The sequence below is a fragment of the Ambystoma mexicanum genome, chromosome 14 (genome assembly GCF_040938575.1).
Source record: "Ambystoma mexicanum isolate Mex_15411 chromosome 14, UKY_AmexF1_1, whole genome shotgun sequence".
In the NCBI taxonomy this organism is placed as follows: Eukaryota; Metazoa; Chordata; class Amphibia; order Caudata; family Ambystomatidae; genus Ambystoma; species Ambystoma mexicanum.
Window position 1 is genome coordinate 74313883 of NC_090940.1, and position 576716 is coordinate 74890598.

Genomic DNA, 576716 nt, shown 5'->3' on the forward strand with positions numbered 1-576716 from the left:
AAGGATCGGATATGAGGTATACCTGCTCTATCAATTCTTTACCCCTTAATGGACAAAACAGCCTTTTGATTCTCTCTATAAAAAACAGGAAGAAGAAAGGTAGCTATCGGCACACAGGAATCAGACAGCCAAGAATGATCACAGGGGTTCTTACCGTTTTGTCTACTGAAGTTACTGTATTGAGCTGTTTGGACAATCCCAACAAGAAAGGAAAAAAATAATAAACAAGGAAGGTTAATAGAGAAACTAGACCCGGGCGGCACGAGGAGCGCACTAGTGCCGGGGAGGTGCACTGCAGCAGAGCGTTCGAATGTGCACTTGATTCCAAATTCTTCAGTAATGTAGACAGAAGGCTTGAGGTAAAGAAGGTTGCAGTTGCCTTGTTGTGTCCGTAATAATCACCAGAGAAGAGACTGTGGCAGTTTAGGTAATCGTGGTAGGAACTTTGAGCGTGGTGCTGTAATCAGAAGGTAGGAAGTAACCGTGTCTCAGAAAAAAGGTTTGTTACACGGTGACTGAAAAGAAAAAGAATGTGACTCCGGAAATGAGACTGTACACGGGTGTTCACAAGAAGCAGAATGTAACCCGAAAGCAGTCCGTTAAAGCAGGCAATGATTCAGTACACAGAAGAAGGTCACAGTAAGCAGAACGTAATCCCAAAGCAGTCTGTGAAAAAAAGCAGGGTTTTGGTACACTAGAAATCGGAGGAAGGAATGAAGGCAAAACTTCAGAAATGCCGGAGACAACTTCAATTGGAAGCAGCGTTCTGCAAAATGCATCCGTTTTTGACATCAACGGAACAAGGCTGTATACAGCCATTGGTTACTCCAGACACGTGACCCGGGCATGATGGGAATTGTAGTGCAGGTTTAATACGGGAGACTGCCGCAAGAGCCCGTCTCCATGGCAATTTCCAATGCCTAAGGAACGGGGCTGAAAAGCACTGCAGTCTACATTAGAAGGAGTACCGTGACCCTTTGATTTTAAGTCGTATAGCAACATTTCCACCTGCATGCACCCTGCAAAGCATATTCGACCTCCGAGCCATAACACAGATGCCCTGATGAAGCAGACGAGTGAATAATTTTTGATGGAGCAATCGACAGTATCGATGAGATGAAAGGCAAAGGTTTAGACATGATCTTCAATGAGGTCATGGGCAAAGTCCTCAATGGAGGAGGCTTGGAGTTTTTCACGGCAGTCTACGAGGAAGCCGTGGATGGGGCCGTCAGCAGTTTTAGCTTTATGGGCCACAGTGCCTTTGTCAGTGACAGGGTTGTAGATTGCTTTGGAGTTGTATGGCTCAAAGATGCGTTTGTTGTCTACGGCTTCATAGGCTTTGGCATCATCAATGGTTTCGTTGAAGTGGATGGTTTGTGCAGCGATAAAGGTTTTCTCAGGCATAGGAGGCTTCTCAGAGCTTGGTAGACTATGGGTGGAATCCCCTTTCTTCACCATTTTCCCAGAGGCACTTTCTTTGTAGTATCTAAGTCTCTTAGAAGAAGGAGCCCGTTCTATGAGCCTGCTAAAATGCAGAGAAGCACAGCTCCGCATAGAAGCCAAGTGTGAGGGGTCAGACATGAGAGGCGGTTACAAAGTGATAGTGTTTCCAACATCAGACATCTTTATTAAAAGTGTGGATAAAGGCCTATCTGTCCCTATCCTAAAGAGAGTTTCCCTACCAAGGAAACGAAAACTAAAGATCAGTCTGTGTCTCGTCGTCAAAATTATATACACTGTCCTGGTGTCCAAAACATTAATCTGACCCTCACAGTAAAGATGAACAACTAAGAGTGCAAGGAAAGTGTCTCTGATACAAGTTTGATACAAAGTGTTCAAAAGAAAAATAGAGAAATCCAACAAAATAATACTTTGATCCAGAGGGGGGATTCTCTTACCATGGATATCTCAGGTAGGATGGCAAAGTGCCTCTTTTAAATAATGACTCCTTAACAATTATAAAAGTGTCCCTTTTAAATAATCACTTCTCAAGGATGGCAAGACGTGTTTCTTTCAAGCAGCCATTCCCCAGGGATGCAAAAAGTGTCTCTTTCAAGCAGTCACTTCCTAAAATTTTACTTTCAAGCAACTACTTCCTAATGATGGCAAAAGTGTATTTTTCAAACAATAGTTCCTTAAAGATGATGAAAGTGTCTCTTTCAAAACAATAACTTCTTATAGAGAACTTCTTGGTATACTCCCTCACAGGGAGCCTTTAGAAGGTTTATCGGATCCCCTGGTATTCTCTCCTGCCAAGTATCTTCTCACAATGTCAACTTATTAATTTAATTTCAACTTGCCTGGTGCTTGGTCTGCAGGACTTCTTTTCATCTGATTTTTACAGCTCCCCTGGTTTATTCTCCTGCCAGGTATCTGTCCACAATGTTTGTATACTCTGTGTATTTTAAATGGTTACCTGGTATACGCCCCTGCCAGGAATCCCTATCTGGGGTCAGCAAATACCCTGGTACACTCTCCTACCAAGTACCTTCTCCCTAAATGCTTACTGCCTGATGTGCTTCTTTCACCAGGGCTTCTTTTTAATGTTCCCACAATCTTTCAGTATAACACAGTTGTATTCATTCACTCTATATACTTTATTGGCTTGAGGTACTACTTGCTCCAATTTTCCCCACATTGACATCTCATATATGGAGACTTGCTCAAGTAATACCTTTTAACTTCTTCAGTAGTATTTATCTGCTTTTGACAACACTTACTCCAACTTTCTCCATATTGATAACTTGTATATGGAGTTTTGTCTTTTAACTCTTTCACTAGCATTCATTGGCCTGTGGCTATACTTGCTCCAACCTTCCCCATATTGACATCGCATACATGAGAATTTGGGCAAATTCTGTCTTTCTTCTGAATTTGGTCGGTATTCAAAATAGGTCCTCAATGGCTCACATGTTTGTCGGTATGCCCCGGGGTCCACAACATCTCTGGGCAGACTCACCAGTGTCTGGCAGTGACTCCAACCTGTGGCACGCTGCTGTGGTGTAGCTTTCACAGTGGGATGACGTTCTCCGCTGTGGAGATCTTCTCTCAACTCTTCCGCTGACTCTGCATTCATCTGCCGGTGTGTTTGCTGCTTCTGGACTCAACCGTGCTGTTGGTAGCTTGGCTGTTGCTGCCAGTTCCTCAGCGGTCCTCTTACAGTGCTTGCTGTGTCTTCTGTGGCCTCGTGCCAATCCGGTAAGCACTGCCTGCAAGTGGAAGCCTGAGAACACCTGCTCTCACAAGCACAGTCTGTTCCCTTGCTTCTGCCTTCTCCTGTGGTTCTCCTACCTTATTCTGTTCAGCTTCTCTCTCTCTTCTAAATGCGGATGTCCCGCGCTGTTGGGTCTCATCACAACTAGCCTGCATATTCAGTCTAGCTTTTCTTCAGATCCATATTAACTCCTTCTTCCTCTTCCTCGTCTCAGTAATGGAGGTTTTATGGGAGTTGGTGTCCATACGATTTGAAGGACTTCTAGTGTGATGTTTTCCAGCTTTTTGGCTAGAACAAAAACATCAGACACATGAGGTGTTATGTGTGCGTTATATACATATGAGGTGTAAATGGTATTCTGTCTAGAATGTCTGGCAGGAAGGGATTTTAGGGTTTTGCAACTGGAGGGATTTGTATAGTGAGCAGAGTGTTCTGTGGATACACTGTGACTGTAGTTGTCCTGCTTGTGTGAAGGGGAGTCTGCTTACACTGACTATTGGCTGGAGGAGGCGGCTAAATACATTTCTATTGTTTGGGAAGCAGAGCGAGAAGAGTGTTCTGTGGATACACTGTGACTGCTGTTGTCTTGCTCGTGTGAAGAGGGAGTCTGCTTTCACTGTTATTGGCTGGAGAAGGCAGCTAAAGTGACTGGAGAAGGCGGCTAAAGACATTTCTACTGTTTGGGAAGTGGAACGAGCGGAGTGAGCAGAGTGTTCTGTGTTCTCGTGGCCTTGGCAGCCAAGGAACACGTGGGGCAAATCTTGTGGCTCATGAACGAACAAATCTGACAACATGCCGGCAGCCCTCTGCAGTAAGTCACTGGTGCTTGATCCGCCTTCAGCCCATATTCTATCCCCCATGGTTACTGAGTTGGTTGATTCTCACATCCTGCCCAGGCAGCTGATTAAAAGAACGGTCTGTGTTATATTTTCTGAGCATGATAAAGAGGTTCCATCAGGCCCATGCTCTGCACCATCGAGATATGAACAGGGGGCATTGCCTCCTGAGGCCTCTGTAATTATCTTAGCAGGTGTGATATATGTCCAGGTTCTTCGGGCAGACGATTGCAGTTAATATTTGCAGCAGCCGTCATTTAGTGACTTGGCAGTTAAACTTGGAAAATAGAATCTTCTGTTCAATTGTGTAGGGAAATGGAGCCCTCCGAACTGAACAATATGTCTGCTAAAGTGGATATTACTGTAAACAAAGCTCACTGCTCAGAGCAAGGGATTGCTAAAGAAATTTCTAATCGACTCATTTATCCTAATTCAGATTTCTTTACTCTGAAAGCCATTCAAATAAGGAGCAACCCGGAGAGTCTATCTAAAGTGGATACTTTAGGTCCTGCATCTATTTCCGCTCGACATTTAGCTCTAGAATCATTATTGAGACTGTAGGATAACATTACAGATATAGCAACTAGGCATGCTCTTAAACTTTCTTCGATGGAGGCAAATTTTCAAAGCTGTATGACTTGTTTAAAACAGGGTCTACTGTGCAGCCAGCCTTTACAGAACATAATGTTAGCTTACCATCAGAGAGTATTGCTGTGCAGTCTGGGCAGGGACTCTTTTCTTTTACAGACACGATTACTGTGAGCCAAACTCCTAATAGTCCTTCTCCTTTGGTAGAGTGTGTATCCAGATTAAGTGTCTCACCAGAGCTTTTGCATTCTCCAACATTGTCTACATCTATTGAGATGGAGAGCGTTTCCTCCCCTGTGGATGTTGTTCTCAATAGCAGAAAACAAACTTGTAACGAGAATAAGGCATGCTGGAAAAACAAAAAACAAAAAGAATATGCCGGCAGCAAAAGTAAATGGATGTAATTCCTCATTAAAGTTTTTACGCCAATTACGTATGGTGGATAATATAATAGACCTAAATACTCAAGGTACCACCATTGGGGGTCAACTCAGGAAATGTTGCCTGCTACGCGTACGCATGAACAAGTCTCCAAGGTGGCAACATTGGATGGAGCTTATATTTCAAAAAAAGGTAGCAGGCGCTCCTCTCCAGAAAGAACATGGCATGATAACTTGTTCTGAGATGAGAGTTTGCAGCACATGCTTTTTGCTCACTGTACCTTTCACAGATGGGAAATTTCTATTTGCATATCAGTCTTTGTCCCGCCCACATGGGCAGTCCAGCACCGAAATGCTATGGCAATTCCTCTCTGAACTAGAGTGCCAAAAGCAACCCCATACACGTGTTTCAGCCTTGATGGGCCTCATCAGTGAGGTGAAGCTGTGCATCTCTGGATGGAGCTTATGTTTACTCTCAATGTCCCACGAGGAGCGTAGATATGATTCCTGCAATTGTTACTAACACTCGTGATACAGACACAGACCCATGTCTTGATGCCGCAAGTAGAGAAATGGGCCCTAGGATTCCAGTGATTGCTAACTTGCCATTGGTCCCATCACATCCTACTTTAGTGCCTAATTCTAAGCATAGAGGGCCTCAACAAACTAAGATTACATCCTTTCTCCAACCCACCAAAAATATGAATTCGCTAATGGCAAGGTCAAATAAGGTCCACAGAGCGTGGGTAATGGAGGTCTAGGTTTGTTGAATTCTTCCACTCCACCTCCCCCTATTGACAATGGTTCTGTTATGGGTTCGAGGGACAGGTTTAAAAATTGCTCCAATGATTCACCTCAGGTCCCATTAGAAAGTCATGCCTCAAAGATTGTGGGGTGGGAAACAAATAGTTCAATAAATTGTTTGATACGTGTCAATAGGCCTGAAGGATAGATGATATGTTTATATCTTCACATCTGAATGCTAAGACCAGCCTTTTATCTTATTATGATCCATGTCTAGGGGACCATTTCATCCTACATTGTGCCTTGCACTTTCCCCTCGCTTCTCATGAGTTGGATCAAGCCCTTGCTTGTTTGTCCCTGGATAGGGCTGGTTTAACTTTGAAATGGAACAATAGAATGCTGTACAGATTTACTCACTACCTGAGGGCTGCAGTGCATAAAATTGGTCTATTGTGTAACAATGTTGGGATGGAAATTAGCCTATCCCACCCCACTAGGCTCTTCCAAACAAGACAAATGCCATACAAGCCTATGTAATATACAAGGGGGGAGCAGCTGCGCCACCCAGTCCCATACCAAGACCCTACAGCCATAGAAACACTCTGCATAGCACTAAAAATGACCATACCCTGTGACTTCATTTTGTACTAAGCCTAGAAGAGCATGCTACAGGCTTGCGCTGTTCACATCCCGAGTTTGCACTGGGTCACAGAGCTCAGGTCATGCACAACACGCTGGCTCCGCTTCAGCCCTGTTCCCACGGAAGTCCATTTGCCTCTCATCCCTTCAGTGTTGCGAATATTTAGTATCGCCTCAAGGAATGTGCCCTATAAAGAGCGTGACACAGCACCAGGTTCTGCGCTGTGTCCATCCATCTCCACTAACCTGCCATCAGACCTTTAACTCCCGCCCAGCCAGACCGGAGCCGCCACACACCACCAACTTAACCCCCACACTGTTGCATTCTTGATAAGCACAAGACCCCCAGGTCCTCACCTCCATAAAGTGTCCACCCAAGATCTAAGGCCGGCCCATCTGTATTTCTTGTTAGCAGGAACACACGTCCCTTGTTACATGAGGAACCAGGAAGGGTAAATCAAAGATCAATCCCAAGGGGGGAGATGTTGGGTGCGAGAACAGCGATATCAATGAAGCCCTGAATGTATGGGTCAGCATGACTGTATTTTATCCTCCCTTGCCCCTGGCACCATTTCCCTTGCTAACCCAGGTGTCCGCCACATTGAATGAATAGTCTGTCATAGTTGTTTAGTTTAGATAGTAACTTAGTAGTTTATGCATGCCCTGACCTTCACCACGAGGATGAGTCCAGCTGACCCACGTGGAGCTAGATCGACGGGGAAGAACCAGCCAATTACTGCTTGGCGTCCCCTATGGGGCAAGCCCATGTGTAGGATGCCTCCAATCAGGGGCCCCGGATTGCACCCTATGGTGTGACGATTTTTGGAGTTATAAGCCATTGTTTGTAAATGTAAGACCAGAGCGCTCTCGAGCAGCAGAGTTCTTTGCTGGCACTTGTATTTTGTACGAGTAAACCTTGTTATCCTTGCAAACCTATCTCATGGCCTTTTTCCCTAGTGGGTTATATTAACTCTGGAGTGTGTGCATAGAGGGACATGCCTTCATTTGGTGACCCCTATGACATGATTCCTCAGCCCCCGTACATGCAGCGATATTGAGGTGGCATCTCCGGAAGGGCCATGCTCACCTACAGTGACCAGTCCCCTAAAACGCATACGCAGCAGAAGTGGTTCTTGTGGGTTCTGTCTTTGCAGAATTCCCACCTGCTCGTTGGAGCGGGGTGCGGCCCCAGGGAGAGGCCCAGACCAGTTGTGGATTACCCACGAACTGAGGCTTTCGGAAGAACGTGGACAAGTGACTATAGCTTGCAAGGAATAAAAATGTTTGGGGTGAGATATGGGGTTCTATGAAAGAGATGAATACGCAATGAGTGAAAGTGAAAAACATAGATTGGGTGTTGACTTTCGAGATTTCTATGGCCATTTTTATTTAGTTCATTTTTTAAGTTATACGAAGAACAAACAGGAAGGAAAGGGAGCTTCCCCGAGTGAGGAAGAAGGTGGTGCCACAGTGCGCTGTTCCGACCAGTGCGGAAAAAGAAATATAAAGGGAAAATTAGGAGCCCTGTATAGTTAGAGGGCTCAGGAAAAGTAGTGATTGTTGTTTTAGCTTGTTATTTTAGCTTGTTTTTAGTGCATCTTATGTGCGGAGGAGGCCAAAGAGGGGCGGATATGGTGTGTGTGTGTGTGTGAGATTAAGTGTTTTGAGAATAAACAAAGGTGTTTCAGGGGATGGGGGGGGGAGACTTGAAGCAACTATTTTTTGGTGGTAAATATTTTTGACTGCACTGACAGATTACATAGTCATAACCACGATAGAAATATTCTAGAATACGACGGGTAATGGGGAAAAAGAGAGCAGACTACATTGTATTATTCTACGGGGGAAACCCGCGAGCAAGGATATTACTGACACGACACAGACTAAGTATCAGCATGGGGACAGACTCCCCACTAGACCATATATGTAAGAGTTTGACGCTATATTATGAGAAGATCAAGAAATACCACAATCAATGGGTAACAGACTAAAGGAGAGGGGATGCCCCAATCCTGGCCAGAGGGGGGATCCTTCTATAAGTGTGCCTTGGACAATATGTCTACATACCTGACCGACAAATATAAGGGGAGGCTACTACAGAACCGGCGAGAAGAACAAGTTACTTCTTACCTTGTAACGTTCTTTCGATGGGATGTTCCTCCGACGTATTCCTTATCTTAATAGATTACATCCCAGCTTGCTGGCCTCAGACATTTTTTCAGTAGAGGGCGCTGGGCGTCGACGTCCCTCGAGCTGGTGTCCCTCAACAGCCACCGTCTCGGCGCTGACGTCATCGTGCGTATAAAAAGACTTGCGCAGCGACTGTTGCTCAGTTCCGTTTTGAAGCTTGAAATTTCGCTGTGCATGAATTGGTTATTGACCTTGAAGGAGCGACTACAAGGGAAGCTTTACTGCGGGGATGGATGGGAGGGGCGATAAGGAATACGTCGGAGGAACATCCCAATCGAAAGAACGTTACAAGGTAAGAAGTAACTTGTTCTTCAAAGGGATTGTGTCCTCCGACATATTCCTTATCTTGATAGACTCCCATAGCAGTGGTGTGAAAAAGGAGGTAGGAGTAAAATTGGAATATTTCCCTTTAAGGATGAACAGAGTGTAACACAGCTTTGCCAAATCTTGTCTCCTGGCTAGAGGAGGAATCCAGATTGTAGAATTTTGTAAAGGTATGTGCGGACGGCCATGTGGCAGCCGCACATATGTCCCGAATCGGTACCCCTCTTTGGAGAGCCGAAGAGGCTGCAATACCCCTGGTTGAATGAGCCCTAAGGTGTTGAGGGGGCTCCTTCCCTGCTAATTTGTAGCATTCTAGAATGGCTAAAATAATCCATCTTGAAATGGTCTGTTTTGTTATTGGCAATCCTAATTTGTGTCCTGCATAACCTATACACAGTTGGTCTGCTTGCCTTATCCTAGCAAGTCTGCTGATATAAAAACTCAAGGCACGCCTAGGATCCAGCCTATGTAGCCTCTCTTCCTCTTTCCCTGGATGGGGAGGAGGATAGAATGAAGGTAAGGTTATCTTGTGAGTGATGTGGAATTCAGAGACCACCTTTGGGAGGAAATTAGGCTTCACTTGTAAAACAACTTTGTCTTTGTGAAAAATTGTATGAGGAGGTTTACAAGAAAGAACTTGTAATTCACTCACTCTTCTGGCAGATATTAGAGCCACTAGTAAGACTATTTTAAGGGTGAGAAATCTTAATGAACAAGAATGGAGTGGTTCAAAAGGAGTAACCATCAGAAAGAACAAGCTACTTCTTACCTTGTCACGTTCTTTCGATGGGATGTTCCTCCGATGTATTCCTTATCTTTGATAGATCATCTCCAGCTTGCTGGCCTCGGAAAATGTTTTCAGTAGAGGGCGGTGCGCGTCGACGTCCCTCGAGCGATGTCCCTCGACGGCCTCCGTATCGGCGCCGACATCACCACACGTATAAAAAGACTCGCGCAGTGTCCGTTGCTCAGTTCCATTTTGACGTTAACAGATGTTGTACATGAATTGGTTATTGACCTTGAAGGAGCGTAAGCTGCAACCACAAGGGAAGTATTACTGCGGGGATGGATGGGAGGGGCGATAAGGAATACGTCGGAGGAACATCCCATCGAAGGAACGTTACAAGGTAAGAAGTAACTTGTTCTTCGAAGGGATTGTGTCCTCCGACGTATTCCTTATCTTTGATAGACTCCCATAGCAGTGGTGTGCAATTGGAGGTGGGAGTAAAACTCCATGTTTCCTTTTAGGAATGAACCGAATGTAATACGGCTTTGCCAAACCTAGTCTCTTGACTAGAGGAGGAATCCAGTTTGTAAAATCTTGTGAAGGTATGTGCGGACGACCATGTGGGCGCCCGCACATATGTCTCGAACCGGAACCCCTCTTTGGAGGGCCGAGGAGGCTGCGATACCACTGGTTGAATGAGCCCTAAGATTTTGAGGAGGCTCTTTTCCTGCCAGATTGTAACATTCCAGGATGGCCAAAATAATCAATCTGGAAATGGTTTGTTTTGTTATCGGTAGTCCCAACTTGTGCCCTGAGTAACCCACGAACAGTTGGTCTGCTTGTCTAATCCTATCAAGTCTGCTGATGTAAAAGCTTAAAGCCCGCCTTGGGTCCAGCCTATGTAGCCTTTCTTCCTCTTTCCCCGGATGGGGAGGCGGTTAGAATGAAGGTAAGGTAATTTTCTGAGTGATGTGAAATTCAGAAACCACCTTTGGGAGGAAATTAGGCTTCAACTGTAGGACAACCTTGTCTTTATGGAAAATTGTATGAGGGGGTTTACAAGATAGAGCTTGTAATTCGTTCACCCTTCTAGCAGATGTTAAAGCCACTAATAAGACAGTTTTAAGGGTGAGAAGTCTTAGCGAACAAGAGTGGAGTGGTTCGAAAGGAGTATCCATCAGGAAATTTAAGGCTAAATTTAAGTCCCATAAAGGAACCTGGAAAGGTCTTGGAGGGTAGACATTAGTTAATCCCTTTAGAAACTATATTGCTAAGGGTAATTTGAAATACGAAGGTTCCTCCGCAGTGCGCTTGAAGATCGATAGCGCTGCGACATAGCCCTTGATAGTGCCAACTTGAAGGCCTGAATTTGCCAAGTAGAGTAGAAAGGATAACACCGTTGGTGTACCACATGAAAAGGGGTCGATATTCTCTTCTCTACACCAGCTGCAAAACTTGTTCCAACGGCAGCGGTATAAAGACTTTGTTGCTGGCCTTCTGGCCGAAAGCAACACTTCCATGACGTCATCAGGGAGGTCCCAATCCTTGCATCTCAACCTTTCAGAAGCCAGGCGTGAAGGTTGAGGGTTCTGATGTCTGGATGGAGAACCTGACCTCCCTTCTGTGAGAGAAGATTCTCCTTGAGTGGAAGACGAATTGGAGGGCAGATGGATATGCTCCAGAAGGTCCGGGTACCACGTTCTCCTGGCCCAGTCTGGGGCAATTAGGATCATGGTTCTCCGGAATCTTCTCAACCTCCTGATCATTTGAGGAATGACAGGGGCTGGTGGAAACGCGTATAGGAGTGGAAACTCCCAGTCCACTACGAACGCGTCCCCTAGAGCTCCTCTTGGGGGAAATTCCCTTTAACAAAACAGATTGCATTTTCTGTTGGTACTGGTGGCAAATAGATCCACTCGAGGGGTTCCCCAAAGGGACGAAGATCTCCTGAAGGACTTCCTGAGCTGGTTCCCACTCGTGGGAGACTGTGCCCAGCCTGCTCAGAGCGTCCGCCGTCAAGTTCTTCTCTCCGGCTAGGTGGACTGCCAATAGAGACTGGTGGAAACGCGTACAGGAGTGGAAACTCCCAGTCCACTATGAACGCGTCCCCCAGTGCTCCTCTCGGGGGAAATTCTCTTGAACAAAACAGATCGCATTTTCTGTTGGTACTGGTGGCAAACAGATCCACTTGAGGGGTTCCCTAAAGGGCAAAGATCTCCTGAAGGACTTCCTGAGCTAGTTCCGACTTGTGGGAGACTGTGCCCAGCCTGCTCAGAGCGTCCGCCGTCAAGTTCTTCTCTCTGGCTAGGTGGACTGCCGATAGAGAGATTCCTTCTTGAATTGCCCGAAACCAGAGCTGCATTGCCTCTCTGTACAGTGGTAGTGATCCTACGCCTGCTCTTTTGTTGAGGTAGTGCATGGCCACTGTGTTGTCCGTCATTATCAGGACATTTTCTGCCCTGTACAGATGGCAGAAATGCCTTCAGGGCTAGTATGATTGCTCTCAGCTCTAACAGGTTGATATGTAGTCTGGACTCCGATGGAGACCAACGACCGCTGTTGGTCAAGTCGTTGGTATGGGCTCCCCACCCCGTGAGTGAGACATCTGTGACTACTGTTATCTCAGGCCATGGTTGCCAAAACAGTTGCCCCTTCAAGATGTTTTCCTGGCAGGCCCACCACTGAAGGTCTCAAGCCACCTTGTCCGGAATCTGAAGGAGGTCTGTCATTCTCCCTGAGAATTGCAACCACTGAATTCTCAGTGTCCACTGAAGAGATCTCATTCTCAGACGAGCCTCTGGCACAAGGAAGATGCAGGATGCCAGGAGGCCTAGCAACCTCAAAAAGTCGAAGGCTGGGAGACGTTGGGCATTTTGAAACTTGGTGACCATCTGCAGAATATCTTGGGCCCTCACCTCTGGTGGCGAGGCTTTTCCCAGGGAAGTGTCCAGGACCGCTCCAATGAACTGGAGTCTCTGTGATGGTATCATCTGTGACTTCTTTAAATTGAGGGAGAAGCCCAGTTTGTGAAGGAAGTGGCAGACATAATCTAGCTGGATCTGAGCTTGTTCCGAAGATACAGCTCTGATCAGCCAATCGTCCAAGTAGGGGTAGACGTTGATTCCTTCCCTCCTTAGACTTGCAGCCACTATCGACATTAGCTTGGTGAAGACCCTCGGGGCGGAGGTCAGCCCAAATGGCAGAACTCGAAATTGATAATGAGAGCCGCCAATTGCGAACCTCAGGTATTTCCTGTGTTTGAGATGGATTGGCACATGGAAATAAGCATCCTGGAGGTCCAGAGATACCAGCCAGTCCTGGAGCTGGAGGGCCTGAAGGATCTGAGAGAGAGTTACCATCTTGAACCTGTCCTTCCTGAGGGACTTGTTCAATTCTCGTAAATCCAAGATAGGTCTCAATCCTCCGTCTCTCTTCGGTATGAGAAAGTAGGGGGAGTCCCAGCCCTTGTTCCTCACCGCTACAGGTACCGGTTCTATGGCACCTTTCTCTAGCAGGTCCACAATTTCCTGCAAGAGGAGCGGATCTGGAACTCTCAGAGAGCTGTTCCCCGGTGGATGACTCTGAGGGATGCGTAGAAAAGGCAGGCAGTAAGCTTGGGCAACTGTCTCCAATGCCCAAGCATCTGACGTAATAGCCTGCCATTCCGTCAGATGTTGAGTTAACCTGCCCCCTACTGGTGTTTTGTGAAGAGAGTCCTCAGAGCGGTTTGGAGGCGGCTGATGCAGATGCCGAGGGTAAAGAGGGACCTACTGCTGCTGCGGCTTTTGTGTTTTTACCCCGTCCACCTCGGGTGAATTTCTTCGGACCCCTTTGAACCGGCTGTCCTCTGCCCTTTCCGAATGCGGAATAGAAGCGAAAGGACTTACCTCTCCAAGAGGTTCCTGAGGGGCGATATGGTGTCTGACGGATTGCAGCTCCTAAGGATTTTGCTGCTGCCTTTGATGTTTGTAGTTTTTCTAAACGGTTGTCCGCCTTCTTACCAAACAAAGAAGAGCCGTCAAAGGGCATATTCAAGAGTCTGCTTTGCACATCTGGAGCAAAACCAGATTTTCGCAACCAAGCAAATCTCTGGGTTGTTGTACTTGCCTTCATGGCCCTGCTGATACTGTCAGCAGAATCGATGCTAGTCTGAAGGGATTCGCACATTGCGTCCTTACCATCCTTAATGATGTTGAGAAACGCTTCCCTTTCTTCTCCCTCCGGGAGGCAGTCAGCCGCTGATGAAGCACACTTCCAAAGTGTTTGGCTGAACCTTGCGAGCGTACAAGTAGCATTGATGGTTTTCAACGCCATGCTACACGCGGAAAATACTTTTTTGGCCATAGAGTCATATCTCTTATCATCCCTGTCCTGTGGGACAGTAGGGTAAGCCGATTTACTACCTGCTGAAGTAGCTGCCTGAACAACCAGCCTCTCCGGAGTTGGGTGTTTGGATAAATATTCAGGGTCAGCAGAAGACACCCGATATTTAGCTGATAGTTTCTTGTTAACTGCTGGGATAACCTCAGGTGTTTCCCAGTTTGCCAATATTCTCCTTTGTAATGCCGCATGAAATGGCACTACAGGATCCTCCTGTGGACCTTTGATCAAGATGTCTGTGAGGTCGTCTTGCTGAAAAGCAGGTGAGGGTGTGGACCATCCCATAAATTCTATTATCCTTGCCATTAAGGTTCTATAAGGGGTTTCAGCATGTTCCCCTGGGTCTGGTGTGGCAAATTCCACTTCTGGGGAAGTGTCCAACCTACTTGCTTCCTGTAGGGTTTCATGGAGGTCTTTCAACCTACCTTCCTCAGAGGTAAATTCCTCTAGTGCAGGAGTTGCAGATCCCTGCAACTGAAAAGGCCTTTCCTGATCTGAATCCTCCCCTTCTTCATAAATAGAAGATAAGACCCAGGAGTGGTCAGGTCTTGAAAATGGTATAAATCCCATTTCCAGAGCAGAAGGAGCCAGATTTGTCATGATTGGCTGAGAAAACGTCAACGTCGTCGACACAGACGTTAAAGGCTTCGAAGCCATTGAAAAAGGCGTTGAGAAAGATGGCAGAGGCCTCGATGAACTCGAGAGTATCGGGATTCTACTCGAGGTTGTCAACGACATTCTCGCGCTCGAGGCTCTGGCTATGGCCACTGGCTGTGAGGTGGCCGTGGGTTTGTCCTTTCTCGGCGTCAACGTCGGCGTCGAAGACGGCATCGACTCGACTGACCTGTGCGTCGAAGAACCCTTCGATAACGGCGTTGACGACGCCGATCTATGTGTCGAAGGGATCCTCGACGACGATGTCGAAGACGCAACTTTGCTTTTACTCGAAGGTTCGTGACGCTCTCGAGTGGCTTCTTTCGCCGGATACTGCGACTCGCGGCTTTTTGATTTTTCGGGTCTTTCACCCAGGGTATCACCCTCAGCAGTCTTCGAGGGGGTCGAGGCCGCTTTCTCGAAGACGCTTAGCATCTTTTTCCTGAATTCCTCCCACTCAGCCTGAGAGCTATGTTTTGTGGGACAGGAGACCCTTTTTTGGGGAAACGGAAGAAGACGAAGACGAGGAAGGGGATCTTCGACATCTCTTTTTTGAAGGCTTAGATCTCGAAGAGTGATGGGAACTGCTTCGAGATCTACAACGAGAATGTCTTTTATGATGGCGAGGAGACGAATGTCTCGACTCCGCCGAGGAAACTTTTGAAGAAGTTTTAACTGCCTTACCTCTCTCGAGCTTCCCCTTACGCTCCTTCAAGGCTTTCACCGTCATGGACATGCAGTCCTCGCACTCCGAACAATGGTGCTTGATTCCCAGGCACCAAAAACAGATCCTGTGAGGATCCGTCAACATTTTCTTTCCACAGTCTCGACATTTTTTGAAGCCGGACCGTGGAGTCGTCGGTTCGGGTGAGGAAGCCATCGAGTACGAGTCGGTATTCACGAGGAATATATCGATATATTTGACTGAAGAACTGAGCAACGATATTCCAAGGCCCGACAAAGCGCAGAAAAACGGAAATGAGCAACGGACACTGCGCGAGTCTATTTATACGTGTGGTGACGTCAGCGCCGATACGGAGGCCGGCGAGGGACATCGGCTCGAGGGACGTCGACGCGCAGCGCCCTCTACTGAAAAAATTTGCCGAGGCCAGCAAGCTGGAGATGATCTATCAAAGATAAGGAATACGTTGGAGGACACAATCCCTTCGAAATTTAAGACTAGATTTAAGTCCCATACGGCTTTGTGGGATTGGCTTTGGGGGATAGACATTAGTTAACCCCTTCAGAAATTGGATTACTAGGGGTATTTTGAAATATGATGGCTCCTCTGCAGTGCGCTTGAAGATTGACAGCGCTGCGAGGTAGCCCTTGATCGTACCAACTTGAAGACCTGAATTCTCCAAAAAGAGCAAAAAAGAAAACACCATTGGTGTACCGCATGAAAAGGGTTTGATATTCTTTTCTCTACACCAGCTGCAAAATCTGTTCCAACTGCAGCAGTATAAAGTCTTTGTTGCTAGCCTCTAGCTGAAAGCAACACCTCCATGACGTCATCCAGGAGGTCCCAATCCTTGTATCTCAACCTTTCAGAAACCAAGCGTGAAGGTTGAGGGTTCTGATGTCTGGATGGAGAACCTGACCTACTTTCTGCGAGAGAAGATCCTCTCTTTGCGGAAGACGAATCGGAGGGCAGATGGGCATGTCCAGACGGTCCGGGTACCACGTTCTCCTGGCCCAGTATGGGGCAATTAGGATCATAGTCTTCCGGAATCTTCTCAACCTCCTGATCATCTGAGGAATGACAGGGACTGGAGGAAACGCGTAGAGAAGTGGAAACTCCCAGTCCACTACGAACGCGTCCCCTAGAGCTCCTCTCGGGGGAAATTCCCTTTAACAAAACTGATCGCACTTCCTGTTGATACTGGTGGCAAACAGATCTACTTGAGGGGTTCCCCAAAGGGCGAAGTTCTCTTGAACGACTTCCTGAGCTAGCTCCCACTCGTGGGAGACTGTGCTCTGCCTGCTCAGAGCGTCCGCTGTCAAATTCTTTTCTCCGGCTAAGTGAACTGCCGATAGAGAGATTCCTTCTTGAGTTGCCCAAAACCAGAGCTGCATCGCCTCTCTACACAGTGGCAGTGATCCTACGCCTCCTCCTTTGTTGAGGTAGTGCATGGCCACTGTGTTGTCCTTCATTATTAGGACATTTTTCCCTTGTACAGATGGCAGAAAAGCCTTCAGTGCTAGTCTGATAGCTCTCAGCTCCAACAGGTTGATATGTAGTCTGGACTCGGATGCAGACCAACGACCGCTGATGGTCAAGTCGTTGACATGGGCTCCCCACCCCGTGAGTGAGGCATCCGTGACTACTGTTATCTCTGGCCATGGTCACCAAAACTGTTCTCCTTTCAAGATGTTCTCCCGACAGGCCCACCACCGAAGATCCCGAGCCACTCTGTCTGGGACTGAAGGAGATCTGTCATTCTCCCTGAGAATTGCGACCATTGGGTTCTTAGTGCCCACTGGAGGGATCTCCTTCTCAGGCGAGCCTCTGGCACTAGGAAGATGCAGGATGCCATGAGGCCTAGCAACCTCAAAAAGTCGAAGGCCGAAAGACGTTGGGCACTTTGGAACTTGGTGACCATCTGCAGAATATCTTGAGCCCTCACCTCTGGTGGCGAGGCTTTCCCAAGGGAAGTGTCCAGGACCGCTCCAATGAACTGGAGTCTCTGTGATGGTATCATTGGTGACTTCTTTAAGTTGAGGGAGAAGCCCAATTTGTGAAGGAAGTGGCAGACATAATCTAGCTGGATCTGAGCTTGTTCCGAAGATACTGCTCTGATCAACCAATCGTCCAGGTAGGGGTAGACGTGGATCCCTTCCCTCCTTAGACTTACAGCCACTACCGACATTAACTTGGTGAAGACCCTCGGGCGGAGGTCAGCCCAAATGGCAGAACTCAAAATTGATAGTGAGAGTTGCCAATTGCGAACCTCAGGTATTTCCTGCGTTTGAGATGGATTGGCACATAGAAATAAGCATCCTGAAGGTCTAGAGATACCAACCAGCCCTGAAGCTAGAGGGCCTGAAGGATCTGAGAGAGAGTAACCATCTTGAACTTGTCCTTCCTGAGGAATTTGTTCAATTCTCTTGGGACTTAGACCTCTGTCCTTCTTCGGTACTAGGAAGTAGGGGGAATACCAACCCTTTTTCCTCTCCGCTGCAGGTACCAGTTCTATGGCACCTTTTTCTAGCAGGTCTAGAATCTCCTGCTGAAGGAGCAGATCTGGAAACTTCAAAGAGTTGTTCCCCGGTGGATTACTCTGAGGGGTGTGTAGAAAAGGCAGGCAGTAACCTTGGGCAACAGTTTCCAATGCCCAAGCATCTGACATAATAGCCTGCCATTCCGCCAGATGTTGAGTTAACCTGCCCCCTACTGGTGTCTTATGAGGAGAGACCTCAGAGGGGTTTAGAAACGGCTGACGCAGATGCCGAGGGTAAAGAGGCACCTGCTGCAGCGGCTTTGGTACCTTTAACCCATCCACCACGGGTGAATTGTTTTTGGCCCCTTTGAGCTGGCTGTCCTCTGCCTTTTCCGAATGCGGAGTAAAAGCGAAAGGACCTACCCCTCCAGGAGGTTCTTGAGGAGCAATCCGGAGTCTGACGGATTGCAGCTCCAAGAGATTTCACTGCTGCCTTAGATGTTTGTAACTTCTCCAGGCTGTCATCAGCCTTCTTACCAAATCAAGAAGTGCCATCAAAGGGCATGTTCAAAAGTCTGGCCTGTACATCTGGAGCAAAACCGGACTTGCGCAACCACGCAAATCTGCGGATTGTAGTACTTGCCGCCATGGCCCTGCTGATACTGTCAGCAGAATCAATGCCTGTTTGCAGGGACTCGCACATTGCATCTTTCCCATCTTTAATGATGTTTAAAAATGCTTCCCTTTCCTCTCCTTCCGGGAGACAGTCAGCCGTAGATGAAGCACACTCCCAAAGTGTATGACTGAATCTTGCAAGCATGCAAGTGGCGTTAATAGATTTAAGCGCCATGCTACATGCCGAAATGTTTTTTTTTTTTTTTACATAGCGTCAAACCTTTTATCATCCCTGCCTTGTGGAATAGTAGGGTATGCAGATCTACTATTTGATGAAGTTGCTGCTTGTACAACCAAACTCTCTGGAGTTGGATGTTTGCTCAAATATTCAGGGTCTGAAGCAGATACCCTGCATTTGGCAGATCATTTTTTGTTAACTGCCGGGATAACTTCAGGAGTTTCCCAATTAGCAGAGATTTTTCTTTGCAGTGCAGTATGAAAAGGAACAACAGGATCTTCCTGAGGACCTTTAACTAAAATGTCAGTAAGATCATCCTGCTGAAAAGACGATGTAGGTGTAGACCACCCCATGAACTATATTATTCTGGCCATCAGAACCCTATAAGGGGTCTCAGCATGCTCCCCAGGGTCTGGTTTATCAAACTCTACTTCTGGAGAAGTATCTAAACCACTTGCCTCATGTAACGAGTCTTGAAGATCCTTTAAAAAAGTTTGAAGAGACCTCGAAGTACGCGAGAGGATCGGAATCCTACTCGGAGTCGTCGAAGTTGTCGACGGTATCCTCGAGGTCATGGTCGACGTCCTCGGCACCTCTACTGACTGAGATGTTGTGACAGTAGTAGGTCTGTCTTTTATGGGAGTCGACAGTGGCGTCGAAGACGGTGTCGATGCAACCGATTTATGCGTCGACGGACCCTTCCACAAAGGCGTTGATGACGCAGATTTATGAGTCGAAGAAACCTTCGACGACGGCGTTGATGAAGCGGTCTTACTGCCTTTTCTCGAGAGTTCATGACGCTCTCGGGCAGTTTCTTTCGCCGGGTGCAACGACTTGCAGCGTTTTGATTTTTCGGGTCTTTCACCTTTAGCCGTCTCCGAGGGGATCGAGGCTGCTTTCTCAAAGACGCTAAGCATTTTCTTACGGAATTCCTCCCACTTAGCTGGAGAGCTGTGTTTCGTGGGGGCAGGTGACCCTTTCCGGGGAAACAAAAGAAGACGAAGAAGAGGGAGATCTACAACGCCTCTTTTTCGAGTGTTTCGATCTCGAAGACTGATGGGAACCGCTTCGAGACCTTGAACGGGAAGGTTTCCTGTGACGGCGAGGAGACGAATGTCTCGACTCTGCCAAAGAAACTTGGGAAGGAGTAGAAGTTTTAAGAGTCTTACCTCTTTCTAGCTTCCCCCTACGCTCCTTCAAGGCTTTCGCCATCATGGACATACAGTCCTCACATTCCGAACAGTGATGCAAGTTTTAAGAGTCTTACCTCTTTCTAGCTTCCCCTTAAGGTCCATCAAGGCTTTCGCCGTCATGGACATACAGTCCTCACATTCCGAACAGTGATGCTCCGATCCCAGGCACCACAAACAGATCCTGTGAGGATCCGTCAACGACATTTTCTTCCCACAATCACGACACTTTTTGAAGCCGGACCGTGGGGTCGACGGTTCGGATGAGGAAGCCATCGAATAAAGATGATATTCTTCGAGGAATAAGATGAATCTTCTTGAAGAAAGAACTGAGTGACACGATTCCGAGGCGCACGAAGCACAGAAAAACGGAACTGAGCAACGGTCGCTGCACGAGTCTATTTATACGCACAATGACATCGGCGCCGAGACGATGGATGTCGAGGGACGCCAGCTCAAGGGACGTCGACGCGCAGCGCCCTCTACTGAAAAAATGTCCGAGGCCAGCAAGCTGGGATGTAATCTATTAAGATAAGGAATAAGTCGGAGGACACAATCCCTTTGAAATATTGAATTTATGGAGAATATACGAAGAAACAGAGGCCATGGAGAAGGGTGGGAAACCATAGACAATGGGACAGTGACTAATGGGGAAAATGGCCACACACCTATGTCAAACCTGTAAAAACCCAGAAAACCTATCCATTAAACACTTGATGATGGAGTGTGATGGAACTAGATGGGCTACAAAACATTTTTTTAAACTGTTTTTATTATTTTTTAAAACAAACAAACAATACAAACCAAACTGGCAGCGCTTTTTGCAACAATCACATGAACATCAATTAGTCAAGACCACTGCTCTCCCAATCCCTCCCCCCTCAAGAGCTTGTTTGTCCTTCTCATTCCGTATCTGCTGCGTGTGGCAGGGTATCACGTCCTTCTGAGACTGCAGAATCCGTTATTGTTCCAAACAGTCCTGCTATTAATACTCTCCATGCCAGCAGGGTACTCACTTCTTCTTCCCCACACATGCTACATGCCTCCGGCCATACCACTGTTTCAGCCTCCGCCCATTTCTGCAATTCCCACCACCATACCTCCACCCGTAGCTTATGGCTCTGCTTCCATCCCATGGCAATCCTTCGTTTTGCAAGCACATATGCCAAGTCCTTCAATTTCCCAACATGTTTAAGTTTCCGTGGTCTGGGAAACCCTCCCAACAGCTAGTTTTTGCACCACTTCTCCCCAGAAACTCTCAATCACTGGGCAAGACCAAAACATGTGTGTCATATCCGCATTTTCCTTATCGCATTTTGGGCACGCTTGTCGTCCCGCATTTACAAACTTCGATATTCTCATTGGGGTCCTGTAAGCTCTGTGCGTTATATACAACTGTATTTGTTGTAATCTGGCATTTCTTGACACCTTCTTGTGGTATCCCATAGCACGCTCCCACATCCCATCTTCCATCTGTGCTCCCACCTCTGTTTCCCAATCCAACCTCAAATGCGTCAATTCCTTCCCAACCCGGGTCATCACCATCTCATACAATCTAGATATCTCATGCCCCCCTTCTGATATGTCATATATTGTCCCCATAGTGGCGCCTGGTTCCTCCGCCAATACAGTCTCAGGCCAGATTTTACTAATATTCTGCACCAGCCTTAGGTACGTGACATACTGGCCCCTATGCAAGCCCGCCTCTTCCCCTAGTCCTTCAAAATCCCTAATGGCCCCCTCTTGCCAGACATCCCCCAATGTAACCAGCACGACCGACTCCCAGTAGGTCCTGATTATCATCCTTAGTTATTTGTCTTCCCCTGCCAAGGCCACCAACGGCACCTGCGGGGAACACGGGTACGGGTCCTCCATCATTCGACATACTCTACGCCACATCTTCCACCCCAGCAACATAATTCCCGGGCGCTCCTTCATTTCTGACCTAGGCAACCAAATCATTTCCTTCAGGTAGAACGGAGTGCAGACCTGTCCAAACAGCCTACATTTGGGAGTTACCTCATCAGAGAGCCATTTGACCACATATTGCAACTGACCAGCTACATAATAGGCCTCAAAATTAGGCAGCTTAATACCCCCCTTTTCATAGAAATTCTGCAACTTCCATAGCGCCACTCTATTCCGAGTGCCATGCCATAGGAAGTCTCTGCACATACTATTCAGCTTGGCAAAAAACTTCTCATGTACGGAATATTGCTGAAAAAATGTAAGATCCTGGGCAGGACCACCATTTTGAGCATCGCCCCCCGTCCCATCATCGCCAACGGCAACTTCTCCCAAAACTTCATTCTTATACGGATTTTTCCCACCTCGGTGTTATGCAAATGTTCCTCTTCTACCGTGTGATACACATCTATTCCAAGGTAGCGGAAGGAACCAACCGCCCATGGTATCGGCAACACTGGCAACCGCTCCGGAAGGGTTCCTCTGTAGCTACCCAATGGGAATATGCTCGTTTTTTGGGGGTTCACCGCTATGCCAGACAGTTCTGCATACCTTTCCATTACCTCCAGAATATATTGAAGATTTTCCTCCGGATATTTCAAATATAATAGCAAATCGTCAGCATACAGGGATATTAGGTGTTTCTCTCCCCCTACCTCAATGCCTATCATGTCATATTGTTGCCGAAGGTACACTGCCAGGGGCTCCAGGGCCAGAATATATAACATCGGGGACCAGGGGCACCCTTGTCTGGTGCCTCTGCTAAGTTGCCACCTCTCGGATATCACCACTCCTGTACGTACCCTAGCCAGCGGCTCACTGTACAGCAACTTCGCCCACCTAACATAGCCCGGCCCCATCCCGTATTCCCTCAGGGCCTCCAGCAAGCACGACCACCTGACTGAGTCGAAAGCTTTGACTGCATCTAAGGACACAACCGCCATTTTACCCTCGCTCTTGCTCCCCCATTCAATCACCCGGTGGAGTTGCCTATGGTTGTGGGTTATATTTCGCTAGAAAACATTTCTTAAGCAAATTTGTCTCTGATACAACATCTTGGGTGCAAGAGCTCCCTTGGGAACTATTGATTGATGGGCAGTTACAGCAGAAGTCTATAGCAGTGATACAAATGCTTGAGAGCTGAAAGATAGGGCTCTAAGCACATGCTAAGAAGGGGCAATTTGCTTTATTGTTATAGTTCTATAATCAATTGGCCATCTTCCTTCTTTCTCCTTTCTTTTTCCTCTTCTTAAGTATGTTTACTCACTTCCAACTAATCATCAGTAAGAATTTTTTTAATGATTTTTAGTCTTTGTAATTTTTTAATTGCTATGTAGTTTAATGTGATGAAAAACTGTTGTTCTTAAACGTGCATTTAGATAATATGAATTTGTTGATTGTGAAAGGTTAATCTGTAACCATATACAATAAAAAAAAATAGAATACTGCACGAATATCTTGGTAACACTCAGGTGCCCAGCACAATCATTCAATACGTTGATGACATACTGGTCTGCAGCGATAGTGAGCAGAGCGGTCGAAGGGACTCCATGGCCTTACTCCAGCTCCTATCACAAAAAGGGAACAAGGTGGATAAGAAAAAACTCCAGTACTGTTTACCCGAGGTTTTGTACTTGGGCCAGCTCATCTCCAAAGACGTCAAAAGAATAATCCCAGACAGAGCTGCCACAGTGTGTGCCACTGCTAAACCAACAACAGTGAAAGAAATGCAAAAGTTCCTAGGTCTCTACAACTACTGCAGAGCCTGGATTATAGATTATGCAGCATGCACTAGGCCACTCCTACAAGGGCTCATGGAGGCACAAAAAGAGGGAACTACAATCCAGCGGACAGCAGAAATTATAACTGGGTTCAATGACCTAAAAAATGTAATATCAACAGCTCCAGTTCTAGCGACCCCAGACGACAAGCAGGAGTTCCACCTGTTTTCACACTCAAATGACACCCTCATGACTGTGGTACTGACACAGAAAAGTTCAATGGGACACAAACCATTGGCATACTACAGTGGCACACTCGATTCTGTCATGCAGGGACAGTTCGCGTGCAAACAGGCACTTGCTGAAGCAGCTTTCACCATTGAAAAGAGTTCCACTATTGTGATGGGGCGCTCAGTAACGTATGTCGAGCACTCACTGTTTGCAATACTGGAGCGATCAAAATCCACTCTGACCACACAAAGGGTATCTGCATATGAAATAATCTTGTCGAGCCCCCACATCCATGTGGTGTGGTGCAGGACAGTTAACCCAGCCACATTCCTTACAAAGCCATGCACGGTTGAGGACATGCAAAAACATGACTGTGCATCATAACAAGGGGAGGAGGATGACATTGCTAAAGCCAAAGACTGTGCTCTAGAATAAGGGGAAGTATTTTTTGTTTACGGGTCAGTGTCCATTGACCAAGAAACAGGTAAAAAACATATTGGGGTAGCTGTGGTACGATTGGAAAAGGGGGAATACGAAACACTCATGAAAAGATTACCAAGACATTATGTCATGGCCATTGGGCAGGAACCCCAGATCCCGCACCATCAGGGAACGAGAGCACTGTGTAACAAAGCTTTTTATTGTCCCTTGGGGACAATACAGCATGGAAGGCCCAGCTGGACTCAGGCCTGGCGCCTTTGGCGCCATGCTCATGACTAAATGTGCACTAGCACATTTCTATTTGGTGAGAGTACTCTGTCTTCCCTGCAGGGGCTTCCATGTACATTCAGTCGGGCGTGGCTGCTGGGGAGAGTCAGAATGCATGTGTAAGCACCCCTTAGAAGTGGCACGGTGGGGCAGGTGAGTCAAGGCTAATGGGCGTGGCCAGAGCTAGGCTATATAAGCCCGCTCAGCCCTCATGCAGGCGCTTTGCGTTATTCTGCTATTGCAGCATGACGCTCACCGCCGCCTAAGCACACCTTACCTGTTTCCAGCTACAGCCTGAGCGCATCTTACCTTGCTTCCAGCTACTAGCCTCAGCGCATCTTACCTTGATTCCAGCTACCAGCCTAAGCGCATCTTACCTTGTTTCCAGCTACCAGCCGCAGCAGCCGCAGCACTTACCTTGGAATCTGCTTTCCTCGGCATGCATCATCGTTGAATCTGGCATTCATCCATCTCCAGATCTCGGAAAGCAGCGCTACAGCCCTACGTCATGACACTAAGAGCAATCCATTTGAAGACAGTGCCTGCAAGAGAAAAAGAGAAAGACACAGTTAGAATTCGTTAAGACATTACGTTTAAGGTCGCGCTTTGACAAATCCTCGCCCTTAACCTTAAACCAGCACTCACCTCCTGTCGGAGTATCGTGGACTCCATTTATTTCCCATTTGGCCTCGCTTCATGCACCGCAACTACCGCTCGGCCGCATTTCATCTGTTGGGAGAAAGCAAAGGAAAGACATTATTAAAAGATACGGACTATAATCAAGAATCAACATCACAATATTTTAAAAGCTATAAGACACTTAACTTCAGGAGTGGTTCAGCGACAGATGGTCTGGGCTGCCACGCACATGGGCCAGTGAAGGAACTTGGTCCATTAAAAGCGCCCCTGCATTGAGAGGCAGGACGGAGAGCTCGTTATCGTCAATCAACAGGTGAGACTATATGGGGCTGTGCATGCTCACCACATTCTGGGAACAAGGGTTCGAGAGAGACAGCAGTCATATAGCAGCATTCTCACGATCTCTCATATCCACGCAGGAGCAGTGCCAACAGTCAGTGCAGCCCACAGCATATGAGCAGGGGAAGAAGTCTGACAAGGGGAATACACTTCCAGGGAGGGCCGCAACCGTGCCGCAACATCCCCGCAGAGACCATGTGAGGGTAACAGAACGCAAAGCCTCTACGAATCTCTGCCTGGGCGTTATGGAAACCTCGGAAACAGACCAGTGGCCCAACTACAGGGGGAATTACAGGCTGAAGTCCATGCCTCCAGACAGGAAACCAATGCTTTAAGGAGGGATCTTATTGTAACGTGGAAACGAACTGACGACTTGGCAAGACAAATGCTTCAGACCCACGCAGGGTCAGGTCCCACTACCAGGACTTGCCCATCCTCCCATGCCGTAGCCATTATCACCAGTTCAAGTGGTTCTTCCAGGTGCAGTGCCACTGGCCCCGCCCGAACGCTTTACTGGCGACCCTAACAAGTACGCTATATTCATGAACCAATGCCCCCTCCAATTTATGTGCCGGCCTGGGGCTTTTCCTAACGATCAAGCCAGAGTCGCATTTGTACTCTCATATTTAGGAGGTAGTGCAGCGGACTGGTCGATACCATTAGTAAACCAGGATGATCCGCTACTTCGAGACTGTGGGGAATTTCAGCAGGAGATGGAGAATTTGTTCGCAAGGCAGACTCAAGGACACGCTTTGGAGAATTAATTATTGTCACTCAGACAGGGAAACCAAGACCTATTGACCTACATCGCTACTTTCAATCGTCTCATGGCAACGACAAACTGGCCAGAAGAAAAAAGGACTGTGCTCTTTTATCGAGGGTTACGTGGGGAAGATAAGGATTGTCTAGCCCAAGTGGTGAATCCCCCCTGGGCATGTGCTGAATACATCAACTTGACTGTGCAGCTTGATCACAGATTGCAGAATCGGAAAATGGATCGCACAAGAGCTGAAGGGAGGTCTGTCTATATCCGACCCTGGGACAATCAAACCCACGAACAAGCTGAACCAATGCAGATCGGTGGATTACGGAGTCCTATCACCAAGGCTGAGAGGGAGAAAAAGAGGCAACAGCAGCTCTGATTATACTGCGGGAGAGCAGGACATTTCCTCCGAGAATGCCCGGTGAAACCACCCAAGAAATTAGTTGGAGCAACGGACAATGGTGACAAGGAAAAAGGAACAAGATTCGGGAAACTCCAACGCCCGACAAGCGTAGGGGTCCACTTGTCGAGCGAAAAGAAGGAATCCGTACAGACCTCACATCTGGTCATCCTGGTACTTTTGGTTAACCATAAACAACCGTCAAAGATACATGCCTTGGAGGCATATATTGATAGCGGAGCTGTGGGGAATTATATTGACCAAGATCTGGCTGTACGAATGGGCCTTCCTCTCCAACAAAAGCTGAAATCGGAAAACATCACAGCAGTGGATGGTTCTCAGTTATCATCTGGGCCAGTGACGGAGCATACTGAAAAAGTCATGCATATGTGCCAGGATGGTCATCAAGAAGACATTTCCTTCGATCTCATGGGTGCTCCTCAGTTCCAGATGATATTAGGAATGCCTTGGCTGGAAACCCACAACCGTAGGATCGACTGGAAAAAACAAGTTCTGACCTTCCCTGAAGAGTGTGCTAACGCTTGCTACAACAAAGATGTGGGAACCTGAAACCCAAGACAAAAACTATTCTGAGACTCACTGGTTCCTTACCACCAGAATATCTGGATTATCAGGAAGTTTTTCAGAAGGAACAAGCAAACACTCTGCCTCCACACAGGCCTTACGATTGCCAAATCGATCTGGTGCCCAGAGCCCAAATTCCCTGCAGTCGAATTTACGCCCTAACGGAGCAGGAAAACCAGCATCTAAAATCTTACCTGGATCAGTATCTAGCTAACGGCTTTATCCACCCGTCTAAGTGCTCTGCCTCTTCGGCTCTCTTTTTCATACCTAAAAAAGAGGCCGATTTAAGAACTTGTATTGACTATAGAGCACTAAACCAGATCACAGTAAAAAACAGATACCCACTGCCACTTATTCCAGAGGTTCTGGATCAGGTAAAGAATGCTTATATTTACACAAAACTGGATTTACGAGGAGCCTATCACCTTGTAAGAGTTAAACAAGGGGATGAGTGGAAGACGGCATTCTGTACCAAGTATGGTCTTTTCGAATACCAGGTTATGCCTTTTGGGTTATGTAATGCCCCAACGGCGTTTCAATTCTTTATGAACGATGTGCTTCATGAATTGTTGGACGTTTGCACACTTGTCTACATAGATGACATTCTCATTTACTCGGCTTCCAAGGAAGACCACGTCTGCCATGTAAGAGCAGTTTTGGAAAAGCTTCGACAGCATCGGCTGTTTGCCAAGTTAGAAAAGTGTTTCTTCCATGTAACAGAAGTTGAATTCTTGGGTTTTATGCTCACACCACAAGGCGTACAGATGGACACACGCAAGGTGGATGCTATCCTTCAATGGCCATCACTGACATCCACAAAAGGAGTACAAAGTGTGCTCGGATTCGCCAACTTTTTTCACCGGTTAATTCCTAGGTTTTAGCAGATAGTTCATCCAATTACCTCCCTGCTGAGAAAAAACAAGAAATTCCTTTGGTCTCCCGAAGCAGAGAAAGCCTTCCAGAAGCTGAAACTTGCTTTCACCACAGCTCTAGTTCTCCGACACCCTCGACCAGATCTGCCATACGTGGTCGAAATAGATGCCTCCAACGTAGCCATGGGGGTAGTATTATCACAAAGAGACCTGTTGAGTTCAGGGTTTGGCCACAAATGACTCTGACACTCCAGTGAACTGTTAGCTTATTTACTTAAGTTTAGGTACACCAAATGCAGTTCTTAAAGTCAGGTAAGTACAAGGGAACATAGGACACCCACCGGCATCCTCTCTCAGGGCTTACATCCTTGCAACTGAGAAACCTGGAACACACTCATAGATAAACATTCTAAGCCCTGCATTCCATCTCAAGATTCTAGTCACTTGCACCAGATGAATACAAAGTTAATCACAACACATCTTCCCCCATAGGGACAACAACAACAGCAGTAAAATATGAGTGACAAGAACAATATTTCATCAAAAAAATTAGTCTAGTAAAGTCCCACCTGAAAAGCAAAAGATTAAAGAAAGCATTTCACAATAACCAAAAACAACTCCAAAAAGTTTAGACCTTGTCATCACTTCAAAAATCTATTAACATTAACATCAATGTCCATCTGTGGATTAAAATTAAAAGTCCACCTGTGGAGAGAACATATTAATATGCCTACATAGAACAGCTAATGATGAACACTGTTATCAACTTAATAACTCTAATGAAGATTTAATAAACACTCAAAACCTTAATATCTTATTTCACTCACACATCACCGCATACATGTCTACCAACATATGCCAAAACAATGGCACCAAAGTCTAGGAACAACATTTCCCTTTTTATACAGACAGTGTAATGGACAGTAGTCCGCTCAATGGTTCACCACAACCATTGCACCTTTTCACGCATGCAACACATGTAATGGACAGTAGTCCGCCTGTGGAGAGAAATATGTTAAACTACATAACTCAATTAAAGAGAGAGACATGTACCTACAACATCACTCTAATAAACTAATATATATCAGCTCTAGTATCTCAACTCTAATCGCCAGCACCTCTGCATTCTCTCCTACTTCACCATTGCATAGAGAGTAACGGAGGAACACAGAGCTCCCATCCCCATCAAACTTCATAACTGAGTCAGGCTTCCCGCTGCAGCACTCATGCCGAACTCCAGGACTCCACTCAAGCCAACCGCAGCAACCTTCGGTTCCAGTCAAAGGTAAGCGCTGACATCGGATAACTTTGTCAGTGATCTCAGCTGCCTTCACTATGACCAATAGCTTGTAGCCTTGGCGCAACAGATGTTTGCACAGTCCATGGGCCCCAGGCCCCTCCTAGATCCATTAACAACTTCCAACTCTTCTGAATGTTTGTACAGTCTCAATTCTCTTAAATGCTTTATGAGAGACTGCCACCTTGAACTTCACCATGCCAATGAATGAATGAACCTTGCTGCTCCAATGAACTTCACAGCTCCTTCTAATAACCATAAGTCTCACAGAGCCCACTGCACTTTACAGCAGACCGTTGTACCTTTCAACACTAGAACTTCTTGTCCCCACTGCCCTTTGCAGCACACCCTTGTCACTGAAGTGCCTCTTCACTCCCTATGCAGTGCCTCTTCACTGCCCTGTGCAGAACTTCACTGCCCTCGCAGCGCCTCACCTCTTCACTGCACCATGCAGCACTTCACAGCCTCTGCAGCGACCACTCACTGCCTCTTGCAGCGCCTCTTGACTGCCTCTTGCAGCACCTCTTAACTGCATCTTGCAGTGCCTCACTGCCCTTGCAGAATCTCTTCACTGCCTCATGCAGCACCTCACTGCCCCTGCAGCGCGTCTTCACTGCCTGTTGCAGCACCTCACTGCCCTTGCAGCACTTCTTCATGCAGCGCCTCACTGCCTCTGTAGCATCTCACTGCCCCTAGCAGCGCTTCACTGTCTCTGCAGCGCCTCTTCACTGCCTGTTGCAGCGCCTAACTGCCCTCGCAGCACCTCTTCATGCAGCGCCTCACTGCCTCTGCAACATCTCATTGCCCATTGCCCTGGCAGAACCTCTCCACTGCCTCATGCAGCACCTTTACATCCATAGCTGCTCTGTTATTCCAGTGCCTTCGTAGCGCCTCTGTCTGGGCCTTTCGTGCCCCCTCTGCCTCTGTAGCACCTCTGTCTGGGCCTCTATTGCCCTCACTGCACTTGCAGTGCCTCACAGCCATCCAGCGCTCTTACCTGAGAGAGGATCACTTCTCAGAGGGGGGGGCGGTGGGTGTCTCCCTTTGGTGCTGGCCCCCCAGCACAGCCAGATCCCATCCTCGTCGCCAGTGTTGAGTTCAGGGTTTGGCCACAAATGACTCTGACACTCCAGTGAACTGTTAGCTTATTTACTTAAGTTTAGGTACACCAAATGCAGTTCTTAAAGTCAGGTAAGTACAAGGGAACATAGGACACCCACCGGCATCCTCTCTCAGGGCTTACATCCTTGCAACTGAGAAACCTGGAACACACTCATAGATAAACATTCTAAGCCCTGCATTCCATCTCAATATTCTAGTCACTTGCACCAGATGAATGCAAAGTTAATCACAACAAGACCCCGACACAGGACAATTACATCCCATAGCATTCTGGTCCCGTAAATTATCTGCACCGGAGTTGAACTATGCGATCACAGACAAAGAACTGCTAGCGATTAAGGGAGCCTTCAATACATGCAGACACTCTCTTCTGGGGCCGAGACATACAGTCACTGTCATCACGCATCACCGCAATCTACAATACTTGAAGACCCCCAAGGCCCAATCCTCTCGTCAACTTCGTTGGGCTCTCTTCTTTGCGGAATACGATTTTATCATCACCTACAGACCCAGAGTACGCAATGGGAAAGCAGACGCTCTGTCATGCATGAGTGAGGACCAAGAAGCTTTTACCACATCTGAGCCCGTGGCCATCATTCCTGAAGAACAAATTCAGAATATAATCGCTGCAACCACCTGTTTGGATGACTTGAAAACCGATCTCCAATCTCAGATGAACCAAGCAATACGACAGGAGTGGCTATCTAGAGGGGACCAATACACCATTGAAAATGATCTACCGTATTTTTAAGGGAGGTTGTACATTCAGGACAAGAAGCTACAAGACCAAATAACAGCTAACTATCATGATTCACTAGTGGAAGGACATCCGGGGATTGCAAAGACTCAAGCTAAAATACAAAAAGGCTATTGGTGGCCAACTTGGAGAAAAGACATTGCCCAATTTATTGCAACCTGTGGTGTCTTCGCACAACATAAATCTCAGAAGCTAAATCCAGCCGGGTTACTGCGTCCATTGATGGTACCACCAGCACCGTGGCATACATTGTCAATGGACTTTATTACAGATCTTCCTCCCTGCAATGGATATAACACCATCTTAGTTATTGTAGATTTGTTCTCCAAAATGGCCCATTTTATCCCATTAAAAGGACTCCCCACTGCTTCCGCCCTCGCCACCGTGTTTTTGGAACAGATTGTCAAATTAATCGGATTCCCCTCAGTACTAATATCAGATCGTGGAACTCAGTTTGTCTTAGCACTCTGGAGGAGGTGCTGCAAAATAGCCAAAATTGATCTCCGGTTATCCACTAGTCACCATCTTCAAACCGATGGCCAAATCGAACGGACCAACCAGACCATGGAGCAATATTTGAGGTGTATACAAACTGTGGAATCCTGGAAAGACATACTTTGGTTGACCAAATTCGCCTACAACAATTCCACCCACACTAGCACCGGACAGACTCCATTCTACATGGTGCATGGTCGGCATCCTCGAACGCCCACTTTTGATTCACATGACGAATTGGAAATGCCAGCAGTAACAACCTTACATAAAACCATCACTCGGATTCTTAAAGAAGCAGCTGAACATCTGACCAGAGCTAAAGAAAAGCAGAAAGAGTTTGCAGATCGACACCGAAGGGAGGCCCCACATTATCAGGTTGAAGACAAAGTTTGGTTAGCATCCAAAACATTCCCTTGAAAGGACCACAAGCCTTCTGTCCCAGATACCTGGGGCCCTATCCCATCAAAGCCGTGATAAACCCATCTGCCATGAAATTGGAATTACAGCCTAATATGCGAATCCATCCAGTATTCCATGTTTCACTCCTGAAACCAATGAAACCAGGTACTCGGATTGAAGCACCACCAGAGCCCGACATCATAGAGGGAGAACAGGAATACGAGGTCAAAACTATTCGGGATTCCAAGATAATGCGATCTAAATTGTACTACCTCATAGCCTGGAAGGGTTATGGACCTCAGGACCGTACATGGGAACCCAGTGAATTCATCCACGCTCCATGACTAATCAGACAATTCCATCGCAACAATCCCACCAAGCCAGGGCCAGGAGAAAGAACACCCGTGAGGGGCCCTGAGGGGGAGTGCTGTCATGGCCATTGCCCCAGATCCCCCACCATCAGGGAACGAGAGCACGGGGTAACAGACTTTTATTGTCCCTTGGGGACAATACAGCATGAAAGGCCAGCTGGAATCAGTCCTGGCGCCTTTGGCACCAGGCTCATCATTTAATGTGCACTAGCTCTTTATTTGGTGCAAGTACTCTGTTTTCCCTGCAGGGGCCTCCGCGTGCATTCATTCGGGTGTGGCTGCTGGGGAGAGTCAGACTGCACGTGTAAGCATCCCTTGGGAGTGGCAGGGTGGGGCCGGTGAGTCAAGGCTAATGGGCGTGGCCAGAACTAGGCTATATAAGCCCGCTCAGCCCTCATGCACACGCTTCGCATTATTCTGCTATTGCAGCGTAACGCTCACCGCCGCCTAAGCACATCTTACCTGTTTCCAGCTACAGCCTGAGCGCATCTTACCTTGCTTCCAGCTACCAGCTTGTGAGTATGTGATGTTCTACGATCCGAACGAGACTCACTTTTTCAACGAACTATTCAAGGAAGTGACAACATTCTTCGGGATCAAACTCAAAATGTGCTCCATTTAACACCCACAAGCAAATGGAATGGTAGAAAAAATAAACAGCCTCCTCAAAAGCAGTCTTTCCAAACTGTGCAACACCCTGAAAAAGAATTGGGTGTACTGCTTGCCTTTGGTGATATTTCAGTTGCGCACAAAGCCTTTTTTTTATTTTATTGTTGTTTTGGTCACGAAATGAATCAGACCTTTCAACATATTTATAGAAAAAACCATTAAAAGTAAAAAAAGAATAGAAAACAGATTATTCTCATAAAAGTTGAATTATACATATAATAACTCCATTTCAATCATATATACATTCATTCAATTAATCTAAAATAAAGATTTGATTCCAGCAATATGAATCACCGTAGTATCAATGTCAACTTCTACATTATTGCCATGGACCTTAATTTTTAAATGATTCAAATAATTCACAACTGCATATCTCATAGACTCTAAATTCCCATTAAACATTTTCAACCATAGTACTTCAGTACATAACCGTTGATCAGCTTCAAACAGAGGCTTAAAATAAAAAATTTGCAACTGCAACAAAATTTGACACTCCATCATAAGATGTTTCAAAGTTCAATCATTTGATTACAAAATCAACATGTATTATCATTTTCAGAGATTTTTCCCCATTTATACATTATTTCCTTAGTAGGCCATATGTTTAGTCTAAACCTAATGAAATCCTGACGATGACTCGGATTGGGAGATTGCTGTAAGTATTTTTCAACCTGACCATAAACTTTATGTACAAACGGATTTCGATAAAATTTCTGGATATTCATACATGCTGCTCTTGTCTTTATCCAATCCGATTGCCATAATTTGATTTTAGCCTTGTTTGGGTTTTGTATCAACAAAGATTCAGGTATGTCTGCGCCTTTTAAATTTTTTCTTGCAAACTCACACTAAGATCTTGCAAATGCTTTGTTAGATGTTAGTAGATAATTGGTTAGAATCAAGAGTAAGCCATTATTGTTTTCTCTCAGAATACATTTTCTATACAATGTACATATCTTCCATTTGTAAATTGCAAATACTGAGATGAGACCCAACTCGTGCCTAATTACCGGCATGGATTCAGACAATGGAAGTAGTAAAGACTTCTTCCAATATTGATTTTCGTATTTCACCCAATAGGTATAATTTCGACATTTTTTCGATTCAGAACCATACAGGATAGTTGGAATGTACTTCTGTTTATAATATGCAATTAGTGGTTCAATGGTGGTTCGAGAATTTGCAATATTTGGCTCGAATAAGTCTCATTTGGGATAAAGCTGTATTCTGTTTCAGGTGAAAATAATCTTCATATGGCTTATCCAGTTTGCAATTATTCACACATATTCCCGGATAGATATAGGAGTGAACTACTTGCAAATTGGTGTTTTGCAATCTCCACTGATTGCATTTTTCTCTGTTTTTTAAATCAAATTGCAATACTTGTTTTTTTTTTTAGATTAATGCTAATGCAATTTTTAATGGCATACACATCCAGTGCATTCAGCATGTTCCGCAATCCAATTGGAGTTTTTGATATGAGAACCATATCATCTGCATAAAGAAGCCAATTAATTGCTGACCCTTTTAATTTAATTGGATCTGTTATGAGGTTACGAAAGCCAAGGCCAATGTCAAGAATGAAGAAATTTAACAAGGCAGAGGCCAACAAACATCCTTCTTTAAGACCACGTGTGGTTTCAATCGGGTCTGTTAAAAGTCCATCATTACTCAAGCGAATTTGGCTAGAAGTATTAGAATTAAATTCCAAAATCCATTTTAGAATGTACCAGGGGCAAGCCAAATCAGTTCGTTTTTTTAATAGGAGTTCCCTCAGGACCACGTCAAACGCTGCTCTAAAATCAACAAAAGCCATGTATATAGGTTGCTTAGTTTGTCTGCTCTGAGCAATAATCACATTCAGAGCAGTTAAATTGATCGCCATACCCAGCCCTGGAATAAAACCCGTTTGAAACGGGTCACGATGATTTGATTTGTTAAGCCAATTATTAAATTAATTTAGAATCAAACGCGCAAAGATCTTTCCCGGACAATCCAGCAGGGCGATAGGTCTATAAGATGTTGGGTTGGCACGGTCCCCTTTCTTGAAAATCGGAACAATCACAGATGTTTTCCAAGATTGAGGCAATTTCCCAGATCTCATAATTTCAGAATAAATGATATATAATATCTCTGCCCATAGAACTGAATCCTGCTTGATTAATGCATTATGAAGCCCATCCGGGCCAGAGGCGCGAGAGGTACTTAATTTAGCTATACAATGAATTATGTCATCTAGATCAAAATTAACGATATGATCGGCAACAATACCATTCCAATCAAGGTTCAGATCTGGAAAAGAGGTGCAGTAGATGTTATCAAAGTGAATTATCCAATCACACTCCAAAACAGGATTAATCTGAACAGATGACTGATATTTGCAACATGCAGAATTCAAAAGCGCCCAGATACCCCCTGATGATTTGACAAGGATCTGTTTCAGCATGGCTTCGCCATCACGCTGATACTGTAAGGCGCGTCGACCCAAAAGCCATCTTTTGTACGTATATTTTAGCTGTTTTATCTGATTATAATTATCACTCAAATTAGTGGGATGCCTAGACAACATCTTTATATTTCGTCTTAAATCACGCTTTTTGTTTTTTACCTCCAAGTCAAAGCAGTGAAGGTGATTAGGGCAACTACCAAGAGCTTTCATACCTCCAGAAGAAAACATTTGCATTGCATGTATATAGCAAGGGCTGTCAAAGACATTGGCTCCCCCGTGGCTATCACTCAAAACTTTCTTATAACAGAGTAGTTTAGCCCTCGACCATTTTATACTGTTACCCGCATTATTTACAATTAAGTTTGTTGAGTGATAATTTTCAGGTCTCGGTTGAGACAGGGGCCAATGACAGGTCAAAGTTACTTGACTGTGTGTGGTCACTCATTACTGTGGATTTTACATTAAAAGATAAAATCTTTGAGAAATAGTGGCTATTGACATAAATGTAGTCCAACGTAGAATGACAGCCCTCGCTATGCCATGTACATCTAGGGGGAACATCTCCCTGAATCGCCCCATTCAACATCACATAATCTCCGTTAGCCATTAGCTTAATCCAGCAATGTTCGTCCATGGTTCTAGAAGACACAGATTCAGACAATAAATGTAGATTCAGGTCACCCATAATGAAGCAGTCCACAATAGTTTTGTCCAGTAAAAGCTAATCCAGTATACCATTGAATTGATCAAAAAAGTCATCTGAGGTTAGATGTTTGTTACCCCAATAAACATTTACAATGGCACAACAAGTTACACCGCTTTGTATTTTTATAATTTGAAAACATGGCGATGGAGATTTATGCCAAACCACATCGAACTTTTTATCCTTGTGGAATGCCATCATTAGGCCTACCATCGGCCTCCCTGTATAAGCTACGATGGCAGGAACTAAGTATATGTCGTAGGCATCCCATACTGGGGTAGTACGCAGCCACGTCTCCTGGAGGACTATAATATCATACTGTGGAAGGTCTCTACTTTCGGTGTTAATAAGGTGTTTGAAGCCCCTAGTGTTCCAGGAGATGAGGCTGATAGAGGTAGCTAAACGGGATTGTTACGAACTACCACCATAATTATGGTGCTTCCAAGCATCGTTGCTATTTGAACCAACATTTGAAAGAAAGCCATTTCTGTCCCCAAAAACTCTAGATTGAGATACGCTCAATTTTTCCACCAATTGTTCTGGCTCATGCGCATCTTGACTTAAAATGAAGCCCAGATTGTAAAAAGCAGTACGCGCTAGCCATAATGTATTGAGTATCACCCCAGATTGAATGTACAACCTCGCCTCAGATAAATCAGATGGGTTAACAAATTCCACTAAGTCAATGTCTGTGGAGGTTAAATCTTCTAAGGCATTATTTCGGCACAGATGTTAAGCACACTAGCACGATTCATATCATATCTGGCAAAGGGGTGACCACGACATTTAATCAACAATCGATGATGCCTTTTATATTGTGCATGGCTCTTGATGGTGGAGGGAAAGGAACTAGGTTCACTGTTTTGTGGTAGGATTGACCTATCTTCAAATTTTTGAAGAGCAGGTCTAGTAGCACTCATGGATGACAAGGCGTCATTATTACCACTAGGCAGCCCCGGTACTTTCAAAAGCGAATTGACTTTCGGATAGGTGGTTTGGAACATCTGACTGACTTCATTGGATGTTTCTTTCTTAGAGACCAACATCAACTGTTTTATTTTTTTGTTCTCCTTGTTGTAATTTATAAAGGAGGCACGAATCTCATCACGTAACTCTTGTAGCGTGCAGTCTTTAGATGTCCCCGAACCTTCAACTATATGAAGACTCTCAGGACGCAAGTTGCATTGCGATGGCTCAATTGCAGCCATGACCATAGGTATTGTTTGATCGACTGGGGCCATTTGTACGTGTGGATAATTCATTAGGTTTGAGGCTAGAATACAGTCTGACGACTTTGACATAGGAACAGATTTTGCTAGCGATGTTGAGGCTGCTGTCGCTACTAGGTCATCAAGAGGTTGATATACTTAAGATGCCTTATTTTGAGACTGAGATTTATGATTTGAAGACAAACGCCTTTTTTTCTTTGCTGCTGTAAGTAGTCTGGTTGCTTTCTTTTTGACATTAAACCTCTTGTTCACTTCACTAGAAAGCTGATTTACAGTGATAGGGTCAGACTGACCTGGAACACTAAAAGAGGCTATTTTAATGTTAGTAAACAGCAGGGCTAAAGTTGTTATCGGATCTTTCTTAGGTGGTTCTTTGGTCATAGAAGAAGCCTCCATCGAACACACTTGTGGAACTACAGCAGCACCATCATCAACAACAAGGTCAGAACAGGTAAATGATTTGGGTGCATCTGTAGCAGGCTGAATAGAGATAACCGTATCAGATAAACAAGTCTGAGTCCCTTGACTAAAGGTATTAGTCGAGAGTTTAGGTTGTTGATAAAACTTTGTACTGATCTCATGCATGATGTTCACATGGGATTGCTGAGTAAGTTCAATCTGATTTTTTATTTTGTCGTCCAACATCTCATATAACTTGGCCAGGGAAAGAAGCGCCGTATTCATCGCTGTAAGCGTGTTATTAAGAGCCGGCGCTTCAGGAAAGGAAAATCTATTGTTATTAAAAGTCGCCTGGGGGTCCCGAATGAAATATGGATGATTGTCCATGGGTGCCTGAAATTGTGAGCGCCTTATCTTGATCCTTGTGCTTATGCTGTTGAGCAGAGGGGCCTTCACTAATTGGCAAACTCTGGTCCCTAGTTCCATCATTGAGGTGTATAAGATCGCCTGAGTTGGAGCAAATATATTGTACCTCAGCGGCAATATGTTCATGATCACTTGATGAGTTCATTAACTCAATTGCTTCATCATCAATTTCACCCATCAATGTCAATTTGTCATGGGCCATTCTTAGCAAATGCTGAGCCTGAACTGAACATAAGGGCGGATTTCCAGGCTCTATGCCATTTAAGTGTGACAGTAAGTCAATCGTGGCTTCAGGTATTTGAGTTATGCATATATCGCCTGATCCGCAAGCTAAAGCAATAGAGGCATCAGCTATTTCTTTATTAAGAATGGTTGCTGGTGTTTTGTTCTGCTCTGGTGGGTTCCCCTTCACCCGAGCTTCTTGTGTCTGAGCCGCAACTGACAGAGAGCCCTATAAATTTAAATCAGGCACACTGGTTGTATCCTTGATAGGAACATTTTTCATGTTGGAGCCGTCTACTTTACAAAAGTTGCGAATGTCTACATTTAGAGAAATAGAGCATTGTTTTTTCTTTTCAATATTCTCTTTAACTCTCTTTGCTAAGAATACCTTTTGAGATTCTAAAGGAGAGATATTATATAAATCAGCATTCATTTTTGGCATACCAGCTTTTAAAGACATACTGGATTTAGACATAATATGCAGTACTACTTTATCAAAATGAAGAGAATAAGAGTCAGGTTATCAGTAATCAGATTAGAATGCCACCACTTGAGCGTTGATTAAGTAAATAGCACATTTACCTTTAGTCTTACCTGTGTACATCAACAGCAAGAGGCACGCAAAGAAGATTATTTTGTAGAGCACACCCCACTCCCCGTTCACCGTTAACAGTGTACTTAATTGTGCTTCGATGTGCGCGCGCATGTGCGCTGCATACTGGGTAAAAGTACACGATGGGAGGAGGGCCAGGGGGCGGGAATTACTCACACACCAATCACTTTGGCTCTACAAAAAGAAAAAGAGAAGGGAGAGTCAGTTTAAACTCACGAGGGTCAAATATGCAAATTTCAATTCAAAAGACTAAAGCTACGGAGTAAAACATGAATAAGGCACAAGTGGCCGTAATGAGAAAAAAAAAAGAAATATCTGTGATGAGGAGGTGGCCGTAATGAGGAGGTAGTCAAAGTGAAAGAGTCTCCAGTTCAAAGTTACCTAGGTCAGGCAAACACCGGTGCAGCACTTAATGACGTCCTCCTTCAGTGTAGCAATCCTCTACTTGTTGCAAGTACACGGGAAAACACACAGAAGTCCTCGTGTGGCGAAAAATGCACAACACGGTAGAGCAGCTCGAACACACTGTCCCCATTGAACAGTGTACTTAAATGTACTTCGATGTGCGCGCGCATGTGTGCTGCATACTGGGTAAAAGTACATGATGGGAGGAGGGCCAGGGGGCAGGAATTACTCACACACCAATCACTATGGCTCTAGGTCAGGCAAACACCGGTGCAGCACTTAATGACGTCCCCCTTCAGTGTAGCAATCCTTTACTTGTTGCAAGTTCACGGGAAAACACACAGAAGTCCTCGTGCGGCGAAAATGCACAACGCGGTAGAGCAGCTTGAACACAATGTCCCCAGTGAACAGTGTACTTAAATGTACTTCGATGAAATAGTGACTGGCTGGCGCATGCAAACGCCACTATTGCCAGTAAGGAGAGCATCAGATGCTCACAGAGCTGCCACTATCTTAGGAGAAGAATTCAAACTATATCTCACACAACTCACACGCGCGATAAGATGCATTTCAAAACAGATTGCACCTCCCTACACAGAAGACACAGAAACTACAACAATCTCCCCAACTGACACCACCCCAACCCAACCCTTGTTGCCGGGGGAGTGGATTTATGTCAGAAGTTTGGTCCCAAAGTGGAACACACCCAGATTCCACAGACCATATGAAGTCGTGTTTTCCACCCCTCTTGCAGTGAAAGTAAAAGGGCTAAGATATTGGATCCACCTCTCAGATGTTCGCAAAGCACCAAGCAGAACCACACCAAACATACCGACTGAGAACCACAGTACTAGCTCAACATAAGTATCCCTACGTCAACCTTATTTGTGCATGTGAAATGAGATAAAGAACCTGCATTGCTGCTAGGGAATGGGCTACAAAAGATGAAATCGCTCTCTCTCTCTTTCCCTCTCTCTCTCTCTTTCTCTCCCTCTCTCTCTCTCTCTCTCTCTCTCTCGCTCTCTCTTTCTCTCTCTCTCTCTCTCGCTCTCTCTCTCTCCCTTCCTCTCCTACCCAATCAGTTTTTTCCCTCTCCGCAGGTGCAACAATGATGGAAATGACATCCTTCAGAATCATCAAATGTAGATAGCTGTAGGAATAGAATTAGTTTTACGAGAGCATATAGTTACGACTGTGGTTTGCATTTCACAGCTATTTTGTTTACTGCTTTAATGTTTGTATTGGAAATTTACTGGGGGACGTCTTTTATCTGGGCTGGTCATCTAAAAGAAGGGGGGAGGGGGACAAAAGGACATGGGATGGACATAAGTGGTCCTGGAATGGAAGCATACCCTAAATCTCACAAGGTTACCTGGAAATAAGACAAGAAAGGTCCCAGATGTTACTATATCAACAGAAATTGTAACTGAAATATCACCAGATGACCTAAATGCCACTTCTATACCCTCCATAGTATTTAACTCCCAATCAACTACCTGAGTATCTAACATATGGTCTACCTCAGCCCCTAACATGGTTAAAGGATTTTTCCCTTATTCAACCCCAAATGAAAGTATGAATGAAAGCACTTATACCTCTGTAATAAATGTGGTGCAACCGGTCGTGGTGACAAACCACACAATGTATAATATCACAAATGCCACATGTAGCAACTCCCAATCCGCAATGTGCAACAGTTTAATGTTCCAGCTACTACAGCCACGTATATAACCCTCTTTATGTAACACTAGTATTTCACAGAAAACAAGTGTCGGGGGGGGGGGGGGTTCCCCTTGCGCAGTAACAGAAGGAAACGACAGACACGCCAACATAAGTATGATGCATATCATGGTTTTGGATTAGATGCGGGGGCAGATCTTCCCCATCCCGAACATTCAAACAGTTGGTACTCCAGCATGAGTGCGATGGGAGGGCGAACGGCTAGCGGGAGTTGTTACGTTTGTTCCTTAATACCGTACGCATCTGGGGCACCCAAGGTCTTAGTATCACAAGAGGTACCCTTGGTAGAAAGACTATGTGCCTTATTAGGACCCAGGCAGGCACGGAATGAACGGTGATGGTAAGGGACTGGCACTGTTCATTCCGGGCCGCTCTATTACGAGGTCTGCAGTGGGTCCCGGTAAGGAACGCCTGGTCAGACCAGGCGTCCTTAGCCATAGCTCTCAACCCACACGCTTTTGGCGGGTGTCACCCGCTTTGTAAACAGCTGACTCACCCGCCAAGCCTCCAGTAGCCCCATTCGTTTCAATGGGCCTCTCACCCGCCAAAAATAAAATCGGGTGTTTTCACCCGCCTTTGTGACACAAATGGTTGAGAGCTATGCCTTAGCGGGACCCGCTAGCAGACCAGGATGCTAACAACGGGCCTGTTGTCAGCATTCTCCCCATTCCCAATGAGCACTATGGGGCCCAAATGGTAATGGGGATTAATTTTTACAGGAGCCCAGGAAAGGGCAATTACTGAGTCCGCCAAGGTCGGCACGACCCGGTTATTGCCCTTTTCTGGGCCCCGGTAAAAAATTATTACTGCCGGCAGGGCACGGCTACCGCCAGGGTCGTAATGAGGCCCTACGTCTAATTCATCTTTCACTATGGAGGATAAAAAGCATTTTTCAGGTACAAAGTGTCCATCTACAACTCGTTGAGCCAGACAAGTGAAAATCCAAATCAAGTTTGGCCAACCCCAACTGTTTCAAACAAGTGCACCTAGCTATACAAGGGGCAAAGTATACGGACAATAAGTGGCAAGAAACAACTCTTGTGTGCAAAGCAGAAGGACTTGTCTGGTACCCAGAAAAAACACTAGCCCTTGTAGAACAAGCGTGTGCACAAATATGGACAGAACATGTCACAAAACTAACGTGGATAACAGCAATTGAAAGGCCAGTGAAAGTGCACCAAGAAGAAAACTATGAACTTTGTTTTTACAGCCAAGGAACTGTCTTGATAGGGTCAAACAAACGATGCAATCAAACACTGCTCATTCCACATCTCCAAAAAGGCACTGCAGCACTAATAGATTACTACTGGGTCTGTGGCCAGAAAGCATACCTGTACCTCCCGCCATGGAGGGGCTACTGTTCACTTGCAACGCTACATTCGGCCATGCTAGTAGTACCCGAAGGACACCTAAAGGGGTGAACCTTGCCTGACGAAGAACAAGCGTGGCTGAAACCATAGAAGTAATGCCCACTATGCCACCTGCAGACTTCCGTATCCTCCCTGAAAAAGAATGCCATGATCGGCTCAGAAAAAAAAGCGGTCGTCGAACTACCTGTCTCAAGATTCGTACACAAACCTGACGAATAAACACTATACAGCTCAGCAGAGACTTTGTTTGCGTCCCTAGTGCCTAGCATCCAGACACGGGTCAACGTCAAATGGCTCCAGATTGTTAGATGGGAACTGATCCAGCTGGCAAATTATACTGAGGAGGGGTTCAACCTCATGAAGGTGGAATTAGGGCCCTTAGACTAATGACAATGCAGAATAGGTACGTCCTCGACCTTTTGACGGCAATGGATGCAGTGTTTGTAAAAAGATCGGGAGTTCATGTTGCATGTTCGTACCTTCTGAAGACGCTGAAAATGGGACACTATCACATGTCATTGCAGCAGTACATAAACCCGGGGTAAAAATCTAAAAAAAGAAGCTGGGATCCAGGAAAAAGATTGGTTTACTATGGCCTTCAGCTGGGTCCCGTCATTGCTCGGAACATTAGAGAAAATTCTGGTCGCTATCATCGTGGTCATCTTGATGATTTTGTGCACGTGCCAATTGGGTCTCTGTTGTGCCAAAACAGTACCTAATAGTGCAATGATGATGGTGACAATTGGGAAAACCAATAATAAAGTACCTCATGATACACAGGATGTAGAGATCCAAACTGAGCAAGATGATGGCCCCAAATACCGCATGGTAGCCCTCCCCATGGGCGATGAGGTAGACACTCTGTACCACACTACCATTGTGCCTCCCCCAAACCCTGAAAACTACAAGGAAGTTTGGGTAGCTTTAGCAGGGGACGGGGAATGCATATACATGACCTGCACACCCGAACAGTATGCACAGCATGGGGAAAGTTTAAGAAGCGTCTGTAGAGCATGGATGCCCATAAAAGGTACACCAGGATGGGAAGAAGCAGAAAGAGGTGGCAATGAGCGGAAATATTGGGAGGGAGGTGAATTCATTACTGTAGAAGTAACGAAAAGGGGGAATGTTGAGATGGAAATGAGCCTATCCCACCACCCTAGGCACAGTCAAAAAAGACTAATGCCATACGAGCCAATGTAACATACAAGGGGGGAGCAGCCCGCGTCACCGGGTCCCATACCAAGACCCTACACCCATAGAGACACACTGCATAGCACTAAAATGCCCATACCCTGTGACTCCATTTTGTAGTAGGCCTAGAAAGAGCATGCTGCAGGGTCGCGCTGATCACGTCCCGAGTTCACACAGGGTCACAGAGCCCAGGTCCTGCACAACACACTGGCTACACTTGAGCCCTGTTCCCACGGAAGTCCATTTCCCTCTCATCCCTTCAGTGTTGCGAATATTTAGTATCGCCTCAGGGAATGCGCCTGGCAAAGAGCGTGACAGCACCAGGCTCCGCAATGTGTCCATTCATCTCCACTAACCTGCCATCAGAACCCTAACCCCCGCCCAGCCAGACCGGAGCCCGCCTCACACCAGTAACTGAACCCCCACAACATTGCATTCTTGATAAGCACAAGACCCCCAGGTCCTAGCCTCCATAAACTGTCCACCCAAGATCTAAGGCCTGGCAATCTGTATTTCACGTCCCCTGTAACATGAGGTACCAGGAAGGGTAAATCAAAGATCAATCCCAAGGGGGGAGATGTTGGGTGCTGGAACGGCGGTATCAATGAAGCCCTTAATGTATGGGTCAGCAGGACTGTATTCTATCCTTCCTTCCCCCTGTCACCATTTCCCGTGCTAACCCAGGGGCCTGCCACAATTAACAAATAGTCTGTATTAGTTGTTTAGTTTAGATAGTAACTTTGTAGTTTATGCATGCCCTGACCTTCACCGCGAGGATGAGCCCAGCTGACCCACGTGGAGCTAGATTGACGGGGAAGAACCAGCCAATTACTGTTTGGCATCCCCTATGGAGCAAACCCATGTGTGGGGTGCCTCCAATTAGTGGCCCCGGATTGAATTTTGAAACATTTATAAACGCGCACACAGTGAACTAAATCATATCCAGGCGCAGATGGAATGAATTCAATGAAAAGGGAGCGGGCAAGCCCATCTGGGTCGTATTAGAACAAACAAACTGAGCAATGATAGGTCTTGAGACCTGCTCTAAAACTCATCAGCGAGTTAGCTTGTCTCAGATTTAGTGGGAGACTATTCCACAGTCTGGGTCCAGTCACTGAAAAGCAATGGTCTCCTCTTGATCTACACTTCATCCTGGGAATTACAAGGAGGAGTTGATCCTCCGACCTAAGGGTGCGGGTGGGTTGGTATTGTTTCAATTTGTTTATCAGATATTCTGGTACCATCCCATGCAAACATCTATTGGCCAGGGAACCAGTCTTAAATTTGATCCGATCTTCCACCGTCAGCCAGTGTAATGATCGGCAGAGACCAGATGTGTGAGTGTTCTTGGATACATCAAAAACCAATCTCACTCCAGCATTTTGTGCTTTTCGAAGGCAATGGATTTGATCACTCGGTGCTCCTGCCAGAAGTCCATTGCAGTAGTCAAGGTTTGAATTGACCAACGCCCCCACCACTGTCGCCCGATCTGCTCGCGGCACATAGGGTAAAGCTTGGCGTAAAAGGCGAAAATTATTGAATACAGACTGAACCTTGGCTGAGACCTGGGCATTGCATCCCAAATCACTCTGCCAAATACAGCCCAGATTCTTTACCTTGGTGGAATATTTGAGGCTGGCTCCCAGAAACTGGGTTGGAGGGGGGCATTTTTCTCCATCAAGGAGATGTTTAGGGCCAAACAAAATCACCTCCGTTTTCTTTGGGTTCAATTGCAGCCAATTTTCTTCCATCCATGTACCTATTTCCTCTAAACATCTAGTAACCAGGGCAAGAGCTTCCGCCACATCATCGAGCCTGATGTATAGCTGAGTATCGTCAGCATAAGAGTGAAACCTGAGATGTTTTTTTTCCAGGATATTCATCAGGGCACGAAGATAAATATTGAACAGAAGTGGGGAAAGAGCCGATCCCTGTGGGACACCACAGCACTGGAGGAGGATTTCTGAGAGAAAACCTCCAACCTGGACACTTTGTTGATGATCAGTGAGAAAGGATGTAACCCACTGAAGTGCACCAGGGTCCACATTAACCATATCCTTTAAAAGATCCAGCAAAATGCTGTGGTCCACCGTATCAAATGCGGCGGAGAGATCGAGCATTACAAGCAGGGAGAGTTTCCCTGCATCCCCTGCCTGCAACATCTCGTCCCAAACTGCCATCAGTGTAGTCTCTGTCCCATCTAATGGACGGAAGCCAGATTGCAGAGGATAGAGAAAGCAATGATCTTCAACAAAATCCTGCAACTGTTTGGTAACTACTTTCTCCAGGATTTTGCCTGGCCAAGGGAGACCTGCGATAGGGCGATAATTGCCATAATCTTCAGGATCCAGGCCAACCTTTTTCAACAAGGGAGTGACAACAGATACTTTCAGAGCATCTGGCACTAATCCCTGGGAGAGTGAGAGGTTGACAAACTTAGTCATGAAAGGGGTAAGTTCCAGACAGAGTCGTTTAGCAACTAAAGCAGGCAATGGAAAAAACGAATCGTTTGTAGGTTTTAGCTCAGACAAGAGTGTTGCAATGTCCTCAGCTAATACTTATTTAAAACTAAACTGGGTTATTGGTCCCATATGTTCTATAGTTTGGCTAGCAACCTCACATTGCGCGGTTTTATCTAGGTTTCTATGAATTCTAATGTTATTTTGAATATTCAAAATGTTGTCTCTAAAAAAGTTGTTTAGGCCATAAGCGTGGTTTACAGATGAGGCCTTCACTGGTGAATATGTATTCGGATTAAAAAACTGAACAATAGTTTTAAATAATTTTTGAGGATGGTCTATTGCAGCTGAGATTTTTGTCTCATAGAAAGAGTGACTTAGCTGTAAACAATGCCTTTTTGTAATTAGTTAATGCTTTATTTCCCAAATTAAATTAAATTAATTTTGAACGATACCATCGATTTTCATGGTATTTGTGTTCTTTCTTTAGCTCCAGAACATCTCTAGTGAACCAGGCTTTGGAAACTTTTTTAATTACCATATTTTTTACAGGTGCATATTTTGTGCAAATAAGCCGCATAGCTTGGGTGCCTTCTTGAAAGAGGGCATTTCAGTCGTTAAGCTGAATACACTTATTCAGCACTGTACTAAGTTCCGTGCCAGATATGGCATCCAGGTCTTTTTTTCTGCACCTGTCTAGTACTTGTGGAAACTTGGGTAGGAGCCTTGCATTGATCTGTCTTAATATGGAACAACCTAAGGTGATGGTCTGTCCAATGAATAGGGAGGGTATCAACCAAGCTGATCCCTTTTCCTCTTGCTAGCACTAAATCAAGGCAGTGACCTTTTATACGGGAGGGGGTAGCAGCTAATGATAAAACCTCATGTTAAGCTAAGACTTCACGTAATAGTCTGGAGTCAGGTTTTGTTGGATCATCTAACCATATGTTAAGATCACCAATGCACAGCAGTTCCCTATATTTACTGCCCATAAAACTAAGAAAATCATCTAAACCCTTCAGAAAGAGTGTTGCTGACCCAGGGGGCCTATAGATTAGTATGATTTGTACTGTGTGCTTGGGATTCAAGGAAAATGCACCCTATGTTGTGAGGATTTTTGGAGTTATAAGCCATTCTTTGTAAATGTAAGAACAGAGCGCTTGCAAACCTATCTCTTGGCTTATTTCCCTAGTGGGTTGTATTTACTCTGGAGTGTGCTTATAGAGGGACTTGCCTTCAACATAAAGCAGCCTTCTGATGAGCAGGTAGGCCAAATGAACGTTAGCATTATGGCTTGCCTGAAATCTATTACTTCACATTATGTTACCCCAAATAAAAACCTGCTTCCTCATGAGTTTGATTCGAGAATAGTGGCATCAAAAAGATTAAAATGTAACAGTATTTAACTGTTAACTAAGCAACAGCTTTCCACAATTGAGTATTTGAGTGCCAAGAAAAGGGTATGTCAACTCCACAAGAACACTGTAAAATCTGTTAAAATTGAATTGTATGATTTCAAGATGGCTGTCGTAAGGAGAGCTGTGTGAAGCAGAGCTCTCCTTTCCCGGGGCATATAACGCACAATTAAACAAATAAAATCCTCCCGGGGCACGGGAAACATGTCGGAGCGGAGCACTCAAGTGCCTGACAACAAAAGGAAAAAAGTCAGCATCTTGGCAGCAAAGCACCAGGGGGCCGACGTCACGGAGGTGGCCCTATATGCAATGGAAAGAGGCCTGCAGGGATTGGGAACCCCGTCTGACACGCCTCCAAAAGTGCAGCAAGAGCGTAGCACCCCAAGAGGGGTCCCTCAAGCGAAAGCGGGCTCCCTCTCATAAGGGGGGAAAAGTGAAGATCTCCCCCACCTCCCCTGGAGCGGCGGTGAAGGAAGCAGAGCAGAGACACAGGAGGAGGGAGGGTGTCAGCTCAGAGGAGAGCACTGTAACGTTGCAACCAAGAAGTGCACCCAGAACATTAAGGTGGTAAGTGGCGGGAGGAGGCTCGGGACTTGGGAGCTCGCCATCTGGCTCCGCGCAGGAAAGGGGGAAAAGAAGAGCGAGGAGGGTTGGGCAGCTACCACCCCGCCCCCCGACAATTAGAGGAAAAGCGTGTGGGACCACATAGTGCTAACACAGGCCCCAGCATCCATAGGGTCTTTACTCTGAAGAGCTCCAGCGAGGCGCGAACGAAAAATCTACACGGTGGTCCGAGTGGGGCCATCAATCACAGTAGCCCGGAGCACCCCCAGAACCTTGAGATCACTGTCAGCAGTGGGGGAGAGCAACATTCGGCGGGAGGAACTGGAGCCCCCACCCCCTGACCAGGCAACCAGCCCAGAGCGCTGAGAATAGACAGCTAAGCATTGTAAAGCAACACAGACAGGGTCACTAAGTAAGCAGGCATCTAGCCCGTAAAAAAGCAGCACTCCCCCTGGAGCGATGGGGAGCTTGCAGAGTGACTAGGCAGAGCTGACAGCGATCAGGAGGGGGGCCCACCCAGCGCCAAAGCAACGTAGAAGCACAAGAGTACAGTGAGCCACAGGTCAGGAGGCAAAACAGGCAAGAAGTAGCTCAAGCATCGATGGAGTTAAATAAAACCCTAAGGACCACTGAGTTGGGGGAGAAAGACCAGGACAGAAGCGATTCATCACAAAACAGTCACCCAAGGAATCCCTCGCTCGGGAGTGCAGGAGGAGAGGGGGCCTCTCCTGACCTGAATGGTCTGAACTCATTGACTCTAAAATCACAGCCCAGAGAACAACGAGAAGAAAGATGTCAAAAGACAAAGGAAAAGCCCAAAACCCACCCAAATCCGCAAAAAAGACCCAAGAGGGTAACATCCAAAACTGTGGTGCAAAGACGGGGGAACCCAGCTTGAAGGCGAGCAGGTCACTGAAAAGGGCCTCTGTCGGTGCTTTCAAGATTTTGGGGACAAAATTGCGAAAACTATACAAACGCAAATGAAAAAAATGAGTGAGGACTTGGCTATTGCCCTGCAAGAGATGAAGAGGGACATGAGCAAATTGGAAGAGAGAGTGGACGCCACTGAAAACGGAAACGGAACAGATGGACCCTGTGGGCGCTGATTTGAATGGGAAGGGCGACCATGCAGCATCACCACCTGCGAGGAGGGGATGAGAATCCTAGAAATTGAAGAAGAAGAGGACCAGAGGGAGACCGAAAAGCCGGCAAAGTAACCGATCAAGAGGAAGCTATGGGAATAAATCAAATACACATCAAAGAATCCCAGGAAAAAACTAGCACTGAACGGCCCACCTAGGCCCCCTAAGGAGAGGGGAGCCCCACGGCAAGAGACTGCGAGCATCTCAAACAGATGAACAGAATCCCAAGGGATCAAAACCAAAACCCACCTGGGGAAGGTCAGAAAGGAGATACCAGGGGATGGGTTGGGGATATATGCTAGACTGGAATCACACATGGGTCTGGGGGGACCTGCATAAGATTTTGGTGGGAAGGTGCAGGGACTCAATGAGATGGATGGTCAGGGGGGGCTAGAGGCTGGTTGAGCCCACCCAGTGAGGGGTGGAGAAAGGGGTTAGGGGGAGGGGAAATGGGGATCTAAGTCATCTGACCGCGGCTGATTTTGCTGCGGCCGGAACGTTTGCATGAGAAAGGTGCAAACTACCAAAGGTTTGCACCTTTCTCATGCGAACACACGTACATAGTACGGGGGCTGCAGGGGTTTCCCCCACGACCCCCGCTCACTATACTGTAAAGTATAGTGAGCGTGTGTGTTGCGAGAGACAGCCCCCCAGCACCCGCAGTTTTTTTTTTTTAAACTTACCTGCAATGCTACCACCAAAGGTTCGAACTTTTGGTGTTCGAACCTTTGGTCGTAGCATTTTTAGAACTTTTGGTCCTTGCAGACCTTTATTGTCAGTCAAAAAGTACAATTCTGGAAAGGGGATGGGGTGGGTAAGAGGAGTGGGGTGGGGGAGAGGAGGGATCCCAACCGAAGACAGTTTGCTGCATCAGCACTTCAAATGATATACCACAACCATGGCTAAAAGTGACATGCTTAAGATCATATCCCTGAACATTAGGGGGATAAACTCCCCGGTGAAAAGAAAAAACTAGAGAATTTCTTGGGGTTCCAGGGGCCGGGGATATTAGCCCTCCAGGAAACTCATATCCGTAACCAAGACAAACAAAAAATGAGAATAAGGGACTACCGTCAGATACATCACGCTAACGCAGCAGGGAAGATGGGTGCGGTACTGATAGCTATACAAAATAATTTGGGCTGTCATATCACCACCACTGAGAGAGACTAGGAGGGTCGGTACCTAGCAGTAACCTTTCAGGGGGGGACATACACACTGGTAGCTGTATACGCCCCCAATGTGAGACAGGATAGGTGCCTATGGCTAACACTAAGCAAGATGGAGGTCTTTGTGAAAGGTCAGATCATTCGAGTAGGGGATTTCTACATGGCTTGGGTTCCCTTTGAAGATAGGAGTGCAAGGGTCTTCCATAACCAGGACAAACCCTCGAAGGAGCTGAAAGAATTGAACTTACGTCGCTGGTGGACGGTTGGAGGGAAAAGCGGGGGAATGCAAAGGGGTACACTTTTAATCCCACAGAACCTTCTCAAGGATAGACTATGCCTGGGTGTTGAGGTCCTTATTGGGAGTGGTGACAGAAATAGAGGTGGGTGTAATCGCCCTTTACGATCATGCTCCAGTTGCATTGTCCTTAAACATGGGGGACGGCTCACCTGGGCTGTGGAGATAGCGATATCCGGCGTATATTCTTAAAGACGAGATCCTAAGGGCAGAGCTAAGGGACAAAATAGTGGAGTATTTCCACAATAACAACTCAGATGGGCTGAGCCAACAAATGGTATGGGACACCTTTAAAGCCACCTTGAGGAGGACGCTCATAGCTTTGAAATCTCAAAGGGATAGATAACTGAGACAACTGAATCAGAGCTAGAGGGTAAACTGAAACAAATAATCTCCGTCATGGCAGAAGGTGCTGGAGGGGCGATCAGAAGGGAGTACAGGCTGATCAGGGGCCAACTCAAGGTCCTACAAATGAAAGCGAAAGCGGCCTAGTGATCGCTGATCTACGTCAAACAGAGGTACTATATTAAAGCTAACAAGGCGGACCGCCTACTGGCAAGGATGCTGAGGAAGAAAGAAAAATCAAGACCGAGGGGGGCAAGGAAAGCACAGCTCTTCCAGGCATTTTGAAGGCGTTCACAGGATATTACTCCTCTCAGACTCCCCGGCAGAACAGGCCCAAAAAGATTACCTCAACGCATGCCAATTAAATATAATCTCCAGTCTTGAACAGGAGGAGCTGGAGTGCGACATCACGTCAGAACAAGTAAGGGATGCCATAGCAAGCCTACCAAGGGGGAAGGGGCTGGGCCCTGATGGATACTCGGCAGACTTCTATAAAACCTACAGAGAAATTCTAATTCCATATCTGGTCGCACTCCTCAACTCCTTTAGGGGACCGGGAGGAATTACACCAATCATGGAAGAAGCCAAGGTGGCGTTATTGCCGAAGCCAGGGAAAGACAGTACCCACTACAGACCCTATAGACTGATCGCGCTTATTAATATCGATGCATAAATATACGCGAGAATTCTGGCGAATCGTCTGGACCAGCTCCTCCTGGGGCTCGTTGATCTGGATCAGTCCGGTTTTATAAGAGGCAGGCAGACATGCGACAACGCTGGAAGAGTCAGTCACCTTATTGAAAAGGTCAACCAAACAGGGATCCCAGCCCTTATCCTTGCCCTAGATGCTGAAAAAGCGTTTGACAGGGTCGAATGGCAGTTCCTCTTCCACACCATGAAAAAGATGGGATTCAGGGCCAAATGCCTACAATGATAAAAGCTAATTATTGTAAGTCCAGGTTATGCCTGGCCATTAATGGGCAGCTTTCCGAGAGTATCCCAGTCTCGAGGGGTACGAAACAGGGGTGTCCTCATTCCCTGCTACTTTACGCTATCCATCCAGAGCCGCTTCTGGCCACCATTCAGACCACTAGGGAAATAAAAGGGATCCCCTTTGGCGGGGTAGAACACAAAGTCGCAGCATTCGCGGATGACTTGCTGCTAATGATCAAAGACCCAGAGAGGACTCTTAATCTCCTCCCTTATCTTTTCTCGCCTCTCCTACTGCTCCTCCTTACTTTTTGGTCTTCCCACTTCACATCTTGCCCCCCTCAAATCTATTTATCACTCTGCCATCCGTACCCTCTGTCTCCTCTCCCCGCGTGACTCCATCTCTGCTTCCCTATCCTCCATTGGCTGGCTCCCATTTCATTCTCAACTTAAATTTCACTTCCTCTGTCTGGTCTTCAAATCTCTCCACGATCCTACTTCCCCTTATCTCTCTTCCCTTCTCTCATTCTACACTCCCTCTCGCCCCCTTTGTTCCGCTGACCACTTTCTCCTCACTGTTCCTCCCTCCCCCTTTGCCTCCTCCCGTTTCCACTCCTTCCAACTCCTCGCCCCCCTCCACTGGAACTCCTTGACTCTCTCTATCCGCTCTTCTCCTACTTTTTCCTCTTTCCGCACGTCCCTCAAATCTCTCCTTCTCCATTCCCCGCCATGACACCCCCCCTCCTCTCACTCCCCTCTCCTACGCCTTTCCCTTCTTCCCCCCTTAACTTCTTCCCCCACTTTCCCCCTCCACATCCTCCCCCCACCCCCTCCTTTCCATCCTCCTCCTACCTACCCTCCCTCTTCCTCCTAGCCCCCCCTCCACTCCCCTTCCCCCTCTGAATAATAGCTCTACATACTGTTTTTGGTGACTGATTCATGTTTGTAATTTGCTTCTGTTACAGTTTTTTGTTATGTTAAATGTACCCTGTTGTTGTAACTGTACAGCACTTTGGTATAAAGCGCTATATAAGATTAATAAATACAAATACAAATACCTTTAGGATATTGGACCGGGAACTGCGACAATTTGGGGAGGTGGCAGGTTTAAAAATAAACATTCATAAGTCAGAGGTGTTGAACCTGTCGGTCCCACCAGACAAGGCCTAGGAGCTGCAAGAATCCCTCCCATACAGATGGATGCAGAAAGGCATAAAATACCTAGAAGTAGTGATCACTAAAATGATCAACACGTCATTCGTTTACCCGCCCCTGTTAGAGAAAATCCAAAAAATGCTAATTGTCTGGGGAACCTTATCAATATCATGGTTGGGGAGGACCAATGTCTTGAAAATGCTAATCCTACCAAAACTACTTTATCACTTTATGAGGCTGCCAATACGGGTACCAACACCTACTTCCAGACACTGCAAAAGCACACAGGCACATTCATATGGAACCGCAAAAAAAACAGGGCGTCGAGACAAGTCATGAGAACCGTGTTGGGCAAAGGAGGCCTGGGGAACCATACTTGAGAGCATTCTATCTCGCGTCACAGACCAAAGTGATTAGAGACTGGTTTAGGGACAATCAGGGGGAAGGTATGGAGATCCATGGAAAGAGCAGCAGTGGGGGACCCACTGGATGTGATCCTATGGCATCAAAAGGAAGATAGACCAACAAACATGTATTGCAGTGAATTAGGGGCATTAGTAGAAGAGGCGTGGGATCATACTGGGGGGTACTCCAGTTAGCAATGGAAGAGATCTTTGGAGTACAACTGATAGGCATTCATGGTTTGGGAGGGATTCTAGAGGAATTACCAACAAATTCACAAAGAAAGGCGTATGTAATTCTGATGATGACAGGGGTAATGGTGGTGGCCCAGAAATGGAAAAAGAAGGAACACCCCCCTCTGAACATGAATGGATGAGGAAGGTATGGAATTTTGTTGCTCTAGAGTGGGTTACTTTTTCCATCCAGGAGGACGACCAAAGTTTTCTTGTGGAATGGGATATAGTTCTGCCGTTTCTTCAGCGTGACTCGAGAGGAGCATGTTGTCTTTTGTGGGTGATTTGATCACAGAAATCAAGAGGAGCACTGACATGGCTTTGGTCGGGGGTTAATTAGAGACACAAGTTACATTTGTGGATTGTAAGAAGGACAAGTGTGCAGGGGAGAGGGACGGTCTTGACGAGGATCGTGGGTGGCAAAGCAGTGGGAGGGGGAGAGGCGGGGTGCAGAAATAGGTTGGGAGATATGGGTTACGGTTATGGCAAAGGAGAGGGAGGAGAGGGGCAGGATAGGGAGGGAGGGGAAAAAAGAGTTAATGTGTTTTTTCGGAAAATGCCAATAAAAACGTATTTAAAAAATAAAAATGGAATTGTATAGGAAGGGCAACCAACTAATGTTGAAACATCTCTGTAATAGCAACAGAGGCAAATTCTGGTCGCATATTAATCAAACTATGAGGCAGTCAAGTCTCTTTCCTGTTTCCTCAGTCACAGAGACTTTATGTTGAGAACTTTGAGAGTAAATATCATCTCCTGAATGGTTTATTTGACCTTAATGATCCGACCGAGGGTTCTTTGTATCCTGGCTTGTGTCCTTGGGAGGAGGAATACATTTTATGGGCTATTACAAAATTGAAACCATCTAGGGCCCGTGGGCCGGACGGTATTCCTCCTTTTATTTTGAAGAACACACCATCTAATTGGGCAGCTATCTTGAAACCACTTTTTGATCTTATTTTTGAGACCCATTCAATTGCTAGTACTTGGTCGCAATCAATAATTCCGATTTTTGTCAAAAATGACCCTACTAACTCCAAAAATGCTAGACCAATTGCTCTTATTGACGCCTCCAGCAAGGCATTTGCATTGCTTCTAGTGAGAGACCTTAATGTCCACATTCAACACTCTCCGATTCTGTCATGCTTCCAAGTGGGGTTTAGATTAAATATGGGGACAGCACTAAAGGCTACTGTTTTGGCTCATTTATTGCACAATTTGTTTGTTAGTCTGTTTATTTGTTTATTTATTTATTATGCGCTCCAAACCCGGAGGTATATGGGCGTATGAAGGAAAGGGGACTATGGACTAGGAGTAAGGTAGTCACTACAGTGAGTAACTTTATTATACTCCTACGTCCCGTCCCCTTTCCTCCATACTTTTGGGAGATTACCAAGCACACCTTACAGAATAACGGGTGCATGGAACTCCTTTATTGATAATGATAATGTTGTGTTATTTATATAGCGCCTTAATCCAAAGCGCTTTACAGAGCACACATTTACATAACATATCACCCAACCGAAATTGGTACTCATTTATTGACCTCGGAAGGATGAAAGGCTGAGTTGACCTTGCCGGGATTCGAACATGCAGATCACGCTCAGATCATAGCAGCGAGCGCTCAACCCGCTGAACTATCTTACCGGCGTAAGAGGTTGAAAGAGGTTTTTAAGAACAGCTTGCCCGAACTGAGCATCAGCCCTGGAGCTCAGATCTAAGCAGTAATGTTTTACAAAAGCTTATGGGGAAGCCCATGTAGCAGCTTTGGCATTGGTTTCTCAGGGAACGTATTTTTGGAAGGCAATGCCTTGCCGCGCACAAGATGGGCATGAATTCCCTTCGGAGACTGAAGGGCCTGAACGGTATAAGCTTCAGAGATACAGGAAGCAATCCATCGGGAGATAGTTGCTTTCGAGGCCGGCTTTCCTTTCGGGTCTCCGAAGGTCACCAAGAGTTGGGAAGAGCTCCGAAGATTAGATGTTCTGTCCAAATAAAACTTAAGAGCTTGCCTTAGATCCAAATTATGCAGAACCCTCTCAGCATCTGAAGCGGGTTCTGGGAAGAAGACTGGTAAGGAAATAGACTGATTCAGATGAAAATCTGATACCACCTTTGGAAGGAAAGAAAGATTGGTCGGGAGGACAACCTTATCCTTGTGAAAGGTGAGGAATGGATGCTCTACCGACAAGGCCTGAAGCTCGCTTACACGCCCTGCCGAAGTCACGGTAATCAGAAAGGCCATTTTCCATTAAATTAATTTCAAATCTGCCGTAGCCATGGGCTCAAAGGGTTTATGGCATGAAGCAGTAAGGACCACATTCAGATCCCACTTGCGATGCGGGTTGCGCACAGGTGGATATAGATGTAATAGACCTGCAAAGTGCCTTTTAATGACAGGGTTTGTCAAAGAAAAAGAGCAAGAGTCCGTGGTCAGGTAAGCGGCAATAGCCGACAAATAAGTCCTACAAGACTAGCCATGCATGCCCGAAGCTGCCAGATGAGAAATTAAAGCCAGGACCATATCGATGACAGCTTCCCTGGGGTCCAGCTTTTTTGCTAAACACCAGTGACAGAAATTGAGCCATTTGCTCCTATACTGAGACCTCGTCGAAGGCTTTTTAGCCGCCTGGATGATATGCATATTATCCGCAGACAAATTGAAGCTTTCTAAAGATTTGAACTCAGGCACCAGGCCGCCAAGCTGAACGATTGTGGGGAGGGGTGCCACATCTGCTGATTGCTCTGGTGAAACAGGTCGGGAATCAGCGGTAGCCTGATCGGTGAGCAGACTGACAGAAGCTGAAGCTCCGAAAAAAACAGAATCTGGCTGACCACCACAGGGCTATGAACAGGAGAGTGCAATTCGACATGTTCCTGAGCTTGCATAACGCCCAGTGAATCAGAGGAAGAGGCGGGAAAGCATAGGCCCTCATATTGTGCCACAGAATCTCGAGAGCATCCCCCAGGGAAGAAGCTCTAAGCCCGTTCCTGGAAGCACAAAGAGGAAGTTTCCTGTTCAATGATGTCGCAAAGAGGTCCACTTCTGGAGTCCCCCAATGGCGAAAAAGATCGGAGAGGATCTCCGTGTTCAGTTCCCACTCATAGCTGACTACCGCTCGCCGGCTGAGAGAGTCTGCCGACACATTCAGCTGGCCCAGAATGTGTACCGCCAACAGCCAAACACTGTGCTGAATGGCCCATTCCCAAATCTGAATGGCTAGATCTACAAGGGGAGGTGACCTGGTACCCCCTGCTTGTTGACGTAAAACATGAATACTGCATTGTCCGTGCGTATGCGGATCACCTTGTTCACAATCCCTGGCTTGAAAGCTTTGAGCGCCAGGAAAATCACCAGAAGTTCCAGATAATTTATGTGAAATTGTCTGTCCTGCGGCGACCACAGGTCAAAAACCTGAAGATGATCTATCGTCGCGCCCCACCCGATAAGGGAGGAGTCTGTCGTAATGGTCACCTGAGGGAAGGGCTCCTGAAAAGGCGCACCCGCCGACAGATTGATGTAAGAAGACCACCAAAGGAGATCTGTCATTATGTAGGGTGGAACTGGGATCCTTTTGGTATCCGGGTCCACTGCCTAGAGCCAGGAGCTCCAAAAGCCAAATGCATAAGTCGCATCTTGAGACGCGCCAGGGGAAGAGCAAGCACGCACAAGGCCATGAGGCTCAGAAGCCTCTGGAACCACTAGGCGGACATGCTCTCCGACTAAATTAAGACTTGACACATGGTTAACAGATCTGCCATTCTGTCCACCGTCAAGTACACCCTGCAGTCGATCGTGTTCCAACAGAAACCCAGTAATATCAGGTCCTGAGAGATCGTCAAGGAGGATTTCCGACAGTTCACCGACAGCCCAAGACTGAACAGGAGCTGAAGGAGAGACTGAAGATTGCTCGAGGCTTTCACTGGACAGGGACTGTGCAGAAGCCAGTCATTCAAATATGGATACACATGAATACCCTGTAGCCTTAAAAAAAAGCTGCAATGACTGACATCTTTGTGAAGACACACTGTGCAGAGGCAGAGCTGAGACCAAAAGAAAGCACTCGAAACTGATAGTGCTCCTCTCCCAGGGAGACCCGCAGATATTTCTGATGCGGGCTTCATTTCAGGATATGCATATAAGCATCCTGAAGGTCCGACAAACGCTGAGCCAGTCGCCCTTCTGAAGAGAGGACTTTATTTGGCAGGGCGTAATCATCTTGAATTTCTCTTGGGGAAGAGAAAGGTTGAACTGGGAAAGGTCTAGAATGGTGCGCAGGCCAGCCTGGTTGGCTTTTGGCACCGTAAACAGACGAGAGTAGAAGCCCTCCCATCGTTCCCCTAGGGGAACAGGTTCTATCGGCTGGCCACCACAGGGCTATGAACAGGAGAGTACAATCCAGATGAGACGGGATTCGTCCTCCCACCGGAGTCTCATGCGAGCGCCAAAAAATATAATTTTGCAGACTTTTCGGCAGAGAGACTACCTGTCCCTGAAGTGGAGGCTGAAGACAGAGAGAAAACCCAACCTTGTTGCTGTCTTCAACAGGAATTACCCCTCAGCGGATCAGTCCTACGAGACCTGCGGTCCTGGAACCCTCTGAAGCCTGAGAAGGACCGAGACTGGGAACCAGATCTCTGAGCGTTGACTGGAGGTTTCATTAGCAGCACAGAGACGAACAAGTTAATTCTTACCTTATAACGTTCTTTTGACGGGGTGTTCCTCCGACGTATTCCTTATCTTTGATAATATGTTTCCATCTTGCTGGCCTCGGAAATTTTTTCTGTAGAGGGTGCTGCGCGTCGACGTCCGCCGAGTCGATGTCCCTCGACGGCCACCGTATCAGCACCGATGTCATCATGCCCATAAATAGCCACGCGCTGCGTCCGTTGCTCAGTTCCGTTTTGTAGCATAAGAAAAGTCATGCCTGAATTGGTTATTGACCTTAAAGGAGCGTAAGCTGCAACCACAAGGGAAGTATCACTGCGGGGATGGATGGGAGGGGCGATAAGGAATACGTCGGAGGAACATCCCGTCGAAAGAACGTTACAAGGTAAGAAGTAACTTGTTCTTCGAAGGGATTGTGTCCTCCGACGTATTCCTTATCTTTGATAGACTCCCATAGCAGTGGCATGTAATTGGAGGTGGGAGTGAGAATGTTATGTATCCCTTTAGGGATGGACCGAATGTAATACGGCCTTGCCAAATCTGGTCTCTTGAGTTGTGGAGGAATCCAGATTGTAACATTTTGTGAATGTATGTGCGGACGACCATGTGGCAGCCGCACTTATGTCTCGGACCGGTACCCCTCTTTGGAGAGCCGAAGAGGCTGCGATACCCCTGGTTGAATGAGCCCTGAGCTTTTGGGGTGGCTCTTTCCCTGCCAGTTTGTAACATTCCAGAATGGCCAAAATAATCCACCTGGAGATGGTTTGTTTTGTTATGGGTAGTCCCAACTTGTGACCTGAGTATCCTACAAACAGTTGGTCTGTTTGCCTGATCCTAGCCATTCTGCTGATATAAAAGCTGAGAGCTCGCCTTGGGTCCAGCCTATGTAGCCTTTCCTCCTCTTTCCCCGGATGGGGAGGAGGGTAGAACAAAGGTAAGGTCATTTTCTGAGTAATATGAAATTCAGAAACCACCTTTGGGAGGAAATTAGGCTTCACCTGTAGGACAACTTTGTCCTTGTGGAAAACTGTATGTGGGGGTTTACAGGAGAGAGCTTGTAGCTCGCTCACCCTCCTAGCAGATGTTAGTGCTACCAATAGGACAGTTTTAAGCATGAGAAATCTCAGCGAACAAGAGTGAAGTGGTTCGAATGGAGTGCCCATTAGGAAGTTTAAGACAAAATTTAAGTCCCACAAGGGAACCTGGAATGGTTTTGGGGGATAAACATTAGTTAATCCCTTGAGAAATTGTGCCACTAGAGGAAGTTTGAAATACGATGGTTCCTCCGCAGTGCGCTTGAAGATAGAAAGCGCTGCGAGATAGCCTTTTATAGTGCCAACTTGAAGGCCTGAGTTTGCCAAGTAGAGTAGAAATGATAACACCGTTGGTGTACCACATGAAAAAGGGTCGATATTCTCTTCCCTACACCAGCTGCAAAATTTGTTCCAACAGCAGCGGTATAAAGACTTTGTTGCTGGCCTTCTGGCCGAAAGCAACACCTCCATGACGTCATCAGGGAGATCCCAATCCTTGTACCTCACCCTTTCAGAAGCCAAGCGTGAAGGTTGAGGGTCTGGTATCTGGATGGAGAACCTGACCTCCCTTCTGCGAGAGAAGATTCTCTTTGAGTGGAAGACGGATTGGAGGGCAGATGGACATATCTAGAAGGTCCGGGTACCACGTTCTCCTGGCCCAATCCGGGGCAATTAGGATCATGGTTTTCCGGAATCTTCTCAACCTCCTGATCATTTGAGGAATAACAGGGACTGGTGGGAACGCATAAAGGAGTGGAAACTCCCAGTCCACTACGAATGCGTCTCCTAGAGCTCCTCTCGGGGGAAATTCCCTTGAACAGAACAGATCGCACTTCCTGTTGGTGCTTGTGGCGAACAGATCCACCTGAGGGGTTTCCCAAAGGGCGAAGATCTCTTCAAGGACTTCCTGAGCTAGCTCCCACTCGTGGGAGACTGTGCTCTGCCTGCTCAGAGCGTCCGCTGTCAAGTTCTTCTCTCCGGCTAGGTGGACTGCCGATAGAGAGATTCCTTCTTGGATTGCCCAAAACCAGAGCTGCATCGCCTCTCTGCACAGTGGCAGTGATCCTACGCCTCCTCTTTTGTTGAGGTAGTGCATGGCCACCGTGTTGTCCGTCATTATCAGGACATTTCTCCCCTGTACTGATGGCAGGAAAGCTTTCAGCGCTAGTCTGATCGCTCTCAGCTCCAATAGGTTGATGTGTAGTCTGGACTCCGATGGAGACCAACGACCGCTGATGGTCAAGTCGTTGGCATGGGCTTCCCACCCCGTGAGTGAGGCGTCTATGACTACTGTTATCTCCGGCCATAGTTGCCAAAACAGTTCTCCTTTCAAGATGTTCTCTGGATAGGCCCACCATTGAAGGTCGCGGGCTACCTTGTCCGGAATCCGGCGGAGATCTGTCATTCTCCCTGAGAATTGCGACCACTGACTTCTCATTGCCCACTGAAGAGATCTCATTCTCAGGCGAGCCTCTGGCACAAGGAAGATGCAGGATGCCATGAGGCCTAGCAACCTCAAAAAGTTGAAGGCTGGGAGATGTTGGGCAGTTTGAAACTTGGTGACCATCTGTAGAATATCTTGAGCCCTCACCTCTGGTGGTGAGGCTTTTCCCAGGGAAGTGTCCAGGACCGCTCCAATGACCTGGAGTCTCTGTGATGGTATCATCTGTGACTTCTTTAAATTGAGGGAGAAGCCCAGTTTGTGAAGGAAGTGGCAGACATAGTCTAGTTGGGCCTGGGCCTGTTCCGAAGATACAGCCCTGATCAGCCAATCGTCCAGGTAGGGGTAGACGTGGATCCCTGCCCTCCTTAGACTCGCCGCCACTACCGACATCAGCTTGGTGAAGACCCTCGGGGTGGAGGTCAGCCCAAATGGCAGAGCTCGAAATTGATAATGCGAGTCGCCAATTGCGAACCTCAGGTATTTCCTGTGTTTTAGATGGATTGGCACATGGAAATAAGCAGCCTGAAGGTTCAGAGATACCAGCCAGTCCTGGAGCTGGAGGGCCTGAAGGATCTGAGAGAGAGTTACCATCTTGAATTTGTCCTTCCTGAGGAACTTGTTCAATTCTCCTAAGTCCAGGATGGGTCTCTGTCCTCCGTCCTTCTTTGGTATGAGAAAGTAGGGGGAGTACCAGCCCTTGTTCCTGTCTGCTACAGGTACCGGTTCTATGGCACCTTTCTCTAGCAGGTGTAACGCTCACCTGGTTCCCCCGGAGGCGCAGGTCTTGATCCGGCGAGGATACAGTCTTCAGTGTTAGGCGCAGGGTTCGTTTTGCTCCCGGACTGGGCCCCCTTCCCACCGACAGTTTAAGCTGAAGAGTGAGATGTCTGCAAGGGTAAACCAAGGTATTAGTGTTTGGAAGGTTCGGAAAGTTCCTAGCCCCTCTCGCCCTTTCTTTCCCCGTGGAACTGGGTTGATATTGCGCTTACCTTATATAGGTAAATGCCGGGCTCTCCATCCTGCGTCTTGTGCAGGGGCGCTGGGTCCAGTTGCTTCACTGGATGCGAGCTCTGCCTCTTGATAGCAGAGGATTTGCTGAGAGCGAAGGTGCCGTTAATGCACGAGCGTGCCTTGTAAGTATTAAAGTTCCTTTTGCATTGTTCTCTTCTCTTTCAAAAGTCTTAAGTCTGTAAAGTCTATGTCTTTCCCTTTTCAGATGCTGTGACGATGAAGATTATCCTTCTAATGGCACGTGAGTAGAAAGACTGCACTAGCGCTGGAGAATGCTCCGTAATGTCTCTTTTGTCTTTGCAGGTACTGAGGTGCAGCGCGAACAGATTGAAAGCGAACGTAACACAGGTAAGCAGTCTTGTAACTAAGCGTTACTAACCGATGTATCTTGCCTTGCAGGTGCCGGAATGCAGCGCGAGCTGAGTTGGAACGGGCGTAACACAGGTAAGCAGAACTTGTAGTTGAATATTACTGACCGATGTTCTCTCTCTTTGCAGATGTCGGATGCCGGAAGAGAAAGGCAGAAAAAGGCGCCTTGGATGCTGCCGTTGGATTAGGTAAGTAGATTCACTGCCTTTACTTTAGCCTAACCTGTGCCTTTGTTTTGCAGGAGCTGCAGAAGACTGAAGAAGACTGAAGATTGGATTCCAGCAGGTTATTTCGTGTTCACAGGATCTGGAGCTGGAGGTTTCCTGGAGCTGACACGGTGAGCGTCCTGCTGCAGATGCAGAATAACGCGAAGCACGTGAAACCAATCGGGTGTGGTTTAAATAGCCTTCTGTAGTGCTTAGGCGTCTCCTTCCACGGCCTCACCCAGGTAAGAAAAGAGTTCCAGATTTCTAGAAGAGTTCCTGTGTTCTGCTTCCAGGGAGTGGCTCCTGCTCCACCCAGACAGAAAAAGTAGTTCCAGGCAGAGAAGGATCAGGAGACCAGTTAGCTGGTAAGTAAGCAGCATGGTCTGCTACAGGTAGGTCCACCAAGCACTCTTATCTAATATGAGCCCGGCGCTTCCTGTGCCGGGACCAGTCATCATCATGAGCCTGGCGCCACTGGCGCCAGGACAAGGTCCAGAGGGTCCCTATAGGGACTGGCTGGTTCCTGGGATCAGAGTCATGGGCCTGCTTCCAAGGTCGTGGGGCAAGTCCTGACCCCTTGGAAGCAGGGATCATGACAGCACCCCCCCTCAAGGCCCCTCCCAAGGTTGACTTCTCCGGAGGTCTTGGTTTGTTAGGAAATGTCCGATGAAATTTCTTGATTAGTCGGGGTGCGTGTACATGTTCTGCAGGTTCCCAAGATCTTTCTTGGGGGCCGTAGCCTTTCCAATCAATCAGGTAGTGTAGTTTTGATCTGGAGATCTTGGAATCCAGGATATTTTTGATTTCAAACTCAAGTTCTCCGTCAACTAGGATAGGTTCAGGAGATTTAGTCAATCGGGTTTCTGGTTGAACAGGTTTTAGTAGTGAGACATGGAAGACTGGGTGCATTTTCATGCGAGGGGGTAACTCCAACTTGACTGCTACTGGATTTATTATGGCAGTAACAGAGTAGGGTCCCAGGTATCTTGGGTTAAAGGTGCGTGGTCCCTTTAGGGGTAAATATTTGGTGGATAACCAGACTTGATCTCCTATTTGGTATTGAGGGGCTTCCTTTCGATGTTGATCTGCTCCTTTCTTGTATTGTTCCTTGGCCCTTTGAAGGTGGGTAGTAGCTTCCTTGAAGGCTTGAGTGATGGTTGAATGTAGGTGGTCAACGGCTGGTGTTCCAAGATCCTGAGGTGGATCCAGGTTAGAGGTTCGAGGATGATTACCATACAAAAGAAAAAACGGGGTCTTTCCGGTTCCAGAGTGGACTGAGTTATTGTAAGCGTACTCGGCTATCCAAAGGATGTCCTTCCAAGTTCCTCCTGTCTGTTGCAGCATGCAGCGTAGGTACTGTTCCAAAGTCTGATTGGTCCTTTCGGTCTGACCATCGGTTTGTGGGTGGTGACTGGTGGAAAGCCTCACATCAATTTGAGCTAACCGACAGCAACTCCGCCAGAAGTGGGAGATGAATTGACTTCCTCTGTCTGAGATTAAAACTGAAGGAAAGCCGTGCAACCGAACGATGTTTTCAAGAAATTCTCGAGCCAGGATTGCTGCTGACGGTAACCCCTTTAGTGGGATGAAATGTGCCATTTTTGAAAATAAGTCTACCATTACCAGGATTGTATTGTATCCGGAACAGGGAGGTAAGTCAGTGATAAAGTCTATGGAAAGGGTATGCCAGGGATGAGGTGGGATTTCAAGTGGTTGTAAGAGGCCTGCTGGTTTTTCCTTAGGACTCTTGTTCTGGGCGCACACTCCACAGGACATGACAAAGTTTCTGATGTCTTTTCTCCAAGATGGCCACCAAAAGTGACGCTTGACCTTTTCCGAGGTCTTGGCCATACCCGGGTGTCCTTCCATTAAGGAGTCGTGATAACAAGAGATGACTTGATTTTGTAAGCTGGTACAGGGTAGATAAAGTCGTTCCTTGAAGTATAATAAGTCGTTCTTTACTGTGAAGTCTTCCCCCTGAAGCTGCCATTTTTGTATGTCCGTTGGAGTTACAAGTTGTTTAACCTGGGTTTCAATTTCTTCAATGGATTGCAAGCTGATCAAACCCAGGATTCTTTGTTCAGGAATAATAGGTACGAGCTCAGGGTTAACCATGTGTTCCTCTACTCCGATTCGAGAGAGGGCATCCGCTTTACCATTCTTATTGCCTGGTCGGTAGGTGATTATAAAATCAAATTCGGCAAAAAATAATGCCCAGCGAAGTTGTCTGGAGGATTGAGCTTTGGCTGATTTAAGATACTGTAGATTACGATGGTCAGTAATGACAGTGACTGTGTGTCGGGCTCCTAAAAGATAATGCCGCCAGGCCTTAAAGGCGGACTTAATAGCCAACAGTTCCTTATCGGTAATGGTGTAATTGATTTCTGGGGCTGATAATTTGCGAGACCAAAACGCCACGGGGTGCAACTGGTTGGTTTCTGGATCTCTTTGTGAAAGCACTGCTCCCATAGCAAGGCTGGAGGCATCGGTCTCGACGATGTAAGGTAGTTCCGGGCAGGGATGTTTTAAAATCGGGCGGAGGTAAATTTAGTCTTTAGCTCCTGAAAGGCTTGTTCTGCCTCGGTAGACCATTCAAAACGTTTGTTTTTTCTGAGGAGAGCTGTAATGGGTTGGACTACCCGAGAAAAGTCTGGAATAAACCTGCGATAGAAGTTGGCGAAGCCCAACATACTTTGAACCCCTTTTACAGATGATGGTGAGGGCCACTTGATTATTGCATCTACTTTCCTCGAGTCCATGTGAACTCCGTTAGGTGACAAAATAAATCCCAGAAATTCGACCTCAGTAACATGAAAGACGCACTTCTCTAATTTTGCAAAAAGTTTGTGTTTGCGGAGCCTCTCCAGTACTGCGGTTACATGTTTTCGGTGTTCTGTCTCAGAGGACGAATAAACCAGAATGTCGTCAATGTATACAACTACACACACATCAATGAGTTCACGGAGCACGTCATTCATAAAGAACTGGAATGCGGCCGGTGCGTTACACAACCCGAAGGGCATCACTTGATACTCGAACAGTCCATACTTGGTACGAAAGGCCGTCTTCCATTCATCGCCCTCCTTTATTCGCACCAAATGGTAGGCTCCTCTGAGGTCTAACTTAGTATATATGCAGGCGTTTTTGACTTGGTCAAGTAGTTCTGGGATCAATGGCAATGGATACCTGTTCTTAATTGTAATCTGGTTCAGGGCACGGTAGTCTATACACGTTCTTAAGTCTCCCTCCTTTTTTGGCACGAAGAACAGAGCTGAGGAGGCCGGGGCCTTCGAAGGACGGATGAATCCGTTAGCCAGGTACTGGTCCAAATATTGCCTTAAGTGGAGATTTTCAGGTTCAGTAAGGGCATAAATCCGACTGCACGGAGGAGTGGATCCGGGAATCAGGTCTATCTGACAGTCGTATGATCTGTGGGGAGGCAAAGAATTAGCTTGGTCTTTCCGAAAGACATCTTGGAATTCCTGGTATTCAGGAGGCAGTTGCGGACTCTAAGAAACAGTTGCAGCTAGTTTGGTGGAGAGCTGAGGGTAGCAGGTAGAAGCGCATTCTGGAAACCGGATTGTCTTTGCTCGCCAATCAATTTGAGGATTGTGTTTCTCCAACCAAGGAACTCCCAAGATGACTTGAAACTGAGGGGCCTTGATCACATCAAACACGATCCTCTCTTGATGCCCATCTTGGCTTACTAACGTTACTTCCACGGTGGTGTGAGTCACGGGTCCGGAAGCTATTTCCGTCCCATCCACGGTGGTAATGACGTCTTTCACCGTCTTTGGACAAAGAGATAGATTCATCCTGGCGGCCAGCTCACAGTCCAAGTAATTCCCGATTGCGCCACTATCAATGTATGCTTTAATGGCATGCATACAATTAGGTTGTTCAGGACTCACGAGGACCATGGGCATGATGAAATGCGAGGTCAAAGAACTGGTTTTAACGCTCGGCAAGCGGACCTCTACACTTGCCGGGCGAGGTCGTTTCCCGGCTCAGAATTCTCGGTACCTTTATCAGACGCCCCTACTATCTTCTTCTTGGGCTTCACTGGACAATCTCGAAGGAAGTGCCCTGAGTTTCCGCAATAGAGGCATAATTGCAGTTGTCTCCTCCTTTCCCTCTCCTTTTGGGTTAAAGGTCCTTTTACACCCCCTATTTGCATGGGTTCCACGGAATCAGTTCCTTTCGTAGAACTTTGTGGCCTTGAAAAAAGTCGGGTTTCAAATCTGGATCGATCGGCTTTCCGATTCTGTAGTCGATGATCCAATTGCACTACCAGATCGATATATTCGGAGCAGTCTTGTGGAGGATTTACCACTTGAGCCAGAACGTCTTTTAATTCCCCACGCAGACCTCTGTAAAACAGTGTGATCCTCTTATCCTCCGGCCATCCGGTTTCCACCACTAGTCTGTTAAATGATGCAATATAAGTCAGAAGATCTTGATTGCCCTGTCGTAGTGAAAGAAGTTCATTGTCCAAGGCCTGTCCCTGATAGTGCCTTGCGAACAGTTTCTCCATACTGGCTTGGAAGTCCTGGAAGTTATGGAGAATGGGGTCATCTTGAGACACTAAAGGAACAGACCAATCTGCGGCACTGCCACTGAGATAAGAGAGCACGAAGGCCACTTTAGCCTGGTCCGTTGGAAAAGCGGCGGGTCTGCACAAAAAGTGCAAGCGACATTGATTGAAGAACACAGCAAACCTTTTTGGATCACCTGAAAAGCGTTCGGGCGGAGCCAAAGGTATATTTCCTGGTAGATTGATTTGTACCGGATTCGAGGAAGCTGGAGGAGCGTGGCCCCCACTTGGGGTTGGTAGAGGAGTTTGTCCAGCTTGGGCTTGCAGCAATTGTCTAGCCAAATCGTCTGTTCGCTCTTTGGAGACCACTAACTCCCTCCTTAGGGCATTTGTTTCCCGACGTGCAGCGTGTACTTCCGCCCTCAACTCCCCGAGTAATTGGGCCAACTGGTCTGTGTCTGAGGTTTCCATTGCGCCTGGGCGGGAATTTTGTGGTAGGGCTTCGCGTTCTGTAACGCTCACCTGGTTCCCCCGGAGGCGCAGGTCTTGATCCGGCGAGGATACAGTCTTCAGTGTTAGGCGCAGGGTTCGTTTTGCTCCCGGACTGGGCCCCCTTCCCACCGACAGTTTAAGCTGAAGAGTGAGATGTCTGCAAGGGTAAACCAAGGTATTAGTGTTTGGAAGGTTCGGAAAGTTCCTAGCCCCTCTCGCCCTTTCTTTCCCCGTGGAACTGGGTTGATATTGCGCTTACCTTATATAGGTAAATGCCAGGCTCTCCATCCTGCGTCTTGTGCAGGGGCGCTGGGTCCAGTTGCTTCACTGGATGCGAGCTCTGCCTCTTGATAGCAGAGGATTTGCTGAGAGCGAAGGCGCCGTTAATGCACGAGCGTGCCTTGTAAGTATTAAAGTTCCTTTTGCATTGTTCTCTTCTCTTTCAAAAGTCTTAAGTCTGTAAAGTCTATGTCTTTCCCTTTTCAGATGCTGTGACGATGAAGATTATCCTTCTAATGGCACGTGAGTAGAAAGACTGCACTAGCGCTGGAGAATGCTCCGTAATGTCTCTTTTGTCTTTGCAGGTACTGAGGTGCAGCGCGAACAGATTGAAAGCGAACGTAACACAGGTAAGCAGTCTTGTAACTAAGCGTTACTAACCGATGTATCTTGCCTTGCAGGTGCCGGAATGCAGCGCGAGCTGAGTTGGAACGGGCGTAACACAGGTAAGCAGAACTTGTAGTTGAATATTACTGACCGATGTTCTCTCTCTTTGCAGATGTCGGATGCCGGAAGAGAAAGGCAGAAAAAGGCGCCTTGGATGCTGCCGTTGGATTAGGTAAGTAGATTCACTGCCTTTACTTTAGCCTAACCTGTGCCTTTGTTTTGCAGGAGCTGCAGAAGACTGAAGAAGACTGAAGATTGGATTCCAGCAGGTTATTTCGTGTTCACAGGATCTGGAGCTGGAGGTTTCCTGGAGCTGACACGGTGAGCGTCCTGCTGCAGATGCAGAATAACGCGAAGCACGTGAAACCAATCGGGTGTGGTTTAAATAGCCTTCTGTAGTGCTTAGGCGTCTCCTTCCACGGCCTCACCCAGGTAAGAAAAGAGTTCCAGATTTCTAGAAGAGTTCCTGTGTTCTGCTTCCAGGGAGTGGCTCCTGCTCCACCCAGACAGAAAAAGTAGTTCCAGGCAGAGAAGGATCAGGAGACCAGTTAGCTGGTAAGTAAGCAGCATGGTCTGCTACAGTTAGGTCCACCAAGCACTCTTATCTAATATGAGCACGGCGCTTCCTGTGCCGGGACCAGTCATCATCATGAGCCTGGCGCCACTGGCGCCAGGACAAGGTCCAGAGGGTCCCTATAGGGACTGGCTGGTTCCTGGGATCAGAGTCATGGGCCTGCTTCCAAGGTCGTGGGGCAAGTCCTGACCCCTTGGAAGCAGGGATCATGACAGCAGGTCTATAATTTCCTGCAAGAGGAGCAGATCTGGAACTTTAAGAGAGCTGTTCCCCAGTGGATGACTCTGAGGGATATGTAGAAAGGGTAGGCAGTAACCCTGGGCAACTGTCTCCAATGCCCAAGCATCTGACGTTATAGCCTGCCATTCCGTCAGATGGTGAGTTAACCTGCCCCCTACAGGTGTATTGTGTGGAAAGGCCTCAGAGTGGTTTGGGGGCGGCTGATGCAGATGCCGAGGGTAAAGAGGCACCTGCTGCTGCTGCGGCCTTAGTACCTTTGACCCGTCCACCTCGGGTGGATCTCCTTTGGCCTCTTTGAGCCGGCTGTCCTCTGCCTTTCCCGAATGCGGTATAATAGCGAAAGGACTTTCCTCTCCCAGAGGTTCCTGAGGGGCGAAAAGGAGTTTGGCGGAGAGCAGCTCCTAAAGATTTGGCTGCTGCTTTAGAAGTCTGTAACTTTTCTAGACTGTCATCAACCTTTTTCCCGAATAGTGAAGAGCCGTCAAAGGGCATATTCTAAAGTCTGGCCTGTACATCTGGAGCAAAGCCAGACTTTCGCAACCACGCATGCCTGCGGATTGTTGTACTTGCCGCCATGGCCCTGCTGATACTGTCAGCGGAATCCATGTCAGTTTGAAGTGATTCGCACATGGCATCTTTGCCATCTTTAATAATGTTAAGGAAGGCTTCCTTTTCCTCCCCTTCGGGTATGCAGTCAGCGGCTGATGAAGCACACTCCCATAGTGTGTGACTGAACCTGGCGAGCGTACAGGTGGCGTTGATGGACTTCAACGCCATACTACAAGCAGAGAAGACTTTCTTTGCCATAGAATCGTACCTCTTGTCATCTCTATCCTGTGGGACAGTAGGGTAAGGGGTCCTACTGGTAGATGTAGTTGCCGCATGAACCACCAGGCTCTCTGGAGTTGGGTGTTTTGATAAGTATTCAGGGTCAGCAGCCGCTACCCTATACTTGGCTGACAATCTGTTATTGACCGCAGGGATAACTTCAGGAGTTTCCCAATTAGATGTAATTTTTCTTTGTAAGGCTGCATGGAAGGGGACCACAGGGTCCTCCTGTGGACCTTTGTCTAATATGTCTGTTAGGTCATCCTGTTGAAAAACAGGGGAAGGTGCAGACCAAACCATAAATTCAATAATTCTTGCCATAAGGGTTCTATAGGGTGTTTCGGCATGTTCCCCTGGGTCTGGCTTAACAAATTCCACTTCTCGGGAAGTGTCCAGCCCACTTGCCTCATGTAGTGACTCTTGTAGGTCCTTCAGCCTTCTTTCCTCAGAGGTGAAATCCTCTGAAATAGGCAGTGTGGTCCTCTGTAACCCAAATGTTTCCTGGTCAGAATCTTCCCCCTCTTCATAAATTGAAGATAGTCCAGGGTACTCTGACCTCTGAAATGGTGTAAAACCCATCTCTAAGGCAGAAGGAGCCAAACTCGTTATTACTGGGCAGGAAAACGTCGATGTCGTCGATGCCGATGTGACAGGCTTCGAAGGCGCCGAGAACGGCGTAGAAAAAACTGGAAGGGGTCTCGAAGAACTCGAGAGGATCGGGATCCTACTCGATGACATCGACGACGGTCTCGGCGTCGTGCCGGAGGCCCTTGGAATCACTGTTGGCTGTGGAGTAGCCTTGGTCTTCTCATTCATCTGCATCGATGTCGGCGTCGACGATGGCGTCGAGTCGATCGACCGATGAATCGAGGAACCCTTCGACAACGGCGTCGATGGCGCCGATCCATGCTTCGAAGGAATCTTCGACGACGGCGTCAAAGATGGTGCCTTCTTAACCGATGGCTCGTGGCGCTATCGGGTGGAATGTTTCGCCGGGTGCTGCGACTCGCGGCGTTTTGATTTATTGGGTTTTTCACCCGGGGTATCACCCTCAGCTGTCTTCGAGGGGGTCGAGGCCGCGTTCTCGAAGACGCTTAATATTTTCTTTCTGAATTCCTCCCACTCAGCTTGAGAGTTGTGTCTCGTGGGACAGGAGACCCTTTATGGGGACACAGAAGACGACGAGGAAGGGGATCTTCAACGTCTCTTTTTTGAGTGTCTTGATCTCGACGAATGGTGGGAGCTACTTCGAGATCTAGAATGGGAATGTTTTCGACGGCGAGGAGACTAATGCCTCGACTCAGCCGAAGAAACCTTCGAGGAGGTTTCTGACTTACCTCTCTCGAGCTTCCCCTTGCGCTCCTTCACGGCTTTCGCCGTCATGGACATGCAGTCCTCACACTCCGAACAATGGTGCTCGGATCCCAAGCACCACAAGCAGATCCTGTGTGGATCCGTTATCGACATTTTTTTACCGCAGTCTCGACATTTCTTGAAGCCAGATCGCGGCGTCGTCGGTTCCGATGAAGAAGCCATTGAGAACGAGTAGGTATTATTCGAGTAGATATAGAGTTATCCTGACTGAACTGAGCAACGATGTTCCGAGGCCCCACGGAGTGCGGAAAAACGGAACTGAGCAACAGACACAGCGCGTGGCTATTTATGGGCATGATGACGTCGGCGCCGATATGGTGGCCGTCGAGGGACATCGACTCGGTGGACGTCGACGCGCAGCGCCTTCTACAGAAAAAATTTCTGAGGCCAGCAACCTGGAAACGTGTTATCAAAGATAAGGAATACGTCGGAGGACACAATCCCTTCGAATTGGCAGTTTGCATGCTCGCCTTAGTCTTGGTGACCTCGTCATAGGTTGAAGAATGAAACAGCTCTTTGCCGTCAAAAGGCAGGCCCAGAACTTTATCTTGAACCTCCTTCGAATACTTCTTTGCATGAAGCCAAGCTTGACGAGAGGTGTCCACCCTCAGCATGAGGCCTCGAGCTGAGGTGTCGACATGGTGTGCAGCCGCCTCCAGCATATCCTGCGCCAACACCCTGGCATCTGATAGACTGCCCTTGAAGTCTTCCAATCTGTCACATGGAATGAACTCTTGGAAGTCAGCCAAATCCCTCCACAGTTTCATATTCGCCGGCGCTAAAATGAGTTCTGTGTTAGCCTGACGTAACTGCAGCGCCGAGTTGGGAGAAATCTTCTTGCCCAAGGAATCAAGTAATTTGTCCTCCTTGGACAGAACCTGAGCCGCAGCTGCGGAAGTCGCAGAGGCCGGTTTGGATTGCAGAGTGTCGGCCGCTACCACCGTGGAGGAAGGGAGCGGACATGACACCAAGGCTACTTCCTCGGAGGTGTGAAGCCTGTAACGGGTGTCAATCCTTTTATTTATGTGTATCCCGGTGTGGGGCTTATCCCAGACATTGCGGGCCTCGGCCAGGATGTCCCTCTGAAGTAACAGGCCAGTGCGCTCCTGTGAAGACAATGTTAGCGCCCCCGATAGCACCCCTTCCTGCAGAGCAGGGTTCCTCAGTCACTGGTATGTCCAGGAGTGACATGTCCAGTACCCGGTCGTGCAATGCTCTGACAGAGCGGGGCTAGTTTTCACTATCCTGATCTGCCATGGGGTCATCTAGAGCATCCGGATCCCCTGTCTGCGACGAGATTGACATCACACCTTGCTGGAGACTTTGACCACCGGTGACAAGGGAGGCAGAGGCGGAAGAGCCGGAGGAGGGCTGGGAGGCAGAGGAGGTGCTACCGCCGGGGCGACAGGCGCCATGACAGGAACTTTAGGGGCAGGCAACGGAGTCTGAGGGCAGATTTCTCTGAAGAGGCCCTTAAAGTACTCCCTCATGGGATCAGAATTCATTAGACTATGAAATTTCCCAAAGAAGGCATCCTCTGTCGAGACCTTAGGCGCTGGACTGGGCAGAGGCCTCTCTTGAGGAGCATAACCCCACGAACGCAGTGAAGAGGGCTGCCAAGAGGGCCCGCCATCAACCGGGTCTACATAGACCAATGGGGAAGATGTAGGAGGAAGCGAGACCGAATGTGGTAGTGGCATTCGAGCACGCCAGTCATAAGAAGGGCGGAACAGATTCACACTGTCGTGTGGAAAAGGTTGTCCACCGAAAAGAAGGTTTCCAGACGATGATAGCATGGGTGTAAGGGAAGAATCCAAAATGGCCACCGTAGACCCCGCAGGAACACCCACCATTTTGTGAACATCTGAGGAGAACTGCGTCACATGTGATGAGGCAGTTAACTCCACAGACTTGTCAGGGGACTTGACTGAAATTTTAGCCTTGACACAAGGAACCTCGGCAGAGCTGGTACTATGGGGCCTTGATGTTTACTGGACATCCTGTCCCTTGAATTAGCCTCCAAAGGAGGAACCTCGGCAAAGCCGGTAACAGAGGAGTTACGGTCGACAACCTCTCCCTGTGCCCCCTCAACAGAACCGGTAACAACGCGAGAGAGGGAAAGTTGAGGAATCCACCTCACAGACAAGACCTTAACAGGCCTCTCAGTTCTGTTGGTACACACCTTAGCCTCGTTAAGAGGAACCTTGGAACACAGTCCGGTCTTAATAGCTCCCCCGAGAGGGGCCTCGAACCGTGGTTCGGTACAGAAAGCCTCAACAGAGGCCTCAGGGCGCACCCCAGTGTCTGTGCGGGAAGCTCCTAACAAGGAGACCTGAGAGCGAACTCCAGTACCCAACACCTCAGAAAGACTATGCTGGCTATTAGCACCTGATTAGTGAACCTCGGATCGTGATCCGTTACAGGCAGGCCCCTCGCGGACCCCTCAGAGAAAACCCTGGTACGCCTATTAGGTCTGTGAGGCACCTCAGGATTACCCTTGTAGCAGAGCTTTTGAAGCCCCTCCCGGACCTGGAGGACACCGGGAAGGAGTCGTCCCGGCCGGAGTGCCTTGAAAAGTAAAGAATTTACCGGGCATCTCTTCTTTCCGTCAATGAAGAGTTGGAAATGGGATGGAGGAACCTTCTGGAAGATTTCCTCCCACCTACGAAGACGACGTTGAAGTGCCCGGACCGAAACGGAGTCGCAGAAGAAAAGCGAGTCCCAACGGTGATCCGGTCCCAGACACTCCAAGCAGAGAGAAAGGGGATCCGCCCTAGTGAAGCGACGCTCGTAAGAGGAACAAGTGGCAAATCCCAGACGCTCTGGCATAGACGGAGGACGACGTGACCGCAGAGCAGGAGATAAGGACAATGGGAAAGAAAAAGGTCTTCCTGATGATGCTAGTACGTCCTGCCCTGACCGCGCTGAGAAAAGGACTGAAGGGCGATGCGTGGGGTGGAGCTAAGGAGGGCGGGGTTATGGCAGCATGCGGTACCCCGCGTAAAAAGAGAACAAGGACACATTTACAATTTGGTGTCCAGTCAACTGGTCGACAACAAACTGGTCGACTGCAATTTGGTCGACACCATTTGGTCGAATGCCAAATGGTCGAATTGTTTTTTTTTTTTTATATATATATGTGTTTTGTGGGTTTTCGTGTGGGGAAAAAAAATAAAAAAGAAAAAAAAGGGGGTTGGGGGGGGGACCCCCCCAAAAAAAACCAAAAAATGGGTAAAAAAAAAAAAAAATGTTTTCGACCATTTAACTGGTAACCTTACAATTTGATGCTTTTTTTACAAAAGTGCTCCGGTGCCATCCCACAGGACGGAATGTTCCAAAAGTATGGAGGAAAGGGGGCGGAACGTAGGAGTAAGAGGTTCTTCTGGGTCGAATGGAGATATTTTTGATGAATTTTTCCGTCAAGTATTGAGGGGCTGAGTTGTTGAGACATATATGTTAAACACAGTGCAACGGGATCGATATACATGGCCACTTTGAATATATCATCGGCCTTCGATTGTGTTATACGATCCATATTGTAGACCAAATAACTTAAGTACAACATTCCTATTAAATTGGTCCAGCTGGTCCCGCTGGTGGCTTTACAGCACAAGAACACTTCGATAAAAGTCTGCCTTACCCAGGAGGCTTCTCTTTCCAAACCTATACATTCTTCATTGGGCCTAAAGCAAGGCTGCATACTGGCGTCCACGTTATTTCATATATATTTTAGCGACATTGACAACTTGTGGCAGGCACGTAACATTTTGCCGGCGAGGCTACGCCATTTATGAATACATTGGCTTGCCTTTGCCAACGATTTGATCTGTTTTGATAGGACTGATTTGGGCCTGCAATCTAAGCTAAATCTGTTCACAAAATATGCTTCTGACAATAATCTTCAAGCTAATGGACTTGAGTTGAAAGTTGTCATCTTTTCCAGCTCCACTAAACCGAAAATGATAACCTGGGTTTTGTGAACGGAACGATTAGAGCGGGTAACAACTTAAAGATGTCTGGGGTACAATTTATCTAACTCCTCTTCCATTGCAATGTGGAAGGCTAATTTAAAGGGCAAACTACACCATCTAACCTCACAAATCAAATGCTTGTTTCATAAATTGTGTAGGTTCTCTATTCTTCCTATTTTGAGATATTATTTGATGAAGATCGAGACAGTTTTGTTGTATGGTCTAGACACGTCTCTCAATGATCTTGGTGACTATTTGAAAGCTCTCCAGGGACAAGCATGGAAAGAAGTTTTGGCTTTGTCCCTTACGATTCCAATTGTGATTAATCACCACGAGTTGAGCTTAATATCCTTGAAAGCTCCTCACTCATGCAGACAGTTAACACATTTTGCCAAGATCATCCAACCCCCTGAAAATTCACTCCTTTTAAATGAAATATGGTCTACTGAGGAAGAGCTGACTAATCGCCAGTTGAGCCATAAAATTCAAACTTTTTAGATATGACTGGATGTTGACAACTGATTCAATCACTGCATATTCCTCCTATGCCGAGTAAGTAGAAAAGAAAACAACTTTCTATTTATTAGGCATCCTTGCAGTAAGCCAACCTGCATGTACATGCAATTTGGACTGAATCAGTTGCCTACCACAGAACGGATAAAACATTGGGATTCTTCTAAGGCTATGGGCACTTTCACAAATTGCCAATTTTGTGCTTCTGTGGACCCATTGGAAACCCTGCGGCACTGGGTCATTGATTTCCCGTATTTTCTTTTAGCCAGAAGGCTTTTTAATGACTTGGATGGTTCAAACTCTGAATTTACCAAAAACTTGTTTTGGTCTAGATTAATGTGTGGGGGGGAAACGTTTCATTAATTCTAGCACTTTGTAACTTTTTTAATTTTGTACAAGAACTAATTGATGAGAATTTTAACCAATTGTCTATTATTCTCTAATGTAATTTGCTGTTTCAGAAATGTTGCTATAAATTGTGTAAGGTTTGTTGTTAACCACATCAAAAAAAATAATCAGCGAAAACAGGCCATTGGGGTCTTCATCTGGATGGGAGTCACCATATCTCGCTAGATAGTATTGTCAATGTTAGCATCTGCCACATCTAGATGGAACTTTAATGTTAGCATATGCCACACTTAGAATTGAGAACATTAGCCTGCACAGTATCTAGATAACATGGTGAAGGTTAGCGAGTGCCGCACTTAGACGGAATTATGTAGGTCAGCAAGTGCTATACTTAGACAGAACTGTGAATGTTAGCATGTTAAATGTCATATAACCCACTATCCAATATAAGCTCAAACTCTCTGCATACTTATCTCACTCAAAAGACTCACACAATCATCTCTCGCACAACGAGCTGCACGCACTTCACCACACCGCAACAACACATAAACCGCACCAACAGTACACGCGGACTGACACCGATCCAATTCTCGCACCAAAGCTCAGCACCCGGGGTCTACCGAGTTGAAGCTGCCAACAGTACACCACTCCTCTCACTATCCTACTCCCTCTTCACCTTACTAACCCATCCGACCTTCTCGTTTACAGATCCGCCAGCGTGCCTGAGGACCAATTCCGTTGGTGGCGGTGCGCGGTACAAATACCTTTAACATAACATAACATGGGGAGGGGTAGAAGGGGCACTACACTGGGCTCAACCCTAGAAGAACACAGTTAAATTTATGTTCCCAGTAGGGCAGCACCAAGTGGGCGCAGGAACCTCTAAGCCCCAGAAAAATAAAGTACTTATCTGAAGGTTTCGAATGATGGTAAAAATAAACTTGAGTGAAGATTATTCCAGAAAATGTCAAATAACGAGAACTTTCGAGAGGACCGCCAACTCTAAACGTGTGGTAGAATATCTGAAGATGGCCTCCAAGGGTGAACTAACGGAGGCATTACCTGCTGGATGCAGAGCAAATGACCCTAAACAACCATGAGAGAACACTAATGTGAATGTAGACCCCCCCCTCCATGCAATTTTCCTCATTTGTATTCCGAAGTGCAAAACAATTTACTCAGAGCAGCAAAAATCGCCAAAAAACAAGATTCCTCCATAGGAAAATTCTGGTTTTACATGAGCATGAAAATGTCACTGTTGGTATAAAATCATGTGTTTATTTTTCAGGCAGAGTGTAGCGGGGCAGGCGAAAATGGTAATGCCGTTCTGTGCCCCTGTTCCATCTGCAAAAAACAGGAAAATGTGTCTGCAAAAACCGGTGGTAAACCTGGAATAAACCTTCTATGCTCTGTTTTTAAACCCATTTTTGCACTTCAGGTACTTGAAAAAGGAGGGTTATATTACTACTAATATCAAGTTGGAAGTTTGTATTTAGTGAAATGGACAGCACTAAGTGAGTTGGCCAAAGGACTCTAGCTGTTACTACGGTAGCCCCAGTCTTCCATCAAATCAAGCAGGTTAAGTAAGCACTGCAAAGCACCATTATTGGGAGTGATGCCCTGTGAATGACATCATTCCCACTGTAGTTCCTGCCTGGGGTCATAGGGACAGGAACCACACGTGGTCTGTCTGTAGTAGATGGCAGTTCCTGCATACTGCCAGACACTGAGCTGTAGGAGCCAAGGAGTTGGTGAAAACTACCAAGTCTCTGAACTGTAATAAGGAGTCCAAAGGGATTTGCAGATATATTATGAATGGAAATGCCATCCAGCTAAAGAGGAGGTGATGGAACAGTGAAAAACATGCAGCAATTTTATGAAACTTCTGGAGGATGGCATTTACAATAATTCCAATGGAACCGGCCAGCTTTTAGCAAGCTTTAAAAGCTGGCAGACTCCATAAGAATCCATGCTTCACTCCACCAAGAAAACCACAAGCTGGTGCGGATGCATTAGTTTTAGGAGGTGGAGGGGATAGGTGGAGATAGAAATGTGGATTATCTTCCTTGTCACCGATCAGCCTGCCTATAACTGAAAAATCCCTTGGAGTGTTAAATGAAGTGCAAATCCTTATACACATCTTATATGCGTGTATTTATGGAATGTATGTTTGTATGGGATTGAAAAAAAGCACAAACCTAGCTGGAAAGCAGGTTCCCCTAGGTAGAGAGCAACATAACTCTGTTTCTGATGTTGTTGCATTTGTCATTGGACTGAGGTATTGAAGGGCTTGGCAGGGGGCTGATGCGGTGCTTCTTGCCTTGGAAGATCGCTCTGATCTGTTGAATACTTCAATGATGGTTGTTGTGTAGTAGTTTACTTTAGCAATGGCGATTAATGTGCTGCATGCAGAACAGGGGGATTTCAGGGGAAAGGAAGTCTTCTAATTGGTGGTATTTCGCAAGCGCTTTTCTTGCCTGCATATAGTATGCTTCCTTGCAATGAGTCCCTGTGCATTTCAAGGTGTGCTTAGGGCGTATATTTCCTATATTGGAGTTTCAGTGGTGCATCAGTGTTGGTGGTCTCAATAAGGGTGTGGTTAAATGTGTTGAGTTGGGCGTTGACATTCTCTGAGTGGTTAGATTGGAAACATCAAGGTGAGGAGATTGCCTTCCAGTGCATCTATGGGGCACTTCTTTAAAGAGCTGTGAGGTTGTCTTGGTTGGTTTGGGTTGACCCCAGTGGCAGATAGGAGTCTGGTAGAGCAGGATGGGTATGGCTTTGTAGTCCAAAGGTAGGGGAAGGCACATGATGGCTGCAGAGGCAGTGAATACTGGGGCAAGGGTGTTGCATTTGTTGTGGGTTGGTTCTGTGGCAAGCTGATGTCCATTGTGTCTAGCAGCTCAAGTAGAGTCTCTCTGCATTACATTGTTGTTGGGCTCTTGTGCAGATGGAGGTCCCCAAGGAAGATGTTAGTTGTATTGCTGATGAATGATGTTGTAATGAACTCTGTTATTTCATCAAAAAAGGCCTTATTGCTTTGGGGGTGGTTGGCAGATTTGGTGGAAGTCAGCTGTCTTAGTTTGAAAAGTTGGGGTGTACCATGTCTCTGTGATAAAGAGTGCATCTAGGTTGTCATTAGTGACGAGGTCAGCAATACAGAGTGAGCATTGAGGAACATTAGGTTGTGTGCGTTTCTGTGTTGGAGGTGGAGTGTGGGTGATGATGAGTGGCGTGCGGATGAGGTCCTATGGTTTAGAAGTGCATGGGAGCAGGGTGCTTACTGGACATTTGCAAGTAAGCATGGAGATGGAAGCAGTGAGTTAGGCGCGATATATACGCTGCTGGAATATCTATCATGTTTGGAGCATGGGTTTGGGCCTTTACATGCCCGAACAGGAACAAAAAGGAATTGCCCTTTTCTTCTGTGCTTTTTTTCGGACGCATAGACAAGGGACGCCCTGAGATCGAAGATTTAAGGAGGCAAAGAAAGGGGCAGTGTTGACACAAAGAGTGCCAAAAGATTAGTAGTAATTAGCAAGTGGAATGGGCAGAGGCCAAGTTACAAAGATCCTCTTACACCAACTGACCAACTGCAAAAGAAAAGAGGCTGGAAGAGGAGCTTCCTGTTACACTTCCTTTAACACTCCAGGAATTGGAAAATTACTGCCAAAATAGAAACGATGGTGTTGCAACCGGCATCAACAGGCCAGACAAGATGGGTTGCTGGGTATTGTGTGCTGTGTTTATATTATATCTTGTTAATCAGACACCTATGCAATAGAAACAGAACAAAACTAAGCAAATTCGCCCATACCATAGTAGATGGAACTACCCGATTCCATTAACAACCAGGAGCATCATTTTACCAAACGTTGTAATTGCACAGAGAGGACTGGTTTTGTTCTCACTTTTATTCAAAAGAGTTCCCCTCCGTGCAAAGTTTTACATTTATAAAACGTAGTGAAAAAAAGATGTTAAACCTGGCAGTTCCAGGTTCACACGTGTGTTTTGCGCTACATTTTAGAAAAAGTGTAAATGCCTCTGGCAGTTGATCATTCCAGGAAGTATTGACAATGGATTCATAAGGAATTCGCCTGCATTCACCATATGTACAAGTCCCATACATGTACAATTGTTAGTTTCATGCCGCAACTCCACCTAAAAAAAAAACTTAAAAAAAACACGAGAATTCCTTGGATTGTGGAAACAGGTGTTAAACCTGGCGATACTCGTATATGCCTCTGACTGGAAAATGATCCCCATGTTTATTTCAAGCATTGTTATACTAACCCGATTGCTCAACCAATGCCAATCTTTCGAGCAATCCAGTCTACCTACCGAACTTGTTCTCAAAGCTGGAGTTGTCTTGTACTTTCAATCGGTGGCTGACCCTTCTCTGAAGAAACGTTTTAGCAAATGGAACGTGTACATTTCCCTTAATCCTTCAATGCAGAAGACAGGTGCCAAATATATAAAGTATAAAGTACCTGTACAAATAGTCTTTTCAAAGTTATTACCACAAAACACGTAGGAGGAAGGCTTAACTTTAAATAAAAGAAATCAACTTGTCACAAGTGGGGTCTATTACTTGTAGAGAAAGAAAAGGAGCGGCGAGAACGAAGAAAGTAAATCATGAAACATACAGCAAGTATGAATCATCCGATTGTTTTAGAACCGTGGGAGATGTTTGCTGGAGAGCTTAGGTAGGTCAACTGTGTAAACGCTCATGTCAGTGCCCTTTTATGTTTGTCTGCATGTGTCCGAGGGTCTGTACTTCGGGCTGTGTGTATTAATTTGTATTTAATGAGGCTTTGCGGTAGCTAACTGCTTAATTTACTGGGGCATTGGGGGCACTGGGCATGTTTTTGTATTACTTTGGGCGTGTGGATACTGGGAACATATATACATTACTGCAGCACTCTGGATGGTGGACAAACATGCACTCTAATATTGTAATGTGAAAAAAAGGAGTTACGTATATTGCTGTGGCATCGTCGAGACGGGACAATATTTGCATCAAATGTGTAATTGTGAATGCTGGTCAGATATGTGAAATACCACAGCAATATGCACAGTGCACACAATGTACACGTATCACTGCTCTCAAAGGGAAAAACATGGGTGAAATGTGAAGACCGGAAGCTTCCTATTATGCAGGAGTTATGCTTTACTTCAAAGAATAACACCTTTGAAAACTTTGTTGAACAACCGAAACATTTTGCACAGCACACATTAAAATAATCACAGAAATACCAATCCAAGATGGGGGCACAGGTCATGACCCAGAGCATAAATCCTTTTTGAGTTAGTCCCTCGACCAACTAAAATAAATGCTCCCTGCCATTCTTGCGTGTTCAAGCGCATTTATGGCTTTCTTTATTAACGGCTTACACTGATATTCAATTTGTGATTGTCAAGATTGTAGGTGTAAAAAACGAAGGCACAATCACACAATTCTTCTTTGCACTCTAATTCGTTAATCATTTAATTTCCAATACACAATAAATACAAGAAGCATCAGTGCCCTTGCAAAGGAAAGGTGTTTTTTCTTGGTTACAATACTAAATAAAAGCTTGTCCTACACCTATTTCAATTGTAGGTATAGAACTTATTAGCAACACACTAGACATACGATTCTTCAGAGCCAGTATATCGGTGCCATTAGTATCTTGATTTTTTTTTTACAATTCCAGCATTCCTAAAGATGACTAATTAGTCAAGGAATGTGCCAGTTCTTTCGAAAATGTGATAAGTGTCCTTAGAATGTGTTAATTGAAGTATTCATTTGTCTAATTCTAGTTACAAGTAGTTGCTTAGATTAACACCTCCCTTTATTCAGACGTGCAAATCAAATAGGCTGGATGCTTTGCCAGTGATTTAATGAAATGCAGACATTTCGTTGTGAGGGAATACAGAGGGAACAGAGAGGGAGAGGTGGGATTCTTTTCCTGCTTTTCAACAATATACTTGTCCCATCCATCATCTGGGTCTTGCAGAATCGCCCCTGTCCCTCTTCTGAGGGGTAATGGGGTCCTCAGCCTCATAGGGGTCTTCCTCCCTCATTTGAGTACCTTCATCACCTTCTTTTGCATGGAGAACCTCCCAGTTGTGAAGTGCTTTCTCTGAGAAAATAAGTGTAGACCAACGGGTCTCCTTTTTAAGAATGGATCCAACAAATCCTTGTCTAGGAGTGAGAGAAAGTGTGAGTCTGTTACAGGCTTCGGTGCTGGTCAGAAAAGAGCAGATGGGCCTCTTATAATCCTCAATGATTCTTCTCCTTAATCTTTAGGGGTGGGCCTGACGTTTTGTGATGCTGCACTTTGTACAGTATCCTTCTTCAAGGTCCTGGGGCATTCACAATGGCACCAATTCCCTGTTGGTATTGTCACAGTTTAGATGCCACGATGCAGGTTTATCCTATTCGCTATAAGACGTTCCTTTCTCATGTAAGGGAATGTCTTCAATGTCTTTGAGCCTATACACTCTTTTGGCACGATATGCTCTGCAATAACATGCATGTCGTTGATTGGAGAGATGGGAAAGAACTTTGTCGGAACTGGTTGACTGGAGAATCTCGTGTGACAGAGACATTGCTAAAATATGTTCGGGAGTTGTTGATGAGCTGTCTGCAGCTTTTGCAGTAGTCATTTTACCATGGCCGGTGTCCTATTTTGCTGGGATCTCTTTACTCGTCAAAGGGTCTGTCAACGGCGCGGGCACCCTTCCATCTTGTTGAATTAGACCTGGCCATTGACAGGAACTTTGTTGTGGATGGTTTCTCAGCCGAAGACAGCTGTCTGTCGATTAAGCCTTGTCTGTTGATAGATGTGATTATGACCATTTGTTCATAAACTGTCTTGAACCGGGCACCAGACAATGTAGTCTCTCTATCGCTGGTCAATGTTTGCTTGATACCCTCATTGACGTGTCTGTTGATTGAGAAGTTCCTCCTGTTTACAGTTTCTTAGTGGACAATGAATGAGGTGACCGTGTTGGCATGGCTTCCTTGGTTTTCTTAGGAGACTTTAGAGGTATTTGACCCACTGTGTGTTTTATCTTTGCCTACCTTCTCTTGTTGTTTACTAGGAGGCTTCATTATAGACCTCTTCTGCTTATAGTTCCTTTCCTTAGAGTGGGCACATTTTCTAGAGGGTGGAATGCTACCTACTAGAACTTCCAAAAAGGGGAAGGAACTGTTGTCACAGATTTAACACCCGAGATTAACTCACTTAAATAAAGCAGTAGCCTTCTTGACAGGCCATTAATGTCTGTGGAAGAAGAATCCTCTCGAAGATGATCTAGATGAGGAAAATAAAAGCATTCTTCATGAGTCTTTTATGTTTCTCTTGCCACAAGTCCTCCAATCTTTGAAGGGTGTTAGTTCTACCTCAGCATTTGAAAAATGTGCAAAATAGGCGCTAGCCCCAATGATTAGAGGAAAAACAAACCAGGCAAATCTCGTCCAGTGTTGAAGTAAACAACATGAAATATCTAACAAATGTGCAGAGATAAGATGAGGATTCCCTTATTATAACACAGTTAAAAATAATTAAGATGGCTAGCCATCCCATGGGCAGAAATGAAAAGACCCAACTAGGTGGATAACCTGCAAACATTTTACTTTACATATATTGCTATTATAAAGGCAACCAATTATTTCCAGTCTGACAGGGAATTATTCCAAGCTGGTCAATCTATAAAAGATCTAATACCAGAGAAAGGGTATATGGAGCAGGAGACACACACACACACATGGTTCATCGTGAAATACCCTCTAAAATGGCAAAACACAGATGAACTGATCTTTCTTGTAGAAGTGAAGGTCATCCTGAGAAAAAAAAAGACACGGTTGTTTGGGTCCTGAATAGTGTCTGGAGCAGTGGCTTCATTATAGCAATATAGAACTTTCAGGTTGTCCTTTGACGGGAGTAAGTACCTCACCCCTCATAATGTATCATAACTATCTCAAAATGTGCCCCTTCCTCTCCTCCACCTCACTCTCTACCTGTGGCAGCCCTCAGGGTTCTATCCTATCGGCATGGCTCTTCAACATATACCTAGCCCCTCTGGCCCACTTGAGCTCCACCTTCTATCCTCATGTCCAGTGTCATGTCCAGTGTTATGTTGATGACACACAGCTATCCTTTAAGCTTCCTTTCTCTTCCTCCTCTCCTTCCTCTCTTATACCTGACTGCCTGACTGCTATTCAAGCGTAGTGCTCTGCTAATTATCTCTGCCTTAATGCCAGTAAAACAGAGATCCCTCTCACTGGGATACCTGCTCCCTGTTTCCCCCACACTCTCAAGCCACCCTCCTTGGCCCCCCAAACCCTCACCCTATTGTGAGGCAAAAAACCTTGGGGTCATCTTTGACTCCTCTCTCTCTTTCTCTCTTGCCCTTTCCTCGCCTTCCTTCAGAGGCTCAATGTCTCCAGAGCTCCACTGGCTCCTGGTGGCTACAAGGATCAAATTCAAGACCCTCTGCATAATTCACAAGGCTGTATAGGGCCTGGGGCCGCTCTACAGCCAGCTTTCTCTCACTAAATACCTCCCTGCTGGAGTTCTCCGGTCCTCTAGCTTCAACTCTCTTCAGGTTAGTTGTTTCTCCAAGCAGAGAGTGAGAGGTACATCCCTTTCCTCGGCAGCTTCCTCCCTCTGGAACGGCCTCTCTGCCCCCCCTCGGACTTCAGCTGGATCATCTTAAGATCCGGAAACTTCTTAAGACTTTCCTTTTCTCCTCTTCCTTCCCTCTCCCCCACCTCCGATACTAAAGTCCCCCTGCAGATGCGACTGGTGACCGGTCCCTTCTGAGTCCTCCAGGGGCAAGACCACCACTGACCAATCTCCCACAGCATCCTCTACCAGTACTCGCCCTCAGGTACCCTTCCCCGGACTAGCCCCAATCTGGTCCAGCCTGTACATCGCACTTATTCTGCCCTCCCCTTTTTTCCCATAGCACTTGCCCTTGTTGGCCCCCTCAGCACTTGCTCACCCCCTTGGGCCCCCCACTGCGGCCCTTCACCCCCACCCATCCTGCCCCTACTTCTCACTCCCCTGCACTTATCACCTTTGTGTTTGCACTTGCACGGTAGGATTGTCAAAAGGCTAATATAACCACCGTTATTGTTTTCTTTTTCCTAAGTCTCCCAACCCCCATTTTTGTTTCTTGTGGCGCCTGGAAACACTTGTGTATAGGCGCCATACAAATGCCCAATAAATAAAAATAAAATGAATCTGGTTGTGTTTTGTTCCATGTGGAAATTACAGTCAGGTAGTTTTGAAGGCAAACACAGCAAACCTACATGCCCAAGAACACAAAGGAAAATACATGATGCAATGACCTACTCATGACAGACAAGGGACAACTTGAAAGCTCTTAGTTTAGTTTAGTTTATTATTTGATAATGCGCTCAAAACCCTGGGGTAGCCGGGCGCAGCAGTAACAGGAATACTTAGGCTTGGTTACATACAGTGAATGCATTACAGTATTTACAGTATTTACAGTGCAAGTATACGAGCTGTCAGTACATCACATCACACTAGTCTATAGTACAGGTTTTAAGGTTGTACAGGTTTCAGGTATTTACATGCAGAAATCCAGTGTCTAATGCAGGGGAGCAGTTTGGTGGGTGTCGGTGGTCCAGAGCCAGCTTTTCACTTTACATCTGAATCTAGAGTAGGGCTGATCATCTCTTAGTGCAGAAGGGAGTGCATTCCAAGCAGGGGCAGCTCTAACAGGGAAACTCGCACCGCCCGATTTTGTAAGTCTAAATCTGGAGGTTTCTAGCAGAAGATGGTTAGAGGCTCTGGTGTGGTGACTGGAGGATTTTCTGGTCAGTCTAGCCGAGATATATGCTGGCGCGGTATTGTTCAGTCCTTTGTAGGTGATAGATAGCGTCTTGAGGAGAATTCTGTCACTCATTTTTAACCAGTGGTGGTCTTTCCTGATATTAGAGATATGCTCTCTTCGGGGTATGTCCAGGGCTGCTCTAAGAGCATTGTGCTGCAGTATTTGCATTTTGTTTATGATGGTTTTATTGGCACCTGCATAAAGGGCGTTGCAATAATCTAATTTAGACATTATTAAGGCGTTGGCTAGAGTGATACAGTTCGTTTTGGAAAGGTAGGGTCTACAGGCCCTGATTAATTTGCAGGTGTAGGCTGTAGATGAAGCCAAGGAGTTGACCTGCTTTTTAAGAGATAGTGTGGAATCAAGGTAGAAACCTAGTGTTTTAACCTCTGTTACCACCTTGATTACATTACCATCTATATTAAAGGCCGTGTAGCTGGGGCTAAGTTTTTTGAGGTTAGAGTTGGAGCCCAGGATAAGTATCTCTGTTTTGTCGGCATTCAGGCAGAGGTCGTGGGAGGCCATTCTTGCCTGAATGAGGAGGTAAATCTTGTTTACTAGAGCTGTGTCTGCGACAAAGTTGCCAGATAATGGTATGAGGATCTGCGTGTCGTCCACGTAATTCGTATAAGTTACCCCCAATCTGTCAAGTTTGTCGAAGAGTGGCTTAGTGAAGATGTTGTACATTGTCGGGAAGACACATGAACCTTGTGGAACACCACAGGTGATTTGTATTGGGTCCGCTGAAGCTAAGGGGGAGAACACTCTCATCGTACGGTTGGCTAGGAAAGATTGTACCCAGGCTATAGCTTCCGTTGAGAAATGGGCGGCAGACGCTAGATGCTTGCATAACACTGCATGGTCAACCAGGTCGAAGGGCGCCGATAGGCCGAGGAGGAGGAGCATAGCCGTTTTACCTTTATCCTTCAACTCGTCGATTTGTGTCTTAAGGTGAATTAAGGACGTTTCAGTACCATGTTGTGGTGTGAATCCAGATTGGCGTGATCCTAGTAGTTGGTTCGTCTCCAGGTAGTTTTGGATCTGGAGGTAGGCTACTCTTTCAATGATTTTAAGGAGGAACGGGACCGTAGTAATGGGCCTGTAATTAGTGGGGATAGCTGGGTCAGGGGACTGTTTTTAGAGGAGAGGCAGTACCCGTGATTCTTTGAGGTTAGTAGGCCCAGTGCTTGATCTAAAGGAGGCATTAATTAGCTTAGAGATGAAGGGTGCTAAATCTCTAGCTGCGTCCTTGATTACTTGTGCCGGGCAACTGTCACCCTGGCAGTTTGAAGGTTTCAGGGATGAAATAACCTTTTCGGTTTCCAGTATGGAAATGTTGGTAAACCTAAATGGTTTACAGCTACTTGGTACATCTGTACTTGGTGTATCTGTCAGAGGGGTGGTATGAGTTCCAGTGGAGCTCAAGGTGGCCTTCTTCTTTGCGATTTTGGACTGTAGAGTAATTATTTTATTTGGTAATGCATTTTGGATGCTAGTGCACCATTGTTTGTTGTTGGGGATATTGTCCGTGGAAGCTATTGGGTTTTCCATTTCCCAGAGGATGGAGAAAAGTTCTTTAGAATTAGAGTTAGCTTTACTAATTCTCTCATTGAATGTATTTTTTTTTTTAGTTTGGATTATTTCTTTCTTGTATTTGTTAGCAAGGTTGGTAAGTAGAGTTTTAGTCTCAGCTGAAGGTGAATACCTCCAGATTGCTTGGAGTTTGCGTTTTTGGATTCGTAGCTCTTTGAGATGGGGGGTGAACCAAGAATTGAGGTGTGATTCTTGTTTACTTTTACGTAATTTGATAGGGGCAATGATATCCAAGGCTTTGGACATGGAGATGTTAAATGATTCAACTAGTGTATTAGGGTCAGAGTTGTTGGCGCTAGCAGTGAGGGCTGGTAGGAGGAGGGGGAGTAGTTTTTCTGCAGTAATTTCTTTTTTGCTTCTGGTTGGCAGAGGTGGTGCTATTTCACGAGTAACTACTTTTGGGGATTCTATGATGGATGAGAAACAGATAAAATGGTGGTCGTTCCAGGTTTGAGGTGTAATATTAGAGATAGTAGTGGCGCAGTTCAGATTGGCTATCCAATCTAGTGTGCGTCCTTTCGTATGTGTGGGAGCTAGGACTTTTTGGGTAAGGCCATGTTCGACTAAGATCGATTGGATGGATTGGGCCTGTTTGTCCTCAACATCATTAAATCCCAGGTTAAAGTCACCTAGTAATTGGAGCTGGGTGGACTCTTTGATATTGTTAGTAAGGAGGCTGGAAAGGTCTTCCTCGAAATTCCCTAAAGGGCCAGGTGGTCTGTACACCAGGAAAACAGTTAGTGTACTATTGTTAGATATGGGTAGTTTAGCTAAGAGTAGTTCACAAGATTAGATGGCTGGAGGTGGGGTGAGTCTTAATGCTAACTTAGTATTGGCGATAATCGACAGGCCGCCGCCTCTAGAGTTGGGCCGGTCGACTCAAAGTATGTTGTGGCTGTCTGGTATGGCAGTCATAAGAGCGGGACCTGTGGCATCATGGAGCCAGGTCTCGAAGACAGCCAAAAAGTCTTAGAAATAGACCAACAAAAAAAGGTAAACACTACCTCATAGGTATAATGTTATTTAAACAGATGGCACATTTCTGTATATGATTCCACCAATACAGTGTGTACCTTTACCTAAGCTACAAAGAGAGACCAAAGGCAAAAATACAATATTTATCTGGGTCAATTATAGCCTCATTTCAGTGTGTCGCAGTTTATTAGGCGGTCACACTCATCTCAGGGAGTTTAATTGAATTGATTGTTTATTTGTATAGCGCCTATACAAAATGTGCTTCACAGCGCTTCAAGGAGGGAGGGAAACATGGGAGAATACAGTTACATTCTTAAACGTACTTGAAACAAATCAGAATTTGAGAATAACTATCATATCATAACAGATAGAATAAGTGCATGAACAATAAGGGAGAGGCGAGGGAGGAAAAAATGAGACAATACTAGCAGTAGCATTACTATACCTGATGACAATTGTTGCAGTGCAAGAGTGACAAGAGGAGGGGAGGTGTGGGGAGGGGAGGGGAGAGAGGGAGAGAGGAGAGGAACAAACAAGTGACTATTTTAAGGGTCGGCGACTGATTAAGGTAGTGCTAGGGAGGGAGTGGGAGGAGAAGACAAGGAGGAAAAAAGGCGAACAGACAAGCTGTTATCAAAGATCATAGACAATGATAAGAGTAAGTGCTACAAAAAAGAAAGGTGAAGGGGGGGAAGGGGAGGGCATGATAGCAGCAGAGGGCTGGCAGCTACAATTACTATGCCAGACGGCAATTGAGGTAGTGCCGAACCTTTCACAGGACAAGGGGAGGGAGAGGAAGGAGTGGAGGGCAGGCGGCTACAATTACTATGCCAGAAGGCAATTGGGGTAGTGCCTGAAGTTTGACAGAAGGAGGGAAGGAAGAGAAGGAGGGGAGGGGGAGGATTAAGCGAAGGGGGGGGGGGCACAGGATGAAAAAACAAGCAAAGGGTGAGGGGGGGAAAGACCATCACAGGGGGCAAAGAGACCCACACGGAAGGCATGGGGTGGGTGGGAGAGGGAGCAATATTAAGGGGAGGTGAGGGGGAGCGGGGCACACAGAAGGACTCGGAGGCATGGGGGAGCACACAGAAGGACCCTGGGGCATGGGGTCGCACAGAAGGACTCAGGGGCATAGGGGGCACACAGAAGGACTCAGGGGCATGGGGGCACACAGAAGGACTCGGGAGCATGGGGGTTACAGAGGAGGACTCGGGGGCAAGGGGAGCATGCCGGAGGACTCGGGGGCATGGGGCCACACAGAAGGACTCAGGGGCAATGGGGGCACGCAGGAGGACTCAGGGTGATGGGGGGCACACAGAAGGATTCAGGGGCAAGGGGGGCATGCAGGAGGACTCGGGGCATGGGGGGCACACAGGGGGACCCAGGAGTATGGGGGGCACACAGAAGGTCTCGAGGGCAAGGGGGGAACGCAGGAGAACTCATGGGCATGGGGGGCACACAGAAGGATTCGGGGCTAAGGGGGACACGCTGGAGGACTGGGGGTTATGGGGGCCACACAGGACTTGGGGCAAGAGGGGCATGCATGAGGACCCAGGGATATGGGGGGCACGCAGAAGGACTCAGGGGCATGGGGGGCACACAGGACTCAGGGCAAGGGGGGCACGCAGATGGACTCGGGGCATGAGGGGCACGCAGGAGGACTCAGGGGCACACAGGGGGACTCAGGGGCATGGGGTGCACAGGGGGACTCAGGGACATGGGAGGCATGCAGGGGGACTCTGGATGCCGGCTCCTGCATGCCCCCATGCTCCAAACAGTAATGCTTGCAGAAAGCCGAGGGAGAGGCCCAAGTGGCCACCCTGCTTATGACTTGCCAAGGGCCATGGCGCTGGAATGTGATGGCCGTTGCCTTGGCCCTGACTGCTGATTGCGTGGGCATGCATGTTGGCCGGGGTGGCTTGTGCTGGCCCTCGTACGCTTCCTTGATGGCAGAGACAATGCAGCGGGATATGGAGGCCTTAGAGGCCTGATAGCCTGGCCTCAAGCCTCCGAAGGTGACAAACAGAGCGTCCAACTTGCGGAAGCCCTTGGTCCTGTGCAAGTAGAATTTTAGGGCACGCCTGACATCCAGGCAGTGCAGCACTCTCTGTGCTTCATCCTTGGGATCGGGAAAGAACGTAGGAAGTACTATTTCTTCGTTCAAGTGAAATGCAGATGGAACCTTGGGCGGAAATGCCGGCTGCGTCCGCATAACTACCTTGTCCTTGTGAACGGTGACATATGGTTCGGAGGCGACCGACGCCTGAATCTCACTGGCTCTGCGAGCCGCGGTAAAACCGACTAGCAAGCCCGTTCTGATGGTGACCAGCCTAATGTAAACGGACGCCATTGGCTTGAATGGTTTTTGGACACCTCTTCCAAAAGAGCTAGATTTACGAACAGAGATTCTCTGTTAACACCAAGGGAAGAATCCAATACACACACCAAGGAACGACTTACTTGTGTGGTCACATATGGTCCCAACACCTTTGACTTCAAAAAGGTCATTAAAAAATATTGGCCTATAGTGAGATTGCAACTGTCTGAGGAACCCACACCAAGATTTGCCTTTAAAAGAGCAAAAAATATTAGGGAACATCTGGTCCATTCCTCTTTCTCCAGACCCGCTCCACGCACAGGTCTTTGGGATTTGCGCAAAACCACAGGTCACTATCCCTGTGGTTCTTGCTCAGTCTGTAAATTTACTAAGAAGATTCTCACATTTAACATTGGCTCTCGGAAATGGACATTAAATACCTTATCCAACTGTAAGAGCAATCAGGTAATCTACTGCATCGAATGCCCTTGTGGCCTTCGTTACGTAGGCCAGACCATGCGCAAAGTCAGTACCCGCATTTCGGAACATCGCTCCCGCATTCGATGCAAAAACCTCACTTCTCCGCTGGTCGCTCACTACTTGGCTTACTGCCACAGCCCAGATGATATCCTGTGGTGGGTCTTGGATAGAATCCAGACGGGACAAAACATACCAATCAGACTTTTGGAGTTAGAAAGAAGATGGATTTACAGACTCAACTCACAAGAACAGGGTCTAAATGAGCAAATCCCTCCCTTCTGAACGTCCTTGAGCCCATAGTGATCTCCCTGCTCATTCCCGTTGGATACACACACACCCACCACACCCCGTACAAACCTCCTACTACTTAAACCCCCCCCCCCCAGGCCCCCCCCCTTCTGGTGTCTACACGAGGTCCCTCCCTAGCACCAACGCTGGGTCCCGCCCACACATCATCCAAGTTTGTGGAGGGTGGCAGGAGCTCTCCGCCCTTCCACTTCAGTGCAACTAGGACCGCTGTTCACAGCTCCTGCTACTAGAGTATACCCCCCCTTTTTCCCTCCCCCACAGCCCCCCCCCCACACACCTTCCTATCATGCCCACCACGTGTCCCACCTCCAGTCAGACCAGACGCGATGATCCCTGACATCTGGATACCCTCATGACTCGATAATCACATCCTCACCAGAGCCTCAAGACCGGGATACATCCGATCTCCCGACAGATCCACACCACTAAGGACACAAACACTGCATTGTTTGTTGCTCTCCATGGTTTTTACCTGCAACAACTGCCATCCTGACTTTTTCGTCCTCATAAGACGTACTCCGCAGAATTCTGGCAATCACTCGCCCATCAGGCGTACACGTCTCTTTACTGTAACGAAGACGAAGCGGGGAGACGTACTCCGCAGAATTCCGGCAATCACTCGCCCATCAGGCGTACACGTCTCTTTACTGTAACGAAGACGAAGCGGGGATACTTTTCCCCGCCCCCCTCATACGACCATTGGTTAGCCGGATCTTTGACTCATCTGCCCATCATTTGGGTTGGCACCACTCTATTGGGCCCCATGCGAGCCACACCTCCAGCTCCCATGTGCCTCCAATCCACATCCAGTAGGCAGACAGCGGCACACTAGCATTGGCTAGCCCCCACCCATACCCACCTGCCACTCATCTTGGCCGGCACCGTTTGATTGGGCCTGATACGCTTGACAGTGATCATCCGCCTCCCCCTAGAGGGACGCCACACTACGGTTTCCCCGACAACCTCAGAACTCCGTCTCAGCGTTGCCGCAGCTTACAAACCAGATGGCAGCTGACAGAGTATGTGATACTCTGTGACTTCTTCACACGCTCTTCACTTTTCACGAGCGTTTCTATCCCTTAACACAGGCAAGTATATCAATACTCATCCCAGAACCTTCTTTACCCACCTATATAACTAGGGACGCTTGGCTTAACACATACAGGATTATCCATTTCTTTCCTCTGTTCTCTTCTCACCTAGGGCCCACATCCGACTTTCCGTGTCCCGATGGCACTCATTAACATTGGGAAGTCGACCGAGATGTTTTTTCAGCCTTTTTCCACTTGATGGTTTCCGGTCTCTCTTTTACTACCTTCGGACCAAGGACACATATGCGAACCAGGTAATCTCTCCTTTTGCTCCTGGTCCGACCGGATATTCCTCCGAGTCTGTGTGCACTTGCCTACTGATGAGTCCTCTCACCACGGCATCTAATTATGGTCTCCTACCAATTACAGGTCCCTCTTTTCTGCCTTTGTTGTACGCGAATCACCTTTTGGACCCTCATACACTTCATCAGACGGTCGGACTCTGCGACACCAGCCATCAGTACCCCACGTCCATTGGCTCACTTAGACAGCAGCCCTTTTCAAGTAAGCATTTTTCCTCATTATTCAGCCATTCCTGCCCGGTCCTGTTGCACCCCCGGCTCCCTCCGGCGGGTGGGTGACACACAGGGACCCATGCATCACTCCTCCAAAGGGGACCCAAGGCCACAATTTATATTCTCTGCCCCCTCCCCGGGGGGAGACGCATCGGAATTACTTCCGAGTTCTCCCCGACTCCGTGTGAGGTTTAATGAGTTTGTGGCCATGAGATACATCTACAGACTCGACTATTATCGTTGTCTGTTTTTGCATTTGTGCTTTACGCTTTACATGTAACAGGCATCCTGTACTGTCCCGCCTCCATGGTTGATCCATTCTCAAGTTTCAATCGCAATTTGTCTTTCAGATTCACTCCAGTTTTCCCCCCCCTTTTTTTTTCATCTTTCCAATCCTACAGGGTCTTGCCAAACATTGCCCTGATGAAGGCGGAGGACAATCCTTGGATATGAAAAACACTTTCTTCTTGTCTTTATCCAATCCTGTTCCGCCGAAACGCTTTTCTTCTATCAGAGGGGAATTACAGGTCCTTCACAGCATCACCTGTGGACACCAGGATCTCTCTCCTTTTTTTTTTTTGCCTATGTGACATGTATCCATTAATGGGACCATGTCCTCTCTGTTAAACATATATCTAATTTTTTGCTTTTTGACTCCCCCCAAAGCGTTGGCAGACCCCATTCTCATCCCTGAGTCCTTGGGGATTGATTCAAAACACTGAAGAATATTCATTTTTGAGTTTCTATAATTTCAAATAGAGACAGTATGGTACTTATCACTATATTTACTCTAATGTTTTGCTATTTGATCTATTCCAATACTTTAGTGATAAATAACTGTTGTTTTGCTAATAGGAAAATTGTCGTATGTATTTTTATGTATGCTTTCTTTTTGATGCACTAATCCTTCTCTTTTTTTTCCCTTTGTGTTACAATTGTCATTCTTTATTTCCACAAATGGAAGATTTGTATTTATGTCTTCAATTATATATGTACCTCCAAGTTGGTTTTTATTATATGCACTAAGTTGTGATATAAAAGTTTTTTTTCTAAAAAACCTTTTTTTTGTTCCATTATTGTGGAGGTTTCCAGCACACCTTCTGTGCATGTAAATTTTGATAAATTATCAAGACTATATGGGTTGAGACCAGGTGAACCTTTCCAATTCATTTAGACTTCACAGTAGCCAACCCAACACATACCAGTATCCTTTCTTTCTTGTTGAGATCATATACTTTGCCCCCCACTGGTATGTGAACCCACGGGGCTAATCACTGTGGCCACGATGTGGCCCATTTATGCATAGATTGAATGGTTTTTGTGCCAGGGCGCCCAAGACTATGTTAAGGTCCCACACCGGGTGCGGTCTCTTGACGGGCGGGTAGAGCCTAGCTAGACCCGTCAGGCATTTCTTGACCATAGGGTTGGAGGAGGAAAAGATGCTCTCCTCCGAGTTCCATTAAGCACCAATGGCTGCAAGGTATGTGCGGCAGGTGTCCACCTGTATGCCCGAATGAGCGAGGTGTGCCGAAAAGGAGAGCACGTCATCCAAATTGCAGGCCAAGGGGTCGATTCCCCTGGAGCCTGCCCAGTGTCAGAATCTGGTCCATTTGCTTTTGTACTGGGCCCTGGTGGCCTTTCACCTGGCGCTCTGTATGATCTCCATATTGGCCTGTGAGAGGCTAAGGTGCCAAAGCGTTACCTGCTCAGGTACCACGCTGTGAGGGTAAGATTCCCTGGCGGGGGGTGGATGATTCTGCCCCCCTGCTGTGCCAGAAGATGTGCTGGGCCCATCGGGAGGTGTAAAGGGGGCACCTCTGAGAGGCTGAGAAGCTCCTAAAACCATGGTCTGGCCGGCCACCATGGAGCAATCAGAATGAGGAGTCGGTGAGACTCCTTGATCTTGCAAATTACCCTGTGGATCAGGGGAGTGGGTGGAAAGGCGTAGGCCTTCATGCCGGTCCACTGGAGGTGAAATGCGTCGCCCAGAGAGCCTGGGCCCTGTCCTTGCCAGGATGCAAACTGCTGACCCTTCTTGTTGTGCCAGGTGGCAAAGAGATCCACTTGGGGGTGACCCCACCTGTTGAAGATCTCCTGAATAACGAGGTTGTTCAGCTGCCACTCATAATTGTCCACTCCCAGTGGCTGAGCCTGTCCGCCTCCAGGTTGGATTCCCCTGGGAGGTGGACTGCCGAGAGGTGAATGTCGTTTTCCAGGGCCCATTCCCACATGCTGATCGCCAGCCTGCACAGAGGAGGGGATCTGGTGCCTCCCTGCTTGTTGACGTAGTACATGCTGGTCGAGTTGTCTGTCTTGATGAGGACAACGTTTCCCTTGAGAAGTGGTAGGAATGCTCCGAGTGCTAGCCAGATGGCGTTCATCTCCAGCCAATTAATGTGGTATTCCTGCTCCTGTGAAGTCCAGGTGCCGTGGACCGAGAGATCGTCCAGGGTGGCTCCCCAGCCCTCGAGCGAGGAGTCTGTGGTGATGGTGGCCTGCGGAAAGGGCAGCCGAAAGGGCTTGCCCGTCCGTAGGTTGCAGTCCATGGACCACCCATTTAGGTCCGGGTGGAGAGGTGGAGGAACGTTGATCATCTCGCATTGTGAGCCCCGCTCCTGATTCGATGAGGCCGCGAAGTGCAGCTGAATCCTTCTCATCCTTAGTCTTGTGTGCGGCATGGCTAACAGGACCGCCGCTAGTAAACCCAGGAGATGTTGGTACCACCATGCCAAGGTCCCTTCTCTGCTGAGGAAGTGGGCGGTGGCCCTCCTGATGGCCGAGATTTTGTCTTCCGACGGGAAAACCCTCTCGGAGCACGTGTCCCAAATGAGTCCCAGGAATGTCAGAGTCTGCGTACGGAGCAGCTGTGACTTCTTGAGGTTGAGCGAGAAGCCCAGGTCGTGCAGTGTATTCATAAGGACGTGGGAAGAGTGGTGAACCGCTTCCAGAGATTTAGCCCTGACGAGCCAGCGGTCGAGGTATGGGTAGATGTGGAGGCCCTGCGCTCTGAGGAGGGCTGCTACAGTGTTCATGAGTCGAGGCCAAATGGAAGGACTTTGTATTGGAAATGGTAGCCCATGATCCTGAACCATAGGAAAGAATGATGGTGCTCCCAAATCGGGACGTGTAGGTACGAGTCCTTCAGGTCCAGGGAGCACATCCAGTCTCCCTTGTCCAATGTCTCCGCTATAAAAGCTGGCATAACAATCTTGAATTTTTGTAGGGGTAGGGAGAGGTTGAGGGTGGAAAGGTCCAGCACAACCCTCAGGCCCGCCTGGTTCTTCTTCTGAATGGTGAAAATCCTGGAGTAGAAGCCAAAGCCTCGCTGGGAGGCTGGGACTTCCTCCACTGCCTGGCTCTCTACGAGCGACCGGATCTCTGCCAAAGGAGTTGCTGTCCCATCCTGTGGGAGTGAAGGGGAGGAGGGAGGAGAGGCTGGGATAGGAAGGCGGTACCCTGTGGATACTACGGAGAGAATCCAGGGGTCCGCGAAATTCTAGTGCCAGAAATGTGCATGGAGAGCAAGCCTACCCCCCCACCAGAGTCACGTGGACCTGAAGGGGCATGTCATGCCTTCTTTCCCTCAGACGCTGAGGCTGAGGAGGGGGACTGGAAAAAGCCCTTACTCCCCCCCCCCTTTTTGCTGTTTGCGCCGGTTCTGAGACGGCGAGCGGTCCGGCTGAATTCCTGAAAGCCGCGGAACCCTCCATATGTACGACCCTTCTCCGAGCGCTGCTGAGATTAACCAGGTTACTCACCGTAGTGACCACCTTACTCCTAGTCCATAGTCCCCTCTCCTCCATACTTATGCGACATCTCTCCGTCCTGTGGGACGGGACCGGAGCACTTTGTAAAAACCATCCAAAAATATTGCAAACATTTTGTCCTTCCTCTCTTTCTGCGCGGGGCCCGGCACGGGCCGTAACCCCGCCCATCTTGGCTCCGCCCCACGCATCGCCCATCAGTACTTTTCTATCGCTAGGTCCAAGACCTCTTAGCAATAACAGAGGAACCTTATTAGAGGGGACGACGGGCGGGTGTATGGAGGAAAGGGGACTATGGACTAGGAGTAAGGTGGTCACTACGGTGATTAACCTGGTTATACTCCTACATCCCGTCCCCTTTCCTCCATACTTATGGGAGATTCCCAAGCACTCCTTACAGGAACTATGGGTGGATGGAAAAACCCCTTACTGAAACAGGTTCTTCAGCACAGCCTGACCAAACTGAGCATCAGATCTTGAGCTCATGTCTAGACAATAATGCTTGCAAAAGGCAGAAGGGGAGGCCCAAGTAGCAGCTTTTGCAATGGTCTTCCAGGGGACATATTTCTGAAAGGCAACCGCGGCGGCCTTGCCGCACACCAGGTGTGCATGAATACCTTTAGGAGGCTTCAGCCCTTGGACGGTATAAGACTCCGTAATGCAGGCAGCGATCCATCGAGAAATAGTCGCCTTAGAGGCCTGCTTACCTTGTGGGTTACCAAAGGTCACAAAAAGTTGACAAGAGCTCCTAAGCTCGGATGTTCTGTCCAGATAGAACTTAAGAGCCCTTCTAACATCAAGACAATGCAGAACCCTTTCTGCCTCTGAAGCAGGGTTCGGAAAAAAGACCGGCAGGGAAATTGACTGGTTCAGATGGAACTCAGATACCACCTTCAGCAGGAAAGTAGGATTTGTCCGTAGGACCACCTTATCCTTGTGAGAGACCAAGAAGGGATGCTCCACCGACAAAGCCTGGAGCTCACTCACCCACCTTGCTGAAGTAACGGCGACCTAAAAGGACACCTTCCATGACAGGTGCTTGAGGTCCACTGTGGCCCTCGGTTCGAAAGGTTTATGGCACAGCGCCGCCAGGATCCCACGTCGGGTGCTGACTACGAATCGGAGAATAAAGGCGCGTCAAGCCTTCAAAATGCCTCTTAACCACTGGATTACACAGAGAGTAAGAGCATTAGTCTGTAGAAAGGTAAGCGGAAACCGCTGAAAGATAAGTTCTGCATGACAGAACGTGGACGCCCGACTCTGCTAAGAAGAATACAAAGGACAGTACTGTGTCAATCGTAGCCCCTCTAGGGTCCAACTGCTTTCTTAAACACCAATGACAGAACCTGAGCCATTTGCTTATGTACTGGGACCTAGTCGAGGGCTTTCTGGCTGCCTGGATAATACACATGTTATCCGCAGACAAATTAAGATGTTCTAAAGACTTGAACTCAGGCACCATGCCACCAAGCTGAGCGATTGTGGGGAGGGGTGCCACAGCTGCTGTTCCCCCTGGTGAAGAAGATCAGGGGTCACCGGTAACCTGATCGGCGGATACACCGACAGGTGTTGAAGTTCTGAGAACAAAAACCTGGCCGGCCACCACCGGGCTATGAGTAGAAGAGAACAGTTCACATAGTTCTTCAATTTGCAAATTGTCCGGTGAACTAGAGGCAGAGGCGGGAAAGCATAAGCCCTCATGTTGTGCCATGGAATCTCGAGAGCATCCCCCAGAGAGGAGGCTCCCGTCCACTTCTGGAAGCATACAGAGGAAGCTTCTTGTTTGCCGTCATAGCGAAGAGGTCCACTTCCGGTGTGAGCCAACGCAGGAAAATCCATGAGAGTACCTCTGCCTTCAATTCCCACACGTAGCTGACCATTGTCCGCCGGCTGAGGGCATCTGCCGTGACATTCAGCTGGCCCAGGATGTGTACTGCAAGCAGCCAGACACCATGAAGAACAGCCCACTCCCATATCTGGATGGACAGGTCCACAAGGGGTGGGGGGGGACTTGGTTACCCCTTGCTTGTTGATGTAATACATCGACACTACATTGTCCGCGCGTATACGGACCACCTTGTTGGCCATGGTCCGTCTGAACGCCTTGAGCGCTAGGAAGATCGCCAGAAGTTCCAGATGATTTATGTGGAGGAGCTTGTCCTGACGCATCCAGAGATCCGAGACCTGAAGAAGATCCAACATCGCACCCCACCCTAGAAGGGAGGAGTCTGTCGTGACCGTCACCATAGGGGCTGGGTCCTGGCACCCCGCACCCACCGACAGGTTGCTGAGAGACGACCACCACTCCAGGTCCACTCTCATGGAAGCCAGAATCCTTATCATTAGACAAGCAAGAGGAAGAGCCAATATGCATGAGGCCCAGAAGCCTCTGGAACCACCAGGCCGACATGCTCTCCGACTGTGCAAACATCTGACACGTGGCCAACAGATCCGCCATTCTGTCCCCGGTCAGGTACACTCTGCAATCGATCGTGTTCCAGCGAAAACCCAGGAAAATCAAGTCCTGCGAGACTGTCATGGAAGATTTCCACCAGTTCACCGACAGCCCAACATGGAACAGGAGCTGAAGGAGAGACTGAAGATTGCACACTGCTTTCAACGGGCAAGGGCTGCGTAAAAGCCAGTCGTCCAAATACAGATACACATGGATACCCTGCAGACGAAGATAGGCCGCGATCACCGACATCATCTTCATAAAGACACGTGGCGCCGAGCTGAGGCCAAAAGGAAGCACTCGAAACTGGAAGTGCTCCCCTCCCACAGAGAAACAGAGATATCTCCTATGTGGATTCCAGATCAGAATATGCATGTAAGCATCCTGAAGGTCCACCACGCTGAGCCAATCGCCCATCTGCAAGGAGGACCGTATCTGGCCAGGCGTGATCATCTTGAATTTCTCTTGGGGCAGGAAAAGATTGAACTGGGAAAGATCTAAGATGGTGCGCAGGCCAGCCTGGTTGGGTTTGGGCACCGTAAACAGCTGGGTATAGAAGCCCTCCCCTCATTCCCCGAGCTCTGAGGTCCAGCAGTTTCTGAACCTCGGCTTTTAGGGAGGACGACCCTGACTGTTGGAAAGGAGGGTTGAAGGGTGGGTTAGGGGGTAAAGGTAAGCGGAAGCCCACCCGAGCGACTGATAAGACCCACCTGTCTTTGGTGATGGTCTGCCACGCGTCCCAATGAGACGCAATGCATCCTCCCACCGGGGTCTCGTTCGAGAGCAGAGAACCCTCATTTTGTAGGCTTTTCAGTGGTATTGCCACCTGAACCTGAGGAGGAGGCTGGGGAGCGGGAGAAAAACTGAGTCCGTTGTTGCCTCCGGCGGTTATTACCCAAAGGGGTATCCACCCTACGAGATTTCCGGTCTAGGAAGCCCCTGAAACCAGAGGAGGGTCGACCTTGTGATAACGGCCTCTGGGTCTTAAAGGCAGTTTTAACCAGGACGGACAAGGACTTAGCTGTCTGGGTGCTGTCCTTCGTCTTGGTCAGCTCCACATCCGTTGTAGAGTGGAACAGCTCCTTACTGTCAAAAGGAAGGTCCAACACCTTGTCCTGCACTTCCTTTGAAAATTTGGTGGCATGCAGCCACGCCTGTTGGGAGGTATCAACCCCCAGCATAAGGCCCCGAGCTGAAGTGTCTACATGATGAGCCGCAGCCTCCAGGAGATCCTGGGCCAAGACCCTGGCATCGGATAATCCCGCCTTAAATTCTTCCAGCTTCTCGACCGGAATGAACTCCTCAAACTCTGACAGACCTTTCCACATCCTCATATTCGCCCCCGCTAACACTAGTTCGGCATTGGCCTGCCGGAGCTGCAAGGCCGAGTTAGCGAAAATCTTCCTCCCAAGGGAGTCGAGGACCTTGTCCTCCTTCCCCAGAACCTGAGTAGCCGTCGTAGAAGAGGATGCTGCAGGCCTGGACTGTAAAGCAGCCGCAGCCACCACTGTGGAGGACGGGGGCGGACAAGACGACAGGGCCACCTCTTCCGAAGAATGCAGCCAGTATCGCGCGTCAATTTTCTTATTGACAAAAAGTCCAGAGTGTGGCTTTTCCCAGACCCTACAGACCTCGGCCAGGACATCCTTCTGCAAGAACAGGCCGGTACGCTCAAAGGAAAGAGAGTGAACGCCCCAGAAAGCACGCCCTCCTGCGGAGCAGGTGCCTCGGGGCACCGGAACATTTAAAAAGCACATCACGTCCAGTACCCGGCCATGAAAAGCACTAATAGAGCGGGGCAGGTCCTTGTTGTCCTGATCTCGCTGCGCCTCATCCGACAGGTCAGGATCCCGCTGAACCGTGTCGGGCAATGCCTTGTCCACAGGGGACAATGGGGGCAATGGCGGAAGGATCGGGGAAGGCACCGTAGGCAAGGGCGGAGCCGGTGGAGCCACTGGAGGAGCGGGTGGAGCCAGAGGCACGGGTGGACATATCTCCCTAAAAAGCCCTTTGAAATATTCCCTCATCGGGTCGGTACGCATAAGCGTCTGAAATTTGCTGAAGAAGGCGTCCTCCTGGGACTGTTTTGGTACCGGAGGAGGCCTCTCATGAGGAGGATAATTCCAGGGAGGCAACGGGGGAGGTTTGCCACGCAGGCCCATCTCCCGATGTATCGACAAAAATTAAAGGTGCTGACCCCGCAGGCAATGAAACATAGTGCGGAAGGGGCATCTGAGCGTTCCAGTCGTAAACTGGACGAAAAAGATGCGCACAAGGAATTCTATGTTCACCCACAGAACCAAGCCCTACACATGAGGCCGATGGTGTAGTTGTAGGTGTAGCACCCAAAATGGCCGCCGTGGTCGTGGCGGGAACGGCCGCATTTTGTCATCACCTGAGTGGAACTGCGACATGTGTGGAAGTGAGGCAGGGGTCCCCATCGATGGATCAGGGGTCTTAACTTTAGCCTTAACATAAGGAACCTCGGCTGAGCCGGTACTATGAGGCCTGGAATGTTTCTGCGACATACCGATAGCCAAATTAGCCTTCCCAGGAAGGACCTCGACGCTGCCGGTAAAAGAAGAACTTTCCTTCTTTGCCCCCTCAACAGTTCTGGCGTCGCCACAAGAGCGAGAACGGTGAGAAACGACTTTCACCGATAAGGCCTTGCCAGGCTTCTCAGAAATGTTGGTAACCTTAGCCTATGTACGAGGGACCTTGGACCCAGGTCCGGTAACAGCGTTGCTAGCGCGGGCCTCGAACATCCATACGGTAACACCAAGCCCAGCCAAGGCCTCCGGTACCCCACCACTCAGTAGAACTGGGTCTACAACCAGCCCCCACAGGAGGGGCCTCGGAGTATACTACGGTATCCACAGGCCCCTTACAGACCCTCTGAGAAAACTCTGGTACAATTATTAGGTCCAGAAAGCACCTCATGCCAATCCCTGATGATAGAGCGATCAACGCTCCTACCGGCTAGGGAAGAACCCGGGAAGGTGTCTCCCGGCCGGGGTGCTCTGAAAAGTAAAGAACTCACCGGGCGTTTCTTCTTTTTTTTGTCGATAAACGCCTGAAAATGCGAAGGAGGAGTCCGTTGAAACACCTCCTTCCACCGCTCCAACCGATGTTGAAGTGCCCGGACAGAAAGGGAATCACAGTAAAAACAGGAGTCCCAACGGTGATCCGGACCCAAACACTTGAGACAAAGAGTATGGGGATCCGCCCTCGCAAAGCGTCAGTGACACAATTAACAATCTGGAAAGTCTAGTTTGAACGACATAGACAGACTAGTACACGATCGCTAGCGAGAGCCAGAGAGGAACAAAGGGAAGAAAATCTTACGCGGATGCAAGTGCGTCCAGTCCTGAATGAGCGGAGAAAAGGACTGATGGGCGATGTGCGGGGTGCAGAGCCCAGATGGGCGGGATTATGGCCGCGTGCGGTGCCCCGCACAGAAAGAGAGGAAGGACAACATTTTTGTAACATTTTTGGATGCTTTTTACAAAGTGCTCCGGTCCCGTCCCACAGGACGGAGAGATGTCCCATAAGTATGGAGGAAAGGGGATGGGACGTAGGAGTATGAGTGTATGATTTGGGCGTGGTCTTTGTAAGAATGGATAAAGACTTTGCCATTTGTGAGCTGCTGTTCTTTTTGTCCAGCTCTTCGTCCGTAGAGGAGTGGAAGAGGTCCCCCCCCTCGAACGGTAGATCTAGAATGCGCTACTGGACATCAGGGTTGAATTTTGTTGCCGGGAGCCAGGCTGTTCTCCTCATGTCCGTGGCAATGCAGATGGCACGGCCTGAGTTATCGATATGAGCCACTGTGGATTCCATGAGGTCATGCGCCACAAGCTTGACTTCTGCTAGCCCTGCCTCAAAGCGCAATTGGCATTGGGAGGGGAGTTCCAGGAGGAAGTCCGCAATTTCCCACCATAACCGTTGGTTGGCACCAGCCAGCATGGAATCTGTGTTGGCCTGACGCAGGTTCAAGGAGGCGTTGGAGTAGATCTACTTGCAGTACGCCTCCAAGATCTTCTCCTCCTTGCCTAGCAGCACCGCAGCGGAGGAGGCTGAGGACGACTGGGGCTTGGAGTATAGTGATGCTGCTGCGATCACTGAAGAGTGTGGCTGAGGATGGGTCGAGAGTAAGAGTGTATCCCCCCTCCATCTGCCTGTACTTGGCGTTCAGGCGTCGGTTGACCCGCTGGACTGAGTGGGGCTTGTGCCAACCCTTCTTGGCCAGGGAGACTACATCGGCTTGCAGTGGAATCCCTGTGTTGGCAGAGGGGCATCTTTTCAGGACTTCAGCCAGAACCCCCTCTGCTGTTTGTTCGACCTCGGGTTGGGGGAGGCCCAGGTACTCCGCCAGGCCAGCAAGACGTTCATGGAAGGCCCTGGCTGAGGATGGCGTGTCCGGATCCTCCTCCCCGTCTGTATCCTGCGGATCAGGAGGATCTTGTGGAGGAGGGGTAGATGGCGCTGGAGGCTGGGGTACAGGGACCGGAGGAGGAGGCTGATGAGACGGCAGAGGTTGCGGAGTCGGCTGTGGAGCCGGAGGAGGCGGCTGCACCGGGGCCCCGATGAAGGCATCTGTGGTGCCTCTAGCATGGCGGGGAGGACTTCCTTGACTGCGTCTTTGATGATAATCCGCATCTGAGGAGACCTCATGAGGCTGAGAAACTTCTTGAAGAGCACCTCCTCACTGGCCAAAGAGGAGGCATGGGGTACCGAGAGGGTAGCGGGGGGCTGCTGGAGCCGCTGCGTACCCTGTCCATATGGACACAAAGGAAAGTTGCCCTGTGCAAATGAGGGGTAGACTGTAGGCCACATACCTGGTTGAGGCCAGTCCCCCCTTGACACTTGTTCTTCGCCGAATTTGTGGAACAGCGTCTGACGGGTGCCCCTTTCTGGCGTGGCGGCCATTCTCTCAAAAACTTCACGCCTCAACATTGGCACAATACTATAAGAGTAAACGAATACCAAGAGGTCTACAAGTCTATCTAAAACCAACACTCTGCAAGGAGAACCAATTATTTGTACAAAGATGGGAACAGATCCTGAATAAATGCTCACTAGACCTCATATTACTGACCATAGAAGAGCTGTCCAAATCACTATCATCCATTAACCAGGAAATCGAAGAAGTTACACAACAACTATCAAAATTAAAAACAGGAGATCAACTGAAAACCATATTGGAGGATACTAACAATAAATTGGATGCATACAAGAGAGACATAGAGCAACGTAAAATCAGGAAGTTACGTAGAGACACCTTGGACTACGCGAGAGACATTGTTTATTCCTGGCAGGAATGTTATCAAAATACAAGATCAAACCCGTCCAGACCGACGAGACCACAAGGATCCTCAAACAGTACGGAGAGTAGCAACGTAACAGTTGGAGAACAAGATAACACAGATAGAAACCCAGCCTCAAGTCCAAGAAGATCTGAATCAACTGAAAGAATAATACCGACACCACCAGGCCAATCAGCTATCCAAACACTGCAGGTACCTTTTTTAGGAGGAGATAAACCCGCAGAGGGAAAAAGAAAACAAAGACTGAAGAACAAATAGCAGATTCTATAATCCTGAATATTTCGAAAAAAATACTTACTAAAAGTCAGATGGACACATTGGACCTTGGAATTTCCTGTATCACCACAAACAACACTAGCATCTTTGAAGAGGAAGTTAACCTTTTCAAACTCGTCAGGAAGATGGAACTCAAAGTATTTTTTGACAGATTACCACATCTGGGAGAGCAAAGATCCAAATCAGACTATTTAGAAATGAAAAACAAGAGCTCGTTCCATCCCCAAATTAATCACCCGGTTATAAACCTCTTCAAACTCAAGACCAAAAAAGACCTTAAACAGTTGAAATACAGCAACACAAAAATAATGAATATCAGAAGTCACCAACTTAAACTAATAAAAGAACTATCCGAGGACACCACAGTCACACTTAAACCAGCAGATAAAGGGGGTGGTCTGGTATTAATGGACACACATTTTTACAATGAAGGTTGTCTCAGACTCCTACAAGATCAACGGACATATCTATTGCGGGATAATGATCCTATCATGTCCATCAGCACCATTATCAAAGAAACTATCGATAAAGCCTATGATGCAGACTGGATATCAGAACATACCAAGGATTTTCTAATCAAAAAATTCCCCATAACACCAGTCTTTTACACATTAGCAAAGGTATAGAAAGATCTCAATAATCCACCTTTTCAACCAATAGTGGCAGGCACCGAAAGCATTTTTCATCCACTCGCAATCTATTTGGACAAGGCTCTACAACCACTCGTACAGAAAACACCCACCTACTTAAAGGATACAGCTCACTTCTTGCGACTACTCAGTGAGATTCAGACAACAGAAACTAACCTTACACTATTTACAATGGATGTAAATAGTCTATACACATCCATACCACATCTATATGACATAGAGGCCCTGGAATGGTTTCTACTTAGACAACATGATACCCTCATCCACAAAGTCTTTGCAATAGAACTGATCAGGATTATCCTTTACAACAACTACTTCAGATTTAACAGCAAACACTACCTCCAAATATCAGGGACTTCTATGGGTTCTTCGGTAGCACCAGCCTACGCGAATATATTCATGTTTCATTTTGAATACAATTTTGTTCTGGATAAAGAGCCATGGAAAAGCAAAATCAAATTTTGGAAACGATTCATCGACAATGTCTTTGGTATATGGCAGGGCACCACGGAAGAACCTCAAGAATTCATTCTATATCTCAACAATTTCCAGGAAGGAATTTCCTTTACATTAGAAATTGGAAAACCAGGGGTCCATTTCCTGGATGTACAGGTAGAATGGAAAAATACGGAATTCTGCACAAACATTTACAGGAAACCCACCGATGTAAACAGCGTTTTACACTTTGGCAGCTTCCATCCATTACACGTTAAAGACAATTTACCATTCAGTCAATTTCTCCGTTTGAAAAAAATCACATCTGACCCCATGATACTACAGTCAGAACAGGCAATTATGAAAGAAAGATTTAAAAAAAGAGGATTCCCAGAAGAAACCATTGGCCAAGCTATATTATGGATAAGTACAGTCACCAGAGAGAATCTTCTACAGGAGAAACCCAGGAAAGAAACAACAAGACTCATTCATACCCTGAAATACTCAAGCCAAAGCTATCAGGTGAAAAGAATTATCAACAAAAACTGGGATCTCATAAAATCAGATCCAAACTTGAACAAACTATTTCCAGATACACTGATGTTAGCCTACAAGAGGGGCAAAAACTTTAAAGATAGCCTTATAAGGGCAGAAAGAACGAAAAAACCTACACAAACAACACTGAGGAAACAAAAAACAGGCACCTATGCCTGTCTCAATTGCCAACATTGTTCAAACTTGAGGAAAGGAGATCATATAAGACATCCCAACAGTGGCAAGAAAATTATGCTGAAAGACTTTGCAACCTGCGAAAGTAAAAACGTAATTTACGCCCTAAAATGTCCATGTGGGAAATACTACGTAGGGAAAACAATACGCAAAGTACGGGAAAGATGGACTGAGCATAAGTCCAAGATAAGAACAGGAAACATCAAATCCCCAGTTGCCAGACACTTTAAAGAAAATTGACACAACACCTCCCAAATACGAATGGTGGTTCTAGAGGTTATCAGAACTGCACCTAGAGGAGGAGACTTAGCCAAAAGATTGGTTCAAAGAGAGTTATATTGGATACACACATTGGATGCCATGACCCCATTGGGCCTAAACGAAGACTTCTACTTGGGACCCTTTCTCTAGATATCTCATCTAGGAAGAAGCTTTATAATATTTAAGCTTTTCTTTAATTTACCATCATGGTCACCTAGATCAGTGGACATAGTCAGACTACCAGATAAAACATAGCAATAAGGTTAAGGATACAGACACTGACAATTAACCTAGAAAACAGTACCAAGTAGATTGTACACCCTAGAACAGAATGACATAAGAAAAGAATTATGGATTTCTCTGACTATGCAATCTGAATATTGTTATACCTCTATTTTTGATGGGATACAATTTAATTTTGAGTGATAGGATGTAATTACTGGACTTTGCCTTGGAATCTGGGACAAAGTAGACTGTAAGTCTCATTATTAAGAGAAAGAACACAAGAATAATGGTTACTTATTATACTATTGGGAACTGGATAATGTAATGCTTAATATGTGTTTGGTTTAGCAAACTACACCAATGATTGAACGCTCTTACAAATCATACATCTCTTATATGTACCATGAGGAGTACCCATCCTATTAAGATATTTTGTCAATCTAAGCTCTAAAAATTACACACATTGTAACAATAGTAGGCTAACACACACTACTATATAGTTAAGAATAACTTCACAAGATAAAATACTTGACATACTACATACCCATTTTTACATACAGCAAAGGAACAGATTAGAAATCCAGATTCCACATGTTTACCTTAGTTACAACACCCACTGCTTTTAGGGATGTTTTACCATACATCTTTTTCAACAACACCAGGTAGACACACTGGTTTTTGATCGCCAACATTCTCTTTCACCATTTAACAATTAGAGGTACCTTACCTTCTCCGAACCACATTGCTAAGTGGATATTTGTGTTATTCTTTTATTATTTTTTCCTTACACGTTATTTTTAAACTATTTTTAAACTAAAATTAGCAATACTGTCTGTGTAAGTCACCGGATAAGCTTTACCTCTTATCACGCTTAATTACTACTCATCCCACTCTAATCGAACCTTTATTGTTTTGAACAAACCCTCACGCTTACGTGCGCGTTCATGACGTCACCTTGTTTACATGAGTGACATCATGTTACGTTAAAACTTCATGACGTACAGCGCAGCGCCGCTTTTTAAATGGCCATTTTAGCTAGCCATTTCCACACACGGATCTGGCGGCTGAGGATCTCCTTCTTCTTTGCTAATCTATCATAGGTAAGCAGATATCCACTAGGGACTTGAGAACCCTCTCACTATGACCTTGTCACTCTTAGATAACAAGTTAATTGTATTAATGAGATTCTGTAACGTCCTTTTATAAGCCACTTGATATGATTTTCTTAGATTACCATTGGCTTCATTGACAGCCACGGAACACGAGACTTCTCTATCCACTCTACCTGTCATCTAAACGATCGTTAACTATCATCGGTGGTTGATGATAGTTATTAGCCAACTACAAGGGTAAGACTTGGAATATTCTACCCCCCTCTTTTTAAGTAGAACTCCATCACTAGATAGATGTGTTAGCTACCTTTTGAACAAGAATCTGTGTGGATAGTAACTAATAGGGCTCGCACCCCTCATTGATCTATACCCATTACATAGGGGATACTGAATAGACATTGAATGGACTCCTATCACAATGTACAAGCTAGAGCTATGAGTATGTAAGCATGCAATTACATTGAATAGAACGCATTGCCAAAGCCGGATATGTTACTCTAAACTTGATGACACAAGCTATGGCTACACGCCCGTGTGATAGGTGTGTAAATTGAGGTTATATCGTTTATTTATTGAGGAAATGAAACCACTATTACCATTATATTAATCATGCACATATAGGTACCTAAAAACACAGTAACCCATGTGAGTGATGTGTTTGAATTGTAAATAATTGTAAATCATGTTTGACATACCACCACATTACAAGTAATTATATGTTTTTCTGTAAACTTTCTTTAGATGTGATTAATTGAAGAATTGAAAAATTTAATATGCCCCTGAAGAAGAGATGTTTTTCTCAAAATGCGTTGGGCCCATTACAAAATAAAAACTACACTTGAAGAAAAATTCCTTTCTAAAGAAGAATCATTTTCTAAAAATGATGTATTGATGTTTACCATTTTTTATCATAATTTGTTTGCTTGAACATTAAATCTACATACCTAGAGTATGTTCATTAGTTTACCTTAACTGTTTGGCTCCTCTATTGAGCTTACGAAAGTGTGCAGGGGAGGGGAGTTCCTTTATTTAGGAACTTATTTTGTTTTGCGGCGGCCATTTTGTAAATCTGCCTGCCACGTGCCTGCAACGTGTTCATCAGCCCGCTGGGCCCAGCCTCGTCCAAGACTCTTGCATGTGGATCACGAGGCCTTCCCTGCTCCTCGGGCCTCGGCACGGTAGGTGTGAGACCCTCGACCGGGGGGTCGGTAGAGCTGCGTTTAGGTGCCACCTCGGACATATTTGCAGTACTAGGGTGTAGCCCCTCGGACACATTGCCGGTATTAGTGCGTAGTCCCTCGGCCATTGTGACGGTAAAGGGACGTGGCCTCTCGGGTGTAGACCCGGTACAAGTACCTTCCGGTCCCTCGACACTGCGCCCGGAAGGATCCAAGGGCCCCTCGACCCGAAGGCCGGTAGCTGTAGAAGCCTCGGGGCACGTGCCGGTAGAAGGACCTGGTTGGTCCCTCCTGTGCCGGAGAGTCCCTGGAAAGGAGTCTCCCTTGCGTGGTGCGCTGGAAAATATTGGCCCTACCTTCGGCCTGGCTCGATGCTTCATGAAGTTCTTGAGATCCTCTGGAGGCGACTTCTGGAAGAGCTCCCTCTGCTTGGTGAGTCTGTTCTTCAGCGCCTTCGAGGACAACGAGTCACTGAACATGACTGCCAACCGTGGTCTGGGCCAAGGCAACGTAGACAGAGGGTGTGGGGGTCTGAAGTTGGGAAGAGCCCGTTGCAGGATGGACACCTGCTGAACCCTGTAGAAGTCGACATGCGCCGGGGAGGAGCGTGACGCCTGAGGACCGAGTACCTGAATGATAAAAAAGACTAAGAAGTATCCACGCGTGGAATTACATGGCCGAAGCCAAACCAAGGAGCGCTGCTGAAATTGGCCCGTTCCCGTCGACGCGGAAAAGGGGACTGGGGTGTGGTGGCGGAGTCAGGGCAACGCATGCTCCCCGGGCCGCGCCCCGCGCGCCTCTAAATTTAAAGGGGAAGACATTTTTTTTTGTTCTGGTAAAAAAGTTTCCATCTCCCGTCCCTTGGAAGGGACGCCCATACAGTATAGAGAAAAGGGGACGGGACGTTAGTGTATGTATGGCCGCCCTGGTGGGCCTTCGGTAGTGGTGGCTGGCTCCCGCCTCCTGGTTGCTGTGATTGGCTTAAGGAGCCAAGTACAACCAATGGGAGGGAGGAGCAGGGCCAGGCCACACAAGCAGGAACAGTGGTAAAAAATTGAGGCCATTTTGGAATGGCTAAAGTCAATGAACCAGGGCTGAAAGATGTCCACAGTAACAGCAAACAAAGGCAGTCCCAGAAAATACAAGCAGATCTAGGGTTAACTCGGCGAGCGGCATGGGAGCAGCATAATTAAATGCATTTTCGAGTCATTTTCACAATGCGGTGTAACGTGCCATAGAGCGTCCCATAAATCATCCCAAGCTTAACCCAAGTGATCGACAGGTAAAGGAAGCATGGGGAGGCAGGTGGAAGCCTCTAGTGACATCAGGGGAGAGGAGCAGGCTGCAGGTAAAAGGCAATGAGAATGGATGGCCTTGTGGTGGGCCTTTGTTAGTGGTGGCTTGCTCCCGCCTCCCTGTTGCTGTGATTGGTTTAAGGAGCCAAGTGCAACCAATGGGAGGGGGGGAGCAGGGCCAGGCCACATAAGGCAGGAACAGTGGTGAAAAAGTGAGGCCATTTTGGAATGGCTAAAGTCAATGAGCCAGAGCTGAAAGATGCCCACAGTAACAGCAAACAAAGGCAGTCCCAGAAAACACAAGCAGATCTAGGGTTAACTCGGCGAGTGGCATCGAAGCAGCATAATTAAGTGCATTTTCCAGTCATTTTCAGCCCCCCCCCCCCAAGCAAGGTGGCGCACAATAAGGGAATAGTTTCTTACCTGTAACTCCATTTCTCCAGCATTGGTATCTTTCATGGATTCACATGCTTAGAATAGCGGTATAAATGCCCCGCCCCCGCGGCTCCCTTCAGATTTCAATCCCTCCAAAGCAGAATGGGGTGAAAACCTAGTTATACAAACACATTGCATTCCGGGGAGGCCGGCGGGCGCATGTGAATCCATGAAAGATACCAATGCTGGAGAAATGGAGTTACAGGTAAGAAACTATTCCCTTCTCCAGCATTGGATCTTTCATCGATTCACATGCTTAGAATAGAATGTACAGCAGTAATCCTGAAAAAAGGGGATGTGTGAATGCAATCCAACACCCTCCTAAGCATACATACACACATATATATATATATATATGTATATATATATATATCCATGCTTACATATAACTGCAAACATATAAATACACAAATGTACATGCACATATCAATACGTGCTAAAATAAGTACAGACCCTTCATGAAAAGGGCTTACCTTACCTGAAACAGATAGCGCAAGACTGCTCTTCCCATTTGTACATCATCCGCATGCTGCCATTCGAGGCAGCAATGGCGGGTAAACGTGTGAGGCACTGACCATGCTGCTGCTTGGCAAATGTCTGCCAGCGGGATTCCTGCCCACAACGCTGTCGAAGACGAAGTTGACCTCATGGAATGAGCTCTCGGACGCCCTTGTAGCGGTTGTAATGACAAAAGGCAATCGTTGACGAGACCCATCGAGCCAGACCTTGCTTTGAAATTGCTTTTCCTCTCGTCGACGGACCATATGCAATGAAGAGTTGCTGCGTACATTTAAGTTGTTGAGTCCGATGAAGATAACATTTTCAAGCTCTCTTCCCGTCCAAGGTATGGAGGGCTTTTTCCGCAGCCGATGAGGGGGTCGCGAAAAAGGTAGGCAGGACAATGGACGGGTGTTTATGATAAGCAGTAGGAACCTTTGGGATTAAACAAGGATTAGTTGACAGCACCACTTTGTCTTTAAAGAAGCTTAGGTACGGCGGGTCTACGACCAATGCTTGTAATTCTGAGAGCCACCTAGCTGATGTAATAGCTACTAGAAAGGCCAACTTCCATGACAAGAACTTCATCGACGAGGTGGCCATTGGTTCAAAAGGTGCTTTCATTAACCCTACTAGCACCACATTAAGACTCCACGTTGGTGGAAAGCGTTTAATCGGCGGGAATGTTCGGAACAGACCCCTCATGAAGTGTTTCACCAGCCTGTCACTAAACAAGGGAGATGACTGCCTCTTCCTCGTGAACCTAGAGATGGCCGCCAGGTGTACTTTTATTGATGAAAAAGACAATCCGCTCTTCGCCAGGTGTAGCAGATACGGTAGAAGTTGCTCCGGAGTTACTCTTAGAGGTTGCACTCCCGGCTGCCCTTGACACCACGTACAGAACCTTCTCCACTTACATGCATACGACTTGTTGGTGGAAGGGGCTCGTGCTGCCTGCAGGATTCTCCGACAATCCGACGAAATGCTCAAGGCACCAAATTCTGAAAAGTCAGGCGCCAAGCTGAGAGATTGAGACTGTCTGGATTATGATGCCACACTGTCCCTTCGTCTCGGGACAGGAAATTTGGGACCTTCGGGAACGTTATCGGTTGTTCTATTGACAGGTGAAGCAGGTCGGAAAACCACGGCTGCCTCGGCCAACACGGTGCCACTAGGATGACCCGGCACCTGTACCTGCGTATCCACTGCAGGGTTCTCCGTATAATAGGGAACAGGGGAAAGGCGTAGAGAAAATTGTCTGTCCACGGGAAGGAGAACGCTTCCCCCAGAGAACCTTCCTGTGGCCACCTGCTGGCATACAGCTCGCACTTCTTGTTCCCCTTCGTTGCGAAGAGATCCAGCGGAGGCTGCCCCCATTTCTCGAAGACCTTCGACAACTGCACGCTGTCTATGTCTCATTCGTGTATTTGGTCCATTTTTCTGCTGAGTGAGTCTGCTTGCTCGTTCCTTACTCCAGGGAGATGATGAGCTACGATGGATATATCGCGTTTCAGAGCCCAATGCCACACCTTCTGAGCCTCGATGGAAAGGGTTCTGGACCGCGTGCCCCCTTGCTTCCTCAAGTAAAACATTGCCGTTGTGTTGTCTGTCAATATTCTCACTATTGACCCTCAGATGTGCGGCAGGAAAGACTTCAAGGCCCAGTGCACTGCCCAGAGCTCCAGAACGTTGATGTGCAGGAGTGACTCCCTCCAGGGACCATCAACCTTGCGTTTGTAGATTGCCCATGTGTGCTCCCCAGCCTGTCAGGGACGCGTCCGTCACTATGGTTAGCCGAAACTCCGGCTCCTCTAGGGGTACTCCTCTGATAGGTTCTGAAATCTCTGCCACCACTGAAGAGCTAGCAGGAGCTCGTCGTCGTCGACGGTCAGCTTGTCCGACCAGAGCCCTTGGGCCTGCATCCACCGGTCTGCCAAGAACTCTTGAACCGGCCTCATGAACAGGCGGCAGTTGCCCACTAGAGGAATGCAGTACGCCATAGCGCCCAGAATCGACACATATTTTCTCACTGATAGTCTGGTATTGATCCTCAGCTGACTTGCCAATCGATTGACTTTGGTGATTCTGTCGAGGGATGGCTTCACTAACCCTTACTGGATCTCGAACTGCACGCCCAGGAACACCAAGCTTCTCGAGGGCGTCAACAAAGATTTCTCGAAGTTTACCGCAAGTTTACCAGCGGTTGTAAAAGTTGCATGGTGGCCTGCAAACTTGTGTAAGTTGACATAGGGGAGGACCCCCTCACCAACCAGTCGTCGAGATACGGGTACACATGATGGCCTTGCCTTCTCAGCCAAGCTGCCACTATGGCCAAACATTTCGTGAACATTCTGGAAGAGGATTTCAGCCCAAAGGGAAGAACTGTGAACTGGTAGTGAGTCCGTCCTACCACAAACCTTAGGAACTTTCTGTGTAGACGACGCAATGGTATGTGGAAGTACACGTCCTGCAGCTCCAGAGACGCCAGAAAATTCCCTTCTTGAACTGATCGGATCACTTCCTGGAGCGTGAGCATCTTGAATTTTAGGCTTTTCAACGTCTTGTTGAGATCGCGCAGGTCTAGAATGGGACGCCATTTTCTGTTTGGTTTTTTCACCACGAAGTATCAGGAGTAAACCCCTTTACCCTTCTGCGATGACGGAACCAATTCTATAGCTCCTTTTTGTAGCATAAGTGCTACTTCCTGCTGCAACACGCTCAGATGGGGTTGAGCTACCAACGCCAGTGGAATGTGCGGAGGGTTGCTCTTGAATTGGAGGGAATGTCCATATCTTACTGTGTCCAACACCCACTGATCCGTTGTTATGTGCTCCCATTCGTCGACGCTGTATGATACTCTGACTCCCAGAACGTTCCGACGCCTGTCATTGCTGGTCCTTGGTCTGCTTATCTCTCGTCGACGATGAGTAGCCTGTTCTCTTCCCGGAGGTTTGGTAGTCCCGGCGTCGATTTGCTGCTTGAGAAGCCCGTCTGTATCCCTGGGAGGGGTACGCCGGCCTACTGAAGGATGTGTCTCTCGATGCCGAGAATCTGGAGTTTGCCGATGCTCCCCTAAAGGGATGAAAAGACCTAAAACTTCGACCACTCTGGAGGGCACCCAAGGAACGCACCGTGTCAGAGTCCTGCTTCATGCCCTTCAGGGCCTCATCCATCTTCTCGCCGAACAGAAGGTCTCCCTCAAAAGGCATATCCAGCACCTTGTATTGCACCTCTGGTCTAAAGTTGGTGCATTTAAGCCATGCTTGCCTTCGAAGAACCACCCCGTTGTTCACTTGTTTAAACCCCAATTCTGCGAGGTCCACAGCGATGTTTATAGCATGATTGGAGGCCTCTTCACCTTCCCGGACGAGCAACATCGCCGCCTTCCTATGTTCTTCCGGAAGATGCTCCAGCATAGGTGCCAGCCAGTGCCACATCTCTCTGTCATATCTGGCTACTATAGCCAGAGAGTTGGCCGCTTTCACTGTGGTTGCTCCTACCGACAGCACTTTTTTTGCCAAAGGCATCCTGTCTTCTGGCCTCATTTTCCGGGGGGGTCGTGCACTTGTGCTGGGTCCTCGCCGCCGCCGCTGACACCACCGAGTCAGCGGCTGGTTGGGAGGACAGAAACTTGGGGTAGCTTCTGGGGCCTTAAATTTCTTCTCCAGGCGACCTTTTATTGTCGGTTCCGAGAAAGGGTGACGCATGGTCTGTAACCCCTCCTGCCACACATGATCCAGGATGGGTACCGAGAACACCGACCTTCTTCTCTTTCCCATGTGGTCGAAAAGAAAACAGTCCTTTCTCTCCTCTTCCTGGGCCAACCCGAATTCTGTACACGCTTTGGCCATCAGGGCGTGAAATTACCCAATGCCGTCCGGGGGAGACGGCAGACCGGGCTTCTTGAGGTTTCTAACTCCGCCTCCGACTCGCAGGTTGGATCCCTGGAGGGGGATAATGAGACATCCGATAGGGTCCTCCTGTCCGAGTCCGAATCTAGCCGTTCTCCCTCCTCGTGGCGTGCAGCTGAGAGGTCCTCACCCGCTGGTACTATCGTGGGGATTGACAGAGTTGGCAGACGAGACGGGCCCAGTTCATTGATGGTCGACCTGGCCGGAGTTGCTTGAGGTAGCCTCTCGTCCAATGACTTCAACAAAGTCTGTAACATGGATAAAACTTCCAGCGATAAGATTGACTGCGGATTAAGAAGAGGGGTAGACCCCGGAATGCTGGCTCCCCCGGAGAGAGGTTTGCTAATTCCGCGTAACCCGAGGTCTGCAGGGCCAGCTACTCTCATACCCTCCTCATCTCCCGAGGACACCAACAAGGCCGCCTCTTGCTTCAGCAGGGTCTCCGGCAAAACCGGGTCGAATACTTCTAGTCGCCAGGCCTCTTGCAGAATCTCCATCGACGAGGCTAAAGCCGGCCCCGTCGTCGCCGTCACCACCTGCGGTCCAAGAATAGTTGAGACCAATTGTGTCAATGGTAGAGAAGGGGTCGTCGACTGCCCTGCCGTTGACGACGGTGGTGGTGGTGTAAGGCCCTGAGACGTTCCCGCCTTTTCTGAACTTGACCTACGCTTCTCCGTTTCTCGACCTGAGGTCGATCTATGGTGATCGCCCGAGGAGGATTTCGACCTTTCTTTTCTGTCTTTCTTCGCCGTAGATGAGGATGACGAGGCTTTTTTCGACGATGACTCCTTGGAATGGCTTCTTGATGACCCTTTCTCCGGCGGTCGTGATTTCTTCACCGGGGGTTCCGACGATGTCAAGTGGCGCGGGCCCCTGAAGATTTTGACACTGAGGGCACGCTGCGCGTGGAGCCTACCTCCGAAGGCGGGTATGCTCCCGCTCCATCGCTCAACCATGCCACTAGCCGCTGACTTCGATCTTTAAGAGTCTTTTGGGAGAAGCCTTTACATATGTCGCACTTGTCTGCCAAATGATGAGGGTGTAGACAATATATGCAATCCATATGCCCGTCCCCCTCATACACTTTCTTCAACCCGCACATAGCACACGGGCGGAACAGCGCTTTCCCAGACATTAGGACAAAGCTCCAACAACACAACCTTGACAAAATAGTAGACTACGCGAGGTGATCCCACTACTTTGGAGATGGTTGAAATCTGAAGGGAGCCGCGGGGGCGGGGCATTTATACCGCTATTCTAAGCATGTGAATCCATGAAAGATCCAATGCTGGAGAAGAACAAGTTACTTCTTACCTTGTAACATTCTTTCAATGGGATGTTCCTCCGACGTATTCCTTATCTTTGATAGATCATCTCCCAGCTTGCTGGCCTCCGCAATTTTTTTTCAGTAGAGGGCGCTGAGTGTCGCCGTCCCTCGAGCCGATGTCCCTCGACGGCCTCCCTATCGGCGCCGACGTCATCACGCGTATAAATAGACTCGCGCAGCGTCCGTTGCTCAGTTCCGTTTTGACGTTAACAGTTGTTTTACATGAATTGGTTACTGACCTTGAAGGAGCGTAAACTGCAACCACAAGGGAAGTATTACTGCGGGGATGGATGGGAGGGGCGATAAGGAATACGTCGGAGGAACATCCCACCGAAAGAACGTTACAAGGTAAGAAGTAACTTGTTCTTCAAAGGGATTGTGTCCTCCGACGTATTCCTTATCTTTGATAGACTCCCATAGCAGTGGTGTGTAATTGGAGGTGGGAGTAAAACACCATGTTTCCTTTTAGGAATGAACCAAATGTAATACGGCTTTGCCAAACCTAGTCTCTTGACTAGAGGAGGAATCCAGGTTGTAAAATCTTGTGAAGGTATGTGCGGACGACCATGTGGCAGCCGCACATATGTCTCGAACCGGAACCCCTCTTTGGAGGGCCGAGGAGGCTGCGATACCCCTGGTTGATTGAGCCCTAAGATTTTGAGGAGGCTCTTTCCCTGCTAGTTTGTAACATTCTAGGATGGCCAAAATAATCCATCTGGAAATTGTTTGTTTTGTTATTGGTAGTCCTAATTTGTGCCCTGAGTAACCTACGAACAGTTGGTCTGCTTGCCTAATCCTAGCAAGTCTGCTGATGTAAAAGCTTAAAGCCCGCCTTGGGTTCAGCCTATGTAGCCTTACTTCCTCTTTCCCCGGATGGGGAGGCGGATAGAATGAAGGTAAGGTAATTGTCTGAGTGATGTGGAATTCAGAAACCACCTTTGGGAGGAAATTAGGCTTCACCTGTAGGACAACTTTGTCTTTATGAAAAATTGTATGGGGGGTCTACAAGATAGAGCTTGTAATTGGCTCACCCTTCTAGCAGATGTTAAAGCCACTAATAAGACAGTTTTAAGGGTGAGAAATCTTAGCGAACAAGAGTGGAGTGGTTCGAAAGGAGTACCCATCAGGAAATTTAAGACTAAATTTAAGTCCCATAAAGGAACCTGGAAAGGTCTTGGAGGGTAGACATTAGTTAATCCCTTCAGAAATTGTATTACTAAGGGTAATTTGAAATAAGAAGGCTCCTCTGCAGTGCGCTTGAAGATCGATAGCGCTGCGAGATAGCCCTTGATAGTGCCAACTTGAAGGCCTGAATTTGCCAAGTAGAGTAGAAAGGATAACACCATTGGTGTACCACATGAAAAGGGGTCGATATTCTCTTCTCTACACCAGCTGCAAAATTTGTTCCAACGGCAGCGGTATAAAGACTTTGTTGCTGGCCGCCTGGCCGAAAGCAAAACTTCCATGATGTCATCAGGGAGGTCCCAATCCTTGTATCTCAACCTTTCAGAAGCCAGGCGTGAAGGTTGAGGGTTCTGATGTCTGGATGGAGAACCTGACCTCCCTTCTGTGAGAGAAGATTCTCCTTGAGTGGAAGATGAATTGGAGGGCAGATGGACATGTCCAGAAGGTCCGGGTACCATGTTCTCCTGGCCCAGTCTGGGGCAATTAGGATCATGGTCCTCTGGAATCTTCTCAACCTCCTGATCATTTGAAGAATGACAGGGACTGGTGGAAACGCGTACAGGAGTGGAAACTCCCAGTCCACTACGAACGCGTCCCCTAGAGCTCCTCTCGGGGGAAATTCCCTTGAACAAAACAGATCGCACTTTCTGTTGGTACTGGTGGCAAACAGATCCACTTGAGGGGTTCCCCAAAGGGCGAAGCTCTCCTGAAGGACTTCCTTAGCTAGTTCCCACTCGTGGGAGACTGTGCCCTGCCTGCTCAGAGCATCCGCCGTCAAGTTCTTCTCTCCGGCTAGGTGAACTGCCGATAGAGAGATTCCTTCTTGAATTGCCCAAAACCAGAGCTGCATTGCCTCTCTGCACAGTGACAGTGATCCTACGCCTCCACTTTTGTTGAGGTAGTGCATGGTCACTGTATTGTCCGTCATTATCAGGAAATCTTTCCCCTGTACAGATGGCAGAAAAGCTTTCAGCGCTAGTCTGATTGCTCTCAGCTATAACAGGTTGATATGTAGTCTGGACTACGATGGAGACCAACGACCGCTGATGGTCAAGTCGTTGGTATGGGCTCCCCACCCCGTGAGTGAGGCATCTGTGACTACTGTTATCTCCGGCCATGGTTGCCAAAACAGTTCCCCCTTCAATATGTTTTTCTGGCAGGCCCACCACTGAAGGTCTCGAGCCACCTTGTATGGAACCTGAAGGAGGTCTGTCATTCTCCCTGAGAATTGCGACCACTGAGTTCTCAGTGCCCACTGAAGAGATCTCATTCTCAGGCGAGCCTCTGGCACAAGGAAGATGCAGGATGCCATGAGGCCTAGCAACCTCAAAAAGTCGAAGGCTGGGAGACGTTGGGCATTTTGAAACTTGGTGACCATCTGCAGAATATCTTGAGCCCTCACCTCTGGTGGCGAGGCTTTTCCCAGGAAAGTTTCCAGGACCGCTCCGATGAACTGGAGTCTCTGTGATGGTATCATCTGTGAATTCTTTAAATTGAGGGAGAAGCCCAGTTTGTGAAGGAAGTGGCAGACATAATCTAGCTGGATCTGAGCTTGTTCCGAAGATACAGCCCTGATCAGCCATTCGTCCAGGTAGGGGTAGACGTGAATCCCTCCCCTCCTTAGACTTGCCGCCACTACCGACATTAGCTTGGTGAAGACCCTCGGGGCGGAGGTCAGCCCAAATGGCAGAACTCGAAATTGATAATGAGAGCCGCCAATTGCGAACCTCAGGTATTTCCTGTGTTTGAGATGGATTGGCACATGGAAATAAGCATCCTGGAGGTCCGGAGATACCAGCCAGTCCTGGAGCTGGAGGGCCTGAAGGATCTGAGAGAGAGTTACAATCTTGATCTTGTCCTTCCTGAGGAACTTGTTCAATTCTCGTAAGTCCAAGATAGGTCTCAGTCCTCTGTCTTTCTTCGGTATGAGTAAGTAGGGGGAGTACCAGCCCTTGTTCCTCTCCGCTACAGGTACCGGTTCTATGGCACCTTTCTCTAGCAGGTCTACAATTTCCTGCAAGAGGAGCAGATCTGGAATTTTCAGAGATCTGTTCCCCGGTGGATGACTCTGAGGGATGTGTAGAAAAGGCAGGCAGTAACCTTGGGCAACTGTCTCCAATGCCCAAGCATCTGACGTAATAGCCTGCCATTCCGTCAGATGTTGAGTTAACCTGCCCCTACTGGTGTTTTGTGAGGAGAGTCCTCAGAGCGGTTTGGAGGCGGCTGATGCAGATGCCGAGGGTAAAGAGGCACCTGCTGCTGCTGCGGCTTTTGTATTTTTACCCTGTCCACCTCGGGTGAATTTTTTCTGACCCCTTTGAACCGGCTGTCCTCTGCCTCTTCCGAATCCGGAATAGAAGCAAAAGGACTTACCTCTCCAAGAGGTTCCTGAGGGGCGATATGGTGCCTGATGGATTGCAGCTCCTAGGGATTTTGCTGCTGCCTTTGATGTTTGTAGTTTTTCTAAACTGTCATCCGCCTTCTTACCAAACAAAGAAGAGCCGTTGAAAGCATGCGTCCCCAACCAGCACGATCCTCCCCGCAATGAGAGACAATGAAGGACTCTCCCTTAGCAGGGAATAAGGCCAAGACAGAGTGCGGGTGAGCTTAAATGGGAGTTTATCAATCAGAATGTGGCATGCAAAGAACTCTGCAAACTCCGAGAGGGCTCTGTCTGACAATAGCAAAGACAGGCGTATAAATTTACAAAAAACGTCATAAGAACCTACATACTATAGGGGGCACAAATTCAATGGGATTGGGTGGCGATGACTAACTATAGGTGCCTCTGCGCTGTGGTTGGCCGTGGCTGGAGAACGTCACTGGTCAGCCTCGTGGGTTGGGCTGGGCCTGGCAGGTTGGCAGAGTTCATCCGGGCGGTGTTGTTGTGCCATTGCGGCCAGTGTCAGAGATGAATGTCTTTTCCTGACTTATTTGCCCTAGGCCATGCACACCGCAGTCATTCAGTCATTGCAATATTATCTTCTTTAGTAAATCTTCCAATAGGTTATTCTACAGGTTAATGCAACACAGGAGGAATGCACCTTGTGAGGGGTCTAATGGTCATTCATCAGGGCATGGTTACCAGCGTTCTGTTGACCGGAGTCATAGGTTGAGGGGCTAAGCTTCAGGGCATGGGACGGACGGTACAGGCCTCCCTGTCTTGTTAGATGTGGTTATAAATGTGCCGCTGTGTGTTGCCATAGTGTTGGGTGTCCTGATTGCACAGGGCCATAAGTCTAGGATGATCTGGTGGGTTGTGGGGTTTACGAGGGGGCGCCCTTGGAAGTGTGGGTTCAGGCAGAGGTTTACTGCTGTGCTGTAAATAATGCAGGTGGCGGCCCGTGGCCTTGGGTGCTGCAGAGGGGGCTACCCATCTTTGAAGCGGCTCCAGTCTAGTTGGGGGAGGTGGGGCAGCGCAGCGCGGGCCTCTGCTCTCATGTTTGGCAGTCTCTGCAGGGTGGGAGGGGAAATGGCCTTGCGCATATTTACAAAGGTATCTTCCTCGCGTGTTGCCGGCTTTTAGAGGCGAAAACATCACAATCATTAGAACACTTTATAATATTTGTTTGAATTACTTGAAAACATACATTTCATTTCGCTAGAGGCGTTTCAATTATATCCAGTCTGAGCACCTTATTCGTTCACTATGTCTCAACAATTACAGTATTTAGCTATATGCATATACATCTTGCAGTAAGTGAGGTAGCATTGCGGTTGGTGTAGTACATAGAAAATGACCCGCCACCGTATGTGACGGTGGTGGCACGCAAGGGGCTTTAAACATCCACGCGTGACGAGTGCATTCTCGCACACCCTTCACAGGTGCCCCCTGTATGGTTACATTCGTTTTCTTGTGTACTCTAGCAGCATTAGTTCAGTTATGACGCGGGACCGTGGGGTGTACGGTTTTAATAATACATATAAGGAACACTCCCCCATACTGCTTTTATCATTTGCACACCCCTGTAGGGGTGTGCGTCCTTCATGGCTGGTGTCATACACAATTTTACAGGTTTCTTTAGTAAACGTGGTTGTATGGAAAGGCTGTACATGTTAGAAGACATTCATATTTGGGTACCTTTCTGCTTTCATAGGATGGCCGTTTTACAAATCTTCCCATCACCCAGGCCTCGCTGCCTGGGTCAATCTGGGAGCAGTGATACACTGCGGACGGTGAAATGTTACAGTGTCAGTATCTTATGCTAGCTCATGTCCGTCCTGTTCGTGGGAACGTGCTCACAGCGGATCTGCCAGGGTGCTGCGGCAACAGGGATAATGGAAACTCTCAGAGGGTGGGGGCTGCGCTACAGTGCGCTGCGCTCACACCATCTTTATTGGACAAAATGGTTTCTGAGGCCTAGCTAAATTCAATACGTGTGGGCAATGTCTTCAGCAGGTGAGCCATCCACCACCTGGGCCCGGGTGGTAAGGAGGGGGCACCCGATGAGCCGTGGCCCTCACCTGGGTGGAGATGTAGGCCAGGGGGGTCCCTTGGACCACTCCTCCCCTACACCGTCAAAGGGCATATTCTAGAGTCTGCTTTGCACACCTGGAGCAAAACCAGACTTTCGCAACCAAGCAAATCTCTGGGTTGTTGTACTTGCCGCCATGGCCCTGCTGATGCTGTCAGCAGAATCGATGCCAGTTTGAAGGGATTCGCACATAGCGTCTTTACCATCCTTGATGATGTTTAGGAACGCTTCCCTTTCTTCTCCCTCCGGGAGGCCGTCAGCCGCTGATGAAGCACACTCCCAAATTGTGTGGCTGAACCTTGCGAGCGTACAAGTAGCATTGATGGATTTCAATGCCATGCTACATGCAGAAAAGACTTTTTTGGCCATAGAGTCATATCTCTTATCATCCCTGTCCTGTGCAACAGTAGGGTAAGCCGATTTACTACCTGCTGAAGTAGCTGCCTGAACAACCAGACTCTCCGGAGTTGGGTGTTTGGATAAATATTCAGGGTCAGCAGAAGACACCCTATATTTAGCTGATCATTTTTTGTTAACTGGGATTACCTCAGGTGTTTCCCAGTTTGCCAATATTCTCCTTTGTAATGCCGCATGAAATGGCACCACAGGATCCTCCTGTGGACCTTTGACCAAGATATCTGTGAGGTCGTCTTGCTGAAAAGCAGGTGAGGATGTGGACCACTCCATAAACTCTATTATCCTTGCCATCAAGGTTCTATAAGGGGTTTCAGCATGTTCCCCTGGGTCTGGTGTGGCAAATTCCACTTCTGGGGAAGTGTCCAACCCACTTGCTTCCTGTAGGGATTCATGGAGGTCTTTCAACCTACCTTCCTCAGAGGTAAATTCCTCTGGTACAGGAGTTGCAGATCCCTGCAACTCAAAAGGTCTTTCCTGATTCCGAATCCTCCCCTTCTTCATAAATAGAAGATAAGACTCTGGAGTGATCAGAGGCCTCATCACGACTTGGGCGGTAAATGTGGCGGATTATCCGCCGGACCTAATTAGCGCTAACGCCAAGGCCCCCGGCGGATAATCCGCCAGATCATGACTCATCGTGCACGCGCCCCGGTCCATGGCGTTAGCGCGAATAGCACGAACCCTTAAATCTGGTGCACCGTGTGCTACCGCCATGTCGCGCTCATAGCGGGAAATGCGTAACGGCCGGAACGGGAAATAAAGCGGTGGCCATCTTGGAAATCACAATCTGTCGGATATCACAGCTACGGGAAGCCATCCACGCTATCCAAGGCCGGAAAATGTCTCAGGAGCGCACTAGGGGCAAGTCTGGACTGGACAGGGTGAGGAAACCCAAATTCAGTGATCAGGAGCTCGAGGTACTTGTTGAGGAGGCACTCATATACCATGATGAGCTGCAGCAGCAGAAAACCACTGCCCAGCGCAGAGGCCAAATATGGCGATCCATCGCCCAAAGGGTCAGTGCTGTGGGGCGCGTGCCCCGGGATGGTGAGGAATGCCGCAAGTGGCTGAATGACCTGCGCGTGCGAGTCCGTGGCATCCTGTCACAGCACAGGAGTGCAAGCAGGGGCACTGGAGGAGGCCCACTACCACCCCCACCCGACCTCACACCATGGGAGGAGAAATTGACGGCCCTGATCGACGTCGGAACCATCGAGGGCATTGGTGGAGCGGAGGCAGGGACTGGCATCAACCCAACGGCAGGTGAGTCCCATCCCCAAATACATGCAGCTGAATGAAAGTGAAAACATGTGTCTGAGGCACTGCATACACCCGTAAGTGAGGCCCACATCCCTAGAACGGTACTGCTGCCTAGATGACCCCCTACGTGCAGTGCATGAATGACAGGGGCAGAGGATAGACTTCCATAGCCATAGGACAGCTACGTAGAGTTGTAGTGTGCATCAACACACCCACAAAAGCCTGAGCGCAGTCCACCCCAACCACGCATTCCCATGCAGTGTACCTCCATGCACATCCACAACAAGCACCACATGGCGAGTGAACAGAATGCAAGTTGAATGCGTCATTGTTACTGTCTTCAATCGCACTTGTTGGCATGACCTGCATCACACAAATGTATGTAGCATTGAACTCAAACCACCCCCTATGTACCCTACAGGCACACGTCAATCCCAACGGCCCGAAGATGATGGGGAGGAGGCCACACCGACACCGCAACACCGGGCCTCCACCAGCACCAGCACCCCACAAAAACGCTGCACACAAGGGACACAACCCAGGCCAACACCCACCTCACCCCAACGCAGCCCCGCCAGACAGCAGCGGCAGCCACATGGCCACAGGGAGGCGACCGCCAGCTCACCCCAGGCCACCATCCACAGCCCTGATGCTGAGGGAGAGAGGTCTGCATCGGAACCCGACGTGGGAGCAACACCTCCACGTGGCCATCATGCCGCAGGACAACACTCTCCCAGTAGTAGTGATGGTGAAGGGGTGTCAACACCCCAGGGAAGGCCAAGCCCAGGCAGACAGCATGCAGGGAGTCGTCATGTGCCTGTGCGTCGTTGCAGCACGCCGCAGCCGGATGCGGACATACCATCCTATGGGACCCCAGAGGAGCAGCACTCTGAGCCAGGCAGCCCAGTCCAGGCTGGTGGCATGTCGCCATTCAGGACCCCCCACCGACAGCACACAAGTGGTGGTCCAAAACGGGACGCACCAGGAGAGCCCTTTGTCACTGGGCAGCAGTCATGGGCAGACTGGACATCATTAAGGCCAAACAGGTCCGTGTGGAAGTGATGGCAAAGGTGCAGAACAGGCACATAAAGGCCGTCAGTCAATCCATCAGGCATGGGTGCAAGTACGTAGCGCGGGACAATGCGCGTACACGCCAAGTTGTCGAACAATGCACCGCTGCCCTGACAGGCTTTGGCCAATGAGTCCGGGAGTTCACGGAGGCAGTCTCAGCACTTGCTGAACAGACACGCGAATCGAACAACCTCATGCGACAGCACATGATGGCCACCGCTTCTGTCCCCTCCACTTTGACCACACCCACGGAGGGTTCCCTAGAGCCATCTCCGAGGTGCCGGTCCATGCGCCACCTAAGGGCACGCGCATCGGAGGGGCCTGGGAGAGGGAAGCGCCCGCGCCCATCCTAGTGGTGCATGGCATCGTTGTTGTTGGCCTGATGAGACAACTGCACAGTTGGGGGTTGTTCACTGGGGGGTAGGGGGATTGTGTGCTGGGTGTTCACTGGGGGGAGGGGGGATTGTGTGCTGGGTGTTCACTGGGTGGAGGGGGGATTGTGTGCTGGGTGTTCACTGGGGGAAAGGGGGATTGTGTGCTGGGTGTTCACTGGGGGAGGGGGATTGTGTGCTGGGTGTTAACTGGGGGGAGGGGGGATTGTTGGATGTTAAATAAATCACGTTAGAAAAATCAAAATGCATGGACAGTAGTGATTTTCACTGATGCAATTCAATGTGGAAGTGACTTATTTCCGACTTACCCATTACCCATTTCTAATATAATCCATCAATCAATCCCTGTCTGGCCAACCTCCCCTCCCTCAGCCCAATCCTTTGTGCATGTGCAACACATTAAGGCACTTCCTCGTCCTCACTACAATCCTCAGGTGGATGCACATGAGCATCAGGGGTCAGTGGCACATTTCTGCAACAGCAGATGTTGTGCAGCATGGCACATGTCAGTTCAATTTAGCCAACTCATTTCGGTGCATACATCATTGCCCCTCCCGTGCCTACGCCAGTCAAAATGCACTCTCCACGCAGATACGTGTACGGGCATGGGCAAGGTTGTATTCCCGATCCACCGCCATGTGTGGGTGACACACAGGGGTCATGTGCCTCGTGTACTGGGAATATGCAGAATCACCTGCAGGGGAGAGGGAGACGGTATGGGGACAAGGTAAGTCCAGTGGGTGTACAGGGCTGTCATCAGTGTCATTTAGCCTTTCATATCATTTGGACTATAACATTGTGGAGTGTGCTGTCCTACGGGTACGATTGAATCAATGGGGTACTCTCCACTTGGTACCCCTATGTATCTGTATGCAAGAGTACTCATTCACTTTGCGCAGGATAAGGGGGCACTTCCATCTACTTCTGCATGACAGAAGTGGCTGCCTCATGTGTCATTGCAAATCCATGTGGCTACAGTTGCATTTGCTGGTTGTCACTGCTCTGTATTGTTCTCTATGCATTTCCCTGCACATTTTGGGGACAGTGTTAGTGGGATGAACATCGTCATTACTCGGCCTACTTATGTGTGGTGCGTTTGTGGTTGTACCAGCTTATTGTTTGAAAAAGAATCATTGTCCGGTGGCCAGGTTGGGAATTCTGTACTGTGTCAGTGTTCAGAGCCATGGTGTAACGCACACAGGTGGGTTTATTGTGGTGGGTTTTGCAAATGTCACTGTGCCACCACATGTCTTACATCCTGCATGGGTGTGTTCTGCTGTGTCGCACCTGTCCGTGGTTTATCGTGCAAGGTGCTTGATTGTGTATGCTGCAGTAATCCTGCTGACTATTGGGTATGATGGATTCTGTGACAGGCACCATCTGTTGTCGATTGACATGCTTCATGGTATACATTTGTACCCACCCAGTAGCCATGTGTTTTGCAATCGATGCATTTTCATGTACGCCAGCAGGGTACTGTTACGCAGGGCCATGGAGTCGTGGGTGGATCCTGGGTAGCGGCCACAGCAGTGGATGAAGGTATGGTCGGATATCATCTGCACGTTGAGGGAATGGTATTGATTCAGGTTTCTGTAGGCAGCCTCATGTGCCTGGGGTGGTACGTGTGCCACATGTGTGCAGTACAGGGCTGCTGTTACATTTGTGACTTGGCCAATGGCATTGTATTGACACTTCAGCTGGTGCAACTGTGCCTGTGTGGCTGGCAATGCAATGTCTACGTTCACATGATTGAACAGTGCATCAGGCACCTGTCCAAGCATGGCACTGAATGTGGACTGGGCCATTCCATGCATCATGTCAACGGTATGTTGGTAGCTGCCAGTTCCAAGTAATTGTGGCACAGACACAAGCTTCACTAGGGGAGGTACTGCCGTGCTGGTGCCTATGCGGCTGCCAATGTCAGCCTGGATTCTGTCCAGCTACTGGGTGATGGTCGCCCTGTCCAGCGGATGATCTGTCACCAACTGGCCATCAGTCAGGGCCCAGGGTGTTAGCCTGTCCCTGGGGATGGCTGGCTGCCTTGCTGGTGCTGCTCTCCAACTCCTTTTCCTCATCCCCACTGACCCCTGCACTCCCAGGGGCCTGGCCTGGTTAGCTGGCCTCTGTAGCTCCAGGCGCAGCAGCTAGTAGTCAACCTCAAGGCTCCCAGCTCAATATGGCAGCATGGTGTTGGGGAGGGTGTGTTGTGCATGGGTGGCTCCTTTGTAGGCCTCTGATTTGCAGTGGGTCCACCTGGGTCCTTATTGCTGTCTCCTCCCTGCTCCTGCTGGTGTTATGGTGTTGGGGAGGGTGTGTTGTGCATGGGTGGCTCCTTTGTAGGCCTCTGATTTGCAGTGGGTCCACTTGGGTCCTTATTGCTGTCTCCTCCCTGCTCCTGCTGGTGTTATGGTGTTAGGGAGGGTGTGCTGTGCATGGGTGGCTCCTTTGTAGGCCTCTGATTTGCAGTGGGTCCACCTGGGTCCTTATTGCTGTCTCCTCCCTGCTCCTGCTGGTGTTATGGTGTTGGGAAGGGTGTGTTGTGCATGGGTGGTTCCTTTGTAGGGCTCTGATTTGCAGTGGGTCCATCTGTGTCCTTATTTCTGTGGCCTGTGTTCTGTTACCTCCAGCTTTTTGCTGGAGGTATTTTCGGCGGATTGCCCGCCGCTTTTATGGCGCTAATAGCGCCAACGCCGTACTCGTGATTGGTGATGTTTTAACGCGAACGGTTCCTGGCACTGTTATGGCCAGCGCTTGTACAGCCGGCTGTACTTGCGCCGGCTGTAATGGCGCCGGCAGTATTTGGAGTCGTGATCCGACGGACCCTTAAAATCGGCGCTAAGAGCGTTACCGCTAATTTTAAGGGTTATATGATATATTTGACTAAAGAACTGAGCAACGATATTCCGAGGCCTCACGAAGCACAGAAAAACGGAACTGAGCAACGGACGCTGCGCGCGTCTATTTATACGCGTGGTGACGTTGGCGCTGATACAGAGGCCGTCGAGGGACATCGGCTCGAAGGATGTCGATGCGCAGCGCCCTCTATTGAAATTTTTTTTCCGAGGCCAGCAAGCTGGGAGATGATCTATCAAAGATAAGGAATACGTCGGAGGACACAATCCCTTTGAAAGCACTATTTCTTTCAGATTCACTTTGATGAGGCCTCCCACCCATCTCGCACCCACCCCAACAGATACTTTGTGTATCCAATGGACCAGGAACCAGGCTGGTGTATAGTAAAAATATTTATTAATTTAAGGTTTAACAAGAAAGACCAGCCGCCAATATCAGCCACCAATACTGTGGCAACACCCAATATCACAACAATAGCTCTATTATTAAAACAACACAGGTACAATTTTGAAACATGCAGTCACAACTTACAAGTTTAATTTCAATTTAACCAATAAAAACATTAACAATACAATGAAAAATATTTTTGCAACACACATTCAAAGTACAGGCAATGCTTTGGGATTCTGGTTTTGGGAGGCAAGGTCATCAATGGGAAAAGTCGTTTTTAGGCTTTCATTTGAAAGGCACAGTTGGGAAAAGAGACTCAAATGGGGAAATAATTTTTCAACACACATTCAAATGAGAAGCAATGCATTAAAGTTCTGGTCCGAGAAAATTAGAACAAAGGAAACATTTTGTTTTGGCAACACACATACAGATGAGATGCAATGCTTTGAAATTCTGATTTAAAATGAATGGGGATGAATGGGAGATTTCATTTTGCACCCTCCACACTTACTTGAAAGGCAGTGTTTTATGGATTACTTCTTTTGGGATTCAGGACCCTGCCACCCCACTGTACAGAAGTCAATGGTTTCAGAAAACACCCAACCAAGTATGTATGGGGTATATTCACTTCTTAATTAGTAAAAAAATAAGTGCCAGGGTCCAAATAATCTTGGCCAACTAATGCCCGGCCCGGGACTGGCGTGCGCCGGCCGCAGCGCGTGCGCCGCGGCCTGGGCCGGTTCAGTGCTAGACCTAGATCGGCCCACCACAAAACGAACATTTAGTGTAGGAAATAAAGCACACCCAGGGTCAGGCCACAGGTCAGGCCAGGACAACAGACCTCTTAAGTGCTTCAAATGGAATCAAGGACTGGTGAACAGCAAATGTATAAGAAAAAAATGTATTATGGTGCACACATGCAATGCGGTTTCCATTAGAGCTAACTGGACTGGTGTTAAGGTCTACTAAAAAAATACAAATGTGCACATGTTTGACTTGTCCTGGAAGCAGAGAACATTGCAAAAACAAATCTAACAACAAATACCAGCTGGGTTTGTAAATGGCTGCAACATGCCAGTTGCCTCCTTTAAACTCCCAACACACCACACTGAACCATACAATTTTGCGACTTTTGAAATTTCGCTCTGTAGTGTAGTATCCACGCCGTCTCGATTTTTAAAAAACACTCAGTTTCCTTGAGTCAGTAAAACAATTACACCCCACTTATGCTCGGTAACTTCTTACCTTGTTTTCAGGGAAGAGGATGCGTACCACATAGCAGCCTGAGACTCTCAGATTCTGACTGCCACCACGATGAACCTCTGATGAAGTCCCTCACTGCAAACCTAAAGGGGGGGCAAAGGCACTAAATCAATGAAATGGCAACCCGCTGGCGTGATACATTGTATGCTCAATAGGAAATTCAAATGCTGGAGGCAGAACTGGGATATTTGGGTTCACACAAAAGGTATGACCATTGCCCCTGAACCGTATGTAGCAAACGTAAGGGTAGGAAAAAGAAAACCTCATAGGACAAAGTGGGCAAAATGTAGGTATTGCAAGTGAGACCTTTTACTAACAGGGCCCAGTTTCTATGGCAGGGTGGACTTAAGATGACAGGACTTTAGACAATACTTTACTGACCTCCATCACAGCACCCTCAGACATATGTTTGACTTGCCTTCAACAATCCAGAGGGGAAGATGGGGATAGAGTGAAACCCTTAGTTCTTCAATGTGAACATTCATTAAAGTCTGACCTTTACTCTGTGGTCATAAATGCCACACGACATTGTTAGTAAAAACGTCATGCTTCGTTTGGAATTACACAATGGACTTTAACATGCATGATTTTACCTCATGGAACACTTATCTACAACACATGTAATTAAGTTGCAGTGAAAAGATTGCATTTAGAGCGAAATTCCTCCTTAAAACTTGTAGCAGCTTTCAACAAAGTTACTCACTGTAGTGACTACCTTACTCCTAGTCCATAGTCGCCTTTCCTCCATACTTCTGGGACATTCCGTCCTTCGGGATGGGACTGAAGCACTTTTTTTCAAAAAGCATAAAAAATTGAAAATGTTTGTCCTTCTCTTTTTACGTGGACTACCGCATGCGGCCGTAACCCCCCCCCCCTCCTGAGCTCCGCCCCACGCATCGCCCTTCAGTCCTTTTCTATCGCCAGGTCTGCAACCATTTTAACAATAATAGAGGATACTTATTAGAGGGGACGGCGGGCGGGGGCATGGAGGAAAGGGGACTATGGACTAGGAGTAAGGTAGTCACTACGGTGAGTAACTTTGTTATACTCCTATGTCCCGTCCCCTTTCCTCCATACTTGAGGGAGATTCCCAAGCACTCCTCACAGGCAATACGGGTGGATGGAAACTCCATACTGAATAAGGTTTTTAAAAACAGCCTGGCCTAAATGAGCATCGGCCCGGGAGCTCAGGTCCAAACAGTAATGCTTACAAAAAGCTGATGGGGAGGCCCACGTAGCCGTTTTGGTAATGGTTTCCCAGGGAACTTATTTTTACAAGGCAACAGCAGCTGCTTTGCCACGTACAAGATGGGCATCAATGCCCTTTGGAGGTTGAAGGCCCTGAATGGAATATGCCTCTGAGATACATGAAGCAATCCATGGGAGATAGTAGCTTTTGAAGCGGGTTTCCCTTCTGGTATCCGAACGTAACAAAGAGTTGGGAGGAGCCCCGGAGTTCAGTTGTTCTGTCCAGACAGAACTTCAGAGCTTCTCTGACATCTAAATTGTGTAATACTCTCTCGCCATCTAAGGCCGGGTTCGGAAAAAAGACAGGTAATGATTTAGATTGATTCAAATGAAAATTCATCACTACTTTAGGAAGGAAAGAAGGATGAGTGCAGAGCACAACCTTGTCCTTATGGAAGGTGAGGAACGGATGTTCAACAGACAAAGCTTGAATCTCGCTTATTCGACTTGCCGAATTTACTGCAATCAGAAATGCAACCTTCCAGGAAAGGTACTTTAGATCCGCCGTAGCCATGGCTTCAAATGGTTTATGGCATAAGGCGTTGAGGACCACATTCAAATCCCATTTTGGATGAGGACTGCGTACAGGTGGAAAAAGATGCAATAGACCTGCAAAATGCCTCTTAATGACTGGGTTTGTCAAAGAAAAGGAACAGTTGTCAGTGGACAGGTAGGCAGCAATAGCCGACAAGTAGGTCCTACAAGACAAAACATGAATGCCCGAAGCTGCCAGATAAGATATGAACGAGAGAACAGTGTCAATCATAGCCTCTCTGGGGTCCACCTGCTTAGCTAAACATCAGTGGCAAAATCGGAGCCTCTTGCTCCTATACTGAGACCTCGTAGAGGGTTTCCTGGCTGCTTGGATAATGCACATATTGTCCTCGGACAAGTTAAACTGTGCTAAGGTTTTGAATTCAGGCACCATGCCGCAAAAGCTAAATGATTGTGGGGAGGTGTGCCACATCTGCTGATAGCACTGGTGAAGCAGGTTGGGAATCAACGCAAGTCTGATCGGAGGACAAATCGACAGATGCTGAAGTTCAGGGAACCAGAATCTGTCTGGCCACCAAGGAGCTATGAACAGGAGAGTGTGATTCGATGCAATCCTGAGCTTATAAAGTGACTGATGAATCAGAGGAAGAGGCGGGAAGGCATAGGCCTTCATGTTGTGACACGGAATTTCGAGAGCATCCCCGACAGAGGAGGCCCTGAGACGTTCCTGGATGCATAAAGAGGTAGTTTCCTGTGTGTAGAAGTCGCAAAGAGGTCCACTTCCGGAGAGCCCATTGGCGAAAGATGGTGGAGAGGACCTCCGTGTTCATTTCCCACTCATAGCTGGCCGCTGATTGTCAGCTGAATGCGACTGCAGTCACATTGAATTGCCCAGGAATCTGTACCGCCAGTAGCCAAATGCCGTGCTGGATGGCCCATTCCCAAATCTGAATGGCAAGGTCCACACGAGGTGGTGATTGGTGCCAACCTGCTTTTTGATATAAAACTTCGACACTGAGTTGCCCATACGGATGCAGACCACCCGGTTCGTGATGGACGGTTGGAAAGCTTTCAGCGCCAGAAATACCGCCAGGAGTTCCAAATAATTTACATGAAACTGCATGTCCTGCAGCGTCCATACATCGAAGACCTGGAGATGATCCATTGTCGCGCCCCACCCAAGAAGGGAAGAGTCAGTGCTAACTGTCACTTGTGGGCAGGGCCGCTTAAAGGAGGCCCCCACTGTAAGATTGTTGGTCGAAGACCACCATAGACGGTCCGCCATCATGCAGGATGGAACTGGGATCATCTTGGAATCCTAGTCCGAAGCCTGACAGCAAGAGCCAGCTGCGTACGCCTCATTTTGAGATGTGCAAGAGGAAGAGCGAGAACCCATGAGGCCCAGAAGTCTCTGGAACCACCAAGCTGTTATGTGCTCTGACTGGATGAAGAGTTGACACGTGGCAAATAGATCCGCAATCCTGCCTGCCGTCAAATACACCCTGGAGTCGATCATGTTACAACTGAAACCCAGGAAAATCAGGTCTTGGGAGACCGTCATGGAAGATTTCGCCAGTTCACCGACAGCCCAAGATGGAACAGGAGCTGGAGGAGATACTGGAGATTACTAAAACCCTACAGTGGACAAGGGCTGCGTAGGAGCCAGTCGTCCAAATACAGATATACATGAACACCCTGTAGCCGAAGGAAAGCTGCAATGACCGACATCATCTTCGTAAAGATACGTGGCGCCGAGCTGAGACCAAAAGGGAGCACGCAGAACTGGAAATGCTACCTCCCAGGGAGAACCGCAGATATTTTCGATGCGGTCTCCAAATCAGGATGTGCATATACGCGTCCTGAAGGTCCACTACACTGAGCCAGTCGGCCCTTCCGGAGAGAGGACTATATTTGGCAGGGTGTGATCATCTTGAATTTCTCTTCGGGAAGAGAAAGGTTGAACTGGGAAAGGTCGAGGATGGTGCGCAGGCCAGCCTAGTTGGGTTTGGGCACCGTGAACAGACGAGAGTAGAAGCCCTCCCCTTGTTCCACAAGGGAACAGGTTCCATCGCCCTGGGGTCTAGAAGCTCTGAATGGTGTCCCGATCTGTTGGAAGGGAGGGGGAGGGGCATGCGTAAGCCCGCCTGAGCGATGGACAGGACAAAACCCACCGGTCTTCGGTGATGGTCTGCCATGACTCCAGATGAGACGAGATTCATCCTCCCACTGGAGTCTCATGCGACCGACAAAAAATATCATTTTGCAGATTTGTCGGCAGGGAGACTACCTGCTCCTGGAGAGGAGGCTGATGGGCAAGAGAAAAACCGACCACGTTGTTGTTTTCGACGGGTGCTGCCAACCGGACGTTCAGTTCTCCGCACCTGGCGGTCCTGAAACTCGCTGAAGCCAGAGAAGGATCGAGACTGAGACCCCGACCTCTGTGTATAAGGGGCCTTAGCTGGGACCTTTGCCAGGACCGACAAAGATTTGGCGGTTTGGGTGCTTGCCTTGGTCTTTGTAAATTCCTCATCCGTAGAGGAATTAAACAATTCCTTGCCTTCGAATGGAAGGTCCAGAACTTTATCTTGCACCCCTTTCGAAAACTTTGTCGCATGGAGCCATGCCTGGTGGGAGGTGTCAATTCCCACCATAAGGCCTCGAGCTGAGGTATCTACGTGGTGTGCTGCAACTTCCAGCAGATCCTGTGCTAACACCCTGGCGTCAGACAGACCAGCTATGAAGTCGTCTAGCCTATCCGTGCGAATACACTCCTGGAAGTCAGCCAACTCCTTCGACAGCCTCATATTAGCTGCAGCCAGCATGAGCTTGGTGTTCCCGTTACGAGGTTGGAGGGCTGAATTGGCAAAGACTTTCTTGCCCAAGGAGTCTAGAATCTTATCTTCCTTGGAGTGAATCTGAGCCGCAGCCGTTGAGGTCGCAGAGGCCTGCTTGGATTGAAGCGTGGCCGCAGCTACCACAGTCGAGGAGGTGAGCAGACAAGACGCCAAGGCTATCTCCTCAGAAGTGTGAAGCCTGTAATGGGCATCAATTCTCTTATTGATATGCAGCCCGGTGTGGGGCTTATCCCAGACCTTACGGGCCTCAGCCAAAACAACCTTCTGGAGGAACAGGCCGGTATGCTCTTGTGGTGACAAGGTGAACGCTCCCGAAAGCACCCCTTCCTGTGGAGCAGGGGCCTCAGGTAGTGGAATGTCGAGGAGGGCCATCATATCCAGAACCCGGTCATGGAATGCTCTGACAGAGCGGGGCTGCTCATCTCTATCCTGATGTGCTTGAGGGTCATCCAGCGAAATAGGAGCAGACGGCTGGGCCGTCACAGGTTTTAAAGTGCTATCCCGTTCTACCAGTGTCTTCTCTATGGGAGACAGCGGGGGTAGGGGAGGAAGCTTTGGAGACGGACTGATAGGAAAGAGGTGGTGCCACAGCAGGAGCTGCCGGGGTGGAAGGTAGAGCCCGAGGTTCAGGGTAGATTTCCTTGAAAAGACCCTTAAAATACTCCTTTATAGGGTCAGAGTGCATGAACCTCTGAAATTTCCCGAAAAAGACATCCTCTGATGAAGGTTTAGGCGCTGGGGTAGGCAGAGACCTCTCATATGGGGTATACCCCCACGAACGCAATGAGGATGTTTGCCAGGAATGCCCACCACCAATTGGGTCCACATAGACCAATGGAGCAGAAGCAGGTGGAAGCGAGACTGTATGAGGCAGCGGCATCCGAGCACGCCAGTCATAAAAAGGGCGGAACAGATTTTTACCTTCCACCTGAGGTGAAAACCGCTGCTGACCCCAAAATCTAAGGTTCCCAGCAGCCACTGTCGAGAACTTAGATGTAAGGGAAGAATCGAAAATGGCTGGCGTGGACCATGAGGGTTGGGCCGCCATTTTGTCGATTCCTGAAGAGAACTGCGTCACATGTGCAGATGAGGCAACCGTCTCCTCAGGCTGCTCAGGGGACTTAAGTAACACCTTAGCCTTGACACAAGGATCCTCGGCAGAGCTGGTACTAGGGGGTCTCGGATGTTTACTGGACATCTTGGAGGTGACCCCAAAATTAGCCTCCAGATGAGGAACCTTGGCAATGACGGTAACAGAGGAATTACGGTTTCTGACCACCCTCTTTGCCCCTCGACAGAACCGGTACCACCGCGTCATTGAGAACGGGAATGCTGAGGAACCACCCTTACAGACAAGACCTTCAGAGCAGGTCTCTCAGTTTTGTCGGTACAGACCATAGCCTCAAAAAGAGGAACCTCGGGTTTCGTCCTGGTATGTGTAGCTCCCTCGTGAGGGGCCTCAAGCCGTGGCTTGGTACAGAAAGCTCCAGAAAAGAAGGCCTCAGGGCGTAGCCCGGTGTCTGTGTGGAAAGCTCCAGAAACTGAGATCTCGGAGCAAACCCTGGTTTCCAAAGCCACAGATGAACTGGGCTGTCGTTTAGCACCAGACAGGTGAACCTCGGAACGTGGTCCGGTCTTGACAGGTCCGTCATGGGAACCCTCGAAGAAAACCCCTGGTAGTAGAGCTGCTCAAGCCCCTCCCGGACCTAAAAAGTAAGGAACTTATTGGGTGTCACTTCTTTTCGTCAATGGAAAGCTGAAGATGAGGTGGAGGAACATGCTGAAAGACGTCCTCCCACCGAAGAAGGCGGCGCAGGAGTGCCCGGAAGGAGAGGAATCGCAGTAGAAACACGAATCCCAGCAATGGTCCGGAACGAGACACTCCAAGCAGAGAGAATGGGGATCCGCCCTAGCGAAGCGACGTTTGCATGAAGAACAGGACACAAATCCCAGATGCTCTGGCATAGACGGAGGACTAAACGACCACAGAACCAGAGGAGGAAAGGACGACGGGAACAAACTTCTTTCCCGGTGATGCAAGTGCATCCAGCCCCGACCACGCAGAGAAAAGGACTGAAGGGTGTGGGGCGGAGCTCAGGAGGGCGGGGTTACTGCCACATGCGGTACCCTGCGTACAAAGAGAAGAAGGACAAACAATTTCAATTTTTTATGCTTTTTGAAAGAAAGTGCACCGGTCCCGTCCTGCAGGATAGAATGTCCCACAAGTATGGAGGAAAGGGGACAGGACGTAGGAGTAAAAGTTTAAGTGTTTGTTCAAGTACATTTTTCTGAACAAACTTAGTAAAACTTTAACGTCGCCAGTTTCCGGGGAAAGGCTTCCTTCACCTCTCTGCTTAACAAAATGCAAGTGCACACATTCAGGGGTGCACCTAGGCTAAAATTTAGGGGGAGGGGAGTTAGTCTTCAAATGTTGGGGGACGCGCCAACTTCAGAGACAGTGGAGGAGTGACAAACTTACCTGTGTAGGGGCATCTAACTGCATTACTCATTGTAATGAGACTATTCTAGTGCAGCTTTGAAGTTACAATCAGTTAACTCTCTCCCTAAAGTTTGAAAGCACCCACTTCTTAAACATCCTGAAGGTCCTCGAAAGTGTGAAAATGGCAGATGGTGTGCAATGAAAGACTATCATAGCATAATCGGACATTTCAGAGTCTGGGGAAGTACTCTGAAAGGCCCAAGCAATCTCAGTGGATGCGGGCCACTGGAGAAAAAATGTAATGTTGGTTCTACCACAGTTAGTCCGCTATACATACTATAATCTCTGGTGCACAGACTGGCTGGTGAGACTATGGGCCTCATTACGAGGTTGGAGGTAATGGAAAAACGATGCCGGTAAAGGATTACCGGCATCGCATACCGCTCCGGGCTATTCCGACCTAAGAACCCGGTATTAGAGGCACTGCTAATAACGGTGCCTCTAATAGCGGCAAGGGCGCGGGCACGCAGGCCTTCAGGCCGGCAATACCGGGATGCCGCTAACAGGAGGACATCACAAGTCGGGCGGACATGCAAATACCGGCACCATGAAGCCGCTAATAGGGGATACCGGCATGCCGGCAATACCGGCATCGCGAAGCACCCCAAAACTGCTATGTGCAGTGTTCCCAACTGCCACAGGTGCTCACAATCAGCACAGATGGAAACAATGGAGTCTGGGCCAGCACAAAAGGAGCACACCCACACACCACACCCCTTCCCACACCAAAATGATTCCATTACTAGTAGCAATACTGGGGATGGAGGACATGCTTGCATTGCTACACCAGCAACAACAACAGCAGGCACCACAGAGGAGATGCAGGAGGAGAAGGAGGGTGAGACAGGCCCAGCATGCCCCACCGGTTCAGCCAGTGGTACCACGCAGACAGCGCCCAAACCCTTGCATCAGAGACAGTTCATTCAACCTAACCCCTGAGCAGATCCACACCCTGTACTGTCTGGACCGGGACACCATCCGTGGACATGATACACAACGACATTGTCAGCCTCATAGAAATACGCACCGCCATCCCCCCTCTACTGAAGGTACTGTTGGTGCTTCACTTCCTTGCCACAGGCACCTACCAGCACACAGTGGGGCACATGCATGGCATATCACAACCCTTATTTTCTCGCATGCTGAACCAAGTGCTGGATGCCCGCCTGAAGCATACAAGGGCCCACATATCCCTACCACGGACTCCCCAGGAGATTTTTGACACAAAAGTTGGCTACCATGCACTGGCAGGCATGCCAAATTGTATAGGTGCCCTCGACTGCACCCACGTGGAGTTGGTGGTCCCGCATGCCATGGAGGTGGTGTACCGCAACCGCAAGCAATACCACTCCATCAATGTGAAGATGGTATGTGATGCCAGCAAGATCATCACACATTGTTGTGCCCGATATCCTGGATCAACACATGACTCAATGGTCCTGCGGAACTCTCCGCTACCAGGTTACATGGAGCGACATGCATGACGACATGCCTGGCTGCTTGGTAAGTTGCATGACAGGCACATGGCAGTGAAATGGGGGGATAGATGCACACACCACCATGGGGTCATTGTTGATGTGACAGCACAATGTGCACATCACAAAACACTGTGCCCTAAAGCATTTTCATGACTCTCGCGCAAAACCCCCTCTGGCAAACCCATTGGCCAGGTGGAGTCAGGACTCGGGCCTCTAGAGCCTGGCATCCTCTTCAAAAGCCCTCATGGGGCCAGTCCTGGCGCCTAAAGTGCCAGGCTCATACACCATGAAAAACAATGTGCTTGGGAACTACTTTATTGTATTGTCAGCCAACATGGAGGCATCCACATAGCTTGGTTCCTAAGAACCAAGCTATGCGGTCTAGTGTTTTGGGTGTGGTAGCCTAGGGACTACTTTACCTGGACTATTTTGTTGGGGCTATTTAAACCACACCCGAGCAAGACAACACGCTTCGCGTTACTTTGCAGCTTGCAACGTGATGCTCACCGTGTCCAGCTATTCCCTCGAACCTCGGAGAAGCAGAACCTGCAAGGAGACAAAAGGAACATCATTAGCAGCAGCATCTTACCTGCAGTCTTCATCTTTAAAAACTCGCAGCTACTGAGAACAGCTTCCTCGAATCTGCACGCCTCCCGGACAGAACGACCTCAAAGAGGAAGATAGAGGCAATATTAAAGAAAGCAGTAGAGACATTTACAAATTACGAACTGCTCAAAAGGCTTACCTGGCTGGTCGCCTCTCGGCTGGGACCACTCCGGACATTCCACTCACGCTGAAGAACACTGCGACCTACAAGGAAGGAAAACACAGGTTAGCAAAGGCAAGACTTACTTACCGCATCATAGCGCTCTTAATGCGCCATCATTTACCAGCGGGGCTCAGCCAAGCCAGTTCGCCGCGCTGAAGCTCCGCATACCTAAGGGAGACAAAAGAGACATTTTAAACAAAGAAAGGCATGCAGGATAGCAACAAAACTAAAGAACAGCAATAAGACCTACCTGAGCAATATCAAACGGGCCGGCGTCAGTACAGTAACTGGACCGCACTCGCCCATGAAAGACAACGCGCCCCTGCAAAGAAGGCAGGACCGAGAGCACGCCTAATTCTACCACACGTTGAGTAGAGGGCGTCAGACGGACTGAAATCATACGGGGCGGCGGGAGAATACTTACCCCAGTCGGTCAGTCTTGAACACAGTCCTCTTGTATTTTCAGGCAGAACCTTCCCCACAGACCACATCAGGGCAAAGCTGAGAAGCATACCAGCGAGTAATATGGCTGGGTGGCGTCCCTGTGGATACCAGGTGAGCGTAACAAGCATCCCTAACTGAAAATGACAACAAAATCCCATAGCAACGAAGTAAGCTGGTCACTATCACAACATGCCAAACTTAAAAACACCCCACATCCCACAACACGTCCACCACCCATCATCGTACCTCATCCTCTGTAACACAACTCTGGAACATGCTGTGAATATTCACCATGTAAATGAACGCAGCAAATCACTACACAGGACAAGCATCCATGGGAGTGCACTAAACAAAATCAACAGGGGAATCCACTGCTTGTCACAGGGCCGCCACCACCACAGAAGTGCAGCATATCACCATCGTAATAATCAGCGCTGAATACCTAATATTACAGAGCCTACTGCCAACGCTGCCAGTTAGAAAATCAAACAAAACACTACACATCACAAATTTGACAGAAACATAGCGGTATGCGTCCACAATACATGAGCAACATCAAGGCAGTGTACACTGTGTATCAACTTGGAGATGCAACCCACACCATAAGTCCATGGCACAGAACACATTGAGGGCATGAAAATTGTGTGCATACAATCAGGGACATGTGCATGTGACCAACGATAATCTGCAGGAATGTGTGACTAGTACAGCTGTCCATCATGAATCGACTGACATATACCTTTTATTGCCTCTCATGTAGGTGATAGTGGCCATCCCTTGAAGCCGTGGCTCCTCACCCCTGTCCGAAACCCACAGAAAAGGCACGAGGAGGGCTACAATCGTTCCCATACCCTTACCCGTATAGTCATTGAGCAGACCTTTGGCCTGTTGAAGGCACGGTTTCACTGCCTTAGCCGGTCGGGTGGGGCACTCCTCTACAGGCATGAGAAGGTGGCCAAGATCATCATGGCATGTGTCATGCTGCACAACATGTGTATCCGACGGAACGTGCTCCTGCCCCCTGACATTGAACTGCAACCACCTGGTGATGATGAAGGGGACGAAGAAGATGTGGCTGCACATCATCGCGGTGCCGATGCAGAGGAGGGACGTGCTGTGCGTCAGTCAGTGATTGCACAATATTTCTAACACATATGGGTGCAGAGGCTGAGATGTAAGTTGGACAGAGGGCACTGGGTGTGGGAGTACATGTACACTATGCACTGTATATGAATAAATGAAACATATGCAATAAGGAATGTCCACTCAAGATTCTTTTTCACACAACAGGTGTATTTAACTGTCCAATAAAGATTAAAGTGCTGAAACCCTCCACCACACACACCTTCTCCCCCTCCACCTCCCTCACAACTTCCCCACACACCCTCACCCCCTCCCCCTCCTCCCACAACTCCCCCACACACCCTCACCCGTCTCCCCCTCCCCCCACATCTCCCCCACACATGGTGTCCAAGCAATTGTCTATTGCCTTCATCAGGCTGCCCCGTCTACATCCTGCCACTCCCTGTACCTGGTGGCGGCATGTCCGAGCGGCGCAGGGTGCATGTCGACCTGCGTAGCGGGCTGGTTTGTGTGGAGCTTGAGGAATTTGGGGTGGCCGCTTGCTCCATTCTGGAGGCTGGACGCTCAGCCTCCATTGAATCTGCAATGCGGGTGAGGACCTGCCTCAGGGCAGACATCTCCTCGCACAATTTATTGGTGCTTTCCATGATGACCTGCCTCGGGGAGGCGGCGTTGTCACGCCCCTCCTGCCTTGCTTGGGCACTGTCTGTGATGGACTGTCTCACCAGGGCAGTGAGCCCCTCCTGGTGCTGCGCAGCGTGTCCTGCCTGCTGCACCCTCACCGGTACACCAGTGGAGGTGGAGGGTGCATGTGTGACATGGGCAAATGCATTTGGGTCCTCTATGGGACTCATGCTCCCTTGTATGGATTCCCCCAGACTGCTCCGAGGTGGTGTCGTGCTAGGAGTCGACAGGTGTGACCTGGGGGGATGGGGCCGGACTTGGTGTAGCAGGTAGGTCGGAGGAGTCATCCTCGACAGGCACACACACCTGTCCCTGTACGTCGTCATCTGTCAGGGGTGCTGTAGCTGCCGCCTCCCCAACAGAGCTGGCTCTGCAGATTGTGCCCCTTTGACTGTCTCCTGTGCATGTGTCACAGGTGTTGTGGGTACTGTGGTGATGGGCCTTGGCGGCACCAGTGCTGTGGCATCCTGGGCTGGTTTGGTCTTCGGTGTTTGTTGTGGCTTGTGTGGGGCTTTCGAAGTGGAAGGCCTGTTGCCTTCATCCCTGGCCCTTTTACGGGGTGTAGTCGCCTGTGGGGGTGAGTCCCAGGCCTCACTGTCAGGATCTGAGCCTGTGGGGGAGGAAGAGAGGGACAGTATGAGTGATGGTTTGACAAGCATCATGCATACATTTGTATTATTGAACATCTACACATTAGAGGGGAATAGGCAGTGGAGTTTTGATGATCACGTTGCTTGCTTTATGGGTGGATCATGCAAGCATCTGTCGGGGTCACTCATGTTGGGGCGGGCGTATGCTATGTGACATGAATTTCTGTTGTGGCCTGCCTGCAGTGTGACTTATGCCATTTTCATATTTGTGTGGTGTGTGTCAGGTATGGCATTGCCATGCTGCAGGCATGTGCATGTGTCTGTGCTGCGGACGACAACTAGGCTAGGAATGTGTATGTATTGGGCCATGCCTTGCCTCTTTAGACAGAAATTGGTGGACTATCATCAGACTTTGCATTACAGTGTTTTCTTAGGACACTCACCTCCTTCCGCCGATGAGGTGGCGCCATGCTCCATATCGCTCACGCCTTCGATGGCCTCTATGCCAATCGTGCTGGCACAGATCTCCTCCCACCGGCTTAGCTTTATTGGTGAGCTTGCTCCTCCACCAGTAGCAATGGCCTGGCTCCTGTTTGCGGACAAGATGTTCCTAACTCGCAGGTGCAGGTCATCCCATCTCTTCCGGACATCCTTTGTTATGCGGGTGGTGTTGTCTACCGCGCTGACTCTTTGGGCGACAAGTTCCCAGATTTCCTTTTTCTTGATCACTGCCTCCCTCTTGAGGCTGTTTGCGAATAAGACCTCGGAATTGTCAGGCAGGGTCTCAGCCAGCATGGTGAGCTCATCCTCATAAAAGTGCTCCTTGCTTTGGGGCGAGGCGTCTTTTTTAACTGCCTTGGGCATGATATAGTTGTTGGAGGTTGATGTATGTACTTAGCAATATGCTCCAGGTCATGGTTGCTGAGGATGGAAATGGATTGTGTTTTTAAAGATGGCCGCCGTGTTCTTTCCCGTTCCTGTGCGATGACGCTACTTCCGGTTCCGCTTATTTACTGTGACCGCTAATGCCGTTTCAATTAATGCCGGTAGTGTTGTCGGCGCTTTCCATGATACCGCTAAGGGCCATTTTTTGAACTTTAATGGCATGCCGGTAATGTCGTTACCGGCATGGCGCAAAGCTTGTGCACACGTACTCGTAATAGCCCTCTATTAGCGGGCTCTGTACTACACGGACACAGTATTTGCTCCATGCCGGTAAGGACAGTTACTTACCTCCAAACTCGTAATGAGGCCCTATGTCTGCCTGTCAGATCAAGTGTTACGACTTCAAGACTGGGACGAGGGGAGAGCCAGTGCGGCAATAATGAAATTCTATTAGTATTGGAGCGAGGACCATGGCACCCCAATGTGTCCCTACACTTATTAAAAGTGTCCTATTGTAAGGGTGCAAACGTAATCACTTATAAGCACTCCAATTTTTGCAGTTGAAGTCAGGGTGAGATAGATAGATTACATTATTTGCCCGGGATCACACACTAATGCTAAACAGCGAAGCAGGGATTTTAACCAACTCTGTTGCCATTTGGGAACAGCCACCTTCTTCCACGCTTAATATGGAACAAATATTTATTATCCTGTGTTGTGGCTCTCTCTCCAGTTTCGCTTTCATGCATCACTTTCCCCACCTGTCTGCAGTCCTCCCCATACCTCTCTAGTACTAGAGTGTTTTTACCCCCCGACCCAATTTAACTCGAAATGGCATGCAATCACATTTTACTGGGATCATAAGTGAGCTCCAACAAAAGCAAACATGGCCGTTCTGCTTCCTACACACGTTACTTCTGCCCCTCCTGAGCGCACAGAAGATAATTAGCCAGTTTACAAGGTGCCAAATGTCACCATGATGGCGCTACAGGACACAGCAATCGATTATTACATGTGCCAGTGGTAATCAGTTTTTAAAAAGCACAGCTAAATCATCAAATGAAGGGGTAAAGCAATATTTGTTTTTATTACTAATTGGTTTATTATAAACCTTATACATCAAACAAGTGTAATACCAGTCTGGGGGTAAGAGTATCCCAGAGTAATTTGTGTTCACTATTGGAATATTGAGCTGAGCGCAACTTTCTCGATTACAACTAACACTGAAAAAATAGCAAGTTAAGTGAACAGTGCGGCACCCTCTCTTTCCATGGACACTGTAAAGCAGCTTGAGGGAGGGTATGTGTAGCCATTCATGGCACGAGTACTGTAGCAGTTTAACAAAGTTACTCACCGTAGTGACTACCTTACTCCTAGTCCATAGTCCCCTTTACTCCATACTTGTGGCACATTCCGTCTTTCACAACGGGACCGGAGCACTTTTGTCAAAAAGCACCCAAAATGTAATTTGTGTCCTTCTTTTATTTTAACGCTGGTTACCGCTCATGGCCATAACCACGCCCTCCTGAGCACTGCCCTGCGCATCGCCCTGCTGTCTTTTTTATCGCCAGGTCTGAGACCATTTAAGCAATAATAGAGGATACTTATTAGAGGGGACGGCGGGTGGGGATGTGGAGGAAAGGGGACTATGGTCTAGGAGTAAGGTAGTCACTACTTTGTTATACTCCTACATCCGTCCCCTTTCCTCCATACTTGTCGGAGATTCCTAAGCACACACCATAGTTAGTACGGGTGGATGGAAAACCCCTTTACAGGAATAAGTTATTAAGAACACCTTGGCCAAATAGGGCATCAGCCCTGGAGCTCAGGTAAAGCCGATGGGGAGGCCCACAAAGCCGCCTTGGTGATGGACTCCCAAGGGACATACTTTGGCAGGCAACAGCAGTCGCTTTGCCATAGACTAGATGTGCATGGATACTCTTCGGTGGATGAAGGCCTTGAATGCTTTAGGCTACTGAAAAACATGAGGCAATACAGCTGGGAATAGTTGCTTTGGAAGCTGCTTTCCCAGTCAGGTCTCTGAATGACAGGAAAGGAGACAGACTGGTTCAAATGAAAAACGGCAACCACCTTACCCAGGAAGAAAGGATGAGAGCGAAGAACAACCTCACCTGTGTGGAAAGTGAGGAACGGATGCTTCACAGAAAGAGCTTGAAGCTCATTTACTCGCCTTGCCGATGTTATTGCGATCAGAAGGCAACCTTCCAAGAAAGGTAATTAAGATTGATGACTGGATAAGTCAGTGAAAAGGAACAACTGTCCGTGGACAGATAGGCCGCAATAGTTGATAAGTAAGTTCTGCATAACAGAACAAGGATGCCAGAAATGGCCAGATGAGACACAAAAGATAGAACATTGTCAACCGAAAATTGCCTAGGATTGAGCTGTTTAGCTAAACACCAATGGCAAAAACAGAGTCATTTGCTCCTGTACTAAGCTCTTGTAGAGGGCTTCCTGGCCACTTGCCTAATGCACACATTGTCCTCTGACAGATCAAACTGTGTTAACGATCTGAACTCGGGCCCCAGGCCCCCAAGTTGAACGATTGGGGGCAGGGGTGCCACATCTGGCGAAAGCTCTGGTGGAGCTGATCGGGAGGTACCGACAGATGCTGTAGCTCCGGAAACCAGAAGATGAATGGCCACCAAGGAGCCTTGAACAGGAGAGTGCAGTTCGATGTGCTCCTGAGCGTACAGAGCGACCAACGTATAAGAGAAAGCATAAGCTTACATGTTGTCCCACAGGATCTCGAGGGCGCCTCCCAGGGAGGACGCTCTAAACCCGTCCCTGGACGCATAAAGAGGCAGTTAAAGAGGCAGTTTCATGTTTAAAGAAATTGCAAAGAGGTCCACCTCTGGAGTGTCCATTGATGGAAAAGGTTGGAGAGGACATTGCTGTTCATCTCCCACTCATAACAGATGCCGACTGGCGACTGAGTGCATCTGCGGCCCCATTGAGGTGACCCAGGTTGTGTACAGCCTGGAGCCAAACAATGTGCTAGATGGCCCAGTCCAAATTGTTATGGTAAGATCTACAAGGAGAGGATAGTTGGTGCCGCCCTGCTTGTTGATGTAAAACATTGCCACCGAATTGTCAGTGCGAACACGAACTACACTGTTGCTGTATGGGAGATATTCAAAATGGCCACCGTGGTCCGCAGAGGTTGCGCCACCATTCTGACAACACCTGGGGTGAACTGCGTCACAGGAGCAAGTAGGCAATAGTCTCCTCAGGGGAGTCCGGTGCTTTGCATGCCATCTTCGCCTTGAAACAAGGAACCTCGGCAGAGCCAGTACTGGCAGATGCAGGGTGTTTACTCGACACGTTAGAGAGTGCCCCAGAATTAGCCTCTAGTGGAGGATTCTCGGAAGAGCCGGTACTGGAAGGCCTATGGTGAGTGACCACATTCTTTCAACAGAACTGGTATCACCACGGCAGTGTGTGTGGAAAGGCTGAGGGATATACCTTATAACCAAGACCCTCGATGAGTTTCCTCAATTCTGTTGGTGTCTGATTTAGCCCCAAGAAGGGGAACCTCAGGTTTAACCCCGGTACACATAGTCACCTTGGGAGGGGCCTCGAGACAAGACACGGTACAGTTAGCTCCAGATGCAGAAGCCTCAGGGCGAACCCTGGTATCCAGAGCCACAGCAGAACCAGGCTCAAACTTAGCCCCAAACAGGGACCCTCGGAAGAAGATCTGGTTTTGGCAGACCCGCTGGGGGGCCTCGGAGGAGTCTCTGGTGCGTCTCGCTGAGCTGAGACCAAAAGGAGTACTCGAATCTGAAAGTGGTTTGCTCCCACGGGGAACCGCATATATATATATATATATATATATATATATATATATATATATATATATATATATATATATAATGTTTACTGGACATCTTAGGAACTGCCGAGGTTCCTCCACTGGAGGCTAATTCTGGGACAGAGCCAGTACTGGAATGCCTATGGTGTTTGACTGCTTTTCTTTGCCCCCTCGACAGAAACCGGTAACACCACGACCCTGAGCGTGGGACGGTTGAGGAACATACCCTGCCGACAGGACCCTCAAAGGATCCCTCGACTCTGTTGGTACTGGATTTAGCCCCAAGAAGAGGAACCTCGGGTTTTAACCCGGGAGAAATAGCTCCCTCAAGAGGGGCTTCGAGCCATGGCTCGGTGTGAAAAGCTCCACAAACTGAGACCTCAGGGTGCACCCCGGTATCCAGAGCCACAGACGAACTGGGCTGAAGCTTAGCACCCAAATTGTGAAACTTGGAACGACGTCTGGTTTTGGCAGGTCCTCTGGAGGAACCCTCAGAGAACACTCCGGTGTGCGTATTAGGCCCTTGGGGCACCTCAGGGGAATCCCTGGTAACAGAGCTACACAAGCCCCTCCCGGTCATGGAATGCTCTCACCGAGCAGGGCTGCTCATCGCTGTCCTGATCCGCTTGAAGCTCATCCAGAGAGGCAGGAACAGAAGACTGGTCCCCCGCGCCTACCCCTTCAGGTTTTAAAGTATTGTCCCTGTCCACCGGTGTCTTCTCTATAAGAGACAACGGGGCAGAGTAGGAAGAGATGGAGGTGGTCCAGAAGGAAGCAGCAGAGGGAGTGGCACCACCGGAACTTGAATCAGAAAAGCCGGTGCCGGGGGTGGATCGTGAGGCTCAGGATACATTTCCCTTAAAAGACGCTTGAAATACGTCTTCATAGGGAGAGAATGCCTGAGCATCTGAAACTTCCCAAAAAACTCATCCTCAGCCAAGGGCTTAGGCGTTGGAAGAGGCTGCTCGTAAGGGGCATACCCCTACGAAAGCAGAGAGGATGGTTGCCAGGAGGGTCCTCCACCGGCCAGGTCCACATAGATCAGTGGAGTGGAAGCAGAAGAGAGCGAGACAGTGTCAGGCAATGGGGCCCACGCACACCAGTTGAAAGAAGGGCGGAACGGGTTTCTGTTGTCCACGTCACGTGGAAAAGGCTGCTTAGTCCAAAAGGAATACTCCCAGCACAAGACGTTGTGAACGTAGGTGTAAGGGAGGTATTCAAAATGGCCGCCATGGACCAGGGAGGTTGGGCCGCCATTTTGTCCACACCTGAAGAGAACTGCGTCACATGTGGAGATGAGGCAATTTTCTCATCAGGAGAGTCAGGGGACTTAAGTAACACCTTAGCGTCACAGTGATCCTCGGCAGAGCCAGTACTGGGTGGACTCAGATGTTTACTGGACATCTTAGAACCAGCCTCAAACTAACTTAGCCTCCTATAGAGAAATCTCAGCAGAGCCGGTAGTAGAGGAATGTTAGGCAGAAACCTGTGCAGTTCCCTTAGGGACCACTGCAAAAGGCTTAAGACTACAGGTGTTGGCAGTAAACCCAATTGGTAGCAGTCTGTACCACCCAGATGTACCTGGTAGCTGTGGCTGAGCAGCCAGACTTCTCTCAAGAAGAGTTAGACAGTATATAGAGTATACAAGATAGGTGCCAAAATACAGTAGCACAAGCAAACACTGACCAGAGCTTTGGTATCAAAGTATATAATTATTTATTTAAAGACACACTTAGAAACACTCCAGCACTATTATTGTAAGCAAGTTCAAAACACAGTCACTATTAATATATATACATCCCTTATTCCTTATTAGACAAGTCTTAGTTAACACCACTTATTTTCAGACAGAGATGAGCGCTTAACTAAAGATGGCACTCCAATAAGTTGTCAAAAAAAGGGAGGGAAAAGGCAGAAATTAGAAAAGCACACAACACTAATACTTTAGAAGCACCCAGCAAGGCAGGAAAGTCAAAGTCTACTTGTGAGCAAAAAGTTCAGAGGCCAGGCTCCCTCTTAGAGAGAGTAGAACACCAATGCGCCCAAGATCACACAGTTTAAAAGGCTTGAAAAGTCTTGCAGAGAGTTCAAAAAGGAATTAGTTCAACTCAGAAAAGTTCAGTTAGCCAGCGTGGGGCCAAACCAAGTGGTAAATTGAGGATTTAAGAGACACCCCACACAGACCGTTGCGAAGGAGGCCAGGCGGACACAGTAACTTGAAAGTGGGGAGAATCCTCCAGCGGGGGCAGTTGTTCCTGGCAGCGGGTGCCAGTCACGGTGTCGTCCAGAGGAAGAGAAGATCTCGACATGGAGGAAAGCTGAAGGTCGTTGCACTGCCAGGGAAGAAACCAGCCACGGAGTTCTCCGGTTAAAAGGTACTACCCTTTTATTTGCGGTAGTGGTAAAACGTGGTATCTTGGTTGCGGGGTGCTTGGCACAGGCAAGGCGGCCACGAGATGATCCGGGAAGGCGAAAAGGCAGGCAAACTGGTTATCCCCACCAGTCAAAGGAAGAAGACTCTTCGGGATGAAGATCTCCTCTGTCGTTGGAAGAAGTGGTGAGGGGGTTCAGCAGGGCTCCACCGGTGGTGTCGTCGTTACAGGTCGGCTCAGCTTCTCCCTCTTCGGATTCTTTGGTCCTGTGGCGACTTCTGAAGTTCCAGTCCCCAAAGCCCTGCTTTTATGCAGAAAACCCCCATTCATCAGTCCTAGCTGTCACTCAAACATGTTAAGTGGTGAGCCGGGCTGGGGCCTAAATACCTGCAACTCTCTCTTCCTAAATATCTTCCTTCCCGAGCCCTTCGCTCATCCGTCTCCAACTCCCTCAGGGTCAGCCGCTTCTCGAAGCAACGAGCTGGGGGTAGATCTCTCTCCGCGGCAGGAGCCTCCCTCTGGAACAGCCTTCCTGCCTCCCTGAAACTTGAGGAGAACCATCTCCGGTTCCGGAAGCACCTCAAAACCTTCCTCTTTGCTTCTGCTTTCTTTCTCCCTCTCCCATGCTAAATTCTTCACTAAATTCTGCACTGAATCTGAAACTTGGCCACTCTCACCGACCTCGGTCCTGGGCCCAGCCACTCTCCATTTGCACTGCCTCCCTGGCAACCCCTGCACTGCGGGACTGTCTCTGTATCCCTACAGCCCCCCCCCTCCCAGCACTTGTCTGCACTTACCTTACACTTGCCACCAGCTGGCCCTATTTATTTATTTATCTATTTATTTCTATTCTACTTACCTTGTACTGCACTTTTCCCTTCCCCCTACCCCTGCACTTGCGCGGTCTGAATGACACCTGGCCTAGTAGGATCGTTGTCTGTCCTCCCCCTGTTCCCCCCTCCCTGCCTCGTCGCGCCTTGAAACACTTGTGTATAGGCGCGTTACAAATGCCATATCATATCATATCATATCATAATCACACAAGAGTGGGACTTGAGTTGCCGAGGCAACTCAGTCCAGGGTGCCTAAACCCCCCTCCCACACATCCTGTAGACCCAGACAGAGTGGCACCACTTTTGGAGGCTTCTGTGTAGAAGCCCGCCAAAAAGTGGAACAAAGGGCTCGACTTGGGTTGGAGTTACAGAGGCGACCACAAACGCCATTTTAAAACCGAGTCCTCGCGAAAAGACCCAACCGGGAATAAATATTAAATAAATAATCCGGTGGTATCTTTAACATTGCACCAAAAAGTGGTGCGTTTAAAATGAATGGGAAAATCCCATAGTAAATATTCTTAAGGAATATTTTACGTGGTAACCACTGCCACCAGCCAGAAACTCGACGAGGGGGGACTGCACAGTGCCCCCTCGAAAAACAGACCCAGGGGCAATGTAATTACCCCAACCAGTACGTCCACAATATGATGGTTTGTACTGGTTCTGTTCCCAATTTAAGACAAGTAAAGTCAATGGTGACTTTACCCTCCCTGGGAGACAGTAGTCAGTCCCAGGGTATGTAGTCTATGTTTGGGGGTCACTATGACACCCCTGTGTTACTGCACTGAGGGTGCTGTGTAACACACTTACCAAAAACCACATGAAATCCTATGGAGTAAAAGACCCCATAGGCCATAAAACACATTACAAAGTCAAAGGATATCTCAAATCATGTCTAAGAGTGGGAGAAAAGGAGTCTCACTCTTAGCAGGAGAAAAAAATAAACCACAAAAATCCAGCAAAGTTGCTGGGGGACTCACTAGGTTTGGGAAATTAGCCTTAACAGAGAATTCTCCCTAACACTCGCCCCCCACCCCCAGACTAAGGGACAGGAGGATTTAACCCACTCCTGGATGAATCTCATACCTCTAGTCGATGACATACATCCTAGAGAGACCATCAGCATTTTGGTGGTGACACCCTGACCTGTGCTCAATGGTGAAATCAAACCCTTGCAGGCAGATTGACCATCTCAGTAGTTTTGGGTTTTCCCCCTTCATTTGCATCAACCATCTCAAGGGTTGGTGGTCAGTCTGAATGACAAAAGTAGAACCATACAAGTATGGCCTAAACTTCTTCAGTGCCCACACAATAGCAAAACATTCTCTTTCAATTGTTGCCCACCTTGTCTCAGGATCCTTCAGTTTTCTGCTGATGAAGCAAATGGGGTGCTCCCTACCTTTCTCATCCAGTTGGCTAAGGACTGCACCTATACCTACATTAGAAGCATCTGTCTGCACAATGAAAGTTTGGTGATAGTCAGGAGCTCTCAATACTGGTGCTTGGCATAGAGCTTTCTTCAGGTTTTCAAAGGCCTGATTGCACTCCTCATTCCATTTGACCTTTTTAGGGAATTTTGGAGAGGAGATTACATTCAGTGGAGAAGCTATGGTCCCATAGTTCTCTATGAAATTCCTGTAATACCCAGTGAGGCCTAGGAAGGCTCTCACCTGGGTTTGAGTAGTAGGTGTTGTCCAATTTTGCACAGCTTCAATTTTTCTGAGCAAAGGCCTTATTTCTCCACCTCCTACCTCATGCCCAAGGTAGACCACCTTACTCTGACCAATCTGGCATTTACTTGCCTTTATGGTCGGATTGGCCTGTCCAAGAGCCTGCAAAACATGTCCTAGGTGGTTAACATGCTCTTCTCAGGATTGGCTGAATACTGCAATGTCATCCAAGTATGCCATGCAGAAGTCCTCCATCCCAGCCAGAACGTGATTTACCATCCTTTGGAATGTTGCAGGTGCATTTTTCAGTCCAAAAGGCAAAACCTTAAATTGGTATAAGCCAACTGGGGTAGAAAATGCAGTTTTCTCCTTGGCATGGTCTGTCAGGGCTATTTGCCAATAGCCTGACGTAAGGTCAAATGTGCTGAGGAACTTGGCTGAACCAAGTCTATCCACCAACTCATCTGTCCTTGGCAAAGGGTGGGCATCAGTCTTGGTGACTGCATTAAGAGCTCTATAATCCACACAGAATCTCAATTCTTTGGATCCTGCCTTTGGTACTAACAAAACTGGGCTAGACCATGGACTAGTAGAGGGCTCTATTACCCCAAGATCAAGCATCTTCTTGACCTCCCCTTTGGTGTGGGTCCTTACATTTTCTGAGATTCGATATCCTCTGCTTTTGACTGGCAGACAGTCACCAGTGAGTATATCATGCTGGCCCCAAGGGGTCAAGCCTGGTGAAAGTGAGAACAAGGAGGCAAACTGATTTAACATAGATTTGCACTCTTCTTGTTGCTCAAGTGTCAGATTTGAAGAGAGGTTTACTCCTTCAATCTTTTCATCCAAAGGTAAGCCTCTGAGGAGATCAGGGAGAGCTTCACTCTCTTCTTCCTCTTCTGTTGAAGCTAGAAGCATGGCTCCTACTTCAGGCCTGGAGACATACGCCTTTAGTCGGTTGGTGTGGAACACTCTGGGAGCCTCCTTGGGATTGCCCAAGTCCACCAGATAGTTCACCTCTCCAAGTTTACCCACAACCTTGAAGGGCCCATCCATTTATCTTGCAAGGCCCTCTGCCTTGTGGGGATCATAACTAGAACTAGCTGGTCTTGAGTGAACTCAAACATGTTAGCCTTGTGGTCATGCAAATGCTTGACCAAAGCTTGCTCAGCTTTCAGGTTATCACTAGCTTCTGCCATAATGTGTGACATTCTCCTCCGGAGACCTATCACATAGTCAGTCACTCTGACTGGCTTGGGGGAAGGAGCACTCTCCAACCCCTCCTTAATCAGGGACAATGGACCTCTGACTGGATGGCCATAAAGATGTTCAAAGGGAGAATAACCTACTCCCTCCTGAGGGTCTTCTCTATAAGCAAAGAGAAGGCATGGCAATAGGAGGTCCCGCTTTCTTTTAAGGGGATCTTTTAATGCACCTATCATGCTCTTCATGGTTCTGTTGAACCTTTCTACCAACCCGTTTGTCTCAGGGTGGTAGGCGGTAGAGAACTTGTAAGTAACTCCACAGGTTTTCCACATGGCTTTCATGTAGTGGGACATAGAATTTGACCCCCTGTCAGAGATTACTTCCTTAGGAAACCCAACCCTGGTAAAAATACCAGGGAGGGCCTTAGCCACAGCCTGAGCTGTAACAGTCCTCATAGGAATTGCCTCAGGGTACCTAGTAGCATGGTCTACTACAACAAGGATAAACCTGTTGCCTGAGGAGGTTGGGTGATCAAAGGGACCAACAATGTCAATCCCTACCCTCTCAAATGGGACTCCCACAACTGGGAGAGGCACTAAAGGTGCCACATTCTTGGAACCAACCTTACCAGAAGTTTGGCAGGTGTGGCAGCTCTTGCAAAACTTATCTACCTCAGCTCTCATCTTTGGCCAATAAAAGTAGAGTGAGAGCCTTTCCTTGGTCTTCTTGAAACTCAAGTGACCAGCCAAAGGAATCTCATGTCTGTTTTCTTGAGGTCCTACAAGCCGCTTGTAGTCTCCAGGTGCAGACTCAGTTGGTTCACTGTAGAAGAGGCCATCTTCCCAGTGTAACCTATACTTCCCAGGCTCTTGCCCATCAGCCTGAGAAGCTGACTGTTGGCGAAGACCTTCCAGAGTTGGACATTCTCTCTGTCCCTTACTGAAGTCTGCCCTGTTGGGTCCACCTTTTGCCAGTAAAGACTGCAGCTCAGGATGGTCAACAGGATCCAGATCTCCAATGAGTTCTTTGCCTTCCACTAGCTCCTCTTCAGAGTCTAGCTCAACCACACAGGGTTGTACCTCCCTCTCAGCCTCAGCTGGAGATGGAGTTACAGGTGTAACTTTGGACAACCTAGGGGAAGTCCTTGTTGGAAGCACAGGAGTGCTGGCTGCTGGCTGTTTCCTAGATGTCTTGGGTTTCCCCTTTGCTTCTTGTTGTTCAGAGATAGCAAGTTGTAACTCCAGTGGAGTAGGAGTGATATCCTTCTTCATCATCTCCTTGGGAGTACCTCTCATGGTTCTCTCCCTTGCACATCTGGTGAGCTCCTGTAACCTTTTACTAGGAGGTCTAGGGGTATGTGACTGTTAGGGAGAATTCTCTGTTTAGGCTGAATTTCCTAACCTAGTGAGTCCCCCAGCAGCTTTGCTGGATTTCTGGAGTTTGTTTTTTTCTCCTGCCAAGAATGAGACGCTTTTTCTCTCACTCTTGGACATGATTTATGGTGTTCCTTTGAATGTTAATGTGTTTCATGGGCTATGGGGTCTTTTACTCCATAGGGTCTCATATGTTTTTCTTATGTGTGTTACACAGCACCCTCCGTGCAGTAACACAGGGGTGTCATAGTGACCCCCCAACATAGACTCCATACCCTGGGACTGACTACTGTCTCCCAGGGCATGTAAAGTCACCATTGGCTTTGCTAGTCCCAAATTATGAACAGAAACTAGTACAAACCATCATATTGTGGACGTACTGGTCAGGGCAATTTGATTGCCCCGGGGTCTGTTGTTCGAGGGGGCACGTCTCCGTCCTCCCTGATCGAGTTTTGGCTGGTGGCAGTGGATACTACTTTTTATATTCGCCCGCGAATATATCTCTATGGGATTTTCCCATTGTTCGAGGCTACCAACTTTAATTATTTAATTCTTATGGCCTCGAACATACCGCCGGTTTATTTATTTAATATTAATTCACCGGTTGGTATTTTCTGCCAAAACTCGGATTTAAAATGGCGTTTGTGTTCGCCTCTGTAACTCCAAACCAAAGGTCGAGCCCTTTGTTCCACTTTTGGCAGGCTTCTCCACAGAAGCCTCCAAAAGTGGTGCGACTCTGTCTGGGTACCACAGGGGGTGTGGGAGGGGGTTTAGGCACCCTGGACTGAGTTACCTTGGTAACTCAAGTCGCACTCTGGTGTGATTGGCCCAAGTGGTGAGCTGGCCGGCTCACCACTTAGCATGTTTGATTGACAGCTAGGCTGAGTGAATGGGGGTGTGCTGCATAAAAGCAGGGCTTTTGGGACTGGAACTTCAGAAGTCGCCACAGGACCTGAAAATCCGACGAGGGAGAAGCTGAGCCAACCTGCTACGACGACACCACCGGTGGAGCCCTGCTGAACCGACTCACCACTTCCCAACGACAGAGAAGATCTCTCGGCTGGAGAGTCTTCTTCCCCTGACTGGTGGGCACAACCAATTTACCTTCTTTTTTCTCGCATTCCAGGATGTCTTGTGGTCGAATTGCCCGTGCCAAGCACCCCGGCAACCGGATAGCCACTTACCACTGGACCGCGAATAAAAGGACTGCTCCTTTTAATTGAGAACTCCGCGGCTGGTTTCTTCCCTGGTAGTGCAACGGATTTCCTCCCCGACGAGATCCTCTCTTCCCCCGGACGAAGCACCGACTTGCACCCGCTGCCAGGAACAACTGCCCCCGCTGGTGTATTCTCACCATTTTAAGGTACCGTGTCCGCCAGGCCTCCCTTTCTAAAGATTGCTACAAGGTAATAATAATCCCTTAACCTTCTGGACTGGGCTGGCCGCCTTGACCATCTGACTGGTCCCTTTCTTTTTGGTCCAACGCTTTCTGAACTTATTGCGAGACTTTTGGGCACTTTGAACCGTGTGACCTTGGACACATTTCGACCGGAGCCTCTTAAAGTGGGTCCGGCCTTGTTAACTTTGACTTTACGGTTTTAACCTGCCTTCTTCTCCTACTGTTTTCTTCCGAAAGTGTTGGGATCTGTTTCTACCTTTGCTCTGCCTTTCTCTCCCTTTTAAACCGATTGATTACAGTTCCATCTTCGTTAAGAGCTCACCACTGTCTGAAAATAAGTGTTGCTTTACTTAAGACTTGTCTAACTAATCGTTGAAGGGAGTGTATATCTTTTAGTGACCGTGTTTTTGAACTGCTTGATATTAGTGCCATTGTGTTTTATTAGATGTGTTTTTAAATAAATAATTATATCTCTTTTACACCAAGCTCTGGTCAATGTTTGCTTGTTCTACTGTGTTCTTTTGACCTATTGTGAATACTCTGTATACTGCCTAACTCTTCTTGAGGGAAGTCTGACTGCTCAGCCACAGCTACCAAGTGAATCTGTGTGGTACAGACTGCTACCAAGTGGGTTTACTGCCAAACACCCGTAGTCTTAAATCTTTTGCAGTGGTCCCAGAGGGAACTGCACAGGTTTCTGCCTAACAGTGGCACTACTCCAAGAGTCTTCAGGTCATTACCCAACAGAACCCTTCCTGGTACCTCACTTTGTATGCTGACAGGTATCTTCACAGTCATGTCATTACACTGGATGAGAACTGGTAACTGGGGAAGCATCTGCACAGGCCCTCCAACTAACTTGGTGAGGCGTTTGGGTGCCTTAGCAACATCCTCTGCCTGAAAAAATGATTTATCCACCACAGTTATGCTGGCCCCAGTGTCCCTAATGGCAGGAGTCTCCTGACCTTTCACCTGGACACTGTCCTTATAATACTCTTTAGTATTATCTGGGATAGAATTATATACATCTAAATTCTGTTGTTCCCACAACCCCAGAGACACTAAAGAAACACTAGCTGAGACTCCAATGGGTTCATCAGCTAGTAACAGAAAGTTTCCACTGGCCATCTGTACTTCCTCCTCTGGAGTGAAGGCTAAGGAGACAGTGTGGACCCCTGAAGGTTTACCCTTGCATATGGGATCCCCTTTCACATGGTCAGGCGAGCTACAAACATAGCATTTACCAAATTCTTTCTGGAATGGTGGCTTGCTCTGACCTCCTTCTGGTTTGGCACCAGAAGGTACACTAGCCTGATTCGGTTTCCCTTGTGGCTTACCCTTATTGTTTTGTTTGGGGCCCTCTTTGGGATTGGAATTATTAGAATTCTCTTTGGAGTCCTTGTTTGGCCGTTTCCCCTCATCCTTTTTCTGAGTTACCACAGAGTCCTTGTGAGTAGCCCTGTTGGCAACCCACAAATCAGCAGTCGTAGCTAGTTTTCTGGAATCTAATTCCTTTGAATCAGCCAAGTGCTGTCTGAGCTCAGGAAAGCAGGAATCATAAAGTGACTCCAACATCACAAGATTCTTTTATTTATTTGCATTTATAAAGCGCACAGAACTGCCCTGGGGCATCGTGGCGCTGTTACAGCAGACTTAGTCATGAACACAAGCATAGGAATGTGTTTACAGATGTAAACCGAGTTACAGAGTACATTTCACATTGGTAATAAACATTGAGCTTAAAGGTTATGCTATGCTGTGGTTACAATGCAAGCATGAGAGTGCATGTGGTAGACTTTAGCGGAATAGGAGGGTTTTGAGGTTTTTACGGAAGGTATGGTATGATTTTTCGTTCCTTAGTGAGGTAGGTAAGGAGTTCCAGTTTTTAGGTGCAAGGTGTTCCCTCATAAGTGTTCACCTTGTAACCCTTAATCCATCCCTCTAAGTTCTTCAAACTTTCACTCACCCAGGTAGCCCAAGGGGTACCATCATGCTTTTTGAGGGTCCTAAACCTCTTAAGGTACTGGGAAGGGGGTCTTTCCAAATCTAGCTATCAAAGCTAGCTTTACACATTCATAATTCTTCTTATCCTCCTCCCCCAACTCCATTACCACATCAGTTGCAACAGGGGGGAGCCTAGAGAACAACCAGGAAAGTAACTCATTTCCTGTAATGTTCTGGAGCCCATGGTTATACTCAAACAAACTCAACCAATCCAACACATCCAACTTAGGCTCATACATACTCACAAGCTCTTTAGGAATCCGGGGTCTTTTGGGACTGGAACTCCTAGAGGATCCGGAGAGAGAAGCATTTTCAACAGACAATTTCTTCATCTCTAACTCATGCTTGAGCTCCCTATTTTCCTGAGCCTTAGTTCTTGATTAAGTTCTTTGTGTCTTTGTTCTGCTTGAGTATTAAGTTTCTTAAACTCCAATTCAAGTTTAATTTTCTCTAGTTCCAGATATTGAGGACTAAGTGTGGGACCTGGCAAAGGTCCAGTAGGTACAGCTGGCAGAGCAGGTAGAGGCCTAGGGGGGACAACTACATCATCCTCACCCTCCTCTTCTTCTTTTGACTCCAGGTTATCAATGCTAGGTTCAATATCAATATCATTGCTGTTATCTACATTTGCTTGAGTGGTAGGTTCCTCTGAACCACCATCCAGACTTTGGTTTGCTAACAGCCTTTCTATTAGCTCCATGTTCTTGCCTTTAGTCAGGAGATTCGTATGCTTACAGAGAACTCTTAAACAATCAGCAGTTTTTGTAGCAAGGGACTCTTGACAATAACTTTCCATAGTTGACAGGTTAGAAAATAACTTTTTTTAGTGCTAAGCTTTGTGATTAGTTGCACTAAGGTATCTATAAGCACACTAAAATGTATACTCAATACAAATCCCACCGCTGTACACCAGTGTTAGGCAGAAACCTGTGCAGTTCCCTTAGGGACCACTGCAAAAGGCTTAAGACTACAGGTGTTGGCAGTAAACCCAATTGGTAGCAGTCTGTACCACCCAGATTTACCTGGTAGCTGTGGCTGAGCAGCAGACGTCTCTCAAGAAGAGTTAGACAGTATATAGAATATACAAGATAGGTACCAAAATACAGTAGCACAAGCAAACACTGACCAGAGCTTTGGTATCAAAGTATATCATTATTTATTTAAAGACACACTTAGAAACACTCCAGCACTATTATTGTAAGCAAGTTCAAAACACAGTCACTATTAATATATATACATCTCTTATATTCCTTATTAGACAAGTCTTAGTTAACACCACTTATTTTCAGACAGAGGTGAGCGCTTATCTAAAGATGGCACTCCAATAAGTTATCAAAAAAAGGGAGGGAAAAGGCAGAAATTAGAAAAGCATATAACACTTATACTTTAGAAGCACCCAGCAAGGCAGGAAAGTCAAAGTCTACTTGTGAGCAAAAAGTACAGAGGCCAGGCTCCCTCTTAGAGAGAGTAGAACACCAATGCGCTCAAGATCACACAGTTTAAAAGGCTTGAAAAGTCTTGCAGAGAGTTCAAAAATGAATTAGTTCAGCTCAGAAAAGTTCAGTTAGCCAGCCTAGGGTCAACCCAAGTGGTAAGTTGAGGATTTAAGAGACACCCCACACAGACCGTTGCAAGGGAGGCAAGGAGGACACAGTACCTTGAAAGTGGGGAGAATCCTCCAGCGGGGCAGTTGTTCCTGGCAGCGGGTGCAAGTCGCGGCGTCGTCCAGAGGAAGAGAAGATCTTGACGTGGAGGAAAGCTGAAGGTCGTTGCACTGCCAGGGAAGAAACCAGCCGTGGAGTTCTCAGGTTAAAAGGTACTATACTTTTATTCGCGGTAGTGGTAAAACGTGTATCCCGGTTGCCGGGGTGCTTGGCACAGGCAAGGCGGCCACGAGATGATCCGGGAAGGCGAAAGGCGGGCAAACTGGTTATCCCCACCAGTCAAAGGAAGAAGACTCTCGGGATGAGGATCTCCTCTGTCGTTGGAAGAAGTGGTGAGGCGGTTCAGCAGTGCTCCACCGGTGGTGTCGTCGTTGCAGGTCAGCTCAGCTTCTCCCTCTTCGAATTCTTTAGTCCTGTGGCGACTTCTGAAGTTCCAGTCCCCAAAGCCCTGCTTTTATGCAGAAAACCCACATTCATCAGTCCTAGCTGTCACTCAAACATGCTAAGTGGTGAGCCGGGCGGCTCACCACTGGGCCAATCACACAAGAGTGCGACTTGAGTTGCCGAGGCAACTCAGTCCAGGGTGCCTACACCCCCTTCCCACACATCCTGTAGACCCAGACAGAGTGGCACCAATTTTAGAGGCTTCTGTGTAGAAGCCTGCCAAAAAGTGGAACAAAGGGCTCGACTTGGGTTGGAGTTACAGAGGCGACCACAAACGCCATTTTAAAACCGAGTCCTCGCGAAAAGACCCAACCGGGAATAAATATTAAATAAATAATCCGGCGGTATCTTTAACATTGCACCAAAAAGTGGTGCGTTTAAAATGAATGGGAAAATCCCATAGTAAATATTCTTAAGGAATATTTTACGTGGTAACCACTGCCACCAGCCAGAAACTCGACGAGGGGGGACTGCACAGTGCCCCCTCGAAAAACAGACCCAGGGGCAATCTAATTACCCCTACCAGTACTTCCACAATATGATGGTTTGTACTGGTTCTGTTCCCAATGTAAGACTAGTAAAGTCAATGGTGACTTTACCTGCCCTGGGAGACAGTAGTCAGTCCCAGGGTATGGAGTCTATGTTTGGGGGTCACTATGACACCCCTGTGTTACTGCACTGAGGGTGCTGTGTAACACACTTACCAAAAACCACATGAAATCCTATGGAGTAAAAGACCCCATATCCCATAAAACACATTACAAAGTCAAAGGATATCTGAAATTATGTCTAAGAGTGGGAGAAAGAGAGCCTCACTCTTAGCAGGAGAAAAAAATAACCCCCAAAAATCCAGCAAAGCTGCTGGGGGACTCACTAGGTTTGGGAAATTAGCCTTAACAGAGAATTCTCCCTAACAAGGAATAATGGTCTGTGACCGCCCTCTTTACCCCCTCGATAGAACCGGTACCACCACGACCCTGAGCGTGGGACTGTTGAGAAATCTACCTCACTGACAAGACCTTCAATGAGGGTCACTCGGATCTCTCGGTGCAGACTTTAGCCTCAACAAGAGGAACCTCAGGTTTTAACCCAGTACGAAAAGCTCCCTCAAGAGGGGCCTCGAGCCGTGACTCAGTACAGAAAGCTCCAGAAGAGGAGGCCTCAGGGCGAATCCTGGTATCAGTGTGGAAAGCTCCAGAAAAGGAGACCTCAGGGCGAACCCTGGTATCCAGAGTCACAGACGAGCTGGGCTTAACCTTAACACCCAAACGGTGAACCTCGGAACGATGTCTGGTACCGGCAGGTCCCCGCGGGAACCCACAGAGAAGAGTCTGGTACGCCTATTAGGCCCCTGGGGCACCTCAGGGGAACCCCTGGTGACAGAGCTACATGAGCCTCTCCCAGACCTAGAAGACCCCAGGAAGGAGTCCCCTGGCCGGAGCGCCCTGAAAAGTAAAGAACTTACTGGGCGTTTCTTATGAAAAGCTGGAAATGAGGTGGAGGAACGCGCTTAAACACGTCCTCCCACCGAAGAAGACGACGTTGGAGTGCCCGGACGAAGAGGGAGTTGCAGTAGAAGCACGAATCTCAGCGATGCTCCGGGCCTAGACACTCCACAAAGAGAGTGGGGCCTCGCCCTCGCAAAACAACGTTCGCATGAAGAACAGGACACAAATCCCAGACGTTCCGGCATAGACAGAGGACTAGATGACCGAGGAACCGTAGAAGGAAGGAAGTACAAAGGGAATAAAAATTAAAATTCCCAGTGATGCTGGTCCGTCCAGCCCGACTGCGCGGAGAAAAGGACTGAAGGGCGATGCGCAGAGCGGATCACAGGAGGGCAGGGTTACGTCCACGTACGGTACCCCGTGTAAAAATAAAAGAAGGACAAAAATACATTTGTTATGCTTTTTGAAAAAAGCACTCCGGTCCCGTACCGAAGGATGGAATGTGCTACAAGTATGGAGGAAAGGGGACGGGACATAGGAGTAAGAAAAGAGGAACCATGTGCAGCATTAGCCCCAGAGCCTCTTCTCTAAACAGCACTGGTGAGAAGCAGAAAGGGCCTGTGTGACCGCACAGGGTTACTCCCGGCAGCAACTAACAGGCACAGGCCTCTGCCATACTTCACCCCGAGTAGTAAGGTGCCCTGCCAACTGCGGCCTGGAACCAAGCAAACCCGGTCACCACCCTTCCTCTGTCGGGACAGACAAGGGAGGGAGCAGCAAGGATTCAGGGCGAGGCGCAAGTGAGCATAGCGCTTGGTCACCCCGGGAACGCACACAAACATGCAACTGTCAGCCATACCACTGCAGACAGAGGCACACAACCACCAACAGCAACATGCAGGAGCCAACGGGCAGGGGCCACGGCACACCGGGGGAGGCTCTAGTTAATGATTGTAGGTAGTCTGCACACAGGGGTAGGGCCCAGGGTCTGCCAATAAAAACCTAACCTTCCATGAGGCCGCTGCCACGCTGATGATGACAATAAATACCCTGTGGGGCGGGCGTACCCACCCCACTGGGTATTGTCATCAGCGTGGCGGCTGCCCCAAGGAAGGTTAGGTTTTAAAAGAAATAATCTACTTTTCGGGCCATCACTTTCCAAGTGATGGACCCGCCCTGACACTTAAAAGCTGCGGACGGCGGAATGTCAGTCTGGTGGGCACCAGGGGACCTGACCCTCACCCCTGCCTTCACTGCTTACCTTTACTGTTTGAGTTGGGGACTGACTGTCCACTCCTGTCGGGAGACTGAGGTCGGGGGTGGCCCTGCTGGGCCACACAAATGACGAAACCAGCAAGGACGGCTGAGGGCTGCAATAAGGGCTCAGCGTGCATCACCACATGTGGATGGGCTGGCTCAGGCAGGCTCTGGCTCTCCTCAAGACGAGTCAACTTGGCCACACCCTAACAACTGTGTGACTGAACGTGAGGTGGCTGCCCATCTCCCACCCCCACACGTGACTATATTGAATTTCATTGGCTCAGAAGAACAGCCAATGAAAACTGTACATTCTGTGTTACTACACAAAAATATCAAATACTGCATAGTAACACAGAATGTTAGTTTTCATTGGCTGTTTCACTGCGCTGTAGTCCCAGGCCCAGCCAGCCATGCGCCTGCAAGCAGAGCGCGAAATTAAGAATCCATTACACAAACAAACAAAACAATTACACGTGCGCCGAGCCGCATCAATTCACGCCGGTGCCCAAAAAAAGAGTGCCGCTGTTGCAAATCAGCAAACACTGGCACAAATTAAGCACTGGCTATACCGGCTCTAACACACTGGGCATTAGCTTTTGTTAGTTTCAAAGTCTAACAACACTCATCCTGTGATTTTCTATATGGGAATGAATTGACTTACCTTAATCAAATGTGCTAAGGGCCTACATAGTGTCTCCCCCTTGCGCTGCAATTTAATGGAAAGGATTAAGGCAGGCAGTTCCCAACACAATTCAATTTCAACAGAGATGTTGGTTTTCTATGGGGAAATAATTTGAATGAGATTTCATATCTTGTGCGAAGGGCCTACCAGGTTCACCCTCCCCCTTTTACCCACTCATAGAAAAGGATAAAGGCAGGTGGCTCCCCACGCAATTGATGGCTTTGGGATATCTACTTACAAGGGAGCTCTCTGCGCTTTGCTCAGGAAGCCAGCCAGATTCTTAGGACCCTCTTTTGGTAGGGAGCTCACACCAGGCCTCTCCCACAGCAAGGTCCCTCCAGACAGGCTTCTCTCAGATAGGGCTCCCAGGTTTCCAAGCAAGGTTCACCTTGATGGCCTTGGTAGCTCTCCTTGCCTCTCTGCTAGTTGTTCCTCGAAGTAGTCCAGCAGTAGGCTATCTCCCGGAATAAATTCAAAAAGACCTGTTCTGATGCAAACATACCCTCTTATAGGGCTGGATAGAGCTGGTGACACCCCAACATGGTCATATTTCCCACAATCATGACTGGCTAGCTGACTCCCTTCCACTCCCTCCACCACACCCTCTGGCTGCTGATAAGACCAGGAATTGAGATGAGTGTATGATGTAGGCTGAGGGAGGAGAAAAGATACATAATTTCAAGATGACAGGGAGTTTTACATTTTGTAGTCTGAAAAATCTCAGAATGTGACAACTCCCTTAATCTTTCAGATAACCACATGAATATAGATATTTTTGAATTCTATATTTTATTGCGAGTCGGTGTGACGAATCACCTTCTGGGGCACCAGTGGTCCAGGAATGAATATCGGTTTCTAAACCAATCAACCCCACACCTCTAGTACACCAGAAGGGATCCGAATAGATTGGAACACAAGTCAATTATATATCTCCTTGTCCAATTTTGAAAATGTGGACCGAATGGCAGGCTTATCTCTGCAAGGTCGTGGATCGTTGGTTAGTTGCAACACAGCGAAAATACAATTATTACTCAATAATAGCGCAGGACCATCCAGTCAAGGATGTATAAAAATATCTACTTTATTATTACTACAACAGACTGTTCTAGCACACTACAATTACAACCCCCACTGTAAAGGAACAAAGAGGACAGGCAGTTTTACGAAGGAAAAAGATGCACTCTGGATACTGACAGGAGGGTAGTTGGTAAAGTAATCAGTCTTACAGTTCAAGGTTATTTGGTTTCAACACCAAAGGGGCAAAGGGTCGCTAGTGGCCTTCAGAGGAACCATCTTGACGCTGTCGAGCACCAAGAACTTCTTCAGCACCAGGTACATTGTGGTTCTTCCCCCCAGTCTTTCTCTGAAGGCCCCTAGAGACGGTTACAACCCTTTGCCCCTTTGGTGTTGAAACCAAATAACCTTGAACCCGTGAGACAGAGTTAGTGGTGGGAGACAGCTGCGTGTACCAGGCAGCAGACAGTTCGGCAAGCAAGGCTGGACAGATGTCTGCAGGCTGTGCGGCGCGGCGGCTCAGGCCAAGAATCGCTGTCTCTGTGCTGGTTGACGGATTTGGAATGCTGGTCGAGGTGTCTCAGATGGCTCTGGCAACTGCAGCGTAACAACAATCAGTGGTGCAGCCGGATGCGGTTCGAGGACTCTGCTGTCTCAAAATTGTCCTTAAAAAGATGGACACTAGATGATGCTTGTGTGGCACTTCCTTGCCTCTTCGCAGGGCCCGTGTCCTTTCAAGGCGGGCAGCCCAAAGCTCAGGAGAGTGATTGCAAGCAATGGCCTTGTCCTTTGTCCAGAGACTGTCCGGCACTTCCCACCTAGGAAGCTTGCTCTCAGACCCTAGCAGGGCATGCTGTGTGCTGGCTGGATACCGGTTCTGAAGCTGCTGGACACATCCTCTGAGTCTAGTATCTCCCTCTGTTCCCTTGAAGATGTTTAGGGGAGGGATCTTGCTTCCCTCTTGGAACTCCTGGTCTTCCTTCACTGGCGGAAAATGTAAGGTAGACTGTACCTTCAGCTGGAGTCCAAATTAGTTCTTGTTACTCCTTGCAAAGTCTTCAGATTATCTGATCAGTGAGGGGCTCAGCCCACTTTTAAAGCCAAATGGGCCCCATTGATTGGTGCAGGATAAGCCCACCTTAATGAACCAATAATGGGTCCCCACCAACAATCTTCAGTGATGCTTCAGGCCAGAATCAGAGCGCTTGGCAACAGACGGGACGGATGATAACATATGCATCTAAGTCCCACCCATCTTCCTGTCTGCTGCATGTGTGTCTCCCTAATTAACTGAGCCCTATGCAGGGCTTGATCAGAACATAGGCCTCTTTAGTAGTAGGGGATTGCAGGCAGACTTTCGTCTCCTACAATTCACATACTTTCCTGCTCTGAAAGGAGTGGTTCCAGACAGGACATTCACTGCCCTTTCATACCAAAGAGGGGTGTTAGTACCAAGTTGACACATTGCATTACAAAGAGGGGTTGGTCTCTGGTCTCCATTGTCAGTTCCTGCACCCAGGCCTTCCCTGAGGCATGCTTATTAACATTCATCAGAATTTGCCACCACCAGCAAGGTATAACAATGGCGATGCAAATCATTGGGCCTTGAAATGCTCATCAGGCTGCCCATGGCCAGAGGCTTTTGATGTACACACAGCTGTCAGGTGTCAGCTACACATGACAGGGGAGGACGGTGCTGGTAAGCTGTGCCCTCACAGAGTACATGACTATTTTTCTGCTGTGCGGTGAGCATGGAAAATATGTGCGGGAATGGCCCCAGGTTAATCTCCCATCATTCACTCTTCCTAAATAAACAAAAAAATCAAATAGCCCAAACGAGTGCACGCTCCCTGTGCGGATGGTCGAATTCCTCACATACCCCCCAGCCTCAACATGTGAACCACCACCGTACTGAGGGTCTGGTTTGTCATCAAGGCGAAAGAACCAGCTGAGGCAATCTGGATTTCCATGCAGGGAGCCTGGCTTGTGCTGGATGTCCATATCTAATCCCTGTAGGGATACGGCCCACCACAAAAGCATAGGGTTCTCCCCTTGCATGGCCATTAACCATCGCAGAGGCCTCTGGTCCCTCTGGATCGTAAAGTGAGACCCAAAGATGTAGGGTTTCAGCTACTTTATGACCCACACAGATGGGTGCATACACCTCTTTTTCTACGACAGCCAAGTTCCTTTCCCTTTTTGTCAACCGCCTGCTAATGTAGGCGACTGGTTGCTCTACAACTTCAGAGTTTCCAAAATCATAGGTGCCTGTCTGGATAATGAATTCCTGACCATAATCTGGCACTTTCAGAACTGGGGCCCTGCACAATCCACACTATAAATCCTGAAAGGAGGTTTGACAGACGGGGGTCCAAGTTACCCTTTTTGGCATCTTTTTGGACTTTACATCATTCAGGTGCATGGCAATGATCCCATAGCCTCTGATGAATGACCGGTAGTAGCCTGTGAGACCTAGAAAGATTCTCACCTGTGTCTATGTGATGGCGATGTCCCAATCATTCACAGCCTATACCTTCGCTTCAAGAGGTTGTTTCTTACCTCCACCAACTAGGTGGCCTAGGTAAGTCATGGTACCCTGCGCTATCTGGCACTTTGTGGCCTTGATAGTCAAGCCTGCATGTTGCAGTGCCTGAAGCACTTGTTTCAGGTGGGATACATGATCCTCCCAGGTGTGGCTGAACACAGCAATGTCGTCTAGATAGGCGACGCTGAAGTTTTCCAGCCTGGACAAAACCTGGTTAACCATCTTCTGAAAAGTGGCAGGGGCATTCTTTAATCCGAAGGGCATCACAGTGAACTGATAATTTCCTTTCCGGGGTTGAGAATGCCAAACTCTCTTTCGCTCCATCTGTCAAGCCGACCTGCCAATACCCTGCTGTGAGGTTAAAAGTACTCATGTACTTGGCAGCGCCAAGCTTGTCAATGAGCTCATCTGCCCAAGGAATAGGGTAAGCATCTGTCTTTGTTACAGAATTGAGCCCCCAGTAGTCCACACAAAAGCAAACGTCAGTCTTCCCACTACTGGTCTTTTTAGGGACCAGTACCACTGGGCTATCCCAGGGGCTGTGGGATAGCTCTATCACTCCTAGGGACAACATCTTGGAAACGTCCTCCTTGATGGTGTCCCTGATCTTAATTCTACTCTTCACCGGCTTACTATCTCCAGTATCCACATCATGGGTGCACCAATCTGCGCGACCGGGAGACAGAGAAAAAAGACTGGCAAACTGTCCCAGTAAACAGTGACAGTCTGTCAGTTGCTGTTCTAACAGGTCTGTTGCAAGACTGACACCTTCAACTGACCTATCTTTAGCTTCAGTGTGCAGGAGGTCTGGGAGGGGATCAGTCTCCTGCTCAGCCTCCCTGTCAGTCACTAACGACATGACCAAGTCATCCCTGCTATAATGGGGTTTTAGCCGGTTGATGCGAAAAAAGACCCTTCAGATCTGATAAAGTCCTTTCACATCAATTAGATAATTCATCTCACTGACCTTTCCAGCGCACAGTATGGCCCAGTCCACTTGTTCTTAAGGGCACTGGGTTTGATAGGCTACATAAACCACACCCACTGGCCTGGACTGTCACTGTCGCCTTTTGGTCATGCCAGTGCTTCATCAGCTCCTGACTGAACTTTAGATTCTTGGTTGACTGTTTCATGTACTTTGCCATTCTAGACCGAAGGGCGAGTACATAGTCCACCACATTTCGTGACAGGGATGAGGGTTTGCTTCCCAGCCCACCTTCACTAGACTGAGGGGACCTCGTACATGGTGTCCAAACAGAAGCTCAAAGGAGCTAAACCCTACTCCATTCTGTGGTACCTCCCTGTAGGCGAACAGAAAGCATGGCAGGAGAATATCCAATTTTCTCTTCAGGTGCTCTTCCAAGCCACCTATCATGCCTTTCAGGGTCTTGTTGAACCGCTCAACAAGCCCATTGGTTTGTGGATGAAAGGAGGTAGAGAACTGATAGGTGACTCCACACTCTTCCTGCATAGTCTTCATACATGCTGATATGAAGTTTGATCCCCTGTCGGAAAAAACTTCCTTGGGGAATCCAACACGGGAGAATATCCCAATCAGAGCCTTCGCAACCACAGGGGCTTTGATGCTCCTCAGAGGGACAGCCTCAGGGTATCTCGCGGTGTGGTCCAGCACCACCAAGATATATTGGTTCCCTGAGCTGGTTTGAGGATCAAAGGACCCACAATACCCTTGTCTATTCTCTCAAAAGGCCACCCAACCATGGGTAGTGTAATTAGTGGGGCCTATGTGGCACCACCCCACTTGCCAGAAGCTTGACAAGTCGGGCAGGACTGGACAAATTCCTTAACTTTTACGCCGAACTGCGGCCAGTAAATGTGCGCAGAAAACCGGTCCGATGTCTCAGTCACTCCCAAGTGACCCGGTAAAGGAATTTGGTGTGCCAAATTTAAAAGGAACTTTCTGTGGCATTGGGAAACCACCAACCTTCTGGTGTCCTCTCTCTCAGAATCCTTTGGCTCACTGTACAGGAGTCCATCCTTCCACTAAACTTTGCACAGTCCAGGGGCCTCGCCCTTACCCTGCTCCTCTGCATGCTTCTGCAGACCTGCCAGAGTAGGATTATCTTTCTGGGTTGTGTAGAAGTCAGACTGATCTGGGTCCCCAGCTGATGCAAACTCATCCAGCTTGGGCAGACCCTTCAGATCGGCGCCCACCTGGTCCTCCACCTCAGGTTCCAGCGCTGCGCCAAGCAACTCTGAAGTCACGGCGTCCCCTGCTACAATAATTGGGTATTCCGTGGCTACTAGGCCCTCTCCCGCAGGAGTAGGCGACTCAGTAGTCTGTGGAATGGAACTAGGGGATCCGGCCACAACGGTCCTTCCAACAAGCCCTCTGGAAGCACTCCAGTCCCTAAGGCTTTCAGAACGTTCAATGTGGTGTGCTCTTTGGCCCTCGATCATGTAGCCGCTGCAAGTATTTCAGGATCAGGACGATGATTACCCAACAGACATGGGACAGGGATCAAGTCTTTCACCACTACACGGCGCTGGGTCGTTGCACCTTGCCAGCTGAACTCTACTATCGCCAAAGGGGCACTTACTCTTACCATGAAATTCACTTATGCACAACTCAGGCCCATCAATATAGTGGCCTGGCTGTACCCACTGCCGGGTGACAGAGGTAACGCTAGCAGCAGTGTCTCGGACCGCAGGAGTTTTGTGTCCATTGATGTACACATGCTCTAGATAGAGTTGAGCATTATCCACACCCTGGCCTAGTGGGAAATCCTCCTCTGAGAGGCCCACACTAATGATGGGCTCTTCCATGAGTTGAACATTCACTATGGCTTGCTTAGGTAAGCCCTTGTAAGAAGGATCCCCTTTCCTATGGCCCAGCTCCTTACACACTAAACAATCTTTGGGTGGTGAGAACGTGGATGTCCCAGTGTTAGGGGTGCTTGTGCTCTTCTTTTTGGTGTGTATGGCTGAACTAGAGCATGGGGGTTTCCATTCGCTCTTTTGGGGACCTGACTTTGAATAGGATTGGGTTGGACATTTCTCCTTTCCATCCTTGTTTACTTTTTTGGGCACAGATTTCTCTTCCGGTTTGGGTGTGCCCGCCTGAGCCTTTTTCTGGACTCAAGTACTCACAAACCTGTCGGCAGCCTTTGCAAGCTCCCTAGGATCTGTGATAGTCTTGTCCAATAGATGCTGGTGTAGGTCAACCTCACAATTTTTCAAAACATGCTCACACGCAATAAAATTGTACATCCCTTTAAATGTGTCAACTTTTTTACCAGTCACCCACCCGCTCAGATATTACCTTAGCTTTTGAGGATGTTTTTTTATGTTTTGTATCGGATCGGTCTACTCTCGGGTCTAACGTACAGTTATGATCACCACCCCATATTATGATATTGTCCCTGTGTGCGCCTACTTTGGTATGTATAGTTCTAAAAAAGTTGGTTGCATCATGATTAGAGGCATAGGTATTCATTATGCATATTCTTTTGTTCTCCAGCGTTCTTTTATTATTATTACCATTCTGCCTTCTTTGTCCATTTCAGTCTGTGATATTTGGAAGGGTACCGTTGGAGCGATCCAGATTAGTACCCCTCTCGAGTAAGCCGAGTATGTTGAGCCTGCTACTTGCCCCTTCCATTTCCTAGCTATTGTGTTTTGTTTGTCTTCAGTGATGTGTGTCTCTTGCAACAAAGAAATATCTACTTTCTGTCTAGGTAGGTACATTAGCACCGTATTCATTTTGATGTAGATGTTCAATCACCTTACGTTCTATGTTATTAACGTAATGCTGTTCACCATGACTAATATATATTTTCTCAAGTGCCCTTCCTGAGACCACAAACCCCCTCTTTCTATTCTGGTGCTTCCTGTGTTTTCCTTTGTGTTTTTCTGCTCTGTGTCTCAACAAAGGTCTTAACTCCCTTTTAACTCCCACCTCCCAATTGTTCCCACAGCAAACTAACCAACTCGAACATTTCGCCCAGCTTTGACCAGCATGCTCAGGCGTGCTTGCATCTAGCAATTCGCCTCCTACCATTTACTGGCTCAGGTGTACTTTGAGTGGGTTCTTTCAAACTAGTGCCCCCAAAACTGCTACCGATAAGGGTAGTGATGCCAGTGCCTATAATGCCCCAAAAACCTTTATGACCCAACCTATGGCATTTCCTGCTAACATGTGTTAATCTTCGACAAAAGCTCTGGTAAGTTATAATCTCAACCTTTTACTGCCAGTTCCCAGCTGAGGTGGGATAAGTGAGCCCTTTCCTTATATAGCCTCTTGATGTAGTAGTCTCCTTCCGAGCCATCATGGCTCCTCGTGGTCTTAAAGGGATAGTGCGCTCAAAAATATTATTGTCACGATCGTTCGGACATGTGTTTTTCAGCATACGGTGATCGATCGTAAAAAACTTTCCTATGCATTTTACCTTGGTTTTCCTCACTTTTACACATGTGAAAATAAGCAGTCGGCGCTGCCATTTTGTGTTAATCTTATCCGTGGATCGATCGCCCTAAGTTCAAGCGCCCCTGCGGCACTAAGTTATATCTCCCGCCCATGAAGCTGACCAAACGATATGCTCCACCTATTTTCATGACGTTAGTGGGCAGCGTAGCCAAACGTGCCCAGTCATCACCCACGTTATAACATCAGTTGAAGCAGAACACGGAAGATCAACACACTCTCACAGCGCGTCCCAAATCGAATTTGCTCCCATTAACTTTACAGAAAACATCATTCATCTGCAATTTCGCAAGTGCTTTTATTGATCAAAGAACACTCCAAAAACCACATTGAGATCCACTGAAAGCGATGAACCACCAATGGTTGTTGTGACCTTAGGCTCGAATGGCAAAACTTTAAAATGACGCACATGGTGTTCCTATCGGTAGAAGATGCGGATTCGACGCATCAGATTCTTGCAACACCGTAAACGATGACACGTTGCTCATTGTCGCTGGTACCGCCAAAGAGCATATCAGTCCTGGGCGATCGAACCACAAGATAGTAATGCTGAACGATGCGGTTCTGCGATCTGCCATTGCTGATTGAAAAAGCGAACCCAAAGCAGTTGGAAACTATGGCCTTTGCAGAACGGTACAATATATCTATGTAGATAACAGAATAAAAATATATTTTAGTATCTGTTCTTTATACTAATTTATGTTGTAATTCTGCAACAGATGAAACAAATAATGAACACAAACTACACACCATGAACACACACAGACAACGTGGGGGACTATTTTAGACTACGATGTGCATAAAAGGGTAGCGCTGAGAAGTCGGCATAGCTCTCAAAGGTATGGATAAAGTGACACAGAATAACCAGGTTACTCACCGTAGTGACCACCTTACTCCTAGTCCATAATCCCCTTTCCTCCATACTTATGGGACATTCCTCCGTCCTGTGGGACGAGACCGGAGCACTTTGTAAAAGCATCAAAAATGTTGCAAACATGTTAGTCCTTCCTCTCTTTCTACACGGGGTACTGCACACGGCTTTAACCCCGCCCATCTTAACTCTGCCCACGCATTGCTCATAAGTCCTTTTCTATCGCCAGGTCAGAGACCTTTAAGCAATAACAGAGGAACCTTATTAGAGGGGACGGCGGGCGTATGGAGGAAAGGGGACTAGGAGTAAGGTGGTCACTACGGTGAGTAACCTGGTTATACTCCTACGTCCCGTCCCCTTTCCTCAATACTTATGGGAGATTCCCAAGCACTCCTCACAGGAACTACGGGTGGATGGAAAACCCATTATTGAAAAAGGTTCTTCAGCACAGCCTGGCCAAACTGAGCATCAGATCTGGAGCTCAGGTCTAGACAATAATGTTTACAAAAGGCCGATGGGGAGGCCCAAGTAGCCGCCTTTGCGATGGTCTCCCAGGGGACATATTTTTGAAAGGCAACTACGGCTTCCGTGTCCCGCCCCAGGTGTGCATGAATACCTTTAGGAGGCTGCAGTCCTTGGACAGTGTAAGACTCCGTAATAGAGGCAGCGATCCATCTGGAGATCGTCGCCTTAGAGGCCTGTTTACCTTGTGGATTACCAAAGATTACCAACAGTTGAGAAGAGCTCCTAAATTCGGGTGTTCTGTCTAGATAGAACTTAAGAGCCCTTCTAACATCCAAACAATGCAGAACCCTTTCCGCTTCTGAAGCAGGGTTCAGAAAAAAGACTGGCAGGGAGATTGACTGGTTCAGATGGAGATCAGAGACCACCTTCCACAGGAAAGAAGGATTTGTCCTTAGGACAACCTTATCCTTGTGGAAAACCAAGAAGGGATGCTCAATCGACAAAGCCTGGAGCTCACTCACACGCCTTGCTGAAGTAACGGCAACCAAAAAAGACACCTTCCACGAAAGGGTCTTGAGGTCCACCGTGGCCATTGGTTTGAACGGTTTATGGCACTACACCGTTCAGATCACACGCCAGGTGCGGTTTGCGAACCGGGGGTAAAGTCGCGTCAAACCCGCAAAATGTCTCTTAATCACTGGATTAGAGGGAGTAAGTGTCAGATAGGGTTCGTACCTCCCCAACCTCCTCCTCACCTGGACCTTCAGATGAACTGTCCTTGGAATCAGCAGTTATCTTCTTCCTAGATTTCTTGTGGTCTGGTATCGGTCTTTCCTTAGCTGTCTTGTATTTCTTACCGTGCAAGTAGGATCTGGCTTCGTCAGAGGCCATCTTGGCAGGGAATGGGACCTGCCAAAGGGGAACCCCAATGAGCCAGACCCCAATAAACAGGGAAAAAGCCTCTTGGGCAAAAAAACCCTGGTAATTCCAACAGTAAAGTGTTATCCTTCACGGAATAGAAGGAATGAAGGTTGGTAAATCACTGAGTCCAATCCTTAGATAGGTTAGCAAGGTTCCAGAAGGTGGTTATTATAGTTTGATTGTCAGAATTTTTGGAATTAAAGCTTTCTGGCAAGTACGGGGCGGTATGCAGAAACAGGTGTGAACAGACTGTGATGGAAGAACATACAAATGTGGACCGAGACTAAGGAGAAAAAATAGGTAAGTTGTGCAAAGTGTAAGTAAAGAAGCAGGAGAGCAGCAGCAGTAGCAGACTAAGGGACCCACGTACCTGAGAGTGGACACGATCTAGGATGCAACCAGGTAAGTAAAGCGAGAAGAGTTGCGGAAGCGGTAATGACGGGCACAGAGTACCACGACCGCAACCTAGAACAACGAACCGGAAACCAGAAAGACAGAAAGCTCGAGACCACTAGCGTGTAGAGAAACAGCAAGAGGACAGAGAGCCAAGTAAGAGGGCTAGGAGGGAAGGAAAAGCAGGATCGGGGGTAAACCCAATCCCCAGCAAGAACCGGGAAGAAGAAACGAAAGGAAAAGTGGGAGGAAAGCACATGCAGAAAAGAAGGTAAGACAAGAGGGCGGTTCCTGCAGAAGTAGGGAACCGAGACAGTAAAAGACAAAGCGGAATTGAAGGCGTTCCAAACGGAGAGAAAAGTCTGCAGCACAGCAGCATTGATAGTTCACGAAGGAAAAACAGATACAACACACTGGGCCGTGGGCGTGGCCAGGATATAAAGGGTAAGCCGCCATATTGAATGAGGACTAGACCGGTCTGTCAGTTCTTTGGAATGGAATTAGAGTCGCCAGGCACTCCATAACTTCCAGGATCGAATCCTGACAGTATACCCCTTTCCCCTTGGGGGCCCTCCGGGTTTCCCCAGATGTAGAAGATGAAATCGCCTCAACAGTCTGGGGCATGTATGTGACCTTTGGGTTCCCATGTCCTTTCTTCCAAAGAATAGCCCTTCCAATGAACCAAATATTGCACTCTTCCCCTTCTGTAACGGGAGTCCACTAAATATGCAACCTCATACTCTTCTTGAATTGAGGGGTTGAGAGGTCGTTGTTCGATGTTTTCCGTACATATGGGTCTGTCTTGTGTTCTTTGAGCAAAGAGGTATGAAAGACAGGGTGTACTCTTTGTAGACTCTGGGGTAATCGAAGTTTGTATGCCACTGGGTTAACCTGGGACACAATAGGGAAAGGCCCTTTATAACGAGGAGCAAATTTGCCTGTTTAGACCCATTTGGGTAGGAACATTGTGGATAACCAAACTAGTTGATCCAGCTTCCATTCAGGGTTGGTTCCTCTCTTGCGGTCAGCCCACCTCTTTTGTGTCTGCCTGCTGGTCTCCAATGCTTTCTTGGCGGTATTCTGTATGTCCATTAGCACAATCAAAAGACTGTCTATAGCAGTTGCACTTGTGGAGGACGTTCCTGTCCATGGCAGGGGTTGCGGATGGTAACCGTAAGTACAGAAGAACGGACTCATTTGTATTGAATTATGAAGAGAGTTATTGTAAGCAAATTCTGCTTGAGGGAGAAAGGAGGCCCATTCTTCTTGCTTGTTACTGCAAAAACATCTTAAATACTGTTCAAGATTGGAGTTGAGTCTTTCCGTTTGACCGTTACTTTGCGGCTGATAGCCTGAAGACAAAGCTCTGTTAATACCTAACTTTTGGCATAAGGTAGACCAGAATTTTGAGGTAAATTGCGATCATCTGTCCGAAATTATAGTCCTTGGTAATCCATGTAAATGAACAATATCACGTAAAAAGACTGCCGCTATCTCAGGGGCTGAAGGTAGATGTGATACAGCCGAGAAATTAGCCAATTTGCTAAATGAGTCTACGGTAACCATGAATGTATTCATACCATTGGATGTAGGCAGTTCCACGATGAAATCCATAGAAATGTGTTCCCAAGAGCGACCTGGTAAGCTGGGTTGTTGTAGTAAGCCAATGGGCTTATCCGTTGGATTCTTGTTACAGGCACAGACAGGGCATGATGAGACATACTTGTTGACATCTTGGAGTATAGTAGGCAACCAAAATCTTCGACAGATTAGTTCCTGAGTCTTACGTATACCTGGATGTCCAGATAAGGGAGTATCATGGTGCCATTCGAGGATCTGATCTTGAAGTGCCTTGGAAGGTATATACAGAGCTGTTTCATGATAGCAGAGACTGTCACTGCCCTGAATGACCGTGTTGGGGCTATCCTTCTTTTGTTGATATTGTACCAACAGTTCTTGTAAGAAAGGGACAGCCAATGCAAGAGTTCGTAGCCCTGGTAGCACAAGATCGTGACCTTGGTAAGTGCTTGCCTCTTCTCCTTGACTTCGTGATAAAGCATCCGCAACCTGGTACTGTAGAGGAATAGAAGAGACTGTCCTTTTCTTAGGCGCATCAGTCTCCTCCATCTTTGTCTTGCAACTGGACACCTCCATACAGTGAGTTTGACAGTATAAAGAATTGAAACTCACCCTATTAGAGGCCCAGTCTATCAAGGGGTTATGCTTCCTCAACCATGGAATGCCGATGACCAAAGGGAAGTGGGAGGGTCTGATGATGTCAAACACCATGTATTCCATATGCTGGCCCAACTTCATCTGTAATGGAACAGATTCTTTGACAATGGGACCCGAAGAGAGAGGAGTACCATCTACCCCTTCAACAGGGATAGTGTTACGCTCACCTGGTATCCACAGGGACGCCACCCAGCCGGGTTACTCGCTGGTATGCTTCTCAGCTTTGCCCTGATGTGGTCCGCGGGGAAGGTTCTGCCTGAAAATACAGGAGGATTGTGTTCAAGACTGACCGACTGGGGTAAGTATCCTCCCTCCACCCCTGTATGATTTCAGTCCCTCTGGCGCCCTCTCCTCACCTTGTGGTAGAATTAGGCGTGCTCTCCGTCCTGCCTTCATTGCAGGGGCGGGTTGTCTTTCTTGGGCGAGTGTGGTTTAGTTACTTCACTGACGCCGGCCCGTTTGATATTGTTCAGGTAGGTCTTATTGCTGTTCTTTAGTTTTGTTGCTATCCTGCATGCCTTTCTTTGTTTAAAAATGTCTCTTTTTTCTCCCTTAGGTATGCAGAGCTTCAGCGCGGCAAACTGGCTTGGTTGAGCCCCGCTGGTAAATGATGGCGCATTAAGAGCGCTATGATGCGGTAAGTAAGCGCTATGCGCAGCGCTGCAAAGTCTTGCCTTTGCTAACCTGTGTTTTCCTTCCTTGTAGGTCGCGGTGTTCTTCAGCACGAGTGGAATGTCCGGAGTGGTGCCAGCCGAGTGGCGACCAGCCAGGTAAGCCTTTTGAGCAGTTCGTAATTTGTAATTGTCTCTACTGCTTTCTTTAATGTTGCCTCTATCTTCCTCTTTCAGGTCATTCTGTCCGGGAGGCGTGCAGATTCGAGGAAGCTGTTCTCAGTAGCTGCGAGTGTTGAAAGATTAAGACTGCAGGTAAGATGCTGCTGCTAATGATGTTCCTTTTGTCTCCTTGCAGGTTCTGTTTCTCCGAGGTTCGAGGGAATAGCTGGACACAGTAAGCGTCACGTTGCAAGCTGCAAAGTAACGCGAAGCGTGTTGTCTTGCTCGGGTGTGGTTTAAATAGCCCCAACAAAATAGTCCAGGTAAAGTAGTCCCTAGGCTACAACACCCAAAACACTAGACCGCATAGCTTGGTTCTTAAGAACCAAGCTATGTGGATGCCTCCATGTTGGCTGACAACACAATAAAGTAGTTCCCTAGCACATTGTCTTTCATGGTGTATGGCCCTGGCGCCATAGGCGCCAGGCTCATACACCATGAAAGACAATGGGCCAGGACTGGCCCTATGAGGGCTTTTGAAGAGGATGCCAGGATCTAGAGGCCCGAGTCCTGACTCCACCTGGCCAATGGGTTTGCCAGAGGGGGTTTTGGGCGAGGGTCGTGACAGATAGGCCTTTGTTTGAGCCGTTCGGGCAATTGGTTTTCTCTGGCCTAATCTACATCAAGAAAATTGCCAGCAGCTCCGCAGTCCAACATTGCCAATACTTCCAAAGGTTCAGGACCAGACAACCATATTTGTACCTTGAAGAGCGTTAGACGATTGTCTTTGCTTTCTTCTATTGGCCTTGTGATGTAGCAAGGGCTGTAGGTTGTTCCTCCGACACTTCCCTTGCATAAGTTCGGGGGCTGGCGTTTTCCTTCCAACGAGGTGGAACTTCAGGGCAGTTCCTAAGGAGATGTTTAGATGAGCCACAGTAATGACAAAGTCCTGCATCTCTGCGTCTCTTGCGTTCCTCAGGTGTTAAGGGACCACAGGTTATTCCTATTTGCAAGGGTTCTTCATTTACAGGAATTTCTCTTGGAGCTTGCGAGAGGGGACCAGAAGTAGGGAAAGAGCGTGGTCTTCTCCTTTCTTGACGGCGTTCAGTTAGGCGTAATTCTACTTGCAGAGCTAACGTCATGAGCTCTTGGAAAGAAATAGGTCGAGTGATGCGAGCCAGCTCATCTTTAATGTCATCATGTAATCCTCTCCTGAAGATAGTTTGCTTGGCCGAGTCCAGCCAATCTGCCTTTGTGGCTAATCTCAGAAACCGAGAAACGTAGGTCTGCACATCAGTGGTGCCTTGTCTGACGTCCAAAATGGCTTAAAAGGATGTGTACAACAGTTCTGGCTGATCAAATCGCTCTCTTAATAGGCCCACAAAGCGGTCGAAATCGTTCAAAGCTTGATCGTTGTTAGTCACCAGAGGAGTTGCCAATGCTAATGCGTTTCCGATCAAGTTGGCTATGATGAATCCCACTCTGGATCTGGCTGTCTCTTAGGTGTGTGATCGGAAGGTAAAGTACACTTGGCAAGCATCTAAAAAATCCTTCAGACCCCCTGGATGACCATCATACTTCCCATACGACAGTGTCATGGGTGGTAAGTCTCCTCGATCGTCTCTATGTAAGACCACCTGCTGTCGTAGAGCCACATTTTCGGTTCTAAGTGCTTGTACTTCCACTGTGAGGTTCTGCATAGCAGCAACAAGTTCCTGATACTGCTCCAAGGACGCCATTGGGATCTGTATGCGTTGTATTCTGTCAGATAGGGTTTGTACCTCCCCAACCTCCTCCTCACCTGGCTTCCTCAGAGGCCACCTTGGCAGGGAATGGGACCTGCCAAAGGGGAACCCCAAGGAGCCAGACCCCAATAAACAGGGAAACAGCCTCTTGGGCAAAAAACCCTAGTAATTCCAACAGTATAGTGTTATCCTTCCCGGAATAGAAGGAATGAAGGGTGGTTAATCACTGAGTCCAATCCTTACATAGGTTAGCAAGGTTCCAGAAGGTGGTTATTATAGTTTGATTGCATGGATTTTTGGAATGAAAGCTTTCTGGCAAGTACGGAGCTTCAGGACAATAAAATGGGCGGTATGCAGGAAAAGGTCTGAACAGACTGTAATCGAAGAACAAACAAAGGTGGACCGAGACTAAGGAGAAAAAATAGGCAAGTCGTGCAAAGTGTAAGTAAAGAAGCAGGAGAGCAGCCGTAGTAGCAGACTAAGGGACCCACGTACCTGAGAGTGGACACGATCTAGGGTGCAACCAGTTAAGAAAAGCGAGAAGAGTCGCAGAAACGGTAATGACGGGCACAGAGTACCACGACCTAGAACAACGAACCGGAAACCAGAAAGACAGAAAGCTCGAAACCACTAGCGTGTAGAGAAACAGCAAGAGGACAGAGAGCCAAGTAAGAGGGCTAGGAGGGAAGGAAAAGCAGGATCGGGGGTAAACCCAATCCCCGGCAAGAACCGGGAAGAAGAAATGAAAGGCAACGTGGGAGGAAAGCACATGCAGAAAAGAAAGTAAGACAAGAGGGCGGTTCCTACAGAAGTAAGGAACCGAGAGGGTAAAAGACAAAGCGGAATTGAAGGCGTTCCAAACGAAGAGAAAACTCTGCAGCACAGCAGCACAGCAGCACAGCAGCGTTGATAGTTCACAAAGGAAAAAACAGATACAACGTGCTGGGCCGTGGGCGTGGCCAGGATATAAAGGGTAAGCCGCCATATTGAATGAGGACTAGACCAGTCTGTCAGTTCTTTGGAAGGGAATTACAGTCGCCAGGCACTCCATAACTTCCAGGGGCGAATCCTGACAGTAAGAGCATTGGTCTGTAGATAGGTAGGCGGAAACCGCCGAAAGATAAGTTCTGCATAACAGAAGGTGAATGCCCGACTCTGCTAGGTAGGATACGAAGGACAGCACAGTGTCAATCGTAGCCGCCCTTGGGTCCAGCTGTTTGTCTAAGCACCAATGACAGAACCTAAACCATTTGCTTCTATACTGAGACCTTGTCGAGGGTTTCCTGGCTGCCTTAATAATGCGCATGTTATCAGCAGACAGGTTGAGATGTTCTGATGACCTGAATTCAGGCACCATACCGCCAAGCTGAACGATTGTGGGGAGGGGTGCCACAGCTGTTGATCCCCCTGGTGAAGCAGATCGGGACTCACCGGTAGCCTGATCAGTAAACACACTGAAGTTCTAAGAACCAGAACCTGGCCGGCCACCACGGGGCTATGAGCAGAAGAGAACAGTTCACTGTGTTCTTCAGCTTGAAAATCGTCCGATGAATCAGAGGCAGAGGCAGAGGCGGGAAAGCATAGGCCTTCATGTTGTGCCAAGGAATCTCAAGCGCATATCCCAGAGAGGAGGCTCCCAGACCATTTCTGGAGGCATACAGAGGAAGTCTCTTGTTTGCCGATGTTGCGAAGAGGTCCTCCTCCGGAGTGCCCCAACGTAGGAAAATCCATGAGAGGATCTCCGCCTTCAGTTCCCACTCGTAGCTGACCATTGTCCGCCGACTGAAGGTGTCTGCCGTGACGTTCAGCTGGCTCGGGATGTGTACTGCTACCAGCAAGACATCATGACGAACCACCCATTCCCAAATCTGGATGGACAGGTCCACAAGAGGGGGAGACTTGGTGCCCCCTTGCTTGTTGATATAATACATTGACACCACATTGTCCATGCAGCTACGGACCACCTTGTTGGCAATGACCGGTCTGAACGCCTTGAGCGCTAGGAAAATTGCCAGAAGCTCCAGATGATTTATGTGAAGGAGCTTGTCCTGAGGCGACCAAAGGTCCGAGAGCTCGAGAAGATCCAACATAGCACCCACCCCAGAAGGGAGGAGTCCGTCGTGACCGTTACTATCGGGGCTGGGTCCTGAAAACCCGCACCCACCGACAGGTTGCTGAGAGACAACCACCACTCCAGGTCCGCTCTCATGGAAGCTGGAATCAATATCAACTTGGAGTCCGGATCCACAGCCTGATGCCAACAACTCTGAAGAGCCATCTGAGTCCGCCTCATCTTGAGACGAGCGAGAGGTAGAGCCAAAACACACAAGGCCATGAGGCCCAGAAGCCTCTGGAACCACCAGGCCGACATGCTCTCCGACTGCGCACGTGGCCAACAGATCCATCATTCTGTCCCCGGTCAGGTAAACTCTGCAGTCGATCGTGTTCCAGTGAAAAACCAGGAAAATCACGTCCTGAGAGACCGTCATGGAAGATTTTTGCCAGTTCACTGACATGCCGAGATGGAACAGGAGCTGGAGGAGGGATTGAAGATTGCACTCGACTCTCAACGGGCAAGGGCTGCGTAAGAACCAATCGTCCACATACGGATACACATGGATACCCTGCAGACAAAGATAGGCCGCAATCACCGACATCATCTTCGTAAAGACACGCAGTGCCGAGCTGAGGCCAAAAGGAACCACTGGGAACTGGAAGTGCTCCTCTCCCAAAGAGAGACAGAGATATCTCCTGTGTGGATTCCAGATCAGTATATGCATGTACGCATTCTGAAAGTCCACCACGGTGAGCCAATCGCCCATCTGCAAAGAGGACCTTATCTGGCCAGGCGTGATCATCTTGAATTTTTCTTGGGGTAGGAAAAGATTGAACTGGGAAAGGTCTAGGATGGTGCACATCTTCTTTCACCACATGCATCATCCCACAAACTGACCTTCACTCCATGGAGCACTGAGCACAGCAGGTGCACACACCATTCGAAAAACACAAGAAAAATAAACCAATTGTTGGCATCCACCAATGATTAGATCTGGAGTCTCAACGCTCACAAACAGCATCTACCTTTGTTGATTATTTAATTTCGGAATAAAGTTAACCTTTTGAAACCCTGAAACCTATCTCTTTGCTTCTTTCACGAGAGGTTTGTATTCATTAGGTTCTGAGCGTATCATGGGACAGCTGTTCACACTATCTATCCCACCTGAGGCAGTCCTGTGTAGGTTCAACCGAGACAGCTCACATTGCTTGCCCATACCCGGTTAGTTGTATTTATGATCCGACTACGCCTTGTCTCAATCAGCAGTATTTTTCTGATTCTTTCAACTGAATTTCAAACGCGGACCTGAGAAGACTGTAGCCTTGTGCTGAACATTGCATTAGTGTGCGAAGTCATGCAATCGCGACGGTCAAGCAAAAAGCTTTTCTTCTGGGAAGGCTGTAGCAAGTCAGGAAGGTGCCTGAGGCAATGAAGAATTGGTTCCCACTGTTACAGCAGGGTGTGACCTTCACGGCAGATCAGTTTTTGAAATCTGAAAACGGCTGGTGAGCGCAGGCCAAACCAGCCAACATAGAATTCGTTTGCTAAACTCTATCCTTTGTACCGTGAATCTCAGCAAGAAATCACATTCTATAATAGGCACGGTATAGACCTAAGAATTGGTATAGGACTATGAATTGTATTCTGTATAACTGTCATTAGAGGAGAGTTGGACCTTGGGGCCTAATATTCATTGACAGTTGCTTTTCGTTTCACAGAGCAGGGGAAGCCATGACTTCAAATTACCAGGTTACTCAGCGTAGTGACCACCTTACTCCTAGTCCACAGTCCCCTTTCCTCCATACTTGTGGGAAATCTCTCCGTCCTGTGGGATGGGACCGGAGCACTTTGTAAAAAGCATCCACATTTTTCCAAAAATGTGTCCTTCCTCTCTTTCCTGCGCGGGGCCCAGCACGCGGCCGTAACCCCGCCCACCTTGGCTCCGCACCGCGCATCACCCATCAGTCCTTTTCTATCGCAGGGTCAAAGACCCATTAGCAATAACTATGGACTAGGAGTAAGGTAGTCACTACGGTGAGTAACCTGGTAATACTCCTACATCCCGTCCCTTTTCCTCCATACTTGTGGGAGATTCCCAAGCACTCCTTACAGGAACTATGGGTGGATGGAAACACCCCTTACTGAAACAGGTTCTTCAGCACAGCCTGGCCAAACTAAGCGTCAGCTCTAGAGCTCATATCGAGGCAGAAATGCTTACAGAAAGTAGATGGGGAGGCCTAAGTAGCCGCCTTAGCGATGGACTCCCAGGGAACATACTTCTGAAAAGCAACCGCGGCTGCCTTGCCCTGCACCAGTTGTGCATGGATACCTTCAGGAGGTTTCAGCTTTTGGACGGTGAAAGACTCCGTGATACAGGCGGCAATCCATCTGGAAATAGATGCCTTAGACTCCGGCCTGCCCTGAGGGTTACCGAAGGTCATAAAAAGTTGGGAAGAACTCCGAAGCGCGGAAGTCCTGTCCAGGTAGAACTTAAGAGCTCTTCGGACATCCAGGCAGTGTAGAAACCTTTCCGCCTCCGAGGCAGGGTTCGGAAAAAAGACCGGAAGGGAAATCGACTGATTCAGATGGAACTCGGTCACTACCTTTGGTAGGAAAGCTGGATTCGTCCGAAGGACTACCTTGTCCTTGTGAAAGACCAAGAAAGGATGCTCCACCGACAATGCCTGGAGCTCACTCACTCTCCTCGCTGACGTAACGGCGACCAGAAAAGGACACTTTCCAGGACACGTACTTGAGGTCAACCGTAGCCATTGGCTCAAAGGGTTTATGGCACAGCGCCGTCAGGACTTCATTTAGGTCCCAAGGCGGGTGCGGACTACGAACCCGAGGGTAGATGCGTGTCAAGCCAGCAAAATGTCTCTTCACCACCGGGTTAGTTAAAGAATAAGAACACTGGTCTGTAGAGAGGTAAGCGGAAACCGCTGAGAGATAAGTCCTGAAAGACAGAACATGAACCCCTGACTCTGCTAGGGAGGATACGAAGGACAGCAACGTGTCAATCGTTGCCACCCTCGGGTGCAATTCTTTCTCCAAACACCAATGACAGAACCTGAGCCATTTACTCTTGTATTGGGATCTGGTCGAGGGTTTCCTGGCTGCCTGGATAATGCGCATGTTATCCGCAGACAAGCCCAAAGGCTCTAGAGACTTGAACTCAGGCACCATGCCGCCAAGTTGAGCGATTGTGGGGAGGGGTGCCACATCTGTTGTTCCCCTTGGTGAAGAAGATCGGGAGTTACTGGTAACCTGATCGGCGGATACACCGACAGGTGTTGAAGTTCTGAAAACCAAAACCTGGCCGGCCACTACGGAGCTATCAGTAGAAGAGAACAGTTGAAAGAGCTCTTCAACTTCCAAATTGCTCGATGAACTAGGGGAAGAGGCGGGAAGGCGTAAGCTCTCATGTTGTGCCATGGAATCTCAAGAGCGTCCCCGAGAGAGGAGGCTCCCAGCCCCCCTCTGGAGGTCGTACTGAGGAAGCTTCTTGTTTAACGCCGTGGCGAAGAGGTCCACCTCCAGAGTGCCCCAACGCGAGAAAATCTATGAGAGGATCTCTGCCTTCAACTTCCACTTGTAGCTGACCACTGTCCGCCGGCTGAGGGCATCCGCAGTGACATTCAGCTGGCCCGGGATGTGCACTGCAATCAGCCAGCCCCATGAAGCATGGCCCACTCCCAAATCTGGATGAACAGGTCCACGAGAGGGGGAGACTTCGTTCCCCCTTGCTTGTTTATGTAATACATTGATACCACATTGTCTGTTCTTACGCAGACCACCTTGTTGACAATGAGCGGTCTGAACGCCTTGAGCGCCAGAAAGATCGCCAGAAGCTCCAAATGATTTATGTGCAGGAGCTTGTCCTGAGGCGACCAGAGGTCCGAGACCTGAAGAAGATCTAACGTCTCACCCCACCCCAAAAGGGAGGAGTCCGTCGTGATCGTCACCATGGGGGCTGGGTCCTGAAACCCCGCGCCCACTGACAGGTTGCTGAGAGTCGACCACCAGTCCAGGTCCACTCTCATGGAATCTGGAATCATTATCCGCTTGGAATCCGGGTCCACAGCCTGACGCCAGGAACTCCGAAGAGCCATCTGGGTCCGTCTCATCTTGAGACGAGCAAGAGGAAGAGCCAGTACACACGAGGCCATGAGGCCCAAAAGCCTCTGGAACCACCAGGCCAACATGCTCTCCGACTGCGCAAACATCTGACACGTGGCCAACAGATCCGCCATTCTGTCCCCGGTCAGATACACTCGGCAGTCGATCGTGTTCCAACGAAAACCCAGGAAACTCAGATCCTGTGAGACCGTCATGGAGGATTTCCGCCAGTTCACCTACAGCCCAAGATGGAACAGGAGCTGAAGGAGAGACTGGAGGTTGTCCGCTGCTGTCAACGGACAAGGGCTGCATAGGAGCCAGTCGTCCAAATAGGGATACACTTGGATATCCTGGAGATGAAGATAGGCCGCAATCACCGACATCATCTTCGTGAAGACACGCAGCGCCGAACTGAGGCCAAAAGGAAGCACCCGAACCTGGAAGTGCTCCTCTCCCAAAGAGAAGCAGAGGTATCTCCTGCGTGGATTCCAAATCAGGATATGCATGTACGCATCCTGAAGATCCACCACGCTGAGCCAATCGCCCATCTGCAAAGAGGAGCGAATTTGGCCAGGCGTGATCATCTTGAATTTCTCTTGGGGTAGGAAAAGATTGAACTGGGAAAGGTCTAGGATGGTGTGCAGGCCAGCCTGGTTGGGTTTGGGCACCATAAACAGCCGGGAGTAAAAACCCTCCCCTCGCTGCCCAAGGGGAACGGGTTCCACAGCTCTGAGGTGCAGAAGTTTTTGAACCTCGGCCCTGAGGGAGGGTGAGCCCGACAGCTGAAAAGGAGGGTTGAGGGGTGGGGTAGGGCGTAAAGGTAAGCGGAAGCCCGCTCGAGCGACTGACAAGACCCATCTGTCTTCTGTGATGGTCTGCCACGCCTCCCGAGGAGACGCAATGCGTCCTCCCACCGGGGTCTCGTGCGAGCGTGGAAAACCCTCATTTGGCAGGCTTATCGGTGCCGGTGCCACTTGAACCTGATGAGGAGGCTGTGGAGCAGGAGAAAAACCCTGTACGCTGTTGTCTACGGCGGTTATTCCCTGCAGGAGTATCCACTCTGCGAGATTTGCAGTCGAGGAAACCCCTAAAACCAGAGGAAGGTCGACTTTGCGACAACGGTCTCTGAGACTTGAAAGGGGCTTTAACCAGAACAGACAATGATTTAGCCGTCTGAGTGCTATCTTTGGTTTTGATGAGCTCTACATCAGTAGAAGAGTGAAAAAGCTCCTTACCATCAAATAGCAGGTCCAGAACCTTGTGTTGCACTTCCTTCGAAAACTTAGTGGCATGCAGCCACGCTTGCCGCAAGGAATCAACCCCAAGCATAAGGCCCCGAGCCGAGGTGTCTACGTGATGAGCCGCAGCCTCCAGGAGATCCTGGGCCAAGACCCTGGCATCGGAAAGGCCCCCTCTGAAATCTTCCAACTTCTCGACCGGAATGTGCTCCTCAAACTCCGACAGACCTTTCCACATCCGCATGTTAGCTCCCGCCAAAATCAATTATGCATTGGCTTGCCGGAGCTGTAAGGCCGAATTGGCAAAGATGTTCCTCCCAATGGAGTCCAGGAGCTTGTCCTCCTTTCCCAAGACCTGAGTAGCCGTCGCGGAGGAGGATGCTGCAGGCCTGGATTGCAACGTAGCTGCAGCCACCACTGTGGAGGAGGGAGGCGGACAAGACGACAACGCCACTTCTTCTGAAGAATGCAGCCTGTACCTCGCGTCAATCTTTTTTTTGACAAAAAGTCCCGAGTGTGGCTTTTCCCAAACTCTTCGGACCTCGGCCAGAACGTCCTTCTGCAAGAACAGGCCGGTACGCTCCAAAGGAGACAAGGTGAACGCCCCAGAAAGCACACCCTCCTGCGGAGCTGGTGCCTCAGGCACCGTAACATCTAAGAAACTCATCATGTCCAGTACCCGGTCATGAAAGGCTCTGATAGAGCAGGGAAGGTCCTCGTTGTCCTGATCGCCTTGAGGGTCATCTGACAGGTCAGGATCCTGCTGAGCCGTGTCAGGCACTGCCTTGTCCACTGGGGACAGTGGTAACAAAGGCAGAAGCGCAGGGGGAGGCACCACGGGCAAGGGAGGCGCCGGCAGGACCACCGCCGGAATGGGTGGAGCCGGAGGCGCAGGTCCTTGAAAAGCCCTTTGAAATATTCCCTCATGGGGTTGGTGCGCATAAGCGCTTGAAATTTACCGAAAAAGGCATCCTCAGGAGATTGTTTCGGAATCTGAGGAGGCCTCTCATGAGGTGGACAAATCCAGGGACGTAACGGGGAAGGGTGCCACACCGGCCCCTCCGTTGACGTATCCACATAAATCAAGGGAGCCGCCCCCGCGGGCAACGAAACATTATGCGGAAGAGGCATCCGGGCGTTCCAATCATAAACCAGCCGGTAAGGATGCGCACAAGAGACCTTCGGTTCACCCAAAGGACCGAACCCTACACCAGGGGCAATGGCGTAGTTGTAGGGGTAGTACCTAAAATGGCCACCGTGGTCGTGGCGGGAACGGCCGCCATTTTGTCCTCATCTGAGGGGAACTGCGGCACGTGAGGAAGTGAGGCAGGGTTCCCTGTCGATGGGTCAGGGGTCTTAATTTTATCCTTAATGTAAGGAACCTCGGCAGAGCTGGTACTATGAGGCCTGGAATGTTTCTGCTGCATACCAACCGCCAACTGATCCTTCGAAGGAAGGGCCTCGGCACTAACGGTAAAAGAAGAAACTTTCATCTTTGCCCCCTCAACAGATCTGGTGTCACCACAAGAGCGGGAACGGTGAGCAACCGCTTTCATCGACAGGGCCTTGCCCGGCCCCCCAGAACTGTTGGTAGCCTTAGCCTCTGTACGAGGGACCTCGGAACTAGGCCCGGTAGAAGGGCCTCGAACATCCGTTCGGTAACCTCAAGCCCAGCCAAGACCTCGGGGCGCACCCCGGTTTTGTTTTTGAGGGAAGCCGAAAGAGCGGCCTCAGAGCAAGCTGCGGTACCCCACGACTCAGTAGAACTGGGTCTACAAACAGCCCCCACAGGAGGGGCCTCGGAGCGTACTCCGGTGAACACAGGCCCCGTACAGAGACCCTCGGAGAAAAGTTTGGTAGAATTATTAGGCCCGACAGGCACCTCAGGGCGAACCCCGGTAACAGAGCGATCCATGCCCCTCCCAGCCCGAGAGGAACCCGGAAAGGTATCCCCCGGCCGGGGTGCTCTGAAAAGTAAAGAACTTACCGGGCGTTTTTTCTTCTCGTCGATGAACGCCTGAAAATGAGAAGGAGGAGTTCGTCCGAACACCTCTTCCCACCGCTCCAACCGACGTTGAAGTGCCCGGACCGAAAGGGAGTCACAGTAAAAACAGGAGTCCCAACGGTGTTCCGGACCCAAACACTCTATACAAAGAGGATGGGGATTCGCCCTCGCGAAGCGACGGTGACACGATGAACAGTCTGGAAAATCTAGTTTAAAAGACATAGACAGACTAGTAAACTAACGCTAGCGAGAGACAGAGAGGAAAACAGGGAAGAAAGTCTTCTGAGGATGCAAGTGCGTTCGCCCCCGATCGTGCAGAGAAAATGAATGATGGGCGATGCGTGGGGCGGAGCCAAGGTGGGCGGGGTTACGGCCGCGTGCCGGGCCCCGCGCAGGAAAGAGAGGAGGGACACATTTTTTTAAAAAATGTGGATGCTTTTTACAAAGTGCTCTGGTCCCGTCCCACAGGACGGAGAGATGTTCCACAAGTATGGAGGAAAGGGGACGGGACGTAGGAGTATGTGTTTTTGACCACAGTTACACCAAAGGTAAGTAAAACCGATAGTACAAAGCACCGAAAGCCTTGTGTAACCTAGGATTCCTTTTGTCCCTTTACAAAACAGACCACGATATCATATGATGATATGATATGGCATATATAACACACATATGCACAAGTGCTTCAAGGCGCGACAATGCAAGGGAGGGGAGACATAGGGAAGACAGAGACAAAGATCTTACAAGTCCAGGTGACATTGATATTGCAAAAGCGCAAAAGGAATGCGGGACACGGGTAAAAGTGCCATGGGAAAGGTGGAGGGGCCAGTGGAGTGCATAGGATAAACAGTCCAAAAAGTAAAGGAATCCAATAAATAAAAGCACAGCCAGTTTGTGGAAAGTGCAAGGGTAAATGCAGACAACAGGTATCAATTGCTGTTACAGTGCTGTAGGGATACAGAAACAGTCCCAGAGTGCAAGTGTTGTCAGGGGGGCAGTGCAGGCGGGCAACTGGCGTGGAGGGGACCTGGCCCCAAGATGAAAGGGTAGCCGGGTCAGATGGTATCCTGGCAACCAGCCCACTTTCAGTGGGCAGATCATCCGGGGGTAGGGGAGAAAAGGCACATAGAGATAGAGTAGAGGAAGGACCCAAGTTGGAAAAGGGAGGGTCGATCGGAGAGGAAAGCAGTCAGCCAAGCCAGGGCATGATCAGTGATAACCACAGTTATCATGGAGACGGTTGAAAAGGATGGTAGGGTTCACCATGTCAAAGGCAGAGTAGCGCTCGAGTAATATGAGGACACAGGGGATGAAGGAATCCAGTTTGGAAAGCACATACTCAGGGATGCTCAAGAGAGCAGTTTTCTGCGTGTCCTGTGGAAGTGCACAAAGCATCCAGTTGGATGTTACATTCTCCAAGAAGGAGACTTTAACAAGGAGACTTCTTAATTAAGCGGCATTAAGTCAACATTAATGATGTAAAGACTAAGAAGTCCTTCGTAAACGTCTTTTAGTGAGGAGAGCAGGGTAGTCGATAGAGAAGCAGTTACAAAAAATAGGAGAGGCAGAGCAACAGGGAGATGGTAGGCAGAGGGAAGAAGAGGAATGGTGTTGGAGGGGGCTGTGAAAAACACAAGGGAAGGACACAAGGAGGGGCCAAAATGTTGACAAAGATGATACTTTTGTTGAAAATTATATTTTGGACGCAAAGGTGTGCTATGTAGAGCTATGGAGAAACCCAAAAAACTCACACACAACATACTGAAATAGTATCAAAAAGAGTAAAAAGGATCCTAATTGCAGAGGTGTTTAATAAAATTTAAAAAAACTGCTAAGGCAGAATGTTGTGGAAGTTAGGGGGTTGACACATGTCAGTCCAATGATCATTGCTATGAAAATCCTATCCACTATTGGCTTTCAGTGCCAGTTCCAAGCACTGCATATGCGTATGTGGTTTGGGTCAAGAATTAAGGATTTGACAGACAGTGTCCCGTTGACTGATGGCTAATATCCAATTTGCCCATCATTATTTCAGCAACCGAAACGGGCAGTGCAGCACCAACGTGCTAGGGCAATTCCATTTTCAAATATATCACGAATAGCAATCGAAGACATTTGTCTTATCGTTCAAGGAACATAAATATCGATGAAGGGAAGGTGAATGGAATACATTCATGAATCATACACCAAATTTAATCTGCATGATTAAATATTTTTTAATACTGTCTGTAGCATCCAAAGTTAGTGTCATAGCATTCAATTGTTGATGTACAATGTACAAACATTGGGGAACATATCAAACATTTTATTATAAGCAGATTGGGAAGACAGCTACTAATTATTTATATTGGGATGCCAACTGTTCTATAAGTACCTCTTTAGGTGGACAGGGCTCGTTTGCAATGTTTTGTGGCATTGTAAGTGCCCTAGGAACAAAATCTGGATTGATTCCATGAGTATGGATGGCCAACACATTCAATGTCAAATCTTTCACAAATTCGAATTCCATATCCTGGTATATTGGCTTAACCACCCGTTGTTTGCTTCGTTTTGTGAAGGCCTTGAGGTAACGATACATCCCGAAATGTCCTGCAGTTTTCGCTTGTTCCCTCCCAACGTTCTTTCTGTGAGCAAGTACAGCTAGTCTTGTTGTGGCCTCCATTCCGTCTACGCCGAATTGCAATCTTTTGGGCCTGTACTTTAGGCACATATTGTGGAACACCTCCAAATCTCCAGTATGACAGAATTCTGTGAGTCCCTGCATGTCTCTGGAAAGCGTTTTATCGTACAAAACTTTCTCAAGAGCTTTGTGTGGAGGTGAACATGGCACCAACCACTTCTTTTTTCGATTCTGCTGCTCAGATAAAGGTCCATGTGCACATTCATGAAAATGTTGGTTTTCTGTCCATGAGTGTACGTTGGAAGAATGGTGCATCAATGGATGCCATTTCTCACAAATGTCTACAGACCCATCACAAGTTTTGGAGCTCCACCAAAGATGGTTGCTGATAGACTGACACCACTTTAAGATTTCTTCACAAACCTTTTTTCTACCAGCAGCTGTAATTTTTTTATTGACTGATTTTTCAACGTGCCATACATCGGATTGATGACAAATGTGTGGAAACTGTTCCTGCACAGCCTTGGCTATTGAAACATGCCTTTCAGTGGCTATCAGCTCTATTTGCATCCCCCTTGATTGAAGAAATTCAACTGATTTCATGAAACCACTTTTCTCCATGGTCACAGAAGATGTACATTCGGTCACATGCACTATCTCTGAACTTACAATCTTTTTACTTTCCATGGGCCTCATCACGGGTTTTGCGGTAGCCATGGCGCTATTGGCGCCATAGCTGCCTCCAAAACCGGGTCCGGGTTCCCTGAATGGGGAATTACCGGGCCATGCAGAGTTTGGAGGGCCCGGTAATTCCTCCCTCTAGGAACCCGGGCGCAGAACTTCCCCATTCCCATTTGAGCCCCCAAAGGGCTCAATGGGAACGGGAGCGGGAGCTAACAACGGGCCGATTACGACCGGCCCGTTGTTTGCTCCTCCGTCCCCTCGCGGGACCCGGTAAGGACTCCTGGTTTTACCAGGCATCCTTACTGGGTCCCGCGAGGGGACCTCGTAATCTTTCGGAATGGGTTTAACGGGTCGGCCTCCATTTGCTGAACCCGTTAACCCATTCTGCAAAAGTCGTAATGAGGCCGCATGTCTTGAAAGTGGTATGTGCAGTACTTTGTTGAAATTCCTGAGCTGTCACACTGTCCGTCACCAGCTAGCCAAAAACATTTGCCAGAGAATGTGCTTTCGATTGACATCTGTTCAACTTTCCAGGCTTCACTAATGGCAGGGAATAAGAATTCCCTTTGATACTTGAAGTACTGGGTTTTTAGCAAGGAACTCAACTCCCACAAATTAACAAACTGGAAATCTTACCGAAAGTAGACCAGCTGAAAAGAAAAGCTGCTGAACATAGTAGAAAATGTACTATGGAGGTGGACACAGCTGGCTTGGAGATACATTCACTGATGGCTCCCCGCATATGTTCCCTCTTAATGTTTGGACACATTTCAGCATCTGTATAATCTCTAGCAAGCAGCTCTCAAATACAATGTATTTTTGCTCCTTTATCAGCCAATCGTCCGGCATGATTGTGGTTTGTGATTCGGCTGTGGTGGACATATCGAAAGAACTCAACAAACTGAAATCACGTTTAGCAAGTTCCTCAGTCAGTTCCGTTGTAGCTTCAATCTGTTATTTCAGGTTGTGATATTTGCATGCGAATTGGAGAAACAGATATAATCGAATGTTTCTTTGGTGGAACATTTTTGGCGGGTGTAGATTGTGTCAAGGGGTCTGCGAGGAATTGCAATGCATCTTCATTGTATTCAGTCTCATATTGTGGAGTTGTCACATGGTAGCAATGGTCCATGGATACTTTGCATGGATTGTCGGTCACATTACATTCGGTTTCCGGCCATTGCATGTACTTTCAAGCATCAAAAGGGAACATGCTTACAAGCATGTGTCATGAAATATTCTATTCTATTGCAATGGACAAAGATGTAATGTGTTTTTTTTCAAGATGAAAATACTTGCAACATTAGACAATGGCAAATTCATTAGGCTAAATGAACATTACAATGTCCGGTATAATTGCTGGAAATAGTAAAACAAATTGAGATTGGCAGTAGATGAATATAGAGAAGGAAATTTGGCGACCTACCACCCTTACCTGGACAAACAAACAAGCAGATTCAGCAAGCAGGGGAGCAACTATCCGGGGAACAAGTTCCACGAAGAACAGATACCTTACTGTGCACAGAGATGTTCTCCTGTTAAATGGGTGTTTATAGAGGATTAGAAAAGAGGGTGTGTTTGTGAATGTGTGACGTGTTTGTTGAGGGGGGGGTCTTGCAGAGGGGAGTCTGGAGACACTGGTCTGGGCAGGCCATGAGAACAATGGTCACCATGCAGAAGATCCCTTTTGGAGTGTACATTGTGTTTGGCACCTTGGCTGTTTACACCCCCCAGCACCTTTGTTTGCGCATGGCCACAGGTGCGAAATGCCATCGATACTGGAGGGGGGAAGGATGGGCATGGGGCCAGAGGAAAAGGCCTGGAACACTGCTGAAGGGAGACACACTTGTGCGGTTTGCAACGGTAGGGTTTTGAAGAGGGGAACTTGGAGACAATGACCGACCGCCCCACCCCACCCCCCCAGTTCCTTTGATGGTGATACACATCCTGCCCTCCAGTGCCCCCATCACTCACAGACCCCCAACACAGCCCTAATCCTGTGTGGCAATATATTTTCCCAAAGACCAACAAACGTCTATCTATCGTTTGAGGACCAAAGCGGGCCAGATGGTAAATCAAACCTTTGAGGTCGGGACCTGGATGAAGAGTTTGCGGTATCAAAGAGAATCCAAAAGGGTAAAGGTTAGAATGTCAATATATTAGCTCATGCGACCAGAATAGACCTATTCATGCTAGATTTTATGTGTGCCATTATTTCTGCATTATCAGATCCTGTTGTTTGTTTTAGTAAGAAAGATATGTGCTCCCTTGCACTGACCTTCACACCGCAGAGATGGGCCCAGCACACCTACGTGTGCCAAGAGCAACGGAGAGACGGCAGCAATTATCAGCTTGTTTCACAAATAGTATCAACTTTTCAGTAGGCCCCTCACCGATGCAATGCTAGAATGTGCACCCTATTCATGATGTCATCAGTGATGCTGATACAATGATAGGGGAGGGGGGATGGATGGCCATGAGGCGAGCGCAAAAGGCCCGGAACACTGCTGAAGGAAGCCACACTTATGTGGATTGCAAAGTCGGGGTCTTGCAGAGGGGAGTCTGGAGACACTGGGTCTGGGCAGGCCATGAGAACAAGGGTCCCTGTGCAGAAGATTCCTTTTGAAGTGTACATGGTGTTTGGCACCTTGGCCGTTCCCACCCACCCAGTAATGGAGTGGGGTATAATGGAGGGGGTAGTGGGGATGGCTTGTTGCGGGTGATGTGAGCACAAAAAGACACCAAACATTATTTCATGTCCCTAAGAAACGAGTGAGCGTGTTCTTGATTCACTTAAGAATTGAAACTATTCGTACATGCTCATTTGTATTTTATTTAGTTGGTGATTTTGATTGCACAAACAAACTACAAATTGTATACTTGAGGTTGCAGCACAGCGTGCGAAAAACCCCTGTACTGTCCACTGTTACTGTCACTGAGGAATTTTGTGTGAATGGCTCCAACGACACAGGCAGTTATTACTCGTCGAACGCGGAATCCAAGTCTCCCATAAAACCACCATGTAAATGAACGGTAGGCCACTAGCCTGTACCACCTTTGGAAGAGAAACATACATACTGTAAGTGTTCCACGCTTACTTGAAAATGCATCCTGAATTCTATGATCCCCTTACAAACGTCACTTTAGTGATGAATGAACTTGGGCTTTGGAGTCTAGACACATTCTAAGAGTGAACACCCATTCAATCCATAACAGTTTGGGGAACAGATATAGTTTTTTAGTTGAAAGTGAAACACACGTATGACATCACGCCTAGAGTACACTTACTCGTTACTTGGATTTCGATGGGCGAACTGTTGCGAAGTTCGTGCATAAGTACCATCATAATCCTCAACACAGACCTTGGGAGGCAGGCTGCCTTGAAGTCATGCAGCTCGGTAACGCATAGCGGAGGTGTGTCTTCTTCTGATATGTAGGCCAATCATGCCGAGTTTTCTTTGCAGCAGCAGTTCTCCACCTTGGTTGGCATGACCTTACAGCGATTGCAGGTACACCAGGTGGAAAAGTCTTCCATGCAACTTGGCTCAGGCTCATACTTCAGTAATTCATTTTCCCCAACTATCTTTCGATTCCCCATTGTTTCTGCATCTTTCTCTTTGAATTACTTCCTCCTCGGCATACTCGGGCTCGTACTGGTAGGGCTGTATTGCTGCCATTATATGACAAATTTTTGAATAAAACGCGACGAGTGAAATCAATAGTAATGCTGTTTGCATGGGCTGTGTGCTAAGAAAGTAGCTAAACAGAGCAGAAATGAGTCACAGGCAATAAAAAAAGACAGTTAAAAGATTGAAAAAGCAACTCTGATTTTCTCTGATGAGAAAGGGTCTGTTTATACTTATTGAGGAAAGAGGCAATCGGCCAGTTCCATGGAGACACGTCAATAGCTTGCGCACAGAGAACCTTGACACGAAACGTGCATTGGTTTTGTTAAAAGGGGCGTAAGCGTCGAGTGATGTCAGCTTCAGGGGTGGGGGATATGATTTAGTGCCGCAGGGGCAACTGAACTTAGGGCGATCGATCAACAGATAAGATTAGCACAAGATGGCCGTGCCCGACTCTCTCATGTGTAAGAGTGAGGAAAACCAAGGTAAGATGCATTGGAAAGTTTTTTTTTTAACAACTTTATTTATTTCGGTTACAGCGTTATCTATGCATTACATGTGTTATTGTGACTCCCTTAATATGCATGCGACTTGACCATTAGCCACTCCCATTGGGCCCTCCCCTGCCACCTCTTTAGTCTGCGGTGCTCTGATGGGTTGGAGACCCGTAAGGGCTTTGGGGGCCCAGAAAGTTCGATACCAAGCGGGATTGAAATGTTAACACCGGGAATCGGGAGTGATAGTCCAGTACTGGGGCCCAGCAGTCGGTGAAGCGGTGGAGAGACCCCTCCTTAGCCGCTGTGACTTTCTCCTAACCATGATCTCCCAAACTTGTGTTCGCCAGAGGGCCAAAAGAGGACCCTCCTGAGCTTTCCACTTCCGTGCCACTGTGATCTTTAGCTGTTAGCAGTAGGTGTGTGAGCAGTTTGGCAGATCGTCCTGTTTTGGGAGAGCAGTCTGGGCTCTCCACCCCGAGAAGGACCACCTCCGGGTCCATCGGTAGTTTGCGTTGGGTGATGTCTTCCGCGATCCGCAGGACCTCCCTCCAGAAGGTCTGTACTGTCGGGCATCCCACCACATGTGGAAAAAGGATCCCCGCTCGCCGCAGCGTCTCCAGCAGCTCGGGTCTATGTCAGCATTGCAATGGTGCAGGCGAACTGGGGAGTAATACCAGCAGTTAAGGAGCAGGGCGCATTCCTTGTTTGTAATGCATCTGGATGTCGAGTTGATCCTGGACCATATCTCCACCCATGTCTGGTCTTCTATGGGATGTCCCCCTTTTAGCATGTCCTCCTGAAGGAGGTGGTACAGTTTGCTGATCCGACCCCGGCCTGTGCCTTCCCCCATCGCCTGTTCAAGAGGGTGGGGGTCCCGGGTGGCTCCCAGACGGACCATGAGCTGCGAGATTCAGTGGCCAAGTTGGACCTAAGCAAACCTCTCTCTTTCAGTCAGCTGAAAGCGGTCTTTGCATTCCTCGAAGCTGAGGGGGTTGTTGGCCTCGTAGAGTTGGGAGAGGGATCGGAGGCCTCCTGTGGTCCATCGACTGAAGCGAGCTGCCTCCATTCCTCGCCTGAAGTCAGGGTTCCAGCTGACCGGGAAGAGCGGGCTCGGGCCCCTGGGCACCTTCCTCCTCCGTCGGGCCCACGCCCATGCCTCGATGGTCGCTTTGGTAGACAATAGCATTTGTGGTACGTGGCTCCAGTGAGGCCCTGGAGCAGGGAGAGTAGTTGTGGCTGGCATCTGGATTGCTCGATGCGGGACCATTTTAGGGGGGCCTTCAGACTCGCCCAGGCCGCAGCGCTCGCTAGTTGGGCCGCCAGGAAATAGTTAATCAGGTTGGGGATCCCGAAGCTGCCCCATTTTGCGGCCCCAGTCATGACCCTCATAGGTATCCTGGCCCGTCCCCTCCACACAAATTTCGCCAGCTTCCTCTGTAATTGTTCCAAGGTCTGTTTTGGGGTGGGGGACCGGGAGAGCGGAGCACAGGTACAGCAGTCTAGCAAGGAGGTTCATTTTGCATGCTGTGACCCGTCCCAGTAGAGAAATCTCTTGGTTGTCCCCTCGTTGGAGGTCCTCCTCCAATTCCTTGAGCAGCGGGGCTGAAATTAGCAGTGTAGAGCTGTTTCGGGTCTGCTGTGAGGCGTATTCCCAGGTAGGCCGTCGAAGAGGAGCTCCATTTTAGCGGGCAGAGTGCCTGGAGGTTGGCTACAAGGGGAGCACCCAGGTTGATGCTCAGTGCCTCTGATTTGGAGTCGTTCACCTGGAAACCAGCCACTCTTTCGAACGCCTCCAGCTCAGTTAGAGTCACGGGCAAGGAAGATTGACAGTTGGTGATGGAGATCATCAAATCGTCGGCGTACAGGGAGATCTTGAATTGTTTGCTGTTTATTTCTAGCCCAGTGATGTGCTCGTTGGCTCGTGTCCTTTGGTCGAATGGTTCCATGACCAGGGCAAAGATCAGCGTGGAGAGCGGACAGCCTTGTCTCGTCCCGCACGAGAGCCGGATCAGAGTCGAGGTCATCTGATTCAGCCGGAGTGATGTTCTCGGGGCTTTGTAGTTTGCTAACACCATTTTCTGGAATATGGGGGCCAAACCGGAACTCCTCCAGGGTGTGGCGCATGAAGTTCCAGTCCACCCTGTCGAATGCTTTTGTAGCATCCAGAATCAATACCGCCAGGCCCTGTCGTTCTTGGGTCGCGACTTCGATGAGATTGAGCACTCGGCGGATGTTGTCCATGGTGCTTCTCCCACTGATAAACCCTGCATGGTCCTGGTCTATGATATTTGAAAGTATTTGCGCCAACCTGTTCACCAGTACCTTTGAGTATGCATTAGCGTCCACATTGAGTAGAGATATCGGCCTATACGAAGAGCACTCTTTTGGATCCTTGCCAGGTTTCAATAGCATGATTGTGGTAGACTCTTGCATAGAGGGTGCGTTCGTGCCCAAGTCCCAAAAAGAGTTAAATAGCTCTGTCATTGGGCGCAGCAACATGGGGCAAAAGAGTTTGTAGAATTTTGGTGGAAAGCCGTCTGGGCCTGGGGCCCTGGGTTTCAGATTTTTGCATAGAAAAGTTTTTTATGTTCTATCACTATATGCTGAAAAACACATGCCCGAACAATCGCCTTTAAGTCATTCCCACAATTCATGCTACAACGTCTTCTGGTGTTGTTGCCAACCTTACCTTGTCTAACCACTCTAGTGCTTCTTCAGGGCATTTCGTAGGATTTTAAGTCTAGCCGGATAAATGAGCATGACTTGAGTCCTGATTTTCTCAGCCCTTCTTTAGTGGGTCCGTATGATCTGGATAAACAGCTAGTTTCGCTGATGCTCTCTGCATGACTCCACCATTCCTAGAGAATGTTAGTATCTTCTCTCTATCTTTATAGTTAAGGTTCTTCACTATAATAGGTCTTAGGGGTGCGCCTGGAGGGGGTTTCCTTGTTAGGGCTCTGTGCACCCTCTCCACTGTGAAACCCTGTGTTAAGTTGCCAGGGCCAGCCTCGCGCAGCAATAGGTTTTCTATATAGGTCGTTGGATCCGTTCCTTCCATTCCCTCAGGCAGTGCGATCAACCTAATATAATTTCTTCTGGCCCTTCCTTCCACATCCTCTGCTCTTTCTTCAAGCAGCTTCACCTGTTGTTTCATTACATGGTCTTCAGTTTGCATTTTACTTATGTTCGTACAATTTTCTTGCACTTTTTTCTCCACAATACTGGGGCCCTCCGACAGCGCTCGCGCATCTTGGCGCAGCAAATTTACATCTATTCCTACCGCTTCTATCCTAGTTTCTAATGCAGTCCATAGTGCAGCAAAGGCAGCCAGGATTTGTTGTTCGCCATCTGCTTGAGTAGGTTGTATACCTAATTTGTTTTCCATGTCTTGGCTGTTTGATGCTGAGCTTTTATTGAAGGTTTCAATCGTGGTCTGTTTTGCTTTCCCTTCACTTGCTGTATGTGCCATCCGTGTACTACTACCTGTCAGTAATGTAGCTTTCGGTGTTTGTATATATACTTTTTTCACACTTAGTGCAGTGTTGTTGTAATCACCCACTCTATGTCTCTTCTACGGGGTGTCAGCCTGATTCTGACGTGGGTTCCTTGCAATATACTCCAATCGTCTTTGTGCTTAAACTTACACTGATGCCAATGCAATCCGCTCCTCATGCACCCTTTCTTTTTTACTTCGCGTTCAATAACAAGTGATTACTTCTCACATGGAGTGTCAGGGAGCGGGTGTTTTTCGCGTCAATATTAGGGGTGGGGGGTTACCTGGCTGAGGTGTTCTCCTGAGCTGTCTGTTCTCTTTTGTCCGTTTCCCCTCCTCACACGGATACTTAACCACCCTCTCACCTTTCTCTCAGCTGCACGTAATGAGTGATTCCGGCAGCGCTGGATTACGACTTTCCTACTCGCCGCTTCCAGCTTGCTACTTGTGCTCACTCTGCCATTGTATGGTGCCTCCACCTGCATCTGCGAGCCGCCACCAGTGTCCCCGAATTTCCGAATGGATTTCCAGGTCACTCTGGGTCCTTACGCCATTACTGCTACGCCGTCTCCCCCGAACTCTGACGGTGCCATTCAGAGCCTTGCTGCAGGCGGAGGTGTGTTTTGTACATTTCCTCCCTGCTTGTGTGTTGTCGGGAGCTCTTTGTAGTCGCCATGGAACTCCTCTTAGTCCTTCATCTTGTCGGGCTCCATTTTCTGGTAGTAGCGCAACGCCAGAGTAGGGCTCTTCGCAAAGGGGTTCTTATCAAGCAATCTTCACAGTTCCATCCAGCGAATCACCTGCCCTATACGCTGCGCCGCGTTTCTTGCATACTAGGTTTTCTGCAATTATCCAATTAACGCTTTTATCCTGGGATATTTTCGGAACAAGCAGGAGCTTCTTTTAGGTCGTCCTCACTTCATGGCTAATGGCTACGCCCCGCAACTGGCGCTTATCCTTATACAGAACTATGGATAACAAACGTTAAATTAAACTGGATATGATTTTTCACATTAGGCCAGTGAAGAGAAGATATTCCTTCTAATGTGTGACTATTTCCTAAGACCTAGGGCAAGCTTTAGTGCTGCATTTTGAATGGCTTGCAGCATATTGTTTTAGGTTTCCAGCAGTCAAGGGAACAAGGCACTGACATAGTCAAGATGAGAATTGATCATAGTTCCTAACATTACAGCCCTATATTTCTTTGGGATAAATGCAGAATCTGTTTCAGAGTTCTCATCTGAAAGAAACAGGTCTTTCTAGTTTGATTATAGGATGGATATCCTTGAGTACATGAGAACACCAGGATTTCTGACTGGATTGATTGAAATTAAGCCTCCTATTAGGATTCTTCCGAGCTGGATCTTGGGGATTATCTTGTTTCATAATAGTGAGGTAACAATGATTTTAGCACACGCCATGAAAAATGCACCCATAGAAATCAAGTAGAATGAAAACAAATCAGGGAAGTACAAAATGAATACTGCTCAGTAAAAAGGAAAAAAAAACAAGATATAATTCTTGGGAGTTAAGAACTCTAGAAAAGTATCATTGGGCTTGAGACACAAGTTTCTAATTTCAAATACGCTGCTTCTTGTGGGTGTTCATTTCTGAAGCCTTTGTGGATGTGACATCAGAAGACTGCCAATGTCAACCAATATGCCGTAGTCCTTTAAACTTTCTGTTTCCCATTGGCAGCAGTACAAGAAGCAGCACACCCTCCTCTATGTGGCCTTGATTTCCATCACAGTTTTATGAGGTGCTATGTGTGAATGTGAAATGGGTTGGAGTTGTTCCTGCCTCAAACAGATCATCTACTCTTACATAAGTTCTCCCTTATATTATTTTTGTCCAGTGTTGGAATTAAAGCTAATAGTTTCAGCACCGTAAAACATCAGGTGATCAGTCAATGCAAAACTGCAAGAGCATTTTGCTATAGATTTCCAATTCTACCCATTGCTTCATTCTTCCTTCTATCCAAATTCACAAATCCTATGAAGAGTATTTGGTAAAGGATAACAGCAGCTTGCATTACCTTCTAAAAAGATGTGTGATCAATAGATTGTGAATTTGCGAGAAATGGATATGATCCAGTGTTTTAATTCAAGAATTGCGATCCCATCTCAGAACTGCTTTTTCAAGCTTAACTGTATAGGAAAGAGTATTATCCTATTCATTAATCGCAATTTGTATATAAGATAGTATTTTGATTATAGAACTAAAACTTTGTATGCCTACTAATCTTTTCGGGCGAGATGCTCGTAAATAAAAAGCTGTATGTGCTTTTATCCCGCACTCGGCTTGGTAGAAATAATCATAGCCCCTAGTGCTGAAAAGGTGGAGCAGGGATTGCGGGGGTGTCCCACGTTCCCCTAGATCTACGTTATGGGCTACAGGGGTTGCAGGGGTGTCCCCTGTATACATTATATGTACAGCGGGGGACAAATAGAGAAATTCCAAAAACCTTGAGTGACAAAATGCGAGCAAGTCAGCTCTGCTATTTTGTAACTCATGCTTTTCAGAATACTATCTTTCAACGTACATCCCCTATTAATGTGTCATAATTGTATCTGCATTTGGCCTTTTGCAATAATGCTACATTTCATCTCAAATTCAATTAAATAAAATGTTTATGAATGGCCCTTTACACACAACCGAATCCTTCAAGTTTTATTTTATGTTTTATTACACGCCAATAACTCGACAAGCATCAGGGCGTGATACAAAGAGACACAAAACAACATTAAACAAAAACCTTAAATGAGGTTCCATGCAATTAATGAGAAGAGGCCAGATAATTATTCAAATAAGAAAGTCTTCAAGCTCTTTCGAAAGGATACAAAATTATTTTGGAGGCGTAAATCTAGCATTAGTGCATTCCATGTCTGAGAAGCCATATAGGTAAAGGATTTTCCATTTACTTTAATGTTTTTGGGGCGGGACATATTAGAAGCAATTTTTGACTTAATCTTAAATTTCTATTAGGCTTATGTAGAGTAATTCCCTTTTTAAGGAATTCTGGGGCATTGGCATGAATTGCCTTACGTACCAGAGTCAAGATCTTAAATGATACCCTGGCTTTGATGGGCAGCTAGAGAAGCGGTTTTCTGTGTTCGGAGATATGTTCTCCACGAGGAACATTCTTAATAATGCGAACAGCATCATTTTGTACTGTTTGCAGGAGCTGTAAGTCTTCTTTGGGGCACCTCCGAGCATGGCATTGCACTAATCCATCCTAGATTGGATGGTGGCTCTAGCTAATGTTTCACAGTTTTTATCTGAAATGAGGGGTCTAATTTTTCTTAAGAGTTTTAGGTGGTGCTGCGCACTTTGTGCTATTCCCTTTACTTGGGCCTCATATCCAACCAAACAATACATATGGGTGCCCAAGGTTTTACTTTTTTTGGTGTTTCTATAGTACAACCGTCTAATTGAAAATTAGAATACCTCGAGTCAAGTTTAGTTGTTAGTTGCGTGGGGCCAAAAATAAGCAACTCAGTTGTCACACCATTCAGAGACACCAGTGTTTTTGCATCCATTGCTTTATTATCTTAAAGACAGCATTGAGTTTTAGGCTGTCCTGTTCGTAGTCTCCTGTTAATTCAAATAACAACTGAGTGTGATCAGCGTAGTTCGTAAATACAACATTGGTGTCTTCCAGCACATTACACAGGGGTTTCATATAAATGTTAAACAGTGCTGGTGAGAGGCAAGCTCCCTGTGGGACACCACATTTCATGGGCATTTAATTTGAAGTCTTATTACTGCAATGAAAAGCAGAATCCCTATCTGTCAGAAACGAAAAGATCCATTGTATTGCAGTGGAAGAACAATTTCTGATTCTCTCTAAGGCGGCTAGTAAAATGTTGTGGTCTAATAAATCAAAGGCTGCTGAAAGGTCTAATAAAATCAGCAGGCCACATTTACCAACATCTACCAAGTCAAACATATTAGACTGCAAGTCCAACAGAGCACTTTTTATACTATGTTGTTGTCTAAATCCAGATTGTTTCATGGGAAGGATGTCATTATCTTTCAGAAAATTCTGTAATTGTCCCGTGGCCGATTTATCCAACACCTTTAGCAAGAACACATTATTTGCTCTTGTGTGTAAATTAATTTTTTTGACTAGAGCAGTAACGGTTACTTTTTTAATGCTTTTTGGAACTTTGTTATGTCGAAAGGAAGCATTAACAAAACGGACAAGAAATGGACCAAATGTACTTTTATGATTGAGATTAAGTTTAGAAGGGAGACTATCTCCTAAGCATGTTGTCGGGTGAATACTTCTCATATATTCAAACAATTCTGTTATATTTATATTTTTAAAAGAGAAAGTTGGTCATCCTTCCCCGAGTTTTTATTTAGGGTGGGAATGTGGGAGGAAGATGTCTTAATCTTATCACGAGCGTTAGGGATTTTCTCAGCAAATTCCTTTTGAACTCTGATATAATCCTCTGAGGTGGGAGTGAAGGATTTTTTTTGTTGACGTGAATTTTCAATTTTCTTTAGTATGCTAAATAGTTGTTTAGTTCCATTTATTGCATTTGATATTTGTTGTTTCTAAGATACAGTGTTTATAGATTTTATGTTCTTTCCAGTCTATTTTATGTTCATCTTTATTTGTTTTAAGCCACAAGTATTCAGCTTGTCTTTTGGCTGTCTTTGATTCCTTTAGATCTGTTGTAAACCAATAATTATGGTGGGTCTTTTCTCCGACTATGATAGATTTCAATGTGGTGACTGATCGAGCATTTGATTTATGCAAGATTGTTAAGTTTCTATTAGGGCTTCAGGATCATCCTCATCAGAATTATTTTCCATCAGTTAAGTCATCCATTTGCTCAAGTCTGATGGAGAGATTTTGTTTACATTTCTGGTCAGAATCTTTTCAGTCGGTTTCCTTTTTCATTTCAACATATGATTGATTTGAAATAGTAAAATGTAATAATGGTCAGACCATATGGAAGGACTGGTCGTTCAGATTTCTACTTGAAGATTTCTGACTACGATCCAATCCAAGGTCCTGCCTTTAATGTATGTGGGCTCAGTAATAAGGTTGACGAAGTTTGCATTTTTAAGATTATGTTCCAGTTGAGTAGCATTTCAATCTGCTTTATCCTGAAGCCAACAGTTAAAATCTCCTAGAAGTAGAGTTGCACTTCCAGGTTTATTTAGTGGGTGCAAAAACTGCATCAATTCATCATTGAAATTTGGCATATTCCTAGGGGGGAAATGTAAGTAATGCTTACAGAAAGCAGATGGGGAGGCCCAAGTAGCCGCCTTAGCGATGGACTCCCAGGGAACATAGAGCAAGATGTGATTAATACAATTAGTCGGATCTGATTTTAATTTAAGATGCAAAATCACACAGTCTGTGTACATTGGATATGTATTGCAGATTAGGGGTATCGTGGGTAAAGCCCGTTTTCTATGCATTTTCTATGGTTTGTTGACTGGGCTACACCATTAGCTTTTATTATGGACATAATATCAACAGAAATTAAAACGTTCCTTCTTATACAACACTGACACCATCTAGAGGCAGTACCACTTATTATAGCTAAAGAGGGTGCGCTACAGCTCAGCCTAAAAACAATCAAGATTATGTGCTTAGACAACAAGCAGGTTTTCCAACAGTCATTCCTTGTGCAGTCCTTAGTGTATACGCTCACATTCTTGCATCTATTAATGTGGCAGATCAGTTCTGGCGGCCAATAAATCAAAGGAGTTCTTCTTTGTAGGCTTTTAATCACCTAGAAGTAAATAACAACTGTTACCAATTAATCTTAAATGTCCATGGAAGACAATGGATGAGGCAACCAGGGAGTGGCACGTCCGAGAGAGTGTCATCCGCCGCCGCCGAGACTGGCGGATACTTCCGCGGTGTCGCTTGCATTATGGGTTTAGAGGCTGGTAGTCCTTCCTCTATTTTTACGGCTCTAGCTGCGTCCCAGTTCCCTCAGCGCGGAGCCCGCCGGGAGTATTTATGCCTCCTCCTCCCGGGGGACACTGCGTTGCAACCCCTCTGGATGGTGTTCCCAGCTTTCAGGTTTACGCTTGCTGCTGACTCTCCGTCCGCATCGTCAGTGCTTTTTTGCCTGCTACTGACTTCGTCCTGTGTACGAAGTTTTCCTTCTCTTCTCTACTTTGCCTCTTACTTGCTTCCTCCGGTCCTTTCCCCTGGGTCGCGTCTCCCTCCTTCGAGAGCCAGTGCCTGTTCTCTTTCTGCTTTCTCCTCTCCGTCCCCTGGTCCACTCTCCAGTTGGATTTCCGGTCTGTTTCCTATTTCGTCTTTCCCTTCTCTTACCTGAGTCCTGTGCTCCCTGTGTCCTGCCTGGTTGCACTGGATACCAGCCACGCCTTCTGGCTCCACGTTTGCTACGTATCCTCGCTGTTTGGGTCTGCGCGGCTTCCTGCTACAGTCTTCCTTCCTGTCTGCAACACCACTTCGGAGGTTCCTACTTGGAGTCGGACAGAGTGCATTGCGGTGCCTGACAAGGGTTTTTTCTGCCGCTTGGCTTTTTCCCTTGTGTTTCGGCTTTTTCCCAGAAAGGGAGCCACAGGCTTGCTGTTCCATCAGCGTTCACTGTGGCTTCCCTTCGTGACAGGCAATTACCATTAAAGAAGGAGAAAGACTACCTCGCCAGACGAAACCTGTCCTCCGAAAGCTTCGACTCAAGCAGCTCAGGTGAGGAGAGTGTGGAGGCAAGGGGTGAAGTGGTAGCAAAAAGGTCACAGAAAGGACAGAGAGATACAAAAATAGCAAAATAAGATCTACTGCATAATTCCTGCATTCAGCTAGAGATGTTGTTGTTTGCTGCTGTTGGTTGGTGAAGAAAGCTGATTCACTTTGTACTCATTTGTCTTGGTGTGGGGGGTTGTGAATACTTAAGGAATAATAATTTCATAGTGGGCCAATATTGTAGTCAAGAAAGTTTAATCTAACAAAATGTTAAGTGTGCAAAGGGTTTTAATAACAACAATAAGGTATAAACACTCACTGTATGCCACAGCATATCAAACCTTAGCACTCCCTTCAAGTATAAGGCAGGTTACATCAATACCATAGTTGAAATTGGTGTCAAGGTTTGATGTGTAGTAGTATGTGGGACAGGCATGGTATCAAGAAATGACACAGACAACAGAGTGTAAATTCAACACTAGTACTGTATTTAGTGCTGCCACTACTAAAGAAATCAACATTGGACACAGCCATCCCAACTAAATATAGGCGAATCACAAAAATCCCATTCTTACTTAAAATACTAGATAAAGCTGCTCACCTCCAGATCCAGCAATATCTAGAGTCCAATAATCTCCTAGGACTAAGACAATCCGGCTTCAGACCACTTCATGGCACAGAAACCGCTTTGAAACCGCTTTGATAGATCTGAAAACGCAAATTGATCAAAGGAAAGACAATAGGCAATGTGCCTTACTTCTCCTACTAGACCTTTCAGCTGCTTTTGATTTGGTGGACCACTAAATCCTCTGTGAACACCTATCATCTGCAGCTAAAGTCTCTCAAGAAGCCTCAGACTGGATTAAATCCTTTCTCAGCAATAGGTCTATGAGAGTCCTTTCTCCATTGGCTGCTACTGACCCATCTCCCATCACATGTGGAGTTCGACAAGAGTCATGCGTCTCCCCGACAATAACCAGGTTACTCACCGTAGTGACCACCTTACTCCTAGTCCATAGTCCCCTTTCCTCCATACTTATGGGACATCTCTCCATCCTGTGGGACGGGACCGGAGCACTTTGTAAAAGCATCCACATTTTTCCAAAAATGTGTCCTTCCTCTCTTTCTTGCGCGGGGCCCACATGCGGCCGTAACCCCGCCCACCTTGGCTCCGCCCGCGCATCGCCCATCAGTCCTTTTCTATCGCCAGGTCAGAGACCTATTAGCAATAACAGAGGAACCTTATTAGAGGGGACGGCGGGCGGGCGTATGGAAGAAAGGGGACTATGGACTAGGAGTAAGGTGGTCACTATGGTGAGTAACCTGGTTATACGCCTACGTCTCGTCCCCTTTCCTCCATACTTATGGGAGATTCCCAAGCACTCCTAACAGGAACTACGGGTGGATGGAAATACCCCTTACTGAAACAGGTTCTTCAGCACAGCCTGGCCAAACTGAGCGTCAGCTCTAGGGCTCATATCGAGACAGTAATGCTTACAGAAAGCAGATGGGGAGGCCCACGCCTTAGCGATGGACTCCCAGGGAACATACTTCTGAAAAGCAACCGCGGCTGCCTTGCCCCGCACCAGGTGTGCATGGATACCTTCAGGAGGTTTCAGCTTTTGGACGGTGAAAGACTCCGTGATACAGGCGGCAATCCATCTGGAAATAGATGCCTTAGATGCCGGCCTGCCCTGAGGGTTACCGAAGGTCACAAAAAGTTGGGAAGAACTCCGAAGCTCGGAAGTCCTGTCCAGGTAGAACTTAAGAGCTCTTCGGACATCCAGGCAGTGTACAACCCTTTCGGCCTCCGAGGCAGGGTTCGGAAAAAAGACCGGAAGGGAAATCGACTGATTCAGATGGAACTCGGTCACTACCTTTGGTAGGAAAGCTGGATTCGTCCGAAGGACTACCTTGTCCTTGTGAAAGACCAAGAAAGGATGCTCCACCGACAATGCCTGGAGCTCACTCACTCTCCTCGCTGACGTAACGGCGACCAGAAAGGACACTTTCCAGGACACGTACTTGAGGTCAACCGTAGCCATTGGCTCAGAGGGTTTATGGCACAGCGCCGTCAGGACTTCATTTAGGTCCCAAGGCGGGTGCGGACGACGAACCTGAGGGTAGATGCATGTCAAGCCAGCAAAATGTCTCTTCACCACCGGGTTAGTTAAAAGATAATAACACTGGTCTGTAGAGAGGTAAGCGGAAACCGATGAGAGATAAGTCCTGAAAGACAGAACATGAACCCCTGACTCTGCTAGGGAGGATACGAAGGACAGCACCGTGTCAATCGTTGCCACCCTCGGGTCCAATTCTTTCTCCAAACACCAATGACAGAACCTGAGCCATTTACTCTTGTATTGGGATCTGGTCGAGGGTTTCCTGGCTGCCTGGATAATGCGCATGTTATCCGCAGACAAGCCCAAACGCTCTAGAGACTTGAACTCAGGCACCATGCCGCTAAGCTGAGCGATTGTGGGGAGGGGTGCCACATCTGTTGTTCCCCTTGGTGAAGAAGATCGGGAGTTACTGGTAACCTGATCGGCGGATACACCGACAGGTGTTGAAGTTCTGAAAACCAAAACCTGGCCTGAGAACTGCGACCACTGGGTTCTTAGTGCCCACTGGAGAGACCTCATTCTCAGGCGAGCCTCTGGCACAAGGAAGATGCAGGATGCCATGAGGCCTAGCAACCTCAAAAAGTCGAAGGCTGGGAGATGTTGGGCATTTTGAAACTTGGTGACCATCTGCAGACTATCTTGAGCCCTCACCTCTGGTGGCGAGGCTTTTCCCAGAGAAGTGTCCAGGACCGCTCCGATGAACTGGAGTCTCTGTGATGGTATCATCTGTGACTTCTTTAAATTGAGGGAGAAGCCCAGTTTGTGAAGGAAGTGGCAGACATAATCTAGCTGGATCTGAGCTTGTTCCGAAGATACAGCCCTGATCAGCCATTCGTCCAGGTAGGGGTAGACGTGAATCCCTCCCCTCCTTAGACTTGCCGCCACTACCGACATTAACTTGGTGAAGACCCTCGGGGCGGAGGTCAGCCCAAATGGCAGAACTCAAAATTGATAATGAGAGCCGCCAATTGCGATCCTCAGGTATTTCCTGTGTTTGAGATGGATTGGCACATGGAAATAAGCATCCTGGAGGTCCAGAGATACCAGCCAGTCCTGGAGCTGGACGGCCTGAAGGATCTGAGAGAGAGTTACCATCTTGAACCTGTCCTTCCTGAGGAACTTGTTCAATTCTCGTAAGTCCAGGATGGGTCTCAGTCCTCCGTCCTTCTTTGGTATGAGAAAGTAGGGGGAGTACCAGCCCTTGTTCCTGTCTGCTACAGGTACCGGTTCTATGGCACCTTTCTCTAGCAGGTCCATAATTTCCTGCAAGAGGAGCGGATCTGGAACTTTTCGGGAGCTGTTTGCAACTGTCTCCAACGCCCAAGCATCTGACGTTATAGCCTGCCATTCCGTCAGATGGTGAGTTAACCTGCCCCCTACAGGTGTCTTGTGTGCAAAGGCCTCAGAGTGGTTTGGGGGCGGCTGATGCAGATGCCGAGGGTAAAGAGGCACCTGCTGCTGCTGCGGTCTTAGTACCTTTGACCCGTCCACCTCGGGTGGATCTTCTTTGGCCTCTTTGAGCCGGCTGTCCTCTGCCTTTTCCGAATAATAGCGAAAGGACTTTCCTCTCCCAGAGGTTCCTGAGGGGCAAAAAGGAGTTTGGCGGATAGCAGCTCCTAAGGATTTTGCTGCTGCTTTAGAAGTCTGTAACTTTTCTAGACTGTCATCAGCCTTTTTTCCGAATAACGAAGAGCCGTCAAAGGGTATATTCAAAAGTCTGGCCTGTACATCTGGAGCAAAGCCAGACTTTCGCAACCACGCATGCCTGCGGATTGTTGTACTAGCCGCCATGGCCCTGCTGATACTGTCAGCAGAATCGATGCCAGTTTGAAGAGACTCGCACATGGCATCTTTTCCATCTTGAATGATGTTAAGGAAGGCTTCCTTCTCCTCTCCATCGGGTATGCAGTCAGCCGCTGATGAAGCACACTCCCATAATGTGTGACTGAACCTGGCGAGCGTACAGGTGGCGTTGATGGACTTCAATGCCATACTACAGGCAGAGAAGACTTTCTTTGCCATAGAGTCGTACCTCTTGTCATCCCTGTCCTGTGGGACAGTAGGGTAAGCAGTCCTACTGCTGGATGAAGTTGCCGCTTGAACCACCAGGCTCTCTGGGGTCGGGTGTTTTTTTTTTTAAACTTTTATTTTTTACGCTTGGCAACACAGATACAGGTGAGCATCAGCAAAGCATATAAAAAACAAGCAGTTACAACATCGCATAATCAACACATCATGTGGAGGGGCTCGCCTATGGGCAACGGAAGTAATAGGACACCGTAAGGCCCGGTGGAGGGTCACTCAAGGGTCTGTAGGGGACTGAGGAGAAGAGGTTGCTGGGGAAGTAGGACCTGAGTTGGTGTCAGGGGAGGACATGTATAATCGGAACTTGAGCCAGATGTTCCTGGGTCTAGAGCAGGCGGGCTGTTGTACCGCCCATGATTCCTCCGTATCAGAGGCCCAAGTGACTGCTCTAAGCCACTGTGCGTGAGTCGGGGTGATAGGCCTAAGCCAGCAGAATAGTATTGCCCGCACAGCCAGAAGCATATAAAGGCCGGCCAGTCTCCTAGAATCACTGTGTAAGTCGGAAAAGTCATGGAACAAGCAATTCATCGGTGTAGGGGGAATAGGGTGGTCGAGAATGGACGAGATGGTGGAGCAAACAGTGTCCCAAAATTGGGTAAGGTTGGGACAGGACCAGATCATGTGCAAATAGTCAGCTCTATCATGGCCGCATCTAGGGCAACCGGGAGAGAGAGCACTAGAGATACGGTGTAGTCTAATAGGGGTGTAGTGGTATCTGTGGAGTAGTTTGAATTGAATTAGCTTGAATCGGGAATTGAAGGAGACCTTCTGGATACATGAGCACATTTGGGTCCAGCGGTCTTCGGTCATTTCCACTCCAAGATCAGACTCCCAAGCGAGCTTTAATTTAGAGAATGAAGGGGGCGATCTGGATTGTAACAGGGTGTATAGTCTGGAAGTTTTCCCCCTCATAGGGAATGGAGAAGTCAGTTCAGTGATCGCCAGCTCATCCGGCGGTAGTGTTGGGAAACACGGGTACTTATGTTTGAGGGCTTTACGGAGAGATGAGTATTGGAGCCACACTGAGGGACGCTGTCTGAGGGGCGGAGGGAGGTCAGGCCATTCTATAAAATTACCATCCACAAATATGTCTCGGAGCAATTCAAATCCCGCCGCAGCCCACGTGCGAACAACCGATGGGGGGATCTGTGGGACTCCCGGGAGAAAGTTCCAGATCGGGAAGTTACCGTGAAAGGGATGGGCAGTGCCCAGCAATTGCCACGTTTTGGATAGAGCCAGGGATGTGCATCGCAATGGGTCTAATGTGCCCGAATCTGTTGGTATGGGTGCGATCACCAGGGATCTGATGTCGCGATCTCCAATCGATAACTTCTCCAGTCTGACATGGGGAGGGGGATCGGATATGTTGAACCAGTGGGCGATGTGTTGGAGCTGAGCTGCCAGCCAGTACTTGAGAAAGTGGGGAGCACCGAAGCCACCCATCTCCATAGGGGAAGCAAGGGTTTCAAACTTGAGGCGGACTGCGCCAGAGTGCCAGAGAAAGGTATTGAGGGTGCGTGTCAATGTCTGGAAGAACTCAGTGCCCGGCCATTGTGGGATATTAGCAAATCTATACAGCAGCTGGGGAAGCACCACCATCTTTAGTATTCCCACCCTGCCCGCCAGTGAGATCGGGAGTTTGTCCCAACCCTGAATTTTTTGCGTTAGGTTTGTAAGGTATGCTTGATAGTTCATCTCGAAAACTCGATCGGTATGACGCGATACCACTACCCCCAAGTAGGTGAACTCAGTTTGGGCCAAAGAGAACCCTAGGGTATCGGGAGGAGGGAACGTGATGGGGGTGAGCAGGAAGAGAGTCGATTTAGCACAGTTTACTATCAGGCCAGACATGCGGCCAAAGAGAGCAACGTCCTCCAGTATTGGGGCAAGGTTGATTTCCGGGGAGCGAATAAAGAGTAGAGCATCGTCAGCATATAGAGAAACTATATCGGTGGTGCCTGCTGTACGTAGACCTCTATGGGAATGAGATTGGCGAAGCATATCTGCGAATGGCTCCAGCGCTACCGCGAAGATTAACGGGGAGAAGGGACAGCCCTGTCTAGTGCCTCTAGCTATTTGGAAGAGGGAAGAACACCGGCCTTCGGTACGGACCCTTGCCACAGGGTTTGAGTATAGCAGCTTGACCCAGGAGAGAAATGTGGGGCCGAATTTACATTTATTAAGTACCCGCCAAAGGTACCTCCAGGAGACGGAATCAAAAGCTTTTTGCATATCAAGTGTGGCGGCCACAGCGTGAATGTCCGGTCGCACCCTGCTTATGATATTGAAGAGTCGTCTAAGATTCAGGGAGGTGGAACGTCCCGGAATAAACCCTGCCTGGTCTGGGTGAATGATATGTTGCATGAAGGGGGCCAGACGTAAAGCCAATAGTTTAGCATAAATCTTGACGTCGGAGTTGATTAATGAGAGTGGGCGGTAAGAGCCACATTGCGTGGGGGATTTACCCGGTTTTAACAGGACAGTTATGGTGGCTTCGTGGAGCGTGGGAGGGAGCTGGCCCGACTCCAACGATTCTTCCCAAAGAGCGACCAGGTGAGGGAGTAGTAGAGATTTAAAGCGCTTGTAGAATTCAATCGGCAAACCGTCCGATCCCGGGGATTTACCTGATGAAAGAGAGTCTAAGGCCTCAGAAAGTTCCGAGGAAGAGAATGGACTCTCAAGGGCATCGATGGTATCGGGGGAGAGAACCGATAGGGGAAGGCTGTCGAGGAAAACATCTATTTCTGCTATAGTGGCATCATCTGCGTTGGCATAAAGAGATTGATAGAAGGAGAGGAATTCGGAATTGATATCGCCGGGGGAGGTGGCAAGGGATCCATCAGGTCTCTCAATACCGGGAATGGGAGGAGCGCCGAACTCCCGGCGGAGAAGCCTAGCCAGAAGACGAGATGGGCGTTCACCCTCACCGTATCTCCTCGCCAGTCCAGGGCTGTCAAGGAACCTCTGCTCTCGGTCCGCAAGAGCTCGGAAGGTGTCCAGCTCCGTGCCGATCAGTGCAAGGGTATCAGGGGTGTGATTTAAGGCATATTGGGCTTCCAGCTCAGATAGTGTGGCCTCGCTCTCAGCAATCTCTCTACGGATAGTTCTGAGTATGCCATTTTCTTTAGAGAGGGCGATGCCTCTGATGTAGGCTTTAAAAGTTTCCCAGAGGGTGGCCTGTGATGAAACAGAGCCAGTATTGGTCTCAAAAAATTCCTCAATCGCCGACTCCAGCTCAGAACCAAAAACCGGGTCGAGTAGGGAAAGTGGTTTCATTCTCCAGTGTCTAGGCTGGGCATGATCCGGGCCCCAGGCTAGGGTAATAGTTATTGGTGAATGATCGGAGAGAGTCCTGGGGAGAATCGACATGCCTAAGATATTTTTTATAAGTATATCAGAGACAAGCCATCTGTCAATCCGGGAAAAGGAATCATGTACCGAGGAGTAGAAGGAGAAGGTGCGAGAGTCAGGGTAGAGAAGTCTCCATGCGTCGAACAGGGCCAGGCGAGGGAGTGAAGACAGTGTATAATATGCAGCCCTTGTGAGGTGACGGGGACGGGAGCCAGATCTGTCGAGATCAACATCGAATATTGTGTTAAAATCGCCTCCCCAGAGAATAGGTACCAGAGGGAAGCCATCGAGGAGGGCCGTGAGATGTGTGAAAAATTCGGGATCATCAATGTTGGGACCGTAGATATTCAGTAAGACCACTTCCCTATTCTGCCGTGAAGTAAGACGTATCTGCCTAGGGGGTCTATTGTCGTGGCGATGGGGGCAAATCTAATACTCTTATGAATAAGGGTCATAACTCCGCGGCTCTGTGTGGAATAGGAAGTATAGTATCTCTGAGGTCCCCATGTTTTAGCAAACTTCTCACAGTGATCAGTTATCGCATGTGTCTCCTGAAGGAACAGTATCCCAGTTCCATGCCGTTCAGCCTGGAGCTGTAGCAATCTCATTTTCTTGAAGTTCCCCAGTCCGCGCACATTCCAACTCAGGAACGTAAGGGTTTGCTCACCCGACACATTTATGGTAGACATGGAAATAGACCGGTGAATGGAACGGCGCCCCCCACAAGCGGGATCCACCGCCGTCAGATCTGTAATGGCATAGCGATCCTGGTTTCCCGAACTCTACCTTCCCTGCAGTTACCAAGCCTTTTTTAACATTAACTCCCCTACCCCCCACCCCCTCCCACATCCCTCCCCCAAACAGAGGGATGAACAACCCATATGCAACCAATAGGGTCAACAACATTGGCATCAACGCCTGGGGGGCCTGTATGTCGGCCTGGCGGCGATGCTCCGAACCTTGAGGCAATTTGAGGATAATCTTAATACCCGGCAATACAAGCAGAGTGTGTACGGGGGTGAACCCGCGGGGGGAGAAAAGGGGGGGGGGAACGGTCATCAAGTATGACCAATGTAGCGAGATACTTAGAGTGATCCACCGTGAGCTTGAGTGGAATGGTGTATGTGTACAGGATGGATAACAGGAACTGGAGATTACCACAGTGTTTCAGGGTAATTAAACGGGCGAATGGTGTATTATGGTGGGCAGCTGTGACGTGCAGACGGTAGGAAGTCAGTGCCGTCCTCAGATCAACAGCCAATTCCCATAGTGTCACAACACAACACCAACAATTGCATCACTTAGAGAAAAAACAAGGTCATAAACATGCACAACTGTAACACCAGCAGGCTGAACTGTTCAACATCGGGCCAGCCCAGGGGTCCACGCAGTACCAGAGCAAAGGACGGCGGAGTGCCACTAGACCAATCGAGTTCTGGGTAGGGCTCAATGGTGGCGACCCCGCAGACAGGGTAAGTCGTGGTAGACCAAAAGTACAGCGAGTGGACAATGGAGAAGGGCCTAGGTAATGGGAGAGAACATTATAAGTACAGTTCAGCCGGGAAAGTGTTCATCTATGAACTTGGAGGCCTCCTCTGGAAGTGTGAAGAAGTATACTCGATTTGCGTGCCCAATCCGAAGTTTGGCGGGGTATAGCATAGCGTATTTAACCTGAAGCTCACGCAATCGTCTCTTCACCGCCAAGAAGGATTGTCGCTCTCGCTGAACCGCAATCGAGAAGTCCGGGTATAGGTGGATTCTGGCCGCGCCCAACAGCAGGTCTCCCTTGACTCTCGCCGCCCTGAGTAGGGCATCCCGGTCGCGGTAATTAAGGATCCTGGCTATAATCGGGCGAGGAGGAGCGCCAGGCCTAGGTTTCGCAGTCAGTGCGCGGTGTGCTCTCTCGATTGCAAACTGTGGGGAGAGCTTTGGGGAGTCGAGGAGTCGAAGTAGCAAGCTCTCAACGTAGTCCTCCATGGGTTCCTGTATGCCATCCTCGGGTACCCCGATTATACGGAGGTTGTTGCGTCTTGAGCGAGACTCAAGATCCTCATTTTTCTTCTCCACCTCTGTTACGCGTGCGGATAATGTGGAGACCTCTGCCCGAAGGGAGCCCAGGCCGTCCTCAGCGGTGCTAACACGTGACTCGATCTCAGTTACACGACCATCAGTCCTCTCCATGTGTGCCTTAATGGAGGATATCGTACCGTTCATATCGTCAAGTTTGCTGTGGATCGCGGTGAACCCCTCACGGATGTACTCCATCATTTTTTGAGATTCGGATGGTTCCAGCTCCTGTGCAGTAGGTAGTTCCTGTGTAGGTGTCTCCGCAGCGGATCCTCCCGAAGGCTTCGCAAACATATTGATAGAGGATTGCTTCTTTCCCATCCTCGTTGACATGCTGTCAGTGAAAGGTAAGCCAAGACTTGTGGACCGGAGGGTAGGAGGACTAGAGGGACGCCGAGAGAGAGCACCAGGTATGCGTGTGACTGCAGCCGGCTGGCGGCAAGAGGTGTAGCGTTTCGAATTAGAAGGAGGAGACCAAGCTATGTTGGGTCAGCAGATATATGTGATAATAGTGAACCACGAGAGCTCCACCGGGAACCCGAGGAAGCAAGGTCCACGGAGGCAACAACCAACAGGAGAGCAAGAAGAACCTCAGGAGCTATTGCGGCAAGATGGAGTAGGAGGTGATTGGCACTTTAATGAGCAGTAAAGCAATGGGCTCGAGGGACAGAGCATTCCCGGAGTTGAAACATGATCAGTGTTGGGTAGGCGGGGGAGAAGCCGCCGCCCCTCGCCGCTCCTATGGATCCAGGGAGCGGCACGGCCGATGATGGAGCAGTTAGGTAGCTAGGGTTCCAATAGAAGGCTGGGTGTGATGTGATCCGGTGGCGTCAATATGCAGCAGTTCCGTAGGGGTCAGGGCACACCCCGTTTCGGCGAAGTGTGAAATGAGTGGGGGGGGTCAATGTCTCGCGTGGCCCCCACGAGCACAAAAAGCGCTTGAAGATGAGCCTCGCCGGGGGATGGGCTCCGGTGGAACCTGCCCCCCCCCACTGGGTATCAGGATGCAGGTGGGGTGTTTAATTGTCCCAATGTTCAATGACGTGTGAGCGACTCCGACGAGCCGCGGACCGAGGCCGCAAGTCAATGCGGGGACCGGCGCAGAGGATCGGGGCCCCACTCACCGCCTGGATCCACGGACCGGGTCGAAACAGCACGCCGCCTCGGATGGGGCAGCGGAGCGGGCGCTCTCGGATCCAGCCAACAGCTCACCCCAAGTTGGCTATGAGCGGTCGCGCAGGGAGGGAGGGGTGCCCCTCCCCCAACGGAAGGCCGCAAGCCGCGGATCACGACCGCGGTTCACTGGAGCCCTGAAGGGGATCGGAGGAGCGCGCGCTCCCGGTCTTCACAGAGGGGCCAGCAGCTCCGCAGCGAAGGGGGCTAGGAGGGCGGAAAAAGGCCAGCAAGATCACGGTCACATCAGCTTCCCCCTCAGACAGTTGTGAGCTGAAGCGCCGAGGCAAACGGGTGATTTTGGTTCAGGAAGCGCCTCACGGCTCGGAGCTGTTCAGCAGGCAGCCATCTTCGTCAAGCGCAACAGCGCCCCCTCTGGGGTCGGGTGTTTTGATAGGTATTCAGGGTCAGCAGCCGCTACCCTATACTTTGTCGACAGTCTTTTATTGACTGCTGGGATGACTTCGGGAGTCTCCCAATTGGAAGCAATTTTTCTTTGTAGGGCTGCATGGAAGGGGACCACCGGGTCCTCCTGTGGGCCTTTGTCCAATATATCCGTTAGATCATCCTGTTGGAAAACAGGTGAAGGCGCAGACCAACCCATAAACTCAATTATTCTTGCCATCAGGGTTCTATATGGTGTTTCTGCATGTTCCCCTGGGTCTGGCTTTACAAATTCCACTTCTGGGGAAGTGTCAAGTCAACTGGCCTCATGAAGTGAGTCCTGTAGTTCCTTCAGCCTCCTTTCTTCAGAGGTGAAATCCTCTGCAGCAGGCAGTGAGGATCTCTGTAAACCAAAAGTTTCTTGGTCAGAGTCTTCTCTTTCTTCATAAATTGAAGAAAAACCAGGGTATTCTCTCTGAAATGGAGTAAAGCCCATCTCTAGGGCTGAAGGAGCCAAACTCGTCGTTATTGGACGAGAAAATGTCGAAGTCGTCGACGCCGATGTAACCGGCCTCGAAGGTGCCGAAAATGGCGTCGAAAAAACTGGAAGGGGCCTCGAAGAATTTGAGAGGATCGGGATCCTACGCGAGGGCATCGACGACGGTCTCGGCGTCGTGCCGGAGGCCCTTGAAAACACCGTTGGCTGTGGAGCCTTGGTCCTCTCTTTCATCGGCGTCGACGTCGGCGATGGCGTCGAGCCGATGGACCCATGCGTCGAGGAACCCTTCGACAACGGCATCGATGGCGCCGACCCGTGCGTCGAGGGAATCTTCGACGACGGCGTCGAAGGAACCCTCGACGACGGCGTCAACGACAGTGCCTTCTTACCCGATGGCTCATGGTGCTCTCGGGTGGAATGTTTCGCCGGGTGCTGCGACTCGCTGCGTTTTGATTTTTTGGGTTTTTCACCCGGGGTATCACCCTCAGCTGTCTTCGAGGGGGTCGAGGCTGCGTTCTCGAAGACGCTTAACATTTTCTTTCTGAATTCCTCCCACTCGGTTTGAGAACTGTGTTTGGTGGGACAGGAAACTCTTTCTGGGGACACCGAAGACGATGAGGAATGGGACCTTCGAAGTCTCTTTTTTGAGTGTCTAGATCGCGACGAATGGTGGGAGCTGCTTCAAGATCTAGAATGGGAGTGTTTTCGACGGCGAGGAGACGAATGCCTCGACCGACGAAACCTTCGAGGAGGTTTTGGCTGACTTACCTCTCTCGAGCTTCCCCTTTCGCTCCTTCAGGGCTTTCGCCGTCATCGACATACAGTCCTCACACTCCGAACAATGGTGCTCGGACCCCAAGCACCATAAACAGACCCTGTCGATCCGTTATTGACAGTTTTTTACCGCAGTCTCGACATTTCTTGAAGCCGGATCGCGGCGTCGTCGGTTCTGATGAAGAAGCCATCGAGAACGATAAGGAATATTCGTCGAATTAGATTTAGATAAACTGACTGAACTGATCAACGACGTTCCGAGGCCCCACGAAGCGCGGAAAAACGGAACTAAGCAACGGACGCAGCGCGTGTCTATTTATGGGCATGGTGACGTTGGTGCCGTTACGGTGGCCGTCGAGGGACATCGACTCGGCGGACGTCGACGCGCAGCGCCCTCTACAGAGAAAAAATTTCCGAGGCCAGCAAGCTGGAAACGTATATCAAAGATAAGGAATACGTCAGAGAACACAATCCCTTCGAAGAAATCTTTTTAAAAAAACATCACCACGTCCTACTTGGTCTGCCAATTCTTTTCTCATCACTGTTACTAGATTCAACCTGAAAAGAGCTGGCGGCAACAGCTTCCCTGGTCGCGCTGCCTGAGCTTGAAATGCCCTCCCCCTTCACATGCGATCAGATCAGACCTTACAAAGTTTCAGGATAAACACAAGATAGTGGTTAGCTATGCATAACATCTAACTTCTGTGTGCTCCTATAACACATGTATGCTATATTTACTGTGGCCTGTCAATGCACTTGTTCCATCCGGCATTATTTGTTCTTGCAACTGCTGTGACCCTCTAACTATATCTGTAACTGTATTTTAGATTTGTAGATTTGTCACTCTACTGTTTCTGCACCTACTATATATGTATGGATGTATGTATGTATGTATGTATGCAACTGTCTTATCAAGAATTTTCTTGTAAAGCTCCCAGCTACCTTAGGGTGTGGTGCGCTCTACAAATCAATAAAACAAACACACAAACAAACAAACAATGGAATCTTTATTAAGTATCAGGATGGGTGTAATGCCTAACTTGCCCTATAACTATGGTGGGAATTGCCCTACCTAAAGAAACTATGGAAAGTCTATGTCCAGGGTTCCAAATCAAGAGTCTGTCTGTGTCAAAACCTATTGTTGGCCTCACGACTAATACAGAAATGTAGTGTAGCGCCCTCGACACATTTGTCTACTTCCGTCTCAGACATTCTCTGCAAGTTATACTACCCTCTTTCCTGCAACAACCCCCAACATGGCAGTTACTCCACGGGGTGATCCAGTCACAAGGGGAGGGGAGATTGGTATCGATGGTATATAAAACACTGCTGACGGACACGTCCCCGATTCTGCCAACACACAAAATTTGATGGGACAAATCCCTCCGGACGAGGAATGGGGATATATTCTTGCACAAACCCAGAAGGTATCGCTAAACTCTAGATATAAACAGATCCACCTAAAATTCATACATCAGGCATACTACACTCCAGTGAGAATACACTCCTACCACCCTTCGACCCCCCCGACCTGCGGCCGGTGTGGTGCCTCAATGGCGGACTTCGTCCACCTCGCATGGTCCTGCCCGGCCATATATCAATTCTGGGAGGCGGTATTAGAAAAGACAACAGCAATCGTAATCTCTCCCTTAGAGCCCGACCCAAAGGTCACCCTCCTCGGCTTCACCAAACACATCCCTCTATCGACCCGCAAGTTGGGTGGACTGTTACTGCCAATGGCGTGCAGGAGGATTGCAATGTCATGACTGTTCAACAATGGCTAAAAGATATCTCCTACTGTCAGGACACAGAATCGAACTTCATCAAAACTCTACCCTTACATGCCCGTCCCCCCAACATTTTGGGTCCCTACATCATCTACCTGATGAACATCAAGAACAGCATCTCCTCAAGGGAGACGTCACCTGTACCTCAGCGGAATCATAATAGCACACAGCCCAGCCTATGAGGGCCGATGAGCCTGCCAATGATGGTCCAGCTCCTGCACAAGAATTTCTTCGGGGGCTGGGGGGGGGGGGTACGTGGACAGTGGGGCACATGTTTCCTCCATGTTTTCTGATTGTGTTTCCTTGCTTTTTTGTTGAGTGTCTAATCTGTTGAAAATAGCAAAAATAAAGTAAAAAAAAAAGAAATGTAGTGTAGGATTATACTAACTCAAATAGTGTTCAAAAGAAAGTCTGGAGCAGCCTCTAGCTGCCTTCGCAAGTTCAAGATACAGTTCCAACAATGTTAGGTTTCAATTGTTCCTTCAGGACTTAGGGTTCCCTTCCCCAAGCTTCAAGCACAGCTTCACAAGACAAAACACATGTTCCAAAAGAGCTCAGGGTCCCTTCCCCAAACTTCAAAAAATCAATGTTCTACACTCTTCAACTTTATCTTGTTTCAGGATGGCTTTCACACTTTTATATTTGTTGGGGCTTCCTGGTCTAGGTGCCATTCACAGACCGCACAGCCCACCCATAACAGGTCACACAACCAGTTGCACTTGTCCAGCTTTCTACTGTCTTGGTGTTTTACAAAGACTGACAAGGTCATAGATCGATAGTGTGCCTTTTTGCTACTTCTTTAGCTCTCTTTGCCAAATTGTACTTTGTTGACTTTCATGTACCACCTTCACTTTTGTTCAACTTGCTTTTGTCCGTTTGGCATTTTGCTCACACTTCACTGACTCCCCTCAGCTGCGCATCCACAGCTTTCATTCACTTATTCACAGTGTTTCACTTTGTGTTACTTTCTCAATGTTCTTGGTTAATCAGAGACTTTTGAACACGTACCGCTCAAACTTGACCACTCTGATATTGTGTTTCTACAAAAAGCCCCTTGAAACATTTAATTCCTTTCAGTTCATCCCTCGGCTTCAATTGGAGGCTTTCTGGAATGTGCCGATTGCACACGACCACCCTGTTACAATGTAACTCAGTCTTCTCATATGCCCACACTGGGGTTCTCGACCTCCTTTGAAACACAACCGTCATAGCGTCCCTCTCCTCGGTTTCCTCATTTCGATGTTTCTGGGACTTGATGTCAGGATCTCACCGCTTGCCCTTATGACACCCTTGAATTGATACTTCCATTCAGGTGAACAAGTATGTCTTGGCCATCGGGAAGGGACCGCCACTTTCCACTGCTCCATTCTGCCGCTTCCCCCGGCTCCCTGGAGACACGGTTCCCTTGCCATACAACAACACTCGGTTGGGCTCTGCAGTCTTTCAGTATCAGTGTCCCATTCTCCTCTGGCTTCTCGTGGGTTGGGCTGGCCATCCTGCTCCCCTCTCCTCTCTGCTGCGTTCCTCTCCCTTTTTATACACCTGTAACCCATCAGGGGTATTCAGGTGTGCTTCTCTTGCTGGTTTTGCCTGACTCCAATTAAACCAATTACTAGTACATGCCTGACCTTCAGCTCTGTAGTGTTCAGGCTCCCTCTTCTTCGTCCCAGCAGTATAGTGGTGTTTTCAATAGGAAGTGTGCATTACTCTTTGTTGTCTCTTCCTCGTCTCAGTACTTGAAGTAAGGCTACAGGGAAAAGCGGAAAAGGACTGTCAATACCCCATAAAGAATGAGAGAGGGTCTGAAAAGTCAGTGTTAGTGAAGGGGGAATACCATGTCTCGCCTTCAATTACCCTCTCTCCAATCCCCAAGGACCCTCCACCCATGTGATCCTCCCTCGCTAGTCCACCCCCAAGGTTGGGATCCAAAAGGGATGGCCTTCCCTGGCCAACCTAACTGAATATCCCTGTGGGGTAGATGTGAGAGTACCTTTAGATTTCTAGTAGGGGGCGTAGGAGCTTGCACCGTAGGCACTGTGAGACAGGCATGGTATCAAGAGAGATTACACAGACAACAGATGTACAGTTCCAAACACAACTTTATTAATGATCAGGATGGTAGAACGCCTAACTTGCCCTATGCAATGGTGGGATTTTTCCCTACCTAAAGAAACTAAGGAAAGTCTGAGTCTGCAAGTCCAAAATAAGAATCTGTCTGTGTCAAACCCTATGCTTGTCCTCACAACTATAACTAAACATGGTGGGGGAATCTTCTGAGCAAAACATAAGTGTTCAAAAGTAAAGGTTACGCTACTTGCAGCTCAAGTTCTTCTTGCGTTCCCTACCTCAAGTTCAATACAGTTCCAATAAAGGTTCACTTCAATAAAGTTTGGTCAAGTTCTGAAATTACCTTCTACAAATTTGAGTGCATCACAATTCAGACCAAACGAAGGTTCTGCGCTTCCCTTCCCCAAGTTCAAATGTAGCACAGTGCACACAGAACGAAGGTCCAGTCCCAAGATAACCCTCAGAAAAACCACAGAACATGTTATCATGCCATGTTCTTTCTGGAGAGGGGCGCCTGCTACCTTTTTGAAAAAATGTTGCAGGGAATTTGGGGTTGGTCACCCTGAGTTACTCGGGGGAACCAAGACGTGGACTTCCTACTCACTGTGCTCAGAGAATCACAGCTCCACCTCACTTATAAGGCCCAACAAGGCTGAAACACGTTTATGGGGTTGCTGTTGGTAATATTGTTCAGAAGGGATTTGCCATAGCATTTCAGTGCTGGAGTGCCCATGTGGGCGGGACAAAGACTGAGATGCAAATGGATATTTCCCATCTGTGAAAGGTACAGTGAGCAAAAAGCGATAGCTGCGAACTCTCAAAGTGGGAAAAATCACAGAACAGGTTATCATGCCATATTCTTTCTGGAGAGGAGCGCCTGCTACCTTTTTGAAAAAAAATTGCAAGGAACTTGGTGTTGGTCACCCTGAGCTACCTCGGGGAACCCAGAAGTGGACTTCCTGCTCACTGTGCTCAGTGAGGCAGAGCTCCACCTCACTGATAAGGCCCAAGAAGGCTGAAACACGTGTATGGGGTTGCCGTTAGTACTCTTATTTAGAAGGGAATTGCCATAGCATTTCGGCGCTGGACTGACCATGTGGGCGGGACAAAGACCGATATGCAAATGGATATTTTGCATCTGTAAGAGGTACGGTGAGAAAAAAGCGATGGCTACGAACTCTCAAAGTGGTAAAAACCACAGAACAGGTTATCATGCCATGTTCTTTCTGGACAGGGGCGCCGGCTACCTTTTTAAAAAACTGTCCCAAGATAACGTTCTCATGTACTTTGGCTCTCAGGGTTCCCTTCCCAGAGACTGTAATTGAACATTCACATTGTTTCACTGTTCAAAATTCACAAGAAAACACTGGTTCCACTTTACCCGCCTTCAGATTTGCTTCACCAATTGATTCACACTTCTTTGCAGCTTGTTCACCATTCAGGGTTTCCTGGTCTAGACGCAGTTATCAGACCACACGGTCCAACCATCACAGATCATGCAGCCAGTAACCCTATACTCTTCTTGACATTGGTAACTTTCATATTAGAAGACTTTCTGGTCTGGGAGCAGTTGTCAGACCACATGGTCCACCCATCACAGGTGTCGCACAACCATAAGTTTCCCCAAAGCTGTTGCTTAGTGATGTTCAAAACAATTCTTCAATTTCATCATAAATTGTGTGCCCAATGGATTTGGTGATTAAAACTTGACAGAGAAATTTCTACGTGGAGCCACTTCCTAGAACAGACATGAGACATGATCTAATGAAAACAGTCTCTCATTGTACTTGTAATGGTTTTTAAGTATCTGTGATGTATGTCAAGATGATGTGTAGATGAGGGACAGATCTCTTACTATCCCTTTTAGATAGGTGGTAGACCACCGTTGTTACTAGGGAGAGCTTGCCTTGACAGGGTCAGGGTGTGCTTGCGACTAGGGATAATTTCTATTTGTGTGTCTCAAAGACAGCAGCTAGGTGAGGACGACTCACCAGTGATACACTCATGTACCCGTTCTTTTGTGATATAACTTGAGCGAGAGCATCCACCACCCATCTGTCGGTGGTGATCTTTCTCCACTCGCTGACGAACCTCGTCAGTTGGCCTCACACTGGGGTGATTGACTGGGGGCCTGGCGTCCCAGCCGGTTCAGGCTTGCTTCAGCGCTGGCGTCCTGCCCTGCGGGCGACAGGGATGGTGTCCTCCGTTACCGTAGGCCTGGGAACGGCCTCTGTAAGCTTCCTGGGTTGTGGATCTCGAAGGCCAATGGTACGATGTGAAGAAGCCTTTTGAAGATCTGCTCGACTTTCCCCTAGAGGAGCGAAAAGAAGAGCAGTGCTGCTGAAGAGTGCCCAGGGAACAGGCCATCTCTGTATCCACTTTGATGGCCTGGATGGACTTGTTGACGACTTTCCCAAATAGGCTATCTCCGTCGAAGAGCATATCCAGCACCTTGGCTTGGACTTCCAGGCGGAAATTTGTGGCCTTCATCCAGCCTAGGCAATGAAGGCAGACACTGTTCCCCATTTGCTGGAACCCTATGTCAGCGATGTCCAATGCCACTGTGATGGCATGATGCAACACCATCTCCCCTTCTTGGTAGAGAGCGATTGCCTCCATCCTATCTTCTGGGGAGGAACTCCAGAATAGGCCCCAGCTTGTACCACAACTCCCTGTCATACCTGGCCAGGACCGTCAGTGCGTTGGCTGCTTTGATAGTGGACGCCGCTGTGTAGCTCACCTTCCTTCCCATGGTGTCCATCCTCTTCCCCTCGTTGTCTGGAGGGACCAAAGAAGACGAGGACGGGTTGGCCGACCGTCTCCTCGCGGCCGCCGATACCACCGTCTCCGGCAATGGCTGCGACATCAGGCACTTGGGTGCGGAGTCCGGTACCCAATATTTCTTCTCCAGCCTATACGGTTTGGCTGGAGCCATGCAAGGGTTCTTCATGAGGGCCAGGCCCTCTACCCAAACGTTGTCCAGAAGGGGCACCGCCATGACCGTTTTTCTTTTGGACTCACGCTTCTGGTAGAAGAAGCCCTCCGTCGTTTCCTCAGGCACTAACTCAAACAGCTCAGAGGCTCTTGAGATCATGGAGTGATATGATCCCGCCTCTTCCAGTGGAGACACCCTATGTGGAGCATCCAAATGTGGGGATTCGCCATCCGCGGCGACAACGTCGTCGTCGTCCATGGTCGTGGCTGTATCCGTCCCCGTACCAGTGTCTGCTGGGGGGGAAGGTACCCGACGTGGTGGCAGAGGTTGAAATGGGGGCGTCGGATGACGCTTCCTCTTTGCCAGAGGCTGATCTGGGACCTGGGGTACCCCAGGTGCCGGAGGCATCCTCATCTGGAAAACTAGTCCCTGTGCCGTTGTCGCCGTCGTCATTCTCCTCCTCCTCCACGTTGTGGACCGTGTGTAAGGACTCCTGGTCTTCGTCGTCCGTGGACACAACCTCCATGGCTTGGGCAACAGCCTGAGAGGGCTGTTTCGGGCCTCCTAAACCGGGGCCTGAGCTGGTTTCCCCCCTTCTGGCATGCCAGCAGACCTTGCCAAAGTGGTGTCGTACCTTGAGGGTAGGGACACCTTCTGAGCTGTGGGGCTACCTTTGCAGGGTCAGCGCCCTTAGCTGCAGCAGTCTCCAACTCCATCACTGACTAGGTCTTAGCCTGCGTGGATTGGGCCTGCTTGGGCTGTTCCGCCGCCATCTACTCTGTCCAGGGCTTCTCGGATTTCTCGGGGGTATATGATTTCCTTTTCAAGGAGGAGCTCGTTTACAGGCTGGCAATGGAGACGTTTCGTGATGTCGATCGTGCCCCATCCACCTTGAGACCCCCTTCTGCAGGGAGACCCGGTGGACTCGAACTTGCGGTTCTTGGCCTTATCTTGGGCCACCACAGATGAGACACCCTTAAAGGATTTAGACGACTGCTCCTCGGACTGGCCTGTGTTGGGTAAGGCATGACCCTGCTTGGCGCACGGGCCAGAGAACTTGGCATTGAGTCACACTGCCAGTCTACTGTGCCTGTCCCTCGTCATCATCTTGGAGAACCTGAGGCAAATTTTGCACTCCACCTCCTTGTGGTCTGGGTGCAGGTAGTAGAGTCATTGCAGGTGCTTGTCGTCCACAAACACGTTCCATAGCCCGCATTTGGTGCAAGGCCTGAAGAGGGACCTTCCCTCCTTCTCCTCTGTCATGGTTGGAGGGCACGAAGTAGGCCTGATGGCCTTCGAGAATCTTCAGCGATCTTTGCCCCTGAGGGGCGCTGAAATTCACCAACGGATCCCCGCTGTCGGCAGATGGAGAAAAGAGCTTACAGGCTCCTTTGAAACAAAAATAGAACTTTTTCCTTCGAGGACTCCCAACACTGAAGTGTGTGGTAAAAATCTGAAGATGGCTGCCAGAGGAGGGGCTAAGGGAGAGGACTGTCATTGGATGGGGGCAATATGACCCAGAGGACAGTGATTGGTTTAGAGGAGAAATACAGTTTTTAAGTGAAAGTGAAACCGTTTTTTCTTTTACTGAGGATTCCCAGCCTAACGACAGGGAATATTCATGAGCATGTGAATCCATGCCAGACCCCATGCTGGAGAACTATCTTGCCCTATTGTTAGAACTAAGGTTTTCGTCTGTTAGAATTTCAACTCAACAATGTGTCCTCAGTCTCAAAACCGAATCTACCCGACACTACTACTAAACCTAATAACTAAAGTTAGCCAAAAGAATGTCTCTCTCTTGGCTGCTTCCCTTCGGCTGTTGGTCTCAAGGCTTTACTTTAGGGTTCACTTAGTCCACATATATCTCAGATGGAAAAAAGGTCATCTTCTAGAAAAAGTTCGATATGATGGACTCTTCTGGTTCTCAATGTCTGATTTATGAGCTCCTGCCAATTACTCATAGGTGTGGTGTACTGCTTATCCTTATTCTCACTACTTTTTGTAATGATTTTCTTAAGATATTCTCTTAAAGTCCTTTGACTATCTCACTCTCTTTCCACTTGATTCCTGGTCTTTGTTACATTCTTATTATGGGTGAGACACCAGCACTCTTGTGTTCTCTCTGCTAGGCTCTTTCTCTGAGCCCTGAGCATAACATACAACCCTAGCTCACAGTATTTCTCAAAGTCTTTCATTAAGGAATTCCCCCACTCTTCAACATTTAACTTTGGCCATTTCTTCCATCCTTCATAGGATATTCTTTCAGGCCTTCTCAAAGCCTCATGCTTAATACCATCACTCACTTTCCTTGGCTTCATGGAATATATATCTTTCGGCCTTTCCATGCCCCAACATCAGCATAGTAGATTTCCCAAGTTCCCTTATTTAAGATATGCTCCCCCGGTGGCCTCCCACTTCTTCGTTCCACCCCAGTAACTCCATTCGTCGCTGTGGTGTTTTGGGTTTTGGCGCTCGTTCAGGTCTCCTGCTTCGGTTGGCCCTCTCTGTGCTTCTGACTTTCCAACTGCTCCGCTCTCGGTGCATCCGTGGCTTCCGGCACTTCGCAAAAGGTTCGTTGACCGGAGGTTTCAGGTCTCCCGCCTCTACGGGTGTCGGATTCATTGGACGGCCTGAGGCCCACCAGAGTGCTTCTGTGGTCAAGCCACCACATCGGACGGTCCTCTCAACTTGATCCTGACAGCAGTTCTTCTGCTGTTTGTATTGCTGGGTCTCTGGCATCTCGGTCTGGCATTCGCCCGTTCTCTGACTGCTGCGGGCTCTGCGACCCCACTCTGCTCTACCCTTCCAAAGCGTAGCTATGTCAGAGGGCATCCCCTACATGTGGCTCCTTCTCTTTTGTGTGCCACTCGTCCTGGCTACATACAAGTTCATTCTTCAAGGGATATTCCCTTTTCCTTCAGGCGTCGTGGTTGATCCAGCATTGCCTGGAGCCAAACAACAGGAGGGTATGTTTTCTATTACTGAAGGCAGTCCCATATATGCAGATAAACTGCCTGGCATAGGGAGTTCATTGTGGGAATAAGAGTCCTTGTCCCCTAAGGTGGAGTCACACCCAGACCCCTAAGGAGGGTGTTGCGGAGCAGGCACACATCTCCCCTCTGGGGAGAGTGGCAGAATACTCTTGATTTGTGACAACATATTCTAAATGTATGTGTACATTTTGCATAGAAGCTGAACCGCGAGTAACTGTGCTTTGACACCATCCGGATATTCCTGAGGCTGGCTCATACATCATTTCGATATTACTGCTCTTGAGCAGGCATGAGCAGTGCAGTGGAGGACAGAGGTAAGGTCAGGTATCCTAGTTCGTATCAAAGATGCAATTCGCAGTGTAGGTTTCTGTGAAATCCTTTTAGGTACCTTTGAACTAGGTATCACTGTTATGGTGTATTTATTAAATGGGAAACATTTTTGTCATTTTGTATGTGTCATATATACATCTTAAATGGTCAATACCTCAAAATTGGCAAAGTCCATTTTGAAATATTTTTCAGTGCACAAATTCCCGATGAGCACTCGTTGCATGCAAACAATTACAAAAATGTTAAGTGACCAATTTTGAGGTAGCTCAGCAAAAGAATTCTGTATGGTAAAAGGTGTTCAAAACGCAAAGAAAGTAAAAAAAAAAATATGAAACTGTTTACGATTCCGACATTTTTCATGGAAGCATACAAGAGTTATTAAGAAAAGTTATTTTCTGAAACTCCACAGACAATTAGTCTAAACCTTAACTATGCCATGGATAGTATAATATATGAAAAATTACCTTCATGGTGAAACCGGTTCTCTTAGTCCTTGCTCTCCCTCCTTCACAACTGTTTGGAATAGCCTGTGTCTGCAGGCGGGTCGGGAAAAGCTGGCTACAAAAGATAGCTGTCATTTTAAATCTCTACAAGATTTGGGACTCTTTAAGGAGTGTGCATCCATCCGCAGTCCACTCCCTCCCTCCACCCCTAAAAAACCAACTGCCACACCCAGTTCACTTAAGTTTTTGCCCTCTTCACCTACTGGTGGTTGTGATGAGGTACATGCTTTACTGGGGGTGGCTGGGTGGGTGTTGTGAAGGAGGGAGAGCAAGGACTAGGTAATTTTTTAATGTTTCTTTCATCCAGCTCTCCCTCCTTCCCAACTTGTTGGGACCAGACTCAAAAGCCTTAACAGTAAGGGCGGAGGAGACAACATATACTTGAGATTCAAGCAAATAGATTGGGAAGCACCTCTTGCCCAAAAGTGCCACCTCTCCTTGATGATGCCCCTAAAGAAATGTTTTCATAATGCAAGAGGGGTAGCCCAAGTAGCAGCCCTACACATTTCTGTGATAGGGACATGTCTAATAAAGCCCACTGATGCTGCCTTGGCTCTTGCGCAATGAGCCCGAAGTCTCTGTGGGGCTGAGATTCCCTTCAAGTCATAAGGTTTCACAATACACGAAACGACCCACCTAGCAATGGATAGTTTAGCTGCTTTATTACCAGGTGAAAGCCCGCCATATGTGACAAAAAGTTGTTCTGATTTCCTTAACAGTTTGGTTCTTTCTAAATAGAACTTTAACACTCTAGATAAGTTTAGTTTGAGTAAGGCCTCTTCTGAATGAAATTCAGAGACTACTGTGAAAGGGCCATGTTCTAGCCCAGCAAAGGGGGTGTGTGCGGGGAGGGCCACCCACAAAACCCTTCCCCTGGTGCCTGGGGGTTGGCAGGCCCCATTCCCCGCCCCTCCTTACCTATATCGATGGCGGATGCAATGCTGCCAGGATACCCGGAGCAGCAGCAGGGGGGGCCTGCACAGGGACATCAGTGGTGGGGCCTTTGCGAGCCTTGCCACATCCACGCAGCTGGAGCCAGGAAGAGAGCAGCCAACACCATGGGAGAACCGCACGGGGCCCAGACAGCACACTGCCAGACGCGGCGCACAAAGCGATGGGTTGCACATCACCAGGGGATGCAGCAAGCACAACCCCACCGGAAGTGCACAAAGAGAAAGAAACGCGGCTCCAGTTGTCAGCTGGAGCCCACAAGTAAATCCACTAGCCCACCAGGGAGTTATTTTCATCAAATAAAGGCATCTACAAAGGCCTTTGAAAATGGGGGAGGGTCTGGGGGGAACCACTAACCCACCAGGGAGGTACAGTGATACATACAGGCCTTCACAAAGGCTTCATTAATGAGAATATCCACTAAACCATCAGGGAAATATTTTAAACAGAGGCCCCATGGAGGCTTTCCACCTGGCGTACGTTGTTCTCATCAGGGTCCATGTTGGAAAGGGGTGGGGCTTACAAGCCCCCTTAAATCCTTCCATGGCCATCCCCAGACACCTCCTGAAGATAGGCAATTTTATTGGATAGGGTAAGTATCCAATCCTGGAAGCGTGGGGGGAATATAAGAAGAGACTAGAGTGAAAGGAGTGCAGAGGTTATTAGAAGGAAAGGGGTCTGTAAGGTGTTTGTGTGTGAGAGTGGAGAGTGTGAGGAGCAGAGGTAGAGTAGGAGTAGCGGTGGTGTAGTGGTAGAAGTGGCAGAAGTAGTAGTAGCAGGTGGGAGTCTGAGACATTAGGTAGTGGGAGTGACGGAGAAAATAGCAGAATAGACAGCAGAGCGGTAGTCAGTAGTTGAGGGCGGTAACAAACGCTAATGAATAAAAGAAACGGACAGTAGTAGTAAGTAAAGGGATATTATAAGAAGTGGCCTAAGAACAGTAGTAGAGGGGGAGATTAAGAAGAGCGACAGAAAGTAGAAGAATGGAAGTAACTATCAGAGTAGTCAGAGATTACAACACGAAGAATAGCAAGAGGCAAGGAATTAGAGGAAAGAGAAGATAACGGAGGTAGAGGGGTAGTTGGAGGTACGAGCTATAGAAAGAACAGGAGTAAGAAAAGAAGTAAGATCAACGGGTGAAGATGGAAAGGAGGAGTGATCAGAAGGACAGTGACGTGGTGTGAATAGAACACCTGGAGAGACCAGGAAGGGGGCGGGCATGAGCGGTGTCAGAGAAGTGAACTTGACACCGGGCGGAAGAAGGCACAGTCCCTAAGACTACCAAGCGGGCTAGGTTAGGGAAAGCCTAGAAGACCCCTAGGGAGCTAGTCAGCCATCACTTAGTGACGTCACTAAATAGAATTAGTCAGAAACAGACAGCCAGGGGTCACTGATTAAATAGCCACCAACATCCCCGTTACGGATGCCTGGGTTAGATATGTATGGAAGTGGACAGAGTGAGAGATGGCCCTAGCGCCAAATTCCTAAATCCCCCAAGTACCGAGAACCCCACAGAACACCCAAATTCAGTGTCCAGTCTGTCTTTTGAAGTAAAACAAACACGCTTGGACTGGACATTCAAGTCAGTATGTGTCTTTGTGGTGGGCCGCCCCATTGCACTACCTTTGGTAAGTAAGAAGGCACTGCATGGAGGACTGCCTTGTCCCTGTGAAAAATAAGATAAGGTTACTTTGAGGACAGGTCTTGGATTTCTCCTACTCTTCTTGCTGATGTAACGGCCACAAGGCCGTTTTCCATGTTAAAAAATCAATTTTCCAAGGGGCCATCGGTTCAAATGGTTTATGCATTAACGCTGCTAAAACCAAATTTAGATCCCACTGAGGTGGAGGTTCGTGGATAGGAGGGTAGCTATATCCTAAGGAACCCATCAAAATGCAGACGAATTGCCTCGTTTGATAAAGAGAACAATTTTTGTTCTCTATTTAGATAGGCACCTATTGCCGAGAGATAATGTCTACATTCACTCCTGTTGAAGCTAGGAATGACATAAAGGACATAACATTGTCAATGGACGCATGCAATAGACATAATTTGTGACCCACACCAATGACAAAAATGTAACCATTTGCTTTTGAATAGTTTCCTTGTAGATAATTTCCTAACTGCCGTCATGATAAAGAATTTGCTCAGATAAATGTAAATGAGTGAATGCTAGTTCTTCAGGAACCAAGTTTTCAAGGCCAGTAATTGAGGGGAGGAATGAAGTACCTGCCCCTTCTGCTGAGTGAAGAGCTCTTTAGTTACTGGAAGATCCAATGCAGGACGTTTCTCTAGATCCATAGGATCCGTGAACCAAATCTGACAGAGCCAAAGCGGAACTACCAAGATCATTGTCGAGTTCCGGGTTGATTTGAATTTCATTACTGTCTTGTGTATGAGGGGAAGCAGAGGAAACGCATATGGCCTCATTAGGACCCTGGCACTAAGTGTTTAACGGCGCCGTAAAAGGCTGCGGCGCCGTTAAACACTTAGCGCCTTATTACAAGGTCCCTTTGCGGGACCCGACCTTAACGGCTGTTCTACACCAGCCGTTAAAGTAGGGACCCGCAAAGGGACCTTGGTGCTAAGTACGGTACCGCAATTTGCGGTACCGTACTTAGCGCCTTCCCCATTCCCATTATGCCCTATGGGGCGAAAATGGGAATGGGGAAGGGCCATGGTTCAATGGGGAATTACCGCCCCGCCAACCTTGGAAAGGGGTGGTAATTCCCCATTGAACCATGGCGGACACGTTATAACACCAGCACCAACCATGGTGCTAATAGCGCCATGGTTTAGTGCCGCTGTTGTAATGAGGGCCATAGTGTTTTGTTCGACCACTCCAGATGCATCGCATCTCACAAAGAATGATGTCCCAGACCGTCTCTTGATGCAGATATTGGAATTAATGCGTTCTACAAATCCACTGCTGGGTGACCTCATTCCTGCAACAATGTCTTCAGAACACACTTTTTGAATTTCCACTTGTATGATGCAGACACTAACCTGCTCAACTTTCCCTCCAAGACATGTTTCTTTCCCTCTAGATGGGACACTATTAGGAAAAGGTTGCTTTCCATGGCCTAATATCATATTTGTTCTGCTAAGAGGCAAAGTGAACAGTGTTGAGTCCCCTTTGCTTGTTTAGATAAAACATTGCAGTGGTTTTATCTGTAAAAACCTTTACCACCTTCCCCTGGACTGAGGGTGGAATGATTGTAAGCGCATAGAGAATGGCTCTCAGCTCCAATACTTTTATGTGATCCTTTATCTCCTGACTCGACCAAACGCTGGTAACCTTAGGGCATTCTCACTACTACTCCCCTTGGATCTTCTATACAGGTCACCAGGGAACAGCCATCGCTTTTGGATCCTGCCTCTGGGGGTGAACAAGCGAGGGAGGACCACCTGGATGGAGAGTCCTTCGGGTTAGGAAGTGGGATGCCCTTCGGTAAAACGTAGTATTCCACAACCTACTCTAAGGAGGGAACCCCTATCCCAGATTTAGTTATGGGATATTGTTCACAATATTCCCTTGTACCTGAGAAGAACAGGAGATATTATCATTCCAGACGTGTTAGAAAGAAGAGGAGAAGGGTTGGGGAGGAGGTACCTTGGGGCAAAACACAGTATTCCCTTTATTCTAGTGACAATCAACCTAACCCTCTCCCAACCTTTAGGGGTCATTGTAGAGCAGTTCCCCTTCATTCCCCTTTTGGGGTATCCGACAGTACTGCGACGAGGAAAAAACAATTGAGAGTGATTAACATTACACACGTTCCCCACCCTAGTACTGAGGCAAGGAAGAAGCAACACAGAATAATGAACACCACTTACTCTCACCACTTTGATACTGGGACGAAGAACATGCATTCAGGTCAGGCATGTCCTTTTAAATAGAGTCAGGCAGCATTGATTGATGGAATACACCTGCAGCCCATTGAAGGACCACAGGTGTATAGAAGGTGGAATGCAGTAGCACATGGAAGCAGCATGGGAAGAGGAAGCAGCAGCAGGAGGAGGAGGAGAGACCTGGGGAACTTGGGCAGAGATCATTGTAATAACGAGGGCTGTGCTGGAGAGCGAGAGGCCGAGACGCAGACAAAGATCCCAGGAGCCCTGCCGGTGGGACTGTGCAGGATGGGGAACCCTCGTAAGGGAAGGCGGGCAGCAAGTGCAGCCATGGAGCAGAAGCGGAATTGAGCACCGAGGCCAGCGTGTGCTGAAAGAAGCACCTGGCGAGCAGGCTTTCCCGCTTGGGTAGAAGTCGCCAAGAGGAGCTTCTGGGTCCTGGTAAGTGTCGGAGATACTGGAACCACCTGGGCGCTTCAAGTGACCGTGAATATAGTAACGGTCCATGAAAGTAGGAAACATTTGCATTTATTGAATATCGAAACTGATTGAACCAAGCAAAACTACATTTATTGAACACCAAATTGAATGAAACATGCAAAGCTTAATTTATTGATTATCGAATTGAATGAAATTAGCAAAACTGCGCCCAGAAAACAGAACTTCTACATGTTGAATAATGAACTACTGAAATCGAATGCAAGGTTCCTGGTTGCGTGACCTGTAATGGGTGGACCGTTTGGTCTAACAACGATGCCAAGACCACAGAACCCACATATGCTAACAAGGAAGCTTGCTATTGTGTCAAAAGGAAAACTACCATTGGCGCATAAAAGGCTTGGAGAAGGGAACACTGAGGTGTAAAGAATTGTTGAAACTCAATCTAAAGACAAAGCTTTAAGATGAACACGTTACATACCCCTGGTAACGTTCTTTCGATTAAATGGTCCTCCCACGTATTCCTCATTTTAGGATAAGTATCCTTCCAGCTTTCTGGAAACTTTTTTAGACAGGGGGCGCTGGGTGCTGTCTCGTCGAGTTGATGTCTCTCGAGGGCCTCCGTTCGACTGTCGACGTCGCCATCAGTATAAATAGCGCACACAGCGCCAGTTTGCTTCAGTTCTGTTTTCCCCCTCCTGAAGAGGAATTACCAGGCGTACCACAGACCGTAGGCTCCAAGAAAGCGTAAAGTGTAAAAACACATAAATTTAACATCGGGGTAGGCTGGGAGAAAGGAGGAATACATGGGAGGAACATCCATTCGAAAAGAACGTTACCAGGGGTAGTAATTTGTTCTTCGAATGGATTGTGTCCTCCCACGTATTCCTCATTTTATGATAGACTCCCAAAGCAGTAATAATTTGGTTAGTATGAGTACGAGTTATATTTTGTCTTAACTGTCATCATGAACTGAATGAAGGACTGCTTTTTCAAATTGTCCTTCTTGACTGCAAGATGAATTCAGGCAGTAATGTTTCACAAATGTGTGAACAGACGACCAAGTCGTCGCCGCACAAATGTCTTTGAGTGGAAGAGCAGCAGAGGTTGCCATGCCCCTTGTGGAATGTGCTCTCAAGCCTTATGGCAGGTCTTTGTCCGCTAACGTGTAGCATTCCCCAATAGCCAGGATGATCCATCTGGATATGGTCTATTTTGTCACAGCTAAACCCGATTTTGGGCCTGTATAGTTAATGAATAATTGGTCACTTTGACAAATTATAGCCATTCTTGATATACAAAAGCTCACAGACCTTTTTGGGGCCAGCCCATGTAATCTTTCCTCCTCCTTTCCAGGAGGAGTAGGTGGGTAGAAAGTTGGCAAAATTATCTTTTGCGACAAGTGGAAGTCGGAGACTACCTTAGGTAGAAACGAAGGTTTAAAGCTGAGAAATACCTTGTCTTTATAGAAAACAGTATGTGGAGGTTAATAGGAAAATGCCTCCAGCTAGCTTACTGTGCGGGCTGACGTTATTGCTTTTAGTAAAACAGTTTTCAAAGTTAACAGTCTTAATGGGCATGAATGTATTGGCTCAAAAGGGATGCATGTTAGAAATGTTAACACCAGGTTAAAAACCCCTATAGGGACTTGGAAAGGAACTGGTGGGAATACGTTAATAAGACCCTTTAGGAACTGAACCATCAGAGGGATTTTAAAATATGAATCCTGTTCTGAAGAGCGCTTGAAAATGGACAGCGCCGTCAGGTAACTTTTAATTGTTCCAATCTGAGCCCCAGATCCGCCAGATGTAATAAAAAAGAAAGGACCATAGGTGTATCACAAAGAAAAGGGTCCACATTCTTATCCCTGCACCAACTGCTGAACTTGTTCCAACGGCAGATTTTGTTACTGGCCTTCTGGCCGAAAGCAAGATCTCCATTACCTCATCCGGAATGTTCCAATCCCTCCATCTCAACCCCTCAGAAACCATGCGTGAAGGTTGAGATTCTTGACCTCTGGATGGAGAATCCAACCCTCCTCTGGAAAGAGAAGGTCTTCTCTTTGTGGAAGATGTATTGGAAGGCAGATGGACATGTCCTGAAAGTCCGGGTACCACTTACTCCTGGCCCAATCCGGGGCAATTAGGATCATGGATTTCCCAAACCTTCTCAACCTCCTGATCACATAAGGAATCACATGGACTGGAGGAAATGCATACAGCAGTGGAAACTCCCAGTCCACTATGAGCACGTCCCCAAGAGCTCGTCTTGGAGGTAATTCCCTGGAGCAAAACAGATTTCACTTCCGGTTGACACTGGTCATGAACAGATCCACTTGAGGGGTTCACCAAAGGGTGAAGATCTCTTGAAGAACTTCCTGAGCTAGTTCCCACTTGTGGGAGACTGTGCTCTGCCTGCTCAGAGCATCCGCTGCCGTGTTCTCCCCTCCGGCTAGGTGAACTTCCGATAGAGAGATTCCTTCTTGAATTGCCCAGAACCAGAGCTGCATTGCTTCTCTCCACAGTGGTAGTGACCCTACACCACCTCTCTTGTTGCAGTAGTACATGGCCACTGTGTTGCCTGTCATTGTCAGAACATTCATTCCCCGTAGAGCGGGCAGAAAGGTCTTCAGGGCTAGTCTGAGTGCCCTCAGCTCCAATGATATGATATGATAGGTTATTTATAACATGCTTAATACCCAGAGGTTTCTAAGCACAGACCTGTGGATCAAACCTGTGTTGCTCTGTGTTGTCTTGCTTCCAAGGCGAGCACGTTGCCCCTGAGCTATCCTCCTGAGACAACCACCAAAAGGTTGATGTGCAGTTTGGACTCTGATGGAGACCGCCGATTGTCAGCTTGTTGGCGTAGACTCCCCACCCCATGAGTGAGGCATCCGTCACTACTGCATTCTCCCTTCAGAATGTTATCCTTGCAAGCCCACGACAGAAGGTCCTGTGCGACTCTGCTTGGAACTTGAAGTTGGTCTGAAATTCTGCCTGAGAATTGGGACCATTGAGGCCTGAGAGCCCATTGGAAGCGTCTCATTCTCAGGAGAGCCTCTGGAACCAGGAAATGCAGGATGCCATGAGACCGAGCAACCTCAAAAAACCAAAAGCCGGAAGACGGTGGGCACTCTGGAATTTGTGACCATCTGCAGAATGTGTTGAGCCCTCACCTCGGGTGGCAAGATTTTGCCTGAGGAAGCATCCAGGACTGCTCCAATTAATTTGAGCCATTGAGATGGTAACATGTGGGAAATCTTGTAATTGAGGGAGAAGCCCAGTCTGTGGAGAGAGTGGCAGGTTACGCTAAGATTGTCTGGGCTTGTTCGGGTGAACGTGTCCTGATCAGCCAATCGTCCTGGTAGGGGTAGACGTGAATACCCCCGCTCCTGAGACTCGCTGCCACCACCGCTATTAACTTGGTGAAAACCCTCGAGGCGGAGGTCAGCCCGATTGGCCAAACTCAAAACTAATAATGAGAACCGCCAACCGTGAACATCAGGTACTTTCTGTGCTTGTGATGTATAGGCACATGAAAGTGAGCATCCTTAAGGTCCAATGACACCATCCTGTCTTGGAGTTGGAGAGCCTGAAGGATCTGAGATAGGGTAACCATCTTGAACTCGTCCTTCCTAAGGGATTGGTTCAAGTTTCTTAAATCCAAGATGGGTCTCAATCCTCCATCCTTTTTGGGAATTAGAAAATACGGGGAGTACCAACCCTTGTTCCTCTCTGCCACAGGTACCGATTCTATAGCACCTTCGTCTCGCAGGGTCAAAGTTCCATGCACAAGGAGGGGATCCGGAACTTTGAAAGAGTTGCCCCCCCCGGTGGACTTTCAGATCCTGAGAAAATCTGCCTCCCACCAGGGTTTTATCAGTCAAGGTCTCAAGAGTGGTTTTGAGGCGGCTGAAGGCTGAGGGTAAAGCAGCCGCTGCTTGGGGTAGCTTAGCACCTCTCCCTTGTTCACCACGAGGGAATATTCTCTGACCTCTATGACTGGTTTGTCCTCTTCCTCTTCCAATTTAGGAGTAGAATCGGTAGGACTTACCCCTCCAAGATGATGAACTGGGGTAGGAGTGTTGAGGATGTCTAATAGCAACACTAAGTGATTTAGCCACTGCTTTTGAGGTCTGTAGCTTTTCCAAACTTTCATCAGCCTTGCTGTCAAATAGCCTTCAGCTGTCTAAGGGCATATTGAGGAGTCTGGACTGCACATCTGGTGCAAATCCAGACTTCCTCAACCACGCAAATCTGCGTATCACAGTGCTAGTTGCCATGTATCTGCTGATGCTACCTGCAGTATCTGGACCTGACTGGAGGCATTCACACATTGCCTCCTTACCATCCTTGATGATAGCCAAGAAGCCGTCTCCTCCTTCTGAGATGTAGTCAGCCGCCATAGCTAAGCAGTCCCACAGGGTAAACGTAAACTTTGACACGGTGCAGGTTGGTTAGTGGATTTTAAAGCCACACTACCAGCAGTAAATATTTTTCTTGCCCAGGCATCCACTCTCTTATCATCTCAATCAGGAGGGATAGAGGGGTATGTTGATTGCTTGGTAGATGTAGCAGCTTAAACCAACAAACCTTCTGGTGTTGGGTGCTTTGTTAAGTACTCTGGGTCACTGCTGGATGGCCTATATTTTTGTGCAACATGTTTATTTACTGCAACCGCAGACTCTGGTGTTTCCCATTTTGTTGAGACCCTTTTTTGTAGGGCAATGTGAAAAGGCAAAATTGGATCTCTTAAGGAACCCTGATCCAAAATATCCGTTAGGTCATCCTGCTCTAAAGAAGGTGTAGACCTGCTCCAACCTAAGAATTCTACCACCTTGATCATTAGTTGCCTATATGAGGAGTGCATGGTCAGTAGGATCTGGTTGACCAAATTCCAGTTCTGGAGAGGTATCTATATCACTGGCTGATTGTAGGATATCGTACAAGTGTTTTAACCTAGACTCTCCAGAAATCAACTCCTCTGGCACATTTGAGGTGCCATATTGTAAACCGAATGGTGGTGTGTTATTATCTGAAGGCTCATTGTCGTCAGAGATTGAGGTTAAAGAATGTAAAAAGTCTTTCTTTGGCAAGGGTTTGAAAACCTTTTCCTTAGTTACTATTGGCTTTGACAAGTTCGAAGAAATCGTACCAAGGAAGTGCCCAGAAGTGCCTGTTAGCCTGGAGGGAACGCTGCTGTTACTTGGAGAAGAAGGCTGGACTGTTAATAAACTGAATCAAGGATAGCCCCACCAACCAGCTCCCAGAATCCTTGAAAAAGGCCGGGCACACGCACCTGCGCGTGCACCATGGAAGTGCCCAGAAGTGCCTGTTAGCATGGAGGGAACGCTGCTGTTACTTGGAGAAGAAGGCTGGACTGTTAATAAACTGAATCAAGGGTGAGCTCTCCTTAGCTCAAACACTGACAATGTGGACTGATAGTATTTCTTAACTGTTTAGAAGCTTAGAAGCTAATACTAGAAGCTAAATAGCTTCAATAATCATTATATTCTGTTTATTTAGATAGCCCCGCCCACCAGCTCCCAGAATCCTTGAAGAAGGCCGGGCTGCGCGCTCGCACCAAGGAAGTGCCCAGAAGTACCTGTTAGCCGGGAGCTGGGGGCTGGGAGCATAAGGCTGTTGTGTATAAATACAAAAAGTACAAAAGTATCGAAGAAGTATCACGTTTGCGTTTCTTTTCAGCAGTGCTCCGTAGACTGTCTGCAAAATAAAATCAAGTCGATTGGGACGCACTCGCGAGGTATGTGTAAATGTAAACACTGTGTTCTGATTAACGTCTAAGTGAGATTCCGTAACGAAAGCTGTAAAGCTTTAGAAGAATATTGCAGCGGGTGGTAATTTATTCTGCAAGTTATCGGCAGGCAAATGCAACATGTCCGAGATAAAATGTTGATGTGTAATGAGTAACGCACATAATTGCTTAGAGCGGAGATTACGACGTATACGTATGCTCAAATGAATGTTTGCAAAAAAACACTGCGGCCCCCTGCCACACATCTAGATAAACGTTAAACAAGTGCTGCAACAATCTCTATATACATACAACCAACTGGGTTGAAATGTCAAACACGAGGTAACAAGCAGAACATGCGGTTATCTCACCTGTAACTGGAACAAAGTGAAAATTGTGTGTAAACGTATAAAGAGCTGTAGCCATTAAGACAAATTGCTAATAGAAAATATTTCCTCTGTCATTTTTACGGCACAGACAAAAAATGATCGTATTGACACAATCGTACATATTAAGTGCTGCATAACCTTTTGGGAATGCCCATAATAGGGTGAAATTGAAGTATACAATTCACAATTGACTCAGAGAACACAAGGTTTGTCTAAACACACTTTCAAGTAGGGAAAAGTAGTAGGAAAAGTTATGTGAAAATCTCACGTGTGACTCCTCAGTTAAATTACTCAGGTAATGAGTGGAAACTTACCCAAGAGGAAAAAGAGCTAGCTGTTCTTCCTTTGCTTTATATCTCTATTCTGTGATACGTTAGAAGGTGAAACCTGTGGCTTTATATGAGAAATAAAAGTTGTGGGTATAAGAAATAAAGTAGGTATGAAGAAAAAGATGATATGTTCAAGAAAGGATGTAGCATTAGGGCCTACAGTGGTCACTACTAGGAGAAGTACAATGCTAAAGGCACTGCCTATGCCCCTACCACCTTCCCCATGTCATAGAAGTAACAGTTATGAAGAAGACTGTGTAGCGAGCAAACCCCCACATAGCACAGATGCTGAATTGGTAAAAATAGCTAATGAAATGGAGGGAGGGAAAGGTGAACGGGAGGAAGTGGAACTGGCGCAATCGCAACTACTGTTCGAGGATGAAGGGGAGGGGGGAGAACATTTTAAGGGATGCTCGGAGGGGGGTGGAGCTGGTACATTGAATACAGAACTACAAACTAGTCCGATAGCAGATACCCCACTAATATTTACAAAAGGAAGAATAACACAGTTATCAATGATGGGGGATGTAATGGAGGGCTCACAAAGAGATCAAGTGGAGAGAGAATGGCCTAAAGATGGAAACTCAAATAGCGCAAGTAGGGAAAGGACCTTCATTATAGTGACCCTATGTGAACTAAAAGAGTGGCTACATAAGGAAATTATCAAACAAACGGTTAGTTTGGAGCGAATGTCTGAGAGAATAAAGATGTTGGAAATTCGTAGTGAGAACGTGGGGGAGATGGCCCTGGAGGATAATATGGCAGTATCTGGAGGAGAAGTGAACAGAGAAAAGGGATTAGAACATGGTAAGGATGATAGTAAATATTACAAGCAGAGTGACAATGACACCAATGACACAGGGGAAGTGATATACATAATTGAAGAACAGGCTAAAAAAAGTAGGAATAAGGATGGAGAGAAGGGAGAGTTAAAGGTAGTAACTTCAAAAAACGCAAAAAAAACCTGAGGAAAAAAACAGAGGGTGCTAAAAGCGGCAGAATTGAAAACTAGGAAGGCATCATCATTAAAATTCCTGCAAAATATTGGAAAGGGACTTACTGGAGAAGAAGATATTAGAGAAAATGATGAGGAGGGAAGCAAAGGTGGGTCTAAAGAAGGGGATTTTATTGAGAATGAACCTAATTATGAAAACTCAGACATAAAATTGAGGGATGCACTTAAGGGGAAAAAGGCAGAAAAAACACAAAACAATGTCTATGAAGGAAGATCTACACATGAAAATTCAGATATAATATTGAAAGACGCACGCAATGGGAAAAAGTCAAATAAAATACCCAACAAAGTCAATGAAGGAAGACCCATGTATGATATATTTAAACCCCCAATACGATTTTTTGAAGGAAGACCTACGTATGATATACTTAAACCCCCTATATCCCCGAAACAACAGCAGATGACTCTAAACAGCGCTGGGAGGGAGAGAATATGGGAAATAAGTGGGGAAGCGGAAAAAGAAGATGAATATAGATACCCAAAAGGTAGAGAAAGAAAAACAAAAGAAAGTAAGTGCAAAAAACAAGAGGATGAAAAAATAGGAAAAGAACTGGGAAAAATGACAGTGGAAGAAAATGTTAGGAACATAGTAAGGGAGATATTGAAGGAAAAGAATTGTAGTGAATTGCAACGTATGACAAGAACAGAGAGTAATGAACAAATGGAGAAGAGAGTAGAGGTGGGAAGAGCGTATGAAGGAGGAGGTAGAAGAAAAGAAAGGGACATGTACTTGATGAATGGGAACCTACAGAACAACAAAGAATTATTGAATGGGGGTGGTGAAGGAAAGCACGGTTTAGGAGCTTGTAAGCTCCGTAAACCCAAATATCCAGATGCACCAAGCCTGATATTACAATACTTGTTTGAGGAAGGAGGTCTGGATTCACTAAATAGGAGGAAAATATTGGAGTTATTTGAAGAAATCCCTGAATTAAGATTAATTACATCTGCAGATATACAATTTGTAGACTTCATTCACGGGTGGAGGTATGACTACGTCAGACTGGTTATTTTCTCACCGCTTGTGAGAAACATTATAATGAAGGAGGCGGAGAGCATTCACAAATTTGGTTATGATGTAGGACCCTGGGAAAAAGAAAAAGAAGTGATGGCAGAGAAAAAGGAAACAAGGTAGAACTGGGAACAATCTGAAAGACAGGAGGGAAATCAAATAGATAGAAATGAAAATGGAAAATGTATGCGAGTAGCAGAGGTTCTACAAGAATCAATTGCGCAACTAAGAGCTTTAAGCCAACCACTTTAGACCTGTAGGGAGTTTAAAAATATTAAGTTGGAATTCTAGGGGAAATAAACACTTAACAGGTAACAGCGAGATTTGTGCTGTACTCAAACTGTCAGATGTTCTGTTTATACATGAAACATGGCTAACAGAAAAGCCTATATGGGATGATTTTGAAACAGCATGCATCCTGGCAAAGAAAGGAAATATGGGTAGACATAAGGGAGGGATAACAACTCTATTAAAAAAAGAAAAGGGAATGCAGAAGTTTGAAGAGTGGAATATAGAGGGGGAAATACTAGCAACGGGATGGATGAGTACAGTAGGTTATAAGAAAGAGGCAATACTACTGTTGAATGTTTATAGATTTATGGACTCCAACCTTAGTGGAATACTGGCTAAACTAGAACTATAACTACACTAATGGTTTAGTAAAAATGGTGATAGTAGTATAATACTTGCTGGGGACTTAAATGCAAGTTGTAATTTGGAGGAAGTGGAAACAATGGATTGGTTTTTGACTGATTACCACAATGTGGGAAAGGGTAAAAGAAATAAAGTAGAAGGAGGAATGTGAATGAGTTGGGCTGCAGGTTGGGGACTACAACGGCTTGAAAATGAGAGAGCAACCTGGGCTGCAAGAGGGGCAAGATCTGAAATTGACTTTATATTCTTGTCTCCTAATGTTATTGGAAAATTTAAAAACTTTCAAGTGAAAGAAACAAGTGTGAGTGACCAGGCAATGTTATTGCTGGAAATAGATTGGTATAATAACAACCTCAACATGAGAGACAAGAATCTGAGCAATTAAAGTGTGAATGTTAGAGGTAATCGAGTGTGGTGGTCTGAAAAAAAAGTGAATAATTTTAATATGTGTATGTTAACTGAATTTAATGCATGTAAATTAGAAGATAGGATTGTGAGATATTCTGCAAAGGGTTTCCCGGAATACTTGCAAACAGTAGTTGAGGGTAACCATACATCTCAGGATATCCTAAATAAAAAACACAAGCATGAATATTCCATAGAAATTAGAACAAAAAAATGAATTAAGAAGGGAGATAAGGAAAACTGTTAAGAGTACTGATATAGTAATGAATAGAGCAGAAATAATCAGGAAATTAAAGCAAAAGTACAATAACTGGTTAAAACTGGAACGCTTCAGAATAATCCAGGTAGATGGAGAAAAGATGTTAGAAAGTTTACAGGGGAAAATACCAGGGCCTTCTGGGACCTAATAAATAAAAAAGAGGAGAATAATTGGAGCAAAACGACAAACCCAATGTTGGAGGATGTTTGGATAAAATATATTAAACAAATGTTTACACCTGAAAATGCTGTAGTATACATGCAGAAAATAGTAAAATGGGATTTAAAAATAACAACTGATCAAATTGAGGCAAAGATAAAGAAATCCAACCCTTCAAGTGCCCCGTGACCAAACAAACTTATGAATAATGTCTTGAAGCAAGCCTCTCACTTATGGGCTAATATTTTATACATCCAATACCAAGACATAATAGAAACACAAACAATCCCAGATTCATGGAAATTATCATACATGGTACCAATCTTTAAAAGGGGTTTGAGGGTAGAACCAGAAAATTATAGAACTCTATGTATAATGGATGAAGATTCAAAAACATTTGCTGCCCTTATATTACAAAGAACTAATGATTGGATGGAAGGAAATAATATCTTAGATCCTAGAATAATAGGATTCCGTAAAAATATTGGGACTGACTGTGGAGGTCTTCTAATAAAATGTCTACAGACCTTAGCTTGGAAATCAAGGGATACGCCGATCTATGTAGCATCTATGGATCTAAGCAAAGCTTTCGACTGCGTGTACAGAAACTTATTGTGGCAGAGGATGGATAGCTATGGAATTCCTAAGGGTCTGTTGAGCATCATTATATTCTTGCATAATGAATCTAAAATACAAATAAGATTAGACTCAGAAGGACTCCTTTCAAGAGAGTGTATCATTGAGAATGGAATAATAATAATAATAATAATAATAATAATAATAATAATAATAAGGCACTTATATAGCGCTACGAACCCTCAGGTATCTGAGCGCTGCTTATTATTATTACCCACGGGGATTCGAACCTGCGTTAGCAGACTCTGCACAGATGTCACAGTTGTCAAAGCGAGCGTTCTACTCGCTGTGCCACTTGACCGGCTGTGTCAAGGATGGCATCAGGCAAGGATGTATACTGGGCCCTAATTTGTACATCCTGTAATTTGCAGGAGTGGGTAAAGTGTTGGAAACATCAGTATTAGTCTCTCCTAAGATCGGGAACCTGAAAATTAGCTTGGTAAATTATGCGGATGAATTTCTTCTCATTGATACCACACCGGTGGGTCTGCAAAGACTTATAACAACTTTTGGCAAATATATGTTGGGAATTCATTTAAAGATCAATCCGTGTAAATCAATGGTAACTAAATTAACAAAAGGAGGGGGAAAAACCGGAAAGACGAAGTTCGTGTTGAACTGGGAAAATAATAAATTGGCAGTTAAAAATCTTTTCAATTCCTGTGATGCCCGGTAGTGGGGAAGTATAGTACAACTTTCTTGGTAAACTACCTCAACTCAAAAGTGAACTGCATGTTAAATCAAATGAAGAGAGTTGATAATAACTATGGCAAATTCTCGATAGAACCAAGTAGAGAATTTTACAATAGTAAGGTACTCCCAACAATTATGCATGGAAGCGAATTTTGGCCAAAAACAATGGATGCAGAATACAGAGTTGTTGAAAGTAGAATTTGGAGATCGATACTGTATTTCTTGCCTAAATGCATCCCGATCAAGGTGATAGGTTGGAATTGGGCATACAATCACTTGTGAGCATGATTCAGTGGAATAAACTATGCCTCTTGAGTAAATGTGAATTCTCCAAAGAAGGAACATTGTATCATCAGCTGAGAGTGAATGACATAGATGGCTTTATCACAAATTTACGGATGGAATGTGAAACTGTTCTACAAGAAATAGGTATGACAATGGAATTAATGGGAAAAAACCCAAATATGGTAAAGGAAAAACATAAGGTGAATGATTGGAAAAAAACTCGGTTTATAATCTGTCATTAAAAATTATATGCGCACGTATTGACAGCAGGAAAAAGAGTTACTGACCTGGAACATTATTTAAAGAAATTTCCAAACAAAAAAATGAAAATTGGTTTTATGAGATTTCGAATGAACGTTTTGTCGACTAATCAAATAAAAAGTTTAAGGTCGAAAAAAGTTGGTGACGCTGGGTCATGTAGATTTTGTAAAGATAAGGAAGAGCTGGAAACTCTATGTCATCTAATGTCGGAATGTCCAGAGTTTTTTTTAAAAAATTGTTTTATTATTTTATAACAAAACACCAAACAATACAATAACTGGGACTTCCATATTCAGGTCTAACAAGGTAACATTACAAACTATGTTCTTCAGGCCCGCTCCCTCCGGCCCCCCCAACTTGAGCCATAATGTCCGTATCATCAGCCTGTACATCCTCAAGCGGGTCTATTGTCCTCATCTCATCCGTATCATCATCACTGTGATCGGGCTTGGGAGGGCCCATCATGGTGGCCACCAATTGCCTCCATTCGATAAGGGGTCTTACCTCCTCCTCACCACCCCTGCTGATCGCTTCAAACCAAACAGCCGTTTCAGCCTCGGCCCACTTCAAGAGGTCAGCCCACCACAACTCCATCCTGGGCCTGCGAGCTGCCTTCCAGCACATTGCAATCCTCCTTTTGGCCAGGATGTATGCCATGTCCTTCATCTTGCTAATGTGCCTCAGATGACGTGGCCTAGGGAAACCTCCTAGCATGCATGCCCAGGCCGACTCCACCTCCAGCGTAATGCCTTTTTCCGCCAGCCTTGTCTTTAGTTCAGACCAAAATCTGCCCACCTCCGGACAAGCCCAGAACATATGTAACATCCCGGCTCCCTGCAACTGGGGCATCTCTGAATCGTCTGGCCCCCGAACTTAGCAATCTTACTGGGGGTCAAATATGCCCTATGTGTAACGTATAATTGGATCTGTTGGAGCCTCGCGTTTCGGGACACTTTCTTATGATATCTCTGGGCTCTATCCCATAACCCATCCGACATAGGCTCTCCCACCTCTTCCTCCCAGAGCTGTCTCAAAAGGGACATTTCCTTCCCCACCTTGGACCCCAGTAGCTCATGTATGCGGGATATCTCGTGCCCACCCTCCGAAATGTCATATCATCTCCATGGTGGCATCCGGTTGTTCCGTGAGCACCACAGCCGGCCATTTTTCCCGCACCCGCTTAACAATCCTGGAGTAGGTTGTATGCTGCCCTTTGTGCACCCCGGTGTCCTCCACCAATTTCTGGAATTCTAACGGCTCTCCTTCTTGCCATATGTCTCCCAGCGTGGCCAGGCCCATCGGTTCCCAGTATATACGGACCCCTTGTATCAATTGGGGATCCTCTCTATATAGCGCCGCCAACGGCACCTGCATAGAAAATGGAGCCGGGTATCCCACCATCTGCCATGCTCTGTGCCAAACCTCCCAGCCAAGCACCAACAGCTGTGCCATCTCTAGTACCCTAGGCTTGGACAGCCACACCACCTCTCTAAGGAAGTAGGCAGCCGGTTCCATGCACAACAGCCTGGTTTCCGCTGTTTCTTCCTCAGACAGCCACCTGGCCACATATTGCAACTGTCCCGCTAGATAGTATAACTCAAAATTCAGCAGGTTTATTCCCCCCCATCACATGAATTCTGTAATTTCCAAAGAGCCACCCTGTTCCTGGAGATTTGCCATATAAAGCCCCTGCACAAGCTGTGGAAACCGGTGAAGAAGCGCCTAGGGATCACATGCAGGATATTTACAAAGAAATGTAACAGTCTGGGTAGGACCACCATCTTGATTAGAGCTGCTCTCCCCATCATGGCCAGGGGCAGTCTGGACCAGAATCCCATGCTATTTTTGATACCTTCCACTGCCTTCACCGTGTTTTGTTTATGTTCTTCTACTGTTGTATGGTATATGTCGATTCCGAGATACCGGAACGACTCAGTTCGCCAGGGTATTGGCAATACCGGCAAACCCCCTGGTGGGACATGTCTGTATCTCCCCAGGGGGAACATGCTACATTTCTTGTGGTTTACCTCTATGCCGGAAAGGGCAGCATAACGTTCCATCACCTCCAGGATGTATTGTGCATTTTCTTCTGGGAAGCACAGATACAAAAGCATGTCATCAGCGTATAATGAAATGAGATGCGGACCGCCCGCGGTGCGTATCCCAATTTCCCCGTATTGTTGTCTAAGACAGACAGCCAATGGCTCTAGCGCTAATATGTACAACATGGGCGACCAGGGGCAGCCCTGTCTGGTGCCCCTGCTAAATTGCCATTTGTCTGAGATCATGGCACCCGTTTTAACCCTAGCAATTGGGAGCTGTATACCATTTTAACCCACCTAAGGTACCCGGGACCCATTCCATAGGCTTCTAAAGTCGCCAACAGCCAGGGCCACCTTACTGAGTCAAAAGCCTTGACCACGTCAAGCGGGACGATCGCCAGCTCACCCAGATCCTCCTCTATCTGATCAATAATGTGATGCAGTCTCCTGTGGTTATCATTTATATTCCTACCAGGGACGTAGCCTGTCTGGTCAAGATGTATCAGTTTGCCAACGACGCGCTTAAGCCTGTTAGCCAGCACTGCCGTGAGGATTTTGCTATCCTGGTTGAGCATTGATAGGGGTCTGTATGACCCACAGTCTGTGCTCGGCTTGCCTGGCTTTAAAAGCAGAATGATCACTACCTCTCGTAGGGACTCTGGCAACCTGCCCTGATCATACGCCTCATTAAACATTGACAGCAACGGGGGAAGCAGCTCTTGTTTGTAGGTTTTGTAAAATTTGCTCGGTAGCCCATCTGACCCCGGAGCCTTACAAGTGGGCAGGTGACGAATCACTAACTCGAGCTCTTCTATTGTAATTGGGGCATCCAGGTCTACCCGTTCTAAGTCGTCTAAGGTAGGCAGGCCTATGTCTCCTAGCGTGTTCGGGATCTCTTGGTCTCCAGCTCCGACTGGGTCTTCATAGAGCCCTTTGTAGTATCCCAGGAACTCACCATTTACTCCTTCCTATCCCAGGATCCGACCACCCTCCCCTCTAATTTCCCAGATCGAGGGCCTTGGTGCCTCGCTCTTATATAGCCAGGCCAGCAACCTTTCAGGTTTATCTCCCCCCGCATGCTGTCTCGCCACGTATTTCTTATAGCTTAATTTACATAACCTGTCCCAATGTTCACAACTAGCTTGTTGAAGCTGTCTCATCCTGACCCCGTCCTCCCTAGAAGTGCCTCCCCTACGCATAATGTCTTCCAGCTCTTCCTCCGTTCCCCGCAGCTCTTGTTCTATGCCCCCATGGAGTCCTCTGGATTTCGACATAGCTGCCCCCCGCACCACCACCTTAAATGCCTCCCACACAGTTCCCATAAATCGAACACTGCCAGTACTAATCTCAAAGTACTCTGTGATCTCCTCCCTTAAATCCTCCCGGAATCCCGAATCCTGCAGAGCCTCGGCTCTGAGCTTCCACGTCGGAATTCGCGCATTAAGGGGTTGGTGTTGCCACGCCAGGACCAAAGGGGAGTGGTCAGAGAGCACCCTGGCCTTATATTCCGCGCCTCTCATCCCACTTCCCAGATCGGCAGCGACAAACACATAGTCCAGTCTCGTGTGCAGATCATGTGGTGCCGCATAGTGTGAGTATTGCCTATCTGCTGGGTGCAACTGCCTCCAAACATCCAGTAGATCAAAATCTCTCAGGAGGGCCTTTAACACCTTTGCAGCCAGGGTGGGTTTGTCTAGGGATCTGTCCACCTTCATATCCAGTACACAATTAAAGTCTCCACCCCATAGGATCCCGCCACCCAGTAGGGGGATAATTTTAACATACAGGGTCCCAAAGTAGGCCGCTGTATCTTGGTTGGGGGCATATAAGTTTACGATACTCACTTCCTGGTTTTTTAGCAGCCCCCTCACAATAATCAGTCTGCCTTCTGGATCCCCCTATGGACTGAAGCAACTGGAATGGTACGTGAGGTGCTATCCAGGTGATTACTCCTCTTGCGTATGCCGAGTATGTGGCACCCGCAACGCTCCCCCTCCACTTCCTCTTGACCACCTCCAGCTTCTCCCTGGTGAGGTGGGTCTCCTGCAGTAGTGCTATGTCAACCCTCATCCTTTTCAGGTACATCATAACTTTATTGCGCTTCAACTATCTATTGAGGCCCCTAACGTTCCAGGTGACCACTCTAAGGCACCCCGACACCATAGAGACGATATCCTGCCCACGCCCTCCACTCTCCCTCCCGCCTGGTAAGATTCCCATATTGGCTCATCACCCACCCGCCCCCACCAAACTCCCCCCTTCCTTTCCCCAACAACAAACCCCCACACACCACCCTTTCCCTCCCCCCACCCCCCACAACCCCAACAAATGCCCAGCTCCATCCCTGGATCTCAGGCAACCCCGCTTCTGGTTCTGTCTCTGTGTGCCGAGGGCAGAAACCCAACACAGTGTTACCAGACTACCGGTAACCTAACTAAACTACTCTAAATGGGGGTATGAGGAGTAGCTCTGCGAGGCTCCCTAACTAGGTTAAAAGTCTCAGTGCTCACGTTTCATGTCCAATCCATCCTGATCATGCCAGCCTGTAAGCTACATCTATTGGAAAGGTCATGTCCCACAGACTTCGGCTGCAGCACCCATTTGTGCCCCCTGCATAGATTACTTATCTCTTCCTTCTCCTTCTCCCATCTGGATGCCCGTCTCCTGAGGGTAGCTCTGCGTGTCGAGCCACCCCATAGCTTCTTCCGGGGTTTCGAAAAACAAGGTTCTGTTTTTATTGAACACCTTCAGCTTCGCCGGGTAGAGCAGCATGTACTTGTAGCCTGCTTCACGCAATCTTCTTTTTACAGTCCCAAAGTTCATGCGGCTACGTTGTACCAACAGGGTATAATCTGGGTATGCGGTTATATTTGCTGTTCCTCTTTGTATTGTTCCACCCTTACGGAAGTGTTCCAGGATTCTTTCTCGGTCCCGATAGTTCAGGATCTTGGCGATCACCAGCCTAGGGGGGTGCCTGGATGCGGCCTCCTCATTAGAGCCCTGTGCGCCCTTTCCACCGCGAACCCCTGGGACAAGACTCCTCCAGTTATCTCCTGTATCAGCATAGATTCAATGAACTCTGTAGGGTTGGATCCCTCAGCCCCCTCCGGCAAGCCAACAACGCGGATGTTATTCCTTTGGGCACGTCCCTCCGCCTCCTCCGCCCTGCATTCTAGGTTACCCACACGTTGCACTAGGGCGTGCAGGTCTGCTTTATGTGTTGCACAGTCTGTTGTGTTCTGGCCCACCTCTTTCTCCAGGTTCTCTGTGCTTTCTGCCAGCGACCTGACATCTTGTCGGAGAAGGTTCACTTCCTCCTGCACTGCCCCGACTTTCAGCTCCAGTGCTGCTTTCATTTCAGTCATAGCCAGACCCAGTTTGGTCTCCCAGGCTACTTTCAGATCTGCAATCGCCGCAAGGAACTCCTGATTGGTGCCCATGGTGACTCCGCTCCCAGCGAGGGTTTTATCTTTGCTCCTGGCTCCTTCCGGGCCCGGCGTGTTCTGGCGTACTCTTCCAGCGTGGGCTGCTTGCTCTTCTTTCTTAGTGGTTTGCTGGACATGTCGTCGTGCCAAAGAATTGTGGGCGAGCCTCCCCCCTTTGCAGCGCCAACGGGATGAAACTGCTGTTGGCACCTGAGCCCGGGCGGGCCGCGCTAGGGGTGTCCGGGAGCCAATTATTAGCCACCGGAGTGGATTGTGCCCTCCCATGTAACAATGTGCCTGCACTCCGATCTTGCCAGTACACACCCGTACTGTGGGCCAGCTGGACTAGGCTCTGTGTGTCACACTGGCTGCAGGCTCAAGCAGGTCCACCAGCTTGTCACATGTGTCTCTGATGTATCCCTTTCCTTATACACACTCCCCTGATTTATTCGCACTGGGTGTATGCTGCTGTTTGAAGCACTGGACTTCGGGGATCAATCCATGCCTATAGTCCCAGCTGCATCCTCCTTTATTCTGGGCCTGCCGCCATTAAGCTCATCCGCTGGCCATTAATCTCTCACCTCCACCATAGAGTGGGGGAGTGTGTACTTTGTTATGGTGCCACCAGACTAGCTCATATGGGGGAAAGATAGCGGTTCACAGAGTCATCAGGCCACCTCACTGGTCTACTGGAGTACAACTTCAAAGGCTTGCCGGTCCGCTCTTTCCTTTCCTTTCTGTAATCCCATGCAGGCTTACTTTAGTGTTTGTTTACTCCCCAGCTGCCTTTTGCCTCCGCAGCCCGCGCCCACCCCCACAGGGTTGGGACACTCCGCCCACCTTCTCACACTGTGGGGTGCTAGGGCCGCGGGGTCGGCTACCCGATCTGTGCCCTGCATGCGGGCCCAGCACCGATCTGCTGTCTGCCATGGCGTGAAGCGCAACCCGGGCGCTTCACAAGCAGCTTCCAGGCTTCCGATGAACACCCACGTCTATGTGGCCGGGGAGCTTGTGGGCAGGCGCTGCGATGCCAGCGCCACAGTCCTCAGCTCCCTGCGATCCGCGCAGGACCAGAGTCTGCCGCTCGCCCCCACCAGCCCCAGGATGTATGGGGCACTTTTCGGTGTGAGCCGGGAGGTCCCGCTTCACTGCCATAGCCCGGGCGCAGTCCTAGTGCCGGCGCCCCTCGCCTGGCGTGGACTCCGTCCTCCTGTTCCTCTGCTTAGAGGGCCAACCAGAGCAAATGTACGCTTCGGTGACACACCGGAGGGACTTTATACTCCTTACTCTGCCCGCCCCACGGCCGTTCGCTCGTAGGATGCCGCTGCAGGTCCTCATGTTCGTTCTTCTTTGTCCTGGGTGACCGTCATTTTGTATCTTCAGGTCTCCGTCCCCGGGAACTACGCTTGTCCTTATCTGGTGTACCCTTGGTTGTGTGGGCTCCAGATTGTCAGCAACTCCACTGTATGTATTCATAAACTGACGCCTATGTTTCCATCATCCAAGGGCTAGTGCATCTGCACTTTTTCTCCGGATGAATTCAGCATCCTTGGGAGCTCCTCCAAGAGCACGTCTGCTCACATTACCTTCTAGCCACGCCCCCGAATGTCCCGAGTTACTAACCGAAAGAGAAAAGTATTTTAAAGAATTTGTTTGTAATGTATGGTTATTTAGAGATCTCGTATGGACAAAAATGTTACATGGTGAATTAATGTCCATAAGACTAAGGGCCTCATCACAAGTTTGGCGGTAACCCTTAAATCCGGCGGTAGCGCTGTTACCGGCGGATTTAAGGGTCCGCCAAATCAGGGCTTCGGCTGATTTCCCCCCAGCTCTTGGTTGGGGGGAAATCCACCAAAATTTCACGCTCATACCGCCGGCAGGAAATCCACCGGCGGTAAGAGCGCGAAATTTCCCCATTGAGCCCAATGGGGAACGGGGCATTCCCGAATGGGCTCAATGGGGATTTCCAAATCCGCCAAACCCTTGATCGGGCGCTAATAGCGCCGGTGGGTTTGGCGGTAGGGCAGATAACGCTGGCGCTAGCGCCGGCGTTACTGCCCAACTCGTGATGAGGCCCTTAGAGTTTTAGCGTTTACAGAACCGGTGTGTGAAATAGATTAAAATTTGGTTCAAAGACATTAATATACAAGGGAAAAAAAATCTAAGTATTGATGTTGTAAACTTATATATTGTATAAACATGAATTGTAAATTATGAAATTGTAAGATTTTAACACTTATTTTTGAATTTTGTAAAAGTTTGTAAAAACTAAAAACAAATAAAGAAATTAAAAAAAGAAATCGTCGACAACGACTTCGAAGTTGGAGTTGATTTTGTCGGAGTCGACTTCAACACTGGCGTCGACGGCTCTGACGCTGATGGCGTTAGCGAGGCCATCGGAGTAACTGATCTTTTATGTTTTTGAAGCAACCCTCGATGGACTGGATTCCTGGTTTGTCGAGGCCCTCGATTTATTGTTGGATCGAGACCTTTCTCGATGTAGTTCGGGCTTATGGCTTGGATTCGAAGATTTTAATGATTTCGTCTTCGGCTTCCCTTTTGTAATTGTAATTGTTTATTTGTAGAACGCTTATACACATTTGAAGTGTTTTAAAGTGCTTCAAGGCAAGAAGGGAACAAGGGCATACAGTCATCGTTCTTAGCCTTGAAGATTCCGGATGATCTAACAACAATAACTAGTATACTAGGCCAGAGTCATATCTACTAGTGAAGTGCTTGACAAATGGTGAGGGGAAAAAGAGGGGGAAGAAAGGAAGAGGGAAAGGAACATACAGATCAATAAACAGTACTGGTCTGGCAAACATTTCAGATTGCTTGGTGGTTGGTCATACAGTGCACATTTGCATGAGTATTTCAAGCACGACCAGGCTAGGGAGGGGAGACAGAGGGAGGACTGAACAGACAGATGTGCTAGGCCTAGAACATTTAAGGTTGTGTAAGTACATAGAACAGAACAGGAAGTGCAAGGGGGGAGGACAAGTGCACCAAGTCCAGCAGGGGCCAGGGTTAAGTGCAGAGTGGTTGCCCCTATCATGGAGCATATTGTAGTAGTGCCAGGCAGAGTGCAGAGGCCCAGAGGCAAGTGTAGGACTAGGGTGGGAGCCTGGGACCTGTAGGGCTTTGGAGGAGCACCAGGCAACCAGTCAGTTAACTGAGCAGGTTGGGGAAGAGAAGGAGGGAGGGAAGCAAGCAAAGAGAAGGAGATTAGCAGGGGAGAGGGAGACAGAAAGAGGAAGAGAAGAGGAAGGGCTTGAGGAGTTTCTGGAACTTGAGGAGGTCCGCTCAAAACGGAGAGAGGTAGGAAGGCTATTCCAGAGGGAGGCACTTGCAGAGGATAGGGATCTACCCCCAACATTCTGTTTGGCGAAACGGCTCACCCGCAGAGAGTTAGAGGAGGCCGAGCGGAGGGCTCTAGAAGGAGAGTATTTGGGAAGAGAGTATTGTAGATAGTGAGGGCTCCGGCCCCAGAAAGCCTTGTGGACTATACAGAGGGTCTTGAACTTGAACCTTGCGGTCAGGAGGAGCCAGTGGAGAGATTTCAGAGCCTGGGAGATGCAGTCCCTGGGTTTAAGGCCAAGGAAAGGTCTTGCAGTTCTGTTCTGGATAAGCTGAAGAGTTTGGAGAGTAGAAGTAGGAATATTGAGAAAGAGACTGTTCCAATAGTCAAGTCTGGAGAGAACAAGGGCTCTAGGGACAATGAGCCTCTGGGGGAAGGTGAGAAAAGGTAGAATACCTCTGAGGAGGTGCAGCTCATAGTGGGACTTTTTGGACATGTTTGAGATGTGAGAACAGAAGGAAAGAGTAGAGTCGAAGATGACCCCCAGATTTTTTGCCTCACTGGTGGGTAGGGGCGCAGGACCAAGGGAGGCCGGCCAGAGTGATTGTGGGAAAGTGGGAGCAGTGGTCCCGATGAGGACGATCTCTGTCTTGCTGGCATTAAGGCAGAAGTCGTTAGCAACACACCAGGACTGAATTGCGGTCAGACAATCAGGAATGAGCGAGGAGGAGGAAGAGGCCGAGGGTAGCCTGAAAGAGAGCTGTGTGTCATCCGCATAGCACTGAAAGTTAGAGGTAAAGGCAGATATTTTGTGGGCCAACTGGGCCATACAGACATTGAAGAACCAGGGGGATAAACTAGATCCCTGGGGGACACCACAAGTAGAGAGAGTAATAGCTGAGAGAAAGGACCCAAGTTCCACCTGGGAAGGACGGCCAGAGAGAAAGGACACAAGGCACACCAGGGCCTGATCTGTGATGCCCAGGGTATCACAGAGACGGGAGATCAGGATGTTGTGGTTTACTGTATTAAAAGCAGAGGAGAGCTCAAGGAGAATGAGGACAGAGGGAGAGTTGGACACAAGGTTTGACAGCAGGTCTTCATGGGTGTTCAAAAGAGAAGATTCTGTGCCTCTGGATGCTCTAAAGCCAGACTGATGGTGATGGAGACAACCAACAGATTCAGTGTGGAGGGTAAGCTGAGAGATAGGCAACTTCTCCAGGAGTTTGCCCGGGAAAGGAGTAATGGAGATCGGGCGATAGTTAGCTGGGATGGAAGGATCGGCAGAGGGTTTTTTGAGCAGAAGGTGCACAAGAGAGTGCTTGAGAGAAGTGGGGAAGACTCCAGTGGTGAACGAGAGGTTGCAGAGGTCTGCCAAGGCTGGAGTTAGGAAGTCAATGTTGTTCTTGATGGTTTTGGAGGGGCAAGGCTCCACCGGTTTGGAGGAGGCTTTCATAGACTGAACTTGTCTAGAAACCTCCTTAGGTGTGACAGGGAAGAGGGAGGAGAGAAGTGGGGAGAGGTGTCTTTGCTGCCTTGATGCAGATCGACAGGGGCATGGGTTTTCTGCTTGTCCTCAAAGGGGGTCAGTGGCCCTATTCTCGAAGATTTTAAGCATTTCTGTACGAAATGCATCCCATTTAGTTTAGCTGGTGAGTCCAACTTAGTTGGACATCTGATTACTTTGGCTGAGGAATCACTAGAGGTCGAAGGTGACCTGTGACACTGTTACTTGGCCTACTTAGAAGAAGACAAAGAATGGCGTGATCGACTTCTCGATCGACATCTTTTAGATCTTTTCTGTTGAGGAGAATCTCTCGCCTCATCAGATTTTCTTTTGGAACTCTTCGAAGGAGATTTCGAAGGCAACCTCCCTACCACCAATTTACCTTTACGCCCCCTCAGAGCCTTTTGGGTCATCGCCTGACAGGAGTTACATTCGGATGTACAGTGACCGGTACTAGGACACCACAGACATATGCGGTCGGGGTCCGTGATCGGCATCTTCGATCCAAAGTCTTGGCACTTCTTCAAGCTATTTTATTAGGCATCGATGGAGCCAACAGAGAAGACATTTACGGTCTGAAAATAGTGACGATGTTCAGTGAAGAACCCAAGCGCGCCGTAATGATTCAAATCGTTAGCTCTGAAAAACAGAACTGAAGTCAACGGGCACTGAGTACGCTATTTAGAACTGATGATTATGTTGACAGTCACAGGTTGGCACTTTAGGGACATTGGGCCTCATTACGACACTGGCGCTAAGTGTTTAACAGCGCCGTAAAAGGCTGCGGCGCCGTTAAACACTTAGCGCCTTACTACGAGGTCCCTTTGCGGGACCCGACCTTAACGGCTGGTCTACACCAGCCGTTAAAGTAGGGACCCGCAAAGGGACCTTGGTGCTAAGTACGGTACCGCAATTTGCGGTACCGTACTTAGCGCCTTCACCATTCCCATAGAGCCCTATGGGGCGAAAATGGGGAAGGGCCATGGTTCAATGGGGAATTACCGCCCCGCCAACCTTGGAATGGGGTGGTAATTCCCCATTGAACCATGGCGGACCCGTTACAACACCGGCACCAACCATGGTGCTAATAGCGCCATGGTTTAGCGCCGGTGTTGTAATGAGGGCCATTGACTTGATGAGATGTCACAAAGCGTCCCCTGTCGAAAAGAAATTCTGAAGCAGCTAAAGCTGAAAGGATAAGTATCATAAGATGAGGAATAAATGGGAGGACACAATCCATTCAAAACTTCTTTTGGTGACATCTTTTGATACTGAACTTGGGGAAGGGAACCCTGAGACGTGCTGCCCTGGAACTATATTGAACTTGGGGAAGGGCATCCTGACATTTACAAAGGCATGGAACATTATGACTTCAAATCCAAAAGAAGGAAAAATTTAACATTGTGGTGAACTTGACATTTTGGGAAAAGAGGCTGAAGAGTAAGCTGACCTTGAAATAGCTCAGAACTTTATTTCTGGACACTGTTTAGTTTATGGTTGACATCCCTACACATTGTTTTGTCTTATTTGTGGGGGCAAGCATAGGTTTTTGACACAGACAGACTTTTCAGTTGAATGTACTGACACAGACTATCCTTAGTTTCTTTAGGTAGGGTAATCCCACTTTGGCATAGGGCAATTTAGGCCTTACGCTATCCTGACATTTTCTTTAATAAAAGCCTTTTCTTATCCATCAAATCTACTGTCTGCGTCTCCTTCCATGATGCCAACCTCACAGTTTTCAAATGATGACAATGGGCCCCCTAACCGTGCTCTGATGAATCTGTTGTCACCACGATTTGGGATTGGGGAGGTTGTAATGGAAAACCAAACAATAGGTTTTCTGATTTTTTTCGATTCCCGAATTTAATCCAGTGCCGAAATCATCATGCTCTGCAGGTCTGAAAGCTGAATCCAGCTGCTGGCGAGATGCCATTGTCTGGTCCTCATTTGAAGTCTTGTGAACGGGACTAAATATATGGACATCAGGATAGTAGTCTCCGATACCACCATAACGGCAGCATTTGAAGATTCATAAATACAGAAATTACTAGTTGTATTGCCAAGAACCTGTCCAGAGGAAGGAAGGCCTTGTTTTGAGTGGTGTCCATCACCCCTCCAATAAACTGAATCATCTGTGATGGGAATACATTTCATTTGGGTACTGTGACAAACCAAGGGCATTTGTCCCTTTTTCCTGGGAGGGAGCCTCCCCCTTTGAGGCTAGGGAGGTGAGCCCGCTCAGCACGACTCTTTCTAGGGGTCTGGGCAAGTGAGACCTCACTAAGAGAGACACCGGCTAGGGGACAAGGACTCTCATGCCTGTGAGGAACTCCATAAGCCACACACCAGAGTAGCATATATGGCACCATCTGCTGTGAAGAATAATATGAGCTTTGTCATATTTGGCTGAAGGCAATGCTGAAATAAAACAACCTGAAAAAAGAAAAGATGTCTCTTTAAAAAGAGACGTGTACTTAACTGAGACAAGTGGAGTACAAAAGAGAAGCAGAGAGAATCGTACGCAGTGGAAGCCCCCTGACGCGATCATGATACGACCCGCGAAGCCCGTAACTTTCAAGAAGGCAAAGAATGCTAGCCGGATACACCGGAAGCCCGGCGAATCCTACAACAGAGAATACATTCTGAACCAGGAGAACGAAATCCAGTATTTGGTAGTGGGGTGACCATGTCCATATTGTGGTGTGTAGGGCATCCAACAAATCACACCGAGAACATCAGAGGATGGGGCGCGAACAGCTTCCAAATGTCAACATCCGATGGATCAGCAACCAGAGGAGAAGCTCAGAATGGGAGACCGCCGAAACCGAGGAACGAGAAAGTGAATACCGAAGAGGAATACCTGAGCGAAGGCCATGCCTTGCAACGTTCCCCTGCATAAAGAGAGGTAACAGGGAGAAGTAGGAGGCCGCCTGAGTAATTTGATACAGAGAAAGAGAAGCTCGTCCCAGTGATAACTACCAGACACTAAATATAAAAGTGTCGAACTGGAACAGTGTAAAGTATATAAAGAGAAGCACAAATAACCATGTGTGGGAAGTAGGTAAATTCTGGCAACAAAGACAAGTGAAAGAAGGGAAAATACCCTATAAGTCCAAATTGCAAAGCAGGGAGATAGTATGGCATAACATTCTGCAATAAAGGATAGGAGATAAGACAATCAAGTGAACAAGTTAATTACAGAGAGAGATTCCAGAAGGGGAGGGATACCAAAGTGGATCAAACCACATCCTTGCCGAGAACATCTGGATTAACAGACTGTAAGATCCCTATACGTTCAACCAAGAGTGTGAGAAAGTATCACAAGGAAAGTGTTACACTCACCTGGTATCCACAGGGACGCCACCCAGCTGGGTTACTCGCTGGTATGCTTCTCAGCTTTGCCCTGGTGTGGTCTGCGGGGAAGATTCTGCCTGAAAATACAGGAGGACTGTGTTCAAGACTGACCGACTGGGCTAAGTATCCTCCTTCCACACCCGTATGCTTTCAGTCCCTCTGGCGCCCTCTCCTCACCTTGTGGTAGAATTAGGCGTGCTCCCCGTCCTGCCTTCTTTGCAGGGGCTCGTTGTCTTTCATGGGCGAGTGCGGTCCAGTTTCTTCACTGACGCCGGCCCGTTTGATATTGTTCAGGTAGGTCTTATTGCTGTTATATAGTTTTGTTGCTATCCTGCATGCCTTTCTTTGTTTAATATGTCTCTTTTTTCTCCCTTAGGTATGCAGAGCTTCAGCGCGGCGAACTGGCTTGGTTGAGCCCCGCTGGTAAATGATGGCGCATTAAGAGCGCTATGATACGGTAAGTAAGCGTTATGCGCAGCGCTGCAAAGTCTTGCCTTTGCTAACATGTGTTTTCCTTCCTTGTAGGTCGCAGTGTTCTTCAGCGCGAGTGGAATGTCCGGAGTGGTGCCAGCCGAGAGGCGACCAGCCAGTTAAGCCTTTTGAGCAGTTCGTAATTTGTAAATGTCTCTACAGCTTTCTTTAATGTTGCCTCTATCTTCCTCTTTCAGGTTGTTCTGTCTGGGAGGCGTGCAAATTCGAGGAAGCTGTTCTCAGTAGCTGCGAGTGTTTAAAGATGAAGACTGCAGGTAAGATGCTGCTGCTAATGATGTTCCTTTTGTTTCATTGCAGGTTCTGCTTCTCCGAGGTTCGAGGGAATAGCGGGACACAGTGAGGTCACGTTGCAAGCTGCAAAGTACCACGAAGCATGTTCTGCAGTCAGGGTGTGGTTTATATAGCCCAGGTAAAGTAGTACTAGGGAAAGTAGGTCCAGGCCTGCCACACCTAAAACACTAGACGCATTGCTTGGTTCTTAGGAACCAAGCTATGTGGATGCCTCCATGTTGGCTGACAATACAATAAAGTAGTTCCCAAGCACATTGTTGTTCATGGTGTATGAGCCTGGCGCCATAGGCGCCAGGACTGGCCCCATGAGGGCTTTTGAAGAGGATGCCAGGCTCTAGAGGCCCGAGTCCTGACTCCACCTGGCCAATGGGTTTGCCAGAGGGGGTTTTGGGCGAGGGTCGTGACAGCACTCCCCCCTAAGGTCTCTCCCATGGTGTTCCTTCTGTCTGGCCCAGGTTTGGTTGGGAAGTTCCGATGGAATTTCCTGATTAGACGTGGTGCGTGGATATTCTCACTGGGCTCCCAGGATCTATCTTGTGGTCCAAATCCTTTCCAATCGATGAGATAATATAGCTTGGTCCTAGAGTATTTAGAGTCCAAGATATCTTTGACTTCGAATTCTGGTTCTCCGTCAACAAGTATGGGCTTAGGTGGTGTCCCAATCCGTGTGCCGGGTTGCATTGGTTTCAGGAGGGACACATGGAATACCGGGTGGATGTGTAGATTAGGTGGTAAATCCAGTTTCATAGCTGCTGGGTTGATAATTGCATTAATGGTATAGGGTCCTAAGAATCTGGGATGAAAGGTCCGGGTTCCCTTGATGGGTACGAATTTAGCGGCTAACCAAATTTTGTCTCCTACTTGATAATCAGGGGCCTTTTTCCGGTGTTGGTTGGCAAATTTCTTGTTTTTCTTTGGCATGAATAAGGTGTTCCTTTGCCATTTTGAAAGCCTGAGTAATTGTTGTGTGTAGAGTCTTTACCGCTGGTATTTCCAAGCTGACTGGAAGGTCTAGTTCAGAGGTACGTAGATGTCTGCCATGAAGGGTATAGAAGGGCGTTTGTCCCGTGCTTGAATGCAAAGAATTGTTATATGCATATTTGACTATCCATAGTAGGTCTTTCCAATTCCTTTGTTCGTGGTGCAGCATGCACCATAAATATTGCTTGAGTGTCTGATTAGTTCTCTCGGTTTGCCCGTCTGTTTGGGGATGGTGACTGGTAGATAGCCGAACGTCGATCTGCCCCATTGCACAGCATTTTTTCCAGAAGTTTGAAACAAACTGGCTGCCTCGATCAGAGACCAGAACCGAAGGGAAGCCATGTAGCTTAACCACGCCCTCCATGAACACTTTTGTTAAAGTGGCTGCGTCTGTGAGGCCTTTGAGAGGAATAAAATGGGCCATCTTGGAGAATAAGTCCACAACTACAAGGATGGTGTTGAACCCTTGGCTTGGAGGTAGATCAGTGATGAAGTCAAGGGAAAGAGTGTGCCATGGAACTGGAGGAATGTCCAATGGTTGTAGGAGACCAGATGGTTTTTGTTTCTGTGATTCGAGGGAAGGATGACTCCCTACGCCGAACCAGCCCCGCTGACGTCACCTAGAACTGATTGGCTATTGCGCCCATTTCTCTGCCCAATAGGGCGCCGGCAGGCGAAGCCGGCCCTCCCTCAGCAAGGCCCACCGAGACAAGGCCATCGCCTGTTCCCTGCCTGGTATTCATTTCCCCTTCCAGCTCGCGGAGCAGGAGCTCTGGCCAGCTGCACCCGACCCTGCAGGAGCAGCGGGAATCCAGATGGAAGCCGTCATGCTTAGACCACTAATTACGGTAAGCGGTGTAGGCGCTGTGCTTGTGCTATAACTTTGAGCACACAAGCCTCCGCTTTACTGTAAATGAAGTCCCCAGAGGATTAGATGCAGTAACCCTCCTCTCAGCATCTTCCAGCTGGCTGTGGCATCCCTTGTGCCCTTACCCACCATTGAGCACCACGAGGCACCCACCCACTTTAAAATGGCTGTCCGCCATTGAAGCACGACTCCCTACGGCGAACCAGCCCCGCTGACGTCGCCTACAACTGATTGGCTATTGCACCCATTTCTGTGCCCAATAGGGCGCCGGCAGGCGAAGCCGGCCCTCCCTCAGCAAGGCCCACCGAGACAAGGCCATCGCCTGTTCCCTGCCCAGGCCTGCCGTCTGCCAGCCCCGCTGGATCCGCGTAGTGCCAAAGTAACTTTGCTTCTTCTACATCCGAGGCTTCACCATCGCCACTTCACATCCTCTCTGACTCCAATGACCCTGCTCGACCCAGGCGCTCGACGCGCCACGTTTTTACCACAGCGCCGCTCCATGTTCCACTACTAGCACATTGTCTTGCTAAACTGTCACTGCCGCACCGCTGAATGGGCACTCTCAGTCACACCCCCCAGCGCTCATGTTTGCATTACTATCAGGTATCCCAAGTACCCCACCTTCCATGAGCAGCATCATACAAATTGAAACCTAGTATCACTGTACCTGTGATCACCGACCGTTGTATGTATATACAAACTGCACAGCAACTGTACCAACTACAGTCTACCCGTGCCAAACTCACTCACACATACTTAGATCTAAGCAGTTCACAGTCCACCTGTTCATCGCTAATATTAAACTACCACTGCCTAACTATTTTCTGACTGTATGTGTAAATTCGCATCTAGATGGTCTGTGTGCCTTTCCACTAGCCTGTTGCAATTTAGTTGCGTATCTCCCTATTAGCCACTGCTCACTATTTCTGACTGTATGTGTAAATTCGCATCTAGATGGTCTGTGCTCCTTTCCACTAGCCTGTTGCAATTTAGTTGTGTACCTCCCTATTAGCCACTGCTCACTATTAGCCACTGCTCACCATTTCTGACTGTATGTGTAAGTTGTGTACCTCCCTATCAGCCACTGCTCACTATTAGCCACTGCTCACTATTTCTGACTGTATATGCAAATTCGCATCTAGATGGTCAGTATTCCTCCCCACTAGCCTATATTTGCCATTTAGCTGCGCACATCCCTTATTAACCACTATTTGCCTCTTTTTGATGGTATCTGCAAATTGCACCCAGATGGCCTGCAGAGCCTCTGTAAATGTACACTAGTAATTAACCACCGCTAGCAAATAGCCAAGCTACTACACTGCTGTCAGAATCTATCATATCCACCTTATACCTTGCCTAGACTGTCATGACATGACTAGCTCAGTCTAGTCTTATTTCATAGCATCCTAGCTACCTGCCACTCTTCTACATGGTTCTACTGAGAACTATCTTGAATTTGATCACCATTCACATACCAAACATGTCCCAACTACATAACCATCTACTTCATGCCAATGCACCATCAACACCACCCCCAAGGACTCGCTACCATAACTACCACTCCTTGTAGCCTCCAACAGCGCAATCTCAAACTCCGCGCTAGACTCCCCAGAATCTACCCGGCTCACCACTAATATTCCACTCCATAAAGATAACCATGGCCTACACCCTCTACAACTTTGCTGCTGTCTCCTTAGAGACTCAACCACCTCCCCTAATAACCAACAAACTGCCCAACCACCCCCTGCCCCACCTACTTCCCCCGGTATAAAAGGTGCTTTATTAAACGCCTGCTCTATGGTAGCCCATGCCACAGACATAGCGGACATAACCCAAAATGAAAACCTAGATTTCCTAGCTATTACTGAATCCTGGCTCCATCCCGCAGCAGGTCCAGCTATCATGCTAGCCATCCCAGTCAACTATTCCTTTATACGACTGGATCGCACCACCTCTAGAGGTGGCGGCCTTGCTATAATCGTCAAAGATAACTTAATGTTAAGCCAAACTCACTATAGCCAACAACCAAACTATCATTATCCACTTGATCTACCGTCCACCAGGACCCCTAGTCTCCTTCGAGGAATTACAAACTTACTGTCCAACAACCTAAAAAACACCACTCAATGCCTCATCCTAGGTGACTTCAAACTTGGATTTAATGACGCACGAGACACTAATGCCCTACAGATCAATAACGTCCTTGAAGAACTAGGTTTCTCCCAAAAGATAACGGAACCTACACACATTAAAGGTAGGACCCTTGATTGGATTGCGGGACATAACTGCCCAACCACTATCATGTCCATATTACCCCAACACTGGTCCGACCATCATTTAATTTCATTCTCCCTAGAAGCCACTTCTCCACCAAATAAAAGCATCATAGCCCCCACTGCACCCACTAGAAATAAAAGAAATATAACTCCTGAAAATCTCATCCCCCTTATCTTACCTGCCTTAAACTCCAACCCAGATCAGACTGACCCAGCCACGATGGTAGATACCTACAACGAAGCGATGCTGGCCTCTAAAGAAACGCCATTGCACCTCTGAAAATTAGAAAAAGCAAACCCCGCCAGCATCTAAATACCTGGTTCACGCCCTTCCTGAAGGACATTAGACAAAAGAAACGACTGAGTGAAAAAATCTGGAGATCTGACCCCTCAGACGTCAACAAAAACAATCTGAACATACTAGCCACCATTTACAAAAAAGAGATCATCGTAGCTAAACAATCATCTTATAACTCCCAAATCTCTCAAGCTAAATCCAACACCAAAGAATTACTCGCTATCCTGAAAGAAATAGAATCACCCATCCAAATACCTGATTCATGCCTTAAAGACAAGAACTGGTGTACTGGTATACAAGAAGCCCTGGCCAACAAAATTACAATGCTCCAGGCAAAGATCAACAAAAAAAAGTTCTATCACTGCTCCTAAAACCGACATCAAAGATATCACCCCTAAGACAGCTACGAACTTTCCACATACACTGCAAATTACCCCAACGCCACATAGACCAGACACCCCCAATTTCCACTTCCGCAAAGTCTCTATTAAAGAAGTTGAGAAAGTCATCCTCACCCTTAAACCATTCAATTGTCAGGGGGACCTGTGCACAGCCCAACTTATAAAAGATGCAGCCCTCGAACTCTCGCCTTTCATCACCAAACTTATAAATGCATAATTTTCAACTGGCACCATACCTAGCAACCTGAAACAATCGTGGGTCCTTCCCCTCCTTAAAAAACAAACCCTGGACCCAGCAATCCCAACTAATTATCGACCCATAACTACTGTGCCCTTTTTACTAAACATTTTGGATAAAGTAGCATACTTATAAATTCAGCATCATCTGGAACTTAACCAACTCTTTGGAGTTCGCCAGTCGGGCTTCAGACCACAACACGGTACCGAGACCGCACTCCTTGACCACAAGGCTCAAATTGACATACTTAGGGACAAAGGCAAGACATCACTCCTGTTACTCCTCGACTTGTCTGCCGCATTCGATCCGGTGGACCATTCAATACTCTGTGACCATTTGGTCACCGCCGCCCACTTCTCCCAAGAGGCAGTCGCATGGATCCAGTCCTTCCTCAACAACAGGACTATGAGGGTTTTCTCTGCCGTAGCAGCTGCTGACCCTACTCCCATCACATGTGGCGTACCCCAGGGTTCGTGTGTATCTTCCACTCTGTACAATATCTTCACAAAGCCCCTTTTCGATGATCTAGATGGTCTAGGTATCACCTACACTAATTATGCAGATGATACACAGGTCCTCATCCCGCTGACGGGCGATTATGACAAGGATTTGGCCTTTGTGAACAGAGTCTACCTCATTATCCAGGCATGGATAGCCTCCCATGGACTATGCCTGAATGATGACAAAACAGAACTCCTTATCCTGGGCTCACCCTCTAATATCAAAAAGCTCGGTCCCATCTACACCTCCTTCACAATTGACACCAACAACATAACTGTGGCCAAAGTAGTGAAAACCCTTGGCTTCTATTTGGATTCCACACTCACATTTGGCAAACAAGTAAACGCCATGGCTTCAGCCACCTCCTACACTTGCAAACTAATTAGAGCAGCCAAACACTTCCTTTCCCCTAATAATTGCATCAACCTCGCTAGAGCTCTAGTCCTTTCTAAATTAGACTACTGCAATGCTCTATACATAGGTAGCAACAACTACATTATCTCCAAAATTCAGACCGTTCAAAACAATGCACTAAGAGCTGCCCTTAGTCTTCCTAAACATGCCCATATATCAGACCTTAGGAGATCTGTCAACTGGCTCTCCACTAAAGACAAAATACTCCTCAAAACGACATCTCTGACACACAAATGCCTCAACCACGCAGCGCCCCAATACTTAATAGACAGATTCACCAGACAAACAGCCGCTCGCCCCCTAAGAAAATCCAATTCCAACCTTTTGCTTGTACCCAGATTCAGGCTCACTAAATCTGGTGGGAGTAGCTTCCCTGTTAAAGCAGCTCAACACTGGATCTCCCTCCCCCTGCCTTAAGGGAAGATCTCCCCTATGTACAATTCAGATCCAACTTCATTCATTGATTAAAGAAACATGACGTCTAACCACTCCGTACCAGCCTCTTAGAGATCCATTGTATTTATGCCTTGCCTTTTTTAAGCACTCCTCTGACTATTGTACATACCTTGTTTTACCTCCTTTTTCAACGTTATGTCTGCATACAGCATTGTAACCATGGCTGTTCTGTATATATTATGCTGACTCTAACTCAAAAGCTGAACAACCCTCTTTAATCCTTCACGCCTGAATACCCCTGGGTCTGGTACGCTATATAAATAATAAAAACAAACAAACAAACATTTATTTTGTGCGCAGACACCGCAGGACTGAATATACTGAATGATGTCCTTACGCCAGGTAGGCCACCAAAATTTCTCTTTCACCTTAGCTAGGGTTTTGGCGATCCCAGGATGCTCTTCGATCAGTGAATCGTGATAGTTTGAAATAATATGTTATTGTAATTCCTTCCTGGGTACATATAGGCGATCCCTAAAAAAGGGTAGGTGGTCCTTGATGGTATATTGTTCTCCTTGAGTTTGCCATGCGAGGTAGGCATCAGGATTCATTGTCCGTTGGATTTCTTTTCGTAGTTATGCTTGTGTTAAGGCTGTCGTGATACCCAAGAGTTTGTCTTCGGGTATAATAGGTATTGGGTCTGGAGTTGTATATACTATTTCATCTATGCCCATGCGAGATAAGGCATCCGCCTTTCCGTTTCTGACTCCTGGTCGAAATGTGATTACATAATCATATTCGGCGAAGAAAAGGACCCACCGTAATTGGTGCGAGGATTAGGCCTTGGCTGTTTTGAGATATTGCAGGTTTCGGCGGTCTGTGATGACTGTAATGGTGTGTCTGGCCCCCAGAAGGTAGTGCCTCCAGGCTTTAAAGGCGGATTTGATAGCCAGGAGTTCCTTGTCCGTGATGGCATAATTAATTTCTGGAGGTGAGGACTTTTTTGACAAGAAAGCCACAGGATGTAGCTGGCTGGTTTCCGGGTCTCTCTGTGAAAGGACAGCCTCCATTGCGAGACTGGACGCATCAGTTTCAACGACATAAGGGAGGTCTGGACGAGGATGTTGCAGGATTGGAGCGTAGGTAAACCTTTGTTTAAGTTCCTGAAAGGCTTCTTCTGCTTCTTCGATCCAAGCAAACCTTTTATTGTTTTTTTGTAATAGTACTGTGATTGGGTGCACAACCTGAGAGAAGTCTGGGATGAACCGGTGGTAGAAGTTTGCAAAACGCAGCATGCTTTGTACCCCTTTCAGAGACGTCGGTGAAGGCCATTCCAGAATGGCATCTACCTTGTGCACATCCATTATGATGCCTCCTGGAGTAAGGATAAAACTAAGAAATTCTACTTCGGTGACGTGAAAAAAGCATTTTTCAAGCTTTGCAAACAAGCGTTGTTGACGGAGCTTGGTGAGGACTGAACTAACGTGCCTGATATGATCTTGTTCCAAGGCTGAGTATACTAAGATGTCGTCTATGTACACTAAGACGCACACAACAATGAACTCCCTCAAGACGTCATTCATGAAATACTGGAATGCCGCAGGAGCGTTGCATAGCCCGAAGGGCATGACTGGATATTCAAACAAGCCGTACTTAGTACAGAAGGTGGTTTTCCATTCATCTCCTTTTCTGACTCGGACCAGGTGGTACGCTCCTCGAAGGTCCAATTTGGTATAAATCTGGGCATCTTTAACTTGGTCTAGCATCTCAGGGATAAGTGGCAAGGGGTAGCGGTTCTCCGCGGTGATCTGGTTCAGTGCGCGGTAGTCAATACAGGTTCTCAAGTCTCCTTCCTTTTTCGGTACGAAGAACAAAGGACTGGCTGCGGGGGACTTCGAAGGACAGATAAATCCGTTTGCAAGGTACTGGTCTAAATAGGATTTCAAATGAAGGTTTTCTGGTTCTGCGAGAGCGTAGATCCTGCCGCAAGGGATTTATGCACCAGGAACAAGGTCAATCTGGCAGTCATAGGGCCTGTGCGGCGGCAATGTATTGGCTTGGTCCTTTCCGGAAAACATCCTGGAAATCATGGTATTTACTTGGCAAGGTATTAGTTGCTCCTAGGGTTTATACTGTCGCTCCGGGAGTCATGGGGATACAGACGTCGGGTTTCTCCTCTTGGTAATAGCAGGCAGGGGAGCAGTCACCAGGGAAGGTTAATGTTCGTGCCCGCCTGTGCGGCGGCAATGTATTGGCTTGGTCCTTTCGGAAAACATCCTGGAAATCATGGTATTCAATTGGCAAGGTATTAGTTGCTCCCAGGGTTGATATTGTCGCTCCGGGAGTCATGGGGATACAGACGTCGGGTTTCTCCTCTTGGTAATAGCAGGCAGGGGAGCATTCACCGGGGAAGGTTAATTTTCGTGCCCGCCAGTCTATCAAAGGGTTGTGAGCACCAACCATGGCATCCCTAGTATTAGCCTGAACTGAGGTGCCTTGATGAGATCGAATGAAATAGACTCCTGATGTCCGTCCTGGCACAGCAAGGTTACCCTGGCTGTGCACTGGGTTACTGGTCCGGAAGCAATTTCTGTCCCATCCACGGTGGTTACCTTGTCCATAGTTGGCTTAGAACACAAAGGAAGCCCCATCTCTGTTGCCAGTTCTTGATCAATATCATTTCCAACTGCTCCGCTATCGATGTATGCTTCAACGGCATGCATTCTTGACGACTGTTGGTGGTTAATTAAGATCACTGGTATTGTAAAGTGTGAGGTCAGCAACTCTTTCTTCTCACTCGACAAACTGACCTCTACGTTTGTCGAGCTTGGTAGTTTTACGATTCCTTAGCTTCATCCTTCTCTGTGGCACTGACTGTTCTTCTTGGGGGTTTACTGGACAGTCCTTTAGGAAATGTCCTGGCTTCCCACAATACAAGCAAAGCTGTTGTTATCTTCTTTTGTCCCTCTTTTGTTTTGTTAATGGAGGCCTTATCCCTCCAACCTGCATGGGTTCTATGGCATTTTCAGGTACACGGGGTGTGTTTTCCCTTGGTCGAACATACACGGTCCGAGGGTCCTTCTTAGACCGGTCTGCCTTTCGGTCCTGTAACCGGTGGTCTAGCTGCACAACCAGACTTATGAATTCTGCACAGTCTCTGGGTGGATCAACCACCTGGGCTAAGACGTCCTTTAATTCGCCTCGTAAGCCTCAATGGAATAACGTGGTTCTTTTGTTTTCTGGCCACCTAGCTTCGGCAACCAGTCTGTTGAAGGTAGCAATGTACGTTAACAAGTCCTGATTCCCCTGTCGGAGGGACAAGAGTTCATTGCCTACTGCTTGTTCCTGGGTATGGCGAGCAAAAAGTTTTTCCATTTCTCTCTGGAACCCCCCAAAGTCATGTAATAGAGGATGGCCATGGGTTACCAACGGCACCGACCAATCTGCTGCACTACCACTCAGGTATAAGACAAAAGCTACCCGAGCTTGGTCGTTTGGAAATGCTCCAGGTCTACAAAGAAAATGAAGGCGGCACTGATTGATGAATGCCGCATACTTCCATGGGTCACCTGAGAACCTTTCTGGTGGTGCCAGGGGCACTGTTTCAGGTAACGTGATCTGTACCGGAGTGGGTGGTATGGCGGGTTGTGCATCGTTGGATTGCTTCCAGGTAGAGGCGTCTGTCCTTCCTGTGATTGCAAGTATTGCCTGCTAATCTCTTCAGTGCTTTCTTTGGTCACTATTAGGTCTCTCCAGAGGGCATTAGTCTCTTGTCGGGCAGAATGAACCTCAGCACGAAGCTCTCCTATTAATTGGGCCAATTGGTCCATTTCTGATATCTCCATGGCACCCAGTGGATTTGTTATGGTAGGCTTTGTGTTCTGTTACGCTCACCTGGTATCCACAGGGACACCACCCAGCTGGGTTACTCACTGGTATGCTTCTCAGCTTTGCCCTGATATGGTCTGCGGGGAAGGTTCTGCCTGAAAATATAGGACTGTGTTCAAGATTGACCGACTGGGGTAAGTATTCTCCCTCCACCCCCGTATGCTTTCAGTCCCTCTGGCGCCCTCTCCTCACTTTGTGGTAGAATTAGGCATGCTCTCCGTCCTGCCTTCTTTGCAGGGGCGCGTTGTCTTTCATGGGCGAGTGCGGTCCAGTTACTTCACTGAAGCCAGCCCGTTTGATATTGTTCAGGTAGGTCTTATTGCTGTTCTTTAGTTTTGTTGCTATCCTGCATGCCTTTCTTGGTTTAAAATGTCTCTTTTTTCTCCCTTAGGTATGCGGAGCTTCAGCGCGGCAAACTGGCTTGTTTGAGCCCCGCTGGTAAATGATGGCGCATTAAGAGCGCTATGATGCGGTAAGTAAGCGCTATGCACAGCGCTGCAAAGTCTTGCCTTTGCTAACCTGTGTTTTCCTTCATTGTAGGTTGCGGTGTTCTTCAGCGCGAGTGGAATGTCCGGAGTGGTGCCAGCCGAGAGGCAACCAGCCAGGTAAGCCTTTTGAGCAGTTCGTAATTTGTAAATGTCTCTACAGCTTTCTTTAATGTTGCCTCTATTTTCCTCTTTCAGGTCGTTCTGTCCGGGATGCGTGCAGATTCGTGGAAGCTGTTCTCAGTAGCTGCGAGTGTTTAAAGGATAGTTCCGGGACTTTTTTTTTATTGTCCCTACGGTTCGGCCATGTGTTTTTAAGCATAAATCGGTAGATCGTAGAAAACTTTCCTATGGACCTTACCCGACTTTTCGTCCATTAACCCACTCGAAATCAGCCGCCATTTTGTGATAATCCTATCACTTGCCGCATCGCCCTGGCTGGCCTGCTTCTGCGGCACTAAATCAAATCCCCGCCCCTGAGCCTGTCATCAGCAGACTCGTACCGCCCATTTCCCAACGCCAAAGCACGTCTCGTGTCAACAATCGCTGCGCCTCAGCTAATGAAGTGTCGCCATGGAAATGGCAGGACGCCTCTTTCCTCAATAAGTATAAACACACCGTTTCACAACACACAGCAGCAGATTTTCGATTCCATTACTCTTTCTGTGTTACTTTGAGTATTCTGTGGCTCGTTTCTGTGCTCTGGTCAGCTACCTTCGCCGCTTCTAGGCCTTGTGAACACCTGTACCATCTCTGTAAATTGTTTTACTTTCTTTACCACACAATGGCTACAATAATGCCGTATATGTACGAGCCCGAGTACACCGAGGAGGAACTACTGGAAAGGCAAGCACGCGAAAACGATGGGGATTCGGACGGCAGTTGGGAGGACCAGTCAACGGATGAAGAGCCTGGACCATGTCGCATGGACGGCGTCTCCACCTGGTGCACGTGCAATCGGTGCGAGCTAATGCCAACTGAGGAGGAGAACTGCTGCTGCCGTGAAAATTCCGGGTGCTTGGCCTACATTTCGGAAGGCGAGCCAAGTCCGCAATGCATCACCGAGCTGCCAGAGTTCAGGGAAGCCTGCCTCTCACGGACCGTGTTGAGGATGATGATGGTGCTTATGCACGAACTTCGCGGCACTGTTCGTCCGTGTAATCCGAGTAACGAGTAAGTATACTCTGGTTGTGATGTCAGTGATGCCACTTGGTTCCATATTGTGCATTTTCTAGATAGAATTTTTTTCAAAGCAGAATGACATTTTTTACCTGAATCGACATTGATAAGAAAGTTTTGTCATTTTAATACAGTTTGCATCTTTCTTTTTCACAGGTGGTACAGGCTGATGGCCTATCGTTGCTTCACTTGGTGGCTTCACGGGAGGCTCGGACACCGCGTTCGGAGAGTAATACCTGCCTGTGCGGTACTTGCCATTAGACAACATTTCCCCAGCGACAGTGGACAATACCGCGGATTTTCCCTGGATGTGCTGCAACCGGAACTTTACAATGTGTAATGTTTATTATTTATGTTCAATTGAAATTAAGATCTAAAATAAAACCCAACATATATTTTAACAATGGTTGTTACCACACCACTTTGTTCAAGCGTTGGCAATAAAAGGCCGTTGGATTTTATTGATACAAAACATGGTTATAGGTAAATAATCAATATGGTTGATCATAATAAATCATCCTTTTGGGCACCGGGTACAGAGATGACCCCCTCTGGCCCGTGCCGCCTAGCCACCACAGGCCAGCCTGCTGCTGACTAACTGCCTAGGCATCCAGGGTCTCCAGGGTGAACTGCACCCATATATTCTCCTGGGAGGTTGAGGTATTTATAAACTCACCACCCTGCCTTCCATGTACTAGATCCTGCAGCCTGCCTCTTACATGCAGTTAGATAGCCTCTCCTTGGTGAGGCCCTGCGGCAAACGAGTCTTGTCTGCACGACCACCGCCCCAATCCACCCCCCCCGCCTTATCAAAGGCAGTTCGCACCGGGGTACTTGCGCTGGCAAGTGGAGCTGTCAGGGAGCGATAGAGGCCAAGAGGTGCCAAAGACCATGTACACTTCAAAGTGGTCTATAGAGCATGGGTTGTTGTTCCCATGTCTACCTCCAGACCCCGTGTCTCCTGCCAAGCATCCCCCCTCACGCTGGACGCCCCCTGCAATCCACATAAGTGTGTCTCCATTCACGAGTCTTCCTGTGTCTTGTCTGCACGACCACCGCCCCAATCCACCCCCCGCCCTATCAAAGGCAGTTCGCACCGGGGTACTTGTGCTGGCAAGTGGAGCTGTCAGGGAGCGATAAAGGCCAAGAGGTGCCAAAGACCATGTACACTTCAAAGTGGTCTATAGAGCATGGGTTGTTGTTCCCATGTCTACCTCCAGACCCCGTGTCTCCTGCCAAGCATCCCCCTTCACGCTGGACGCCCCCCTGCAAACCGCATAATGCCACGACATATACACGTCATTCACAAACACACCCCTGTTTCGAATTCTTTATAACCCACTTCATATTTCTAATGAGAACTTCTTTGCGCTTTGCTAGTCAACCCGTGAAGGTGCTGGTTATCTGCTCTTCGTCTCTGTGAACTTCCGTGACCACTTCGAGGAAACTCGTCAGTTTGCAACCTGTGAACTGCTCCCTGTTCTACGACAAGAAACTACTCTGATCCCTGCATCTAACTGTTTGTTCGTCAAGGTAAGGCCATGTACCATAATCATTTTGCGTCCAATTTCTTTTCGTTCAAGACAGTACATGCAAGGAACTAGTCACATGTTCTGAGTTTAGTCAAATTATTTTTCTATTTTTTTAAAGTCATTCAAATACTTATCCGCATGTGAATAACGTGTATAGTTCCAAGAACCAAAACGAACCTTGCATTGAACCTTTTATGTGTCATTTAATTTTCTAACACATTGGTATTCATAGAGAATTGTTGATCTTTACTTTTCAGAACTTTCCACAATGCCTGCCTGTTCCATTGGCGGTTGCCCTTCGAAGACCCATAATAAATCTGAAGGTACTATAATGCATGTTTTCCCTGAGACAATAGATCAGATAAGAGAATGGGTCCGATATTGCGGATATCCACCGTCTGAGCTTGAAAGTAGAGTCCTAGAAGTCTTTGCGGACAAGAGGGGTGATCGATACCGCATCTGCAGCAGGCACTTTAGCTCAGACATGTACTCCACATCATTGCTAATAAAGAAGAACACACCGCGAGCGAAGCGAAAATTGCTCTCAACCGCTATTCCCACTCTATTGGTCCACATCCCTCCACTGGCGATTCAAGTTTACGTATTTATCTCTCGGCCTTGCGGTAGTGTGTAGCATTAGCTAACAATAATTTCCCCATTTATGTATCCACTCAATATGAAGGCGGAAGATTCTCCATCCGTGTCGTTATTGCAGTCATCAGCCACTTCAAGCGCCTATCGGGTAATCTTACTTAGCTATTCTGCCACTGACTTGTTTTAGGCATGTAAATCAATAGTTTTAATTTATCGTGTGATTATTTTACCTAATGGTACACCCTTGTACTCGTCCTCTAGTCTTTGTTTTCAGTTATAATTATTGTTATCCAAAATAATGCAATTACTGTCTTTCAGGGAGATGCTGAGGAGTCCAACGCATTGACGACAACCGTTGATGTCACTCAGATGCTCGAGGTACGTTTCTGGACAGTTCCATCGATGGAGATCATCAGATCTTGCATTCTTGTAGCGTGATTGTTACACACAATGTTTCTTTCGTTTTTAGCCATTGATATGTCCTTCTGTCGTCGCCCTCCTATGTGTCTTCTTTTTTCAATATTGTGCTCATTACTAATGACTAACTCTAACTAAATGATAATGACTAATTCTAACTAAAAAGTTAGAGTCTTTCTTTCAGTTTGTGGGAATCCATTTCATTGCGAAAACTCAGTTCTACAAATACCAAACCGATTATCTATTTCCAGCCATTAGCGAAGCTTGGAGAATGGAAAAAATGTCTATTGATAGTACATTCGCGGGCAAACGGTTCAGGCTAGCCGGTGATGGACAGTGCGGCAGCCCAGGATTTTCAGCCAAGTACTGCACCTACCACTTTCAGGACATGGAAAGTAAGAAAATTGTGAGTTCGGTGGTCGTGCAGGTGTCACAAAGTACATCCTGAGTGGCCATGGAGAAAGTTGGCTTTGTAGCATCATTGCAAGAACTACAATCGCGGGGAATGGTGATCGACCTGATAGCCACGGACAGACACGTTTCAATTGCCAAGACAATGAGGGAAGAGTACAAAAATATAAATCACCAATTTGACGTTTGGCATCTTGCAAAAACAATCAATAAAAAAATGTCGGCTGCAGGTAAAAAAAAAGATATGCAAGGTATTTCACAGTGGTCCAAGTCAATCAGCAACCATCTTTGGTGGAGCTCAAAAACATGTGGAGGGTCGTTGGAAATTCTACTGGAAAAATGGCGGTCAGTAATGCTACACTGTAGCAACGTTCACCGCTGGACCACAAACCAACATTTCCACAATTGTGAACATGGCCATTTGTCCACAGAGGAGGCACGGAAGAAGAAGTGGTTGATTCCTTCATCACCCACTCACAAAGCCATTGAAAAGATTGTATTTGATAAAACTATAACAAGAGATTTGAGGGGACTCACGGAATTCCGCCACACAGGAGATTTGGAGGTGTTCCACAATATGTGCCTAAAGTACAGGCCAAAACGATTGCATTTTGGCATGGAGGGCATGATAAATCGGACTCTTCTAGCGGTCTTGGCACATAACCATAATGTTGGCCGTCAACAAAGTAGGACGACCGGAACTTTAGGGACGCTTCGCTACAATAAGGCCTTCACTAAAAGAAGTAAACAATGGGTGATCAAACCAGTGTTTCAGGATATGCAATATGAGTTTATTGAGAGACTTATTGTTGATGTCCTAGATAGGCACATACATGGAGTTGTGAACGAACCTGTGCAGGGGACAACTGCATTGCCACCCAACATTGCCTCTGTTCCATGTCCACCTAAAGCAGAGCTCATTGAGAAATACACCTCACGGTTTAATTGATTGTAATTTGATTGTCTGTTCTCTCGAGTCTCCTCATGTTGCAGGCCCATTGAATATGTGTATCTATGTAATGTGTAAATAAAAGTGATTGCTCAGTGTACATGCAATGTGTCTATCCAACCTTGTTCATTTGCGCATTAAATTAAACCAAACTGTAATATAAATCATTTTTCAAAAAATATAGAATGTCTCCGTATTTATGGTTCTCTGGGGCTGCAAATGCACGCAGACAAAATGCAAAGATGGAGTGTAAATTTCAAGTCCTGTGAGATGGCCTTACACTGAATGTAGCTAACTAGGAATGTGTGCTCGTTCAAAGTGAAGGTCAGCTGCTTTGATTTTTTGCTGGGTGCCGGAATGGCCCACGACTCAGTATAAGGTTCTATTGTTATTTGACCTCGACAGGCCGGGACCATCCCGAAAGACTTCTTTTTGGGGGTGTGGTGCAATAACGTAAATGATAATGAATATAATTTCAGAAACGAAAGCCATTTAATGTTCGTTCATTAGAAGAAATAACGTCGGCATAGAAGGAGTGGTATTTCGGGGCTGCCCTACGCACAGACACAATGGAAAATGCAAATATAATGTAAGTAACTCTTTAGATGAGTTTATACCGCAATTTAATTACTATACAGTAGCTTTAAAGACGGGTTAAGTTGTACTTGTTCGTTCTATGTGGCATATTGTTTTGTACCGCGTACTATCTTGAGGAGAACCATCTCCTTTTACGGAAGCACCTCAAAACCTTCCTCTTTGCTTCTGCTTTCTCTCTCCCTCTCCCCTGCTACAACTTGTCCACTGTCTGCGACCTCGGTCCTGGGCCCTTCCACTCTCCACCTGCACTGCCTCCCTGTCAACCCCTGCACTGGGGGACTGTCTCAGTATCCTACAGCCCCCCCTTGACGTATAATACCCAGTTGCACTGTCCTAGCTATGAAATAATTTCCCGACCTAATATATAAAATGAATAATTTTAATAAAGATCTGATGGTGAGACTAATTTCATTTTTTATGTTTTTAAAACAGGTACATCCTTCATTATTGTATGTGTCACGAGTACCAGACACCGGCGGATGGCTTCTACAACCCCAGTTGCTTCTCCGCGTGAACAACGTTACCACCCTGACCATTTTATGGGACGATCGCCAAGTACAAGTATGCCCTTACGCGGTACTAACGGCTAGATGCAACATACAGACCGTTGTGGTGGCATAGTGCCTCGTTGTTGGAACAGCCATGCGATTATCAGTGCGACCGAAGAGCTTATTTTATCGTAAACCAACACCCTGTGTACTGCACACGAACATCGCTTGCCTCAAGACGAACTATTTTGGATCGAGAGCAAAGAAAAATGCAAATCGCTGAATATTCTCTAAACATTTGATGTCCAATAAATGTACTTTACCAAATTTACAATCTTGCGGTTTGATTTAAAAGTACAGTTTCATATTCCGAATTGTGGCGCGCTGTGTTGTGAGCTGATCTGTGTTGGTTTCCGGGTTCTGTGTGGAGTCGCGTAGAAGACGCCTGGGCGCGTTTGCCTACGCAGCACAGTCACGTCACGGAGAGAGGTGGGGAATATGAATGTTTTGATAAAGTCTGTTTCAGGGGCGGGGGATTTGATTTAGTGCCGCAAAAGCAGGTGAGCCAGGTCGATGGGGGGAAATGATAGGATTATCACAAAATGGCGGCTGATTTCGAGTGCGTTAATGGACGAAAAGTCGGGTAAGGTCCATAGGAAAGTTTTGTACGATCTACCGATTTATGCTTAAAAACACATGGCCGAACCGTAGGGACAATAAAAAAAAAGTCCCGGAACTATCCTTTAAAGATGAAGACTGCAGGTAAGATGCTGATGCTAATGATGTTCCTTTTGTCTCTTTGCCACACCCAAAACACTAGACCGCATAGCTTGGTTCTTAGGAACCAAGCTATGTGGATGCCTCCATGTTGGCTGACAATACAATAAAGTAGTTCCCAAGCACATTAGTGTTCATGGTGTATGAGCCTGGCGCCATAGGTGCCAGGACTGGCCCCATGAGGGCTTTTAAAGAGGATGCCAGGCTCTAGAGGCCCGAGTCCTGACTCCACCTGGCCAATGGGTTTGCCAGAGGAGGTTTTGGGCGAGGGTCGTGACAGAAAGCTGTCACAGATACATCACTAGAGTGCAAACCCCAAGAACATTGTGGAAGAGCTCCAAGAGTTAATCAAGGAGATAGCCAGATGCTATTACAGATGATCATGTTAGCAAACAAGCACCAGAAAGAGGCATTGATATAAAAAGACTCAGAGAACATAACCGAAAGCCAGGAGAATTAAGCAATCCTCCGGGCCACATTTATGTTTGTTGTCTTAGTGGTAGGGTCAGGTAGAATTATATTTGGACGGAGGACATTATTTTCTTTGAGACTTCCTGACGACAGACAAGCATCTATGGTTCCTTTAGATAGGCAGGGAAATCCCTCTAGCAGTGGTGAAAGATAGGCCTTCTGATAAGTTTATTAAAAGTATATCAGAATGTCCTTGACACGTCTGACTCCTCCTTCCGACCTGCTACAGTACATTTACTGCAAATCCCAGCTCGAACAGCGTATCCCATGTCAATTGCACTTTCTAAATCAGATCTTCTGGACACTGGGCCTTTATCAGTCAATCGTCTAGGTATGGGTAAAGATGTACCTTTTTCAAACACAGGTGCACTGATACCGCTGACAGCACCTTTGTGAATACTCTGGGAGCTGAATTTAGGCCAAAAGGAAGACATGTGCATTGATAATGATCTTTCCCTATGCTAAACCTTAGGTACTGACAGTTTTCAATTATAATAGGTATGTGAAAATATTTGTCTTGGATGTCTAGTGACACCATACAGTCACTTTGTTGAAGAGCCGCCAGGAAACAAGGTATCATTACCATTCGATATGTCTCCACTAGGAGAAATTGGTTCAGATATGATTGATACAAAATTGGTCTTATTCCCCATTCGTTTTTGGGATTATAAAATATAGAGAATAGAATCCCTGACCTTTTTCTTTTTCTGGAACCAATTCTATTCCGCCCAAATTGTTTTTGAATATCTCTGAGCAGATCTGGTAATGACTTTTGCAGCTTTGGCTGCAAAAATGTTGGAGCAGCAGGAAGGACTAGGAAATAGCCTAGACAGGTGATATTCACGACCCAATCCTCTTCAGTGATGTTTTCCCAAAGATGTAGGAATTTCGCAATCCTTCCTGCTACAGGGGATGTATGCTCCTTGATGTAGATTGGATTAGATGGTTCGAACATCCCCGAATAGAAGACAAACAGACTTCTTTTGATCCTGTGCCATGGATGATGAGGGAATTACCCCTTACTTCACCATTTATCTCAATGTCACCTAGCCTAGTAAGATCGCTGTCTTTGTCTGCCCTCTGTTCCCCCTCCCTTGCCTCGTCGCGCCTTGAAACACTTGTGTATAGGTGCGTTATAAATGCCATATCATATCATATCTCCTTTTTTCATTGAGGGAGGCTTAGTTATGGCGGAAGTAGCATTACTATTTGCTGTCATGAATGACTTGAAACCCTAAAGTGATGATGGTAGGTATGGTTGTCTTATAGCGATGGAACTCAAAGACTTTGCTGCAGTCACGCTTCCCTTGCTTTTCTGTAGTAGTTTGTCTGTTGACGAGTCAAACAAAGTTTTACTGTCAAAAGATAAAACTAATACTTAATCTTGAATGTCTTGGTGTAATGACGTAACTGACAAATATGCTTGTCTGAGCATGCAGACTGCTCCCGTCATGACTTTTGCTGTGGTATCCGTCAAATACTTTAGAACTTGTAATTGTTGTAGAGCAGCCTCTCTCCCTTCTGAAATTGAGAAGGCAAATCCAACACCCACTTCCTGTGGAAGAAACTCTGAGAACCTCTCTAAGTTTTCCCAATTTAGAATATTAAAACCTGATACTACCATGGCTGTATTAATGTATCTCAATTGCAAGAATGCATTGACATCTTTTCTTTTCCCTTGAGCTTCCCAAGATTTAGCATTTTTGTCTAATACTGATGATGGGCATGGTGTCGGTCCTTTCCCTTAGGACCCCAAAGCTGCAAATGACACTGAAGATTGTGCTGGTGGGTTTCCCATCAGAACAAATGGCTCTGGTGTGGAGGACTGCTTGACAGTGTGGTTGAACAGAGATTGTCAGCAGCTTGCCTACAAAATCATCTGATTCAGCGGAGTGTCTCAGAGTGTTTGACAGAGGGCGACACGACAGCCAAAGAGGATTATTATTTTCCCATTGATGGCAAATGTTTCTGCAAACAGTTGGAGTATGGCCAGCGGTGGAAAATGGTGGAAGGCGTCCCTCTACATGATGCAACCAACCTCCAAGTTCGGCTGCCCTCGAGGGACGGCGATACGACAGCCGACTGAAAGAAGGTGAGTTCAGTGGGAGATTACCTTTGAGTGAACCCCTGAGAAATACGGACAATGAACCATGCCTAGAACCCACAGGAAGTAGAGGGAGGAAAGAAAACATGGTCAATAAAAAGTCCCCTCTACCCCCTCCATTCAACGTATTAGTTGAAATTACGGCTTCTACCATGGGATATAGTAAGGACACAAACTCTAACAACAGAATTAGATCTAGTGTCAGTTATCCATGAAAAGGGAAAGAACAATCTTACAGTGGACCGCTCAGGAGCGGTAACATCATCTGGAAGGTCCGGCTTGCGGACCCTCGCTTCTAAAGGGTGGACCCTTTCATTATAATGCAACAACAAGTGCAAGAACGAGCTTGAGGGCTGGAAACTTCGCCCACCTAAAACTTGATGCAAAACTGAAAACCGTATGGAGCCCATTTACCCTAGAAACGGCTGAGCCCTTTATACATCACAAGTTCTCTTACCATAACATTTTACCGCAGATAAAGCCAAGTTCACCCGCCACCAAAATCTGTGGCGTGGAAACACCTCAGAGGTCCAGGATGACGTCCTTGGTGTCACTTTACCAGCAGCATTTTCCTCAGTCAGGTTGGTGATACACGTAGATCACTTATGCTAAGGGTGAATCAAAGTGTCGACTTGTTCGGTTACCGCTGTTTCTTGCCTCTATGTGCCAAAGGATGCACCAAAAAAACATATGGTAGCCCATTATACACGATTCTACCATAGCCATACGTTTGCTTCGTAACTGTACTTTGCCTCCATGCAAGGCTAACCTTTAATGTCTCCAACAGATAGTGCCAACTAAAGCGACCGTGCCACCATGGCCTATTAATAACTACCATTGACTATATTTATTACTTACCAACGGTACGGCTTCCTCCACTAGGATACCATACTGACAACCTAAGCTATGTATTCTGACACTAGAACTTTGGTAGCCCTATTAGCATTATTCCTCTGCAGCAGTACACAAGCCCTAATCATAGAGACCACTAACCATAGGTTGGTACCCCAAATAGATACCCCTTGGGACTCAATCAAGATGGTCACCATATCGGCGCCCACTATAACCCTAACTATGTTGCAAATAAACTACGTGAAACCAACTAAATTCCTTGCACCACTTAATCCAATCATTAACAAGTTAGCAATAACTCCCTAGCTAAATACGATAAAACCTAGCACTTTTTTGCCGCAACTTAATCATGTAGCCAAGAACTTCAATTATTCCGACATCCCTACCACAGGCCCTACTTTCACCTTTACTCCTAACCAACGGATCCAATGATATGCCACTAGGCCGATACCTAATCAACCCTGCTCCTTTGATGTCAGGAATCATAGGCTTGGATCTAGGCTAAACACATCCCATGCACCACTCCCTACTTTCAATGCCAAGCCCACGCGGAAAAGCTGCTATAAGAAGAGCTTCAAACCTAAAACTATCGAAAATACCAATAACTTGACCGGCCAGAAAACCTCACCCCGTTGTTTTAACAATCTAGGCAACACTGCTCCTAATATCAAAGGTGTGCTCATCAATGCCAGATCTATGGTAGCCCATGCGCTAGACATCTCGGACTTAATAACTTCTAGACAATTAGACTTTCTCGCCATACTAAATGGTGCCACACCCCAGCTGAAGAAAACAAACTGAAACTTAAACTCTTCGCTAGTAACTACAAAAAAGAAATCCTACTCACAAAAAAAATCTATTTAATGAAAGAACCTGCAATTCCAGCTCTAACACTAGGGAATTATTTGCTATCCTAAGGGAGCTGGAATCTCCCATACCCCCACCCGATAACATAGCCAAAGATAAACAATGGTGCACCAGCATCCAAAACACTCTAACAAATAAAATCACAACTCTCCAAACTAAAATCTTCTTAAAAAAAGACTCCCTAATACCAACGAGTCACCTGTCAGCAGCCATGTTAGGACAACTAACCCACCAGGCCAGGATCCTTTCAAATTCGCCAAAATCTCCATTCTAGAAACAGAAAGGATTATCGCATCCCTCAAACCATCCAACTGTAAAGAAGATAGCTGCCCATCCCAGCTAATTAAGGACGCTGTCAGGGACTTAGCCCCCTTCATATCCAAATTGATTAACGCATCCTTCTCCTCCAACACCATCCCACGCAATCTAAAAGAGTCTTTGGTTCTGCCTCTCCTCAAGAAGCAAACCCTAGACCTTGCTATTCCCACCAACTACAGGTCCATCACCACGGCACCGTTCCTACCAAAGATAACAGACAGAGTAGCATACCTACAAATTCAGCAATATCTTGAAACTAACCAACTCCTAGGTGCCTATCAGGATTCAGACCGCAGCACGGTACAGAGATAGCCTGTATTGATCTTAAAACACAGATCAACGAGCTCAATGACAAAGGAAACATTGCTATGCTACTCCTCCTTGATCTGTCGGCAGCCTTTTACCTGGTGGATCACACGGTCCTGTGCGAACACCTGGCTTCGGCTGCCCACTTTTCAAATGAGGCCATAGCCTGGATCCAATCATTCCTGGACAACCGCACTATGAGAGTCTTCTCCACATTGGCATCAGCAGACCCCATTAAAATAACTTTCGGTGTACCCCAAGGTTCCTGCGTCTCGCCAACGCTGTACAGCATCTTTACCAAGCCCCTATTTGACAAACTGACCAGACTGGGTGTCACATACACTAATTACGCTGATGACACTCCGATCCTCATACCCCTTTCGGCAATTTTCTTGGTAAACAAAATATACCTCATCATTCAGGCATGGATGGCCACGCATTGCCTATGCCTGAATGATGATAAAACCGAAATCCTGCTAATCGGCTCCGACGCCAACCTAAAAAAACTCAACTCCAACTATTCAGCATTCAATATTGATGGCAATATTATTACAGTAGCCAAAACAGTGAAAACACTAGGCTTTCACCTTGACTCAGCTTTGACACTAAAGAAGCAAGTGAACTCATTAGCATCCTCCACCGCCTACACGTGCAAGCTTATCAGGGCAAGTAGAGCCTTCCTCACCCAAGCCAGCTGGATCATTATCGCTAACGCCCTAATACTCTCCAAACTTGACTATTGCAATGCCTTGTATTTGGGAGCCAATAAATACATCACTGACAAACTTCAAACATTGCAAAACAACGCCCTTAGAACTGCCCTAAACTTACCCTCCAAGGAACACATTTCCAATAAAATAAGAGAACACAAATGGCTCAAAATCTGTGACAGAATCTCACTTAAAACGGCATCACTCACCTTCAAATGCCTAAACAACGCAGCCCACCCCTACCTGGCAGCTAGAATAGTAAGAAAAACTTCAATCTGCCCCACCAGAAACATCAACTCCTACTGCCTACAGGTACCTAAATTTAGACAAAAAAAAAACAGGCGGCAGCAGCAGCTTCCGAGTCAAGGCAGCCCAATACTGGAATGCTCTCCCACTTAACATTAGAACAGACCAATCCTACTATAGCTTTAGGCAGAATACTCTCACATGGCTACGCTCAAACGACCCCCAAAATTAACCTTGCCTCTATTACACCAACAGATCCTACTCAATCTGGCTGTATATATGTATATTCTTGAACTGATTTGCCGAAATGTCATTTGCTGACTGTATATATGTATATTTTTTTACCTGATTTGCCGAAATGTAATGTTTTATATTTACATTGTGCCTTACCCTGTAACTAAGCTTTTAAGTATTCATATTTTCCTGTTCTCTGTTGCACCCTGTTACCTTTGGGTTTGGCGCGCAATACAAAATCAATAAACAAACAAAAAAACATACATAACAGAGACCTGGCTCCATGCAGCTGCAGGACATTCCATCGCTCTAGTTATTGCAGAGAATCACACTATCCTAAGGTTAGATAGTAGAATCCTCCAGAGGAGGTGGCATTGTCTTCGTTGCCAAAACAAACCTGCGACTTAGGGTTTCATCACACCTCCCTTTTCCATCTGGTGAATTCTGACAGTTAAAATGCCACTTTCAACTTCACGTACCATAACAATGCATCTACTGTACAGACCTCCAGGCCCTATTGCGTCATTTGAGGAAGATCTAACAGCTCTACTTTCAACGAATACTAAACCTATATCTCAAATTATAGTACTTGGGGACTTCAATCTTGGTCTTAATGACCAGAATGATCAACATGCCTTGGCACTGTCTAATATTATTGCCGAATTAGGCTTTACTCAAAGGGTCAACATGCCGACTCATGGTAAAGGGAAAACTTTAGACTGGGTAGCAGACTTTAACTGGGTGACCTCAATAACGTCTAATGAGCCTTGCGCCTGGACGGATCAGCATTTACTATATTTCACCATCCAAGATAATCCACAACTTACGCTGACCAACCTTCTGGCGCCCCCACTTCTCACTAGAAATAAACGCAATATAACAGTGGAGAATGTACTCCCGCTTCTCCATCCCATCACAAATCTGCAGCTGGCCAGTGCAGACCCGGCAGCTCTAGTAGACTTGTTCAACTCTACAATCAACCAAGCTATAGATAACATTGCAGCCCTAAAAATGTGCAAAGGCAAACCTAGAGCTCACATCAACTCTTGGTTTACCCCTAATCTTAAAGCCATACGAGTTGAAAAAAGAAAAGCTGAATCCCTGTGGAAAAATAACCCGACGGCCTTAAACAAGGCTAATCTCCTAAAAATAGCTACTAAATATAAATCAGAGATCCTCCAAACTAAACGGGACATGTACAATGATAGGATTAATAAAGCCATCTCCTGCACAAGAGAACTGTGTCATTTTAAGAGAACAAGAATCCCTACTCCTCCCACTGATACGTGCATTAAAGACAAGGCCTGGTACATCCAGGAAGTGGAGAATATCATAGCCACCCTCAAACCTTCCATATGCCAGGGAGACAGCTGCCTGGCATCTATAATCAAAGAAGCAGCTAGGGACCTAGCACCGTGTATAACAAACTTAATTAACGCCTCATTTGACTCTTGTACTGTCCCTACCAACCTCAAGGACGCCTGGGTCCTCCCGCTTTTAAAGAAACCAACTCTTGACCCAAACATCGCAAATAATTACAGACCCATAACAACGGTCCCATTTCTCTTAAAAATCATTGACAAAGCAGCGTACCTCCATATACAGGACTACCTAGAGACTAATAATCTTCTGGGAGTCCGACAGTCAGGCTTCAGACCTAAGCACGGTATGGAAACGGCCTTGATTGATCTGAAAAACCAAATGGATGAGCTAAAAGACCAAGGGAAAATGTCTCTCCTTCTACTAGACCTCTCGGCCGCTTTTGATTTAGTGGACCATAAAGTGTTGTGCAAACATCTGTGTACAGCGTCCCACTTCTCCCCAGAAGTGACGACATGGATTTGTTCCTTTTTGGATAACCGATCTATGAGAGTCTTCTCTCCCACTGCATCAGCAGAGCCAGTACCTATAACCTGCGTAGTACCGCAAGGTTTGTGTGTATCGCCCACGATGTACAATATATACACTAAGCCTTTGTTCGATGATCTAGATAATTTGGGTGTCACCTATACTAACTATGCAGATGATACCCAGATTCTCATTCCCATGTCGGGAGATTATGGGACTGACTCTGCCCTTTTAAACATAATATATTTTATCATTCAGACATGAATGGCCTCGCATGGCCTCTGTCTGAATGATAAGACTGAGCTCTTACTCATTGGATCAGTATCCAGAATCAACAAACTTAATCACCAGTTCCATTCATTCAACATCGACGGTATAGAAATTAAAGTAGCTAAAGAGGTTAAGACCTTGGGCTTCCATCTAGACTCAGATTTGAATTTACACAGGCAAGTCAATGCCACTACTTCGGCGACAGCTTATACATGTAAGTTAATCCACTCCTGCAAACCTTTCCTTTCTACAGCCAGTTGTACTACCTTAGCCAGAGCGGTAGCTCTCTCAAAATTAGACTATTGTAATGCACTCTATCTCAGACTGAGCAAACAAAACATCTATATATTACAAATCTTACAAAATAATGCTCTAAAAACTGCGCTAAATATTCCAAGAACACAACACATATCGGAGTCTAGACGCAATACTAACTGGCTTTCAGTTAAGGATAGAATACAATTCAAAGCCTTAACCCTTTCCCATAAATGCCTAGCCAATGCAGCCCCTAAATACTTAGTGGATACATTTGCTAGAAACATATCTGCTTGCCCCACAAGAATCCAGCATTCGTTCTGCCTCAAGGTCCCCAGATACAAGTTTAAGAAAGCAGGGGGAAGTAGCTTTCCTGTTATAGCAGCACAACTATGGAACACACTGCCCACAGCTTAAAGATCAGACCCCTCCTTCTTTAGCTTCAGAAATAAAACCAAAAGCTGGCTCATTGCTAGGGATCTCCAACCCTAATAAGCCGCCACTCCTGCGTCTAGCTAGACTGCCATCTTATTTCTGTACAATTGTAAATGTTATGTAAACTGTCCGACTTAAAATGTTGTTAAAATATATATGTAAACTTTGTCATGTAAGGCGCCTAGATACCTCAGGGTTTGGAGCGCTTTATAAATAAACAAACAAACAAACAAATGGCAAATTCAATTGAAGCCTGTACATCATGCCTGAAAGACGCAACAGATTTAGTCAAAACCGTGGGAGCCACCCCCAGGAGAATACCGAGCAACCAAGATGTTAAAAAACACCCCTCAAGTACTCTTGCTAGGGGACCTCAACTTGGGATTCAATGACTCCAAAAATCAGCATGCTACAGCAATTGCCAATGTTCTTACTGAACTTGGCCTCATCCAAAGAGTGACGCTACCAACACATGACAAAGGGAGAACGCTTGATTGGGTGGCAGACTATAACTGCAATGCCTCAATCACTGCCGTAACTCCACAGTTATGGACAGACCACTATCTATTAGCATTCACACTAGCAGCTAAAACTCTCACAACCAAACATAACCTACTTGCTCCTCCCACCCTAACAAGGAATAAAAAGAACATCACAGCAGATAAGCTCTTACCCCGAATATTAGATATCATTGCCCCTTTAAAACTGAGGAAAAGTAAACCCAGAGCACAATTGAACTCTTGGTTCACCCCTCACCTCAAAACCTTGAGAACGGAAAAAAGAAAATTTAAAGTCATTTGGAGGCACTTACCCTCTGATGAAAACAGATCTAGCCTTATCAATATCTCTTCCCTTTATAAGAAAGAAATACTCCTGACCAAGCAGGAAATGTACAACAATAGGATTCTTCAAGCAAACTCAAGTACAAAGTAACTATTTGTAATCCTAAAAGAGCTTGAAGCCCCAGTTCCTGTGTCAGACAACTGTGTGAAGGACAAAATCTGGTGTTCTAATATACAGAAGGCCTTAACCAATAAAGTCATCACACTTCAGCATAAGATCGCTGACAAAAAAGCAAACCTACATAATATTGACACACCGGCAAGTACTCATTCGCTTTCCCATAAACCATCACAACTGTTTAGTTTTACAAGTCAATTCTTGAGGTTGAAAAAATCATCCTCTCCCTCAAACCTTCGAACTGTGAGGGAGATAAATGCCCAGCCCAAATCATTATAGAGGCCGCAACCTTTATAATTAAACTAATTAATGCATCGTTCTCTACTGGCACCATCCCTAGCAACTTAAAGGAGTCCTGGGTACTCCCCCTCCTCAAAAAACAGTCATTAGATCCAACTATACCCACCAACTACAGGCCTATTACAACAGTGCCATTTATACATAAAATTTTAGACAGGGTCACTTACTTCCAGATATAGGAGTATTTAGAGTTCAACCAGCTCCTAGGAGTCCGCCACTCAGGCTTTAGGCATCAACACGGCACCAAAACTGCGCTGATTGATCTCATGGCCCAGATCGACAAGCTTCGGGACAAGGGGAAATCAACCTTATTACTTCTTTTAGATTTCTCGGCTGCTTTTGATTTGGTGGACCACAAGGTCTTTTGTAATCACCTTGACTCAGCAGCTCACCTCTCTCAGGAGGCCATAGTTTGGATCTAATCTTTTCTGAGCAACAGGACTATGGGAGTCTTCTCGTCATCTGCAGCAGCAGACCCTATTCCGATTACATGTGGAGTGTCACAGGGTTCTCCCACAATGTACAATATATTTACTAAGCCCCTTTTCGATGATCTGGACCATCTTGGTATCACCTACACCAACTACGCAGAGGATACCCAGCTTCTCATACCACTTACTGGGGATTGTGACAAGGATTTGTCCTTGGTACATAAAATCTACCTCATAATCCAAGCATGGATGGCTGTCCACGGTCTATGCCTGAATGATGACAAAACTGAGCTCATCATTCTGGGAACTACCTTCAACCTCAATAAACTCGGCCACAAATATACCTCTTTTAATATTGATGGCAACATTATTAAAGTTGCTGAAGAGGTAAAAACCCTAGGCTTTTACCTAGACTCCACCCTCACCTTGCCAAACAGGTTAACTCTATGGCCTCTGCTTACACATGTAAGCTGATTAGAGCCGGTAAACCGTTCCTATCTAAGAATAGATGCAACATCCTGGCAAGAGCTTTAATTTTGTCCAGACTGGACTATTGCAACTCCCTATACCTGGGCGCCAGTAAGTACATCATCAACAAAATTCTAATTCTCCAGAATAATGCCCTTAAAGCGGCATTGGGCATAGCTAGAAAAGACCACATCTCAGAGGTAAGGAGACAGAATAATTGGCTTTCCACCAGCGACAAGATTCTGCTCAAAACTGCCTTATTAACACACAAGTGCCTAAACAACGCTGCACTTCGCTATCTTATGGAGAGAATCAATAGAAAAACGTCCAGTCGTCCCACCAGGACTGCAAACACAAACTGTCTAGTTGTACCTAGGTTCAATTTGACTAAAGCAGGAGGGAGTAGTTTCCCATTCAAAGCTGCGCAGCTATGGAACTCCCTCCCCCTTCCTGAGGGCGGACCAAACCTTTCTGAATTTCAGACATAACCTCATTAATTGGCTTAGAGAAAATGACCACTAATGCACTCCAGCTACTGTCCTATTGTCTCCACTCTCTGATGCACCACTCATTATCATGTACTGTAAATAGATACTACAAAGCCTACTACATGTTGAACCTCAATTTTGTAAATTATGTAATGTTGTACTGATTATTCTTATTGTATGCATTCTCCTGTCAAACAGCCTATTGACTATATCCTCTCTGCAAATGCCTGTTTTTCCTACTATGCAACTGTGTATCCTAAGATGAAAGTATCCATGTATCTGCCTGCTCCTCTGCGCCCTGATACCTCTGGGTTTGGCACGCATTACAAATAAATAAACAAACAAACAAGATGAGATGGAAAGGGAAGTAGAGCTACCCTCATCTTATACGAAAGAAGACTCAGCGCTGACGTCCTCCCTATCAAAAGAAGTCACTATAGCAAGGAGTGACTTAATTATGACAGTACAAGTGACAGAGGACGCATCCAAATGAAAAAGTATGGAGCCCAGGTATGCCTTCCCCAATGGAAATGCAAAGAGTATGCCTAGCACCAGGGACCTATAGGAGAAGTTAGCGATTAGCGATACACTCAGTGGTCTGAATTTAGGAATGCCCACGAACGTGGTACGGTAGCGGGGCACACAACCTAACAACAAAAGACAGAAGGCCTCATTACTACCCTGGCGCTCCCGGATTGAAGGGGGTCGGTACAGCACCGGCCCCCTTCAATCCGGGAGCGCCGATTACAAGCTTGCATGCTTTCCGGTTCACACGAGGAGAAGATGGAGGCAATAACAGGCCAGATGTAATCTGCCCGTTATTACCTCCCTCCCCATTCCCATTGAGCCCTATGGGGGCTCAAATGGGAATGGGGAAGGGTTCCTGCATGGAGGATTTACTGGGTCCTCCTATCTCGGAGTAACCCGGTAAGTCCCCATTGCAGGAACCCGGTAATGGAGGCCGGAACGGTGGCAGCCATGGAGCTAACAGCTCCATGGCTAACCCCGTTCTCGTAATGAGGCCCAGAGTCTCAGATGGATCTTTGGATACAACAGAATTGGAAGAGCAAAGAAATCCATCACAGTGTAACAGGGGATCTCAAACCTCAGATGAACGTGATAGTGGTCTGAAGTCTCAATCATGCAAATCTGAAGTTAATTGCCCCAATTCAACCAGGATTGACACCAACACTCTGGCGGCCCTGACTATCACTATGGCGCCGTTTACAAAACTATATGAGTCTCTACACGAACAATTGCAAGATCATACAACTCTATTTGCAATGATGCATTCGAAGATCCTGTTTCTAGAGGGCTTCATAACTGCACTGCAGGGCATCATGGACAAGACCTCAGTCCAGATTACGAGCATACTGCGGAGCATCCTAGAGCCAATAATTCAGGATAAGAATGAAAGAAGGACTCAAAGAGCAAAAAGGGGGCATTTGCCCCTGGGAGGAAAGCAAACAGCCTTGAACTCTGTTATGAACGTGTCTCGGGATTTAAAGGCAGTTATTGTACCCACGCCTAATGATCAATCAAGTGAGACATCACCCCATATGCCTTTTGCTGGGGAAAATAGTCTGTTGGATGTGTGGACCACAAAGCCTGCTTCCTCAATGTCTGTCACGGCAGGAACTATCAACATGAACGCCAGTATTGTGGACAAATTGGAAGAACTTGTTTGGACTCCTCCCAGGATCCGGCATTAGAAGTGTTGGAACCTAATCCACCCCCGACAGACTTGAAAGTGACAAAAGAATATAAAATCTTTAAAAAATCAAAATGATGATCGAACAATGAGCCCATCACGCGACAACGTTTCAACAGCAGACGCAGCAAAGTAAAGATAACAATAAATAGCCCACGAAAAAGAAAACTAACAGTCAAAAATCGACATCCAAACCAAGATCAAATGGGTGGCAGCCCTTTATTTGTAATTTGACCATCCTGGATAACTTAAGTGTCGATCAAAGAGAACAAAGCAGTGCTGATAAGAAAAAAGGTTTAAGACAACCAGCAGAGGCACCACAGCCAATTCTAGGCCAACATCAGCGTACCTCTTCGACTGTGTCCTATGATGAATTGTTGAACTTATCTACATACACGGTCACAGAAGCAGAGGCAACAGTGGATTCGGCTCCGAATAGTAGCCATCTTAAAAATCAACAGTGCAGGCTGAGTATGTTCGCCCAGAGAAATTACATACTAACAATGTCAACAAAACAATTCAAATGAAGAGAAATTGGAGGTGTAGATTAATAAATCCTTGGAGAAATGTGGAGCCTATAACAGAGCTCAAAGGAGCGTGTTTTTTGATGTTTCATCATCGGTTGAGAAGACATTTGCTATGAGAGCAGACCAAGACAAGGGGCCTCATTATAACCCTTGGGCTCCCGTAATGAAGGGGGCCGGTACGGGACCGGCCCCCTTCATTACGGGAGCGCCGATTACAAGGTTCCATTTGTGGGACTCGGAACAGACGTCTGGTAAAACCAGACGTCCTTTCCGGGTCCCGCGAGGGGAAGAGGGAGGTAATAACGGGTCATTTATAATGTGCCCGTTATTACCTCCCTCCCCATTCCCATTGAGCCTGGGGGCTCAAATGGGAATGGGGAATGGTTCCTTTAAGGTGGAATTACCGGGCCCTCCAATGTTGGAATGACCCGGTTATTCCTCATTGAAGGAACCCAGTAATGGAGCCCGGTTTGGAGGCAGCCATGGTGCTAATAGCACCATGGCTACCTCCAAACTCGTAATGAGGCCCAAGGTCTACAACCGAAGAAAGAACATAGTAGAGGACTCACACCCCTATAAAGACCAAATAGGGGACAAGAAAACAGCTAAAGGGTCTACAAGAACTATGAACCCACAAAGACCTCCTAAAGAATGCAGTGGCCATAGAACACGCTCTTTGTCACCAATTATGAGGTAATCTACAAGGAAAATGCCTGAAAGATTACATCCAAAGGAGCCTTCATTTCAAGCTAGAGCTCAAGACAAACAAGACTAAAGGGATGAGAGGAGAAGCTCTAAGGAGTATATTCAAGAAGTCCAGTTAAAAAGAACTGAAACGCAAAAGGGACAATACGTTCATAAACACAACTGATGTCTTATTCAACTGGGACGCATACTACATATCAACAATGGTCTGATTCTGAATAGACCGAATGTACTCAGACTGATGCATCTGGTCCCAAAGCTACGGTTAATTTCTTCAACTGATCTGAAAACGATAGAATGTGTTAATGAAGAAACACTGGACAAGGTGTTAATTCATGTTTCATCCAAGTTGGTTGAGCATTTATTGTTGAGGGAGGCTAATGGTCTATTACCACTGGGATTTGCTTTGAGATCAGTGGCAGACCATCAAGAACCAGGGCCTCACTCACATATTTCAAGAGGACTTGACATTAGAAAAAGAAAACTGTCTGCCGGGGAAGATGCAGCTATGCAAGTGCCAGAGAGGTTTAACGTCAGATCGCACCGAAACACCTAGACACAGAGACAGCTCACCTCATATGAGGTCCAGAGGGTACGATCATGAGAGATGGAATGGTCCATGTGAACCAACAGCAACCAGAACAAGGAGATCGTAATTGAGCCAGTCCGAGCACACACAAGACTTCATTTTGGGGAGTTGGAATATGAGAGGTTTTAGGCATCTGTTTGGAAAGTCAGTCTTAAATTGGTAGAAATATGACATTATGGGCCTCATTAAGAGTCCGGCGGTAACCGAGGCAGTAAAACCGCCTGGTTACCGCCGGACTTCTATTACCATTCCGCCTCCGTGATTCCCAGAATTACCGGGGCATTACAACCCCAGGTTTCCCGGGAATCACGGAGGCAGAATGGTGTTAATCCCCATTCCCATTGAGTCCTGTAGGACTCAATGGGAATGGGGATCATGGAAACACCGGCAGCATCTCGTGATGCTGCCGGTGTTTCCTCGTCCGCCTGCAGGCAGGCGGTGTTAAACCCGCCAGGTCAAACCTGGCGGGACCATCACCTCCCGCCTGCAGGAGTCGGGATCAGGCGGTCCGGCAACAACGGTGGCGGCGGGTTTACCGCCACCGTTATTTCCGGACCGCCTGATTTGTAATGAGGCCCTATGTGTCTTCAAGAGCCTTGGATAACAAAAACCCTGATATTGGATGGATATATAATTTACTTAAATCAAGCCATAAAAGGCTCCAAGGCAGAGGTCTTCAAACTGTGGGGAGCGCCCTTGCATCCCAGGGGGGGCGCAAGAGCACTGAATGAAATTTTAGATTGGAGGAAATGGGAAGGGGCGGCTCACATGGTCGGACTGGGCCATAAAACTGTCTCAGGCACCAATGGAAAAGTGGCCCACAGTTGCAAATGGATATTCATTCCTTTAGTCACAGACTGAATAGTATCCAAGGTTTTTTTTTTTTTAAATATAAGCAAATTGTGATATTTAAAGAATATTTATTCAGCAACAATGGTCAAAACTACTAGCTGCATATGCCTACACTAGCATTTTGCATTTTTTGTACGGGCATCACCCTATAGGCCAGTCAGAGCCTTGCGGCTCATCCATAATGGGTGAGGGGGTGTCCACCCATTGGCCCCCTCACCTATTATGGAGGAGCCGAGGAGCTAGTTGTAATAAACGCTGTTGAGTTGGAGCCGTTGCACAACGGATTGGCAGCACGGCATCTATTTTTTCCCCATAATATGGAGGACTCGAGCATCGGTGTCAGCGGTCTAGTGTCTTGGGCCAGTGCTAACGTGCCGGTGGCCACGCCTCCCGACGCTTCCAACGTATATCCGGAGACGCGGAACGCAGTCCAATGCGTTGCAACTCTCTTTCGAGACCAGCCGCGCTCCGTAAGTTCGCTCTTCCTTTTCTATTTCACTTGTAGGGCTTGTCTGATTAACATTCCTGCCTCTACTCAATCTTGTGCTTCTATTCGACCATTGAACTGTTCACCTTTCTGTTCCCTCTTAGTCTTCAGCTTCAAGGACTCGCCATTGCTCTTGGGTAAATACATGCGAGCAGCACAGAGGAACGGAATCCTTCGCTAGCAGCGATCCTGCTTGGTAGGCTTAGGCGGGTTCCATTCTTTCGGGGTCAGAATATTTGTATCTTTAACACGCAGAGCTCATTTTCCCTGTATTGTTATTAGGCGATTATTCCAAGACAACCACAAGAGACGCCTTGATTCTCATAGCCCTTTCTTCGGGAGGACTTTAGCGGGCGACGATCCACGACTGTCTCATTCGAAATGTAAGGAACCCAGATATAGATACCCAGGAAACCCTGATATCTACCTGTCCTCTGTTAATTAACTTTTTTGTCCATTCTTTCAGTCCGCTTGCCTTTATCCTCGATCAACTCCCTCTCTTTCATAGCGGGACTTTCTATATTCGACATTCAGAGAGATCTCCCCTCTCTCCAGAAATCGGGGTAAGCCTTCTCCAACTCAATTTCTCTCTCTCTCCTTTAGTGTTATATGGTCGCTAATTTACGACCTCTCACTTCTTATTTTTTGGCATATTCCTAGTCATCATTGACCTGGAGAAGTACTCAATCGCCTTTGAGGGACTCACATCCTAACAACATCCGGGGAGCTGCATTCCGGAGCCCTCGAACCCTAGCAGCTCTTCTCAGGGTTTTTTCCCCTTTGGGGTTTTCCCTGGAGGTCTCACCACAGACTGGTCTTTCTTGTACCAGTATGTGGAAGGATTTCTAGGTAGTTCCCTACTTCCATCAGACCGGGAGGAGTGGAATTACAGGACAGAAGACAAGGTAGGTGCTTCCTAGTTGATGCTTGAGCCAAGTAAAGAAATTCGTTATAATCATCATTACACTAGTCCAGTGAAACACTGAGCACTCCCTAAGCTGCTTTTTCCAGCTGGGTGAGTGCTCCAAGCTGGCTGAACTGTCAAAGGGAAAAACTCTTTCCCTTTGACAGTTCAGTTCCCCAGCTGCACATGCTCACTGAGCCATGCAGCGTTGGGGTGTTGGGCTGAAGGTTGCTTCACCAGCCTTGCATTGGAAATGCTGGCTGGGGCACTGCATGTCTGTATGTGTGAGGGGGAGCTCCTGCGCCTCCTCGCACATACAGACAGAGCAACCTGGAGCGGGGCATTTCACCACACAAGAGCAGGCCCCATGTCAATTTATTTTTTATGTAAATATGTGTATGGATGCGCGTATGATTGTGCTAACAGTGAGTGTATGGTGATGGGTGCTCGTATGAATGATAGAGTGATTGCTGTGTGAATGTGTTTGTGGGTTTGTGTTTTTTTTGGTCAAAAATACCATGCTTTCCCCTTTGTCCCCCAGTGCCAATTGCAAACTGTTTGGCTTTTTACCCATTTTCTTTAAAGTATGCTCTAAAATGCTACATTTTAACCCATTATTTAAAACAAATTCAAGGGCGGAAAACCCCCCACGAACCTCCATTAGGTTGGTTTGGGCTTCCTCGCTGTGCTCAGCTGCTATGGCATTTTAAGTTACTCACCATAGTGACTACCTAACTCCTAGTCCATAGTCCCCTTTCTTCCATACTTGTGGGACATTCCGTCCTTCGGGACGGGACCGGAGCACTTTTGTCAAAAAGCATAAAAAATGAAAATATTTGTCCTTCTCTTTTTACGCGGGGTACTGAACGTGGCCGTAACCCCGCCCTCCTGAGCTACGCCCTGTGCATCGCCCTTCAGTCCTTTTCTATCGCCAGGTCTGCAACCATTTACGCAATAATAGAGGATATTTATTAGAGGGGAAGGCGGGCATATGGAAGAAAGGGGACTATGGACTAGGAGTAAGGTAGTCACTACGGTGAGTAACTTTTTTGTACTCCTACGTCCCGTCCCCTTTCCTCCATACTTGTGGGAGATTCCCAAGCACTCCTCAGAGGTAGTAAGAAGAACTGGGGGTCGTAATTAAGACAGTGCGCTAGTTAATACGACCAAAATAAAGAGGTATGGCCTGCTGCAATGATACACTTCCACTGGCGTCCCCTAGTAAACACCTGTACAGTTAGACATGAAGAAGATGATGGAAGTATAATTTCAGTGCGCAGATCCCCAATGTTCAAAAAACAAGTGAATCTGGCTTCAAATCCTAATTTATTGGCTACTAGACAGCCGACACGTGTTTCGACCTTTGTGGTCGTTCTCAAGGCTGTACATTAGTTAGAAAATAATAAATTCAAGTACAAAATACAGAATCATAGATAAAGATGAGTGGAACATCCCAATCATAATAAACCCATTGAAAAAAGGAAAATGACATACCAGAAAAACAGCCAGGAAATCCAAATAATTTATATGTAACTGCCTGCCTGCAGAGTCCATAGATCGAAAAACCTTGAGATGATCAAGCGTCACACCCCACCCCAGAAGGGAGGCGTCAGTGGTAATCGTCACTTGTGGGCAGAGCTCCTGGAAGGAGGCCCCCACTGTCAGATTGCTGGTCGAAGACCACCATAGAAGGCCCGCCATCATGCAGGATGGAACTGGAATCATCTTGGAATCCGAGTCCAAAGCCTGACACCAAGAGCTCCGAAGAGCCAGCTGAGTACGCCTCATTTTGAGACATGCAAGAGGAAGAGCAAGTATGCACGAAGCCATGAGGCCCAGAAGTCTCTGGAAACACCAAGCCGTCATGTGCTCTGGCTGGATGAAGAGCTGACACGTGGCGAATAGATCCGCAATCCTGTCTGCCGTCAAATACACCCTGGAGTCGACCGTGTTCTAACGGAAACCCAGAAAAATCAGGTCTTGGGAGACCATCATGGAAGATTTCCACCAGTTCACCGACAGCCCAAGATGGAACAGGAGCTGGAGGAGAGACTGGAGATTGAACGAAGCCATCGGGAGCCATAAACACCCTGTAGCCGAAGGAAAGCTGCAATGACTGTTATCTTTGTAAAGGCACGCAGCGCCGAACTGAGACCAAACACGAGCACACGGAACTGGAAATGCTCCCCACCCAGGGAGACCAACAGATATTTTCGTTGCGGCCTCCATATCAGGGTGTGCATACACACGTCCTGAAGGTCCACTACACTGAGCCAGTCGCCCTTCCGAAGAGAGGACTTTATTTGGCAAGGTGTGATCATATTGAATTTCTCTTGAGGAAGGGAAAGGTTGAACTGGGAAAGGTTGAGGATGGTGCGCAGGCCAGCCTGTTTGGGTTTGAGCACCGTGAACACATGAGAGTAGAAGCCCTCCCTTTGCTCCCCGAGGGGAACAGGTTCCACCGCCCTGAGGTCTAGAAGCTTCTGAACCTCAGCTCTGAGGGAGGGTGTCCCGAGCTGTCGGAAGGGAGGATGGAGGGGTGGGGCAGGAGGGAGGCGCAAGCGAAAGCCTGCACGAGCGAAGGACAAAACCCACCGGTCCTCGTGATGGTCTGCCATGCCTCCAGATTAGATGAGATTCGTCCTCCCACCAGAGTCTTGTGCGACCGACAAAAAATATAATTTTGCAGATTTGTCAGCAGGGAGACTATTTGCCCCTGGAGAGGAGGCTGATGGCGAGAGAAAAACCGACCACGTTCTTGTTTGACGGGTGCCGCCAACCGGAGGTTCAGTTCTGCACGCCCGGCGGTCCTGAAACCCCCTGAAGCCAGAGAAGGATCGAGACTGAGACCCTGACCTCTGTGTATAAGGGGCCTTAGCTGCGACCTTCGCCAGGACCGACAAAAATTTGGAGTTTTGTGTGCTCCCCTTGGTCTTTGTAGGTTCCTCATCCGTAGAAGAATGGAACAATTCCTTGCCGTTGAAGGGAAGGTCCAGAACTTTATCTTGCACCTTCTTTCGAAAACTGTGTCGCATTGGAGCCATGCCTGGCGGGAGTTGTCAATTCCCACCATAAGGCCTTGAGCTGAGGTATCTACATGGTGAGCCGCAGCTTCCAGCAGATCTTTTGCCAACACCCTGGCGTCCGACAAACCGGCTTTGAAGTCGTCTAGCCTATCCGCAGGAATACACTCCTGGAAATCAGCCAACTTCTTCCACAGCTTCATATTAGCTGCAGCCAGGATGAGCTCGGTATTTGCTTGGCGAAGTTTAAGTGCTGAATTGGCAAAAGACTTTCTTGCCCAAGGAGTCCAGAATCTTGTCCTCCTTGGATAGAATCTGAGCCGCAGCCGTCGATGTCGCAGAGACGGGCTTGAATTGAAACGAGGCCGCAGCTACCATCGTCGAGGAAGGGAGAGGACTAGACGCCAAGGCTATCTCCTCAGAGGTGTGGAGCCTATAACGGGCGTCAATTCTCTTATTGCTATGTAGCCCGGTGTGGGGCTTATCCCAGACCTTTCGGGCCTCAGCCAAGACGTCCTTCTGGAGGAACAGGCCGGTGCGCTCTTGTGGTGACAAGGTCCTGCGGAGCGGGGGCCTCAGGTACTGGAATATCTAAGAGAGCCATCATATCCAGGACCCGGTCATGGAATGCTCTGACACACCGGAGCTGCTCATCGCTTTCCTGATCTGCTTGAGGGTCATCCAGCAAAGCAGACGGCTGGCCCGTCACAGGTTTTAAAGTGCTATCTTGTTCCACCGGTATCTTTGCTATGGGAGACAGCGGGAGTAGGGGAGGAAGAGCTGGAGGCGGACCAAGAGGTAGAGGAGGTACCACCGCAGGAGCTGGTGGAACCGCTGGGGTGGAAGGTGGAGGCAGAGGCTCAGGGTAGATTTCCTTGAAAGACCCTTAAAGTACTCCTTCATAGGGTCAGAGTGCATGAGCCTCTGAAATTACCCGAGAAATACATCCTATGATGAAGATTTAGGCGCTGGGGCAGGCAGAGGCCTCTCATACAGGGCGTACCCCCATGAACGCAATGAGGATGGTTGCCAGGAAGGCCCACCACCAATCAGGTCTGTATAGATCAAGGGACCAGAAGCAGGTGGAAGTGAGCCAGTATGAGGCAGCAGCATCTGAGAACATCAGTCATAAGAAGGGCAGAACAGATTTTTACCTACACCGTGAGGCTAAAATGGCTGCTCAGCCCCAAAATGAAGGTTCCCAGCACCCGCCGTCGTCGAGAACGTAGGTGTAAGGGAAGAATCCAAAATGGCTGCTGTGGACCATGCGGGTTGGCCTGCCATTTTGTCGATGCCTAAAGAGAACTGCGTCACATGTGCAGTTGAGGCAACCTTCTCCTGAGGCTAAGACCTTAGCCTTGACACAAGAATCCTCGGCAGAGCCGGTACTGGGGGGTCTCGGATGTTTACTGGACATCATGGAGGTGGCCCCCAAATTTGACTCCAGAGGAGGAACCTCGGCAGAGCTGGTAACAGAGAAGTTACGGTCTATAAGCACCCTCTTTGCCCCCTCGACAGAACCGGTATCACTGCGTCCTTGATGTGCTGGAATGCTGAGGTAACCACCTCACAGACAAGACTTTCAGAGCAGGCCTCTCGGTTTTGTCGGTACAGACCTTAGCCTCGAAAAGAGGAACATCGGGTTTCCTCCCGGTATGAGGGGCCTCAAGCCGTGGCATGGTACAGAAAGCTCCTGAAAAGGAGGCCTCAGGGCGTACCTTGGTGTCTGTGTGGAAAGCTCCAGAAACAGAGACCTCGGAGCGAACCCAGGTGTCCAAAACCGCAGATTAACGGAGGTGAAAATTAGCACCTGTTAGGTGAACCTCGGAACGTGGTCCCGTCTTGGCAGGTTTGTTGTGGGAACCCTCGGAGAGAACTCCGGTATGCCTTTTAGGCCTGTGAGGCACCCCAGGGGAACCCCTGGTGATGGAGCTGCTTGAGCCCTTCCTGGACCTAGAAGACCCCAGGAAGGAGTTCCCCGACAGGGGTGCCCTAAAAAGTAAAGAACTTACCGGGTGTCTCTTCCTTTTTGTCGATGAAAAGCTGAAGATGAGGTGGAGGAACACGCTGAAAGAAGTCCTCCCACTGAAGAAGATGACGCTGGAGTGCCCGGACGGAGAGAGAATCGCAGTAGAAACACGAATCCCAGCCATGGTCCGGACCGAGACACTCCAAGCAGAGAAAATGGGGATCCACCCTAGCGAAGCGACATTCACATGAAGAACAGGACACAAATCCCAGACACTCCGGCATAGACGGAGGACTAAGCGACCACAGAACCGGAGCAGAAGAGAAGGACAACGGGAACAAAAAATCTTTCCCCGTGATGCAAGTGCGTCCAGCCTTCACCGCGCAGAGAAAAGGACTGAAGGTCGATGTGTAGGGGGTGCCCAGGGACAGTGGTGGGAGCAGGATGAACGGGAGCACTGGGGTAGTGGTGGAATCAGGGTGGGGAGAGACCAGGGTCTGTGATGGGGGGGGGGAGAGCCCAGGGACTGGGTAGGAGTGGGATGAGGGAGCCCAGCGATTGTGATGGGAGCAGGTGGGGGAGCCCCGGGACTATACTGGGAGTAGGGTGTGGTGAGGGCGCACAATAGTTCATAGCCATTTGTACATACTGTCCATTTGCCATTTTTGTGGGGGCCCGGCATTCCCAAATCTTGCTCAGGGGGTGCCCAATCCAAATCCGTTTGAAGACCACTGCTTTAAGGGAAGATCGATGTCAGGCCACCTCATATCTGTAAAAAACAGCAGGGGACCAACTATGGTCAAAACAATCAACCCAAATCCTTATATTCAAGTCTTAATAATTTGGATGGAGGGACCACAGGATAACATCTATACTTGGGCCATCTTATTTAACCTTTATTGGAACCATGAGGCCAAGGGGGCAGAAAACATCCAAACAACAATAATGGGGTTTATAGACAAGTCTCTTGAAAAATGGTCAGATTTGAAAATAATAGTATGTGAGGATCTAAACACACATTGCTTTAACCCGTGTAATGTATTGATATGTGATGACCAAACATAATTATAACGATCGTGGAAGAGAGGGTTGACCTGGTGTAGGAAATTGAGATCTAGGAATATCCACATGTTAAACGGTCAAACAACGGGGGATATACCCATCAGATAAATATGGAAAAGGAAGGGGGGGCAAAGGGTGTTAAACTACATATTTGTATCTGAAAACAGACATTACCGCAAAATGACTCCCTTCAAGTCATAGAAACTAACCCTAGTGACCATAACATCTTAAAATGGACATGCAACTCCTGGACAAGGGAGACAAGCAAGCTATTTCCGGTAGGGATGCCAATAGCACCTGGCGGAAATAGGTTGCTTATGAATCCAAGGAAAATTGTCTGCTTGACAGAAATATTGGTCTCAGTAGAGAATTCATTAAAGAATGACCAACTATGGTGAGGACTGGAAGATAATGGCCTACTGACAAACTTTGTAGAAAGTTGGAAAACGGGTTTGGAAAATGTGTATTCTCATTTACATGGGTTTAATGTACAGGTAGCAATAGGAAAAAGAATTGAGGGCTAACCTGTTAGAGCTGCGGAAATCAAAAGGTGATGAAATAAAAAAACTACATGAAAATGTTGAAGTACCAGTATAAGAACTTGGTGAAGTCCAGGAAGCACTGGCTATTGCAGCAAGATGCCGAAAAGACGTTAACTATTATACAATCGAAAAACACAAGGGAGATTGGCATCTGTCCAACTCCATGAATACTCCCAGGCAGCCTTACTGACACATTCCATACCAGCAGCACAGTGGGTCGAATACTTCAAAGTTCTATATGTCAACAGTAATGAATTACAAGCGAGGTGTGGGGAATCCCACTCCACAGCTAACGCAAAATAGTGTGGGCTGTGTTCTTACTTGTGCGATTCCATCTTGTAAGGAAAACTAAAAAGGTTCCCTCCTCATCTTTCGTAGTCTCAATCTTCAAGAAGGGCGATAGGTCTAATCCAAAAAATGATAGGCCTATCGCCCTACTTGATGTATCGGGCAAGCTCTTTGCAAAACTGGTGTTAAAACAACCTGGAAAGTGGCTATCAGTTCAAAGAATTTCGATCCCTTGCAGTCAGGATTTGTCAAGGAGATGGGAACATCGCTAAACGTCTTTCTAATTAACAACTTGAAAGCGCGAGGAGCTGGGAAGAAAAAGAAAACATACTTAGAGCTTTTATAGATTTAACCCAGCTTCCGACACCAAGCTTTTGTAAAGAAGGTTCCAGACATGACCTGCACCCCTGCCCCCCATTTCGAGCTACAAGGACGGAACTCGCCAAGGCACGTGACGTATGAAGAACAAATGAACCTACAAAGAGCTGCACTAGGACTCTGCCCAGTATACATCAGAAGATCCATACCGATTGAAGCACCCATAATCAGATAACCCTGGGCAGCACGGTACCCTATTAGACAGCCATACCAGCCTCTGATACGAAATGAGGAGTACCTACACACAGTCCACGAAAAGACCCCAAAAGCCTTAATGGAAGGCCAGTGGAAATGACACAAGGGCCTGAGCAGATCCGAGAATGAACAAGAGCAGCTATCGAAGATAACATGCCAGTGTAACTACGAAATTTAATGAAATGTACGCAGAGAAGAGACAATGTTAAAACGTAAAGAAATGGTGCTACGAGACAAGATGGAAGCAACCGTCCTGTTAAACGTGTGTAAATAGGCTTGAAACGCAAGATGCTAAGAAATCGATACTGCCTGCAATGCTTAGTAGAAGATAGAGCGGCAAGCGCCAACCATATAACTACCTCAATAAGGCACATTATATAAGTGCAACTCCATTTTGTAAAGGCAGAAAGGTGCCCAGGCGGCCAGCGGCCTGACAGGCCAAGTTTCGAAACCCAGCCAAAGGCAGGAGAAGGAGCGGAATCGAAACTCAGCAAAGAGCGGCTCATGCTTAGGAAATCGAGGTCAACCAGAGAAGGGGAGGAGAGCATGAGCTCACAAGACTCCAACTGCAGAGCATACCAGCCCATCCGTGAAGGTCAAGATAGAGAGGCCTATGCAGGTGGCTAGGCTGACACAGAATTAAATGCACAAAAGGCTAGAAACTGAAGCAGATTCACGGTGAAACAACACGTGACCAGCCAGGCGCGAAGAGGTACCTCCGCCTGATGTCATCCAGAAACCGAGGATGTCATAACTTTTCCCGATAAGAGACTACAGTTCCGAGGCCATACCCAGCCAACTAATTGACACATAGCCCGAAAACACTGATTGATGGAAAGGAGGAAGGGTGAATCTTGGGGCACTAGGCACCTGGGTGTCTATTCTGCATGCTGCTAATTAAAGTGGAGATTTATGTTTAGGGGTGTAACTTTCCCAATCACAATGGACCATGTAATCTAGGATCTTATAGACACTGTAGCCAATGAGACGTCGTACTTGTAGTGACGCCAATCATGTGTGATGTAGAAGGATGGGCGTAGATGACCACCCGATAAGAGTTATCCAATCCACATGCTTTATTTCTCTATACAGATATGGCACCTATATTTAAGTTACCTTTCCTAAACAATTATATTGCATGATGATTTTTTATAGAAATTAGACGTTAGAGATGACGATGTTAGCCTATAAGAATTGCTGTTCTACCAAAGTTCAGGGAAGTCGGAGCGAGACTGGAGATCGCACTACAGCCGATTCCCATTTGTTTCCCTGTTTGATGTATGTACCATTAAACGGACTTCCCTTTGCCAAACTACTGAGTCTTCGTTATTGAGCCGTGCCGGGATAAGTGAATCCTTCACCCCCTGTCCTCACATGGTGCAGCTATCTTGTTTTACAAGTTCTAGAGTGTGAGTGCTGACCAATGGGCCCGCCAGCGAATTCCTCTCCTCATGAACACTTGGTAGCGTGAGGATGGTTTCGGCCATCGATTATAGATTATCGATTGATATAGTGTAAGACACCCTTAGACCGAAGGCACGAAGTAACTCTGGGCCTTCGGTAAGATCACGAGTCCTTTCGCCATTCCGGCTTAGTAGACTGAGAAGCTTCCCGTGGACAATGATAGAGTAAGAAATGTCAAAAAATCTGCAGTGGGTCTGAAGGAACCCTCCTTTCCAAGCATAACCCTTCTCATTCCCACGGGCAGCGAATCGGACAAAAACCTTAAAGCAGGAAGAGGAAGGGGCGGTGATCCTGAAGTTCCAGAGAGGAAATGATGCGATCGGTGAGTAAATCAATAAAACTCGTTACTTTGGCAAATGTCGTGTGGGCATTAGAGCCAGTAAGGGAAAGGTAATGGAGGGTGGTGGAGAAACAATAAAATAGTTAGAAGTAGAGAAGACTGTATATATATAAAGGGGGTATTGACTCGAGCATAAGAAATAAAAACGTAAACTATATCAGGGGGGCACCTGAAATAAAAACGTAAAGTATATCAGGGGGGCACCTGAAGTAAAAACATAAAGGATATCAGGGGGGCACCTGAAGTAAAAACGTAAAGTATATCAGGGGGGCACCTGAAGTGAAAATGTAAGGAATACCAGGGGGGGCACCTGAGCCAAAACGTAAAGATTCGCCTTGTTCCTGTGCTTTAAAGAGTGGTCAGAAGGAACGTGAACCCAGAGCCCACAGAGGGGGGACAGTTAGTCTACGATAACATTTAAAGACGTAGTTAAGGGGGTTCGTTCAAATCCCATGGTGGGGTAGTGATTAGAAGGCAGGTATATGTATGACCAGCTGGCGTCCGTCTAGTCTGTCTAGTCTGTCGTATATGTCCTGTGTATGTCAAATGTGAAATTACTGTACTGTTGATTGATTGCAATGTATTTGCTTTAAGCGATTTCGTAACTAAGTGAAAATCGCCTTTGAATTGATGAGTTTTGAGTAAATTGTTGATACAAAAGTTGGCGGGAAAGGTTGGATTGGAGCTTGCGTATGTGGTGCGCGCTCAAACTAGTGGAAAGCTTAAAGAACTGTGTGAATATTGTTGGTGACAAAATTAAGAATGGAGGAAGTTACCCCACTTGCACATTTATGTAAGCAGCTGCCCAAGCATGCAGTAAAATTGAAAAAATACAGCCAAGAGAACAAGTTACTTCTTACCTTGTAGCGTTCTTTCGATGGGATGTTCCTCCGACGTATTCATTATCTTTGATAGATCATCTCCCAGCTTGCTGGCCTCGGAATTTTTTTTTCAGTAGAGGGCGCTGCCCGTCGACGTCCCTCGAGTCGATGTCCCTTGACGGCCTCCGTATCGGTGCCGACGTCACCCCGCGTATAAATAGACTCGTGCAGCGTCCGTTGCTCAGTTCCGTTTTGACGTTAACAGTTGTTTTATATGAATTGGTTATTGACCTTGAAGGAGAGTAAGCTGCAACCACAAGGGAAGCATTACTGCGGGGATGGATGGGAGGGGCGATAAGGAATACGTCGGAGGAACATCCCATCGAAAGAACGCTACAAGGTAAGAAGTAACTTGTTCTTCAAAGGGATTGTGTCCTCCAACGTATTCCTTATCTTTGATAGACTCCCATAGCAGTGGTGTGCAATTGGAGGTGGGAGTAAAACACCATGTTTCCTTTTAGGAATGAACCAAATGTAATACGGCTTTGCCAAACGTAGTCTCTTGACTGGAGGAGGAATCCAGGTTGTAAAATCTTGTGAAGGTATGTGCAGATGACCATGTGGCAGCCGCACATATGTCTCAAACCGGAACCCCTCTTTGGAGGGCCGAGGAGGCTGCGATACCCCTGGTTGAATGAGCCCTAAGATTTTGAGGAGGCTCTTTCCCTGCCAGTTTGTAACATTCCAGGATGGCCAAAATAATCCATCTGGAAATGGTTTGTTTTGTTATCGGTAGTCCCAACTTGTGCCCTGAGTAACCCACGAACAGTTGGTCTGCTTGCCTAATCCTAGAAAGTCTGCTGATGTAAAAGCTTAAAGCCTGCCTTGGGTCCAGCCTATGTAGCCTTTCTTCCTCTTTGCCCAGATGGGGAGGCGGATAGAATGAATTTTCTGAGTGATGTGGAATTCAGAAACCACCTTTGCGAGGAAATTAGGCTTCACCTGTAGGACAACCTTGTTTTTATGAAAAATTGTATGAGGAGGTTTACAAGATAGAGCTAGTAATTCGCTCACCCTTCTAGCAGATGTTAAAGCCACTAATAAGACAGTTTTAAGGGTGAGAAATCTTAGCGAACAAGAGTGGAGTGGTTCAAATGGAGTACCCATCAGGAAATTTAAGACTAAATTTAAGTCCCATAAAGGAACCTGGAAATGTTTTGGAGGGTAGACATTAGTTAATCCCTTTAGAAACTGTATTACTAAGGGTAATTTGAAATACGAAGGTTCCTCCGCAGTGCGCTTGAAGATCGATAGCGCTGCGAGATAGCCCTTGATAGTGCCAACTTGAAGGCCTGAATTTGCCAAGTAGAGTAGAAAGGATAACACCGTTGGTGTACCACATGAAAAGGGGTCGATATTATCTTCTCTACACCAGCTGCAAAACTTGTTCCAACGGCAGCGGTATAAAGACTTTGTTGCTGTCCTTCTGGCCGAAAGCAAAACTTCCATGACGTCATCAGGGAGGTCCCAATCCTTGTATCTCAACCTTTCAGAACCCAGGCGTGAAGGTTGAGGGTTCTGATGTCTGGATGGAGAACCTGACCTCCCTTCTGTGAGAGAAGATTCTCCTTGAGTGGAAAACGAATTGGAGGGCAGATGGACATGTCCAGAAGGTCCGGGTACCACGTTCTCCTGGCCCTGTCTGGGGCAATTAGGATCATGGTTCTCCGGAATCTTCTCAACCTCCAGGAGTGGAAACTCCCAGTCCACTACGAACGCGTCCCCTAGAGCTCCTCTCGGGGGAAATTCCCCTGAACAAAACAGATCGCACTTTCTGTTGGTACTGGTGGCAAACAGATCCACTTGAGGGGTTCCCCAAAGGGCGAAGATCTCCTGAAGGACTTCCTGAGCTAGTTCCCACTTGTGGGAGACTGTGTCCTGCCTGCTCAGAGCGTCCGCCATCAAGTTCTTCTCTCTGGCTAGGTGGACTGCCGATAGAGAGATTCCTTCTTGGATTGCCCAAAACGAGAGCTGCATTGCCTCTCTGCACAGTGGTAGTGATCCTACGCCTCCTCTTTTGTTGAGGTAGTGCATGGGCACTGTGTTGTCCGTCATTATCAGGACATTTTTCCCGTGTACAGATGGCAGAAAAGCTTTCATCGCTAATCTATTTGCTCTCAGCTCTAACAGGTTGATATGCAGTCTGGACTCCGATGTAGACCAACGGCCGCTGATGGTCAAATCGTTGGCATGGGCTCCCCACCCCGTGAGTGAGGCATCTGTGACTACTGTTATCTCCGGCCATGGTTGCCAAAACAGTTCCCCCTTCAAGATGTTTTTCTGGCAGGCCCACCACTGAAGGTCTCGAGCCACCTTGTCCGGAATCTGAAGGCGGTCTGTCATTCTCCCTGAGAATTGCGACCACTGAGTCCTCAGTGCCCACTGAAGAGATCTCATTCTCAGGCGAGCCTCTGGCACAAGGAAGATGCAGGATGCCATGAGGCCTAGAAACCTCAAAAAGTCGAAGGCTGGGAGACGTTGGCCATTTTGAAAGTTGGTGACCATCTGCAGAATATCTTGAGCCCTCACCTCTGGTGGCGAGGCTTTTCCCAGGGAAGTGTCCAGGACCGCTCCAATGAACTGGAGTCTCTGTGATGGTATCATCTGTGACTTCTTTAAATTGAGGGAGAAGCCCAGTTTGTGAAGAAAGTGGCAGACATACTCTAGTTGGATCTGAGCTTGCTCTGAAGATACAGCTCTGATCAGCCAATCGTCCAGGTAGGGGTAGACGTGGATCCCTTCCCTCCTTAGACTTGCCGCCACTACCGACATCAGCTTGGTGAAGACCCTCAGGCGGAGGTCAGCCCAAATGGCAGAACTCGAAATTGATAATGAGAGCTGCAATTGCGAACCTCAGGTATTTCCTGTGTTTGAGATGGATTGGCACATGGAAATAAGCATCCTGGAGGTCCAGAAATACCAGCCAGTCCTGGAGCTGGAGGGCCTGAATGATCTGAGAGAGAGTTACCATCTTGATCTTGTCCTTCCTGAGGAACTTGTTCAATTCTCGTAAGTCCAAGATAGGTCTCAGTCCTCTGTCTTTCTTCGGTATGAGAAAGTAGGGGGAGTACCAGCCCTTGTTCCTCTCCGCTACAGGTACCGGTTCTATGGCACCTTTCTCTAGCAGGTCTACAATTTCCTGCAAGAGGAGCGGATCTGGAACTCTCAGAGAGCAGTTCCCCGGTGGATGACTCTGAGGGATGCGTAGAAAAGGCAGGCAGTAACCTTGTGTAACGCTCACCTGGTTCCCACGGAGGCGCAGGTCTGGCTTCGAGTGCTGATGCCTCTTCAATGGTGAAGCGCAGGACTCTGAAGATGGACAGGGAGGGCCCTCTACTCTGGCTTCTCCGGCTCGTAGGAATTTACCCCTGTGCGTGAAAAGGGAGTATTACCTACTGACTGAGTTATGCTCAAGCCTCCCACTCTCTTCCAACCCTCCACGATACCCTTCGACGATTCCCTGTGAAGTCTCACCTTAGGGTCTGAAAGGACGAGCTCTCCATCCTGCTTCTGACGCAGGGGCGCGTTGAACCCAGTTACTTCACTGGATTGAGGTTGGATGGGAGTTCAGGTAAACTTGATTATACTGGTAAGGCGCTGTAAAAGTTCTGTTGCAAGTTCAAACGTTCAAGCTTAAATAATAATGTTCATTGTCTTTTTTCAGGTGATGAATGAAGATTCCTTTGGAGACTTCTTGCAACAAAGCGCTAATGTTGATGGCTTTTCCCCATAGGGGCCGGGGTTCGGAATGCCGGAGATATGGCGCCGACCCGAAGTGAAACGTGCAGTTCCAGTAAAGATCTGGTAAGTCCTAGATGAGCGCTCAGGTAATGTTTTTGAATTCGCTCATCTAATGTCTTTGTCTTTTTTCCCCATAGGGGCCGGGGTCCGGAAAATGCTTGGAAGCAGCAAGACCCGAAATGAAATGGGAATGACCCAACAGGTAAGTCTTAGAAGGAAACTGAGCTTTTCCTATTCCCTTCCTTCTCTCACCTCTTATTCTTGTCTTTTTCTCTTGGCTCTGGGAAGTGGCTGTGTATCCGGATGATCGCTGCTGAAGATGGAGGAACCCAGGAAAGGTGAGTGAAATGCAGCTCTGCAGCGATCGTAACGAAATGCTTTTAAAAATGATGTCTTCCCTTTCAGGATCGTCGGTGATGTCTCTGTGGTTCAGATTAGCTGGTAAAGGTCTCTTGTCTCCCTTTGCAGGTGACCCAGGATGCTGACAGGCGTGGCTGAAGTCCAGATGCAGGAGCTGACACGGTGAGCGTCCAGCTGCGAGGAGCAGAACAACGCGAAGCGTGAGTTGCTGATCGGGTGTGGTTTAAATAGCTTTGGAAGAAGTTCCAAGTGTGTATCCTTCCTCCGATCAGGTATGTATCCTTCCCCGATCACACCCGGGTGGAAAGTAGTCCCACAGGTAAAGTAGTTCCTATTCAGGCCTCAAGAGGGCCTGGATGTGGCAGCATGGTCTGCATCAGGTAAGTGCACATTAAAACACTTGAACACATGTCTAGCTTTATGAGCCTGGCGCCTAAGGCGCCAGGACAGAGGTCCAACATGAGCCTGGCGCCTAAGGCGCCAGGACTGCGTCCAAAGGGCCCCAGCTTGGGCCCACTGGCACTCCCCTGGGGGAAATGATGCCTGCCTCTGGGGTTGCTGGGTCAGACCTGGCTCCTTGGAGGTAGGCATCATGACAGTACCCCCCCTCAAGGCCCCTCCCAAGGTTCTTCCCTCCGGGGGTTTGGGCTTGTTCGGAAATCTCCGGTGAAACCTTTGTACTAATCGAGGTGCGTGGACATGGTTACTAGGCTCCCACGATCTCTCCTGAGGTCCATATCCTTTCCAGTCAACAAGATAGAAGAGTTTCGACTTTACCACCTTGGAGTCTAAAATGTCTTTAACTTCGAATTCTAATTCCCCTTCAATTTGAACTGGATCTGGAGGCTTGGACAATCGGGTTCCTGGTTGTACTGGCTTCAAAAGTGATGCATGAAAAACTGGATGAATACGCATGTTGGACGGTAGATCCAGTTTAAAGGCCACTGGGTTGATTATAGCTTTGATGGGATAAGGTCCTATGAATCTGGGATTGAAGGTTCGCGGGCCCTTGAGGGGTAAATGTTTAGTTGCTAGCCATACCTGGTCTCCTACTTGGTAAGGAGGAGTTTTACTTCGGTACAAATCAGCGTTTTCTTTATACTTTTTCTTGGCTTGCTGTAAATGAGTTGCAGCTTCTTTGAAGGCTCGGGTTATTGTGGAATGCAGATGACTTACTGCGGGCATTTCCAGGGTCAGAGGTGGATCTAGGTCAGAGGTCCGAGGATGGTGACCATACAAAGTATAAACGGGGGTTTGTCCGGTTCCAGAATGCACTGAATTGTTGTATGCATATTCTGCGATCCAAAGGATGTCTTTCCAATTTAACTCGGATTGGTGTAACATGCACCGAAGATATTGCTCGAGAGTCTGATTGGTTCTCTCGGTTTGTCCGTCAGTCTGGGAGTGGTGGCTGGTGGATAACCGCACATCTATTTGTGCTGGTTGGCAACACTTCTTCCAAAAATGTGAGATAAATTGACTTCCACGATCCGAGACTAAAATGGAAGGGAAACCATGTATGCAAACTATATTCTCCAGGAATTCCTTGGCCAAGGTGGAAGCTGAAGGCAAACCCTTCAACGGGATAAAGTGGGCCATTTTGGAGAATAGGTCCACAATTACAAGGATTGTGTTGTAACCAGCACAAGGAGGCAGATCTGTTATAAAGTCCATTGACAGGGTGTGCCATGGTGCCGGTGGAATATCCAAGGGTTGAAGTAGGCCGGATGGCCTTTTCTTTTGAGCCTTGTTTTGGGCGCAAATTCCACAAGACAGTACAAAAGACTTTATGTCTTTTCTCCAAGAAGGCCACCAGAAGTGGCGTTTGATTTTGTCCTCAGTTTTAGCGATACCAGGGTGTCCTTCCATTAAAGATTCATGATGATGGGCAATAACAAGTTCTTGCAATTCTTTACTTGGCAGAAACAACCGCTCCTGGAAGTAGGGTAAGTCATCCTTAACAGTGTAATGAGGACCCTTTTGACTCCATTCCAATAAGGTTGAAGAGTCTAGAAGTTGTTTTACTTGCGTTTGGATATCCTCAATAGATTGCAATGAAGTTAAGCCTAAGATTCTTTGCTCAGGTATGATGGGCACAGGTACTAAGCTCGAATTAGGTTCTTCCATGCCAATCCGGGATAAGGCATCTGCTTTTCCATTCTTGCAGCCAGGGCGATAGGTAATTACAAAATCAAATTCCGCAAAGAATAGAGCCCATCGGAGTTGTCGTGAAGATTGAGCTTTGGCAGTCTTTAAATACTGTAAGTTTCTGTGGTCCGTAATTACGGTGATGGTGTGTCTTGCCCCGAGAAGGTAGTGACGCCAAGCCTTGAAAGCAGATTTGATGGCCAGTAACTCTTTATCGGTAATTGCGTAGTTGATTTCAGGAGGAGAAAATGTTCTGGACCAAAAGGCCACTGGGTGTAGTTGGTTCGTTTTTGGGTCTCTTTGCGACAGGACAGCTCCCATGGCTGAACTGGAAGCATCGGTTTCCACTATGTACGGGAGATCTGGGTGCGGGTGCTTCAACACAGGTGCAGAGGTGAATTTGGTTTTCAGGTCCTGGAAGGCTTGATCGGCCTCAAGAGTCCATTCGAAGCGTTTGTTTTTCTTTAGGAGAGCGGTGATGGGTTGGACTGTTCGGGAAAATTCCGGGATGAATCTTCGATAGAAATTGGCAAAGCCGAGCATGCTCTGAACTCCCTTCACCGAACTTGGAGATGGCCATTTGAGGATGGCGTCCACCTTTCGCGAGTCCATTCGGACTCCTTGAGGTGTCAGGACGAATCCGAGAAACTCAACTTCTGTGGTATGAAAAACGCATTTTTCGAGTTTTGCAAATAGTCTGTGCTGGCGCAGTTTCTCAAGAAATGCCCTAACATGTTTTCTGTGATCAGATTCTGAAGAAGAGTACACCAGGATGTCGTCAATGTAAACAATGACACAGACATCGATAAGTTCCCGAAGAACATCATTCATAAAGTACTGAAAGGCGGCAGGTGCATTGCACAAACCGAAGGGCATCACCTGATATTCGAAGAGCCCAAATTTGGTGCGGAATGCAGTCTTCCATTCGTCGCCTTCTTTTATGCGCACCAGGTGATAAGCTCATCGGAGATCTAACTTGGTGTACACACAAGCGTCTTTCACCTGGTCGATAAGCTCAGGGATCAAGGGCAGAGAATAACGATTCTTAATCGTTATTTGATTTAGGGCACGATAGTCTATACACGTTCTAAGGTCGCCTTCTTTTTTTGGCACGAAGAACAGAGCTGAAGAGACAGGAGACTTGGACGGGCGAATAAAACCATTGGCTAGGTACTGATCTAAATACTGACGCAAATGCAGGTTCTCAGGTTCCGTAAGAGCATAAATCCTACTACAAGGTAGTTGAGCATTGGGTACCAGATCGATCTGGCAATCATAAGACCGATGGGGAGGTAATGTGTTAGCCTGTTCTTTCTGAAAAACGTCTTGGAATTCTTGGTATTCAGACGGTAGCTGTACAGGGGTGGAAGTTGCTGTGGCTAGACCCATAGCTGGATTTCTTGGATAACAAGTTGGTTCACAATCAGGAAAACTTATCTTCTTTGCTCGCCAGTCAATTCTGGGATTATTTGTTTCTAACCAAGGAATTCCAAGAATTACTTGAAATTGTGGGGCCTTGATCACCTCAAACACGATTGCTTCCCGATGTCCATCCTGACCCACCAGTGTCACTTCAACAGTGGAATGCGCTACAGGCCCTGAGGCTATTTCGGTTCCATCTACAGTAGTAATGACATCTTGGGTTACTTTCGGGCGGAGAGGAAGCTTAATCCTGGAAGCCAATTCACGGTCTATGTAATTTCCAATAGCTCCACTGTCGATGTATGCTTTTATAGCATGCAACTGCTGAGGCTGTTTTGGGTCCACGAGCACCATTGGCATGACGAAATGCGAGGTCAAAGAGTTAGTTTTCAAGCTCGGCAAGCGGACCCCTACGCTTGCCAGGCTAGGTCGTTTCCCGAATCAGGTGTCACTAATTCGTTATCAGTAGCTCCAACCACCTTCTTAAGTGGTTTAACTGGACAATTTCGAAGAAAGTGACCGGAAGTCCCGCAATACAGACAAAGTTGCATTTGCCGCCTTCTCTCTCGTTCTTTCTGCGTTAATGGTCCTTCAACACCACCGATTTGCATAGGTTCAGATACGTCGGTACTCTTGGAGGTAGCGTGGGTTTTGATCGGTGCTCGGTTTTCATACTTGAACCGATCTGCTTTTCTATTTTGAAGTCTGTGATCAAGTTGAACCACCAAGTCAATGTAGTCTGCGCAGACCTGGGGTGGGTTTACTACCTGAGCTAGAACATCCTTAAGCTCTCCGCGCAGGCCTCGATGAAACAATGTGATCCTTTTGCTTTCTGGCCATCCAGTTTCCACAACCAGTCTGTTAAAGGTGGCTATGTAGGACAGAAGATCCTGATTACCTTGTCGTAAGGATAGCAGTTCGTTATCAAGGGCCTGTCCTTGAGAGTGTCGAGCGAACAATCTTTCCATGCTGGCCTGGAAGCCCTGAAAATTCTGGAGAATGGGATCATCCTGATTTACCAATGGAATAGACCAATCGGCAGCACTGCCACTGAGGTAAGATAGTATAAAGGCTACCTTGGTCTGGTCGTTAGGGAAGGCTCCGGGTCTGCATAGAAAGTGTAAACGACATTGGTTCATAAAGACGGCATATTTCTTGGGATCCCCCGCAAAACGTTCAGGCGGGGCCAAAGGCATGTGTCCAGGTAGATTAATTTGTACCGGGTTACTCAAACCCATTGATGTGGAAATGTCTCCAGAATTAGGTAAAGGAGTGTGCCCTGCCTGGGCCTGTAATAACCTTTTGGCTAGGTCATCAGTTCTTTCCTTAGATAAGATCAGTTCTCTTTTGAGAGCGTTAGTCTCCTGGCGGGCTGAGTGCACCTCTGCCCGTAATTCCCCCAAAAGCTGGGCCAGCTGGTCAGTCTCGGAAGTCTCCATAGCGCCCGGGTGGGAAATTGTGGGTAGGCTTCGCGTTCTGTAACGCTCACCTGGTTCCCACGGAGGCGCAGGTCTGGCTTCGAGTGCTGATGCCTCTTCAATGGTGAAGCGCAGGACTCTGAAGATGGACAGGGAGGGCCCTCTACTCTGGCTTCTCCGGCTCGTAGGAATATACCCCTGTGCGTGAAAAGGGAGTATTACCTACTGACTGAGTTATGTCCAAGCCTCCCACTCTCTTCCAACCCTCCACGATACCCTTCCACGATTCCCCGTGAAGTCTCACCTTAGGGTCTGAAAGGATGAGCTCTCCATCCTGCTTCTGACGCAGGGGCGCGTTGAACCCAGTTACTTCACTGGATTGAGGTTGGATGGGAGTTCAGGTAAGCTTGATTATACTAGTAAGGCGCTGTAAAAGTTCTGTTGCAAGTTCAAAAGTTCAAGCTTAAATAATAATGTTCATTGTCTTTTTTCAGGTGATGAATGAAGATTCCTTTGGAGACTTCTTGCAACAAAGCGCTAATGTTGATGTCTTTTCCCCATAGGGGCCGGGGTTCGGAATGCCGGAGATATGGCGCCGACCCTAAGTGAAACGTGCAGTTCCAGTAAAGATCTGGTAAGTCCTAGATGAGCGCTCAGGTAATGTTTTTGAATTCGCTCATCTAATGTCTTTGTCTTTTTTCCCCATAGGGGCCGGGGTCCGGAAAATGCTTGGAAGCAGCAAGACCCGAAATGAAATGGGAATGACCCAACAGGTAAGTCTTAGAAGGAAACTGAGCTTTTCCTATTCCCTTCCTTCTCTCACCTCTTATTCTTGTCTTTTTCTCTAGGCTCTGGGAAGTGGCTGTGTATCCGGATGATCGCTGCTGAAGATGGAGGAACCCAGGAAAGGTGAGTGAAATGCAGCGCTGCAGCGATCGTAACGAAATGCTTTTAAAAATGATGTCTTCCCTTTCAGGATCGTCGGTGATGACTACGTGGTTCAGATTAGCTGGTAGGTCTCTTGTCTCCCTTTGCAGGTGACCCAGGATGCTGACAGGCGTGGCTGAAGTCCAGATGCAGGAGCTGACACGGTGAGCGTCCAGCTGCGAGGAGCAGAACAACGCGAAGCGTGAGTTGCTGATCGGGTGTGGTTTAAATAGCTTTGGAAGAAGTTCCAAGTTTGTATCCTTCCTCCGATCAGGTATGTATCCTTCCCCGACCACACCCGGGTGGAAAGTAGTCCCACAGGTAAAGTAGTTCCTATTCAGGCCTCAAGAGGGCCTGGATGTGGCAGCATGGTCTGCATCAGGTAAGTGCACATTAAAACACTTGAACACATGTCTAGCTTTATGAGCCTGGCGCCTAAGGCGCCAGGACAGAGGTCCAACATGAGCCTGGCACCTAAGGCGCCAGGACTGCGTCCAAAGGGCCCCAGCTTGGGCCCGCTGGCACTCCCGTGGGGGAAATGATGCCTGCCTCTGGGGTTGCTGGGTCGGACCTGGCTCCTTGGAGGTAGGCATCATGACACCTTGGGCAACTGTCTCCATTGCCCAAGCATCTGACGTAATATCCTGCCATTCCGTCAGATGTTGAGTTAACCTGCCCCCTACTGGTGTTTTGTGAAGAGAGTCCTCAGCACGGTTTGGAGGCGCTTGAGGCAGATGCCGAGGGTAAACAGGCACCAGCTACTGCTGCGGCTTTTGTGTTTTTACCCCATCCACCTCAGGTGAATTTCTTCTGACCCCTTTGAACCGGCTGCTCTCTGCCCTTTCCGAATGCGGAATAGAAGCGAAAGGACTTACCTCTCCAAGAGGTTCCTGAGGGGCGATATGGTGTCTGACGGATTGCAGCTCCTAAGGATTTTGCTGCTGCCTTTGATGTTTGTAGTTTTTCTAAACTGTCATCCGCCTTCTTACCAAACAAAGAAGAGCCGTCAAAGGGCATATTCAAGAGTCTGCTTTGCACATCTGGAACAAAACCAGACTTTTGCAACCAAGCAAATCTCCTGGTTGTTGTACTTGTCGCCATGGCCCTGCTGATACTGTCAGCAGAATCGAAGTCTGAAGGGATTCGCACATTGCGTCCATACCATCCTTAATGATGTTGAGAAACGCTTCCCTTTCTTCTCCCTCCGGGAGGCAGTCAGCCGCTGATGAAGCACACTCCCAAAGTGTGTGGCTGAACCTTGCGAGCGTACAAGTAGCATTGATGGATTTCAACACCATGCTACATGCGGAAAATACTTTTTTGGCCATAGAGTCATATTTCTTATCATCCCTGTCCTGTGGAACAGTAGGGTAAGCCGATTTACTACCTGCTGAAGTAGCTGCCTGAACAACCAGACTCTCCGGAGTTGGGTATTTGGATAAATATTCAGGGTCAGCAGAAGAAACACAATATTTAGCTGATAGTTTCTTGTTAACTGCCGGGATAACCTCAGGTGTTTCCAAGTTTAGCCAATATTCTCCTTTGTAATGCTGCATGAAATGGCACTACAGGATCCTCCTGTGGACCTTTAACCAAGATGTCTGTGAGGTCGTCTTGCTGAAAAGCAGGTGAGGGTGTGGACCATCCCATAAACTGTATTATCCTTGCCATCAAGGTTCTATAAGGGGTTTCAGCATGTTACCCTGGGTCTGGTGTGGCAAATTCCACTTCTGGGGAAGTGTCCAACCCACTTGCTTCCTGTAGGGTTTCATGGAGGTCTTTCAACCTACCTTCCTCAGAGGTAAATTCCTCTAGTGCAGGAGTTGCAGATCCCTGCAACGCAAAAGGCCTTTCTTGATCTGAAGCCTCCCCTTCTTCATAAATAGAAGATAAGACCCTGGAGTGGTCAGGTCTTGAAAATGGCATAAATCCCATTTCCAGAGCAGAAGGAGCCAGATTTGTCATGATTGGTTGAAAAAATGTCGACGTCGTCGACGCAGACGTTAAAGGCTTCGAAGCCATCGAAAAAGGCGTCGAGAAAGGTGGTAGAGGCCTCGATGAACTGGAGAGTATCGGGATTCTACTCGAGGTTGTCGACGACATTCTCGTGCTCGAGGCTCTGTGTATGGCCACTGGGTGTGAGGTGGCCGTGGGTTTGTCCTTTCTCGGCGTCGACGTCGGCGTCAAAGACGGCGTCGACTCATCTGACCTGTGCGTCGAAGAACCCTTCGATAACGGCGTTGATGACGCCGATCTATGTGTCGAAGGGATCCTCGACGACAGCGTCGAAGACGCAACTTTGCCTTTACTCGAAGGTTTGTGACGCTCTTGAGTGGCTTCTTTCGGGTACTGCGACTCGTGGCTTTTTGATTTTTCAGGTCTTTCACCCAGGGTATCACCCTCAGCAGTCTTCGAGGGGGTCAAGGCCGCTTTCTCAAAGACGCTTAGCATCTTTTTCCTGAATTCCTCCCACTCAGCCTGAAAGCTATGTTTAGTGGGACAGGAGACCCTTTTTGGGGAAACAGAAGAAGACGAAGACGAGGAAGGGAATCTCCGACGTCTCTTTTTTGAATGCTTAGATCTCGAAGAGTGATGGGAACTGCTTCGAGATCTAGAACGAGAATGTCTTTTATGATGGCGAGGAGACAAATGTCTCGACTCCGCCGAGATAACTTTCGAAGAAGTTTTAACTGCCTTACCTCTCTTGAGCTTCCCCTTACGCTCCTTCAAGGCTTTCACCGTCATGGACATGCAGTCCTCGCTCGAACAATGGTGCTCGATTCCCAGGTACCACAAACAGATCCTGTGAGGATCCGTCAACGACATTTTCTTTCCACAGTCTCAACATTTTTTGAAGCCGGACCGTGGAGTTGTTGGTTCGGGTGAGGAAGCCATCGAGTAAGAGTCGGTATTCACAAGGAATATATCGATATATTTGACTGAAGAACTGAGCACCAATATTCCGAAGCCCCACGAAGCGCGGAAAAACGGAACTGAGCAAAGGACGCTGCGTGAGTCTATTTATACGCATGGTGACGTCGGCGTCGATACAGAGGCCTTCGAAGGACATCGGCTCGAGGGACGTCGACGCGCAGCGCCCTCTACTGAAAAAAATATTCTGAGGCCAGCAAGCTGGGAGATGATCTATCAAAGATAAGGAATACGTCGGAGGACACAATCCCTTCGAAGAGTTCTTTCCTGCAAGCGATGCGGTACCAGGTACAAGCGGGACAAATATTGACGATGACTTCGACACAAGAAGCATCGGGGAAACGATTGATAAAATCTATGACGAGATGGGGCTGGAACTAATTTCCCAAGGGGGAAGGGAGGATGAGCGCTTAGAGAGCACTCAGCTATATGACACCAAGGATGTCACCCGAAGTAGCGGGAGCAGGGGACTGTCCCTAGATAGGCTAGAAATTGGGCAGAACGAAGATGATGAAAGAGGTTGTGTAAACTGGGAGTATTCAGAGTCTGACTCCGGTGGGGAAACGGAGGAAGTGGCACATGACGAAGGGAGACGGTGTGAAAAACGGCTCCCAAGGGACCGAAAGGTACGATGGTCAGATGCTAGTGGGTCCACAAGTAGGACACCAAAGTCCGCTGGACAGTCCAGCCGACATAAAGAAGCACCCCACGGTCAGAGGGGGACATCAGCACCTGCCTATGCGGACAGGTTGAGGGCATTGCCAGGTAGACGGCAAGGCGGGGACGCCGCCCCAGCGAAAGACCGGAGAGGTACGGGGAAGGAGAAGGAGGATTGCGCATTCCAATTCCCACTGCTAGAAAAAGGGGGAGCAAGACCACAATATATACCATGGTCGCATATGGACCAAGAAAACTTGAAAAATAAGCTTCCAATGCTGACATCGGGAGCTGTAAAGTGGATACATGAGTTAGAGAAAATGATGGGGGTGTCACCCTAGCCATAGGGGACATCAAGGGGCTCCTAATTGCTATACTTGGTGAAAGAGCAGATGACGTGTGGAAAAGGGTGGGATACCCTAGAGTAACCATAACTGACACCTCCCATGATGGAGCGCCATTTAATAACTGTAGAGCAGCAGTGTGGAAAGCGGTGCGTACGCTATATCCAGACACGTCTGATATGGGAGCTATAATGGACCTCATTATGACCCAGGCGCTAAGTGTTTAACGGCGCCGTAAAAGGCTGCGGCGCCGTTAAAAACCTAGCGCCTAATTACGAGGTCCCTTTGCGGGACTCGACCTTAACGGCTGGTTTTACCAGCCGTTAAAGTAGGGACCCACAAAGGGACCTTGGTGCTAATTACGGTTCCGCAATTTGCGGTACCATAATTAGCGCCTTCCCCATTCCCATTGAGCCCTATGGGGCAAAAATGGGAATGGGGAAGGGCCACGGCGAAATGAGGAATTACTGCCCCACCAACCTCAGAATGGGGTGGTAATTCCCCATTCCACCATGGCGGACTCCAGCATGGACCATGGTGCTAATAGCACCGTGGTTTAGCGCCGGAGTCCTAATGAGGCCCAATGACTCGAAAAATGAAAGAGTCAGAGGATCCGTTGCTTTATATCCAGAATTTTCAAGACGCATGGGTGCTCGAAACGCATGAATCTTGGACGAAATCCATCCCTGTGCTCTACCATATATTGTGCCAAGGGCTACCAGAACCAGTGCAAAAACAGCTCAAGAGATTGGTAGGAATAGAAGCTAAACCATTGGCCGAAATCCAGTTGACAATTGCACATTATTGTACATTACTACAGGAAAAGAATCGGAAAAGGGAGGCAACGCGTAAGGGGAGGAGGCAAAGCTGGTACAAAGGAAGCTCTCGAAGTATGCTCTCGATGGAGCAATGCTCACCAGCCCGGCTGAACCAAGCATACAGCAAGCAACTAACCTCTCGCAGAGTAATCAAGGTAGCACTGGATTTTACCTGAGGGGAAGAGGGTTTGGAAATAGAGGATGGCAGAGTAATCAGGGAGGGTTTCGAGGTAACCAAGGAGGGTTTCAGAATGTTCAAGGTGGCTTCCAGAACACACAGATGGGCAATCCAACTATGCCAGATGGACAGATGGCACGACCACTGCCAGTATGTTGGCTGTGTGGAATGACTGGACACGTGGCGCGCATGTGCAGAAGCTAATGCATATGGCAAAACAGCCAAGGGACGGGGGCAGGCATGGTGAATCAACCTGCTATCCCGCAACAGGGGAATGCACAAAATTATACCATGCAGCAGCAGGCGACGGGCTTGCAGCAAGGTGCACAGCAAGTAGTTCAACCACCGAACATGTGAATCATGTGAATTAACTGATTTCGTGAAGCGTTTGGACTCTGGCCAGTGGGGAACCAGCCCCTGAACTTACAGTTGCAACGTTTGAACAAACTCCCATGTTCTGGGAATGTACCACAATGTATCAGTAACAGAGACTGCTTCAGTTATTTGCCGTTTATATTCTTGAGGAGAATCAACTACTTTAGAATTGGCCCATATATCTGCCCCTAAGGAGGGCTTGGGTTTTCCAACTCAGTTTGAATAACATACGTCTTGCCTTGAAAAGGACCCGTTGTTTTGGGTCGAAACACGTGTCGGAAGTCTTGTTTTTGCATCAACTCATAAAATCTGTTTCAACAGTGTTTTTTTTGACTGAAGAATCTATTGCTTTGGACTCTTTCTTTCACTGTATTTGTTGTCCAGTTACACATTCAATTTGAATAGGATATTTACCATTTGCTTAGGGCTGCGCAATCATTTGGAGGTGACATTTTTCAAGTGTTTGTATCTATTAGCAGTTTTTGAGGTGACTGCTGGTCCCTCTTTCATGCAGCAACCCAATCTTATTTGGTTTGTAAGGGTCGCATTGACTTTAGTTTGTCTTTTCAAATTTAGTTCTAACCCAGCGCCTCACCACAGCGGCACACCTCAATTTTGTTTTTCTTTGTGGCCATCCCTCACATCAATGGCCTGATAAGTGATATCAAATTGGGGATGTCGCCAGGTGGACCATTAACCAGGAGAAAGTTGCGACAATTGAGCGTAGACACCTGCCTTACTGAAGAGTTAAGTGGCACACCCATGCTTCGTGTTGCAAGCGCTGGGGCACTGCAGTGGTTACCCATTGAAAATGCAGACACTTCTGACATGCACGAGGACAACACGTTCCATGAGTACATTGACGTAGATGCGGTTCCAATTATGTGTGCAAAGGGAATGTCAATCTGGTCAGTGGCACACAATAGAAACCAAATAAATTACGCCGGACATGGGCTGCCCCCCGACCTGACGTCTAGCCCTTTGGCTGTGGGCTCAGCATTGTTGGCTCATCCTGCCACATCAACAGCTTGCATTCAGAAACTTGAATGCCAAAACATGACAAAACAAAAAAGCACTGACTGCCTCTGTGGCGGGATGCTGGGACGTGCAACCTAGGGGGAAATAAAGTGCTTGGCTCTCTTGTGCATCGTAAATGGGCAACGCAATCTCCAAGGCGAGGAATTCGAAAAAGAAAGTTAAAATGAGCATGAAAGCACTTCCTGCTACGCATGTGCATGAGTCTTCACGAGAAAACTTGGATATAGAACCAAATGCAAATTAACCTTTGGATTCTATATCACTGGAAAGGGATTTTGCAAACTCCAGCCCTTTGCCCACCACGGAATCACAGAAGAGCCTGAATTTAAGTAACATCTATTCTTCTCCAACACGTCAAACTCAACATGTAACAACGCCTCACTCTGCCCTTGCAGCAAGATGATCGTGGGACATAGCGGAGATTAAGACTTGTCTCACGTCATACTCCACAACAACTCATGCTGACAAAATCAATTCGAGAATACTGACAGAAGAGACTGCGTTCTCCTGCAAAGCAGGTATTGGGGAGAAATCAATCACCCTTGAAATAACCACAGATCTCCATCAAAAACAGAAAAAAGGCTGAATTTCTAGCAACCATCAGCTAGATCAAGAACCTTATGAGATGGATGATTGCACTGAAAATGGATCAGCTCGATCGGAATATTCACAGAAATCTCATGGCCATCATATAGCAGAGAATTACTGTTTCACCAAGATCAAGCAGGTCATCAAGTGCACATAACACCAGCAGTAATAAAACAACATCATAACCATCTTGTGTAATTCCATGTCTCCGTTCATCAAATTATATGAAGCAATTAATGATACACTAAAGGATCAAGCAACATTGCGAGCCATGTCATACACTAAATTGATGTTTCTAGAAGGCTTGGTAAACCAAGTATTTATAAGGCTAGATCAGGAAGCTGAGAAATCTCTGATGTGGCAAAATAGATTGTGTAATCTAGCAAGGAGAGAGGAGTCGGACAAAGTAGCACTAATGACTGCTGTCTTGGAAAATTGCAAATGGATGCGTCAACTAACTCGATCACAACAAACAGCGAATTTGCAACACCCAAATTGTGACCCGCATTCACTAAATCTACTAAATTCTCAAATGCATAGTGGAAATGATCAAAGGCATATGACAACTGATACCATACCAAGGCCAGCTGAAAAACCATGTCATACTGATCCTAGGACTGTAACAGAAGTGCTTGATGTTGAAATTAAGCCCAGGCAAATGCCAAACACCTCCTCCATCAACACAAGGCATACAGAAGATCAGGGCAATCAGCATAACTCAAAATTGGAAGGATCAATCGCTGTAACCTTGATTGCACAAGCTGTAACCCGACCAATTAATATTAAAGAAACATCAACAGCATCAGCGCAGCTCTCAGAGACAAGGTCCACCCAAGAGAGACCGCTGACCTTTGACATATTTCAGAAAAAAAACAACCACCACTAGCCAACAACCACAGACTCGTGTGGGAATTCAGAAGACCTCATCAACTGAACCACAACTGAAAAAAATCAAAGAACATACGAATTATCCACAAACCAAAAACGAATGGGTCAAGAGCTTTTCTGCACAATATAAGAATCACACCACCAGAAATAAAAGATACACCTACAATGGTCCCAAAAACTTCAAACAGACTGATCACTGAGACAATCAAAAGAAATGACTGTTGTCAACAACTGATACCTTTAAATGAGCTATCCAAAACCTGATAAGAGATGACAATGAAACAAACACAAAGAATTTGAACAACACACCAGACTCGGAATGTGAAGAAAGTGGAAACTATGAAGGTATCTCTGAATTACAAAATGAAATTGCTATACAGGAAAATAAAGAGAATCCATTTCCAACTGAGGAACTAAAGACAATAAACATAAGCTGTCACAAAGTGAGCTCAGTGCATAAAGACGACCGGAATACATTGATCAAGGGGATTATGATACCAAGACAGCATTCCAAGCTGTCCCATAAGACATTTTTAACTCTTGAACAGAAACGATCCATCGCCCAAGAAAAAAGTAAAATACAGCGTGATCAAGCAAAGAAAAATGACACGTTGTTTGAAGAAAATAAAAATAAAACAGAGCCCAAGAAACTTGATAAGGACCACACGAACAATTAGTGTCAATCGAAAGAATATTATATTCTAAAGACAAATATTAAATTGCAGAAATGTTGTAAAACTATTGCAACACAGTCCCAAACTCAGATACATTACATCTGAGGATATTAAGATTGTCCAATTCATGTATGAAAGGCGTACCGACTAGGTGATCCAACACCTAAAATCCCCTGTAGTTATGAACCGTCTATTAGAATCCACTACTGACTTCTTGCCACTGGGCTTTGAAATGCGAAATCATGAGAGGAAACCAAAGGAACAACATGCTTACATAAGGCAAAAATGAAGCAACAGTCTCAAGAAATAAAAAGTCTAGACATGTCAAAACACTGCTGTCGACAACAGAAGATGACTGGAAGTGTGTAATGAGGAAGCAACCTCACATACAAATACAAGTAAATTTTGTGTCTGAAACACCATCTCAGAACGAGCCCAAACAGGCAGGGAAGCAAGACCAAAATATGGATGAACGAGAGTGGAAGTGAAATGCCAATGCCCTGGCTCTCGAGCTGAGCCAGAGAAACAACAAACTCCCTTATGCATAGGATCCTGGAACACTCAAGGTTTTTACCACCTAGTTAATAATAAAAACCTAGAACTAGAGAAATTTGACATTCTATGTATACAAGAAACCTGTCTTAGACAGACTACATGTTGTGATGGATATGTATGCTATTTAAATCCTGCCAGGAAATGATCCTCTGGTCGACCCTACTCGGGTCACCTCACATTCATTAAAAGTGGATCTGGCCTAACCGTAAGAGAAACTAGAAACCTAAATCTCTTCTCTCAAGTAGTCATACTTGATAAGCTATCAAAGTCCAGCAAGGAACTGTAAATAATAATAATAATATTCAAGGTATACCGACGCCCAGACATGTGCAAAGCTAAAAAGTTTGTCACTCTAATCATGGAGGAACTTGATGCCTTCATAATGCAATACCAAAAATCATACGTGGTAGTATGTGGGGATCTAAATATGTAGTTAATTGGCAAGCAGGGAGACGTCTTAAGTAAACAGATATTAGAAAGGAAGGCGCATGAGTGGATAGAGACCATTGAAGCACGTAATCTGCATCTGCTCAATGGACAAACAAAGGGGTATATACCTGAGCAGGTCACATGGTCCAGAGGGCAAACAAGTTCCACCTAGATTATATATTCATCAAAAACAATCTGTTGAGGACAGTGCAAATCTTTTGTATATAAAATATGTTGACAAGTGACCACAACCTTCTAAAACTGATATCTGCCAAAACCTCCCCAAAGAAGCAAAGGAAAACAATCAAAAGCTTAGAAGTCACGCAAGGATGCAATAGAATTAGGCTGAGCGGTAAGGACATCAAATGCATTACAAATATGTTGAGCAATGTCCAAGGGAACACAGATATGGCACTAGAATAATTTCAATGAAACAAGGATGTGCGAGAAATCTTCCTTTGCTCCAGTACATCTATATGATACATTAGTAGTACAAGCCAAGAGAGGACTTTGCTCTGACATAAGAATAATCAGACGAGAACAGGAACCTGACATTGCACTTCATCTGAAAGCCAGAAGACAAAAATATAAAAACTGGCTTATAGCGACGAAATCACTCAGAGCGCAACAAGATGCGGAAACAATCATGAAAACGATCACCAAGCAGAATACAAGATATCTATATGAACTGCTTAATAACAATGGTAGATTCCAATTGAGACTCCTTACTTCAAATGTTCCTGAAGAAAGTTAGATCGTGCACTTCTCAAATTTATATGCTGCCATATCACAAGAACCCCAGTGGATACCAAACAAAACAAAGCAGTGGAACTTTAATTGGGATAACGATGACATCGAAAGAATGATCGGCAAACTGAACATATCGCGGAGATCAGGTCCTGATGGCTTAACCAATTGCATTTTGAAAGAAGCACCTGGCCTGTGGCCAAATTCATAACTATCTTATTTAAAAGAATTATGTAAAATAAAAGAATTCCATCCTCTTGGACAAATGCCATAATTTCTGATCTTTAAAAAAAAAGGGGACTGAGAAAATCCCAAGCATTATCGTCCAATTGTTTTATCTGATGTCATGAGCAAAATCTTCAGCTCCATGCGACTACGAGAGCTAACTTCATGGGCTAAGAAAAGTGGTCGACTAGATCCTTGTCAAACGGGATTCATTAAGGGCATCGGTACAACCCTAAATCTCTTCATCTTAAACATGTTAAAACTAAAGACACTATAAAAAAGAGCTAAATATTTCCTTGGGTTCATTGACTTTGAAAAGGCCTTTGACAGTATGGAGAGAGGCATATTGTGGGCTAAACTAAAAGTGGCACTGACAACGAGATCTACTGGAGGCTATTGTGTCCTTGTACTCAAACACAACAATCCAGATAAGACTAAGCAATCAAGGTCAAGTCACAAACAAAATACCGACGTGTTGTGGGGTGCGTTTACAGGCCCTAAACAGAAATCCCTGTCACGTGAGAAGCTGCATTTGAACATTTCACCAAAAATTCTGTGCTTTGCTTTCCCTGGCACATGTGTGGCAAGCATTTGAACATTTTACCAAGAACGGCTTGGCACTGCATTCAAAACGGCCCTGCGTTTGCTTTTTTTCATCTAAATACCAAAAGTTATGCACTACATTAAAAAATGGCCTTGTCTTACAGTTAATTCACATGAGGGGCAAGGATTTCAACATTGCAACCCGACACAGCTTTTGTTTTCCCTTTCATGTGAATAGCAGTTCTCTAAAACACTGCAAAATAAAAAAAGACAGCTTGGTTTTTTCTTTTATTCAGAGTCAAATCAAAGAACCATGTGCAGGGTGCCTACCGCTCCATGTCAATGGACCAACTGCAGATGCAAACTCATTCAAAAAGGACAAATGAAAAAATCCCATGACCTACAGAACAGCATTTCAAACGTTAGATGAAAAACGGCTTGCACACATGGGAAATAAAGAAAAATAACTTTTAAAAGCCACTGTGAAAGAAAAGCCTTGCTTGCACAGAAATGTCAGTGAAATATGTTGTGGGTGGGGTGTTGACTAAAGCCATGTACATTATGTTTTCCCCCACAAGACTTCAATCACCTTGGAAGAGGATCAGAATACCAGAAAAAAATGTTTTGGAGCTCAGGCAGGAAACTTCTCAATTGGAAGCCTTGCCTCCCACTGGAAGTGGCACCTATAAGTGAACTATTCCGCAATTACATATGATGTGGCTGAGGGTGTTCTAATTCCCTGCTCTGCCAGACTTTAAGGCAGGGGTTTCCGGGAGGACAAAGAAAACAAGTGTGGCTAGAGTTTGACCAGAAAGTGTGAGTTCCTCCTGCACCCACTACGAAGGACAAACTGACAAACTTCGAAGGGTGTAGTAAAATTATTTGGTCACCGGCTGAGCCAGGGGAAGACAGTTGGCTGTGGGGGATGAAGCACTGCCCTCCCATATGTGACATATCCTCCAAATCGACATTAAAGGATTGATTCATTTTAGGGATTTTCCGCTGCACTCAGAATAAGTAGTAATTTCGTTTTCTGCTATTTTTCCATGTGATTTCCAAGTAGTTGTTTAGAGACTAAGTGCATGTTCTTAGGACTTGGTGGACTGAAATGGACAGTAAAGACTAGATTCTGGCTGATTTAAAAATGTGACAAGCACGAGATTTGATGGAAAGATGGAGAATGGGATTATGAACATGCTTAATCATTTGCAGAGTTCTAACTATTATATATTTTATGAAAAGGACACAAATGTGCCAAAGGGCCATGCTACCTCGCACGGAGTCGGCGATCAGCTTACCTAATTCCTTATGGTCTAACTGAAACCGCATATCTATTTCTTATGGCGGTGGTTAGTACAAATATGAAGTTAGGAGATATAACTCAGTTTTGCTAAAAAGTTGACCTGAGAAACAAAAATGCCAAACAAACAAATGGGGCTCCCTCCCCTTGAATCAATGATGCCAAGGGGCGGGGAGAGGAATTGTAGATTGTCCTATCAGAGGATAGGGGTAATCATAGAATACCCCACACTAGATTGAAAAGTGAGTGATGTCATTTGGGCTATATAAGGGGGGACTGTACTAGGTTGAGGTACATACACAGACACACAAGAATCCGGGGAGACAGGAGAAGGAGGACGGAAAGGAGGCAGCTGAACCATACCCAGGAGAGTGCAGAGACCAGACCTCTTGCCTAGCAGTCCAGAGTGTCCGGAGAACCAGCTGGCTGTCCAGAATCCCATAAAGGAGAGTGCAGAGACGAGACCCCTTGCCTAGCAGTCCAGAGCATCCTGAGATCTAGCTGGCTTTCCAGAATCCCAAACCAAGGCTTCCTTTGTAAGTAGCAGATAACCTTATTGAAAATCCCATTGAAAATCCCATTGAAACCCCAGTGAAAATCTCATTGGAAGTCCTAAATTGCCAGTATAATTCATTCACCTTTCCATAGAAGAATCTGTATTAGCCTATGTAGGTTAGCGTATTCCTTTGATACATCTTTCAGTCGTCTGTATAAGTCCATAGTATAATTTTGAAATAAATCAATTGGGGGAAGCTGTTGTGCGTCAGCAAGATGGCTGCTTAATCAGGCAGCTCCGTAGCCTGTAGAGACATCGCGGCAAGCCACTATCCTCAAGGGGCATGTTAAACCCTGGGAACGTTAAGGAGCAGCTGGTGGCCCGTTCTTGTCCCGCTCTGTGGCCCCGGCGTAGAGGATCCTTTGCTGCGGCCCTTTGGACAGGGGCCGTCGCTGTGACGGGCTCACTGGTTTCAGTTCTACAGAAGATCATCCAAGGCTCCCTCACCCTCGTGCCTGCTGTGCCGTGCCTGTGCCGGGGGGCTCCCTGCTGCCTTCATGCCCGACGTTGCTGATGCCTGTTGGCGTTACATCAAGCACTTGGACCCTTGCCTACCACCTTGATACGTGGTCCTCGCGGCCATGCCGTTGGTGATTGGAGCCAGACGTGGATGCTGGTGGGAGCTGGCTTCAGAGAGGGAGAGCTGTTGACCCTTTTTGTAGTTCGGTGGCCGCCCACCTGGTTTGTTACTGCCGGCGTGGTACGTGGGATAGAAGGACTGTGTACGGGTCGTCGGACCCGACCCCCCCTTGTATCTCCAACTGCTTCGACTGCTGAGCTACCCGCGCGGCGGCTGATTGGGGGGGCGCTATGGTGGATTCTCCTCCCTCCATGTCGGGTTCATTCTCCGCTCCTGGGCTCGTGCATGTACTTTTTTGAATTGCCCTTTCCCTGTGACCAGATGCCGGGAGCGGCGTGGTGCCTCCCCTGGAACTAGGCCCATTTGGTGTCATTGATTGTGATTTCCCTGGTGTTGTTTGCGGTTCCGGCACGAAAGCCCCTCAGGAGCGCTAAACACTGCTGCTGCTAATGATAGTCTCATGACTAATCCAAGGTCCTGTGGAGACCCTCATGGGTGCAGGCTGTCTGCTTGAACTCCTGTGTTTCTCTAGGTGAGGCTCAGGTTACTCCCTGTGTGTGAGGTGCGACCCTTGGGCGCTGGCTGGACTGTGGAGCCCTCTCATTCCCCTGCAGATGATGTCCCATTCTGGGAGGCACTGTTCTTCGCTTTCTTCTTATCCTGCTGCCACCACTTGTTGACACATGGCGTGGCGTGTGTCGACCCCCTCCCTGTACATCGCCCATTATGTACTCATGCCCATTATGCGTGATATTGCTCACTTTGGATATCTCTCTGGCCTTAAAGTCAACTGGGCCAAGTCTGAGCTCTTTCCCCTTACTGAAATGACTGCTGCCCCTGCGGACCTTATGAGATTTATATGCGCCCCAGATGAGATAAAATACCTGGGTGTTGTGGTCACACGAACTCAGAACTCGCTGTATGAGCGCAACTATCGGGAGTACTTGCTGACGCTTGCCCGCAAGCTATCCACCTGGACTAAACTTCCCATCACCCTCCTCGGCAAAATCTCTTTGCTCAAGATGACAGTGTTGCCCCAGTTTCTACTGCTTTGTAAATGTTCCCATTTGGCCCGGCCCGATCCTTTTTTCAACACTTAGAACTGAAATAAATAGCTTTCTGTGGCATTCTGGTGCGGTTAGGCTGAAATGGGCTACACTGGTCAGGCCGCACGGTTTGGGTGGGATGGCGGCTCCTGACTTTGAGCTATATTGGCTTGTAGCTCAGGCACATTATGCTGCATACTGGTCGGCGGCAGGCCCCCCCTCCACACGTAGGGATCGAACGACTAGCCGTCAAACGAAGGGAGCTGTGCACGTTCTCTCCCCACCCCCCCTTGGGGGCGAGGCTGCAGTCTCTGGACCGGCGTACATTACAGCACTAGCCTGGGACAAAATTAGGAAACGAGTTGGCAGGCCCCAGCCCTTCCATCAAGACCTACCACTATGGAATTATGCACGAGAATGTCCTCGAATTAGCAAAGCAGCGGTCGACACTTGGGCCGAAAAGGGCCTCTCTACATTGGGTGAAATGTGCAAACAGGGTATATTTAGCGGGTGGTCGGATATTCGAGTAACACTAGATGGGCTCACATCTGGATGGTTACAGTACACGGGGTTGAGGCAGGCGGTTAGGAGGCGATGGTCTGAGTTCCCCACGCAGCCCCTGACAACCCTTGGGTCGCTGCCGTGATTACGGCGTCTGGTCCTTCTGGCATAGTGTCTAGGTTGTACCGTGCTGCTCAAGAGCTATGCTATATGCCCGTTCCCAAACCCCGGGAGGCCTGGGGCTGTGACCTGGGGGTTGAGCTGCCTGAGGAAAGATGGAATGCCATCTGGTGTCGTGCCCGCACGGCATACTTAAATGCTAGATATCGATTAATTCACTTTAAGGTGCTGCAAAGGTATCACTATACCCTGCACAGGCTGCACATTATTTCTAGGGAGCACTCACCACACTGCCCAAGATGTCACTCGGAAGATGCTGGTTATGTACATATGGTCTGGGTATGTCCTAAACTTGCCGAATACTGGAATAATGTCTGCACAGTCATGATTATTATTTATTATTTATTCACATTTGTTAAGCGCACAGCAGCCCGTGGGCATTGTGGCGCTGGTTACAGTAGATGTTAATAGCTTAGTTACAGTCACGTATCACATACAGAAGGAAGTGGCGTTGTGGCGCTTGTTACAATTGCAGAAAGCATAGCTGCGAGCAATGTACAGACAATGAACTAGCAGCGAATTGAAGAGTGCAGTTTTTAGGTTTTTGCGGAAGGCATGGAGAGAGGTTTTAGCTTTGAGGGCTGTGGGTAGCGCGTTCCATAGCTTAGGTGCCAGATAATGGAATCCTGTTCCTCCTGCCTTGGCCCTGGTGATTCGCGGCACTGTAAGTTGGTTGGTGTACCCTAGTCTTGTGGGTCTTGTAGATTGTGTTCTAGCTAGAGTGTCCGATAGGTAAGAGGGTGCGGTCTGGTTGATGCATTTGTGAGCGGTGGAAAGAATCTTGAAAGTGATTTGGTCTTTAACTGGTAGCCAGTGTAAATTTTTTCTTGTTTGAGAGATGTGTTCTCTTTTAGGAATACTGAGAGCTGCTCTGAGAGAGTTGTTTTGTGTGGTTTGGAGTCTGGCTAGGTTTGTTTTTGATGTACCAGCTAGGAGGGAATTGCAATAATCCAATTTGGCTACTATGGTGGCTCTAGCAATGGAGAGACAGTTGTCTTTTGTTAGAAATGGCTTTATGGCGTTGATCAGTTTTGTACTCAAAGCGGAGGCCGATACAATGGCGCTAGCTTCTTTATCCATGGATAGTGTAGCATCAAAGTGAACTCCGAGCGTTTTAACTGAGGATAGGACTGGGATGACACAGTTGTCAATGCAGAAGTTTAGATAGGTCGGATCCAGTTTGGCTAGCGTGGTTTTTTGACCAAGAATGAGGATTCCAGTTTTATCCCCATTGAGGCATAAGCCATTCGTGGCCATCCAGGCTTGGATTGTGGTGTTAATTTGTTGAAGGGTTGAAGCGTCTTGGAGATAGCTCCCGGTGAGGGGAAGGAGCACCTCGGTGTCATCAGCATTGTTTGTGTATGTGATCCCAAGTGCATCCAGTTTATCAAAAAGAGGCTTTGTAAATAGGTTATAAAGCGTGGGGGCAGTACAAGATCCCTGGGGGACGCCACAGTGTATGATAGTGGGCTCTGCGTTGTCTATATTGGAGAACACTTTCATGCCTCTACCTTCTAAGAAGGAAGTGATCCAAGTTGCTGCGTGATTGGAGAAGTGCGCTGCATGTGTGAGGTGGTTGGTGAGGGTGTTATGGTCGACGAGATCAAATGCTGCTGAGAGATCTAGGAGCAGAAGTAGGGCAGGCTTGCCCTTGTCAAGGATGGTGGTGATTTGGTTTTTAAGATCTAGTAAGGCGGTTTCCGTTCCGTGTCCTTTGCGGAACCCCGATTGTCTCTTTCCTAGGATTGAGTTGGTTTCGAGGTACAGTTTGATTTGTCTGTGGGCAGCCTTATCTAATATTTTAAGAATAAATGGGACTGTTGTTATGGGTCTGTAGTTGTTAGGTTGAGAGGGGTCTAATGTAGGTTTTTTTAGGAGTGGACGTACCCAAGCCTCTTTGCGGCAGTCGGGGACTATGCCTGTTTTGAATGAGGCGTTTATGAAGGCGGTGATAAGAGGAGCAAGTTGCTCAGCGCATTCTTTGATGATTTTGGGGGGGCATACATCGCCCTTGCACAGCAAGGGTTTGAGATGTTTAAGAAGGTCTAAAACATCTGCCTCAGATATTTCAGAGAAAGAGAATTTAGGAGGGTTAATATCTGTGAGTTTGTGATGGGTTTGCTTCTGGTGGTTCTGTTTAGGTAAAGCTTTGTAGTGGTCTGAGATTTTGTTCTGGAGGAGGTCTATTTTTTTTAGCATTGCCGTTTGTGTTCTGGAACACTAGGCTTCATCTTTAACAATTTCGTCAGTGCAGGTGGGCGGTACTGTTAATTCTTTAAAGATGGTAAAGAGTTCTTTAGTTTGTGAGTTGGCTGAGGAGATTCTATTATTGTAAGCTTCCGATTTAGCTTCGAATATGGCGTCTTAGTATTTTTGCGATGGATCGTAAGATATCTTTGGTGGTGTCACAGGGGCTAGCCTGCCACGTTTTTAGCGCCTGCCGTTTGGAGTTGCGCAGATTTAGGAGCTCTTCTGTGAACCAGGAATTAGAGTGGAATGATTTCTTTTCTTTTTTATTTTCTAACGGGGCGACTGTGTTGATGGCACTGGTCAATGTGTCTTTGAATAATTCCGCTAGTATGACGGGGTCAGGTGAGAATGGTGGTACTAGGCATGGGAGGTTGAGATAGGTACTGATGTTCTCTGCAGTGAGTTTATATGCGCTTCTGGCTAAAGTAGCCGGTGCTGGTGTGGTAAGCTTGGAGCATGGAGTCATCGGGATGGTGAATTGTAAGCAATTGTGGTCTGTCCATGGGAGGGCAGTATTGGATACAATGGTAGAGTCGCAGTTATGGACTGTAACCCAGTCTAGGATGTGACCTTTTGCGTGTGTAAGAAGTGACTTTCTGAGAGAAGCCAAGGTCACTAAGGACCTTCGTGAAGGATGTGGCAGTTTTGTCATTGGCGTTGTTGAAGCCTAGATTAATGTCTCCTAGGAGTAGCATTTTAGTAGATTTTTTTATATATAGATAGGATAGAGTAACCTTTGGGAAGTGCAATTGTGATGGCTGGGCCGGAGGCCTTGTGAAGCCAAGTTTCTGTGATGGCCATTATGTCTAAATCTTGGCTGGTGATTAGATCATTAACTTCCAATGCATGGGCGTTGAGCGAGCGGACATTGAGTAGGGCGCATTTGTAGAGAAGGGATTGGTTGTTCATTTTAGTGGGAGCTGTGGTTCCTTTTTTACGTGATGAGGAGGCTTGTTTGGTAGTATTGCGGACGGGAATCTGGTGGTGCACCTTAGTGCTGCTACTGCTAATGTCTGTCGAGCAGAAGTAGCTGGTGTGTGCTCTAAAGATGGTCCTCGATCCTAGGTGGTTATTTCTGAGTGGAGGGCATGGTGGCATATCTGTGATGCTTGACCATGATGTTGTGTCCTCTCCTTTTACCTGCCTCCTTCACGAGTTTGATTCAATTCAGGGCTCTAGCAGTCAGCTTGCAAGCCTATGGGCCTCATCACGAGTTGGGCGGTAATGCCGGCGCTATTAGCGCCGGCACTAATAGCCCTACCGCCAAACCCCCGGCGCTATTAGCGCTGGATCACGGGTTTGGAGGAAGGGTTATTGCCCATTCCCCATTGGGCCCATTCGGGAATTCCTCATTCCACATTGGGCCCAATGGGAAAAATCCGCGCTATTACCGCCGGCGGATTTAACGCCGGCGGTAATCGCGCTGAAAATCGGCAATTTTGCAGCAGATTTCCCCCCAGCTCAGAGCTGGGGGAAATCCGCCAGAGCCATGAGCTGGCAGACCCTTAAATGCAGCGGTAATAGCGCTACCGACGCATTTAAGGGTTACCGCCAGACTCGTGATGAGGCCCTATGTATGGTATTGGCAGTCCGTAATGTACTACTACTACTGTGGCTCCGGCCTGCGATACCTAATGTTAAGCAGTGGCTTGCTGCAGTCACCTGGGCGGCAGACATGGAGGGACGATGGATAACCATGATACCGGTACACTCCAGGCCTCGAGACATTTCGCCCCCAACTCGGACATATCAGCAGACTCTTGCTGACACTGATAACTGTGTAACTGATACTTGATATTAATGCAGCCCATCTAGGTTTCCTGTCATCATAAGTCGAGACCCACCACCAAAGTTGATTCAATGTTGTATGATGTGTCAAATTTCAGGAATATGTGCTAGGTAAATGCATGGATCCCTCTTTCCATATGATACATTGCTCTTGTGTCCCTGTGACTATGTCAAGCATTCATAAATAAAGGTTTTAAAAAAAAAAACATTCATTCCCCCATTAAAATTCACGTTCAAATTTGTTGCCATTCGAAATCAACAATCTTGTCGAGTGTTTTTATTAACTATAGTCATTAAAGTATAGCCTCAACAGAATTAGTCTCTGTGTAACTGAAAATCGAATTTGCCTGTGTATTGTGTGCATACTGAAAACCCCAAACCGTAGTCATATTGAGAGCAATCCCTTTTGCCTAGAATCCTATCTGTTATGTGCCTCTGTCCTGGTCTGAGAAAACCGATTTCTGATTTTGAAAGCTAAACCCTTTCTTTAGCTGCCTGTCATTGTAAATCCTGTGTAAAACAAATTTCCATTTGCTGTTTGTATTTTTTTCCTTTTGCATTTGCTTTCTCCCCAAAATCAATGTTCCTACCTCATTTCCACGTTGTTCTGTGTACTGATCAGTAGTCTCTAAGCTTCCCTATCTCCTCAAGTGTAGCAACACAAACTTCCTTTATTCTGTCCCACAGCATTTATGAGACGCATTGTGTATAATCATCCAAATCCGATTGTGCCGTTTTTGCTCCAAAAACGGGTTTTAAATTTTTTTTTGGCTTCCCATTTTAGGGTGGTGGGCTTTATTCCAAATCCGATTTTCTCTTTCTATCCTTACTCCTTGCCACTGCCTTCCATTCCAAGGAATTAAGTTAGCTGATGTTTGGGGGTGAGTGTTGCAGGGGGGAGTGCCAAACCTTGATGTTATCACTTGATTAGAAGCACGTTGGCAAAAATCATCTGTGTTCCTACGTAATCAGATGGATGCAGGAAACAAAATCCTCTGCACAAAAGTCATACCAGTCGCTGGCACGAACGACGGGAGTCCGATCCTTCTTCTCCCGCAGATCAGCGGATTGACAAGTTTGTAGACCCCGCCAGTGGTCTTCCGAAATTACACTCATAGTCTGCATCCCGACGAACTAAGGCCTAACCCCATGGATCTATCCTACACACAGGCCAGCGACTGGTATGACTTTTGCGCAGAGGATTTGGTTTCCTGCATCCATCTGATTACGTAGGAACACAGATGATTTTTGCCAACGTGCTTCTAGATTACGATTACATAGGATCCTTCACGTATAAGAATTGATCTGTCCTGATGAAGGCCGACCTAACTACAGCTACTCAAGTTTAGCTCAAAGGCCGAAACACTCTTGTGTTGACTTGTTCTTTTTGTCTTCTCACCCTCATTTCTGTACGCATATGTCCACTTGATAAGGCAGTTACACTATTCAGATCTCATGTCATCCCTGTGTAGGAAACATAGAGAATGTAATTACATATAATTTGAACCCCGAATACTGCTGATTTGTGCACTGTTATCCATGTACTACACTATGTATGTTTTATGTACTGTGTTGAATATCCTATGTTCATTTTATGTAATATAACACCTGCTGCATATATATTAAATAAGAATTTTAGCAGCATCCATTCAAATCAAATTTGAATTGATTGAACGTCAGGAGATAGTGTTTCCCCTCTCGAGTTGGGTTTGTATGTCCTTGCTCAATTGTGTCTGATAAAAGTCTATGTGGATGATGTTCTAATTAAAAGCTCAAGTGTGGAGGAACACATAGCGGAAATCTGCTATGTTCTGACCCAGTTGAATGAAGCCGAGCAAAACTGTCCTTCCAGAAGGCGCAGTGGTGAAGGACCCGTGTCAACTTCTTAGGGCATGAAATCACCCTAGGGGGTCTCTGTCCCCAGGCGAAAAAGGTGGAAGCCTTATTAAAATTAAAATACCTCACCATTCTGCGTGAACTAAGGATCCTTCTTGGACTGACTAATTACAGTAGAAAGTTCATTGAGGATTACGCAGAGGTCACAAGACCCCTGGTCCATTTATTAAAGGCCAGGGTAAAGTGGGTGTGGGGTACAGAGCAAGCCGAGACAGTGAAATAACTGAAGAGTAGCCTCTCACAAGTACCTTGTCTAGCTTACCCCGTCAAAAACAAGGAGTTATTCTTGGAGACGGGGTTCTCGAATACGTGCTTAACAGCAGTATTATGCCAGAAGCATGTCAAGGTCAATAAAGTCAACTTCTATGCAAGCAAGACTTTATCCTCTGTGGAGGAAAAATTCAACGATTGTGAGAAGGCACTCCTGGCAACAGTGTGGGCATTGAAAAATTACAGCCCGTTCATCCAGGGGGGGCACATCAGGGTAGAGACTCCTCACCAGCCTTTGCAATACCTCCAAAGTGACAGAATTCGGGCAGGGAATGTGAGTAATTCCAGAATTACTTCCTGGATTCTGTCAATGCAAGGCTTTCCTGTGGAGGTCAGATAAGGGCAAAACAAGAAGAGACCCTTCGCGCAAGGTTTGGCTGACTTGCATGATTGTGCCCGAGAAAGACGAAAGTCTCAAAAAACAAGACAACATGTAGGCGTACCTGAATTCCCTGCACAAAGTCTATGAAGAAAACACATGCAAGGGGATGCCCACAGTTTATGTGGACGGGTGCTCCTACCAGGTTGATAACAATGGGGGAAACGGGGGAAAGGAACAAGTGGGCGGCATACGGAATGCCTAGGTGAATGATGGCTCGGAGCACTGCGCTGGGTACAAGTAGTCAGGTGGCAGAGTTGATGGCAGTTGACCAGGCCATCCTCACTGCCGTGCAACACTGACTCCACAAATTGGTTATAATCGCTGATTCAGATTATGTCCGGAAAAGGCTTGTGGAGCACCAGATTAATTGGAAAACCAGAGGCATGCTGTGTGCAAACAATAAACCACTCAAGCATGACAAACTAATACAATCCATTGATGATCTGGTCACCTCTAATGGAATGACCATCTACTAGAAGATCAAGGGTCATTCCAGAATAGAGGGACCAGACAAAACTGAAAATTGCCTGGCAGACCAGTTGGCCGAAACCAGAGCCATCCAGGGGTATCTCCTTGAGATAGAGTACCTGTTGGGGGAAATCCAGGTCGCTGTCATCACCAGGTCCCAAACACTTGCCCAAAATGAACTCTCAACTGCCCAGTGGAGTAAGGAGACCCCAGATGCTGATTTGATTACTGCACAAAAAGGGGATCCGATTATTGGGAAATGTTATCAACACATTGAAGAACCCGTGAATTTTCCTCTGACTGAAACTGATTACATCAGGAAAGAGGATCTCAGAGTGTAGATGAAGTTTCCCAAAATGTTCCGAATCTAAGACGGTTTGTTGGTAAGGATATCCATCTCTGGATGTGACCTGTGGGTGGTACCTACCTCATTCCGAAGCCTGATGCCAAGTCTCACCCATGACACGGCCACAGCCGGTCATCGGGGGTTTCATACTACTTTGGAAATATTGCGAGAGTTCGCATACTGGCCACACATGGGTCAGGACCTCGACCAATATTTGAAGGGGTGTCTTGTGTGTGCACAATATCAGCCAAGTTCACTCACACACCGATCTCCCCTCCAGAAAAGGGGGATGACACTGCCTTGGTCAGATTTACAAGTAGATATCATTGGGCCCGTGATTCGCTCCTCTAGGGGAAACAAGTACATGTTAACAGTAACATGCTTGTTTACCAAATGTGTGGAATGTCTCCCGGCCCAAGATTGCAAGGCAGAAACAGCAGCTGCCCTGATGATCAACCACATCTTCTCACTTTTTGGCGTTCCCCAAAGGATTTAGTCAGACCGAGGAAGTCACTCACCAGCGAGGTGATGACAAAAATGTGGGAGATACTTGATGTAAAGAGAAAACTCCATAATGCATACCACCCAGCCTCTAGTGGGGGAGTTGAGAGGTACAATAAAACAATTGTGAGCATTCTTAAGAAGTTTGTGTGCGGACTCTGGGCCTAGTTGGGACATCCGATTACTGCTTGTCCTGATGGCCATCAGGTCTACACCATCTTCTGCGACCAAAATGTCTCCATTTGAGCAAATGACTGGACGAGAAATGGTGCTTCCCCAGCATCTGCTCTACAGAACAAAAGAGCAGACACTAATTAATGCGTCCATGTCAAACGAATATATTGAACATCTGAGAAAACACCTTTAGCATGCTTTTGCGTATGCTCAGCGGAATCTGGAAAAAAAATCGGCAGAGGGGATGAAAACCCATTACGATTTAAAGACTACTAAGAAAGAATATCAAATAGGGGACATCACCAGTCACCTATAAGATCTGCATGCCCAAAGGAGAACTGTCAGAAGAAAAATGGGTCCACATCAATCAGTTGAAAAGCTGTCATCCCAGACACGCTTTGTGGCTGATTGATGAGCCAAATGAAAATCGAGCAGAGGAACCATCTGAAGAATTTAACGAAAGGAGGAAACATCAGACGGAAGTATTCAGATGCATATATATATATGATAGGCGTTTTAATCTTATAGCAGTCCATGTATGCATTCTCTGTCCTGTGAGATTTATTTTAGAGATTTACATCACCTCTAATATACCCATAAGTGGTTATGACAATCTTATTACAGTTTGATTCTATAGATATTCATCAGTACTTCTCATAGGAATCAAACAATATAGCTTTTTATCTTTGGCTTTGCATGCATGGACGGAGAGCACTATGCACTTCATTGTTATTGCTTTTAGCAATTATTGCTGCTTGGCATATTTTGCACAGTTTATTGCTGTTTTGCGACTTTGCACGGTACATGTCCGCTTTCCATCATGGGCTATTTTACAATGAATTTTGGTAAGCTTGCTGATGTGCTGAAGAGGTAGTGGACTGTGAGATTACTCAGACTGGCGCATCCCACATGAAGAAACAACACTATGTCCCTCAGGCACCACCTGTGTACACGTCTGTCCCTCTCTTTTTGAGTTGGGACACACAGCTATGGCCACTTAGCCACAGCGGTTTTCCCTATTTAGCTGCTTACTTTGCCTAATCAGGCTTTACTAATGCAGCAATAGAGTTTGTGCCTACCAAGCAGCGCACAGTTAATTGTACTTGGCTTAATATTTCTCTGACATGCACATGTGCTGCTTGATTCTGTATTTCAGAATATAGGTGGTTACTTTTCCTCCATTTGGCATGCACTAGTCAAAAAATATTAAATAATATTATGACATTTATTCGGTTATAAGAGTAACCATGTCCATTATGTACCCGCACTAAGCATGCTGTATGAGTTTAAATATGGCCGCTTTCTAATACCGAGAACAAGTTGTTATGGGGGAAGTGGCCACTCTATATATTACCATAGAGTTGTTAAGGTTTAAAACTAAGTCCATTATCTGTGTGTTAAAAACAACACGTTTCACGGTATTCTGACCGCTTGATCACATAGGTAGGGTAAAGTCTATTATCTGTGTTTACCCTACCTATGTGATCAAGCAGTCAGAATACCGTGAAACGTGTTGTTTTTAATCCAGGTTTCTTCTTCTCTGATGCACTTGCAACAATAAAGGAATTTTTGTGCTGCCTGGAATTGCTGTGATGTTCCCTTATTGCTGAGTGGACAGTGTCATTTCTTAGCTGCCCTCAGGAATGCATTCTGACAGATTTGCCTTTCCTTAAGGTTTTTCTTTTTTTGAAATATCTTCACACTGAGGGATCTACGGTGCTGGAACTTGCACCCGCCCACCGAAGAGAAGCGCACAGCAACGTCCATTGGATCCGTAGTTGGGGTTAATTGTGCGTTCCGGATTTTCCACAGTGACTGCGCGCCACGAGGCCACAGAGAAGGTGCGCATTGTAGCAGCTTGCCGTTACTGCAGATTGTGAACTCGCCGCATCGGAGGACGCGGTGGACACCCATCTGCTTAGGTAGGTTTGCACTGGCGCACTCTTTCTGGTTCTTTCACATGGGCCTAGTGTTTCTTGGATAATTCGTTATGAAACTAAAGTTCATTCATTTGATTGAGACTGTTTGTGCATGAGAGCAAACATTGGTTCATGTTTAGGGGCACATCAGCATCCCGATAGCACAGTGCATATTAAATTATGACATAACAACAGGAGAGGGAGAAGCTGCGCAAAGTTCAAGCTGCCTCACTTTTGTGTGCGAAGCAACCAATCACTAACAATCCTATACCTAAGTAGCAATCCTTGGAGGTCCAGCCTAATAATGAAGTCAGACTGCTAAGAGATTTGGAGAAACTACAACGACAAGAGATTAGCAAGTAGTGGGAGGAACACTCTCTTCAAAACTATACTGATGTGGGACGCATTCCCAGAGGCCTACGTATTCTCACTACACCCGCCTTTGAAGAACAAGACCCAGCCATGCTGCAAGAATGGGGAGAGTCCAGCAACACTTGTTCAGTAACCTTCTTGAATATTTTGATCAAGTACGCAAGAATGGATCAACATAAGATCCTAGACAGAATTCACGAGATACAGGAGCAACTACAGAATCTTGACGCAAGTGAAGAGGGCAAGACCATTCGAACCAGCATGGAGAAGGGATATAAAACATTCAAGGAAGATATAAAACTGAGGAAACATTTTTTTTTATTCGGGATAAAAAAGATTATGAACAGGGAAGGGTGTTGACTTTTGCTAAACGCTTCGACACTTTACAACAAAATCTCCCTATTCAATCATCTAACACCACCAATGCAAGTACTACCAATGTATCATCCTCTGATGTTGACACCACTGAAAGTGAGCGTGAACAGCCCTCTAGAAAGCTTAATTATTTAGAGGAAATGAGACTGTTAGGTGTGGAAGGCAGACTCAACAATGGCAAGAAAACAAGAGGAAGAGGAAAACCCTCGGGCCAAAGAGAAGAAAAAAACAAGGATGGGAAGGCGTTGCATCAACATCAACATAAAACGTGGACAGAACGGAGCGGGTAACACGCTCTGGAGCAAAGAAATAACTCAAATGACCATGGGTTCATCAGATATGTCCATTATAAACCTGTTTACCCATCCACTCAGGCTTGAAGAAACACAAGTCCTGAATGTGGGTCTCATATTTTGTCCCACGTCATTATACAATTATGCTGAAACCCGCATCGATTTTGACAAGTAAATGCGCAAAGTTAGAAAGTTAGATTAAAAAAATTCTTTGCCATGAACCACCTAAACCCAAACTCAAGCCCAGCCCCCAAGGATTTACTGATGTCTCTATACAAGACATGTTTACACTGAGTGATCTTGAGCACTTGGAAACCGAAGACAATAATATTGTTGACACTTGGGATCAAGAATGTGAATCAATGAATATCGACACTACCTGGCCAGGTAAAACTGAACTAAAAGTTAAATCTCGATTCAATCCTATGTTTAACCCAGGAGGGCATGTATAGGCTTTCCAAGATTTGGTTGTCAATGACTTGAAAAAAATCAGGAAAAAATTGGTTCCTCTCAGTAAAAATCTAGCCCCCTTACAAAAGTGCACGGTTACAAAACTCGGTGCCATGACGGATTACATTATTAAACCGTCAGACAAAGGGACAAATATAGTAATCATGAATTGTGAAGACTATATAAATGGGGCCCATATACAACTAATGGATAAAGATTGCTATGCTAAATTAATTGACGATCCTTCACAGGCCATGAATAACAAATTATGTGACATTTTACAAACATGGAAAGAGAGAGACCTGCTGGATGAAGATATATGTACATTCTTACATCCTAAATTCCCATTCATTCCGACTATTTATTTCCTGCCCAAAGTGCACAAGAGCCTGTCAAGACCCGCGGGCAGACCTATAGTAACACTATGTGGGGCTTTGTTAGAAAATATCTCAAGATTCATACATGAGACACTGGTATCTTTTGTGACTACTTTGCCTTCTTATATAAAGATACCAAAGATTTCTTGAGTCTCATAGAAGGAATACCATGGGAATCTACTTATCTACTCACGACATTAGATGTAGTCTCTCTCTATACGTCAATAAAACACTTGGATGGCCTCAAGGTATGTGAATATTTTCTGCATACCAGATCTATAAACTATCTCCAACATGGGTGTATGATACTTCAGATGATTACACTTTGTTTGACCAACAACTGCTTCCTTTTCAACAACAGTTTTTTATGCAACTTCAAGGCACTGCTATGGGCACTACTTTCACCCCTTTGTATACCAATTTGACCATGGGCTGGTGGGAGAAGTTTGTGGTTTGGCATCCCAAAACAGTCAATATACATCCAAAATTGCCTTATTGATGATTTGTTTGTTATCTGGGAAGGCACTAGCTCGGAATTATTGGACTTTGTTAAGACACTAAACATTAACAAACTCAATCTGAAATTCACTGAGAGCCACAGCAAGACTGCTATCGTATTCTTGGATATTCTTGTTACTGTGGCTCAAGGTGAACTGACCACCAGTCTGTATAGGAAGCCGACCAGCTCCAATATACCACTCCACACCAAGAGCAGCCACCCCACAGCCCTGAAGTGGAGTATCCCATTTGGGGAATTAATTCGCATACGTAGAAATTGTTCGAAGATTGACACTTTCGATAGCGAATGTGCCCTGATGGTGTCAAACGTTTAAACATCAGGGGTACCCTAAAAATAAATGTTTATTTGATCTCCCAACATTTTACTTAAATGTACATCTGGTTTGAGAATGTGCCAGTGTCTCTGCATAACCTGACGGATATTCTGTGCTCCATTACCGTAGGTCAGAATGAGACGTGTCTCCCCCATGTCTTTAGTTTTCTGTTTCAAAGTATATGCTACCAATAATAGAGATCGATCAGTGTCTCTAGCTTTCAAAAAGGCTCTCAGGTTTCCATAGGTCTACCTCGTTCAAAGATACTTTAGTACCAAGTTTTATGAGCCCCACTAACAATTCATTGTCAAGTAGTTGGATGAACATTAAACCGCCAGGCTTTCATAAATGTTCTAAATGTAAAGCCTGCACTTATGCTGCTAGTACTACTTGTTATTTACATCCTATTTTAGGCAAGAATATTAAGATTACATCAAGGATTACATGTGAAACCGAGTTTGTGGTCTATGTGTTAAATTGCCCATGTGACAAGTGGTATGTGGGAAGCACTATAGGCAAACTGAAATTGAGAGTGCTCCAACACATTAGGGCAATTAAAAACCTAGACCCCACTTACCCGATGGCTCTCCATTTCAAGACAAAACATGGAGGCAAATTAGAGGAGTTTTCTTTCTTTGGTATCCATACAGTGCCCTAATCACCCAGAAGAGGAAATCGAGAGCTTTTGTTAAGGCAATTGGAAACAAAATCTATTCTGGACCTTGAGACCAAAAGACCCAGGGGTCACAACCTTGTTGAGAAACTGTACAGGTTTTTGGGCACTTGAAGACTCTTGCTCACATTTCCTCTGCATTATGTATACATAATTGTGACCCTTAACTCACCAAATAGAGTGCCACATAGCTTTCTTAAAATGTATACCTGTTTCTGAATTTATGCATTTAACTATCATGTTTTGTCCATTTTTGAATCTTTCATTCATTCAACATTTTCGTTTTTGGTTGCTTTTTATGAAATTTTGTGGGACTTTCTGCTTATTTTTAGCATGATGATAGTTTTTAAGTCTGGGTTTTAATGTTGATTTATTTTAATATGTTTTTATAACACAGAGGTTTTTGGACTTTGGACTTTGATCTCTTTGCCCCTTCCTCTGTCTGAGATCGCTACCATTTATATTGTTGATGCCAAATGTGGTATGGAGGTTGCATTTTTCAAGATATGTTTCCTTGAATAAAATTCTCTATATATTGTCCACGTGGATATGCTGGTTGTTAACAACTAAAGGTACATTAGCAGTAGGCACTTTATTGTAGCAATACTGATATGCATGATGCAGATGCACTTTAATAGGAGCAATGTTTGCACGCACTATGCACTTTAATATTGATAGGCTTTTTTATCTTATAGCAGTCCATGTATGCATTCTCTGTCCTGTGAGATTTATTTTAGAGAGCTACACCACCCCTAATATACCCATGAGTGGTTATGACAATCTTACTACAGTTTGATTGTATGGATATTAATCAGTACTTCTCATAGGACACGAACTATATAGCTTTTTATCTTTGGCTTTGCATGCATGGACGGAGAGAGCACTATGCACTTCATTCTTAATGCTTATAGTAATCATTGCTACTTTGGCACTATGCACTTTATTGTTATTGCTTTTAGCAATTATTGCTGCTTGCCATATTTGACGCATTTTATTGCTGTTTTGTGACTTTGCACTGTACATGTCCGCTTTCCATCATGGTTGATTTTACAATGAATTTTGGTAGCTTGCTGATATGCTGAAGAGGTAGTGGACTGTGAGATTACTCAGACTGGCGCATCCCAGATGCCGGAACAACACTATGTCCCTCACGCACCACCTGTGCACACGTCTGTGTCCCTCTCTTTTTGAGTTGGGACACACAGCTGTGGCCACTTAGCCACAGCGGTTTTCCCTATTTAGCTTGTTACATTGCCTATTCAGGCTTTAGTAATACAGCAATAGAGTTTGTGCCTACCAAGCAGCGCACAGTTAATTGTACTTAGCTTAATATTTCTCTGCCATGCACTTGTGTTGCTTGATTCTGTATTTCGGAATATAGGTGGTTACTTTTCCTCCATTTGGCATGCGCTGGTCAAAAAATATTAAATAATATTATGACATGTATTTGGTTATAAGAGTAACCATGTCCACTATATGCACTCGCACTAAGCATGCTGTATGATGTTTAGATATGGGCACTTTCTAATAGCAAGAACTAGTTGTTATGGGAAGTGGCCACTCTATGTATTACCATAGAGTTGTTAAGGTTTAAAACTAAGTCCATTATCTGTGTTTACCCTACCTATGTGATCAAGCGGTCAGAATACCGCGAAATGCGTTGTTTTTAATACAGGTTTATTCTTCTCCGATGTACTTGCAAAATTAAAGGAATTTTTGTGCTCCCTGGAATTGCTGTGATGTTCCCTTATTGCTGAGTGGACACTGTCATTTCTTAGCTGCCCTCAGGAGTGCATTCCGCTAGATTTGACTTTCCATAAGGTTTTTCTTTTTTTGAAATATATATATATATACTATATTATATGTCAGGCAGTCATTTTTTGGTGTTGATATAAAAATGAAGAAGAAAAGTAAAATGGTATATGGAAAAAAAAAGAATAAAAATAAATGTCAGATACAAAATTGCATGTTATTGTCGTTGTAGATTCCTTGTAAATCTTCAGTGAAAAATGTCAGTAAAAAGTACTAAAACTTGTTTTTTTTCTATCTTCTATTAGAAAATGAACATCCTTAAATTCCAGTCTGGAGAGGAACACCCCAGGGACTCAGAAGGGAAGGAAGGAAAGCGGCTACTGCAACACACTCTCCATCCCGAAGACGGAAGGGGATCCCGGAGTGCCACTCCCTGATGAAGGAACATTACGCGGAAAGTAACCCCACTATGCCCTACTCAAAGTCATGTAAGAGCGGGGGGGGGGAGTCAGTGGGGTGCATTTACAGGCCCTAAACAGAAATACCTGTAACCTGAAAAGCTGCATTTGAACATTTCACCAAAAACGGTTTTGCTTTGCTTTCCCTGGCACACGTGTGGCAAGCATTTGAACATTTCACCAAGAATGGCTCTGCGTTTGCTTTTCTTTCATCTGAATAACAAGAAGTTATACACTGCATTCAAAACGGCCCTGCGTTTGCTTTTCTTTCATCTGAATACCAAAATGTTATGCACTACATTCAAAAACGGCTTTGTCTTACTGTTAATTCAACTGAGGGGGAAGGATTTCAACATTGCAACCTGACACAGCTTTTATTTTCCCTTTCATGTGAACAGCAGCGCTCTAAAACACTGCCAATGAAAAAAACGGCTTGGCTTTTTCTTTTATTCAGAGTCAAATCAAAGAACCCTGTGCAGGGGGCCTACTCCTGCGTGTCAATGGACCAACTGCAGGTGCAAACCCCCTCAAAAAGGACAAATTAAAGAATCCCATGACCTACAGAACAGCATTTCAAACATTAGATTAAAAAACGGCTTGCACAAGTGTGAAATAAAGAAAAATGACTTTTAAAAGCCACAGTGAAAGGATACCTTTGCTCGCACAGAAATATCAGTGAAATATGCTGTGGGTGGGGTGTTGACTGAAGCCATGTACATTATGTTTTTCCCCCACAAGACTTCAATCACCTTGGAAGAGACTCAGAATACCAGAAAAAAACGTTTTTTTAGCTCAGGCAGGAAACATCTCAATTGAAAGCCTTGCCTCCCACTGGAAGTCGCACCTATAAGTGAACTATACCGCAAAGACATATGATGTGACTGAGGGCGTTATAATTCCATGCTCTGCCAGGCTTTAAGGCAGGGGGTTCAGGGAGGACAAAGAAGGCAAGTGTAGCTAAAGTTTGTTCCTCCTGCACCCACTACCAAGGGCAAACTGACAAACTTCTAAGCGTGTAATAAAAATATTTGGTCACCGGCTGAGCCAGGGGAAGACAGATGGCTGTGGGGGATGAAGCACCACCCTCCCATATGTGACAGATCCTCCAAATTGACATTAAAGGATTGATTCATTTTAGGCATGTCCCGCAGCACTCAGAATAAGAAGTAATTTTGTTTTCTGCTATTTTTCCATGTGATTTCCAGGCGGTTGTTTAGAGACTAAGTGCATGTTCCTAGGACTTGGTGGACTGAAATGGCCAGTAAACACTAGTTTCTGGCTGATTTAAAAATGTGACAAGCATGAGATTTGATGGAAAGATGGAGAATGGGATTATGAACATACTTAATCATTTGCAGAGTTCTAACTGTTATATATTGTATGAAAAGGACAACAATGCGCCAAAGGGCCATGCTACCTTGCACAGAGTGGGGATCGCTTACCTAATTCCCTATCACTAACTGAAACCGCATATCTATTTCTTATGGCAGTGGCTAGTATAAATATGAAGTTAGGAAACATAACTCAGTTTTGTTAAAAAGTTGGAATGAGAAACAAAGAACTGTAATAAATGCCAGACAGATGGTGCTCCCTCCCCTTGAACCAATGATGCTAGGGGGCGGGGAGAGGAATGGTAGATTTTCCTATCAGAGGACGGGAGTAATCATAGAAAACTCCCCTAGATTGTAAAGTGAGTGATGTAATTTGGGCTATATAAGGGGGGAGTGCACTAGTTTGAGGGACAGACACACAAGAATCCGGGGAGACAGGAGAAGTAGGCACAGAGAGGAGGCAACTGAACCATACTCAGGAGAGTAAAGAGACCAGACCCCTGACCTAGCAGTCCAGAGTGTCCTGAGGTCCAGCTGGGTGTCCAGAATCCCATCCAGGAGAGTGCAGAGACCAGACCCCTTGCCTAGCAGTCCAGTGTCCTGAGGTCCAGCTCGCTTTCCAGAATCCCAAACCAAGGCTTCCTTAGTTAGTAGCAGATAACCCCATTGAAAATCCCATTGAAAATTCCATTGAAAATGTATTTGAAACGCCAGTGAAAATCCCATTGAAAGTTACAAATTGGCAGTATAATTCATTCACCTTTCCATAGAAGAATCTGTATTAGCCTGTGTATGTTAGTGTATTCCTTTGATAAATCTTTCAGTTGTCTGTATAAGTCCTTAGTATCATTTTGAAATAAATAAATTCATTCCCCCATTGAAATTCAGGTTCAAAATTGTTGCCATTCGAAATCAACAATCTTGTCGAGTGTTTTTATTAACTATAGTCATTAAAGTATAGCCTCAACAGAATTAGTCTCTGTGAAACTGAAAATCAAATTTGCCCGTGTATTGTGTGCATTACCCCACAAACTCCTAATTTGCTCTGTCCTATTGAAAACCCCAAACCTTAGTCCCATTGAGAGCAATCCCTTTTGCCTAGAATCCTATCGGTTATGTGCCTCTGTCCTTGTCTGTGAAAACTGATTTCTGCTTTTGAAAGCTAACCCCTTTCCTTAGCTGCCTGTCATTGTAAATCCCTTGTAAAATGAATTTTCATTTGCCGCCTGGTTTATTTTTTTTTTGCATTTGCTTTCTCCCCAAAATCAATTTTCCTACCTCATTTCCACGTTGTTCTATGTACTGATCAATAGTCTCTAAGCTTCCCTATCTCCTCAAGTGTAGCAACACAAACTTCCTTTATTCTGTCCCACAGCAGTTGTGAGTTGCCGGGTGAATAATAATCCAAGTCTGATTCTGCCGTTTTGCTCCAAAAACAGGTTTTCCTTTTTTTTCTGGCTCCCCATCTTGAGGTGGTGGGCTTTATTCCAAATCCGATTTTCTATTTCTATCCTTACTCCTTGCCACTGCCTTCCATTCCAAGGAATTACGTTATCTGATATTTGAGGGGGAGTGTTGCTGGGGGGACTGCTAAACCTTGTTGCTATCACTTGATTAAAAACTGTTCTTTTTCCTGTTTTACCATTAAAGATCTGTGTAAACTGTGATAGGATATCTGAAACGAATTGTTCTGTAGGAATCATTGCATTTGTGTTGCCACATACTAGTGGCTGTTGTAGTTTGAATATTTTTCCCTTTTTCATTAACTAATAAATTAATAAATATCTTATTAAAACACACCGGCCATGGTTCCTAGTCCATTGTGACACAGGGTGTTTGTGAAGGTTGGGTGCGAGACGGGTTGAAGGCCTACTCAGAAAGAATCCGTCATAGATTAAAGATAAAAAGCGTGTTTATCGTGCACCACATTCATTGTCGGGGAAGCAGTCCCTGGCTGGAGTGTGCCGTGTTATAAAACCGTGACAGTGTAGACGATTAAAGAAAGGATGTTGTCTTGCATCCGTATTATTCAACGTATATTTATCAGACTTTCACAATCTCAGACATCTATTGTAGAACTTTCTCCGAAACCAGCGAATCAACAAATTGCGTGGGTCTTATACCCAGACGACATTGTCATTATCGACCAGACCCAAATTGGGTTGCAAAGAAGATTGGATGCCTTTGTGGAATATACTACAGCCAATAAACTAAGAAAATATACAAAAAACGTATGTTCTAGAACTAGGAATCAAGCAGGGAAATCACAGTCAAATAAAGAGGGACTTTAACTGGCAAATGGGGGCCAAGACCTCAGGCAAGTTAAATCCATCGTCTACTTAAGCATCCTCCTCACTTGTAACATCAATGAGAAGGAATGGTACGACACACTCAGTGACAAAACAAGAGGTCTGTCTGCTCAAGCCAAAGCAATACTAAACCGATATGGAAAATATACTTTGGTACCAGTGCTTATATTCTATAAACAGAAGGTGGTACCAGTATTAACACATGGAGCAGAAGCAATTATTTAATCTGTCCTAGGAAACATGGCCAGTACTGGAAGGCCTATTTTGGAGACAGGTGCTACGACTTCCTAAGGGGCTTGCAATCAGTGCCATCAGATACGAGCTAGGGCTACAGTCAACGAAATCTCAAGTTCTGTGGAAATCCCTTTCCTTATTAAGTAAATATATATCAGAAGACCACTCTCGGCCACTTGAAGTTATAAGAATTGAAAGGAATGGAACAAGAGATGATCTATTAGAAAAATGGAAAGAAAAATCTCTAATCTGGCTCAAAGAGATAGGAGCAACAACAGAAATGCTGATAACAAATCCTAACATGGTTAAGAGGAAGTTAAAAGAGTATGATTGGATTCAAACACAGACCAAGAAATCCAACAATCAAATGAGCATTTCAAACATATCTGAAGGAAGCGTTTTGAACGAGGTACCTGAATATTTTAAAGAATGTCCATCAAGACACTACCAAGATTTAGGCTCAATACGCCCCCAACGGGTGAAATTCTATACTTTGGGAAGAAACACCCACATAACAATCCATGGTGTAGATTCTGCCAGAAAGCTCAGGTCTGGGAAACCTTGCAACATATAATGACTGCCTGCCCTGCCTTGAGAAATCTGTGGACAACATACCTGGGAAATTCCGTATGCAAAATAAACTTATCTGCAGAGGAATGCTGGAGCAAAATTGTGGGTGGGGCCCATCTGAGCCTAACCCTAGCAGCAATGAAATTCTTGGAGAAAACTTAAGACAACATTCTGTCGAAACAAAATTTAAATTACAACTGATAGACGGTGGCAATCTGTCTATTATGGCACAAATGTAATGCTGCATGCACGATGACTAAATGTTGTGCTGTCTGATATATTTGAAAGTTTTTGTACAAATCATATTAAATTAAATAAAAAATGAAACCGTTGTACTCTGGTAATTCTATAATGACAAATCTATACAATTCTATGTGGTACCACACTTAGACTTTAGATTCCTTTAAAATGCATCAACTGCTGCCAGTTATAATAGAGCATACAAATAATTCAGTAAGGTGTATCGGCATAGCTAATAAGGAAGGTAGGCAGGTTAACATTAAGCAATGTCAGAATAATAAAGTTACTCACCGTAGTGACTACTTTACTCCTAGTCCATAGTCCCCTTTCCTCCATACTTATGGGGACATTCCTCCGTCATTGGTACGGCACCGGGGCACTTTGTAAAAAGCATCACATTTTTCATAAATGTGTCCTTCCTCTCTTTTTATGCGGGGTACAGCATGCGGCCGTAACCCCGCCCTCCTTAGCTCCGCCCAGCACATCGCCCATCAGTCCTTTTCTATCGCCAGGTCTATGACCTTTAAGCAATAACAGAGGAAACTTGTTAGAGGGGACGGCATATGGAGGAAAGGGAACTATAGACTAGGAGTAAGGTAGTCACTATGGTGAGTAACTTTATTATACTCCTACGTCCCCTCCCCTTTCCTCCATTCTTATGGGAGATTCCCAAGCACTCTTCACAGGAATTACGGGTGGATGGAAACTCCTTACTGAAACAGGTTCCTAAGCACAGCTTGACCGAACTGAGCATCAGTCCTGGAGCTCAGGTCCAGACAGTAATGCTTACAAAAAGCCGATGGGGAGGCCCATGTAGCCGCTTTCGCGATTGTCTCCCAGGGAACATATTTTTGGAAGGCAACAGCAGCCACCTTGCCCCGCACAAGATGAGCATGAATTCCCTTTGGGACCCGAAGACCCTGAATGGTATACGCCTCAGAAATACAGGCAGCGATCCATCGGGAGATGGTCACTTCCGAGGCCGGCTTTCCTTGTGGATTTCCGAAGGTCACAAACAGCTGCGAAGAATTCCTAAACTCACATGTTCTGTCCAGATAGAACTTAAGGGCTCTTCTAACGTCCAGGCAGTGCAGAACCCTTTCGGCCTCTGAGGCCGGGTCTGGGAAGAAGACAGGCAATGAAATTGACTGATTCAAATGAAAATCAGAGACCACCTTCGGAAGAAAGGCGGAATTCGTCCGCAGGACAACCTTATCCTTATGAAAAGTAAGGAATGGATGCTCCACAGACAAGGCCTGAAGCTCACTTACACGCTTTGCCGAAGTCACAGCAATCAAAAAGGACACTTTCCACGAAAGGTACTTAAAATCGACAGTACCCATGGGCTCAGAAGGCTTATGACACAAGGCCGTAAGGACCACATTCAAATCCCACCTTGGATGCAGGTTGCGAACAGTGGGATAAAGATGCATCAGGCTCGCAAAGTGTCTTTTAATGACTGGATTAGACAGTGAAAACAAGCACTGGTCAGTGGACAAATAAGCGGCAACAGCCGATAAATAAGCCCTGCAGGACAAGAGGTGGATGCCAGACTCTGCCAGATGCGAAACAAAAGACAGGCCATGTCGATAGTAGCCTCCCTGGGGTCCAGCTGCTTAGCCAAACATCAGTGGCAGAAACAAAGCCATTTATTTCAATACTGAGATCTTGTAGAAGGTTTCCTGGCTGCCTGAATGATGCGCATGTTATCCGCAGACAAATTGAAACGCTCTAAAGATCTGAACTCAGGCACCAGGCCGACAAGCTGAACGATTGTGGGGAGGGGTGCCACAGCTGCTGATCGCTCTTATGAAGCAGATCGTGGACCAGCAGAAGCTTGAGCGACGGGCACACCAATAGATGCTGAAGCTCTGAAAACCAAAACCTGGCCACCAAGGGGCTATGAACAGTAGGGAGCAATTCACTGTGTTCCTCAGATTGCAAAGCGCCCGATGGATCAGAGGAAGGGGCAGAAAAGCATAGGCCTCCATGTTGTGCCATTTAATCTCGAGAGCATCCCCCAGTGAGGAGACTCTGAGCCCGTTCCTGGAGGCATACAGTGGAAGCTTCCTGTTTGTAGACGTTGCAAAGAGGTCCACTTCTGGAGTGCACCAACAGCAAAAAATATCCGAGAGGATCTCCGTGTTCAGTTTCCACTTGTAGCTGACAAATGCTCGTCGGCTGAAGGCATCTGCAGTGACACTCAGCTGGCCCGGGATGTGTACTGCTTGCAGCCAGATACTATGCTGAATGGCCTATTCCCAAATCTGAATGGCAACATCCACAAGAAGAGGAGACCTGGTAGCCCCCTGCTTGTTGATATAGAACATGGACACCGCATTGTCCGTACGGACACGGATCACCTTGTTGACAATGCCTGGTTTGAACGCTTTCAGCGCCAGGAATATCGCCAAGAGCTCCAGATCATTTATATGAAGCTGTCTGTCATGTGCCGACCAAAGATCGAAAACCTGAAGATGATCCAGCATTGTACCCGAACCCAGAAGGGTGGAATTCGTCGTGACAGTCAAAAGTGGGCAAGGGTCCTAGAATGGAGCGCCCACCGACAGATTGCCGAGAGACGACCATCACAAGAGGTCCGTCCTCATGAAAGGTGGAACCAGTATCATTTTGGAATCTGAATCCACTGCTTGAAGCCTTGATCTCCGAAGAGCCATCTGTGTCCGCCTCATCTTGAGACGAGCAAGAGGAAGAGTCTGCACGCACAAAGCCATGAGGCCCAGAAGCCTCTGGAACCACCAGGCCGACATGCTCTCTGACTGTATAAACACCTGACATGTGGCCAACAGATCCGCCATTCTGTCCCCAGTCAGGTACACTCTGCAATCGATCGTGTTGCAACAAAAACCCAGGAAGATCAGGTCCTGAGAGACCGTCATGGAGGATTTCCGCCAATTCACCAACAGCCCAAGATGAAACAGGAGCTAGAGGAGAGACTGAAGGTTGCTCGAGGCTTTCAGTGGACAAGGACTGGACAGCAGCCAATCGTCCAAATACAGATACACATGGATACCCTGTAGCCGAAGACAAGCTGCGATGACCGACATCATCTTCGTAAAGACACACAGTGCCGAGCTGAGACCAAATGGGAGCACACAAAACTGGAAATGCTCCTCCCCCATGGAAAACCATAGGTATTTCCGATGCTGGCTCCAAATGAGGATATGCATATAAACATCCTGAAGGTCCATCATGCTGAGCCAGTCGCCCTTCTGTAGAGAGGACTTTATCTGACAGGGGGTGATCATCTTGAATTTCTCTTGGGGCAGAGAAAGGTTGAACTGGGAAAGGTCTAGGATGGTGCGCAGGGCATCCTGGTTGGGTTTGGGCACCGTAAACAGACGGGAGTAGAAGCCCTCCCCTCGCTCCCCTAGGGGAATGGGTTCCACCGCCTTGAGATCCAGAAGCTTCTGGACTTCGGCTCTGAGGGAGGGCGGCCCCGACTGCTGGAAGGGAGGATTGAAGGGTGGGGTAGGGGGAAGGGGCACTCGGAGCACGCCCGAGCAATGGACAAGACCCACAGTTCCTCAGTGATGGTTCGGCCATGCCTCCCAGTGAGACACAATGCGCCCTCCCACCGGGGTCTCGTGCGAGCACCAAAACACCTCAATTAGCAGGTTTCTCAGTGGCGAGACCCCTAGATCCTGAGGAGGAGGCAGAGGAGCGAGAGAAAAATCGGCCTGGCTGTGACACTGACAGGAGTTTCCAGCTGGAGGATCGACTCTACGTGTCTTTCAATCCAGAAACCCCCGAGAACCAGAGGAGGACCGAGGCTGCGAGGGCGTTCTCTGAGCCCTGAAAGGAGGTTTCACCAGAACAGACAGGGACTTGGCTGTCTGGGTGCTGTCCTTAGTCTTAGTCAGCTCTACATCTGTTGACGAATGGAACAATTCTTTGCCGTCAAAGGGCAGGTCCAGAACTTTATCCTGAACCTCCTTGGAAAATTTCGTGGCATGAAGCCAAGCCTGACGAGAGGTGTCCACGCCAAGCATGAGGCCCCGAGCCGAGGTGTCAACATGATGCGCTACAGCCTCAAGCATATTCTGCGCCAGGACTTTGGCATCTGACAAGCCAGCCTTAAAATCGTCCAGCTTTTCCGCAGGAATGAACTCCTCAAATTCCGACAGACCTTTCCACATTTTCATATTCGTCCCCTCTAATATGAGCTCTGCGGTCGCCTGGCACAACTGCAGGGCCGAATTAGCAAAGATCTTCCTCCCCAAAGAGTCAAGCAGCTTGTCATCTTTGGCCAGAACCTGAGCGGCCGCTGTAAACAACGCTGAAGCCGGTCTGGATTGTAGCGTGGTGGCCGCCAACACTGTGGAGGAAGGGAGCGGGCAAGAAGCTAAGGCTACCTCCTCCGAAGTATGAAGCCTATAACAAGCGTCAATCTTTTTGTTAACGTGCAGTGCAGAGTGTGGCTTATCCCAGACCTTGCATACCTCGGCCAAAACGTCCTTCTGGAAGAACAAGCCGGTGCGCTCCTGAGGAGACAAGGTGAATGCCCCAGAAAGCAGCCCTTCTTGCGGAGGAGGTGCCTCAGGTACTGGAACATCCAGAAGAGCCATCATGTCCAGTACCCGGTCATGGTCATTCCACCTCTCACCACCTAAGGAGCTGGAGCTCCCCAGTGATGCTGCAGGCTGCAGGAGCAGCCTCCACCCCTTGCACTGAATCCAGGATGCAGAGGTAGGCCACGAGCATATTATCAGCTGCTGCGTGCCCCTCTTGCAAGATTCCGACCTTTTATTCAAGAATGCAGAAACTGCATTGAGAAGCCGTTCTACGCACATCCTTCGTGCCACCTAGATTCGTTTTTGCTCAGACGCCCATATCACAGGATAATTGCCACTGCCACCATTGGAACACACGAGGTGCTCCAAATTCCAAGATGGCCACCCCCTCCAAGGCACCTTGTCCTCTCCCCTGCCTGACTCCCCACAGCTCGTAGCCACGAGCTGATTGGCCAAGTACCATTACAAACCTGCCACGATTTGCCGGCAGGCGAGAGAGCCAGCCCACGAGGTAAGGCTCATGAGAGAAGGCTCTGACTGAGCTGACCGAGCGCTACCGGCGCAAGGCGACGTCCGTCCTTATGCCCAAACTGCTGCCACCCATATCGTCTTCAGTGCCCATCCTGTCCACTCAGCCAGCGGTGCAACGCAAGGTAATCTTGCCATCACCACGATTGTACTTTTGGACTTCATGTTACGGCGCTTTGCTTTGTGTCCTCAATGCATAACCCGAGGCTGTTAGTGACATGCCTCCTGTAGCACCCAATGTTTAAGGTCTCATTTAACGTGCCTGCCGAGTAGATTACTGTCCTTGTTGCTTACGCCAACTCCTGATGCTCCCCGTTGCGCCTGCCGACAGTCAGACAGTGCGATATGCAACCTAACTCCCTATTTCTGGCATTGTCAAAAACTCGGTGTGCCCATATTCCAAACAGATCCTCATGTATGTTACACTGCTCTGCTTAACAACGTCTGATGTGTAACACCCTGCCTGATGCGATTCTCCGTCGTTCGCTGCCCGTATACATTGCACTGCCCCGTCCTGCTATGCCCTCTCTCGTGACAAACCTCAGGTTACCTGTATAGCCTTATCATGTCGCGCCTTGCATTTTGGAATTGAGACTGCCTGCCCACACCTGCATCCAGTCTAGTGCATCTGCTGTTCCTAAGCTCCTGTTCCTATATGACTACAGTTGTGACTGCTTGCCCTCACTTGATGCTAGCGGATTTGCTTTGCCTAAATTCGTTTTGCCTATAATTGAATCTGAGACTGTTTGCCCTCACTGATGCTAGCGCATTTGCCGTGCTTAAATTCGTTTTGCCTATAATTGAATCTGAGACTGTTTGCCCTCACTGATGCTAGCGCATTTGTCGTGCCTAAATGAGTTTTGCCTATAATTGAATCTGAGACTGTTTGCCCTCACTTGATGCTAGAGCATTTGCTTTGCCTAAATTCGTTTTGCCTAAAATTGAATCTGAGACTGCTTGCCCTCACTTGATGCTAGCGCATTTGCTTTGCCTAAATTCGTTTTGCCTATAATAGAATCTGAGACTGTTTGCCCACACTTGTTGCTAGTGCATCTGCATTGCCTAAATTCGTTTCGCCTATAATAGAATCTGAGACTGTTTGCCCACACTTGTTGCTAGTGCATCTGCATTGCCTAATTTTGGTGCGCCTTTTAACTGACATTGATACCGCCTGCCCACATAGCTCCCGCTAGCCTAGTGGCAGATTCCCACTGCTATTATTTACTGCCTAAACACTGCATTTTGCTCCACTTTGTGATATTGGAATCTAGCCAGGCTGCCACTGCTATTTTGCTATGTATTCTCTGCCCGTCCTCACATGCTTAATTAGCACGCTACTCACCTTTATGACCACACCGCACCTTTCTACATTAAAGCACCTCCACCACTATCAAATCAGCTCGCGTCATCGAGGACACACGATGGACCTCCTGCCCAAGTCCTCACACACTCCAAATAACACAGCACTAATGATACCTAACCTCAGCCTCAGACAAGACAGACTCAGAGCCCGCACCATCCCTATCCACCACCATGCCACCCCTACACACATACCACTCAAAAATTGCAGACTTAGCTCACGCAGCTCTAAAGTGCACACACCCCACCTCCGTGATAATACATCCATATGCCACAAATTCAAACATTCACTTATTACACCGAGCGGTAACTCCTACTCTCAATGTACCACTGTACCTAAAGCAGACACCCACACCATACCCACAAAAATCTCCTGCCCTTGCCCAACGCTATACAAATGCGCCTTAATCAATGTGCGATCACTCAATGCCCACGCATTAGAAGTAAATGACCTAATAACTACCCAAAATCTAGACTTACTCGCGATCACAGAGACATGGCTTAACGAAGCTTCCGGCCCAGCCATTTCACTAGCCCTACCACAAGGGTATGCCATCCTTAGACAAGATAGGATAGCCAGAACAGGAGGGGGCGTAGCCATTATTCACAAAGAAACACTCTCTATCAGAACCGTACCCCACCAAGAGGAAGATAATATTGACATCCTATCAGTCAAATTAGCACTCTCTCCAAATAGCACAATAAATATTCATACCGTATACCGTCCACCTGGCCCAACCACTAATTTCATAGGTCAAGTCAATCACCTCCTAGGAAACAACCTTAAAAAATCCACAAAATCACTACTTATAGGTGACCTTAACTTAGGATTCAACGACTCTAAGGACAAAACTGCTATCTCTCTAGCCAAAGACCTCCAAGACCTAGGCTTCTCTCAAAAGAGCACTTCGCCTACTCATGCTAAAGGACGCATCCTAGATTGGATTGTAGACTACAACTGCAACACAGCCATCACCTCCAATACTAGCCTCCCATGGACAGACCACAACCTTCTCCTATTTGACATACCCGTCTTACTAAGCGCTAAAGTGCCTACCAAAGCACCGGCGACCTTAGCCAGAAGCGCCAAAAAACTCACTGCAGACAATATCAGTGCACTCCTCAATCTACCATGCCTAGCGCCCCCGTTCTCCGCTCACCCCAACATCCTCGCAGAGATATTCAAAGACACCATCACAATGGCTGTCAACACTGTTGCCCCATTGGAAAACAAAAAAGAAAAAAAATCCTTCCATTCCAATTCCTGGTTCACAGAGGAACTCCAGACTTTGCACAAAGACAAACGCTTAGCCCTAAAAAATTGGCAGCTTAACCCATGCGATACCACAAAAGCTAACTTCAAATCCATAGCAAAAAAATACAAAGACGCAATCTTCCTTGCTAAATCTGAAGCCTACAACCACCGCATCTCCAATGCCAACTCCCACTCTAAAGAACTTTTCAATATATTCAAAGAGCTAACCGTACCACCTACATGCCCTGATGAGATCGTCAAAGACAAGGCATGGCGTACAGGCATTCAATCAGCCATGCTTACAAAAATAAACCTCCTCCATAACAAAATATCCCACCACTTCAATACCTTACCAAAGCAAAGTGCACATGCACAGATAAAACCTAATGTAAAAGTAAGAAACGTGCCCAAATTTGCATTTACCGAAATCTCCGAAACCGAGGTCACTGACATTCTCAGACACCTCAAACCCTCACAATGTAAGGGTGACGTATTCCCCCCTAAAATCATCAAAGATTGCGCAGAACCACTCGCCCCTCTTCTCATAGCCTTCATCAATGCATCCTTCAAAATGGGCATAGTCCCAGACAGTTTTAAAGAGGCCTGGGTACGCCCTCTCTTAAAAAAACAGACGCTAGACCCTGCTAACCCTAACAACTACCGACCCATAACCACAGTCCCATTCCTCCTGAAACTACTTGACAAGGCTGCCCACAAACAGATTCAACTATACCTTGAATCGAACGCAATCCTAGGTAAAAGACAATCTGGGTTCTGCAAGGGACACGGAAATGAAACCACCCTTCTAGACTTAAAAAACGAAATTACCAACATCCTAGACAAAGGCAAGCCCGCCCTCCTCCTTCTCCTTGACCTTTCAGCTGCGTTTGATCTGGTAGACCACACTACTCTTACCAGTCACCTGACACACGCTGCACACTTCTCAAATGACGCAGCATCCTGGGTAACATCATTCTTAGAGGGAAGAGCGATGAAAGTGTTCTCTAACACAGCACATGCAGCACCCTCCATCATCCACTGTGGTGTTCCTGTACTGCCCCCACGCTCTATAATCTTTTTACCAAGCCACTATTTGATAATCTAGACGCGCTGGGGATCACTTACACAAACTACGCCGACGACACGCAGGTTCTCCTCCCCCTGACAGGGAATTATCACCAGGACGCCTCTACCCTACAGCAAATCTACTCTACCATACAAGCATGGATGGCTACTAACGGCCTCTGCTTGAACGGGGACAAGACCGAAATCCTCATTCTTGGACAGAAATCCACCCCCTCCAACCTCAACCCACTGTACATCAATTTCAACATAGACAATTGTATCATCCCAGTCCTATCCTCAGTCAAAACACTGGGGATTCATATAGACGCAACGCTATCCATGGACAATCAAGTCAGCGCCATAGTCTCGGCCTCAGCACTGAGTACTAAACTCATTAACGCAATAAAACCATTCATAACCAAGGATAGCTGCCTCTCCATCGCCCGAGCAATTATAGGAGCCAAACTAGACTATTGTAATGCGCTCCTAGCTGGCACCTCCCAAAAAAACGTATCTAGGCTCCAAACAACCCAAAACAACGCTCTCAGAGCAGCCTTTAGCATACCAAAAAGAGAACACATCACACAAGCCAGAAAGGCAGCTCACTGGCTCCCAGTCAAAAACCGTATCTCCTTCAAAATTCTCACAACCACCCACAAATGCATCAACCTCACAGCTCCCTCTTATTTATCTGACACGATAGGTAGATATCAATCCACAAGACCAAGAAGAGCACAATACACAAATCAACTAGCAATACCTCGCATCAATAGAACCAAAGCAGGAGGCATAGGCTTCCCCTTCGTCGCACCTAAACTCTGGAATTCCCTACCTACTGACCTCAGAGCTGATGCATCTCTCTTCTCCTTCCGAAAAAAGCTCAAAACTGCCCTATTCAACTAACCCCGTTTTCATGTGCTCCTGATGCTCTTGCATATCTGTAATAAAAAGTATATCTCGTCCAATGTAACCGTACGGACATGAACTGCATGTAACTAAGTATAAGCAACACTGTAACTAGCGCCACGATGCCTTCGGTCTGATGTGCGCTCAACAAATGCGAATAAATAAATAAATAAATGGAACGCCCTAACAGAGCGGGGCTGGTCATCGCCATCCTGATCCCCTTGCGTGTCATCCAACATGCCCGGATCGACCTGCGTCACATCTGGCTCCGCCGAAGACTTGTCTATTGGAGACAAGGGAGGCAGGGGCGGAAGGGCAGGAGGTGGGCCAACGGTAGAGGTAAAACTGCTGCCAGAACAACCGGTGCTACGACAGGAACCGTCGGCACAGGATTCGGCACTGGAGGGCAGATTTCTTTAAAAAGACCTCTGAAATACTCCTTTATGGGGTCAGAGTGCATGAGCTTCTGAAATTTTTTGAAAAAGGCATCCTCCGCCGAAGGCTTAGACACTGGGGAGGGCGGAGGCCTCTCATGAGCGGAGTAGCTCCAGGGCCGCAAGGGAGAGGCCTGCCAAGAAGGGCCCTCTCCAGCCGGATTAACATAGATCAATGGTGCAGATGCCGCAGGAAGCAAGACCACGTGCGGTAATGGCATCCGAGCGTTCCAGTCATAAACTGGACGAAACGGCGCACAAGGAAAACGATGTTCACCTGAACAAATGCTCCCAGCACCCAACGCCGATGGCAGAAAAATGGCCACCGTAGCTCACGTGGGAACGGGCGCCATTTTGTCAGCGCCTGAGGAGAACTGCATCAGATGTGTGAGTGAGCAGGGGTCTCCACAGACGGGTCAGGAGTCTTGACTTTAGCTTTGATACAAGGAACCTCAGCAGAGCCGGTACTGTGTGGCCTAAGATGTTTCTGAGACATACTATCAGCCAAATGAGGAACCTCGGCCACGCCGGTAACAGAGGAATTACGGTCAGTGACCTCACTCTGTGCCCCCTCGACAGAACCGATATCACCACCAGGGCGTGAACGATGAGGAATCCACTTCACCGACAAGACCTTAACAGGCCTCTCATTTCTGTCGGTTACCTTAGCCTCAGACAGAGGAACCTCGAACCCGAGTCCGGTAACAGCTCCTTCTAGGGGCCTCGAACCTTGGTTCGGTACAGAAAGCCTCTACCGAGGCCTCAGGGCGCGCCCCAGTGTCTGTATGGGAAGCTCCAGACAAGGAGACCTCGAAGCAAGCTCCAGTACCCGCAGCCTCAGTATAACTGGGCCGTTGAATAGCCCCCACAGAAGGGGCCTCGGATTGCAATCCGGTGTAGGCAGGCCACTCACGCAGGGGCTGCAGCATACAGATGCAAAGGTCAAATCAGTGGGCAAATACATGGTGCCTACCCCATGATGCAGGGCGGCTGCGGCACACAGATGTGAAAGTGGAACACTGGTGCCGATACAGCAGCTTCGACCTTAGCAGTGCTCTCAGACGATCGTTTCCTCGATGGTGGAAGTCCTGGGAAGGTGAGGCGTGCAGTAGATCTTGATGCAAATTGTTCTGTGCCGCGAGTAAGATCCTGTGGACTTGACAGACCTTCGGCGGTGATGGATGCAGGCCTGGCAGTGTGCATCGGGAGTTGCATTCGGTGGTCCTCTGTTTTGTCTGCGCTGCAGCCACAGCACGTACCTCGGGATAGCTTTGCTGATCGGGACTCAACCACAGACTGGACCTCGGATCTTTACTCCGTCAGTATCTCGGGACATCTTTGTCAGCTTCTGGTAACGGGAAACCCACTGGCGGACTTTCCTCCAGCCGTTGACCTGGACTTTCTCTGGTGCGAGAAAGTGGTCGACGGTGTTGGAAAGGGAGCCTTCGTTCAAATGTTCTTAGGCAATTCTGTTATTGTTATGTTATGTTATTTTGCATTTATATAGCGCCTTATATACCATTGGTATGGTCTGAAGGCGCTGGTAGGTTGAACGCCCTTGGGAACCGAAGTTCAAATCAATAGAGAGAGTAGAGAAAGTCAAAAGGTGCATGTGAGCATCGGGTATGTGTGCAGCTCGTGCGATATCCGTGTAGTAGCTGCTTCTTAGCGGTAGGTGGGGTGGTTGAGAGGTCAGGAGAATGTGTTAGTTCAAGCAGGTTTTATCCAGAACGGCTGCGGCTGCGTTAGGCCTGAGGAGAACGCCTGGCTGGGGTGTGAGACCAGCAGTGTCTTCTTAGAATGATGTGGGGTGAGCGGCAGATGTTGGTATGAGAACAGTTATACCGAATGGTGTCATAGTATCTCTGTGTTCTAGTTGAGTGGTGATGTAAAGGAGAGAGTAAGCATGGTGGTGTGATATGATGAGTTATATGCTCTTTCAAACGTTCTTTGCATTCTAAACCATACTATATACGTCACGCAATATTTATGCGTTCCAGTCCGTACCGTGAACAGCTATCCATTCTATGCACCCCAGTCAGGTCCAAATACACTCTGGTCCGCCCTGCGCGGTCTAGTCTGCTCCGCGCATGCGCTCTTGTCTGCCACACGACTATCCACTGGTCCGCACCACGCATGCCCTCTTGTCTGCTTCACGCATGCACTTGGACTGCCCCAGGCATGCACTCTTGACTGCCCCAGGCATGCACTCCTGACTGCTTCATGCTCTACGCATTCAGTAGCTCAACGTACTCATCCATTCTACGCACTCATCAGTACTGATTGCGTCAGAGCTCGTTCGTTCTACGTGCTCGTTGGCTCTACGCGACGCGTCAGTTCACTCTGGGCACTTGATCGCTCCAGGTACTCATCCGCTTTATGCCCTCACGCATACTATGCAGTTACCTGTTTTACGCACTTATTCTGAGCTTTTCGGCTCCGGGCATCGAGCAGCACAGCGTCCAGGTATCCCCGCTTCTGGGCAACACCATTCGACTGGCTTCCAGCGGTCACGGAACTCTTCCGAACCCTGGTCGACGTGAATGGACTTCGACGACCTCGATATCCAGGTGCTCTCTTCAGGATTCTCTGCGGACCGCTTCTCGGATGTCAGAGTCACAGAAATGGCTTCCAGGGGGCCTCGATGAAGAACAGCAGATTTTGCACAATGGTCCCTTGTAGTTCGGGGAGAGGTCTCCTAGGCAGCTCCTCTCTTGAATAAGTCCTCGACCGACTCAACAGCTCTCAGATTACATCGAAGGAAATGCAGCAGCAATCTTCTCCTCCAGCTGGGCTTCAAGGATCAGTTTCAAGTTTCGACTCCAGCTTCTGAACAAATTGAGAGGTCCCCAGATATACACATCTGTCTCTCATTTACTCTGGCTGAGCCAGGCTCAGTCAGCCAATCACACAAAAAGGCATTCATGCAGGCAGGCAACCAATCAGGCTCGCAGGCATTCAGGCCATTCACTTCCACCCAGACACCCATAACAAAGAATATGGATTGGGGCAAGCACGCCTCATTTCATTCATGACAGTTTCAGGCAAGGCTGTCTGATTCATTGTGTCACACACACAGAAACCAGACACCCATAATATAGAATGCATATTGGTCACACACTCTATTCACACAGGTCCCACCCCAACGGTGTACCCACAACAGAGAGTCACTGGGAAGGCTCCAGCCAGTCTTGTCTGGGCCTCCCCACAATACCATATATGGTTCTTCCACCCAACAGCCAGTTAGGGGAAGGGACAGAGTCAAGGCTTCCCTTTACTTTGGGAAAACAAGGTAATAGGCAATAGAAACCAAGGGGCCCCCAAGGGCCATCTTGCCTTCTATCAGGCATAAACTGATTCCTATGGCAGGGCCCCGGTATCCCAAAATGGAGGATACTCAGAGCTCCTGTCATATCAGCATGAAGCTGCCACCAGCCATACTCTGCTCTGTGGGCAACACACAGGTGCCCAAAAACATACACTAAGGGTACAGGGTTGTACCCCCATCCATGGGTGCCATAAGGGTATCAAGGGTCCATGTTTACCACAAACAAAAAGAGGAAGAGCTGCACTGCCAGGGGTCCGAACTGGACTCCTGTGCAGAAAATAACACAGAACACACATGATAAGGGAGTACAGGACAAGGACATGGAGGCCCTGTCCCTTCAATGCATTTCAACATCACACTGCAGGACTTGGCATTCCCTTCCTCTCCTCACCAGCTTTTGACAACACATACCTCAGCCCCTCTGATGGGAGAGTGGCAATCCTTCTGCTTCTCCATATATCGCCTGGTAACACTGGCTATATCGATAATGTTATCCTCTCAAAGATTCAGTATGGCCGTTGCCTCAGATACTCCCGACCCACCTTCTTCCCTACGCACCTCAAGGCACTATGTGACCCTCTATGCCCGTATTCACTTCCCTCATGCCAGGTAGGTCACTAGCCTCTTATACCACTACAACGTACCGTATCTTTTCAACAGACGTAATTGCAATATATCCTCCACCGTTCTTCTGGGGCCTCCAATATTTAACTCCCTTCCTGTTACCTTGTGTCATGTCCGTGGTGTCGGGTTTGTTTTGCCAAATCTGGAATCTTCGCACCCGTCAGGCACTTCTCTCACCTCCCGGGGGCCATGACGGTGTCCCCTAGTTGCTGCAGTTTCATTTTAGCTCTGCGTATCCTCGATCAATAGGGTTTCTCCCTGCACTTTGTCCGATGTTCCCAGCTTGCTTTTCGTTACGTGCCGTAATGCTTCATGAGGTACGCCATACCTTCACTGCTTGCGACGACCGTTTGTTCCAGCTCTTCGGTCGTGCATTTTCATTGAGGGGCTACCAAGGGATGGTCATTGGGCCGGCTCTCGCCGGATCCGAGATCCGGCACCAGATGTGAAGCCGGATCTCAGGATCCGACCAGAGTCAGCCGCCCCAAACACCAAACCCATGCTCTGCAGCTGGGTTGCTCGAAAAAAACAAAAAACCACCCGCAATGACATGGCGTAGGGGGGCAGAGCCAGCAGCTCATTGCGCCAAGATCTCTCTTCTGGCTCTGCCACCCTATGTTTACACAACAGCTGGACACCAGGAAAGCAGTCCTTCTTAAGGATGGCTGGCTGGCCTGCACTTACCATACGCCATCTTGAGGAGCCGGAGTTCCCACGTTGTCATCTGGAGTCTGGAGTCTGCTGCTGGATCTGCCAAGCCTGTTGCTGCCATCGTCCCGGATCCTGCTGCTGGAGCTGCCTTCACCGGATTCTGGAGCCCGACTTCGCCGACACCTTCACACTGGTAAGTTTTGCTTGCCTCATCCAGGCTGCAGGCACGCATCGCAGACTACACTGCCGGGCCTGCGAAGGTTGGGTCTGGGCTGCTCAGAGCAGTCTGCTCCGAGCAGCCCAGCCCCTACCTTCGTGGGCCCGGCAGACCCAATCTGCCCTGTGAAGCACACTGCACACAGAGCAGGTTAGTTTGTGCACAGTGCTCGGCTGCTCGCACAGGTCAGAGACTGTGTAAACATTGCTTTTAATGCAAAATTCAGGGTAGTTTAAAGATAGTTTAAAGATATTCAAGTTTACCTAAGTACTCTCATGGTACTTATGTAAACTTGATTATCTTTAAACTACCTGAATATTGCATTAAAAGCAATGTTTACACGGTCTCTGCCCTGTGCAAGCACTGTGTACAAAGCAAAGGTAATCTGCTCTGTGTGCAGTGTGCTCGCACAGGACAGTCTAAAAGACCTAACGCTGGCTAAAGTGACCTGCGCCACACCGGCAGCTATTTTAACTATGGAGATTTTCTTTACCCTGATTTAAATGTGGAGAATTATGTTTTTTGCGACTTTGGGGCATCAGTAGAAAACGTTTCCCTAAACAGCAGGCACGTGTGTTTTGGGGTTTGTATTGTGTGCGGGAGGGGGTGGGGGTGCATTGGGGTTTGTGGGGAGTGGTGTAGGCCAGTAGGGAACATTGTTCCACTACTTTTTTTCGTACATTTTGACCATTGATTGCTGGGTGTTTTAAGTTCTGCCAATACCAATGTTAGCCAAACAGTACACAAATAAAAAAAAAAGTTTTTGTAATTGCAAGCAGGATGAGTGTTGTATTCCAGCCTTATGATTGTCTCCTGTTCGCTCCTTAGCACTGGTTCCACTGAAGTTAGTGGGAACAGGCCACTTTGCTTACTAGTGCAGGGAAGCAATTGCCAACAGTGGGGTTCCTTGTGTTTGTCCCCAGTGATCCTTCTCTCAGCCCCACAGCATTGTCCAGGGACAGGGCAGACTTTCCCCATGCAATAGTGTTTGCCTGGTCCATACGCCATCACAGGTTGTCAACTCCCTAATCGTGGCCTTTACTTTTTTGCCTGGCACCAATTTTTCCAATAGCCCGGGACCTCTACTTTTTTGCCTGGCACCAATTTTTCCAAATGCCCGGGACACGGCATCAGTGGGTCAAGGTAGGTGGTGTCTACGGCTAGCCTTCACACAGGTATAGTGGCAAGGCCTTTTAATTCTATTAGTTGAAAGGGTTTGCGAGGCTCAGTGGGCCCCCAAGCAGCTGCGTCATGTTGGCAGTCTTATGACACCGCAACTTTAAGTCAGGACATAAAATGTGCACTTTGTAGAATGCAGATTACAGGCTGCCTTTGCTGGCGCGCTTAGGCCATCACCTCTCTCAGACCTCTTGTTGTATCCAGCAACATACTAATCACCTTGTTTCCTTTTCACAACATTTGTGTACATTAACATCTTGATGTCAAAAAGCGATTTAATAGCTTTTCAAGTAACATTTAGGGGCTCATGTTGGCCAAATATGTAATTTGTCAGCAGTTGGCCATTACGGTTACATGTTTGAGACATGGTTCAAAGGAGACCTTGTGAGTCCTGCAGGATTCCCTCCTAAAGGCAGGTCTCGGTTGGTCGTCAGGCCCCAACTTTCAAAACGGCGCAGGCCTCCCCCCACCCCCTGAAATTTTGGACTATGTTGGCTTGCATGGCTGACCCACAGAGTTATGGTAGGACAGACATTAAACGGTGCCTGGGGTTCACTGTTGATGAGCATACTTTATAAAATGAAATTGTGATGTGGGCTGTGTACTTGCATGCCCTCTCCTGTCCTCCACAAGTGAAACATGCAGTACTGTAGTACATGTAGTAAAATATTTCTATACTTTGTCCCGTTCATTAGGTTCAACAGTTCTGTGACGTATAGACAGTGCAGTCAGGTGGCCTGAACCGTAGAATTGCATGGACTATCCTTAGAGCCTGGAAAGCCGTACTAAGTACCCCGCAGGGATGCAAAAGCAACCATCTCTCTTTGCATTTTTCCCTAAACAGAAACGCGAAGAGTCAAATTGTGCATTAGAAAATGCAGCTTCAGAATCAGCATCCAACAAGAAATTCTGTCTTGGGTTTGCTGCCGCCCGTCAAGCTCCTTTGAGGGATGCAAAAGTATTTGCAGACAATGAAGAAAACATTGTCATTGTCCTCATCTATGGTGGGGAGGATGATTCCTCCAGAGGCAGTGATGGTACCATTTCCAGCTGTAACACTGAACTTGAATCCGAGCTACCAATTGGTTGGACAGAAGAGCAAGCTGCATATTTTAAGGCACAGCTTCAGTGGCTTGTAATTAAGAAAGGGAAGTTGGGATGCAGTGTGTCTGCTAAAGTTAGACACCATGGTTTATTACACACTGGAGTAATAAAAGTATCCAAGAAATGGATTCAGTCCCTTGATTGCACGGCCTCCACAACAACAAAAAGACCAGCAAACTGCCCTTCGAAAGAAGATATACGAGCACAAAGATAGCCACCAGGAAGCAGAAAAGATTGTTCTGCAAGCAAAAGATGGACACTTTGAAAAAAACAGAGAAACACAATGGGCCTCATTACACGTTAGGCGGTAAGGGTTTACTGGTAAGGGCACCGGTACCGGTGAACCCTTACCGCCTTACTACGAGGTCCCTTTGCGGGTCCTCCCTTAACGCCTGGTTTTTCCAGGCGTTAAGGACGGGACCCGCAAAGGGACCTCGGAGCTAATTACGGTACCGCAATTTGCGGTACCGTAATTAGCACCTTCCCCATTCCCATTATGCCCTATGGGGCAAAATGGGAATGGGGAAGGGCCTTGGTGAAAGGGGAATTACCGCCCCCGCTCACCTTGGAGTAGGGCGGTAATTCCGCCATCCACCAAGGCGGACTCTGTACGGTACCGGCGGCAACCATGGCGCTAATAGCGCCATGGTTACCGCCTACCGTGTAATGAGGCCCAATGCATGCCAAGAGGAAGTAACCAATCGCATTTTCCAGACTGCATATATGGTAAGCAAACAAAATCGGGCATTCACAGATTTACCCGTTCTTGTGGATTTGCAGATTGCAAATGGGTTATCAATGGGCAGGGTTTTGCAGAGCAGGAAAAGTTGTGCAGATATATGCGACTTTATTGGTAAAGAAATTAAAATGAAACTTACCAAGTACATTGTTTAAGAAGACCTGAAATTTGCCATTTTGATCGACAAATGCACAACCGCGAGTCACCTCTCAGTGCTATCAGAACAGCATTTAGAGGTGAGCCCACATCAATTTTTTGGGAGTTGCTGGAATTGGAACACATAAATGCAGAAGTTATCACAAGAGAACTACAGTCTTGCCTCCTAACGTATTTTCCACAAGAGTTCATTAAAAAAAACCTAGTCTCATTCACCGCCGATGGTGCATCTGCAATGATGGGACGTGTGTCAGGGGTTGTAGCACAACTGAGGAAACCGGATAACTATCCAGGTCTACATGTCTGGCATTGCTGCAACCATCAGCTAGAGCTGGCTGTGGGGGATACCTTAAAAGAAGTATGTACACAAAGGGGGTCTGCTCTGACGTCTGAAAGTTCTGGGGACTACTTATTGACTGCAGTAGGCCTAGATTTATTCTGTCATGTCGTATACATGTAAAAACACTTTAAATGTGGTAGTGCTCATGAAGTTAAGAAATTCAGACAAAAATAGATGTCAGTATTACAGCTTTTGCTTTATTTTGCTGTTAAATGCATTTCATAGTCATGCATTTATAGTTTTTTTGAGATTTGTTTGAGAAATATTAAATACATAGGTGCAGTGTATTCAGGGTGGTTAATTTATAGTCTTAACCAATCCTTAATATAGCTGGTTTAGCAACTGAATTGCAAATATCCAAAGATACAACAAAGTAGTGCTTTGGTAACAATGTGTAACCACCACCTATAGTGACAAGTGATAGTGTAGATATTCAAAACAAGACAACCAAACTGAAAACAATAAATGATATAACAATAGGTTGTATGTAGCCAGGCTAAAGGGTGACCTAACACGTGGTCGACGTCTCGACGTCTAGATCTGAATCAAGAGGTTGGAGGGACCAGGTGGAGTATGGAATGCTGGTCCTTTAGACGTTTCGGCAAGGTGCCTTCATCTTGGGCCTGGAATAGGTCTCCCTAGGAGAGAGATAGGGGGACTCTATTAGTGCCTAAAGTGGGAATTTAAAACTTTAAAAACATGACATAATACGATCCAAAATTGTGGTACACCACTGGTAAGGAAGGGATAAAAACAAGGGATGCATGGGACTGACCTGGGGGGCGGAAATGCTGGATAGATCTTGGAATGGCTGTTACACCAGTGTAGAGCACAGTGTAAATTGGTCTTTGCTTCTGGGGTGTGTCATCAGGCTTTGGTCAGCTACAAAGTTAAAGGTACACAGAATGCTAGTTATATCTAATGCATCAGATGTTACCAGTATGGAGCAAAAGACAACTGAATGATAAGAAAGTGGGGGGGAAAGAAGAGTGGCTAGTGCTCACCTTGCTCAGTGTCCTCATGGTGGGGAGTCACTGGAACTGGATGCAGGCTGTGTGTCATCCGTTTGGAGTAGGGGGACCAAGGAAGTGGTTTGGACTTGGTGCCCCAAAAATTGTTCCCAAAATGGTAGCTATCCTGTGGAGTGGAGAAGGGCACACACGAAATTAGTAATGCGGCGTATGGGGGCCCTGCGGTGTAATGGGTAGGCCAGGGTGCGGGATTACCTAGAATTGAAGTCCGGAGCTGGTATTTGGAACACCTGTGGAGCCGCGTTTGCAAGGTCCGACTGGGGTGTCGCGTTTAAAAAGGGACGAAAGAGAGCCGAGCTGTATGCGGCAGGAAGTGCTGTGCATGCGCACAGGGAGTAGTGTTCCCATGAACTAAACGGCTGCGCATGTGCGGACTGGAGAAGCGGTGACGCTTCTGGGTGTGCATGGGGAGAAGTGTAAGAGATGCTATACTCCTGCGCATGCGCGGTAAGTCGGAACGTCTACAATGGGACTATGGAGGCAGCAATGTGGCGATGGGGCCAAAAGCTTGGGTGCGTGTTGGCCGGAGCTAAGCTGCGGGTGACATGTCTACATGAAGAAAATAAGACTATGTAGACTTGCTTGCAAAAGGAGTCGTGCTGTTGGAAACAAATGTACAGGATTGTGTGCAAGGTTGAATTGCCAAACAGGAGAGAAGGAAAGACAAGTGGGCTGCGGAGTGCAGGCGTGGCCAAAAAGCTTGGTGAAGGGCCATAGGGCTGCCGGGGCATGGTAAGTGGGGCCCTGTGGAGAGATACTTGGGCCATGCATGGCATTGGAAGTGCGCTCTGGTCCAATGGGTAATTGCATGTGTGATGGATCTTCAAATTGAGGCCTGGTGGATCTTCAAATTGAAAAGCACTACCAATGGACTTAATGAGACAGAACACACAGGATACCGCAGATAGTCTCGCCTCTTGTAGTTCTCTAACATTCTCTTGGCTCCCAGCCATCACACATGCAATTACCCATTGGAATTACCCCATTGAATTTCTTAACTTCATGAGCACTACCACATTTAAAGTGTTTTTACATGTATACGACATGACAGAATAAATCTAGGCCTACTGCAGTCAATAAGTAGTCCCCAGAACTTTCAGACGTCAGAGCAGACCCCCTTTGTGTACCTAGTATTCCTAGTCCATTGCTCTGACGGTCCTAGGGCTGTCCCCCCAGTTACCAGTTATGTGGGTGGCACAAGTATGTGGCATAAACAACTTTAAGTCTTTTATGGATACTCTTTATGCCCTTTACCACTGCTCACCCAAAAATTGAAGGGAATTGCACACGTGTTCAGATCAATTGGCACTGATTTTCTGTGCAATAGGTAGGGTTCTTGACACTAGATGGGTGGCGTCTAGTTGCTGCAGTGTGAAAGCTGTTTGGGACCTCTATCCAGCTCTTGCAGTTCACTTCCAGTCAGCAGCTGTAGACCCAAACCGTGGAGGTCCTGAAAGGGCAAAATATAGAGGACTTCTGGAAAGGCTGACTGGTGTGGAGTTTGTTAAGAACCTGGGCCTGATGAGGGATGCTCTGTGTGAACTGTCTGAGCCGTCTCTAAAATTGCAAGCAAACTGTCACTCTCCCAGGGGACCATATTTTAATTTGCCGCCAAATTAAAGTTTTTGAGGTGCTGCCAGGAAGCAGGCAAGCGGAATTCACCAAACTTGCCACAGAATCTGCCAATACTTTCAAGGGGTTACTTTGCATGGAGGGAGAAAAGTTGATGTTGAAATCAATAGACAGCAATTTTTCCAAAGTCTGGCAAATGCCATGCAAAATAGACTCCTTAACATGGCCTCCTCGCATGTTCCGGGCACTTCAGGGGAGGCAATGGCTTCAGAGTTTTAAAATTTGATATCAGCATGCCAAGTGGTTTACCCTAGGTACTGGCGGTACTGGGCAAATGATTATGACATATTGTATGGGGAAGATGAAGTGGAGGCACTATGCAAAAGGTTTCAGGTACCAGCTAGAGGAATAGTGAGTGGCTTCTGGGAATATAAGGAAAATGGTGGAAAGTGTGTGCCAGAGGAAATGCTTCCACTTATGAAAACACTGGACACCATAGCAATATCCACTTCAGATTGTGAACGTGTGTTCAGTCACATGAACAATACACTCACACCCCTTAGAAACTCACTAGGCATTGTAAGAGTGAGCAATTTATTGTTTGTGCCCCGTAATGGCTCGCCCCTGGCTGACTTCAGCCCAGAAAAGTATGTAAAAAAATGGCTACTTCATGGTCGCCGTAGAAAAGACCACAAAGTTTGCTGCGCACGCACGGGAGAACAAATCGGATGACAAAAAAAAAGGCGTTTGGTCTCTACTGTTAACTATCGCTGCAATTTGGTGAGAAGTAACTGCATCATCTTCATACTGGCTAGTGCAATATTTCTGTGGTTGCCCCACAAGACAATGTACAGTTTGGACACAGAGTATTTAAAATGTAGTATATTTTGACTAATAAATTACATCTGAGCAACACATCACATCTGGCAAGTTTTTTGGTTTGAAGACCAAAGTATAGTATGTAAATGAAGTACACATTAGTGCTGGGCAAACACTAAAGAAAACCTTCTCAGTGTGGCTGCGTCCTTGTTCCTGACTACAAGCCCTTCCCCAGAACTTGCTGCTTGCCTTCACACCTCATCAGATGATGGGAGCCCACGCGGTTTTCAAGTGGTAATGATATCATATTTTGGGAGCACCAGTGCCATGGAAGTGGTTTAAAGTGGAATTGATGAACAAGTTACTTCTTACCTTGTAACGTTCTTTCGATGGGATGTTCCTCCGACGTATTCCTTATCTTAGATATCTCCTTCCAGCTCTGCTGGCCTCGGAAAATGTTTCTCTAGAGGGCGCTGCGCGTCGACGTCCGCCGAGTCGATGTCCCTCGACAGTGTCAGGCTGAGATCCTGGTGTCCGCAGAAGATGCTGAGCCCCCGACAATCCACCCAAAATGTGGCACTCTGAGCTGATACTATAAACTGCTCAGTTTACCTCACTTCCAGGGGAAAGGGGGAAGGGACAAATTAACAAACACCAGGCTGGAAGCTAAGACTAGCTGGTTCTTCACCTGTGGTAAAACATAAACATATAATACACCTTGTTATTCATGAGGCACTATACTAACCTTAAGTATCAATATCCTTTACCAAATAAAGTAAAAACCATACCTGGAACTTCTCTACAAAATGCCCAGAGAAGTGATAAGCTGACTAGACTTCCTTACTAGTTGACTTGAATCTCAACGATCATTCAGCCTTCTTAGTAGGTCCATGAATGTGAAATTAACTTTGCAGGAAATCTTCTTTAAACTCAAGAAGCTTGAACAAAGTCTTAAGTTCATTAATAGTAAATGGGAGTTCTAGTGTTTCTGGAAAGTATTTATATTTCTTCTTATTAATTTCTTTTTAGAGTGTTTTTACTTAAATAAACAGTTCTTGAAACTTGCGTCAAAAATCTCACGTGGAAATCTCTTGAACTCGCACAGGGATCCAAACTGAGTGAAGATCGTTGAAGCGCTGCAGGTTAAACCGCAGGAAAAAACCACACGCGCTTATCCAAGGAGCGAGTAAACTCACACGCGCTGAAATAGAACCGCGAGAGAAAAAACCACACGCGCTTTGTCCAAAATGCGAAAACACTCACACGCGCTAAGTCGAAACCGCGGGAAAAATCCACACGCGATTAAACGAAAAAACGCACACGCGCTGAAGTCCAACCGCGGGAAATATCCACACGCGCTTAGTCCAAGATGCGAGCACACGCACACGCGTTGACGACAAACCGCGGGTAAAAATCCACACGCGCTTAGTACAAGATGCACACGCGCGGAAATCTAACCGCGGGTAGAAAAAACACACGCACAAGAGTATCACGCGACACCATAGAGCTCGCGCAAGATTCTCAAGCGAAGACTCTCACGCGCAGGTTTCTGTTAACGGAAAAACCGCGCGCTTGATAGAAAACGTAGCGTAGCAAAGCCAAACATGCGACAGCAATATAGTTCTTAGTAAATATTTTTCATATGAACTTGAAAATCAGATTAAATCTTCTACAATGACATCATAGAAAGAGTCTTGAGTTTTAAAAGGAGTTATCTTGTGAAGAGTCTTTGAAACCTTGTTTTCTTTTCGGATAACTCGAAATCTTCTTACTCCTGTTCAGTGCCAAAATGAATCTCCGCAAGATTCCTGTTTGCTTTTCCAAATAAGCCGCTCGACCGCTTGAAACTTGAAACCCCTGAACAAGTTAAGCAGGAGCAGCTTAATACACGACCTCTCAGCTGGGCAAAGACGATGAAAGGCAGTTTAGAATGTTCACTGTCTTCCCTATAAACAATCACCAGCCAATCAGAACTTAGACTGAGGACCTCCATCTTGGCTTGGGGCATTCTTCATAGACTGCAATGAATGTTAAGGGCAAAATTGGCTGTTTTAAAATTAAACTCATAATAACTTCCAAAAACCTTTCTATACTAATTTTCCCCAGACCTAATGTCTCAGAATATGTCACTGTATCCTAACAGTACCTGACAGTACCCCCCTTCTAACGCCCAGTCCCTGGGCCTTTCTTCAATGGAAATTTCTTATGGAATTTTTCAACCAAATGAGGAGCATGTACATCACTTGCTTTCTCCCAAGTGCGTTCTTCAGGACCAAAACCCTCCCAATCAATGAGATACTGTAGCTTTCCTCTCACTATTCTAGAGTCCAGAATTTTCTTAACTACAAATTCTTCTGAATCATCTTCCTCAAATACAACTGGTGAAGGAGTAGGTGTCAATCTAGTTCCTTTAACCACAGGTTTCAACAAGCTAACATGAAAAGTTGGGTGAGTTTTCATATGTCTTGGTAATCTAAGGCGAACAGCCACTGGATTTATCACCTTTTCAACAACAAACGGCCCTACAAAACGAGGGCAAAACTTATTTCTTCCCTTAATTCTCAAAAATTTGGTTGATAACCATACCAAATCTCCCTCCCTATACTGGGGACTAGTCTTTCTTTTAAGGTCCGCAAATCTTTTATATTTTTGTTTACTCTCCACCAACACCCCTTTTGCCTTCTCCAAATTTCTTTTCATGATCTCTAGTCTCTTTTCCACTTCCGGAGACATTGAGGTGGCATCCTTACTACAGTTGTTATATGCAAATTCTGCCACCCACAACATATCTACCCACTCTTCCCCTGTCTGTAGATAACATCTCAAATATTTCTCCAACTCCTGATTTATCCTTTCCACTTGCCCATTGGTTTCGGGATGGTAACCGGATGATAGACATACCTCAACTCCCAATCTCTTACAGAAAGCTCTCCAAAATTTAGAAATAAATTGAGACCCTCTGTCTGAGATAACCTGACTGGGAATTCCATGCAGTTTAACTACTTCTTGCAAGAAACTGTGAGCTAAACTATCAGCGGTAACCTCTCCCTTCATTGGAATGAAATGTGCTTCTTTAGTGAGTAAATCCACTACAACCAATACTGATGTACACCCCTTATCTAGTGGTAGATCCGTGATGAAATCTAAAGACACTGAATACCAAGGCCGCGGTGGAACTGGCAACGGTTCCAATAACCCAGAAGGCTTTCCGATGAGGTTCTTAGATCTAGCACAAACTTCACAGGTCTTAACAAAATTAAGAGTATCTTGTCGAATTTTCTCCCACCAAAAATGTCTTCTGACCAACTCAAGTGTTTTTCGATATCCTGGATGTCCTGCCAGAACTGAATCGTGACATTCCTTCAAAATCTTTTCTCTAAGTTCAATAGATGGTAAATAAAGCCTGTCGTCTAGATAAGGTAAACCATCTTTAATCTTGCGAGCTGGATCCAAACGAACCCAATGTTCAAGTTGTCTCTCAGATATGGATTCTCGTACTTGTTTAAAGATTTTGTTTTCTTTCTCAATTCCAGCAAGAACAAAACGTTCTGGAGCGATCAGAGGAAGTGACTCACAAACCGACTTAACTTCACTTTCTGGAAATTGCCGTGACAGAGCATCTGCTTTTTTATTTTGATTTCCTGGCTTAAAAGTAACTATAAAATCATAATCTGCAAAAAATAAAGACCACCTTAGTTGTCGAGGTGTCAGAGTTCTTGCTGTCTTCAAAAAAAGTAAGTTTCGGTGATCAGTTAATACTGTCACAGTGTGACGTGCTCCTTTTAAAAAATGTCGCCATTCTTCAAATGCTGCTTTGATAGCAAGAAGCTCGCGATCTGAAATGGAATAATTTTCTTCCGCTGGTGAGAACCTCTTAGAAAAGTAGGCCACTGGATGCAATTGTCCAGTAACATTATGCCTCTGCGACAACACTGCTCCCATTGCCACATTGGAAGCATCAGCCTCTACAAAGAATGGCTTGGAAGTATCAGGATGAATCAAGATAGGAGTAGTTATGAATTTCTCCTTCAATACTTTAAAAGCCTCATTAGCCTTAACGTCCCAAACAAAAGGAACTCCTTTCTTCAAAAGTCGAGTAATTGGAGTCACCAAACTGGAGAAGCCTTCAATGAATCTTCGGTAAAAGTTGGCAAATCCCAAAAAACTCTGGATCTCCTTCACCTTCGTTGGAATAGGCCAATCACGAACCGCTTCCACCTTTTTCGGATTCATTTCCAGACCACTAGGAGTGATCACAAAACCTAAAAATTCCACTGAATTCGTATGGAACTGACTCTTCTCCAATTTAGCGTAAAGATTATTCTCTCTCAATTTTCTCAAGACCTGCCGAACGTGAATTTTGTGTTTCTCCAAACTTTGGGAAAAAATCAAAATATCGTCAATATAAACAATAACAAAAATATCAAGAAATTCCCGAAGAACCTCATCGATAAAAAATTGAAAAGCCGCTGGGGCATTGCAAAGACCGAATGGCATCACTTGGTACTCGTACAGGCCAAATCTGGTCTTAAATGCCGTCTTCCACTCATCCCCCTCTTGAACTCGTACAAGATGATAAGCCCCCCTTAAATCCAATTTAGAAAAAATGGTGGCACCTTGAATTTGATTTAACATCTCAGAGATGAGAGGGAGTGGATACCTATGTTTTACTGTCATTCTATTTACCGCCCTATAATCTATACAAGTTCTGAGGGAACCGTCAGATTTTGGCACAAAGAACAATGGTGAGGCAGCCGGCGATTGAGAGTGCCGAATAAAACCCTTAGCCAAATTTTCCTTTAAATATTCTTTCAAATAGTCATTCTCTTTTTATGTCAGGGCATAAACCCTACTGCTAGGTAAAATAGCTCCAGGCTCCAAATCTATCCTGCAGTCAAACAGTCTATGAGGAGGCAACTCTCCAGCTTCCTTTTCATCAAACACATCCCAAAATTCTTGATAACAAGTAGGAAGTTCACCCACTACTGCTCCAACATCAAAACCAATTGCCCCTCTTTCTGCAAGTGAAAACGAAACAGAATTCACAAATCTTTCTTCCTCTCCATGACTTTTCCCTAAGAAACAATGTTCCTTACAAAAAGTTGATTCTAGGGATACAAGTCTTGCACTCCAATCAATTCTAGGATTATGCAGAGTAAGCCAGGGCATACCCAAGATTATTTTCAAGATTGGAGCATCAATTAATTCAAAAGAGATAGTTTCCTTATGACCTCCAGTTAACTCCATCTCAAGTACCTCTGTATTATGAGTGATTGGACCTGAAGAAAGAGATGTACCATCAACTGCCCTTACCTGCTCAACTTCTTTCTTAGCCACTAAAGGAACACCTAAACTCTTTGCCAATCCTCTGTCCATAAAATTTCCTGTAGCCCCTGAATCAATAATAATTGGCCCAGAACCTAAGATTTTCTTTTCAAACATTAAGGATACGTTCACAGTTATATGAGGAACAGCTGTCTTTATCGTGTTAGCAACTTGTTGTACTCTGCCTGAAGAATTGAAGATCTTCTTGGAGGTAAAAGGACAGTTTTCAAGGAAATGACCACTCCTACCGCAGTATAGGCACAAATTATTCTCCCTTCTTCTTGTCTTCTCTTCCTTTGACAACGGACCTCTCACCCGACTCTGCAGCTCATTTCCCTTTGACTTAACTTCCCTGTTCACCACCTCAACCTTAGATCTCTCTACTCTTCCTGGAAACCTAACTTCCCCCTGAGAACGTCTACGCTCTAAACGTCTTTCGGTTAAACGAAAATCTAACCGAACTACCAAATCAATTAGAGCATCTAAAGTAGTTGGTCGTTCCAAAACACCAGCCAAAGCATCTTTCAATTCATCTTTTAAGCCCCGATAAAATAAGGAAGCCCTCTTCTCCTCTGGCCATCTACTCTCTAAAATTAAAGTTCTAAATTGAGTGATATAAGAAATCAACTCCTTTCCTCCCTGACGCAGCTCCAGTAGTTCTCCATCTACCTCTAGAGATACCTGTCTCTTATCAAACATCTTTTTAAATTCGGCCTGGAACAGGGAATAATTATTCAAAGCCAAACTCTTTTGACTCACCAAAAGACTTCCCCACGCAGATGCTTCTCCTGATAAATAAGATAATGTAAATGTGACCTTGGAAGCATCCGTTGAAAATAACTCGGGACGACTTAAGAAATGTAATTCACACTGAGTCTGGAAAATTTGAAACTTTCTCGGATCTCCCAAAAAACGCTCAGGAGCAGCCAAAGGAACTGGCATAACTAAAGTTCCTAAACCACCCACCACTTCTCTTGAAAGTCTATGTTCTTGTTCTTCCCCTACTCTCACCAACTCAGGTGGGTTTCCTGCACCTTCCGAAACTTCCACTTCCTTTTCTTGTATTTGTGTTACCTTTAAATTTAACTCATCTACTCTTTTATTAAGATTTGAGTATTCTCGATGAGCCACCCGTAACTCTTCTCTAATTTCCCTAACCATTTCTCCCAACGCCTCCATGGCTGTCTCGTCGGGGTTCATACAGCTTGGGCAGACTTTTTCTTTTTTATTGGCCTTTCATTCTGTCAGGCTGAGATCCTGGTGTCTGCAGAAGCTGCTGAGCCCCCGACAATCCACCCAAAATGTGGCACTCTGAGCTGATACTATAAACTGCTCAGTTTACCTCACTTCCAGGGGAAAGGGGGAAGGGACAAATTAACAAACACCAGGCTGGAAGCTAAGACTAGCTGGTTCTTCACCTGTGGTAAAACATAAACATATAATACACCTTGTTATTCATGAGGCACTATACTAACCTTAAGTATCAATATCCTTTACCAAATAAAGTAAAAACCATACCTGGAACTTCTCTAAAAAATGCCCAGAGAAGTGATAAGCTGACTAGACTTCCTTACTAGTTGACTTGAATCTCAACGATCATTCAGCCTTCTTAGTAGGTCCATGAATGTGAAATTAACTTTGCAGGAAATCTTTAAACTCAAGAAGCTTGAACAAAGTCTTAAGTTCATTAATAGTAAATGGAAGTTCTAGTGTTTCTGGAAAGTATTTATATTTCTTCTGATTAATTTCTTTTTAGAGTGTTTTTACTTAAATAAACAGTTCTTGAAACTTGCGTCAAAAATCTCACGTGGAAATCTCTTGAACTCGCACAGGGATCCAAACTGAGTGAAGATCGTTGAAGCGCTGCAGGTTAAACCGCAGGAAAAAACCACACGCGCTTATCCAAGGAGCGAGTAAACTCACACGCGCTGAAATAGAACCGCGAGAGAAAAAACCACACGCGCTTTGTCCAAAATGCGAAAACACTCACACGCGCTAAGTCGAAACCGCGGGAAAAATCCACACGCGATTATACGAAAACACGCACACGCGCTGAAGTCCAACCGCGGGAAATATCCACACGGGCTTAGTCCAAGATGCGAGCACACGCACACGCGTTGACGACAAACCGCGGGTAAAAATCCACACGCGCTTAGTACAAGATGCACACGCGCGGAAATCTAACCGCGGGTAGAAAAAACACACGCACAAGAGTATCACGCAACACCATAGAGCTCGCGCAAGATTCTCAAGCGAAGACTCTCACGCGCAGGTTTCTGTTAACGGAAAAACCGCGCGCTTGATAGAAAACGTAGTGTAGCAAAGCCAAACATGCGACAGCAATATAGTTCTTAGTAAATATTTTTCATATGAACTTGAAAATCAGATTAAATCTTCTACAATGACATCATAGAAAGAGTCTTGAGTTTTAAAAGGACTTATCTTGTGAAGAGTCTTTGAAACCTTGTTTTCTTTTCGGATAACTCGAAATCTTCTTACTCCTGTTCAGTGCCAAAATGAATCTCCGCAAGATTCCTGTTTGCTTTTCCAAATAAGCCGCTCGACCGCTTGAAACTTGAAACCCCTGAACAAGTTAAGCAGGAGCAGCTTAATACACAACCTCTCAGCTGGGCAAAGACGATGAAAGGCAGTTTAGAATGTTCACTGTCTTCCCTATAAACAATCACCAGCCAATCAGAACTTAGACTGAGGACCTCCATCTTGGCTTGGGGCATTCTCCATAGACTGCAATGAATGTTAAGGGCAAAATTGGCTGTTTTAAAATTAAACTCATAATAACTTCCAAAAACCTTTCTATACTAATTTTCCCCAGACCTAATGTCTCAGAATATGTCACTGTATCCTAACAGTACCTGACAGACAGCCGCTGTGTCGACGTCATCCTGCCTATAAAGGCCGCGCGCAGCGTCCGTTGCTCAGTTCTGTTTTGTAGCCCACAGTATTTCTGTCTGGACTAGACTAATCACCCTGAAGGAGCGTAAGCTGCAACAACAAGGGAAGTAGAACTGCGGGGATGGATGGGAGGGTCGATAAGGAATACGTCGGAGGAACATCCCATCGAAAGAACGTTACAAGGTAAGAAGTAACTTGTTCTTCGAAGGGATTGTGTCCTCCGACGTATTCCCTATCTTAGATAGGCTCCCATAGGAGTATTCTATTATTGGAGGTGGGAGTACTGACTTCATGCTGCCTTCTATTGATGAATAGAGTGCAATACAGCCCTTCCAAACCTAGTCTCTTGACTGGAGGAGGAATCCAAGTTGTAAAATCGTGTTAAGGTATGGACGGACGACCATGTGGCGGCCGCACAAATGTCTTTAACTGGCACTCCACTTTTGAGGGCCGATGAAGCTGCAATACCTCTGGTCGAATGAGCCCTAAGGTTTTGAGGGGGCTCTTTTCCTGCCAGTTTATAACATTCCAAAATGGCTAGAATGATCCATCTGGAAATGGTCTGCTTAGTTATTGGTAACCCTAGCTTGTAACCTGTGTAGCCTACAAACAGCTGGTCTGTTTGTCTTATCCTGGCCAGTCTACTGATGTAAAAACTTAAAGCCCTTCTAGGGTCCAGCCTGTGTAACCTCTCTTCCTCTTTCCCCGGATGAGGAGGAGGATAGAAAGATGGCAGGGTAATCTTCTGAGTGATATGGAATTCAGAAACCACCTTTGGGAGGAAATTAGGCTTCACTTGCAGGACAACTTTGTCTTTGTGAAAGATTGTATGAGGGGGTTTACAAGAAAGAGCTTGTAACTCGCTCACCCTTCTAGCAGATGTAAGTTCTATTAATAAAACAGTTTTAAGGGTAAGAAATCTTAACGAACAAGAATGGAGTGGTTCAAAAGGTGTGCCCATCAGGAAAGTTAGGACTAAGTTTAAATCCCATAGGGGAACCTGGAATGGTCTTGGGGGATAAACATTGGTTAACCCCTTTAGAAACTGTATAACCAAGGGTAACTTGAAATAGGATGGTTCTTCCGCAGTGCGCTTAAAGATGGATAGCGCTGCGAGATAGCCCTTAATGGTGCCAACTTGAAGGCCTGAATTCGCCAAATAGAGTAGAAAGGACAAAATCATTGGTGTACCGCATGAAAAGGGGTCGATATCCTTTTCTCTACACCAGCTGCAAAATCTGTTCCAACGGCAGCAGTATAAAGACTTTGTTGCTGGCCTCCTTGCCGAAAGCAACACCTCCATAACATCATCAGGGAGGTCCCAATCCTTGTACCTCAGCCTTTCAGAAGCGTGAAGGTTGAGGGTTTTGATGTCTGGATGGAGAACCTGACCTTCCTTCTGTGAGAGTAGGTTCTCTCTGAGTGGAAGTCGAATTGGAGGGCAGATGGACAAGTCTAGAAGGTCCGGATACCACGTTCTCCTGGCCCGATCCGGGGCAATTAGGATCATGGTCTTCCGGAATCTTCTCAACCTCCTGATCATTTGAGGAATGACAGGGACCGGTGGGAACGCGTACAGAAGTGGAAACTCCCAGTCCACTATGAACGCGTCTCCCAGAGCTCCTCTCGGGGGAAATTCCCTTGAGCAGAACAGATCGCACTTCCTGTTGAAACTGGTGGCGAACAGATCCACCTGAGGGGTTCCCCAAAGGGCGAAGATCTCTTGAAGGACTTCCTGAGCTAGTTCCCACTCATGGGAGACTGTGCTCTGCCTGCTCAGAGCGTCCGCTGTCAAGTTCTTCTCTCCGGCTAGGTGAACTGCCGATAGAGAGATTCCTTCTTGGATTGCCCAAAACCAGAGCTGCATCGCCTCTCTGCACAGGGGTAGTGATCCTACGCCTCCTCTTTTGTTGAGGTAATGCATGGCCACTGTGTTGTCCGTCATTATCAGGACATTCTTCCCTTGTACAGCTGGCAGGAACGCCTTCAGCGCAAGTCTGATGGCCCTCAGCTCTAACAGGTTGATATGTAGTCTGGACTCCGATGGAGACCAACGACCGCTGATGGTCAAGTCGTTGGCGTGGGCTCCCCACCCCGTGAGTGAGGCATCCGTGACTACTGTTATCTCCGGCCAGGGTTGCCAAAACTGTTCTCCTTTCAGAATGTTCTCCTGACAGGCCCACCACTGAAGGTCTCGAGCCACCCTGTCGGGAACCTGAAGAAGATCTGTCATTCTTCCTGAGAATTGTGACCACTGCGTCCTCAGTGCCCACTGGAGGGATCTCATTCTCAGGCGAGCCTCTGGCACTAGGAAAATGCAGGATGTCATGAGGCCTAGCAACCTCAGAAAGTCGAAGGCTGGGAGACGTTGGGCATTTTGGAACTTGGTAACCATCTGTAGAATATATTGAGTCCTCACCTCTGGTGGCGAGGCTTTTCCCAGGGAAGTGTCCAGGATCGCTCCGATGAACTGGAGTCTCTGCGATGGTATAATTTGTGACTTCTTTAAATTGAGGGAGAAGCCCAGTCTGTGAAGGGAGTGGCAAATGTGATTTAGCTGGATCTGAGCTTGTTCCGAAGATACAGCCCTGATCAACCAATCGTCCAGGTAGGGGTAGACGTGAATCCCTTCCCTCCTCAGACTTGCTGCCACTACCGACATTAACTTGGTGAAGACCCTTGGGGCGGAGGTCAGCCCAAATGGCAGCACTCGAAATTGATAATGAGAGCTGCCAATTGCGAACCTCAGGTATTTCCTGTGTTTGAGATGGATAGGCACATGGAAATAAGCGCCCTGAAGGTCCAGAGATACCAACCAGTCCTGGAACTGAAGGGCCTGAAGGATCTGAGAAAGAGTTACCATCTTGAATTTGTCTTTCCTGAGGAATGTGCTCAATTCTCGCAAGTCCAAGATGGGTCTCAGTCCTCCGTCTTTCTTTGGAATGAGAAAGTAAGGGGAGTACCAGCCCTTGTTCCTCTCCGCTACAGGTACCGGTTCTATGGCACCTTTCTCTAGCAGGTCCAAAATTTCCTGCAAGAGGAGCGGATCTGGAGCTCTCTGAGAGCTGATCCCCGGTGGATGACTCTGAGGTATGCGTAGGAGAGGCAGGCAGTAACCTTGGGCAACTGTTTCCAATGCCCAAGCATCTGACTTGATAGCCTGCCATTCCGCCAGATGTTGAGTTAACCTGCCTCCTACAGGTGTCCTGTGAGGGAAGTCCTCAGAGTGGTTTTGGGGCGGCTGATGCAGATGCCGATGGTAAAGAGGCACCTGCTGTTGCTGCGGCTTTTGAATATCTACCCCGTCCACCTCGGGTAGTTCTTCTTTGTCCCCTTTGAGCCGGTTGTCCTCTACCTCTTCCGAATGCGGAGTAGAAGCGAAAGGACTTGCCCCTCGCAGAGGTTCCTGTGGGACGAAAAGGTGTCTGACGGATTGCAGCGCCTAGGGATTTTGCTGCTGCTTTTGATGTTTGCAGTTTTTCCAAACTGTCATCTGCCTTTTTCCCAAACAAAGAAGAGCCATCGAATGGCATTTTCAAGAGCCTGGCTTGCACATCTGGGGCAAAACCAGACTTTCTCAACCAAGCGAATCTCCTGGTTGTTGTACTTGCCGCCATTGCTCTGCTGATACTGTCAGCCGAATCAATGCCCGTCTGGAGGGATTCGCACATAGCATCTTTACCGTCCTGTATGATATTTAGGAACGCCTCCCTTTCTTCTCCCTCCGGGATGCAGTCAGCCGCTGTAGAAGCACACTCCCAAAGGTTATGGCTGAATCAAGCAAGGGTGCAAGTAGCATTAACAGATTTTAACGCCATGCTACATGCCGAAAAAACTTTCTTTGCCATAGCATCATATTTCTTATCGTCCCTGTGTTGTGGGACGGTAGGGTAAGCAGTCTTGACATCAGTAGAAGATGCTGCCTGTACCACCAGACTTTCTGGGGATGGGTGTTTTGACAAAAACTCCGGGTCTGCAGAAGATACCCTGTATTTTGTAGACAGTTTTTTATTTACTGCCGGGACGACATCTGGGGTTTCCCAGTTCGTCATAATCTTCCTCTGAAGAGCTTTATGAAAGGGCACTACAGGATCCTCCTGTGGACCTTTGTCAAGAATATCCGTGAGGTCATCTTGTTGGAAAGCCTGTGAAGGTGTTGACCACACCATAAATTCTGTGATCCTGGCCATTAAGGCTCTATAGGGGTTTCAGCATGCTCCCCCGGGTCTGGCCTAGCAAACTCCACCTCAGGGGAAGTGTCTAACCCACTTGCCTCATGTAAGGAATCATGAAGATCCTTTAACCTGCGTTCTTCTGAGGATAACTCCTCTCTAACTGGGGTTGCAGGTCCCTGCAACTCAAATGTGTCTTCCTGTTCAGATAGCTCACCCTCTTCCATAATTGAGGACATAGTTCTCAATTGTTCTGAACTCACAAAGGGTGTAAAACCCATCTCCAAGGCAGAGGGTGCCAAACTTGTCATAATCGGCCTCGAAAACGTTGATGTCGTTGACGCCGACGTCGAAGGCTTCGGGCGTGGCGTCGAAAACAAAGGCGGAGGCCTCGAGGACCTCGATAGAATTGGGATTCTGCTCGAGGAAGTCGACAATCTCGACGCCATCGTCATCGAGGACCTGGGGATAGCCGCTGGGTGCGTCGTAACCGTGACTTTCCTTGGCGTCGACGCCAGTGTCGAAGATGGCGTCGAGTCGACAGACCCGTGTGTCGAAGGTCCCTTCGACAATGGCGTCGAAGACACCGACTTCGGCGTTGACGGAACCTTCGTCGATGGCGTCGACGGAACCTTCGAAGAAGGTTTCGAGGTCATGGCTTTACTCAAGGGTTCGTGACGCGCTCGAGAAGCTTCCTTCGCCGGGTACTGCGACTCGCGGCGTTTTTGACCTTCGGGTCTTTCAACCAGAGCATCGCTCTCGGCAGTCTTCGAGAGGGTCGAGGCCGCTTTTCTCGAAGACGCTCATCATATTTTTGCGGAATTCCTCCCATTCAGCCCGGGAACTATGTTTCGTGGGGCAAGGGATTCTCTTTGGAGAAACAGAGGAAGAGGAGGACAGAGAAGGGGATCTTCGACGTCTCCTCTTCGAGTGGTTCGATCTCGAGGAGTGATGGGACCCACTCCGAGATCTGGAGCGCGAATGGTGACGAGGAGACGAATGTCTCGACTTCGTCGAGGAAGAAGAAGCTTTTAAAGTCTTACCTTTCTCCAGCTTCCCCTTACGCTCCTTCAGGGCCTTAGCTGTCATGGACATACAGTCCTCGCACTCCGAACAATGGTGTTCAGCTCCCAAACACACAGACAAACTCTGTGAGGGTCGGTCTGCGACATCTTTTTCCCACAATCTCAGCATTTTTTGAAGCCAGACCGAGGGGTCGTCGGTTCCGACGAGGAAGCCATCGAGTACGGATCGAATATCTCGAGGTAAATAGGATAAATTGTGTACAAAACTGAGCAACGGTATTCCGAGGCACTGAGTAAGCGCGGAAAAACGTAACTGAGCAACGGACGCTGCGCGTGGCCTTTATAGGCAGGATGATGTCGACGTCGATACGGCGGCTGTAGAGGCACATCGACTCGGCGGACGTCGACGCGCAGCGCCCTCTAGAGAAAAATTTTCCGAGGCCAGCAGAGCTGGAAGGAGATATCTAAGATAAGGAATACGTCGGAGGACACAATCCCTTCGAAATATAGTTTGAAAAAGAAGCAGCGTGAAAGAAATACGTTGTTTAAACTTATTTTGGACATTTCCTTTGATTGGAGGTCACTGCCCAGCTATGCCCCCTCTAAATCCCGCCTCCTCGGACACTGCACAACCCCAAAACTCAACCAACACCAGGGGCCTTAAGGGATCCCCCACCAGATTTTTTTCCATTTCCACCACTGGGTTTACCTCGGTTTCACCGTTGTTCCTGCCAATTATTCTCCTGTCATACTTGTGTGTCCAACTTTAATATCGCGCAGAACATCTTTATGTTTAGAGGCCCTCCCAGCGCGATGTGACATGTTCTCCTCCCAGCGGGCGCCCTGTTGGAATCGTAAAAATATATTTTAACCTGAAAAAGTTATATTTTTGTAATGCATACTTGTTTCCATTAGCCGGTTACAGGTCCGTTTCCTACATTTCGTCGTGATTGTTTTTGCTCCCTATTTATTATTTATGGAGTATTTGACAAGCTTTAGTGAATGACAATTGCAGGGTTGTAGCTTATCTGTAGGGCCGGCTAAAGGTGAGACCTTTGTAAAGCGAGAGCAGCGAAGAGAACTGTGGCAAAGAAGAGCAGCAGAGAAGGTGGTACAGCATTATTTGAAAACACAACCGTACATCTCATTGTGCCTACACTTTGGCGGATATGAAAACGTTAAAATAGAGACTGGATAAAAAGGATGGGAGAAACTGCCAAGCGTTTGAAAAGACTTCCAAAAGTACTTGTCCAATTAGCGAGCGTGATGAAATCAGGCATGAACGCTCAGCGGACAGCCCATCATTCCCTATTTTACGTGCTGTAATTTCATATTGCTTAAATGAACTTGCGAGAAGTAATTCAGTTCTAAACAGTTTTTCTCATCACTGTTAATTATATTAATACACTGCAGCGCCTCCTCCCAATTGAACAAGCTTTCCATCCAGCTCATTAAGGGAGATGATATTTGCCATTTTATTCCTCAACAATGCTACGGGTGTAGCTCTTCTCTCACTCGCTTGCTTTTCTCCTCTGAAACAGACGTACACAATTAAATACAAAAGGAGAGAAAAACACAGCATTTATTGAACTGGTTTTTATATCATCATGTCCTACATACAGAGTTGTCACTCTGGATGTATTGGGGGCTTTCTCTTACCAACATAGTCTGCATTAACCTTACTCTGATGGTCCACCAATTGGAGCTGATATTTTAAGTATCAAATGGTGCATGCAGCAATGCGCAAAGATGAGTTATGCAAACTGAAAGCAGGGGTGCAAGAAGATACACAGCACAGTAAAGGGAGAGCGTTTTTATGGCATTTATGTCAGTTAATTTAACTGCTGGTAGGGTACCTTTGTTGAAATGTGAGTTAGTTCCAGTGTTTAACCTTGCAGCATTCATTTATGCTTCATGGCACGGCTACTTCATCATCCCCTCTTTGGGAAGACAGTTATCTCATTAGCCAGAATTTAATGAAATGCAAGGATACACATTTTAATTTCAAAGATTACTGTAACACAAAGCAGGTGTAAATCCCACTGGGGTGGCCTATCCTTTCTGCCTGTTTAATGGAGACAGGGAAAAACAGTTTGGAAAAGTGTTTTTCTTTTAAGAGCAGAGGCAGCAATGGGGGCAACCAAATGCTCCTCCTACCTCGACCTCTGAACTGCGCCGTGCAATATGGACAACGATGAAGGTGCAGACAACGTTGCCTGCCTTAAGCATTATGCACCATTCTTTTAAGCACAGATCTATTTGATTGAATGCTGCAGTAATTGATATGTAGAGGTTGTCCACATAGCTCTTAATGCTGTTATGCACACGTCTGCAGGGGCACACATCCTTCCCAAAAGGAGACCTTGTCCACTCGATTGAGAAACATTGCCGATGTTGCTCCTCCAACCCATCTCTGGAACAGCAAAAATTGCAGGATGGCAGTTTTCCCACACATCCCTGCTTTTAAAAAAAAAAATTATTAAAACGTTTGGTTTGCATTCAAACCTTTCATCTTACTTTTCTTGTGATCTTTACTCAATTTATAAAGCGAGTGCTATGGAAGCTTTGTCCTTTTTCTTACTTCTTGTTTTCTTTCCTCATATATCTGTGTTGTCATACTCATCTATTATTCATGATATTGTACCAGAATGATATTAGGGCAAACACCAGTTTTTTCTCATTCCCAGATATCATCTTCGCCCAGCGAACCTCAGGTGTTAGTACAGTCTCGGTGTTCATGAACCATTCTCCCGATTGTTGTCTTTTTTCATTCAATGCTGGGCATATCATGATTATGTGATGTAAACTCTCGGTCATTTTGGGATTCTTGCAAAATCGGCAGTGTTTTTGCTTATAGGAATTTGTTTTCTTGCTGCCATTATTTCTCGTGTCGGGAGGATGTTCAACCGAAGTCTCATACATGTATCTCTGATTTTTGAAGACGGAAATATTTGCAGGTATGAAGGTAGTTGGTTAATTTTTCTGTTATCAAATGGGTTGTGTATATTATGCCGGTATTTGTTTTTCTCTTGGTTAGTCTTCATCCAGTCATTCTCTTTTAGTTTTATTTTCGCTTTTTGAGGTCTCTCTAATAACATTTCCATTGATATATCTTGCTCTTCTCTTTTCTCTTCTGTCACTGTTTTCCATTTTTCTAAGGCATGTTCTCTGTTGCAATTTTTCCCCGTTCTGAATATTTCCAGGGGTGGGGTATTGGTTTGGGTCATAATTTTTCTGTATAAATCAAGTTGTTTCCATGCGGCAATGGATTTGAGCGATTGAAGTGCAAGTCCTGCTCTAATTCGTGTGATGGATAGTGAATTTGGCAGGTTTAGTACTTTTTTCCAGAAGCACCCTTCTAGTCTGTCCCAGATGTTGGAGTTGATATTTATCATGGTTTCTGCTCCGTATGTTAGTGTCAAGACTTGATGGTCGTGTAGCCGATGAAACCTCCGTCCCCAAGTACCACTCGAACAAACAAGAAATTACTGCCCGAGCAGTCCTTGAGGCCACAGGTGGTGATCTTCGTCAGCCGCAACCAGGAATGCCTGAAGATGCCGGAAGGTGCCCCCTATGACCACTGTAAGGCAAACATGAAGTTAGGTCATAAACACGGAACCCCAGACTTGTATATGAATGTGTAATAAGTCTAGAATAAGGCTTACCCTCTAAGAGTTGGTCGGGACTTAATAATGGTGTAAAGATGTTTGTCGGAGGCAGCCGGCAAGGGTGACGACCAGATGACAGGTTGGTAAAGCACTTAGTATGAATGAAATCACCACCTTACGTAGAAGCCAGAAAACGTAAGTCAATCAGTTGAAGAGTGCGTAATCCAAGAACATAGTTCATAACAAAAGGGCAATCCAAATAGCAATCCAGGGACGGAAATGTGGTCGAATCCAGTAGAAAATAGTTCCAAACAATGGTGCCGTGAAGGAAGAAGCCAAAATCAGAGTCCAAGATCAATCCGAGGTCAGTGGTAGTAATCTGAATCCGTAGTCCGTAATGCGCCCAACAGGATCAGCTGTGAAGCGCTGAAGGGCAGTCAGCGCGTCCCTTTTGAACGCTGACTGATGATCACATGACTCTCATCATCCGTCACGTGATCGAACGTGCTGAAGGAGGAGCTCTCAGGTGCCGGCAACGGAGACGTTGTAGAATGCCTGTGGCGCGTCTCCATGGCAACTGCCACCGCCGGAATGGAAACCAACGCTGAGATGGCAAGAACCGGCGTCGTTGACCTTGTCCCATTCCTTGCCGGCAAGCCTGCAGGGGAGAGTATGTTTTGGCATGTATTTTGGTGTAGATAGTGGGAGCTGTATTGTGAGATGTGTTCATGGAACGTAGGGGCGTGACAGAGCCCCCCCTCAAAGGCCCACGACCCCGTGGGCTAGAAGGGTTCTCCCGATGGAACCTGGACACCAATAACGGGGCATGTACATCTGACGATGGGACCCAGGACCTCTCCTCAGGACCATAACCCAACCAGTCCACCAAGTATTGTAACCTCCCTCTAACAACCCGGGATCCCAGAATAGCGCTAACTTCATAATCCTCCTGGGAAATCACAGGGACAGGACCAGGAGCGGGAGCAATGCGTGTATCATCAGGACAAGGCTTGAGGAGAGATGTGTGAAAAACAGGGTGTAACTTCCATGAAGCGGGGACGGCGAGTCTATAGACCACCGGGTTCAGGACCTTGGAAACCCTATACGGGCCGACAAAACGGGGCAGCAGTTTACGACAACCTGGTATATGGAGATGCCGTGTAGACAACCATACCCGGTCGCCTTGCTTATATGACGGGGCCTCTTTCCTTTTTTTGTTAGCGGCAGTACTCATAGACACCTGGGCCTCCTGGAGATGGACAAGGGTTTGAGCATGGACGGATGCGAGATCTCTGACACAGTCATTTGCCCCAGGGGTGCTGGTGCTCAATACAGGGGCATTGGCAGGATTCGAATCAGAAAAGGGTAAAGTACGTGGATGTTGGCCATAGAGCGAAAAAAACGGAGAAAACCCAGTGGACGAGTGCAGGGCGTTGTTATATGCAAATTCCGCAAAATGAAGAGACTCAAGCCAGGTATTCTGGAATTGCAAAGTTAAGCACCTCAAGTACTGTCCAAAACCTGGTTTACTCTCTCAATTTGGCCGTCGCTTTCTGGATGGTAAGCTGAAGAAAAACGGGCATCTATACCTAGTAGTTTGGTAAGAGCCAACCAGAAACGTGAGGTGAACTGAGACCCCCTGTCTGACACAATGACACTCGGCAAACCGAACAGACAGAAAACAGATTAAAAAAACATACGAGCCAATGAGGGAGCAGTAGAAATGCTTTTACATGGTAAAAAACGGGCCATTTTTGTGTATGAGTCTACTACCACCCAAATCGTGTCATAGCCTTGTATTCGTGGTAGATCAGTTATCAGGTCCATGGATACCGTATGCCATGGTTTCGGGGGTATGGGCAATGGTTGTAGAAATCCTAGTGGACGACCCTTCCGAGTCTTGCATTGTGCGCATATAGAGCAGGTGTTAACATATGTCACCACGTCTCGCCGCATCGATGGCCACCAGCACCAGCGTTTCAACAACTCTAGAGTACGTCGCTGACCTGGGTGGCCATTGATTGGAGCATTGTGGGACCACTCTAAGGCTTGGTTGCGAGAGTCACTGGTGGGGAGGAACAGTTTTCCTTGAACAAAAGGCAACCCATCCTGCATAACGGTATCCCAATCATCCAATACTTGGGGATGTTGTATAACCCATTGGCGTATAGCCGTTATCATAGGAGGAGATGGAGTACAGGTACAAACAACATGGCCTTTACCTAAGAGAGTTTCGGGATATGAAGGGAGAGGTATTCCCCCAGGTGAACGGGACAGAGCATCCGCTTTACCATGTGACAAACCCGGTCTGTGTTTGACAAGGAAATCGTATGCAGCAAAAAAGAGGTGCCAACGAACTTGTCTACTATTGGCGCATTTCAGAGACGCTAGGTCCTGTAAGTTTTTATGGTCTGTGTAGACGATAGTCTGATGTCTTGCCCCCAGAAGATGGTGTCTCCAGACCAACAATGCGTCTCTGATGGCCAGGAGCTCTTTTTCAGTGACCGTATAGTGAGTTTCGGTCGGTGTGAATTTCCTGGAATGGTAGGCCACCGGGTGTAGTGCTCCGGTGGTAGGACAAGGCTGAGATAGGACGACCCCTAAAGCAAAGGAAGAAGCATCTGCTTCTACGATATACGGAAGCTCTGGGTCTGGATGCTGCAGGACTGGGGCCGTGGTGAATGAAGTTTTAAGGGAGTCAAAAGCTGCTTGATGTGCATCGGTCCAAATAAATGGTACTGCAGGACTGGTCAATGCGGTTAATGGTGCCACAATGGAGGAAAAATTCGCAATGAACCTCCGATAAAAATTTGCAAACCCTAGAAAGGATTGCAATTGTTTCAATGTAACAGGTACTGGCCATTTTGTGATAGCCTGAACTTTGGATCGGTTCATTGTTAGCCCCCCAGGTGAAATATGGAAACCCAGGAATTCAACTTCAGCTGTATGAAACAGACATTTCTCAGGTTTAGCGTATAGGGAGTTCTTCCTGAGTCTTGTGAGTACCTCTCTGACATGAATGACATGTTCGGCCAATGTTTGGGAGAATATCAGTATGTCGTCCAGGTACACCACGACATAAACATCCAGAATATCACTAAATATATCATTTACCAATCGTTGGAAAATGGCAGGGGTATTACAGAGGCCAAAAGGCATCACCATGTATTCATACAATCCTTGGCGAGAGCAGAAAGCAGTCTTCCACTCATCCCCAGGTCGCATACAGACTAAATTGTATGCCCCCCGGAGATCTAGTTTGGTATAGATGGAGGCATTGGTCAACTTGTCTAACAGGGTAGAGATGAGTGGAATAGGGTAACGGTTCTTTATGGTAATCGCATTCAGGCGTCTGTAATCTACACAGGGACAGAGATCGCCTTCTTTTTTCGGGACAAAAAAAATGGGACTGGCCACGGGTGATGAAGAAGGCCTGATATGTCCTAACTGTAGGGCGTGGCGGATGTATTCTTTAAGGGACGTTTCTTCAGATGGTGATAGTGAATATATGCGTCCCTTGGGAAGCGATGCCCCATCAATTAGGTCAATAGAACAATCATACGGTCTGTGAGGGGGCAGAATCTCGGCAGATGTTTTATCAAAAACCGAATGGAAATCATGGTATTCTGGGGGTACTCCTGACAAAGTGGCTCCCACCGTGTGGGTTGTTTCGGGTGGGTCGTTCTCCCCAACAGGGGCTAAGTGTAGGGCCCCAAGTGCCCTCGCAGGGTTGTTTAAATCATATTCCAGTAAACAAAAGTGTTGGCAAATGTCTGATTCAAAAGAAACCTGCCCCGTACCCCAATCGATGAGTGGGTTATGCTTTTTTAACCAGGGAAGGCCTAGGATTATTCCAAACTGTGGTGTGGATATCAAATCAAAGGACAACTGTTCTTTATGGTTACCCTGAATAATCACGTCCATCTGGGCGGTCTGTTGTTTAATCGGACCAGAAATGAGAGAGGACCCGTCCACAGTTTGGACTGGTTCGGGATGTGTCTTAGTCACTAGTGGAAGGTTCAATGCTTTGGCCAGGGGTATATCAATAAAACAACCAGTAGCCCCTGAATCAATAACTATATGTACTGTGTGTGAACACTCCCTATCAGGATGAAGCACTGCCTGAACGACCACTGGTCTTACTGGGCCGAAAGTAGGAACCCTGGGGTTGTGAATCGAGCTCGTCTTGTCCCCCATACTCAAGAACGAGCTTTCTGAAAACCCGAAGACTTGTTCTTCGGGCGTGTTGGGCACTCTTTGACGTAATGACCACTGAGTCCACAGTAGAAGCATGCACTGTCGGTTCTCCGACGCTCCCTTTCGATCTGAGTGATGGGACTTCGTAGACCGCCTATTTGCATGGGTTCACTTGCACCATCCGGTGGAGAGGGTAAGGGTTTACCTGAAAAACCAGATTCCGCCCGACGTTCGGTCTTCCGAGCATCTACCTGACGAGTTAGGTCTACTTGTTCGGGATATGCATCAGGAAGGGAAGGAATGACAGAAAGGGCGTCCTTCATAGTGTTACACAGACCTTTGTAAAATACCACAGCTTTCTTGTTTTCAGGCCATGAAGTCTCGGCTGACAATTGGTTAAAGCGTGTGATGTATTCTATTAAGGTTTGTCTGCCTTGGGATAGTTCTAGGAGCTCCAGATCCCGAGACTGGGCTTTGTACCTGGTATCGAATACTTTGGCCAACTCGCTCACCAGAAGATCGAAATCGTAAAGGGCTGGGTGGTTGTTCTCAAGAAAAGGATTAGCCCAGGTAGCTGCAACCCCGGTCAAATGGGATAACAAAAAGGCAGCTTTTGTTGTGGAATCATGGAACACCAGTGGTCGGCAAAGAAAATGAAGTTTACACTGATTAATAAGGAACAAGTTACTTACCTGTAACTGTTGTTCTCCAGCATGGGTCTGGCATGGATTCACATGCTCATGAATATTCCCCGTCGTCAGGCTGGGAATCCTCGGTAAAGAAAAAACCAGTATCAGTTTCGTTTCTGATCTGTCTTTCGTAGTAGTAACCAATCACTGATCTCTGCGTCATACTGACCACAGCCAATGACTGCCCTCTACCCAAGCCCCGCCTCTGGCAGCCATCTTCAGATTTGGTATCACGTGAAGTGGCAGTATGACCAAGTGAAGAGCCGCAGAGGGGTAGGCGTGAGGGTTCGCATGTGAATCCATGCCAGACCCATGCTGGAGAACAACAATTACAGGTAAGTAACTTGTTCCTTCTCCAGCATGGGGTCTGGCATGGATTCACATGCTCATGAATAAAGAATACATAGCAGTACACACATGCACAACCACGGGAGGTGGCAAAGGCTCAACATTAAGCATCACATCAAACTCAACATTAAGCAAATCTTACCTCCTCACCAGGCTCACCTTAGGCGAACAGGTTGCGCAGCGCTGCTTGGCCGACCCTGGACTCCTCCCTGGAATCCCGATCGACGCAGTAGAATTTCGTGAAGGTGTGCGTCGACCTCCACGTAGCAGCCCTGCAGATGTCCAGCAAGGGCACACCAGATAGGAACCCCGTGGTAGCTGCGATCGCTCTGGTGGAATGGGCTCTCGGATGGCCAGGCAGGGGTCGGTTTGCCAACCGATGACAGTACATTTTACAGCCGGAGAGCCATCTGGAAATGGAAGCCTTCGAGAGAGCCTTCCCCTGATTGACAGGTCCAAAGTTCACAAAGAGTTGTGACGTCTTCCGAAAACCCTTCGTGCGGTCCACGTAGAACTTCAGCGCTCTAGCCACATCCAGCGAGTGCAAAGTCCTTTCAGCCGGCGACGAAGGCGACGGGAAGAAAACAGGCAACACCAAGGGTTCGTTGAGGTGGAAGTCCGACGGCACCTTGGGCATGAAGGAGGGGTGCGTCCGGAGCACTACCCTCATGTCGTGAAAAGTCAAGTACGGGGCCTTGCAGGAAAGGGCCTGGATCTCTCCCACCCGTCGTGCGGAGGTGATGGCCACAAGAACCGCTGTTTTCCACGACAAGAACTTCAACGGAGCCGAGTGCAGAGGCTCGAACGGAGGTCCCATGAGCTTGGTCAGCACCACGTTGAGCTCCCACGCCGGGGCCGGAGCCTTCACCGGCGGGAACGATCTGAACAGTCCCTTCATGAACTCTTTCACCAGACGATGAGACCACAAAGACGTCCGCCCCGTGGTTCTGGTGTATCGGGAGATCGCAGCAAGATGAATCTTGATGGACGCGTGCGCCAGTCCAGCTTTGGCCAGCGTCAGTAGGTACGGCAGTACTTGGGGAGCCGTAATCCGCAGAGGGTTAATCTTCTGTGCGTGGCACCAGACAGAGAACCTCTTCCATTCGTGTCCGTAGCATTTAAGAGTTGAGGACGCCCTGGCCTTTGCAAGAACCTCTCTGCAGTCGGCCGGTATGTCGTATCCTCCAAACTCTAACGCTGCAGGAGCCAGGCCTGCAAGTTCAGCGACTTCGGGTCGTGATGGAGGATGGCGCCTCCTTCCCTGGAGAGAAGATCCGCGTCCACTGGCAGCTTGATTGACGGGGACGCTGACAAGTCCAGAAGGTCCGGGAACCATATCTGCCTCAGCCACACAGGTGCGACGAGGATCATCCTGCACCGTGACCTCTTGAGCTGGTTGATGAGCCGGATCAGCAATGGCAATGGAGGGAACGCGTATAGAAACAGGCCCTCCCAGGGGAACGAGAAAGCATCGCCCATGCTCCTCGGCTGGGGAAACCTGCTGGCGAACCTCCGGCACTTGGAGTTCGTCGCCGTCGCGAACAGATCGATCTGGGGTGTGCCCCACCGTCAGAAGAGGTGGTCCACTAGATCCTGTCGTAGTTACCACTCGTGGCACGAGCGCAGCTCCCTGCTGAGTGAGTCGGCGATGGTGTTTTTTATCCCTGCCAGATGAAACGGCACCAGAAACATCCTTTGGGCGACGGCCCAATGCCACAGATCCTGCGCCTCCCTGGACAGGGCTGGGGACCTGGTTCCGCCCTGTTTCCTGATGTAGAACATGGTGGTGGTGTTGTCGGTGAAGATCCTCACCACCTTGCCCTTGAGGGACGGAAGGAAAGACCTGAGGGCCCAAAACACTGCACGGAGCTCCAGGACGTTGATATGGAGGGACTTCTCTGTCGGGAGCCAAAGGCCTCTCGCGTGCAGATTTTCGGTGTGCGCTCCCCACCCTTCCAGGGAGGCATCCGTGGTCACTGTCTCCTGGTGGCCGGGGGTCTGGAAGTCCATGCCCGCCGTCAGATGTGCGCGGGTGCCCCACCACCAGATCGCTCGTCGGAAACTCTCGTCGAGTGTGATCCTCTCCTCGAAGCTGCCCGTCGTCTGGATCCAGCACGCGTCCAGGAACTCCTGCAACGGGCGCATCCGGAGCCTGCACAGGGGGATGAGGTAAATGCAAGAAGACATCATTCCGAGGAGGGACTTGATGGACCTCACTCTGGCCGCGTCCGCAACCAGCATCCGCTGCACCTTGCCCAAAATGGCCCTCGTCCTTTCCTCCGACGGAGAGGACAGAAGCGACACTGTGTCAAGCTTCGCTCCCAGAAACAGTGCGTCTTGCGCGGGCACCAGGTGGGACTTGGCGTAGTTTCTGGAGAATCCCAGGTCCGTGAGAAGTTGGACGGTCCTTGCCGTGTGCTCCACGGCGAGCTCCCTTGTCTTGGCTCGGATGAGCCAGTCGTCCAGGTAGGGGTAGACGTGGATCCCCTCTCGGCGCAGCTGCGCCGCCACCGGTGCGAGGCACTTGGTGAACACCCTGGGTGCCGACCTTAGTCCAAAGGGAAGGGCTCTGAACTGATAGTGACGCCCTTGGACCACGAACCTGAGAAACTTTCGGTGTCCCTTTAGGATGGAAATATGGAAGTAGGCATCCTCCAAATCCAACGACGACAGGAAATCGCCCTCCTCCAGCTGACCCAGGACGTGTTGGAGGGTGACCATCCGGAACTTCTGTGCCTTGATGAATTTGTTCAGTCGTCGTAGGTCCAGGATGGGACGCCATCCTCCCGTCTTCTTCTTCACGAGGAAGTATCTTGAGTAAACTCCGGAGCCCCGAAGCCTCTTTGGGACGAGCTCGATGGCGCCTTTACCTCCAAGAGAAGTTGAGGGACGTGATGTTCTTTCCTGGCCACCGGGGGGACGCGCGGCCACCTTTTTTGAAACTCGAGCGCGTGACCCTGGGATAGGGCGTCCAGCACCCAACGGTCGGTGGAGATGGACTCCAACACGCTGACGAAGCTCGCCAGCCGGCCTCCCACCGGGGTGCTTCGGTGGGGGCCCGACCCCACGGCCGGTTCAGTCCTGCTTTGACGAGGCTTTGCCGCCTTGACCTCCTTGGCGTCGACGGCGGGGTCCGCCTGACTTGCCTCGTCCCCTGTAAGCTTCCTGCGACGACGAACGGGCCGCTTGACGGTAGGTGGAAAATCCGCCGCCGGAACCTTTGGAGGCACCTGTCATGATCACTACTTCCAAGAATGCAGGACCTGCCCAACATCCTTGGAAGCAGGCTCATAACCTTCATTCCGGGCACCAGCCGGCCCCTATTGGGAACTTATGGACCTTGTCCTGGCGCCGGTGGCGCCAGGCTCATAAAGATCATCGGTCCCGGCACTGGAAGCGTTGGGCTCATAAGATGTGTAAAAGTGCTTGGGTGGACCTACCTACAGCAGACCATGCTGCATACTCACCAACAAGATGACGTCCACATCCTCTTCTGATAAGGACTACTCTCTTACCTGGGTGGGGCAGGCTCCACTCCTTGGATCAGGAACACTGGGACTCTTCTGGAAACTGGAACTCTTTCCTTACCTAGGCGAGGCAGTGGAAGAAGACGCCTAAGCACTCCTGCACACTATTTAAACCACGCCCGATTGATGCAACGTGCTTCGCGTTATTCTGCATCAGCAGCAGGACGCTCACCGAGTCAGCTCCAGTCTTCCAGTGAAAACTCCAGCTCCAGCACCTGTGGGAACAAACTCTTGCCTTCCTGGGATCCTGTCTTCAGCCGCACCTGCCAGCACAAAAAAACAACAGGTTAGCAAAAGCCAACTTAAAGCCAAGAGCCAGCATTTTTACTAACCCGATCCATCGGCATCTTCCAATCCTCACGCCGCATTCCTTAGCAGTCCATCGATCCCTGTAAAGGCAAAGAACATTGATCAGTCATTTTGCATATTTTGATCTGCTTACCTGTGCGACGCACGCTCCGGATTCCAACAAGCGCTGCATACCCGCACCTGCAAATAAAGAAAGACAGTAAGGAGCGCTTTTAAAACCATCAGCCGCCATTCTACTTACGTGCCTTCACGCGTGCCATCTTCCTACTTACGCGCTTGCACGAACTTTGGCGTCCATGAACCAACACCTACCGCATCCAAAACCTGCAAGAGAAAAAGAGACATTAAAGAGTGCATTTAAAACCATCAGCAGCCATTCAACTTACGTGCCTTCACGCGCGCCATCCACCTACTTACGCGCTTGCACGTACTTTGGCGTCCATTAAACAACGCCTACCGCATCCAAAGCCTGTAAGAGAAAAGGACTTCATTAAAGGTGTTCAGATACATATAAGGAACCGATCGTGCAGTTAACGACGGCCTCGCGCTCAAAGTTGTCCTCTGCAAGTAAGAGGTTTACAATATCACCAGTGGAGTAACTGGTACCCGCGCCCCTGCACCAGTCGCAGGATGGAGAGCCCAGCATTCACCTACTTAAGGTGAGCACACCTATCCTTTGGGCCTCAAGGAAAGAGAGAGTGAGGAAGAGAAGTCCGTCCAACCACCGTTCATTAACCCCTTGTTCTTCTGCCTGCAGACACCTCACTCTTCAAGTCAGGCATACCGTGAGAAGAGGTCCAGCCCAGGGAACCAGCCGAGTCCTGCACTTTACAACTGAAGTCACGTTAACAACCCAGTCAAGATCTGCGCCTCCGTGGGAATCAGGTGAGCGTTACAGCACCCTGTTTGCCTCCGCCGCTCCGAAAGGGCGGCCGCCGTTGCTGGAGAACCCCAAGAGCCCGGGCCATCTCTGTGTCTGCCTTGATGGCTTGAAGGGAATCGTCCACTGTTTTCCCAAACAGGTTGTTTCCATCGAACGGCATGTCCAAGACTATGGTCTGCACGTCTTGACGCCGCCTAAGGCACACGCCGTTGCCCAACTGGCGAAATCCAGTGTCAGCGATGTCCGTCGCAATCGTAATGGCGTGGTCCGACGCCACCTCTCCTTCCTGCAAGATCTCTAGGGCATCTGCCCTCTTGTCGTCCGGTAGGAAGTCCAGCAGGGGGGCCAGTTTGTACCACAGCTCCCTGTCGTAGCGGGCTACGATAGCCAAGGCGTTGGCCGCCTTAATCGTCGTCGCTGCAGACGAGATGACCCTGCGTCCCATCGTATCCAATTTCTTTCCCTCGCCGTCCGGCGGGGAAGTCGACGTAGAGGCCGCACCCGCCCCCGCTTTCTTCCTGGCCGCCGCGGAGACGACGGAGTCCGGGGTCGGCTGTGCCCGGAGGCACAAGGGGGCCGCGTCCAGGACCCGGTACTTCTTCTCGTACCGATCCCTTCTAGCCGGCGTCGTGGATGGGTTCTTGAGGAGGGCGAGGCCCTCATCCCAAATATCGTCCAGTAGAGGCACGGAGAGGACCGTCTTCCTCTTGGCCGCGCCGTTGATAAAGGAAACCTTCCTTCTTCTTCTCTTCCGGGCAGAGCTGGAAGAGCTCGGATGCCCTGGCGATCATGGAGTGAAACGATCCAATCTCGTCGGGCGGGGAAGCCCGGGTGGGAGGTGACGACGGCAGATCCTCGTCGTAAACCTCGTTGTCCGTACCCGTCGCGGCCGTGTCAGTCCCCGTATCATCCCCACGAGTCGTGGACGGGGAGGAGGGCTGAACAGGGCGCGATGGCTGAAAAGGAGGTGGAGGATGAATCCTTCTTCTCTTAGGGGGAGGGCTCCCAGAAGGGCCTGGCTCCGGGTCCCCCGTCGGGAGCGGTTCCTCCGCTGGTGGTAACGGCAGTCTCGTCCTTATCTCCGTGCATAAGGACTGTATGGCCAACAAAATAGCCGCCGAGTTGTCTTGCGGCGCTGGTTGAGGGGAGTCCGATGGGCGGTCAGGGGCCCCGTCAGCACCCTCGACGTTATCGTCGTCTCCTACGTCGGGATCCCTCCCGACGGGCTGGTCTTCTTCCACGCCAACGCCGTGGCTTAAGACTTCGATCAGCTCTTCCTCAGAGGTTGAGGCCGAATCCACGACGACCTCCTGCCCCCCCTTTTTCTTCTCCGTCGGAGGTTTCACGGGGGTCCTGTCGATGGGCATAAAAGAGGACTCCCTCCGCGGTCGCAGGGAGACTCTGAGCCCCGAGGTCGCCACCACTGGTGTAGCCTCCACAGGCTGAGCCAGGGCCGCCGCGACTGTCTCGATAGAGGCCTTGGCCGGATGGATTAAGGCTTTCACCACCTTAGGTGCGCTCACCGCCTTCTCCTTGGGGGGGAGGGACACTGCCTCGCTCTCCCTCCGATGGGGCCTTTGAGCTCGACCGGGGCCTCTCCAGGAGCTTCGCCGGGTGCTCGGCCTTCCTCTTACCCGAACCAGAGCGTTGGCTCGTGGTTGATGGTGCCGGGGAGGATGCGCCCTGCCTGGCGCCCGTAAAGCCCAACCGTTCGGCGCTCCCGGTGCCAGCGGACTCGCGGTGCTTGGCCTTGTGTTGGACCCCCGTCGCCGGGGCGTCCTCAAAGGTCTTAGAAGACCACTCGGATTTCTTCTTCTTCTTCTCGCCTGACGGGCTCTTCCCTTCCAGCCAGTTGGCGAGACGTTGATGGCGGTCCTTCATGGTCCGCTCCAACATATTGCCGCAAAACGCACAGTCCTTCTCCACGTGCGTCTTGTCCTCATGTAGGCAGTAAAGACAAAAGGAGTGTTCGTCCTCCCTAAAGACATTCTGAAGCTGGCATCCAGGGCAGACCCTGAACAGCTTTCCGGGCGTCGAGCTTCCCTTCTCCTGGGCCATGTCCGAGATGGGCCTGAGAAACTTCTGGAGTCCTCCAAAAGCGTGGCTCGACGAAATCTTCACCCTTGAGGGGCGTAGACGAATCCGACACGGGTCCCCGTTGATCGGATGAAGAAACGGTGGAGCTTGAGGCTCTTTTTGGCCGAAAAATCGAAGTTTTTGAGAAAAAACGTGAAAAATAGCACTAACGCTCGAGAGCAATAGCACGAGGATCCCAACACTTGAACGTGCGGTAAAAATCTGAAGATGGCTGCCAGAGGCGGGGCTTAGGTAGAGGGCAGTCATTGGCTGTGGTCAGTATGACGCAGAGATCAGTGATTGGTTACTACTACGAAAGACAGATCAGAAACGAAACTGATACTGAAACTGAAGTTGGGTGATAAACACGGAACCCCAGACTTGTATATGAATGTGTAATAAGTCTAGAATAAGGCTTACCCTCTAAGAGTTGGTCGGGACTTAATAATGGTGTAAAGATGTTTGTCGGAGGCAGCCGGCAAGGGTGACGACCAGATGACAAGTTGGTAAAGCACTTAGTATGAATGAAATCACCACCTTACGTAGAAGCCAGAAAACGTAAGTCAATCAGTTGAAGAGTGCGTAATCCAAGAACATAGTTCATAACAAAAGGGCAATCCAAATAGCAATCCAGGGACGGAAATGTGGTCGAATCCAGTATAAAATAGTTCCAAACAACGGTGCCGTGAAGGAAGAAGCCAAAATCAGAGTCCAAGATCAATCCGAGGTCAGTGGTAGTAATCTGAATCCGTAGTCCGTAATGCGCCCAACAGGATCAGCTGTGAAGCGCTGAAGGGCAGTCAGCACGTCCCTTTTGAACGCTGACTGATGATCACATGACTCTCATCATCCGTCATGTGATCGAACGTGCTGAAGGAGGAGCTCTCAGGTGCCGGCAAAGGAGACGTTGTAGAATGCCTGTGGCGCGTCTCCATGGCAACTGCCACCGCCGGAATGGAAACCAACGCTGAGATGGCAAGAACCGGCGTCGTTGACCTTGTCCCATTCCTTGCCGGCAAGCCTGCAAGGTAGAGTGTGTTTTGGCATGTATTTCGGTGGAGATAGTGGGAGCTGTATTGTGAGATGTGTTCATGGAACGTAGGGGCGTGACAGTTAGTATGACCGTTGCTTTTTGTTTGTAGAATGTAACTACAGGGATCATTGAGAATTTTCCGTACTTTCGGTGGATTATTTTTGCTTGCCGGGCTAAGGATAAGGTTTTTTCCTTGAGGTGTACCGCCCATTCTTCTTCTGTTGGTGATTGGGAGATCCATATTCCAAGATATTTTATGGCTTTTACTGTTTCCATTTCTTCCATTCCTACATGGAAAGACAGGAGCTGGCGATTGATCTTATTTTCTTTCTTTAGAAACATGACTTTCATTTTCTTCGTGTTTATTTTCAGTTTATTCTTTGTCATGTATGTTTCTAGTTTTTCTAGTGCAATCTGCAATCCTCTCAGTGTTTTTGTGAGAAGCACTATATCATCAGCATACATGATGCAGGGTATGGCTGTGTTGTTTATTTTTGGAGGATTTATTTGCGGTGAGTAAATACTTGTTTCCAGATCGGCCATGTAGAGGTGGAATAGAGTAGCTGCTAAAGGGCATCCCTGTTTCAAGCCATTCCATGTTTTGATTTGTTCCGTGGGTGAGCCATCTCTCGATAGTCTGACTCTCACGCTGGTGTCCCCATATAAGAGTTTAATCGGTTTGACGATGTCGGTTGGGCATTTCAATGCAATCAATTTTTTCCATAGAATGTCTCTGCTCACAGAGTCAAAAGCTAGCCGTAGATCTACAAAGGCGGTGTAAATGTGTATTTTGTTTCATATGGCTTCATGTTTCAATACATTTAATAAAAATAGATTGATATTAGTGCCCAGTGTTTTGATGAATCCAGTTTGTCTCCTTGCGTATTTCTTTTCTTTATTTGCCCATCTGTCCAGTTTTCCTAATAGTATTTTTGCGAAAATCTTACCCAAAGGGTCTAAAAGTGCCAGAGGTCGATAGTTTTGTGGATCTTTTGTGTCTCCATGCTTGAATATGGGTATTATAACGGCTTGTGTCCATGTGTTTGGAATTTTTTGTGTATTTTGTATCATCTTGAAGATGCACTCGCATATCGCTGTCCAGACTACTGCATTCTGCTTGATTATCGAGTTGGAAAGACCATCTGGACCTGGGGCTCTGGAGGTGTTTAGGGTACTTATTGCCTTTTCTAGATCTTCATGGTCCCATTCCCATTGCCATGCTTTTTGTTGTGTGTTATTTTCTTCTTTCGTTGAATCATTGTTTCCATAAATCTCTTTAAAATATTCCGTCCATCTTGCTTCTGGTACATCAGTGACCATGCTGTTCTGTGTTTATGTTTGATCGTGGAATAACGACCATAATTGTCTCATGTTTCTGTTCTTTAGAGTCAGGAGCATTTTCTCCACATCATCTTGTATTAGCATAGCTTTGTTGTTCGTTGTCCAATTTCTGTATTTTTGTTTTGCTGTTTTGATTTCCTTGTCTTTATCCAGTGGATTCTGTTTCTTTATCCTCTTTATTTTTGTTCTCAGTTCTCTTTTCTTTATTATTATTTTCTCGTTATATGCATGGGTGTGTTTCTTTGTTATTTGCTTTCCATTTGATGTATATTGACATCTGTATGGTAGGAGTAGCCATCCATAGTTGTTTTTTTCTAAATCATCTAGTGTTGAGTTGTGCATTAATTCTGGCAGTTCTTCCATTTTTTTTCCAATTCTTAATCTGTTTTTTCCATTATTTATTTCGATTTTTGTTGGGTCCAGTTTGTTGTTTGCCATATTTCCAGTGTTCCACGATCTTTTTATTATGTAGTGATCGCTTGCTTCGGTTTTAATGTTTCTGGATTCCCTCAGTTCTTCATGTATGTTTTCAGTCATATAGATGTAATCGATTATGGCAATGGACTTGCCTCTTGCCCAGGTTTCCTTTTGCCTTCCAGTTATTGTATTGATGCTATCTGATCTTCTTAAGTTCCTGTATAGTAGTTCTTTGGTCCAGCATTTGGCACGGGGTGACAGATGAGATTTTTCTATTTCTTCTCCTTTTTCGTTAAATATGTGGATGTTTAAATCTCCACATAATATAAATTCTGTCTCATTATATTTCCCTTTGGTATTGTCTATTGCTGATGTTACCATATCTATACATTTATCATCCGTTTTCCTGCCGGGTTCCAATATAGGTTCAATATCGCCTATATGCGGTCCTTCTTGTGATTCACAGTTGGAGGTTCTTTTTCTTTGTTTCCCGTTTTGTGCTTAAGTATTGTAATTTGTATCTACAGGTTTAAGTTTTCATATTCTAATATGTCGATGTTTCGGCCATTTTTGATTATAGTTAGAAGTGCAGAGGACGGTCTGCCTTTTTGCTTTTGGATTGCGGGGTTCATTAGTATGGTGTAGCCGTCAGCTATCGGTTGTTGCGTAATCCATGATTCTTGGATGCAGATTATGTCAGCCGATATGAGATTCGGGTTCGTTGTGTTGAATAGATGGCTATGTCCCCGGGTATTCCATGAGCATAACGTGGTGGTTTGCAGGTTGTCTTCTTTTGATTGTTATCTTTCTTGGTTGTATCTTTCTTCTGTATTTATCAGTGAATCGTCTTGTTGCCTCCATATTCCGTATTTTCTGTAGAGGTCGTGACGGTCTTGATAGTCTTTCTTGTCGTTTGTTTTATTCTCGTACTTGTCATCTTTTCTCTTATGTTCAGATAGTGTCTTCTCATTGGCGTCATCCATTTCACAACTACTTTCGTTCATCCCAGACTGGCTCCAACTTGATTATTTTTGTTTTTTCCTCCGTTATGTATTTTGCAATTCTTCGATCAAGGTCACTTCGAAGCCTATCTGCTTGCAGATATGTTTATTGTCTAGCATTCTGTTCAGTGTTTTTTCAGATTCAAAGGTGATCTTCACTTGGTCCGTTGTTATTTCATCACAAAATTCTACAGTTCGTAAATCTTTCGTTGTAATTTCTGTCATATTTGAGATAGCTTGTATCAGTCTTAGCACATTGGAGCGGTCCATGATTAAGATGTCGCTTTTTGTTGTTGTTCTCTTTATTTTTATTTTCTTGTCTATTTTTTCTGTCTGCTTTTTTTGTGGGAGTACAAAGATTGGTAGTTTTATTACTTTTCCTATTTGGTCTGCAGTTGTTTCATCCTTGTCATTATTATTATTTTTTTTGTGTTCCCTTGTCGGTGTGAATTGATTATTTGCATCCACTGTTATTTCGTTGTTATCTTCCCATTCAATTTTTGATATTTCATCAAGTGTCATTTCATATCCGGATTCTTCCAGGTTTTAGTCTTCTTCTGGATGCTCTTCTTCGTATTCATCTATTGTAATCAACGATGTCTCTGCCATTTCGATTTGGGCTTCTTCAGATTGATCGATTTCATCTTCCGTATAAGTTGATAGGTTGATTAGTTCATCTATTTGTATGGCTTCATCGTTGTGGTTTAGATCTATCTTGTTCTCTTTGGGTTCAATTATTTTTTGTTTGTTCTGCTGTACTACTTTGTTCATTTTTGGATGCAGTTCTTTTGGGGGATTCGTCAGGTTTCTTAAGAAAGCGTGATCCTCTTTGCCTTTTTTTATTGGGTGTTATTCCTTTTTTTATCTTGCTCTCTGTTTAGTTGAGTCTTGTTTCCTTTTGCAAAGATTTCATACGTTTCTTTTCCTTTCTGATCGATTATAGGTTTCTTGTCATCGATTGGTTTGCTTTCCTTTTTTCCTTTTCTCTATCTATGCGGTTGTTTGTATTCATCACTTTAAGAGGTTCCCCAGTAAGGTATATTAAATTTATTTCTACAGAGGTGAATCTGCTTTGATTTTTCTTGGTTTCCTTGTGTCATCATTGTAATTAGTGCATGAGTCAGATCTGTTTTTTGGCTCTTTCGCTGCGTGCAATGTCAAATAGCCTAGTTTGCCATAGGTGGCTGTTTTGTGCTTCGATATCTAGTCGCGCCAGTATTTTAATCATGCATTGTTCTAAGTAACTTTGTTTTGAATGAATCAATGAATGAGTGTTGTTTGATCTTTTATTGAATCTACTAGTGTCTCTTGCAGCTTCATGTATGACAATAATGATTGTGTTGTAGTTGTGATCAGCATATTTTGTAGGTCTAACATTGAAGTCGGTATAGATGCTAATTCTTGTTCAGTATGTTGATCGCATCTGCATTTGTCTGAAAATTCTTGGTTTGGATTTTGTGTTTCTTCGCATTCTATTTGCCAATCAGTTTTGTTTTGTGAGCTTCTGTCATTGTTATGGGTTTCTTGTTCTTTTGGTGTTAGTACTTTTCCTTTTTGTTGCTTTTGTGTCCAAGTGTCTCTTTGTGTCTCTTTTTTCTTTGCGAGTGATGGTGGGCTACCGAAGACCTCTTTTCTTCTTTCATGATTCTTCATTAGGTTTTCAATTTCTGTTATTTCAAGGGATATTCTTGCGGTTTTAGGATTTGTCTGCTCGTTTTTCTTTGAGTCCAGTTGTTTCATATAGGGCCTGCCATTTCTTTTGTGCTTTGGCAGCCTTTTCCTGCTGGGTTATGGTTTTTCTTTCTTTTTCCTCCTTTCCTTCTTGTAAGGTCGGTAGCTTTGGGATCGTCTCGATTTCCTTTATCCCATCCTCCTTCGTTCCACATTCATAGACTCTTTTTTTCCCAATTTCGTGTCTCCTGTTACTAAGTTCTTGTTTTTGCTTTTTGTTACAGGCTTCTCTTTTAGTTCGGATGTGTTTTGTATCTTTTTAATTGGGGAGATTGCCTTCATATCTGCTTTCGAGATTGGAGAAGATGGTGCTCTGGTGTTTCCGTCGCATTCATTTGTTGGTGATATTATTTGAATACTTTCTGTTGCTCCGCTTGTATTGGTATCGCTTTTGCTAATTGTTGGTGATTCTTCGGTGTTACATTCTCTAAGGGTAGTGTTTTTGTTGCTATCACAGTGTTTGGTCATTACATGTTGTGGATCTGGCATCTCCATTGTCTTTCTTCTGAAATTCATGTGCAGGGGTGTTAGTTCGACGAGTTTCCCGCGCTTTGTTGTTCGTGTCATTCGAAGAATGAGGTTTAGATATGCACACTTTCTTACCCGTTCGGGCACTGTAGGGTATGTTTTTCTCTTGTATGTAGTTTTTAGTTACTGTTTTGTGGCTTATATTTTACTTGTCGTGGGGGTTAGTTATTTATTTATTTTTTTAAAACGAAGAGTTGAGTTCTTGTATGCCAAATACCGGGGCTTTCCCCTGTGTGTGCCTCCCGGATCGTTATTGCGTATAGTGGATCAAAGGCTAATTGCCCCCAGTCTCCACTATATATTTTCTATCTTCCCTTCTAGAATTGGGGGTAGTTCGATATGGCTCAGACTGAGCGGGTACCGGGTGCCGGCAGGAGCACAGAGACAGCTCGCAATGCCGGTTCGCAAAACGTGGATCCTTCAGGTCAGTAAAATCAATTATTCCGTTCAGGCAGCACACACCGCTCGGCAGCCCCGGTGTTATGAGGGCGTTGGGAAACACGTGATTGGTCACGTGTCACAGTGGCTCCGCCTCCTACAGGAAGCGAGCGGGTACCGGCAGGAGCACAGAGACAGCTCACAATGCCGGTTCGCAAAACGTGGATTCTTCAGGTCAGTAAAATCAATTATTCCGTTCAGGCAGCACACACCGCTTCGCAGGCAGTCCCGGTGTTTTGAGGGCATTGGGAAACACGTGATTGGTCACGTGTAACAGTGACTCCGCCTCCTCCAGGAAGCGAGCAGGTACCAGGTGCCGGCAGGAGCACAGAGACAGCTCGCAATGCCGGTTCGCAAAACGTGGATCCTTCAGGTCAGTAAAATCAATTATTCTGTTCAGGCAGCACACACCGCTCGGCAGGCAGCCCCGTTGTTATGAGGGCGTTGGGAAACACGTGATTGGTCACGTGTCACAGTGGCTCTGCCTCCTCCAGGAAGCGAGCGGGTACCGGGTGCCGGCAGGAGCACAGAGACAGCTCGCAATGCCGGTTTGCAAAACGTGGATCCTTCAGGTCAGTTATTCCGTTCAGGCAGCATCCCTGCTTTTACCTTGCTGCATGTACGCCTGGTACACAAGGTTTAGGATGGGGCCATTCACAAAATTACAGTGCAGCTGGACGCGCTTGGGTAGTAGTCATGGAGGGCAGCAAAAAGAGCAGAGAGGGGGCGCTGGGAAGTCTTGTGGACGGACGGCTTTAGGTGTTCGGTTGCCACCCACATGTGTCCACGCTCCAAGTATTTTATCTGCGGCTAAGGATTCTTCATCACTTGCTGATGTACCGTGTGTGCTTTATTTCGGGTGCTTCAGAGCCCCTCATTCGTTGGGGCTTCTTGCGGGCGATGGTCATGGTATTTGCAGTCTCGATGAGAGTGGCTATGTACTGAATGCATGTAATCTCTGCATGAATGAATATATGCAGACTGGTGGAGCTCTTGAATATACACTACCGTGTGCTGGTTTCTGCTAATATATAACACAGAGGGAGCGTTTACCAAGAAAAACAGCGTCTTGCAGTCTGGCACCCTGACTAATCAGAAATCACTAGCAGAGACGAATGAAATGTATCTAAGGGTTATTGTAAGAAGAAAATAGACTTTCCCTCAGAGGCGCAAACTTATTATTACCGAGGATCCCAGCCTGACTACGGGAGAATATCCATGAGCATGTGAATCTATTAAAGATCCAATGCTGGAGAAAAATCAACATCACTCACCCCAAATGCTGCATGTTTCAGCCTAGAATTCTAAAAAGGTACAGCAGACCCCTACTCAAAAACGATTGTATTAATTCCACTGTCCAGTACACGTGATTTAAAAATAAAGGGCCTGCTAACTTCAAACACTCTCAATCAAGCACGAGCCAGTTTTAGCCAGTTGGTTATTTCCAGCTTCCGTTGGCACACATGCCTTTTAAAATGCAGACCATGCACAGACCCTGCAGACAAATATAGCTGCAGCATTGGTTCCTATAGCTTATGATTTCAGGAAACATCGCAAACACAAACACGGAGATAACCTATAATTCAAACATTTAAGTAATTCAGGGTTAATTGAAAACATTATTTTTAACAATACATAAGTAAGAAATTAGAAGAAAGCTGTGAAGAAAGGTGTTGTAGGCCAGTATACGGCACCCTAATGAGCAGCCAACGTTGCCATCCGTGGGATACACTGGTTAAAGCAAAGAATAGCCAGACATGCATGTATACTGACTTGAAAAGGGAGGGGCTATATCCCAGCAGATTCCAGATAAAGAAGTCCAAAATAGGGCAGAGTTTGTGCCTATTTTATATGTGTAAACCTTCCGACATTCCTATCTAAGTGCAATGCTTTGCCCACATAAATGGGTGCCCATCCTATCCAGATTGTGACACACTCATGATGCCCCTTGCTTAATGCCATGATTATTGGACTGCATCAATTGCTGGGTTTGAGGGTGTGGATTTTAGAAAACAGATCACCACCTCGTGAGCCATGGAATACATACCATTCTGATTGATAGCACATAGCTGGAAATAAATTGGAGGTCGTTTCTGGAGGTGCCTCAGCTCCTATAGCGCTCGGTACAAGCTAGCAAGAAAAATACACACTCGGGCATTTTGATTTGCTCCAGTTTGGGATAGGGGTTAGAGACACATCTCCCCATATAGCTCCCAGGTGCTCTGAATTATTGGCTTCTGATAGTGTTTATGGCAACCTGAAACAAGTCGCATGCAATCAACCTAGCCACTATGGAGACGACTGCATAGGCTCGTGAGACGTCTGTATAGACTCGTGAGGCGACTCCTGTACATTTTGAGTGGCATATTCAATCAATCCATACCAAGGCCATGTAGGCAATTTGACAAGTCGTGTAACACTTTGATCTTCTGAAAAGGGGAAACTAGAGAGGTCATGTTTTATTGCTGCTTAAGGACCTGAGCGGATTTCTTTCTTAATTTTGAGAAATGGTGCGAGTAGTGACGGCTCATAGTGCAGTAGACATCATTCAAGTTTTCTAAAAACGACTATAAAAAATAAGTCTCTAGATGGTGGGATAAGTATTGAAGTATGATTACTTGAATGAGAAAATAACTGTAGGACAATATGCTGAAGTGTTTGATTTAAGAAGGGGTGTCGAACGACATTGAAGGGAGACTAAGGGGTCATTCCGAGGTTGGAGGTAAGTAACAGCCCTTACCGGCATGGTGCAAATAGTGTGTCTGTGTAGTCAATAGCCCGCTAATAGAGGGCTATTACGATTTCGCGGGCACGAGCTTTGTGCCATGCCGGTAAGGGCATTACCGCCACGCCGTTAAAGGCACAAAAAATGACCTTAGCGGCATCATGCATAGCGCAGATTACACTACCGGCATGAACCAATGCGGCATCGGCGGTGACCGCTATTAGCGGTGACCGCTAATAACTGTCACCGTAAATGACCGGAACCGGAAGTAGCGTCATCGCACAGGAACAGGAAGGAGCAAGGCGGCCATCTTTAAAAACACAATCCATTGCCATCCTCAGCACACAGGCCCTGTGGGACTCTGCTGTTTGTTTGAAAACCTTCATCTAACACACCACAATGCCCAAGGCCCTTAAGAAGGGAGCCATCCGCCAGCGCAAGGAGCGCTCCAACGAAGACGAGTTGGAGATGCTAGCTGGGACCCTGCAGGAAAATGCTGAGATTGTTTTGGCCAACAGCATGAAGAGGGAGGCCATCATTAAGAAAAAAGAGATCTGGGCACTTGTGGCGCAGAAAGTGAGTACAGTCGGGAACACCCCACGCACCATAAAAGACTGCAGGAAGCTCTGGGACGACTTGCATCTCGGAGTAAGGAACATACTCTCCGTCAACAGGAGGCAGGCAATGGCAACAGGCGGAGGTGCGAGCTCCCCCATCAAGCTGACCCCATGGGAGGACATCTGCGCCAGCATGATTGGCATTGAGGGGATAGAAGGTGTCGGTGACATGGAGTGTGGCACCACAACATCAGCGGATGGAGGTGAGTGTCATAAGAAAACACTGTAATGCAGAGTTTGATGAAAGTCAACCAATATGTCCGTCCAAAGAGGCAAGCCACGGCCCAACACACACACTCCCAGCTAATTTGCCGTACGCATCAAAGACACATGCAGATGCCTGCAGCAAGGCAATGCCGTACCTGACACATACCACACAAAATGTAAATGCCATAAGTCACACAGCATGCAGGCCCCAACAAATATACATGTCACATAGCATAGGTCTTGGCCAACATGAGTGACCCCGACGTATGCCTGCATAACCCACCCATGTATCAAACAACATGTTCATCCAAACTCAAAAGCCTATTACCCACGATTGTGTGGATGATCAATTGTCCAAATGTATGTATGATGCCTATCAAAACATCACTCATGCCGTCCCTCTCTTAGATCCCCACAAGCTCTGACCATGACAGCGATGCCCAGGACTCAACCCCTGCGAAAACCAGACCCTGGAAGAGGTCCCGGAATGAGGCCAACCGGCCTTCAACCTGGAAGGGCCAACCCAAGGGCCGCCATGCACCACCATTCAAGACACCCCAGGTTGCCAGTGCACCGGTGCTGCCAAGGGCCGTAGACGGAGTCGGACTGGGACAAGAAATAGGCCCGGTCACCCAAAAAAAAGTGTCCCACCCCTTGCCTCAAAAAAGTGGCCCACCCCTCGCCTCACGACCCTTGACCTCTGATGACATCACCGGAAGCAATGTCATTTGACCAGACCCCAAAGTGACATCCCGGGAAGCGAAGAAGTGGCATCAAATAGCATTCCACCTAAGTACACTAAATTACTGTGAATCCAAGTGGACGTCCAAGGCCAAATGATATGTTATTGTATAGCTCTTACGCATAAGCTTTTTATAGAACAAATACGCATACAATACCACCCAACCTGTGTTGGTACTCATTTATCGACCTAAGAAGGATGAAAGGCTTTTTGAAAAAAAAAATGAAAGAAATGTGAAGAAAAAAATCTTTTTTTTTCCATTTTGTTTTCTTTCAAACCGGCCCAGGCATGGCCCAAAACTGGCCCCCACACCCAGGGACAATTTCGGCTGGCCACGGGCCGAAAGGCAGAGGGGCCAATCCGACTATGGCTGTAGAGGTGGAAGCGCCAACACCTATTGCACAGCCAGAGAAATCAGCCGAGGCACCACACGCGGAGGAGTCAAGTGTGGCTTGGGAGGTGGCAGCCACAGCACCCCAGGCTGTGGAGGAGGCACAGGATGAGGTATGGGTGCCCGTGGGGAATGATTCCTCAGAACTGCCCCACACGCACAGTCCACAGGCATCCCCCCAAATATCATCCCTTAAGACAGACCACGCCACCACCCCGGATCAGTCTACGCGCGAGCTAAATGAAGGGCCCTTTAGTCCGATAGTGGCGAGTAGTGAGGCCGAGCAAGACACCCAGGAACCGTCCACCTCCACAGGTGCACCCGCAGGACCGCAGCATGCTGAGCAGCTGACTGCCCTTGTGCGGCAGTTCGTTGAGGACAACGCACAGGCAAGGCAGGAGTGTCGGGAGAACATCGGCTCTCTAGGCAGGACCATCTCAGACAACACTGCCTCCATGGGCAAGATATTTGCAGAGAACACTAGCCGCCTCTGCGAGGAGGTATCCGCCCTGCGCCAGGTACTAAGCCACATAGCCAATGCCATGGAGTCAGGGCGTCTGGCAGCCCAATATGAGCAGGTGGCCACACCATCCTCGTCTAGCTCTACCCAGACGAGCCCGCTCCGCAGGTCATCACGCACCCTGCGCCGGCCAGACATGCCGCCACCAGGTCCAGGGAGTGCTAATTAATAGTCTGGGCAGCCTGATGTAGGCATTAGAGACTTGATGGGACAGGTGTGGGGGAGTGTGGGGGAGTTGTGGGAGGAGAGGGGGGAGGGTGAGGGTGTGTGGGGGAGTTGTGGGGGGAGAGGGTGGAGGGTGAGGGTGTGTGGGGGAGTTGTGGGGGGAGGAGGGGGAGGGTGGTGGAGGGTTATTGCACTTTTTCATTGTTAAATTCAATACACCCGTTGTGTCAAAAGCAAGACCTGAGTGGACATTCATCATTGCGCATGTGTCATTTATTCATATACAGTGCATAGTGTGCATGCACCCACACACCCAGTGGCCTCTGTCAAAATATCATGTCACCCCCTGCAGCCATGTGTGTCAGTAATATTGTGCAATCACTGACTGACGCACAGCACGTCCCTCCTGTGAATCGGCACTGCAATGATGTGCAGCCACTTCTTCATCCCCTTCATCATCACCAGGTGGTTGCAGTTCGATGTCAGGGGGCAGGGGCACATTGCGTCGGATACAAATGTTGTGCAGCATGACACATGCCATAATGATTTCGGCCACCTTCTCATGCCTGTCGCAGAGTGCCCCACCTGATGGGCTAAGGCAGCGAAACCATGCCTTCAACAGGCCAAAGGTCTGCTCAATGACCACACAGGTACAGGTGTGGGATCGATTGTAGTCCTCCTCATGCCTGTTCTGTGTGTTTCGGACGGGGTGAGGAACCACAGCATCAAGGGATAGCCACTGTCACCTGCATGGGAGACATAAAAAGGTATATGTCAGTCGATGGATGATGGACAGCTGCACTAGTCACACATGCCGCCAGATTATCGTTGGTCACATGCACATGTCCCTGGTTGTATGCATGCCATTTTTAGGCCCTCAATGTGTCCTGTGCCATGGAATAATGGTGTGGGTTGCATCTTCAAGATGATACACGGTGTGCTCTGCCGTCTTGTAGCACATGCAGCTGTGTTTTTGTCAATTTAGTGATGTGTTGTGGTCTGTAGGATTTTCTGATGAGGAGCGTTGGCAGTAGGCTCTGCAATGTTAGGAATTCTGTGCTGATTTTTGCCATGGTGACATGCAGCATTCCGGTGGTTTTTCCGGGATATCGGGCACAACAATGTGTGATGATCTTGCTTGCATCGCCTCCCATCTGCACCTGGTTGGAGTGGTATTGCTTGCGATTGCAGTAAACCACCTCCATGGCATGGAGGCCACCTTTTGTTTCAAGAATCTCCTGGGGAGTCCGCTTAGGCATATGTATTCCGTTGTGTGCTTGAGGAGAGCTTGAGGAGGGCATCCAGCACTTGCTTCAGGATGCCAGTGAATAAGGGTTGCGATATGCCATGCATGTGCCCCACTGTGTGCTGGTAGGTGGCTGTGGAAAGGAAGTGGAGCACCGACACTACCTTCAGTAGAGGGGGGATGGCGGTGCGAATTTCAATGAGGCTGACAATCGTGTATCATGTCCACCATGGTGTTGATGGTGTCCCGGTCCAGACGGTACAGGGTGTGGTTGTGCTCTGGGGTTGGGTTGGAAGGCTCTGATGATTGATTGGGGGCTGCATGCGTGGTTACGTTGGCTGCACTGGCGGGGCATGCTGGGCCTGTCTCACCCTCCTTCTCCTGCTGCGTCTCCTCTGTGGTGCCTGCTGTTGGTGTTGCTGGTGTTGCAATGCATGCATGTCCTCCAGCTGAAGTGTTGATGCTACTATTAGATTGATCCTGGTGCGGAAAGGGGTGTGGTGTGTGGGTTTGCTCCTTTTGTTCAGGCCCAGACTTCATTGCCTCTACCTGTGCTGATGGTGTGCACCTGTGGCAGTTGGGAACACTGAACATGGCATTTTATGGTTGGTCAGCGATGCCGGTATTTACGGCATGCCGGAATCCACTTTTAGCGCCTTCATGATGCCGGTATTTGCATGTCTGCTTCACTTGTGATGTCCTCCAGTTTACGGCATGCCGCTATTGCCAGTATGATGGTCCGCGTGCGCGTGCCCATGCCTCTATTAGAGGCACTGTTATTTACGGTGCCGCTAATAGCGGTTTGACTAGTCGGAATAGCCCGGAGCGGTAAGCGATGCCAGTAATCCTTTACCGGCATCGTTTATCCCTTACCTCCAACCTCAGAATTACCCCCTAAGTATTGCAGCAGACGGAGGGCATTTAATGTTCTGCTTCAAGCAATTACTAACTTGAGAAGTCGAGGGCGCCTGAAATAAAATGCCCTGGCAACTCAGATTATGTAGATTGTGCTATTCCAGCATTGAATCATTAAAGAACTTATTTCTTATTTGCAGAACATTTCATGATGTAGGATTGCAATACTTGGGACAGCTTTTTAACATCTATAATACTTTTCCTGTTGAAGAGGCTATGAAATGACTGTTGATGGCTCCCACAAATGATATCTGCACCACATCCCTACATTTCTGGCATATTACAAAGACTGTGACTAGGATCTCCTTGGTAGTTTGCTCACTTAGTTCGCTCCGTACTGACATTTATTTTAAATATGAATGCAGGGAGGCCACCAGGGGGCGCAGGCAAGATGGCTGCCTGAGCCGTGAGCTCCATACCCAGCCCAGGAAACCAGCAGAGAAACTGCGGAGAAAGGGTTCCATCTCGCTAATGGAGGCGAGATAATGATGTCGGAACCAATGACCCATTGAAAGGTGCAACTCCGAAGCTCGGACGTGCCCCCTGCGCTTAGAAATGCTGCCCAGAGCCTGGGGTGCCCCTCCCCCAGGGCCGCACTCCATGCGGCAGGAGACTGCGAAGCCCCTCACCTCCCAGACCGGAGAGGAAGAGCAGTGTGAAGCCACACCGACTGCAGCAATCAGGGACTGAAGAAACTCCCTGTGATTGGCGGGCCACCCAGACCCGGAGGGCGCCCCTCCTCCTCGGGCGCGATCTACGCGAGCGGTGGGAGAGAGTGAAGCCTCTCGACTCGCGGCCATAAACGGAGAAGCCGTGAGGAGCTGAAACCGCAGAGGCACACCAGCAGCGGCATCCCCACCACTCTCCCACGCCGAGGGGAGCCCCTAGGAGCCATCCGCGGCTGCGGGGTGATCCCCCCCACTGGTGCGAGCGCCTTGATCCGGGCCGACGCGAGAGCGTGCCTCCACTACTGCTCGCAAGGAGAGTGGGCGCCCAAAGAGTCACACGCAAGGTGAGGAGGCAGTTGGGAGCGGGCCCTCTCCTCCCCAGGGCGAGATTGGACACCCGTGGCCCCCACAACACACACGTGGGGGCCGATCTGACCACCAGTGGGTTGCTATAATCAAACAGGGGTCATGTCAGCGGAATACAACAATGCTTAATCAACAAGGCAAAACCAACAGAAAATGAATTGTAAGAAACCCCAGTAACCACACCACAGATCAACCAGAAAAAAACCAAAATTCATTCTAAAAAACTGTATTCATTTTATTTTCATATCAATATTAAAACATGTATTAAATCATCATGAGCTCGTATTTAATATAAGCCTAATATTGCAAAGATAAAGTGCATCATAATAAAGTGCTTTTTATAAAAAGAGGCAAAAGAAAGACCGTCTGACTGGCCCGTGCCATTGTTTCACAGCTGAGATAACTGGGACCCTGAGTGAGTGAAGGGAATCACTCAAAGGAGTGATACAATGATAAAAAACCCACAAAAACTAACAATGGGGTGCCGTACGTCCAACCAGTGGGTTGCTGCCACGTGGGGGAAGAGGAACACGCCCAGGACAACTGGGGAATACAACTGGAGGGGGGGTGGGGAATCCTGCGCAAAGAGCCACTGAGGAAACACCTGGGCCTGGGTCCTCAAACCCAGGGGCCCGCATCACCTGCTTCTCACTGGCCGTGGGGCAGTTGCACTGGCCCCGCAACATTAGCAATCGTTCTACATCTCCAGCAAGGTTCTCCCAGCCTGGGCCGTCGCAGGAGCGCGCCTTTACTAGTGCTGGCTGGGAGAACACAATCAGAGCCACACTGCAGGTAAGGGGGTCGGTGGGAAGGGCCCCCCAGCAGGCCAACACCTGACAAACCAACTCTTCCGGGCAGGCCCAAAAGGGAGTGTTATTTGGACTGAGGATAGCCCTGCCCCAAGGCGCACTGTGGATGGCGCCCCCTCCCACCTTGGACTGGGCCCATATACCCCTAACCAAGAACCCTCTCAACCCCAGGCTGCCTGCCCCACCCCCCCACCTGCCGCCACATCAGACCCAGAAAGTGACCGGCATCCCAGGGGTACCCAGCAACCCCCCACAGACCCAACCCTTCCTCGGAGCTAACACCCACAGACATGGCGTCCTATCCACTGGCACCACTGGAGCACCATGGAGGAGACAACCACGAGCTTGGGGGCGGCGCTCTCACCACCACGTACTGGACACAGGGAAGTTACTATATCCGACCTTGGCACGACTCCCATGAGTTGGAAGGAAGCCCTCTCCAAATACCAGTTCTGTGCCGGCGAGGGCAAGATCGTCCCCGGGGGCCTTTCTACCCCGGCCCCTGATCTGGGTGCTATCCAAAACAATATCCAGATGATCCTAGAGGAAATCCGGGGGATAAGAACAGATATGGGAGCCAAGCTGGCAGACCTTAGGACGAAAGTAACCACCCTAGAGGATCGCATGGAGTGAGTCGAAAACAACCAACTCTCCACAGCACTCCTGGAAACTCAAATGGAGGCAAAGTTCATGGAGGTGCAACGTCGTGAGGAGGGACTACGATTCAAGGTCGATGACATGGAAAACAGGGAGAGGAGAAATAACGTACACATCTTTGGCCTGGCAAAATCTGATGGTGAGAGCCCGATTGGCCTAGAAGGCAAGGTGCACAACATCATACGGATTGTTTTGGGGGCAGATGCTGGTGAGGAGATCAAATTGGACAGAGTTCACCGTGCTGGAGGGGGAGGCAAGGACCCTCGCTCAGTGTTGGCACGACTACACTACTCTAGGGACAAGGCTAATATCCTAGAAAAGGCCAAGAGTCTTGGGAGCATACAATATGGGGACTCCAAGGTGGCCATCTTTCAGGACCTCTCGGCCTTCACCCTGTTGATGAGAAAAAAGTGTGACAATCTCACCAGATGGCTACAGGAGAAGGGGGTCAGGTATCGCTGGGGTCACCCCTTCTACCTGGCGTTCGAATGGAATGGGGAGAAGCACCATCTTGTGTCTGAGGAAGACATTCAGAGGGTCACTGAGGACCTGGTGAGCGATTGGGCCGGCTCTTCAGGCGGCCGTGATGGAGATGCCTGGGACCCCGTCCGAGGCCCCAGTGGCCCGGACACGTTCAGAGGTAAAGCTAAGGTGAAAGGGAGCCGCAAGTTTAAAAAACTAGACACCCCTCCTAGACCTACGAGGGACACTTAAAGTGACTCTGAAATTATTTTCTAAGAATTGGCCAAAGTTGCTTTTGGTTTGGTGGCCCCATGCAAGGGTATCGAAGATGCTGAGGACCGAGGTGCCTAGGCACTACGGGCAAACGCCATGTTGGTGCCATGTTTACTCCTAAGGATGAGGAGCCAGTTGTTCATTCTTAATGGTTACCAAGGTGTTGATGCGCGCACAGCCCGGTTGGAATTTTAATAAAGCGGGCAGGGGAGAGGGGGAGAATTGAGTGATCTAGATTTGGGCTCCCCTGACATATGTGGAGTGGGAATGGTCCTGACATGAAGATTGAGATGGGAACCCCGTTAACTGAATAACCCGGGGCTGGGGAAGAGTCCCCGGTGGTTTGTTGAATAACCCCAACATGTGTTGGGGGACAAAGACCAACGCTTTGAAAAGGGGGAAGGGAGGGAGAGAGGGAACAAGGGATGGGGAGGGGGTGGGAAGGGGAGGTATCAATCAGGTGGGGTTGAGGGGAATGGGAACAGCCAGTTCGAGCCATGACCTTATGCTTCACAGTGTATCGGAAACACACAGAGGCGTACAAAAAGAATGAGATCAAGGACGACAAGGGTTGAATGAAGGATAGGCACACTGAATGTTAAAGGCTTAAACTCCCAGAACAAGAGATCTTTGACTAGCAACATGTTTCGCATGCAACAGTTAATGGTCCTTTACCTACAAGAAACCCACTACAAACAAGGGAAGGAATCAATGATAAAGGGAAAGGAAATTGGATGCAATTTTTGGGCCTCTCACAGAAGTACTAAGAAGGAAGGGGTAGGCATTCTCCTGAGCAAAGCACTCCACCTCAGGGTAGTGGAAACCAAGAGGGGTTTTGGAGGGCGATTCTTGGGGGTTAAGGGCACTTGTGAGGGTGAACAGATTACACTGGCCACCCTATATGCACCCAACACAGGCCAGATACGGTTTCTGACCCAGATGTCTAGGGTAATTGATGAATGGACAGAGGGGGCCATGATACTTGGTGGTGATTTCAACCTCATAATAGAACCCCAATTGGACATGTGGTCAGCAAAGGGTGCAGGGACAAATGGAGGCACCAAGGACAATTTAGCCCTACAGACTCTCCTAAGGGAACATTACTGGGTGGATGTATGCCGTAGAGGGTAGCCAGGTCCGGGGGATACACCTTGTTCTCCCCCCCACACTATACATACACAAGGATTGACCTGCTACTCATCTCAGAGGAAGAGGGAGGGTGGCCGAGCTCCCAAGGGTGGAAGCAATAACATGGTCTGATCACGAGTTACTAGTGGCAAACTGGTCACTGCCTGTGTCCCAGAGGTCTTCTTGCGTTGTAATGATAGGCTCTTAAGGGACCCGGTCTTCAGGGATTTCCTAAGGAAGGAAATGATAGCCTATTTTGAAACAAATGACAACGGGGAAACCGACATGGTGATGGTGTGGGAGGCCGCGAAAGCCACTTTCCGGGGTCCCCTGATAGCCGATGGTTCCAGGCGCAAGCGGGAACGGTTGGACATACAGTGTAGAGGTGCACTCCCAATTATCAAGTTACTGATTGCTCCTGTAAATGATAAATTACTTAATTTCGTGAAATATTTAGGTGATCCACAGAACTGGTGGGCAAACACAGGGCACACATTTGTCTGACCGTAGTCAGTAATGACAGTAGAAAGGTTCTTATTGGGAAGATTAATAATTAATTTGCATCAATATACCACAGTAATGTGATTCAGATATGAGTTTCAAAGTTTGCACATTTAATTTGAGAACAATATCTTTAAAGAAAACAGTGTTCATTAGACATATTCAATTAGACAATTTAAGCATTCACTCATCATTGTAAAAGGTACTGAAAATTCATTTCATTTTCTTTTTCCAAGGATGTCACTTGAATGTTCAATTTGAAAGAAAAGATGTTGCACGATGCGTTTCGGGACTAACCTTCATCAGGTACAGTTTTCAACTTAATTCCCTATAACTAAACAGAGTAAATAGGTTTCAGAATCTAATCATATTTCAATGTGATTTGGTTTATAACTATTGGTTATTCGAGAACCAATAACTGACCTCTGTCCTTTTAATGTCCACTTGCAACTGGGATAAGTTGTGTCAAGTGTGGTTCACTCTTGTGTATACGAACATCACACATCAGGGAGGTCTTGAAGCTATGGAATGGCTGTTACTTAACACACAAGAAGCATGTCCAGCAGACGGTCTCTTCATTTTGAAACTACTAAAGATTGTGCTAAACAATAATTTCTTTATGTTTGGGAAAAGATACTTTATTCAAATTTCTGGCCCCTCCATGGGGGCCTCGATGGCCCCGACCTACGCAAACACATACATGGCATATTTGAAGGAACGTAATGTAATTAATAACATCAAATGGAACAAACATTTAAGACTGTTTGTAAGATATATAGATGACCTGTTTGGCATTTGGGACAGCACCCATGAAGAACTGAGTGAATTCTTCACTTTCATGGACACAATGGCCCCTAGGATCAAGTTTACCTCGAAAGTGAGCAAGACATCAATTGATTTTCTAGTTGTAAGAGTCTACACAAAAGAAGGAAATCTACAGACCACAATTTTCACAAAAGAGACAGATAGAAATAGTCTCCTGCATGCGAAAAGCTTCCACCCAAAAAATACTTTCGAGCATTCCACTTAGCCAGTTTTTAAGATATCGGAGGACCATTTCTGATGACACCAACTACATGAATAAGACCCAAGACTTAGCAGCAAAATTCAAACAAAGAGGATACAACTAAGTGACAGTCGAACAATGTGCAATAAAAGCTACACAAATTCAAAGACAAGAAGCTTTAGGTCCCAATGAAAAGAAAAAAGCAGAAAATCCTGTATATGTAACAACCTACTCCAATCAGAGCAACAAAATAAAAAGGATTGTCAACAAACATTGGAAAATCTTAGCACTGGACCCCACTCTGGCTAAACTATTTCCAACTCCTCCCCTATTTGCATACAGCAAGAGCAGATCTATATGAGATCATTTGATTAAAGCAGACTTTTCAGCAAAAAGAACAAATCAGATACACAAGGGGACTCTCCTATGTAATAACTGCAACAACTGCAATAATCTGATAAAAGGTGAATACATTAATCATCCCCACAAGGGATACAAGATCAGACCACGACACACTTCAACCTGTGACACTAAAAATATCATCTATGGGATCAAATGTCCCTGTGGGATCTTCTACGTAGGGATGACAACAAGAAAAGCAAAAATGTGCTGGTCTGAACACAAGTCAAACATCAGGCTAAAGAATGACCACTCACCAGTAGCTCAACACTTTCTGAAGGAATCCCATACAATAGCCGAAATCAAATTCATTATTTTGGAACATGTAACATTGTCAAGAAGAGGAGGAAATATGGCAAAATTACTCTTACAACGGGAATTATTCTGGATTGATTGACTGAACTCCATGTACCCGAAAGGAATTAATGTAGATTGGGATATGAGTTTTCATCTGTAAACTTCATATGGCATCCAATCAGAATGTTAGTCACCCAATTCTCTTAACAATCTTAATCTGTTCATCAACACTTTGGAAAAAAAAAACACTTGTGAACCATTAAGTGGCACACTAACACACTTAAGTGTGTTACAATAAGACATGTGACAAATTGCAAACCGCACCGTCGTTGGGGCAATAATATCAAAAATAGACCTTTACATTGATAATAATATAAGATCTTCAAAATTGCCGATTTATACCATTGGCGGCTACATAATTAAATGCAAATGAATTAAGTCGATCTACAAACTATTGTCATTGTCATAACGAAGGAAATACCACATCCAATGGATCACTGATGCCAGGGAAAATAATGTGAACCACATTTTAAGATGGTGCTCTGTGTCAACAGGAAGTAAAACGGACACAGAATTACCCAACATTCTTGCACGTTGCCAAGACAACAGCATTACAAATGGAGAACATCAGCGGCTTTGCTACGCGATACACACGAGTGAGTGTTACAGAACTTTCAAAACAGAAACAACCGCTGTGCCAACACACGGACATCTGTAAACATTGGCTGCTATCAGAAAAAGAGTATGCTCTGCGCGGAAACAGACAAAGGAAAACGTACAACTCCACCGATTGCCACGCTTGCAGTACATAGAGTAAGTCAGCTAAGCCATTACTTCCCTCCGGACCGCGGGTGCTTTTAAAGATGCAGCCATTCAAGCATATAACTCTCACATAATGATTCACAGAATGCTAATCCACTGAAAGCGGAGAGCAGAAACCAGAAACACTAGAATAAAGAAGACACAACTGCGGATTACGAACTGAGTGTGACACAAAATATCCAACATTTAGCCGTCAACCACCGTGAAGACGGTGAGTAGCCATAATTGTGTTCTTTACAAATACAGATGAGATCACTGTGTAGTGGGACCCAGCACTTATTTTGAGCGACTGTGTCCCACACCCGGATTTGAAAAATCGGATTCATGATAAGCTTTTGACAAAGATACATTTCTCTGCTAGAATGCAGCCCAACACATTTCTGGGCCCCAGATAACACAAGACACCCTTAGTGGGAGCCGCTAAAGGACCAGGGAGCTAACAACGGGCTCGTTATTAATGGGGAGCTCCCTCCCCATTCCCATTGAGCCCTATGGGGGCTCGAATGGGGATGGATTCCCTGAATGGGAAAATACCGGGTCCTCCAGGGTAGGAATGGCCCAGTATTTCCCCATTCAGGGAACCCGGACCCGGTATGCAGTATTGGGGTAGCCATGGCGCTAATAGCACCATGTCTACCTCCATACTCATAATGACCCCCCTGTGCTCAAATTAAATGTGCAAACTTTGAAACTCATATCTGAATCACATTACTGTGGTATTTTGATGCAAATGAATGATTAATCTTCCCAATAAGAACCTTTGTACTGTCATTACTGACTGCCCACCAGTTCTGTGGTGGACCTCCCGTCTTTCTGCAAGCGGGAAAGGGGTCTCATTGAAAACAGGATCCGAGAAGAGTTGAGGGCCCTGCATGCTAGACTCAATCTCGACAGGGAGGACCGGGAAGCCCTCCTGGAGGAAATGCGAGAGAAGAGGCAGGAATTACATAGGGTCCTCATAGGGGAAGTGATTAAGAAATTGAGGTACACGCGACAAAGATACTATGAACGGGGGATAGAGTGGGGACTCTCCTGGCACGCATGGCGAAGGTATGTAGGACAGAAAGGAGGGTGGGACTCATTAGAGACAAAGGGGACAATGCGTGTAAGAAGAGGGAGCAAATAGTGGAGTGCTTCGCCAACTTCTACAGGGAACTTTACACCAAACAAGAGGGTGAGTCGATGGAAGAGATTCAGGCGTACTTGGCTGAACATCCTCTACCCGACTGACTGAACGAGAGCGTGAGGGCCTTGAGGGGGAAATATCAGAAGAAGAGGTGAATTGCGCCATTAAGAGGTTAAAAGCAGAAAAAGCCCTGTGGGGAGACGGGTACATGGCAGATTTCGATAAACAGTGTCAATCCATTTTGAGGAAACCATTGGCCAAATTGTTTTAACCAAATTAGAAACCAAGACTCAATCCCGCCGACGTTCCTACAGGCCCTAATTACTGTAATACCCAAACCGGGCAAGGACCAGGCAGACTGTGGCTCATACAGACCTATCTCCCTTCTGAACATAAATGCTAACATCTTCACCAGAATCCTGGCGACTCGACTAGAGAGATGCCTCCATCGCCTGGTCCACCCAGATCAGTTGGGATTCGTCCTGAACAGACAAGGCTCCGATAACATGCAAAAGACCCTCCATGTGCTGAACTCGAGGGTGGTCCGCGAAGAGTGGGCCCTCTTGCTAGCTATCGATGCCGAGAAGGCCTTTGACAGGGTCAGCTGGGCCTTTATGGGGGAGGTTTTCTCTTCCCTGGGGATGGGACCGAGGTGGCTAGGCTTGATGTCGGCTTTATACTCCACTCTCTCAGCTAAGGTGGTTACAAACGGGACGGAATCAAAGGCATTCTCCCTGGGGAGGGGCACAAGGCAGGGATGTGCTCTATCCCCCGCCATATATGCGCTGGTCATGGAGCCATCGGCGATTTCTGTCCGAAAATACGAGGCAATCAATGGCATACGGATAGAAGACTCGCATTGCAAGATCAGCCTGTTTGCCGATGACGCACTGCTCTATATCACAAGACCATCCCAGACGGTCCCCCGGGTGCTCCAGGGCCTAGCACGCTACGGAGAACTCTCCGGGTTTAAGGTGAATTTTGGGAAGTCGGTGGCATTCATGGGGGAAATCCATCAGATGCAGAGGTAGACTATGTGGGAGGGCTCCCCTTCTGGCCTCAGAGGGACGAGTTTCGATACCTGGGTGTTCAAGTGACAAGCAACCATGATGACCTTTTCCCCGATAATTTTCTCCCGCTCTGGTCAGAAGTCAAGAGGGATATAGAAAGATGGGCGAGATCAGGACTCTCATGGATGGCGAGTCTCAACTTGGTGAAAATGGTGATTCTCCCCAAGTTCCTATTCTTGTTCCAAATGCTCCCCGTGCAGGTACCCAAGACATTCCTAACGGAAATAAAACAAGTCCTCCTGTGATTTCTCTAGGCGGGCAAGAAACATAGCATCTCCTATGAGGTAGTAACTAGGCCCAAGGAAGACGGAGGTGTGGGGATCCCAGACTAGGAGACATATTATAAGGCCTCCCAGTTGAGGGTGCTGATAGATCACTTCACCCCGGGGACGGAAAATCAGTGGGTAGCGATGGATAACAAGGTTCTTTCCCCTGTTACGTTAGATGAGTGTCTATGGGTCCCCAGAGCGCGCATCTCTAGAGGGGTCCTACACCACCTGGTGCTCGGGATCTTGTGGTCAGTGTGGAGGGAAGGAGGTTATTATAGATGGCTTACAACCTTGCCTTCTCCATTGAGTTGTATTTGGGCCCCCCGTTCATAGACAAGGTGGCTGAGCCAGCTGCATTTCAACAACGGTACAAAGCCGGTCTCAGCAGGGCAGGCCAGCTCTGGGTGGGAGGCTCCTTTATACCCCTGAAAGACCTGGAGGAGGTTCTGGGGTTGGGCAGCCTTTTGCCGTTCCGTTATCTCAAGCGAGTTCTCACCGAACCCTCAGGAGAAGACCCGATGAGACCTGTGGTCTTTTCCTATCATTTCATTGTTTGTAAAAATCACAGGTTCATCAGAGTGCTTTAAGAGAGGCTGTCCCCCAGCAAAGCACGCTATTTGAACAAATACATTTAATACAGGGAAATGCTGCGGTGGCTGGATGGTAGCTGCCTCAAAGGAATATCAAAGCCCAGGACACCGTAGGGGAGGTTTACATAACGGAACAATATACCATTGTGAGCATTCAACTATTACGGTAAATCAAGTTACGACAACGCAGCAGACTATTTTAAGTCCATGGGACGAACTGAACATCTCAGGAAATTTCATAAGTAGAGGACAGATTAATGTCTCAGCGATAAGCTAGGCGTGACAGAGAAACGTGGATTTGGTTAAAACGACAAATAATTGCCGCAACAAAATCTTAACATGGTGGAAACTACATGACTCATAATAACAGTTATTCATAAATGTGTCACGAACAGAATGGCGCGGTTACTGTTGCAAGAAAGGGGAGGGCTGGAAATACTGGAAGTGGGCAAGGACGAGGTCTGTGAAACTCAGAGACATCATGGCAGAGATAACATAGGCTGTTTTATTTAATTAAGAACTAAGGCGATACGCTTGTCCTCTCTTCCCATCTACATAAACATGTCATCATGCCCCCAGTTCACAGAGAAGAGTGACTGCATGTTAACCGATAAGCATATGTCCTTTTCACTGCAGAAGTAATTTGGAGCTTACCGATAATATTCAATCATGAAGAGGTCATACATTTTTTGGGGGATGTTTTATGGGTGGGACCTTAGAGAGTTACTGAATCAGTAGGGTGGGACAAATAGATACTATATGTAGCTTAGCAATTCGGACCAATGAGCAGTAGGGATAGGTTTTCATAGCTCAGTAATCATGATGATATCAGAGTGACTCACCAGTATTATATAATGGGTGGAAGATGAAACAGGACCACTATCTATAATCAAACTACAAGCACTGACATTATGCTTTAGAAATAATGGTTCAGTAAAGCTTGGTAACGATGAAGGTTGCAAACACATTATGGATTTACCAGGTATGAAAGTTGGCACAGCTGCCCTAATGACCCAATAGTGAGCCTGCGGTACAAGAGCTTATATGCAGTGTCCACCCAAGTGGGGTGGCATATGCACAATAGTGCTACTATGTGCACCTGCATTGGTAACCACAAAGTGAGGTTGACATTGGGACGTTTCCTTCAATGGCACACAACAGGAAGAAAAGATCCCCAGGCCTCAAACGGACAAATAATAACTATTTTACCAAAGAGGCCAATGCTGCATTCAATGAAATCCCAGAGAGTCATACATTATTTGGTAAAAAACAACGTTCTTCACATCCTTTCAAATGCCTTGCCTGCAAGCAGCAGCAAATGCACAATGGATCCAGATAACTAGGTGGGGACTATTACAAACTATGAATGCCAAAATAAAAGGCTTCAATGCCATCAAGGAGGAGTTAAGAGCCGTCAGATTGATGACCCTACAGAACAGGTATGTTCTGGACCTCCTCACAGACATGAAGGGAGGAGTGTGTGCAAAGATAGGGCCAAGTTGCTGTACATCTGTACCCGCACATGATGAAAAGAATGGAACCTTGACAGAGGCCATGTACTCCTTGAAAGAGCTGCACAGTAAAATGGAGGAGGAAGTGAATGACCTTGAGGACGATAGATGGTTCAGTTATCTATTCTCCTGGATGTCTACCTGGCTGACGATGTATTCAAATTTCTGTTGGCAATTTTGGTACTGCTCGTAATGGCTTTTTGCTTCTTGAGAATAGCAATAAGCCAATGTAAAAAGACTGGCAAAAAGGCACTCCAAATAACAGTAATGGTTAATGTGGTTGACACTGTACATCAGTACACTCAAACTAATAATGTTTACTGACCTATGTACCCATTGGGTCAGCCAGCTAGACAACCTGGGGCATTGTTCACATGCCCAAAAGATATCAATAACTACACTGAGTGCTGGAAGAAATGTGTCGAAAATGGTGATTGCTGGCTTATGACATGCAGTCCAGCAGAATACGTAGCAACAGTAGGTAACTTGAGGTGGGCCACCAGAGTGTGGCTGCCCAAGGATAGCTATAATATGATGAGACAAAATGAAGGCATGGTCGATGACTCGACCATAGGAGGGAATGTAGTAGGGCAGTTATTGATTAGAGAGCATGTTCAAGCTCTGCCCCCTGCCTTCCTCAGAAGAAAAACATTATAAGATAAGAAAGGACACATTTGAAACTGCACTATGAATTCTCTGGGAAATGCAGCTGTCACAAAGAAAAGTTATTTTGTGCTAAATAAGTAGAGACCAGATAAGGCATTAGCTTGCACAATTAGTATGTTTTAAAATAGAATAGATTTGGTGACAGGAAGGCATGTACACAAGATAGGGACTCAATACACAATTAGGGCTGAACATTGTAAGCAGATAAGATTGCTGCTACCCATAGGAAGGGAAATAATGTGACAGGCATGCACCAGGAAATCGGTAGATAGCAAAGCAAATGTGTCCTGCAGAGGATAAAAACAAACAAGCAGTTGTCATTTTAAACTGCATAAGCACAGCAGAGAATAAAGTCTGTAGCTTTAAGAGACCTTGCAGCTAAGCACATTATTTGAGAGAAATACAATTAATTCAGGAAAGATGCTGCAGTGGCTGGACATAGCTGAATCAAAGGAATGTCAAAGCCGAGGACACCAGAGAGAAAGATTACATAACAGAACAAGATACCATTGTAAGCGTTCAACCATTAAGATAAATCAGTTACAACAACACAGCAGAATAGGACATTTCAGAAGTAGTTGACAGATTAATGCCTCAGCGATCGACTAGGCATGACAGAGAAGCAAGTGCTGCTAAAAAGACAAAATAATTCCAGCAATTAAATATCAACATGGTGGAAGTAGCATGACTCATAATGTGTCAAGAACAGAGTGGTGCGTTTACAAAGTCCTTGAAACTCAGAGACATCAAGGCGGGGACAACATTGGCTTTTTTATTTAATTAAGAAGAAAGGCGATACACTTGTCCACTCCTCTCATCTACATACACATGTCATCATGCCGCCAGTTCACGGAGAGTCTGACCGCATGTTAACCGATAAGCCTATGTCCTTTTCACCGCAGAAGTAATTTAGAGTTTACCAATAATATTCAAGCATGAGGAGGTCGTACATTTTTATGGGATGTTTTATGGGTGGGACTCTAGATAGAGAGTTACCCAATCAGTAGGGTGGGACATATTGATACTATATGTAGCTTAGCAATTAGGACCAATGAGCAGTAGCTCAGTGAATATGACATCAGAATTACTTATTTGCACTATATAAACTGTGTTTTCTGTTCACACATGGAAGAATCTGAGAGCGAGAGCTGTTGAGCTTGTTTTCTCCCCATCTTTTGCATAATTCCAATAAAGCTGGGTTACCTTGAATTTGGCATACCACCATCCACCCAGCGTTGTCTCTTTATTGGCAAATACCAGCAAGAGGGCTATATTGTTTTGGATCTCTGTTTTCATCTTGTAGCAAAGTACGGTTTGGATTTTTGTGGACTTTGGGGGGCCCCATCACGCCTCCTTTTTGGACAGCGGATCAGTCAGGAGAGTAGTATTTCTTGTGCACAATTTCACAGGAGGACAGCAGGCGCCAGCTTTGGAGCGGAATCCTGCCTGGTCTTCCAACGGCCACTGGTAGCAAAGGAGGAACTGGCAGATTGAGGGGTCCCCAATGCCCAGAATCGTCAAAGATCCACAGATGTGGGTGAGTATGCTATGTGCATGGCAACGTTTGGGGGCTAGGGACATTTATTGTATGGTATTTATGAAACAGAGAAGTTGATTAACCAGGTTACTCACCGTAGTGACCACCTTACTCCTAATCCATATTCCCCTTTCCTCCATACTTATGGGACATCTCTCCGTCCTGTGGGACGGCACCGGAGCACTTTGTAAAAAGCATCCAACATTTTTCCAAAAATGTGTCCTTCCTCTCTTTCTTGTGCGGGGCCCGGCACGCGGCCGTAACCCCGCCCACCTTGGCTCCGCGACCGCGCATCACCCATCAGTCCTTTTCTATCACCAGGTCAGAGACCTATTAGCAATAACAGAGGAACCTTATTAGAGGGGATGGCGGGTGGGCATATGGAGGAAAGGGGACTATGGACTAGGAGTAAGGTGGTCACTACGGTGAGTAACCTGGTTATACTCCTACGTCCCGTCCCCTTTCCTCCATACTCATGGGAGATTCCCAAGCACTTCTAACAGGAACTACGGGTGGATGGAAAAGCCCCTTACTGAAAAATGTTCTTCAGCACAGCCTGGCCAAACTGAGCATCAGCTTTTGAGCTCATGTCAAGACAAAAATGCTTACAAAAAGCACATGGGGAGGCCCAACTAGCTGCCCTAGCGATGGACTCCCAGGGGACATATTTCTGAAAAGCAACCACGGCTGCCTTGCCCCGCACCAGGTGTGCATGAATACCCTTAGGAGGCTTCAGCCCTTGGACGGTGAAATACTCTGTTATGCAGGCCGCGATCCACTGGGAAATAGTCGCCATAGATGCCTGCTTACCCTGAGGGTTACCAAAGGTCACAAATAGTTGAGAAGAACTCCTAAGCTCGGATGTTCTGTCCAGATAGAACGTAAGAGCCCTTCTGACATTGAGACAATGCAGTACCCTTTCTGCCTCTGAGGTAGGGTTTGGAAAAAAGACCGACAGGGAGATCGACTGATTCAGATGAAAATCAGATACCACCTTTGGCAGGAAAGCAAGATTTGTCCGTAGGACTACTTTATCCTTGTGAAAGACCAAAAAGGGGTGCTCCACCAACAAGGCCTGGCGCTCACTCACCCGCCCTGCTGACGTAACGGCAACCAAAAAGGACACTTTCCAGGATAGGTACTTGAGGTCCACCGTGGCCATTGGTTCGAAAGGCTTATGGCACAATGCCACAGGACTACATTTAGATCCCACGACGGGTGCGGACTACGAATTGGAGGATAGAGGCGTGTCAAGCCTGCAAAATGCCTCTTAACCACTGGGTTACACAGAGAGTAAGAGCACTGGTCCGTAGAAAGGTAAGCGGAGACCGGTGAAAGGTAAGATCTGCATGACAGAACATGGACACCCGACTCTGTTAAGAAGGATACGAAGGACAGCACCATGTCAATCGTAGCCCCCCCTTGGGTCCAACTGCTTTCCCAAACACTAGTGACAGAACCTGAGCCATTTGCTTTTGTACTGGGACCTAGTCAAGGGTTTCCTGGCTGCCTGGATAATGCGCATGCTATCCGCAGACAAGTTAAGATGTTCTAAAGACTTGAACTCAGGCACCATGCCGCCAAGCTGAGCGATTGTGCGGAGGGGTACCACAGCTGCTGTTCCCCCTGGTGAAGAAGATCGGGAGTCACTGGCAACCTGATCAGCGGAAACACCGACAGGTGTTGAAGTTCTGAGAACCAAAACCTGTCCGGCCACCACGGGGCTATGAGCAGGAGGGAAACGTTCACCGAGTTCCTCAGCTTGCAAATTGCTCAGTGAACTAGAGGCAGAGGCTGGAAGGCATAAGCTCTCAAGTTGTGCCATGGGATCTCAAGAGCATCCCCCAGAGAGGAGGCTCCCAGCCCCCCTCTGGAGGCATACTGAGGAAGCTTCTTGTTTACCGCCGTAGCAAAGAGGTCCCCTTCCGGTGTGCCCCAACGCAGGAAAAGCCATGAGAGGACCTCTGCCTTCAACTCCCACTCATAGCTGACCACTGTCTGCCGGCTAAGGGCATCCGCCGTGACATTCAGCTGGCCCGGGATGTGCACTGCAAGCAGCCAAACACCATAAAGTACAGGCCACTCCCAAATCTGGACAGACAGGTCCACGAGAGGGGGAAACTTGGTTCCCCCTTGCTTGTTGATGTAATACATCGACATCACATTGTCCGTGCGTATGCGGACCACTTTGTTGGCAATGATCGGTCTGAACGCCCTGAGAGCTAAGAAGATCGCCAGAAGCTCTAAAAGGTTTATGTGGAGGAGCTTGTCCTGAGGCGACCAGAGATCCGAGACCTGAAGAAGATCCAACATCGCACCTCACCCCAGAAGGGAGGAGTCCGTCGTGATCGTCACTGTAGGGGCTGGTTCCTGAATTCCCGCACCCATCAAAAGGTTGCTGAGAGATGACCACCACTCAAGGTCCACTCTCATGGAAGCCGGAATCATTATCAACTTGGAGTCCGGATCCACAGCCTGACGCCAAGAATTCCGAAGAGCCGACTGAGTCCGACTCATCTTGAGACGAGCAAGAGGAAGAGCCAACACGCACAAGGCCATGAGGCCCAGAAGCCTCTGGAACCACCAGGCCGACAAGCTCTCCGACTGCGTAAACATCTGACACGTGGCTAACAGATCCGCCATTCTGTCCCCGGTCAGGTACACTCTGCAGTCTATCGTGTTCCAGCGAAAACCCAGGAAAATCAAGTCCTGCGAGACCGTCATGGAAGATTTCCGCCAGTTCACTGACAGCCCAAGATGGTACAGGAGCTGAAGGAGAGATTGAAGATTGCATGTGGCTTTCAATGGGCAAGGGCTGCGTAAGAGCCAGTCGTCCAAATACGGATACACATGGATACCCTTAGTAAAGAAAAAAACGGATCAGCCTAAGAAACAGTGATGGCGCTCTAGGTGGATAATATTGAATCGATTGACAGTTGAAAAATGAATTCAAGATGCTGCGACTGAGGGATGCCACAGAGGCTGACCTGGGCTCGGAAGACTGAAAAGGGAAAAAGCCCTCCTGTCGCGCTTCTCAAAATAGAATAATGACACTAATGATGAATTACAACAAAAATATTTTTTATTTGCAAGTCATTGAATTTAAGCATTGATGGAATGGGCAAATCTAGATGTAGAAACAAAATCAAAAAAGTAATTTTTTGTACTGGTGCTTGGGCAAAATCCAGTTAGTTTTCAAATTGTGATGTCCTTAGTTGAATGCATTAAGTATTAAATATTGAGGTAAAGATCCTGGTACCAAAATGTTACTGGCGTAAAGACTTCGAAAAGAAATGTGCTCGTTGGCTGAAACTTGAAGTGTTCTCAGTTATCGTCACTGAGTTCACTGATGCGATGTTATGGTCCAATTAAATTTCAAATTGTAATATCCTTATTTGTGTTCACTAGGTATTGAAATAAAAAGTTCTGGTTTCAGCAAGATGATTTGTAAGAGTGATTGAGGCTCGGAAGGTTGTGGTTTTGGCAGAACGAAGCTATACGGTTCCTCAATCCAATTAAATTTCCAAGTTTTAGTGTCCTTAGTTATATCCACTAAGTGATGTAGTATGAGTCCTGGTTGAAGCAGTGTAGTTCCACTTGAAAGGTTGTGGTTTAACAGAATGGAAACAATATGGTACCTCTTGGAGGATGGTGGTTTGAAGAAGCGAAAACAATATGATTCCTCAACACGTGTTTCCCCGTCGCTGATGTGCGGCGGTTCTTCAGGAGGATGGTGGTATAGAACAATTGTGTTCAAATCTGAGAGAGAGGAGGAAGAAAAGAGAGGAAAAAGAAAGGAAACAGATAAAGATCGGTGGGAAAGCAGTATGGTGTTTTGTTTAAAATATCACATTGTGTCTCAATACGATGTCACAAGTAAGGCAGGATGAGTACTTACTTATGTATAAGATCAATGGTGTTGGTATAAAGGTTCTCACTCTGTGGTAGAATACGTTCTTTGGTCTGTAGCACCGGGTCTTATCTGTTGATAAATGGATATATAAGAATACTTGTGTCACAAGATTAATGTAAAAATATGTGAGGTTATATGGTACAAGTACAGGTTAGACCCAAAAAGATACTAGGTTGAGAGAAGGTTTAGGTGAACTTGTATAAAAAAAAATAGTGTGGGTGTGCATGAATCAAATGGAGAAGAGGGGAGGTAAGGAGAATTGTATGGAGGAAGTGAAATAGTGTGACAAGGCTGGAGGTAAATCCAGTCTAGCTTGATTCTTAGGAAAGGTGAGAGAATAGATAAGCTGCTTACCACTGAGTGAACAATGTCCTGCCCGTTCGGATTCTGCTGCTGTACTGACAGCATACAGTCTAGGCGAATATATGTGTATTCGCGGGCCGACGCGAGCGCGGTGACGTCACGCGCACGCACGTTATTGCGTGATGACATCATCGTGCCCGCGCGATACCGCGCTATTATGGTGTGATTGAGATAACGAAGTGGCTTGCTCTCCTGGCACCCGTGTATTTGTATAACATTGTGTTGACGTAAAGGTATGTTTCTCTTAAAAAAGTTTAATGTATATAGAAATGCAAGAATAAAGATTAGAGGATATACTAGATAAAAAAATGTCAATGGTATACATGGTAATTACTAAAACATATACGTGCCGTTAGGCAGACACATGTTCTCAGTGTCAACCATTAAACTAGCTATGTCGGGCCTGGTGTCGGCTGGACTGGCTACGTGGTATATGATGACTCTGATAGTATTCTATGTAATATATGGTCAAAGGTAGACAATAGTGGAAGTAAAGAAAAAAGTTACAGTGGACAGGGTCATGATACAGTCCCAATGATGGGAAAGATACACATGTAGGTAGGGCCTAATGGTGCCTGAGCTAGCTAATTGGTGATGTATGTGTTCACGGTAGATGGGTCAATCTAAGTTGACCCTAAGGATACCCTGCAGACGAAGATAGGCCGCAATCACTGACATCATCTTCGTGAAGACACGTGGCGCCGAGCTGAGGCCAAAAGGAAGCCCTCGAAACTGGAAGTGCTCCTCTCCCAAAGAGAAACGGAGATATCTCCTGTGTGGATTCCAAATCAGAATATGCATGTACGCATCCTGTAGGTCCACCACGCTGAGCCAATCGCCCATCTGCAAGGAAGACCGTATCTGGCTGGGCGTGATCACCTTGAATTTCTCTTGGGGTAGGGAAAGATTGAACTGGGAAAGGTCTAGGATGGTGCGCAGGCCAGCCTGGTTGGGTTTGGGCACCGTAAACAGCCGGGAGTAGAAGCCCTCCTCTCGCTCCCCGAGGGGAACGGGTTCTACAGCTCTGAGGTCCAGAAGTTTCTGAACCTCGGCTTTCACGGAGGGCGATCCCGACAGCTGGAAAGGAGGGTTGCAGGGTGGGGTAGGGGGTAAAGGTAAGCGGAAGCCTGCCCGAGCGACTAACAAGACCCATCTGTCTTCTGTGATGGTCTGCCACACCTCCCAATGAGACGCAATGCGTCCTCCCACCGGGGTCTCGTGCGAGCGCGGAAAACCCTCATTTTGCAGGTTTTTCAGTGGCGTTGCCACCCGAACCTGATGAGGAGGCTGAGGAGCGGGAGAAAAACCGAGTCAGTTGTTGCCTCCGGCAGTTATTCCCCAAAGGGGTATCCACCCTACGAGATTTCCGATCAAGGAAGCTTCTGAAACCAGAGGAGGGCCGACTCTGGGACAGCGGTCTCTGAGTTTTAAAGGGGTTTTAACCAGGACCGACAAAGACTTAGCTGTCTGTGTGCTATCCTTCGTCTTGGCCAGCTCTACATCTGTTGTAGAATGAAAGAGCTCCTTACCATCAAACAGAAGGTCCAGCACCTTGTCCTGCACTTCCTTTGAAAACTTGGTGGCATGCAGCCACGCCTGTCGTGAGGTATCAACCCCCAGCATAAGGCCCCCAGCCGAGGTGTCTACGTGGTGAGCTTCAGCCTCCAGGAGATCCTGGGCCAAGACCCTGGCGTCGGATAATCCCGCTTTAAAGTCTTCCAGCTTCTCGACCGGGATGAACTCCTCAAACTCTGACAGACCTTTCCACATCCGCATATTAGCCTCCGCTAACACCAGCTTGGCATTGGCCTGTCGAAGCTGCAAGGCCGAGTTGGCGAAAATCTTCCTCCCAAGGGAGTCAAGGAGCTTGTCCTCCTATCCCAGAACCTGAGTAGCCGTCGTAGAAGAGGATGTTGCAGGGCTGGACTGTAACGTGGCCGCAGCCACTACCGTAGAGGAAGGGGGCGGGCAAGATGACAGGGCCACCTCTTCCAAAGAATGCAGCCTGTATCGCGCGTCAATTTTCTTATTGACAAAAAGTCCAGAGTGTGGCTTTTCCCAGACCCTGCGGACCTCGGCCAGAACGTCCTTCTGCAAGAACAGGCCGGTACGCTCCAAGGGAGACAGGGTGAACGCCCCAGAAAGCACGCCCTCCTGTGGAGCGGGTGCCTTGGGCACCAGAACATCCAAGAAGCACATCATGTCCAGTACCCGGTCATGAAAAGCTCTAATAGAGCGGGGCAGGTCCTTGTTGACCTGATCGCCCTGCGCGTCATCCGACAGGTCATGAGCCTGCTGAGCCGTGTTGGGTGCTGCCTTGTCCACAGGGGACAATGGGGGCAAAGGCGGAAGAGTCGGAGAAGGCACCGTAGGCAAGGGAGGCGCGGGCGGAACCACTGGAAGAACGGGTGGAGCCAGAGGCGCGGGCGGACATATCTCACTAAAAAGCCCTTTGAAAAATTCCTCATGGGGTCGGTATGCATGAGCGTCTGAAATTTGCCGAAAAAGGCGTTCTCCAGGGACTGTTTTGGAACCAGAGAAGGCCTATCATGAGGAGAATAATTCCAGGGACGTAACGGGGAAGGGTGCCACACCGGCCCCTGCACCCGACGTATCCACATAAATCAAAGGTGCCGACCCCGCAGGCAACGAAACATTGTGCGAAAGGGACATCCGAGCGTTCAAGTCATAAACTGGCCGAAAAGGATGCGCACAAGGGACTCTATGTTTACCCACAGAACCAAGCCCTACACCTAAGGCCGATGGCCTAGTTGTAGGGGTAGCACTCAAAATGGCCACCGCGGTCGTGGCGGGAACGGGCGCCATTTTGTCCTCATCTGAGAGAAACTGCGGCAGGTGAGGAAGTGAGGCAGGGGTCCCCGTCGATGGATCAGGGGTCTTAACTTTAGCCTTAACATATGGACCTCGGCTGAACCGGGACTATGTGGCATGGAATGTTTCTGCGACATACCAATCGCCAAACTAGCCTTCCCAGGAAGGACCTCGGCACTGCCGGTAAAAGAAGAATTTTCCATCTTTGCCCCCTCAACAGATCTGGTGTCGCCGCAAGAGCGGGAACGGTGAGAAACAACCTTCACCGATAAGGCCTTGCCAGGCCTCTCAGAAATGTTGGTAGCTTTAGCCTCTGTACGAGGGACCTCGGACCCAGGTCCGGTAACAGCCTTATTAGTGCGGGCCTCGAACATCCGTTCAGTAACACCAAGCCCAACCAAGGCCTCGGGGAGCACCCTGGTCTTATTTTTGAGGGAAGCCGATAGAGAGGCCTCAGAACGAGCTCTGGTACCACGACTCAGTAGAACTGGGCCTACAAGCAGCCCCCACAGGAGGGGCCTTGGAGCGTGCTCCGGTATCCACAGGCCCTTACGGAGACCCTCAGAGAAAACTTCAATACAATTATTAGGCCCAAAGGGCACCTCAGGGCAAACCCGGTGACAGAGCGATCAACGCCCCTCCCGGCCCGGGAGGAACCCGGAACGGTATCCCCCAGCCGGGGTGTTCTGAAAAGTAAAGAACTTACCGGGCGTTTCTTCTTTTCGTCGATGAACGCCTGAATATGCGAAGGAGGAGTCCATCGGAACACCTCCTCCCACCGCTCCAACCGACGTTGAAGTGCCCGGACCGAAAGAGAGTCGCAGTAAAAACAGGAGTCCCAACGGTGATCCGAACCCAAACAATCTAAACAAAGAGGATGGGGATCCGCCCTCGCGAAGCGTCGGTGACACGATGAACAATCTGGAAAGTCTAGTTTGAACGACATAGACAGACTAGTACACGATCGCTAGCGAGAGCCAGAGAGGAAAAAAGGGAAGAAAATCTTCTGCGGATGCAAGTGCGTCCAGTCCTGAATGAGCGGAGAAAAGGACTGATGGGCGATGCGCGGGGCGGAGCCAAGGTGGGCGGGGTGACAGCCGCGTGCTGGGCCCCGCACAAGAAAGAGAGGAAGGACACATTTTTGGAAACATTTGGATGCTTTTTACAAAGTGCTCCGGTCCCGTCCCACAGGACGGAGAGATGTCCCATAAGTATGGAGGAAAGGGGACGGGACGTAGGAGTAAAAACATATCCCTTGACAAGGTCTTGGAAGACTGCGCAGTAGGGCCCAACCTTCTTTTGAGGGTAGAGTAAAAGAGACAGAGAGATAAGGATACCTCGGGCAAAAGAAGAAACGGGAAGACAGCAGTATTTTATTATGTTGTATTGTGTTTTAATTGATTACATTTTTGATTGTCAGCATTGTGTTGTGTTGCAAGGTAGGTCCTGTAGAGGTGTTTTTCCTTGTATGTTGTGAGCGTAGCAGATAGTATTGTTTGGAAGTTGGTGGGGTAAGTATGAATATTTATATTGTGAGTGGATTTTGTTGTTTTGACCCAGAGGTAGGATTTGGACATTGGTGCGTGGCCCCAGACAATGAAAACTGATTTAGTGGTGGTGTATATTTGAAATGGGGAGGAGGTGTGAGTTAGGAAAAACTGAGAGACAATTGGAAAGAATATTATTTTTTCTGATTATTGGTAAGATGGCCTCTATTTGTATTGTTTATTCTGTGTAATTGCCAAGCTGCACGCTGATTAAAAGTTGTCATCATGTCAGATACCCCAATAATTCACCTATGCAAAGCGTCCCCTAGATATAGTACTAAAATCATGCTGAGTGGGTGAAAGGGACTGCTGGAAAGATGTACATGTCATGGCCACAAGAAGACACTCACTCAAAAAATGTGCTGCAACATATGTGCACATACTTACACGCCATACACAAGCTGGGTATATTAGAACTCTGGAAGGCCTTTGAGGAAGAGAAAGAAGGGCCTAAGAAGGAATGGATGCTTAATATGTGTAAGGGTGGGTGGGGGGGAAGTGAGCGGCCCACAGCGCCGCCGCCTCCTCTGGCAACCAGGGAAATGGGTAGGAGGAAAAATATTGTTGAAACACAATGGGAAAGGCACAGAAAATAATTATGTGGAGGTAGTGGAGTATGAAGAAATTAAGGAATAGGCCAGGTGGGAATTCAGGAGGGAAACACAGGAAGCGATAGAGAAAAATACACAGAGGGAGAAAGAGAGGGAACAGAGAGAAGCAGCAGAGAAAATACAGAGAGAGGAACAGGAAAGACAAAGAAGGAAAGGGAGGTATGAGAAAGGGATGGGTATGTAAATAGGCTAAATGAGAAGAACAGGAGAATGGCAAGAGAAAAGGAAGACATTGAAACAATTAGGAAGGAGATGACCCAAAAGGTGAGCAGAAATATGATGCCAGAGGTGTGGGGAGAAGGGAGTGGGACAATAACCCCAGAGACCAGGGGCAGAGTTGTGTTGCGAGATATGAGTGGAACATATGTAAGGGAACCTGTTAAGGGAGTGAGTTTTGATCTCATACTTAAGGATGACGAGAGTGGAGAAAGTGACAGAGAGACAGATTGGGTAGACATTGATGATGAAGAGGGGGGAGAGGAGGCGGGGAAAGCCCCACAAATGGATACCACAGGATAAGGCGTATGAGAAATAGCAGATTTACTGTGGCCAAACTTAAACCTATATCCACCCCTCACATCAGTACTCCCCATAAATGAAGACCATAGATCACCATATTTCTTAGGAAACTTGCCAGAAAGCCAGCGACAACGTGTAGACACTGAAAAGGAGAACTTGCGCACCATCACTTTTGCGCAAGAAAGATATAACACAATTCCCACTGCTCCACAAGGGATTAGGGCAGCCCCATTATACGGCATGGAATCAGACAGACATAAATAGCTTGATGATAAGCTGCCAACACTCACAGCAGGGGTGGGCAGGGGGATCTACAAGCTAGAGCAAGAGAAAGCTGGGATAGCATTAGCTAAAGGTGACATGAAAAGCCTTTTTGTATCCATATTGCATGACCAGGCAGAGGACGTGTGGAAGCGAGCAGGCTATTTTGCAGTGACAGAACATAACACCACTAAATATGACAGGTCATCATTCAATAATTGTAGCGCTAATGTATGGAAGACACTGAGGGTGCTATTTCCAGACCAATCTGACATGAGCGCCATAACGACTAGGAAGATGGGGCCTACTGGGGACCCTGCTGCCTATAGTCAAGACATTAAAGAACGTTGGCGTTTGGAAACTGAAGACCATTGGGATAAAAATATACCAGTGTTTTGTCATATTTTATGTCACAGCCTACCTGAAGAAGTACAGAGACAGTTAAAAAAGATTGTGGGGATTAAAATGAGACCTTCGCCAGAGATACAATTAACTATTGTGCATCATTGGAGGTTAAAGCAGGAGAAGGATAAAAAAAAATAGAGAAAAGGCAAAAGGAAGAGGCAGAATTGGTGCAGAAGAAATTATCCAAAATGGCATTAGAAGGAGCTGCATTTATAAATACAGGAGACAGGAATAATGGAGAGGGAGCTGTCATGCCACAGAAGGGCCTGTGTGGTTATTTTGCAAGAAGAGGGGAGAGTACTTTTTACCCCAGAGGAGGAAGAGGATTTGTTCACAGAGGGAGAGGATTTAGGTTTGGAGCACCACAAGGAGGGTTTGGTGGGGGACAGCCCACCTTCGGAGGACCTAGAGGCACTGGAGCAGTATATTGGACATGTGGGAAAATAGGACACATTTCCACTAGGATTCGAGGAGCAATGCAGCAAGGTGCAATGCTGTATGTATGGGCCAAGAGGGGGGATGGCATATCCAGCACCATATGGTGCACTACAGCAAGACTGTGGTTATTATGATTACACACAATATTCACCAGATCAGACAAGCACAGCAGGTGCAGCAACCACAAGGGCAAGAGATACAGCCACAACAGACGTTGACACAGCAACCACAGAATGCAGCGCAATCAAAACAAGCAAAAACACAGTGGGGTACAAACATTTTGCCACAGACACCCCCGATAGGAGGAAGGGCAGCAGTTGGGGGAACCCTTTTACAGGGACAGGATAGAACATCTATCCCCAATAGGACAGCCCAAAGAATAGCTTCATGTGCCCTATCCTATTAGTAACCACAGACCCTTAACAGGAACAGAGGGTGGCGGTATCTATAGGCGACCAGACTCTTTCCTTCTTAGTTGACACTGGAGCAACAAAATCCTGTGTCAGAGAGGGCAGATTTCCAATGTCGGGAATATTCATGGACACTCAAGGTTTTTCTGTGGCTACAAATACGGTTACTTTCACTGAGAGGTTTTCTATGACTATAGGAGAGCAGACGTAGCTATCCCATTCCTGTACTTCAGGAAGACACCTGTTAACATATTGGGAAGAGTTCTTATGGGCTGTATGGCAGCCGCAAGCAGAACTCATGATTGCACCAGCACCGTTATGAAATGGGGTGGGATGCAACCATGCTCCCCACCCCCATTCTGCCCTATGCCCGGCATTACCGCCTCCCGCGAATGGGCAATTACCGGCCCACTCATCTCGTAATGGGCGGATTATTGCCCAATCGCGGGAGGCGGTGCCGGTGGCGAGCATGGCAGTAGTCGTGCCTGCCATACAGGCACAGCTACCACCATGCTCGTAATGAGGCCCAATTTGTCAATATCATTCACAGAGGACAGCATGATATGCCCTACACCAGGCATACATTTCCAGACAGAAAAGGAATACATACAAGCCTTTCATGAACAGAAAGTACAGAGGGAGTACCAGTGGATCCTGAAGTATTTTTCTATGGAGTACAAGTGATGTTAGCATGGCTTCCCCGCATTGAGGGATAGCTATTGAGACTACCCACAGACTTTGTATTCAGAACACATACCAACAGATGTAACTAAAGGGGAACTGTTTACAATTGAGCTAGAGATGGCTGTAGTGAGGAAGGATAGAGTGATTTTACACAGCACTGAGGAAGGGGTGAGTTGGCACACAGTAATAGCACTTGATGCATCACACAAACTGACCAAGTTGACAGATGATGAGTTGTTGACTACAGTGACTCTGATGATGAGGTATACCATGTCAATTGAGAATAGAGTATACAGAGGTGCCACAACAAATAATGCTAGCTAAACAAGTCCCATCATTTATGGAAGAAGATTTGGCAAGGGTACCTGGCACACTATGGACGACCAGTCCATATGATGTGGGGTTGTTAAAAAGGATTGGAGCAGTCAAAATAAAATTAAAGAAAGGGGCAATTCTACCTCGAGTGAAAAAATATCAAATGTCCAAAGAAGCAGATGAGGGTATTTATGAAACAATAAATGTGCTCATGAAGCAGGGAGTGATAGTACCATCAGCATCTCCTTGCACCACTGCTGTATACATAGTGAAAAAATATCAGGGAGGGTCGTGGAGATTTATTTATTTTACACATATAAAGTTCACAAAACTCTCGGGCATCACGGGTTAGCAAGATTATGTGACACGCTAACGGAGGTAGAGGAGGAAGAGGCAGAGGTGGGCCAACAGGAAGAGGTGGGACCGCCGTAGACTGCGCAGGAACAGCCGGGGCGGAAGGCAGAACCGGAGGTTCAGGGTAAATTTCCATGAAAAGACCCTTAAATTATGCCTTCATGGGGTCAGAGTGCATGAGCATCTGAAACCTCCCAAAAAACGCATCCTCGGACAAAGGTTTTGGCGTTGGGGCAGGCAGAGGCCACTCATAAGAGGCATACCCCCATGAACACAAGGAGAATGGCTGCCAGGAGGGCCCACCACCAGCCGGGTCCACAGAGAACCGTTGAGCAGAAGCAGGAGGAAGCGAGACAGTATGAGGCAGCGGTGCCCGAGCACGCCTGTCAAAAGAAGGGCAGAACAGGTTTTTGTTGTCCTCATGGCGTGGAAAAGGCTGCTCAGCCCCAAAAGGAATGCTCCCAGCACCAGACGACGTGAACATAGGTGTAAGGGAGGTATCCAAAATGGCTGCCATGGACCATGAAGGTTGGGCTGCCATTTTGTCGACACCTGAAGAGAACTGTGCCACATGTGGAGTTGAGGCAATTGTCTCCTCAGGGGAGTCGGGAGACTTAAGCAACACCTTAGCCTTGACACAAGGATCCTCGGCAGAGCCTGTACCTGGAGGTCTCAGATGTTTACTGGACATCTTAGAGATTGCCCCAAAATTAGCCTCCAGAAGATGAACCTCGGCAGAGCCGATAGCGGAGGAGTTATGGTCTGTGACTACCCTCTTTGCCACCTCGACAGAACCGGTACCACCACCACCCTGCGTGCGGGACAGTTGAGTAATCCACCTCACAGACAAGACCTTCAAAGCAGGTCTCTCGGTCCTGTTGGTACCGACCTTGGCCTCAAGAAGAGGAACCTCGGGTTTCAACCCGGTACGCACAGATCCCTCAAGAGGGGCCTCAAGCCGTGGCTTGGTATGGAAAGTTCTAGAAACGGAGACCTCAAGACGTACCCCGGTGTCACTGTGGAAAGCTCCAGAAATTGAGATTTCAGGGCGAACCCCGGTATCCCAGAGCCGCAGACGAACAGGGCTGAACTTTAGCACCTAAAAAGGTGACCCCTGGAACGGTGTCTGGTTTTGGCAGGTTCGTCGTGGGAACCCTCTAAGAAAACTCTAGTGCGCCTATTAGGCCTTCGAGGCACCTCAGGGGAACCCCTGGTAACAGAGCTATGTGAGCCCCTCCTGGACCTGGAAGACCCCGGGAAGGAGTCCCCTGGCCGGGGTGCCCTAAAAAGTAAAGAACTTACCAGGTGTTTCTTCTTTTTGTCAATAAAAAGCTGAAAATGAGGAGGAAGAACGCACTCAAACACTTCCTCCCACCGAAGAAGACAACGTTGGAGTGCCCGGACAGAGAGGGAGCCGCAGTAGAAACACAAATCCCAGCGATGGTGTGGGGCCAGACACTCCAAGCAAAGAGAATGGGCATCCGCCCTGGCGAAGCGACGTTCGCATGAAGAACAGGACATGAATCCCAGATGCTCCGGCATAGACAAGAGGACTGGATGACTGTGGAACTGGAGCAGGAAGGAAGGACAAAGGGAATAAAAAGAACATTTCCCGGTGATGCTAGTGGGTCCAGCCCCGACCGCGTGGAGAAAAGGACTGAAGGGCGATGCATACGGCAGAGCTCACGAGGGCGGTGTTACGGCCACGTGCGGATCCCCCTCGTAAAAATAGAAGGACAAATATTTTACATTTTTGATGCTTTTTACAAAAGTGCTCCGGTCCCGTCCCGAAGGACAGAATCCAAAAACAATCAAAGGGTTAAATCCCAAAGTGTACAAAATATTCACAGGGTTAAATCCCAATTTGCTGCCCAATAAAGTTCACAGGGTTAATTCCCTTCTTGCACTGTTGTACTCCTCAGCCTCCCTGATGAGTATTGCAGATACGAAAGCGCTAGGACGAGTACCTCTGTGCAAGAAGGGAATCAACACTGTGATTGGGATTTAACCCTGTGATTGTTTTTGGACACTTGTTCAGGTAATATATTAGCCAGGAATTGGAGTGCGCGCCTCGCCCCTGCTTTTTTGAACATTTATACTTCAGGTAACTGTTCCTGTTTGTCTTTCCTGGTCTGTTTTTGTTGTAAAAACGTTGGTGACGTAAGGGTAAGGTGTGGGCCCAGCGAGTGGCGGGACGCATGCGTGGCGTAGGCCCTTCCCCTTCCAAAACTCTGGGACAGCTATCTTTTGCACCCAGCTTTTCAGGCCCGCCTGCGGATGTAGGTGTTCCCAACCAGTTGGGAAGGCGGGAAAGCCGGGATGAGAAATATTGCTACAAACTAACTACACTAAAAACTCACCATTCTGCATACTCGCCATCAAACTGAACTAAACACAACCATGGGCCTCATTACGGGCCCGGCAGTAACCCTGTGGGTTACCGAGGGACCCATAAAAATTTACCAGTGCCTGACTTCCCGGTGCCACCGGGAGATTAAAACTCTGGCAGCCGGAAAGTCAGGCTCCATTAAAATGTAAGTCCCCATTCCCATAGAGTTCGCTAGGACTCTATGGGAGTGGGGATACGGAAGCACCGGCACATGCCAATAGTGCTAGTGCTTCCATCACTGGTCTGCCCACCGGTGGCCGCTGTGCCCGGAAGGGTCAGACTTGGGCACAGCGGCTACGGCAAGCAGACCTGTAATATGCCAGTCCGTAAACGGTGCTGGTGAGCTTACCGGCACCCTTGTTTCCGGACCGGCAGGGTCCTAATGAGGCCCCATACCTCTACCGCAACACAAAGCGCACCCACTTCACAACACACAACATGAAACCAAACCATACACAATCTCACCTAAACATCAAATTATGGCTACCGACTGAAAACGGTCCTGTTTCTCCGAACGGAAACTGCCAACAGCACATCAATGCTCTTTCTCTCTTTTCCTGCTCAATCCAACAAAAAAAAAATCATACAAAATGATACAATAAAGCTCCTTTTCAATAGAACATTGGTTTTCCTGGTGTACTCCACTGCAAGGAATATCCTCTTTTTTCACACACAGATCCGCTGTTCTTTCTTTTGGCTCATGGCAATACTGGTTCCAGGTTTCCCCTAACTGGCATCTCTCATAAAGAGAATTGCAGCATATGTCCCCTCTGTTTCGCTCTGTAAATCTATTTGGTCGGTATTCAAACCTGTATTTAAATGTCCATATCTCTGTTGGAACGCCCAGGTGTCCTCTTGTCTCCACTGGGTCTCCCATCACCCTGTTACGTCGGGTGGACCAGTGGTAGTCTGGCAGCACCTTTCCCCTTCAGCTGGGCTTGCTCCTGCACGTCTGTCTCTCTCTGCGTACTCAGAAGTCTGTTCTGACTTCTCCTTCACCTGCGGGTGATTTTCGGATTGAAATGCGCCGCGAAATGGATTGAAAGCATAAGAACTACAGCAAGTTACTCTTAGTGTTGCTGTTCATCCTCATTGACTCCTTACTCCTCTTCCCACTTCAAAAAGCTTTCTGGGATTTGGAGTCTAAAGAATTTTCACAGTAATTCAAGTTCTTTTGTTGAACACTTTTGTCTACATAACCATCATCATGAACACTAGATGTCAAATGAGCTTTAGAGAGGTTATGCAGGAAAAATCAATAAAGTTCTGTTTAAGATCTTTAGCAGAAATAGGTTTCAAGTCCTTATAATTAAAGGGTTCTGAATAATGACAGCAAGCCATTAGAAACTTTGGGATGAGGGTTTCTTCTTCACAGTCAAAGGAAGAATACTGTGTCTCTTTGTCGGAGCCATCACCTCCCCCCAGCTGTTCCGCCACCCAAGATGATCCTCCCTCCTGAAACCAACCTCAGGTTCAGGATCAGGTAGCAGCTGCCTCTACCTGGCCATATGAGAAGATATTGCCACTGAGGAATTAGAAATGATTCATCACAGAGGGTTTGTATTGACATAACTCAGTGGTGGACCTGTTTGGGGTGTTAAGGTTTTTAGGTGGCGAGATCAATGTGGCAGGGTAAGTGGCTGGAGTTCGAAGTTTGTTGGATTCAATATGGTTGAATTCGAGCCGCAGATGCTCAAAGTTGTTGATTTTAGGGAACTATGTGGTTATATTCAAATGTGGCAAATTCAAGGTGGCTTAATTCAGAGTGGTTGAAAATAAGGTGGCAGGATTTAAAGTGCCTACATTCCAAAGTAGCAAGATTTCAAAGTGGTAGAGTTTGAAGTGGTTAGATTCAGGAGCAGTTAGGTTTCAGCTGAACAAAGTTGCTGGCCAAAAGCAGCAGAATTCAAGAACATGCATGTTTGAAGTAGTAACGTTCAGAGAGCAGTAGGATTCAAGTGTCTGGATTGAGAGTGACAGACTTGAGGGGATCTTTAGGTATCAGGTTTTCACATTGGTAGAATTCAGAGATGGGAAGGTTAACAGGACAACAGTTCAGGATGGAGGAGTGCAATGGTGGCACACTACACAAAACTAGAATTCTGGTAGTCAGATGCAGGCTCTAGTGAGAAAGGCCCTCATTCCGAGATAAGAGTTAAGTTCCGTCCATAACCGGCATGGCGCAAATAGCGTGTCCGAGCTGGCAATAGACTGCTAAAAGCGCACTATTACGAGTTCGCGGGCACAAGCTTTGCGCCATGCCGGTAAAGACCCTAGCGGCATGCCACAAAAACGGCAGGAAAACCCTCTACCGGCATGACCCGCACTGTAACGAACACTACCGCCTTATAGCAACGCGGCATTAGCGGTGACCGTTATTTACGGTCACCGTTAAAATGCGTAACCGGAAAAAGCGTCATTGCGCAGGAACTGGAAGGGGCACAGCGGCCATCTTTAAAAACACAATCCATTGCCATCCTCACCAGACAGGACCCCTGGCACACTTTCGAAATACCGAGAGGATACCATCATCAAGGAGGAATACCGAAAGCGCCAAAAAACGGAGCTGCCCGCCTCCGAAAGGAGCGGTTCAGCCCTGACGAACTCCAAATGCTGGTGGATACTCTCCACAAGCATGCTGACAGTGTTTTCAGCAATGGCATGAGGAGGGTGGCGGTGATAAAAAAAAAGGAGATCTGGGCTCTAGTGGCGCAGAAGGTGAGCGCCGTGGGCAACACCCCCCGCACCACAAAGGATTGCAGAAAAAGGTGGGACGACCTGCAGCTGAGGGTGCGGAGCATCCTCTCGGCTAATAGAAGCCAGGCCCTGGAGACAGGAGGAGGCCCAGGTTCGCCCATGAAATTAATGCCGTGGGAGGAGACATGTGCGGCCATGATAGGCCCCGAAGCCATCAAAGGGGTTGGAGATATGGAGTGCAGGGCAACGTCATCCGCTGATGGAGGTGAGTGTCCAAAGTCAATACTGCCAACGCCAATGTTTTGAAAATCACTGCTAAGGGCTGGCCAAGGTGTCACAGCATGGTCGGCCACCCCCCCCCTTTAAATCATGCCGAAACAAGTGAGACCTAAGCTAGTGCCAGGTGCGAGGCCGTAACCTATATGACACATACCACACAAAGTAGGCCATTCCGTGAGGTACACAGGGCAGTCGATGGAAACAGTGTGCATGTGAGCCAGCACAGTACCCGGCCAACATGAGTGACACAGACATATGCATGCATTTACCACCCAGGCATATAATAATGTGCCGTTCTCCACCCAAATGCCGATAACCCACTAATATCTGATTGTGATATTGTAGCCATGTCCAAATGCTGGCTCTCAAATCATCACTCATGCCGTCCCTCTCTTCAACCCCCACAGGCAGCGAGCATGACAGCGAGGAGCAGGCAAGCAACTGGCCCAGCACCTCCAGGGGCCAAGGCAGGGGCGGCCGTCTACCTGCGAGCAAGAGAACACCTGGAGGCACACCACAGGCTCCAGCAAGGCCCGTGGAGGGTGCACCACCCTCACCCCTACCCCACGCTGCACTGGCGGCAGACACATGCCCTATGCCGCACTCTGAGGAGTCGAGTGTGGCTGGGGAGATTGCAGCCACGGCCCCCCTCGATGTTGCCAACAGCCCCATATCCATATGCGGAGCGACTGAGGAGGACACATATGAAGTCGTCTACACCCCTGATGCCCAAACCAACCCCCAGGTCTCCTATAATGACTCGGTTGAGAGTGACACACTTGAGCTTACTAGGCAAGGAGCAACACAGGAACATACCAGTCCTGTGGCCAGTCCCATTTCTGAAGTGCCGGAAACACACGTGAGCCTGATTCCCAGCAGGGCCACAACATCAGTCATTGATGCAGAGCGGGCTGAGCAGCTCACAGGCCTGATCAATGACTTCATGCAGGACAATTGGCAGGCCAGGGAGGAGTGGCGGAATGAACTGAGGGCACTAGGCGAGGTCATTACGGACAGCACCACCCGGTTCTGTGAGGTCCTTGGCCGGATAGCAGATGCTCTTGAGGCTGCACATTCTGCGCAACAGCCCCAGCAGGAGGACACATCTTCTGCATGCTCCTCCACCCAGACCAGCCCACTCTGTCGTTCCCAACGTACGATGCGCCGCCAGTTCATGCCTCCCCCTGGCTCTGGGAGCGCACAGTGACAATGCTGCCATCCACATGTGGCCTATGTGGTCCTTATGGGACTAGTGTGGGGTTGTTGTGGTGGGAGGGGGAGGGGGTGAGGGTGTGTTTGGGAGTTGTGGTGGGAGGGGGAGGGTGGTGGAGGGTTTGTTTTTCACATTTAAACCTTCAATTTTAATACAACGGTTGTTCATCTAAAAAAAAAACAGAGTGGACATTCATCATTGCGCATGTGTCATTTTATATTGCACAGTGCATAGTGTACATGTATCCCCACACCCAGTGCCCGATGTCCTGACATCCTCACACCCTCTGCTGACTTGTGTGTCAGAAATATTGTCCAATCAATGCTTGCCCCACGGCACGTCCCTACTGTGCATCGGCACCGTGATGCTGTCCCGCCCCTTCTTCCTCCTCCTCCCCTTCATCATCAGGTGGTAGCAGTTCCATGTCAGCGGGCAGGGGCAGGTTCTGATGGATGCACATATTGTGCAGCATTACACATGCCATGGTGATCTTGGACACCTTCTCACTGCTGTAGATGAGTACCCCACCCGACCAGCTGAGGCAACGAAATCGTGCCTTCAACAGGCCAAAGGTCTGCTCAATCACCACACGTGTACGGGTATGGGAACGATTGTAGTCCTCCTCATGCCTGTTCTGTGGGTTTTGGACAGGGCTTCAAGGGATAGCCACCATCACCTGCATGAGAGGGGAATGAAGGCAAGTGTTTGTACATTCATGGCGGACGGACAACTGAACTAGTCTTACATTGCAGCAGGTGATTTCTACCCATACGCACATGTCCCTGGATGCATTGACCCCATTTCTGGCACAGCTATGTGTCCTGTGCAATGGAATGATGTAGGGGGTAGCATCTTCAAGATGGTTTATGGTGTGCACTCTCATCTTGTTGCATGTGCATCGTATATGCATGCAGCTTCTTGGGGTAAAATCATTGATGTGCTGTGTTCTGTGAGATTTCGTAGTAGGGAGTGTTGGCTGTAGTCAGTAGCATATTCGTCATTCTGCACTGATCAGTACCATGGTGACGTGCAGCACTCCTATGGGTGTGCGGAACCAGTGACACGGTGTGGTATCCCTGTTAGGCTCACTTCAATGCACTCCCAGGGATGACTGTCCTGTGTGGTGATATGCTGGAGGCAGCGACATAGTGCATATGCAGTGCATATTGCAGGAAGCCCTTACGGTGTGTGAGGGCCGTCGATGAGTGGTGCATGTGTTGTTGCATGCGGCCTGGTTACCTGTTAGTCATGTAATGTTAGGCGTCGGCCTTACTTCATCACTGTGGGATTTGGTAGTCATGTGCCGTTTCACTTGCTTTGGGGCACAGTGTTCGGTGAGGTGCACATCGTGCACTGGCTTCAACATTTCCACCCAGGTGGAGTATGCATCTCCCTCCCCCCCTTCCCACCCAGGTGGAGTATGCATCTCCCCCCCCCCTTTCCCACCCAGGTGGAGTATGCATCTCCCCCCCTCCCACCCAGGTGGAGTATGCAGCCACCCACCTCACAACCCCGATGCACTGCCATGGCCCAATCAGGCAACTCACCAAGCAGCCACGCACGTCATCCAGCACGTCGCTCCACATAGCGTGGTAGCATGTAGTTCCGCAGGACCAAAGGGTCATGAGTTGATCCTGGATATCGGGCACAGCAATGTGTGATGATCTTGCTGGTGTTACATACCATCTGCACGTTGATGGAGTGGTATTGCATGCGATTGCGATACGCCACCTCCATGGCATGCGGGACCATCAACTCCACATGTGCTTGAGGAGGGCATCCAGCACTTGGGTCAGTATCCAGGAAAATAAGGGTTGTGATATGCCATGCATGTGCCCCACTGTGTGCTGGTCGGTGCCTGTGGCAAGGAAGTGGAGCACAGACACTACCTTCAGTAGAGGGGGGATGGCGGTGTGTATTTCTATGAGGCTCACTATGTCGTCATGCATGAGGTCCACTATGGTGGTGATGGTGTCACGGTCAAGCCGGTACAGGGTGTGGATCTGCTCTGGTGTTAGGATGAAGGGGGTGGCTCTGATGCGAGGGATTGGGGGTTGCCGGCGTGGTAACGGTGGCTGCACTGGTGGGGCATGCTGGGCCTGTCTCACCCTCCTCCTCCTCCTGTGTAACCTCTGTGGTAGGGGCTGTGGTTGTTCTTGTTGCTGTTGTTGTTGCTGCCTTGCAGGCAGGGCCTCCAGCTCCAGTAGTGCTACTACTATTGGTATCATCTTGGTGTGGGAGGGGTGTGGTGTGTGGGTGTGCTCCTTTTGTGCTGTGCCAGACTCCATTGCCTCCACCTGTGCTGATTGAGTGCACCTGTGGCTCTTGGAAACACTGCTCAGGGTTCTTAACACCTTCTCGGAGATGCTGGTATTTACTCCATGCCGGTAAGGTACTTTTCGGCCTTCAGTAGGCCGTTATTTGCATGTCCGCATGGCTTGTGTTCAGCTCTGGTTTACGGCATGCCGGTAATGCTGGCATGTTGTGTAGCGCGTACGCGCCTGGACCGCTATTTACGGCATCATAATGTACAATGCCGTAAATAGCGGTCTGGTTGGTCAGAATAACCCGTAGCGGTAAGCGATGCCGGTAATCCTAAAATCGACGTAGGTATCACAGCAGCAGCGGGTTCACTTCATCCGCGCTGCGTTCGATTCCGCCCAACAGTCGCCGATGCGACACGTTGTCATGACGACGGAATGCTTACGTACACTCCACGCATGCGTGAGGCTTTTTACACTATTCCCCCGCACATGCGCACATCATTTCCGGATACAGCTCTCCCGCGGGAGCCGGAGAGAACAGCGGTCTGATGATTTGCAGACCCAGGATACAGCTGAAGTGACGAAAAGGGACCCATCTCCTGGTAAGCCCCATCAAAACTCTAGGCCCTACCCAGGTCGTTCCCTGACTCAGGCCACTTACAATAGTCTGAAGAACTTCACATTTCTTATGGCAGCGTCGCTGCCGCTCTCTCTATTTTTCAGCTCTGTTTCTGCACGCATGAATTAGACGGCAACAGAGATCGATCCAGTTTATTGTGTATAAAGGATTTACACAACTTCACCTATTAAAGCATTCCGCTACGTGACACACAGGTACAGCACACGCTCCTTTGTATATCTTTACTTTTAATGACCTGTACATGGCTTACTAGCAGTAGACATCTAGTGATCTTGCTCCCCTGTACTGTTCCATTTATTCTCTACAGGTTCACCCAATCCACGGTGACCCTCTTTGCATTTTTCTCCAGACCCTTTGGCTTCCAAAGGAGCATTGCCAGCAGTATAGCAGCATTCAACCCACAAGAGTATTACTAGTGAATATAGGACACCACCTCTTTGCAGCGACGCCGAGCGGGTCTTCCCTACAGGTTGGCCTCTATGCAGCCCCCTTTGTTACCAATTTCAGACCATGGCTGACATGGTTTTTGTTACACTATAAGTATCTTTTACTATGACTATATAATAGGCAGCAATGCCTCACCCCTTTCTTATAAATACATTGCCTGTTTTTAAAAGCACTTGAGACTTCAGTAAGATCTCACCCCCATTCCCTTTCTTTTCTTTACCAGGTTACTCACCGTAGTGACCACCTTACTCCTAGTCCCTAGTCCCCTTTCCTCCATACTTATGGGACATCTCTCCGCCCTGTGGGATGGGACCGGAACACTTTGTAAAAAGCATCCACATTTTTTTCAAAAATTAGTCCCTCCTCTCTTTCCTGCGCGGGGCCCGCCACGCGGCCGTAACCCCGCCCACCTTGGCTCCACCCTGCGCATCGCCCATTAGTCCTTTTCTATCGCAGGATCCAAGACCCATTAGCAATAACAGAGGAACCTTATTAGAGGGGACGGCGGGCGGGAGTATGGAGGAAAGGGGACAATGGACTAGGAGTAAGGTGGTCACTACGGTGAGTAACCTGGTAATACTCCTACGTCCCGTCCCCTTTCCTCCATACTTATGGGAGATTCCCAAGCACTCCTTTCAGGAACTATGGGTGGATGTAAATACCCCTTACTGAAAAAGGTTCTTCAGCACAGCCTGGCCGAACTGAGCGTCAGCTCTAGAGCTCATATCGTGGCAGTAATGCTTACAGAAAGCAGATGGGGAGGCCCAAGTAGCCGCTCTAGCGATGGACTCCCAGGGAACATACTTCTGAAAAGCAACTGCAGCTGCCTTGCCTCGCACCTGATGTGCATGGATACCCTTAGGAGGTGTCAGCTTTTGGACGGTGAAAGATTCCGTGATACAGGCAGTAATCCATCTTGAAATGCATGCCTTAGACGCCGGCCTGCCCTGGGATTTACCGAAGGTCACAAACAGTTGGGAAGAGCTCCGAAGCTCGGCAGTTCTGTCCAGGTAGAACTTAAGAGCTCTTCGGACATCCAGGCAGTGTGGAAACCTTTCCGCCTCCGAGGCAGGGTTCGGAAAAAAGACCGGAAGGGAAATCGACTGATTCAGATGAAATTCGGTCACTACCTTTGGTAGGAAAGCTGGGTTCGTCCGAAAGGCTACCTTGTCCTTGTGAAAGACCAAGAAAGGATGCTCCACCGACAATGCCTGGAGCTCACTCACTCTCCTCGCTGACGTAACGGCAATCCAGAAAGGTCACTTTCCAGGACACGTACTTGAGGTCAACCGTAGCCATTGGCTGAAAAGGTTTATGGCACAGCGCCGTCAAGACTACATTTAGGTCCCAAGGCGGGTGCAGACCACGAACCGGAGGGTAGAGACGTGTCAAACCAGCAAAATGTCTCTTCACCACCGGATTAGTTAACGAATAAGAACACTGGTCTGTAGAGAGGTAGGCGGAAATCGCTGAGAGATAAGTCTTGCAGGACAAGACATGAACCCCTGACTCTGCTAGGGAGGAGACAAAGGACAGCACCGTGTCAATCGTCGCCACCCTCGGGTCCAATTCTTTCTCCAAACACCAATGACAGAACCTGAGCCATTTACTCTTGTATTGGGATCTGGTCGAGGGTTTCCTGGCTGTCTGGATAATGCGCATGTTATCCGCAGACAAGTTAAGATGTTCTAAAGACTTGAACTCGGGCACCATGCCGCCAAGTTGAGCGATTGTGGGGAGGGGTGCCACATCTGCTGTTCCCCTTGGTGAAGAAGATCGGGAGTTACTGGTAACCTGATCAGCGGACACACCGACAGGTGTTGAAGTTCTGAGAACCAAAACCTGGCTGGCCACCACGGAGCTATCAGTAGAAGAGAACAGTTGACAGAGCTCTTCAACTTCCAAATTGCTCGATGAACCAGAAGAAGAGGCGGGAAGGCGTAAGCTCTCATATTGTGCCATGGGATCTCGAGTGCGTCCCCCAGAGAGGAGGCTCCCAGCCCCCCTCTGGAGGCGTACTGAGGAAGCTTCTTGTTTACCGCTGTGGCGAAGAGGTCCACCTCCGGTGTGCCCCAACGCAAGAAAATCCATGAGAGGATCTCCACCTTCAATTCCCACTCATAGCTGACCACTGTCCGCCGGCTAAGGGCATCCGCGGTGACATTCAGCTGGCCCGGGATGTGCACTGCAAGCAGTCAGACCACATGAAGCACGGCCCACTCCCAAATCTGAATGGACAGATCCATGAGAGGGGGAGACTTCGTTCCCCCTTGCTTGTTTATGTGGTACATCGACACCGCATTGTCCGCTCTTATGCGGACCACCTTGTTGACAATGAGAGGTCTGAATGCCTTGAGCGCCAGAAAAATCGCCAGAAGCTCCAATTGATTTATGTGCAGGAGCTTGTCCTGGGGTGACCAGAGGTCCGAGACCTGAAGAAGATCTAACGTCGCACCCCACCCGAAAAGGGAGGAGTCTGTCGTGATCGTCACCATGGGGGCTGGGTCCTGGAACCCCACGCCCACTGACAGGTTGCTGAGAGATGACCACCAGTCCAGGTCCACTCTCATGGAATCCGGAATCATTATCCGCTTGGAATCCGGGTCCACAGCCTGATGCCAGGAGCTCCCAGGAGCAATCTTGGTCTGTCTCATTTTGAGACGAGTAAGAGGAAGAGCCAATACACACGAGGCCATGAGGCCCAGAAGCCTCTGGAACCACCAGGCCGACATGCTCTCCGACTGCGTAAACATCTGACACGTGGCCAACAGATCCGCCATTCTGTCCCCGGTCAGATATACTCGGCAGTCTATTGTGTTCCAACGAAAACCCAGGAAAGTCAGGTCCTGTGAGACCGTCATGGAGGATTTCCGCCAGTTCACCGACAGCCCAAGATGGAACAGGAGCTGAAGGAGAGACTGGAGGTTGTCCGCTGCTGCCAACGGGCAAGTGCTACGTAGGAGCCAGTCGTCCAAATAGGGATACACATGGATACCCTGGAGACGAAGATGGGCTGCGATCACCGACATCATCTTCGTGAAGACACGCAGCACCGAACTGAGGCCAAAGGAAGCACCCGAAACTGGAAGTGCTCCTCTCCCAAAGAGAAACAGAGGTATCTCCTGTGTGGATTCCAAATCAGGATATGCATGTACGCATCCTGAAGATCCACCACGCTGAGCCAATCGCCCGCCTGCAAAGAGGAGCGAATCTGGCCGGGCGTGATCATCTTGAATTTCTCTTGGGGTAAGGAAAGATTGAACTGGGAAAGGTCTAGGATGGTGCGCAGGCCAGCCTGGTTGGGTTTGGGCACTGTAAACAGCTGGGAGTAGAAGCCCTCCCCTGGCTCCCCAAGGGGAACGGGTTCCACAGCTCTGAGGAGCAGAAGTTTCTGAACATCGGCCTTGAGGGAGGGTGAGCCCGACAGCTGAAAAGGAGGGTTGAGGGGTGGGGTAGGGGGTAAAGGTAAGCGGAAGCCCGCTCGAGCGACTGACAAGACCCATCTGTCTTCTGTGATGGTCTGCCACGCCTCCCAATGAGACGCAATGCGTCCTCCCACCAGGGTCTCGTGCGAGCGTGGAAAACCCTAATTTGGCAGGTTTATCGGTGGCGGTGCCACCTGAACCTGATGAGGAGGCTGAGGAGCGGGAGAAATACTGCGTACGCTGTTGTCTACGGCGGTTATTCCCCGCAGGAGTATCCACTCTGCGATTTTTGTGGTCGAGGAAGCCCCTAAAACCAGAGGAAGGTCGACCTTGCGACAACGGCCTTTGAGTCTTGAAGGGAGGTTTAACCAGAACAGACAATGATTTGGCCGTCTGAGTGCTGTCTTTGGTTTTGGTGAGCTCTACATCGGTAGAAGAGTGAAAAAGCTCCTTACCATCAAATGGAAGGTCCAGAACCTTGTCTTGCACCTCCTTCGAGAACTTAGTGGCATGCAGCCATGCTTGCCACGAGGTATCAACACCTAGCATCAGACCCCAAGCCGAGGTGTCTACGTGATAAGCCGCAGCCTCCAGGAGATCCTGGGCCAAGACCCTGGCATCGGAAAGGCCTCCTCTGAAATCCTCCAGCTTCTCGACCGGAATGTGCTCCTCAAACTCCGACAGACCTCTCCACATCCACATGTTAGCTCCCGCCAAAATCAATTCTGCATTGGCCTGCCTGAGCTGCAAGGCCGAATTAGCAAAGATTTTCCTCCCTAGGGAGTCGAGGAGCTTGTCCTCCTTTCCCAAGACCTGAGTAGCCGACTCGGAGGAGGAAGCTGCAGGTCTGGATTGCAATGTGGCCGTAGCCACCACTGTGGAGGAGGGAGGCGGACAAGACAAGGCCACTTCTTCCGAGGAATGTAGCCTGCACCTCGCGTCAATCTTTTTATTTACAAAAAGTCCCGAGTGTGGCTTTTCCCAAACTCTTCGGACCTCGGCCAGAACGTCCTTCTGCAAGAACAGGCCGGTACGCTCCAAAGGAGACAAGGTGAACGCCCCAGAAAGCACGCCCTCCTGCGGAGCAGGTGCCTCAGGCACCAGAAAATCTAAGAAGCTCATCATGTCCAGTACCCGGTCATGGAAAGCTCTGGTAGAGCGGGGCAGGTCCTCGTTGTCCTGATTGCCTTGAGGGTCATCTGACAGGTCCGGCTCCTGCTGAGCCGAGTCAGGCACTGCCTTGTCTACTGGGGACAATGGTGGCACAGGCGGAAGTGCAGGGAGAGGCACCACGGGCAAGGGAGTCGCCGGCGGAACCACCGACGGGACGGGTGGAGCCGGTGGCGCGGGTGGACATATCTCCTTGAAAAGCCCCTTGAAATATTCCCTCATGGGGTCGGTGCCCATAAGCGCTTGAAATTTACCGAAAAAGGCGTTCTCAGGAGATTGTTTCGGAACCTGAGGAGGCCTCTCATGAGGTGGACATATCCAGGGACGCAACGGGGAAGGGTGCCACACCGGCCCCTCCGCCGACGTATCCACAAAAATCAAGGGAGCCGCCCCTACGGGCAACGAACATTGTGCGGAAGAGGAATCCGGGCGTTCCAATCATAAACCGGCCGGTAAGGATGCACACAAGGGACCTTAGGTCCACCCGAAGGACCGAACCCTACACCAGGGGCCGATGGCGTAGTTGTAGGGGTAGTACCTAAAATGGCCGCCATGGTCGTGGCGGGAACGGGCGCCATTTTGTCCTCATCTGAGGGGAACTGCGGCACGTGAGGAAGTGAGGCAGGGGTCCCCGTCGATGGATCAGAGGTCTTAATTTTATCCTTAACGTAAGGAACCTCGGCAGAGCCGGTACTATGAGGCCTGGAATGTTTCTGCGACGAAGCCAACCGCCAACTGAGCCTTCGAAGGAAGAGCCTCGGCACTGCCGGTAAAAGAAGAAACTTTCTTCTTTGCCCCCTCAACAGATCTGGTGTCACCACAAGAGCGGGAAAGGTGCGCTGTCACCGACAGAACTGTTGGTAGCCTTAGCCTCTGTACGAGGGACCTCGGACCTAGGCCCGGTAGAAGCCTTATCGGCACGGGCCTCGAACATGCGTTCGGTAACCTCAAGCCCAGCCAAGACCTCGGGGCGTACCCCGGTTTTGCTTTTGAGGGAAGCCGAAAGAGCGGCCTCAGAGAAAGCTCCGGTACCCCACGACTCAGTAGAACTGGGTCTACACACAGCCCCCACAGGAGGGGCCTCGGAGTGTACTCCGGTGATCACAGGCCCCTTACAGAGACCCTCGGAGAAAACTCTTGTAGAATTATTAGGCCCGACAGGCACCTCAGGGAGAACCCCGGTAACAGAGCGATCAACGCCCCTCCCGGCTCGAGAGGAACCCGGGAAGGTATCCCCCGGCCGGGGTGCTCTGAAAATCAAAGAACTTACCAGGCGTTTTTTCTTCTCGTCGATGAACGCCTGAAAATGAGAAGGAGGAGTCCATCCGAACACCTCCTCCCACCGCTCCAACCGACGTTGAAGTGCCCGGAATGAAAGGGAGTCACAGTAAAAACAGGAGTCCCAACGGTGTTCCGGACCCAAACACTCTAAACAAAGAGGATGGGGATCCGCCCTCGCGAAGCGACGGTGACACGATGAACAGTCTCGAAAATCTAGTTTAAAAGACATAGACAGACTAGTAAACGAACGCTAGCGAGAGCAAGAGAGGGAAAAAGGGAAGAAAGTCTTCCGAGGATGCAAGTGCGTCTGGCCCCGATCGTGCGGAGAAAAGAACTGATGGGCGATTCGCGGGGCGGAGCCAAGGTGGGCAGGGTTACGGCCGCGTGCCGGGCCCTGCGCAGGAAAGAGAGGAGGGACACATTTTTGAAAAAAATTTGGATGCTTTTTACAAAGTGCTCCGGTCCCGTCCCACAGGACGGAGAGATGTCCCATAAGTATGGAGGAAAGGGGACTGGACGCAGGAGTAACAAGAAGCCCTCTTTCTTGGTTTCCTCGGGCACCAGCTGGGATAGCGTGGAGGCTCTGGAGACCATGGAGTGGAACGATCCCACCTAATCTGGTGGGGACACCCTATGTGGAGCATCCAAATGTGGCGATTCACTATCCGCTGCGACGATATCCTCGTCATCATTCGTCGTCCTGGCCGTATCCGTTCCCGTACCAGTGTCTGGGTCTGCTGGGGGAGAAGGGCCCCGACCTGGTTCCAGAGGTTGAAATGGGGGCATCGGATGACGCTCCCTCTTCTTTGCTGGAAGCTGATCAGCGACCTAGGGGACCACAGGTACCGGAGCCGGAGGCATCCTCATCTGGATCTCTGCCACCAAGCTGTGTAGCCTCGACAGAATATCCAAAGAGATGACCCTCGGCTGAGAAGGCAGAACAGGAGAACTAGGCCCTGCGCCGTTTTCGTCCTCGTGAAGCGTATTTAAGGACTCCAGATCTTCATTGTCCATGGACAAGACCACCATGGTTTGGGCGACGGCCTTGGAGGGCTGTTTCAGGGCCTCCTCACCCCCTCTTTTTTCCCCCTGAGGGTCTTGAACCGGGACCTGGGCCGGTTTCACCACTTCTGGCGTGCCTGCAGACCTTGACAAAGTCACTGGGACGGTGTCGCACCTTAGGGGTAGGGACACTTACGGAGCCGTGGGAGCTACCCTCACAGGAGCAGCGCCCTTAGCTGTCGTGGCAGTAGTAGTGCTCGACGGAGTCACTGACTAGGTCTTAGCCTGTGCCGGTTTAGGCTGTTTGGGCTGCTCTGCCTTCTTCTAATCCGTCCGCGGCTTCTCGGATCTCTCACGTAGTTTAGCCGGGGAAGATTACTTCCTCTTTGAAGAGTAGCTTGATGGTAGGCTGGCAATGGAGGTGGAAGGTGAAGGTGTTTGCGTCTTATCCACTTTGGGACCTGCTTCCGCAGCAAACCCGGTAGACTCGGACTTGCAGCTCTTGGCCTTAACTTCGGCCCGCACGGATGAGGCGCCCTCAACGGCCTTAGAAGACGGCTTCTCAGAGCGGCCAGTCCTGGGGGAGCACGGGTAAGAGGCCTTGGCGTTAAGCCATGCCTCCAGCCTAATAGGCCTGTCCATCGTTGTTTTCTTGGAGAAACAGAGGCATATCTCGCACTCTACCTCCTTGTGGTCCGGGTGCAGGCAGTAGAGGCATTGAAGATGCTTGTCCTCCACAAACAAATCCAGTAGCCCACATTTGGTGCAGGGCCTGAAGAGAGACCTTCCCTCCTCCTTCTCCTCCGTCATGGTCGGAGGGTGCGAAGTAGGCCGAAAGGCCTTGAAGAATCTTCAATGATGTTCGCCCTTGAGGGGCGTGAAACTTCACCGACAACTGATCCCTGCTGTCGGCCGATGAAGAAAAGAGCACACAGGCTTCTTTTAAACAGAACTAGAACTTTTTCCGTCAAAAACACCAAAACGTACAAATAGCTCGGAGAGTAAACTCAAGGACTACCAACACTGGAGCGTGCAGTAAAAATCTGAAGATGGCTGCCAGAGGAGGGGCTTGAGGAGAGAACTGTCTTTGGATGGGGGCAGTATGATCCAGGGGACAGTGATTGGTTTAGAGGAGAAATACAGTTTTTAAATTAAAGTGAAACTGTTTTTTCTTTTCCTGAAGATTCCCAGCCTGACAAAGGGGAATATTCATGAGCTTGTGAATCCATGCCAGACCCCATGCTGGAGAAAGATTTAAGCACCATGGGTATTATGGCTTTGTACATGGATCCAAGCAAGTGGTTGACGTTCTGTCGGGGGCAATATAGATAGCTTCAGAGAATTTGGGACCGAAGGACACTAAATCAAGTACAGGACGGCCTGTACCTTAACAGCCAAGTACCAAAACTGTGATGCCTCCCTTTGGTGCCCTCACAAGGTCATTTAAGACCCAGTCTTGCTTTTAATTTTTAAGTGTGACACCCACAGATTGAACCACAGCTATCACACTTGCATTTTCAGTCCCAAAACAGGGGGCCTGTCATTGTGAAAGGCACTTCCAACAAGAACGTGGTTGCTGGTAGTTACTCATACATTAGTGTTGGGACCTGTGCTCCAGAGACACATTTTGCGAGAGTTTTTACATGAATACAGTTACATTCCGTTGCAGCAATGTGATATGCACCATAATCTCAATATCAACAGGCAAATCCATGAGCCAGTAGGATAAAATCTGCAGCACCACCAGAGATGTAACACAAAATATTGGGGGTCCAATTCAAACTGAGGGGCCCCCTGGAACTTCCAATATTGAGGGACATACAAAGGCTGTAAGAGCCCATGGTAGTAATCCAATGCACACCGCTGAGGCTGCAAGAGGTTACTTTTCCTCTGTAGGCACACATTTATTAAAACTTTGCACATTGCATAGATAGCTCAGGAATACGCTCGCTTCATGCGTGAAAAGTGTACGTGATTTAGAAAATTCAGCATTGACAACGAAAAGTGAAAAGAAGAGCTTTCACGGATGTGAGACACAGCCTGCAGGAATCAGCAAGCTAATGGCCACTAGATGCTATTAAAAGAGAAAGGAGGAACATTGTGTGGGCATAATATGGACCGCTGGGACACCATGTGGGATCAAGAAAAAAAACAGTCACTTTGAGTACCGGGACCAAAACACCTGTTCCTAAAGGATCAGTCATAGTATGAATTGCCACCTAACTGTAGGCCATCCACCTGATCTAAGACAGAATATCAAGAACAGCAAGGTGGCTAGAAGACAACTAATCATTGACATGCAAAACTATTACACATTTGGAAACGTGGACACGTTGATGTTAACTGTAAATGAGGACTGCAAGGTCTATGCAGCTTTCCTATTGCCGGCCTACAAAGTAGCACCAAAGAAACAACACGGGCCTCACTGTGGTCTTAACTGAAGGTCTTCTGCATGCCCCTCTGCTGGATAAAATGAGCCTGCCAAGCCTACTTGCCATCTACAGTTAAGAGAATAGACATGAGACAAACAATGATTCATTGGAGGTCATAGAATTCCTTCATATGTATCCTCGCCGACAGCCAGTTTTATTGACAAGATACGATACTATGACCAACTTACATCTAAGTAAGGCAATAGATGTATTTTTAGGGACACCTTAAACAGAGCATCAAAAATGTGCCCTCCATTTTGCTTAAATACAATTCTGAATCAGTAGTTAAGTTTCTAGTCCATATTTAATGGCTGGAGTAAAGTTTTTGCTTAAAAAGAGTGACCCTCAGGGGCAAAGAGAAACCACAATATTTTCTATGAAGACTTCCAAGAACTGTGGCCAAAACTAGGCATCTCCAGTCCCAAGGTTCAGTTAGTTATAACCAGTTCTAAGTAGTTGTACTCAGTGACTACCCATAAACAGGTCCGACCACTTTTGGTGGTCTTCCTGCTAAATATCATTACTTTGCTTTTCGCTATGTTTATTTTTAGATGATTATTTAAATCACAATCTGCAACTACTACATTCAATAAAGTTTGGAGCCCTAATTCTGTGTGGTCTAAGACGACATAATCATCAGCTTAAGAGGTCCAAGTGAAATGAGTGTTACCAAATCTAGGCGGAACTGATTTCACCTTCGCTACTGAAGATTGCCAATTGTCCATATAAACATTAAACAGAAATGTTGCAAGGAGACAGGCTTGCTTAAGACCATCGTTTGTTCCCATCTTTTACGTAAAACAGCCAATTCCATCTAACTGAACTTTGACTGATGTATTTTCGTGCAGACGTTTTACAGAGTGTAGCCTTAACTGGGCTTTACTCCCCCCAAACCCCACTCAGTTTCTTCTGCAGACACTCCCGTCACACTGGGTCAAAAGCACAAGAAAAATCAATAAACACAACATATAACAGAGGTAGATATTTTCTTTAGACCAGTTTAGTTAAGCTATTTCTAATCAGTAGATTATGTATGGTGGAGCGGTTTTGCCTAAAACCAAAGTATTCTTTTGCAAGAACTGCATCTAATAAAGCTATTAACCTGTATGCCTTCGGATCTATGAGGCTTCCATTTTTATTTTGGACTATAGCTGGTCCTTTAGTGCCACCTATAAGCCGAAATTATTGCATTAGAGTACAGATAGAGATAAATGGCATATGAGCAGGGACACAAAGCTTGTAGGTGTTTGGTTATTTGACCACCCATTGACCGCCGATGGCCATGCCAATCCCTATTGGCATTCTCAGCAGTTCCTGTCCCTCCCCGCTCAAAACACCTCTGCATGGGAACTCTTTGAGCTTGCTTTAATCAAGCCTTACCATCAACCTTTGCACTCAAAGTGCCTGCCAGTGTTTTCTCAAAGCAATGTTCTGAGACTTAATTACTTGGAGTTGTACACACACTACTGGTGTAATAAAAAAAGTCCTGACCAGGTCTGCCATCAACCAATCGATTTATAACTGTTAAAAACAAGCATTGGTAAACCCAACCGTCTTAGCTTGTGTATAAGTATTAGGCATTTGCCATTTTGCACTTGCTACCATCAACAGCCGTAAATACCACTATGGCAGTGTCTGGCAAGTGCCTTTCCCATGCTTACACAAAAGCTCATACTGTTGGTATTGACCATGCTTGTTATATATAGGCGTTAAGATGGCTTCCTTCCATAAAGTAAGACACAGGTACATGCCAGATAACTTCCACTTTAGGTGCTGCAAATACTGCGCGTTGCTTGTGCATCTATTTGACAAATGGCAAATCACTGTTTCCCACTGCACTTCAGTTTCCTTCTGACCTTCCTCACCCTCCCTCTTCCTACATTTTACACTCTACCAACATTTTCAGCCTCTATCTCCCACTTTAGCCGCACTAATACTGATGAAGTGCTATCTCTACTGATGAAGGCAAACCCCTCTTGTGCCCCATCAGACCCTCTTCCTCCTCAGCTAGTCAATACTATTGCCCCTTTAGTGGCCTCCTTCCTCGATTAACTCTTCAACCTGTCCTTCGACTCTGCTTGCTTTCTCTCTGTTTTTAAAACAGACAGTCGGGGGGCGTGGCTTGGAGCCATGGCAGACGGACTGGCTCTGTGAGAACTCCCGGCCGCGGCCATGCATCCAACGGCAATGCCCCAGTGATAGCACGATTCTTTAGAAGACAAGCAGAGTATACGAATGCGGAGGTGTGAAGGCAAACACTGACCAAGTTCCATGGTCCAACGCGGAGCGGAACCAGAAGATCGAAGGAGCTTACCATGAAGCGGGAAACAGAGCGTGTCCAATCACTAAAATGGCAGATAGCTCAACCCTAAAGCCTGATCAGGCCTAGGAGACCTCTGAAACCCAAGAAGGCAGGCATCCATCAGACCGGAGCACCAACCAGCAGCCCGAGCCGCAAAGGCGCGTACTCAAGCCCCCAAGCCGCCAGAAAGTCAGCAACAGCTGCCGGACCCAGCGCTCCCGCGCGGGCTCCTTCTCCCCAAGCTTTTGGAGTCTGCCCGAATCACCCAGCGAGGCGAGACAAGCCATCGGCGGCTGCGTCCTCCCCCCCATGATAGCGTCTTCGGGGCTGAGCACAGCAGGAAGCACAGCGATCGACAGCCCTGATCCAGTTTTCCCTAATAAGCACTTCGGTGATCCCAGCTCAGGAGAGCCTCCCTGCCCTACCACTCCCAGCAGCAGGGGTGAGCGAGCCTTGGTGCCCCCCCACCCTGGACTATCGGCACCTGTTCAGAAGGGCCTAAATCACCGGAGAGAGTCCAGTGGAGTCGCCGGATCGATCGTCCGCTCCCCTCACCGTAGCGGTCACTCTTGAGCAAACCGCAACAGGGGATGCGGCGGGAAGCACAGCCATTCCACCAGCTGAAAAGGGCCTGCACGACCCAGCACCAACCTAGGCAGGAGCCGACATCACAGCTCCCACTGCTACTTGGGAGGCCTGGTGCTGAGTGCACACGCCAGAGTTTCGCAACACCCCAGAAGCAAGGCATCCTCCAACTCGGAGAGCCTCCCCCCCGGCCTAGAACCCTCCCTCCCCACTGCACTCAACAAAGCAGGAACCGAAGCCGGCGGCCCCCCGGCCCCCAGCCCCTAATTGACTGTACCCGCCCGAGCCTGCTGGTGTGGAGTCATCTGCGGCGGTGGAGGCCCGGCTCATCTCCGGGAGAGGAACCCTCCCTCCCCCGAAAGACATTGGTCCTGAAAGAAAGACAGAAGGAAATCAAACCGTGGACAACGGTCAAAGAAGCCGGGGGATTCATGCATTCTCCAATAAGCCCCCCCACAACATCTGAAGTTCTGGGCCGGTAACTTGGCGGAAGGTAAGGCAGCACCTGCCGCACTAGGGGGAGGAAGCAACCACCCACTTGCTGTGGCAATCCAAGTAAACTGCTCCACTACAGGGGTTCCATAAGCAGGCAACAAGTCTTGGGGGGACCCAACCAAGAGCCCACTGAGGCACTACAAAGCGGGCCTAGCTGAGGACCCTCACGTTACCCACATGAATGTGTGGTGAGCAACAGGGTGGAAAGCCCAAAGAACACAAGACACAACACAGGGTAAAGTAGCCCGCCCCACCCGGGAACAGACTTATGGTGAATCCTGAACAAAGCGCTCCCACCCATACATAGAGTGGAGCGGTCTGGCTAATAAGTCAGGTCGAATTGTTCCACTGAGACCGCAGCTCATAATCCGCATCATTCCACCCCAAAAGTGAGTTCGGGCAGACAGCGGCCCAGCAGCGCACTAGTAAACAAGGACCCCCGAGGCGTGTCTCGCACCCACGAACTGTCACAGTCAATCCATTCCGCAACCTGCTCCCACAGGATGCACAGAGCAAACGGAAACGCAAAATCAAACCTCTCAGGGTTCCACCGGACCTGGACCTGCACTGCGAAAACCAGAGCGAGTGCAGCAAAATGTCCAGGATCCTGAAAACAACGAAACATACAGACATTGCAGCTTTACTGACAACACCAATGGCCGAGAAGCCCAAAAAGGGCACAACGAAGGCACGACATCAGGTTCCCACCCAGAAATGCTCCCAGAACTGATAACTCAAACAGTCACAAAAGCTGACCTGCAAGATCTCCTGACGGCCATCACCAAGGCCGTGTCCTTCACATGGGAAGGAAAACCCTGGCATATCCTCTCCCCAAGAGAGGCAGCAAGCTTCATGAATGTAGAGGCCGGTGGGGAAGAGTCTGATGGAGAGGCGCCTACCTCCGATGGTGCACGGTGGGATCCCATGAAATCATGGTCCCGAGTGGAGAGCCGCAGCAGAGTGCGCGGACCGTCCTCCAAGAGCAAGAAGGCCAATAATCGATGAGGGAAACCACCGATCAGGTCAAAACCCAGCAGAGCACAACACCCACTTCCCCGAGCGCGACAAGATGAACGGCAATATAGGGATCATCCTTGAGCAGGGCCGGAGGTACCCCGGATCCCTCGAGCTAACTGATAAAGGGGCCCCTCCCCACAAGGCCAATCCTAGAGAGCCGTAGAAACAATACCCTTGACCCATTCCGTGCAGTTGAAAGGAGCTCAAACTCCACCCTGTAGGGGGGTGAAACCTCTTGCTTCACCGGAAACACAAGAGGCACTATCGCCTCCAATCTAGTTGGTTGCATTGGCCCGGCCGTAGGCCCCGTTGGTCGAATGCTGGACCGGAAAACCAGTTTTTTTGTTGGGGGGCAGGGAGGATTTGGGGGAAGCGAGGACACAGGGAGACAGGAAACTACTTTATGGGGATCGGGAACTACAGAGAAACAAGCCAAGTCACAAGACACAGACAAAACCAGGAGGGACAACACAAAAAGCAACCGCACAGAACATAAATGGCCTCCCAGGATAGGGAACTCATTGTGATGACCTGGAATGTGCAAGGCCTGAACGCCCCAGGCAAAAGGAAATGTAGAGCGGAAGCTCTCCCAACTATCAGCAGGCATCATCTGCCTACAGACACACCTGTTAGCGGCTGATGAAAAACAGATCTCTTTCCTCCGCTACCCAAAAAGGCTTCTTTGCCACTTCTGGCAAAAAAAAGAGAGGGGTAACCATACTCCTGAGCCGCGATCTGCCACTAATCCAGATCACTACTAAAAGAGACCCGGAAGGTCGATACCTACTACTGAAAGGCCTCCTAGTTGACCTCCCCATCACTCTAGCAGCTATTTATTGCCCAAATAGTGCCCAAGACGGCTTTCTCTGCAATCTTCTACCAGTAGTGGCGGCATTTCCCAAGGGTCGCCTATTAATCGGTGGAGACTTTATTCTAACGCCGGACCCGGACCTGGACAAAACCCCCCTCCCCCCACCAGGGAGGACTATACCAAAGCTCTGGCCATGGCGGAATTCTTGCGGGAAACCAAGACCATCGACGCATGGAGACTGATCAACAGGAAAGGGAGGGATTACACATTCTTCTCGCACATCCACAGAGGGCACTCGAGAATTGATCTGCTATTGACCTCCAGTGAGGTCATTCCTTTTGTAGTGGACATTCAAATTGGACAGAGGGCCATATCAGATCATGCCCCAGTCACCATGCGCCTGCGGACCCTGGGTATGCCAGAGCGGCCGACCTGGCCTTGGAAGTTGCAGGACCAAACCCTGTCAGACGTGGCCTGCAGAACGGAAATTGCCGAAGCTCTCACAAACTACTTTGAGGAGAACACGACCAACAACACCTCAAAGGCAATCATCTGGGATGCTATGAAGCCAGTGATCCGTGGGGTAGCGATTAATTGCATGGAAAGGCTCAAGCACTAAACCAGCTACAACATGACAAGCTAGAGAAAAGGGTCACGGAATTGGAAAACATCTATAAAAAGGCGCCAAGCCAAAACAACAGGCCGGGATCTCAAGGAAGCAAAAGCCGAACTGGAATGCACCTGGCGGATCGCTCTTGCCAGAGCCCTGGCCTACACCAAACAATTTTACTACTTGAATAGTAACAAGGCAAACCGCCTCCTGGTGCACAAGCTGAAGAAGCTGCACTCACGGAACAACATTCAATGCCTTGCAGATCGGAATGGCAGCCTTCGATACACAAAGGCGGACATACTCGAACTAATGACGCAACGTCATAAAGAAATCATGTCCGGACCCCCAACAACTATGCCATTGTAGCTGGGATACATGGCGTCAGCCCAAAGAGCTCCACCGCATCCCCACCTGGAAGTACTAGAACGCCCAATCATGGCAGAGGAAGTAGGAGAAGCAATCCGCACCCTGAAAAACATGGCACCGGGACCAGATGGATTTACAGCCCAATTCTATAAGAAATACGCCCACATCCTGTCGCCCAGCTAGCAATCCTGTTCAACTCATTCCTTGAGACGGGCTCCACAACCCCGTCTATGCAAGAATCACTGACGGTTCTCATCCCAAAGCCAGGGAAAGACCGCGACCAGTGCTCCTCATACAGACCCATCACCCTGCTAAACAATGATGCCAAGCTGTTCGCAAAAATCCTGGCTAAGAGATTAGCGCCAATTCTCCCAGACATAATTCACCCGGATCAAACAGGCTTTATCCTGGGCCGCAGCACGCAAGACAATATCAGACGAACCATAAACACAATCGAGTCAGTGAACAGAATGGGATTGTAATTGGTAGTCATGTCGCTCGACGCGCAAAAGCATTTGACATGCTGGACTGGGGCTACATCAAGGAAATATTAACGCACAATGAGTTCGGCCCGAACTTTGTAAAATGGATATTGTCCAACTACCAACACCCCTCCACGCAACTCAGGGTGAATGGGGACAAATTGGAGAGAATCAACATCACGAGAGGTACTAGACAGGGCTGGCCACTGTCCCCCCCCTCATATTCGCGCTCTCCATTCGCATGCAGAATCTTACTAAACCCGGCAATACATAGATAAAGGAGAATCCTATAAAGTGGCCCTATACGCTGACGACGTACTACTAACACCCACCCAGCCGGAAGTATCCATACAAGCAATGTGGCAAGAACTAGAAACATTTAGAGAAGCATCAGGATTTAAGGTAAACTTCACGAAATCAGCAACAATGAGCATCAATGTGCAGGGGAGACGCAGGGCAGCCCTGCAAGCCAACTATCCGATCCCACGGGCAAAGCGATGCCTCAGCTATTTAGGGGTGCATTGCTAAGCAAAACAGAAAGAGTCTACAATAAAATGTCTGCCCATTATTCTCGGAGCTCCGGAAGGACTTGACCAGATGGCAAAAGAAAGAAATGTCTTGGTTCGGAAGGATCACAGCCGTGAAAATGAACCTAGTCCCAAGACTGCTTTATCACTGCTTGGCCTTCCCAGTAACAATCCAAAAAAAAGGCATTCAAAAGCTGCAGGTAGACATTCTAAGATATGTCTGGGAATGAAAGAGATTGCGAATACTGAGGCATATCATGCTTCCGAGTACAGCGGTGGGTGGCCTAGGCGTCCCAGAAGTTACCAGATCCTGCCTGGCAGCTCAGCTTTCACAGGCCTTTGCATGGAAACTAAGCGACACTTGACCCCGCTGGCTGATACTGGAGGACAAATGGTGCCAGACACCAATAGAATCCCTACCACATATGAAAAGCCCCGGCAACCCCACCAACGTGGGGCCCCTGACAGCAACGAGAAACACAGTAATGAGCTGGAAGAAGGCAGCCCGCCACTGGAATTGCAGAACCACGGTAGGCCCGCTCATCCCCATCTGGGACAATCTGGATTTCACCCCAGGCATCTCCCCGAACAGCTTTGGCAAATGGAAGAAAGGAGGGCTGAGAGTCATCGCAGACTTCTTCGAAAATGGGGATCCGCTGAACTTCAAAGCCAGTAAAGCCAAAATCCAGGTCCCAGAGACAGAAAGGTTCCGGTACTCATAACTCAGGCACTGGCTATCAAGCGAAGCAGTAATGCAAAGCGGAAGCAGAGAACTATCAGCCCTAGAGAGAACGATCACCGCCACCCCCCCAAAAGGGAAAATATCCACCCTGTACAAGCTGCTCGACAGGACGGAACCAAGCAAGAAAGAGGCCTATATGACAAAATGGGAAATGGACATAAGCAGAGAGATCGACCCGGTGGAATGGAGCCGCATCTGGTCCCGAGTACACAAAAGCTCCAAATGCATAACCAACAAGGAAGGCGCCTTCAAGGTATGCTACAGATGGTATCGAACCCCGGAGATATTCAACAAATGTAACCCCACCATCCTGGAGCATTGCTGGAAGGGTTGTCCAGATAAAGGCACGTTATTCCATCTGTTATGGGCCTGTCCAAACCAGCACAGTTCTGGAGGAGCGTCCTAGAACAAATTAAACTAATTACAGGTCTTACAATCCCATGGGACCCAGGAATCGTCTTGCTAGGGGCGACAGGCGAGGGCCAATTACCATTGACTGGCGCCTGGCCGACCTATGCTCGCACCTCTTAACTGCAGCAAAAATATGAATTGCCAGGCTATGGAAAATGCCAGAGGGCCCGGCAATCCCAATGTGGTGGTCCGAGTGCTGGGATATAGTGGCTGCAGAGAAAATCACAGCCATTCGATTCGACAACAGAAGCAAATTCTACCAAATCTGGGCCCCCTTCCTGGACTACACGCAGCAATTCCCCCTACACGTGGCAAGACAACCCCCGACCCTCCGATGGATGGAGAAATTAGACTAAAAGTGCCCCGAAGGAGACAAAATAGAAGCAGGAACTCCTGAGGCCAAGCCTGGGCTTAATGGCTGAAATAAACCCTCAGCCCCAACGCCACCGGAAGAATTCAGGCCAAAGAAAAGGCCCCTCCTAATAAATTGCACTAAAAAACAGGACCCCCGACATGGCTTAATGTGAAAACTGATGTTCCCCTGTGTCTCCCCTCTCTCCCCCCTCCTTTTCTCCTTCTGTTCCCCACCAGAGTTTGAGACAATGTTTGGTTCTATTATTATTATTTTCTTTCGTTTTACTAAACTGAAGCTTTAAAGAAGCCTAAGATCTGATGTTATCTTGGAAGCTGTATGTATAAAACCAATAAAAACAAGTTTTGAAAAAAAAAAAAAAACAGACAGTCATCCCTCTCCTAAAAAAGCAAGTGGCTTACCCGAATCTACCGGCTAACTTTCGCCCTGCGTCTCGCCTTCCACACTACTCCAAAGTGTTTGAAAGGGCTGTGTTCAACCGTCTTGCCAATTTGTTAGACATCCATAACCTTCGAGACCCCATAAAAGCAGGTTCCCGCTCACATCATTCCACGGAAACTGCTTGCGTCCAACTTCATTGTCTCGGCTAAGCACTCCAACCTATGCTCTATACTAATTCTCCTCGACCCATCTGCTGCCTTTGACACTGTAGATCACTATCTCCTTAATACGCTTTCTTCTTGGGATTTGCAATGAAGCCCTTGCCTGGATTGAATCGTACCTTAAACCTCACCAATTGTCTGTCTCCTGGAGTAACAACACCTCTCAACTCACTCTTCTAAGTGTTGGTGTTCCACAAGGCTCTGTCTTGGGTCCACTCCTCTTTACACTCTATACCTCTGCTGTTGAGGCAATAATCCCCTCCTTTGTGTTCTTGTTCCAACTCTTCGAGGACGACGACCAAATCTTCTCTTTTCCTGAACTCTCCTCTGATCTCTAACAAAATGTCCAACTATCTCTCTGCCATTAAAAATTGGATGGCTTTGCACTCTCTGATGTTAAACCCTAACAAAACAGAGGTGCTCTACTTCCAACGAAACCTCTCATCTCTACCTCTGCATATCCAGTTCCCACATGACACTCTCCCCAACTCTTCTCAGCTAGAAACCTTTGCGTCATCTATGACCCTTCTCACAACTTCTCTAGTTTTATCTCCAAAAGTGGAAAAGCAGCTAGCCTCAGCCTCCTAAATATTAGGAAAAATGGGCACCTCCTTCCTTTCAACACTGCCAATCATCTCTTAACACTCTTGTCTTCTCTAAACTGGACTACTGTAGCATCCTCTTTGGCCCCCACCTAAGCTTTCCGACCTCTCAACAAGATCATTAACTTCGCTACCAGGAATCTCTTTGAAGTCCCTCACTTCACACGGACTGCCTTGTGCCGTCACCAGGCTGGATGGCCAACGATGCAAAACAGGGCCAGATTTAAATTTCTTCTCCTGGTTCAAAATTCTATCCACAGTAAGGCACCACTGTATACATTCTCCTCTATCCAACTCTACAAGCCTTCTCGTAATATCCGCTATGCCTCCTGGACTACCCTTGTGGCTCCTCCACTTCCCTGTGCTTCCTCTTGCATTTGCTGTTTCTCTCTTCTGGCTCCACTTGCATGGAATTCTCTTCCCCGGACATCCGAGAAACAGTCCACACAGATTTGTTCAAAACAAAACTAAAAGCCTACCTCCTCTCCTCTGAGTTGCCCGCTTCACCTACCTCTCATCTGCCTGCTAGCTAACATTTTGCCCCTGCATCTAACCTGCCTCTGTACCTCACTTCTTCTACCTCCACTATACCACTTCACCATCATGGTCACATCCAGAGCACAGCTGGCCTTACTGCCTACATGCACTTAAAAATGTCCAGTGTTTGTTGTCCTTAATCTATGCAAGTTGTGATGCATCCAATGGAGTCATCACGATTTCCCGGCGGTGACCTCCTCCCAAGTGGCCAGGGGACGACAGATGCTTCCTGATCCTAGGGCTGGCTATATGAGGGAGCATCACATGGGAGGAGACAACGCCCGGGGAGATGTCATGGCTTCACTGGATGAGGCGCAGTATCCCCACTTCACCCATGAGGAAGACCTCCTAATGCCCAAGAACCTAATGGCCTATTGCCATGTGTTTGTTCCCCCCTGCAGAGGAAGTAAAGAAACCTCTTCCCAATATTATTTAGGTCAGACCCCCACCTGTGACAAAGAATAAAAGCTCATACAAGACAATTTTCGCTTCTCGTTCACCTTTTAGTGAGACTGTTCTTTAGTGTGAAACCATTGAGAGAGACTATCCAAATACTCTATGTCCAATGGCAACAATGGAATCCAACTCCCACAACCGCCTAAGTACGGAGACGAGGAGGATGAAGAAGTTGGTACAAAGTAACAGGAGCCTCAACCTCAATGTGCATGCTTGTTGTTTAATGACACCACAGGTGCATCGGACATTTCTATATGGCAACCACACTATAAGGTGTGGTGGTTCAGGAGAAGACGTTAGATCTTCCGCAGAGGCTTGCGAATGCTGGAGACATGAGCCAGTGTGGTGGAGCAGTGGAGTTTGCCAGCAAAGAAGGAGACACACAGTGTATGAGCAGGACATGCCGTGGAGACCAGGAGAGGCACAAGAGTTCTTGAGCATTCGGTTGCACGAAGAGACAGTAGGCCTCATTACGAGGAAGGAGAGCCTGCTAATAACGGCATGGCTACCTCCATACTCGTAATGAGGCCCAGTGTTCTCCTTACCGGGCCCCTGAAGGTAAGCAGGCGTGTAGGACCAGAGCCGCGAAGGAAGCCGGAAGGACGTCCGACAACCCAGAGTGGGAAACAAGTGGCAGATCCACGCTGCAGAAGCACAAACAAGACCAAAGATGCTACAGAGAGCTGGCGAGTCAGCCCAAAGCAAGTAGGGACCCCAGGGCTATTTGGCAGCCAAGCAAACGACAATTTGAATGTTATGAGATTTCTAATACAGAACAAATGATATGATATGACATGATATGGCATTTATAATGTGCCTATACATAAGTGTTCAAGGCGCGACGAGGCAAGAGAGGAGAACAAAGACAACGATCTTACTAGGACTAGTGACATTGAGATTGCGCAAGTGCAGGAGGGAGGGGAAAAGTGCCATGTGAAGGGGAGGAAGGGCAAGTGCAGCACACAGGATCAAAAACAAATAGTGCGACCAGCAGGTGGAAGTGCAAGGGTTAAGTACAGACAAGTGTCTGATAAGTGCATCTAAATGGACTGTAGGGTTGCAGATACAGACACAAGTGCAAGGGGTGCCAGGAGGCAGTGCAGGTGTGCAACTGGGCAGGCAGGCACATGGGCCCGAAGTTCAGAGGGTAGCCAGGTGACCATTGCAGTACACTGAAGAATGTTTAAAAGCAGAAAAGGCAAAGTGCAGATCCAAACCCCAATAACATATGAATGCATGAAACGCAAGTATTGGGGAAAGCTTGAATGAACATTGAAACAGACAGATATACCAAGACAAGAACGGTACATCGGTACATGCCGTTTTGGTGATAAAGAGGAACTATAAAACACATAAGAGGTCCTGGAAAGAGAAGGATACCAGGCAGTTGGAAATACAAGAGAAGTCCTGCCTGTAGAGTACACCAGGCAAAGTATATAAAGAGTCCTGGCAGGGGAATATACCAGGCAATTTGCAAACCTACAAGAAATGTTGAACAAGGACAGTGTTTGTTAGACAAATAAGAAACTTTTGTTAAAGAAAGACTGCTACAGAACTTGTTACCTAATAAGAGCATTGTGAATCAAGGAGAGACACAAAGGGCCTCATTCCGAGGTTGGCAGAAAGGGGTTAATGGCGCCGGTATTGTGCCGGTGGCGTTAACCCCTTACCGCCACAATACGAGGTCCTTTAGCTGGTCCCGCTAAGGGCGGCTGGTTTTACCAGGCGCCCTTAGTGGGAGCCACTAAAGGACCAGGGAGCTAACAACGGGCCCATTATTAACGGGCTCGTTGTTAGCTCCCTCCCCATTCCCATTGAGCCCTATGGGAGCTCGAATGGGAATGGGGATGGGTTCACTGAATGGGGAAATACCGGGTCCTCCAAGGTTGGAATGGCCCGGTATTTCCCCATTCAGGGAACCCGGTATGCGCTAATAGCACCATAGCTACTTCCATACTCGTAATGACCCCCAAAATAACTGTTAGTAAAGAGACATTGCGATCCAATTGAAGAATCCAGGGGAAGGGAACCACCCTCTGGATCCAACGTCTTTTCACCTTGGAGAACATTTACAATGGAGCTATTATATTTTTAATTTGAAAACACTTTTCGCCAGTATCAGGTTGAAGACATTTCCCTTCTGACTTTGTTATTTTGTTTATAGTGTGAGGGTCAGCACAGGATGTTTTGGACACAAGGACGGCTTTTTAGTTTTTGACATCCTGAGACAGACAGATCCATAGATTTTGGTTTTTAGGTAGGGGAACTCCTCTTTAGAATAGGGTAAAAGAGGCCTTTTCCCAACCCATTTTCAGTTGAATAAAAGTATTTAACCAAAAACATGACCACTTTGTGTCCGCCTTTCATTTCTGACCTCTCACAATGCCCACTTAGGTATTGCCCCTGGTGACCTTCCATTTACTCCCCTCCACAACCTGATCAGAATGTCCCTAAAACTTACCACAATTAAAAGAAGCTCACTGATTCCAGTCAAATCTGATTTCTTATCAATTGTACATTATTTTGTGATAAAAAGAGCATTGTTCCTTCTGTATATAAATGAATAAAGAATAAATAAAATATCGACAGTGATGAGAAATCAGTTAAACGCCAGTAGAAAGTACACTATAAAAAAAGTGTACATTCACTTTTTCAGCAACAAAACAAATGTTATTGGGCAGAGACCATTGTATCTTGCTCCTAAATGTGAACAACCACAATGTTATCTGTTCATAATTATTATAAAGTACATTATTGTCATGATGGTTCTTTTAACTTTTGGGGCAACTAGCTGGTAGAGGGCGTGGGGTGGGGGTTCGTACAAAAATCAAATTTTCTCCTCAAATGATCTTTCCAACTAGCCTATAAATGGTCACGGCATGGCCTATGTCTTATTTTCAACGTTTGCAGAAAATTGGTTCAGACAACAGCAACTGCAATACCTGAAAACTGCTGACCCACTTAGGGAGAAACAGGCAGGGAGTACCCAGTTGGTGCAGCTCGTATATCTACATAACACCATTATTCAAAATACTGAAAAGGGTACTCAAACCGTAGTCCTCCACAAGCAGTGCTTTAGCTTAAATAAATGTGCTATAGTTTTCCCATTCAGAATTACTAAGCAATTTACAGAATGGTGGGAAATTATCCTGGAGTCCATTGACTGCTACTGGTTCACAAAAACACTATCATCATTTTTTAAGACACAGGTATCTCCCCTGATTGGTTAGACAGACAGGATACTATAGAGGTTCAGCTCACACATTATTTTGTTGATATTATGGTTTTCTATAAACACTGTTTTACTGATGTAACTTGTATAAAATATTACATTAAAAGGTACAGATTAATTAGTGTGTTGTTGCCAGTGTTTATAGACATAAAGAGACAAGCATATGTATAATGCATAATGAACACAACGCTTAGGTTTCTAAGCATGCATTTAACACAGAATCTGGACAGCCTTTTCCCCCATTTGTAATTTATGCTTGATACACGAAACCATTTCGATCACAAACCATTTTGACACAAACCATTATGTGTTTAAGGCTTGCTTCATAGCCAGATCCGCAATAAAGAATAAAAAAAATGTTGATAGTGTAGCTAATTTATTCAGCATCTAAATTTAAATGAATTGGTGGGTATAATTTTCTAAATGTTAGCAACTTCACTTTGCATATAATAGAGTGTTCTTTGTTTCCAAATTAAAACAGCATTGGCATGGAAAAGTAGGATCCCTCGAAATTCATTTATATACTTTAACCATGTTCATAACGTGTTGCGTAAGAAGAAGAAGGTCTGCCTTTAAAAGTAAAGGTTTTTCATTTATTAAATCATTGATAGAGAGAAAATTCTCAAGTGGTAATATGTATAATCTTTCAAGGAAAGTGGCATCTGCACTTAGTTGTAAATTACTGACATTGCTTGTGCTTACAGACTTGCCCACTATGGAAGAATGCACTTAACGTTACATACGAATGGCTAAACCTTCTTCACATCGCTGACTAATTGGAAACCTTAACTCCAGACTACAGAAACAAAATCTTGGATACAGTTCTTCCAAATAATACTTTAGATTACATCTATAGAGTGTTGCAGGGTGCTCATGGGCAACTGCTGCCAACCCCTTTACACCTCTTGTATGCCTCAACAACCATAGCTTTCTGCCATTTGCAGATGAAAGAAACAATACAGTTAAGCCGCAGATTGCAGTTTGATCTGGTTAAGCAGTGCCTTTTTAGCATACTCTTTGCATATCCATTTTTTTACCCAGGCCAATCGCCCACATTGAACCTAATTTGGGCCAAAATGTCAGCCCTACAGATAATGGGTGTATCAGCCATTGTTACTCCTTAAAAATAGGCAAATACTCCCAAAAAAGAATGGGAGTAAAAATACTCCACAACAAATAGGAAACAGACACATAATGTGAATGTGCCCTTGATTTCATCCACAGAGCTCCGTGGATATCTTTGGAATAGTAGTACATACAGTGCCACAGGAAGAAAGTCAAGAAACTACTATTATTACCGCCTGATCTGAAGAGGTAAAAATGTATCTTTTAACACGCAAATAAATATGTATTACAAAAACATTTCTGTTTTGCAATTAAAACATAATTTTACTTGCTTTTAGAATACTCTCATTAGTAATGGGACTACTACCTAAAAAAACATTTTACTCCCAAACTTTCAAAACTAGGAGTAAAATACTCCCACTTAAAATCTTATCTGGAGCACTAGACCCAATAAAGCAATGATACTCATCATACATAGCTTTGCTGGCACAGACATATGTTATAGGTGTCAATTCAAGCACACAGGTGACAGTGGTGGCTAAGGGATTGATTGGCTACGCAGTGCATTCCCTGGGTCCGGATGTTGGTTCATCAACTGGCCTCATCAGTGAAGTAACCACTCAATCAACTGAGTCCCAGGAGTCCATCCACACCACCGTTGTCACTTTGAATGCACTCAGTAATTTAATTATTCACCTATTTAATTATTCACCTATGGCATGTATTTATTGATTTGGTTTTGATTTATCAACTTGGTTTTTATATATTCTGATTTTGGGTTAAGGGAAATAAGTGCATAGCGAACACCTGCAGTGCGTGTCCGCTCTTCATCATTTTTATTGCCCCCTTCCTGTATTCCAGTACGTATTCAAGGATAAGGGCATAGTCGCACGTACAACATACAACAAAACATAAACTGTCTACTGTACAGTACATTTCTCAATTAACCACCAATTCAACCCCTTGTTCAAAAGTGTAGTGTAGCTTAAGCTGCCCTCCCTTCACTCCCCTCCCCCACCATTCACAAAGGACAGTAGCTGGGACCCCTTTGCAAAAGGTGCTAGTTGCAAACACCTTGCAATATGCCACAAGCGGTATCAAGCGTTTGCAAGAGGTTCACATCCCCGTATGAGTGGTGCTCCCTCACTCAACAGACACCAAAACTAGAATGCAAAAGGTACTTTGAGGAACCAGGAATGAGACGTTGACACAGAGGACTCATGATGCTTGCAATAAAGTTTTATTTATATAATAAAAAAGGGTTGGAAAATGCCACACTGTCCCTAATATAGGGGTATTTCCCTACCTCAACCAAAAACTAAGGGCCTGTCCTGTGTCAGATGTCCAAAGCAAAATTGTCCTGTGTCCGAAATCTATCCTAGTACTCTCATTCTAAAAGTCACTCCAAGGTGTTAAGGGTATTGACTTTGGTTTGAAAAGTGCACAAATGTTAAAGTTACAAAAAAAGGTATGAATCCAACAAAGGTTTTAAATGGATAATGCTCACAGTTCCAGGGAATGATTCCCTTCCACAGGTTTATCTCCAGCAAAAACAAAAGTTCAAAAGAATAACCAACTATCAGGTATTTTCCACATTCAATGCAGTTCAAAATCCTAAGGGCAGGTTCTCTCGCATAGTTTCTTGATACAATTTGGGTGCAGGTCCCAGACTCACAAAGCACCTGGTATTCTCTCCTGCTAGGTTCTTCAATGTCTACTTCACTCTCTCATGCGTCCTGGTATACTTCCCTACCAGGACAATGGGCCTCATTACACGGTATGCGGTAACCATGGCGCTATTAGCGCCATGGTTGCCGCCGGTATTTTACCATGTCCGCCTTGGTGGATGGCGGAATTACGGCCCTACTCCAAGGTGAGCGGGGGCGGTAATTCCCCATTTACCAAGGCTCTTCCCATTCCCATTTTTGCCCCCATAGAGCTCAATGGGAATGGGGAAGGAGCTAGTTACGGTACCGCACATTGCGGTACCGTAATTAGCAACAAAGTCCCTTTGCGGGCCCGTTCCTTAACGGCTGCTAAAACCAGCCGTTGAGGTCGGGTCTGGCAAAGGGACCTCGTAGTAGGGCGGTAAGGGTTTACCAGTACCGGTGCCCTTACCGGTACCGGTAAACCCTTACCGCATTCCGTGTAATGAGGCCCAATATCTGTAAGGGTATGATTTTTCCTTCAGATAGTATACTTCAACAATTACACTTATGGATGCGGGTCCTAGACTCGCGCGACGCCTGGTATACTCTTTGCCAGGTCTTAATTTCACTGTTAACTCTCTCTGTTGTACTGGTGTAGTCTCCTGCCAGGAAAACCTCTGAAAGGGTATTGAGAATCCATTTCACCATATGTGACAATGTCCCAGCTCCCTTGTTCACTGCCTCGGAACAGACCCCTCCCATCTGGGTCTCTCTGCGGTCCGCGAAGCGCCCCTGTATCCCCTTTTTGTTTTCTCAGGCACACCAGTATTATTAGGCGCGTGTGCCCCTCTCCGCATCGCTCATGCTTGGGTAAGCGTCGGCATCTCCAACACTTGATGGTCCTCTCCCCGCTCTGGCATATGCGGTAGAGCATCCCCTGCTCCGTGTCTCAACAGCAGTTTGCTCGGTCTTCTGTCCCTTCTTCGCTCACGTTTCCAGCTGACAACTATGGTGCCCTGGCAATCACTAGCCGGTCGGGTCTCTCTCCAGTTCTGCACGGCTCCATCTTTGAACTCCTGAGTTAGTGATGGGAGCTGTTTGGGGCCAATCAGATTCCTTCAACAGCTACACTGTTCACTTTGGTTTAGCTGAGTAATCTTCATTCTGGTTGCCCTCTTCCTCGTGTCAGTCTTTGTTACTGGTAACACTGTGGGGGTGTTGCCATGAGGGCCTAAGGTATTGAAGGCGTGTCCCTAAAAGGGAATGGGGGATACCATGTATCACCCAATGATGTCTCTTCATCCCCCTGAAATTCGACTCACCTCATCTGGTCCTCCCTCAAATAACCATGCCCCAGGGCCAGGATCAGGTAGCGGCTGCTGTCCCCTGGCCACATGAGGAGAGGCTTCCTCTGGTAAAGGAGTGATGACACCCTCAGGTTCATCACAGTACTCCAAGAAATGTAAAAAGGCAGCCCAAACCACAGCACACACGTCAATAAAGACGTCATCATAATTAGACACCATCGTGATTATTATTTTCCTCAAAAGCAAAAATGACTTTGATTGTCAAGCAGTTCAGAACATGTGCTATTTTATACGTGGAGGGGACAACTTCAAACCTTCCATGGAGTCTCTAAACACAGAGTGACTATCTTTAGCTAGCAAGTTAGTGGCACAACCCAATAGCCAACCAAGCCATAAGGCTAAGTGCTACACCAAGTGTATGTAAATGTTAATACTAAAAGCTGCAACCACACACTCTCTTGTCTTTCATTAATTATTAGTATTCTGTTCATTTTTAGAATTGCTTTTGCTAAAAGAAATCTTAACAAAAGCACACACATATATTAATTACAAAAGAAGTTGGCAGCGGTGAGAGTGAAACCCAGCTCCACTGGCTCATGGCACTGAAGAATCTTGCTCCTTTACAACAATAGTTGAGAGGATGAAGCCCAAAGAAGCATAGCCAAGCTTTAACCCATCCCACACAATACATTCAGCTATAAAGTGGTAATCGCACAGTATAATACAATACTACAGTGCACAAGTGTTATTGCTGCTCCGAGCATGTCTGGTTCTGTTTCTGTTTCCGTTTATACCATTACAAATACCATTAAAAAAGCAACAAAAACATGGCTCAATCCTAACCATGCGCATGGGCTGCACAGTTTCACCTCATGCCCTCGTCCTGACCATACACCTGTCAAGAAGTACCAGGCCAGGGGAAGGTTGGGTACTAGGCATTAGTTGGAAGACAGCCATGATCCAAATTTGTGACATTTTTGGTGGTTATTGGACGTTCAGGTTGGAGCAAATCGTGTTTTTCCTTAACAGACTTCATAGCCAGACACCCAAGATGGTGGCTCCTTGGCACGATTAGCAGTCTAGCAATTGAAGATAGTGATCGTATGTTTCTGTTCAGTTTCGGGGCATGCACTCAGTACTAATCACATTTCAACATTTCCAGTGCACAGGAGCAGAATCCCTAGCTGGAGTTTTGAGGTGGAGGGGCAATTTATAAATCTTCAGGCCCCAGCACCTGATGTCGCTCTCTTCTAGGACTGAATGATCGTCTTTCTTCGCTCTTTCACCAGCAACATCAGATCCAGATATACAGTGGGAGCACAACAATTTTCCCGAATCAGGCTATGGACTCTAGTATGCATGCACATGCTTGCAAAGGAAACACTAATGTAACAGCTCATCTAATGGGAACATGATACTAAAGCTTGACATACTATTCCATCATTAAAGGAGCGGTAGATGGAGGAGTAGAGCAGTTTAAAGAAGACCTTCAATAGTCAGTTTCAGCTTGTTTATTAGGAATTAGTTTAGGGGTAGCTAGTTAGAGGCAGGTTGTTTTTAGCTTTTCAATGAGTTTCAGAATTCTTCAGGAAATTCCAAAGACCAAAGCTCTCGAAACAGAGGACAACTTTTTTCCAGCATTTCAATTCATAGTACAGTCTACACCCCATGTTCCCTGCCAGAAATTTGAAAGGCACCATTAATGTTGCGTTGTCTTTTTTTTTTTTTTATTACAACACGGCTGAGGAGGAGGCATACACTTTTGGCCTCACCTCAACACCACCCATGCACCCTAACACCTGAATTTTCTCGCATCTTTGCCTCCGACTACTCTTACACCAAAGTACCCCATTCACAACTGACATGACTTTAATCCCACCCAACCCTACTTTAGTAATGTATTGTATTTTATTTATATAGCGCGCCAAGCCCTTAGGCATCTGGGCGCATTTCTTACATTGGTGAAGCAAAAGTAAATTACACGTACATACAATGGGTATATTACAAGGATAACATTAATATAAGTATTTACAAAGGAACAACATTAGTCACAGCAAGGTGGATACTAGGTAAGAATGTGGTCCAATTGGCAGGTACAGGGGAAAAATATACAGAGGTATGATATACAATACAGATGTATGATATTCATTGTAGTAGGATTTACCAGTCAGGAAGATCAGACCGTTTGAGCCAGGTAACTACCTGACTTCTGAAAATATTGAATGAAGGTTCGGCTCTGATAGGTGCTGGTAGAGTGTTCCACATTTTGGATGCAAGGACTGGGAAACTGCTTCCGCCTGCCTTTTGGAGCTTAAACCTAGGAATAGACAGGCAGTAGAAGTATGCGGCTCTGGTAGGCCAGACCGACGATTTCCATAAGAATTTGTCACAGAGATACTTGGTGCTAACTTGTGTAAACATTTGAAAGTAAGCAAGAGGGTTTTGAGACAGATTCTTTGGGGGACTGACAGCCAGTGCACTCTGTGCCTTAGCTCTGTGATATGGTGGGATCTGGGGCGATTGTTTGCTGACCTGACAGCATTAGTTTGGAAGATCTGAAGCTTTTTCAAGTTGTGTTTGTTGGTTCCGAAATAGAGAGCATTGCAGTAGTCGATCTTGGATAAGACTAGGGCTCTGGCAAGAGCAATGCAGTTACCTGTGGTCAGAAATGATCTGCAAGCGTTGATAGGCTTGCATGTATATGCAGTATTAGAGCTGTTGGATTAATTTGTCTTGTCAACGAGATGGAGGAGTCGATGTAGATACCTAAGGTTTTTGCATCTTTTGAGACCATAATAATGTTACCGTCAATATGGAAGGCATTTAATTGTTTGTCAAGTCTTTTGAGTCTGGTTTGAGTTCCCACAAGGAGTAACTCAGTTTTGTCGTCATTAAGGCATAGGGCCTCCTTACAAGTTTGCTGGTCCGGTAGTAACGGCGCCGGTAAGCTACTGCGCCGTTAATACCGGACCGGCAAACTAAGAGTTGTGCTCGCAGGTGCCTGTGTGCCCGCCAAGTCTGACCTGACGGGCGGACCGGCATCCGCGAGCACAGCATGTCGGATGCACCGGCACCATTCATGAATGGTGCCGGTGCATACAGATTCCCAATTCCCAATGAACCCTATGGGCCCCAAATGGGAAAGGGCAAGAATATTTTCCGGCTCCCGGGAATGGGCGATTACCGGGTCCGGCACTGGGCGCTGGAAAAATTCGCAAGTTTGGCGGCAGCCTTCCGGTTTTACCGGCAAGGCTACCGCCAAACTTGTAATGAGACCCATAGTCCGTGTTTGGCCATCCAGGCTTGGATGATTTGGTAGATGTCATTTAGTCGCTTGGAGTCTATGCTGTAGTCACCAGAGATAGGAATCAGGATTTGAGTGTCGTCAACGTAATTTGTATAAGAGACACTCAGTTGGTCTAAGTCGTCAAAGAGAGGCTTTGTGAAATTATTGTATAAGGTGGGTGAGGTGCAAGATCCTTGGGGAACTCCGCAGATGACAGGGACTGGAGTCGCAGAGGCGGAAGGAGAGAAAAATCTAGTGGTTCTGTTGTTTAATAAAGATTGTATCCACAAGGTGGCTTTGTCAGAAAAATGTCCTGCGGATGAGAGGTGTTTGCAGAGGACTTTGTGGTCCACCAAATCAAAGGCCGCTGATAGGTCTAATAGCAAAAGGAGTGTCAGGTTGCCTTTGTCTTTTATGCACTGCATTTGGGTTACTAGGTCTAGCAGGGCTGTCTCTGTACCGTGTCTGGGTCAGAAACCAGATTGGCAGAGTCCTAGTCGATTTCTGCTTATTCTGGTAATGCTGGATCTGTAAATAGGCGGCCCTGTCCAGAATTTTAAGAAGACAGGGCGCAGTTGTGATGGGTCTATAGTTCGTTGGTGTGTCAGGGTCTAAGGTCGGTTTCTTTAGAAGTGGCATGACCCAGGCATCCTTCCGATTTGTCGTTACTGTGTTGGTTGCAAAGGAGGCATTGATTAGGGATGTAATAAAAGGTGCAAGCTCTTTGGCTGATTCTTTGATAATATAGGCGGGCAGACATCACCTAGGCATCTAGAAGCTTTTAGACTCAGAATAATATTCTCTACATCCTTTGTTGCGAGAGGAGAGAATTTGAAAAGGTCATGTTTCACAGAGGGAGGTGTTTGGGTTGTCTGCTGATCAATATTGGTCAGGCACGCTCTCTTTTTCTCTATTTTAGTTTGTAGCAGCTCAATTTTGTCTAAGAGAGCCGACTGACTATTCGTGCACCAAGTAACGTCTTTGATGCAGGTTACAGGTGGAGTACAAGGGGTTTCGAGCTCTCCAAGGATGATACATAATTCTTTAGTGTTGGATTTGGCTTTGGAGATTCAATCATTGTAGGAATCGCTTTAGCTAGGAAAACAGCTGTTTTATAATTAGATGCGGCTGTTAGGAAGGTTTATTTGTTAGCTACTGAGGGGAGGCTTCTGCAGCTCTTTTTTTCTTGCGCAGGGTCTTGAGGTTTGGGGTGAACCTATTGTTTAAATGCAAGCGTGGTTTTGCTTAACAGATTTCTTTTTTTTGCGCAATCATGTTGATGGCATTCGGAGTGGTGTTGTTGTAAGAGTCCACTAAGGTGGTTGGGTCGGAGTTAGAGATGGTAGGATTAGTGAAAGGCTTCAGGAGTGGGAGAAGTTTTTCTGCGGTTAAATTACGCATGTTTCTAGAAAGTTTAAGAGGTGCCATAGGTTTTTCAAAGTTGGAGAGGTTGGCGTCCTGTAATGAGAAGATAATAGTATGATGGTCAGACCAAGCACTGGGGTGGCTGGACAGAATGTTGGTATTGCAATTGAAGTCAGTGATCCAGTCTAGTAGTCTACCTTTATCAAGAGTAGGTTGGGAGATGCTTTGTATGAAACCTAGCTCTCTGAGATACCATTGGCGATTATTGGTGCATTGGCATCTTTAGGGTCATGAAGACCTAAGTTAAGGTCTCCCAGGAGCATTACTTGTGAGCCTGATTTTGTGCTAGCTGTGGGGTTATGTCATTCTTGAAGGAGGATAGGGGACCTGGCGGTCTGTACATAAGATGGATGGTTATGGTTCGCATAGGTGTCATTCATTGCTTGATGGTGAGGAGTTCCCCTGGGGGGAAGGTTAGAGAATGGCCGGGCCTTAGTCCAAGTGAGGTTTTTGCGATAAAGGCAACACCTCTGCCTTTTGTACCTATTGTAGGGGTCCTGTTCTGCACAATGATGGTGTATTTGTCCGGAATGGCCAAAGAGAGCAAGGGTCCAGAGGTGGGTTGGAGCCAAATTTCTGTAATGGCTAGGAAGTCTAGGTCTTTGGAGGTGATGAAGTCACAGATGTCGAGTGCATGGGCTGTAAGTGATCTAGCCTTGATGAGTCCTCCTTTGATGCAAGTTGTGGACTCAAGGGCTGCCTTAGATGTGGAGCCAAGGTTGTCGTGAGGGGCAATTTTGTCAGGCGTGGGTACCTGATTTGTAAGTGAGAGGGTGGCTTTGGCACAGTTTTCGTTGATACTTTTGGGAGACGAGTGGTTGGTTCTAGGGAATCTATAACCCAGTCTGGAGTTTCTGATTATGGTAGGGCATGGCTGGTTAGCGGCATACAGTTTGATCCATTGGGCAGGAGATGCTATAGGAGGATCAAGAGGAGAGTGTGGGTTTAGATTGTTGGGTTTCATGCCTATTAGGTCTAACTGTGGTAGGAAGGTAGTGGGCATGACCTTGTGCGATAGTGGCAATTTAGTGGCCATGGCTAAATTTGGCATACATCTCTGTGGGGGTGGTAGGACGATAGATGATAGGTGTCTGTGGTAGAAGGGCATAGAGGTGCTAGCAGAAGGAGCAGCCATGGTGTTGGAAGAGTAAGGAGTCAAGCTGAGTAGTAGGCTTGTGGTGCATATCATAGGTGGGAGCATGACTAGGTACTAGTAAATTGGCGCAATGACAGTACTGATGTGACCAACGGCTGGTAAAGATCTCTGCAATGAGGGCTGGTTGTGGTGTTAACGGGCACGTAGGTTAGATGTGAAGCTGCTAGGGATAGGGTTAATGCAGACTGTAGTCAAAGTATGAGATAAGGGCAGATGCTAGCCATGGGATGGTTGCAGAGTAGGCAAGGTGCAAAGTACAGGCAGGATGCAGAGCATGGGCGCAATGCAAAATCGATGTAGCTGCAGGGTAGTCTGGATGCAAAAGAGAGGACAAGTATAAAGTACACTACCTAAACTGAAGAGTTAGGCATATGCTAAAATATATCTGGCAGGAATGTTGGCTGATCGCCAAGGGACTCTGTGGGCTGGGCACAGGTACAGAGAATGCAATGGTCCAGTGCAACTGGCAGAGTTGGAAAGGCAAGTGGAGGGCAAATAAGGTTGCGTGGACAGAGGCTGATGAGCAAAAAGTTTCAGCCTGGTTAACAGCTGTTCTCAAGGGTCAGCTGAATGAGTGGTGGTTACGTACAGTCTGGTTATAGTTTGAGGAGGGAGGCACGTAATTGGCGAACTCTGGTGGTGATTACATAGGTGGCCTTAAACAGTAGGGTAATGTTTAGGAGATTGCGGCAGTCTCCATGTAGTAGGCAGGCTGTGGGAAAAAGGAGCGGCAGTGCATGCATTAAGCAGAGAGTGCTGTGATACTCAGAGTATGCAGCCCTTACCTCTGGAATGGCGAATGCAGGGTGGGGGGTCCGCACGCCGCTCCGTAGCAAACAGGAGCAAACAGGGCCTTATGCTGCGGACATTGCCTTTTTAAAAGGTCCCTAGTAGTGGACAACTGAAGGCCACACACCAGACTTAACTTCCCCAGATGTAAAGGGTCCAGAACCTCCACTTTGGTATCCTATGTAAATGATTATTAACATTCCTACCTTTGCTCCGCCTCCACCACAAAAATCATTGCAGTTGCTGATGGTTGCAGTTGCTGATGGTTGCCAATGGTTCTAATGAATCTGCTAATGGACATTCAGTGGCTGCTCTCAGCTAGCATCCATGGCCATTATATTATGTGGGGATATAGTTGGTACAGCCAATACTACAGCAATTTCTGTTCAAAACAGGACCACCTACAGTATTATGTTTCCATATATAGACTTCAGTACAGTGTTTCAACAAAGTAGATGGTTTGTGTGAGGAGGAAGAGGCAAGCTTACCAGGCACAGGGAGTTCATCAGAACCCTTATGATTCTGGATAGAATCATCCCTCTTCACCCTTTTTCCTTGTGGGATTTTCCCCTTTTAGAAGAGGTGGCTTCTTCTAGAGGCCTGCTAGGACACAGTGATGCACAGATTCTAACTTAAGCACAGTCAGAGGCCAAAGTGTCTTCCATCAAGCCATGCAACCAGTCTTTTGTATCCATATTTTAAAGTCTTACTGGAAAAAGACTGACAAATGGAGCAATAATGCAATTTGTGGTCGGAGTAAAGGCAGTAAAGACATTCCTCATGACTTCCACATACATTTTTTACATCTGCAAGTAGAGCAGGTGTTAAGGTGGATCTTTCTGGGTTTAGCATCAGTCATGTTGGGTAGAGGAAGGCATATTTCAATGGAATCTACCTGAAGTAACACAAAAAACCTGTGCTCCCTTTGGGGGAGTATCTACTGGGTGTAGAAGCTCCCAGCTTTTAAAAGATGAAAAGGTTGAAGCTGTAGGTTCAAAATTCTTAAAGAAAATGTCGAATAAAGTGAGAACTTTGTAGAAGTCTCCCAACTCTGGACGTACTGTAAAGAATCTGAAGATGGTTTTTTGAGAGAAGCACATCCTTAAATTGAATGGCACATTAACTAACTTTGAGGGGCGGGGTTGTACAGAAAGAGCAACTGAGTTATGCTTTGTTAAATCTAGCCCCAGTTAGCTTATATGTAGGGATTTTCACTTTCCGAAAAAAAAGCTAATTTTCCCTTTGGCAGCTCCACAGTGGAGAAAAATAAATAAATCAAGTGCACATCATTCGACGAGACAATGAATCTTGTCAACAGGCAAAGGGTGCATCATGCTTCGGTCAACATTACAAATCTCAATCTATACGGTACATATAAACCCACAGAGTCAATTCTTACCATTATATCCATGCACTGAATATCTTGCATCATAATATGAACTTGTGGGGAACAGTCTAACAAAAATATGATCATTTTATGATTTGAGACGGGAGACCTGGGCAGGCTTTAGCAAACAGGCTTTAAACAAACAGGTTGTGCTTGGCCAAACTAAGCATCAGAGCTGGAACTGCAGTGCTTCAAAGCAACAGTTAGACATATCATTTTTTTTTGCCCATAAAGGCTGTTTCATGGGCACATCTGCCCACTATTTTGGACCCAAAATATCCCAGATAATGGCTAATACAGCTACTCAAGGCCTGGTCAATCATTTTGTCACTTAGCGTCTCCTTGTCTTCAAGAATCAAAGTGCCTGCACATGAATGCCCACTCCACCATGCACATAGGTTCACTATTCCCAGCCATGAAAGCATTTTGTTGAGAGGATTCGTAGACTAAAGGTTAGAACCCTTGCCTGCAGAGGAGGGGTCAACGGGGAGTAGCAAAGAATGCAGGGTGGGAACAGACAAGGTGGCAAACACCATGTACACTTCAAAGGTATCTTCCACACATGTGCCATTGTACACATGGCCTCCCCAGACCCGGTGTCTCCAGGCTCCCCTGAAGCAGGCTGTGCCCCTGCAATCCACTTAAGGGTGTCTCCCTTCAGCAGTGTTCTGGCCCTTTTCTGCACGCCTCTTGCCCATCCACCCCCCCATCCACTATCAATGGCAGTTTGCACCTGTGGCCGTGCGCTCCCAAGGGGGCTGGCAGGGTGGGAACGGCCAAGGTGCCAAACAACATGTACACTTCAAAGATATCTTCCACACAGGGACCATTGTACACATGGCCTCCCCAGACCCAGTGTCTCCAAGCCCCCCTGAAGCAGACCGCGCCAGAAACATGTCACACATTCACATACACACCCATTTTTCTAATCCTTTATAAACCCCTTGATATTTATGCGGAGAATATCTCTGAGCACTGGAAGTCAACTCTTGATCGTGCTACCTGTTCTCGCAGCTACTAACTTCCCTGCTTGCTGAATGTAATTGTTTGTTAGTCAAGGTAAAGGCAGGTCACCTTTTAACTTCACTATATTCATCACTTTCTGATCTCAAAATTTGTATCTATTTCGACCGAATGTACCCAGTAGTGTAATGTTCATTTATCTCAATGACTTTACCTTTGTCTAATGTTTCAAGTGTTCTGATCTCGATATATAGTCAATTTTATCATTTTCAATTGTAATAGAATCGCATCTTTCTCGGACCATGTCTATAAGCATGTTTCCTTTTGATGCATGAAAGTACATTCAACGGACGAGTAACACGTTACGATTAGCGTCATGTCAATCAATTCTGTATGCATGTCAATTCTGTCGTAGGTAGTATTCGACTACACTTCACAGCTTTGCTTCTTTGAACAAAATTAACATTGCATAGAAAACTGTGATATAATTCCATCAATCTCATGCATTCAGTACAATTGTTTTGAAATTGTTTATACTTTTTTTATACAGATCTTATCGATTTTTCAAGAATGCCTGATGGTATGGTTTTGGTTTGCCGCTCTAGGGGCCATGTCAAAAGTCAGGGCACAATCCTGCATACATTCCCAAAGGATATTCATTTAATAAGAAGATGGGTTCGACATTGTGGTTTTGCGGGGGACAAGATTGAAAGTAGAGCCCAGGCTGTCTTTGGAGACTTAAGGGCCAATCGATTCCGCATCGGCAGCCTGCACTTTAGCCAGGATATATACGACCAATCGATGAACACAAAAAAGGGTCGACCCAGAGTGTTTCGTAAATTTCTTCCAAATGCAATTCCGACTCTATTGATGCACACGTTGCCTCTGTTGAGTCCCGGATGATGAATTAGCTGTAGGAGGTGCAGTACTGAACAGGTAACTCCATGAACGGATTGGTGCTTTCGGTGTAAATGTGTCTTACTAAAGTTTGCATATTTACCAGATTGTATTACATTTTAACTATAGCACATTTTACTACACATCTGTCCCTGGATATTGGAGCCTCAAATGAAGTAATTATGACCATGGAAAACAATGCCAAAGTGCCCTTCACAAGAAGTATAATGTTTTTGTAATCGGTTGCTTGACATGTCCATTTTTTTAGGAAAGCATACTGACGGAAGCACAGACCCTCGAAAGTGACGAAACCACTGACACGTCCAGTATACCAATGGTGAGCCCTACAGACTTGCAGAAGTTTATATTCTCAACCGTTGCATTTTACCTACATATCTAATGCAAATCAAATTTTTCCTTTTACCACTGAAAATGAAGGAGCAAGGTTCTGCATCCATTTATTTTCACGAGTCAACTACAACTTCAAGCGCTTATCAGGTAATTTTATTTCCCTTTTCCTTTACGAGAATGTATTATGCTTGGAATTTCCAATAATATGAAAACGTTTATGTATCCTGTCAGTTGTTTACAGTAGGTGTCATTTATGGGTTTCTCTTTATATGTACCAATGCCTGCATCCCATTGTCTGTGTTACATTTTGCTGTTTTCATCCATACTAAAACAAGTACTGTGTTACAGGGGGATGCTGGTACTTTGACTACAATTACATCGTCCTTTGCAGCTGGTCCAGCGAATGAGGTATGCATACTAACAGTTACATTGGGCCTCATTATAAGTTTGCTGGTCCGGTAACAACGGTACTGGTTAGCTTGCCGGTACCATTGTTACCAGACTGGCAAACTTGCTCGCGGGTTCCTTCACGCCCGCCAGGTCTGACCTGGCAGGCGTACCGGCACCCGCGAGCTGAGCATGTTGGATGCACCGGCACCGTTCACTAATGGTGCTGGTGCATCCCACCTCCCCATTCCCATTGAGCCCTGTAGGGCTCAAATGGGAATGGGGAGCATTTTTTTCCGGGCCCCCGCGAATGGGCAATTACCGGGTCTGGCGGGGCCGTAATGACCCGGTAATTGCCCATGCGCAGGTTCCGGGGAAAAAATGATACCGGCGGCAGCCGTGCCTGTTATACCGGCACGGCTACCGCCGGTATTGTAATGAGCCCCCATTGAATGAAAGAAATTAAATTCTACATAGGATACTATTAGACAGTGACTTGCATATAAACGTGCAGTGTTTCAAACTTTTCTCATTTCAGTTCTAACGTTACACTTCCTCCCTAAGCAGAATAAATGGAAAAATGTTTGAGGGCAACATTACAATCAGTATGTTTTGCACAGTGATCTCTGATCAAGTACACTTGCCATCAATCAGGTGAAATTTGAAATGTATATTTTGACTAAATGATGTGCACTATTTGCGAGGGTATGTGTGTAAGCGATGTGTGCGATGAAAGATTTTAATTTCCAATACGATTGACTTTTGTTTTTTAATGAATATTCTATTCAAGGAATGTACACATGGTGTGGAATTAGAAGAGGAGGCGTAAGGATCAGAGGTGGCGGATCAGCTTGCTGATGCGGTCGTTGCTGAGAAGACCACGGTTTCACAGAAAATCAAGAAAACAAGGGTAACTAGCAAACAATTTCGTTTTCTAGAAGTGTTTTGGGATGGTGTTTTCTTCATAACAAGTTTTTGTATTTAAAGTGCTATCTTCTGTATCTGTGCTATAACTTGAACATGTTTTTACAACCCATCTCCTAGAGGCCCAGAAGGAAAAGAAGTTTAAAGACACAGGGCCTCATTACAACCCTGGCGTTAAGGAGTTAACAGCGCCGTAAAAGGCTGCCTTAAACCTTAACACCAGATTCCCACTTTAACGCCTGCTTTTTGCAGGCGTTAAAGTCCAAGACGCTAAGCGACCTTGGTGCTAATTACGGCACCGTAATTTACGGTGCCGTAATTAGCGCCTTCCCCATCCCCATTGAGCCCTATGGGGCAAAAATGGGAATGGGGAAGGGGCAATGGTGAATGGAGATTTACCGCCCCGCCATCCTTGGAATGGGGCGGTAAATCCGCCATCCACCATGGCGGAATCCGGCATGGACCATGGTGCCAATAGCACCATGGTCCTACGCCAGGGTTGTAATGAGGCCCACAGACAACAAATGAAACCAAAGATGTCAGTTGCCAAACAGATTGCCCCATGGAGCAACTACTATTTGAGGCGCAGCATGGTCCATTCAATAAGCAGGCTCGAGATGCTTATGCCCAAGAGCCTGAAACTAAATGCAATGTGACAGGCGAAGCCAGCAGTGTTCCTGGACCATTGCTACAATGTGAGAACTCTACAAGATGAAACTGAATATAATGAAGATGCTTTCGAATTCCTCGCAGACCACTTGACACAAGCTACACCCGCAAAAAAAGGTCCACCCAATAAACAATCAACGTTGATGGTTTCTCCAATTCATGTGCAAATAACACAAGCTGTACTAACAGAGACTGAAGCTTCTATGCAATTGACCAAGGAACTTGCCAAAGATCTCGACTACAGTTTGTCTAGTTTGGAAGATTTGTTCACCACAGTTGAGTCACAAACCAGAATCATGCAGGACGATTTTCTAATAAAGGAGCAGAAATACATTGTATTCGACAGCTGCATGGTAGAGATTATACTGATGCTGAAATGTGTCCATACATTGAGGGGGAAAATATGCGGGCAGCCATTGGTGCATGTGTCTCGTATATTACAAGGCACTTACCTGAAAATCCAAGCCAGCTGTGTCTACCTCCATGATACATTTTCATGGTCCGCTCAACCGATGCTGAGCAAAGTGCTAGCTGGAAATCTACTGTGTTTAGCAGCTTTACTTTTTAGTGGCTCGACTTTTTGTAAATTGTCCAATTTCTGTCAATTTGTGGGAGTTCATTTCCTTGCTAAAACGCAGTACTACAAATATCAAAGAGAATTCTTATTCCCCGCTATTAGTCAAGCCTGGAAAATTGAACAAATATCAATTGAAAGCACATTCTCAGGCAAATGGTTCAGGCTAGTTGGCGACGCACATTATGAAACCCCCGGATTTTCAGCAAAGTACTGCACATACCACTGGCAAGACATGGAAACAAAAAGAATTGTGAGTTCGGAGATCGTGCAGGTGTCCCAATGTAAATCCTCTGTGCCATGGAGAAACATGGTTTCATAAAATCCCTGGAACATCTTCAATCGAGGGGAATGCAAATAGACCTCATAGCCACTGACAGACATGTTTCTATAGCCAGGGCTATGCAAGAGCAGTTTCCAAACATTTGTCATCAATTTGATGTATGGCACGTTGCCAAATCAGTCAATAAAAAAATTGGTAAAAAGAAGGGCTCCGAAAATATTTTACAATGGTCTGAGTCTTTCAGCAACCATCTTTGGTGGAGCTCCAAAACTTGTGATGGGTCTTTGGAAATTCTACTTGAAAAATGGTGCTCATTAATGCACCACTGTTCCAACGTTGACTCATGGACAGAAAACCAACATTTTCACCAATGTGCACATGGACCTTTATCGGAGGAGAAGGAACTCAAGGAGAAGTGGTTGGTTCCATCTTCACCTCCACACAAAGCTATTGAGAAGATCGTGTTTGATAAAACTCTTTCAAGAGACCTAAAGGGACTCACAGTATTCTGTCACACTGGAGATTTGGAGGTGTTCCACAATATGTGCCTAAAGTACAGACCCAAAAGGTTAGATTTCGGCATAGATGGTATGCAAGCTCAGACATTACTAGCGGTATTAGCGCTTAACGAGAACCTGGGGAGAGAACCATAGAGAACTGCAGGAAACTTTGGAATGCTTCGTTACACAATGGCCTTTGCAGAACAAAGCAAAAAATGAGTGGCCAAGCCAATATACCAGGAAATGGAATTCGATTTTGTGAAAGATCTCACTTTGAGTGTGTTGGACATGCCTACCCCTGGAATCGATCCTGATTTTGTTCCTAGGACACATACATTGCCACACAACATTGCAAATGTGCCCTGTGCACCTAAAGCGGATCTTGTTTAACAGTTGACTTCCCGGCATAAATGATTTGCAGCGGTGTTCGTACATGAATAATGGAATGCTAGTAAACTCGAATTTCAAAGCTATTAAAAGTATTAAGAAGTATTTAATCATGCACATTTAATCCGGTTTATGATTCATTAATTTATATCTTGAACGATAACATGCATGTCTGTGGTTGCTTGGTGTCTGTAAAGCTCGACATAGGTGGCCAAAGCGTCCAATTGTCTTTTCAAATGTATCAATTTTGTTTTGCAAGAAGTGCCTGTTGTAGGATGCCATACAGTGTAACTCTGTGCTTTGCCCCCTCACGCTTTTGCCCCGCTCTTGTGGGTCCTTGACTGATAAGGGGACGGGATGGTCAGATGGATATCAGCATGAAAGGAACTGCAGGGTCTGAGCTGGTGGGCTCAGGCCTGGGGGGTGTAGGTTGTTAGTGCAGAGATGTTCAGTGGCGATCAATGGGAACTTGGATTTATGACTCGTCAGTGTCTCACGTTATCCGCAGAGCACATTCCTCCGCGAGAACAGGGCGCGCGCAGACGTGGCAAGGTCATGGGGTGGGCTGGCTGAGCTAGGCACTCGGGATGGGAGAGTTGCATTTGTACAAAGAGAGATGGATTTTCGGGCATAGTAGAAAGATGTAATTGGGCCTATTTGAAAATGGGTTCCATGTTATCTGTTTTACTTACCCTAACTGTGACTGTTTTCCCCAAAAAACGAAATCACCAGTGCTATTGATGGTTAAAAAAGCATTCACAATAGCGCGGCATTGGTGGATGCCCACAAACAATTCATTATTTTTCGAACATATTTCAAATGCCACGTTGGTCGGCCAGCGGACTAATCGCTCCCATGGAGTGAAGGTCAGTTCTTTTGATGTAACTTGTGGGGATTTCACACCGACGCATCTTGTACAGTATATTTTTGATTTGTGGCTTTCCTTCACAAAAACAAAAGTTACCAGGCATACACGCTCAAAACAAGGTTCAATTGTTGTTCGACCTTGGAAGAAAGGGAGGATTCGCTATGGATTGAAGGACGGAAGTTGTGGAATACCCAAAAAAATGATAAGGTTCACTATTTTAAAACTTGACATTGGAACATTTATTTTTAGTCTACGAAAACTGTTGTTCTGAGCGGACACTCTGCGTTCCGCCGACAGAATGGAAATACCAAATATCATGTACGTTTGACTGAAGATGAGTTTATATATAGACCAACGATTAAAAGTTTCATTTTCTGACCGGTATTGCTTGCTTACATTGTTATGGGTTGTTGGTTGGGGCATATTGTGACAACACGCAAACACAACCTCTATGCAGGCTAGTGATATCTAAACCGCTTCATCCCATGGCTTATCAGTGTGTGCTATCAACGTTGTATTATTGGGTAGCAGGCGCCCCTCTCTAGAACGAACATGGCATGATAACCTGTTATGTGTTTTTTTGACACTTTGAGTGTACGCAGCCATCGCCGTTAGTTCAATGTACCTTTCACAGGTGGGAAATCTTGATTTGCATATTTGTCTTTATCCCGGGAACATAGGCAGTCCAGCACTGAAATGCAATTCCCTTCTCAACTAGAGTACCTACAGCAACCCCATAGAAGTATTTCAGCCTTGTTTACCTCATCAGTGAGGTGAAGCTGTGCCTCTCTGAGCACAGTGAGCATGGAGTCCACGTCTGGGTTCCCCAGGTTCCACCAACCGCAAGTTTGTTGCTAATAATCCATCATAATGCCGTCTGTGTTGTTCGAATTTTTCCGTCAGCTTTCACATCCCATTGGGAGCTAAACATACTCCACAGCGCTAACCTCTCAAGCACATCATAGACTCCAACTATCCCCAATGTTTTCTGTATGTTTCCATTGTTTGTGGTTTGTGTTGGTTATTAGGTGTCACCCGGTGCAGAATGAAAGGGTAAATGGATACATTTGAATAAAGAACAGTCACTGAAATATATTGTTATTCAGTTTTCTACACAGCTACATTCTTCCTTGCTGCGAATGTCATTGTTTCCAGATGCCGAGTGACGGTTTCCTCAAACAGCAATGGCAGATACGCCTAAATGGATGGATGTCGATTACGCTGATGTGGGACGATCGCCCCGGGACCGATATGGCCTTTGGAGGTACGAGCTACAAGGAGCAACGTGTCATCCTTTATGGTGGTCTAGCAAGAAGCTGATGCCGAAGCCTTGCGAATCAAGGTGCCTTGAATGCGCATCTTCTTCCGAAAGGAACACTGTGTGCCTAATGATAAAGTTTTGATGCTGTAACCCAAGGACATTTAAAAATTGGTGCTAAATGGAAACCTGCTGATGTTTTTGCAGCATTTTTTGTGAAATAAAAGAACATTATAAATTGCAGACGGTTAATTTTTCTTTTAAAAACAGTGTTGTCTATTCCAATTTGGGACACGCTGTGCTGTGAGAGTATGTGATTGTTGAATTTCCGGGTTCTGCGTCAACTGACGTAAGACGTAGGTGATGACTGGGCGTGTTTGGCTACGCTTCCCACTAACATCATGAAAGTAAGTGGAGAATATTGCTAGGAATAGCGATGTCGGGCTTCGGGGTGGGTGATATGATTTAGTGCCGCAGGGGCACTTGACCTTAGGGTGATCGATCCACAGATAAGATTAGCACAAGATGGCTGCGCCCTGCTCGTTGATTTCGCATGTGTAAAAGTGCGGAAAACTAAGGTAAGGTGCATAGGAAATGTTTTTACGATCGTTCACAGTTTGCTTGAAACCACATGCCCGAACGCTCGGGACAATACATTTTTTGAGCACACTATTCCTTTAACATCCCTAGGCATGTTTTCATGAATGTAGTATTTTTAAAATCTTATTTTCTTAGCCACTGTCCTGATTTTACCAGTCTAGATACTGGTGTGTCATTATTTAACAGATGCAGGGCCTGCGTGTGGTTCACTCAACTGCTCATCCAGCCCCTCTGCCTAACTGTCGCTTGCATATGAATTTCAAGTGGACTAGTTTTGATCCACGGCGTGAAAAGCCTCAGTAAATGAATGCCAGTATGGTCTCTCTGCATTTACATGTGGGTGCAGCGATTAACCTAACATGAGGATGACTCAGGCACATAAGCTTTCAGGCCTGAATACATCTTTTAATTACATTTGTATTTATTAGGTTTATACAGCGCTTACGCCAAAGCGCTTTACAATACAACAACAAGAATACATAGTAAACAAGAAGCATAAAGTTACAAAGACATGAAACAAACCATCAAAAACAGTATATAGATCAATTGACCAGTTCTAAAGGAGGAATGGATAAGAGGAAGAAGAAAGGGAAGTAAAGGGAGGTCAGAGCGGGGGAAGAATACAGAGATAACAGAAGGAGGGAAGGAGGAAGGAGAAAGAAAGGGACGAAGAGGGGAAGTAGGAAGGAGGGTAGAGATAAAGGAGGGAGATAATAGGAGAAAGAGGGGAGTTAGGGTGGGGGGTGAAGAAGGAATGATTTCAAGGAGGCACGGAAAGAGGGGTAAGAGGAAATGGAATGGATGGAGAGAGGTAAAGAGTTCCAGTGATGGGGGGCTAAAAGCTGAAAGGAACGGAAACAAGAGGAAGCACAAGGGGAAGGAGGTACTGTGAGTAGGAAGAGATCAGCGTATCTGAGGGAGCGAGAAGGAGAGTAGAAAGAAAGGATAGAGGAAAGGTAGGGTAGGGGGGAGCTAGCCCATGAAGAGAGTTAAAAACTAGGCAGAGGAAGTTAAATTTAAGTTGGGAGTGAAAGGGAAGCCAGCCAAGAAAAGAAAGGGAGGAGGAAATGGAATCAAGAGGTGTAAGAAGACAGAAGGTACGGATTGCAGAGTGGTAAAGGGATTTGAGGGGAGCAAGGTGAGAGACAGGGAGTCCAAAGAGGAGAGAGGAACAGTAGAAAAGTCGGGAGAAAATGAGGGAAGATATTAAGAGTTTAGTAGTATCGAAGGTGAGGGAGGAGCAGATTTTGCGGACATTGAATAGGTGAAAGCGGCAGGCGCGAGAGGTAAGAGAAATATGATGGGAAAGGGAGAGGGTAGAGTCAAGGTGGAGGCCAAGGTTACGAGCAGAGATAGGGAGGTTAGTAGGAGGAAAGAGAATAAAAGGAGGGGCAAAGGGGGAGGAAGCGTGTTGGAGGAGAAGAATAAGACTTCAGTTGAGGGAAAGAAAGTGGGAAGACATCCAGTTTTTAATAGCAGTAAGACAGGAAGAAAGGTTGACATAGATGACATCATTCAACTCAGACCTGTGTGAGGAGTGCAGCAAATGGGCATTGCACTGCTTTTTTTCAAGTGGAGCAGGGAGTGTGCCAGTAGTGTGCCAGGGCAGCATCTTGGCGCCCCTGCTCTTTTATTTATATATTAATGGTCTATATGACCATGTGTTAAAGTACAACCCGGATGTCCCCAGGTTGGGTAACAGGCTTCTGCCCTGCCTGGCGTATGCAGACTATACAGTTTAGAGCATTGCCGAAGCTTATTGATAACTATACCCCAATTATGGATTCCTTAGATCTAAGGGTTAATGCCCAAAATGTAGCCATTATGGCCTGTTGTAGGGGGGAGTGCCCACCGAAATTCCAGCCATGTTTAGTTATGGTGCATTGATCCCTAGAGTCCATAGTATTGACTACCTTGGGGTCAGATTTTTATCAAATTTGAGCCCTGATCCCCATGTTGCCAAACAGACCGTGAGATTCAAGTAGGCCATTAGGGGCAGGCGGGTGGCCACAGCGAGAGGCATGTTCAAAGCTAAACCAGTTTATCGGACGCAAAAAATGCATAATGGAAAGCGCCCTCGGTCGCAAGGTATGGCATGAAGTTGTGGGGCTAATGTAATGTCAATCCTATCCAAGTGGTGCATAATATTTTTTTTAAAAAGAGTATTGTGGCTCCCTCATTTGGCCCTGAATTTTGGGGGGTCCATTTGGAATTGTGCTGCAAGTTCATTGGTAATACTATCTCAGAACAACCTGTTTGTCACTGCCTCAGACTCTGGGCCAATGCTAAAGCTCCACGGACCCATGAGCTAATTAGACATCTGGTTTTCAGGGATCCTTATTTGAAGACCCCTTTGCGATGTATGTGAAGGGTAAGTTGACACAAATAAATGCAGCCCAATTTGTTTATTTATTGGATATTCTGCCTGTCAGTGATTCAAGAATAGGAGGGATGTGATTATTGCGGGCCCTGGTATCCAAAGGTATCTGTATTGTGCTGAGAATCCTTCCCAAAATATTTTAATAACAAGGACACGTTTTAACTAGCGTTTTTTTAAGAGCAGTGGTCGCTGTCTGGAACAATGATAATGACAATCAATCTTGCCCTCTGTGTAATGCTCCTAGAGAGGATCTGGATCATTATTTATTGTTTTGCCCAGCTCTTTCAAGATTGAGAGGGAGCACGTTAAAACCACCCTTGCGAGAACAACGATTTTCTCAGCACAAACCTGCTCTGTTATATTTGTTATGGGCTGAGTCACCTCATGTCGTCAGGGCACTTTTGTATTTCTGAAGAATGCACTAAATGTGAAGAAATATTTGCTAAAATCTATAGGAACCATGGATGTATTCATTTTTATTGCTTTTGATATTTTTGTATCTGATTGAAATGCTGTGTATATGTTTCTGGTATAACTGTATTTTATATCTGCTGTTGTTTTTATGGATCTTTGTATTTCTGAAATTAACTTTTTTAAAGTGTTAAAAGGTGGAAATGAGGGCAGTGTGCTGAAAGAGTTAAAAGGTGGAAATGAGTGCAGAGTGTTGGTGGCCTAGAAGTTAGACCCTCAAGTGGGGCCATGGTTCCTATCCCATCCTACCCTCCAATTTCATGTTTAAAGTATAAACACTGAGTACATTTAAAGGAGAGCTGGAAACTTCTGATTAGGGGCAAGACTATGCCAATGTTGACAAAAACGAAGAGTGTTTACATGCAACTGTGTCACTTCTCTTTAAACCCCCTTCTTCAATACTATCTCTCCACTGTGGAGCCTACCTCACTTTACAGTTTGGATCTCTGTCTCTTTGAACTGGGGGTCTTCCTTAACACCATTCAGGGAATCCTGCTTCAAAAGCACTGGGCCTTTATGTCCATTCCAAATACTATCATAAAACAAGGAGTTCGGGTTGATCTCCTCGGAAAGAGAGCCAAATGTTGAAAAATGGCAGAATACGCCAAACTGCTAAATCCACCTGCTACGTCTCTTTATCAGAGCTGGGGGGTGGAGCAAACAAGAGCATCCAGGGACACTATAACAAAATTCAAGGATGAAATTTTCGAACTTCTTACCCTTATAGGGTCATCCAACGGAGAGCTTTGTCATAATGTGGGCACTGTCAAGAACAAACTACACAAATATGATTGGGCGATCTCCTCAGAGCAGGTGGGGATTTACAGTTTTTATGCTGAATACAACACATTTATCACAAAAAGAGAGGTGCTCCCGAAGTATGTCCACATCTTCCCTTGTCCGTAAACGCAGGATTAACTACCTACATTTTAGGTTAAACCAAATACCGACTTTGGAAAGGATGGTTAAATGTGGGCCGGGCACGAATGACCAGAGCTGTAGATTTTGTATGAACTTGGCTACTAAAGAAACTATTATGCATCTGGTAGCAGATTGCCCGGCTCTGCAAAAAGAAAGGGATAAACACTTGGGAATGAAAAATGTGTGTGGTCTAGCTTGATGATTGGCCAGGGCCAGACTTGGATACTGTCTTTAATAGGTTTTCTTGATCAGATAGTAAAAAAAATATTGGAGTGACAATGAAGGCCACTGACTGACTTTCCTGTTTTTCCTTTAAGTGACGTTTTATGTTAATTGTTTTATGAAAATTGTTTTAACACTTCAAAGTTTGTTTTGCATGAGAATGTTAACTTGATTTTCTTTTTCTCTGCTATGTTTTTATATGAAGTGAAAGATTTATACTTTTGGCTGAACCACAATATATATATATATATATATATATATATTTTTTTTTAGTAGATATTTGTGGTCATACCACATATTATACAGTAGTATGTAAAAGGTATTTAAAAACCGGCATTCACTCCCGAAAATGTAATAATTAGTCAGAATTGAAATATTTCAAGTATGTCCCCAGTTTAATCCCTCGCAGATGACCAATGTTGGTATAGAACTCACTGTGCAGAAGGCATCATCATTAGCTGAAATTGCTTATCGTTTTTTCTGCACAGCTATTTTTGCCGTTGGCATTTTTACTGCAGCTGTTCTTGTGAGTTTTTTCAAAATAAATAAACATGTTGTGTGTTTGGGGTAGGGGACTAGGGGTGTGGGTGGCAGGGTGAGGTGGTCCGGGTGGCTTAGATGGGGGATCCCCCCCATTATAAAAACGAAAAATGTGGCAAAAACGTCAAAGGTGAAAACACAGCAAAAATGCAAACTGCAAAAATAGCTGCAAGAAAAACATGTGAAACCGCTAAAATGTGTATATATACCTGCAGTTTGCCCCCCTCTGGTCAACACATGCTCTTTTACCCAATGCAGCTCATGGGGAAGCTATCAGCCGAAAACAGTATTTCACCATGGTCAATTGAGTCCTGTAATTTATAAGAGTGGTGGCCCAAGGTAGACTAATGATCAGATATCTTGTATCAAAAGACCCTGTATTACTCATGGACCTCTTTATGAAAGAACTCTTAACCAAACGTTTTCCAGCACCAAATATGGGTACTTATGATGCACTTAAATAATTAGTAAGATTACACATGCATCCATAACTTTTTCCTTTTTTGCGGACAAACGTTGAAGCACGACTCATTTAGAGATATTGGACTTAAATTATCTCACACTATGTTGATTGCACATGTCAATTGTTTTCAATTTGTCTTCACATGTTAATTATTCTCAATTTGCCCTCACAATGTGTTGAATGTTTCTCTCTTGAATGTAAATAGCCATTCAGAAGAGTTTTATGTTATTGTTTTTCTGCACTGACTTTTTCTAGCGACTCACTTTACAAAGCAGTAAAATACCTTTTATGTATTGCTTGTATCTCTTATTTACTTTATTAATTGTAAAAAAGTTGTGTTTGGGATTGTGGTAATATATATCCAGTGGTAGATTAATTCCGTGATTGCTAAAACTAGGCAACACATGTTCTGTCCTCCTAAATAACTCAAGAAAACAGTCCAATCACTTAGCTTGGCCTGTTTACCTTGAATACTCTGTGGTAAATACAAAATAGTAAAGGTACACACCCTGTTTCACACCAAAGTAACATAGCACCAGAACATGAAAACAATGAGGTTTATTAACAGGACTCTTCCACCTGCCCCAAAAAGTCTCACCTTGACTTACAAGGTCTTGTCAGTCTCGGGCTTGAGGAATTTCTACACTCTTGTGTCTTTCAAATCACTCCTCTGCATTGGGCTCAAGGCGTTTCCACACCCTTCCTCTCTCAGTCACCTTAATCTCTCCTCTCAGTACCAGGCTTAAGGGTTCCTGTGTCCTTCTTCTCATTGATTAGGCTCTTCTTTGGACGGCTACTTCAGGCGTTTCTGGGCTTTTCCTAATGATTGCTGGTACAAAGTTAATTTATCCACAAGATTCAGGTAGAACCATGGCAGCAGTTCCGCTCTCAGGGCACTTAAGAAAGGCCTTGTTACCTCCCTTTTAAAGGGTCATGATCTTTACCCTTCTCAGCACCATTCTACTCCTGTCCATTCTTAGTGATCCAGCAGTTGCTCTTTCTACTCCCATTCTGGGCCCACCACTTCAGATCAGGGTCTTTTTCTCATAACCTACCCCAATGTTCACCAACCTCCTCCTGATCTTCTCCTGCCACTGTCATGCTGATTTTCAACAGCCTCCTCCTTATCCTATCCTGCCACTTCCTTCTCTCCCTCTCGTCTCTAACCTCCTGTCCAACTCCCAAAAAGAACCAGTGGCAAAGTGAACTAAAATGAAGGAAGTATCCTTGCCCGAGTCACTTTCAGTATACCGCTGAACATAAGACATGTAAGGCAGCCATTATTGATGCTAATAGACAAAACTATGCCTCAGAGATTAAGAACACAGCTAGCTCCCCATAAACATTATTTTAGCTTTTGAAAACTTTGAAAATGTCCTGAACTATAATTGCTCCAAATGGACCATCAATCGAATGGTGCAACAAAGTAGTTTCACTTTCAAAATAAGATTAAGTTGATTACCACAAGAATCAGTATTTTAAATCAAGACTGAAGTGTGGTCAGTTAGGATCATTTCTCTTAAAATGGATCCCAGTTAAACTCTCTCTGAACGGTATGTGTTCCTTTTGACTTCAAAGAGGTTTGTGTTATACAGGTAAAATCTAGTACAACTAGTCTCAACACGACGGATTTTTAATTCTTATAGGGCCTCATTACGACTCAGGCGGTAAGGGTTTTACGGCGGCGTAAACAGCGCCGACCCTTACCGCCTGAGTACGAGGTCCCTTAGCGCCATGACGGATTTAACACCTGCTTTTAGCAGGTGTTAAAATCCATGGCGCTAAGGGACCATGGAGTTAATTACGCCACCGTAATTTACGGTGGCGTAATTAACGCCTTCCCCACTCCCATTATGCCCTATGGGGCAAAAATGGGAATGGGGAAGGGTAAATGGGGATTGGGGACTTACCGCCCCGCCAACCTCGGAATGGGGCGGTAAGTCCGCCAACCACCATGGCGTAAACGTAGTTTACGCCATGGTGGTAAAGTCACGGCCCAGGCGGTAACTTACCGCCTGGGTCGTAATGAGGCCCATAGAGTGCTAGGCATCAGAGCGCTTTACAGAAAGACAGAACAAGAACGAGACACAAAGAAAGAGAAGGGGCCATTCATCGACCCCTTTAATAAAGAGAAAGGCTTGAGGTCATTTTTGAACCTCAAGAGGCATGGAAAGTCACGCAAGGCACCCAGGAGCTCATTCCATGCCTTGGGTACACAGACGTCAAAACATATTGCAGCAAATCTTGTGAGTTTGACATGAGGTTGGGTGAGGCAAATGCCCTAAGAAGAACAAACAACTCTCAAGGCAGTTTTAATATGTATACGGTGCACCAAATATTCGGGGACCAAGTCAGTGATGAATTAATGTGTTAGAGATAAAACTTTATGATGTATAAGATGTTCTAAAAGTAGCCAATGAAGGGACCGCCGCGGGAAGGTGGCATGTTCTCTTCACTTTAGCCATGGATGACTCTTAGTGTTCCATTTTGAGAGCTCTGTAGATTCTTTATATTGTATTTTGAAGCGCCAGTAAGTAAGCTATTACAATAATCCAGACAGGATTTGATCAAGGCCGTGGCTAAAACTGCTATTTTCCATAGTAACTTGCAAATGGGCTAATTTGACACAACTATTTGTTTATGTATGTGCAAGATGACCTGATAGAATCGATAGGTCATCAGCACATCAAAGTAAACCCCCAGGGTCTTAACATACAGAGCAACTTGGATGTTGCACCCTGCTATGATAAAATGAGAATAACTAGGTGCATGTTTTTTTAACCTAGGCCAGAAGCCAACAATAGGAAGCTCCGTCTTGCCATCATTCAGGGCAAGTAAATTATTGGCCATTCAATGTTGCACAGTCAAGTAGATCTCTTTTATAGCTTTAGAATCATCAGCATGTACAGCAGACAATTTAGAAAGGCGTAGTTGGTATATTACGCCGATGTTATCAAGGTGGTCAAAAAGGGGCCTAATGTAAATGTAAAAGAGTAATGGAGAGAGGCAGGATCCCTGAGGGATGCCACACTTCAACATGAGAGGGCAAGCTTGTGAATCGTCCACCGTCACCCTCACTAACCTAGGGCCCAAAAAAGATTTAAGCCAGGCAGCTGAGTTTTCCCTCAATTCTTGACCAAAAGAGAATGATTATTGGGATCGAAGGCCGCTGACAAATCTTAGAAGAGTAGAAGTGCAGTATGCCCATCGTCAATGATTTTAGTGATGTTTACTTTAAGGTAAAGGCTCTGATGCCTGATTGCAGATACCTTGGGATATTATGTGTTTCCATATATTCCTGGAGTTGTATATAGGCAACTCAATCTAGTATCTTCATAAAAAATTGCACATTAAAGATGGGCCTGTAATTACTAGCCATTCCCAGATCCAATTGTTCCTTTTTAAGCAAAGGACTGATCAATGGCACATGACTCCTGAAAAGATGGGTTGACCATCTGCATGATGGAAGAGAGCAGAAGGTTGAGGCAATCTTTTAATGTTTCAGCCGGGCATGTGTCACCAATAAAAGATGTGGTTTTGAGATAGGTGATGATGGTATGCATCTATCAGGACCTATAGCACCTCAGCAAGCACCATTGCCCTTTCGCACAAGAATATAAAGAGAAATGTCCCCCAAATCAGGGAGACTTTCCTCCTGAGAACGCCGCCTGCAAGAATATAACAAGGCACGGGGCTCAGGTGAAAAAGAAGTAAGAGATCAGGAACCAGCAGTTGCTACAGGGAAGAGAAAAGCAAGGACATTTGTTATGGTACCTTTTCTGAATTCAACACCTGAGAGTAGTGTACTTCTACCGCCTCGCCCCTAGTAACACTCCTACCTGTTTGTGGACGACAAAGATTTGATACACTTATGAATTCCTACCAGCTGCATGGTCCATAAGTCAGAGGTGCCCGTCCAATGTGGATGCCAACGAGCGCAAACTACACAGTTGAAAACACAAGGACCTGACTCAAAAGGCACAAGGACGGCAGCAAAGGGAGAGGAAAACAAATCCAGGAAATGAAGAAAGAAACTCCAAGGGTTGCAAGGGCCAAGGTCATCCAGCTAGCAAATCCAGAACAGTTCCACAAAGTCCATGCACAATCAAGAAGAACAAGAAAGAAATTAGAATCCAGAAGAAACGTGAATTCCAAAGCGTAACAACAGGCAGGGAAATCCACAATACAAGCCAATGAAGAGTGCAGGTATCCACAACAGGAAGTCAAGAAATGCAAAAACACCAAGCCAGAAACAGAGAGCCAAATCAATCCAAATACACGAAGCTGAGGTCATAAGAACAGGTAGAGACAGGAGACTCAAACAGGAAATCACAATGCTACTCACTGCAGGCAGAAAACTCAGTTGAGGAGCACCGTCCTGGAAACGCTGGCTGTTCAAATAGGAGAAGAATCCTAATGACGTGGCACGCCGTAGAAACATCCCTGTCACGCTACGGGGAACATGGCCTGCCGGGAAATGTAGTTTCCATCATGGGGACACAAGATGAAAGCAACAGTGTTGGCACGCAATCAAGCGCGACACAGGCAAGACTGAAACAGGGGCGCAATGGCTGGGCTGGGAACCCGGTGCACCAGGTGCCACAGCAGATATAAACCCCCACCTGCAGCAGGACAATAGCCGCCAATCAGGAAGAGCCTGGTGAGTCCTGACAGTATCTCCTCTACTGACAAGAGGGGGACGAAAAGAAAAGAGGGGGATGTTTACTGTGGACCTCGCATTGATGAGGTACTCAGGCGATTCTATGTTAGCCGCATTAAGCATAAGTCTTCGTGAATCTATTGCTTGTTTGTGCTGTGAGACATGCATGGTATCAAGAGGCGGCACATACAGTTTGAAAATTCAATGTCAGAATCTTTATTAAGTATCAGAATGGTGTAACTCCTAATTTGTCCTGTAACTATGGTGGGAATTTCCCTACCTAAAGAAAACTAAGGGAAGTCTGTCTCTAAGTCCAAATCAAAAAGTCTGTGTCAAAACCTATGCTTGCCCTCACATCTAGAAATAAACATGGTGTGGAGTTCTTCTTAGCCCACAAAATAGTGTTCAAAATTAAAGTCTCAGCTGTTCTCAGGGCAAGCTCTTTCACAAGTTCAACATAGATCCAATAAATGCTTGTCTTACCAATGATCTGCCAAGTCTTGGGTTCCCTTCCCCAAGTTCAATCTAGCACAGTTCACACAAAAGGGAGGTCTTGAGGTTCACTTGCCCACGACATTGTTTCTCAGTTCTTTCAGTTCTCAGAGTTCCCATCCCCAAGATTGCACTTGCTTAATGTTCATTGTAGAAAAAACAATAGGTCCACTTGACTTGCCTTCTGGTTTGCTTTAGCAGTCAATTCACACTTCTCTGTGGTTCATTCACAAGGGATTTTGCTTTTCACTATTTAGGGCTCCCTAGTCTAGGAGCAGTTGTCAGACTACATGGTCCACCCATCACAGGTCACACAACCAGGGTCCCTGTGCTTCCCCTTGCAATGTCTGTGATGTTCAGTGAGGAACTCCCTGGTCTAGGTGCAGTTGTCAGACCACACAGTCCACCCATTACAGGTCACGCAACGATAGGTTCCCTTTGCCTTGTTCCATACCTTCACATCTTATTCTGCTTCAGGCTTTTGACTCCTCACACTTATATTTCCTCTGGGTATTGTAACCCTCTTATTCATCAGTCTTTGGCTTTTCCATAAACTTACAGTTCTTTCTCACATTGGTCTATTTACTTATTCAAGTTTTTGCTCAATGTTCAATATGCTTTTGTTCTGCCCAGAAGGCTGCTTGCACACAGTCTGACATTCGATATGTCAGCTTCACTTTAAATGTTTCTTCGGTATTACAAATGTCTTGGTTTTATTCAAACAATGCTTTCCATTCAGTTTGGTATTCAATATAGTGAGGTTTTCATTCAAACCATAACTCCCATTCAGTTTGTGATTCAATATAGTTCATACGTTACTAGTTTTGTGGACTGTTACTTGCCTGCGGTCCTCTGGGAGCGCTCCGGTCTTCCCGTGTCCTTCTGACACTCACCGGCTCCTCGCATCTCCAGAGCGGCAGTCTAAGCTGCTCTCGCTCACCTTCTCTGTAAACGGGAAGAAGACCGATTTTACGTTGCTTCATGGGCATTTCTCTGCACACACCAGCGTTCTGCACAGATGCTGATCACGCTTTTGCTGTTTAGCTGTTCGGCAGCTCCAGCTGCACGCCTTCTGCTTCAAGGGCTCCTGGGTCTGCACCTACCACGTGACTTGTTCGCTCTGGGTCCTGCAGGTCCTCCGGGATCGTTGCCAGCACTCATACCTGTTGGTCTCATTCAACCACAGCGGTTCTCTCACCTTTGCTAGCTTGGGTCTCCTCCCTTTATACACCTGACCCTTATTAAGGGGCCTCGGGTGTGAGTTGTTGGCTGGTATTGCCTGACCATAACTAACCCAATCACTGGGACATGCCTGACCTTCAGTAGTGGATGCCTGCATACTCCTCTTCTTTGTCCCAGTACTAGAGTGGTGTTTAACATACAAAGTGTGCATTACTCCTAGTCCCCTCTTCTTCATCTCAGTACTAGGCAGGGGTGGCTGAGGAAATATGGGTTGGAATTTGTAATAACGCATAAAGGCTGAGGGATGCTAGGGTAGGTCAGTTTTAGGAAAGAGGGGATACCATGTCTTATTGTCCGGTCCTCTCTCCCCAATCCCCAAGGACCCTCCACCCAGGTTATCCTCCCTCACTTGTCCATCCACAGGGCCGGGATGCAAAAGCGATGGCCCTTGCCTGGCTACCTGAGCAGAAGATTCCTGGGGAGTGGTTGTGAGAGCACCTTCAGGTTTCTCAGTGTTTTGTGACTTTATTCATAAGTTCATCTTGTATTACTTGGCAGCAAGTATCTGGGATGAGGGGCATATCTTACAAAACATTTTACCTTTGAACTCTTTGAGAATGGCAAAAAACTCCCTGCAGCGTGATTTGACATTTAAATATCTTTGATGATATATATGCTGTTTTACAGTGAAGGTTGCTTGCTTATAATCTTTTACTGAGGATTTATAAGCTTGCAGTAATTCTTCACCAGGTTTCTTCCGCAATACTGTTTCCGGCTGTCTCTGTTTGCTTGAGTTCAACTATACTATCATTATACCATCCAAGTTTTGGATTTAATATTTTTGGATTTAATGGGTTCAAGTATGTTCATTGCATCGCCCAATGCTTGTTGGATGTATTCAGAGGTTGTCTTGACATCAGAACTAATAGTTATTTTTGAAAGCACAGGAGCAACTAAAGGAGCCATGAGTAATGGTGTTAACTTTTTTAAATGTTGCCCCTTCTTCATAGTTTGCGTGTTTGAGTTGACACAGGTGAGGGATCGAAGGATGTGCCCCCCCCCCTATTTTTACTTCCCCTACACATGCATCCTTCAGAGAATCATCCGTTCTTCATGAATTGAAACAGGATTGGGTTACCCCACTTTAAAGAAATGCTAGGTGGACTCCTCAGATTCTGCCAAAATGGGGTAATTACTAAAGTGCCTTTCCTTTTGAAAATTGCAGATAAGATTGCAACTCCACAACTTTAGGAGTTTTTTTTAAGAGAACCAACTGCTTAGTGACTTCCAATCCGGCTTCCGAGCAAGTTGGCCCTACCTGATGTCCGGTGACATCATCTTCACACCCTTGATCAGGGAGTAGTTGGTATTCTAATGTTGTTGGATGTATTGCCCCCTTTGACACTCTTGATGACTTAATCATGACACAATGGCTTGTTGAGGTGGGAAGGGTTTAGGGCAGGAGCCTGCAGCCTTTGGCTCAACAGATGGTTTGGACTTCAACTCCCATTAGTCCTAATCAGAATAGTCAATGGTGGGAGATCATGGGATTTGTAGTCCAAAACATCCAGAGAGCCAAGTGTTGCAAACCCCTGGTTTAGGGAAAAGCAACCAACTGGATTGCCCTCTTTTTGACAAATAGGATTTCTAGGGTAAGTGCAGGTTATTTTGAGAATGAAGTTGAACTAATGAATTGTGGCACCCTCAGCGGTCTGATTTTCCCCCCTCCTTTTTAATATTTATTGTAAGCCTCTCTGCAATCTTTTTTGAGGTCTTCGAGACACTTTTCAACTTTGCTGATGACATGCAGATTGTATTCAGGTCCGTGGATCACGTTGATAATTGGTCATGCATTCAGAACATATTTAACCAGGTACACACGGATAAGGGAAAATTGCCTATGGTTAAACCAAGTTAACACTGAAATCCTTATTGCTTTCCTATATCATCTACCGAAAAAGCCTATCCACATATTTCTGTCTTTGGATTTGATATACCGGTTCAATGAAAGGTAAGATCCCTGGGTATGATTATTGATTCAACCCCATCAATGGACCGTGCAACTGATTACTAAATGTTATTAAAACAACTCAGACCTCTTTTCCCTGAACATCACTCTATAGGGATAGTTCACTTCACTATTGGAGCTAAGCTAGAGTATTGGAACTACCTTTACTTGGTTATCCCTCAGCAAGCCTTTAAGCGGTATCAATCCGTCATGAACTCTGTCCCTCGAAAAAGTCACTTGCATCTGTAAGGAGCTCATGGTGATAACAGTAAAGACAGACACAAGTGATCACAGTTCAAGGGTATTTATTAAACTGTATATGCGGGTTGAAAAAAACACCTAAATCTAAGCCTAAATCTAAGATGGGAGCAAGCTACGACCATCCAATAATAATAAGGCAGTCCTAGTGGCGTCTTGTCAAATAAAAGGGCCTTTATTGAGAAAAACCTACTACCAATCCTTACGCTAAATACAAACAAAGAGAGTGGGATGAGGTTTACAGGTAAAGAAGAAGTGTTTACAAATAATAAGTCAGGATGCAGTAGTTGGGTCTCCCTTCTCCACGTTTTGAGCACGGGACAAGGTATGACTCTGGAGCAGAGCACACCCTTGAGCTTTCCCAGTGCAAGCTAACAGTTCCGTTCTGTCAGGTGTATCGACCCACGTTCAAGTTATTATGCTGCAACATTTGGTGCTGTGGGTTTAGAAAATCCAAGATGGCTGAAAAGCCCACATCTGCGGCAGAATCCAGGAAAGCCGAGCAGTTTTTGCGCACACCAAAATGGTCGCCTGACCTGCCACCCACCAGTGCGAGCGTGATGGGCCAGAAGCGCCATGAGTGAAATCAGTGCAAAGGAATATGGTGCCGTTCAAAATCTGTTTTAATTAATGTCAAAAATTGCTAAAATCATGGGCATAAACCACCAGACAAAAAATCCAACTTCTGGTGGGGTGTTCTACATTACTCTACTGCAGAATCCACATTAATACAATGTTAGCAAGGATCATATGCTATCAAGTAAAATCCCCTTTTTGAAATGTATTAATTCAAGACAGCTCCCAAAATGGGTGCAGTACCGGCGCTTGACACTAACCGGCGCTAGCGATCTAAACTCTGACAGGAGACCTGCATTTCAGGAGCTGAAAAGGAACCCAAGCCAGCTGGGACTTCAAAGCCTTGCTGGTTAATGAGAATTCTTAACACCTACTGTTCCCGGGCCCTATACTAGAAGGCAGTCTGATTTAATTAAAAGTTCAAGAGGCCTCTGTCCATGGGAAACATTCACACCTGCCCTTACCTGCAACAGCACAGGAGATCACATGGTTGTGTTAATCAGATGCAGAGTGGCACCATGGTCTGCTGACCTCAGTCAACACAATAGACTCTTTCTACTAAATAGGATATGCTGATTTGAGGTGTAATTGTCAACAGTTGCTCTGGGGGAAGGAAAGACATTTGATCTCTGAGTCAAGCCAAGTTCCCGGGGGCGGGGACAAGCAAATGGGTGTACTGAATTGAGAGCAAATGTATGTTTTATTAAATTGCTTATAAAATATTGTATTAAGCTGACAGAAATGTACAATTTGGGGATTCTTAATATGAGAAATGTACCCACATTTTGAGACCAAGCTCAACGTTGTGGGATGTTCTGAGGCTAAACCCCGGGATTTATCAATATTGCATACACAGGGTTTATGCTAGAAAAATGAAAACTTACTGTAATATGCGTAGAGAGGGGGTGTACCTCCGTGGAAGATTTGATGAAAAACCAACATGGCAAAACCCACTAAAAGCGCAAAATGTTGTAGTTTCTGAACCCAAGCTCGCAGGAACATGGGGCTTGAACAGAGAACTGTATTAAATTAATCCGGGATGTGTACATGTATTCTTAACAACTTGTGTACCTTGGAAACATGTTTGATTATGAAAGATTGGGTTCTCAGTAAAAGCAAAGGGCGTTTCTTCAATAGATTGTAAAATCTAGCAACACTCTGACTCACAACTCAGTTATCCAGTTAAAGGACAGAAAATCCTCTAGCCTATCAGGACCCTTAGAGGGTTGGGCATAGAAAGTCAGCCTTCCCACCCATTTTCAAAAGACATAAAAAGAGCCCCTGAGACCCAGGTAGACATTCACTTTCCACTTTCTTGGGAAGCACTTTGACGGACGACATCCAAATTCATGCACTATCCAGAGACCAGAACTTAGAAAACCAGACTCCAGAACTTTGAAGCAGAAGGCCTACTTCAAGCTAAAAGTATTCTCAGCTGCCCTTACAATTTTGCAAACTGATTTACCCCAGACTTCCAAGGGGCACATCAGAATAAAACAGCCGGGCTGTGCTGTTTGATTCTAGCCAAGAACTTTTGCTAGAACCAGACCCAGAGAGCAGTGCTGTATCCCGAACCGCGGACCAGACTGCTGTGCAGTGAACTTTTGCCAAAACCAGAGATCCAGACCAGCAGAGCAGAGAGAACCGCAGCTAAACCTGTTGACCAGATCTGTGACAAGGCCCATTCCTTCCAAAATTAGGTGTGAGTATCCAGCCAGAACTGTGAAAACCAATCTCTTAGTTTAAAATAATCTAATTCAAACCATTTCCACCTATTTAGAACTGCATAGAAATTGTGTGTCCGTTCTGTGATGTCAAACCTGTGAAAGTGTCATTTGTCATTTGAATCTTACTTTATTTCTGAGAATCTACCTCCACTAAATCGTCCGTATCTTTTGAACCATACGTGCTAGTAACGAGATTTAACTTTCATTTTGAAGCTAAGATCCTCGGCTTTCCAACAAGCCCACTAATCCTTATACTTTTTCCGTAATCGCGATCGACGCACTCAGAAAAAGTGCCACGAATTGCAATTTGGCTCAATTTCTCCACCTGTCAAAAATTGCTGTCTTTATCTGCAACTGCTGAAATTCGTTTTCAACTTGATAATAATTCGTGATTAATTGCTAGTGTTGACCTGAACTAATTCAAAGTAGCTGTCACCTACCCTGAATCTCCAATAGGGAATTAAAATCATTTTTAGCATATATTTCACTTCACTGCAAATCACATTAAAAGTATTTCTGCATGTTTTAACAGCATACCGGTTGCTCTAAGCTTGCTAGGGGGGAACTAGAATTTGTATTGCATTTGATTATATACCTGAAAATTGTGTGCTCTCCTTCCATCTCTTTATATTGCATAGGGGCGGAGTGAATTGCCACAAGGGGAAAAGTGATTATATTATCTCTTGTTGAAACCATATCGGTTTATCCCTGTGCTGCATTCTTTTCCATCATTGCATTTCCTTGAAACCGTAAAGTATTCTCAGCTACCTTATCCTTTCTATACCAATCCTAAGTCATTAAAGAAGCGTGCTAGTGTAATATTATCCATGGTTGATCATTGTCATATTCATAAGTGTGCTATCAAATATTAATGTATTCATAAAAGTGTGATATATACATATATTGTTTAATTTTTCAAATACATCTTTTAATTTGCAAAACAAACCTACTTCTTGGCTCAGTGAGGTCAGGGGGATTCGAAGAGAGGGGCATTATACAAGGGTTTATCATCCAGCTCTATGAACTTGTCATAAAAATATTTAAATAAGGTCTTCCCTTGGGCATCCCAGACTAGGCATTGACTTAGTTGGAGTGCTGAATTGAAGTCACTTAACAGAGTGGGGGCTCGAGCCGGGACGTCTGGATTAGATCTACCACTTGTGCAGCTTAATACAGTGTGCTAACTGACAGAATACATAAATCCTGTTGGATCACCACGTTGTGTTACACTATAGAAGCACTCCTCAAAAGAAGGACGCTCTAAGGAGACGGTCTGTTTTGCAAAATAAAATACTAACTTCTGTAAGTCAGGAAGGAAATCAATTTCCAGAATGACGACCTTGGTAGATATCAAAATAGCCAGAGAGCACCTCTTACATAAGCTATTTGTGAGAGGCGAATGGACGGAACAGGACCAGACGGTGTGGTTGCAGGCAATCGCACCCCAGATCACTGCGACAGGGTCAGATATATGGAGAGATCAGGGTCCCTTACATGTGGCCCTGAGGGAACTATATATGGCCCCTAAAGCCAAAGATGAGCACGACAAGATTGTCAGGATAGCGGCATATTTATATTTATACATGGGAGCCATACAGGACAAATGTGCTGAAGGCCAGGATCTGGCAAATAGGCAACAGATGGCATTAGAGAAGGCCCAATCTGACCTGGTCTCTTCTAAGCAGAGGCTGCACAGGAGCCAGGAGTCAGAAAATGAGAGTAGACAGTATCTCATTAAACGCAAAGAGGATATGGGTATCCGGCAAAAGGAAAAGTCTGACCACGATACCAGATTTCTGGCCTTGCAGAAGCCAAGAAGGTTTGGACGCCCTACTGCAGAGCCAGAAAAAGCTTGAGTAACAACTGGACTTCAATAGGGCGTGCGCAGAGCAGGTAGTCACCCTGCAAACCCACCTAGATAGGGAGAAGGCAGAGAGAAACAAACTGATTCTGAAAAACCTGGACACCCAGACAGAATTTGAGGAGGAGCGCCAGAAAGCTGGTGCCTTTCAAAGGCAGAGGGACGACCTGGCGGCACAGATGCAGGCTCTTAGTCAGGAAAGGGACACCTTAGGCCAGGAAGCCTGCCACTTAAAAAGAAAAATGGAAGAAAATCACCTGGCCCTCCAGGGACTGGATGACCTCCAAAAAGAGCATCAGAACTTGTTAGAGCACACCAGGAGGGTGGAAGATGCTCTGGCAAGAAAGGAGCAAGCCAGTAGGGATGGGACTCAGGCGGTAACCCTCCTGCAGCAAAGACTGGCCCAGTATTCCAGGACAAACCAGGAAGCACAGAGAGAGAATGAGGCTCTCTGCCAGGACAATGATAGGCTCCAGCAACAGGTAGCCATGCAGGAGAGACTGATAGTCTAGTAAGGCCTTGACTGAGGAACTGAAAGCACAGGCTTTTGCATGGCAACAGGGAGCAGGGGCTGATAGAGATGAAGTTCGCTGGGAAAGGGAAACACCTGAGCATAACCTCAGGAGCCCTAGTACCAGAGGCCTTCATCTCTCCAGTCCCTGGACTCTGCCACCCCCATGTCCCCTGGCACACGTGAGCACAGGGCCACAGGGATGGCAGATTACTATCCAGCCAAAAGTATGGGGCTCATAGGCCAGTACCACCCAGGAATGGATAGGCGGGCATCCGGGTATGGGCACCTGAGTACAGTGCAATTTAGTGTGGAATCCCAGGAGAGTAGGCCCACTAAGGGCATCCTGAAAACCTCTGCCCAGTTAGGTCAGTGGGAAGGGGGGGGGTACCCATCAAATCCTGACAGCAAGGAGGGATCTGAAGACTCCTCTGAGCGTCACAGGACACAGTAGACCAGGTCCCCACATTCTGCCAGCCATTCCCAGGCTCGCAGAATCCGGGAAAACCTGGAAGATCAGACGGGCACCTCTGGGAGCAGTGCTTCTGAGTCAGAAGATGAATGGACCAGGGTTACCCGAACCAAAAAGGCCAATAAGGCAAAAAAGGGCCTTGTTTAAGGACCCCTTAAAACAGATTAAGGCAATAAGGAGTGTCATCACCCCTTATCACAAGAACGCCAAGTATTCGGTTTGGGAACACTTGGAGCTTTACGAGCAAATGATGGAGACTTTCCATTTGAAGGACAGCAGTAGCTGCATCCAGTATGCAAAATGGACATTCTCCACAGAATACTCCAGTTTCCTTGCGGGGCTGGAGGACCAAAACCATTCAAGATGGTCCACATATAGGGCGGCCATCTTGAAACATTTTTCTGTTCACCGGAATCCCCAAGAGGCTCGCAAGGCAGCCTACAATTTGCAATGTGGGGAGGTTCAGGCCCCACAAGAATTTGTGCAGGAATTGAAGCGTGCCTTTGCGCAGACTACCAAAAGGGTGCGCACGGACAGTAAAGACTTTGTAAATACGTTTTTCCATGTATTACCCAAATACATAATGACCCAGCTAGTGAGAGATTTTCACGAGAAAAGGTCACTAGACTGGGTCATTGAACAGGCTACCGGATCTATGAGGTGCAGAAGCCCATAAAAAATAAAAATTACGCCCAGAAAAGTCCCAAACCGACCAGCACCGCTGCTGCTGCCAAGGTAGCAGAGGTAAAGGTTGCCCCCATTTTAGATTTGGAGATGGGGGGCCTAAAAACCTGCCTGCAATGAATAATTCTCAGCCCAGAAGGCCCTCGGGCCAGTCACAGACAGGGAGTCAAGGAGGTAGTCCCACAAATGGGATCCCTCATTCCCCTGATTATGTAAGTCCCCGTTACAAGGGAAACCGACCCATCCTGGGTTATGTGTGGACTCCTCCGGCCCAAGGGGGGGGGGTCCAGCCAAGCATCTAACCCAGGGAACTCCCCTCCTAACTTCCCACAGGAGGGCAGAAATTCACCAAACACTGGGTAGAACTTTTTTCCCAGGCATCCACCCAATTTCCAACCCCAAAATCATCCATCCTTCTTTCCCCAATTCCCTGAGCCCAGACAACCTAATCCGGGAGAGAGGAGGCCAAGGGTGGAGGGGTACCCAAATCTTCCCAACCCGGGGTACTACCAGAGAAGGGATAGCTACCCTTCCCGGGATCAGCCCAGGGGAGAAAACCGAACCCCGTATCAGCCTGAGCGGCTTTCACAGTTAGAGCGCCAGGTCCAAAATATGGCACGGGATCTGGGTCACATGCTGAGGGCTCAACAGAACCCTCAGATGAGCATGCCGGCACAGAATGCCCCAAACTCTGGGCCTGGCGCTCCAGAACAATGACGGGGGAAGCACCCCAATAACCCACCAGTTCCCAGGGAGGAGGCACAAGGGAATCGGGGGGTGTAAAGCCTTGAAGGAAGCTTCCTTCCCCACTTGTAAACAGCCCCTGGAAACCCAGGAACCGGAAACAAAATCTCCTACCCCTGAAAGTCTGCCACCCAAGGAGCAGAGAGGAGGTAGGAGAAACAAAGGACCCAAACAGACCCATTTTGTGGAGGAGGTACAGATCTTCCAATTTGAGGGAAAGGGATCCTCAGAGGATCCTGGGAAAAGGATCATCTCCTTCAGAGATGGGAGAACTCCTCCCAAAGAAAAATGGGACCCAAGGGATCCAAATCCAGACTGGGTAGATGTGGGGACTGAGCTAGCGCCACCCATCATCTCATCCCAGAACCAACAGCATCAAAACCCCCCGGTTCAAACCAATTCTGGTGACTGCCTCCAAAAAAGGGGGGGCGGCCCAGAACCGGAAACAGGGGAACCCACAACAGCTCTGATTTCCAGTTGCCAACTTTTTCTTGCAGATTCCCATGACTCTCCACAGAATTCTGCCCAGATCTCTTCTTTCGCAATGTCCAAAACTAAAAAATTAGCCCACCAGCTGTCCAAAAATGTGCATTATCTGTGCCCCCTTGAGGAGAAAGAGGGAAGATACTATGCCCTGGTACAAGTACAGGGGCAGGGTAACATTTTGGCACTGGTGGACAATGGATCCCAAGCTACCCTTCTGTCCAAAGGACCTTTGATGAACTAAATGCAGGAAGGGGGGAGAATTACCGAATACCTCTCACCTCTCTTCCTGGACAACTTCAGAACTTTGGCGGGAAGGAAATTCCCGTCGAGGAGACTGCAGATTTGGACATTAAAATTGGGCGACACAAGGTGAAACACCCGGTCATAGTAGTGACTTCAGAGGGCACCCCTTGTTTACTAGGGAATGACCTCCTGAGAAGGTTGTCACCCCTAATAGATTGCGTAAACAAGGTCCTCTGGACCCAGACTTGCCAACCAATAAAATTAAAACAGAGTGTCAACCATGTTAATTTAAACGGCACATGCCACATGGTTGAACAAAAATCTGACCAAGTAGAATTTCACTTCCAGAACAACCAAATTCCAGACGTGACAGTAATAGCAGTAGGACAACAGACCGGTGATGGGGGGTCCTCTCTATTTCTGAAAATCAACCTTCCTTCCAGTTTAAGGTGGTATTCCACACTGGAAGGAAACACTCTGAAATTCTTTACTAATCCACAATCAGACATTCCCGCTCCAATAGTTCCGAAAGATGTGAAAGCTCAGAGACTGGCTGATATTCAGCAAATTGGAGAGCAGTTGTTCATCCCTGTTCAGTTAAATGATGGGAAGGACTCGGTTCTCGCCCGAGTGTGTGTGAACAACGGTAAGAACTTCATCAGCGAAGCCATGTTCCGCCAACTCCCAAAATATCCAGCCATTCCCACATTCAAACTGATAGACAAATGGGAAATGGATCTGGAAACACCCAATTCCAAACATATCCTGCCAAGCAGGTGTATGCTCAAAATCTCCATTGGCAACAAGAGCATAGTCCATAATTGTTGGGTCGTGCGAGACGTCACTGCTGCCTTTTACTTAGGCAGTGACATTCTCAATCGCTTTGCCATTAGTTTGGACCTAATAAACTTCAAAGCTTGGTCCTGATTAGCGGATAATCCCATGGGCTTTGATGAACCAGAAAAAGCCTTTAGGTCAGCGCAATTGCTACCTTAAGCAGTTGAAATTCAGATTAAAGAGGAAGTCACCATCCCAGAAAGGACCTGACAATCCTCCCTGGAAGTGAAAGTTAAAAGAGGACAAAAATTGAAAAACCCTAATGCTTATATTCATCTAAATGCTTCTCTCTAACTGCAAGGGTTGGGGGTAAACCCAACACCATTAGTCAATACAGAACATGACACCATTCCAATAGAAGTGGAAAACAGCGACTTAAAGAGTATTACTCTAGCCGCAGGCACCAATATTGGAATGGCGGTTGATGACCAACATTTTTCCATTGATTTAGGAAATGAACTGTTAGGACCAATCCCCAAGCACTGTCTTGACAGTGACAGTGATGACAACACAACACCAGACAGGATCTTTACCCGGCATGGGGGGAACTTCCTGGTGTACACTTCCTGCCCTTATGGTAAGGAAGATGTGACTTGTGACTTCAGAAGGGATGAGGTGATTTTCCAAGTCCATGAGGGCTGCCTTTCCCACCTGAAGCCTCCAGTCCAAGTCAGCACCCTGACCAGGGGCTTCTCCACCCAGCTGGAGGAGGCCGCTGAGATAGCAAAACCAGAAGTCTTTCCAGGCTTCAGGCAGATGGTGGAAGAGAGAGTCAACCTAGCTGATGCCTGTGTGACTCTGGAACAGAAGCAAAAGTTGAAACAAGTTTTCTTGGATTTCCAAGATCTCTTTGCGGTAGACTCATATGACTGTAGTCGCACCGACATCCACACAACAACAATTCCCACGGACCCTGGCATGACTCCAGTGTTTCTGAAGCAATATCGCTTGCCTCTCGCATCCATGGAGTCCCTTACTGAAATAATTAAGAACCTTGAGTCCCGGGGGAATAATCCGTCCAGTCCACAGCACCTTCAATAATCCGGTGCTGGGAATATTGAAGCCAAATGGCCAGTGGAGACTCTGCTCCGACCTTAGGGAGCTCAACAAACGGGTCCATACTTCCCGATGGCCTCTTCCCTCCATTGACCAAGGGCTGGCCCAGATCCAGGGGTCACAGGTATTCACTGCAATAGACCTGACCAATGGATACTGGACTGTGCCTGTCAGTAGGGAGGACCAATACAAACTGGCTTTTACCTTTGGAAGCCAGCAGTACACATGGACCCGGACTCCCTTCGGATACCTCAACTCCGGCAATTAATTCAACATTTTCCTACATAAGGCCATGCCCGACCTGGGTGCGAGGGGTAACCTGGCTTATGTAGATGATGTCCTCATCAAAAGTTCATCTGTGGAAGAACACATAGCGGAGATCCGATATGTTCTGACACAGTTGAGGGCCGCCGGAGCAAATTTTTCCTTTCAGAAAGCACAGTGGTGTAGAACCCGTGTTAACTTCTTGGGGCATGACATTACTCCTCAGGGTCTCTGTCCCCAGGAAAAGAAAGTGGAAGCACTTCAGAAACTGAAAGATCCCACAACTCTGAGGGAACTAAGAAGCCTCCTTGGACTGACTAATTACAGCAGAAAGTTCATTGAGGGCTATGCAGAGATCACCAGACCCCTGATTCATCTCTTGAAGGGGGGGGGGGTCAAGTGGGAATGGGGTCCAGAACAATCCGAGGCAGTAAGACAGCTCAAAAGAAGCCTCTCACAAGCACCTTGCCTAGCTTACCCTGTCAGAAACAAGGAGTTTTTCTTGGAGACAGGGTTCTATAATACATGCTTGACTGCAGTATTTTATCAAAAGCATGACAAGGTCAATAAAGTAATCTCCTATGCGACCAAAACGTTATCCTCTGTGGAGGAAAAATGCAACGATTGTGAGAAGGCACTCCTGGCAACGGTGTGGGCATTGAAGAATTACCGCCCATTTATCCAGGGGGAACACATCATAGTGGAGACTCCACACCAGCCTCTGCAATATCTCCAAAGTGACAGAATCCGGGCCGGAAATGTGAGTAATTCCCGAATTACTTCCTGGATTCTGTCAATGCAAGGCTTTCCTGTGGAGGTCAGATATGGCCAAAACAAGAAGAGTCCCCTCGCGCAAGGTCTGGCTGACTTGCATGATTGTGCCAGAGAAAACTGTCTTAAGGACGAAAGTCTAAAAATCAAGGACAACATGGAGGCATACCTTAATTCCCCACACAAAGTCTTTGAAGAAGACAAGTGTGAGGAAATGCCCACTGTCTATGTGGACGGATGTTCTTACCATGTTGACAACAACAGGGAGAAAGAACTGGTGGCCGGCGTAGGGAATGCATGGGTGAAGGAGTCCCCAGAACCCTCCGCTGGGTACAAAATTGGTCCCCGAAGTAGTCAGGTGGCAGAGTTGATGGCTGTGCATCAGGCCATCCTCTCTGCTGTCCAACATCAACTCTGCGAACTGGTCATAATCACAGATTCAGATTATGTACAGAACGGTTTCGTGGAGCACCTGGTTAATTGGAAAACCAGAGGCATGTTATGTGCTAATAACAAACCCTTGAAACATGGGAAGTTAATTCAAAACATTGATGATCTGGTCTCCGTGAATGGGATGACCATCTACTGAAAAAAGATCAAGGGTCATTCCAAAGTAGAGGGGCCAGACAAAACTGGAAATGACTAAGCTGATCAGCTGGCCAAAACCGGGGCCATCCAAGGGGATCTAATAGAGATTGAGTCTCTGTTGGGGGAAATCCAGGTCACTGCTATCACTAGGTCCCAGACAAATGCTCACAATGATCTTTCAACTGTACAATGGAGTAAGGAGACCCCAGGTGCTGATTTGATTACGGCTCAGAAGGGGGATCCAATAATTGGTAAGTTTTACCAACACATTGAGGACCCTGAGAACTTTCCCCTGACGGATAAAGTTCTTCTCTGCTTGTGTTTGGGTGATAACTCTTCACCCCTGTGTCCCCCTCTTCCAGGCTCAGACCCTTTTCGATTGTTAGCCTTCCTCTGCCGGGTTAACTATGGCTTTCAACACAATCTCATCTGTGATATTTATTTCACAAATCTTTGTCTTTTTAAACAGTTCACTGTGGACATCCCTCTGCCGGCTTCACTCTTGTCAACACACTGTTAATCAGAACTTTTGGCTTTTGCCCCTTCTTCATCGGCATCCCTCCATCAGGTTCACTCTTGCCAACTTTACGATGCAGGATTCACTTCCCTTAGCTTCACAATCATCTGTCGGTCCAAGGCTTTAAACCGTACAGAGGATTTTACTAGACCCCTATATGACCACTTTGACCCCCTTCTCGCCTTTTTCCCAAGGCCTTATGGTAAGGAACAAGTTACTGTCCAGAAGGGGCACACCAGACAGAAATGCTGTTGTAGCAGCGATCGCTCTGATAGAATGGGCTCTCGGAGGGCCAGGCAGCGGTCGGTTTGCCAAACGGTAACAGTGAGAGACACAGCCGGAGAGCCACCTGGAAATGGAAGCCTTGGACAGGGCCTTCCCATGGTTCACAGGAAGAAAGTTCACAAAAAGCGTAGAAGTTTTCCGGAAACTCTTTGTGCGGGCCACATAAAACCTTAGCGCTCTAGCCACATCCAGCGAGTGCAAAGTCCTTTCAGCCGGCGACAAAACCTTGGCCATGAATATTCCCCATTGAAACACTTGTGTATAGGCGTGTTATAAATACCATATCATATCATGAAGGAGGGTGCGTCCGCAGTACCACCCTCGTCTCGTGAAAAGTCAAGTAAGGCTGCTTGCATGACAGGGGCTGGATCTCACCTACTCGTCTTGCAGAGGTGATGGCTACGAGGAAGGATGTCTTCCATGACAGAAATTTGAGCGGAGCTGAATGCATAGGTTGGAATGGGGCCCCCATGAGCCTAGTCAGCACCACAGAGTTCCCACGCCAGGGACGGAGCCTTCACCAGCGGGAACGAGCGCAACAGTCCCTTGATGAACTCCTTAACTAGACAGTGCGACCACAGTGAAGACCGTCCCAGAGATCTGGTGTAGCGGGAGTTAGCCGCCATATGTACTTTGATGGAGGCGTGAGCCAGCCCCGATTTAGCCAATGCCAGTAAATACAGAAGTACTTGAGGGGCGTAACCCTCAGAGGGTTGATCTTCTGCGAACGGCACCAAGTGGCAAAGTGCTTCCATTTGTGTCGGTAGCACTTCAAGGTAGATGACGCCCTGGACTAGGCGAGTACCTTCTTGCAGTCCGCCAGAAGATCGTAGCCACCGAACTCTAATGCTGCAGGAGCCAGGCCTTCAAATTCAGCGACAACAGGTCATGGTGCAGAATTGCGCCTCCTTCCCTGGCGAGACGATCCGTGACACACTGGCAGCTTGACTGGTGGGGACGCTGACATGCTGCGAAGGTTTGGTACCAGATCTGCCTCGGCCATGCTGGTGCGACAAGGATCATCCTGCACCGGTACCATCTGAGTTGATTGATGACTCGAGGAAATAATGGCAACGGAGGGAACGCATACAGAAACAGGTCTTCCCAAGGGAATGAGAATGCGTCCCCCATGCTCCCCGTCTGGGGGAATCTGCTGGCGAACCTCCGGCACTTGGTGTTCGTCGCTGTCGCAAACAGATCGATATGGGGACCGCACCATTTGAGGCAAAAGGTTGTACACTTGGTCCTGCCGAAGCTCCGACTCGTAGCAGGAACCCAGCTCCCTGCTGAGGAAGTCAGCAACAGTGTTCTTTACTCATGCCAAGTGAAACGGAATGAGGAACATCGCCTAGGCGACGTAAGGGTACACTTGGATCCCTTGTAGTCGTAGCTGGGCCGCCACTGGAGCCAGGCACTTGGTGAAGACTCTGGGCGCTGACTTCAATCCGTAAGGAAGAGCCTTGAACTGATCATGCTTCCCTTGAATGACGAAGCGCAGAAACTACAGTGTCCTTTGTGTATGGCGACGTGGAAGTACGCGTCCTCTAGATACGACGACAGAAAGTCTCCCTCTTCCAGCTGGCCGAGCAAGTGCTGCAGTGTGACCATCCTGATCATCTGGGACCTTATGTACTTGTTGATTCGTCGTAGGTCGAGAATGGGCCTTTATCCCCTGGTTATCTTTCTTACGAGAAAGTACCTTGAGTAAACTCCGGAGCCCCGGACTCACTTTGGGACCAGCTCTATTGCTTTCCTTAACATGGCCCAAACCTCCAGCAGCAGCTGAGGGATGTGTTGTTCCTGTCTGGCCACCAGTGGCATTCAAGGACACTTTTGTTGAAACTCTAAGGTGTGTCCATGGGCGAGAGCATCCAGCACCCATCGGTCGGTGGAGATGGTCTCCCACACGCTGACAAAGTTCACCAGCCAGCCTCCCAACGTGGTGCGGCGGTGGGGGCACAACATCTTGGCCAGTTCAGTCCTGCCACCTTGGGAGCCTTGACGATGACGGTGACCTCCGAAGGCGTTGGAGCGACCCCTGTTGGCTTCCTGGGTCGAGGAGCGGGAGGGTTGATGGCAAGAGGATGAGCCCCAGTCGAAACCCTTCGTAGACCTGCTAGACTTTCCTTCTGAGGAACAAAAGGACGACCTTTGTTGTTGCAGGGTGCCCAAGGCACGGGCCGTCTCTGTGTTAGCCTTGAGGGATTCATTGACGGTTTTCCCGGACAGGTTGTCTCCGTTGAACCGCATGTCCAGGACTGTCATGATGCCTACCCCCGGAGCACCAGGCCAGGCCCAGCACCCCTGGGAGCAGGCATCATACCCCCGGGTAAAAGCCCAGCGGCCGCTTATAGGGGCTCTTTGGACTCTGTCCTGGCGCCTTTGGTGCCAGGCTCATGTTGGACATCAGTCCTGGCGCCATAGGCGCCAGGCTCATAAAGGAAGGTGTTTTGTGCACTTACCTGATGCAGACCATGCTGCAAGATTCAGGCCTCCCTGAGACCTGAAAGGGACTATTTTTTCATTGGGACTATTTTGCCACTCGGGCGTGGCCAGGGAAGGATACTTACCTGGAACTACTTTGGGGGCTATTTAAGTCACGCCCAGACAGTAGCTCACGCTTCGCGTTGTTCTGCATCCAAGCAGCTGAACGCTCACCGTGTCTGCTCCTGCATCTGGTCTCCAGCTACGCCCGCCTCGATCCTGGAAAACCTGTAAGGAAAGAAGAGAAGAGAAAGGTGAAAACCAAGAATTTTATCAAACTTCTTACCTGCATCCGGAACCTTCACGCCAGCGTTCCTGAGAAAAGACTTTCATTTAAAAGCACCGCGTTGCTCGCTGCAGCGCCGCGCTTCATTCACTTGTCTTCGGGAGTTCTTCTGGCTCCACCGCGACTGTCTGCACCGGTCGCCACATCTCTGCGCCTAGGGGAGAGAAGAAGAGACAAAAGGTGAGCAGAAGGAACATATGAGGAAAGCCTAATTTTCCGCCATAAGACTTACCAGTCTTGTGTTGGTGGATCATTCCTCATTTCAGGTCGGCGCCGCTTCGTTGGCAGGTACCGCACCCCGGCCCCTATGGGGAAAGGACAAAAGACATTACTGGAGGAATATAAAGACATTAAGAGGGATCGCCCCCATCGCTAACTCACCTGAGTTTACCAACAGCAATTCAAGCCCTCAACGCATCGCCTTCATTCTGCACCTGATATAAAGGACAGATCACAGGTTAGGAAGGCAACAGAAAAGGAGGCTCAACACTTGAACTTTTGTAATCTTCATACTTACGGCGTTCCGCTCGGAAAAGTCAAGTGGATCTTGCCAGCGCCATTCTGAAAACCAGTGAAGTAACTGGACAAACACGCGCCCCTGCACCAGAAGCAGGATGGAGAGTTCATCCTTTCAAACCATAAGGTGAGCTTCAACCGGGGATTTCGGAGGAAGTTAGAGAAGAACGAAGGGGGGAAGGGGGGAGAAAGCACACTATTCTGCAGACTGTTAATCCCCTTTCTCATCTGCAGAAGGATATTCCTACGGGCCAGACAAGCAAGATTTGAGGGTCCTGTTCAGTCGGTGCTCCGAGTTCTGCGCATCACGCTCGAAGAGGCCACAGCAACCCAGACTAGAGCAGCGCCTCCCTGGGAGTCAGGTGAGCGTTACAAGGACCCTTGTCTGGACCTCCTGCCTGAAGTTGGTTGCCTTGAGCCAGCCACGACAGCGAAGGCAAACCCTGTTGTCAATCTGGCGGAAACCTGTCTCCGTAATGTCCAGTGCCGCTGTGATGGTGTGGTCCGATGCCACCTCTCCTCTCCAAAGCCTCAACCAATTTGTCATCGGGGAGGAAATCCAGAAGTGGAGCCATCTTGAACCAAAGCTCCCGGTTGTATCCGGCCACGATCACCAAAGTGTTGGCCGCTTTCACCGTCGTCACCGCCGACTAGATTACCTTCCTACCCATGCAATCCAATTTCTTCCCCTCGTTGTCCGGAGGTACAGATGAAGAGGACAATGAACTCGACTACTTCTTCCTGGCGGCCGCCAAGACCACTGAGTCTGGCGACATTTGAGACCGAAGACACTTGGGCACAGACTCCGGCACCCAGTACTTTTTCTCAAGCCGGTCTCTCTTAGCTGGAGCTGAAGCAGGATTCTTCAGTAGCGTCAGCCCCTCCTCCCAGACATCGTCCAGGAGCGGTACAGACAGGATAGCAATGTTCCCTCTAAGCTGTGCGCATGTGCGCTTGCCTAGCTTCCTTCTGGGTGCTGCTGAGAAGATTTTTAGCAACACACACAGAAAATTCTTATCTATTCAAAAAACTTTTATAAGGCACAAGACACAGCAATTAACTGACATTTTCTTTCTCTTAAAATAAGCCCACTATTCTTGATATTATGCTAATTTACATTACACTACTATGCACCTAAAATCCCTAACAGCAAAATACAACACAAGAAGTTAAAACTAATATGAAAAACTGGCTCCATGAACAGAAGAATCTAACCAAGATATGCCTGCACACATTAACCAAAAATGTTCCCTCCCCACCCATGACTCCTAAACCTGACTACCACACTTTCACCTTATGACTAACTTCTGCCATTAAGGTACTACCGGACAACCTTGACTCTTCCTCTCTTGGCTCTGTGAAAGGTTAGCAGACGTGTACCTACATCCACTTGTTTTATGTTTGTTGTAACATGAATAACGTTCACGCGCCAGAAATTGTTACTCATTGTGCCTTACCAAAAGCGTCACCTACACTATATAATCTAACTACCAGCTCAAATATTGGATACTGACTGTAAGTAACCAGGCTACTTGGATGTGTAATCAAATCCCATACTCCCTCTTCTATTAATTTGCCCTCTAAAGATTTTGAAAAGACAAATGTGATGTTCGGCGTCTCCTACTTTAACATTACTAACATCACCCTTTAAGGAGAGTGCAACATTGCAATATCATTTACTTAGCTTACAAGGGATAATGGGTATGGACTATGCCTGGGATTACTCATCCATAGTATCAGGGCACTGGATATTGAGACAGGAGAATGCTTTTCACACAATCTGCATCGTTTCTAAGTGTTCAGAGTTCCTTTGGGTATAGACCTTCACACATTATATGGTAACTCGCTTCTATACAAAAACAGTTTCACTGAGCACTTGTGTAATCCTACACAATGATATAAGGATGGGGTATGTTGAAAACAATCTTGTATGCACTGCAAAAGAATTGTGTACATGCAGAGTCATTACATTCTTACAATGCACATCATATGTTGAGGCATTTAAATATACCTTGCTTGCAAAGTATTGTGGGTCTGCAAATATCCCAGTGAGTGTTTACTGCAACAATCCCTCACTTTTTACAGTGCTCTATCAACAATATTTGGAGGCAAGCACAGGGGCCGGGGAAATGTATGGGTGGAAGCATCACTCCTTGAGGGTGATAAACAAAGCAGCAAATTTCAAAGACCAAGTCAGACGTTTCGGCAGTACACTGAAGGAAATATGTTGTGTGTTTGCTAAAGGATAGGAAATTCTAGTACCCATCTAGACAACAGCACCTTCTTTTTCTTTCTATGCTATACTGCTGAGGGCTTTTCAATACAACCATGTGTTCTGTGTGTGCAGTCTCTAGCATCTCCCTGCATCTTATTTAACTGATCACAAAGAATTACAGAGGAGGGATCAATAGTTGTAGAAGAAGGCACTAAATCATTTGCATCTCTGATGTATTGATGCAATTAACTTAAAAGGCATATATGTGTGATTTTCTTCAACAGGGCTCCGCAATAAACCACACTAAGGCTCTTATTTAATGTTATCTAGGCTGTGGTGCGGAAGGGTGGGCAAAACTATACACTTTATTATGTGCGCTGCTATTTCACTCTCTATGTCAGGGGTACAAGCAGGGCTTGAATCCGATTTTGCTCACTATTTGGAGTCAAATGATTTTTCAGGGAGTAATAAAGTAATTAGCTTTGCCAATAGGGATACTTTCTGCTTATTAAAAGATGTTCTTTCCCCATTAAGTTCCTTTTGAGATGAGGCATTAATATTATTAGAGTTCCTTCCTTCCTAAGCCACTGCTCCGCTGGTCACTAATTCGAAAACATGTCAGTGGAGCTTTGTGGGTTGAAGCAATGATATGTTCACGGTTTCTCGTTTTTGTTAGGAACATTTTCCTTTTTTAGAGAGTAAAAATGCATGGTGCATATGTTTCTTATTTCTAAGGCTGGTGTTATCATTACCCACAGGAGAACATAATGTGGATAGTAAGCAGAGGCACAGGAATTTTGGATCATCATATTCTAAGGTGCAGTTATTCTGATGCAATTATCATCTGTACACAAATTATTAGAAGCATGTTCTCCTGGCCCTTGAATTACTTAATTAAAGTGTTACTTGAACTCCTTTAGTATGTTTTTGACACATAGCTTTTAATTGTCATTAATCCATTGGCAAATGTATTCTGTGTGAGTTTCTTGACAGCCACATCAGTTATAATAACAGATATTTGAGGGCCACAAACGCCAGGGTCGTTGTTCGCAGCAGTTGACAGGCTGACAAGTCAGCCTATTCAAGGAGTGCAACCCACCTACCCCAACCCACCACCAAGAGCCAACCTACCTAATGGACAATAAACAATAATGCACCCGCCTTGATAAAGACCCCTTGAGACAAAACACGTGTCGGCTGCCCACAAGATTATCGTGTCAAGAATAAAATTCCCTTTTTTTGAAAAATCAGAATACGAAGAAACATTTCTTTAAGAATAAATATTGTTTGTGCGCGATATCTGGGAACACAACTAAGAGATTTATGTGTTTTGTAATAGAAATTAGTGATTTTCCAGTGGCATAAAACATACAGGGCCTCATTAAGTCTTGGGGCGGTATCCCGGTGTAAATCCGCCAGAATACCGCTCAAACAAATTACTGTCACCGCCACTTGGTCCAGAGGAATTTGGACCGGATTACAACTGGTGGTGGTGGTGTAATTCCCCATCCATATTTAGTGCATTGGAATAAATGTGGCTTTTTGGCAGGATTACCGCAACAGAAATTCTGCCGATTTGGGCATTGAGTTGGAGGATTTACCTCCAGGATTTTCCTGGAGGCAAATCTTCCACTCCAGGCCCGAAATCGTAGTTTGGCATAGTGGTAAAATTGGCGGCAATGGAGTTACCGCCAACTTTACCACTTATCGCCAAACTCGTAATGAGGCCGACATTTTTCTCTGCGCAGAAGTACGTTTGCAAGGCACTGTGGCAGATATTGAAGTCTTGGACTGGTTGATGAGTTTTCTGTATAATCACATATGACACATTTTATTTTAGCCCATATGTTTAGAAAAGTATTGTAAGATTTTTAAGAATTGCAGTGGCAGCTCATAAACTGTCTTACCTCATTAGTCAGTTGCGCACATGTCAAATAATGTGCGCACAACAGCCAACCGATTCTGCACATAGAGAAGAAGAATTTTTGGGAACATTGTGGGATAGTCTTCCTTTTCGCCTCCCGGCATTGGTACAGGAAGCCCTCCTTCTCCTCTGGGGTGAGCAGGAAGAGCTCCGACGCCCGGGCAATCATGGAATGAAAAGATCCCACCTCGTCCGTTGGAGAGGCTCTTGGTGCCGGTGATGTAGGGTCTCCCAGTCCTGCGTCATCGTCTGTATCATCCGTTGTAGCCGTGTCCATCCCCGTCCCCCTAAGGGGCGAGGGCAGCGACGGCTGGAATGGAGGCATAGGGTGTCTCCTCCTCTTCTTTGCCGCTGGCTGCCCCGGTGTCAACAGGGTCACCGGCGGTGCCGCTGGTGTTTGCGAAGCCGTCGGCAACCTCCTCTGAATCTCTGACACCAGCGTTTGGAGTGTCGAGAGGATATTCTGCGACAATTCTCTAGGGGACACCTGGGGAGCCGGGTCACTGGGCCCAGCGCCCATGTTGTCGTCCAGGACACCAGTATCGACGTTGTCGCTGCCACCTTCAGCAGGCATCTCCTCGACGTTCCCATCATCACCACTGTGGATGGTGTGGACGGAAAGTATCTCCTCCTGGTAGGATGAAGAATTGTCTGTGCCCTGGAGTTCTTCTGCTCGCCCCCCCTTTCTTCGGGTCCTGAGGGGTCGGCCTCGGACTGAGGTCCGGCATCCTCTTCTCCAGGGTCTTTACTATTGGCTTGAATGAAGACTCTCTCCTGGCCGGGAGAGACACTCTGGCTGTTGCCAGGGCACCCTGGACAGGGTTAGCCCCTTTTGCCTTCGAAAGGGAAGCCACCACCATCTCTATAAAGGTGGATGATTTGGTCTGGACCACCTGGGCCTTCACAGGCAGGTCAGCCATCTTGGCCTTCTCCTTCACGGGCAGCTCAGACACATTGTACTGCTTGGCCTTCTCCTTCATGGGCAGTTTGGACACCATACCCTTTTCCTGCAGCTTCCCTGGGGTAGCTGACTACCTCTTGGATGAAGAGCTGGAGCAGTGGCTGGTGATCGAGGCAGGTGGAGATGATGAACGCACCCTGACCATCGTGGGACCCATGGCCCTGACGGAAGCGGACTCGTGGTGCTTGGACTTGTATTCTGCCCCCACAGATGGAGCAGCCTCAAATAACTTAGATGCCCACTCAGGTTGGCTGAATCCGGAAGAGGCATGCCCCTGAGAATCACCCGGGGTAGAGGCCCTAGCCTGGAGCCACGCCGCCAACTGGACTTGTCCATCCTTCATTGTGCGCTTGAAGACGCCACAGCAGATCTCAGAATCTTCTTCTTTATGCACCGGGTGTAGACAATACAGGCACTGGGGATTGGGAATGCTTGTCATCCGAATGAACAGTCTGCAAACCACAGCTGGTTCACAGCTTGAAGAGGGATGCTCTCTCCTTCTCCTCCAACATGATCCATCGCAGTGTAGGCCTGAAGAACTTCTGGAAGCTTCCAAGAAGAACATTCGACTGCCTTGAGGGGCGATGAAAAATGCTGAAAAACGGATCCCCGCTATCGGAAGAATAAGTGATGGAGCACACAAGATTGATTGACCGAAAAATATAATTTTCCTATCACAAAAGCGAAAAAATGCAGAGAAGCTTGAAGACCAAAACGCGAGGACTCCCAACACTTGAAGGTGTGGTAAAAATCTGAAGATGTCTGCCACAGGAGGGGCTTAGGTGGAGGGCAGTCATTGGCTGGGGGCAGTATGACCCAGAGCTCAGTGATTGGTTTATAGGAGAAAGACAGTTTAGAAACAAAACTGAAAGTTTTTTTTTTACAGAGGATTCCCAGCCTGACGACGGGGAATATTCATGAGCATGTGAATCCATACCAGACCCCATGCTGGAGAAGGGTAGTTTTAACAACAGGGTAATCGGCCAGAGTTTCCTGAGTGAGCACCCACGTGGTACTTGACTCTTCTATAGCTGGCTTCCCCCTTGTGTATCAACAGTTCTTTGTACTTTTTTTAATCAGCCGCTTGCTACTTTTGTTCAACACAGTTTGGTTTCTAATCGGTTCTCCCCTCGACTCACCGGCTGTGATGAACCGCTTGGCTTTTCTTGTCTCTGGAGTCAAGGCCGGTAATACGGTGGCAAGCGGCTCCCTTTGGCTTGGTTATCAGCCGAGGAGGTCCTTGTGTACAGGGTTGGATTGGGACAAGAAATAGGCCAGAACACCCAAAAAAAAGTGGCCCAACCCTCGCCTCAAAAAAAGTAGCCCTCAAACATCATCAGTGAATTGCATCGATTCACGACTTTACAGAAAATGCTACTTATGGAGGGTTCATGTTTCAGTTGCATGTCAAGTTTTGTGTAAACTTTGCTAGGAGAGCAGCGCGAGCTCGGCTGATAATGCTCTCTAAGAACCACGGAGTGCTAAGCCCTCTCTCAGCTCACAAGACCGGCCTACCCCCAGCCCCAACAATTTGTTTCGTTGCAATTGCAATCGCTCGCAACAAAAGGAGCGGCTCCTGGTGCCATGCCATCACCGGCGGATCGGCTGAGGGGCAATGCGAGGCCAGCACGCCTACTCTCTGTGATGCATTCATCAAAGAAAGGTAATACTTGCGTGTTACCTTTCTTTCATTAATGCATCTGCTGTGCAAGCTGGTGCCGCAACGAGGCGCAAGCTTGGCTGGTTGCTGAGCCAGCCAATGTAAAATATTGTAACCTGGCTGGCTCCACACCGGCACACTTATAGACCGGCACCCAGGGCCTCGCCCTTCAAGCTGTGATCGGCCCGGCCACGGGCCGAATGGCCGACAGCCCTGTCCGACCCTGCTCGTGTACCATTGACACCTGCTGCAACACACACTGGCTTTTGTTCACGGTCTTACGATTCGTTCTGTGGAGGTTTCACAGGCCTGGCTCGGAAAGGGCAAGGTTGTTTGTCTCCTTGTCACCCTCTCGGTTTGCGTTGTCTTTCTCCTCCTCTTGAACTGCTGTGCTGAGCTAGCTCTCTCCTTGTGTGGTCTGCCTTGCTTGTATTATGCTCTTGTGCTCCACCTTTTATCCCTGTGGGGAAGGGAAAGGGTGGTCAGATGTGTGCGATTCTGGTCAATTGCCTGACTTTTCCTGACCCTGGTGTTGGGACATCTAAGGTAAGTGGCTTTGGTGTTTGTCCGCCGTCTTTCGTGATGTGTGAAAGTGTTTGTGTCGGAAAGGGGGTGGTGGTAGAGCGTTCAAGTATCCTACAGGGTAGGATGGGGAAAAGGTATAAGAAGGTGGATACTGCATCTCACCCATCGGCGTCCCACCTCCACTCCTCAAGGACCCCCCATCCCGATGATCCTCCCCCACTGGTCCACCGCCAGGAACTGGATCCAATAGCGATGTCTGTGTCCTGACCACCTGGATGACAGATACTTGGGGACTAGTAAGTGAGACAACTTCAGGTTTCTCACATATCCCTAGTTGTGAACATACTTCTCCAGTTCTTAACCATTTTCCCTGGGTTCCATTGAAACTGAGGATTGGTTTTAAGTGAATTGCTTTCACACACACAGCCATTTATGGCCCGGCAATCCGGTACCTAAAAAACACATCTCATAGCACACTTTCAACTGTCCCCAACATGCTAGATTCTGTTGCAGTCTTTCTGTCCCTCATTAAAGGTGTTGCAGAACACTAGGCAGGTCCTTTGGGCTGTTAGTACCAAAATATTGAACTGTTCCACCAGAAGAACCCAGACAAATGAGACAAATAAAGATATTTTGGCTTTCTGGAAGAACAATATTAAGAATCTTTTCTGATTTTCTGGCTCTAGGAACACATTGGCTGTAAGAACATATTTTCATTTAAAGCCTTAATCCTCTCCCCTTTATTTTTTACTGGTTTTTACGACATAGAAAAGCACATTGACACTGTACAGTTGCTTGTGCAACGTTAAAAAGATATGGAATGAAAAGGAATAGAACACCGACTGACTGACGGTCTGGTTTTATACAATTAGGTCGCATCTCCACCTGGGCTGGACTATCTAGAGGGGATGGGATTTGCTTGAGTCAATAGGTTCACCTGGGCTCATTAATGGGAGAAAGAGACAAAACATATTTTTTAAATGACTGGTCCGCTGTCTTGTATGCCTTTGCTGTTGTCTGCAGGTCGCCCTGGAAGTCGCACTATGCTGCTTTTTTAAGGGCAATGTTTGAAAATGTAACTGCAAGGTACAAGCTCTAACATCCCCCGCTTTCCTTTTGTTTGCGCTGCTCGTGAAGTGAGTGTTATCGGCATTAGAAGAGCAGTCTGCAATGTTATGTAAACTCACTTCGCAGACCACAAGGGAGATTTCCTCGAACTCCTAATGCCTGCATGAGTTCAAACAAAAATGTGTGCAGAGCCTCTGATTTCTGAGTGGGCTCCAGCACAGGACAGTGGCTTTTCACATGGTATTTACTATGATTTTCTGAGAACTGTGTTCTGTTTTCTTAAAATGACAGTTTTACTTGTATGGTTTTTCATTTAAAAGAAAGTGTGAGCGCTAGGTGCCAGGGTTGCTGGTAAACGGTAAGTGGCGGACTTTCAGTGAGCCAGAGTGCCTCTGTGATGTTTCTTAAAAAGCCAATGTTGAAACAGCCGTCTTTTTGACTGTACCCTACCCTATGATGGGGCCATGTGGGGAGTCACAGGGGATCCTACCTATACCATTTCTGGGCCAATCACTGACTAGCTTGGAGAGGCACCCGGCCCCTTTGGTCACCCCACTTGAAGTCCCCAAAGCCAGGCAGGGGACTAGTCTATATGCACTATTATTTGCAGAGCATAAGATATGTTCAGCCACTATTAATTTAATTTTACCACACAAATACTACAGCAGTGTAGCATTTAATTTCTCCGCCAAATGTATTATGGTACTTTTGTCCTGTGCCATATCAATTGAACACAGTAAGCAGTAGAAGCCCCAACAACGCTCTTAATATAATTAACCAGAAACACAATTCCCATTGCATTTTGCTATGGCTCCTGTACAGTAACTCTGCCAATCCCTTAATTGTATTTCTATCTTACCTCATGCAAAATGCTCTCCAGTGCCCTGGAAGTTGTTCATCAACGCCTTCAAGGTGTGTCCCCCATACCTTTTCTGTAAAAACCACAGTTAACAGCACCTTCAGTTTCCTTCCCATTCCCGGAGGCCTTTTTCTGAATTCTACATTCAAAGGAATTTTAGTTGAGGGGCAGTTGCTGTGAAGTATGGGCAGATTTTGAACATCAGTGACCTCTGTAAAATATCTGGCACTAGTCATGAAGATCTCTTTGCATTTGAGGTGGGTGTGTGGATATGCATTCCACAACATAAACAAGGATGTTGTAGCTGAGAGAGTTCTTTCTTCCACTAGGCGCAACCTACACTGGCTACCCATTACACTCCGTATTTCACTCAAAACACTTGTTCTAACGCACAAGGCACAAAACAATGCTGCACCTGCTTACTTGCCCTCGTACTTTACACAACATAAAGCATCTAGACCACTGAGATCAGCACAGGTGCACACATTAACCATCCCTAGCTTCAAGCTTCAGACAGCTAGGGGCTTGAGTTTCCCAGTCCTGGCTGCTAAATTGTGGAATTCCCTTCCCAATGATCTCAGGAATGTACCAGCCACCCAATCCTTCAAATACAGAACTAAACGTTGGCTTCATGAACAAGATGCACTGACCTCCCTCCGCCTTGTAATTCTACAGCGGTCACCTGCAATCAGGCCTCCCACTGTACATACTGTATATTTGACCTCTCTGCCAGTCCGTGCATTATCTATGATCTCTGTTACTATTCTTGCTGTAAATCTTGTATATATAATGTAATGTAATATTTGTACCTATCTTTGTAACACTCTTCTGTAACTACCTTTCTAAACATGCGCCCTGATGCCCTCGGGCAGGTTGCGCAATACAAATAAACAAATACAAATACAGAGTCTGCAGTGTGGAGAGGTAGAAATACACCTTCTATCAGTCTCTGTGCACAACATACACCCCCTACATTTGCTCCTCTTATAGGGCCTGATGGTAATGTTTATCCAAGATACCCTGGCTGCTCTGTTTTTCATAATGAATGTTCAAACCTCTGCACTACCAATGCCATCTCTAACAAGAACATGCAACAGTATATAAGCTAAAGCTAATCATGGTACATCTCAATGAGTTTGGCGCCATGTTCAAGCTGACAATGAGGATCTACTAATAATAATACTGCAAAACATTGAGTAGTGTATGGCTAAAGGCTTGTGCATGTGAAGTGCTGTTTGCATGTAGCGATGCACCATTTAGAGAGTGGTGCAAGTGCAGTTAATTTGCTTTCTATGACCAATCCTTGGATGTTGTCCCTTCTCCCCTAAGGGGACCCTTCCCATGAGGCCAGGGAGGTGAGGCTGCTACCCGATAGTCCCCCTGGAGGTGGTACTCAGCGGGTGGATCTCATGGGGAGGAATGCCCCCTATGGGACTAGGGACGACTGTCCGGGCAGAACGAATTATGCCCAAAACATATCCCTATCGCCCTCATCCTCACTACCCTATACAGGGTCCCATAATCCAACACGCTTCCATGTACTTCTATTTGGCAGATGATTTGACCTCCCTAAAAAGTACTGAGATTAAGAAGAGTAGGAACTACCTATGTGAGTCATAGGCAGAAACTGGGACGAGTTGGCTTCTAGATGGAATACCAATCAAAAGGTCAGCCAGAGAGAATGATAACAGGACCTTTGTCAACCACCACTTGCCAATTAATATAAACAGTAACGAAGAACTGCAAAGGGTGTGTGCAGCATCAAGCACGGGAGTTTGGAAATCCACCAGCTGGGAGCCAAGGGAGAGATGTTGGCAACCAGCCACGTCCTCTGTGCGAGAGGCTCGCTGAAACAAAGCCGCGAGGAACGAAAGAAACAGGTGTGAAGGTAGTTCAGGCAGCAGGGAATTCTACCCGAATGCCGCCACGAGTCCTGAATGCTGCAGAGGTGCTGCAAAGCGTCCGCTATCCCAGGAAGGGCCAGGGACGTGCAGAGACCCTCTCAGAGATAATAGGCAGCATCTGAGACCCAGAGGGGACGCAGGGAAGAATCCTTCTCATTACAGTACCTAGGACCAATCCACTGGCCACCATGGATGGGTTGAAAACCCAAACCAAAGAACTGTAAATTCTACAGGGAGATTCCCTATCTACACTGGCAACGATAAGTCCACTAGACACCAGGGATGGAACGAGGACCCCGTCCATTCCAAGGAGAATAGAAGTGAAAGAACCCAAGATAAGGACTGTAAACAGTTACTCATCAAATACGGGTCTGGTACCCACAGCTTGAAGAGGGAAGAAAATACAACAGACCCTTATTAGCGTTAGGGATAGTTAGGATGTTTCCTCATTTATTTTCACTGAATAAAAGTCTTGAACAATGATCATGGCACCTGTGTGTCAGTCTCCTCCTTCCACACCCTTACATTTCCGACACATCGATTCTGAGGGAAATAAAAATATATGTGTTTGAGACTGGTAGTCGAGACACAAACATTAGATTGTGGCAGTATTTTGATGCGGACAGAGGGGTTGGAATCCCTGAGGATTCTGGCCACTCTTTTTACATTAGAAAAAAAGTAATCGCAGTTAATTCAAAGAGATCATATGTAATAGTTATACATTCTGGGTATATGAACAATCACCAATGTGACGATTCAGAAGGTGTCGCCACTTCTCCCTAAGTGGGAGCCCTATTCCATGAGGCTAGGGAGGTGTGGGCGATACCAAATAGCCCCTCTAGGGGTGGTTTAATGCGAGGGGACCAAGGACGACAAGCTAGGGTACAGCCCATTGAATGTTGTCGCTCCCCAACATTCCCTAGCCCATCCCACTGTTCAGAGCCACTTTGAGAGTCAACCCATGTACTGTTGCCATACCAGAGATAATTCTAAAGTCAAATGTACTAGGACGATGAAGATCACAGGAGACACAAAGGTCATTGACTGTGCTTGTACTGGTACGAGGTGGGCCCAAGGAGGCAGAAGGAGTCAGTTGTTAACAGCAACAAAGGACTTTTACAATCCGTATTGGAGGAACTCAATACAGTGTATAAAAAGGGACAAAAGACTACCCAATGTGTCAAGCCCAGCCGTGTCAAACCCCGCCAGGTCTGCTAGCAGAGGTGGAGGCGAACCAGAGAGAGAGATCCAGATGCTGCCGAGTGACCGGAGGGAAGAGGACACTGGTGAAGTGCTGTGGGAGTCCTCCAGGGGTTCTGCAGGAGCAAACCTGGACAGCAGACCAAGCAAGAGAGTGGAGCCGCAGAACAGATGAAAGAAAGTACTACGCAGCAGACAGAGTCACAGCAGTGTACCAGCAGAGCTGGAGAGAAGACCCACGGTCCCAGGAAGTCCCAGTGACGTACCACAATCCCACAAAAGGTAATGGAAAGTATGGGAGACCCGCAGGGGACGCAAGGTTAGAAGGGAGGCTGGTTCACAAAGCTCTCTCTCGCCTCAGTAGTGGGAAGCCCGCTACTTGGTATAACCAGAGAAGGGTCTGGGACCCAAAATCAGATACCGAGAGCATTAGAGGAAATCTTCCCTTTCACAGTGGGTAAGAGAAAACCACTGACCACCAGAGAAGGGTCTGGGTCCCGAAAGCAGACACAGAGCATGAGTGGAAATCTTCCTCGTCACAGTGGGAAAGAGAAAACCACTGACCACCAGAGAAGTGTCTAGAACCCCAATAAGATTTGGAACTTTGCTATCAACAAACCAGAGTGGCAAAGCATACACCAAGCTGAAAGTAGTGAGAAAGAACTGTGCCAAGCAATACCAGGAGAAGAGAGTAATTTTCCTGGTACCAGAATATGAGTTGTGATAAAGACGCCAGGGGAAAGGAGTCATTCCCCCTGGCCTTGTTGTGAACTGTGCCAAGCAGTAGCAGGACAAGATAGGCATTCTCCTGGTCCTGAAGTGGGAGTTGTGCATGCTACACCACGAGAAGGGAGTCATTCGCCTTGAGGCAAATCTTGTATAAAGACTGTGTGAAACTCGCAAGCCAGAGGAAGGGAGGCATTTACATTGCAAGAGAACATTATTTTGGACGCTATCCAGGCAACGGGAAATGGGAGCCATGCTCCTGATGAAGGAACTTTTTTAGCTTATACTCTAGTTATAGTGTGAGGGATAGAAGTAGGTTGTGACACAGGACGATGGAGTTTATTTTAACGGACATTCTGATGGACCGTTTAGTATTCGTTTTGAGGCAGGGTAACCCCTCGTAGAGATAAGGATAGATAGGTTGTTGCTACTGAAAATAAAAGTCTGTAACCACCACCATACCACCTTTGTGCCAGCTTCCTTCTTTGACACCCTTAACGCACATATGCACGCATGGCAGTGATGCTGTCACAATAACTGCATGGAGCAGAGGATAGTGTGAAATCAGATGTCAACTCGGATTCCTGTGCCATCATCCACTCTATGTGGATGATGACCAGAGCAGCCCCATACATAAAAGCAATGAGGTCCAGGTGTGTTATGTTGGTTTTTCAACTTGCATCAAAATAACCATTTAGTGCCAGGGAAGGTATGCGCACTGAATGGAAGCTGTGACAGAATCACCTCTGGGGAGATCCTACAGGTGAACTCTGGGGTTGTGGGGGTGGGGCGGACAGGTAGTTTCATCAGCTATGCGCTGCAACCCATGGAGGTGGAATAGCAGGGATTTCCCAGAGCTCCCAGTGTCTCCCTTCTGCTGCCGCCTCATGGAACGTGCAGTCATTAAGACTATCCTAGTATGACCCATCAGAGAGTTTAATTTAATTAGAAAGGAAACAAAATGTCCCACATATTCACTTGTACAGGGGAGCATGACTCAGAACTGAGCACACCATGGGTGTGCAAGCGTGAATACAGATTGCTGACCAGAGCCTGAGGCATAGCCTGGGCTAGTGAAGAAAAGATAGCCAACAAGGCATAAGCATGCTGTGCAAACAATTCCTGAGCGCTTAAATGCAGTTGCTGCAGACATTCACAGAGTGCTTGGCCAACTGAATGCCATGACACCAGGTTCAGACCCCAAGATGGCAGATAGGCTATTTGAACTCTCCGGCTGCTGGGCAATGGCTGAATAGAATCATCAGATAATACATAACACCGGAGTACATTAGGGGAAAAGGGAGGTCCACCTGGGGAGGAGAGCAAATCCATTGGACCACACCAATCATTCAACCATGGACTGATGGAGAAACGGACTCAATCAGAACCCTTCATCGGGCCCCTAGTGCCCAAGCCACAATATATAGCAGGGTTCGAAATTGAGGGGAGCTGGGAGTTATTTAGCCCCTGCTTCTAGCACAGTAGAGTCTGGTTGGCTTGCAACCAGCAGCTACCAGGAGCTACTTTTAGCTACTAGGGCAAACTGGTGCTTTCCAAACATGTACAAGTTTGTAAATTGAAAAGTTGATTGATTTCAGCTAATCAATAAAAAAAAAAACATTTTAAAAAAAAGTGACATTAAGTGAGTATTTGAGAATGTTAGGAAAGAAGAATTAGAACACATCTAATATACATTTAAACACAACGGTTCATACAAAATGGACAAAAAGTTAAAGGAGCATCTATGGTAGATCCTGGTTCCCCTGCGGTACCTCCTGCCTACAGGGTGATGACCGACATCCAGGATCAGGTTGGAGCTCCTGCTCATCGAATCTCAATTTCGAACCCTGTATGGTCAGATGATAGCCACAGTGTGGAAGCAACGAACAGCATTGCAGACAGTTGGTGTTGTAGCAGTGAGAGAAGCAGAAGAAACAGAGAGCAAGCATGGGGCAGCCGATGCAAATAGGCAACACTGCAATAGTTAAGAAAAAGGAGGTGGCTAAGCAAATAGGCCACACTATTAGTGAGCAAAGACGTTGAAAGAGAGAATAGAGCAAGATGCCTGCCGGTGGCCTTCACCCAAAACTGTCAGGAATCAGAGGATACTGAAGGGAAAGACCAATAATGGCCTGCTGGGAGTTCTAGCCCAGATCTTTAGAGAAAGTTGCAAGACCACTAGTGCTGCAAAGAAGTTTGTATGTCAGGGAGCCAGTGGTGGGCACAAACTGAGGAAGGCGACACATGGACGGTGTTAAAATTAATACAGCCTGAAAAGGACCTAGGTACGGGAAACTACTCATTAGACCCTTAGGCAAAGAGGGGGAAACGTTAATAGTTAAGAGACCAATGAAACCTGTTTGGCAAGGAACAAGTTACTTACATGCATCTTGTTCTGCAGCATGGGTCTGGCATGGATTCACCATGCTCATGAATATTCCCCGTCGTCAGGTCGGGAATCCTCTGTCAGAAAAGAAAAGCAGAATTGCTTCAAAAGCTTGAATACTGCCTTTCGCTGGTATCCAATCACTGAAGACAGAGTCATACTGCGCCCATCCAATGAAGGTCGTCTCCCTCAGTCCCGCCCCCAGCGCAATCTTCAGATTAGAAGCATGTGAGGTGCCAGTATGAACCCAAAAGAGTCACAGCGGGGACAGAGGGAGAGTTTGCATGTGAATCCATGCCAGACCCATGCTGAAGAACAGTAGTTACCGGTACGTAACTTGTGCCTTCTCCAGCATGGGGTCTGTCATGGATTCACATGCTCATGAATAAGATTATACAGCAGTAGCATATACACAACCACGGGAGGTGGGAATGCTCAAAAGAAGTGCAACACTTACACCTGGAACCGACTCACCTCAAGCAAAACGCTTGCGCAGCACTGCATGTTCTACTCTGGACTCCTCCCTGGAATCCCTGTCGACACAGTAGAATTTCGTCAAGTATGCGTCGACCTTCACGTAGCTACCCTACAAATGTCCAGCAGGGGAACCCCAGAGAGAAACGCCGTAGCAGCGATGGCTCTAGTGGAGTGGGCTCTCGGCTGGCCTGGAAGGGGTCTGTCAGCCAGACGATGACAGTGCATGATGCAGCCGGAGAGCCACCTGTATAGGGAGGCCTTGGACAGGGCCGTCTCCTGATTCACAGGACCAATGTTCACAAAGAGCTGAGAATTCTTCCGGAAATCTTTCGAAGGGCCACATAGAACTTCAAGGAAAAAGCGACGTCCAGGGTATGCAGTGACCGTTCAGCAGCCAAAACTGGATTCGGGAAGAAGACTGGAAGTACCAAAGATTTGTTGAGGTGGAACTCAGACAGAACCTTCGGCATGAAGGCGTGAGTGTGGAGCACCACCCTGGTAGGTTGTAACGATAAGTAGGGGGCTTTGCAGGAAAGAGTCTGAATTTTCCCGATCCGCCTGGCCGAAGTGATGAAGGCTGAAGCCTTCCATGAAAGAAACTTGAGAGGAGCACCATCTAAATGCTCAAATGGAGTTCCTGTGAGCTTCGTGAGTTCAACACTGAGCTCCCACACTGGAGCTTTCACTAGACCTAGTAAGACCTTTCATGTATTCTTTGACCAGTCTGTGGGACCATAACGATGGCTTTGTAGATGCACCTTGATGGAGATGTGGACCAAACCGGACTTGGTTAGTGAGAGCAAGTACGTCAATAACAGAGGAGCAGAGACACGCATCAGCGTGATGCCCTGCGTCCTGCACCACACTCAAGCATTTCCATTTGTGACTGTAGCATGATAGAGTAGAGGGCGCTCTGGCCTTGGTGAGAAGAGCTTTACATTCCAATGGAAGGTCATAGTGGCCAAACTGTAAGGCTGCAGGAGCCAGGCCCTGAGGTTCATTGACGCCGGATCGTGATGTAGGATGGTTTTGTTTTCTCTGGAGAGCAGGTCGGGACGAGGAGGCAGCCTGATGGCTGGCACCGCTGATAGGCGGAGCAGGTCTGCGTAACATATCTGCCGGGGCCATGCTGGGGCGATGAATATCATCTTGCAGAAGCATTGCTTCAATGTGTTGATGACCCATAGCAGGAGGGGGATCGGAGGAAAAGCATTCAGGAATTTACACTACAATCTGAGTGAGAAGGCGTCCCCAAAGGCCCCGCTTAAGGGAACCTGGTGGCGTACTGCTTGCATTTGGAGTTTGCTGCCTGTGAAATAGATCGATCTCCGGTTACGTGGTCCTGCTGCAACTCCCATTCATGATTGGACCGAAGCTCCCTGCTGAGGGCATCTGCTATGGCGTTCTTTATGCCTGCTAGGTGAAAGGGTATGAGGAACATGCTATGAAGAATCGCCCAGTGCCATAGGGTTAGCGCCTCCAAACAACAGAGCAGGTGATCTGGTCACGCCCTGCTTCCTGATGTAGAACATTGTGGTGGTGTTGTCTGTGAAAATCCTCACCACTCGACCCTTCAGCAGCGGCAACAACAACTTGAGGAACTAGAACACGGCCAGAAGCTGCAGCACATTGATGTGTAGGTCCTTTTCCTCCGGCAGAAAAAGGCCTCTGGCATGGGACTGCCCGGTATGGGCCCCCATCTGTCCAGCGAGGCATCTGTGGTGACTGTTGCCTGAAAAGGAGGGGTTCAGAATGGGGAACCCCGCGTTAGGTGAGAGTGCAACCCCCCAACCATTGGATGGCCTGCCTGAATTCCAGGCTGAGCTTCAACTTGTCTGACCAATTGCCCGTGGCCTGGTTCCATCTGCTGTCCAGAAACTCCTGGAGTGGCCACATCTGCAGCACAGAATCAGATGTATGCAGGAGGACATCATGCCCAGCAGCGACTTGATTACTAGGATGGTTGCTGATCTAATGGTGGACAGGCGATGCACCTTCCCAAGGATGGTCAGCAACCGCTCTTCTGAGGGGAAAGCTAGAGACGCCATTGTGTCGGGATGTGCCCCCAGAAACAAACCATCGTGCGATGGCGTTATGCAGAATTTCAGATAATTGATAGAGAATCCGAGCTCGGTAAGTAGGTGTATGGTTTCCTGTGTGTGCTACACTGCCAGGCTCAGAGAACATGCCTGGATAAGTCAGTCATCTAGGTACATGTAGACATGTATGCCCTTGTGACATAGATGCGCTGCCACCGGGGCCAAACACTTTGTGAACACCCTTGGAGCGAACTTTAGTCCGAAGGGCAGCGCCTTGAACTGGTAGGGATTTCCCAGCATTACGAAGCAAAGGAATTTCCGATGTTTTGGATGAATGGAGACGTGAGAGTAGGCATTTTCCAGATCGAGAGTCGTCCTGAAGTCCCGTTCCTCGAGTTGGCTGCTGCAACGGGACCATCCTGAACTGTTGGGGCCTTAGGTATTTGTTGAGGCGTCGTAAGTCCAGGATTGGGCACCAGTCCCCCCCTACTCCCACCCGGACTTCTTTCGGACTAGAAAGAATTTGGAGTATGTTCCGGAGCCCCGTAGTCACAGAGGGGCCGGTTCTACTGCGCCCTTTGCTAGCACGGAACGCTTTTCCCGTACCAGCTGGGCAGTATGTTGTTCCTTCCATGTTTTGCAGAATGTCCAGCACCCATTCGTCTGTGGTGATGTTTTTCCAAGCGTCGACGAAATTTGACAAGACGGCCTCCACTGCGGAAGTGGGGGCCCAGGCCCTGAGCCAAATCAGGCCCGTTTGGTTGTTTGCGGCTTCCTTGTGGGTGCCGACGGAGCTGCAGCCCCCACCGAAGACCTGGGACCAACCTCTGTACGACTCCTGCGCATTGAAGCGGGAAAGCTGACGGTAGGAAGTGTAGGCGTATCCCTTTGAAGATCTTCCAAACGTACTCCTGGAGGACCAAAAGGATGAAGACAGGCGCTGCTGCAGGATTCCTAGGGACCTTGCCGACTCTTTGTCCGTCTTGATTGCCTGCAGGGTTTCATCCACCGCCTTTTTTCCCGAAGAGATTATCGCTGTCGAAAGGCATATCCACTACCTTGGCCTGAAATGTCAGGCCTAAAATTGGTAATCTTTAGCCAACCTTGACGCCTGATCGCTACGCCATTGCCCATTTGGCGGAAGCCAGAATCTGCGACATCCATAGCCACATTGAAGGCATGATCGGAGGCCACCTTCCACTCCAGAAATAGCGCCAGAGCTTCTGTCCTCTTGTTGTCCGGCAAGAATTCTAGAAGTAGGTCTAGTTTAAACCACAACTCCCTATCAAATCAGGTGGTAGGTTTTCTCAGCTACTTCTCTAGCTGGCCAAATTGAGTGCACATGTCTGGAATTGGTAGACTTGTACCTGCAAGGATAATCCAAACAGGCCTGGCTGGAAAGAAACCTTACAGAAATGCTACCTCCTACACAGTCCCTAGCTGACTGAGTAAGTCAGACAAGACAGGTCAGCTCTGAAACTGACCAATAAGGAACCAACAATAGGACACATAGCTGCATCAGGGACCCAGCTACCCAGGGAAACCCCTTAATTCCTGCTACCCTGTACCCTCGAATACCTGAAGTGAGTCAAAGGTAATTGTCCCTAGAAGAGAAAGGAGTATTTGCAGGATACGTCCAAAAGAAACACACTAAGCCGAGCGGCACTAGGACATACAAAAATCGGTTAAAGGGAAGAGGAACCTTACATCCTTCCCAATCTAGCCTTAGCTCAGCGAAATGATCCAGTACTCGCAGAGGCTTTCTTACAAGTGATTCCTGAGGAAGAAAGACAAGAGAAGTGGAGTTCCTTTTTCTTCCTGAAACAGGGGTTACTATATAGAAGGGAAACCTCCAGGGAAGGCCTAATTAAGACTCAGTTAGTAATACCCAAAACCCATCGTAAGATGGTGCTAGAGATTGCACACACTCATTTGACAGGGGGACACTTGGGACAATCTAAAACCCAAGCTCAGATCAGTGGGAAATTCTATTGGCCGGGGTATCCATGCTCACATAAAGAACTTCATTCAGACATGTGAGATATGCCAAAAACCTAAACAGCTCACATATTCCCTTACCTGCCCCTCTAAACCCATTACCGATAATAGAAGTCCCTTTGTCTAGAATCAGGATGGATATCATTGGACAGTTGGAAACTTCTAGACTGAGTAATAAATATGTTCTCGTAATCGTTGATTGTGCTACCCGCTACCCAGAAGTATTCCCCATGTGGAACAACACAACCCAGCAAATTTTAAAACATATGTTGCCATTTTTCTCTCGGGTTGGTTTCCCTAAGGACATTCTAATGGATCAGGGATTACATTTCATGAGTAAACTTATGGATGAAGTTAAGGAATTACTACACATTACCATCTTAAGAACCTCAGTCTACCATCCCCAAATGGATGGACTAGTAGAGAGATTTAACCAGACCCTCAAAATGATGATTATGGGGAAAACAGTAGACGATGATGGGAAGGACTGGGATTGTATGATCCCGTGGGCCCTATTTGCAGTGAGGAAAGACCCCTCAAGCATCCACCGGTTTCTCCTCTTTTGAGTTACTCTACGATAGAGAGCCAAGAGATGTCTTAGACATGCTCCGGGAGTCCTGGGAAGAAAAAGAAGAGGTGCCAATTCCCCTCTCACAGACAGCTACCCGATTGCGAGAGCACATGAAACTTGTTCAGAGTCTAGTCCACACTCCTATGGAGAAAGCTCAAGCTGCACAAAAATATACCTATGACAAGAAAGTAAATCTAATATAATGTTCAGTAGGACAGAAAGTGTTAGTCCTCTTACCCACCTCTGAAAATGAATTTGTTTCACAGTGGCAAAGGCCCTATGAAGTGCTAGAGCAAACAGGAACCTGTACCTATAAAACCCGATAAAAGGCAAAAGACCCACCTCTACCACGTAAATCTCCTGCAAGAGTAGAAAGAAAATACTTTTGCTACTAACTCCTCCCTATTGTTTTGTTTGGTACCCGAGGAGATGGACAACTCTGAACTTATTCCCCAAGAACTATCTAAACTTAAGCAAGAGGATATGAACGACCTTATTACTGCATTCCCCGATGTATTCTGTGAGAAACCAGGGAGAGTCCATGGTGCTTACCATTATATCAGAACTTCAAATGGGAAACTCGTCCATTTGCAGTCATACACACTCCAACAAGCATGAAAGCAGATAATTGATGAAGTTAGAAAATGTTAAAGGCAAACATCATCGAACTCTCTTCGAGCCCAGGGTCATCCCCTATTGTGTTGGTGACTACACCTGATCACTCTTAGAGGTTTTGCATAGACTTCAGGCAGGTCAACGCCATCTCTGCCTTCGAAGCCTATCCTATGCTACGCATCAATGAGTTAATAGATAAACTTGGAAATGCCATATTCCTGTCAATCCTAGATTTAACCAAGGGATATTGGCAGGTCCCTCTACATGGACCTGATAAGGAAAGGACGGCTGTCTCAACGGCAATAGGACTATTCCAATACCAAGTCCTCCCTTTTGGATTGCACAGGGCCCCAGCCACTTTCCAACGACTCAAGGACAAGCTATTGCATCCCTACTCTGATTTCTGTGGGGCCTATACTGACGACATAGTCATTTATAGTAACACTTGGGAAGATCATCTTTTTCATCTTTGTACTATTATGGGAACCCTCAGAGAGGCCGGCTTAGCTGCCAATCCAACAGAATGGAAGCTGGCTCAGTCAGCAGTGAAATACCTATGCTTCTTCATAAGAAATCGCATTGTCCAGCCCCAGAAAGAAAAAGTGAAAGCTGTCCTAGATGCCCCCACACCCAAGACCAAGAGAGATCTCAGGGCATTCCTAGGATTGATTGGTTATTACCAAAGGATTATCCCAAATTTTTCAGATCGAACAGCCAGACTGATAGACAAACTAAGAAATGTTGGACTGATGAGGACGATGCATGTGATAATAACCTGAAACAAACCGTATGCCAAAATCCAATACTAAAAGTCAACAAGTTACTTACCACTGGTAACAATCTTACGCCTGGATGTTTCTCCCACGTATTCCTTATCTTATGATATTTCCAATACCCAACTTAGTTGCTTCAGATCTTTTTTTTCAGCAGAGGGCACTGCGTCTGTCGACTCGATGTCACTCGGAGGCCCCCATCCCAATGTCGACGTCACCGAAGGCCTATATAGCGCGTGCAGCGTCCGTTGGCTTCAGCTCCCTTTTTACGAATATAGGATCTATCCCATACCTGACAGTTACTCCTCCTGAGAGAGCGCAGACTGCAATAGCAAAGGAAATTCTACTGCTGGGTAGGTTGGGAGGGGCAATAAGGAATACGTGGGAGGAACATCCAGTTAAAAGAACATTACCTGTTCTTCGAATGGATTGTGTCCTCCCACGTATTCCTTATCTTATGACAGACTCCCAAAGCAGTTTCCATTATTTCTGGAGGAGGGAGTCCGAATTTTTCATGACAATTTAGTAGTTCTCATAGGTCTGTGTGCACTGAATGCAACACTGCCTTACGAAATACACCTTCCCAGCCTGAAGAAGAATCCAAACTGTAATGGTTGTTGAACGTATGCACGGACGACCATGTGGCAGCCACACACATTTCTTTAACTGGTACTCCCCTCTGTAATGCAGAGGAAGTCACCATGACCCTGGTCGAATGAGCCCAGTGGCCTTCTGGAGGATCTTTTCCTGCCAGTCTGTAGCATTGAGATATTACCAGTATTATCCATCTGGATAACTGTCATGATCACTTCCAGGGTTTCTGGGTTAGGTTCTGGTGTCCGGTCCAGGAAGGAGTCTTGGTACAGATCTGTAGGGGTTAGATGGGTTTTAGCATGGTAAACATGGCGTTCTCACATTCCCCAGTACCAAGGTGACAATGGGCTCCCATAGAGATTCAATGGTGTTCCAATCCCCTTAAAATGGCTGTTCTGCGGGCCACTGTCTAAGCAGTCTTTGAGAACTAGACGCTGGGCATAGAGGACAAAAGATTCCCTGCCTTCGCAGGAACACATGCTTCGCGTTAGTTTCACTGACAGCGGTGTAAAGCTACCGGCGCTCAGCTCACAGACCTGCAGAATAATAGAAAAAAGTCATGTAATGAACTTGAATAACTCACAGAAAATCCACAGACCTTAGTCTCCAACGTACCTGACCAGAGTTTTCCGCAGCAGCAGTCCTCCGACAGGTGACTTCATCTTCCGTAGTGCCGCAGTTCAGTCAGCAGTCTTCGTCCACGGCTGCAGCTTCATTCTGAGATCTTCCGACTTCCGGAAACCTACAAAGACAAAGGTACCATATTTAATGAAAGAACATTACAGACTAGTGGTTAATGAAAATAACCATTCGTACATATGTACCTGAAGCTCCGACGAGCTTTGACCAAGCATTCCAACGCCTCGCCTCACAGTAAAAAGCCATAGCTTCATAACTAAGACACGCTATGCCGCGTGCCTTTACCAAACTACGCGTGCATACTTACTGCAAGAGAATACCCATATCTGGGTACCGAAGACACGTCGTTCCGCGTGCCTTCACCAGAACTACGATTGCATACTTACCTCAAGAGAAAACCTATAGTTGGATAACGAAGGCACGCTGGGCTGCGCGCCTATTCCTAACTACGCGCGCATCCTTACCTCAAGAGAAGACTTCATGTTTTTTCTTCAATGACCCCCAAGCTCCTCAAGTGAAAATTCTTTCTTCAGAGAACCTGCACAAGAAAGAGTTGTTAGAAATATCGAGAGATCTCTCCAACCTCAGAACCTTTTTTCAATCAGAGACTTCAGTGCCTTTCTGACTAAAGACAAAACACCTCTTCAAGAATGTAAACACTTACATTTAGAGGCTCTTCCTGTTTTAACAGCATGATTATCTTCTGAGCCTCAACACCAACGCACCCCTGCTTGAAAGCAGGATGGAGAGTTCACTAACAACAAAACACAGGTGTGGAGAGTGTGGGCCTTAGGAACTATAGGGGAGCCAGTCAGGGTGGGAAAACGGGAGAGTCATAGTAGATATAACACATATTGATGCCAGTTTCCCCCTCCTATTTTCTCTCTCTCTCTCCTTTATAACAGGGGGAAAATCCTAACTAACCAGTATTGCCAGATCACCAGGGTTCTGGACCATTTACGCTCCTGTGGGGACAAGGTAAGCGTTACAATAACGTCTGTTTAGTGATTGCCATACCCAACTTGTGGCCTGAGTAGCCAACAAACAGTTTGTCATCTTGTCTTAGATTTGCCATTCTGGTGATATAGAAACTTAGTGCATGTTCAGGATCAAGCCTGTGTCGCCTCTCCTCTTTCCCAGGGTGACGAGGAGGGTAAAATGATGGTAATATTAATGGAATTCAGATACAATCTTGGGTAAAAAGGTGGGTTTCTCCTTAAGGACCACCTTGCCCTTATAGAAAATAGTGTATGGAGGCATGCTGGATAAAGTCTGAAGTTCACTCACCCTGCGGGCAGATGTAATGGCTACTAAGAAGATGGTTTTGAAGGTTAGCTGCCTCATAGGATAGGAGTGTGTAGGCTGGAAAGGGGCACACATCATACATTTCAACACCAAGTTGAGATCCCAAACCAGGACTTGAAAAGGGATCAGATGGAAAGCATTTGTCAATCCTTTTAGGAATTGTTTTATTAGAGACATTTTGAAGTAAGATACCTCCTCCGAAGTGCGCCTAAATATAGGAAGCGCTGCAAGAAATCCCTTAATAGTACCAATCTGGAGCCCCAGATTAGCGAGGTGTAACACAAAGAATAACACCATAGGTGTATTACATGTAAATGGATCAACATTCTTATCTCTACACGAGCTGCAGAATTTGTTCCAACGGCAGCAGTACAAAGACTTAGTTGCTGGCCTTCTGGCCGAAAGCAAAATCTCCATTACGTCATCCGGGAGGTCCCAATCCTTGTAACTCAGCCTCTCAGAAACCATGCGTGAAGGCTGAGTGTCTTGACCTCTAGACGGAGAACCAGACCTTCCTCTTATGAGAGAAGATCCTCTATTTGTGGGAGACGTATTGGAGGGCAGATGGACATGTCCAGAAAGTCCGGATACCATGTCCTTCTGGCCCAATCCAGAGCAATTAGGATCATGGATTTCACAAACGTTCTCAACCTCGTGATCACGTGAGGAATGCCGGGGACTGGAGGAAATGCGTAGTGGAAATTCCCAGTGCACCACGAATGCGTCTCCTAGAGCTGCTCTTGGGGGAAATTCCCTGGAGTAGAACAGTTCACACTTCCGGTTGATACTGGTCGCAAACAAATCCACTTGAGAGGTTCCCCAAAGGGTGAAGATCTCTTGAAGGACTTCCTGACCTAGTTCAGACTGTGCTGTGCCTGCTCAGAGCATCCGCCGCTGTATTCTCTACTCCGGCTAGATGAACTGCTGATAGGGAGATCCCTTCTTGGATTGCCCAGGGCCAGAGCTGCAATGCCTCTCTGCACAGTGGTAGTGACCCTACACCACCTCTTTTGTTGAGGTAGTACATGACCACTGTTTGCTCCGTCATTATCAGGATGTTCTTTCGCTGTACAGAGGACAGAAAAGCTTTCAGCGCTACTCTGATTGCCCTCAGTTCCAAAAGATTGATGTGTAGTTTGGACTCCGATGGAGACCAATGACCGTTGATTATCAGATCGTTGGTGTGGGCACCCCACCCTGTGAGGCGTCCGTCACTACTGTTGACTGCGGCCATGGTTGCCAAAAAGGTTCTCCTTTCAGAATGCCCAGCAGGCCCACCCCCGAAGGTCCTGTGAGACTCTGCTCAGGATCTGTAGGAGGTCTGACATCCTTCCTGAGAATTAGGACCACTGTGTTCTGAGAGCCCATTGGAGAGATCTCTTTCTCAGGCGAGCCTCTGGTACCAGAAAAATGTAGGATGCCATGAGGCTGAACAACCTCAGAAAGTCAAACGCTGGGAGATGCTGGGCACTCTGGAATTTGGTGACCATCTGCAGAATGTCTTGAGCCCTCACCTCTGGGGGCAAGGCTTTTCCCAGGGATGCATCCAGGACTGCTCAAATGAATTGGAGCCTTTGGGATGGTCTAGTAAACTAATGTGGAACACCAGGGTCAGCAAAAACAAACCAGTCTTCCCTGGATTAAAAACTCAAAAAACATACAATGGGACCGGGTGTATTTATGACCGTCCTTTTCACAGAGCACACACCTAAGGAGGAGCAAGCTTCCCAATGGGAGATTAACAGGTAAATAATCTCTCTGAACCTGCTAGTCTTATATCAAATTATTTATTACAATCATACATGAAAAAGGTTTACTGAAAATATTTATATCAAAAGTTAATTTTAGTTTATTATCAAATGTTAATACATGGTTCTCTACCAACAGTAATCCACTTATGACATACAATTTAACATTTTTTTCAGCTATACCCAAATAGGCAACTTGTACATATGAATAATACAAAAAAAAACAAAAAGCTAGTTACTACAACTAGACCAACATGAAAGAACATACAAACAATAATTTACAACAATGTCTTCACACACTGTAAACACTAAATAAGTGCCAAAATGAACAGACACACACACTGATAAGAACAATATATGGTTGTCAATGCTTAAAATATACCCAACATGTTTCTTTCCCATGCAAAACAACAGATTTAACTTTTTGGGGGGAAATTCTTCAGGGGATTTTAGTGGTAGGGTAGCTGTGTCACAAGAATTACTGTATCTTAATAGTGGACGGCTTTGGAAACCTTCACTTCTCTCACTGTGAATCTCTGCAGAGGAAGGGAAGGGAAAAAGTGAACCAAACAATTTAATAGTGGTGCTGCGGCTACTAATAGTTCTTCGCCAATTGAGCTATCAATTAATTATACAATAGCTTATTTCTAACACCTAACGGAGTTACTATTTTGGCGCGGTGAGTGGAGCAATAGCGGTCCTAATCCACTGTCCCATTCATGACCTGAGGGGGTATAAAAGGATAAACCAGACATTTGATTATGATCTCAATGAGGTGGTCTTCGTGCAAGCAGTACTAGTGGTCTGACAACACTGAGTTTTACATATATTTTAGATATAAATGGGGAGAATTAATCAGTTCAGGTACTCATGAAAGAATCAAGACTTAAATTGGGTTCATAGCCCAATGTGTAGATTGGTTCTTCTTCCACTTATGGCTAGGGGCCTTTGTAGCCACTGTATTGTGCTCAAGGAATGGACGCTCAAGTCGATTAGCTGTAAAAATTACAATGTTGTATTGTCACTATCTCGAATTTTTGATACAGCATCTTATAGAAGTTATTCTGCGGTTATTTGTCAGCGAGCGTTCCTGTCTCCGTTCCCCAAGCTCAGCGTCCAGCGCTGTATGCTCTCAAGGACCTTGAGCACCCGACCAAACGCATCGCTGCCCTTGCCCCTCCTGTATTAGCTTAATTTCCATATGAGCTGTATTGTATATAGCGGTGGAATATATACAGGACTACCCTTTTCTTATTCACACGGCTCAGAATATATTTCTTTATGCGCAGTGTGTTTTGGTGAGCTTGAGTCTGCCTAGGCTCTTTCCTTTTGCTGCTGTTGCTGGACACTGCTGGAGTCTGCCTTCTATTGCTATTACTGCCTCCTGGAGGAAGCAGTACAAAACACCCAGCACACGCGAAGCACGCATTGTGCGCAGTGTGTTTTGGTGTTTAGGTGTGAGGGCTCCTGAAAATGGAAAGAACTTTGCCTAAACATGGCTCTAAACACAGCTCTAAATCCGGCACCCGCTGTGATCGCCCCCCCCCTCCCCACCCAAGGCTGCAACTACGATGCTGGAACTCTGTATCTGCAGCCAAATCTTTAGACTCGACGGACTCACCAAGTGTAAGTACAAAGCTTAACAAAAACAATGGAAATTGAAGTGACATTGCAGAGAGTTTTGTTGAGCGTGAGGATCTAAGCACACTTGCCTCCACTTGGTCGAAGTATGGAAGGCATGGGAAGGGCGTGGAGCTGAACGGTGTAACATACCTGCCAAAATCGCTGCCCTCACTCCGGCCCCCGCTTTCTCATCAATTCCCACCCAGAAACTCTCCAACATCTCTAACTCCCCTTTTAAACCCGTCACCCCCTTCAGGCTCTATTCCTAGAGACCCGATCGCGCCCTCACCATCTGTGGCGTTGTCTCGAGCAGGAGGGGCAGCATGGGGGCCCTGTGGTTGTGCGGGCCGTCTCCCACCTGGTGGGGCGGGTGTGGACTCGGTCCCGGAGACCGTGTGCTGTGGGCTGACTTGGGTGGTCGGTCTGGGTTGCTCAGGGGCACTTTTGGATGGGCGCGGCTGTTTGGACGGAGCAGCGGCCGAGGACGCTTATTGTGGGTGCCCAGCCCCAAGGAATCAGGAAGCTGTCTCTGTGCCGGCGCTTGACTCGCTGGCGAACAGAGGGAGAGAGGTAAGCTGCGGCATGGAATCCCGTGATTTCTTGCCCTCCATTCCCACAGCTCTTTCTACTGGGATCCCTGCTGATCAGGAAAGAGACTGTGGCTCCGTGCCTGTGTCACGCGCTAGCCTCAATGAACTGCCAGCCTTGGCAGACAAAATATCGACTGACTATCCAATAGCAAATGTGCCGAAATTAATGGTACTAGCATGGCACTCGCACACGATGAGAGGGCTCAACACTGATGATAGATTTGAATCAAAACTCACTGAGACATCGTTGCTGGGAAGGAGCCAGCCAGACTGTCCGGGCAACAAAACAATAAATTGCGTTTGCGCTCCAGTTGATCTTGCACCTGGCACTGGCAAAGGCTATACTGTGATGGAGGACAAGGTTTTTTGCCCCCCCTAACACTCTTCCACATATGCTAAACGGAAGGTGCGCCTTACCCCCAAACAATAACAGAAGAAAATAGCTAGAAGTTGTAAATAAAATCCTGCAAGGCATCTCTCAAATAAACAAAACATGAAACTTCTCTCCTAGAAGAGACACCATAGTATCTGGTTCGGAAATAAGTCAGACGCACTCTGTGTGCACCACTATGGGCCAATCTGGCGCTTGTCACAATACTCCACAAGTCAAATCATCTCACCTTTGGAAAAATGCACCGACTAACAAGAGCCAAGCTGACTGTTTTGTTTCCCCTCCCTTCGCCTGCTCCCAATTTCGGCGACCCCCCTTGCAGGACAATTTACAACCGCGATCTAAAAAGTCAAGAGAAGTAAAACAAGTGCTATCATAAAACACAGCGGATGTTGAAATCTATGATCCGAGCCTTACCTCATCTGAGACCTGCTCAACCGACTCTTCAATCACAGAGCGGTAGTTTCCAAAAGTTAGACGAACAAAAGTGTTACTACACAAACAAGACGGTCAATCGGATTTTAGGTTGAACGAAAAGCATATTAAAGATCTCCAAGCGGTTTTGATGTCATCTATGGCAATCACGATTGCTCGCTTCTTAAAGCTCTATGAGCAAATGAATGATAATGTGAAGGATTTGACAACCTTAGTGGCGCTAATGAATTCAAAGCTAGTCAACATGGAAAAAGACATCAACACAGCGAAAAAGGAGAACGTGGAAACAAAATAAAAAAAACAGACTTGTCACTGCAAACACTCATAGACCAAAAAGAGAACAACAGACTAGAGAAAAAACCAATGGCAGAGATTGCCAGAGAAGCTCTAAGCCTGCCAAGATACCAATCAGCGGCGACTCAGGACACCCCCCAGCGTGCTGTGACAGAGCCTCAGGGCGTGCAAAAGAATGCTGATGTGCAACCGCACAACTGGACTCCTGACACCATGTCTGTCAGTAACCACCATAAGGACGACTGCATCACTGAGCCTCAAACCACCATGGGGGCACTTGAGAAAGCTAAGAAGACCAGAGTTACAACAGAAGAACCCAAAACCTCATCCATAAACTCTAACTGTCTCGAGCATAGCTCAACGAACGGAAACAAGAACAACTCAGTTGCACTAGGACCAGATCATGGCGTAAAACCTGTCAAACCAATGACCCCGCAGGTTGGATCAGGTGGCTACCTGGAAAACGCCACATAAGAGTTACCCAAAAGTACGAGTCCCTCCACATCGGCTGTGATAACAGATGTGGGCGCCCCTCAAGCGCCTTTGGAGACCTCAAATCTACAGACAGCCGAGATGAAAAACCAAATATTTGACATATTTAAAGGAAATACTTCACAGAAACCAGTATCTAATGGAATAAAATCAGGACAAATAAAAAAAAAAAGAAATCAAAGAGCAAAAAATCAAAGACGCAGTAACAACTCAAGGAAATTTCTTTGAAATCTTAAAACTGTTAACGTTACTGTTCACAACACTAACACAGAGGAAAGACGTCCAGCAAAAACAAATGATCTCTCCGCTGTCAATCCAATTGAAAGGACGGAAGGGCCTACAGCACCACCTGAATTAGCGGACGAATCCTCTACCAACCTTATGGATCTCTCTGTGTACGAAGACCTGGAGATGGAAGATGAGGCCATCGAGACGAAAGAAAGGGGACAGGGCGGCCGACCATCAATTTCCAAAAACAACAAACTAAGAAAGCGATTTGGTGCCTATCCAAATACCAGCTGGTGCCACCAGAATCTGTACCTTGATCGAAAAAAAACGTTAAGCAAGATGGCCCCCTGGATGTTCCCTCAAGCCCTATTTTCAAAACGTTGGAAGACAGGCGCAAAGTCCTCGCCGAAGCATGGACATCAAAGTCACTGACGGAAAAGGTTCTAAATCTGAAGGACGCCACGCGGACACACTGTAACCCTAATGAAAAAATCTTTGACGACCCTGAAAACAACAATGCGCATAAGAACATACTAGGACTGGATTACAATCAGGCATCCGGTCCGTCTTCTAGTTCTGATCAAAAGGGATGGCATCCTGTGAATAGGAATGAAAGAAGCCTCAGCGACAAATCTCAAACATCTTATAGAGCCCGGTTAGAACGTATCGAAAGTTGCGACAAACTAATTCTTAATCGCACTAACGTTCTACGCCTATTTCACCACGTGCCCTCCCTCAGAACGATTCAATCTGACGACATCAAGACTGTCAAATTTATAAAAGAAGACCACAAAGACAAAATCATTCTACATTTCAGATCTAGAATTGTTCTTAACATTGTCCTAGATGCAGCCTCTGTACTTATGTCTATGGGCTTTGACACTTCGGAAGTGTTAGACAAATCTGACGCAGGCTATGGGACTGAAGCCCCAAAAAACAAACATGACATCCCTCTCAGGAAAGTGCCCTCAGCCAGAAGAGTCACGGAAGAAGAGCTAAAGAAAAGCTCAGAAATCATCAGAGAGCGTGACTTTCATCAATTTAGCGGCAAAGAGAATATGATGACTGCCAACTGTGCCATCGGTGAACCCTTGGGAAAACTATCCAAAGATGAAAACATCAAAATCACAATTAAAGGAGACAGTGTCTCGAAAATGAGGTGTGTTGACTTGACAACTCCAAAGAAACAAAGCAGAGATACAAACGATTGGTGCTGGCTGGCTGAAGCGCTTTGCAGAACTACAAGACAGTAACGCCAGGTGGAAGAGGAGCCTCCCGTGCTTAAGATTGGATCATGGAACACTAGGGGCTTCTCACATTTATTTCAAGAACCCTGGCCGGCCGAGCTTGATGCGGTCTGTCTCCAAGAAACCTGGATGGCCGGTTGTCCAACTTCTGATGCCTACGAAGTGGCAATTAATCCTGCCTTTAAAAAACCCAGAGGAAGACCAATGGCAGGCTTGCTAACATTCGTCAAAAAAGGCTCAGGATGTCGCATTATTAATTCAACGAATCCGTCAGCTTTCATACAGGTGTGTTAGGCAGAAACCTGTGCAGTTCCCTTGGGGAACACTGCAAAAGATTTAAGACCACAGGTATAGCAGTAAACCCACTTGGTAGCAGTCTGCACCACCCAGATTTACCTGGTAGCTGTGGCTGAGCAGTCAGACTTCCCTCAAGAAGAGTTAGGCAGTATGTAAAGTATACACAATATGTACTCAGACACAATAGCACAAGCAAACACTGACCAGAGCTTGGTTTCAAAAGTATATAGTTATTTATTTTCAAGAACATATAAGTTGAAAACACTCTAGCAAAAATATAGTAAAACACTCTAAACACAGTTATATGGAAAGCAGTCCCAATCCTTATTCCTATCTAGACAACTCTAGGTTAACACCACATAATTCAAACAGAGGTGAGCGCTTAACGTTAGATGACACTCTAGTAGGTAAAAAGAAGGGAGAAGGAGCAGAATTAGGTTAAACACACCACTCTAAGGTCCAGAACACTTGCAATAGGCTCAAAGAAGTACCAAGTCACAGGTGAGCAAAAGTCACTAGGCAGGGCCCACTCTTAGAGTAGCCGGAGCGAAAAATGTGCCCAAGATCACACTGTTATTAGGGATTCAAAGTCTTGCAAAGAGTTAGAAAGAGTTTAGAGTGGCTTAGAAAGTTTAGCCAGGGTGTCCCAGGCACTCCCAGGTTCGAAAGCCGGGGGCTAAATCTACCCCGTACAGTCGGTGGCAAGGGAAGCCAGGCGGAACACGGTACCTTAAGCGGAAAGGGTCCTCCAGCGGTGGCAGTTGTTCCAGGCAGTGGCAGCAAGGCTCGACGTCGGTCAGGGGAGAAGAAGTTCTCGCTGAAGAGCAGAAGAAGAAGGTCGTTGCACTGCCCGGGAAGAAACCAACCGCGGAGTCCTCCGGTTAAAGGGTTGTACCGACTTTCGCGGTTAGGGGTAAAAATGTGGTATTCCGGTTGCCGGGGTGCTTGGCACGGGCAAGGCGGCCACGGGATACCTCGAGAAGCGAAAAGAAGGTGAAAACTGGTTGTCCCCACCAGTCAAGGGAAGGAGCCACTCCGTTAAGAGTTCTCCTGGGTCGTCGGGAAAAGTGGTGAGACGGTTCAGCAGGGCTCCACCGGGTGGTGTCGTCGAAGCAGGTCGGCTCAGCTCTTCCCTCGTCGGATTCTTGGTCCTGTGGCGACTTCTGAAGTTCCAGTCCCCAAAGCCCTGCTTTTATGCAGCAAACCCCCATTCACCCAGCCTAGCTGTCACTCAAACATGCTAAGTGGTGAGCCGGCCGGCTCACCACTTGGGCCAATCAGGACGGAGTGTGACTTGAGTTACCAAGGTAACTCAGTCCAGGGTGCCTAAATCCCCCTCCACCCCTCCTAAGTACCCCAGACAGAGTGGCACCACTTTGGAGGGCTTCTGTGGAGAAGCCCGCCAAAAGTGGAACAAAGGGCTCCACTTTGGGTCAGAGTTACAGAGGCGAACGCCAACGCCATTTTAGGATCAAGTTTTGGCAAAAAGTCCCAACCGGAGTTATAATAATAAATATATAAACCGGCGGTATGTTTAAGGCTACCGTAAATAAATAATTAAATGTGTTAGCCTAAAACAATGGGAAATCCCATAGGAAAATATTCGCGGTCGAATATAAAAAGTAGTTTCCACTGCCACCAGCCAAAACTCGATCAGGGGGGACGGAGACGTGCCCCCTCGACTAACAGACCCTGGGGCAATCGAATTGCCCCAGCCAGTACGTCCACAATATGATGGTTTGTACTGGTTCTGTTCAGGATTCAAGACTAGCAAAGTCTTTGGTGACTTTACATGCCCTGGGAGACAGTAGTCAGTCCCAGGGTATGGAGTCTATGTTGGGGAGTCCCTAGGACACCCCTGGGTCACGGCACAGAGGGTGCTGTGTAACCCACATCACAAAAATACATGAGGCCCTATGGAGTAAAAGACCCCATAGCCCATTCAACACAAGGTTTAACCAAGAAAACACACTTCAACATGTCCAAGAGTGAGGGTAAAAGAGTCTCACTCTTGGCAGGAGAAAAAAAAGAAACCCCAGAAATCCAGCAAAGCTGCTGGGGGACTCACTAGGTAGGGAAATTCAGCCTAAACAGAGAATTCTCCCTAACACTCGCCCCCCCCAGACTAAGGGACAGGAGGATTTAATCCACTCCTGGATGAACCTCATACCTCTAGTCGATGATATACATCCTAGAGAGTCCATCAGCATTTTGATGGTGACACCCTGACCTGTGCTCAATGGTGAAATCAAACCCTTGCAGGCAGATTGACCATCTCAATAGTTTTGGATTTTCCCCTTTCATTTGCATTAACCATCTCAAGGGTTGGTGGTCAGTCTGAATAACAAAAGTAGAACCATACAAGTATGGCCTAAACTTCTTCAGTGCCCACACAATAGCAAAGCATTCTCTTTCGATAGTTGCCCACCTTGTCTCAGGATCCTTTAGTTTCCTGCTGATGAAGCAAATGGGGTGCTCCCTACCCTTCTCATCCAGTTGGCTTAGAACTGCACCTATACCTACATTGGAAGCATCAGTTTGTACAATGAAAGGTTGGTGGTAGTCAGGAGCTCTCAGTACTGGAGCTTGGCAAAGAGCTCTCTTCAGTTTTTCAAAGGCCTGATTGCACTCCTCATTCCATTTTACCTTTTTAGGGAATTTGGGAGAGGAGATTACATTCAGTGGAGAAGCTATGATCCCATAGTTCTCAATGAAATTCCTGTAATATCCAGTGAGGCCTAGAAAAGCTCTCACTTGGGTTTGAGTAGTTGGTGTTGTCCAATTTTGCACAGCTTCAATCTTGCTGGGCAAAGGCCTTATTTCTCCACCTCCTACCTCATGTCCAAGGTAGACCACTTTACTTTGACCAATCTGGCACTTACTGGCTTTGATTGTCAAATGGGCCTTTTCCAGAGCCTGCAACACATGTCCTAGGTGGTTCACATGTTCTTCCCAGGAGTGGCTGAAGACTGCAATGTCATCCAAGTATGCCATGCAGAAATCTTCCATCCCAGCCAGAACTTGGTTCACCATCCTTTGGAATGTGGCAGGTGCATTTTTTAGTCCAAAAGGCATGACCTTAAACTGGTACAAGCCAACTGGGGTTGAAAATGCAGTTTTCTCCTTGGCATGGTCTGTCAGGGCTATTTGCCAATAGCCTGACGTCAGGTCAAATGTGCTGAGGTACTTGGCTGCACCAAGTTTATCCACCAACTCATCTGTCCTGGGCAAAGGGTGGGCATCAGTCTTGGTGACTGCATTTAGAGCTCTATAGTCCACACAGAATCTCAAGTCTTTGGATCCTGCCTTTGGTACTAACACCACTGGGCTAGACCATGGACTAGTAGAGGGCTCTATTACCCCGAGATCAAGCATCTTCTTGACCTCTCCTTTGATGTGGGCTCTGATATGTTCTGACATTCTGTAACCTCTGCTTTTGACTGGCAGACAGTCACCAGTGAGTATCTCATGCTGGCCCCAAGGGGTCAAGCCTGGTGACAGTGAGAACAGGGAGGCAAACTGATTTAACATAGATTTGCACTCCTCTTGTTGCTCAGGTGTCAGGTCTGAAGAGAGGTTGACTCCTTCAACTTTTTCATCTAAAGGCACACCTCTGAGGAGATCAGGGAGAGATTCACTCTCTTCTTCCTCTGCAGCTGAAGCTAGAAGCAAGGCTCCTACATCAGGCCTGGAGATGTATGCTTTTAGTCGGTTGGTGTGGAAGACTCTAGGAGCTTCCCTGGGTCTGCCCAGATCCACCAGATAGTTGACCTCTCCAAGTTTTCCCACAATCTTGAAGGGTCCCATCCATTTGTCTTGCAAGGCCCTCTGCCTTGTTGGGAGCATAACTAGAACTAGCTGGTCTTGAGTAAATTCAACCATGTTAGCCTTCTGGTTGTGCCAATGTTTGACCAGAGCTTGACCAGCTTTCAAGTTGTCACTTGCTTCTGCCATCATGTGTGACATTCTCCTCCGGAGACCTATCACATAGTCAGTCACTCTGACTGGCTTGAGGGGAGGAGCACCTTCCAATCCCTCCTTAATCAGGGCCAAAGGGCCTCTGACTGGATGGCCATAGAGAAGCTCAAAGGGAGAATAACCTACTCCCTCCTGAGGGACTTCTCTATAAGCAAAGAGAAGGCATGGCAGTAGAAGGTCCCACTTTTTCTTAAGGTGTTCTTCTAAAGCACCTATCATGCTCTTCATGGTTCTGTTAAACCTTTCAACCAACCCGTTTGTCTGAGGGTGGTATGCGGTTGAGAACTTGTAAGTAACTCCACAGGTTTTCCACATGGCTTTCATGTAGTGGGACATAAAGTTTGACCCCCTGTCAGAGATTACCTCCTTAGGAAACCCAACCCTGGTAAAAATACCCAGGAGGGCCTTAGCCACAGCCGGAGCTGTAACTGTCCTCATAGGAATTGCCTCAGGGTACCTAGTAGCATGGTCTACTACAACAAGGATAAACCTGTTGCCTGAGGAGGTTGGAGGATCAAGGGGACCAACAATGTCAATCCCTACCCTCTCAAATGGGACTCCCACAACTGGGAGAGGCACTAAAGGTGCCACATTCTTGGAACCAACCTTACCAGAAGTCTGGCAGGTATGGCAGCTCTTACAATATCTATCTACTTCAGCCCCCATCTTTGGCCAATAAAAGTAGAGTGAGAGCCTTTCCTTGGTCTTCTTGAAACTCAAGTGACCAGCCAAAGGTATCTCATGGGCTAGTTGTAAGAACTGTTGTCTGTTCTCTTGTGGGACTACAAGGCGTTTGTAGTCTCCAGGTTCAGACTCAGTCGGTTCACTGTAGAAGAGGCCATCTTCCCAGTGTAACCTATACTTCCCAGGCTCTTGCCCATCAGCCTGAGAAGCTGCCTGGTGGCGGAGACCTTCCAGAGTTGGACATTCTCTTTGCCCCTTACGAAAAGCTGCCCTGCTAGGCCCACCTTCTGCCAGTAAAGACTGCAGCTCAGGATGGTCCTCAGGGTCCAAATCTCCAATAAGGTTGGGGCCCCCTTCTAGCTCTTCCTCAGAGTCTAGCTCAACCACACAGGGTTGTACCTCCCTCTCAGCCTCAGCTGGAGGTGGAGTTACAGGTGTAACTTTGGACAACCTAGGGGAAGTCCTTGTTGGAAGCACTGGAGTGCTTGCTGCTGGCTTTTTCCTAGGAGTCTTGGGTTGCCCCTTTGCTCCTGATCTGGTTGTTACTGCAGTAAGTTGCTCCAGTGGGAGAGGAGTGATTTCTGTCATCATCTCCTGAGATAACCCTCTCAGGGTTTTCTCTCTTGCAGGTTTTGTGAGCTCCTGTAACCTTTTGCTAGGGGGTCTGGGGGTATGTGATACAACTCCAAGAGCTTTGAGGTCATTACCCAACAGAACCCTACCTGGCACTTCACATTGTACACTGACAGGTATTTTTACAGCCATATCATTACATTGGATGAGAACTGGTAACTGGGGACACATCTGCACAGGCCCACCAGCTAACTTGGTGAGGCATTTGGGTGCCTTAGCAACATCCTCTGCCTTGAAAAATGATTCATCCACCACAGTTATGCTGGCTCCAGTGTCCCTAATGGCAGGAGTCTCCTGACCATTCACCTGGACACTGTCCTTATAATACTCTTTAGTATTATCTGGGATAGAGTTATAGACATCTAAATTCTGTTGTTCCCACAACCCCAGAGAGACTAAAGAAACACTAGCTGAGACTCCAGTGGGTTCATCAGCTAGTAATAGAAAGTTTCCACTTGCCATATGTACTTCCTCTTCTGGAGCGAAGGCTAAGGAGGCAAGCTGGACCCCTCAAGGTTTACCCTTACATCTGGGATCTCCTTTCACATGGTCAGTAGCCTTACAAACAAAGCATGAGCCAAAGGCTCGCTGGAATGGGGGCTTGTTCTGACCTCCTTCTGGTCTGGGACCAGGAGGTACACTAGCCTGATTTGGTTTCCCTTGTGGCTTACCCTTATAGTTTTGTTTGGGGCCCTCTTTGGAATTTGTAGTATTAGAATTCTCCTTGGAGTCCTTTTTAGGCTGTTTCTCCCCATCCTTCTTCTGAGTGACCCCAGAATCTTTGTGAGTGGCCCTGTTGGCAACCCACAAGTCAGCAGCCTTAGCTAGTTTCCGGGAATCTAATTCCCTGGAATCAGCCAAGTGTTGTCTGAGCTCAGGAGAGCAGGCATGATAAATAGTCTCCAACATAAACAAATTCTTCATACCTTCATAAGTGTTCACCTTGTAACCCTTAATCCATCCCTCTAAGTTTTTCAAACATTCACTCACCCAGGTAGCCCAAGGGGTACCATCATGCTTTTTGAGGCTCCTAAACCTCTTAAGATACTGGGAAGGGGTCTTCCCAAACCTAGCTATCAAAGCTAGTTTCACACATTCATAGTCCTTCCTATCCTCCTCCCCCATCTCCATTACCACATCAGTTGCAACAGGGGGAAGCCTAGAGAACAACCAGGTGAGTAGGTCATTTCCTGTGATGTTCTGGAGCCCATGATTATATTCAAACAGAGACAACCAATCCAACACATCCAACTTAGGCTCATACATACCAATCAATTCTTTAGGCATCCGGGGTCTTTTAGGACTGGAACTTCTAGAGGAGCCAGAGAGAGAAACATTCTCAACAGATAATTTCTTCATTTCTAAGTCATACTTGAGCTCCATTTCCCTTAGCCTTAGTTCTTTGTCAGTTTGAGCATTAAGTTTCTTATACTCCAATTCTAGTTTCATTTTCTCCAGTTCAAAGTACTGAGGACTAAATGTGGGACCTGGTAAAGGTCCAATAGGTACATCAGGTAGAGCAGGCAGAGGCCTAGGGGGGACAGTTACAACAGCCTCACCCTCCTCTTCTGACTCTTCCTCAGAATCATCAACATTTTGCTCCATGTTAACTTCAATACTGTCATCTACAGTTGCTGGAGTGGTAGGTTCCTCTGAACCATCACCCAGACTTTGGTTAGCTAACAATCTTTCAATCAGCTCCATTTTCTTGCCCTTAGTCAGGAGATCCTTATGTTTACAGAGCACTCTTAAACAGTCAGCAGTTTTGGCTGCAAGGGACTCTTGACTATAGCTTTCTATAACTGACATGTTAGAGGATTACTTTTACAGTGCTAAGCTTTGTGGTTAGTTGCACTAAGGTATTCAAAGTACAATAAAATGTATACTCAATACAAATCCCACCGCTGTACACCAGTGTTAGGCAGAAACCTGTGCAGTTCCCTTGGGGAACACTGCAAAAGATTTAAGACCACAGGTATAGCAGTAAACCCACTTGGTAGCAGTCTGCACCACCCAGATTTACCTGGTAGCTGTGGCTGAGCAGTCAGACTTCCCTCAAGAAGAGTTAGGCAGTATGTAAAGTATACACAATATGTACTCAGACACAATAGCACAAGCAAACACTGACCAGAGCTTGGTTTCAAAAGTATATAGTTATTTATTTTCAAGAACATATAAGTTGAAAACACTCTAGCAAAAATATAGTAAAACACTCTAAACACAGTTATATGGAAAGCAGTCCCAATCCTTATTCCTATCTAGACAACTCTAGGTTAACACCACATAATTCAAACAGAGGTGAGCGCTTAACGTTAGATGACACTCTAGTAGGTAAAAAGAAGGGAGAAGGAGCAGAATTAGGTTAAACACACCACTCTAAGGTCCAGAACACTTGCAATAGGCTCAAAGAAGTACCAAGTCACAGGTGAGCAAAAGTCACTAGGCAGGGCCCACTCTTAGAGTAGCCGGAGCGAAAAATGTGCCCAAGATCACACTGTTATTAGGGATTCAAAGTCTTGCAAAGAGTTAGAAAGAGTTTAGAGTGGCTTAGAAAGTTTAGCCAGGGTGTCCCAGGCACTCCCAGGTTCGAAAGCCGGGGGCTAAATCTACCCCGTACAGTCGGTGGCAAGGGAAGCCAGGCGGAACACGGTACCTTAAGCGGAAAGGGTCCTCCAGCGGTGGCAGTTGTTCCAGGCAGTGGCAGCAAGGCTCGACGTCGGTCAGGGGAGAAGAAGTTCTCGCTGAAGAGCAGAAGAAGAAGGTCGTTGCACTGCCCGGGAAGAAACCAACCGCGGAGTCCTCCGGTTAAAGGGTTGTACCGACTTTCGCGGTTAGGGGTAAAAATGTGGTATTCCGGTTGCCGGGGTGCTTGGCACGGGCAAGGCGGCCACAGGATACCTCGAGAAGCGAAAAGAAGGTGAAAACTGGTTGTCCCCACCAGTCAAGGGAAGGAGCCACTCCGTTAAGAGTTCTCCTGGGTCGTCGGGAAAAGTGGTGAGACGGTTCAGCAGGGCTCCACCGGGTGGTGTCGTCGAAGCAGGTCGGCTCAGCTCTTCCCTCGTCGGATTCTTGGTCCTGTGGCGACTTCTGAAGTTCCAGTCCCCAAAGCCCTGCTTTTATGCAGCAAACCCCCATTCACCCAGCCTAGCTGTCACTCAAACATGCTAAGTGGTGAGCCGGCCGGCTCACCACTTGGGCCAATCAGGACGGAGTGCGACTTGAGTTACCAAGGTAACTCAGTCCAGGGTGCCTAAATCCCCCTCCACCCCTCCTAAGTACCCCAGACAGAGTGGCACCACTTTGGAGGGCTTCTGTGGAGAAGCCCGCCAAAAGTGGAACAAAGGGCTCCACTTTGGGTCAGAGTTACAGAGGCGAACGCCAAAGCCATTTTAGGATCAAGTTTTGGCAAAAAGTCCCAACCGGAGTTATAATAATAAATATATAAACCGGCGGTATGTTTAAGGCTACCGTAAATAAATAATTAAATGTGTTAGCCTAAAACAATGGGCAATCCCATAGGAAAATATTCGCGGTCGAATATAAAAAGTAGTTTCCACTGCCACCAGCCAAAACTCGATCAGGGGGGACGGAGACGTGCCCCCTCGACTAACAGACCCTGGGGCAATCGAATTGCCCCAGCCAGTACGTCCACAATATGATGGTTTGTACTGGTTCTGTTCAGGATTCAAGACTAGCAAAGTCTTTGGTGACTTTACATGCCCTGGGAGACAGTAGTCAGTCCCAGGGTATGGAGTCTATGTTGGGGAGTCCCTAGGACACCCCTGGGTCACGGCACAGAGGGTGCTGTGTAACCCACATCACAAAAATACATGAGGCCCTATGGAGTAAAAGACCCCATAGCCCATTCAACACAAGGTTTAACCAAGAAAACACACTTCAACATGTCCAAGAGTGAGGGTAAAAGAGTCTCACTCTTGGCAGGAGAAAAAAAAGAAACCCCAGAAATCCAGCAAAGCTGCTGGGGGACTCACTAGGTAGGGAAATTCAGCCTAAACAGAGAATTCTCCCTAACAAGGTGACAACGATTCACATAGCCAGGACCCCAAATGCTAACGTGAGCCACTTCCATATCTTCAATCTATACTGGAATCACCTCCAAGCTGGGACAACTCTCTTTATAGACCAAATCTCGACACTGATCGACGACTTACTATTAGCCAACGAGACAACAAACATCATAATATGCATAGATCTGAATATTAATTGTATGGCTATAAAGCTGAAAAACACTGAAGTCACCTACATGTCTGACAATGTGGCCTCAAAGTGGATGATGGAGATGGATGCCAGAAATCTTGCAACGCTAAACAGAAACACCGGTGGTGACATACCGGCAAAGTCAACGTGGAGGAGAAACAAACAAAAATCCATCTTAGACTATTTCTTTGTATCAGAAAAAATCCAGCAATCCGCATTGTCTTTACTGGTAGTGCCGATGTCTCAAAGTGACCACGAGATGGTGATTTTGACCTTGACAGGCGCAAGGCAGGCTGAACATAGATCTTGGAACCATTGGATTCTGGTGGAGTCAAATAGAGTGAGGTTGACACTTCAGACTGAAGAAGTTTCCAAAATTAAAGACGCTTATATCAACAAAGAACTTTGAGTGGAATACGCTCACTTACCACAACACTTTGTGGAAACAAAACAGGGGTCAAGAAAACCTGGCTTTGTCAATAAACACAAATTCGACGTGGAGGTCATGAGAAGAAAGCGGGACTTACGTGCCACAATAAGACATATAAGAACTAAGGACGACACAAGCTATTTGCAAGCAAAGTGTGCTGCAAAACAAAAATACAAAAACTGGCTAAGATCCCACAAGATCCCACAAATCCTCAATGTTCACAAAAGATGAGAAATAAAAACTCGGCTGAGTTTTGGAGATTACTGAACGATGAAGGTGCTCCACAATCCGCACTGATGGCGAATATGGTACCGAATATGGTACCGGAAAAAGGGTGGATCACCCACTTCACGAACCTCTATCGTAAAAAGGAGAAGTGGTCGCACCCTACAACATCGACCCTAGAAAAATGGAACCTTGAATTCCCCAAGGAAGACATCCTCCAGATAATTAAGAATGCCAGTGTCTCAAGGGCCCCTGGACCGGATGGTCTGACTAACTTTACCCTAAAGCAAAATCCTGAAATATGGGCAGAGTTATCCAAACAGCTCTTCACCAGCAGGTGTGCTACGCCAAACTCATGGAAGAAAGCAATCATTGTCCCCATTTTTAAAAAAGGAAACCGCCTGAAGCTAAAAAATTACTGTCCAATAGCGCTCCTGGATGTGTTGGGGAAAGTATACGCCACTATGCTGAAACAGAAACTATCACAATGGATCTCAGATAGTGATCATATAGACGTAAAACAGACACGCTTCGTAAATGGAGTCGGATGCGGCTTAAAAACCTGCTAAAAATGGAAGCCATAAGATCTGGGAGAAAGGTCTACCTAACCCTGATAGACTTTTCTCACGCCTTTGACTATTGATCGAGAACTACTCTGGACTAAGATGACTAATTGGGGTTGCCCCGAGAGTCTACTAGCCGCAATCAAAGAAATCCATTCTGACACCAACATCAGGGTCCAATTAGATCAGGGCGGATCTTTAACGGATGAAATCAACACCTACTGCAGTGTAAAACAAGGGTGTCCACTGGCTCCGATCATTTTCAACCTGTTCCTATCAGACATTGGTAGTGCAATCGACGATCCTCGATCCTTCTCTCCAAAAATACACGGCTCTGCGCTAAGCTGGATGCTGTACGCCGATGACTTGATTCTGTTAGACACCACGGCAATCGGCCTTCAGCGCAAAATGAACGCTGTAAAATGCTATGTGGAATCTAACGGCCTGCTCATTAACAACACAAAGAGCGAAATCCTAACGCTACAAAATCTGCAATCAGGCTGCCATCAGAAGAACAAAAAATGTAAATGGCAATTAGGAAGTGAGAAACTAAGTACGGTGGAGTCCACTAGATATCTTGGCATGCAGATCAGCACAAATATAAATGATGGGCCTTGGATGGAGACTACCAAAATAAAATGTCGACAATTTGCCTGCCCAGCTTCGATACTAAATACAAAATATGGGAAGTTCTCATTAAAGCCAGTGATAACCTTCTACCAACAGAAAGTGGCCCCAGCCTTAATATACGTAGCTGAAAATGCCTTTGGATGCCCAGAAGACTTTTGGTCAACCCTAGAACATACATTTTGGGTGAAAATACTCCATCTACCCAACAGTATCTCAACAGCCTGTCTACGATACGAGTTAGGCCTGATCTCTATCAAAGCCCGGATCAGCTGGAACACCCTTGCTCTGTTCAGGAAAATCATGTTGACAGAGGTTGCCCCGCAATTCAGAATCTTAAGTAAGCCTGGCAGCGGTAACCCCGAGTGTCTACTATCTCTATGGAACAAAATATGTGAGAAATTGTTGACCATGTACAAACCCAACATAAAAACGCTTCAGGAAAATCCAGACCTGGTGAAGAAAAAGATCTGGGAACTAGACTGGATCTTGACTAGCGAAGATCGAAGGGCGGCTAAAACAATGAAAGACGCGCTGAGTGAAGCCAGAGCATTCAACAGTCTGCAAAACTACGTAGTACTATTCCCTGATAACAGGAAGAGATCCACATATATGCGATTTCGTTGAAATCTGATAAAAACCAAAGACGGAACAAAGAACTGGGCCGGAAGGGACAAGATGAACGTAGTCTGTAGGTTCTGTGACGCCCGCGATGAAACGACCAAGCATCTTGTACTATTTTGCCCTTTTTTTCGGAACCCAAAGAACGAAACGCTTTGGTCACCTGTTGGAAGGACAGGCAATGATGAACGCAGAAGAATGGTGGCACTGGATGTTCACGGGTGTGAACAAGAAACTGACAATTGCACTAACCTTGTTTTTGGACGAGATTGAAGAACGTCTTGAGGTTACAGCCAGTGAAGTACAAGGACGATTGTATATTGCGCAGCCATGCACTTAGACAGTCGCTGTAACGCACCGTTTAATGACAAGGTTAGCTTGGTCATGGAGAAGAGAGACTTGTAAAGCAGATGAAGTCTTTCTTTTGCATGTAATTGATGTGCTGAGAATTGATTTGTTTAGGTTGAGTTTTAAAGGCTTGTATAAGCCAATACAATAAAAAAATAAAAATTACCGTTTATCCATGCAGAACTGTGCATCATTATATATTCCAGTGGATCGTAGGTCACAATATCTTGTGTCTTTTGTCTAGGGATGAACACCTATAAAAAGGCTTGCAGAGCCTGGAATGTAAGTTTCCCATGCTATGGAGACTAATAAGCATCGGTGGCCGAGCCCTGTTAAGCACACAGTGTTAAACGGCTCAAAGTGGCCTGTCCAGCTAATGTGTGCTTCCCAAATTAAACTCAGACATGCCGTGAATACAGATTAGCCCCACAGTGATAATACTCACACTGGCCCTCATTACTACCCAGGCAGTAAGTACTGGTCATTACTGGCATGGTGCAAGTACCGTGTCCGTGCTGGCAATAGACCGCTAAAAGCGGCCTATTACGCGAACGCAGGCACAAGCTTTGCTTCATGCCGGTAATGACCCCACCGCCATGCCGCAAAAGTGCGAAAACCCCCCCTTTGCGGCACCATACGTAGTGCAAATAGCTCCTCCGGCATCCAAGCCATCGGCATTAGCGGTGACCGCCAATAGCGGTCACCGCTAATAGCAGTAACCGCTAATAAAAGGAAACGGAAGTAGCGTCATCGCACAGGAACGGGAAAGAGCACGGCGGCCATCTTTAAAAACACAATCCATTGCCATCTACCACAACCAGGAGCCATCTGACCCCCAGAACTCTCTCACACCTCCAACACCACCTGCTGCATCTCACCATGCCAAAAGTTGTTAAAAAATCCACCGATCGCCTGCGCAAGGAGCGCTTTCTACCAAGAGGAATTGACCATGCTGGCAGAGATGCTGCAGGAACACGCTGATGTTGTGTTCTCCTCCAACATGTCCCGCCCTGCACTGCAGCGCAAGAAACAAATATGGGCGGAGGTCGCCCAGAAAGTAAGCGCCGTTGGCACCACCCCCGGCAGTCCCAAAGATTGCCGTAAGCGCTGGGACGATCTGCGTTTGCGCGTGCGGAGCATCCTCTCCGCCAACCGCAACCTGGGGATGGCGACAGGCGGAGGTGCGGACTCCCCCATCAAGTTACATCCATGGAAGGAGATATGCACCAGCACCATGGGAACAGAGGCAATTGAGGAAGTGGGGGACATGGAGCGAGGAGCCCCATCATCAGTCGATGCAGGTAGGTGTCCCAAATGAAACAATGCTAATACCACCACGACGATGTCCACCTGAAATGACAGTGCAATGATGTAGAGCAGGGTCCACCAGACACATATGTACAGGCAGTGCACAGAATCATCTTGTCCACATGCATAATGCACCCCATATGTGATCCAACCCAGACACCACCAAGCATCACCCACCCAAAAGTAAAGCAACCCATATATTACTCCCCCAATGTTAATCATCTAAAATGTCATATTAATGCAGCCACCCCAATGCATGCCCGATGCCTGTAGACCCATCACTAACCGTATCCCAGCATTGGTCCCCCACAGGCACACATTCCGACAGCAGTGACGAGGACACCAGGGAGAAAGATGCCACACCACAGAAGAAGGCCAGGGCCGAGGAGGGAGAACACCGCCCCTCAACCTCAAGGGGCAGAGGCCAACCTGCACCACTGCGGAAGGCCAAGAAAACCACAGAGGCCACAGCACCAATATGCACCACGGCCCCCACAACAGCACCCACACCAGCCACCATCACCCAGGAGGCATTGGCAGAGGGCACAGCATCGGCTGCCAGCAGCACAGTCGGTGAGACAGCTGCCACAGCAGCCATATCGGACGACGAGGCAGACGTACAGCTGCATGGTGCAACACCCGCCACAGGCCCCTTGCACTCACCACAACTATCCCCATGCAGCATGCACGGGCTGTCACCTGGTGATTCATGGCCGGCAGGTTTCAGCCCCACGCCAACTGTGCCTGATGAACAAAGCATGGTGGAAACCCCTCACACATCCACCCCAGTGACAACCAGCCAAGAGGGGATCAGGGCTATTCAGAGGCGCCAGGAGGAGCTCACAGGGCTGTTGACGCAGCATATAACGGAATGTGCCCAGGAAAGGGATGACATTAGGGATTGTGCCGCATCCCTGGAAACAGCCATCGAGTCCACCTCGAAGGACATTTGCGCCGAATTGGCAGCAGTGCGGCATGTCCTCTCGGAAATGGTGGCAGCAATGCGGGCCATGCATCCACCACAGTTGCCAGGACAATCTGGAACATCATCTAATGCCAGCTCAACTAGGACCAGCCCCGTGCGTAGGTCTGGCAGGAACCTGCGCAGATCGGACAGGGGAGCACCTGGTGCCGGTAGAGGGGGAGGGGTGTAGGTACAGCCAGCCATACTGGTCCGATGTGGACTAATGGTGCATGCCAGTGCACACCATGTTTGGGGAAGTCAAGGGGGGAGGGAGAGGGGGAGGAGGGAGAGGGTGTGTGGGGGAGTTGAGGGGGAGGGGGAGAGGGTGTGTGGGGTAGTTGAGTGGGGAGGGGAGAGAGGGTGTGTGGGGGAGTTGAGGGGGGAGAGGGTGTGTGGGGGAGTTGAGGGGGGAGGGGGAGAGAGTGTGTGGGGTGGAGGGCTTGTGCACTTTGTTATATTTCTTTAATATACCTTTTGGTAAATCATGATTTACATGTGTGGACATTGCTTATTGCGTATGTGTGCTTTATTGGTGAACAGTCTGCAGTGTCCATGTCCCTGACACACCCAGTGCCCCGAGTACCACCTCCATGTCACACTCCCCGTCCATGTGTGCTAGAAACATTGGTTGATCAGGGTCTGACGTATGGCACGTCCCTCCTGTGCATCGCTGCCTCCCTGAGGTGCTGCCCCATCCCCACCCTCCTCATCGTCAGGTGGTTGCAGTTCAGCGTCAGGGGGCAGGGGCACATTCCGTCTGATGCACATATTGTGTAGCATGACACATGCCATGACGATCTTGGCCACCTTCTCATGGCGGTACAGGAGTGCCCCACCAGACCTGCTGAGGCAGCGAAACCGTGCCTTCAAGAGGCCAAATGTCTGCTCAATCACCACACGGGTACGTGTATGTGCACGATTGTAGTCCTCCTCGTGCCTGTTCTGTGGGTTCCGGACTGGGGTAAGGAGCCACTTCTTCAAGGGATAGCCTGCATCACCTGCATGCGGGCAACAATGTATATGTGTAAGTCATCACATCATTTGGGACCTGTATCAATGACACCATAGCATGCATTGATTTCCTGATTGCAACCACATTCCCATGCATGAATGGAGACACACGATGTGACTGCTATGTGTGTATTCCTCTTATGGACTGGTGTGCGTGCCATCAACTAGTGGGCGCAGGGGGGTCCAGTTCCTTGTGAGTGCTCATGCACTGTGTTAGTCTACGCCGGTTGTATCCATGATCTGGCTGATGTCCAGTCATTTGTATGCTTTCATCCTGGCACCGTTGATGTCAGCCTCATGATGATCTCACTATGCACAACAAATGGTGACATGCACTTTTGATGGACCTATGTGTCAGTGTAGTGGTGTATTAATGCATTTGGCCATCATATGACTCCTTTGTACGCAGTAATGGGGGACTGTCCTTTCAGTTGATGGTATTTGGTGCTGTGTATTGGCCATAGTAATTGCTTGTAGCTGCATTGTGTTGAGGGGGATACGGTCTGATTGAGTACAGTGCACATGTAGATGGCTATGGAATGGTTGTGACACTGCATCATTTACATGGTAGGGCAGCTTTCATCTTGCATTATGTGGTCAGGTGTTCGGTCCGGTCTGGCCTGCTTTGGGGTATGAGCATGGTCCATTCTCTCAGGCACTCGCAGCCAGGTGAAGCCAGAAGCCTATGCATCTCTCCCCCCCCATCTCAGCCAGGTGAAGTATGCATCTCCCCCCCCTCCATCTCAGCCAGGTGAAGTATGCATCTCTCCCCCCCCCCATCTCAGCCAGGTGAAGTATGCATCTCTCCCCCCCCATCTCAGCCAGGTGAAGTATGCATCTCCCACCCCCCATCTCAGCCAGGTGAAGTATGCATCTCTCCCCCCCCCCATCTCAGCCAGGTGAGGTATGCATCTCTCCCCCAATCACCTACCCATATCGCATTCCCATGAGCCTAACATGCGACTCACTGAGAAGCCAGGATCTCTGCCCTGCATGTCGCTCCATGTAGCGTGGTATCGTGGAGTTCCGTAGGACCATTGAATCATGGGTTGATCCGGGGTATCGGGCACAACAATGTGTGATGATCTTGTTTGAGTCACATACCATTTGCACGTTGATTGAGTGGTATAGCTTACGGTTGCGGTACGCTACCTCCATGGCATGTGGGACCACCAATTCCACATGGGTGCAGTCGATGGCGATAATGCAACCAGGGATGCCGGCCAGTGAATGGAAACCAACTTTGGTGTTGGAGATCTCCTGGGCAGACCGTGGTAAGGAAATGTGGTCGCCTGTGTGCTTCAGGAGGGCATCAAGCACTTGGTTCAGCGTACGTGAGAATAATGGTTGTGATATGCCATGCATGTGCCCCACTGTGTGCTGGTAGGTGCCTGTGGCCAGGAAGTGGAGCACAGACACTACCTTCAGTAGGGGTGGGATGGTGGTGCGTTTGTCAATCAGGCTGACAATGTCGTCATGTATCATGTTCACAATGGTGGTGTTGGTGTCCCGGCCCAGACGGTACAGGGTGTGGATCTGCTCAGGGGTTAGGTTGAATGGACTGGCTCTGATGTGAGGGATTGGGGGCTACCTGCGTGGTGCCACTGGCTGCAGTGGTGGGGCATGCTGGGCCTGCCTCACCCTCCTTCTCCTCCTGCGTCTCCTCTGTGCTGCCTGTTGTTGTTGTTGTTGTAGCAGTTACACTGCAATCATGTCCTCCAGCCCCAGCATTGCTAGTAGTATTGGAATCATTTTGGAGTGTGACTGGGTGTGGGAAGGGGTGGGGTGTTCTCCTTTTGTGCTGGCCCAGTCTGTATTGCCTCCACCTGTGCTGATTGTGTGCACCTGTGGCAGTTGAGAACACTGCACATGGCCGTTTACGGGTGGTCGGCAATGCCGGTATTTGCTCCATGCCGGTAAGGTACTTTTCGGGCTTCAGTAGGGCGTTATTTGCATGTCCGCCTGACTTGTGATGTTCCCATGTTTGCGCCATGCCGGTGTCGCGTGCCCGAGCTCCGGGCGCTATTAGCGGCACTGTTAATTACGGTGCCGCTAATAGCAGGTTGGCGTGTAGTAATCGTGCGGAGCGGTAAGCGATGCCGGTAATCCTTTACCGGCATCATTATTCACTTACCGCCCGGGTCGTAATGAGGCCCACTGTATGTGTGGTGCTCGTCTGGACTCCCATCGGGTAGTCTGTGCAAGCGAGCTAGTAACACCTATGCAAATATAAAGCTTTCAGGATCCATTAGCCTGCAGCTTCGGTAATGCTGATCACCTGTGTTTAACAAAACACAGAAAACAACTATTTATATCATGTGTTCTGAACTCGTCTGCACGATAATAAACCAGCATCAAATCAGGCTATACAGTGCCCTTTCCAAGTTACTTACCTTCTTAAACCGCCATTTCACCGGCTCGCATGTCGTGGCTGCTCTGGTCCTGCGGGAACGCTACAACTGATCTAATGCCGCATGAAGTGCAATGTATACCGCATGGTCCAGGCACTTATGGGTAGGCTGCCGTGCGGTTATGGCAAATGTAGTTGTTTATTCGTGCTGCTACACGCGTAGAGCTAATAGAGAGGATAGCTCAGGGGCAACGTGCTTGCCTTGGAAGCAAGATGACACAGAGCAACACAGGTTCGATCCCCGGGTCCGTGTTTAGGAACCTCTGGGTATTTAGCGCGTTATAAATATCATATCAATAATATATAGCTACATGTTAACAGAAACGGACCTGATCCTTTAAAATGACAAACCGAAGAGGAAGAAGTGAAATAAATATAAACAACTCTACATTCCTTGCGGCTGAATCTCCCTACACATCCAAAATAAGGCTTTTTTACAACATTCTAAGTCCTCATTAGTATTGGGCACAGCCTCTTTTTAAGCAGAATCAATGTTTAAATGGTGAAGGAGGATAACAGGCAAATCATGATTAATAAGCCGTATTCCAATCTAGTGAATTATTTGGAGCCAGTTCATGGTTTCTGGTCATAAAGATTAAACGTGTTTCTTCCCTTGAAAGTTAACTTTTTTCATGTGCTGTGTTACCACTCAGATGTAGTTTAAAGATCACTGGCCATCTAATGTCTTCACAAGTGTGTCTGACACGTGTAAAGTGACTCACCATGGGTGCTGTTAGTGTATGGTTCCGAATGCAGCTTTTGTGTTCGTCGATCTGTATTTTAACTGATCTTTATGTCTTGTCTATATAAAGGCAGTCACAGGGGCACCAGATGGCATAGATTACCCATGCTGTGTTACAATTTGTGAGAGATCTCTCTTGCCACGGTGTCCTGAGGCCTAAGTTCAGTGTGGTGGTTTTACTGGTTTGGCTGCAGTATCTACAATTACTGGACGGATAGTGTCCTTTAAGTTTTTCTAGGCCCCATTATTCTGTAATGATCTTTCGATTGAGCTTTGGTTCGAACACATTATTCTTAGATACTCATTCCTTTTAGTTCTT

At 47.3% G+C, this 576716-nt stretch overlaps 1 long non-coding RNA gene across 1 annotated transcript; it reads right to left on the reverse strand.

Annotated features, from left to right (window-relative positions):
• Window positions 1–39239: 39239 nt before the first annotated feature.
• On the reverse strand, window positions 39240–366370 carry LOC138527425 (uncharacterized). The gene is made up of 3 exons (XR_011283924.1): window positions 366208–366370; window positions 130641–130741; window positions 39240–39428 (listed from the first exon to the last, which is right to left on the reverse strand). It is a non-coding gene; the product is annotated as an uncharacterized lncRNA (long non-coding RNA).
• Window positions 366371–576716: the final 210346 nt, after the last annotated feature.